This window comes from Rhinolophus sinicus, chromosome 8, assembly GCF_057876585.1.
Source record: "Rhinolophus sinicus isolate RSI-liver-muscle chromosome 8, RSI-T2T, whole genome shotgun sequence".
NCBI classification, from domain to species: domain Eukaryota; kingdom Metazoa; phylum Chordata; class Mammalia; order Chiroptera; family Rhinolophidae; genus Rhinolophus; species Rhinolophus sinicus.
Window position 1 is genome coordinate 8865973 of NC_142508.1, and position 559337 is coordinate 9425309.

General features: G+C 43.8%; 10 protein-coding genes, 5 long non-coding RNA genes, 1 other non-coding gene and 1 pseudogene across 44 annotated transcripts; 8 read left to right on the forward strand and 9 right to left on the reverse strand.

Moving 5' to 3' along the window:
* Positions 1-10225: 10225 nt before the first annotated feature.
* LOC141567573 (uncharacterized) lies at positions 10226-69848 on the reverse strand. Of its 3 annotated transcripts, none has more exons than XR_016021906.1 (6): positions 67284-69848; positions 53871-53929; positions 40990-41207; positions 23954-24029; positions 14679-14739; positions 10226-11709 (listed from the first exon to the last, which is right to left on the reverse strand). It is a non-coding gene; the product is annotated as an uncharacterized LOC141567573 (long non-coding RNA). The 3 variants fall into 3 exon arrangements; XR_016021907.1 differs by lacking the exon at positions 67284-69848 and adding an exon at positions 64963-65870; XR_016021908.1 differs by lacking the exons at positions 40990-41207; positions 53871-53929; positions 67284-69848 and adding an exon at positions 26554-26598.
* On the forward strand, positions 26675-34329 carry MRPS33 (mitochondrial ribosomal protein S33). Its single transcript, XM_019749871.3, has 3 exons — positions 26675-26811; positions 30821-31062; positions 33976-34329. The coding sequence occupies exons 2-3, from the start codon at positions 30848-30850 to the stop codon at positions 34079-34081; spliced, it is 321 nt and encodes a 106-aa protein (XP_019605430.1). The 5' UTR covers positions 26675-26811; positions 30821-30847; the 3' UTR covers positions 34082-34329.
* Positions 66128-187706, forward strand: BRAF (B-Raf proto-oncogene, serine/threonine kinase). Of its 6 annotated transcripts, XM_074315265.2 has the most exons (21): positions 66129-66472; positions 103896-103997; positions 112428-112691; positions 117430-117533; positions 118416-118518; positions 123672-123820; positions 124799-124915; positions 129577-129736; positions 135777-135812; positions 136140-136176; positions 137551-137670; positions 139818-139954; positions 141262-141379; positions 144165-144249; positions 145077-145253; positions 160334-160380; positions 161162-161280; positions 165044-165175; positions 171265-171399; positions 174812-174965; positions 180603-180853. In XM_074315265.2, exons 1-21 carry the CDS (start codon positions 66341-66343, stop codon positions 180623-180625), a joined length of 2451 nt encoding a protein of 816 aa, XP_074171366.2. In that variant the 5' UTR covers positions 66129-66340; the 3' UTR covers positions 180626-180853. The 6 variants fall into 6 exon arrangements, with proteins under 6 accessions (XP_074171368.2, XP_074171367.2, XP_074171366.2 ...); XM_074315267.2 differs by lacking the exon at positions 124799-124915 and having other exon boundaries at positions 66128-66472; XM_074315266.2 differs by lacking the exon at positions 103896-103997 and having other exon boundaries at positions 66128-66472.
* A 2684-nt stretch (positions 187707-190390) lies between these two features.
* NDUFB2 (NADH:ubiquinone oxidoreductase subunit B2) lies at positions 190391-195119 on the reverse strand. Its single transcript, XM_019749866.3, has 4 exons — positions 194961-195119; positions 192916-193060; positions 191195-191293; positions 190391-190470 (listed from the first exon to the last, which is right to left on the reverse strand). The coding sequence occupies exons 1-3, from the start codon at positions 195056-195058 to the stop codon at positions 191219-191221; spliced, it is 318 nt and encodes a 105-aa protein (XP_019605425.2). The 5' UTR covers positions 195059-195119; the 3' UTR covers positions 190391-190470; positions 191195-191218.
* A 20-nt stretch (positions 195120-195139) lies between these two features.
* On the forward strand, positions 195140-204998 carry LOC109457178 (uncharacterized). The gene is made up of 3 exons (XR_012490338.2): positions 195140-195262; positions 198322-198526; positions 201320-204998. It is a non-coding gene; the product is annotated as an uncharacterized LOC109457178 (long non-coding RNA).
* Positions 197188-197697, reverse strand: LOC148757368 (calmodulin-binding transcription activator 1 pseudogene; annotated as a pseudogene).
* Positions 199804-212600, reverse strand: ADCK2 (aarF domain containing kinase 2). Of its 4 annotated transcripts, none has more exons than XM_019749863.3 (8): positions 210587-212600; positions 209139-209285; positions 206364-206492; positions 205274-205369; positions 203928-204179; positions 202415-202543; positions 201556-201609; positions 199804-200212 (listed from the first exon to the last, which is right to left on the reverse strand). In XM_019749863.3, exons 1-8 carry the CDS (start codon positions 211517-211519, stop codon positions 200072-200074), a joined length of 1881 nt encoding a protein of 626 aa, XP_019605422.3. In that variant the 5' UTR covers positions 211520-212600; the 3' UTR covers positions 199804-200071. The 4 variants fall into 4 exon arrangements, with proteins under 4 accessions (XP_019605422.3, XP_088656005.1, XP_088656003.1 ...); XM_088799879.1 differs by having other exon boundaries at positions 212430-212556; XM_088799877.1 differs by having other exon boundaries at positions 211571-211707.
* A 7108-nt stretch (positions 212601-219708) lies between these two features.
* DENND2A (DENN domain containing 2A) lies at positions 219709-302314 on the forward strand. Of its 2 annotated transcripts, XM_074315269.2 has the most exons (20): positions 219709-219967; positions 245844-245945; positions 249072-250227; positions 259312-259439; positions 261046-261167; positions 266043-266243; positions 269883-269976; positions 270476-270526; positions 271734-271921; positions 275772-275881; positions 276868-276937; positions 278079-278156; positions 281231-281371; positions 282742-282890; positions 292282-292459; positions 293976-294017; positions 297319-297436; positions 297796-298041; positions 299622-299708; positions 300494-302314. In XM_074315269.2, exons 3-20 carry the CDS (start codon positions 249200-249202, stop codon positions 300523-300525), a joined length of 3063 nt encoding a protein of 1020 aa, XP_074171370.2. In that variant the 5' UTR covers positions 219709-219967; positions 245844-245945; positions 249072-249199; the 3' UTR covers positions 300526-302314. The 2 variants fall into 2 exon arrangements, with proteins under 2 accessions (XP_074171370.2, XP_074171371.2); XM_074315270.2 differs by lacking the exon at positions 245844-245945 and having other exon boundaries at positions 219778-219967.
* Positions 302315-313659: 11345 nt separating this feature from the next.
* Positions 313660-313801, forward strand: LOC148757369 (U4 spliceosomal RNA). The gene has a single exon (XR_016022297.1). It is a non-coding gene; the product is annotated as a U4 spliceosomal RNA (small nuclear RNA).
* Positions 313802-322880: 9079 nt separating this feature from the next.
* Positions 322881-341622, forward strand: MKRN1 (makorin ring finger protein 1). 2 transcript variants are annotated; one of them, XM_019749870.3, is made up of 8 exons: positions 322881-323225; positions 329941-330069; positions 334916-335145; positions 335564-335790; positions 337840-338054; positions 338795-338905; positions 339465-339603; positions 339951-341622. In XM_019749870.3, the coding sequence occupies exons 1-8, from the start codon at positions 323050-323052 to the stop codon at positions 340161-340163; spliced, it is 1440 nt and encodes a 479-aa protein (XP_019605429.3). In that variant the 5' UTR covers positions 322881-323049; the 3' UTR covers positions 340164-341622. The 2 variants fall into 2 exon arrangements, with proteins under 2 accessions (XP_019605429.3, XP_074171372.2); XM_074315271.2 differs by lacking the exon at positions 322881-323225 and adding an exon at positions 323291-323476.
* A 7776-nt stretch (positions 341623-349398) lies between these two features.
* RAB19 (RAB19, member RAS oncogene family) lies at positions 349399-355341 on the reverse strand. The gene is made up of 3 exons (XM_088799893.1): positions 355141-355341; positions 353172-353355; positions 349399-350850 (listed from the first exon to the last, which is right to left on the reverse strand). Exons 1-3 carry the CDS (start codon positions 355339-355341, stop codon positions 350582-350584), a joined length of 654 nt encoding a protein of 217 aa, XP_088656019.1. The 3' UTR covers positions 349399-350581.
* A 6005-nt stretch (positions 355342-361346) lies between these two features.
* SLC37A3 (solute carrier family 37 member 3) lies at positions 361347-455077 on the forward strand. 10 transcript variants are annotated; one of them, XM_088799880.1, is made up of 18 exons: positions 412142-413899; positions 413996-414086; positions 414459-414590; positions 415354-415503; positions 425142-425303; positions 426691-426796; positions 429754-429846; positions 433035-433118; positions 435256-435401; positions 439652-439748; positions 442015-442099; positions 443080-443258; positions 445505-445646; positions 446996-447097; positions 447680-447727; positions 448711-448862; positions 452376-452441; positions 453692-455077. In XM_088799880.1, exons 5-18 carry the CDS (start codon positions 425215-425217, stop codon positions 453782-453784), a joined length of 1482 nt encoding a protein of 493 aa, XP_088656006.1. In that variant the 5' UTR covers positions 412142-413899; positions 413996-414086; positions 414459-414590; positions 415354-415503; positions 425142-425214; the 3' UTR covers positions 453785-455077. The 10 variants fall into 10 exon arrangements, with proteins under 10 accessions (XP_088656013.1, XP_088656010.1, XP_088656012.1 ...); XM_088799882.1 differs by having other exon boundaries at positions 413864-413899; positions 413984-414086; XM_088799886.1 differs by lacking the exons at positions 412142-413899; positions 413996-414086; positions 414459-414590; positions 415354-415503 and adding exons at positions 384465-384609; positions 387414-387546; positions 424671-424864.
* LOC141567575 (ras-related protein Rab-19-like) lies at positions 368431-403488 on the reverse strand. 4 transcript variants are annotated; one of them, XM_088799892.1, is made up of 5 exons: positions 380141-380211; positions 379412-379472; positions 378185-378408; positions 376400-376583; positions 368431-369896 (listed from the first exon to the last, which is right to left on the reverse strand). In XM_088799892.1, exons 3-5 carry the CDS (start codon positions 378383-378385, stop codon positions 369628-369630), a joined length of 654 nt encoding a protein of 217 aa, XP_088656018.1. In that variant the 5' UTR covers positions 378386-378408; positions 379412-379472; positions 380141-380211; the 3' UTR covers positions 368431-369627. The 4 variants fall into 4 exon arrangements, with proteins under 4 accessions (XP_088656018.1, XP_074171389.2, XP_088656017.1 ...); XM_074315288.2 differs by lacking the exons at positions 379412-379472; positions 380141-380211 and adding an exon at positions 403377-403488; XM_088799891.1 differs by lacking the exon at positions 379412-379472 and having other exon boundaries at positions 380141-380263.
* LOC109439797 (ras-related protein Rab-19-like) lies at positions 391819-414013 on the reverse strand. 2 transcript variants are annotated; one of them, XM_088799888.1, is made up of 7 exons: positions 413873-414013; positions 411909-412132; positions 410089-410272; positions 404533-404760; positions 401416-401639; positions 399594-399777; positions 391819-393037 (listed from the first exon to the last, which is right to left on the reverse strand). In XM_088799888.1, exons 2-7 carry the CDS (start codon positions 412107-412109, stop codon positions 392769-392771), a joined length of 1290 nt encoding a protein of 429 aa, XP_088656014.1. In that variant the 5' UTR covers positions 412110-412132; positions 413873-414013; the 3' UTR covers positions 391819-392768. The 2 variants fall into 2 exon arrangements, with proteins under 2 accessions (XP_088656014.1, XP_088656015.1); XM_088799889.1 differs by lacking the exon at positions 413873-414013 and adding an exon at positions 413020-413097.
* A 10839-nt stretch (positions 455078-465916) lies between the features above and the next one.
* LOC141567579 (uncharacterized) lies at positions 465917-501924 on the forward strand. Of its 3 annotated transcripts, none has more exons than XR_016021910.1 (5): positions 465917-467284; positions 467376-467477; positions 485366-485483; positions 485949-486000; positions 498614-501924. It is a non-coding gene; the product is annotated as an uncharacterized LOC141567579 (long non-coding RNA). The 3 variants fall into 3 exon arrangements; XR_016021909.1 differs by having other exon boundaries at positions 465918-467284; positions 485949-486004; XR_016021911.1 differs by lacking the exon at positions 485949-486000 and having other exon boundaries at positions 465918-467284.
* An 18094-nt stretch (positions 501925-520018) lies between these two features.
* LOC141567580 (uncharacterized) lies at positions 520019-522249 on the reverse strand. 2 transcript variants are annotated; one of them, XR_012490347.2, is made up of 2 exons: positions 521461-522249; positions 520019-520862 (listed from the first exon to the last, which is right to left on the reverse strand). It is a non-coding gene; the product is annotated as an uncharacterized LOC141567580 (long non-coding RNA). The 2 variants fall into 2 exon arrangements; XR_012490346.2 differs by having other exon boundaries at positions 521369-522249.
* Positions 522250-547135: 24886 nt separating this feature from the next.
* On the reverse strand, positions 547136-554013 carry LOC141567581 (uncharacterized). The gene is made up of 3 exons (XR_012490348.2): positions 553837-554013; positions 552057-552227; positions 547136-551165 (listed from the first exon to the last, which is right to left on the reverse strand). It is a non-coding gene; the product is annotated as an uncharacterized LOC141567581 (long non-coding RNA).
* Positions 554014-559337: the final 5324 nt, after the last annotated feature.

Genomic DNA, 559337 nt, shown 5'->3' on the forward strand with positions numbered 1-559337 from the left:
CGATTGCACTCGGGGCTGAGCCAGTCCAGCCTCGTGCCAGCGCCAGACACCCACACACACACTCGCCCTCACCTCCCTCCTCAGCAGGAAAAGAAAAAAAAATCCTTTCAAGACAAGAGGAAGAAAATTTTAATGGGGGGGGGGCGTCGTCGGGGGCGGGGTGCTTAACAGATTTTGAAAACGCTGGGGGAGCTCAAGCTTTCAGGAGGGGCGGTGGGGTTCAATGAAACCCGGGATTTGTCCTTATCTGGTGGTGGCTGGATTTAAGCTCTGAGGGGGCTCTGGGAGGTAGTGCGGGACCTCAGACCTTGAGCGGGTGGGCTGCAGGCGAGCCGCTTCACCCCACCGCCCAGCTCACGTGAGACAGTGCCGCAAAGGCCAGGAGCTTCCCTCCCAGGTTAAAACCCCAGGTTTTTCACTCCAGTGCTCACCCCTCATTTTCACCCTCACTCCAAAGTCCAGGTCCCTCACTGCCGCGTAAAGCGCTGCCCCGGGGGGTAAAAAAAAAAAAAAAAAAAGACTGTCCCCCAACCTGCTTTACACAACGAGGCCTGCAGGCCAAAATGAGCGCACCTCCACCATATTCTTTTTGTCTTTTTTCTTCCTTCCTGCATTTTGAAAATCGCTTACGAGGCGTTTCAGTGCCATCTAGTGGGGGAGGGGCGTGCCTCGCTTTTCGTCTCTGGATGCTGCAATGGGATTTGCTGAAGGGACAACAGCGCGGGAGCAGACTGCTCTATTCTTTGATGCCCGGCTGGTCGAGGGGCTGGCTGGCATGTGCACTCTGCCAGATTCCCGTTCCCTAGGTTCTTTAAGATGATGAGGTGGATGGAGCCAAGAGACTTTGGCCCCAATGTCTTCTGACCCTTCTCTCTACCCTCCTCTTACCAGTTCTCCCTCCCCAAACCCTGAAAATATGCGAACAAGCACAAACACGTCCAACACATGCAAACAGTCTTAAATTTCTAGTGCTATTTTGTTCCGGACAGCCCAGAGCACTTTTACGCTCACAGGATGCCAGTATTGACAATACGGAGGAGGCAAAAGGGTGAAATGACATCTACAAGGTCACTCAGGAAATTCAGGCACAGCCAGCCTGAGAGCCTCAATCTCCTGATTCCCGACTCTCTTCTCCCCTGAGAACCAACTGAAGGAGGTGCTCCTGAGACCCCTGGAAGCAACTGCCCATTCACAATAAATGCACCTGTTCTCTTTGCCCTTACCTTTCCTCCTTCTTCCATTATTCCTCCCCTTTCTTTCTTCTCCTTGCTGTTAAAACTTGTTCTCTGGGCCTGTGCCTCAGGCCTGCTTCCAAGGATGCACCTTGCCCTGCTCCCATGGTCCCCTTCAGCAGTCCTGACAGCCCTGCCAGGGGAAGGACCCAATGGCACACTGGCCTCCTCTTTTCTGACCATCATTAAATTCTATTTTGAAATCTGTCCTTGATGACCTCCCAAAAAGCCTGTGAAAGACATTGATTCAAAGCCTACTTTGAAGTGCAATTTTCTTGGACAGCCCTACACCATTTGGGGATGATCCTGGTCTTTGGGACTAAAAAGATAATGGATTCTTCTTCTAGACTGCATGACTTCATGACTTTCTTTTCTTAATTGAGTGATCTATGTTTCCTCTCTCTGTCTTCTTCCAATTCCTTCCACCCATCATAGTTACCCAATCTCTGCATTTCCCACCTATTCCTTCCCATTCACACCTACATGATCCTAGAATCATAGAATCTCAAAACTCAGAAGGAACTTCAGAATCAATTATACAATAATGCATGGATCTCTCCTAAAACAGTCCCCAAAAAGTGACTGACCAGCTTCTGCTTGCATACTTGCAGGGATAGGGAAATCACTCTCTGGACAAGCACCCTGTTCCACTGTTGGATGGTGTCAGTGGTGAGACAGTTCTTCCTTAGATGAGTCTTATCCTCGGTCTCTGTAATCCTGTCATTAGAGAAGCCCAAGGATACCTGATTTCTCTTCCACACAATGGTCCTTTTCATACTTGACATCAGCCATCATGTTCCCCCTCAGCCTTCTCCCCTCCAGGCTAAGTATCCCTTGTTCACTTCCTCCTGGTGCTTGCTCCTCCTGGGTTTCTGACACCTCCAGTCTGTTAGTACTTCTTACATTCAACAGTGCTTGTTGGTCTAACAGTCATGTCAACTGATAAAGAAGAAAACGTAGTCAGTCGTGTTTTTATATGAGCCACGTAAAGTTCTAATGATCCTCACTTCCTCTTCTAGAAGTCTAGAAGTCATCCCTTTTGACACCCTAATTGGAAAGGAAGAAGCAAAACTCTCATTACTTGCAGATGACATCATATTATATGTATAAAATCCTAAAGACTCCACCAAAAAAATATATTAGTTTGACTTCAGTAAAGTTGCAGGACAATCAATATACAGAAATCTTTTGTGTTTCTATATACCAATAACAAATGATCAGAAGCAGAAATTAAGAAAACAATCCCATGTACAATTGCATCAAAAAGTATAAAATACCTAAGAATAAATTTAACCAAAGAGATGATAGACCTGTACTCTGAAAACTATAAGACACTGAAGAAAGAAACTGAACAAGATAAAAATAAATGGAAGGCTATACCTTGCTTATGGATTGGAAGGATTAATATTGTTAAAATGTCCTTACTACCTAAAATAATTGCAGATTCAATGCAATCCTTATTAAAATCCCAATGGCATTCTTCTCAGAATTAGAACAACTAATCCTAAAATTTATATGGAACCACAAGAGACCTCAAATCGCCAAAGAAATTTGAGAAAGAACAAAGTGGGAGGTATCATGATCCCTGATATCCAACTATACTACGAAGCTACAATAACCAAAACAGTATGGTACTGGCATAAAAACAGATATATAGATCAATGGAATAGAATAGCGAGCCCAGAAAAAAAAATCCTCACATATATTGTCAATTAAGCTACAACAAAGGAGTCAAGGATATACAGTGGGGTCAAGACAGTCTCTTCAATTAGTGGTGTTGGCAAAACTAGACAGATACATACCAAAAAAAATGAAATTAGACCACATTCTTACACCATACGCATATGCAAAACTACACTTAAAATTGATTCAAGACTTAAATGTTAGACCTAAAACTAATAGGCAGTAAACTCTGTGGCATCACTTTCAGCAATATCTTTTTGGATATAGATCCTCAAGGGAAATAAAAGAAAGAAAAATGGGACTACATCAAACTAAAAAGCTTTTACACAGTGAAGGAAACCATCAACAAAATGAAAAGATGACCTACTGAATGGGAGAAGGTATTCAAAATGATATATCCAATAAGGGATTAATACCCAACAACATATAAAGAACTCACACAACGCTTTGCAAAAACAAACCATCCAATTAAAACATTTCTCCCAAGAAGACATACAAATGGCCAACAGACATATAAAAAGATGCTCAACATCACTAATCATCAGGGAAAAGCAAATCAAAACCACAACGAGATAGCACCTCACACCTGTCAGAAGGGCTGTCATCAATAAATCAACAAATAACAAGTTTTGGCAACGATGAGGAAAAAGGGAACCCTCATAAATTAGTGGTGAGGTGGTAAATTAGTGCAGCCACTATGAATAACAGTATGAAGGTTCCTCAAAAAATTAAAAATAGAGCTGCCATATGATCTAGCAATTCCACTTTTGCATATTTATCCAAAGAAAACAAAAACACTAATTTGAAAAGACACCAGGTGTGATCACAAAATATAGTGAATGTTTATGTTAAAAAAAATTCATTACAGTAAAAGACACATTGCCATTAATCCCCTTTACAATACTCCCCCTCACTTCGAACACACTTATCCCATCATGCTAGCCACTTTCTGAAACAGTTCTGGAAGTCCTCTTTCATGAGTGCCTTTAGTTGCGCTGTCATGGCAACCTTGATGCCCTGAATAGTTTTGACTTTGGGAAAGAGTCAGAAATCGCAAGATGCCAGATCTGGTGAATAAGGTGGATGAGGACACACCATATTTTTATTTGACAGAAATTGCCATATACCAGAAGCTGTTTGTGACATGGAGTGTTGTCATGATGGAGGATGACTTACGGCACACTTTAAAACACACCTTCTCTCAACCGTAGCTCACTCCCAACTGACAGCACCAAACAAGTTGAAACTTGTCACACACTGTTACTAAGGTTCCACACGCCACTTCCCATATTGAAGATCCCTGCCTTTCTGCTGGATGGCACTCAGCAGCAGCATTCACAATAGTTTGTGATCACAATGGAAGGGTTGTGTCACACATCGCTTCTGGTATATGGCAATTTCTGTCAAATAAAAATATTACGGTGTGTCCTCATCCCACTTATGCACAAGACCTGGCATTATGCGACTTCTGGCTCTTGCCAAAATCAAAATGACCATGAAAGGAAAACATTTTGAATTAATTCATGCCATCAAGGCAGCCAGGACAGCGCAACTAAAGACACTCACGAAAAAGGACTTCCAGAACTGCTTCATAAAGTGGCAAGAATGATGGGACATGTGTGTTCGAAGCGAGGGGAAGTATCTTGAAGGGGATTAATGGCAATGTACCTTTTACTGTAATAACTTTTTAAAATTTAAACATTCACTGTATTTTCTGATCATACCTCATATAAACAATGGAATATTATGCAGCTATAAAAAATTAAATCTTGCCTTTTGCAATAACATGGATGGACCTAAAGGGAATTATGCCAAGTGAAATAAGTCAGAAAGAGAAAGACAAATCCCATATGATTTCATTCATATGTGGAGCTACAAAAACAAAATAAACAAATAAAACAAACTCATAGATACAGAGAACATCTGATGGTTGACAGATGGAAGGGGGGTTCGGGGTAAAAAGGGGAAGGGATTAAGGTGTACAAACTGCCAGTTATAAAAACAGTCAAGAGGATATAAAGTACAGCTTCAGGAATATAGTCAATAATATTGTAATAACTATATATGGTGTCACATGGGTATTACACTTATGAGGTGATCACTCATAAGTTATATCACTGTCTAATCACTGTACCATACATCTGAAACTAATATAATATTGTATGTCAACTGTAATTGAAATTTCTGTAATTATTAAAAATAAATAAAAATTAATAAAATAAAAAAATGATGAGTTGGAATGGAAAAACATTAAGTTTAGCAGGTTTCCTTCTTTTTCACATAGCATGGTCTAATCCTATCAATTGTCAGGATATTGGTATTTCTGATCAACAAGTCATCTGGGATATTTTTCTGGAAGACAAAAGGAACATCCAGAGTTATTCAGAATGTGAGTCCAAGATCTGTTTGTATATAGTATATACCACATTAAAAAAAAAATCGATCGATCAATATTCCAATGCTACAATAAAGAAAAACAAAAATTACACTGCATTGCTTAATTTGCTCAAATCTCTCTACAATCAAGACCATATATAGATCTATAATAAATGGAAAATAGTTACACAGACATTACTTTGGGATTATCTGTACATAAATCTTCTTTAAGAAAGTCATAAAACATTCACCTTTCCTTGTTCTAATTTCCTTATATTTTATTGGAATGTCACTTTTTGTTTCATATGAAGTTAATTTCTATTTAGAGAAACATTTTCTTTGAAATTTAAAAATATTTTTTATCCCTTTAAGTGAGAAAGTACCAAACTTAGATCTGCTTTTGTTTATATTATCAACGACAAGCAATGGTTTGTATCAAAAAATTGTACATACAAATCCAAAATTAATTTCATTTTCCACCAAAGACCACATTTTGCTCTGTCGTTAATGATCTTCTATTGTTTCATTTAGCTATTCTAGGGTATCCGACAACCTTTCTAAATTAAATTTAATGCTTTTAACAGCATTTAGTCCATCGTGTCTCTTAAGTGGCTAAAAGGTCAAATTTAAATGTATTTCATCTGCTAATAGATTCAAGACATGGCATAAATAATATTTTGCTTTCTCCAAAGTCATGACTCTTGGTTCAGCGGGGGCCACATGTCTAGCAACAAATCAATCCAGGTTCTATACATGTTATAAAGAATATTTCTGGATTTCAGTCCAGAATTCAGGTTAGGTCTAGAAATACACTTATAGTTCAAGGGCAATATGAATTGCAAGAGCATAACATTGCGAAACATTCCTCAGTTATAGGGTCAACTGTTCAATATGCCACCCTAAGTCATGTATAATTCCAGAACCATGAATTGGAACACAAAAGCGAGCAAGAAAATGGATGTTCATCGCCGATGGGAAATGGTACTTCCTTATTCAAAAATCTCGTGCGTGCAGGTTAACCGGGAGGACAGACTGGACAAGTTAATCAATTCATCATTTTATCAAAGAGCTTCCACCCTCAGATCCTCTCAGCCCTCCAAAGCAACATCCATCCCCAACACCAGCAGCAACGCGACCCACTTAACTTAAAGGCATTCACACGCAGTTGCCTTTTGTTTCGAGGACACAGGGCAAGAGGTGTAGAGAAGCTGTAGTGTGTTAACCAGAAGAGCAGCTGTGGAGGGTGACAAGCTCAGCTGTGCCAGTACTGAAGCAGGATGCCAAGACACAGAGGCAACTATGAGCTCTTCAATACGGCTTGCGTGCGCACGTGTGTGTGTGTGTGTGTGTGTGTGTGAGAGAGAGAGAGAGAGAGAGAGAGAGAGAGAGAGAGAGAGAGAGAGAGAGAGAGACCGACCCTCTAAAACATGGGGTCTAAGGCAGGGGCTCTCGCTGGGGACTGAGGAGAGCCAAGCTGGAGGAACGAAAAGAGGAATGGGTATTTCCTGAGCCTGGGGACCAGGTTCATCCAGCAGAAGCTGGAAGTGTGGAGACACCTGTCTGGCCAGAGCTGCAGCCACGAAATGCAAGTAGCTGCTGCTAGAATCACTGCCTGTGGCAGAAAACAGGAAAACGCCCTGGCTTCTCCCTTTCCTCCGCTCAGCAGTCTCATGGCAGGACCCTCCCTGGCTGATCCCAGATGGACATCTGCTGAGGTGGAAGCCCTGAGATATGCAGCCTGCAAACCCCCTGTGGCAGAGCAGAGCAAGGAAAATCAAGGAACAAATCTGAGAGCAAACAGGCCAGGATGGACTGACTGGCACACAGTGGAACTAGAGCTATTCCCATAAAATCAGATCAAGACAAATATGCTCTCTCTGCCATCGCTACTTAATATTTTGGGGGTCAAGAATAGAGCAGGCAACAAAAAGAGTTACAATAATCAGAAAGGAGAATGCAAAACTATTATTATATGTGAATATTATGATTTTGAAAACTCAAAAGAATAAACTAAAAACTACTAATATTAATAAGAGAGTTCAATAAGATGGCCTAATATTTAAAAAAAAAAACACCACAGGAATCAACACATTCCAATATAATAGTAATTGTTAGAAAATATACTAGAAAAGTATCTCATGTACAATAACACATAAAAAAAAACTATAATATACTAAGAATAACAGTTACAAAAAAAAGTGAAAGCTTTATATGAAGAAAAAGTACAAAATTTATCAAGAGACATAAATGACCAGAAATGGTACAAAAGCTTACCATGTTCCTGAATGGAACACCTCAATACTGTAAAAATGTCAATGGTTTACAAAATCATTTATAGATTTAACAGTTTCAATCAAAATCACAATAGGTTTCATTGGAACTTGGGAAATAATTCTAAAGCTCAACTGAAAAATTATCTATCAGTGAGAACAGCTAAAATAATTTTATGCAATCATTTCTCTCATAAGTATTAAAATATTTTTTAAAGTCACAATATTTTAAACAGTGTGATATCCACTTCTCAGACCCTGCACTTCCTCCTCAAAAGCCCCAGGATTTTTTTTTTATATAAATAAAAAGAATAAGGAACCTAATCTAATCATTCATCAAAAATCAAAGGAGCACACAATTTAATAAGAAATTAGACCTCCTGGGGACTACAGTTCCTCAAGGTCTGGAAACATAATGAGTGGACAGCATCTCCCCAGGCAGGCTTGGACAAATGAGGGTGCACGGTGAGGCCCCTTGGCCAATGTGATGCCTTCATGTTTGCTAGCATTGACCTCCTGGACTGAGGAGTCATGGTCTGGACAATGTCCTATTCCACTCCCTGACCCGACAGTCCCCGAATCTGGATCCTGTGAGTCCTTTGTTACTTGCTACGTCACCTGCTATGGACTGCAGTCTGTGTCCGCCCATAATGCATATGTTGAAGCCCTAACTCCGAATGTCATGATATTTGGAGATGGGGCTTTGGGGCGGTAATTAGGTTTAGATGAGGTCATAAGGAGAAGGTGCCCAGGATGCAATTAGACATCGGAGATCTCTCTCTCTCTCTCTCTCTCTCTCTCTCTCTCTCTCTCTCTCCCTCTCGCTCTCTCTCTCGCTCTCTCTCTGACACAGAGAGAAGGTAGCCATCTGTAAGCCAAGAAGCGAGTCCTCACCACAACCCAACCACGCTGGCTGCCACTCTGATTGTGGACTGTCAGCCTTCAGAATGATCACAAAATAAATGCCTGTTGTTGAACCAGCCAGTCTATGGTATTTTGCTGGCAGTCTGAGCAGACACAGTCCCCAGAGCAACTCAAAGGGACACCAGTTTGAACCATAATGTGAGTGTTTCCACCACATCACGTCTGATCAAGTGAAGTGATCCACACGCTGCTGGTCAAGGTATTAGCAGCGCTGGGAAAGGAGAGGCTCCAATTTCCTTTCTAGAATTCAGTATTTCCTGGGATTTTCGTGTATTACCAGCCTCTCAGTCTCTCTCTCTATTCTCTCTCTCTCTTTCTCTCTCTCACCTTGATAGTTGTGATTGCTGACCTTACTCTTTGGTTCTACAAGTGCTATGTGCAAGCCCTTTTCTAGGTTCTTGAAGAGACACCAGCGAAATACAAAGAAAGATCCCTGACCTCACGGAGCTTATTGTCTAGTAGTGGGAGACAAGGAATAACCAACTTAATAGGTAAGCAAATAATCTAGTATTTTAAAAGATGACAAATGCTGGGTGGAAGGTGTTATGAAAACTGAATGTTCGTTCCATTCAAAAATTCAGATGTTGAAGCCCTCACCCTCAATGGGACTGTATTTAGAGACAGGGTCTTTAGGAGGTAACTAAGTTTAAGTGAGGTCATAAGGATGGAGCCCTAATCCAATAGACCTGGTAGCCTTATAAGAACAGGAAGAGATCAAGGGCCGTCTATCATCTAGCTATCTCCTGTCCTCTTTCTCTCATCCCTCAAATGCAAAGGAAAGGTCATTTGAGGACATAAGGACGGACACCCACAAGCCAGAAAAAGTCTTCCTTGGGAAACCTAATTGACCAACATCTTGATCTGGGACTTTCAGACTCTGGAACTGTGAGGAAAGAAATTCCTGTTGTTTAAACCACCCAGTCTATGGGGGTTTAAACCACAGCTGCCTGAGCAGACTAACACAAAAAGGAATCACCACATAAAAGAGAAAAATCTGTATAATCCTTGGAGGGTACCAGAGAATTTCGGTGGCTGAAGACCATATTTACCTACCTCTCACACATACACACATTTGCACACCCCAAACACACCAACCACAGCGTGGCCAGAGCTTACACAGCCAGCCCGACTGCAGCTGGGCAACGGGGGCCAGTCTTGCCAAGGGGAACCTTGGGTGTGCGAATTTCCATCACCCCTCCACTTCCCACAGATGCTCGCCTTCCTAGCAAGCATCCCACTCAGGAAAAGGAATTACTTGCCAATAAAAGCCCGTGCATGCCTGGAAGGCACCGCCACGGGCTCTGCCTTTCAGGGGGCTCACACAACCACAGCCGGCAGTAGCTGAAACAGCACATAGAGCAACTCATGCCTACCAAGCGGCGAGCTGCTTTTGGCCGGGTTTACCAGTTCATGTGCGCCAAGCAGCTCAACTCACTGGAACAGACCTCTCCTAGAAGGTCATAAAAACTGTCCTGCCAGGGAGACACCTCCTCCCAAAGCATCTTTGGTTATTTGGCTCCACTGCAGCTGGCCCCAGGGGCGCACCATGGACAGCAGCCAGGGGACCTTGGAAAGGTAAAGTGCCAAAATGAATCTATTTGTAAGGACCCTGCTGGGTAAGGACTCAAAAAGGATGATTTGAATACTTACATTGAAGTATTATTTGTAATACGATTCACAAATGTGCAACAACAAGAGTTAGATAAATAAATCATAAGACAGTCATTCCATCCATGGGTGATCAGTTAAAAAACAATGTTTTGGAGGAGTATTTAAGAAGGTAGAAAAACACTCAAGAGACACTGGTAAATGTAATAAGTAAGACGTAAAACTGGGGATGAAATATGATCCAAATTTACAAAGAAAATAAATGACAAGGAGATACACCAAAATGTTAGGCTTATTTCTGGAATATTTTCTCTTCAAAGGTTTTTGTGTTTTCTAGATTTTATATAGTGAGCATGTATTACTTAATTGACTAAAAACAATAATCATATTAACATAATAAAGACACATTCAAACTGTTATACATCTAATCAACTCCCCATGTAGCCAGGCTTCCCTGGGTTCCAAATGAACAAATTCATCCAAATACACAAAATCTGTAAGAGTCCCTGACATTCAAAATTAAAAGTATTCTACTTGGAGATAATTCTGCTTCCAAGTGCTCCGGAATGTATATTTTTGCCTCACTCTTTTTTACCATGAAGATTCTTTTCAGGAGAAAAAAAATAAGCCATGGTTTCTCCAGGATTCTCTGCTCGTGGCTTACAAATTTCCATCCTTTTGTGACGTTTGTGAGACAAAATTCATCTCCTCTCTCAGTATGCTACATGACTGCAAGTGATTTTAAGGTTACAGGCTGGCGCTTGGGGGGTCTGGGGGGGCTGGCACAGGACCCTGCACAGGCGCGAGAGCCTGCCACCCAGAACCAGTCACCGGAACGGAATCCAGGAGCTTGGTAATGGGCCCCAAAACATCCAGATTCAGGGAGAGCGCAGAGCCAGAAAGGAAGCGAAAGCTGCGGACTGATCACAAGAGTCTGGACCAGCACAAGGACAGCCCTGAAAGGACAACCCGATGAACTCAGATAAGGGGAAGGGAAGGCAGGTCAGAAGAGCAGCTATGGACGCCCCGCCCCCATCTGCTGGGGGCCTACTTTGTGTCAGCATTGTGCAGACGACTTTTCATTTAATTGTCACAATTCTTTTTTCTTCGTAGAGGATTTTTATAAGAGTTTATTTGAGCCAAACTGGTTAGATGCCAGGAAGTAAAATTTCAAATGTTCCCAACTGTCACAATTCTACAAACCGGTATTATCCACATTTACCAGGTGAGGGGAGCCACTCGGTGACTTGCCCAAACTCATCCAGCTGGTAGCTAGTGGGGCAGGGGTTTAAATCTAGTCATAGCTGACGCCAAATGCCTCTCTCTGAACTGCAAATCTGTTACAGAGCATAAGACGAGGAGAGAGTAAAAGGGAGGTGGAGACACGTGGGAAGCGTGGCTACAATGGTCATCAATCTACCTCAAGAGGAAAAACCTGAGGTGACGTGCAGTGACTGTGTATAGAACATGACGACGACGAGGCTATCGGAAGCCAAGTCATCAATTGAGAACACAACTTGGAAAATACTCGTTCCAGACCAGACACGGAGCTGACAGTTCAAGGACAATGAAGCTGATTTAGGCCGCAACAAAACCATGTAGCGCTGTTTATAAATCTGAAAAAAAAACAAAAAACTAGGTTGATCGGAGTCAATTTTATGGACACCTATACGCTGACCCTTCAGCATGAAGTGTGTGTGTGTGTGATTGTGTGTGTTTGTGTGTGTAACTGACCTGTATGAATTCACTTGCTTACGCTGATGGTAAAGATCGATCTCAAAAGAGAAACGGCTCTCTCTCCATCGACGACAGCAATCATAGGGTTTTATCCAAAGTGAGACTATGAGGACGTGGGGACAGGACTCTGTGTTGCTCTGTCGTGTGTATTTTGTCTGCACACAGATGAGTCAACATGGAAATACCAAGCCAGGCCACCTGAACATTGCAAGGAAAGGCTCTTTCCAGTTTGCAATTCCATTCCCATCCACAAGGCACTAGAAGATTTGTTGCCTTATTCCCTTTAGCTGTGATGTTTTAACAAGTGTTTCTGTTAGTAGATCCTTGCCAAACCAATAAAAGTTTTTTGTGTTTTTTTTAAATCATGGTTAGTGCTTTTTTTCTAGAAAATTTTACAGAAAACTTAGAAAATTCAGAGAAGCAGTAAGGAGAAAATAAAACTTATCTGTCAGCATTTGCTGCACAGACTTTGTCAAGGGAGGAAAGAGAGGAAGGGAGGGAGAGAGAAAGGGGATAGATTTACAAAAACAGATACAACTAGATATACACAAAAATCATTCTCAACGTGCTGTTTTGTCAAATGCTTTCTCTGCATCTACTGATAAGATCATGTGATTTTTCTTCTTTAGCCTGTTACTGTGAAGGATTTCATTAATGGATTTTTAGAATATTGAACCAGTCATGCATACCTGGAATAAATCCCCTTTGATCATGGTGTTTAACGCATTTTACACATTGTCAGAATTCGATTTGTTAATATGTTGTTGAGGGTTTTTGCATCAACGTTCATGAGAAATACTGGCCTGTAGTTTTCCTTTCTTATTAAGTCTTTGGTCTCATTATTAGGGTGATCCTGGCCTTATAGAATGAGTTAGGAAGTGTTCCCTCTGCCTCTATCTTCTGAAAGAGGTTGTAGAGAATTGGTGCAATTTCTTCCTTAAATGTTTCATAGAATTCCCCACTGAACACATTTGGTGCTTTCTGTTTGGGCAGGTTATTAATTGTTGATTCAACTTTTTTAATAGATGTAAGCAAAATCAGATTCTCTCTCCTAGTGCGAGTTTTGGTAGATTGCATCTTTCAAGGAATTGGTCCATTGCATCTAGATTATCAAGTTTATGGACACACAAGTGTTCATGGTATTCCTTTATTCTCCTTTTAATTAGATATAGGATCAATAGTGATGGCCCCTCTTTATTTCTGTCTTCTCATTTCAAAGAACCATCTTTTGATTTTATTAATTTCCTGTTTTCAATTTCATCGATTTCTACTCTAATTTTTATTATTTGTTTTCTTCCGTTACTTTAGATTTAATTTGTTCTTTTTCATGTTCCCTAAAATGGAAGTTTGGATTATTGATTTTAGATTATTTTTATTTTATAATAAGTGCATTCAATGCTGTAAATATCCCTCTAAGCACTGCTTCCACTGCATACCACAAATTTTGAAAAGTTGTATTTTCAATTTTGTTTAGTTTATGTTTTAATGTAAGACTTCTTCTTTGACCGATGTGCTATTGAGAAGTGTGGTGTGTAATCTCTGAGCATTTCAGGATTTTTCCAGCTATCTCTCTGTTACTGATTTCTAGTTAACTCCACTGTGGACTGAGAGCAGACATTATATAATGTCTATTCTTTTAAACTTGTGTTTTGGGGCACAGAATGTGTTCTCTTAGTGAATGACCTGTGAGCTTGAGAAAAAGAAGTGTAATCTGCTATGGTTAAGTGAAGTATCCTGGAAATGTCAATGATACCCACTTTATTGATGGACCTGTTGAGAATCAGCTGATTTTCTGCCAATTACTAATAGAGAGGTGTCGAAGCCTCCAATGATAATAGTGGATTCATCTGTTTCTCTTTGCAACTCTATCGATTTTTGCCTCACATATTTTGATGCATACTCACTAAAAATTATGTCTTCTGAGAGAACTGACTCTTTTGTCAGTACGCAATGCCTCTCCTTATCCCTACTAACTTTCCTTGCTCTGAAGTCTGCCTTGTCTGAAATTAAGGTTACGATTCCAGCCTTCTTTTGACTGGTGTTAGTCTGATATACCTTTCTCCATCCCTCTGCTTTTCATCCGGCCACTTTATACTTAAAGTGGGTTTCTTGTGGACAACATGTAGTTGGGTCTTGTCTTTTTATATACAATCTGTTGTTAACTGGTGCAGTTAGACCACTGATGTTTACAGTGACTATTGAGATAATCAGATTAATATTTACCACATTTGTTACTGTTTTCTACTTATCGCCATTGTTTTATTTCCTTTTTTTGTCTTCCACTCTTTTTCTGCCTTTTGTGGTTTTAATTGAGCGTTTTATATGATCCTATTTTCTCCATCCTCTTAGTGTATCAATTTTTTAAACTTTTTCAGTGGTTACCCTTTTATAGACTTTTTTAGTGGTTACCCTACAGTTTACCGTACACATTTAAAACTAATCCAAGTTCACTTTCAAATGACACCATACCACTGCATGGGTAATGGAAGTACCTATTCCCAACCCCTCCCTCCCATTCCTTGCAATATTATGGTCATTCATTTCACTTATCCATGAACTATAATCACCAAATATATTGTTTGTATTATTATTTTAAGCAAACTATTATCTACTGGATAAAGAATAAGAAAAATAAAAGATTACCTTTACCTAATCTTCCTCCAGTGCTCTGCCTTTCTTGACGTAGAACTGAGTTTCTGATCCATACAACTTTCATTTTCTCCAGAGAACTTTTCTTGGAGGGTGGTTCTGAAGAACTTCTTTTAAGAAGGCGGGTCTACTGGCAACAAATTCCCAACTACCACTAACCAACCAACCAACCATCGACTGAGAAAATTATTTAACTTACCTCTTTCCTTCGCTTCTTCAAATGTGAAATTATCTTCAAGCAGTCTTCCTGCGCTGAAATTCTAAGGAAAATTTTACGTATTAGTCAAATAGCTTACTTGCTAGAGTGAATATTAATAGGAAACATAGAGGAAGCTTTGTTTAAAGTGAAAAAACGTTTTTAAATACAAATAATCACTCCCTCAAATAGTCATTCCTTAAATCTTGCTTCTCAAATACCAGAGTCTCTTAAAGTGAAACTCATTTAAATGTCGCTTCTTTTCCTATATCAGTAAGTACAGAAAATCTAAAATGTAAAGGTCAATAAACAGCGGACTTTAAGGGAAGATTAAATGTTTGCTTTAAAATAAACAAGGAGTTGAAACATTTCCAATATTCTCATCTTGTTTCAGAGACTACCAAATATATTTATTTGGACCCACAATTCACTCAGGAACACAGATACTAGATATGAAGGCTTTTGAAGGGAACATCTGACTTGATGAAATGGAAGGGAAAGGAAATAAATTGCAGCTGGACCAATTAACACAGTAAGGCAATGCAGTTAATCTCTGGCTTTGGGGATTTAGCATTCAAGGCTTCGTTTCCTCCTTAATAACCCTAAAGTACACATCATGTAGTCATAGATAATTTTGCTAAAACATTAATTTTCAGAATCCTAGGCCCCAAGCGGCTGGTGCATGATCCCAGCATCCAAATTCATGGCAACTTCTTCCGTCCTTGGCCGGTTGCTACAGACGTGTGCACTCTCGTTTACATACTAGGCTGCATTGCAGAACTGTATGCTACAATGGTAATTAGGAATTCGCGAAGCTCTCTAGAAGGTCTCAAACATCATAAAGGTTTACTATATTTATAACAATAAAAAAGGAAGTATTTTTTTAAAAGATAAATAAAATTTTAAAACCAGTGGCACAAGCTACCACGGATAACACAAAACTCCATAGTCTGTTAGAGGCAATGTCAGGTAAGACTCTTCCCAGGGCAAGTGACAGAAACTCAGCTCAAACTGGCATCAGGAAAGGGTTGTGGTGTGTTGTTGAAAAGTCTCAGGATGGTGTTCAGGTATGACTTGCTCCAGGAGCCCGAATGACGTCATCAGGATGCAGTTTCTTTCCTTCTCTCGGCTCTGCGTTGGCTTTGTTCTCATTCTCCATTCGACAGCTCTCTAGGCTTTCATCCTCCGGGCTGCATTCTGCAGAGGCGAGAGCACCTCTTCTAATACCTCCTGTATGAGTCCCTGGATGCAGGCAGTCGGTCTGGGTCACTGCCCTCTCCTGATGAGGCAGGCCTATATCACGTGGTCCCCCTCTGAAGAAAGAAAGGTGCCTACCCAAGCCGCAGTCCCAGTAGACTGAGTCCTGGAGAAACGGTTCACCAAAGGAAATCCAGGGTGCTCTGACCCCAAGGCAGAGCAAATGCATGATGGGTGGTCGACCAGAACAGTAAACGCTGCCCACGGACGTTTAAGATACAACTGAAGTAACCTGTGGCTGCCGTGTATGAGAGAGAGTTTCGATCCTCAACTGCAGTTTCAGTATCAAACTCTCCCTGTTTTGAAAGGGCTCCTAGGGCTCTGGCCAGGGTGAGTGTTCCAGGAACCGCGGCAAAGTGGGGCTGCTCCATGGTTTCCCCAAGAAAAACAAACTAACACTCCTTCAGGACCCGTTGCCACTCTCTGTTCAGACATTTCAACTATTAATGTAATTGTCAGCCCTGCATTCTGTGTCTGAATGAAGACCACGTTTCACTGAGCCAGCCCGTAGTACTTCCAAATCTGTTCATTAATGTGTTTATTTTTTTATGACCAGCAAGACCCAGGAGTGTCTACATGTATTACATGTTTATTACATGTTCTGAGCTTTCTAAACACATCTTAGAATAAACAGTCAGATAAATTTTAGGGGACAGAACTTATTTTATGTTATTTGATCTTTTGAACTAGCATTAGACTATGTAGCAGACCCGACACTATACGTGAAACCTTCCTGCCTCCCCCAGGAAACCTTAACCCGGGGCCGGGAATTTTTTCTGAGAGTCCACTTGTATCTCAAAGGGGTCAATGACTCAGTGTGAAGAACCACGGGCCCGAGCCCAGGACCCACAGAGCACCCAAGGGACCTGACAGTGACGTGCAAGGGCTATGGAGACAGACTTGGAGGTGAGCTGGCTCTATTCTGTGACCCTAGGCAAGTGACACGGTTTCTCTGGGCCTCATCTCTCTCCTCTGTGACATGGGATAAAATAGCTCCTACCTCAAAGGACTGTGGTACGAATTACACAAGATAATTCATGTCAAGTACTTAAATAAGTAACATGTTTATTAAGTGTTGGAAACTTATTAGAACTATATAACTTGGTTTTCCTGTTTGTCTTCCCTGAGTTTTCAAACTCTATTTGTTACAATATAACTAATCTACAATTCATCCAGCCTCAATATGTCAATCACCCACCCCATATATTTACATAAGGAGGATTTATGCACCTGGAATTTGAGATTAACAAAATATCTTTTATTTAATCACATGTATATAGCCCTACGTGTTGAAGTTGTTATTAAATACTTTGCTAATATCAATCCATTTCATCCTTATAGTAATTCTGAGATCGTCTCCATTATTATCCGAATTTTATTGATGAAGAAACTGAGGCACAGAGAAATTAAGTCACTTGGGTAAACATTAGATTTAGGATTTGAACCCTAAGAGTTTGATTCCAGAGTACGGGCCCTGAACCACTTTGCCATTTGCTTTTCACCTTTGCTGTTCCGTTGATAGAGAGGGACACACTGAAAGAGAGAAAAATAATTACCAACTTCTCACATTTATTAAGCGTGTACTGTGCTCAGACTTTCTCACCTACTTATTTTAATACTTTATTCACCAGCAGTCTTTTTTTTTTTTTTTTTTTTAAGGAGGGCACAGCTCACAGTGGCCCATGCAGGGACCCAACCAGTAACCGTGGTGTTATCACCACCATGCTCTAACCATCTGAGCTAACCGGCCACCCACCATTAGTACTTTTAACAACAATAATAAAGACTTTTATAGAGCACTTAAATACCATAAAAATTATTTTATTTAATCCACTGACAGCCCTGTAAAGTACAAATGAAGAAAGCAAAGCTTTCGGAGGTTAAGTAACTTGCCCAAAGTCACGTGGGTAGTAAGTTGTGAAGCTGGGCTTCAAACCCAGGCTGCCTGGCTCTATAAAACCTTGTGTTGAATGATGGTATTCTCCCATCTCCCTAATGCTGTGAGGTAGGTATTAGGATGCTATTATTATTAATAAATCCCATGAATATTTATTCAGAATCCATTCAGAGGCTACTGACCACCGACACTATTATCTACTACTTTGCAGATGGGAAAACAAAGCCACAGAGACTCAGCAGACACGAGGCTGCCCCAATGAAGCCTCTTTCCAGTCACTGGGAAAGCGAACTGCAGGCTGATTTGTGGAGCAAAGGAGTGTTTCCTTCGGAGTTTCCAAACTCTGTTTTCTCAGCTGATTCCCTCTGGTGCTATTAGAAAATAATATACTATCTCCAAATTATTATGGTTCAATTAAGAACTCAAAATGGGTTAGAGAGTATATGATGAAATATGAATGTGGAGTTCTGAGAATGCTAGCGCTGGCGGTAGACAGTTCAAAGGCAGCACATTTCAGTTAAATACGAATTTCTGACATTCTGAGCTATAGCCGAGGACAAAAGCTCCTGACACCCAGGGCAGCACAGTGATGAAACAGAGAGAACTTGCAGATTCAGAAATTAGGAAACGTGGAAAACATTTTAAGAGCAGACAACTCAAGGAGTCTGATCTAATCGTAATCAATGCCCAAACAGTTTAATTTCTAGAATTTCCATTGACCAAGTCCAGAGATTGTTAACATGCAGGTAACTCCTAGGCAGACAGGTTCAACCTAAAACTGAAAGGAATGGCTGATAGCAAATACCACGTCGTTCACATGGCATATTAATTCTCACAACTGCCTTGCTAAGTAGCCATTACCAGTCTGTTTTACCAATGAGGAGAGAGGCTAAAGGAGTATCTGAGTCTCTTCGGTAGGAGACAGAAATCATACCTAGTTATCTGTGATTCCAAATACCATTTTTTTAAACCACGCCGTACCCGTTGGGCAGAAAAAGAGCAGGCCTCTCCCAGAATCACAAAATGCACCCGAATTGTGGGATCCATAGGTGAAGGACCACATGCCAGAGGGAGAGAAGGATGCACACAGTCAGCGCACAGGACCCTGGCCAAGCTAACACAGGAGTGCGTGCCTGTAATTTATACAAGGCGCCATGCCCCTTACACAAGGGCCCTTCTAAATGGCCCGTTGGCTATGCCAGGCCGTGTTGATTTCTGGAGTACTGCCTCCTATCCAAGCGATCTAAGTGATAAAATTCCTGGACATGGATGGGAGCACGCTTTCCAATGACCTCTATGACACCCACATCTTTGGGTCTTTTTTCTCTGGTATGGATAGTGTGACATTTTGTTCTCTCGGAGCTGTAAGTTCCAAGATTTGCATGTGGGTCTGGGAGGAAGAAGATCACGTTGCCCATCTTTGGATTTTCATGGGTCCTCAGGCCACAGGCCCTCAGGCCAAAGCACCTCATTACAAGGCTCCACCAGGCTGCTTTTATTCTGAACTGACAAAAGAGTTGTAATCTTTTACACACGTATGCTGAAATAGTTGCAGATGAAATCATACGATGCCCACGATTTGCTTCAAAATAATACTGGAGGAGGGGAAGATGGGCCATGAGTTGATATTAGTTGGAACTGGGTGATGCGTTCTTGGGGTTCACTGTACCACTCTTTCTACTTGTGTGTAAGTTTGAAATTTCCTGTAATAAAAACATTTTAAATGCATTCTTGACACTTTGTTTTTCTTTATCATGTTCTGTCAGTCTGCTGTGCACTTCCTTTCCTCTTTCTAAAAACTCAACTCCCATTTTCTCTGATTTTTTCCTCTAACTACTCTAGCCTATAGGGTTCTCACCCTCTTCAAAAGTCGTCATTTCTTTAGCGCACATATTAGAAAAGAAGAAAGATTGAAATGAGTATGCTAAGCATCCACATTAATAAGTTAGAAATGAAATCCCAGCAAATTCAACCCACATAGAATAGAAAGATGATAATAAAGAGATGAAAACAATAAAGTAGAAAATAAACATACATTAGAGAAGATTATCTAAGTCAAAACTTGGTGCTTTGAATTGATAAACCATGGCCCTCTGTGACAATAACCATTAAAATTTAGGTTATATAGACGACGTTCTAGAAAATATACAACTTACCAAAATTGATACAAGAATAAAGAATGATCCACAGTCTTGTCTCATATGGGCAAGGGGGATGGAATTTCAAAAAATAATTTAAGATAATGATAATAAGAAAAAAATTATAATTTAAAACTTTTCCACAAAGTGAGCCCAAGGCCTAGATTACTTCACCAGCAAATTCTACCAAACATCTGTGGAAAAAAATAATGTCAACCTCAAAACTCTTCTAGGGCATAGAAAAAGAGGAAACATACCCTGCATTGTTTTATGAGCTAGCATAACATTGATACCAAAACCTGATAAACACATTAAGAAAGTAAAATTATAGACTAATCATATTCATCATATAAATGCAAAATTCCTAAACAAAATATTTGTAAACGGAATACAGAAATATATAAAAAGAACAGTAAATCACAACCAAGTTGGGTTTATTCCACAAAGGAAAAGTAAATCAATTACTGTAATTTACCACATAGACAGAAAAAAAGGATCGAAAAAAATAATATGGTCAATAGAAGAATAAAGTCATCTGCTAGATTTTAACACAGATTAAAGATTTTTTTTAACTCTGAACAAAGTAGAAATAAAAACCAAAAAAAATATTTAGTCTTATAAATGATGTCTATAGTAAACCTCAGCAAGCATTATACCTAATGTAAAAACAGAAACTTCCTTTTTGAGCTCAGGTACAAAACAGGATTCCCATTACTACCCCATGCATTCAACATTTTACTAGAGTTCTTAGTGAAGTAAGGCAAGAAAAAATAATAATAATCTAAGGATTTAAAAAAAGGAACTAAAGATATGTGAGTTCAAAATGATTTCTAAATATGTAATTACACATAAAAAAAATCCAAAAGAATCTATAAATCAATTATCAAAATTATTGAGTTTAGAAGGATTACTAGGAAAAGGTTCTATTGTCAAATTCAATTCTATACCAGCCTTCGAGATAGATGGTTCGGTGAAATAGAAGGGACAGGACAGGACATTCCAGGAAAGGGGAACAACAACAAACTGACAATAATAATCAGCATTTACTAAATGCTAATTCTGTGTTAGGCACTGTTCTAAGTGTTTCACATGTAATACTACATCTAATCTTCAGAACAAACCTATGAGACGGCTTCTAGCATCAGTCCCATTTGACAGATGAGGAAAAGAAGGCACAGAGAGGTTAAATAACTTTCCCAAGATTTAGGCACAGAGAGGTTAAGTAACTTGCCTAAGGTCACACAGCTAGTAAATGGCAGAGGCAAAATTTAAATCCAAGGAATCGAGCTTCAAAGTCTACGCTCTTGACTACTCTGCTATCCTACCTCACACCATGAGAAATACTGTAACATAAGAAAAGGTGCAAGCTCGGGAATGAGATTATTTGGGGACAGTAAAATAGGTCTGCTACAGCTAAGCTATGTGCCATCCGCCCTGTTACAGATGGGCAGTGAGTGGGATTGCAAAAATAGACTAAGGGTGATGATGACGACGACGACGAGGGGCTTCCTGAATTCCTGTGAGCAGACAGAAGACAGGATTCACTGTGCTCAGTGCGAAGCGCGGAGGTAATTACCTCATTAGTAAAGTTGTCAGAAAAAGACACAGGGGCTTGAAAAGTCCTGAGCAAGCAAATACCGGGCAGAAGCTATGACAGTGCTGATCACGTGGGGCTTGATTAAGAGAAACTGGCCACGGATCCAGAAACAAGAGCACTTGGCTTGATAAAATGGAACTAGCTAGAGAAGTACACCTTTTCAATCAGATTGGCTTCAAGAATACCTTCTTCATTGTTTCACGCATTCCTTCAATCAAGCTGTAAATTCTTACTGAATTTTACTATGGATCAGGCTCTATCCTAACCTCAAAGACACAATGACAAACAAGGCACTCGATCTCTACCCTACAGGAACTTAAGTGCAGAACACAAACAAGTAAACAAATAGCTGTAATAGGAAGAATGCTATTTCTTATACAGCTAGCTTTCATTGAGGGCTTGCTCTGTGAGAGGCACTATTCTAAGCATATTATGTATATTACTTATTCAATTCTCATGTGCTTTTTTTGTAAGGTGAGTACTATTCATACTGCCATTTTCCAGGTAATAAAACTGATATATATTCCGAGCACAGCCCATTACATTTTGCAGAACTTTTCTCCCACTTACGGCTTGCCTGTTCACTTTCTTAACAGTGTAGAAGTTTTTAAATTTTGATGAAGTAAAAGTTATCAACTTTTTCTTCTATGGTGTGTGTTTCTCGTGTTGTAGCCAATAAGATTTTTGTCTAAGCCAATGTCACAGTGATGTTCTTATATGCTTTCTTAAAGAAGTTATATAGTTTGGGCTCTTACATTGAGAGCTATGATACCTTTTGAGTTGGTTTTTGTATAAGGAAACACAGGGTCTCTGGATTAGAAAACAGACCTTTTGTTTCTCAGAGAGCATCTTGTTACCAGTGCTCACGCCCAGCTCCCCACAGGGCAACACAATGAGGGTCCGAGGCTGCCCTGCAGTTGCAACAGGGTTAAAACCACAGTGAGGACCCCCCAAATTGGGAGACTCAGAATTTATAAAGGGACTGAGGACAATCTGCCCATTCTCTTCTCCAGCGAATGAGAGAGGATTTTACTCTGCACTGTAAACAAATCATCTCTGGGGGAGAGGTGATGAGTTTCCTTTTGTTTTTCCTCTTTTCTTCCCACCTTCCACCCAGGGTGGCCCAAGTGAGGCACAGGCGGCAAAAAATTCCAAGAGAAACACTGTCAGGAAAAGGGGCATCTGAGATGCCCAGAAAGTGTGGGGGAAATCTTTTTTTCTTCCTGTTTTCTTTTCCAACCTTGTCCCAAGGTTAGCCGCAGTCATGGTGCTGCACCACAGTGGTGGTGATGGAACAGGCATCAGAAACCTCACAAGATAACCTATCATTCTAAACAGAGGAATTGGGGAAAGAGGTCTTGTCACCTATGGACTGCAGGGGAACCCCCTTCATTTTTTTCTCTCTCTTTTTCCTCATTGCTTGGTCCCATGGGTGGCCCCAGTCATGCAGAACTGTATGGCAGTACAAGTGGCTAAAATTCCCAGAGAAACCTGTCTTTAGAGCCAGAGGACCAGGAAAGGAGGCCTGGGGGTACCAGAGAGTGTGAGGGAAATCCTAGAGAGCAGAAAGACAGACAAAGGGATCCCTAATTGTCTGTATGAACTGACCCATTCCTGGGCTCACCCCCTGATCTGCACATGCTTGGAACTGCCCCAGTGCAGCATTGCCAAGGCTTTGCAAACTGAAGTGACGTAGCCGGCAACACAGAACTTGCAGTCTGAATATAGCCCAGTTGACTTCCCACTAAAAGAAACAACTAACAAAAATCAACATTCTCAGAGAACTTGAACAGGACTGAGAGACTCACAATATAATATGCAAAATGTCCAGGACACCAACCAACCTTATTTAACATAAAAAGAACCGGGAAACTGCGACCAATACTCAAGGGAAAAGAATATCAAGAGATGCCAAGCCCAAGATGACCTAGATGTTGGAAATACCAAAGACTTTAAAGTAGCCATTATACCCAAGTTTCATGAAGGTAAACAGCCGGGAAGTGAATAGAAATACGTAAGTTCTCACAAAATAATAGAAATCACGGCAAAGACTCAAATGGCAACTTTAAAACTGAAAAACATAATATCTGAAATTAAAAGGTCACTGGATGGCTTGATAGCAGAATGGAGCTGGTGGAATTGAAGATTAGATTGAAAATAGATTATAGAGGTTATCCAATCCAACCTTATGCATGGAAAGGGGGGAATGGGAAATACTTGGTGAGTTGTACCCGTGATTTTTCACAATGTGTTTTATCCTCTATTGAATAACACATACCAAATCTGAAATAAAAGTCTATATAAATTTTTTGTAGATTAGTGTAACGTGAAAAATATGACAGTCTCTTAAATAATTCATTTTACATTTAAAATAATCAGTGTCACTAACCTCTGCTGCTTCGGCTCTTCAAAGATGCTTTCTTTTCCAGATAACGATACATCTTATGGATAAGTATTGAGAATAGCTGAAAAAAAAAATGCTTATGTTTAAAAATGTGGGAAAAAATTAAGGGCTCAATATTTTCTTCAATGCTGGCTTTGCTTTGTTCACAGAGCATGAAAGGGACATGAGGATTAAAGGAAATCTACTATTACTCCCACATTCACACTCACACATCTGATTTCAAAAAAATCCCAGTATCCAATTACCATATGTCTTATAGTCATACGTCACCTTACCTGGAATATGTGTAAGAGGGGAAAAGACAGGAATCCTAAGAAGGGTTTATAGTGGATTGATTGGTCATTAAAGGAAGCTTCCCCAAAAATATGTTGAATTGCCCCTTTGTTTGTCATCCTAGAGAGTTTTATACCCTGGGTGAGGGATATACCTTTCTTTTGTAAAGTGAGAAAAGAACTACTGTAAATTCAGATGTACAGAAAACCTACATGATGCCAGGAAAAAGTATTTATTGGGGACCTATAAATTAATCTACTTAAAGGACTAAGTACCCACCTGCCCCTTGGACTATGCCACATAATAAGAACTTGAAGTTGATGTGAGCTTTAATTCCTGCTCTGTCTAATGGCAAGGAATATTTGCCATAGAGTATGATGAATAATGAAATTGCTCACTGCAGAGGCTTTCTCTTTTGCCACACCTAGAGTACGAAGTGTATTTTACATTACGATCCAATACACACATACTGTTTCATGAAACAGTAATTACCCTCACTACATGCGATGCATTCTGATACTCCCTATTCTAATGTCTTTCAATGCTGCTCTCAACCTACTAAATTGATTTCATGACTAACTAATGATTCATGGCCCATGATTTTAAAGCTCTGAGCTATAAAAAATAGAAATATGTAAGGCAATCTCTGACATAAAAAGTGTCCTTAAAGAAGCCTTGGCTTGGAGGTACAAACAGGTAAGCCGAGATCTACAAATCAATGTCCATAGGAGGTTAAACTTTATTCTGTTATGTTGGTTTGCCTACCCTAATATTCAAATATTTTCCCAAATATTCTATGGGCCAATATCATAGGCTTGCTGTTTCCAACACTTTGGCAGATTGAAAAATGTCCTCCAAAGATATCAAGTCCTAATCCCTGAAATTTGTAAGTGCTACTATATATAGAAATGGGCCTTTAAATATATGAATAAATTAAGGATCTTGAGATGGGAAGATTATCATGGATTACTATATCTATCTATCTATCTGTCTATCTGTCTCTGTAAGAGGGAGGCATTAGGAGATACGAGGAGAAGGTGATGTGAAGAGGAAGCAGAGAAATTGGAAAACACTAGCCTTGAAGATTGGAGTGATGTGGCCACAAGTCAATGAATGCTGGCAACAACCAGAAGCTGGAAGCGTCAAAGGACTGATTTTACCCTAGAGCCTCTGCAGGGAGCATGACCCTGTCAACACCTTCATTTTGGCCCAGTGATGCTGATTGTGGACTCCTGGCCTCCAGAACTGTGAGAGAATAAAGTTCTTATATTTGTAACCACCAAGTTTGTGGTATTTCTGTCACAGCAGGCTCAGGGAACTAATATAAACCCCATGAACTTGACTTACTGAGGTTCACAGTACAAACGGCCCAGAGTACGTAGCCACCTGTAATTCTTTATTCCTTGCTATGTTTCAAGAAAGAGTTATGGTAGTACAGAGAGTCACAAAACACACTGGTAACACAAATAATAACTAGGAGAAAAAGGAAAAACCAACAACAGATATACAAAATAGAGCCAACGTTTACGCAAATATACATGTAACAGTTCTAGCCATGAGTCCACTGCAAATTTGGCTCTAGACTTTCTAACAGCCAGCATGAAAAGGAAGCCTCCTGGTTTACATGATTCAGCGGCCATTACATAAAAACAAGCCAACACCCCTGAAACACAAAAAACAAGGTGCAATTTGTTTTTTGGACTGAGCTCTGCAAAAAAGGTGAGGGATACTCACTACGCCATGTGTAAATTTAAGTGTAGTGAACCTCTTACCCCAGCCCAAGTTTACATGGCTACTTACTATATAATAGATTGATAACATCAAAACTTAAGTTGATAAAAGCAAATTCTATAGCATAGATTGATCACGTATCAAAACATAATGAAATTCTGCAGGAGCAAAGAGGGTGTCAATAGAATACCTTCTGGGTATATGGTTCGGGCTGATTTGCTTATCTCTAGGGTGCATTTTAGATTATTTCATACAATGCCGATGGGATGTGGAGGTGATACTATCGGGGGATGAGTACAGACGCAGAAGGAAAGGAGTGTGGCACCCCAGGTGGGTCAGAAGCCTCTTCAGCCTCGACAGTCAAGCAAGTCCCTTGAACATGTCAAGGTCTAAGCTAGACGCAAAAACAACGAAAACTCCCAGAAAGTGTGAAGAGGAAAACGAAAAAAGAAAGTGCATTTCATCCTCCATCACGTGGCACACAATTGCCCGGGGCTTCAGAAACGTTTGGGGCAGCTGTGTAGCCATTTCTAACAAAATACAGTTAGCGAACCGCGCAGCACCCTCCAGGAAAGCCAGACCTTTCCGTCACCGGAACCACCAGCCCCTGAGTCCCTGGCACACACGGAGACGCTAGCCTTACTGCGCAGGCGCCAGCCTTACTGCGCCGGCGCCAGATCTGGCGCTAGTAGTTCCGGTCTTCCACTAGGGTTCCCCTCTAGCCGCCATGCTGTCGTTTCTCTACTGCTCTCCGCCGCAGTTACTGGCAAGACTTGGAGCCGGCGTGGGGGCGGGCCTTCCGGCCAAGAGGGCACGCGAGAGAGGAAGGTCACGACGAGGTAAGGATGCCCGTGACTTTTGGGGGGTCTGTAGCGAGATGTGGGCGATGGCTGTAGAGGTCCTGCGGAGGGCTGCAACCTTGCAGAGTCGCCAAGAACAGAACGAGTCCATGTAAATATTAACCCGCCAGCTCGGAGGTTTCGCAGGCATCATGCAAACCTCTCGGCCTCTTGCTGCGTAAATGGGGGGATGAAGCAAATGAAGGATTCTAGCGTAGTTTCCTCTCTTCCCGCTTAGCTAGATTTCAAGGCCCCGTTTCTCTGCTCGTCAGACGGCCTTCTGCAGCTTAGCTGCGTGTGGGCCATGCGGGTTAACGTTGTTACCAATGTCAGTGATATTTAAGAAAAATATTCGCGAAATACCCCGCCGATTCAAACGACTTGACACTAGTGCTTCATCACAGTCGGTTGGAAGGATGTGGGCATGTTCTTGTTGCACTGAATAAAGCTGATACATAGTCGGAGCCGTTCATGCCTCTACGAACCAGTAAAATAATCAGTGCCGGCCTTTAAACATAGTAAAGCCTGGTGTTTTTTTAAAGATCGTCTTTCTGTGAAACACGTGTGTGTAGTGTGTGAGTTCCTTGAGGCCTGGTTATTTAGGGCAGGCACTGTGCCTGGAGGTTTGCACGTCAGCCTCACAAGGCAGGAGGTATAACTGTCCTCATGTAGTAGATGACAAAATGGAGGCAAGAAATCCCTACAGCTACAAACACCTTGCAGCCGTTGAAGCGCAGAGGCAACATTCCAGCCGACTTTCTCTTCCAAAGCTGGCATTCTCCACTAACCAGTGGTTTTTGAGAAAATAGAGATCGCTCTCTCCCCGGCGGGATTTACACACACACACACACACACATTTCAGTATACACTTAAAAGTTCCATTGGATTCACCACAGTGACAGATATCCAGGCTAAGAACTCCTGCATGTCATCTGCACTTTTCAAAGAAAAAAGGCAAACCTAATCCAAAGCCAATCTTGAAATAAATCTGACCCCTTTAATGCATCAGACCTATTAGAAAATCAAAGAAACTTGCCCTTTGATGCCAAAGTAAAAGTATGGGAATTTTCTTATGCAGGCTTAACATGTTGTGTTTCAACACATTTGAGTAGTTTGTTTTTGCGTGGCATTTTCAACTCCTGTTACTTTTTCTTCATGATACAGTTTTCTTTAGTTCACATCTAAAGAAAAGTGATATAGTCATGGACGGTGTAGGTGGCTGAGCACTGCAGTATATACCTGAAGCTGAAGCTGAATAACAATGTCAACTATAATTTTATATATATAGTCACAGGACGTGGAGGACAGCATAAGGAATAGAGTCAGTGGAACTGTAACAGCCATATACGACTCAGAGCGATAGTAGATTGGGGGAGGGGGGGTTATCACTTTGTGAGGGATATAAATGTCTATTACATTGGTTTTTACACCTGAAACTAATAAAAAAGAAAAGTGATATAATTGTACCCCTTAGAATGGTTTCATGTGAATAAAAATCTAATTGACATGTAAATTATTTACCTTTGACTTGAGTGCCTTTAACAGGGTCCATATTTTTTTTTAAAGATAAAATTGAAAGAATCTGTAAAAAGGCATACCAGGGTCCTGAAAAGTCCTAAATAAATCTTTCGAATTTTTCAAAAATTTAAAGCTAGTAAAAACTGGCAATTTGCCAGTTGTAGGACCAATATTTATGGTCAGAACTTTTTAGCTGCATTAGCCTATGGTAAAAACAAAAAAAGAAAAGAAAAGTATACCAAGCTCCTATATCAATCTTTATTAGAACATATGTATATGTTGCTCTTTGGAAGGAGACTACAAAGCAGTAATTGGTAATTATAACCATTTTCAGTTTCCTTCTATTTAGCAAATGGTTCTTTGTTTCTAGTAAGGGATCCAGGTTTGAAGAGGCTTTTTCCCTTTCTCCAACATAAAATATAGGACTTGGATTTTGTGATATAACCAGTAGATTCTAATGAGACCTTATGATTTATGAGCTACATGTCCCAGTAACTTGGTACATTCCCAGGTGGGCATGGAGGTAACTTAGCATCCTGTGATGGCTTCAGTGACCACTGTCCCAATGAGGCACTTCTTCCTTGCTACCTGTCAATTACCAAGCTGCTGGTCCCCTCTGCTATTACAAACAGATTTAGGGTTTTGGGGTTTTTTTTAGGTGTCATTTACTGAGTGCCACTGTCTTACTTATTTCTCACAATAGTCCTGCAAGGTTGGTTTCCTAACAGGAAACTCAGATTTGGAGACAACAGGCCCAGAATAACCCAGATAATAGTTCCTAGGCCACCTTACAAATAACTGATTGTGAAAATACTATGCAATTTCAACAGAAATCTGTTCTGATGCCCTAATAGCAATTAAGCAAAACAAACTAAAGCTGATTAAGAAACAATTTTGTTGTTGTTGTTTTATCTGATGTTTGGAAAACATAACTTTAAAGGGAGGCAGAGAAAAGATAAAGCATGCAGAGAAACATTTTGTAGCTTCTGACATTTGCAAGGCCCTTAAAGCACTGATTTGTTACTATTTTCTATTATACATTAAACTGTGGTTGAGTTTTTTTCTCACTGATGCAAATATAACCCCAGCCCACCCCCATCCACATAATGGAGCAAGAATTCGGAGGGACGTGAATCTAGGAACTGAGCACCCTAAAAGGAAAAGGAAAAGAGCAAGGCTTGCACAGATCCCAGGTGGGGTGGGGAAAGGGGGGACCAAGAGACCTGGGATCTGACAGTTCTCCCATTGCTGGCCTTCAGGTGGCACTATTGGCCCAAGATTGCTTGGTTTCAGAATGGTAAATGGTTTGAAATTAGCCTCTGCTTTTCAATGGGTCTTGAAGTGGATGAGAAACATTCCTTAATTTAAACACTGGTTTGGTTTGGTTTTTTTTCTCTTGCAAGAACTATTTTGAAATTTACTCGGCACCACTGGTCTTTTGTATATTTCTTCCATTGTTTTGTAAAAATAGGTTTATACCTTTTTTCTGTTTGGAAATCAACTTTTCATCCCAGCTGAACTATCCCCCAGGATGGTCTTTTAGTCAGCAAAGATTATCATCTCACTACAAAAATTTCACATAAATGATCAGAGTCTGCCAACAGGTACCCCTACATCTGAACTGGAGTGGTATGAGGTAGTGTTATTCCACCAGCAACATTCTTGACTTTTATGTATCACCTATATAATTTTTGATATATATTAGCTGTAATTTTTGCATATTACAGATATCATTCTTATACCAATTTCAACATTCTATGCCTTTGAAGAAAAAAGTTACTGTTTTCAGCTCATAGGAACTTAACCAGTTTGCATTAAAGCACAACATATAACATGGAAGATAAGACAAGTAACATCACAATTGCTAAGTGCCTTCTATTCAGGAATCAAATTAATCTTTTGAGCTGTTGCGCTTATTTCTATACGACTACTATCTCTGTTTGTTTTTCCCAAATGGCTCTCAGTCTCTAGGCAGAATTTAATCCAGCAACCTAGAGGCTAAATGACCTCATAACTCATTAGTAGTTCTCAGCCATCTGGAGCCCTTGAGGAGAACAGTATTCAAAGAGCTGATAATAAAGACAACAGCAAAATTATTTCTCTGCCATGATTAAACCTTTAGATGGCAAGCAGTCAGCATGTTTATTCTGCAGGTTGCTTAGGTGGGTGTTTTCTGTTGGTGTAATAACAATGCAGTGGTAGGAAAACGTGTTTCTCGGTCCCCCTCTAGCCCACAAACAGGTAAGCTGACTATCAGTAAATAACCTAGTGAATCACAAAACAGTTCATTGTGAAAAGGGCAAGACAGCGAGGGGGTAATAGTCTGCAGAAGGAACTAGCCCCTTGGACTGTGGGTATTTCTCAGTTCCAAGGCATGTCCTGCCCACAACATGCGACAGGTGTGACAGGTGTTTCCATCTTCCAAAGTGTTCATTAGATAATCCAGGAATTTCTTACACTAATCTGTTGATTTTCTTCTCATTTTCTGTAGGGCCTCTTGCCCCTTGCTGCCGCAGAAATGTCCTCACTTTCAGAATATGCCTTGCGCATGACTCGTCTGAGTGCCCGGCTGTTTGGTGAGGTTGCCAGGCCTACTGATTCCAAATCCATGAAAGTGGTGAAACTGTTTAGTGAGCAGCCTTTGGCCAAGCGGAAGGAGACTTATGACTGGTATCCAAATCACAACACTTACTTTGCCCTCATGGGGACACTGCGTTTTCTTGGCCTCTACAGGTAATAACCAAAAAAAAAAAGTAACCTGTAAGAGATTTTTTTTTTTTCAGTTAGTAGATAAGAAAAGGAAAAAAATTAGCCTTTCTATCTTTATGGGTTTGTAGCTCTCATAATAGTGCCCAGCTAGTTCAAAAGGTACAATTTGGGGGGTGGAGAGGCAGGCTTTCAAAACATCCATAATGAGCTACCAAAAATAAAAGGAAACATGCATTTGTTGGAAGACAAAATTTAATTATGTCTGAATCGTGACTTAACACTGACTAGATACTAAGCTAGAGAGAGCTGCTTAAGTAGCCATTCATCTAAGAATTCTAAGGACGCAGAGGAAAACTGGTAGAAACCGGAGCAGGTTGGTGTTGGTCAGATAAGAGTCCTGCCCCAGGGCTGGTGTGGGGGAGCCTCCTTTCTTTTCTGGTGGCAGTTTTGTTGTAGTTCTTATTTCCTTCCACCCTCTCCTGGCATTTTTGATGCACTAATTTGGTCCAAATAGATACTAGTTCACGTTTAAGAGTAACATGTAAAGCGAACAGAATAAAATAATAACATGTCATAGTAAGAGTAGTGGGCTGTTTCCAGCGCGCATTTGTGTGTTTGTGTATGTATAGGAAGTGGAGCCTAGGGCTGTATACTGCTCTAGAAAGAAAATAAGTCAAGTACCTAAGTGATCATTTTCTTAAAAAAAAAAAAAAAAAAGACTTAATTACCAAATAATACATGCTCATTATAAAAGAATTCAAATGTAGTGCCTAATTGTATAAAGTTAAAATGTCTTTTTTTTAATTTAACATGTTTTAATTGGACTTGTCTTAGAGCATTAATACAAAAATTAATTTGGGACTGTTCACTCCAAAATAGTAAAATTAATACTTCTTTCCAGATAGCTAAAGATTGTACATTTATTTACACAACAGGTATTTTTTCAAGTACCTTCTGTGTGTCGGCACTTAAGATGGGCACAAGCAGGGAGTAGCAGTGAACAAAATAGATTTTCTTAGTATATTATTAGAGGTTATAATCCATGACACATTTTGAATTTCTGGAAATGCTTTTGGGGCAATTTCCCTTGCCACTAGTCCAGGCTAAGAAAATAAAAATTAATTTTTATTATGACACAAAATAAAATTCCACTGAGAGGCAGATCTCCTGAGTAGAAAATTATAACCCATAACAAAGTCACATTCAGCTATTTTAATGTACCTGTTTGCTGCCACTCTCCATTTGTTTGAAAAATAAAGCCTTGACTATCTTTGGAGACAGGAAAGAATACTTAGCATTTAGTTATCTGTGGAAAAACCCAGTTATTTTCATAGTAAATGGTGCCTCGAACGCAAGGCCTCCTGTGGGATCAGGCAGGATGAAACTAGACAATCTTTAATAAAGAAAACATTACTCAGAGACCTGCAAAGGCGGGGAAAGCACAAGTTCTCGTTCGGTCTAGCAGGTGCTTGGGCTGTTTCGCATCAGAGACAAAGACCCCAGCCTTTGGAGCTTTCCTTCTGGCTGGTGGACAGGAATGGAGGAGGGCGGGTAGAGGAGGGGGAAAAACATAGTCAACAGGTAAAGTATGTGGTATGTTACCAAGTTGAACGTGCTATGGGAAGAAAAATAGTAGAGCCGGCTGAGCAGGATCAAGGGATGCTGATGGCGCTCGGTGGGCGGGGAGAGGACAGGTCCCAGTATTAAACAGGACAATCAGGGTCAGCCTGATGGGGAAGATGAGGGTTAAACTGAGACTTAAAGGTGCTGAGTGAGCCCAGCAGAAGAGCTTTCAAGGCAGAGACAAGAGCAGAGCAAAGGCCCTGAGGCCAGCGAGCGCCTGGTGTGTTCAGGAGCTTCTGGGCCAAGGGCTGAGCTGTAGGAATGCAGGCAGCTCATGAAAGGCCCACGGGCTGTGGTAATGACTGGCTTTGCTCTGGGTGAAATGGGGAGCCATTCGCAGGGTCGTGAACAGAGGAGTAACAAGATGTGACTTATATTTTAGAAGAATTACTCTGGTTGCTCAGTTGAGAATAGATTATTTGGGGCGATCATAACTAATCCCAAACAGGTCTTTTGTATCCGTCCTGTTCATGGACTAAAGCAGCATACTCCATCAAACCAATCTATTTTAAAACAGCCAAGGGAGTTAAAAAAATTGGGCCCAGCAAACCCCTCTCTTACACTGAATTCATATACCATTGTTGTCCACACTTTACAGATGAGGAGACTAAGATGCAGAAAGGGAAGGTCACACAGCTACTAAACGGTGGAGCTGTGATTTGAACCCAGGTTCCGATGGGTTCCAGAGCTTACATGTGTAAACACCATACTGCTCTTTAGGTATCTCATCCTAGAATGCAGACATTTTTACATACTGTAGGCTGCCTGCACCTTGTAACCCATCCACACGTACGTATACTCCTGGCTGCCTTGACCCCTAGAGCGTCTGTCTGGATTTGGCTTCCATCTGCCTGAGCCATTCCCCTGCAGCCTTTTTGTGTCCATCCTCCACTGCCATTAAGGCAGCTTCCTCCACACCTCTCCCCCTTGTAGTAGGTGCTAGTTCTTGGGGCTTTTGGGGTCTCAGTGCAGCTATTGAAGCTTATACCCACATTCTGCTCCTCTCAGTGTTTTGTGTTATAGGGAAATTCGGGGTAATTATTAGTGTTGTATCATAGATAGGTTTACATGGCTGGCCTTGGAACCGCTATTGGTGACACTGTTTCTGTGAGGGGAAACTGTGACTTCAACGTGAACTTTTGGAACACGGCGCATCCGTCTGTTGGGGACTCCCTGTCCTTTCTGTTCACCAAGCCGGGCACGTGCCCTGTAGATGGCAAGGACTGATGAGCAGAGCCACCTGAGGGGACAGTGCCAGGTGGGCGTACCTTTCCAGGCTGGTAAAATACTGGCTGTCTTTCTCTCTCCATCCAGAGACGAGCATCAGGACTTCAAGGATGAGCAGATGCGTCTAAAGAAGCTTCGTGGGAAGGGCAAACCAAGGAAAGGAGAAGGGAAAAGAGCAACGAAAAAGAAGTAGTGTTGGCCATCGGGAGAGAAACCTTCCTCCTCAGCGACAGAGAGCAGAAGATGTATTTATGCCTTTTCTGTATGAGGGGCGGACGCTTCCTAAGCGGAAGAGTTTCTGCTGGAACACTCATCTCGGGGGTGAAGTCTGATCCAGTTTAGTTGTGACTGGTGTTTTAAACACATTCTAATTCTGCGCAATTGTTTTGGCCTTGGTTTACCTCATTCTCTAAAGAAATGAATACATAAATTATTGTTGAATGGCTTGTTTGGGGTGAGTGGGCTGTTGGGGAAGTGAAGGGGAAAACCCTGCAGCCCCCTCACTGCTCGCTCTTGCGTCCCCATGTAACCAGCCCTACGTCTTTCATCTCTCTGGCTGTTCAGCCGCCGTCTCCACCACCAGGCTCACAAACTTGATGTGCCTCTCCACTTGCTCCTCTGAGGACAGCCAGTAAGCTAGGTTTGTGGAATAAAAGGCTGTACCTGGTGAGAAAGTATTAAGACTCTGCTGCATAAAAGGTAGTGAGCCCTAGTGATACTGTGATGAGTAAGAGAAATAGTCTCTACCTGGTACAACTTTCAGTCCCGTGGGAGAGACTCATGTAATTACATAAATACAATTGTTTTAAATGCTACAGAGGAAAGAGCCAGACTTCTAGAGAGGTGCATGGATTGATGGATTGATCCAGAAAGGTAGCAAGAGTCTTAAACCTCAGTAGGGAGTTTAAAGAAGGCCTCCCTAGAGAGGTGATATGTAAGCTGGCTCTAAAGGATGAATAACACTGAGGCAGAACAAAATGATGGGGAAGGTGTTTGAGGCACAGAGAACACCTAAAGTAAGAGAAAGCTGTCCTGTTCAAGGAATTGAAAAAAGACCACTAACTAGTACTGGCTGGTCCCAAGGAAACAGGCCACACCATGAAGGGCTTTGGAAATTCTGTGAAAAACTTGGACTTAACCAACTGAACCAGAAATCACAGTGTGTAAAATGTTATTTCTATGAGAGAGGACTGTTAGATACATTTGAGTAGCTAGCTGCTCATTTTATTGTATTCTCTCAGTGAGCTTCCGGGAAAATGAGGGCTTGTCTAATTTTTTTTTTTTTTTTTTTTGCAAGAGTTGCTCTGACGATCTCTAACACTATCTAATAAAATTTTTAAGGACTTTTTATTGTGGTAAAAAACATAATTTATCATAATCATTTTTAAGGTGGCAAAGTCACTAGGCATGTGAAAATCACAAGCGGATATAACACGTTGGGGTTTAAGTAAAGGAAAAGAAAAGATTAACTCACACAAATTTGATTTATATACAATCTTTTAGAAATACATTTATTATGTAAAACTTGGGGTAACTCAATTCTCTTTTTTCTTTGGCCCTCTTCCCTTCCTTTAGTCTCCGTTAGCTCTTGGTGGGAGACCAGTGGGAGTAAAAACATGAATTTCTTTCCCAGTGGCACAAGACTTACACATGTCAACCAATGTGACTCCATTAGGGCTCTACCACTCGGACGAAGTGCTCAGCCCCCCACATCAGGCTGGGATGCGGCCCGGGCATCAGCATTTCCAACAAGCGCTCCCAGATGATTGATGGGCCCTCCTACGCAAGAGAGTCACTGTCTTAGGAATTCTCATGGAACCAAAATTGAAAGAGAGAAACCCTGGTTCCAAGATACTTAGCGAGCCACCAAATGCAAGCATCGAAACAACCTTGTGCCTGGGAATGTATCAAAGATGTTTTGAATCAATTGTAAATTGTGACGTCCTCATCACTAAGTTTCAGCTTCTGATTTTATAATCCTCGCCAATAAGCTCACACATCTCATTTTATTCTGAGTCTTTGGCGTTAATAATTGCTAGTACGACCTCATAAGATCTTGTCTCTGCAGTGGTCTCGGGGGGGGGATGTTCACAGAGGTGGTAAGGATACCCCATTCCCTGGGTGCTCAATTCCAGCCACGTGGTCTGCTCCAAACCATCTGTGCGGGTTGGTTTGAAGGCATCACAGAAACGAAGGCATGACTAGAATTATTAAGGTGAAAAATAATCACTTGATCTTTCCTCCTCCTTCATTAGTCTTATGAAGTCTCCCCACTGCATTTCACAACCAGCATTAATAGCAGGGAAGATGAAAGTGAAAACAAGCTCAGTGATCTCATTTAAAGACGGTATGTCTTTCGCACAACAGGTGGGTCCCTCCAGGATTCTTTTTGCCACATGGCCAAACCACTCACCAGTGCCAGCTCCCCAAAGAGGGCAGGGCAACTGGGTGATGTGTGGAAAATAGGAATAAAAATCAGTCTAGATCATCTACCCAACTATGACTGCCCAAAAACATGATTCCAATGTTCTGCAAGAACAACTTCTATGATAAAAAAGATTATTTTTTATCAAGAACATTGTCATGAATTCAAAACAGAGTATCTCAACTGATACAGCTATTTCTCACTAAAAATTAAACACCTGAGAAAGCATCAGAGTAACTCAAAATGGTAATTTGGGTTATGTTTTTCTAATTGTTATTATTCTGCAGGAAGCCCAATTTTAAATTTCTGCGAGTTCTGTGTTCCCTGCTTTCCTTTCTACCTCCCCTCACAGACCCTCAGACTAAGGAGCTCACTGCTGTCCTGCTGCCTTCATCCACCAGAACTGACCGGGCCTGCCTGAACCTTTTCCTTAATCTTTCCTGCTGTGCTAGCTCCCATGTCACCTGAACAGGTGACCTGGATGAGTCACCCCTGATCGAGGCTTGGTCAGATACAATGCAGAACCTTTCTGAAAGACAGTCTCCAAAGGAGAGGCTTGTAATACTTTTTATTAACTTGCTCCTGGCATAAGACAAATCTGTTCTCCATCTTGCTCCTAAGTTGCACCAACCAACCAGCCCAGCTTAAGTAGGCAATAATTTACAGTGTTAGAGCCTTTTACTCAAAGCATGGCGCATGGACCCCCCGGGAGCTTGTTAGAAATACAGAATTGCAGGACCACCCCAGATCTGCACGTTAACAAGATCCCCAGATGTTTTGTATGCACAGGAAAGAGGGGAAAGCAGGGGCTTAGATTTGTATTAACCTTCAGAGTCCTCACAGATCAGAGTTGTACCATGGACCCAAAGGCAGCCTTTCTGCCTTTACTCATGCAATCCACTATTCTATCTGGAAATGCCTTCCAAACTAGCTCATCAACTTGGCAAACTCCTATTCATCCTTCAATGCCCAGCCCAAAGATCACATCATTGAAAGCTTCCTGATGCCCTGAATCAAAACTAATCATTCCCTCCTCTGCGTTCTCTTGATACTTTACACCTAGATCCAGTATGTACCATTATTGGAGAGTCTTCATACCATGTTGTATGCTCATGGCTGTGTCCCCGACAAGAACGTGAATTATTGAAAGGCCCAGCCCAGGACTAAGAACAGGCTCAATAAATGTCACATGAAAACTACCTTTTGATCTTTCCTTCCATTGTTTCAGAGTCATGTAACATTATGCCACCTGAAAATTTTCACGTTGCACCCTTTAAACACTAGTAAACTAGTCTTAACATCTTTGATATGCTGATTTATAGTAATGATTCAAAAAACATTTCCGTTGGCCTGGAAAGCATCTCAGAGCCTACATTTCGTTGGGATAAGTATTTCTGACCCCTTTCCCTCACACATACCCCTCTCCCACATTGTAACATATCTATTGCTGGTGAAAAGCCAGCTTGTACAGCAGATACTTTTAGGGGAGGTAATAAGTAGTATAATAAAAGGAATTATTACATGTACTCATTTCTACTGAGCCTGTCTTGGTACCTCTGATATTTTCTTACACATAGATAACTGATACTGCTGAGTCAGTTGTGAGTAAAAGGCAAGAAAACAGTAAAGAAAGTAGAGCAGAAGGTAAGTAGTGATCCAAGAGTCACAATAATTAATAGCTGTATTCTTAAGACAAACAGCAGAAAACATGCAGGTAATTATGAGGCACTTAGAGAGTTGGCATAAATCCTCAGGTTAACAATGAACTCTTGAAAGACTGTATGTGGTCATGTACCAGCCTGCATGAGATAACACAGTCCGAGACTCACTGGCAGTGCACAGAGGCAGTTATCATTGCTCTGTGCTGGTCAGCGATGCACAGCTACAAGCAGCTCATGGTCCTTAGGACTCATCCAAATGGCCCACAGGCTGGTCTTAGCCATTGTTCACATTTATTGTGATCGGATGTTTCTGGCAGTGGTCATTGAAAGACACTATATGTAGGTGAACTTTTGCTTTCTAAAGTGGCCCTTGCAATATTTATCAAGAGGTTAAATATGAATATCCTTTGACTCAAGAATTCCATGTGTCTGCAGCATAGAAATACAGATACAAATGGACAAAAATGTTCATTGTTTTTACAATGGAAGAATGGAATATGTAGGAAGCAATCTACATATTCATCAATAGGAAAGTTATTAAATAAGTTGTACTACATTCATACCTTGAATATTATACAACTAGTTTTTAAAAAGAGCCATATACGTATAAGTACTGACATGGAAAGTTGTCAATGATATAGCATTAAGAAGATCAAGTAGCAGAAATTCTATTATAATATGAAACCCCTTAAAAATTATGTGTAGAATTATATATACAACCACATACATATACATATATTTGTATGTGCATAGCAAACGTTTGGAAGGCTACCCACCAAACTGTTGCTGTAATTATGCCTGAGGAGAGGATTGAAAGAAGAATAAGAAATCATTTTCTCTTTTACAGCATACACATTTTTGCATTGTTTGAAATTTTTAACCTAATTTTGACAAAATTTCATTCATTCACTCATTCATTCATATCCGTATGAACTCATGGATTCTGTACTATCATTATTTATTTTGATGCTCAAATTGTCCCATATTTGGCCAGTGGGAGCCCCTTTGAGCTGACACCTACATCCTTTTGACATGTCCCCTTTTTCTTTAGCTACAAGGATGACCACCACATGATTGTTTATAATAACAATAACTTCGAAGCTACCTAAATGTCTAAACAGGGGTAATGTATTAAATGAAATATAGTCATGTAACAGAATATACAGAGGTACTATAGTGGTTAAGAACAGATTCTAAATCCAAGCTGACTCAGTTTGAATTACAGCTCTTTGAATTACCAGTCATTACAGATGTGGCGCTGGGTAAGGGACTTGCCTTCTATGTAACGTGCACAGCAGCACCTTCCTCACTGGGCAGACATGAGGAATAAATGTAATACATGTGAAGCACTTGGAACAGTGCCTGACATATAATAAGCACAATATAAGCTTTAGCTGTTACTATTCATGGTATTAGCCCATCAAGAAAAATGATGTGGAAAAAAGTAAGATCTTGGTAATATGCCAAAATGCTAACAGTGTTTACACTAGGTGATGTGTGTGACTTCTTATAATTTTCTTGCCTCTTTCAGTTTTTTTAATTTTTCTACAATCAACATCCATGACATGCTTAATTTAAAATGTTTTAAAGAATAATAAATAAATGCTACTGGAGCAACTGAAGAAAAGTAGATTTTTCCTTCTCCAGGGCACAGACACAGAATAGTCAATGTTGTATGACTTTAGGCAATGTTGTATGACTTTAGATTATAATATATTTATCTATGTAGTGACTGCCTTATTAAATATAAGTTTCAGGGGCTTGTTTAAAACTGTAACAGTTGTCACTTTTTAGATTCAGAAAGCTAACTCTTTAGATACTTTTCCTGTAATTAGACAATGTGCCAACAGGTGGCGGTAGTGCCTCATTTTTGGCTGAGTCATTTGACCAGAAAGGATTTTGCTATACGAATGTGTTCTGTTATGTTGAGATATGTATGGTTTTATTCTTTGCAATGTTTTAGTTCTTTATTAAAATCTTTCGACTTAATTGAGTATGGTAGATATGACATGTACCAAGATTAATTTTTTAAAAAAGAAAACAGAAAAAATAAAGTTTTTCAAAAGAAACTCAGATAAGTCAGAGATAGCCGAGTCCATACTGCTTAGGCAATTTGTATTAGCTTGTCTTTCTAGTAATTCTAATCAGCCTGAAAGCTCCAGACTCCTTCCTGTGCCTCTCCTGAAATGCGTTTTTCATGTGGTAAAGAAGAAAAGCTGTCCTTGTTAGACTTCTCCTAATTGCAGGATTTTTAAAATATCCAAATTTTAGAGCTACAAGTAACCTGAGAGGTTTAGTCAAAGCCCTCATGTAACAGCTGAAGAAACTGACATGTCAAGAGCTAGGTGTTTCACAATGGGATTTATAGATGATGCAATACAGAATTGTACACCTGAAATCTATGTAATTTTACTAACAATTGTCACCCCAATAAATTTTAAAAATAAATTGAAAAAAAAAAAAAAAGAGCTAGGTGTTTTACCCAAGATTCCTTGGGGACAGAACTAGAGCCCAGGTTACATAGGGACTCTTTACAAACGTGCTCAAACAAGGCACAAATGTTGATTTGTGAAATTTACAGTCACTTTATAAGGCTGGATTTACAAAGCCAGTTCTTTACAAACCAAGTAATTCCTCTTAGTCATTATGCTTGCAGTTCTGACAGGTTAAAAAATAAACTCTAGGTAATAGCAGTTAGACCAGTCACTTGGGCTTTTCTCCAAGGGGGAATGATTATGAGGACATACATTATCATTTCAACTAAAAAATAAATGTGCTTGCTGAATTGCTAACCAATACAATATTTAAATAATCCTCAACGGTAAAATAAAAATAAGCAGGGCCGCGGTATAGATAAAACGTTATCAAGTGCAAACGTCAGCCTTCCTCACACTGTGTTTCAAGTAGTCCGAATGCTTAATCTAACTCTGATATTCCTCTTTTCATTTCAGAAGAGGAACTCCCACCTTCCTCTAAGTTAGACCTCACCCCCCCACCCCCACCCCCAGAGCTCACCTTCAGGGCCCGAGGTTGCGTTTCACACTGGCCTGCTTCTGTGTGCGACAGAGAGACATGGAGCGACTCCTGGGCACTCGCGCCAGCTTTCCTCCAGTTCTCTAACTCATGTGTTTCTCTCGGTTCCATTCTGCAACCCACAGCTGTCTACTGAACTTAGGGAAAGTCTTACGTCATCAACCCCTGAACCCACGATTGCTACAAACGTCTTCGAGAAACTCAGAAAAAGAAGAGAATGGAGAACATGAGCAGACCTCAAGATCAGTGTGAAAGTCCACCTTTCCGCTCAGGAGATGGACTGAGCGGAGGAGATGGACTTTCTAATACCTCCGCCTCGCCACCCCACCGTTCATGACGGGCCGGTCACAGGTGCTTCTTTCACATACTCTCATGGAAGTTCGCAATCCAACTGGTTCCTAATAAAAGCCAGCTGTGACTTCTTCGGAATATTAACTTTTGCATTCTCTGAGCTGATGGGTATATCCTCAGACTGTGGGAGGGGATGCATTTAGAATAATTTATGTATATTCAATAAAAGAAAAGAGGAGGGAAAAGATACTAAATTCTGGACTGGAAATAACTTCCTACATTAAAGAAAAAAATTAAAAGATGCAAGAGTTGAACTGTACCAAATATTTACCCTTGTATACATCAAAAAGATATATGTAGGTTTGAAATACAATCACATGAGGGAAATACTAAAACAAACATGGACTAAGGATTAAATGAGCTCATACAAATGAATTTTTAAAAAACCTGTAAAATAGACAATGGGTAATGAATAAATAATGCACATGCAATTGGATAATAAACATTTGGTAAAATGATCAACTTCCCTGAAATCAAATAATTGAGAAATAAAATGTCAAATATATGATATTTTGCCTTCTTACCAATTTAGCAAAGATATGTATTAAAATGTGAATGCCTCAAATTATGAAAGTGTGGTGAAATGGGTCCTTTAATATACTACTGGTGGTAGAAATAAAAATTAACACAACTTTTCTGAATAGCAGTTTTCACAATGTGCTTAAAGAGGCTTTCAAATGTTCTACTTTTTGACCCTGTTATTCCTCTTTTAGTTAACCTATACGAAAGTAGTAATCCAAAATACACATAAATAATGATATTACGATGATCAATGCAGCATTCTTTTATGCAAGTGAAAAACTGACATTGAGTTAACATATAATAAATAATAGAAGTCTGTTTAGGCAAATTCCATAAATAAAACACTAGGCAGCCATTTTAAATGGTGGTTATAAATAATTTTTTAAAATAAGAAAAATGCCTGTCCTGTAATATTAAGTATAAAAAGCAGGGGATAACTACTTTCTAACACATGAATAAAAAGACTGAAAGGGAGTATTTCTACAGGTTAATAGTCGTCGTAAGTAGGAGGTGGGATTTTAATTAATTTTATTTCTGCTTTTGTATACTTTTATGCATTTTACAAAGTTTCTACATTCAGTATGTAATTAGGAAAAAAGAAGTAAAAGGAGAAAAACCAAAGAACAAAACAAGAAATAAAATGACTGTGATTTTCCCACCCTCCCACAAAAACAAAAATATGTCTTGAGAAGACCCTACAAATCCACCCTCTAGGTCGTCTTCCTGGCCTAATGTTTACAGAGGGGAGTTGGTTTATTGCAATATTAGTGTGGTAAATTGAGAAATGCCCTAGTTCCTGCCACATGACTTTATAGGGTGCTGGGTTCTCTGCAATAACATGCATAATAATCTTTTTAACAATCCCTGCAATTAGGGGGTTGCCAAACTGGAATTGTTACTTCATTTGAGACAGGTACACGCACATATGCACGCACACACTAGAAATTCAGAACCAACTACCCCCTAGAAGAAAAACAGGGTAATTAGTTCTCCTTTAGATGGAAAGATATTCTTCAAAACCTAAATATCAACAGATTTTTGTATTTTTTTCCCTTCAGAAAGTACGGATCACTAATTGCCACCAGATAGTGGTTAGAAATCAGGTAGACGAGACCATCTCTCAGTGGCATCATAATGCTTTGGACCTTAGGGCAACGAACTAAATTGGTGGCTAATAGGATACAGAGACCCGCTCCGCTTTGGAGGTTGAATAAGCAATGAAGGAAGTTCTCAAGTTGCACTGTGAGAACCAATTTTCTCAAGCAGAACTTAATTACAACTGTACAATTATCAAAACATTTATGGAGAATGTTAACCTTACACCCACTGATGGGTTTCTGGTAAGCTGATATCCTTTAACTGAAATGTTCCCATTGTGTGTGTGTGTGTGTGTGTGTGTGTGTGTGTGTGTGTGAGAGAGAGAGAGAGAGAGAGAGAGAGAGAGAGAGAGAGAAGCGAATATTACTGTTTCTGCTCAATATCATCAATAATGTGTTACCCTTGTCTTATAAAGCCAAATATTTTCTCCTCTGGACAAGAATCCAAGTGGGACAGTATCTCAGAGAGCACCTAGTACTAGTCCAGCAATTGTTTTAAACACGAGAAAATCACTTTTCCAAGGTTAAACAACTCATTAGTGATACTGGTTTTACTGAAACCGGGTCTCTGAGCTTGGGTTCCACTGTTATTGTCCCATTGCCTGAGCAGTAGGTTATCCTTGGTTGCTTTTCCAAAAGAAAAAACTAAGATATGAATATCAAGATTGTGTCATTGAATTCAAAGAAAAAGAAAATTCAAGCAATTAACCAAATAATTCCATGGAGGGGGATGGGTGACACCATTAGTGAAGGAGTCTCTGTTCTGGGAAGACCTTTGGGGGCTGACTCAAGACATGGTCCCCACACCAAATACTGCTAGCCATGCAAATAAGGAGTGACACCCACGCAGGGGCAGGAGTGAGAAGGAGCCCTGGCCAGGTAGAGACAAACATCAAGGACGATCAAACGATCTGGGGGAGAAGGATGGGAGTGGCTGGCTGCAGGGCTAAGCGCAGGCAGATGCGAGCAGCTGCTTCAGCCCAACGCATTATTAGGAACCGGGTCGTGGGTCTTTGGAGGAATCCAGCGAGGGAAGTGAATGAGCAGTACTTGGCTTTTTCTACACACACACACTCACCAGACACACACTCACCATACACACCACACACACACACTCACCATACACACACTCACCATACACACACTCACCATACACGCACACCACACACACACATTCCATACCTGCACACCACACAAACACACATACACACCACACAAACCCACACCACACAAACCCACACCACACACACACACACCACACACCCCACACCACACACATACACCAGGGCACCTTGCAGACTGCCTTAGAGCAGTGCTGATACACAAACACACCCTTTGGCCTCTCCTTTCCAATGTGCAATTTCGCCTCCTTTACTGCTCTGACCTGACTAACTTTTATTTGTTTTTAAACAATTCAAGCAACCACTTCAAGATGCTTTCTTGAGCCCCTCCCACGTTCCCTCCACCCTCACCCAGACTAGGTTGCATACCCCTCCGCTGTGTTCCCACACAACTTAGCCATACTCTCCCCAGGTGCTTTTCCTGCTGCGTGGCAATTGTCAGTCTCCCCTAAAAGGACCATAAGCTGTTTGAGGGCAGGGACCTCATCTTTCCTCTTTGTATCCCAGTACTGAACACTAGGCCTATCACGTATTATTGAGCAAATGAATCTATTCATTGAATGGATGATTACGAACACCTACTTTCGCTAACACTGTGCTAGGTCCTGGAGACGTAGCAGGAGGCGAGATACACAGGATTCCTGCGCCTGTGAATCACGTATCCTATTAAGGGACCTTGTCAGTCTAAAGCTTCCTGAGGAAATGATATTCAACATGATGGATAAATGCCAGATCGATCTGATACAATGCAAATATTTTCCTGTTCTACAGTGTTGTTACTTCAATTTACAAGAGACTTCAAGGAGAAACGCTCACCAGGATTAGGGTTTTCTTAGATAAGCTAAATTTTATAAGGAATGCTACCAGAGAGACAACACAGATAAATAGACCTGAGGCTGGCTACTAATCTTCTGTAGCAATATGTAAAAAGACTGGCATTATATTATTATAGTAGAATGAAGCCAGGCATAGCCAAACCTATTTAACTGAATTCTGCTAATTTTGTGTCTGTGACTTACTTAGGAAACGTGACTGACCTGCACTTTGACATTGCACACAGAGAATTAGATTTCCAGAGAACATTAATAATATAATGCACCCTTAAATAGCTTCTTTGTCTTTCACATATAACATCTGAATTTATAATGAAGCTGTAGCTACTTCCAACTTTGGGATCTTTACCTGTGAGTTTTAGCCTTTCTCAGTAGGATGTGTTACAGAAAGTGAAGTTTGATGACTCACTGTCCTATCAGAAATGCAGGATTTGGCCATGATTCCGGAAAGAACACTCACCTGACTCACCAGGTACTGTCACACCTTTCAAAAGGATTCCACAGGCTCCAGTTTTAAATACTATGTGTTGTTTCTTTGTTATAATACAGACTCCTGCCTTTAAGAATCAGGCTGAGGAATCGTAATTCACCACTTCTTTTCCTTCACCATGTCCAGATCTTTAGGGGAGAAAAAAAATGCCCCTAGTATAAGAGTAGCAGAATGTCAAAATGGAATTTTCAGCTGAGACTGCAAGGCTATAGATACCTGATACCAAAGGGAGTTTTCAAATAGACCACCCTAGAGGAATTTTTCAGTTGATATCTGAAAACTGGTAGCATAAGCTTGGTCACGTGAAGCTGCAGGAAAAGAATGCCTCAGCCAGAGGGAACTGCATATGTAAAAGAATAGAGGGGACTGGAATCTAAGAACCTTTTACCCACATTGAGAGTATAAGGGAGCAAATTATTGAAACAAGGAGAACTTGCAGAAAACTGTGCTGTGATTCTCTCTCCCACCCCCTCAGGGGAGTTGTGGGGGTTCATCTCTCTTTATATGAAGTAAGGAAAGAAGACACACAGTGGACTAGTGTCTGAATCCCACATAGAAAAACCTAAAGTCACAGCAGGACTGGCATCAGATGCAGGAGCGAGACAGAGTGGCAGGGAAGAATGGCTGCTCCGGGTGGCCTGCCCTCCACAGCGTATCAGAGCAAAAGCTGCGTGAGCAGTTTTAAGACCACGGTGGCTGCTCCAAGAGCCAGCTTGGAACCATTTCAAGTCCTGCCCTGGAGGACCCCAGGAAGGAATGAAGGACAGCAGAAGACAAGAGCCTATGTGGAGCAAACATGAAAAACCAGAAAGAACTGGCCAACCTGTGGGAAACACTTGTCCCACATCACAGGGAATGCAGCCCCATGTTCCCAGGGGCTGCCTCCAAAGAACCCAAGAAGAGTCCCATTAAAAAAAAAAAAATTGTCAGCTTTAAACACCTGCCAGATCCCGAGTTGTAAAGCCATCTTCCAAGTAGACCAGTAAAATCAGCACGTCCCTGCAGTGCCGTGCCAAGCCATATGGGAGCCTGAGGCCACAGGAAAAATCTGTGCCCCTATGTGTACTTTTCAAAATATCCTCCCGCATGTTCGACCAACTGGAAAAGTTGATAAAGGCTCTGAAATCAAAACACATGATTACCTATGAAGTCCTGGGTTGGCCAATCTGTTCCCATACCATTATAAACCCTCATAAACACACGCATCGAGGGACATGACTTGGTGGGCTGATCAGAAACACTATTACTACCCATCAACAGACACCAAGCACAATAACTCACGGCCCTGAAACAAACACAAGATGGCAGCCTGTGTTTACTTACATTGTTGGTATGTTGTTCATCCAGGATTTTTTTGAACAATATCAGTCTTGAGCACATGGAGATCAATACCCTCCCCAAATATAGTACAAAGCATTCATGGTACACTTATAAAAATTGTACTAGATCACAGAGGAAGTCTAAACCAAAGGCTTGTAGACCACTCTATCTTCATAGAATGCAAATGAATTCAAAATTGGTCAAAAGGAGATCATTTTTAAAACCTCTGCTTTAAACACTTTGAACGGCTTTCCTAAACAACTCATGAGATAGAGAGGAAATTACAAGATAACTTTTAAAGTATTTAGAACTAAATGACATTGACCATACTATAGATCAAAACTTGTGGGATACAATTCAAGCAGTTAGAAAGACTTTTTTTTAAAGATAGAAAGAGAAAATATTGAAAATTTGCTCAGTGTTCAAGATCCTAATAAAAGAATAAAATAGTAAATCTAGAAAGAGAGGGAAGAAAATAGTAATGGTAAGTGCAGAAATTAATAAAGGGAAAAAAATAAACAAAACCAAACACTGGTTCTTTAAAAAAAAAAAAAAAAAAAAAAAACAGTTAAAGGGAAATAATTTCCAGATAAAAGTAGAAACCAAAATTTAAAAAATGGAAGACACAGACAATATTATGAGTGAGAAAGGAAATATAACTGTGTACATAGGACAAAAATCTCTTAATTGTAAGAGAATTCTATAACATATTTTTGCCAATATATGTGAAAATTTCTATTATAAATTTATTTTTGGAAAAAATATAAGGAAATTAACGCAAGATGCTTTAGGAAATTAATACCCATCAATAGACGCCAAGCACAGAAAGTTTTATAAGAGAATTTTACCTAACCATCAGAGAATCCCTTTCTTATATGAATTGTTTCAGAGAATTTTTTTTAAAAAATACAAGAACAAAAGGAAAGCCATACAATTAACTTTCTGGGGCTAATATGACCTTTATACCAAACCCAGCACAATAAAAGAAAAATACAGACTAATGCAACTTATGCACATACATATAAAAGTCCTCAATAAGATATTAGCAAATGAAATTCATTTGTTCATTTATAAAAATCACAACAAAATACTCTCTATCTAGGAATAAATAGGTTTAATTCTTGAAAATCTATTCACATTAATATAGTAATAGATTTTTTTAAAAAACTGAAGCTAGATGGGAATCTTTATTTTTGACAGATAATAGGAATCAGTCAAAAATCCATAGCAAACTTATTAATGTTGAATATTTAGAAGCATTCTCATTAAAGTCAGAAACAACAGAAAAAGGCCTGTTATCACCACTTCTCCTCAATATAGAATTGGAAGTCCTAGCCAATGCAATAGTGTAAGGAGAAGAAATGAAAGGTATGAGAATTGGAAAGAAATAATTCATTCATTGCAAACAAACAATTGGTTGCATAAAAATCTAAGAGAATCAACAAATTATTAGAAATAACAAGAGTTCAGCAAGGCTGCTAGTTATAAGATCAATGACGTAAATCAGTAGTATTCCTACCATCAATAGTAAGCAATTTTATTAAAAGGCATTAAAATGAATCTGAATAAGTGGAGATACATGTTCATGAATCTGAAGAGATGGATGAGAAGAATCAACATTACAAATATGTTAATTGCTCACAACCAATCTACAAATTTCAAAGTGATTCCAATCAAAATACCAAGAGGTTATTCCTTTATTTGTTTATTTAGATTAATGCGGAAGAGCTAAGGCGCAGGAATAACTAAGAAACTTGTGAAGAACACAACAGACATGACCCATTATTAGATATCACGACTTATTATTATAGTAATAATTAGGACGGTGTGAGAGATAGGGGCAGAGATGCACAAATGAACTAATAGACAGAATAGAACAGATCCAAACATGTACAAATATTTGACATATGACAGACATATGGGACATATGTAGGGAAAGCATAAACTACTTAATGATTACTGCTGTGATAACTGGTTAACCACATAGAGAAAAGTAAAATTAAATATGTTCCTTTTTTGCAAAAATACATTTCAGCTGGATTAAAGATCTAAATGTGAAAAACACAACTTGAAAACTTTTAGAATATAGACTATCTTTATGACCTTAAAATATAAAAGGGTTGCTAATATGAGATTTCAAGATGCATAAGTTATAATAGCAAACAATTTAAAATATTTCGACTATATTAAAATTGAAAGCGTCTCTATTTATTTTTTATCCCAGGTAGTCCCATCTAGTCTCATGCATTTAAGTCCTTTCTAAATGTGGATGCCACTTAATGTGATAGCTCCAATCTGAACCTTATTTTCAGATGACATTTCAATCTCCAATAGACATCGTACACTGCAGAGTAAGGAAAATAGGGGGTTCCAAGGATGGGAGTTGCTTTTATGTGAGATGGTTGGAAAAGCTACTCTGATAACGTGACAGGTAAACAGGGACCTGAAGGAAGCGGGAGTAGGAGCCATGTGGCGACCTGGGTGACACTGTCCAAGCAGTAGGAATAGCAGGTGTGTCCTGTTTTGTCTCCCTTTTCTTCCACTCCAGAGTGTTTATGGAAGAAAAAGGGAGACAAAAAAAGGATGGTACGGGGGCGGCTGGTTAGCTCAGTTGGTTAAAGTGCGGTGCTCTTAACAAGGTTGCCGGTTCGATCCCCACATGGGCCACTGAGCTGCACCCTCCACAACTAGATTGAAACAATTACTTGACTTTGGGCCATTGTAAAGACTTGGGCTTTCACTCTGAGTGTGCTGGGAAGCTGTAGGTCTTACCACTTGGAGCAAAGATCTCCAAAAGAGAAGCAAACTGAGACTCAGGCCAGCTGGAATGCAAGCAGAGAGGGAAGGGAATGGGGAAAACTGCAGGGCTAAGAGGAGCCTGCAGTCCTGGAATTGGGAGCCTTGTGAAACTAAAAAGTCAACTGCTTTGATACTTCACCCTGAGTTCCAAGCAAGTGCAGCTGTGAAGTGCCAGGTCTGGCAGGCCAGACTGGGAGTGCAGAACTTTATCTAATACATTTACTTCAAGAATTCTTGGCCTGACGAAGGAGGAATGCCAGAGGAAGAAGACAGGGATTAAGGGTGTTGCCTTCCTGCCTGTTTTTAAGAATTGCCTCAAGGTTGTGGCCATTCAATCTGGGAGTGGGGAAATGACAGAGCACTAAGCAGCCTAAGAGCCAAAAATTCGCAGGCTCACAGACTATCTAGAAAAAAAATCTTAGCTGTGGTTACTTCCACATAGGATTAATTGGAAATTGATAATCCGAAAAACTGCAAGGTTTAAGAGAGAACTGTTTTGATTAAAACACACACAAAAAAAACCAAAACAAACAGAAAGCAAAGTGTGGTAATAGCCTGTGGCTATGGAATCCTTAAGCAATCTCTGGGCCCCCAAATAGTGCCAGCAGGAAGAGAAGGGCATAATTTCCAGTGCGGGAAGGAGAACAGGCACAGGCTTATTCCAGGAAGAAAACTGGGGGGCAGCCAGACTGGCTCATCAAGGAACTTCTCGGTGAGGGCAGGGCATCCTCCCTATTCCGGTCCAGTGGGATGCAGTAATTGTCTGGCAGGGGATGGTAATTTCTAAAGATCAGTAACTGCTGTCATGTCCCATTCTCCCCTTTATCTGAGAGGGGCTTTTATTGCAGTGATGCTGGTCTTTCCATCACTGTATTAGGAGCGCTGGACACTAGCAATGTGTCTCTCAGCTTATGGGTTGTAGGACTATGAGAAGCCAAGTTCATACCTGGTGGAGAGGGTAGGACTCAGCTAGAGATCTGGATGTCAAGCTGGACACAGTCCATGGATGAGACCAATCTAGTTTTGATTGGTACCAACTTAATTTCAATAGCAGATGAGCTCCATGTAAAGGGAAGAGGTTGTGTACGGAAAGACGTGAGGCAGCAATGGGAGGTGGTCTGACCCAGTCTCAACCTCTAACCCCCTTATCTCTTGCCTGCTGTATACAGAGGCTGTAAAGCTCTTCCTGGTCTTCCTTGGCGCTACGGGAGGCCACTGCAGAGGAGGAAAAATAATTTTCCTCTACCCTTCTCGGTTCCTGGCTGAGGCACCCCCTATAACAAAAAAGACAGTTTAGCAGAAGAAAAACACATGTAATGATGTGCACATTTACAAAAGCCCCACAAAAATATAAGACTCAAAGGAGTGTCCAGACCAGGAAGCTTTTATACCTTCTAAAGAGAGAAATAATAAAATGTGAAGAATTGACAAGACAAAGGGGTTTGGGTTAGGGATACTAAAATGGTGAGGAAGTAACAAGGTTTGTTTATACTGCCTTCTTGGCCCTAAATTCCCTGTCTCTGGTGACAAGAATGCCTTCTACCCTCCTGGTACAGGTTCGGTACCTTTAACATGACAGATTTATCTCCTGTTTCAGGGACATAAAGGAGGGTCAGAGTGTCCTTCTCACATCACCTGTTTCTCATGTACCTTCAATTCAAGTTGATCAATATGCCAAAGTGCCATATTTTGGAGGGACACAATTCTGAACTCTTACACCATATAACTGAGATTTCACTCCAAGATATAAACCCTATATGCTTGCTATTTAATGTATGGTCTGTGGAATCCAGGAATCCCTTGCTCTTGTGCACGAGGAGACCTACACAAGCATATTTATTGCAGCATGGTTTATAATAGAAGGAAAAAGGGCAAGAGGAGACTTAAAGGGCTATTAACAAAAGTATAAATACATGTTAGTATATTCACAGGACAATTAAAATGGATGAACTAAAGCTGCACAAATAAAAATGTGTGCATCTCAAAAACAAGTTACAAAGTAATAAGTACAGTATGATTTTATGTAAATTTTTTAAAACTGCAAAATAATTCTCTATCTTGTTTACACACACACACACACACACACACACATGCATATATGGAATACAAGTGTAAAAATGCATGAGCATAATAAACACGAAATTCAGGGTAGTGGTTACCTCTGGAGAAAGAGGGAGGGTAACCGCCTACTGGGTTCAACCTGCTTTTTATTTTTATTTTTAAAATGTAAATTTAAGCAAAAAGGTAAAACAGTACTACTCGATAAAGCTTGGTCATGGGTGCCCTGGTAATTTATTATTTTCTCTATTTTTCTCTGTGTTGGCAGTATTTCACAATTTCAAAAGGAAAAGAAGAAATAAAGGAAAAGAAAGATATTCAAGGCAAATACTAGAACAAGAGATATTCACAAAGAAAAACAGACACAGAGAAGTTGTCAAATGGAGACAAACATACCGATTGCAAAGGGCAATCATAGGCTTTAAATGCTGAGTATGTGCTGCAAACCACTGTCTGACTTCCAGTTAATTAACCCAGACTCTTTTCTGTGATTTGCCTGATCAGAGAGAAGAAGAAAGGCCTTTTGATGCTAAAATTATTTGAGGCCCAAAATACTTGAGGCATGAATATCACCAAGGGAAGTTTTCAGAAGCAATTCTTTATTCAACAAACTTGATAATGACTAGCCTCTTAATTTATAGCAATCTAGTTTTGATTGGTACCAACTTAATTTCAATAGAAAATAAAACTTTGTTCCTATAAGCTCCATAGTCTCCCTGCGCCTTTGTACTGCTGTTGTATAATAAAAATATATATTTTATGTGCATCAACACAGATTTATAATTACTGCTTTATTCCCACCTTTTAAATCAGATAGGAGAAACAGAGTTACAAACAAAAAATACATTTACGTGGTTTTTATCTTTACATATATATTTTGGGTTGGGTATATAAATTCTTGGTTGACAGTATTTTTCTTTCCGCATTCTGAGAGTGCATTGACTCTACAGACGTAGTTGGAGGGAGAACTGATATCTTAACAACATTGAACTGGCCAACCCATGTGTTTGGGAAAAACCCAGGCCTCCTCTTGTGTGTTTCCTTGAGTCTCACACTACTACCACACTCAAAACACTTCTGACTTAAGATGTGTGGGGTTTTTTCCCCACACCAAGCAATTCTTTGTGATACCAGCTAGGTGTCCTACAATTTAACACAATTCTGCCACTATCTCCTTGCAAATAGCCTCAGATCCCACAGGCTAACGGTTCCGTCCCATACACTGCCCTCCACATTAGATACCAATTGCCGTATTTGTTCCCCAGGTTACCCACAACTTCTGTATGACTTGGCTACAATCAGAGGTAGATTTATTTGCTTAGAACAGCTCACAGAACTCAGAGAAACACACATTTATCTGTTTATTGTTTGATAAAGGATATGATAAAGGCCACAGATGAACAGTCTGATGAAGAGATATACAGGGCAAGGTCTGGGCAGGTCCTGAGCACAGGAGCTTGGGAGTTGGGGAACATCACCTTTTTGGTCCATGGATGTGTTCACCAACCTGGATGCTCTCTGAGCCCCATACTGTTGAGATTTTTATGGAGGCTGCATCACATGGGTATGATCAATCAGGAACTCTTTCCAGCCCCTCTCCCTGACCAAAGACTGGGAGCGGGGCTTAAAATTCCAAGCTTCTAATCATGGCCTGGTCTTCCTGGTGACCAGCCCCCATCCAGGAGCCATCCAGGAGCTCACGCAGAGTCACCTTCACCTCGTTAGAACAAAAGATACTCCTATCACCCAGGAAATTCCAAGGGATTTAGGAGCCTTGTGTGAAGAAACGGGGCCAAAGACCAAATACTAGAACAAAAATGCTCCTAGTGCTCTTAACACTTAGGAAATGACAAGAGTTTTAGGAGCTCTGCTGGAAACTGGGTTCAAAGACAAAATATTAGAACAAAGATTCTCCTAGCACCCCTATTTACAAGGCTTTCAGGGGCCCTATGTTAGGAATCCAGGGCAAAGACCAAGATAGATTATAGATATAGATATAGACATTTCTTACTATTTCACATTATGAATATGGTACATTTCTTCATTTATTTAGATCTTATTTAATTCCTCTCAGCAATGTTTATAATTTTCAGTGTAGAGGTTTTACACATCATTTGCTAAATTTATTTCTAAGTATTTTATGCTTTCTAAAATTATTATAAATGGAGTGTTTTTAAATTTTTCATTTTCCAATTATTTGCTACAGTATATAAGTATACAACTAATCTTTGTGTACGACTTTATATCCTGGGACTTTGCAAAATTCACTTACTTGTTTTAGTGGTTGCTTTCTGGAGTCCATAGGCTTTTCCTCATAGTCAATCATATTATCTGCAAATAGAGACACAGACTCAATGCTTTAAATCCCATCAATATTCCAATCTCTACTAAATGTATATGTCTAGCGTGACCTCTTTCCTGGGCTCCAGACTTGCATATGTAACACATTCTTGATATTTTCCCCAGGCATTTTTTATTTTTCAATGTTTTTAGATAAAATTTACATAACATTCACCACTTTAAAGTATACAGTTCAGTGACTTTTAGTACAGCCACGAAGTTCTGCAATTATCACCATTATCTAACTACAGAACACTTTCGTCACCCCCAAAAGATACTGCACATTAGCAGTCAGTCCCTCCTCCCTTCAACCCCTGGCAACCACTAATCTACTTTTTATCTATATGTATTTACCTATTCTGAACATTAAATATAAATGAAATCACTCAATACGTAGCTTTTTGTGTTGGATTTCTCTCACTGAGTATGTTTTCTGGGTCCATCCATGTTCTAGCATATATCAGTACTTCGTTCCTTTTAATGGCTGAATAATATTCCATTGTGGGGATACATAACATTTTGTTTATCCATTCATCAGTTGATAAACACATGAGTTGCTTTTTGGCTATTATAAATAATAGTACTACTATGAACTTTTGTGTATAAGTTTCATATAGACATATGTTTTCAGTTTTCTTGGGTATGTATATACCTAAGAGGGAAATCTATATTGAACTTTTTTAGGAAGGGCCAAATTGTTTGCCCAAGTGGCTACACTATTTTACATTCCCATCAGCAACGTATGAGAGCTCTGTTTTCTCCACATCCTTGCCAACCTTGTTATTTTCTTGTTTTTGTTTTGTTTTGTTTGTTGTTGTTGTTTGTTTTTTTAATGACAGCTATCCTGGTGAGTATGAGTTAGTATGTCATAGCTGTTTTAATTTGCATTTTCCTAATGGTTAATGATGTTGAGAATCTTTTCATATATTAATTGCTCATTTATCTTCTCTAAAGAAATATCTATTCAAATCCTTTGCTCATTTTTAAAATTGGGTTGTTTTGTTTTTATTGTTGAATTGTAAGACTTATTTATATATTCTGTATACTACACTCTTAACAGATGGATTTGCAAATATTTTCTCCCACTTAATGAGTTGTCTTTCACTTTCTTGGTAGCATCCTTTGACACATAAAAGTTTTTAATTTTGATGAAGTTCAATTATTTTTTCTTCTGTTTCTTTTGCTTTTGATGTCATATTTAAGAAACTGTTGTGGTATCCAAGGTCATAAAGATTTATTCTTATGTTTCTAACAGATTTATAGTTTTGGTTCTTACATTTAGGTCTCTGATACATTTTTGAGTTTTAATTTTCATATAGAGTGTGAGGTAGAGGTCCAAATTAATTATTTTGCATGTAAATATCCAGTTGTCTCATCACGATTTGTTGAAAATACTATTCTTTTCTATTGACTAGTCTTGACACCTTTGTCCAAAATCAATTGACCATAGATGTATGGGTTTTCCCTACGCTTTTAATAGGCCAGATATTCAAGCAGAACTCCTGTACAGGGATGATTCATTAACTGGTACACAAATCATAAAGCTAACACACATATTAGCACAAGCAAACAAGTGGGGGGAAAACTGAAGAAAATACAGAAAATAGAAAGTAGGATGGAAGATGAGAAGATTGGAGATGAAGGCAGGTCTGGTTCATATAGGGCCTTCTGGGCCAGGGTATGTAATTTGGCTTTTATACTAAATGCATTGGGACACCATTGGATAGTTCTGAGCAGGAAGATAAGATAAAATAATTTACATTTTTAAAAGATCATCTTGCTGCCAGGTGAACTCTGGAGCACATAGTGGAAAGAGTGGGAGCAGGGTGACCTTTAGAATGATATTAGTATCTAGGTAAGAGATGATGATCGTTTAGACAAGTGGGGTAGAAATGAAAAGGGGAGAAGTAACTTCAGGATGTGATTTGGGGGTAAAGGTTGAGAGGTAACGATAATGGTTCGGGTGCTGTAGAGAGAGAAGAGGAGTCAAGGACGCTTTCAAAGTTCATGGCTTGAAAACTGGGTAGATGATTGCCCAATTATATCTCTACATTTGCTGAGATGTGTAAAACCAGGAGAGGACAGGAACCAGTTTTGGGGGTTGGGTGAGCGTGCAGGGAATTCACGTACAGGACAGGCCAAGACCCTGGACTCCACAGGAGCAGTCATCATAGGTATAATTAAGTTGAATGTGCTTTGATGTGTCTTGCATGTTGATAAACAGATATGCAACTCTCACACTAAGAAAGTAAACAAAAGGTGACTTGAAGAATGAGAGAAAGGCTTCCAGGGTTGGGTGAAGAAGGAGGAGGTGGGAGGAAAGGGAGGGGCAGGAGCTGAGGGGCAAGGAGGATGTATCAAAGGTAGAGTAGGTGGTGTGGGTATGTGTATATATGTCGAAAATGTTATGTACTTTTCTCCATTCTGCATAAGGGATACTGGAAAAGCCCACTAGTGCATTGCATAATCAAGCTAGTTTTCAGGAACAAATGATTTTGAATGTGAATGGACACTGATTTTTTTCCACTAATCCACTGGAACCTGAGACTCATTATAGGTATTCTGACCAATGACATAAACAGATGTTGAGCAAGATACTTATAATACAAATTTACAGTGTTTTGGAGAAGATTAAAAAAGATTATCATTTATTTTACTGCTTGGTATATAGTAACCTGTTAGTAAGTTACAATAATTATTTTAAAATGTGAAAAATAAAAGATGAGAATTAGCAGAAGTTGATGATGGTGATAGATACGTTAATAGATACATTTAATTAATTTGAAGTTCTATTCTCTCTGTTGTTCCTTCTCTGTAAAATTTGTGCTTTCTACATAAAAAATATAATTTTGCTTTACTGTATGTGCATGTGATTTTTTTTCCTTGTGTTTTTACGTCTGTCACATAAGCTTGCAGCAATGAAGAATGCCAGATTCCTTACTGACTAGCAGTTTGTGCTGTTACTTTAACAAAACTGTAAATAGTTAAATTAAATGGAATTATTTTAATTAGTGATACTTTACATTTTAGTATTCTGGACATGATTATTTTATGAGCTGTCATGAAAAATACTTTTTAATACTCTTAATAAAGAGACTAAAAAAAAAAAAAAAATGAAGACACCAAACAACCATTTCCTCCATGTGAATAACTCCTGGTTTCCATTTCCTCCATATTCCTTCTCTTTTTTGGTCAAAAATGTTTTCAACCTTATTAGAAATTTTATAGATTTGTTACTTGGTTTAGAAGAAAGGTGTTAACAGATGCAATTTACTTATCTGCTAATGATAAGGATTTTAATTTTAAAAAATTCTTTGACAACAAAATCAGAATCATCATATGTGAAAACATGCTCCACTTCACTAGCTATAAGAGAAATCCAAATTAAAATCACAATGAGATACCACCTCAAACCTGTTAGAATGGCTATTACCAATAAGACAAGAAATAACAAGTGTTGGAGAGGATATGGAGGAAAGGGAACACTCATACATTTCAAGTGGAAATATAAATTGGTGCAGCCCCTATGGAAACCAGTGTGGAGGGAGGTCCTCAAAAATTACGAATAGAATTACCGTACGACCCAGCAATCCCTCTTCTGGATATCTGCTCCCAAAATTTGAAAACATTTATTCGTAAAGATATATGTACCCCTATATTCATTACAGCATTATTCACGGTGGCCAAGACATGGAAACAACCAAAGTGTCCTTCAATAGATGAATGGATAAAGAAGGGTGGTACATATACACAATACAATATTACTCAGCCACAAGAAAAGATAAAACACTGCCATTTGTGACAACATAGATGGATCTTGAGAGTATCATGCTAAGTGAAATAAGTCAGACAGAAAAGGACAAGAACGATATGATTTCATTCACATGTGGGATATAAAATAAAAAGCAAGAAATGAACAAACTCATAGACACAGGCAAACAGTATGGTGATTACCTGAGGGGACAAAGGTGGGGGAAGGATGAAGAGGGTGAAAGGGGTCAAATATATGGTGACAGAAGGAGACTAGACTTTGGGCAGTGAGCACACGATAGAATATACAGTATTTTTAAAGTTTTACTTGGAGTTCAAAAATGACAATGAAAATAATTGTATTTAACTCCATATTTATTTCTCACTTTTCTTCCCATTGGTTTCTGTCTGCCATATAATTGCCTGCTTTGCCTATTTTGTGTGTTGTTTTTTTTAAGTTTCTTTGATATTTCTCATGGGGAAATACACTGTCCCTCTTCATTACCAAAGACAATTGAGAGCCATTTGATGCTTTATAACTTCAATTATTCTCTTTTAATAACATAAAACATGTTCTTTGTAAAGACGACTAATATTAATACTTTATGAGTCTAATTAGGGAGAAATAAAGGGAATAAAAATATACAGGATTAGGAATGAGAAAGGAGACATACCAGAGATAGAGAGATTAAAAGAATTCTAATAGAATACCAGATACACCTTTATGTTAACAAATTCAAAAACTGGGCATAAACAGACGATTTCCTATATAAACAAAACTGACCCAAAACTGATGATAAACATGAATAGAACAATTATTGTAGATGGAATTGGAAAAGTGTTCAACTCTCACATTGTAAAATGCACCCGAGCCAGATGGATTCCTAGATGACTTTTATCTAGTCTTTAAAGAACTTAAAATTTCAATGTGATTTTGAGCTATTCCAGGCTATTAATAAAAAGATAGAAAGCCCACTAATTCATTTTATGAAGTCAGCCAACTTTAAATCTAAATTTAATAAACAAAATACAAAACACCAGGAAACTGTAGACCACTCTCATTCATGACTATAGACATACATTTCCAAGTTTATGAATAGAGAAGCATGATTCCAAACAATTACATTTAATCCAGCAGTATAATCAAGTAGGGGTTGTTGTTTTTTTTTTTGAGATCGTTCAATGATAGCAATTCTATCAATATAAACCATCATATCAACAACTATAAAGAGAAAAATTATATGATCATGTAGCCAGTCCTAACAAAAATGCTACATAAAATAAAAAGAAACTCTTAGTATAATAGACTATTAATCAAATCCAACAGGAAATATCTTAAATAGCAAGACACCAAAACCATATCATTTAAATCAATAACTTGTCAGGAATGCTGTGTCTGCATTATTATTTAACATTGTCTTGGACGGCTAGTTCATTCAGTAAGACAGGAAAAATATTATAAGCATTAGGAGAAAAGGAGATAAAACTCAAGAGATGATGGTAAAAAGAAAACTATTAGAATTAATGAGAATTTGGTAAGATGACTAAAGATAAATATATGAGTTAATGGTTTTTCTCTACTCTTTTAAAAAGCATTTAGAAAAGGAAATGAGGTGAAATACTCCATTCACAATAGAAGAAAAACAACTAAATTACTGAGAGATTAATTTGACAAGAAAAGCACAGAATTTAAATGAAGAAAATAATATCTTATTTCAGAACATAAAGCAAGCTCATTCCAGAATGATCTGCACTGTGATTCTCCCACTGGAGCCTGCTGTACATTCCTTATTGAATGGATTTACATTAAATGTGTCCTTTTTGCAGATTTACCTCAAAACTCATGTACGCGTGAGAGCTGAGGAAATGGAAAACAATCTAAATACTGGATACTATACTGTTATGAGAATCACTCTATTTAACACTGGTTTATGGTCCTTGACCCACCTACGAGGCACTCCAAGCCTTCAGGTAAATGGGCTGCTGGTGAGTACGTGCCACCAGTCCTCCAAATATATTTGAATCTGGAACCCTGCTTAGACTCCAGCTGGGCCCCTGTATAAGGGACCATAAAAATGCCTGACAAGAGTGTTATAAAACTAAGTAACCAGGATTTCCAGATGTCATCAGACCAAATAAATAAAATGAGGACATAGTAACTCAGAACTCAAAATCGCAGGGGCTTGAGTCTCCACCGGTTTGATAGTGGGGAGTCTGTGAAGCAGCCTGTAAGTATTTCTGGGAGTCTCCTAAAGGGTTGCTTCCCAGGACCAGGCAGCCAGGCCCAATTCCAGGGGGTGCAACTGACATTGTATTCTGGGTGAAATAATAAAGGGTGAGCAGCTGTTGAAGCAGAGAGCGGGGATTGCAGAGATCAGTTTGGGACTTGTGACATAGTCAGGTGCAGACATCTAGGAGGTAGTTGGAAACTGCAGGTTAAGGCCACATGGAGCTAGATGTGATACAAACGTATTAGTCATCGTTGTAAATAACACCAAAGGAACAGGTAAGAGAGTAGAAGTTCTGTAAGTAGAGAAATGGGCAAAGGTTGGACCCGGGGTTACATGGACAGTTAAACTGAAAATGGCGAAAGCTGACCCCAAAAAGGAAATCAAGAACAAACTGATCTTTTATAAGAAGAACCAGCAGTGTGGGGAGTCATGAAATCTAGGGTAACAGACTTTTGAGAAAAAGGAAACAGCCAACAGCATCAAATGAGGAGTGATGCTTCAGACTGTGAGGTAGGAAAGAATTAAGAAGGAACAGATAGGCTCACAAGTTTGTACTCGGGAGAGCTGGAAGCTAGAGAGTTCACATCTTTAAGCCTCTATTTTTCTCTGTGAAGTAGGAAGCCAGATCACATAGAGAGGTTTTCACACCTAAATCAAAGACAGAAGCAACACGCAGATTTGAAAATTGGCATTAGAGACATTAAAACAATAATAGAAGTTTTGATGTCTGTAAAAGTTGGGTATTATTAGAGATTTGCTCTTTAACAGTTTACTGTACACAAGGTTCTTCCAGAGCAATAATAAGTGTTAAAACGAATAAACAAAAAATCTAAGACTCTCATTATTGTTCAGATTACATAAAAGCCTAGCATAGTGTCTGGCACTCCGTGGGTATGCAATAAATATTTGTTGAATGAATGAAGAAATGAAGAAAAGAACAATGAGACACCATAAAAATATTTTAAGAACAAGAAGATACCAGGATAGGTTTTGCGGCAAATGATTGTAATAAAAAAAGTGTGTATTCCAAATACATATTTATAAGAATACCTATAATTTAAGATATGAGAAAATTCCTACTTGAAACATAAAGATACATTACAGGGTCTTATTAAAACCTGAGTGAGACACAGGAAAAATTTGTCTCTTATTATCTGTGCATCTATGAATCATGATTCAAAATGGTTTAATTCTAAGGTATCACGAAAAAAAGGGCATTACCGAATTAGATTTATCAGGAATAGATCCCAGGCAGATAATGTAAGAAGGTAAAAACTTAATGCAATATTAATAGTAATAGATGGCTAACAAGTTTTTAATTGCCTGTACAAAACATTACAGCCCATATTTAAAGTTCCCCAGTTGTCCCCAAACTGTCTCTAATAGCTTACTTTCTTATCCAGGATTCAGTTAAGTTTCGTGTATTGCATTTGGTTGTTAGAGCTCTTTAATCTCTTTTGATCTAGACTAGTCTCCTTGATTTTCTGCCCTTGACTTTTTGGTTTTCATGATATTGAATTTTTGAAGAGTTAGAGTCGGTTGTCTTATATAATGTCTCATATTCTGGATTTGATTGTGTTCTCATGGTTACATTCAGGTTAAACATTTTTTGGCTGAAATACTACATAGATAAGGACTGACATAATGTTGCTGAATTGACCCCTTATTGGCAATGCTAAGTGTAATAATAGTTTGGTTAATTTAGTGACTGCCACATCACTCCGTTGCAAATGTATACTTCTCACTTTATAATTAGTAAGAGGTCTGTGTGGTGGTGTTATAAAAGCACAAGACTGCCCTGTTCCCCAGCAGTCTTTTACTCACCAGTTTTAGCAACAATTAATGGTCCTGACGTGGAGTCATTATGACATTGGTGGTTGCAAAATGGTGATTTTCTAATTCTATCATGTCCTTGCTCTGGAGTACACCAAGGTGCATCCTGTACAAGCTCAATTTATACATTTCCTGCCCCAGATCTGGAATCAGCTATTTCTCAAAGGAGCCCTCGTTACTTGTAATGGAGAATGGCATTTCAAAATCAAGATCCAGGCATCAGGGGTTCTTATTACTATTCCTAGGCGTCTGTTTTGATGGGCAGAGCTAAGACTATATGAATGCATATCTATGCCTACATCTACATACATTATATATATATACTATATAGTATCTAAGTATATACACATATATTTGTATATAGGTACTTCATTTGGTTTATATAGTAATACCTATAAGTATATATACTTACATACTACACATATTTCTAATTCTATCATTCCTGCTCTATGTATTAACTACCATATATTCTTTTAAAAATTATACAATATGTCTATGTATGTGTGTGTATGTGTCCATATATTTTTCACCTCAGCCCTACATTAATACTGCTACTTCCAATTCAAATCCAACACCACAGGGTTCTTCAATTTCTGTGTTCCACACGTTTCTTACTTCTTCCACCTAAGAACTCTGACTCCCAAAATCAATATAGGTGCTCATTTGCTCTATCCGACACTGAAGCAACACAAATTGTTTCAGAATTGTAAGACCCATATTGCTACCAATAACGAGCCTTCTAAATAAAGTTACAGCTTTACTTGTAGTTCATTTTGTTTTTAGAATACATTCCGGTCAATACTTAATCAGAAACAAAAGCATTAGGAATGTAAATAAGGAATTATAGGGATTTGAGCTTATGCAACGTGGAGCTGGTTAAACAGTCTGTGTGAGGCCAGGTGTCTGTTGCTGGAACCTAAAGTCCTCAGGGCAGATAGTCAGGAAGGAAAAGGTGGACGTGACGTGGGAGAAGCAGGGATAAAGTGCAATCTGTGAGGCTGAGCAGGAACCCATGAGAAGGGAATACAGTCTAAGTCTGACTCTCACTGCCTCAGCCTCTCACCACAACTACAGCAAGGGGGTCCTGAAGGAGAAGCTGGCACCCTTCACCACAGAGTTAAATGTGTGTCCCATCAAAATGGTAGCAGTTATTATCATTTCCGGCTTACAAATGACAGCTGTTGCTCTAATGGTTACCCTTACAAACGCATGTCTTACCGCCATGGTGAAAAGTTTGCTCTGGACCCTCCGAGGGGATATGTTTAAGGAGTGGGTAAGCAGGTCTTACAAGATGGAAGAGGATTCTGGGAAACAGTTCTAGCTTAGCTAATTTGACACAGTGGAAATCAGAAAACTACAAATGAAAATTACTTGAGTTAATTATCTTCTGTGCAGTTATGCTATCAATTTCATATACAATTAGGTTCATTTAGTTAGATTTTACTTTTTCCATTTATTTACATGTCTCACCAACTAAAACTATATTAAAAGATATATGGAGAAAAGTCTCACTCCCACCCTGTCACCTCCCATCTCTTATCAGGTATGATTTTCATTATTTTATATGTAGAGATATAGTTTACCCTTATTTCTTGCCAAAAGGTAGCATACTGCATACATATATAGTGTAGTGCATCTTGGAATAAAAGCATACTTAAAAAAATTAAATCACAAATTACCAAATTCACAAAGAATAGTTCAAAGAATTCTGTATCTTATTAACACACCCCAGGGTAGTATAAGAAAAATGTTATAAATATGTCTTCGTGGTTTCTGTAAGGAAAGGGGGAGAATTTGAGTGTAGAATCCCCCTCTGGAGAAGGTAGCCATTTCTACAGAGCAGCCAGTTCATGATTCTAAACACAATCTGCATGCAAATTAAACATGTCTATAAATGCTTTGACACTTCTTCCATGGAAAGGTAGGATCTAAATCCCCTCTCCTTAAAGTTGGGTGGGACTTCGTGACTTCCCTGTATCCAATCAAATGCAGCAAAAGTGATGCTAAGTGACCGTGGAGGCTATAGGTCACACCATGCAATACAGCTTTCACCTTGCTTACAGAACACAAGCCTTTGCAGCCCTCAGCCACCTTGCAAGAAGTCTGACCACCCTGAGGCACCCATGCTATGAGGAAGCTCTACCACATGAAGAGAATAGGTTTAGGTATTCCTGCTGACTGCCCCTGCTCAGGTCCCAGACAGGTGCAGAAATACACCTCCCGGAGATTCCAATCCCAATCCACTGAGACACCCCCTGGCGCTGAGTCTTCCCAGATGAGGTCCTAGACCTCACGGAGCAGGGATAAGCCATCTCTTCTATGCCTTGTCTGAATTCTGACCGAGAGCATAACTGTATATTTTGTAAGGGGCAAAACTATAATGTTTGGTCCTCACAATGATACAACGAGGTAGGTTGACATTATTACCACCCTAGTTTTATAGCTTAAAACGACAACAACAAAACAGGGGTCTGAGCACCCCTGCTTGGAGATCATATAGGCAAGATGTGGCCCGCTGACTCGGACATCCTGATCTTTGGACTCCAGAGTTTCTGCTTTCTTTATCTTTCCCCATCTGGATACCGTGGGGCTTTAGAACGACCTAGGGAAATCAAGTAAGAGCTATCCAGAATTTGAAGACAAGGTCAGAAAACGTTGAATAAATGGAAGCTAACAAGAATCAATATTAAATGGGTGATATCAGCCCTCCTGTGAAGAAATAACCAGGTAAGATAGATGTAGATTGTTGCTGTGAAGGAAAGCCATCATTTAATATTCTTAGGACTCTTAACATGATGTGGCAGGGTTATAATGATGTAATATTATCACAGTCTGATGTAAAAAAAAAATGACATAGGACTGTCAGACAATTTAAAAACCTGCCAGTGGTGTTTGAAATCAAGGGGAAAAGGTGCCCTGAGCGGCTGATGGTATGTTAGCCTGTTTAGAAGTATGTCCTTATAGTAAAGGGAGGTACTTCAAATGACAGCTAGATGACATTTTCCCTTAGAATCGTCCTTATTTGTTCCACTTTTGCCAAGTCAGCTTTTGATTTAAGTTTAGATCCTCAAGGAGACTTTCCTACTTGGAAGAGAAAGTACAACGATACTAAAAAAGCATGTTTATTGGATCGGTTGTATTTTGTATCGTTCGATGTAGAGAGATACTAGCATTCTGAAGAACTAAGCAGCCTCAGACACAGCTACTTACCTTGGGAGCAAGGGTCAGCTCCGGGCTCATGGCGACTATAAATATGCAGACATCCTGCTACAGAGGTCAGTAGGACAGCTTTCTAGCTCTTGAATCATGGGGAACACAATAAGGAGGTCACTGGTGACTTTCCGCGTCATAGGAAGTACGAAAATGCAGAGTCCACTCAAAGCTTCTCATGAGTTGATATTTAGGTTCCTTTGGTGATTAATTTCCCACCCTCAGGAGTTCACAGAAACTTCCACTATGTTTCTCATTCCTATTTTGCCCTTCCTTAATTTTTTCCCCAGAATATTCCCCTTTCCTCTTAAATAAACATATTTTTAATAATGAAGTGGGTTTAATTCCATTCTGTAATTGGGTCTCTCCGAGGGAATTTATTGTTCTTCTCTTAATTGTGTTCATGCATATTTTGCACAGCGAATGCCTTGGAATATTCTGTTTGTGAAAGGCACAAAAGTATTTAAAATATTTTGAATGGTTTTCTTGGAAATAAGAATGATTTAAGTTTTGATGCTTCGGGTATCTAGAACGTTCTGTGCCTTCTGCAGGCCCCTGCACATGGAAAGCACTCCACCGACATTTGTCCAATGAATGAATCTGCAAAACGAAAAATACACTAAAAAGAAACATGTTATTCCTCCACGATGAAAAACAGCTTTTCGAGTTCCATTTAGATCCACTTTAACAGGCCAATTCCTTTAATGAAAAAGGATACAAACATGATTCTGGCCAATTGGCTGTTCCTAAATATATTTCCAGCAAATTCTACTTGGCTGTTTCCACCTTGGGGTTCCAAGTCTTATTTTTGCGAGAGACGTTCGTTGTCATGGAAATGACACTGCGATGGGCTTCCCCGTCCTCCTCCCTCTAGGATTTCAACTTCTCCTGAACACCAACCCCTGCTCTTGTAGTAAATCCTGCATTTGCAGACCAGGCTTCGGACCGACACGAGAAGCGAGGAGGAAATCGCAGCCATGGAAACGGCGGAGCGGAGGAAACCACCGAGCGCGAGGGTGGGCAGGCGGCGAAGGAACCCTCTCCAGACGGGGGCGCTCCTCGGGTGACGTCACGCACCCGGGTGACGTCACGACCGTGACACGCGGGTGACGCCGTTGCCGCGGCGACTGTTAGTGGTCTCCGCCCCCTGCCCCCGCCCCCAGCTCCGCGTCCTTCCCCCAATCCCCGCAGGCTCGGCTGCGCTGGGGGCCGCGGGCCGGTTCCTGAGGTGGCCCAGGCGCCCTGCCTCCGCCGGCGCCGCCGGGGCCGTCCCTCTCCGCCGCCCCCCGCCCTCCGCCTCCGCCTCCCCCCGCCCTCCGCCTCCCTTCCCCCTCCCCGCCCAGCAGCGGTCGCTCGGGCCCCGACTCTCGGTGATAAGATGGCGGCTCTGAGCGGCGGCGGCGGCGGCGGCGCGGAGCAGGGCCAGGCTCTGTTCAACGGGGACATGGAGCCCGAGGCCGGCGCCGGCGCCGCGGCCTCTTCGGCTGCGGACCCCGCCATCCCGGAGGAGGTGAGTGCCGGCGCCCCCTGCACCCCTGCGTGTCCGCGCTGGGCTGGCCGGTGTTTATTGGGGGAAGGCGGTGGCGCGGGGGGCTCTGGTGCCCTGGGCCACCTTCTCGTGCGGGCTCTGCGGATGGGAGCTGGGCATCCCCCGCTCGTCCCTGTCCGTCATGCGGCGCCGCGCGACGTAAACACACACAATGGCCCGGAGGGGGTTCCCTGGCCCGCGCCCCAGCTTGGGGGACTCGGGCGGCGCTGGGTGAGCAGGAGGCGATCGGTAGGGGGCGAGACTCAGGGTCGGTCCGGGAAGGTCACGGCTGGCTGCCGGGGGCCGGCCTCGCATCCCTGGGAGGCGGTCGCTCTTCCAGGCGGGGGGCGGCGGAAGGGGCTGCGGCGTCCCGGTGGGCGGCGTGGGCTCGCCGCCGGGGCCGGGCCGGCGAGGTGCGGGGCTGTGTGCCATCGGGACACGGTCCTGGGGGTGACGGGGCGCGCGGGTCCCTCTCCGCCCGCCCGGACTGCCTCCCTTCTCAGGCCGCTGCTGCCCTCCTTCCACTTTTCTACTTGTTTGGGGATCTCGCTTCACCTGTTTTACCCAGCAGTTGGTGTTGCTTTAGTCTTTACTTTTTCAGCCGTAAACCCCAGTTTTCCGCTCTCCCTTTCATCCCGGTCTCAGCCCCCCCCCCCCCCCCCGGTCCCCCGTTCCTAATATTGGTCAGTGCTCGGTCGCTGACTCGTAACTCCCCGCATCCCATTCTCATCTGCTGGCCAGTTGGCCTTCTGACCTCGGCTTCTCCTTAAGCCCGTTGTTGCACTTCTCTTACCCTCGTCCTCTTGAGGCCCTCGACTTCATTCCACTGCTCCCTGACATCCTTACCGATTATCTTCACCCATCCTTTCGGACGCTCTGGAGCTGCTGACTTTCTGAATCCTGAAGCTGTCAAGATGCCATCAGATTTCACTTGCACTACGGGCGCTTTTGGGGTAGTCTTCCATTGTGCATTTGCACCTCTTTTTATGTATTCCTACCCATTTTTTTTATATATAGGTTTAATTGCTTTCCTTCTCTTGTCCTCCTTTCTGTCCCAGTTTTTTTTTCTTTTCCTTTTTCCTTTTTAGTCCTTGCTTCTCTCAGCCTGTGTTTGCATTATTCAGCCTCCTATCACCGTGTCAGTTTCCTTCCTACTGCTTACATTTTGTTTCCCAATTCTTATAACGTCTCATTCTTTCTTCTGTCTGTGCAATTCTCTTTCCTGCTTCATCATCTTTACTTTGGAAATTCATGCTTGCTCTATTGAGTATCAGTCTGTTCACAATACGGGGGGAGGGTGGCAAAAAAAAAAAATGTGTACAAGTGGACACTTTGGTCAGTGTTGCTCAAGCAGTAGTTCGCCATAATCAGATGTCTCTGGATGCTGATGGGAACCACTTTGAGCACCTCTTGTAATTGCAGAAGTCAAACATGACTTGTATTCATCTTTTGTTATCGGCATATATTGAGTATTATAATTTTAATACAGTTTTTCTTTCTTAAAATGTGTACGTATTTGTTTTTCATCCTCTTATGCCACCTCCATCTATGCCCAAGATGTGTGCTGTACCATCATTTGATCTACTTCAAATTTCTCATTTTTTTCTTCTTTATTAACAAAATTATACCACTTTCCACTTAACAGTTTGCATTTCTGCTCAGACTGGTTTCCTCTAATATCTATTCATTTTCTCCAACTTCTTAGATTCTGACGATAGAGTTCTTCCTGTCTTCCATTTCCTAGTTTATTCCCTTTTCCTCGTTGCCAGTTGCCATTCATTCTGCCTTGTTTCCTGGCTTTGGGTACTTAACTTGCTAAAGCTTCCTCTTGTCTTCCCCACACCTCCACATTCCTTCTTATTTATAAACAGCTTTGTTCCGTTGACATGGAAATTTATTTTTAGGATACATTGTTTTTAATGGGTAAATACTAGGGGTCACATCTGCTGTCTAATTTCTCCATGAATCGGATATGCCTTTGTCTTACCAGGCACAGGTGCTTCTAGGCTTGTTTTACTCTGTAGCGATAGGGTAGTTTGGTTGACTTGTATCTAGAAGAATGGATACATTAACGGGTATTGGTTACAAAATTGTAATTCTCTGATTGTAACATTGTTTACCTTTTTGAGAACTTTGTTTCAGAGTTATTAGAGCAGTTTGCAATGATACAGAGAAGGTTTTTGTTAAGTACTGGACGTACAATCTCTGCTATCTTATTTAAAAGGGCCAGATTGTTTGAACTCTACTCTCTGAAGATTCTGATTCAGTAGGTGAGAGCTAGGACCATGAGTTTATGTATTTGGTACACTTCCAAATTCTCACGTATCAATGCGTGAGAACCTGTAGGCTAGATGAATTTTAGTTTAAATTGCCAATAATTAGAAAGCATATTGGTATCTCCTGAAACCATAAGGATACTTTTACTAATTTTAAAGAGTTAGAAGTGTTTCCCACTGCCTCCTACACCTAGGTTTTAATGTTTAGTGATGAGTAGTAGTTTTTCCTTTAAATTTTTTATAGGAGGTGATAATAAATGTATTGGGGAGTGATTAAAAATGGATCTCTTTTGAGTGTAGACATCACTGTTATGGATGGTGGAATAAATTCCTCCCAGAAACAATTTTAAATTTGTAGTTGGTATTAATTTAGAGGAAAATGAAATGTACTGCGATCTTTTAATTAAACTCTCTTTCTTATATGCACTTCAAGAGCTTATAATTGCCAAGTGCATGGAAAGAAATGAAAATTTTGCTTGTGTAACTGTAAAATGACCCATTTTATTCTAAAGATTTACCTTACCTGACAGTTAAATACAGGTTATTTTTGTTTTTTGTCTTAATTTTTCTCGGGGAAATTTCAGCTGCACTAAAAAAATAAAAATAAAAAAATTACAAAAGGAAAGCACACTCGTTATTGAAAAATTAGATATAAGTACAAAAAGTTAAAAAAAATCATCTATGATCTTGCCATTTAAGATATAATTACTTAAACATTTTGGTGTATGTATATCCATATACTCTTTGTTTATGCTTGTGTAATACAGTGTATGTGATTTTGTAACATTTTTTAACTTAACAATATAGCAAAAGATTTTACATATCATTCGATATACTGTGACTTTTAAACTAATATTTTTTGATATCAGGTTGTAATTTTTTTGCTCTGTTATCAAACATCTTGGACATTGAACATAGATTTTAGTTTTTAAAATTATGTTGGGAAGTGAACAAATTTCATGTGTTACATTTGTAAGTATTACTTTGTAGATGCTCAAAATAGAATATTCTGGTAAATGACAGAAGCATATTAAATATTTATCAAATGAATGTGCTTATTCTTTTGGCATTAAACATTTACTTCTGACCATCTATATTCCCTTGATTTTTTTTTCTTTTTATGACCATATGGTATCATATGGGATAATATGATTATACAGTATAATAAATACATTTATTGAAAAAATGTGTTGTAACAGGGTATGATATTTATTAACTATTCTTGTATCTGTAGAAGGGAGTGTCTTCAAATTGCATTACAATTAAAATTGTATTGTTTTTAAGAGATATTGCCAATCTTAGTTAAAAGAACGGTAATTATAATAATGCGTTGACTAGGCAGTATTCTGGAATACAATCTCCTTTATGATGAAGTCTACTGTATTAAAACATATCTTAATGAACCATGCCAGACCAACTTGGATTACATCATACCCATAATAAGTGGAAGTCCCACTAAGGTACGTGCTTCTGCAGCTCTGGCTATTGCTGTTAATACTTGCCTGGATATATTCGAAGGTGGACAAAATATGCCTCTTAGGCAAAACTATAAAATAGCTGTGTGTCTTTGGTTTTTCTAGTGTTCCCTTTCTGTACTCTTTCTCTCTCATTTAATGTACTCCTTCCTCTGGGCATCCATTAATCTCTTCTGATATCGGTCTCATATATATGCTGGTTATTAAAGGAATTGATTGTTAGTAAACAGATAAGAAAGGAACATTGGGGCTGGGTGGTTGACTCTCTGAATGTAGCAAACCAGGGAGCAAACTTGATTTAATTGTATTTGGATAATAGGCCAGAAAAATTATAATACGTTAGAATAACAGACTGGAGAAGCCTGACTGTTCTTGATTCCCTGTCCCCTGCTTTCCTGATTAGGATGAATTAGGATCCCATCATAACAACTGGAAACCTATGTTCCCTGAGTGGTAGGGAAGAGAGGGAAGGGAAGGAGCAGGTTGGGGTTTTTTGCTTTTTAATTTAATTTTATTAGTTTCAGGTGTACAAAACCATGTACTGATCAGACATTTACCCCTCTCACAAAGTGATCACCCCACCAACCCTACTACCCCTCTGACATTGTACACAGCTGTTACGGTACCATTGACTATATTCTCTGTGCTGTATGTACTACATTGGTTTTTTTTGTTTTAGCGTTTTCTAACACTTGATGCTTACCTTGGTCTTCCTTTTCCTCCCATCACAAAGCTTTCTCCGTTAGAATTGCAAAAGTGCATTTTGTTTCCTTTGACATCTTGATGTCAATTTAGCTGAGTACTTAGCAAACATTTTGTGTCATAATTCCCTTGTTTTATGAAATCCAGTGTGTTCCTTTGGTTCCTATATCCCTGCCTCAAATCATCATTAAAATAAACCTCTATTGTCAGTATCCCTTACTAGATTTTGTCTTCCTCAGAAGTTAAATTGTTTTAAGACCTTTGCTCATTTTCATTGTCTGTTTTACCTATGTTGGATATTCTGTAAAGTCAGGATTAGAAGTAGTTGTAGAACTTCTGAATTCAAAATAGATGAGCATGTTTAGGAATTTTTCTGTGGTTTTAGGTGAATTGCGGCTTTTGTAGTCATGTTACCGATAGCAATGCTATAAGAACCAAAAATATAGCCTCATTTGTTCCATTTCTTCCTTAAATATTTGGTTAAGGAATTAACATGTTCTGGGAGGTAATTTTTATTTTTCATTTTCTTTTGGCTAGCAGCCTAATTTACTGTCATACATAATTAGCATGGTAGTCAGAAGAAACGCTTAATATAACCTCCACCCTAACATTAAGCAATTATTTTTTTTCTCCCCTCTACCCTCTGAGATTATTTTGGTTTCCATGTTTTCTCTTGGGCTTAATAAAACTATTATTATTGTTCCTTCCCATATCCAGACTATGCATATAGAGAGGGAAATTGATGCCCTGTAAATTACATGCCTTTCTGCGTCCTGGGAACACCCTCAATACAGAATATAAAAATTGCTCTGAGCTCAGTTAACTTTATATCTTCTATAGAAGCTCTGGTCATGATTTTCACTGAAGGATTAAAAAACAAAACATCAGGAAATGTGTTTATAGAGCACTATCTACCAATACAAGGTCTGTAACAATTGCAAAGGTAGATACGGTAGTGTCCAGGTGTTTTTCTTCACCTTGTAAGGAGCGTTATTCCAACTGTGTTTGGCTACCCTACCTTTTGGATTTTGAAAATGCTCCAGGGAGAGAGAAACATAACATTTTGGCAGACCATTTTCTACTGTTGTTCCAAAATTAGCATTTTTTTGTGTTTTTTTTATGTATCTCCTTGTTGTAAAAGATGTTTTCATTGTGTTTAAATTGAGAAATACTCTACTCTTGTTTTATATATTCTATTGCACTAAATATAACTTTTAAATTAATAAACCTGAAAATTTTAACTTTCTATTTTTGGAACAGCATAAATTAAATAAAATTTTAGGATGCTTTGAATTAGTCACTTACCTTTGAGTATTTTGAAACAGTTTAAAATACAGCTAGGGGTTAGTCCTCCAATGACCTAGGATTTTTAAACTGTATTTTCTACATTACAGCATTTATTTTGCAAAGTAAATTTCTGTTTGGGCTTATAGATGTACTTTTAATTTAAAGGGGATTACTGGTTTCGGCAGTAACATTGTAAATTGTTATTAGAACCTTTATTTTTTATATTGTCAACTTGGGTCTAATCCCTTTTCCTCTTTTTATAAAGTTTATTATTTTCTACTTAGAAATCTCTGTAGCTTAGAGGAAACAAATAATTATTAATTTAAGAATCTTAAGTAGGTATGATTTTTACAGTTATTAACATAATTTCTGGCAATGTTGTATGAAGGTAATTTAATTCCCATTTATTATAAAGTGTCCTATCTTTTCTATGAATACCAAACAGTTAGTGCCTTTATATCTTTTGTACTATAAAAGGTAAAGTACCGTTGTTAACTATTACGAAGTAATTCAAAATTGCTTTTTTACACATTAGATTATTGTGTTTCCGTGGGAATGATGTCAGAGAACTTCAGATAGGGAAGAGATTATGATTCGGTATAGTCCTTACATTCCTGTTCTGCAACCACTAAAAATGGTCATTTCTTCTTAGTTTTTACATGTCTTGCTTCTAACATTTAAAATATCCCCCCCAGATATTCTTCCTGCATGTAGTCCGTATTGCTCATCTTAACAGCAAACTACTCCATCTCAGGTTAAGTTTTATTGTACATGAGGAATGCGTTCGCTGTAAGTTTTTGATACCTGTTGCAGATGATTTTCCTACGTCTGAGTTTGGCACTTAATTTAAGCTTCTCTGTGTACAGTGGTCCCCCCTTATCTACCGGGGATATAGTGCAAGACCCCCAGTGAAAGCCTGAAACCGCGGATAGTGCTGAACGTTACATGTAGTATTTTCTCCCTATGCATACATGTATTTTCACGTTACAGCTTCTCTTTGTATCTCCCAATTGCCAGCATCCCTACTTTTGCACTTGGGGCCCATTACTAAGTGTAAAGTAAGGGTTACTGAAAGAGAATCTCTGCTGTACCGCACCAGCCAACCTGATAACTAAGACAGGAGCAAGTGACTGAATGGCAGGGAGTGTGTCTGTCACGGACCTGCTGGACAAATGGGTGGTCCACATACCTCCCTGGAGGGAGTGGAATGATGTGAGATTTCGTCACACTACTCAGAAACGCACTCAATTTGAAACTTATGAATGGTTTATTTCTGGAACTTTCCATTTAGTATTTTCGGACTGCAGTTGACAGCGGGTAGCTGAGACTGGAAAGCAAAACCGTAGATAAGGGGGCGACTACTGTAGGTGTTGCCATCTTAACAGGTTAGAGAAGAAACAGATGATCTGCTGAATAGTTGTGAACAATACTTCATAAAATACAGCATTCATTCATCATAAAACCTGAAGCAAATCTAATGTGATAAACAGTATCTTTTTTTAATCAAATTTAATGTTGAAGTATTGAAAGTGTTCTTTCTGACATTGGGAGAGAGAAGGTTATCATCCATTGTAACTTCTTTTAGTCAAAGTTCTAGTAGATATCCTGACTTTCACTAAGTTAAGAGAAAAAAAATTTAAAAACGTAAGAATTGGAAAAGAGAGAAAACTATCATTCACAGACTACATGATTATGTATTTAGAAAATCTGAAAATATCTACAAATTATTAGAAACAATACGCTTCACACGATTGCTGATTAGGAAAATCAAAGATCACTTGTATTCTGGCAACAAATAGGAAACGAAAATCTAAAACAGTATAATTCCCAATAACATAAAAAATATGTACCCAGGAATAAGTCTAAAAACTTGCCTAAGACTTCTAGGAGCCTGATTAAAATGAATTCTATAAGACCTAATAATTGGGGCAAAATACCATGTACGTGGATTGATAGACTTGATGTTGTATAGATATTATTCTCTCTAAATGGATTTGTATGTTTAATATAATCCCAATCAAAACCTTAGTAAGGTTTTTTGGTTTTTTGGTTTTGTTGTTTTGGTGGAACTTAAAAAACTGATTCTAAAATTTTACGGAAAATCAATAAAGGGCTAAAGTAGCCAAGACACTCCCAAAGAAGACACTATACGAGGACAGGCTTTACCAGTTATTAAGACTCGTTACAAAGTATAGTAATTAAGATACTGTCACCAGTAGTCTAGTGATGGATGGGCCAGTGGAACAGAAGAAAACCTATACTTATAGGTGACTTGATATATGACAGATGCATGCTGGAAATTAGGGAGAAAAGAATGCCCTTTCAATAAATGGTGCTGGAAAAATTAATTTGGACTTTTACCTCACAGTATTCACAAGTTCTGGGTAGATTAAATGCCTGATTGTGAAATGAAAAAATATAAAGCTTTTAGAAGACAATATGAGAATGTGTTTTTATTTGGATAACTTTTAGAGCTCTTTTTTAATTTAAATTAGAATGCTAAAATTACCATTTTTCATTGAATTTAAGATATTATTGATTCTAAGATTCACCATTTTCTAAAATAAAGTATTGCCAGTTAACCACAATATGCTATTGATTATCAAATACATCCCAATTTTCACTTTTTAAAATACTTTAATATCTTATAAATGATAATATATAGAGTGTTTCCTGAATTCCCTTTCATCAAATGTGGATTTTAGATTTTAGATTTTATCAGTGAGCTGAATTCCCACAATTTAGAAGGACAGGGAAGCTTTGTTTTGCTGCTGTTTTGGCTGGTTCGCAAAGTTGTAAGAACTGCGTGAATAGAAGCAGTTGAGGTGTGTGGAGTGAGTATTCCAGGGTGTAATTCCGACTTCATGGATATACCGGAGGTGGCAAAAAAATGTATACACATGACTTGTATTCATATTTTGTCATCGGTATATATTATTATAATTTTAATATAGGTTTTTCCTTTTCTTAAAATGTGTGTACATGTTTTTGGCCCCCTCTGTATATAGTCAGAGGTCCTTTATTTCCCCAGTGCGGTGGCTACTCCTGATCCCAACCCTCGCACTTTTGATGGTAAGCATCTTAGTCCTTGTGGTAAATGCATTTCTGGTTTGAAATATCTAAAGTGATTTTTTTCTTTTCTGCACTGGCTCCTGAGTGATACATTTTGTCAGATGAGGGAATCATTTAATACTCAATTTTTTTGATTCTTAAAAATTGTAAAATATAAATAAGATAATGTTCATCGTCTTAACCATAAGTGTACAATTCAGTGGTATTGAATACATTCAAAGTGTTGTATGACCATCACCACTACTACACCCCAAATTTTTTATCGTCCCTAACAAAAACTCTACCCATTAAAAAATAATTCCTTCTTTCTCCCTTCCCAGCCCCTGGTAACCTCCATTCTACTTTTCTTTATGGATTTACTTCATGTAAGTGAAATCATACAATGTTTGTCATTCTGTGTGTGGCTTATCTCACTAAGCTTCAATGTTTTCAAGGTCCATCTGTGTTGTGAAATATATCAAAATAACCACCAAACTGTTTTCTCGCCAGCATTCCCTTTACATTTCCACCAGCAATGCTTGAGGATTCCAGTTTCTCCACATCCTCACCAGCACTTGTTTTTCTTTCTTCCTCCTCCTCCCCCTCCTCCTCCTCCTCCTCCTCCTTTTTGATCACAGCCATTTTATGGGCATGAATTGGTATCTCATTGTGAGTTTTGTGTTGGGTTATTTATTCTTAGTGGCAGTTCCTCAAAAATCTATATAGAATCTAAAATCTAAATAGAATTACCATACAGCCCAACAATTCCACTCCTAGAAATAGACAGGTTTTACTTTAGATAGATCTTTAAGATGTCAGTTGGATTACAGCCTTGTTAGAAAGGTAGGGAAGATCGCTGAGTGATGTCCAGAGCAGTTACTTGACCTTGGGGAGCGAGCGAGGCCAACTTTGAGGGTCCCACAGGCTTGGGTTTTGAGTCCCAGCCTGTGGGGTGTCTGAGAAGCCTATAAAAAGAAAAGGGAAGATGAAGACCAAATTGAGAGGTGATACTACACAGGTAGAGCTTGCTAATGAATTTTATGTGCTTATACAGGTTAGGTGGGTAAATACATGCTGTATAGCAAGATGGTTGGGAAACAGTACACTTGTTTGGAGCAATTGCTTACCATTTTAAAGAAATGAAGTTGGACCCTCACCTCTTATTGTGCATGAAAATCAATTCCTAGTAGATTGAAGATTAAGAAGAAAAGCTCAGAAAGTTTTTTTTTTTTTTTTTTAAGGGTGCATACTTTTATGAGCTCAAGGCTAGAAAGGAATTCTTAAGACTGAAAACACTAACCATAAAAATATCGATAAATTTGACTACATTAAAAACGTTAAATATTAGTAGAAACTTCTATTTATTAAGACACTCCCCCCACCCCCCCGTAAGAGGCTAAAAAGACAAAGCACAGAATAGGAGAGGATATTTGCAGTACACATGTATTAGTTACCTATTGCTGTGTAATAAGTTATCCCAAAACTTCGCAGCTAAAAGCAAGCATTGATCTCCGAGTTCCTGCGGGTCAGGAATCTGGAAACAGCTTAGCTGGATGGCCGTAGCTCAGGGTCTTGAATGAGGCTGCAGTCCAGGTGTGAGCCAGGCTTGCAGTTGTTTCAAGGCTGGACGGAGGGAAGATTTGCTGCTGTGCGCCCGTAAGTGGATCTGGCAGACGTCAGAAGGTCCACTTCCAAATTTACTCACAAGGGCCTCTTCACAGGGCCACCTTACAGCATGGCAGCTGGCCTTTTCCAGAGTGATAGATCCCTTTTATAACTTAATCTTAGAAGCGACAGCCATCATTTCTGCCATATTCTGTTCATAAGTCCAGCCCACAACTCAAGGGGAAAAGGTCGTACAAAGGCCTGGATACCAAGAGGTGAAACTCACTGAGGATCCTTTTAGAGGTGACCTACCACAACACAATGAATGGAAGCCTGGTATGAAAAACATACGTAAAGAACTGAATCACTAAGACAAAGACAGAACACCAAGTAGAAATAAAAAGCAAAACCCAGAGCAGGCATTTGTTTTTTTTAAAAAAAGAAATTGAAGTGACCAATAAATACATGAAAAGATTCATTAACAATTACGGGACTAGAAATTAAAACCTGGAGAGGCCACTTTACACAGGCTAAGCTGGCAGAAACGACACAGCTGATGGTATCAGGCATCGGTCGGAGCAGGGAGCAGTCGCAGCTCTTCCACTGCGGATGGGAGTGTGAATGGGAAGAACTGCTTTGGAAAATAATTGATGTTCTACAACCAGCAGTGCTACTGCTAAGTTACCCTAGACCAGTGGTTGTCAAAGTGTACGTCAGAATCACCTGGAAGTCTTGTTCAAAAAGACTAGGACCCACCCCTAGAGTTTCTGATTCAGAGTGTGCAGTGGGGTGGAGCTTGGTAGTTTGTATTTCTAACAAAAGCACCTTTCCAGCTGCTGTTGGCACTCCTGATCCTGGAATCAGACTTTGAGAACCAACCGTCATATAATAGTTTTGTACATAATTTAATTTATCGTTGAATTCAATTTGCTAATAACAGGTTTTTATTTAGGGTTTTTACATTTCTTTTCATAAATGCAATTAGTCTATAGGATTCTTGTGCTGTTCCACCCAGTTTTGGTATTAGCATTATTAGAAAGAGCTGATTAGTTTTCTAGATTTTTTTTTTTTTAATGATCTGGAACAGTTTTTATACCAGACCAGAGAAAATGTTTCTTGAAAGTTGGTTGAATGAGCTTTATTAGGCTTTCTTTATTCAAACTTTTTGAGCGAGTTTTCTTAAATACAACATTTGCTTGGGTTTGGTTTGAGCCCAGTGTTGTTTTGTTTGTTTGTTTTTTAATATCCCATTTCGATTTTATTTTGGTCCCTTTTAAGCTTTTAGATTTTCTTTTTTTTAAGATTTTTTTTTTATTGGGGAAGGGGAAGAGGACTTTATTGGGAAAGTGTGTACTTCCAGGCCTTTTTTTCCAAGTCAAGTTGTTGTCCTTTCAGTCTTAGTTGTGGAGGGTACAGCTCAGCTCCAGGTCCAGTTGCCGTTGCTAGTTGCATGGGGCGCAGCCCACCATCCCTTGCGGGAGTCAAACCGGCAACCTTGTGGTTGAGAGGACGCGCTCCAACCAACTGAGCCATCCGGGAGCTCAGCGGCAGCTCAGCTCAAGGTGCCGTGTTCAGTCTTAGTTGCAGGGGGCGGAGCCCACCATCCCTTGCGGGACTCGAGGAATTGAACCGGCAACCTTGTGGTTGAGAGCCCACTGGCCCATGTGGGAATCGAACTGGCAGCCTTCGGAGTTAGGAGCATGAAGCTCTAACTGCCTGAGCCACCGGGCCGGCCTATATTTTATTTTCAGTTGTCAATCTTAGAAAGGAACTGGTCTTACCATGGTGAATCCAAAAATTATCAGTTCTCCCCTTCAGCAAAGTAAGCGCTTTTATTTTATGTGATGTTTTGATCCCATGATATTTTGTTCCAAGGATGGGTGAGGGAAAGGATGAAGATGGGGAGGTCTATGCTCCAGGTTATTAATGAAATCAAATTTCTAAAGCAGGTTAGCACTCCGTAGCATGTCTTAGTCAGGGAGCCCTGTGGTCTTGCTCTTTCCTGCCTCTCCACCCATGTCCATCAGCAATCCTTGCCGCATACTCAATGCTGTAGCACACGCAGTATCGCACAAAGCATGTATTATGGGTTACTAACCACCCAAAGTGTTCTACGATAGGTAGGCTCCATATTGAACAATTTTGGGAAATTGTAAAAGTTCCCCACTGTCTAACCTGTTCAGTTTCTGAGTTCAGACATAATTAGGTCATATTGTGTTATCTGAATCTTAATTTGATTTCTGCATTTTGAATATCAAGGGATTCATCAACAAAGTATCTGAATCGATTTGGTGAGGAAGAGATACCCTGTACTACTATGCTCCCCTCTTGGGATTTCACAATTGGATATCAGCATATTAAAGATTGAAAAGAACTGTAATAAAGAAACTTGTTAAAATTGGAATATTTCTAAACTTCCTTGACTATGGAGTCTTGCTTATGTGTAGAATGCATTAATATACTGTGATACATTTAAGGAAATGCTGTTCTAATATCAAATTCTTGTGTTTCCCCAGAATGCATTCTGTTGTTTCTGGCTCTTTGCCTTAGAATCCACCCCCTTGCCCCACCTCACCCCCCACCCCATCTTTTTTTCAGTGATTTCAACTGAGGAGCCTGCCACACTAGGAGGCTTTTGGAAGTGTTTTGATTGTCACGATAACTGGGGGATGCTCTTTGGCATTTAATGCTCAGGCCAAAGAACACAATGTACCCGAAGTCCTGCACAACAAAGAATTGCCCCCCAAATACCACTTGTGTACCCCTTGGAGGGCACTGGACTCATCGACTAGTGCAAGTACCCCTTTAAAATTCAGTTCTGGTTGTCTTTCCAAGAAGCTTTCTCTAACTACTTCTCTCCTTTCGCCCTCTTCCCCACTTTGGTCATACCTAGTTGGTGCTCTTACGACATTTTATACACATCTTGATTATTTGCACTAACCACGTTATAGTATAGTTGTGATTGTGTGCCTCTACCTTACTGTGAGCTCAAATCTTTGAGGGCAGAGACATTTTGTATCTTTGGCGCATGGCATTTAATAAGTCTTTTTCAAATGTGTTGCGTGAACACATGAATGAATGAGTTGTACGTTTACTATAAATCAGAGGTGTGGTATGATTCTTCAAACCTACTGCTTTCTTAGACTGCATTAATGAGCTCGTGCGGTTGTGGGAAATAGTTATACCGCTTTGCTCTCATCACACAGAATTAAAATGTCCTTTTTGTCTGGGTGTGGGTGACAGATTGTAGAATAGTGTTTTGTTTTTATTTTGACCATGGCTACACATTGGAAACACCTGGGCAACTTAAAAATACAGATGCGGGAATCCTTTCCCCAGAAGTTCAGATTACTGAGCGTGAGGCTGGGCATCTGGATTTTTTTAAAGCTCCCCAGGTGACTTTTAATCTGCAGTCAACATTGAAAACTACCATTTAGTGAGACATTGATAAATAGCATTTTCCTCAAAATGTTATGTGCAGTAAACAGAGTGAGAAGTTACTAAATCATTGGAGAACAGTGAAAGGAGTGGAGATTTTTAGCTTCGGGAAAAAATCACAGCTAAGTATTATCTGTGCGTTCTGTTGAAGTCAAGGAACGTGTCAGTCGTTCCTCACTGTGTCCTCCACTCTCAGCTCAAGCCAGAGTGTGTAGGAGGGATTCGGTGACGTGGCTGAACAAAGCCTATCTAGCCTGTAAAAAACAGTCGTTTTAGAATATCTAGAGATCATGTGTTGATCCGCAAAAATGTCTTACCGATAATGTGCCACTCAAATTTATAATTAAAATAATGACCTGAGTGTTTTAGTTCATTTTTTTGAGTTTTTCAGTTTATTAATTATGTACTTTGTGCTGGGCACTGAGGATCCCATTTGATTCCCAGATCAACTCTATGAAGTTTGAATCATTCAAATAATAGGGATGTGTCAAGCTGGCTCTGTTTTACAGGTGAAGAAACTGACACTTGGGGGTCAAGTGCCTTGCCCAAGGTTACAGAGCTAATACGTGACACAGCTGGAATTCTGAGTTTAAAGCCTGTGCTCCTAACTACTGTGCTGTACCATAAATCTTTACAAGAGCCCTAAGCGTTACATGCTGTAATTCCCATTTTGTAGATGAAGAAGTAGGTTTAGAAAAGCTGTGCAGCTCGCACGCTGCTTAAACGGGCTATCTGGGTTTTGGAGCCAGACGGAGACTCGCGAGGCCGTGCTCTTGGCCACCGTGTTATCAGAGCCTTGTCCTGTCGTACGATGCACAGCTACAGCTTGTGTGCGGTTGTTCACCACCATTGCAGCCCATGTTGTTCTCACTGTACCTTTGTCACCTTCACTGCTTTTCATCCAGTGGGTTTCAGTCTGGGTTGTCTTAAACCCTGCGTTGTGCTTGTCCTAGAGAAGGAAACATTTCTTTACAAGGTTCTTTTCTTTTAGCTCGGATTATAAATCAGAATTGGAATGAACTCTTCTTATATCAATGTGCTGATACTCTGTTAGCTTTCGTTGTTTGACTCTGTAGTCTACAGACTTTTAAAATGTTATACTCTGTCAGTACTCTAAGAGTTCAAACTCATTATCCGCACTGCCTGTCGGTTTTATTTATAAGTTACTGTACAAAATGAAAAGCTGAAAATGAAACAAGAGTTGTGATGGCTTTGTCTTTGGCTAATGTCTTAGGCCACACCCTTAAGGCAACGTGCGTGCGTCAGGAACAATAGTGGCTACAAATCCGTATTTTGAGTACTCCGGACAGTTTTTTTCAGTTGTTTAAAATTTGTATCTGCTATATCAGGTCAGCATTTCTCACCCTGGGCACTGACATTTTGGCCTGGACAATCCTTGGTTCTGGCGGCGTCCTGTGCATTGCAGGACGTTTGGCTGCATCCCTGGTCTGTACGCACCAGGTGCCAGTAGTACCCTCCCCTCAGTTGTGACCATCGGAAATGTGTCCAGACGCTGCCAAATATCTCCTGAGGGCAAAATCACCTCTGGTTGAGAACCACTGTGTTAGACCATTGTTTAATCCTGTATTGTGGCTGACAAATAGCTTGTACTAGGAGTAGGCAGAATGTCGACTTTGACATTTTGTTTCTATCAGCAATACTGTTATCTTCAAGATGAGGTTTGAGATTTGTTTATAGGAATTCTTTGTAAGCCACTTGTCTATTTTGTAAGGTTTACTTTGGTTAAAACTAGATAATATAATCCATATATTTACTTAACTCAGTGTTTGTAAGCTGTAGTATGTCACAATAAGATGAACGTGCAAGAAGAGAGAGAACCCAGCAGCAGCTGCTCTGTACTGTGGAATGCCCAGGCCATATAGCCCTTGACCGGATGTGATGAACCTGTCTGATATGAACCCTAGGTGCCTCTATAAACACGAAATGTGAAAAATATGAATTTTTCTTAATATTCTAGACGAATACATTACTAAATAATGTAGTCTGCCTACAACCCCAATAAAGAGTCTCCTACGTGCCCTCATAGGTGTTTGGGGATCTATTTTGTAAACCACAGGTTTGGCCATTGCATTGTAATCTGCTGTTCACTTTTTATCATTGCAACCATGGTACTCAAAAGGGGGAAATAATTTAAGTTCTTTTACTGACTTCCGCTTAACCAACCCTTCAGGTTAACTAATATTGCCTATTTAAGAAATATTTGCTGTCAAATTAGGTGGGGATTATATTTAAAGGAAGACTCCTGGCTCTATATCAAAGGCTATAGAATGAATGTTCATTTTACAGTTTTAAGTTAAAATTAAATGTTTAAGGTTTTACTCTTCCTTATGATTCCCTGATATACTGACTTTTATTTAGCCAACCACCAGGCTTTATTACATTGAATAATGAGAATTCTTTTGCACCCACTTCAGTATTAAAATTGTGATGATTTACTTTGTGGAGTTGAGATTACAGTTTCTCTCAGCGTTTTTGGCATCTAAACTTATCGCTCAGTTATGACACAAAAAGTTTTCAAACTTCCTCTTTTAGAATGGCCATTTACTCTCTCAGAAACTAGCTTCCTCCTTCCCACCTTACAGGGTTATCGTGAGGGTATTAAATCTATCAACAGTAATTCAGACTCTCATTACTTCTTGTCTATAATTGTAGCATGCTTTCAATGGGATTCTCTGCCTCTAGTACCTCTCTCACTTGTTTGTTAACGTAAACATTGTTGCCAGAGTAAACATCCTAAAATATATGTCTAATCAGATCAAAAGCCATTTATAACAACAACTACAACTTTTTTAAAATTACTGTATGTGCTAGCTTAGATATGGTCTCTGCAATCAGGAGATGTCCATTAAACAAATTATCAAAAAATACATATATATACACCCATATGAGGTATGATAAAAAAATACAGTGAATGCGGCTGCCGAGTGCCATCCAATGGAAAGACAGGGACCTTCAATACGGAAAGCGGCACATCGAACCTTAGTAACAGTGTGTGACAAGTTTCAACTTGTTTGGTGCATTCGGGTGTGAACTACGGTTGAGAGAAGGTGTATTTTAAAGTGTGCCATAAATCACGAACAACGCATTGACATGAAATTTTGTTTCAGACTGCAAAAAAAGTGCTCAAGAAACACACAAAATGTTAAAATTAGTTTATGGTGATGCTGCAGTGACCATGAAGATGGTTTACAAGTAGTTTGAGTGATTTCGTAATGATTGTGAATCGATTGAAGACTAGGAGAGTCAGGACATCCTTTAACATCAAAAACCCAAGAGAATGTTGAAAGAGTAAGCAAAATAATTTGATCACACAGGTAACTGACTTAAGGAAATTTCTGTAGATCTGAACATCTCGTGGTTCTGTTCAAAGCATTTTAACAACAGATTTGAACATGAAACAAGTGAGTGTGAAATTTGTTCTACAAGTTTTGACTGTTGAACAAAAGCAGCAGCGTTTGTCAATTTTGTTGAAATTGTGTGATCGTGCTGCTTCAGATTTCAGCTTTTTAAGACATGTCATCGGGGAGATGAGACTTGGGTGTATGGTTATGATCCTGAGACCAAGTTTCAGAGTTCTCAATGGAAATCACCCAGTTCTCCTAGTGCGGAAAAAATCATCAGTCAAGATCTTCATAACATCAAGGTGATGTTAATTGTGTTCTTTTGACCTTCATGGAATTGTGTGAGCTGACTTTGTACCCAGGAACTCTACGGTGAACTCTGAATACTATAAGGGCTTATTAGAGCATTTAAGAAACGGTGTACATAGAAAACGGCCTGAGAAATGGGCAAACTGTTTCATCCATCGTGACAACACTCCACGTTACACATTGCTTCTGATATATGGCAATTTCTGTCAAATACGAACATTACGGTGTGTCCTCATCCACCTTTTTCACCAGATCCAGCACCCTGCAACTTCTGGCTCTTCTCCAAAGTCGAAATGACCATGAAAGTTAAACTTTTTGAATTGGTTCAAGACATCTAGGCAGCCACGACAGCACAACTAAAGACATTCATGAAAGAGGACTTCCAGAACTGCTTCAGAAAGTGGCAAGAATGATGGGATAAGTGTGTTTGAAGTGAGGAGGTATAAATGCGGGGTATTAATGGCAATGTCTTTTACTGTAATAAATTTTTTATTTAAACATCATCATATATTTTGATCACACCTCATACACAAATTCTGAATTGTGATTATGTGCCCAAAGAAAAAATATGGGGTGCACTTTAATGATTATCCAATATAGATTGGGAGAAGGGTGATCAGGGAGGCCTCTCTGAAGAAGTGAAATCTAAATATCTGAAAAAGCTGTCCTTGTTTGGAAAAGTTCTGGGCAAAGAATTTTCCAGGAAGAAGGATTAACGAGTAAAGGCTTTGCTGATGAAAGGCCATTGTGGTTGAATTTTTTGAGTAAGGGATGGAGAGAATAGTGCCTGATGAGGGATGAGGTAGGCAGAGGTAAAGTCATTTAGGAACTTGTATTCTATGCTAAGAAGTTTATGTTTTATTATGAGTCATTGGGGAGCCATAAAGGGTTTAAACAAGGAGAGATGTGATCAGATTTGCATTTTGGGGATTTTACTCTGTGGAGAATGGATGAGAGAGGAATGGGAGTAGGGTGAAAGAAGTGGGGAAACCAGTTAGGATGCCTTTGTAAGTAGTAGTTCAGGGAGAAGGGATAATAGTGTAGACTAGAGTAATGCCAGTAAACAAGGTAACATAAAATGATTGATTATCTCATTGCATATCAATAACCTAAATGTTAGCCTAATATGGTGGGGTTCTCACTCGTTATCTGTTACAGTAACCCTGTGAAGTATGAGCAGAATAAGACTTGCAATAAACTTACACAAGCCCATCCAGTAAATGGTGGTGTAAGGAATTGAAAGCATGGATTTTGAATTTGGCCCTTGTCTCTAAAAGCTAAACTGCACTGAAGATTTTTCAGCGTACCCGTATTACCTTTATCTCCTCGTAATCTCTCACTTACCGGTGCTGTAGCCAAACCAAACTATTACAGTAGTTATCGTAAACATACCTTCTACCCTGATGCCCCTGATGATTGTTTACTATGGCTGGAATGCTCTTACCCCCACATGCTTAACAAAATTGTCGCCATCCTTTAGGATCTTGGTCAAATACAAAGCCTTCCTATAAACACATGTTGTCCATTACCCTCTTTTAACCAGGACGGTTTCTTTGCATTACAGTACATGTTAGTTCAACAGACGTTAATGTGATGGCTGTGCTGGGTGCTCTACGCAGACATTGGGGACGTGTTCGTGTACAGAAATAGACACAGACACAGCCACAGCCACAGCCCCCGTGGAACCTGTAGTCTAGAGAGAACCGACCTGGAACAAAACCGGTGCACACAAATATAGCATTGTAAAGTTTGAAAAGTGACATGAAGGAGCAGTAAAGGGTGCCTGTGGGTTTCTGAGACCCCTTTAGAGGGTCCTTGAGGTCAAAACTATTTTCAGTACTGTCTGGACTATAGGGAAATCGCCATCCTGTCTGCACACGTATGACCGTGGTGGGATTGAGATACAGGTGCTGATAGGATTGACCATTTCTGCAGCCTTTCGGGGAATTATGTGTTAATGTTTATTAAAAATGTTCAGAGCTCTGTGTGTGCATTTGTGTGTCCTTTGATCCAGCAGTTGCCCTTGAGGGAATCTATCCTACAGAAATAAAAGTACCAGTAAATGTATAACTACAGCTGACCCTTGAGCCATGTGGGGCTTAGGGACGCCAACCCCCCACCCCCACCCCACCAACACACACACAGTTTAAATTCCACATAGAACTTTTGACCTTCCCAGACTTCACCTACTAGGAACCGTATCCAGTAAGTAAATTAACACATATTTTGTATGTGACAGTATGTATGCGTATTACGTATGTATTCTTACAATAAAGTTAGCTAGAGAAGAGTCATGAGGAAGAGAAAATGCATTTACAGCATATACTGACAAAAATCTGCGTGGAAGTGGACCCTGCAGTTCAAGCCCATGTTCAGGGGTCAGCTGTATTGTGGACGGCAGCATTGTTCAGCAAAATGTGCCCACAACCTAAATATGAATCTCTAATACCTGCTTAAGGAAACTTTGGAATGTTTATATTATGGATTATTAGGCATTTATTAAAAATGAGTATCTTGATCTGGGAGATTGACCACAAAGTTGCCAGAATGATGATAGTGGCCAAGTAATAATATACCAAGTAACATAATCCTGTTTTTGTTTTTAAAAAGAAGAGACAAGAGAGGCAGAGAGAAAAATATTGAAGAATATGACTCAAAGTGTTGACATTGATTACTTCAGGGCCACATGATTGGAGAAAGGTGGAAAAGTACTGATTTTTTATTATGTCCTTATTTGACTTTGGTGAAACGTGTGTGTGTGTGTGTGTGTGTGTGTGTGTGTGTGTGTGTGTGTTAAGTCTGAGGATAAAAGAGAGATAAATTGGTTTGGTATCTGTATTTTGCTTGCAAAATAAAAAGCTTTGAAGTTTAGAATGTTAGGTGTAGAATGTTGGGTGTATCTGTAGAAATGTCAAGATGCCATCGTTTCAAGCTGGGTTTTTTTGGGTGGGAGAGGCAGTATGTGAACCATAATTTGCTGGCTTATTTCTAAACTATGTGTAAAATCAAAATAGTCACAAGTTTATGTATATTAGTGTTGAAAATTCTGCTTGAATGTTAAAGTAGGATGATATAGATTGGGTTTACCACACGTAACCACAAAAGTTCCTTTCAGAATCAGGTTTATCTGATACGTGACTATTACTATAGAAAGCTTCCTTATAATCTCATTTAAATAAGTAAACTTCAATAAACATATTTTATCTTTAACATTATTTGAATTTAGCTTTAATCATATAAGCATAGCTTTAATTATATAAATTCTGTACCTGGTTAATACTCGGTCTTCAATGGGAAAAAAACTGTTAGAGTAGCTATACTAAACCATTATAGCTTTAACTTTATATACTATTTAAAATTTTTGTAACTAGTTTTTTATTGAAAATTGCCAAGAACTTTTAAAAATACAAAAGCATGGGGCCAGCCCGGTGGCTCAGGCGGTTAGAGTTCCATGCTCCTAAATACGAAGGCTGCCGGTTCGATTCCCACAAGGGCCAGTGGGCTCTCAACCACAAGGTTGCCAGTTCAATTCCTCGAGTCCCGCAAGAGATGGTGGGCAGCGCCCCCTGCAACTAAGATTGAACACGGCACCTTGAGCTGAGCTGCCTCCCGGATGGCTCAGTTTTTGGTTGGAGTGTGGGCTCTCAACCACAAGGTTGCCGGTTCGACTCCCGCAAGGGATGGTGGGCTGTGCCCCCTGCAACTAGCAACGGGCAACTGGACCTGGAGCTGAGCTGTGCCCTCCACAACTAAGACTGAAAGAACAACAACTTGAAGCTGAACAGAACCCTCCACAACTAAGATTGAAAGGACAGCAACTTGGAAAAAAAGTCCTGAAAGTGCACACTGTTCCCCAATAAAGTCCTGTTCCCCTTAATAAAAATTAAAAAAAAGCACAAAAGCGTATGCAGTCCATCCTGACAGAGCTGTAGTTTTATTTCCCACATGTAACCACTGTTAGTAGTTTCTGTGTAGGATTTCCGAATTTACCAGTACATATATAAGCCAACTAACTGTTCATGGACTTTGGCTGATGAAAGGCATTTTGAAGTGTGCGATAGTAGAGTTTAACTTCATTTGCTCATAGAACTGTCATTTTGATGACACTGTCTTCCATTTTATTTCTCTTCATCTATATTTAGTGGAGAGTTAGGGTGGGGAATAATCAAAGAAGTAGAAAAGTGAATCACCTATTTGAACTGTTTGGTTCTTTAGCTCTTAACTTTTTAAGTTGTATAAACTTTGGCTATATTGATTATATAAATTGTATCGGCTGTATTTTCTTTTGTATTGGAAAAAATAAAGAACCCTCAGTTAACGCCCAGAATATTTTTGATCTAGGGAAACTTTTTAAATTTAACTTTTAATACTGATGAGATAAATAGTAGAAAAAGCCAAATTTTTACCTTTACTTTTAATACTTAGAATTGTTAAGGAAATTGACACTTGTCCTCTTCTAGGAGGTATTAAGAGAAAATTATTGGACATTCTTCAGTCTGACAGAACTCTGAATGGTGTGCCAGCTCAATCTGTTCTTTCATCTATTGTGGTCCTGTTGTCTGTGTTACTGTATGGATGTGTGTATATGATAGGCATACCTAGTTTTATTGTGCTTCACTTTGTTGTGCTTCACAGATGTGGTTTTTTTTTACAATTGAAGGCAAGACCCTCCACCAGCAAAAAGATTACAACTTGCTTTACTGTGATACTTTACTGCAGTGGTCTGGAACTGAACCGCAATACCTCCGAGGTCTGCCTGTGTATGCATATAGATATTTTATTAACTCCCTTGGTCCAAAAGGGGGGATTTAAATCTCAGTTTGGGTGCAAAACTACCTGAGTGTATGTGCCAGTTGTTTACTAAAGTTACTAGGAACTCCAGTTACTTGGCACCTGCAGACTTTGGAGGAAGTTAAAATGGCACCTGTTACCCTCCGTCCCTCCAAGGAAAAGGATGTAAAAACCTTAGGCCCTAGTATTTCTTTTGGATAAACCTTTGACTACCTTTTGGTACCTTTACATGCTATGCTTGTTGTCCTAGTTAGGTTTTCCAACTTTTCTTATTTTGGCAACTTAGATTTTCATATGAACACTGTGTATTTATTTCAGCTAGATTTTCAATTTGTTACAGTTGTTTGTAATACTGTCTTCCATGTAATCTTTACCTGTATTTAGTTTACCTTTCTGATTCCTAATGTATTTTCTTTCCTGTTGAAACTTTCAGAGGATTGAGCAATGTTATTGCTTCAAAGAATCAATCCGTAGTTTAACTTAATTGCTTAATTTTTTGTTTGTTCCTTCATTAATTTCTGCTATTAAAATTTTTTTTTTTTTTTAGAGTTTGTGTTGTAGCTGTTGTTCTAGTTTGCAGCAAACAGTTTACTTTTAGACCTGTTTTTTTCCTAATAAGTGCACTTTGAGGCTGTTGATTTTTTTCTTTTAAACAATGGTTTGACTCCATCACATGTATTGATATGTAGTGTTTCATTATCAGTCATTTCTGAATACTGTATTTTCAATTGTGGGTTTTTCTTTAATTCAAGAGTTATTTGGAAGCTGAGTTTTTAAGAACGTACTTAGTGGCTAGATTCAGAGGTTTTTGGTTTGGGGTTTTCTTTTTTAACTTTTTAGCTATGACTTGTTCTTAATTTATAGTTTGACTATCTTATGGTTGGGGAAGGTGGGCTCTAAATGTCTGCATTTTGACATTTCTGCAATTTCCTGTTTGGCCTAATGCATAATCAGTTTTGTAAATGCTCAGCCTTAGCTTTCAACGCCCACCCCCATTTTAAGATTATTGACATAATTCACATCCTATAAAATTTTTCCTTCTAAAGTGTACAGATCAGTAGATACTAGAATATCCAAAAGGTTGTACAACTATCACCACTATCTAATTCTGGAACGTATTTATGACTCAAAAAAGAAACCTTGTTTTCATTTGCAGTCACTTCCCATTTCCTCCCCCAGCCCCTGGCCACCGCCGACCTTTATGTGTCTGCATATATTTGCCTATTCTGGACATGACATATACAAGGCATCATACAATATGTGACCTTTAATGTCTGTCTTTATTCACTGAACATAGTTTTTTCAAGGTTCATCCATGTTGTAATGTGTATTAGTCCTTCATTCCTTTTTTTTTTTTTTTGTAAATTGAGGTGAAATTCACATAACAGAAAAGCAGAAATTGTTAAAGTGAACATTTCACTGGCATTTAGTACATTCATAATGTTGTACAATCACCACTTCTGTCTAGTTCAAAATATATTCATCATTCTAACATAAAACCTGGTACCCGTTAAGCGATTTCTTTCCATTCTTCCTCTCCCAGGCCCTGACAACCCCCAATTTGCTTTCTGTTACCATGGATCTACATACCTATTATAAATATTTCATATAAATGGAATTATACAATATATGACCTTTTGTGTCTGGTTTCTTTCAATTAACATAATGTTTTCCAGGTTTATGAGTAAATAATATTCCATCATATGTATATACCACAATTTGTTTATCTGTTCATCCATTGATGGACATTTGGGTTATTTGTAACTTTTGGCTATTGTGAGTAATGCTGCTATAAATATTGGTGTACAAGTATTTAAGTACCTGTTTTTAATTCTTTTGGGTGTACACCCAGGAGTGGAATTGCGGGGTCATATGGTAACTCTATGATTTTTATTTTTTCTGTAGGTTGTCTTTTTACTTTCTTGGTAATGGTTTTCACACAGATGTGTTTAATGTTGATGAAATCCAATTTACTTTTTTCTTCTGTTGCTCTTGCTTTTGGTGTCATAACTAAGACTCCATTTCCAAATCTAAGATCATTGAGATTTAACCCTTTGTTTTCTTATAAGAGTTTTATAGTTTTAGCTATGACCTACATTTAGGTCATTTATCCATTTTTAGTTAATTTTTGTGTATGGTGTGAGGTAGGGGTTGATATTTACAGAATAGATTTCCTTCTGAGCACTGCTGTTGCTGTATTCCATAAGTTTGGGTATGTTGTGTTTTCAATTTCAATCTTCTGAAAGTATTTTCTAATTTTCCTTGTGATTATTTTTTCTTTGACTTTGCATCTGTATTCATGAATGATATTGGTGTGTAGTTTTTTGGGGGTTTTTGTTTGTTTTCTTTTGCATGGTTTCATGTTGGTATAGGGTAATATTGGCCTCATAAAGTGAGTTGGAAAGTATTCCCTCCTTTTTCTGTTTTTTTGGAAGACATTGTGTGAAATTGGGCTTATTTCTTCTTTAAACATTTTGTAGACTTTGCCACTGAAACCATTTGGATCTAGAGATTTCTTTTTAGAAAGATTTTAAAAATATGAGTTCTATTTCCCTAATGGTTGTAGGAACATTCAGGTTATCTCTTCTACCTTATGGGAAGATTTTTGTGTGTGCAATTTTTGAGGAATTGGTTCATTTCTTCTAAGTTTTTTAATTTACGTATGTTGAGTTTTTCATAGTATTCTCTTATTAGTAACTTCTTAATGTCTTTGGGGCTCTGTAGTTTATCCTTTTTTCATTACTAACATTGGTTATTTGTCTTACTAATGATTTATAAATGTTATTGATGTTTTCATAAAACTAGCTTGGGTTCATTAATTTTTTTCTTTTTCTTTTCCAGTTTTAATTTTATTGATTTTTACTCTTATCTGTCCACTTTCCTTGGGTGTACTTCGCTCTTTTTTTAGTTTCTTAAGGTGAATTTGAGACTATTTTTCTTTTCTAATACAATGGTGTAAATTTAATGGCATAAGTACACTCTAAGTACTACTCCAGCTGCATCCTACAGATTTAGTATGTTCGGATTTAGGTTTACCAGTTGAGCAATTTGTTTTCTGTTAGTTTCCTTTGTTTTCCATTACTCTGTCTCTCCTTTCCTGCTTTCTTTTGGATTATCTGTACATTTTTTAATATTCCATTTTAAATTTATGTAGTGTAGTGTTTTTCTGTAATCATGTCTCTTTATGCAGATTCTTTAGTGATTGCTCTGGAGATTACAGTTTACATACTAAAGTTTTCATTGTCTCTCGGAATAAATTCTTTACCCCCTTAAATGGATTATGGAAATGTTACTCCACTATATACAAGGTGTGATCAAACAATATGTTGAATGTTTAAATTTTAAAAAATTTATTGCAATAAAAGACACATTGTCATTAATCCCCCTCAAAATACTCTCCCTCACTTTGAACACACTTATCCCATCATTCTTGCCACTTCCTGAAGCAGTTCTGGAAGTCCTCTTTCGTGAGTGTCTTTAGTTGCGCTGTCGTGGCTGCCTCGATGTCCTGAATCGATTCAAAAAGTTTACCTTTCATGGTCATTTTGACTTTGGGGAAGAGCTAGAAGTTGCGTGGTGCCAAATCTGGTGAATAAGGTAGATGAGGACACATAGTAATGTTTTTATTTGAGAGAAATTGCCATGTACCAGAAACGATGTGTGACATGGAGCCTTTCTGTTGTGATTAAAAAAAACAACAAAAAAATAACAAAACAAAAAAAAACGGTGAATGCTACTGCCAAGTGCAATCCAACGGAAAGGCAGGGATCTTCAGTACGGGCAGCGGCACCTCAAACCTTAGGAACAGTGTTTGACAAGTTTCAACGTATTTCGGTGCAGTCAGTCGGATGTGAGCTACGGTTGAGAGAAGGTGTGGTTTAAAGTGTGCCGTAGATCATCCTCCATCATGACAATGCTCCATGTCACACATCACTTCTGGTACGGTAATTTCTGTCAAATAAAAACATTATGGCATATGCTCATCTACTTTATTCACTGGATCTGGCACCATGTGACTTTTCGCTCTTCCCCAAAGTGAAAATAACCATGGAAGGTAAACGTTTTGAATTGATTCAGGACATTGAGGCAGCCACGACAGTGCAATCAAAGACACTCACAAAAGAGGACTTCCGGAGCTGCTTCAGAAAGTGGCAAGAACAGTGGGATACAGTGTGTTCAAAGTGAGGGGGAGTATTTTGAGAGGGATTGATGGCAATGTGTCTTTTGCTGTAATCATTTTTCTTTTTAATTTAAACATTCACCATATTTCTTGATCAAACCCCATATATCTCTTTATCCTCCTCCTCTTTCTGTTATTGTTGTCTTGCACAGTACGTTTTCCTTCAATGAAAGCCCGTTAGGTAACATTGTAAATTTTCCTTTCAACTATTAACATACTTAAAGAATGTAAGAGGAGAAGAACAATGTATTATATTTACTTAGATATTTACCACTTCTGTTGCTTTCATTCCTGTGAAAAATTTCTTTTAGCAGTTCTTTTAGAGCAGGTCTGATGGTAGCAAATTCTCTTAGTTTTATTTTATCTTAACATATCTTTGTTTGACTTTGTTGCTGACAGATAGTTTCACTAGATATAGAATTTTAGGTTAACAGTTCTTTCAGCAGTTTAAAATGGGCTACTTTTTTTTGGTTTTCATGGTTTCTGATGAGAAATCTCTAGTCATCCCAAATGTTGTTCCTCTGTAGTTTGTGTCATTTTTCTCTGTCTGTTTTCAAGATAATTTCTTTGTCTTTCATTCTGAGCACTTAGTGGTGTGCATTCCTGTGTATTTATCTATGTGGGGATTAACTGATCTTTCCAAATCTGTAGTTCTGTGTTTTGTCAAATTTGGGGAGATTCCAACCATTATTTCTTCAAATATTGTATATTGCTTTCCTCTCTTTTGGAAGTTCGGTGACAGAAATGTTAGGCCTTACTATTGTTGAACCATAGAACCCCGAGGTTCTGTTTTTTTATTATAGTCCCTTTTCTTCCTGCTGTTAAGATTGGATAATTTCTATTGATCTGTCTTCATGTTCACTGATTCCTCTAACTTCATTTTGCTAGTGAGCCAATCCATTGAGTTTTTAAAATTCTATTGTAATATTTAGTTCTAAAATTCTTCCTTATTCTCCTGTCTTCTGTTGCTTTGCTAAGACCCTCTAGTTTTCCATTGGTTTCAAGCGTATTTTTGATTGCTTCTGGAAGCATTTTTATTATAGCTGCTCTAAAGTGTTTGTCAGATAACTTCAACAGCTGGGTCATCTTGGGGTTTGTATCTTTTGTCTTTTCCATGGAGGTTGGGCATTTTCCTGGTTCTTTGTATGCTGAGTAACTGAATTGTTTGCTGGATAGTTTCAATATTAAGAGAATTAATCTGACTAGGGAATAAAAGTCATATAGGTTTACAATGAGGCATAGAATTACTTTTTGTGGTTCTCTTTTCTCTTTTTTTGCTTTAGCTGTGTTCAGGAAAGCAAAAACTTAACAGCAGTCTAGTTGGAAGACAGACTCAGACTAAAGTCTTTTTCTCTAGTTACCTCAGTCAGAAGGATGATCTCACTAGGACTTGGAAGTACAGAGAGCTGCGTGTAATGACTTCTGATGCTAAGATGACCTGGAGCCTAGGAGCTGTGTATACTTTTCAGGTAGGGCCTTTTACTATTAGTTAAGAACTCTCATAAATAGACTAAACTAATATTAATGAGAAAGTAACAGAAGAGCATTTTTTTCAAGTTTTAGCATAATTTTAAAAGGTAGTTTTGAATGTTATATTTGAAATCGGTTAATTTAAAATTTTTTAAAGTTCATGTAAAATAAGCATGTACATCTTCAAATTGTAACTCATAGAAAAGGGTATATTTTTATTTAGCACAATGGATTCTTTAAGTATATAAAGGAAAGAATTATCAACTTCATTTTTTTTTTATTGAAGAAAGTCACCTTGAAAGTTTACTATAAACAGAATAAGACTTTCAACCGGTGTCAGAATAGTTTTAAATTCTCCATCATTATCATAACTTTGCTTTGTGGCAGGTGTGTAACTCCTGTTAGGGAATATTATCCAAATGCTCTGCTTCTGGTATCTTCTCCTGCACTCTCATGACTAGAAAAAGCCTTCGATTATCTGTCTTTTAATCTCTACTCAGATGTTCATCACTGCCCTTCCATGCTCAGATGTGGAGAATTACATACAATGATCGTTACTCTTCTGTTCTCTTTCCCTTCTCTCTCTCTCTTCTCTTTTGGTTAAATCTGTTACGTGAGATCTATTGACTAAATCAAGTTTCTGTGAAAGTTTCCTCCCTGTGTTAAAAGTTTTTACTCCCCTATTTTTTAATACTTGATAACTTGACTATGGATACTTGAATTATAAGGATGATTGCTGATCAGATTTTTAAGAATCATTTTTCTTAAATAGTACAGGTCATTTCTATTCATAACACATTGAACAGGACTAGTCACGTAGCCTTCTGCATGATCAGAGTAGGAAAATTGGATACGTCTAGCATACGGATATTTCTTTGATGTGTTTATTTTTCAGTGTTACTCAACTTGAGTCTTTTTATCTGGGCTTTCCAATTCACTCTGAAGCTTTGATTAGACAGGCATGTTTGTAGCCAGCTACCTTCCTAGTCTCCATGCTGTCTGCAAGGAACCTGTCCTTCTGGGGTTCTGTGCCATGGACACTGAAACCAAACTCTTCTTCTAGTGCTTAGTGTTTAAAACAACCACTCGGAGTCTGTGAGCAGGATCCTCTGGGCTGAGCTAACCGTGGCGAGGCGCTCTTAGGTTTCTGTGACAACTGCTGGTTCTAGGTAGGCTGGCCGGTCTAGCATGGCCGTGATGACACAGCTTGGTTCTCGCAGGCTAGCCCCAGCATGTTCTCATAACAAGGCCGAGGTGTAAGAGCGAGCAAGTTCAGTTGTGCAAGAGGGCAGGAAGAAGCACGCATTTGCATTGGAAGCCTCTGCCTGGCTCATGTTTGCTAATATTCTGTTGCCCAAAGCAGGTCACTTGGAGAAGCCCGAGGTTGGAGTGGAAAGGGACTACAAAGTTCTAAGGCAGAGGGAAGCCATTAATCAGGCCCATAAATACAGTCAGCCTGTCACACACACACCAGGTTTGCTCCTACTCAATGCCTTTGCTTGCGTCTCCTCTCTGGTGTCTTCTTTATATGCCTGCGTGGCAAGCTTGGTCCTGCACTCCCGCCGGTCTTGTTCATATACCGTCTATCAGTGAGACCTTCGCGTTCGACCACACTCCATACTTAATAGCCTCCTACCTCCTCCTGCTTCCCAGCTCTATTGCTCTTTACAACTTTCATCAGAGCTATGTGTTCTGAGATAGTGTGTATTCTGGTTTTTAAAGTGCGTGCCTTCCCTCAACTAGAATGTATGCTCCGTGAGGTCAGGGACTTCAGTTTAATTGCACAATCTTCATTGCCTAGAATCCTGGCACATAGTAGGCTCTCATTAAATATTTATTGAATAAAGGAATGAATATGCATTGATCCACTTTTACTTAAATTCTAATTACTGTCTCAAAGTTCTCACCTGCCTTCTGTCATGGAGCGTGTAAAGTGTCAGCTGTCTTGGTTAGAATGCCTGATGATGGAGTTTTTCTTCTACTTCTCATAGACACATAAACCATGCAGTATCTAAGAGTAGTTCTGCCACTTATTAGCTGTCTGACCTGGGCCAAGCTTTGTTTTGTTTTGTTTTGTTACCTCTCTCTTCCCTCATCTGTAATAATTTCAACCTCATTGTGAGTTGTTGGGAGAAGTTGAACAAGTTTAATATATACAAAGTGCGTAAACAGTGCCTGGTACAAAGTATGCAGTATATAAGATTGGTACAATAATTATAGCATGGTGTTCCTATCACCCATTTGTTATTAGAGTATGTGGCATAGGAAAAATGGAATCGGAATCTGGAGAGATCTTACATTGATGGAGAAATTGAAAGTCTTGAAAACTGACAGTATATTATTTTGGAAGAGGAAAAGCACATAAAGCCAATGAAATACCCAGGTGATATTTTTCCCAAGTGTCTATGGTAACATTGTATCCTTAGAACATTCACATACCATGAAATGTTCTTTACAAAATATTATTTGTTGTTTTAGGGTTTACTGAAAAACACCTAAAACTAGTGAACATACATTTTTACTGTCTGCCTTGAGAGCCTTACAAGTACCGGTGCCATTCTAGATAATACTGGAGAGAAGGTAATTCATTACTTACACTGGATGCCTTGGGCAATATAACTTAATTCTCTCGTGGAACTCCAGTTGAGAAAGAAAGAAAATATCTTGACTAAGGTGACTCGTAGTTCTCTGATCTTATCTGTACCCTGTTACTGCTCTGACCTCAGTTGAACTCTCTCGAATGTGATTTCATCAGTCTATTCTGAGCTTACCCAGAATATAGAGCTTTTAATATTTTCATGCTGCCAGCACCTATAAACTACCGGCTTCATGCTAGTGTCCCTCCCTACCTAGCTGCTAGGAATTAGAACATTTATCAAAGGGGTGTAGGTCTCAACTTAACTGAGTTTATAGTCCTAATAAGCCATTATGCCCCAGTTATTTCCTTATGACAGTGTTTTCTCACAAATCTTGGATTTTAGTGCTGTGGGATATGGTTCTGTGGAATGGTGCCCTAGACTTTTGGAGAACTGAGTGACTTGGGATAAGAGATTACAATGAAAGAAAATTAGGTCTGGAGGGGTTGTACCAACAGGCGGGAAACGTGATATATTGTTAAAATGTGTAAAAGGATTTGCCATTGAAAGTCCTAAATCTACAGGGCTTCCTGTTGTTTCCCATGATACGCATCGACATTTCCATTCAGTTTTGTGCCTGCTCCAAAGACAGCTCCATTCCATTATGTTACATGTATGTGACCAAAATGATCTATTTACTGAAGACCCATTTGAATAGCAGTGGTGAGTAGTTCTTGCATTTTTTAAAGTTAAGTAACTGTAGTGGATGATTTCATGGACAACTTAAAGTAGTTTACTTGTGGTGCTGTTTTGTTTTGGGGTTTTTTCTGAGAACCTCAGAAACTTTAGGGTTTACCCACTCTTAAATTAGCCAGAAAAAAATGTTTGATCCCTTAATCCATTTTAGGTTAACTTCTAAATTTAACTCGAACTCAGGCTATTTTCTGCTTATTGATTTCATGAATACCACTTCTCTATTTTTATTTTTCTCTCTACCTAGCCAAAGCGGCTGTGGAACTGGGATCAACAAACTCTTAAATCCTCAACCTCTTCCTAACCTTAAATTGGTTCCAGACACCTGTCTGTCCCTTGATTGTAGCACTTCCTCCTTTTCCAGTGAAACTATTTCTTCACAACCCACAGACTTCAGAACCAAGATGTTAGTGAGGAGTGACTAAGAATTACTAATAGCCTTGACTCTCCAGCTCCTCTGCCCCATGATTTTACGGGCCGGACAGAACGCTGACTACCCACCGCCTCTCTGTCTGCACGCAGGCGTTGAATGTACTGCTTTAAATGTACGTCGTAATCCGCAACAGGGCGGCGTCAGTGTCCGGCCATGCTGCTGCTGCTGCTTCACTTTCCCCACTAAGACTGCATTTCCTCTGGTGCAAACCTCTCAGCTCCCACTCTCATCTGTGGACCTCATCTCAAACTTTGTTGAGAAATGAGATGCAGCTCTCTTCTCACCGCCACATCTCCAAACCTATCTGCATTTGTCCTCATGTTCTCTGTCTTCCTTTCGCGTGTTATCAGAGACCTTCCCTGACCGTCTAATTCCTCCTCTTGGTACGCAGGCTCCATCTCCTCTTACAGTCTCTAGAGCGTCTTTCCTGCAGTTAGTGTCTCTCTCCACATCATCAGTTCTGCCTTTCTTGGACTTTCTCTTCAGCCTGCAAACATGCCCTGTTATCTCCAGCCCTGATACATCTGGAAACACATGGGACTAGGGTCGCCCAATATGTGCAGATACATAAATCTTGTCCTTTCTGGTGTCTTCTCTCCACTATTTCTTGTTCCTATTCTTATCCAGTAAGTTTTCTGCACTGAATAGTTTTTCTCCTACCTCAATGTCTGCTTCTCCTCAGCCATTTTTGTGGCCTCTTTTCCTTCCCAATCCTCCAAGTAGTGGTAGGCTCTAGGGTTGAGTCTTCCTTACCAAGCTCCCCTGGAGATCTGCTTATTGGTATGCTGCGACACCTAAATGTATCTCCTCCTGAGCTTTAAAATGCATAGCCAGCTGCCTCTTGGGTCATTTAATCACCTCTCCCATTGGTGAAATAATGCGTATATCCTTCCCTCATTCCCCTCTTCAGTAAATGACATCCCTGCCCGCCTTGTTGCTTACACCAAAATTTTGGAGTCAGCCTTGATTCTTATTTTTCTGTCACCCCGCCTCACGTCTAGTCCACCAGTGAGTCTTATGTTCTCTTCTTCTAACATGTTTCCCAGATTCACCAATATTTCTCTATTCACTGCATCCCCTTGGTCCAAGGAATCATCTTCTAGTTCTTTAATTCTCTCTTCAGCTCTCATCTGTTATTTCAACTGAGGTTTTATTTTAATGACTGTGTGATTCAAAATTCAGATATTTATAATTTCCTCATGCTTCTTTTTCATGTGTGTTGTCTTTAAGCTTGTAGATTGTCTAGAGTTATCGCAGTAGAAACTTCACCTTATATTTTGGTCTATAATTTATTAGCTTTGATTTCCCTGTCAAGGTGATTATATTTGTTTTCTGTTTTACAGGAATTATTCAGATTTTCCCCTGAATGACTGATGCTCTAGTCTTCTTCCTTTCAGTACAGGGATTCTTTTAAAAATCTTCTTTCAAATGTAAGACCATGTCTCTCTTTTTTATTATCGTCATTATCATCATTATTATTATTATTACTACCACCACCTTTGGTAATAATCATTTGTTTTCTGGCATCTATTAGATTAGTCCTGTAATTTCCTCCCTTGACCTATTAAGTATTATATATCTGGATTCCTAATGAATGACTATCCTTGCGTTAAAAAATATACAGGGTCCTAATTTATGTGTAAGAGTTTGTCTTTCCTTACAGATTGGATTATTTTATAGTTTCATTTTATCTTTTTTGGGGGGGGATTATCTTTGTCAAGTTTGGCGTCTGGATTTTGCTGGCTTCATAAAATGAATTTTGAAGATTTTTAATATGCAATCGTCTGTTACTAATTGACAATGTATTTTCTTTAAAGGTTTGATAGACACCAATCATCATAATCTGGAACCGATGCCTCTTTATTGGGAGGAAGGGGGCCAGTAGCTGTTGTTTTTTGTGCCGTTGTTGCTCTTCAGTCCCTTCCATAGTATGTCGGCATTTATATTTTAATATAGGTGTCTTCTGAGCTAGGCTTTAAAAAAAATTTTAACCTTTTTTTGGAGAAGGAATTTTGCCATTTGTAATGTGACTAGAAATGATCAATTGTTAATTGCCAGGTTGTAATTGCTGTGGTCTATTGAAGAAATCAAACCAGGGCATGAAATGTGGTTCCTTTCTTGATTTTTTTGTTTTTGTTTTTAATTCTTTCATTTCCCTTTCAGGATTGTTGTAACAGATTTTCTTGTTTTTCCAAGAAAGCATATTAAGGCCAAAACTATGTATCTATTGTTGGCTTTACAGTATCTTATTCTATTTTATAATATCTTTTATATCTCTCTTTTATAAGTGTTAATCAGAATTCTTTCTTTTACTCTTCTGGGGAAATCTGAAAGAATTTTCTCTCCCAGACTCATCTTCTCTAATTCCAACTAGGGCTCACAGTGATTTCTGTTTATTCTTTGGATATAAAATTACTTTTGTTTGGGGAGATAAGAAATCTGATTTCCAGACATTCATAGTCTGGCCCTGCCCTATTTAACCGTCATCGTTTTCTTCTCCCCAGCAAGCAAATTTCATTCTGATCAATTCCATCTCCACTTTTCCCCCCTACTCATTCCCCATCTCTAATCTTTTTTTCCCTTTTCTCCCCTTCCTCTCTCCCATCCCTTGGAGGAAAGGTTTTTCATCCTAACTGCATATGAGTTTTGTCTGTGGAGCTTTAGGAAAAAAAAGACTGGGTGATAGAGTCCTTAATTTACTGTATTGGAAAGAATCACTGAATAGGATTAATTTGTTTCTCTCTTATTCTAATCTGAAGACAGCTTAAATCTTAGCTCCAGCATTAACTGAATACTTGTTAGGATTAAGACACCAAGATAAGTGATGAGAGGACAAAAGATGAATAAAACATGTGTGTGGTCTCAAAGTAGCTAATAAACATGAAAACCATCAATTTTAGGATATCAAATTCTTACTACAAAGCAGTTCTGCCTGGGTAGTCATTATAGGGAGTTTGTTATTTTCTTAAATGAACACACTGTAGGAAAACAAGTATGGGGCAGGGCGGGGCGGGGGGGTGGGGTTCAGAAGTTAGTTTTTGTTAAGTTTCAGGTGCCTATTTTCTTAGTAGAAATATTCGGTAGGGCCAGCCCATTGACTCAGGTGGTTTGGAGCGCCGAGGTCGCCAGTTCGATTCCCACATGGGCGAGTAAGCTGCGCCCTCTATAACTGAGATTGTGAATAACTGCTCTCCCTGGAGCTGGGTTGCTGTGAGCTGCCGCAGGCTGCCCTGGGCTGCCGTGTGCTGCCATGAGCGGCCGGTGAGTGACCGACCAACAACTGGCGACCAACTGCATGGGAGGAGGGGGGTTTGGGGGGGGGGGCAGGCTCCTAATACCAGCATGGGCCAGGGAGCTGTCTCCTACACAACTAGACTGAGAAACAACAGCTTGAACCGGAGTGGGGGCAGTCAAGAAAAGGGGGAAAAAATAAAATGAAAAAAGAAATATTCAGAAGGCACTTGGACAAAAAGATTAAGAAGTTGAGAGGACAAAGCTGGACTTAATTCGGGCTTTCTCAGTCCATATTTGACATATAAAGCCACACGATTGGATAAGGTCACCTGGCGAGTAGGTATGCCTAGAGAAAAGAAGACGTCTGCTACTCTTGGGGGATATGAGAAGTTAGCCAAGGAGCCATAAAGGGAAATACTGCAATATCTGGCTGTCGCAAAAATTTGAAACTTATGTCATTTCTTCTCAAACTTTAATATGAATCGTTTAAAGTTCAGTGGGTCTGAGATAGGGCCTGTGATTCTAATACTCTGAAAAACTTCCAGAAGGTTATGCTGCTCATGGTCTATGGACCATACTTTGAGTAGCAAGACAAAGGACATAAAGTGACAAATATGACACTTTTATGTCTTTTATATGACAAAAGACATAAAGTGAAAAATAAGGAAAGACTGCAACATTTGTAGGAGAATAGGGATTAATACCCAGAATAAAGGGTATCTGCAAATCAACAAGGCAAAGAAAATAGAAGGGAGAAAGAATATGTATAGGGAATTTTCCAAAAAGAAATTTAAACGACCAGTAAGTATGAAAACTGCTCAACTTTCTGGGAAATACAAATTACAACAAGATCACCTTTTCCCTACAGATTGGCAAAAGTTTAGAAGTTTGTCAATACCCAGTCCTGGTGGGATTGTGGGGAACAGGGGGACTCACGCCCTGTGAATAGGAGTATAACTTGGAATTTTTTTCTTTTGGAAGGCCGTTGGGCGTATTTACGAGGTTTTTAAATGTGCATGTCCTTCAATCCAGGAATCCTTTGCTTTGATATTGAAAAGGAAAACTTGCACCTTTGCCCAGAAAGGCAGTTCAGAACTATTGATTGAAGCATTGCTTAGAGTCGAGAAAAATGGAATAATTTAAATATCCTCTAGGAAGGAAATTATTAAATAAACCAGGGACCCTAAACCCCTTGGCTTGCTTTTCCCTCTTGTACATGTTTAAATTTTCTCCCATTTTTCATTATAATTTTAAGTAGTTTAAAAGGTCATAGTTTCTAGTGTATATTATATTTATGTTAAATACATTTTTGGTCACACATTAAAACTGAAGGTTTAGATTTATAAGAGAGTAATCTACCACATAGTATAATTTGCAAACCACTCCGGTAAATTGGACTTATTTTTCATCAAGGAAAAAAATCTGACTTTTTATTTACCTTAAAATAAACATGTAATATGCACCTGTATTATACCCACCAAACTTACGAATTGTAGGCTGGTTGGCTGGATAAATGATAAGACTTGGAGCCTTGCCAAGATGTTGTTTCATTGATAAACTAAGGTCTTGCTCTTAATTTTCCCCCACTTTTCTCTCAAGGGATTTTCCTTTGTGTCTTGTTTGTTAGACACTTTGGAGTTTCCACATCAGAGAACAATACACCTTACTTACTAGCAGGATTTGAGATGGATAAGAACACTCTTTTATAAAGTAGACATTTACAAAGTAGCAATTTTAAAAGTAGAGGAAAAAAGGAGAACTAGTTTTTAAGCAGATTGATCGGGAAGAATACAAATAGATGTTAGGGATCCAGGAATTAATTCTCCTAAAATTATTTATGTCCACCTAACCTTAGGTTACCATTGAAGTTCGCACGTCATAGGAATAAACAGTGTCATAACATTATTATGAAATGACTGTATTTATACTTATTATAACCATTTAAAAGGATGCTCATGTAACTATTTAAAAGGAGCAAAATATATATGTATTGACATGGAAAAAGTTCTGAGGCATGTTGTTCAGTGAAAAAAAAACAAGTCTTAAAAAATATTTTTATATATTATATTCGATTATGTGTATTTTATATTCTATATATGTATTTATGGTTCTTACTTGAGTAGAAAGGGGATGTGGAAGGATGCATACCACACTATAAACTTGCCTTTTGGGCAGGGGCCCCAGGGATGTGGGCAAGGTGAAAAGAGATTTTCATCATTTATTCTGAATACTTGCGTCTTATTTGAATTTTTATAGAGAATATATTGTATTACTAGTGTAGAAAACAATTTTTTAATGTTTAATAAAAGGGAAAACCCACTATATTAAATGATCTCTAAGGTCTCCAAGCTCTAAATTTCAAGGAATGCTGGCAGTTACTGCAATATTTTAATAGAAATGTTAAAGTATTTCTAATTCCTATCCTAAGTGATTTTATTTAAATTGTTTTTAAATATTTTTTAGGTGTGGAATATCAAACAAATGATTAAGTTGACACAGGAACATATAGAGGCCCTATTGGACAAATTTGGTGGAGAGCATAATCCACCATCAATATATCTGGAGGTGAGTTTTTGGGTATCATATCTAGTAATTCTGAAAAGAAAAAAATGAACCTATAAAAAGCATTTGTACTGATAATGGTCATTTTAGGGGATAGGATTAGAAATAGATAACGGGAGGAGAGAATAATTAACATTGTCTTTATTATGCTTCATCTTGTTTCACTTGTTACAAATGTGTAGTATTTGTAATTTGGAGAATGTCAAGAAATGGAGAAGAAAAAATCATATCTAAACTTCAAAATATTACTCTGGTTAAAAAAAAATTATTAAAAAAGAAGAGAAAGCATTCTGCTGTGGAGGTCCGCAAACTAGTTACCATGTTAGAAAACGGGGAGAATTTTGTAAAATATATTTATTCTAGAACAGATCTCCCCCAAATTGGTTTTTGCTTCCTTACAGGTAAAATTTATAATATTCAAGTAGGTCAAAATTGCTTAGCGTTATGGTTTAATAGTGCTTTGAGGCTTTTGTATCAAGCCTGGAGCATCACTGTAAATTGATAGAGTTTGTCATTGCTCTTACTACTATGAGGTAGTAGTTACTGTTATAATCACAGATAGGCTTCCTTGGCATTAGTTTCCTTATGTAAATCACTCAGGTCCCACAGCGAGCACCTGGGTGGGACCCGGGCAGTGAGGCTCCACAGCCTACACTGCTTAGCTGCACTGTCCCTAGCAAAGCTGGTTCCAGCTGTAATCACTAGTCATGCAAGGATCTAACCCTAAATTACAAATGATCGCATTACCATTTGCCTTCAAATGCCAGAGACTTTCAGACATGGATTGCCAAACTCCTAAATTTCTAATTTAATAATCTAGTTACTTTTTTTTTCAATGTTGCCAACTTTATTTTGTGGATTTGTGTCAGAATGCTTAGTTTACAAGTGTGGAGGCTCTAACTATATCATTTGCTTTGAGACGTACATTTTAAATGATTTTTATTGTTTAAAGCTTCATTCAACATCAAAATTACCTTGGGTAACTTTTGATCACTTACATCTGTGGACTAAGCTAATAGTGGTTTTTCTTAAACAGCACCTTGCCTGAACATGACTTGAAAGAAGTTAATATATTGAAAAAATATACTTGAACCTTTATTCGATTACTTTAATTACACCATTGAACTATTTGACTTGAATTACTTGACTATTCCAGTTGGTGTACTTTCTGTTTTCTCATCGTGTCGGCCAATCTGCCTGTCAGTCCGCGTGTCTGGTTCACTGGTCTTTATAATTTCTGTGCAATAACTAATGGCGAGGACTAGACGCACGACTGTGTGGAAAGAGGTCACACACGACTCTGTCCTATCGCACTTCAATAGTGTGTAGTGTGTGGGGATTTGCAGGGCAGCTTGAGTTTCCTGGGTGGTCACTGGACCAGCCCTGTTTTGAGGATCCTAGCTAGTCAGTCAGTCCCATGAGGCAGGTGCTGTTACCCTCAGGCCACGTTTAAAAACCTGAGGGGGCAATCCTCCTGAACTGGCGCTCATACCTTTATTTCCTGGGAGCCCTGGGAGCTTGGGGCCCCCAGTCATTAAGCGCCAAAGCACTTCCCACTGCACTGGGCATCCTTGCCCTTCACGTGCTGCCCGGGACTCACTGAGAACTGACGCACGTGTCCCCTACGCACAGTAAGGGAGGCATCGTCCATCACCTAGACGCTGGCTTACGAAGCTTTGTGTACTTCTGTAGGTGCCTGTGTCGTGCACCGTGATGCACAGAATCTAACCTTCACAGCAGCGCTGTTTAAGCTGTTCACGCTCACTGGGGCACGTTCACTCTTAGCCCCACCCTTGAACGGTATCCAAATAAGCAGTTGGCCCTAAATGGTACTTGTTGTAAAAAGGTCGCGGCTACACCTGAGGTGCAGATAAGTTCATGCACCTCAAGACAGAAGTCAGTTCCTGTCAAGGACACCACGCCCTTAAACTAGCCAGGGCCAGGGCCCGTTTCTCGTCTGTCTCCAGAGGCTGTGCACGCCACCGTTAAGAGCTGCGTGTCGCACTGATCACGCCAAGAGGACCGCTGGGCCTTACAGGGCCTTACAGGGCAGGCACAGGAACGTGCGGGGCACTGAGGAGCAGAGCTTCCAGGATCCCCGACGTCTCCCTAGGGCACGTCGTCACAGAGCCCTGGGAACCTGCCCAGCAGCTCAGCGCTGCCTGTCGCTTACAGTTAGGCAGACAGCCCCACTCATGCACAGCCTGTGCTCTGGGCCACAGCCTGACCTGGGGCCACGCGCAAGCACCGGCAGGGACTCAAAGGCAGCGAGCTAATTACTTTCTAAAGGGCAAGTTAATCTGCAGTCTTTCAGGAGAAAGTAAATTTGCATTTCTAAAATAAACTCGGAAGTCTGGAAATAACCATTGTCTTCTTCATAGGGCTTGTCCCAGAACACACCACCCGTTAGAGCCAGTGCTAGGACTAGAATTCGTACCTCCGAGTACTGCTGAGTGTACGTTCTAATATCCCATGCTGTCTTTTACTTAACGTCTGTGGCGGACAAGCACAGGCAAATGGTCCTGGAAAAAATAGTAATTCTTTGTTAATCAGAATTAGACAACTTAACCAGCAGTTTCTCTGCCAGCCATTTCTCTGTGGGAGACTCCCCCCCACACACACACTCAGATGTAATCTATTTACATCTGTAACCATTTCTCACTATAGCAGGGATTCCCTGCCCCCTCCACAGTCATCAGGCTTTTTCGTTGTCAGATTACATCTAACTAGGACAGCATACAGCACATCGTACCTCATGGGTTATATCATTAGCATGTAGATTCTTATTCTTGGGACTCACAACACAAGTTCTCTGTAGAAGACAGTAAAATATGGTGGGTAAGATGAACCGTGATTCACACAGTCCTTATGTTTGAATCCTGGCTGTGCCTTCATCTGCAGATAGGGTGTCTAACCTCCCCATACCGCACGTCATTGGTGAAATAGGCATAACATCACACATGTGGTAATTGAAGATTATTTGAGTTGGTAATTATGAAATAGCATAATTCCTGATATATATTAAGAGCTCCATAAGTCTTTGATTCATTAATTCAACAGATATTTATCGAGTGACTGCTAACATATTTTTCTAGGCTCTAAAGATATAACAATTTTTTAAAAATCTCTACCTTCAAGCAGTTTATAATTTAATCCGGAGAGGGGGTTACAGACAATAAACATAGATGAGTTAAAACATTCACCTTACCATTGTTTGCTATATTATGAGGAGGAGCCTGGCTGGAGATGACAGTATTCTCCCTGGGAAACCTGACCAGGCCCAGGGAAAAGACCTGTGGGTATTGACATTTGAAGACCCTTCAGTGAAAAGCCAGGTCGGCTGATTACCCACTGAGACCCACCACTGTCCTTTCTGTCTCTGAATTTGACTACACTAGGAACCGCATATAAGTGGAATTATAAAATATTTGTTCTTTTGTGACTGGCTTATTTCACTTAGCATAATGTCTTCAAGGTTCATCCATGTAGAATGTGTCAGAATTTCCTTTCTACTTAACATTAAATAATATTCCATTGTGTGTGTGTGTGCGTGCGTGCATACACACGCCACATTTTGTTTATCCATTCATCTATTGATGGATAACGATCGTTGGTTGGTTGTTTCTACCTTTTGGTTATTGTGAATAATGCTGCTGTTTACGGATATTCAAATACTTGTTTGAGTCCCTGATTTTACTTCTTTGGGTACATATCTGAAAGTGGGATCAACTGAATCATGTGGTAATTCTATATTTAATGTTTTAATGAATTACCATGTTGTTTTCTACAGCAGCTGCATTTTACATTCCCACTAGCAATACACAAGAGTTCCAGTTACTCCACATATTTGCTAACACTTATTTTGTTTTGTTTTTTAATATGATATGGTTTTGGTTTGCACTTCCCTGATGACTAATGATGTTGAATATCTTTCCATGTGCTTATTATCCTTTTGTATTTCTTTTCTTTTTTCTAATTTTTCAATTACAGTTGACATTCAATATCATATTAGTTTCAGCTGTACAGCATAGTGGTTAGACATTTATATAACGTATGAAGTGGTCTGTCTCCCCTCCCCTCCGCCCGCCAATACGTTTGTTTTTCTTCTGTGGAGAAATATCTATTAAAGTCCTTTGCCCATTTTTTAATTGGGTTATTTGTTTTTATGTTATTGAGTTGTAGGAATTCTTTATATATTCCGAAAATACACCCTGAATATCAATCCTAATCAGATAGATAATTTGGGAATATTTTCTTCCATTCCGTGGGTTCCCGCTGCACTCTGTTGATGGTGTCCTTTGATATACAAAAGCTTTTTATTTTGATGAATCCAACTTACCTATTTTTCCTCTTGTTGCCTATGCCTTTGATGTCATATCCAGAAAATCATTGCCAGATTCAATGTCATGAAACTTTTCCCTATGTTTTTTCCTAAGTTTTATAGTTTTAGTTCTTATGTTTAGGTCTTTGATCCATTTTGTTAATTTTGTATGTGGTGTAAGGGGAGGGTCCAAATTTTGCATGTGTATATCCAGTTTTCCCAGTACCTTTTGTTGAAAAGTTTTTTCCTATGGAAATTTTGACAAATGCCCCTGTCAACCATTTGACTGTATACGTGAGAATTTAGTTCTGGGCTCTCTTGTTATGTGTGTCTATGGCAGTACCACACTAATTTGATTACTATAGCTTTTAGTAAGTTTTGAATCAGGAAGTGTGAGTTCTCCAACTTTGTTCTTTTTTGAAATTGTTTTGGCTATTTGGGAATCCTTTGAGAGTCCATATGAACTTTAGGATGGACTTTTCTATTTCTGTAAACACACTGGTGTTTTGATAGGGGTTGCATTGAATCTATACATTGCTTTAGGTAGTATTAACATCTTAAGAGTCCTTAACTCTTAAATATGAACAGACATCTAAGAATAACCAAATATTTTAAGAAAGCTTTTCACAGGAAAGATAACAGAAATGGTCAAAAGGAACTCAGAAGCAGTGTAGAGAGCAGAAGAACACTTGAAGATAACTATAATTAACATCACAGATAGGAGAAGGTACAGTAATCTGTTCTTATTGCAGGTGTTCTTGTTGTAATACAAAATCAGTTTGTCATAAATGTAAGGCCTTATTTCTGGACTCTCAGTTCTATTGTGTTGTTCTGTTAGGTTGGTGCACAAGTAATTGCGGTTTAAAAGGTTAAAAATAATTGCAAAAACCGCAATTACTTTTGCACCAACCTAATATATGTGTATTCATTTTCTAACACCACATGTCTTGATTACTGTAGCTTTATAGTAACTTTTCAAATCAGGAAATGTGAATCCTATAACTTTGTCCTTTTTCAGGATTGTTTTGGTTGGATTGTTTTGTGAAGGACTGAGTTTCGTGAATTGGTAATAAAACTAATTGACCTAGTTTTATTATTTTCTCCAGCAATATGTGGTTAAGTGCTGTACATGAGAAATAAACAAAGAACATTCTTGAAACAAGTATGAAGAAGAGAGAAAGAATGGAATAATTGAATGGTAGAATTTACCCAAGACTGGTATTTGACAATCAAGTTGGTGAAAAAGTAAGAATGAGCCGGAGAATCTCAGATGCCGCAGTGGCATTGTTGAGATAGTGAGCCACACAGCATGGCAAGTAAGACAACAAAGACCCAAACCTGAGAAACCTTAAGGCAACAATGTTGACCATGAGCAGATTAAGGTGGTAGTGAAGAGGAAACTTAAGACGATAGGACAGGGCCAGCCCGGTGGCTCAGGTGGTTGGAGCGCCATACTCCTAATGCTGAGGTCGCTGGTTCGATTCTCACATGGGCCAGTGAGCTGCGCCCTCTACAGCTAAGATTGTGAACAACGGCTCTCCCTGGAGCTGGGCTGCCATGAGCAGCCGGAGGCTGGCGTGAACTGCCATGGGCTGCTGCGGGCTGGCGACCGACTGTCTCAGCCCGGGGGAAGCACAAGAGCTGTGTCCTACACAACTAGACTGAGAAACAACAGCTGGAACCGGAGTCTGGGGGCAGGGCGGAGAGGGGAAGGCAGAAGAAGGGGAAACGAAGCTGGGATAAGTGTGGTGTGTACACAGGGATGTAGGAGGTTCCAAATTGAGATCTTGTCATCATTTGGAACTCTTGTAAAGAACCGTAGTATGTCACTGGATCTCGAAGGTGGAGTGGACATAAATGCCTTTAGTCCATATTGAACGCAGCAAGGATACTGGGGTGAAATGGGCCAAGCCAGGTACAACAAGGTAGGCAAGTGCCTTGGTAGATTGCAGCTGTGACAGTAGAGAGAGGTGAAAGGAGTAAATGTCTGGTACTTAAGAAAAGGAAGAGCTATGGATAAATGCAGTGGAGTAAAAGTTTTTAATCCACAATCGAGAGAACAGTGTATTTTCAAAATTAAGGCTAACATTTTGATAAAGAACATTAAGAAAATTTACTGTTTACATTTATTACTTTTCCTAAGGCTAACTTTGTATAATAAATGTGCTGCCCAGATGACAGTAAATAAGAATATTTGATGTGTGCAAGGAGGAACTTTTGTCTCCCAGACTGCGTGTGTGTAATCTTCAAAGGGTAGGAATTGCGTCGGTCTTTATTTTTATAGTCTGAGCCCCCAAAAGTGCCAGGTACATGTATGCTCAGTATATATTTGTTGAATGATTAGAGGTTCAATAAGTGGATCAGGGTCAAAGAGCTGCCTTTAAGTCATTAGCCCTTGGAACTAAACGTTAAATAGAAATGCAGCTCAGAAAATTTTGAATTGATTTGGTTATTATGTCCTAAAATGCAATGAAACATTTCAGGGTCGGGGAGGGCAACTAATAGGTTATAAAGGAGAGGGCATTTTGGTATAGTTTAGGCTCGTTACCTCAGTAGCTCATTTTAGTATTTCCTTTAGTATTTCTTCTCTTTTTCCCCCCCAAATTACATGCTAAGGTGTAGCATACCAGATGCAACGGCCTTTTTTGAAAATTTTTCTTCGTTTTCATTTACCTTTGATAATTTTTCCTTGCTTGTAGAATGAAGTTCAGGCTTCATAGCATGATACATACACTCTCTACAATCTGGTCGCTTACCCACTTTTCCAGTCTTATTGTTTCTCTTTGTTCCTATTCTTCATTTAAATCCCACAGATATATATTGATCCCACACTGTGTCCCAGGTATTGTACGACATTGAGCGACATAGTCTATGATTTTCCTATTTACAATGTTCTTCCTCCTTGCTTTGTTAACCAGTTTCTCCTGTACACAGTACTCTCTTCTCCCCCACTTAACTCCGTCTGTCTAAACCCTAACCTTCCTCATTCTTGTATCAAGAATGTTCTTTGTTTATTTCTCATGTACAGCACTTACACAAATAAAAATACATTCATCTGCTTTCCTGCAGCCCAATCATGAACTCCTTGAGTGATGGGAAATGCCATTTCTAAGTCTTTTATTCTCCCTTGTAGCCTTTCATAAATGTTTGTAGAACTGTATCTATTTGGGGTGTAGGGAGAAATGATGGACCGTGATGTGGGGGAGGGTGATTGCCACTGCCTTAAAGATCCACCGGCATGTATAGTGCAGTTCATTCCATCTCTTTACTTTCAATATCTTTGGATTTTCAAGATTCTTCTTTCTTTTAGAATATGATGTCTTATGTGGTCATTTGACTTTATAGCCTTAAGTCAAATGAAATTTCTAGAAAGATACCCTGATGGACAGTGGTCCCACAATTTCTTGACTGTAGGGTCTAAGCCACCTTTTCAAATAAAATTTTATTCTCTAAGCAATGTTTGGTAGGGGAGGAGGTCTTCAGAGATCCATAGTGACGAGCGTAAAGTATTTTAATTGATAGCTATTTCAGAAAGATGATACATCTTCTAAGCCCTATGGAGGAAATTATGATGATGACAGCGAGATCTGGCACTATTTACCTAAGTCTTGTTGTTTGAGAAATCTCTCTAATACCTCATCTCCTTTTCAACTTCTTTTTCTGTTCCGGGGGAGGAGGGGTATAGGACTTAATGTGCCTGTAACTTTTTGGGAAAAAATAGAATTTTAATGGAAAGGATACTTTTCCTTGATGTAGTGTAATATTTTATGTTAGAGATGTGGTTTGGAAGGTAACTTGGGATTTGACCAGAAATTTGGAAATACTATCTTTTTTCATTAATAGATATTCTAGACATCTCATATAAATTTATATATATGCATATATATAACATATATGTTTCTCAATGTAATGTCGTATCTTAGAACAAAAGATTTATCAATATAAAGGTGAAACTATTCATTTACAGTACTTCCAGCATTTATTTTGTAACTTATAACCTAAAACCCTGTTAGCGAGATAAAAATTATAAACAAGGACTTAAATTTTATATTTCCTTTTGCTATTGTCACAAAAAAAGCCCAGATTCAATGTAAGTCTACTTTATTTTATAGGCCTATGAAGAATACACCAGCAAGCTAGATGCCCTCCAACAAAGAGAACAGCAGTTATTGGAATCTCTGGGGAATGGAACTGATTTTTCTGTTTCTAGCTCTGCGTCAACGGACACCGTTACATCTTCTTCCTCTTCTAGCCTTTCAGTGCTACCTTCATCTCTTTCAGTTTTTCAAAATCCCACAGATGTGTCACGGAGCAACCCTAAGTCACCACAAAAACCTATTGTTAGAGTCTTCCTGCCCAACAAACAGCGGACAGTGGTGAGTCAACTTTTAATATTATCATTGCCTCGTCTTTGTAGTCTTCGAAGGATCTGTTGTTGAAAATGAAATATATTATCACTTCATACTCAGGGGTCATGCAAATTGAAGCATCCATTTCAAACAAGGATGTGAAAGACGTGATTATTTGGTGCCCAAGTCTATTTTCCTTAACTAACAAATAGTATTGCTTTCAGTGTCAGATTTGGCATTTAAACCTGTCTACCAAACTTGACTCACACACTCAAGTCTAAGTACTAGTTCAGAATTGATCGCAATTTCAAGACTTGCACTTATTTGTTGTCTAACATGTATCAGGTAAGAGTCATTCTTCACCCTTGAGAAATCCCCATTCGGATCTATTGTAAATGTTGGATTTGCAGTATGCTTGGTATTTTTCCTCCTGTTTACATAACTTTTAATTTTTGATCCTTAGGATCACCATTGGGACAGAGTACTCTGTACATAACATGTAAGCAGGGAAGGCTGCAGAATTATTATGGATGGTCTGTAATCCTCAGATGCAACAAGTACTGTCATTAGCTTAGTACATAATGTGCCTACATTCACCACTACTTTTTATAATGTATGTGGTTACTTTTGATATTAATAAAAAAAGCATTTCACTTCCAATACAGCTGAACTCAAAGTACTTTTCAGGTTTTTTTCCTCAGATAGCATCAGTGGTAATGTGGGTTCTTTGTGGAAAAAGTTTGCTCACCAGTGCTATAGTGACCTCCAGTGGGGTCAGTTTGTCACCCTGTGCAACAAAGGGGTGTGAAGGTCAAAGTGTGGGAACAGAGGAATAGGCCTTTGGCCAGTGTTTCAGAGGTAGTTGGAACTCAGATCTTTGAAGAGCTTTACAGAGCAGAAGGGTGAGCTAGAATAAAATGTGTTCCCCGGCACACATAAATAACAATGAAACTTGTCTGTCTTTGCCAGGGCTCCAGATAAATGTTAGATTCCCCTGTGAACTCTTAACTGTAGACCTGGTCTTATTTTGTAAAAAGTTAAACATGGAAGCATATGATCCAGGCTTTCTAGTTCTAGGTATTTACCCAAGAGAAAAGAAAACATATGCCCATACAAAGATTTGTACAAAACTGTTCTTAATTGCTTCATCTGTAATAGTCCCAAACTGGGCAGAACCCAAATGTCCCTGAACAAGTGAGTGGTTAAAGTTGTGGTGTTTCCATAGAAAAGCATGCACCACTGATGCACACAGCTATACTTGACTAGTCTGCCATAATGTACCAACAGGAGGCTTTCCGGGACCAGAGAGAAATTTACATTTGTAATTTTTATAGATGCTTTCACATTCTGCTTCAGAGGTCTTGCTTGATTTGCACTGCGACCAGCAATGTATGAGATGCCTGTTTACCGTAGCCTCATCAACAGAATATTTTGTCAGTCTTTTAGATTTTTGCCCATCTGATAAATGAAAACTATCTTGGCAGGTTTGAGTGAGGCTGAACACCTTTTCATATGTTCTTTTGTTGTTGTTGTTGTTTTATTTTATTGGGGAATTTTGGGGAGCAGTGTGTTTCTCCGGGGCCCGTCAGCTCTAAGTCGTTGTCCTTCAGTCTAGTTGTGGAGGGCGCAGCTCAGCTCCAAGTCCAGTTGCCGTTTTAAATCTTCAGTTGCAGAGGGCGCAGCCCACCATCCCATGTGGGAATTGAACTGGCAACCCTGTTGTTCAGAGCTCGCGCTCTAACCACCTGAGCCATCCGGCTGGCCTTCATATGTTTGAAGACCATTTATATTTCTTTCTCTGCGAGCTGTCTTTCATGTCCTTTGCCAGTTTTTTTACTTTTTATTGGGCCGTTGGTCTTGATCTTAATTTTTTAGGAGCTCTCCATATATCAGGAAGATTATATGCTTGTTATATGAGTTGCAAATATTATTTTCCCAGTTTGCATTTGTCTTTTGACTTTGCTTATAGATGTGTGTTGTTGCCATCTAAAAGGCTCTCAGTTTTATGTAGTTGAATTTAATATTTTTTTCTTCTATGGTTTCCAGATTTTGCATCGTAGTTATGAAGACCTTTTTCACTTGAGGTTATAAAGGAGTTTGCCTTGTTTTCTTCAGTTCTTTTATCGTTGGTCCCTTCCTTCTTTCAAAATTTAAATCTTGAATCCATTTGGAGTTTACCCTAGTGTACAGTACGGATGAACCTTTTTTTTTTTAGATTGGTTCCAGTTGTCCCATCATCAGTTATTAGAAAGTTCATTTTCACCTGTTTCAGATGCTGTCTTTATTGTATTCCAATTTCCTTTATGTGTTGGACTCTATTTTGAGCTTTCTTTTCTGCTCCACTGGTCTGTCAGTCTATTGAACAGGACTGTCATGAAGGAGCAAATAGTCCCAAAACTCAGCCTACAGAAGTGGAATGAAGAAAGACTGACTGGTGACCTCCCCTTGGTGGCAGAGAGAAAACCAAATTTTGGCCTACTGATGAACTATACATGCACCTTGGAATCAGCCTGTGCAGAGAAACATAAGGGAGCATAGCTGATATTTGAAGATGGCATTACAGGAGTGCATGAGGGAAATTACCAAAGGAACTAAGGGGCAAATAGCCCCTGTCCATTGATAGCCTTATATGCCATGTTGGAGAATTTGAATTGTGCCCTACATACATGGGAAAATTTTCAGCAGACTAATGAAATGTAAGAGTCTTTCGGAGGGTTCTAAATCAGTTCCCTGGGCTCATCAGCAGCCCATACACGGGCTTCAGGGTCCATGAACCCCTTGAAATTTTATGTCAGAGAATCTGAGGCTTCCATCAGATTCTCAGAAGTCTGACACAAAGATTAAAATACCTTCTTTAGACAGATATCCATGGTAATATGAGATAGGATAGATCAAATGGGGTTTAAAACTAAAGACAGGGTTTCCAGTCAAGAAGTTTTTGCATTAGAGTAGACAAACTATGAGTAGCAGAGGGAAAAAGTGAGCTTTCCCTTCAATTCATTGCTTCTGGAAGGTACAGGTAATTCTCAGTAGTTATTTATGTTCTATAAATTTGCTGCAAACACTGAATTAGTGAATACTGAACCATTGATCCTAGGGGAAATACAGGGGTACTGTTACATAAATGAGCCAAAGATGGGCTCTGTATATTGGCCCCTAGGTTGTTTATTTTTTCACAGCCGGCTGGGGCCCATTAGCTTAAAAGCCTGCTGGCATAGGGCACTTGTTTACAGTGTGAGAGCTAGAACAAGAGGGCCGAGTGTCACCTTGTTTAGCCTCAGCTGGGAAGGTGCGTGGTGGGTAGCTCAGATTTTTCCCTGCTCTGCACATGTCCACAAAAGCACTGCAAGTACTGATTTGGCGGTTACATACAAATTTTAGCGAGTAGATAAATTCACAAGTACAATGCTCTTTATATGTAAAGAGTATCAGCTGTACCAGTCCAGTCTGATCCTACCCCTTCATGACAAACTTGCTGGCTGGTTTTAATGGTTATATTGAGCTAAAATAGCATCCGGTTTTTTTCTAATCAAAGGTCCTAATTTAGCTTTCTAGATTATTCCCCCTTCAATATACTGTTTAAATTCAGCTGTCTTATATTCACCTTTACTCCATTTTTTCCCCCTCTAGCATAAAAATTCCCAATTTCTTTGCAAACTTTTGCAAAGTACTTCAGTGATTTAGAAGAATGGAACCTTTAATTTTATTGTTAACTAACACATCCCCTCTGTCTCCACTCCTTCTCCCCCTGAAAAATGGCCTAACCTGCCTCACTTCAGTCCACACTGTGTTTGGCAGTTCTCTTTCAGTTATAAACTATTCAAATTCACTGGGGGATCGAGGGGAGTCAGAAAAGGCCAGGATACAGATAACTTCAAATATACCCAAAGATTCTTTTTCTCTTTCCAGTACACCTTCCCTCCCCACTCCCAATGTTCTCTCTGCTTCTCCCTAGGTTACTTCATTCTGTGACCAGATTTTCTCAGTGCAGTGGGAGAGGTGGCCACTGGGGGCTCCAGATTTCTATCCTTTTGGCACACTGTAACTATAGCAGAAAGAAGAACCTCTCTCAACCAGTGTCCATCTCTCAGTGTAGGCAAGAACTCTGGTGTTTAGAGCATGTATCTAGTCCTGAATCAGTTGCTGTTGCCAGAGATACAGGAAACTGGTTAGCCAACTTATGCCATGTGTAGCCAGAAAAGTGGCGACCCTTGATTGATGGTCTCTGTAGTACCATGTGGATTTTTAGGGAACGGCCTGTTCCCCAAGGAAATAGGGGTGCTAGGCAACTAAACAACAAATATCAATTATACACCGTAAGACAAGTCTTTTCTTCCTCCTATGTTCAGGATCAGTAAGATGCCTCTTAAGGACCATCAGTGTAATTGAAGGATTATAGTTTTTAGCTCTGAACAAGGTTGGATTGATTTTGTTTTAAATGTTGACATCTATTATTCCTCAGTGGTGGGTACATAGGAATCTCTTATATTGTCTGTTCTCTTTTATATGTTTAAAATATTTCATAATTTTAGTACACAAACTAAAAATTCATTTTGCTTTACGTTGGTGAATAATAATAGATACTTGTCATAATTTCCCTTTAATTTTAAGTTAGCTGTAGAATTGATGTTGTATCTGACATAGGAATCCATATGACATTTTAAAGGTATTATATTATGAAGGTAAGTTACTGAGGTTTTTTAAATGATGTGAAAACATGTCATCTATTTCCTGTACCTTATATCATGTATTTATGATACCCTAGGTACCTGCAAGGTGTGGAGTTACAGTGCGAGACAGTCTAAAGAAAGCACTGATGATGAGAGGTCTGATCCCAGAGTGCTGTGCTGTGTACAGAATTCAGGATGGGTATGGTTTGTATGTGATGTGAAACTGTGTTTAAAGAAAAGAAAAAGAAAAAAGAAAACAAAAACTCAGACATTAAGCACTGGGGTTTCCTCTAGGATCTTTCTTTATCTAACCCTAGGGTAGGTAAAGATGAATTGAAAATCAACTATAGAAAAAAAATGTTAAATGAATACGGAGTTTAACCTAAAGAAATCTTATAGGTCCTTTGAGGAAGTAACATTAGGTAATTTTGTATGATAGTGTTTGTTTCTCTGATCGAATGATTTTATTTGGAATTTGAGATTCTTACAATTTTTGAACCATTTAGATAGAATGTGACTTATTTGAATACTGGATTCTTCCTACTCTTCCTATTTTTAATACAAACTCATAGTTTCACAAAAGACTTATCAAGATGAACATTTTTATATCAAACTGTTTCTTTCAGAAAGCATCTAAAATTGTGCCAAGACACCCCCACCCCACCCCCGCCTATTTTGAATCCCGTTTTAAAAAGTATCCTTTTGGGGGCATGTTGTCCCTTGAGTACTCTTTTTCTTTGGATAGGTAAATCCATACCTGTGATTTTTTTTTTTTTTTTTTTTTTTTTTTTGGATGCCAGGAACAATCCATTTTCTGCTGTTGTAGGTCTTTTCTGGAGCTGACTTGAAGAAAAGAGTACATCTCTTTACCCTGCTGTTTGTCCAAGAGTGATACATTTATTTGGGGTAAACTTAAAAATTAATTTATTGCCATTTAAATTTCTAACGATGGAAGACCAGGGAGCAAACTCTCCCTCACCATTACTAGCCCCTCAATAACCAATTTTCATATCTTCAGCATGAGGTATATGAAGATTTTTAGATATGATTACCAAGAAAAACTTACGTCTATGCTTTTCAGAGAGAAGAAGCCAATTGGCTGGGACACTGATATTTCCTGGCTTACCGGCGAGGAATTGCATGTAGAAGTGTTGGAGAATGTTCCACTGACAACACACAACTTTGTAGGTACCTTTGCATTTTTTTGCAATGTCAAAAATGTACAAATTCTTGTAAATGAAAATTTTATTTAGGAAATACAAAATATGGATGAGTAATTTGGGGATTGATATTTTACCTAAGTTAAAAATCAGTTCTGTTCTTTAAAAAAACGTGTGTTTAAAGTAGAGTTTTATTTTAATCATTATACTTTTTAATTTAAAAAAGCGACATGTGTCCATTATTAAAAGAAAATTTGGTGCAAAAAGTGAAAATACCCTACTAGAGGTAAACATTTGTTAATAGATTGTTGTGTAGTCTCCACATTCTTTCTGTGTATACAAACATGTGTGCTTATATCTGTGAGCCTGTTTTTCTCCTTTCCCTCCCTTCCCTTCATTATTTTCTGTTTCCTTTCCTTAAACTAAAACTGGAGTCTTATTCTTTGTGATATTCTTCATCGTAAAAAAAAAAAAAAAAATTCCACAGTATGTCATGGACAGCTTTTCATGTCAGTACACGTACCTTTATTTTTGTAATGATGGCATAATAGCCCATAAGGATCGTATAAATTCAGTATATTTAACCATCCCTCTATTGATAGAAATTTAGGTTTTTTTTAAAAAAAATCTATTATATACAGGGCTAAACAGAATCCTCCTGCACACATCTTGACCTATTTGTGTAAATATTTCTGACGGATGGGTCAGTGGTAGTGGAGCAGCTCTCCTTGAGGACTTCTCCCTTATTCTGGTTTTTGCATTTGCTAAAACCTAGCCTAGGCTAAGTGTCACCAGCCTGAGGCCTAAAAAGTGGGACCTCTCCACCTTAGAAATGAGGATACACTTCCCAGAGCTTGAGAACCTGTCCTCTAAAAGGGTAGGCAAAAGCCAGGATGTGAGTGATCTATAAGGCAGAAATGCAATTTCTTTTTCTTTTTCTTTTTCTTTTTTTTTAAAAGTTTATTGCGGTGACAATTGTTAGTACAGTTACATAAATTTCAGGTGTACAATTCTGTATTACATCATCTATAGATCACATTTTGTGTTCACCACCCAAAGTCAGTTCTCCTTCCATCACCATATATTTGATCCCCCTTACCCTCATCTACCACTCCCCTCTCCCCTTACCCTCTGGTAACCACTAAACTATTGTCTGTGTCTGAGTTTTTGCTTTTCATTTGTTTGTCTTGTTCTTCTGTTGTTTTTGGTTCATATACCACATATCAGTGAAATCATATGGTTCTCTGCTTTTTCTGTCTAACTTATTTCACTTAGCATTATAATCTCAAGATCCATCCATGTTGTCACAAATGGTGCTATTTCATCTTTTCTTACTGCCGAATAATATTGCATTGTGTATATATACCACAACTTCTTTATCCATTCATCTATCGAAGGACATTTTGGTTGTATCCATGTCTTGGCCACTGTAAATAAAGCTGCAATGAACATTGGAGCACACGTGTCTTTATGCATAAGTGTTTTCAGATGTTTTGGGTAGATACCCAGGAGAGGGATTGCTGGGTCATATAGTAATTCTATTCTCATTTTTTTGAGGAACCTCCACACTGCCTTCCATAGCAGCAATCTGAGGAATACAATTCTTAACTATACATACGGAATTTTAAACATTTTTTCCTCGATGGATAGTTATTGCTACCCTTTTGGTATCAAGTGTTTTTCCATGTGCCTTGGTGATTAACACAGCTGGGCTCTTACAACAGACAATTGATGGGTTGATACTCCTGAGGGGTTGTGCTTTCGGGGCTCTGTTAGTGGTGAATAATGAAATCAGGTGTCTCAATAATTAAGGCATCCTTTGGCTACATGGAAGATACACCTAATGTCAGTCAGATTTACTGTGTAGCAGGGAATTTTATAATGATGAATTAGGAAGTTCATTACTGTTGGTTTTTTTTTCACTTGCAGAATTTTGAGTGGGTAAATCTTAAGATTTTTAAGTTTCGAGGAATCTAAAAACAGTTGAGCTTAGATTTCATAGTGCTTGCTACTTTTTTTCTTATTCATTCGCCTTAGCTAGAAATCGGAGAGGTGAAAGAAGACCTAAGTTGCTAACCATAAAGTAGTCTTAAATAGTGCTTCAGGAAGGTCCTTGCCCTAAGAGGAGAAAAAGAAACTGCAAGTTAGTTCCAGAGTGCGGAAGTCCTCGCAACACAGTGGGAAACATGTCAGTAAATGTTTATGGAGAAACTTCCATTTACCAAAACTGTCTGATCTGGGGATATAACAATGAATAAGAAAACGATATCCCCTTAGAGCAGACAGACTGGCGATTTAATAAGAAGACTTTGTAAACACTTGTAATTACTGTGTATGTGTAAAGTGCTATTGATGCACAGAGTAGAGACTCCTGACCTGGCCTTTGAGGAGTCAGGAAGGGTTCCCAGAGGAAGAAATAGCTTAAGGTTTGATGGGTGAGGGAATAATAGCAGATGAAGAGTGAAGAGAAGAATAGTCAAGACAGGGTTAACAGCAAGAAAGCACGTTATGTTTTCAGTTTCAAAAAAAAAAGTTCAGAACGGGGTGATACAAAGTTGGGGGCCAGGGTGTTACAGTGTAGCAAGAGTTAAGGTGAAGTAAGCAGGGTCCAGCTCAGGAGAACCCTTGTAAGCCTGTTAAAGATTGAACTGTTCTGTAAAATAATTGGAAATGTAATGATTGTAAGCAAGGGGGAAGTGTGACTAGATCTGGGTTTTAGAACAGTTCCTCTGAGTGCCATACAGAGGCAAGAGTAAAAGCCTGTGTTCTGCTTAGAAAGGGAAAGAATTCTCTTTGCATCTCTCTGCTGAATTTTGCTGGCTGCTCAAGGAATGCCGCTGATGCCTTCTGGTTCTATTAAATCCTTGCAAAAGCAATTCCTTCAGTATTTGCCTACATCCCAGGAGTCCTTGGGAACTGGTGGGGTGGAGGGGGGCGGGCAGGGATGATAGGAAAACTAGATCTGAAACACATGCCATGTTGTCAGCCCTTCCCATTTTTTACAGGCACTCAGGTTAATGTCTTCCTTCAAACAGCCCCACCTTACGAATTAATGCATGCAAATTGCCTGGTCCGTGCCTCCCACTAGTTTACCATCCATGCCTTGATACGCTCAAATGGATGGTAAGCCTAAATTGGGACCCAAAAGGAAAGATATACCTTCCTGTGCTCTCCTTTATTGACAATGGGCTACTCACAGATACAAGTACGTGCCACTTGCAGTTTATACCCAAATGCATGCATGCCATGTTTTCATCTCCTCTCTGCTCCCCTCCCCACCCCACTTCCTTATGTCTCTTTTTTCCTCCTTTACATATACAACCAGTTACACATAGTTTTCAAGTGTAAGTCAGTGACAGGAAGAAAGTGCAATCGCATGAAGTTACGAGGGTTTCGTGGTGCTCAGCAGGTTCTCAGGCGAGTGGAGCTATGAGCGGCCGGCAGAGGATCTGATGAGTGCAAAGGGCTGATTGCTCTGCAGACATCGTGTGGTGTTCTGGGCTCTACTTCCTGAAAGCACGTCAGCAGTAGAAAAGATTCTTGGCTTTAGCAGATAGTGGTCACATAAATATTAAAGGTTTTCCCATTGCTTGTATATTCAGAGACAAAAGGAAAAGGAGTAGAGCTGAAAACAAGCAGTTGCCTTTTTACATCCCCTGGAAAGTGATGATAGAAAAAAAGGTGAAGAAAATAAGAGCCATTTTTAAAACGACCTAAATGTTCTCAGAAAGTCAGAATGGGTGGTGTGCCGAGATACCATTTTCTTGAGGAAACATTTTAAAATAACTTTTTATTCCATTAAATATGTTTATTGAGAAAAGTTTCGTAAACTGTGGGTGTTGAGATCAATTTAATGGATCACGAAAAGTATTTAAATGTAATAGAATAGGAGATTCTAATGCACGTTATATATAGTTAGGTTAAGTATTGGTATAGGAACAGGTATATCTTGGGTCATAATGTAAAATACAGTTTTTACTGTCATTCCTTTGTGATGGAAACTATCTGAAAAACAGATGAATTGAAAATACACAGCAAAGAACAAAGGACAAAATAGGTGTCACCCATCGCGCTCTCCTCACTCTGAAATAGCCATTGTTTCTTTATCCTTTTTATGTTTTCTGCTTATTATTTACACAAAACAAATACTTTTCAAACACTTTCTGGCTTCCCCAGTTAACAGGATAGAGCCTCCCTCACACAGTCCTGTTTGTGTGAACTATGCTGGAGCTCCTTTGCCTCTAATGTGAGGTTCATGTGTTCTTTCAAGTTTCACATGGAGGAATGTTCCCAAGTACATGTAGGTGTTCTAACCCTCTAATAAAATGAGAACTTGTTCAAAGTAGTTCTTACTGTCTTTTAGGTGATTTTCCTGTCCCTTATCCTCATTAGTAAGTTTAGATCAAGTTGTGATTTTCATACGATTACAAACTAGTTGTTCTCTTTTATAAATAATTATGTTGTATTTACATTCTAGTCAAATGTATATGATTTTAAAAATACTGCAGAGGCTTATAATGAAAAATAATCTATGGCTCCATCCCTTGCTAGCCTCTAATGCCACTCTCAAGAGGAAAGCACTCTTAATTTTTAATGGTTTCTATTTTAAGCTCTTTTTGTGATGATTTTCGTATTACTAAATAATAACTTTAAGCTTTATCAACTTTAGACATCATTTCCTGATTACTGATTCTATAGGGAATTAGCTCATTCATGGCATTACTGTAACCTTTTCTCCGCCAATGTGGTTTTGTTGGTTTTGGGGTTTTTGGGGTTTCTCTATTGGATACCTTTGTAACTTTATATAGTGTAAGTATCCCTTTGTTTCCTGGTCTGTTAACACCAGTAAGCATCTAACTCCTTTCTTGTACAATTATTAAATTGCACTCATCCTCTGACTTCTATTCCTCCTACTTATCATGTAGTCAAGCTTGAAATTAAAGTCTTTGATTCATTTCCCATCAAGACTTCTGAGTTTTTTAATTGGATATTAGGTGGGAGATCACACATATAGTGTATCTATTGTCTTGAACCCTCTGGTTTCATTTTAGTATCTTGGTGTGTAAAGCAGTTCTCATGATAGAAACATATGAAAAATTTATTTTAAATAAGAGAGTAAATTGATTTCTAAAGAGATTCTTGCAGGTTTTTGAAATCCTCTGTGTTTTATTTTGCAGGTACGGAAAACTTTTTTCACCTTAGCATTTTGTGACTTTTGTCGAAAGCTGCTTTTCCAGGGTTTCCGCTGTCAAACATGTGGTTATAAATTTCACCAGCGTTGTAGTACAGAAGTTCCACTGATGTGTGTTAATTATGACCAACTTGAGTAAGTAATCAAAAAAAATCTCTTTATCATTTTACATTTAACTTTTCTAAATGTGAAACTAGTATGTCTTAGAGTGTGTGGGAATTTTCTGTCCAGTAGAGTTGTTACAGGAAGTTTTTAACACATGTGGCTAGAGAGTAATATGTACTATAGCTGGTACTTTACTCCAAAATTGTACTCTGGTTCAGCTATGCCTTTCATTTATGTTTTACATTCTCTTTTATATAATAAAGATACTTTGCCCATAGAAATCACTTTTAGATAATTTTGGGGAGGAGAGCAGGTGTTGTTTCAATTAAGTTAACCATTATATTTTTGGACCATAGATCAGGGGATCTGATTCTGTCAGCTGTTTTGTAAATTATGTTTCTCTTCCTTTCTCTTTCTCTCTGTTTCTCTGTCTCTTTCTCCCCTTTGTCCCTCCCACCCCCAACCCCCAGGTTATTTAAAAGTAAGATATGAGATCTTTATACCCAGTATATCTCTTTCTAAAATTTCTATTTGCTTTTCATGCCAGAGTTTCTCTAATAGATTAGGCTGAGTCTATTTTAATCTTTGTGTGTGTGTTGCTGCTGCTTCTGCTGCTGCTGCTAACACGGTCTTTTTTCTTGATCACTTGAGCAAATAGAATTCAACTCTGTACTTTAAAATATATTTATTATAATGATGTAATCTAACTCTGCAATAGATATATTCTCTTCTAATTCCTTCATCATAAAGCACTATTTTCCCCCCTGATATGTAGAAATCTGCTGTATAGAACAACTAAGTTTTAGATTCTGAGCTTGCCTTTGAAAATGCAATATAATTTTTTAAAATAAGCCATTTAGACAAAAGGCTTATTTGAATTAAACAATCATTTCTGAAAGTGGAATTTGATCTCAGATATTTCTGTTTAACTCTATATTCTGGTATATGAAGCTTCTGGGTTTTGCACAAGTTAGGTTTGCTTTGTTTTGTTTTGTTTTTGCCTCACAGTTTGCTGTTTGTCTCCAAGTTCTTTGAACACCACCCAATACCACAGGAGGAGGCCTCCTTAGCAGAGACTGCCCTTACGTCTGGCTCGCCCCCTTCCGCGCCCCCCGATTCTATTGGGTATGGTTTGACTCCTGCTGGTAGTGACATGCTATCTGAGTGGTTTCTTTTGGATCTTTCGGTTTATTATAAACTTTTCCAATGTTGGCATTGTTAAAAAGGGACTCTTTCTCAAATAACTTGCTTTATTACACCAATCAGATGTTTAACATGGCACTTGGTACTGATACAGGGGATTGAAGCGGACATAGACTGTTTCAGGACCAGTCTTGAAAAAAATCACGCGACAGATAATTTAGAGTCCTGCCTCGTGCTCATTACTCTATTAGGTAATTCCGGATGTAGAGGTACACAACTTGCATTTAGAAAAGCAGCATTAACATGTGAGACAGTGGCACACAATTTTTAAATACATATAGTCTACAATTTATAACAGCATTTTAAACTGTGTGGTAAAGACTATTACCACATTTACAGGAGAGGGGAGAATAGTGAGAGAGGAGTTAAGGAAATTTAATGAAGAAAGTGAGATTTGAACTGGGCCTTAACGAATTCTAGAATCTGAATGAACCTAGGGAATAAAAGCATGGTGATTGGGGGAGCAAAGTGGAGAGAAACATCATAATTAAAGGCAGTGGCAGTGGTAGATTTGGGAGACAGTCAAGAGAGGCTAATCTAAATCAAGAAGAAGCATGTGTCAGACTAGATTGTGAAGAGTCTTGGAATTCAGGCTAAAATTTACACCTGACGTAAGAGGTGAAAAGGAATTAAAAGTTTTGGAGCAGAGGACTAGCCTGATGAAAATTTTAAAGAAAGAATGGCTTAGCAATGATATGCACATAGATCAATAGAGAAATGTCTGTGATACGGAAGGCCGACTCAGATGCTCTGGTAGTGAAGACAGTGCAAAGCCATGAAGACTTGAACTGGAGGGTAGCAGCCTGCAGAGGGGGGTAGATATTCATAAAGTGTAACAGAAAAAAATAATAGTATTGTTAATCAGTTGTGGAGGATAAAGAAAATAACTTTAAAGATGACACAGAGTCATCACATATTCAAGCTTTGTAGTAGTAAAAAAAAGAGAAAAATATACCAGGTTTAGTGGATATTAGTTTGCTTTGGACCATTGCTTACACAGGTCTGCTTACTCTTCCCCTGTTGGATCTGAGGTAGCGTATTGTACTGTATCTGGAAGTATATAGTTCTTTTAAAAAATCCCCACACAGCATTCTGTTCTAGACTATTCCAGAGATAATTAGTTAAGATCAGAAATATTTATTGTCACTCTTCACAATGTAATGTTATTTATTCTACCCACAGAGATGAAAAAATTAGTTGACACTCCCAGTAGACCTTTAATTTTTATGAAGCCAACCTTTCTGGAGGTTTCATAGGCTAGAATATTTAGCAAAAAACTTTCGTGTTAAGGAATGGATGTATTTACCTATTTTGGAACACTAGAAAATGCAACCACTGTGTTCTCTTGTCAGGTTGTGATAGTTATCCAGTCATTTTATTCCCGCTTTCTCTGTCATGTGTATGCAGCTGTATATTTCTTTTAAGATCAAATCAAAATGTTGTTTGTTTTGATTTGTAATTAATCGTTTGGCTATGACATTTATTCCTGTAAGATTCTATAGACCTCGATGCCTGTCTAATGGCAGGGCCCAGTTCTGCGAGCAGACTTACAGAACATCATAATGAAATCAGCTTGGCCAAAGGTTTATGATGGTAATGATTAGGACATTTGCCTTCTAGGGATGGAATGCTATGTTTAAATTAAGAAACCATTTGCCTATGCCTTGCGTACTTTATTCATAGCTATACTGAAGTAGATTCTGGTCTTGAGCAAATGATGAGAAAGGTGTTCAAACTTTTGTTTTCCTGATGCTTTTATGTCACAAGAGTGTATGTGTGCCTGTGAAAAGATAGAAGTCAATCCTGTTCTGCATCAAAATTCTTTTGCATTTTGTTAATAGTCCCAATAACAATTATAATAGTCATGAAACACATGGAACAATGGATGTAACCAAGATATATTGGAGAAGTGATACCTTGCCTAATTTGAATAAAAAGTTAGAGGTACCTACTTTTCTACGTTTTAAAAATGCTATGGAATGTGCACATTTATGATAAGTCAGCATTTAAAAATGTGCATATCACTGAACAGAAGTGGCTCCGAAACTTTTAATATTCTAGATTAAAAATGAGATCTAAACTAACTGGTAATTTGCTGAAAGGTGTTAGAGGTAAAAAGTATTTTTATTATTAATTTGATACTGCTTTAAGGATAGGCAAAAGTATTAGGAAAAAACCAGTTTACTAACTGCCAATATATTTCACAGGGTGTAAATTGCCTTGGTCTCAGTAAAGACTTCTCAGCATGAAAAATCAATTTTTATCAATTCCCAGAAATGATGAGAGTTAGGGGTATACTAGTTTACATTAACTAAAATCAGAAAAGACTAATTCACACTGCCAGGTAATTCATTTCAGTGAGAAATATACCTGTCGTATAGACCAAACTTCTTGTGTTGGATAGACCAACACTCACTCTGTTTTTGGAAGATATTTATGAAAACCAAATGATAGTGTAAACATTTTTTCTGTGAACAGTAGAATTAGGACATGGTTCAGATGTTTAATAACATCAGGATTGATAACTTGAAGTGTTGTCCAAAATTATAATGTACTTGCCCTCAAGGCTAGATAAATTGACTTTGTGGACCAATGCATACCTTTCCCTGGCTGGTATAAAACACCAAGTGCCAAATTACAGTCTTTTTGATTTTGTGTAATAGGCAGGTATCCTTTTTTTCTAATATATCCATTCTTTTCTTTAGCTATGATAATAAAATTTATCAGATCAAATTCAGGTTTTGGTTTTTCCTACTTCTGGACCAATGTCCTTTGTGTACATATTTCTGATTCTGTATGCACTACATACTTCTTTCTTAATTCAGTAACTTTAAAGAATGACTTGCTGTCACTTATGCCTTCACCAAATCAATTATATTAATTAGACTTCCTTATACAGTTATAGTTTTAAGTAAGGCATTTTCTACCCTCAAGTCCTACCTTAAAGTATTTTATTGCCTTGAGACTTCATATCAGCCAATAAATAGGTTTTTAAAAGTCTGCACTTTCTAGAACTTATTTTTAAAAGCTAATATTGTCATTTATACATTCTTTTACCTGCTCCCAAATCTTTTATCAAAAGGCATATATTTGGCTGCCTAAAGCAAAAATAAAGACAGCTCTGTCACAAACTAAAAATTTCTCAGCAATCATTAAAAGGACCAGTGGAGCATGCTAATTTTCCTAAAGGCCAATTCCATCCGTCCTACCTGCAGTTCTCATTGGGCCGCTGCCAGCTTTCTAAAGAACATAGTATTTTATTTATTTCAATTCTGTGTGGATTCATTTAGTTAATATGAACAGATAAAGTCAAAAATTTTTTCCCTACCATTAATAGCATACTTCAGGGAAGTAAAACTATAAACTGGTATGGTTCAGATTCTGTTAACATGCTTTATTCACAAGCTTTTTGTCACTGTTTGACTTTTTTGGCTCTTCAAACCTTTATTTCTTTTCTATATTTTCTTCCCATTCCTCTCTATACCCTCTCCCCTCACAAAATATCTTTTAATTCCCTCCACATTGTCTTTCTGGTTGTGTCTTAATAACCACTCTATGATATTGATTAATTACAGAGTTTGCATAAGGTGGGGTAGAGTGATAGCCAATCTCTGAAGAGAGGCTGTTAGCACCGAGTCGTTCATCGGTCCTGTTGGAGCGCACTGAAACAGCCATACCTCACCTTTCAACTGATACTCACTTTCCAGCTCTCTTGGTTATCTTTTATGAGCGGCATAGCTGTTTATAATCTGTTTTCAAAACTATAGTGTGCTCTGTGTTTTATTTTGGGGGCAGTGATAAGAGATTATATTATAGACTTGGTTGTTTATCTGCAGTACCAAAACATAGGTCACTCTGTAACCTATTTTGATGGTTTCATCAAAAAGCAATTTTTAAAAATACTTGCTTTAATGCTTAATATGTGATTCTTCTGTGTCTCTTGTGTCAGTTATTGGGCATAGTGTAAATTTCAAAATATGAGAGATTGACGCTGTAAGGATCACCTTTTGAATTTGGAAATGATCTTTTGCTGTCGTTCGGGATTTTAATCCAACTCTTGTGTAAAGCAACAGGTACATTTTTCAGGTCCTGAAATACACGTGTATTCTCAAAATATTTATAATTTCCTAATACTTATCCATAAAAATTTCATTTTAGTAACTTCAGCTATGAAGAAATGGCAAAGGTAGAAAAAAAATGGCAGATTTTGTTCACTCAGTCTCTAGAGCATGTTTGTATAACTTTAAAGGACAAGAGTGTGTCGTCAACTGATTAACCACAGGTAATATCTAGCCATTTGTAGATTTCCCTGGAGTTTTTTTAGGTAAGAATCAGTATTTTTATCATCAATAGTCCCTGGAGGGTCTGCTTGAGCAAAGCAGCTTTGTCAGTAATAATTGTAGGCAGATATTAGTTTTTTAAAATAGTACTTGTAAAACCCATTACTGCTGGGTTTTTAATACTTTATTTTAAAGATTTTATTTGAGAACATGAAAACAAGGAAATCTTTATATCCATTTTTTATATTATTATCTCTATAAAGTTGCTCTAAATCTTATCTTCCAATGACTTGATTTTTCCAGGCCCCAAATTCTCACCAGTCCGTCTCCTTCAAAATCCATTCCAATTCCACAGCCTTTCCGACCAGCAGATGACGATCACCGAAATCAGTTTGGACAACGAGACCGGTCCTCATCGGCTCCAAACGTGCATATAAACACAATAGAACCTGTCAATATTGATGTAAGTACCCAGCATTGTTAGAACTAAAAAAATTCAAGTGTATTTCTCTATTTTTCTGCTACAGTTAGAATATAGATCAGAAATAAGTGCCATGTAACAGTTCATGTAACACAGTTTCATGTAACACAGTTTTTTATAAGCGATAGACTTTTATGAATTACAGATCAGAAAATGGCATTAAATACTCAACTGTTGCCAAATTAGAGTTATTCTGATTTTTTTCCTTTATGATGCCATCTCTGTAAAAGTCTTATCTTCATTTATTTAACAGACAGTCCACTTGGCCATTTTATGGTAAAGAAAAAATAAGAATGCAACTGCAGATTTTCTATTTAGATCAATTTGAAATCTTCACCTAAATTTCTAAAAGTACAACTTTGAGTTAAATAACTCTTAAGAATTAATCATTACGTGTTTGACTTGTAAAACTACTTTTTATCTTCTTTACTTTCTTGAGTATACCATTGTATTCCATCTCTGTACACATCTTGAATTGTGGCATATTCTTTTTATGTAAAGTTTGTCATTAAGTTTTAATCATTTTTTAAAATGTACCTTCTCTGGTCTCAACCTATTATAATCTCACCTCTTCAATTATTTTAGCCACCTTCTGGCTGGTCACTCTTGACTTTTTACTTTTCCAGTTTATCCTCACACTATAAATTAATTAAGTACGTTAATGTCACTTTTCCAATCAGATCTTAACTTCTGGACAGCAGAAACAATTCCTAATATAGTTCCTTTGGCACCTGTCTTAGAACTAAACGGATAATAGATCATCAAAAAAACATTTGTTTCAGTAAAAAAGTTAAAAGATAAAGCAGAAGAAATTTCCCATAATATAGATCAGAGGTCAATAAACTTTTTCTTAAAGGGCCAGATAGTAAATATTTTATTTTGTGGGTCATATGATCTCTAGTGACAGCTATTGAATTCTGCCATTATAGTGTGAAAGCAGCCATAGGTAATACATTATAAATAAATGGATGTGGCTGTATTCCAGTAAAACTTTATTTACAAGAACAGGTGGCCAGCTCACTATATTTTGCCAGTTCCTGAAGTAGACAAAGAGGAGGAAGAGGTGAAAAAAAACATTAAGACACACAAGGTCAGTCCCAAAGGAATGGTCTCTAACTGAGTCATCCCAATAACTGAGCTGCAGAAGAGAAAATGCCCATGCCGCCTGAGCTGTGCTAGGCCGGGGTCCTTGGGATAATCTTCAAATTAGGTGTTATGTCTTCTAGAACTTGTGCTTTAGAATAAAGAGTGTAGGTTATCCTTAATCTCTGTCTGTAATGAGCAGCAAAACTGAGAAAATTCCCAATTTGTTTGCCTTGGAAAGTAATTATATTTAAAAAGGCAGTTGAAACTATTTCTCTGTGTAAGCAGGGTACTGGAGTTAGTGAGGTGGTTGTGTGTGTTGCAAGGCAGGGGTGGTTCTCATGATACAGGCCTTCCTTCTGTGAGTCCTTATAATTATAAGGTGAAGTAGAGAAGCAAAAATTGTCCTAACCAGAAAATATTCACTAATTAACTGACTACTTTAATATTAGTTCCCACTCAAACATCCCTCCCCATTTAATACCAACTTGCATTCCAGCCCCTTTACATCAAATCCAACATTTCAATGAAAACATAATGCAAACTGATTGCAAATCTGGCAAAAAAAAAAAAAAAAAAAAAAAAAGATTTTAAGTATTTTATGAAGATGGTGAAAAGTGACTTGGAGAACTACTCAAGTCATATAAAGCCAATGATACAGAGAAATAAATTAGTCCAGTTAACAATAGAAAAGAGAAAATCCATAAGGATGACAATATAAGCTCTCCAAATGAAAATAATTTAAATATCAAAGGATTGCTAGAAGCCCTTGAGGGGTGAAGTCCTCTAAAATTTTTATACAAATGATTACTACTGTGATGTAAAAGATGAATCTGAAATTAAGAACTTGAGTTTGTGCTATCATATGTTGGTATTATGATAAAAAATTTTGATTCTTTCTGTTTATTCTAAAAATCAGCATATTTTTGAAATTATAACTTAAATTTTGTTCAATGTAAAAGAAATAAACCTTATTATAAATTTTAATTTCATTTTTAAAGATAAATTCCCAAATCAGACTTTCTTCCCACTTTTTACTATGAAATTCTTTCTCTGTTTTTATTAGATTCGTTTGAAATGACCTTTTCCTAATACCAGTTTTCCTCAACTAACAAGGTCTTCCTCTACCTACATAAGACCTGAACACAAAGGAAGAAAGGTGTAGAAGAGGGGAATACAGGAATAAGGAGATACGTAGTAAAATAAGAAATCAAATCTTATTTCTAGGTTAGGTCTATTCTCAGTATGTTCAAAATTGTAACTCTCATCTTTGCTTTCAAAATGAACATCCTTTTAGACTATTTCCTTTTATCTCTCATTGTTACCACTGTTCTATTCTCTTCGGCTTGGACACGTGGAGTGTCATCTTTGCACCTTGCCTTTTCATCCTCCCCTATAACCAAATAGTCATAAGGCATCACCTTTTTATTTGATGTGCATCTGAGATTTGTTCTCGTTACTCCCATCAACTGGGCCCATATTTCTTCACTTGAACTACTTACTACATTAATCTCCTAAATGGATTTCCTGCCATTGATTTCTCTCTCTCCATTTCTATTCTTTATGCTACCACCAGAATAAATTTTGGACAACACTGCTATTATCATCTGTTCCAAAACTTTCATTTACCTCTCATTGATTATAAGATAAAATATAAACTCTTTTGCATTTTCATTCAGTTTCAATCATTTCATTCAATTTCAATCATTATTTATCATGTATTATTCCAGTAACCAAGATTTAATATTGACTCTGGGGTAGGCAATATATCAGAATTGGGAATTAAGGATGAATTAGCACAGTCTTTGCCCTCAGGGAGGTCACAGTCTAACAGATGAATCAGACATACATACATATATATATAAATGTACATCACAAAATACATCATAAATACATCACAAAAATATATAATGATAGTTTATCGAAAAGGGTAATAAACTACCTGGTTGGAACTAGGCATCTTTGGCAGAGGAGGCACAACCTTTAAGCCAGATTGTAGAGAGTGAGGAGGAGTTAATAGTAAGTACACTAGTTGGGGTTTTAGGAAGGAAGGGCATTTGTTAAGGAAACCGTATGTGCAGAAGTATGGAAATACCTTTAGATGGGTTGTAATTAATAGTTGATGTAGGAGTTTAGGGTTGAGGAGGAGGGTAGGGAATGGTAGGAGGCGAAACTAGGTCGGTTGAGTGCAACTGAAAAGCACTGTGAGGTCTAAGGCCTCTGGTGGCTGGCAGTAGGGAGTCTGGAAGACTTTGAGTGGGAAAGGAAGTGGTCATCACTATATTTTAGAACAATCTTTTGACTCACTGAGCGATTTGATAGACAAGATTGTTAAGAGTGATACTGAAAATAGGCTACTACTCGGGAATGCTTCCTGTGTGCCAAGTACCATGCTAAGAGTTTTACATACATTTTCTTATTCTGTCTTCATAAACACTCATGGGTTCAGTCCTATTATTATCCTTATGTTAGTGTTAGATTTAAAATTAGATTTAGAGAGGTGACAAAACTTACCCTAGATCACACAGCTACTTAATGATTGAAACGGAGTAAAGCTTGGCCTTTCTTATGCTTAACCACTGTTCTGTATAGTAGCACAGGAGAGAGATAAAAGGTGAGAGTAGAGGATCACGCCCAGATTTCTCTGCCTTGGGCAGATCAATAGTATTTATTCTATTCATTAAGATAAGATAGGAAATACCAAAGGAAGAAGAACGGGGTAAATGGTAACTTTGATTTTGGACTTACTGACTTTAAGATGATTGTGGGACTTAACTGGTTTAGACGTCCAGTAGTGGTTGAATAGAAGGCCCTCAAGTAGAGAGCAGATTTCTGAATAATTAGCCTGTTCATGTCAGTTCAAGTTATGGAGGGAATTGGTATTACTCACAGAGTACATGTAAGTCGAAATGAGGGTAGAAAATGCAAGCCCAGTTTGAGCTTTTGAGTCAGGCAGAGACTGTTTCTCTGTTCCCCTTATGGATGCCTCGTCCTTAAGTCTAGCTTCCTATAAGAGAAGGTTGTGTTCCAGAAGCCAAAGGGAGCAGGAGAGTTCAGGAATGCTGAAGTAGTCGCTGTCAGGTGCCACTGAGACTCAAATGAGATAAGGACTGAAAATGGCTGTTGAATCGGGCGATTAAAATGTCTTTTTTTACCTCATTGGCAGCTGGCTTAGAGGGCTAGTGGAAGAGAGCAAAACAGGTGAGGATGCGGGATTGCCCATTTTGAGAAGTTGGCTTTAAAAAAAAGTAATGAAAGGGCCTTAGATTGAATCAGGAGTCAGGGACAATTTTTATGTGAGAGCCTTCAGTGTGTTTGTAACTTGATGGTAAGAAGAAAGAAGCCAGTGAAGAGAGAGAGAGAGGTTGAAAATAACAAGAAAGGGAATAATTGATGTAGTGAAAGTTCCCTGAACTTGGAAACTGTTCCTCAGAGGCTGAGGAATTAAAGATAGACGTAGCTAGCTAGCTCTGCAGCTCTTCACAGGCGGGTGATCTTGGACAAATGACTTAACCTTGAGGCCAACACTATCTGCTTTTTATAGTGCTTTGAAAATGCTTATTAAGCCTAGCACATAATCAGAATTCAGAAAGTATGGCTAATATTACTGTGCAAATATTTGTAGATGTAGGGGCAAGACAGAACTTTCTTTGATAGCTTCTGTTTTCTCTCTCATGCTAAAGAGAAGAGATGTAAATAAGAAAGGAACTACGGGACACTGGAGGAAATTTTGAACTAGTCAATATTGGAATATTAGAAGATCCTATTTAACCTAGAAGTAGAAAAGATTGTCAAGGAGCTTTGAGAACATATTTGAATTTGAAAAATGAAAGTTGATGGTGGTACTAAGCTGTAGGTCGTAAGAGTGGAGAAAGCCACGTTTGGCTGGTCCATGGTTGTGGGGAGGTACAGAGCAGGCGCAGCGAGAAAGGAAGGCGTGTAGCATTTCTGCCTTTGTCTTCTGGTTCTTTCTGTCTAGAAGACCCTCTGCTTTTCTTTTCTACACTCTGTCCCTCAAGCCCCAACTCATAGCCCGTCTTTTCACATGCTTCACCATTGACCAAATTCCGTAGTTAGTGCTTTATCCTTTGCACTTGGGTAGCACTAAGAATCCTTTCACCTTTTATTTGGCAATTAACTAAGCAACTTTGGCCCCTCGTATTGTTTTCTTAAGCTATTATTCTTGTATCATTTAATTTTCATGTGTCTACATCTTACTCTCACTTAGATTATAAGCTCTGTAGAACTCAAAGTTAGAAAGACCGTCAGGATTTTAGTATATATTTATTTGTAGCCACACAACTCCTACACTTAACACCTTGTTTACAGGTATATGACCATTTGTTGATATTCTGTAGAAAATGTGGAAGGCTTTGTATAATACATTGAACATGATAGAAATACGTTTATAAAGAATTCACTTTTTGTTTTAGCCTGTAAACAAAAAGCTGCCTATTTGCAAAGAGACATTTGGGGCCATTCAATCCTTCACCTTAAGTTCCACTGGGTAAACAAACTAAGTTCTGCCTGTTAAGGTCCAAATTGCATTGCATTGCCAGTAGACTCTTCCCCCACCTCCAACATTGTTGTAAAAAAATATATTTTAATAATAAAGACAAATTTTAACAAAAGCCTTGTTTGAGTCATTTTGATTTTTCCCTTCCAGTGTTTCTTTACTCATCCATATTTTTATGATTGTAATCAGTGTACATTTAATTTTGTATTTTTTTAATTATGTTGTAAACATGTTTCATGATTCAGTCTTCGTAATTGTTTTAGTAGCTGCATAATACTCATTAAATTGATACACCTAATTTACTTAACCAATGTCAATATGCCTATAAGAGGAAATAATTATTTCTGATTTTTCAGTATGATGGAAAATGCTGCACTAAACATCTTTGTGCATATCATTTTTTCTTCTGAATTATTTCCTTAGGAAAAATTCCCAGAAGTGGAATTACAGGATCAAAGGGTATGAACATTTTATGGCTCTTAATATGTGCCAGTAGAATTTTTTTAAGAATTGATGCAGCCATTGGTTTTGAATGGCCTGAAATGGATTTCAACATTTGATCAGGACTAGTACTCCCTTCAGTGTAGGGTTAGGCTGGCAAGTGCTTCGAACTTTTGATTTTGTCATGTTCACTAGCTAATTCCTTATTTCTGTTTTGTGAAGTAATTATAAAACCGTTATTATTTTGAATTAACCTTTCTGTCAATGCTTAGTGGCACATTCACTGTTGTTACTACTTCCTTACCATATGCTTTGAATAAAATATACATTACTATTTATTTGTAGGACTTGATTAGAGACCAAGGGTTTCGTAGTGATGGAGGTAAGTGGTAATTTCAATTAAAAAAAAGAACAACTCAGGGAAAAATGCAACTGCTTTGCTGCTTGTCTCCTTTATATTTGCTTCTTTCATGAAACACAGACACAGAGAAAAATGTGTAGAGAAAACCCAAAATATTTTTGTCTTTCTTTAGTATTGATCATTTATGTCTAATAAAATTTTAACTAATTTATAACATGAGTAGAGAAAAAGAGAGGACGTAAAAAGGAGCCTTACATGTACTGTCTACAGTTGTAAGAGGTTGTCAAAGAGAGATTCTTAGTTATTTCACCCACTTATTTATCCCAAACCTGGAGATGCAAAATTTCCTTTGGGAACCTTCACTGATACTTAAAGATCGAGCTTAGAACCAGTTAAAACTTGACTTTCCTAAATCATTCTGGATTGCCTGTCACAACTTCGCAGTTTGTTCGAGTCAACCATTTCCCTTCAGCCTTCGATGCGGGTTTGAAATGTACATTTTATAGAATGGACCCCGAATAGAAAAGCCCAGTTGCTTTTTTTAGTCCATAGTAAATAAAATAAGCAAATGAGAAATTAAATTGAGATTTCTTAGAGAATTTTAATCTTATACTCTAGCACCCGGTGAAAATCGAGGGCATAAGAAAACATTGCTTCAGAAAATACTTTTTAAATAAGAAATATAATGTTTTCCAAGAGATGGTATTTGAAACTGTCTTAAAGTTTTCCTCGAAGTGGTTCTCCATGTTTACCTTTTTAGCTGTCTTCTATCTAATAAGGGAGACCTACACTACCTGCTCACCTTGTTTAGAGTTGGTCTCCTCACTGGGACCTGCTTTATCATCAACATGTCTGACCCCAGACTCAAACATCTTTTATATTGAATAAACATTGTACAAACTATCTTTTGTTATGTTTCTATGTACCTGCGAAGCTACCAAAATAATAGCCCTAAAAATTATGTACTTTGGACTTAGTATTTACTATAGCACATAGTTATGAAAGTTTTCTTTTCTGTTTGTTATTCCATGAACCCACCAATTAATGTTGCTGCCAGTTTGACTTTCGTATGTCTTAGTAGCTGTGGCTTTTGAAAATTTTGCCCAATACATCCAGCATTTAAATGTTGCCATCATTTTAGCATCACAAAGTTAACTTAGTCGTAAAAACTGCCTGCTTAGTACCTAAAATGAAGTGGCATTTCTTGTCCTTTATTTATGGGTCACTTTTTTAAAAAATCATTGGGATTTTATGAAAATAAGCAGTTTTTTAAACATCCAGAATTATTTTGTGAAGCAGGCTTCGACTCATCTATTTATTCCCCATGACTTCTTTCATTTCTTCTGTGTGTCTGTCTTCCTATGTTTGCCTGCCCCTCTCTTTCTCTTCTAACAGCCCCTTTGAACCAGCTGATGCGCTGTCTTCGGAAATACCAATCCCGGACTCCCAGTCCCCTCCTACATTCTGTCCCCAGTGAAATAGTGTTTGATTTTGAGCCTGGCCCAGTGTTCAGAGGTAGTTGGGCTCTTCTTTCTTGTTTTCACCCAAAGCAAACTAAATATAAACTACAGATACTGTTTGTGCCTCACCCTCACAGCGTGTGTTTGTAAGTGTGAGAGTTTTCGGTACTAATTTTCTGCTTGGCCTGGCTGGAATGCTCTGAATGTGCTTCTCACACATACTCACCACCACAAGCTTCTGTGTGCTGTCTGTCATAAATTTTAAAAGCAAGAAAAGTCTAAGATTTCCATCCTGTTTTTTGTTACGTTACTTGCTTTTTGGTCATGTAACTTCTTAAAAGTGGGTGGCAATAAATAATGAATGTGGGGGAGGGGGGAGTGTGTCCTTTGATTTGAATGCCTTTTATTATAATCCATTTAAGTGATAACCTTGATGAGTTAATATTTCTTATCAATTTTTTGGGTTTTTTTAAAAAAATGGAAATGGAAATCCCTATTATGAAATTTTACTAGACTTTTGGCTTTATTTTTCTGTAATATCAGCAGTGTACTTTTTAAAAAATGTAGGACATGTATATTTTATATTATATCAAACGTAGGGAGCTTTAAAAAAGATTTTTAATGTATTTGGGGTATTTTAGCATACTTCAGAAAATGTGAGGATTGATATTTTCAGTTATGCCCTAATATGAGGAGAAAGTTAGAAGCATAATTTCACTGGCCCATTTTATCTTACCATACTTTAAATAGTGGTTAAAATCCTTTTTTTTCTCTTTTTAATTTTAGTCAAAATTGAGAAAGGTGTCCTGCTATAAACATGTTTAAAGAATTATGTTTTCTGACTTTTGCTGGTTAGTGTCTGTTACTTATTCTGAATGTAGAGGTGGTGGTTCAGATTTTTTGCTCTCAGCCCACCTGTTTCTCAGAAAATCCATAAAATGAGGTGGAAGTCGTACGGTACTGAGTAGTATAAGTAAAATAAATAATACTATACAGTACTAAGATCAGAACTGCAAAGTTAAGGCTTTATGATGTGGAAAATTATCAGTGGAAGGCAGAAAATGGATTGTGCTCTATTTAATAAACATTCCAGATACCATTTTCTTGTAGAAAATTGCATGTGAGAACATGGAAATTCAACATGATAACATGTGATGTAGTAATGATAAAATTTCTACACAGATTTAACATTTAAATGTTGCCATTTGGTATCTTGTTCTGTGAAAGATAGTGACATCCCCCCAAGAATAGTCATTTTTTTTAAAAAACTCTTCTTGAAGTCTTTTTGTTCCATATATGCAAACGTTATGTGACAGCTCAGTCCTGCTTAACTCTGCTCAGGCCCCACGGGGCGGCATTGCCCTGAACCTCTCTGAACCAGGCCCTTAGAATTATTGCCACTGAGCCAGCATTTGGAAGAGTACCCGTCAGAAAGGTGTGCCCCGCTGTCAGCCCAATCTGCTTTCAAAGAACGCACCCCTGGGCTGATAGACTATTTCTGTTTGTAGTAACTTGGCTGAGAGGCCGTATCGCCTCCTTTGCTCTCACTTCCAAAGGCAGGGATTTCTCAAAGTCTGAGAAAGCTGCTCGCTTTGTTTACATAAGGTTGTTCTGCAGGCAGCAGATCATCTTTGTTTAGTAGAATAAGCCTCCAGGAACCAATGGAACTGACCAGTGTCTCTCACTCTTAAGTAGTGCAGTATGTGGTGGAGCCTTTTTTGTGTGTGAAAAAGGTAGATGTTTTCAACATTAAGACCATTTATTAGAATATGTTTCCATTTGAGGATTTCCATCTTTTTTATATTGATTGGCTGCTGACGTAACATAAAATAAAATTTTATCTTTCATATAGGCTTTTAAGTTAATTTTGCTTTTTGATTTTTTTTAGTCAAAGAAATAGAACCTTGGGAGTATTTTTTAGTATTTATCTCTTATTTTAGAGAGATTCTTTTTCTTAGACTATGCACCAATAAGCAAAATGTATTATCTGTAATCAGATGTTTTAAAGGTCATTAAATTGGCCAGAAAACAAAGAAAATACAGTACTAATCACCAAATGAGGCCCCTTTTTGGCCTATTCTTTCTAAAGTACTTGAACGTGCACTGCATTTTTTAAATAAGTCTAAATCTCCCCGCACCCCCCAGTAAATTAACATACTTGCTTTTCCTTTAATGGATACATTTTTCTTTTCACTAACTTAGGATCAACCACAGGTTTGTCTGCCACGCCCCCTGCGTCATTACCAGGCTCCCTCACTAACGTGAAAGCACTACAGAAATCGCCAGGTCCTCAGCGGGAGAGGAAGTCATCTTCGTCCTCAGAAGACAGGAATCGAATGGTGAGAGAATCTCATCTCTTCTTTCCTCTACGTTCTTTCTTTACAGAAGTCATAGCCACATGTAATGTCACCTTTTAGATATACTGATATGTTCATATGTGCCGTAGAATTCCCATAGTCAAATAAATTTAAGCTAATATATTTATGAAAAAAGCATATTTGCGCAACACAGATACTCGCTCTCAACTCTAACGTAATTGAGTAAAAGGCAGTTTGGGAAAAGTAAGAATACAGTTGAGCCTTGAATAAGATGGATTTGAACTACATGGATCTACTTACATGTGGATGGTTTTCAATAAATATGCAGTCGGCCCTTCATATCCCCAGGTTTCGTGTCCATGATTCAGCCAACCAAGGATCGAGAATAGTGTTGCTTGTGGAACCAATCCCCAAGGGATACCAAGGGACAATTGTAGTTAAGTTTTGGGAGAAATGAAAAGTTATACATGGATTTTCAACTGCACGGGGTGTCGGCACCCCTAAACCCCACATTATTCGTGGGTCAACTGTAGTGTTCTGTTTCTAAAATTAGGAAAACAATAAGCTAGTATTTCAGGAAGCATCATTAGGCATGTATGTTCTAAAGAGCTGGTCTGAAATTCAAAAATCTGCCAAATGACATTCTTCCCTATCTGAAAAAATAACTTTCTGCTACAAAATACATGTATATTAAAAACCAATAATTTCGTTTTAGCGATAGTACATTAACAGTGTATGTTGGATAGGTGGATTCTTTACCCTACCAACATAATTGTGTATGTTGATAAGTTTTTTGAGAGACTGGATCACATGAGGAAATTTAGCACTGACTGTGAGAGAATAAGTAGGTAAATTAGCAGTAACCATAGTGTGTTAACTTAAATTTTTGGCTTTTGGAGCCAAAACTAGTCACAAATGTATAGTACTTATCTTGCCCTTAGTAGTACTCCAAATAATAAAAGGTTGTTTTATTGATTTTAGTATTATATATATTTAATACCCAATAAATAGTCTCTAGATTTTAATAAATTTTTTTCATGCTAATACTGACTTAGGCCTTCACTTAAAGTTCTGTAGTGTAAGAATCATACAACTATTATTCCTCCAGAGTATTTGTTTTCTTTAAAAGATCTTATTTCTTCCTAACTTATGTCCTTTTCAGGCATAGAGGAATGTGTTAGGTTGGTGCAAAAGTAATTGTGGTTTTTGCAATTGTTTTTAACCTTTTAAACTGCAATTACTTTTGCACCAACCTAATACTTAGTGTGAAACATAAGGTTTTCCTTTTTTGTTTGCTTTGGCTTGACTTTTGCACTATTTTTATCAAGAAAACACTTGGTAGACGGGATTCAAGTGACGACTGGGAGATTCCTGATGGCCAGATCACAGTGGGACAAAGAATCGGATCTGGGTCATTTGGGACAGTCTACAAGGGAAAGTGGCATGGTATGTATGTAGCACGTGACGTTGTCACAAGTTCTAATAAGAGCATATGAGTAACAGCTCCTATGGAAAAGTATTGAAGGAAGTGTTCACTGTTTGCATCAGTAAGCTTTTTTGATCATTTTCAAGAGTCCTCCAAAGGTTTCTAACAAAAATTATGGGAAGGAAAAGCTGGATTCACATCAACCAGGTTTCCTGTCGTTATATTATTACAGTAATAATTTTTAAAGATGATGGTTCTCCAGGTGAACTAGTCCCCAAGATGTTTTTTTCTTTGATAATTTTTCTGCTGATTATTTTATTTCTATTGTAAGCCACAAGTAAACATGTTAAATTGTACTTATCAAAGGAAGAAATGGCAAGGAAACATAAAAAATGTTCAGCCTGACTAGTTATCAAAGCACTGCAGGTTCAAAAAATGGAAATCATTATTTGCCTCTCAAATGGACAAAGAATTTTTAAAATTGGTAATATTTAGAGTTGGGATTGCAATGGTGCTGGTCGGAAAATAAATTGCTACAAATTTTCTGGGGGGCAATTTGGCTATCTGTATATCGAGCCAACAATTCCTTTTGTAGAACTTTATAATGAGGAAGTAATTGGACAGGAACAAATAGATATGTGTACAAGCAGATTCAGTAGAGGTTTAGTATTAATGAAAAATGGAAATAACTGTAAATACCTATTAATAGAATATTGGATGAATTTATAACCTCCATGTATGATTATATAGAATTTAAAATAGTATGGTAGATTTACCATTTATTTGTATGGAAAAATATCTGTGGCATATTAAATTTTACAAAGCAACATGTATAATATCTCTATAAGGTCCTACATAAAAATACACATAACATAATTTGAAAATGACCATCACTATTTTAGTACCTATCTTTTTAGGTTATCTTTTCATATGTATTCATAAATAATTCACACTGATAGATATAAAAACCTACTAGGATATACATCAGTATATTAACAGTGGTCATTTCTGAGTGACACGATTATGGGAAATTTTTTCTTTATGCTTTCAAAATGTTTAATTTTTTTTTTTACTGTGAGCACTGTATTACTTTGATAGGAAAAGTTAGTTAATGATATTGAAGTATAATATACGTGCAAACAAAGTACATATGAGTGTACAAATAGCTGGACTCTCAGAAAGTAAATGCATCTGGAGTCAGTAAACAGAACCTGACCAGCACTGCAGAAGTCTTCTTCCTGTCCTCCTCCCCTAAGGGCAACCACTGTCCTGATGGTAACAGAAATCATACGGGATGGACCTTTGTGTGTGGCTCTTTCCACTCAGCGTCGTTTGTAAGATTCATCTATATCGCCGTGTGTAGTTAGTTGTAGGTCATTCGTGCTCTGTATAGTATTCCATCGTGTGACTATAAAATGATTCCTTTTTCTGTCTACTGAGTGATGAGCATTTTCATAGTGTCCAGTTTGGGGCTATTACAATGCTGCTATGAATATTCTTAGTGCATACATGTCATTTGATGAACATACGTGTCCATTTTTGCTGGGTATACACCTACCGTGTTTCCCTGAAAATAAGACCTAGCCGGACAATCAGCTCTCATGCGTCTTTTGGAGCAAAAATTAATATAAGACGAAGTCTTATATAATATAAGACCAGTGTAATATAATATAATAAAGTATAATACTGGGTCTTATATTAATTTTTGCTCCAAAAGATGCATTAGAGCTGATTGTCTGGCTAGGTCTTGTCTTCGGGGAAACAGGGTAGGAAAGAATTGTGGGGCCTCACTGGATATGCATATGTTTAGTTTTAGTAGTTACTGTCAACAGTGTGTCAGGTGATTGTACCAGTTTACACACCCACTGGCAGTGTGTATGAGTTCTACCTGTTTCATATAAAGTTGTTTTTTTATTATGATTACAATTTTAATAACTTTTCTAAGCAAAAGCAATAAATTATCTGTGGATTTGGAAAAAATGTTAACTACTCTGATAAAGAAGTTTTGTAAGTTGTCTATTTTAGTTAAGCTCCATTGGGCCTATCATCTGTAGTTTTAACATTCAGTTAGTAAATGCATCTAATTTAATATTGTTAAATAACCAGGAAAATACCATGGGTACTTAATTGGTAAAACTAAATTTCCAAGAGAAAAACAAGGTTGGGAGTTCTTTTCGAATTAGTATATTAAAATACTAGTATAAGAGTGTCATTGCCAGTTTGTTTAGTTTTTTATTTTTTTGTTTTTTTTTAAGATTTTATTGGGGAAGGGGAACAGGACTTTATTGGGGAACAGTGTGTACTTCCAGGACTTCTTTTTTTTTCCAAGTCAAGTTGTCCTTTCAATCTTAGTTGTGGAGGGTGCCGTTCAGCTTCAAGTTGTTGTCCTTTCAGTCTTAGTCCTTTCAGTCTTTGTTGTAGAGGGCGCAGCTCAGCTCCAGGTCCAGTTGCCGTTGCTAGTTGCAGGCGGCGGAGCCCACCATCCCTTGCGGGACTCGAGCAGTTGAACCAGCAACCTTGGGGTTGAGAGCCCACTGGCCCATGTGGGAATCGAACCGGCAGCCTTCGGAGTTAGGAGCATGGAGCTCCAACCACCTGAGCCACCGGGCCAGCCAGTTTGTTTAGTTTTTATCCTTAGAAAATGAATGTAGTTAAGGAAGTTATGGTCTCATTTATTGTGCCATAAAACAATTTAATAATGGTGTGGATTTAAGGCTATGGTTATTAGTGAAAATACCCAAGATTTTTTAATATTTTTAAATTTGAAAAATCAGAATGACGTTTGAAATGACAATTACCTTTTAGGTGATGTGGCAGTGAAGATGTTGAATGTGACAGCACCCACACCTCAGCAGTTACAGGCCTTCAAAAATGAAGTAGGAGTACTCAGGTGAGTTAGTGTGAATTATTGTTTGCCATAGAAGTTATCTCATCAATTCCTGTTTTCTAGTGGTGGCCAGTGTTAGCCGTACAGATTTACTCAAAATGGATAAGACAGAGTTTGAGTATATTTCGTCTTTCACCATATTCTTTTAAGTGGTATACAATACTATATTGTACAGCTGATAGAAGAACTAAGCCTAGAGTGAATTAATGGAAGCATAGTTTTTGATTATGAGAAATAGTACTTCCGCTTGTGGAAATAATACTCTCAAACTTCAAATCTTACCAGACGCAGTTAGAGATTATATCATGCCCTGGAACTTGAGGAACATTAACAGACTAACATACGTCCAGCCAAGGACAACTTAGATACGGAGGATTCTGTAGCTGTAACTTACGGGGGAAGCAGTTAACAGAAGAGGATACAGACTTACCCTCTTTTATTCCAGAGAGCAGAACAGGGAAGCCAGTGATGGAAGTTGTAGGCAAATGAGTTTTTCACAACCCCAAAAAGCTTTCTAATACTGGAACTACTTTTGAAAAACAGAATGGGGGAAATAGGCTTCGGTCTCAGTGATGAGCTTCCATAATTGAAGGTATTTAAGCAACCCCTCGTTGCCTGACAGGTATATTTAAAAAGCTATTTCTGTAAAGAGTAGAATGTTAGACTACACAATTACTAGCGCCTCTTCTAAATTTATCCTTCTGTTGCCTTTTTTAAAAATACCTTTTTCTGACAACATCTTACAGATAAGTAGACTGTTTCAGCCTCTTTTTTAATATTTGCTGAAGTTTATTGACATTTACTGCTTCCTATCACATTTCTCTTTACAGGAAAACTCGACATGTGAATATCCTACTCTTCATGGGCTATTCCACAAAGCCACAACTGGCTATTGTTACCCAGTGGTGTGAGGGCTCCAGCTTATATCACCATCTCCACATCATTGAGACCAAATTTGAGATGATCAAACTTATAGATATCGCACGGCAGACTGCACAGGGCATGGAGTAAGTTCCATTCTGTTAAATCTCGTTTAAATTACTTTTGAAGGCCATTGAGGGTGTTGTAAAGATTTTAGTCTTCTGGACTGCTTTTTAAGTTACTGTCCAGCAACATGTGGACACTTTTAACTAATGACTAGCAATATGTACTAAGAAATAAAATAGTCTCTCTCTGCGGACTACAAAACATATATAGTATTTGGTAATAAATATGTGACTACAGATTTGTTTTGCATGCAATGATTTAGCTAAGCAGTTAAGGTTCAAAAAACAAAAATAGGCAAGCAAAAACCATTAAAAAATCATTAGCAGTTATTGAAGTACATAAAATAATTGTTAGTTATCCATTCAAATTATTTTTTCCAAGTGCCCATATTTTCTATTGCAAAGTGGTCGTATGTATGAAATAAAGTAAAATGAAAGTCTGCATCCTGATCCTTTTTGAGGATTTCAATTTGAGTTGTTCATATCCGTTGAATTTTGCTATGTAATTTAAAAGATAAGAAATAACTTTATAAAATTTACCGTAGACCAAAATAGATAACAGACTTAGAAGAATAAATTTTGCATGCAATTCTTAAGGACAAATGAATAGGTAAATCAAAAAGTAAAATTAAATAAATTTTGAAAGCGCTTAGGTAAAAATTTTAAGTGACTAAAAATATGTTTGAAAGCTATAGTTTAAAAATGTGTGTGTATCTTGAATTAGCTTAACATTTTATAGTATACAAATGACCTTCACATGCGTAGGTCATTACGTCACTTAATCTTTATAATGTCATAAAAAAGTAGATATTTTTATTTTCTTTCTTACAGATAAGGAAACTGATGCTTTTAAATGACTTGTCTAAGACCACACATTTAATAAGAGGCAGCAAAGGTGTTTAACTCAGAAATTCTGATTCCCAAACCATTATTCTTTTCCCATAATCACTATGCTACTTTTACATCATAAAATTAGAATGAAAGGAGATATATATATATATCTCCTTTCATTCTAATTTTATGATATATATATATATCCTTTCATTCTAATTTTATGATATATATACACACACACACACACACACACACACACTAACACCTAGAACTTTGATGCAAGATCACTAGACTCAAAACCAGACCTGGCTCTAAAATCTTCTCACTCTCCTTCCCGCTCTGTCTCAAAATAGGCAATGTAGCTGTAATTTAGATTGCTTACAAGCCTATGGTGAGCCAAATGCTATCGCAGCACAGTATTACCTTAACAATAACATTTCCACTTATGCAGTAAATTTCAAACAATCTCAGCCTTTCATATAAGTTAGAATCAGAGTCTGTTCAAATCTGAAAGGTTATATTAAAATCTAGTCAAGAGTAAACCATGGCAAATACAGTAAACACTGAGAAAGAAACAAAGCTTATTCTGCTCCCCCCACAAAATGTGCTCCCCTCTCAGGGCCTTTTGTACTTGTTATTTTCTCTTTGGGGGATACTCATGCCATAAATATCCATAGCGCTTCTCCCTCTCTCTGTTCAAATGTCACCTTTCAAAAGAAGCCTTCTCTGATCACCTTATACACTACTAATGTCCTTACCTCACCGTCTCTCTCTTTACCCCATCCTTGTTTTTGTTTGTTTGTTTTAAACATCCAGCTCCATGACGTATTTTGTGTATTCTCTGTCACTCCCACTAGAATACAAGGTGCATGAGAGCAGGGGCTTTGTTTTGTCCATTGTTTTATCCCTAATGCCTAGAACAGGGCCTGGCCTATGGTAGGTACTCAATACATATCTGCGAAATGAAAGAAATGAAAGAAGGATTAAACACAACTGCACATTATTGATAAGTTTACCTTTCAGAAGAAAGAGAAGCCAAATCCTTCTCATACCATAACTGAAAAATGGCAAGAAAAGGAAAAATAGTCAACGAAGTAATGATAACAGAGGGGGAATGGCTTTTGCTATAAAGAGAGGCAGCAAAGAATACCTAGTAATAAAAATATTTTTAGAGACAGTGATGGGGCAGCGAAGTGCTAGTATTAAGACAGGAAATGACAGTAGAGAAGAACTCTATCCAATTGGAATAGCTCTGTGGTCTGGAGGATAGTCAGTGAAGAGGCACTATTATTCCGTTGCTTTACAGCTTGGGATCTATAAGTGTAAACCTCGATAGTCTATGTACTCTGAAATACTTTGCTTACATTTTTAAGTAACGCTCACTGTGTAATGAGTTCACCTGGCTATTAATGTAGATCATGGCTGTGTGTGGTGACTAGTAGAGGGGAGGGAAAGGAGATGGGGGGAAGACGAAGAGGGTAAAGGAGGTCAAATACAAAGTGATGGAAGGCGACCAGACTTCAGATGGTGAGCACACAGTATACAACAGAGTATAAAGTTGTACACCTGAAATTTATATAGGGTTACTAAGTAGTGTTACCTCAGTAAGTTTAACTTTTAATAAGTTAACTTAAAAAACAGAAAGAAAACAATTTCATTTCCATAGTAGCCAAAATAATGAAATACCTAGAAATAAGTTTAACCAAGGAGTTCAGATTGTACTCTGAAAAGTACAAAACATTGCTGAAAGAAATTACAGAAAAAAAACAAATGGGGTTTGGCATAATAAAAAATTTTATATACAAGTTGGGTGCACAATATTGTGAATGTACTTAATGTCACTGACTTGTACACTTAAAAATGGTTAAATGGCCATTTTATTTATATATTTTACCACAATAAAGTTAAAAACAAAATAAAGATAACACAAAATGGCTGTGTGAGTTGCAGATAAGGTGACACATTTTTTGCTGTCTTTTGAAACTCCACTGGAACTATAATGAAGGACTTTTTTTTTAGGCATGACATATAAGGATGGAGGTAACAGGAGGAAACAGTAGCAACAACATTTTAAAAGCTAGAAATCAGATGGAGAAGCGATCGTGGACTTGGTAGGCCCAGAAAGCTAATTCGTTAGTTGGCAATGGGGAAATGAAAACCAACCTGATTTATACCTAAGAATCTCAAAAGTCTCAGGCATTGGCAGTGCCAGGTATCTCCAGAGGAGGGACAGTACATGACAAGGCCTGAGCCACGGGAGGACTGCCCTGTCCCTACCCTGACAGCAGACTGGAAGTTTGTTCTCTGGAGAGAGGAAAACAAATATCAGTGGACTGGGGTCATGGGCATGGCTACTCTACCAGAAACAGGGGTATTGAATGACTGCTTACTGAGTGATGAATGGAGAATTTCCCCAGCATTGTTCTTGTCTGTGGGTTCCCAGAATGCTAGCAACCAAACCTTCCCCTTCACACAAGAGATTAGAATCTTCTCTGAAGAGTCTTACTGACAAGAGGAAAGACCCAAAAGTAGTGACATCAGAGATTCCACCTAGATCACTATACAGGAAAGTTCAAAAACAAGAAGCGTATCTGTACACCACCACTTAGACAGCTTTTTAGTCCCTCACTCAATCTGAGTAAGACAAATTATCTCTGGCTCGCCTGACATCAGAGGGAATGTCTCTGATGCCAATGAGAGACTAAAACAAATGGAGGGAAAGCAATTACTAGGAACAAACAAACAATGCAAGAGAGATAACCCCTCCCCAAAAAACCTATGTTTCCTCAGTGATAAAAGATGATTTTCTATCCATAAAACAAAACAGAGGCTTTAAAAGAGACTTCACAATAACAAAAGGATGTTAAAATGTTGATATTTACAGTATACTGGAAATGACATCTTTCACAATTATTCAAACATAATTATTAAATGTCTGGTTCCTCCTCCCCTGTCCTCCACCATCGTTTCACAAAGGACAGAACAAGCTAGAGATAGCTGACCAATAAGTCCGTAGACTATTTAAATAGCCATGAATAATACACGTTTGCAAAGCTCTCATTTCAAAATAACCTGCCCCCTGAATGTTTTCCAGATGCTGTTGAAGGTGATCTTTTCTGACTACTTTCCACAATTATCCTGTAGTCCCAGGGCATCAGCAGACTGAGAGCAAGCGTACTAACTCAGTGTAGTAAGTGCTGGGGTTGCAGTCACTCACAAGCTAAAGCCGTTAGTAACTTGGAAAGTTAAATCCTTAGGAGTTTCAAATATGTCACCTTTTATTGGATTACAGAATATAAGCAGACGTGGATGGGTGACCTTTTTCCTGTGGAGTTAGTTCTGTCTTTCCTCAGTGAAAGATCATTTCTGATTACTAGTTTTACCTGAAGAGAGCAGAGCCATTCTAATAGTAGGTAATTACAGACTGACTCTTAGGAATCAGGGTTTGTACAGTACGTTTATCATCTTCTCACCTGACAATCATTGATTGATTCAGCCTAAGGACCAAGGTATTTATTTCAAGAATATTGTTATTAAAGAAATTTCAGGGATGGTCAAATTCATTAGGCTATTTACTTATTTGCAGAATTTTTAATGTCTGTATAATACGGTATAATTTTTAATTTAGCTTCATTAGAAAATTTACTAAAAGTTCAGTCAAGGAGGCACATAGGGAAAGTTGTGGTCTGTCACCGAAGTGTTATAGTCTGACTATAAAATGATTAAAAATAATTTGGGGATAAATCCTCACAATTTACTTTTTTTTTTAAATAGTAATAAAGAACATGTCCCCTTTAGTCATAAGTAAACCTGTGTAATAGGATGAATTGAAGCTGATAAGATGGTGAACACATATGAATGATTGAAAATAATTCTAACCAAAAAATATTTATAGTAAATGTGATTTTCTGGTAGAGAAAAACAATAATAGAAAGGAAGATGCAGATAAACAGAAAAATGCAAACCAAAACAAAGAAGTACTATTTTTTACTCACTGGAATAGGCAAAATGCCTAAGTTCTGACAAGATCGCGTGTTGGAGGAGATGAGGACAGTTGTTTACTGGGATAGGCCCAGTGTCACTAACCACCCTGCAGTCATTTTGGAAGTATCTGTTAAAATGGAAAATGAGTGGTCTACTTCCAAGAAACACTAGCTTTTGTTCCGAAAGATGTGTATAGGGAAGATGTAATACCGGAAATCACAAAATAGTGAAGAATGGGAAACAAAAATGTCCATCAGTAGAGGGCTGGGTGAATGAAATATTGACACATACGAGTGCAAGGGAATAGTGTAGAGCAGAAATGAATCATATCTGTCAACATCAGATTCAAATACGTCAAGTGAGAAAAGCAAGCTGCAACATGAAACCACTTAAAATTTTATAAAGCAAACATTTTTTATATTTGGGTTTGATTTTGTTTTTGTCGTGTGTGTATATATTTGTGTGTACGTGAAAGTATTAAAATGAGGATTAGAAGGCACACCCCAAGCTCAGTGGTGGTTGTCCCCAGGAATGGCAGAAAGGGGTCGAATGGGGGCAGCTGTCAGGTGGAAGGGCTTTGGCTTTACCTGGAACCTTCTAACTGTTTGTGTCTTTTAATAAAAAAGATTCTACAGTTATGTTTTACTTTCATACCCTTTTTACAAGTATAAACTTTGACAAAAGACAAGGGGCAAATGTGTGAAAAGTTTAACAAGATGGAGGATGGTGAGCATATGAGTGAATTCTACATTATGCTTTGTTGCAGTTTTTCTTTATTTCAAAATAAAGGTTATAAAGAAATACATAATCAAAAAATGTAAACATAAATAACCACCAGTAATCTACTATCAAGAGAGGATTACCATTACTATTTTGATGTATGTTTTGTATCCTTTTAAAATGCATTACTTTGATATTATACACAATGGTTTATAATATCCTGGTTTTAAATATGGAATCCTACTGATTTTGCCCTTTTTTAGTCATGTTTTAAGCATCTTTATTTGTCAACAAATATTACATTCTGACCCCAGCTCTGGTACATACCAGTAACTCACTCTCACCCTCTTTTTTATACCAACTATATTCCGTGGTTTTTTAATATATAGTAATGTATTTGGCAATTACAGTACTTACTCTGTGCCAGACATTGTTCTGTGTACTTTATATATATGACCTCATTTAATCCTCAACAACCCTGTGAGAGGGATCCTATTATTATCCTCATTTTACTGATAAAGAAACTAGGGTATTCAAAGGTCAGGTAACTTGTCCCCAGGCACTTGGGCTCCAGCGTGCATTCCCTTAACCTTTACACCAGGCTACTTTTCCTACTTAGTCCTTTCAGCAACCTCTAGGGGGCCCTTAGTGTCACACAGTAGTCAGATTTTCAGTTCAGTAGTTCATTCGCTCTTCGCATCCTAGACCCGGCCCTACCTCTTCTGTCCTCAAACCTCCAACATCTCTATTCCAAGAACAGTCAGCTTGCCGTTTCACTAAGAAAACTAGAGACCCCCCCACCACATTTACCCGCCCACCTCCATTCCTGCCCAGTTTTCCTGCCTTATCACTAACAGTAAAAGCCAACCCTTCCAATTCTGTGCACTAGATCCCATCCTTTTCCCCTACTCACTGACACTGTTTAAGTAAATCTCCCTGCTTATCATCAGGTTTAACTGTTCCACTGGATTTTCTCCCATTTTAAAACAGTTTTCTTATAGTGCACGTTTGGTACAGTGTTGACAATTGTTGAATCTAGGTGGAAGGCATATTGGTATTTATTGTACTATTCTTTCAACTTTTCTCTGTGCTTAAGAAGTTTCATAATAAAAAAGTTGAGGCCCTCCCTTAATCCCACTTCCCTCTCTAGCTATCACCTCATTTCTCTTCTTTCCTTTACAGTAAAACTTTTCAAGCGTAGTTGGTACTCACTCTTGATTTCCCACCTCCCCTTTCATCTTGGACCCCACTCCAGTCAGTCTTGCCCCTGAAGCACTGAAATGTTTCTTAATAAGATAGTTACCATGTTACTACATCCATCGCTTCACTTCTCAGTCCTCAATCTGTTTGACCTATCAAAAACATGAATGAACTTGATCTTACCCTTCTTCATGAAACCCGTTCTTAATCCCTTGCTACTCAAAATGTGGTCTGATACCCTCTGTGTACCACCTGAGAGCCTTCTAGAAATGCTGAGTTTTAGGTACCACCCCAGATCTACTGAATTGGAGTCTACATTTTAACAAGTTCTCTAAATGGTTTCCATGCCTATTAAAATGTGAGAAATACCGCTTTAAAGCATATTCTCCTGATTTTCCTTCTTACTGTTTCTTATCAGCTAGTTCTTCCTCAACTCCTTAACTTCTCTAAATGTTGGACTACTCCAGGCATCTCCATTCCCATGGTTGATCTCATCCACCTTCATGGCTTGAAATACCATTTAATCACCATTTCTATGCCGGTCTCCAGCCCACTCATTTCCTCTGAACTCAGACTGTCACATCCAACTGTCTGCTCAGCGTGTCCCCTTGATTGTCTAATGGGCATCTCAAGGTTAATATGTCTGTAACTGAGGTCCTGCTCTCTTTCCTCAAGCCTATCTTCATTCTTTTCACCTCGGTAGCTGGCAGCTCTTTTCTTTCCGCTGCTTGGGTCTAATGTTTTGTAGTTATCGTTGACGCCTCTCATTCTCAGACCACACAACCAATCTTTTATCAGTTCCTGTTGGCTGTGTCCCTAAAGTCTGCTAGAGTCTTACAACTTCTCATCACCTATTTTGCTGTCACCCTGATTCAGACCACCATTATCTCTTGCCTGGAGGAGTGCTTGCTTCTGCCCTTACTCACCTTCGGTGTACTCTCAATACAGCAGCCAGAGTGGTGCTTTTAAGACGTAAATCAGATGATGTGGCTCCCCTGCTCCTGCAATATCAGCACACTTCACTCAGAAAGAAGACAGAAGTCCTTAACAGGCCGTCCTCGATGCGCCCCACAGCCCGCCCTCCCCCTCTGCCTTTCCTGGTACCTCTCTCTGCACATTTGCTGCTCTTCTCCCGCCTGCTCCCTCTCTTCCAAGCCCCCGTTTGCCTTCTTGCCCTCTTCGGACATGGTAAGCTCATGCCTGCCTGGGCTTCGCTCTGCTAGTCCCTCTGCCGGCTATGTTCTTATATCATCGCTGCGTGACTCTTCCCCTCCCCTCTGAGTCTTTACTCAAAATGTCCTTTGAAAAGAGGCTCTCCCTGGCCTAAAATTACAACCCCCTGCAGCTCAGCCTTTCCTGTCCCCCACCTGTGGAATAGAGTCTACTGATACCCCTGTATTTTCTGTCTGCTATAACTTCAAGACTTAGAACAGTTGTTGCTTAGCACATAGTGGACTTTCAGTAAGCGTGTTAAATAAATGAAAGGGAGAACCCATAAAGTTAAACGTTATTCTCTCCATTTTGCAGGTCAGGAATCCAAAGCGTAGGGAGATTATGTAATGTACCCAAGGCCCTATGGCTAAGTAAGTGCCATAGTTGGATTTCAAAGCCAAATGTGTGTGCTCCAAACTGATACGCTTTCCACTATGCCTCTCTGATCATATCCCGTAAGTCCCCGGGGCCCAGGTTTTCCCATCAGCATAAGTGGAATTACTGCCTTTTGCTTGCCTCACAAAGAAACGTGATGTTTAAGAAACCAAATGATGTAAAAATATCCTGAAAACTTTAAAATTATATACATGTACAAGATGGTGGTAGTAATTCTGTTTTCTTTTAGAAGTTTTATAGTGTTTGCTTTTCGTTTTAGGTCTCCAATCCACTTCAAATTGATTTTTGTGTCTGATCTGAGGTCATTAAGGGCTGAAGATTTTTTTTTCCCTATATGGAGATCTAGTTGTTCCAGCAATATTTGTTGAAATAACTTTCCCCCATTTAGTTACCTTGCTCTTATAAATAAATACCTTCTGATTGTACGTGTTTGGGCTTGTGAATGTTTGAAATGAGCTTTACAAGAGAATATCATGGGTTTGCTGTTCCATCAATACTATGGCATTCCATGTTTACAGTACATTCTTATTTATTCTTCTCAAGCCTGTGTTCTACTTAGAAGCTATGATGAGAGTATTTTCCAAAGGGGGGACTATACCTTCTCTAATGCAGGTCCCAGCTAGGAAACAAAGCACATAGAAATATATTCATGGACTAGAAGACTCAATATTGTTAAGATGTCAGTTCTTTCCAAATTGATCTACAGATTCTGTGCAATCCCAGTCAAAATCTCAGCGGGCTTTTTTGTAGAAATTGACAGGTTGACCCTAAATGTAGATGGACGTGCAATGACTAGAATTGTCCAGACAATTCTGAAAAAGAGCAAAGTTGGAGGACTTACAGTGTTAGCTTTCAAAAAATATGTCCACATGTCTATGGTCAGTTCTTTTGGGGGGTTGTTTGTTTGTTTATATGTTGTTTGTTCGTTTCGGCTAAGTTGCCAAGGCAATTCATGGATAAAGGATAGTCCTTCCAACAAGTGTTGCTGGAAAAACTGGATATACATGTAGGATAAATACATAAATAAACCATTAACCCTTACCTGATACAAGACATAAATTATATGTAACTCGAAATGGATCAATGACCTAAGACTATAAGCTGAAGAATCTAAAACTTCTAGAAGAAAAATAAGAGAAAAATCTTTGTAACCTAAAGATAGGTAAAGATTTCTTAGGATACAAAAAGTAAGGGTCCTAAAAGAAAGAAAATCATAAATTGAACTTCATCAAAATTCAAAACTTTTACTTTTAAAAAGACACTGTTAAGAAAATGAGAAAAGCCACAGACCTGAAGAAAATATTTGCAAGGTACATTTTCTGATAAAAGACTTGTATGTGAAGCATGTAAAGAACTCTTACAACTTACGTAGTAATAACACAAACTACCCAATGACAAAATGGGCAAGAGATGGGAGTACTTTTTTTGGAGAAGATAGAAGAATGGCAAATAAGCACGTGGAAAGATGTCCAACATCGTTAGAAGTTAGGGAAAGGCAAAACTACAAGACACAACTACACACTCAGTAGAATGCTCACCATCAAAACCAACAGTGCCACGTATTGGCGAGAATGCAGAGCAACCAGAACTCTTGCACATTGCGGGTAAAAGTCTTCAGTGGTACAAGCACTTTGGCCGTTTCTTTTACAGTTAAAATTACCATATGAACAATTATACTTCTACCTATTTACCCAAAAGAAGTGAAAACATAAGTCAACAACAAAGACACACGTGAGTGTTTATAGGATCTTATTCATAATTGCCAAAAACCAGAACAACCCAATGTCCAGCAGGTGGGTGGATGAGCTGTATCCATACACTAATAATACTGTGTACAACCCGTGTGTGACTCTCAGAATCATTATGCTCTCAAAACAAGCCATACGATTGTGTGTATAGGAAATGCTAGAAAAGGCAAAGCTAACCTTAAGTGACAGAAATCACTGTCAATGGTTGCGTGACACGGGGGCTGTTATTAATTGCAGGAACGTACAAAGAAACTGTTGGGGGTTATGGACATTCTTTATCTTGATTGTGGTGGTTTATTACACAAGTGTATATATTTAAGACTTGTTATACTACACATTAAAATTGGGTGCATATTGTGTTGTATACAAGTCATACCTCAATAAATTTGACTTTTTTAAAGCTAGAGAAACTGAAAAATCTGAGTAAAAATAGAATTTAGGCCACTATGGAACACAACTGGAAAATGTGTGAACTCCACTTATTAGGGATTGTAATTATTTTAAAGTGATAAATGATTACTGACTAAGCAGGGATAGCAGAATGTCATACCTTTCACGTTATGATTATGAGGGGAGTGGAGGGCATCAAAGTATAGAAGGGAAACTAATTTGAAACTGTTGGGATAAAATAACATCTTGTAACCACTGTCACGCATACCAATCTAATCAGCTACTAAATTCTCTCCAGGAGTCTGAGGGGAGATTAAGCTTGCTGCGTGAAGTCTGATGAGCTTTTTTGAAATTGTGTAGTGTTAGGTGAAAGAGGACTGAAATGCTAACGTCTACATAGGCCAGTTCTTTGGTTATAGAAATGGTTGAAAATATAAGGAAATAGCAAACTTGAGTGAAAGACACTTGGGATTTTATAGGCAAATGGTGTAGCTGTAGTATTTAAATTTCAGCAAGGCATTTGAATGATAGCTCATGATATTCTTGAGGACAAGATCAAGAGATATGACATGCATGGAAAATTTGACTAGGTTCATAACTGTATCATGATCATACGCAAAGCTATAAGCTGCAAGGAGATTTTTCTCATCCCTCTCGTGAATATGATTAGCAGCCTTACAAATAACTCAGATGACATCATTAGCATACTGATTTTTTAAAACTTATTTTCTTGTGAAAACTAAGTTTTAATAAGCTGAAATTATAGTCCATGTCTACAAAATATGCAATATTTGAGTCCAAAAAAGAGAAGTAAACAAATGTTGGATGGGGAAAATGTTTTGTAAGAGCAATGCAAAAACAGCAACTCTCTAGGATTGTAATTGAATATAATTTTAATAGAAGTCAGTAGAATGACTTTGGCTGCCATAATAACCACAATAATGGCTGATTTAATCTTTTTTTTTTTTTACCCACCTTAGGAAGATGAAGATAAGTTCGGTTTTTGTGTGTTTTTTGGTGGGAGGGTTGATTCCACATATAAGTGAGATCATACAATATCTTTCTCTGTCTAACTTCACTTAACAGAATGCTCTCAAGGACCATCTATATTGTCACAGATGTCAGGATTCCATTTTTTATGGCTGAATACTATTCGTGTGTGTGTGTGTGTGTGTGATTTTTTTTTTTTTTATCGTTCCATGAATACTTACGTTTCCATGTCTTGGCTGTTGTGAATAGTGCTGCAATGAACATGCTATCTCTTTGAGATCCTAATTTAAATTCTTTTGGATATATCCCAGAAGTGGAATTGCTGGATCATATGATAATTCTATTAATTTTTTGAGGTACCTCTCTACTGTTTTTCATAATGGCTGCACCTATTTATGTTCCTGTCAACAGTGCACAAAGGTTCCCTTTTCTCCACATCCTCACTAACCCTTATTATTTCTTGTCTGTTTGATACCAGCCTTTATAACAGGTGTGAGGTGGTATCTCATTGTGGTTTTGATTTGCATTTCCCTGATGATTAGTGATGATGAGCATCTTTTCATGTGCCTGTGGGCCATCTGTATGCCATCTTTGAGGGGAAAAAAATGTCTGTTTTTGTAATTGAATTGATTGGTTTTTTTGCTTTAAGTTATGTGAGTTCTTTATATTTTTTGGATATGCCCTTACCAGATACATGATTTGCAAGTATTTTCTCCCAGTTGGTAGGTTGCCTTTTCATTGCGGTGGTGGTTTCCTTTGCTCTGAAGAAGGTTTTTAGTTATAAGTAGTCCCACTTTTTTATTTTTGATTTTGGTGTCAAATCATCACCAAGACCACTGTCAAGGAGCTTACTGCCTATGTTTCCTTCTAGGAGTTTTATGGTTTCAGGTCTTACATTCAAGGGGAAGATGAAGATGAGAATCTCACTCTAATATGGGTTGATCAGGTCAAATCTAGAGTATTGTATTTACTTTAGGGGCATCAGATTATGCCCTAAGAAGAATGTTGAAAAGCTGAATCTTGGATAAGAGCTTGAAAGAAGTAGCGTAGAGAACAAATTTTACTAGATGATTTCCTAACTTTAAGACTAAATGATTCTTAAGTAGACAACTTTTTCTTCAAGGAAGGAGACTGCTAAGAGAAACCTATCAAGACGATAATATTCATTTAGTTTATAGTACGGTCTTTTTTCCTACTACTTTTGTGACTCTATTGTAAGGTTCTCATTAACATCTTAGAAAAGTAAGAAGGAGCAAAGTAGAGTCTATTTATTCTTGTTCCCTACCCTCAACCAGTTATGTGTTTTTTGGCATTTTCCATTATAAAACTGGTTGGTACTTAGGAAATTGTTTTAGTGTCTGTATAGAATTATTTAGGGTAGTAATTACTCTGGAACATTATATTATGTGGGGAATGAGATATGACAGTGATCTCATTTTTCCAGCTTGGTAATTTGAGGCCCTTTTATTTTCAACCTTCCATTATATAGACCTGGATTTCTGCTGTTTTACTGCTTTTGTAATAGAGATGTTACAGAAAGAGTATTATTAAATGAGATAAAAGTTAGGAAAGCCGTTTGTAATCAGTATGGGATTACACAAGGACAAGGTATTGTTATTTCAAGTTGCAGCTATATGTAACATTGGCCTTTCATAGATTTATGCTGAACAGCTCTACCAAGCTTATATCACTAGCTCAGCAATCATATTTATATCTTGTTGATTATCTAGTAAGTCCTTTCCTGGTCAGAAATTTTCTTTCCTCAACCCTTTAGTTATATTTCTATCTAACTTATTCTTGCTGTATTTCTAACTACCTTATTCTTACTATATTTCTTTGTATCAAATTTGTTGAAAAGATTGACACCATCCATCAAGAATACCTTTATCTTCCCTTCTTGTAACTTATCATGCCGCCACATTTTCACATGTACCACCCATTTATTGTTGTTTTTAATTTCACTGGAGACAGAACGTCTATTCAAAGATTCACACCTTTTCAGTGACCTAAGTCCCAGCTCTCTGAGCTCCACCACCATCATTTATCCCCCTTCTAATGGACACAAGGTTTCCCCAGCCCCAGAAGAGAAAGCTTTTGATCGAGACCCATTTTTCTCCTTCTGTTTCTACCTTCCTCTGTCGCTGCAGAACATTTGAAGCAATTAATGCTTATAACTGACATCACTGTTTTCTTTCAGTGGAAGAGGGACTGTGATGTCGTAAACCCAGGGCCTAAAGGTCATGACAGCAAGATAACTGTAGATTGTAGTCAATGCTAGGAAGGAAATAAACAGTGTGAAATTAGAGAGTAAGTAGAGGAAAAGACTATAAACAGTAATTCGAAATGAAAATTTTGTCTAAGAAAAATGTTTCAAAATCTTGGTCTCTGGGAGGGTATGGAAGTTTAAATGAAGATGTGAAAGCATAGATAACAAATTTAATTATTTGCAAACTCCATTTTTAACAGTGTTCATTATATAACTTTGATTTTATAGTCTCAGTATAAGGCAAAACATTACCTAATGTTTGGTCATTGTCAAATTTCAGGAGTTTCGTATACGTATCTGTCCTCTCCAGTGTTAAATGAAGAAAAAACCTTGACTAGGACATTATATGTATCTCATTGTAATTGATTCAACAGATGTGTATTGAATACTTACTGCACGCCAGGCATGGTACTGGGCACTGGGGATAAACAGAAATAAACTAGGCACAACCCTTTTCCCTCAACTCAACTAAAGCAGTTTTTAGGGAGAACATCAATGAAGTTATTGTTGACTTTAAAACAGATTCAGTGTGGCCATTATGGGGCAGTTTGCTACTCACTACCGTGTTTCCCCCAAAATAAGACCGGGTCTTATATTAATTTTTGCTCCAAAAGGTACTGTAGGGCTTATGTTCAGGGGATGTCATCCTGAAAAATCATGCTAGAGCTTATTGTCCGGTTAGCTCTTATTTTTCGGGGAAAGACGGTAGTTTTAAGAAGGTATTTTAAGAATATATTTATACTACCTTTAAGAATGGTATTAATTTATCAATCAAACTTTCATATTCTGGTAGTTTACCTCCTAAACAGAAAGTGAACATACATGGAAAAAAACACGTGAAGCAGCTGTTAGAATAATTTCTATATAAGTGAACAGGGGAAGATCACTTTCAGTTGAGTCAGTAATGGGAAAGCTTTACTCAGGCGTTAGAAGTATGTTCAATCTTAAAGGATAGGTATGAAGAGGTGAAGAACAGAATGAAAGCTGATTTGGGGGATGGGTGTAGGAGTGGACCACTGATCACAGATGGCATTAAATATCAAGGTGTATTTAAAGGACATGGGTAAATAGGCTTGCCTGATTGACATGAACGGTTTGTATTGGTAAATAGTACAAGATAAAGCAAAGTCTTTTAGTAGAAAACAAGATTTTGGCTGTACGATATTAGTCATGTGTTCCTCTAATCCGAAATTCATTTACAGTCTATTTTAATATTTCTTATGTAAAAGGGCTATCACATTGTACAGTTTGCAATTGTATCATGATTCTAAATAAGTCCTTACACCGCGAAATATGGTCTATAGATTGTGAGGCCAGAGTATTTAGCCCTCCTCAGGTTAAAATGATGTTTTGTTTTTCAGTTACTTACACGCCAAGTCAATCATCCACAGAGACCTCAAGAGTAATAGTATCCTTCCTGAAATTTGTCTGCGAGGTTTGAAAACATCCTGACTTTTCCTTCTGCACTTTGTCTTCACATTATGTAAAAACCGTTTCATGCTAAGTTAAATATACTGTAATGAGAATTAATAAATGGGTTTGCATGAAAACTATAGTAGAGTGAGGTACTGCAACCTGCTTTTGGTTTCTGAACGGTGGAGCATTACAAAAAACAAATCAAATCTTCCTGGTAGTAGGGCTGTTTTTGATTACTGCTACGTGCTGTCAACACTATAACAATGTCATACCTGTCTGCTAGTTGCTTTTGGCACGTTGACCTGACCCTGTTCAGCAGTTGAGTTGTAAATGAAGGCTCTAAGTTACGTAACAATGAGGTGAGAAAAAGGTAATTCTTCCTCCTCATCCGTAAACTCAGTTTCAGTTCCTGTCTGCCAACCACCTTCATTCCAGTGAAGAGCCTTTACCCCTTTCCTAGCAGTGCCAGAAAGGATATTCGAGCCTCCATTACTAAAATCTAACTGGAAAGTTTCAGAGTCTCCCAGACACCTAGCAAAACATCTCACCTCATCCTACCACATTTCCAGCCCCAAAACTTTAAAAGCAGGTCATACAGGCCAAATAGACATAATTATTTTTTAAAACATTAATTAAGGGGAAATAGAAGTATTATTTTAAAGAATATCATACTACAGAATTACAGAAATTAGATCTCTTACCTAAAATTTTCATAACGCTTGCCCTGATAGGAAAATGAGATCTATTGTTTTCCTTTACTTATTACACCACAGATATTTTTCTTCATGAAGACCTCACAGTAAAAATAGGTGATTTTGGTCTAGCTACAGTGAAATCTCGATGGAGTGGGTCCCATCAGTTTGAACAGTTGTCTGGATCCATTTTGTGGATGGTAAGAATTGAGGCTTTTTTTTTCATTAATTAAATTTTTGGACCCTGAGATGCTGCTAGAAAATCATTGAAGGTTTCAACTATAGTATTTTCATAGTTCCCAGTATTCACAAAAATCAATGTTGATCTTATTTTTTAATCTTTAAAAAGAATATTATGAAATCAGTTTCAGTATCTTTCAAACAGAAAATATGTATTTTGTAAACACTGTTTAAATTTTGTTTGGAATTGTCTCTTTAGAATATTTTGTGTTCAAAATGTTCGGTGCACCAAGTATGCAATTTAAGCAGGTGTGATCTGCAGGCATTATTAAGGTTTTGTGACGAGAACTCCTTTAAGACAGGCTGTTTTACCATTTTATTTAAATCTAAATTGGAAAGTTACTTCCTTTAGACTAGAAAGAACCGTATTAATTATGCGGCAGCTGGGAGAGGAAAGACAAAAAAGGAGAGGTAGATTTTTAACACTTGTCACCGTGTGTGCTGCCCTGCATAGCTCTTTCTTTCTCTGTATTCGTTCTTACTTCTGCTTTGTGGAAGAGAAGAGAAGATAGGAAAGAAGGGAACTAAAACTGTGCAAGCTATGAAAAGGGCAGTCTAGGAATCACCCTCTAAGTCAGTAGTTCTCAAACGAGTCCCTAGACCCACTTAGAAGTGCCCAAGGTCATCCTTGTGTGAGATCAGATTTTTCTCTTCTACCAGAACAACACAGCACAACAGATTGAATGCAGAAGCAAATATGGGACTCTAGCTGGATCCTATTAAATCCAGGTGGTCAAAAAGAATTCCAGAACTATTCTCACTAAACTTTTTCGGCTTTGAAAATATAGTTACTTTTCACTAAAAATATGGGATCTGTGTTAGCAGCTAATGGTTGTTTTATTTAAATGAATTAATTAATAAAAGTTTTAAGTTTCTCCGTTAAGTTTGAATGTGATAATTATCCACAGATATAATCCACATAAACAAAAGCTCCGTGGGGCTCCTCAATCATTTTAAGACTGAAAGAGTCCTGAGCCCAAAAAGTTTGAGAACTGCTGTAAGCTGAATACAGGGTGTCCCAAAACTACAAGCGCAATTTTAAACTTTGCATACTAAAATCTGTACTTCGGGACCCTCTGCTGGAAACAGAAAAGTTGTAAGGGTCTAATACCACATTTGCCTGAATTCTTTGAACTCTGTCATTTCCCAGGGAGGGAATTCCAAGGTAGGATTCTGAACCAGGTGAGATAAGCTCGGGTTAAATTCAGCTATGATTTCTTGTAATAATAACTGAAATTAGGGCAAGTGGCAAGGTGGGAAGGTGGATTGGACTTAAGAGTTAAGAGCTCTGTATGCTAACGCTCTGCATGACTCTACGTAACCTGCACGCGTCTTAACCTCCTCCAAGTCTCCGTCTCTACCATTGGGGTGCATTCCTAATGCCTTTTCCAGTTATAAGGTTCAGTCATTAGAGCTAGCTAAATTTTTTATTTAATATATAATTATAATTATTCAATAAATAATTATAAACAAGAGGCTAATCATTGTACTCCAGATCTCAGGCACCTTGGAGGCACACGCCTTGTAACAAAGATGGCTATGTATCAGAAGAAGAGGCAGGGAAAACAGATTTTAAGTACTGAAATTGCAAAACCTGTCATTATAAAGAAACAGCTGATACGTGTTTTAGAGTTGTGTTTATTTTAACAAGTGGGGGAGAGACGCTCAGTCAGGTCTTCAGCTTTGTCCTTTTCAAATACCTTAGTGGATTTTTATACATGAAGTTTTGCATTTTCTTCTAATTTCTTTTTTGTTAATACGTGGGTAGATGGGTTCAGCCTTTATTCCACCAAGCTGAGCTTTACGATAAGAGATTAGCCAGTAGTACACTCAGTTGTTGAATAAATCCTCTTCGGTAGATACTGCCTTCAGAAACAGCGTGGGACACCCATAGACTGGGAAAGAAGCGTTTGGTCAGGAGTAGGGTTATATCATTCTCTGAATTATTTACAATAGTCTTCGCAACCTTGCTTTATTTTTATCTTAGAGGAGAAAGAAATCTTTGTAAAAATTTTTACAAATTAATTGAGGATCAATCATGCATTTCTTGTAAATAGATGACATACAACTTTTTCTCAAGCTATCTCCCAACAACAGTGAGGTAAAACTGAGTTTTAAAGACAGTTTCTCAACTGATTTATTACTCTGTTCCTCACAAAAGTTGTGTACTGGCTTTGAAAATTATGTCTGTACCATAACCAGCCTCTCAGTATTCTGGCTTGTTCATTACATCACAGTTGTATGTGGTTTATTTTGTAGTGTATCACTAAAAGCAGTTATCAATAAAATATGACAAAAGCAAGTACAGTAATACCTCGGGTTTCGAACATCTCCGTTGACAAACATTCTGGTTTATGAGCACCATAAATTCGGAAGTCAATGCTTCGGTTTTCAAACATGCCTCAGAAGTCAAGCACATCTCACGGCTTCTGCTGAGTGCAAGATCCTGAGGCCTAGCTGTTGGCTGTTTTCGAGCATTTCAGAACTCGAACGGCCTTCCGGAACGGATTACATTCGAAACCCGAGGTACCACTGTAGCTACAACCTTCTTCTTCACCCCCATCGTTTCAATCACATCAGGATCTCCTATACATCTTCCATCAGTGGTTCTCAGCCTTGGTTGGACACTAAAATCACCTGGGGAACTTTAACAATTAACAATGCTTGGATTCCACCCCCAGATTGTGATGTGTTATTATTGAGCTGGGATGTGGTCTGGACGTTGAGAGGTTCACGGCTGCACAGGTGATTCTAATTTGCAGGTGAGGCTGAGTGCCATTTTGCCTGCCTTGTGAGACAGTCTCACCTGCCTTATCCTGACGAATAACCAGGAATCTTGTCCCAGGTATTTCAGTCATTTTTGCAATTCATTCTAGTTGTGGTATCAATTTAATGTTTTCACAGATTTTTTTATTAATACCCTGCAATTTATTTAATTCCTTCCAAATGAAACAATACAGAAGATTCCAGGTGAAGGAACTCTTTAAAGCTAATATTTAACCAAGCATTTATTGTATTTCATGTAAGTAGTTAATAAGAAATTTACTTATAGAACACAGTGTGCAAACATGTAACAAACATGATTTGGTCAGTATTTTTGTCCAAGAAGCAGCAGCCAAAAGAGTCTTTATTCCATCTTCTAAACCTACCTGCTATCTGTTGCTTTCATTAATAAAGCGTCCATGGCATGTTTATACCACTTTTGGAGGCAGGAAAGGGATTTGAGTTTATCGGTCTTGAAATTTTACCATTATCGTCCAAGGTGCCCTGACATAAGGAAAATCATTGGTACCAATGGGACACCTGAAATTCTAAGGCAGTTGTCGTAGAGGTTGTGCTACTGCCAACATCTTAGAATCACGGGTGTAGTGTTTCTTTGCTGAATCAGGAATGGGAAGTGGGAGCTGATTCTTGATGGGTAAGTCAAGGGAGGAATTCAAATGGCAATGACGATATTTTGTGTAGAAAGGGTAGCTGATAAAATTATAAAATCTTAGTAGTGCATATAAAATCGCAGCTAATACGGCCTCTTTCAGAGTTTACAGAGCATTTTTTTCCTGATCAGTTTTATTTTTGACCATTAATAAGAGAATTGATTACATATTAGATGGGTTATTGAATGATAAAAGCATTGTTCTGGGAATTATAATAGTTTGGTTTTCAGTCTTTATTCAGTTGAAGTAAAGAATAAATGAGAATATTTTTCTTTTTATGTTCTAACAGGCACCAGAAGTAATCAGAATGCAAGATAAAAACCCCTATAGCTTTCAGTCAGATGTGTATGCATTTGGGATTGTTCTGTATGAATTGATGACTGGACAGTTACCTTATTCAAACATCAACAACAGGGACCAGGTACATATTTACCATCTCTTGGGGTTTACTTACTATTTACGTAAAGGTTCCAATTCATTGTAGAAAAGAAGTGTTGAGTCCTGGGTAAGTATGAGGGATAGATCTCTTGATCTTTGCACCAGTAGTAGAAACCTATTGTATACTTTTGGTAGTAATAGCATGTGAGGCCTTGAAATACCATTCTTAAATATGTGTTGTAATGGAGTGAGATTCCTGCTCTTCTGACTGGAAACCAGAGATACAACAATGGACGTACCTCATGTTTCTTGACCATGGCAGGGTGAAAAGAATGATCTCTACACCTACAGCATCTGAGCTCTGTTACGTCTTTCGCTCTCTCACAGGTTGTGCTACCTAAGTAGGTACTCGGCCATGAACTTATTTGTATCAGATTCTGATAAAATTATTGTTTCCTCTTTTTCTAATTTTCAAAACTAGGTAAATGGAAGAACTGTGACATCATGCTTTCCTTTTTCCATAAGGGCGGGTCTAGTAGGAGGGAATTTTTTTACTTCTCTCTTCCTGAGTTCCTATTCTCTGTCCCTTACCTTCCAGAACGTACCAACGTAGCCACATGCAGCTTTTTTCCTTTTCTATCCCGGCCATATGAAATTCACTTAGGCCTTTAACACTGGCCATGAAAAATGAATTCTCTTTACTGAAAATACCTTGTATACGTCAGCATTTTAAAAGTGTCTGCCTGCGCGCGTGTGTGTCAGAGAGAGAGAGACAAAAGAGTTACAGCAGTTACACTGTTAATAGTGTAGAAAAAATAGTTGACTCTATAAACTGATTAATTAATACTATTTATACTTTATGCTGTGGTTTGTCTCAGAATCGCCTGGGTAGTTTTTTAAAAATGGAGATGCTGGAATAGATTCTGACTCAGTAGGTGGGGTCTAAGTACCTGCATTTTTAGTTAAGTTTCCCAGGTGGTTCTGATACACACCAAAGTCAAGAATCACCGATCTAAAAAGAGGAGCGCAAACATTTTTTGTGTTTCCTCATAACCTCCCAACCTAATGAAATGATAGTTTTTGTGTATAAATGTGTTACTTCTTTTAAGTAGTGGTTGTGTATTTTGGTCAACAGCTCCACTCTCGGTCTTTTGGATGACAGCTCTGAGTACTGTGTTTCCCCGAAAATAAGACCTAACCAGAAAATAAGCCCTAGCATGCATGATTTTTCAGCGTAACATCCCCTGAACATAAACCCTAATGCGTCTTTTGGAGCAAAAATTAATATAAGACCAGTCTTATTTTGGGGGAAACATGGTAGCTTTCTCACTAAGAACTTCACTATCATGTGATATCAGAGAAATAATCTAAGATATCATGTCCTTGGTATATGCTTATTGAATCACCGTGTAGCCTTTACACAACAGTGGTCTTAAATCTGTATTTTGAGAATTTTAAAAAATGGCTACATTTCTACTCAGGTCAACACAAAACTAATTTTTTAGTTGCTGTTTAGTCTTTCTAACTACTTTGTATCTTTAGACTGTTGAATCTTAGTTTTGCCTGTTAAAAAAAAAAAAAAAAAAAAAAATCTATGACCTGGCTTCTAATGAGCTGATGTTTTAAGCCTACGTGAAACTTAGATTCAGGATGGACCAAAATGCTCACTAAAAAGCACAATTGAAACATTGCACATATTGTTTTTGTGACAGATTCTACAGAGATGACTGATCTGATGATCGTGGTCTAAGCAGCAAGATGGTCTCTAATTTGCAAGCTTTGTGTGTTCTGCCTTTTACAGTCTTATTAACTCAACTGTACAGCGTAATACCCTGTACCATGTTTACTTTTCCTGTGCCTATTATTTTTCTAGAGGAATTACAAGGGAATTTTAATTTAGTTTTAGTTGGTTTTTCATAGAGACTACAAATAAAAATTTATGAACTTAGATGAAACCCATTTGTCAGTGAATATACTTATTTCAATAAAATAATAAAAGTGTATTATGGAAACAGTATTATTATCTCTAAAATATGACCCAAAGCATGCCAGAGTTCTGCACTCACCACTTCTTGGCGTTGTAGGTCCTGTGTCCTCCATGAGAGTATAATAAATGACGTGGCAAGGGCTTACTCTCCATGAGAGAGATAAGTGAGTGTCCCACAGAAGGGTGAGGCCTTTACTAGTTAATGCTTTCTGGTAATACAGTTAGAGCCTTCTGGAGTTTGCCAGTCCAAAACCAAGTTAAGTATTTGGTAAAGAAAATGGAGATAGACGAATGATATCCTCTTCGCATTACCAGTCTCCTTCGTTATCTTCTAGTCTGCTTCCTTCAAATGGCACATTCCATGAAACTCCCTTTTGAATCCATAGCTCTGGTCATCCTCAGTGAACTAACTGCAGGCATTGCTTCATCTGTCCCCTTGATTTGATTTTTCTTTGTCTTATATTTTGATCTCCGTGGCTCTCAGATTGGACTTTTGCTTGAAAATCTAGGAATATTGTTTTTCATGGGAGATGGGAAAGCTGCTTCCGTATTACATAATAGAAACCATTCCCCTACACTCTCATCCCCACAGTCTGAGGTGGGAGCCTTTGGCTGTCAATTCAGGGCAGGACTCTGGTGCAGCAGTGAGATGTCATGACAGACCCTGACTCAAGCTGCACAACCTGGGCACTTTACCTCTCTGGGTTTTTGTTTTTTTCCCAATTCTAAAAATGAGAAATTGGACTAAAGAGTTCCTTGCAGTTATAAAGATCAGATTCCTTCCTAAAACAGGTCTCTTAGCTCCTTGAAGAACGACCATGCCCATGTTACTTTGCAGAATAGCGTGCTGTCTACTTTTAGTTATGCAGAGGCTGAAAGTCGGAGCAATTGCTTTGTCATTTTTTTCCCTCTTTATTATTCCAGTTTGCTCTCTAATTCTTCTTCCCTCTTACAGTGGAGCTTTTCTACTAAATTAAGATTAATAATATCCTGATTTAAGCTAAGTATATTAACTGTGTACACTCATGGCTTTTCTTGGAGTAGAAGAGCTGTGTGGTCTTAGAAGAAAGTAACATAATGTTTATCTGTTACTTCAAGTGTATTCCAATTATTATTGCTGTATAACAAGCCACCCAAAACATAGTGGCTTAAGCAAATTCTGAATCGGCAATTGGAACTGCGCTCAGTTCAAACTGAGGAAGGTTTCTCTCTATCTCACATGGTATTGGCTGGTAGATTCCCTGGCTGTTAAAGGATCTACTTCCAAAATGGCTCATTCACAACCTGCCGTGTGGTGCTAGCTGTCAGGTGCAGGCTCAGTGGGGCCCGGGGCCAGGGCCCTCGCTTCTTCTCCACATGAGTCTTCCTGGGAGGACTTCTTCACAGGAAGCCTGGACGTTATCACAGTGTGGTGGCTGGGTTCGAAGCACAAGTTCTCAAGAGACAGGAAATGATACGTACCAGCGCTTTAGCAACATGCAAATTATTTTAATATAAAATTTTGATGCAAAGAGCTGTGGGTTATCCAGTAATACAGAGATGAATCTGAAACACAGGCTATGGTCTCAGTGGAGTGTACAGTTCTGAGGAGGCAGTGCAGGGGGAGAGGGTGAGCAGATGTGCTCCAGTGACACTGACGAGTGGATGAGGGGTGCAGGTGCCGCCGTGTCGAGTGTGGATGAAGCATGAAAATAACCAGCCCAGAATTTCAAACCAAGCCATTGAGTTTGTACTGTGTGTGCTACTTGAATCTTCTATCCGTGAATTATTTCCAAGAAAGACTTTCTCTTTAAATTTAAATAATTGCAAAGAACGTAATTTTCAGTGTATTAACATTTCAAAATAAAGCCGTTATATCCTTCTTTTAAATGTACCCAATAAAACCTACTGATTTGATTTCTACCGTCATAGTCATGTGCCATCTACCACCACTTGTTTTAAAAAATACAAAAGCTCTTCATTAATTTTTGGAAGTTTTACGTAGCCCTCTTATTCCTCTTTGAACTATTTATAGTCTACTTTCCCCACAGAATTTTTTCCTAAGGTAACATATTTTTATGCTTTAAAGTATTTATTGATCACTCAAGTTAATCTCTGCAACCAATATTAATGTACTTAAATTTAGAATTGAAAATTTTTTTCCATGCTTCAGAATTCTTCAATTTTGAATTTTGCTGTGATCAATAATTATTAATACATAACTAATGAAAATAACATACGTTTTGATACATAGAAACATCAAAGGTAAAATGTTGTTGGAAATGTATATCTTGAACAACGTGGGGCTTTTTAAAGAAGTACTGAGAAATATTGTTCAAATAAATAAGAAGATGAGAAAATCAGGAGTTTCGTTATAACCACATGCAGAGTTCAGTGATCCCCAAGGCCACCCTCAGGTTCAGTAATTTATTAACTCTCATAGAACTCACTGAAAGTTGTTCATACTCAGGTTTATTACAATAACAGGATACAAATTAAAATCAGCCAAGGGAACTGGCATATAGGGCAGCATCCAGCAGAGTTCCACAGGCGGGCGTCCCAGTTGTCCTCTCCCAGAGGAATTGTGGACGGCACTAAATTCTGACAGCGACGTGTGGCACTGCGCACAGTCCGGGAAACTCGCTGGAGCTTTGGCAATCAGAATAACTGGACGCAGGCACGGAGATGCGGTTGACCACCTCTGTGGCCAAGCTTACTTCTCAGCCCCTCCAGAGGTCAAGCTGGTACTACACGTCAAAGCCCTCTCTAAATCACATTGATAGCATAGATTATCTGGCCTCTGCCAAGTTCCCCCGCTAAACAAAGACACTCTTATCAGGCAAGACATTCCAAGAGTTTAGTGATTACCTCCCAGGAGCCCAAAGCAAATCCAGCCCTCTGTGTGAACAAGATTAATTCTTTACCATATACCATTACCTGTCAGTTATTTGAACTCATTTCTGCACGTACCACAAATTACATAGTAACTTGTCATTGAAAATTATTTTAATAATTAGCTGACAGTTCAATCAATTTTACTGAAAGCAAAGACTTGGAAGCCAACTGTCTTGCAAAGGGATTTGCTACCCATGCGTTAGAGCCCAGTTAGACACCAGTATTTGGAAGTGTCCTTTTGGTGTCCCAGGAATTTTACACCCTGGAGCATTGTGTACCACAGTGAAATTCCATGTTGGTAAAAGGTAACTTTTATAAAATGGGAGAAGGGCGGTTATGACAGGAGAGATGGGAAAGGAGCATAAGAGGGATACCTCCACTTCGGTGGGATTTGGGCAGATCCGCTTATAGTTAAACAAGGTTTATTATAGTACCAAACAGGAAATAGCATAAAGTAGGATATCAAACTGGGCTGTTCCTAAAATTCATCAGCTCTGCTCTATAACAAGGATCTCTTACTGGCTCTCTCCACCTTAGCTTCTGGTCTGTCCCTATGGGACCTGTTGCCTCTAAGATTAAAACCCCTCTCTCCTCCCCGAGCCCCAAGAATCCTAACATCTGTCTCTGCCCACTCTCAAAAGAGTCGAAAATTAGAAAATTAAGAAATTAGAAAAATTACCAATCTCTGCACCGAGGGAAGACAAGCCTTTGTACTTTATTAAACAGAAGATTTTAGTCCCCAGTGGTTTTGCCTTCTTCTTCCCTCTGGAGGAGACTCTGATTCTCAGATTTACATACATGCCCCATTAGCATTCACTCAACAAGAATGCAAAATGCAGACGCCAAAACAACTGCTAAAAAGATGAACTTTTTTGGTTCCTGCTGCAGATGTATAGAAGACTTAGCACGATGCCCAATAAATGACTTAAGTCGGAAAGAGGCATGATCCATCCCATCTGTGTTTAGAACATTACCCTGGGAAAATGGATTGGATGAGATGAGATTGGAGCTTCGGGAGCAATTAGGAGACTGTTACAATAGTCCAGGGGTCATGAGGATTTCAATTTGCAGCCCTTGAAGTATTGGTTCCCAGTGTAAGTGTAGGCATCAGAATGCTAGCACCTTGTTTTCAAACTTTTTATTGAGGTGCAATGTACATTTTTTTAAAAAGTACACATGTCATTAAGTGCACTGCTTGTTGAATTTTCAATGTTTATGTATTTTTCAGCTTATCTACAAGTTTTATGATTTGTCCTTTTGTTTCTTCCCAGATCATTTTTATGGTGGGACGAGGATATCTATCTCCAGATCTCAGTAAGGTACGAAGTAACTGTCCAAAAGCCATGAAGAGATTAATGGCGGAGTGCCTGAAAAAGAAAAGAGATGAGAGACCACTCTTTCCCCAAGTAAGAAACAGCTTTATGATGTCTCAAAGGGCAGACTCGTGTTCAGATGCAGATTGTTAAGCAGTTTTTAGCGCACGCAGCTTGTATGTCATGATTTGGATTCCATGTCATTATGTGCAGCCTCCAGATAAGTAAGCACAAAGGTGATTTTATAAAGGTTGAGCAGTGGTGCACACCTGGAAAGTTGGAACCTCAATGTAAAATATTCAGAAAGATGTTGCTGTGTCTAGCCGTTCTCAGACTTTTTGGTCTCAGAACCCTTTTACACACTTAAAAAGTATCGCGGACCCCCCCACCCCCAAAGAGTTTTTGTTTATATAAGTAATACTATTTTAGAAGTTAAAACGAAGTTTTAAAATACTTATTTATAAATGTATCTAAGCATAGTAAAACCATTACATATTAAGTAATACTATATGAAAAATAATTATATTTTCCCAAACAAAAAAATTAGTGAGAAGAGTAGCATTGTTTTACATTGTTTACAAATCTCTGCAAAAAAAAGAGAAAATAATAGACAACTGGATGCTCTGATTTGCATTCATTACGTTGCAATGTTTTATATCATGTAGCCTCTGAAAACTCCACTTAAAACGCTTGTAAAATAATGACAGTAAAAAGGGCAAATAATATCATAGTATTATAATGAAAATAGTTTTTCCACAGACCATATTTAGAGAATTACTGCTTTAATTCTTGTTGGCACAATAGACAGGTTCCAAGCTTCCCTTTAATACTTGGTGTTTTTGAGGTGTATTTCATCTGGGGCAGAAAAAAAGGCAACTGTCAGCCCTGTCTGCCCTTGCCTGATTTTTGGAAATTTTCCATTACTTTTTATCTGTTCACGTCATAAGGCTAAAGCCCTTAAATTAGTAATCTAAGTACCTTAACAAGCTTAGAAAGTTCACCTTCAGTAGATTTTGTGACATAAATTCAGTGTTTTATGATGCTTAAGAGGCTCCTGATAGCACATAATAAACGTGTCTCAGTAAGTCAATCAGGACAGTTCTCAAGTGGGAAGTGCTGCTCCTCGTTACTCAGCTACTAATTACTGAGTTAGTCCTCTGTGAACCGTGTGCCTTTGAATGAATACTCAGTCCTAGGTGGGTTCCTTAGACAGAAGCCACTGTCACGGGAATGAGCAAATCTTTTGTTCCCACCTAAAGAATTAAAGACACCAAGTCTTTCAGGGGCGGTGTCCAAGCAAGGACGGGAAGCACAATGGTTGCGCAGGTAGATACATGTTTTACAAATTGGAATTCTAAGTTATTCTTTTGAGGAAGAGTTGTTGTTGTTGTTTTTAACCCATAAAATCACTGGTTTAAGACGATCAAAGTAAAAGACCGTTATTGTTGTTGAACAATGTCAGCAGGACTGGCCCCAGTTCTTTCCACATCCCAGGTGCTAGGATTGCGCATTTAACACAATTGGTGCACATTAATAACGCAAATTAGCTCCTTAGGCCCACTTTTGAAATGGTATTCAATGGGACAGCTCATATTCCTCATGTAAATGCCATTTCATTCTTCTCATGGTATTAGAAAATGAAATGCATACGTGAATTTTCCAGATTATTGAAGGCTTATCCCTTTGAAGTATTACTTTTAAATTTTCATTACAGGATCTCTTTTCATGCTACACACAAATATAAATTTCACATGGCTAAAGACTTATATGTAAAAAACAAAACTATTAAAAATGAAATCATTTTTATAACCTTGAGGTAGGAAAGGCTTTCCTAAGCAAGAGACAAAATCCAGAAGTTACAAAGGAAAAGATTAGCAGGTATGACTACATTAAAGTCTTTAAACCTCTATATAATAAAACTAATATCGAAAGATAAACAGAAAAATAATTATAGCATGTATAACAAAGAGTAAATGTTTGTATTATGCAAAGGACTCCCTACAAATTCATCAGTAGAAGATAATAGGAAATGAGTAAAAGATATGAACTGGCAATTCACAAAAGAAATTCAAGTGATGAATGAACTTTAGACAAGATGTTAAGAGTTCAGTGACAATCAGTAAAATGCAAAGTCACAGTAGTGAACTACTTTTTCATTTTGCCTCTCAGATTGGCAGTAGGCAACATTGGAAACAATGTTGGGAAGTAAGGAAGAGCCTTTCTTTTAAATTATTTAAGTGTTGGTGGAATGTAAATTGGTTTGGCCTTTTGACAGGACTTGGTGCAATCCTTAAACTTAAAATGACAAGTACCCTTGGCTCTCCTAAAAATCTGTACTGCAGAGCCTGTCCCCACAAATACTCCGATATATACAGAATGTGTACTGCAATAGGACAAGTTAAAGACATGAAGATCAAGGTAGCTCTCTAGAGATGGCATGGATATCAGTAAGGAAAAACGTACGGCAGAAAAATATGTGTATGATACCACTTTAAATGGTGGCGAGCGTGAGGATGGGCTCTGTTTTCATATTTGCATGTTTGTGCATAGGAAAGGTCCAGAAGAAAGTGTAGACTCTTTAACAGTGGTTACCTCTGGAAGGTAGGACTTACACTTTTCTGTATTACATGAATTTTTATGTGTGTTACGCTTATAATTTTATTAAAAAGTTTTGTAACGTTGCTTACTTCTTTGCCTTCTTATATTAGTCATTATACAGATTGCAGTATAACTTTTGAAAGGTTGGGTAGCTTAGAAAAATAACCATGGTAGTAATAATGGCCGCTGACGTTTTCTTGAGTCCTTACTATGCGCAAGACCTTGAGCCACGCCCTCAATACATACGTCTCATGATCACGAATGTGCATTATCATACTGTTTGCCTTCAAGAGTCATAACCTGTTCCTTTGTACCTTAAAATGCACTGAATTTCTACATTTTGTTTATTGGTGTCTTTTTGTAGAGCTTTCTTGTCTTCTCCGTTCCTCTTGGGTTGTCACCTGTCACATGTCGCTCCTGTGCCACCAGCAGCCTGGGTCTTTGGGACCTGCTTTTAATGACGTGTGTGTAGAACATTTCCCCTTACTAAGTTGCTTTAAAGAATGAGTTGCCCTGATGGTTCCGTTTATGAAAGTCATATAGTGCTTTACTAATTCCGGCTCCCCTCGTCTTCCCAAAAGGGACTTGTGGTCTGTGAGACATAGGCAAGTCATTGGTTTTAAAAATTTTTATTTATTGTTCCAAGGCTGACAAATGATCTCAAGGGTAAATAAAAGCTAACCATGGGTTATTTTCCCCATTCAGTTTCCAGAGATTACAGCTGTAGGACTTGGGTAATTTTCGTTTTAAGGCAAAATATCAGTGTCTTAAGTATTTTTCTAGGCACTTAGGATAATACTGAAAACTGTGTAAGATTTCGGGTGCTTTCCTGTAAAGTACGATGGGGCTCTTAAAGATTACTACCACGTAGATTTTCATTCTTCTTTCTTTTTTTTGCCTTTTTCAGATTCTCGCCTCTATTGAGCTACTGGCCCGCTCATTGCCAAAAATTCACCGCAGTGCATCAGAACCCTCCTTGAACCGGGCTGGCTTCCAAACCGAGGACTTTAGTCTATATGCTTGTGCGTCTCCAAAAACGCCCATCCAGGCAGGGGGCTATGGTGCGTTTCCTGTCCACTGAAACAAGTTAAACGAGTGAGAGCGAGCGTAGGAGGGTAGGGACAAAGGAAAATGAGAATGTTTGCTTGGGTATTTGTTAAATTCAATGGGCTATTCTTTTTTTTTTTTTTTTTTTTTAAGGTGAACCAAAGAATACTTCGATTTCTAAAGACTGGATATAATTTTTAACCGAACTAAAACTCATACTTAGCATTGGATTTTTGACATCCAAGGGTTTTTGAAATGCACAGACATTGCTAAAAGTTTGCAGTGCCTCTTCCTGATGTTTTACTTCCTCTTCCAAGTTTGTTTTGTTTACTTGGTTACTCTAATTATTAAACTGCAATTAAGCTTTTCCCATGCACCTTTTGTCATTAGCTGTCACCCGTCCAGTAGGGTCTCCCGAGCATGCCAGCGCCCCTGCCCCTGTGTGGGCAGCTGGGAGGTTGACCGGAGGTTAGCCTGTGTCAGGTCAGGGAAGCCAAACGTCCCATTTAGGAAGTCACTAAAACAGAATAAGCTTATTTTTATCCTTAGTATTTTTTCTATAACAATTTCTTTTTATTACAGTTTGCAAAGTATGAATGTCCTTTATTCCCTTAAGGCAATACATTTCTTGTATAAATTGTGGGTGCAGGTAACCAAAGCGATTTCTGAGCACTGGCGTGTTTGACATGACTGACACCCTTTAACTTTGGATTGAAGTGGAAGAATGTTGTAGAATCCCTTTTAGATACTTCTTTATATATTAAGAATATCTTACACATACAGAAGCCGACTAGCCTTACAAATGCACTGCCTCCCCCCAAAAAAAGCTTCGCAGAATCCTGTGAGAGCTCTTAGGTTTGTTTGTTTTTCTTGTAGAGCTCTCTGGTTGCCAAACACCAGGTAATTAATGGATTTTTTAAAATTATTATTACTGTAGATACCAGTCCTGATGCCTGCTTTAGCAATGACCTTATCCATGTGTCTCATAAAATTTCTGTGCCCCTGATATTCTTTGCCCAGCAAGATTCTCCTTGTTATGAATGAATGCTCTTCTCTTTCTTGTGTCTCCCGGTCTGACGTACTTGTCAGCACTTTCTAATCCTTCTCCTTCCTTGTGTAGAAAGTCACTGTAATGTGGCGGCCAGTATACGCTTACTGTGAAGCATGATCTTCCTGGGAGTCAAAAGGGAAAGAAGCAGCACTGCTGTCACCTTATCAGAGCCTTGTCACCTCTGCTTCAGAGCCAGCTTAGGGACCAAAGCCAGCTTCTTACAAACAGCTCCATTTGTGCAGGTTGGGTTTGTGATGACTTGTACCTCGAGCTGACAGTTCAGGGTTATTCAGGCACCCAGACAGCGTCTGCATAAGTGCTGTCCTTCTTTGAAGCCCATAAAGAAGAAAATTGGGAAGACTTTACAGTCACGGTAACTTAATTTTTAAGTACCACAAATAAATTTTTGAAATGCTTCTTTTATTGGAATTGGTTAGATTTCATCCAGAGAACCCCCAGTGATAAGTGTGGCATACCTCTTGCCCTCTCATTGGGTAACTTAAGTAGCGCCATTCATGTTCTTAGAAATGAATTCATGAATTTCAATTCAGGCAAGAGTGGTGGAGAAAAAAATTTCTCGTATTTTTAAAAAATAAGAATAAGAAAGACATACAATAATGTAATATATTGGAAAACATCAATATGCATAATTTCTAAATCCTCCAGTGACACTAAAAATACAGTTATTAATAGTTCTTAGATGGGGTTTTATTTATTCACAAATTGAATAGCAAGCAGGTAGCTAACAAAGTTTTAACAAAATTGACTTGGTCTGTGGAATGCTCTAAGATTTGGGCATTTTGAGGCACAAGAGTGAAAGGCTCTTTTTATTGATAGTGCTCTTTCTGTAATTCCCCAGAATACTTGCTTTAATTTCATCTTCCTTTTCTTGCACACTTCTCTTTGTTCCCCCCAACACTAACCACTGCCCAGGACCCCACCATCTACATTTGAGTCCTTTCCTTTCTTTGCTTACCAGTTTCCTATGCCAGGGGACATTCATTGCTAAACTCTCACAACTGCCATCCCATAAACATTGGAACATGCCTCCAAAGGGTCCCATAGTAATTCTCTTCTTTCCATTGGAAATGTTAGTGGAAGAACATTACACATACAGCAGCTAAGATGTTTAGATTATATAGATCCAGAGAAGTCAGAAGCATTAAAATGATATACGGTAGTTTCCCTTTGTGGTGGTGTTTGTTTTATACTGAGTTTCAGATATATTCTCCAAATAAGGAAAAATATTATTTTTCTAACCAGAGGTAAACTTAATAACTGTAGGTAATTGAAACAAAAGGACATTCATTCTTTTGTGACTGCTTCTTTCCTTAATCCTGAACCCCTATAAATTTTCATTAGAGTTGATTTCCTTCTTCAGGAGGCAACCTTTTTATAAAATTTGTTTCACATTTTAAAAGTTTTACTAGCCAATGATGAGGAATGAGATTTGCCTTCTTAATTTTAAGTAGTTTAGGTATCACAGCATTTCATCAAATGTTGCAGGTTTGTTTATTTTCCGATATTACAATATTGTGCTAGCCATTTAAATACTGAGCCAGTAGTTAAAATCACCCTCTCTAAAACAGTAACTGTTTCACACACCAGCTTAAATGGCCTTTCTCTCAAGATGGTCACTCTCAATTTAAGGAAATGATCTACCTTTTTTTAATGCAGTATTATGAAATGAGGACTTCATAACTAAAACATTATGTCAGTAACAGTCATCTTATTTAATTGAGACTTACTGAGCATTTCTATAACACTTTTATTTTACTAAATATTTCATCTCTCGTGATCATTTCTCTAAAGCATTTAAGAAGGTGAGTGTGTCTATGCCAGAATGTTCCTCAGTCCTTTTGAAACTGCCTGAAAGATCACCACAAAGAAAGAATGGAACTTCCTCTAGTTTCAAATGACTGCCCCCCTACATGGAATGCAATGATTGATTTGTGTACAAAATAACATACAAGGTTTTCATAGCACTTTTTAAGGGGAATTTTTATCAAATTATATGTAGAGCAGCCACTGAAATATCCTGGAATAAAGAGTAATTATTTAGTAGTATCTTAAAACTAGTTATTAAAGCCTTTAGTTTTCAAATAAACAAGCCATGATATTGGAGGTATCTAAAATCATAGGGTCTTCCCAAATGTTTTCTGCCTTATTCCTAAATAAAGTCAAACGGAAAATCGTGCTTAGGTTCTTCTCAACCAGACAGGAAGTAAAACAGACAAAAAAGTTTCATTTTGGCCTCTGATTGATTTTTCAGTTAATAATTAAATTAATATTCTGAGATTTTTTCAAAAAAAAATCACAGAGTTTCTGGATATTTCACTCAAATAACTTCACACAAGTGGAGTTGACTCTTAACCTCAAATAAAATGGGGGTGGGAAGTGGGATAATAGAGACTTCCAGCTCTGCAAGAGGGAATAAACAAGAAAAGATTTTTCTCCCCAAAAGCAGATCCATCACCTGTTATCCCCATCTTTTCCTGAAGTTTCCCCATGATTTCAGGGACATATATAGAAAGAGTTTATTTTTTGATCCCTAAATTCTGAGTTCTTTTTGTCTTTGTTTTTTTCCTGGACCTGAAGTCTGATTATGAAAAGAATTGCATTCTATTAGAAGCGGTAGACTGGTAGGATGAGCTTTAGTGTTTGCTTTACTGGTGTTTCATTTGGACTTTGTTGGTAAGATTTTGTGCTTTGGGGGGTTGTTTTGGGTGTTCTTATTTTTAAGGCTAATATTCAAGTTTGTAGAGTAAAACACTGTTCTACAAAAATGAAGTGTAATAATGAATAAGACACACTGAAGATTTTCTAAAGTTATTTTTTAATGTGGTCTGTAAGTTTTAGCTTAGAGTTTATCGTTTTCTGATACTTTCTCACTTACTAGATGAATTCTAGCTATGTTTTATAAGGATTTCTCTCAGGTAAATCTTGTTTTCACATTGGCTTCCTTGTTTAATGAGATTTAGATTCTGCGAGATACAATGAGTACTTATCAGGATGTTGAAAATTGCTTTAAAGAAATGTATTAAAATACTAGAAAAAATAGCAACCTTAAAACCATAATGTACTCAAACCATAAGCAAAGGTAATGAGAATGTTTTTATATTTCTAGCCTCTGTTAATATAATACTCTCCAAGGTCTTGTCTTAGTAATTTTGTTTTTGTTTTGGTTTGGTTTGGTTTGGGGGTTTTTTTAGTGCCAAACGCCCTAGGCCTTTTAACTAAATAGGAGGTAATAATTCTTTTACCATTCCTTGACCTTTGACTCGATACCTTGGTTACTTGCTTGGTAAAAGGAATCTTTAAATGGAAAGAGATAGTACCACTAGCTGCAGCCCAATAAGTAGTTGTATTTGGAATGGGGAAACAAATCGTCAATTATTGAAGATTGTTTAGAGGCTTGTTACTTGTTAAGACCCTCAACTTTGGATTCCAGCTCTGCCATTTTCTAGCTGTGAGATCTTGAGCAGGTTACTTAACCATCTAAACCCCAGCTCGCTCCTTTTTAAAATAAAAGGAAGCAATAGCACCTGCCTCAGAGTTATGAGGCTCAGAGGTAAACGTGTATGATGTATTTTGGTGAGGCACCCAGTATATAAAAGGGTGTATGACATTCAAATAATGTCACTAATAATGTCAGCATACAATCTGAGGGGTCAGGTCAGCCAGTCATTAGCAATCCGTTGTTTGCTGGGACGTGCCACTTGTCTCTAGTAAACAGACTGTGGTAGCAATCACAAAATGAATAGGCTATTCCTAGATTAAATAGAGTCTTCATATAGAAGATTGCTTCGATCTTCATCAGAAGCTGCTGTTGCTGAAAAATGATGTTAAGGTTAAAAATTCTGAGAGTTGTCGGTTATTAACTAACGCCCAGAAATTGACTATAGTGTATACAATAAGAGGAACAGACCTCTAATTACAAGTAGAAGCTGTGGACAAAATGATAGGTGAAAGACAGTGGCATGAAGCCCCCAAATGCAGTAAGCTGAAGGAGTGTCGTACCTCTAACGGACTTTGTGGTTTAAAGAACTCCTCATGCTGAGAATAACCAGTGACATGTGCCTATGTGTAATTTTTTGGTAGTTTAAAAGGTGAAATGAACTAGAAAATGGAGGGTCTGGATATTCTTTCCTTCTGTCAAATATGTAATGTAGACAAATCATTTGACTTTTTAATTTTATCATTCCTCCTTCCTTTCTAATAGTAGCATTTTAATAATGAAAATGAGTTGTTATTTCAGGGGGAATGTATTCTACACATCAACCTTACTATTGTACAATCAGTTTCTGAGATATTTTGTTCATTGGAACTGTTTTTAGCTTGATTAGTACCTTAGCATGTAAAACCCAATTAGGAAATTCTCTGCAGACCTGACATTTAATTGGTGTAACTGAACCATAGTCTACACACTATATAAGTTGTCTTCTTTCATGAGTTTCAGCCATTTTTGCTTTTTAAATTAGTGATGATGTTGCTAGATTTGTGATATACAGTCACCTTTCAGTGAGGTTTCAATGAGCCTTTTCTGTGTCTCTAGGAGGTTTAACTTGTTTTAAAATTAGCTCTTGTCCTCCCTCTACAGGAGAATTTGCAGCCTTCAAGTAGCCACATCCTGGCAGCATCTACTCTTACTTCTTAAGTCTTGTGTTCGTACAATTTGTTAACATCAAAACACAGTTCTGTTCCTCAGATCTTTTTTTTAAAGATACAAAATTTTCAATGCATAAGCTGGTGTGGAACAGAATGGAATTTCCCATCCAAGAAAAGAGGGAAGAATGTTTTAGGAACCAGAATTCTCTGCTGCCAGTGTTTCTTCTTCAGCACAAACACCACAAGTCTGCCCACTCCCAGGAAGAAAGAGGCGAGACCCTGAATTCTGACCTTTTGATGGTCAGGCATGATGGAAAGAAACTGCTGCTACAGCTTGGGAGATTTGTTGTGGAAGGTCTGCCGGTCAACTTGGGCTTCTAACCACCAGACCAATATGTGGCTGATCATCTGAGGGGCAGTTGCAATCACCAAGCACCGTGCTCTTTCCTGTTCTGGGATTTCGTTGTGGAGCTCTTTCCCCTGGCCACCACCGGTGAATTTCCGAGGGATGGAAAAAAAATGCAGCATGCCCTGTCTGCGTGGTGCGTGCTCAGTCCTTGACCACTTTTTATCAGAATGAAGCTATTTGGTTTAAATGGATGGTGAGAGGGGTGGAGGAGCCCCGTTGGGTGCAGAGGAAAAGGGAATGCTGCATCTTTTTCCTGACCTCCTGGGTTTCTGGCCTTTTGTTTCCTTGCTCACTGAGGGTGTCTGCCTAACCAAGCAGGCGGGAACGTGCTGGCACACACGGTCTTCTTTTCTCATTGGGTCCAGCAATGGGGAGAAGTGTTGGGGGATTTTTTTTTTTTTTCCCTCCACAGTATAGCAGGTTCTCAGGAAAATCTTCCTCCTAAGCTCTTCCAGTCACCAAGTACTTATTGTGGCTACTTGTCCAGGGCACAAAAATGCCATGGCGATATCTAATTAAAAGCCTACAAAACTGCTTGATAACAGTTTTGAATGTGAGACATTTATGTAATTAAATGTAAGGTACAAGTTTTAATTTCTGAGTTTCTTCTCTTATATTTTTATTAAAAAGAAAGTAATTTTCAGATTTAAATGAATTGGAATAAAATAATACTTCCCACCAGAATTATATATCCTGGAAAATTGTATTTTTGTTATATAAACAGCTTTCAAAAAAAAATCATCTTTTTCTCTACCTAAATATGGGGAGCCTTAGCCTAATGACAAATATTTATAATTTTTAAATTAATGGTACTTGCTGGATCCACACTAACATCTTGGCTAATATTTCATTGTTTTTTCCAACTTACTCCTACACTACATCCTACGTCCTCTTTCTAGTCTCTTATCTAGAATATGCAACCTGAAATAAAAATGATGGTGTCTCCATTCATTTTCCTTCTTCCTTTTTTCCCAAGCCTGGTCTTCAAAAGGTTGAGTAATTTGGCAGCTGAGTTTCCCCAGGCAGAGAACAGAGCAATTCTAGGTGTATTCGGACCGAGGGAGTTTGTGTGAAGCCTAACATCGGTTGTTTTTATAGAAAGAGCTGCTGTGGTATTAAAAACCTCATTATTTATCTTTGTATAAGTGGAAACTGTCACCTAGTCATAGCTTCCTTTGGCCTTTACTGAAGGGTGGTAAAAGTCACAGGAGTGGCAAAGTGACTCTGGACACATGAATAGCAAATACCTCCCTGTCTCTTACTAGGATTTAGAAATGTAAATCAAGTCAAATGCACTCAGTAGCCGAGGATCTGAAAGAAATTAGACAGGACCTATGAAATATACCAGGGAATTAGAAAATGTCGTTTACAAATTTCAAACTAACTTACCCTGCTATCTTATCTTTTGGCCGACTAAAGCTCCCTACCATTAGATGATTTTTGCTAAAATACCTGTATTCAAAGGAAGGCCTACTAAAAATTCCACGGACTTGTAAAAGGTTGTCCCAGTAAAATGGAAAACACACCGAAGTTCTTAGTGAATTTGAAAAGCGGTGCGTTCTTACGTCTTAATGAGCAGAGCCGCATCTTACCAAATTGATAAATTGCAAAGGTGGAAAGTGTTCCAGCTGATTTGCAGAGAATCCTGGGTTCATAATGCTGCCTCGCTTGTAAGAGCATCGTTTCCTTTTCTTTTACTATGTGTCCCATAGATGCTTTTGAACGTGCTTGTGTCCCCTTCACCAAGGTTGCAGGTAGCCGGGCTGGACCAGTAGGCAGGTAGCGCGCGCTGGAGGCTCAGGTGCAGGTCCATGGGCGGCGTGAGCCCGCACAGGAGCTGGCTGTGGAGGAAGCTTAGGTTGGAGTTCTCAGAACAAAATGCAAGGTGATAGGCTTTTTCCTTCCCTTTCTTTTTCGAATAGGTTGCCATCTCATTTGAGAAGGGGGAACAGACTTGATCTCAGAGGAAGCTGTACCCAGAAGCCAGGCTCAAGGTACCCTTGAGAGATTTTTAAAGAGCCCTTAAAAAATAATCAAGATTTGAAATTTTTCCCTTTTCTTCCTTTTTCTATGAAACAGTTTTCTTCTCTAGTTTACAAGTGACATGGAAAGGGGGTTTCCTCTGAGTCTCACTTTATTTTTTGATGCTGAACTACAGATAAGACTTGTTGAGCTCCTAAGAAATACAAGGAAGGACTCCTTGTTTGTGCAAAGCACTTTATGAGTCTAGGTGGCTGCTTCACTGGTTATCTTGTAAGGCTGTAATTATCTGTCTTTTCCGTAAAGTGGCTGCAGTGCCTTCTGTAGTGTATTTTATTTTGGGTGAGGAGAGGTGACGCCTTCTGAAAATTTTGAGAGCAACCATTAAAGGTTGTTTTAAAAGATGTAGTATTTCTGATGGACTTTTCATCATTAAACTAGAGCCCAGGGTCTCTTCTTTTGCCACCGAAATAATATTGACCAAAAAGTAGTTTAGAAAAGGGATTTGTGAATAGAAAATCCAATGTGATTCTTTGCAATTATGTGCACCTTAGACGAAAATTCTGTCTAGCTGTCAAATTCTGGTTCCTGAACATCCAGCCCCTGAGTGTATGTGAGACCTGGGAGGACATCTGGGGCCTCCTAGAAGATAAAATCCCACAGAAAGTCTATGCGTGATAGTCATGTTGGTGTTGGAGAAGAAAGAGCATTATAGTTATAAAGAAATAATGCGAGACAACACTGTCCACCTGAAACTGAATATTCCCTAGATTCTCATTGGGTGCGGTCACAGCTCTCACAGGATGTTGCCTTTCACCAGGCACCAGAGGCACTGCTGCACGCCCCTCCCGCACACCCACCCTCCAGGCCTCCTGCAGACCTCATCCAGCTTTAGTTTGAAACATTGCAGAGGTCAGGTGACCTCTTTTAAAAACTACCTCCTCAGAATGAGGTAATGAATAGTTATTTATTTTAAAATATGAAAAGTCAGGAGAACTAGAACATGAAGATGATTTAGGATTTTAACTGTTATGTGTACTTGTATTTGAGCGCTCTCCTTTTGTCCTAAAGGGCGTTCGACATTTAAGCAGTAATACTGAAAAATGTAGCTCAGAGTTATCTGAATGTTGTTGCAAGTGGTGCCAGAATTTGTTTAGGGGTACACTTCAAAATCTCAACCTTAAGTCAGTTGCATGAAATTAAATAATGACGGTATCACTCCACTAACAATGATAAAATTTTAGTTTTAGTGGGCTTGGCAAGACAGTACATCTTCATAATGAGTTAGCCACAGTTTTGTCACATGCAGATATCCCTATAGAGAGACTGCCCAGCTAAGAGGGTAGAGAATGATTCCCCATTTTGCAAGATTCTCTTCTTTGTTCGAGTTGTCATTGTTAGTGTTAGAATAGCAGCACGTTGAGACTAGCAGATTCCAACCATTAGGGTATTAAAGACAAAAAAAACACATAGCCAGACATGGAAGGTTTACTGTGAGTATGAACAGGAAATAGCTTACAGATCATACATTGAAATGGTGTAGGTGAGGCTCTAGAAAAATACCTTGATAATTTGCCAAATGATCTTACTGTGCCTTCATGATGCAATAAAAAAGCTAAAATTTTAGCAGAAATCAGTGATTTGTGAAGAGAGCAGCCACTCTGGTCTGACTCAGCTGTGTTAATATTTTTTAGAGTGCAATTTAGACTGCAAAGATAAATGCACTAAAGAGTTTATAGCCAAAATCACATTTAAAAAAAAAAAAAAGAAAAAACAGGTGAATTTTCAGTGAACAAAATTATTTTTTTAAAGCACATAATCCCTAGTATAGTCAGATGTATTTATCACATAGAACAAATAGGTTGAAATTATAGTTCAGTGACATTTCTAGAGAAACTTTTTCTACTCCCATAGGTTCTTCAAAGCATGGAACTTTTATATAATAGAAATGTTTGACAGACATTTTAAGAAATTGCTGTAGTTTAGGGTTGAAGTACTGTATGCTGGGCAGCAATCGTGTGTATTAACTTAGGAAGGGGAAGGAAATTAAAATACAGGACAGAATTTGATTTTATCAGTTTCCAGAGTACGGCAGCCAACCTAGACACTGATTTTTCAGTTTGAAATGTAAACTTGCCTCCCAGGACTGGTTGGCAAATTCAGCGGAACTGCACTGCTAATGCTGTTTGGGGTGCTGCGGGGGACCATGGGGTCGGGGGTGGGGGCGCTCCTTTATGAGGAGGCATTATTGGACTAGTGAATGGCCTGGTCAGTGAGTGTGAACTGGACACACTCCCTGGTATGCTGCTTGTATCTTGTTTCATTCCTCAGCACCCGCAAGAGGCAGTGTAGTCTCTAGAGGTTTGCGAAGGCGTGTCACCAATGCCTGTGGGTCGTTGAGCACCCAGGAGTACAGTAGCATCTCTGCCTGGTTGGCACATACTGGCCAGCGGAGAACGCGGTGCCAGTGTATTCATGTTCCATGTTGCTAGCTCTGGTAACATGGAAAACACCAGTAAGATTTTTGTTGTATCAGTGCACTAAACAGGAAGCTTTGTTTTGTTCTTTTCAGGTATCTTATTTTTACTTCTGTTTGGGCAAAGATGTTTAAATTGAATTTCAGTCCTAAATTGTGTCATTGTAGAAAGGGTGATTAACGGTTTCTTTCGGGTATTTTTAAGGTAGAAGAGGACAGAAACTTAAGTCTTAAAATCTTAAGGTAACAGTGCTTTATTTAAAAATGCATAGGGACAGTTAGTCCCCACCTCAAAAAAAATGTTTAAGTAGATCTTTCATTTCAGCATCACAACTTCAACTGTTAATTCAGTTTTAATTACTACATCAGTTTCATTAAAATGTTTCATTTTATTTAGCTGTTTTGACTAATTACAGTGATTTAAGCAGTTGTGCATGAGGACACAGCCAATGTACCTATATTTTTTATGGTGCATTTTTTTAAAGAATTCTATCGAGTGACGCACTCTTTGAAAATAAAGAACTAAAATATGTTTATTCATATTAGCATCAAAAAAAAAAAGATTTGTGCAAACCGTCCGTGTGTCCTGGCAGGCCGAGTGTGTTGTCCGTCACCCGTGAGTGGCGGGTTCTCATCAGTGTCTCTGTGGGGAATCGGGCATGAGGCCGCGGAGGCCAGGAGGCCACGGACGGTTCCGTGTACAGGGGGAGAGACGGGGATTATGAGGAAGCTGCTTAGTGTCGGTTTTCTTTTGAAAGTTATTGTGTTGCATTTGTGTGTAAGCTTTTTTAACCCATGTGTGTGTTGGTGGAGTATGAGTTACATAGGAGGACACTTCAGACTAGTATAAGCTACAAAGCTCACAAACTAGGCACAAATATAGAGAAAATGGACCAAATAGGACGGGGGAGGGCGTGGGAGTAAGTCTGAGGGTGGGGAAAATGGACCTGCGGGTGGGAAATAAACCATGAATTATCTGAAATAAAATGTAAGCGTGCAATAAGTGTGCTTTTTATCCTAAGCTGTGAACGGTTTTTGGAAAAAAATCATTCCTTATACATTTGTATGTTCCGTAGCTGATTAAAACCAGCTATGCAAACATAATGCCTTCTATTCACGTTAATTCCCAGCAGAAGTGGCTAACCTTTGTCTTATTTATCTTCATGTTACATTAGTTTACATACAGGGCTGTGTGTGCTGTGTGTGCCCTTTTCCCTCCGTCATTTGGAAACGCATTCATCGGGTCCCGTTTCCCTTGGCCGTGCTACACGTTCTAGCCTCCGATGGGCCTTCACGTCACTTGATTTGAAGGACCATCACGGTGATCCGTTCCTGTGAGAACCTCATTTGTTGGCTGTACACTCTGACCCTTTCCTCACTCAGCGGCTGCTGCTGCTCCTGTAAGGAGTGTACAGCTGACCAGCGGGTTGCAGTTGGTAGTTCACTGGTAGGTTCCTTTGAATTGTAGCCAATAGTTGTGACTGCTCTTTGGTTTGGACCAAGAAAAAGGAAATCACCCCCCTTTCATTTACTTCTTGGTTTGAGGACAGTTCTTCTATAAGGGAGAGGAAGGGGAGAGCCGTCATGTTTTAACTGAGGTGAATTAATGGCTCCTGGTTCAGCACTCCAAACCTTCTGGCAATCCATACACATTCCTCTCCTCTCTTGCTGCCAAAGGCTCGGGTTTAATTCACTTCAGTTCCACTCAAGCATTGAAAAGGTTCTCATGGAGTCTGGGGTGTGCCCAGTGAAAAGATGGGGACTTTTTAATTGTCCACAGACCTCTCTATACCTGCTTTGCAAAAATTACTATGGAGTAACTATTTTTAAAGCTTATTTTTCAATTCATAAAAAAAGACATTTATTTTCAGTCAAATGGATAGTGTCTCCCCCTCTTGTCCCTTAATCCTCAGTGTTTGCTTGAATCTTTTTATTTTTTTTCCCCAATTCTTCCCCACACCTACTTCTTGATACTTTGGTTCTCTTTCCTGCTCAGGTCCCTTCATTTGTACTTTGGAATTTTTCTCATGTAAATTTGTACAATGGAAAATATTGTTCAGTTTGGATAGAAAGCATGAAGAATTAAAAAGATAGCTGAAATTCAGATTGAAGAAATGTATTTCTGTGTAAAGTTATTTAAAAACTCTGTATTATATAAAAGGCACAAAAGTTCTATGTACTTGATGTGAATATGCGAACACTGCTATAATAAAGATTGAATGCATGGAGAAGCCTTTATCCAGAGTATTTTTCTAGCACCACCACTGTGATGCATGTGGTCAGGGTTTTGACAGTCCTTCCAGGCAGTGGAGGGACTGAGAAATGTACGTTCATACGTAATGTCCATTATTGCTTAGTGGCTAGCAGCTACTCATAGAAGCACCTGTGAAGTCATTGTCAAGGTGAGTGCCTGCGGTATCGTCCTGGCTACACTGTGGTAGTGGTGACAGTCTTGTATCCGGTGTTGATGACCCTCAGGTATTTATGACATGGGGACCTGACTGCTCCCTTCTAGGGGCTCAGTTTCATGCTGTCCTTGAGTCATTTCAGGAGTCTGTCCAGAGAAGTTCCCCTCACAATTGTATCTTTCGAAGTTTTTTGACACAACTTGCAATAATACATTTTCTGTAGGAACACAGCATGTGTGCTAACATGTAGATTTGAAACTATGCACACTTGGTTTTTACTTCTTTTTTTTAAATGCTGGCTACCCCAAAGAGTTGATCTTGAGCATTTAATGTCAACACCTGAAGAGTGAAAGATCCCTAGAGTATCTTCAAACTATGTGTAATTACTGGGCAAAGTTTCCAGAAGAAAGGTAAACAATTTTAAAACTTCACCTGGAACCTATGTTTGAGAACACTATGAAGGAACAGAAGAGTCTTCCAGATGGAACGTATTTGAGGAATCTGGTTTCTGGCTCTCACGCCCTCCCAACGAACCATGAATTGCTGACCAGACACGTATTTTCTCTGAACTACAGTTTTCTCATCTGGAATAGAAATGTAATTCTATAATATAAACATTTTAGAAACTCATTTTCTAAATAACCTTCATACATGATTCCAATAGAGTGATTGTGGCCTTGTTTTTAAAGAGTGTGTTATTCTATAAGGTTTGTTTCCTTAAAATTTAGCCCAGAATTGTGAATGCTTTAATTATTCTGATAAAATTCTATTATAAAGAACCTTACCACACAAGGTTTTTCAAAATTTTATCAGAGGCTGTGATAATTGGACCTACTGTCTGGGTTACATAGTTCTCCTAGATACATAAAATGTTAGGGCAGAGAATTCTTAGAGAGTCTGGTCTAACTCCCCTAGCAGTTACTAAAAATGAAGCCCCCAAGATGCCTTGTTTAGGCTCATGTAGCCAGGACTCATAGGACTTTCGTTTCCGAGATCGACGTTGTATTTTATATAATTTTGTAGTGGTCAAGATGCCAACAGTAAAATTCGCATAGAAATGGGTTTTGAGTTTGTGACAGCCTGTAGCTAGATATGGATGCTGTACGAGGCCTCCTCCACGTGGCCCTGTCATCCCTGATCAGGCAAGCCACTGCTCATGGAGGTGCCAAAAGGCAAAGCTCCCGCTTCCTCCGCTGCAGTTATTCCGAGGACACTCCTTAGTCAGCCAGAGGATTCTCACTGCATTTAACAAAAATCTAAGCCTGCCACCATGACCTATTACCTCACCTGCTCCCAAACTCCTCACCTGCCAGAACCCCACTGGACTTTCAATTCTTAAACACGGAGACTTTGGTCCCACCCTAGACTTTGGTTCTTGCTGTCCCTTGTCCCTAGAGCCCTCTTTCCTCAGACACACACACAACTGGTTCTTCCTCCTTGTTCAGGTTTCCACTCAAATGCCTTCCCTGTCCACCCAAAACACCACCCACCTCTAGCACATCACCCAATGCTATTTCCTTCAGAGCACTTAAGTAAACCTTGCTTACTGTCTTCCCTGCCTAAAATCTAAGTTCTCTGTGAACAGAATCTTATGTCTTGTTTAGCATTATATTAATGCCTAGATGGCAAAAACCTGTATTACAAACGTGAATCGTTATGCTTCTAGGCAAGTCATTACGCACTCGCTACTGCAGATTTTATCTGTAGAGAGAGGACCATTCTGTCCTACCGACTCACAACCGGGATACTACAGACAGTTGGAAAGCACTTGGAAACAAATTTTAGAAAAAAGTAGAATATCCTACTTCACCCGTCTCCCATTCCTCCAGCCCTAAGAATTCCTAGTGACTAGTGTCTCCTGAGTTCCACAAATGGCCACTCAACACAGTGCCCAGCCCATAAGCTAGGTAAACACAACAAATGGACTGTCCTGAACTCTAACCTCTGTGTACTTGGGGCAAGAATACACCAGCAGTAGAGAAATGGCAAGTTTTCTCATTGTCAATACCGTGTTTCCCTGAAAATAAGACCTGGCCAGACAATCAGCTCTAATACGTCTTTTGGAGCAAAAATTAATATAAGACCCGGTCTTATTTTACTATAATGTAAGACTGGGTATAATATAATATAATAAATATAATAATACCGGTTCTTATATTAATTTTTGCTCCAAAAGACACATTAGAGCTGATTGTCCGGCTAGGTCTTATTTTCGTGGAAACGGTCTATGTATGACGTAGACGTTATCTAAGGAGACCGGCAGTATGACACTAGTTACGTGTGGGGCTGACCTAATGTCACCACTCAGTGTGACCCTAAGCAAGTTACTTCATCCCCTTGAGCTTCGATGTCCTCACCGATAAGTGGAGGTAACGGCTACCTGCACCACGGGATACCCAAGAGGATCCCCGGAAAGGGCCTGTACCAGGTAGCACAGCAGCTAGGAATGCAGGAAATAATCCAGAAGGGGTAGTTGTCATTAGCACAAACAGCCAAAACTCAGTTCCTCATTCTCAACCAAAACTTTAATTTACAACTTCAATATACAATACGAAGTCAGTACTTTCTCGACATTCTCACCTGGCTCCTGCAGGAAAACAAAAATGGAAAGTTTTAAGTACTCTTATATTCAATAATTCACAATTCTGTTCACTCAGTTCCTCAAGCATCACGGAGCACCAGTCAGGTGAGTACCCTTGTAGAAGAGGGAAGTGAAATCACCTTGCTCTCTCATAGGGTTGAGTCTAGTTATTAAAACAAGAGGATAACGATGGTGTGGGGGAATATTGGGAAATCTGTAAGACAGGAAGAGGTTAGTGCCAGCAGACATGTAAATGGGGGAGCATGAGGCCTGCTAAAGGCTGTCGATAACAAAGCCAGGGACACACAAGCTGTAATACAACTGCCTGCCTGCCCTTTGGTGACATTTTTTCCCATCCCTTTCCTCCCTACATACCCAAAACCTGGTGTAATTTCCATGTCAATAAGCTACTTCTAATTAAAATTACAAAGGCAATACTAAGAATATGACTTAATGGGGATATTCAACTATCACTTAATGCTTCCTATCTTTTAAAACAATTTCCAAGGCATTCTGAATGATGGCAATTATAACGGTGCAAAGTTTAATTTAAAAACATGTGAAATGAGAATGTCTTAACCCCTGAGGGGTTTGTAGGGAAAGCAACTCCTCCTAGTTCCTTCCTTTTGAAAAAAGAAAAACTGACTTCAAGATCTGAACCAAGTCAAAACAAGTTTACCGACAAAAAGTAAACATAACTTTAAAAAAATGGAATGTGGGGAATACTCACTTGAAAAGAGCTGCGTCTGCCCTTTCAGTCCTCGTCGTCAGGCAGGATACCTAATTCTTCATCCGTCCACTGGGAAGGATCTGGATATGGAAAGTGACCCTGGTGACATCACGAAAAAAAAAAAAAGTCATTCTATACTCCAATCAGTTAAAAAGAAATTTTGAACAGTAAAAAATGTCCCAACATACCACAGGAACAAATTCTACTTCAACTATTTGATGGTCCGACTGTTCTTCAGTCTGTTCAACGTAAGCTGTGGCCTGAACTGAAAAGCCTGCCAATTCTGAAGCCTCCAGCCTGAGCCAGGATTGGAGAATGTGTTTGCAATGGAGGATGGGGGGATGGAGGCAAGAGATTTCAAAGGTACCCCACATCTCAAGGGTGTCTTGAAGCCCTGACAAAACATGATGACTGTCTCAAACTGTCCTGTCATTCCTGCTGGGAGATCTAGGAGCCTCAGGTGGCCTCGTTCATCTTCGACCCTGACCTAGGACCACACCATCGTCTCAGCAGATAGGTGTCTCCGTGCTGCCGGCTCAGAGACACGAGGCAGCTCCTTACTGGGCAACAAGAGCACAGAGTTCTTAGAGAAACGGGGCATTAATCAACCTGATGCTTCTAAAGCTTGTACACTATTTAAAGTTAACATTTTTTTCCTACCTTAAAACAAAACCAAATTTACTAAAATTCAAAGTATTCTGCATCCACAGGCACAAATTTTAGTGGCTTAATGCCATCATCTCCTAGAGAACGGTCTGTGCAAATGCGATAAAAGCTCAGTTGAGGCTAATGACGTGTTATGAAGTCACCAGTAACTAACTTCCCTCCTCAAAACAAATTAGCTCACATCTATCTCACCTCAACCTGGCTGACTTGGGCCTCTGGACAGACCTGATGACATTCATCATTTAAAGGATTTACGTGTGAAACTTAACCCACCGATGTACACCTAGATAAGGTAAAAGATTTAGTTTCTAGTCTCCCTCCAAATACGGCAAACTAACAGGAACCGTAAGACATGGACCACCTCTGTGTGCATCCTTGAGTACAAAAGGTGAGACACAGTAAGTGTCCTTTAATAACAGGATGTCTGCATACACACTGGACATACAGTCATTCCCCCCTTTATCCATGGGAGATACGTGTCAAGACCCCCAGGGGATGGCTAAAACTATGGCTAGTACTGACTCCCACAAATACCGTTTCTTCCTATACATACATATCTTTTCACTGAAAGGAAGCCCTTTACAGCTTCTCTTTGGCAGATATGAATTGCCAGCATCACCACTCTTGCACTTTGGGGCCGTTATTAATAAGGGTGACATGAACACAAGCCCTGTGGCACCAGGACAGTTGATAACCAAGACGGCGACTAAGTGACTTAACAGGCAGGAAGCGTATTCAGTGTGGAGAGACGCTGGACAAAGGGATGGTTCACATCCCAGGTGAGATGGAGCGTGGCAATGCGAGGTTTCATCACACTACTCAAAATGGTGCACAATTTAAAACATGAACTATTTGTGGAATTTTCTATTTAATATTTTCGGACCAAGGTTGACCCAGATAACTGAAACCAAGGAAAGTAAAACCACGGATAAGGGAGGGGACCACTGTACCCAGATAGAAACACAGTCCACAAACAGACCAAAAAAACCAAGCGAGGCGATTACTACTTCTCCCCTCCCCCACCCGCAGAAAGGAGAGGAATGTTCTACACGCACCAGCACAGCATCGGAGTCGTGCCAGAAGCGCCAGAGGATCCAGAACCACATAGTTCCACTGAAGAACTCGGCCTGGATCACCTGGGACTTGGTGAGCTGGGGGAACTGTCGGTACCGGGGCTCGATGTGCACACCGCCACCAGCACTGTGGGACAAACGGAAAAGGTTAAGCACCTTGCTACATCTTCCAAGTATAAAGGCATCCAAAACTTTGACTTACATCCAGAAACCAAACATCTCTCCTCCATGAAATCCAGAATAAAAGCTCCACAACCCCTCAAAATACTCACTTTTCAAAAGCTTGCTTTAAACTGGTGTAGCAGCAAAAACTGACCTGGACTGACAAGAGGCTAATTGTGGTTTTCCTTTAGTGAATATTCACGCATCTTGCACCAGGAATATGAAATGTGTTGATAATGGGGTACCGGCCCCAAGAGTTTTGGTGGAGGGATGGTAAACCTGTAGTAGTAGGTTACTAGCTTATCAGAAAAACAAGTAAACAAATTAATTTTATTCTATCAGGCCATCTATTTCAAGGGCAAATTATGTCCTCTGCTCTATTACAATCTTCATTAAAAGACCACTATCTGGGAAAGAGGACTCATTCTTTTTAATAAGCTAATAGCTCTGAACAGAGCAAAGAGCCTTAAGGAGTAAGTTGGAATAAGTTTTTGATTTTTGTTTTTTCATTTGGATACTGTTGACAAGTTGTGGGATACAATCCATAAAGGCTATACGCATTCAGACGGATTATTATACGTTGAATCTAATTTCAATAATATAATTTGTACTTAATGGGGCCATTTTCAAGTCCTCTTCAGCAGCTGTACCTACGCTACGACACAGAAATGGATATAGAAACTTAAAGAGAATTACTACGTAAAATGTGTAAGAGTCAGCTTGTAAAACAATGTTCTCTTTTGTTAGCACAGAAATGAATACCTGTCCCAAAACTCGACTAAAATGTGGTGTAGATTTGTGGACTTCAATATTTTATGGTTCTTGACACATATTACTTAGTACCCTTTTTATTATCTTCTCCCACGGTAAAAGATTATTAACCGTTATGATTTACTCAGTGTCTATATATGCACCACGTGCTATGCATTTTATATGCCTTATTATTTAATTTTCATAACCATCTTGAGATAGATCCTATGGTTATTAATGTTTACAGATCTGGACACAGAAGTACTATTTGGTGGCAAAGCCCAAACTCCTAAATACACTGCCCATAGACAAACATTAATAATTTCCTCATTTTATGAATCAAAGACACAACTAATTAATTCCTATCAGAATGACGAGACCAATGTTACCACACTAAAGTGATAAAATTCCACTTTTATGTAAATATTTATGACACTTTTATTTGGAAGGCTCTACATAAAATATTAATACTCATTAGCTATGGGTGGTATAAGAGGTGGTTTTTATTCTTTTTGCATACGTGTATATATGCATTGATATGTTTGTTTTTACAGTGACATATTACTTTTAAAAGGCTCCATCAAGCATCACTGCTTTACAACCTCAACAGACTATCATAGTTTCTGTAATGCCATCATATGCCAATTCTATTTAACAGTATTTATTCAGGATCTATCTATGAAGATAGATGCTGCAATATAAAAACCATGGGGAGGCGCGTGAGTTTCCTAGGCCGAGACCGCCCTCGCCTCCCCAACTCCTCTCGCTTCCAGAAAAGCTCCAGCTTGTGTCCACATCCAACCGTTCATTTCCCGAGGGCAGCCTCCTGCTGGTGCAAGGATGGCCCGAAACAATGTTTAATACCTGCCTGGAGAACAGCCTCCTCCAGCCCCCACGGAAGCCCGCTTTCCCAGGCCCCCAGCGTCGCGGAGCGGGACGAAGTCACCGCCCCACGCGCGGTCGGACTACAAATCCCACCATGCCTCGGGGCGAAGGTCGCCGCAGGGACCCGGATCAGCGCCAGGCGACCGGCGTCAAGGTGAGGGCGTCCGGGAGAGGGACGCTTTCCGTTAGAAGCAGGCGAGGCCCCCACCGCCCCCCCAGCCGACACTCACTGACGGACTCCTCCGCCTCCAGCCTCGCGCGCGCGGAGGCCTCTGAAAAAGCGGCCTCCGCCGCGAACCAAAGGCGCCACCCGGGTCAGAGCCGACATGCCAGCCACGTCCGGACCGCGGCTCCCAGGCCCCACCGCCGCCGCACGTCACTTCCGCCCGGCGCCCCGCCCCGGACGTCACGGCGCCGCCCTGCTCCCAGAGGGAGGCGTCTGAGGGGGCGGGAAGCCGCGCTGCTCGTCTCAAATTAACAGCTCAGTGCCTGCCCCGCGCACCGAGGGAGCCGGCGTGTCGCGGCCGCGAGGGTGAGGAGGCGCCTTCCGACCTGCGAACGGTGTCGGCGGCCTGTGGGGTTGCTCGGTGACGGCCCTGACGGGCTCGGCGGGGCGGAGCCGCGCGCATCGCCCCGGGGAAGGGCGAGCCGGACCTCGGGGAGGGAGGTGGGGACGCCTTGGGGGCCCGGCCTCCGCGCCCCGCTTTAGGAGCGCCCTTTAGTAACGCGTGGGCCGGGAAACTCGGGCCCTGGAGTGTGAACTCGCCCCTCCCCACCTGCGCTGGCGCAGACGCTGTTTGCCCACCTGGGCCCGTCCCTCTGCCTGCTCCTAACCCTGTGTGACCTGTGTCCTTCCCGGTGCTGCTCCTCTGAGCTCTTCTCCTGCTGGAGGCTCACAGCGGTGTCTTTAGGTCTTCCTTGCTTTATTGTTGTTCTGCAAACGGACTTGACCGACTGCAGCCAGTGGTTCCCAATAGCAATACGTGGACGGGTGGGATCAGTCACTTGAGGAGTCTGACCCCAGATGTTCTGATGGAGTCCTGCATAAGGCCAGGGAAGCTGCATTTTAGCATCTCCTCCAGTTTAGGCAGTGCTCCTAATTCCCCTGATCCCGAGCCGGCCTGGATTCTTGGCTTTTGTCTCTTAATGTTGCCTTCTATTAGATCTTTTAGGACCTAATAGACTCCAAGCTTCTCTAAACGCCCCTCCCCAAATTCTTAGGGACTCCACCTATGGGCCGGAATTTTTCTAAGCACCTCTAGATTTGATTAAATTCGAAATTGAGCCTGCCAGCTTTACGCCTTGGCGATTTCCATTCGAAATGGTCACTTGCTAAGCACCGAAGATTTCACATTCAGTCACAAGCATTAACGTAGGGTATTTATGGAGAGAAATGTAGACCTGAATTTAGGGATTTGAGTACATTTGTATATCACTTCTGTGCCAAAATATGGACCTTTGTGTGCCCTGTAATGGGAAACCTCTCTCCCTGGACTTAGGCAGGTGTTAAGCTTCTGATTGCTGAGCTGCCCCACGCCCTTCTGAACAGCCTATTGTTTAATCCTCTGCCCTGTAGGACTCTCTCCCCTGTCCTCCCGCCCTCCTAACCTCTAAGTATATAAATTAGAGGAAAGAGCCCACTCTATTCTAGATGAAAGTTGACTTTCCCTTTCCCATTGATGCACAACAGTGTGGCGGTATCTGAGCTACCATTCACCACTTGCCCTTTGTGATGGGTACACACCACTAAGATAGGAAGTTCCTGGATCCGGAGGACAGGGCTTGCCATTCTTCCTAGGGAATTCGCTGCCCAAGCTACACAGCTGCCTTGCTCCCAGCAAGAAAAATGTATGATTCCAAAGCCACACAAAAAGCACAGCTTGAACAAAAAGGAGCTTTGAACTTGGAGTCTGAAGATCTAACGAGTTCAGACCTCCGCTCTGTCAGTTATCAGCTTTATGAATTTGAACAAGTCACTTTATTTCTCTGAACTTCAGTGGCCCACATCTGAATTTGAGTCATTTAAGATAGTACCTGGCCAGCTCCAAGTCCAGTTGCCGTTTTCAATCTTTAGTTGCAGGGGGCCCAGCCCACCATCCCACGCATGGATTGAACCAGCAACCTTACAACCTTGTTGAGAGCTCAAGCTCTAACCACCTGAGCCATCTGCCTGTCTACAAAAGAAAAAGTTTTAACTTCAATGCTTGCTTGTATTGAAAGTAATATTGATCTGTAGACCATTCGTGGGGTCCTTAGCTTCAATGTTTTGCATCACAAATTCTGATTTTTTCACTATAAAAAGTTTATGGTCCCAGTCAATAAACTTTTTTTTTAAGGATGGAAACACAGATTACACTTTATTTTAAAAACTGAAATGAATTTTAGTGCAGAAAATGAAGACTGTATTTTGCAAATTTATCACTCAAAGGGCTATCTCTATTTGTGGAAATCAGCGTGTTACACTTTGAGAGAAGAAATGTAACAGCTTGTACACCAAAATTAAAAAAATGAAATGGTTACCAAGGTAATGCAGGTCAGGGGATCAACGGTGAAGGGTCACACGTTATTAAAAAATCCAAAAGGAGGGCTGCATCATGATCTCTCATTAGTGTTCCAGCGGTCCCTTTGGGTAAACTTGAACATTTCGGCAGACATTCAAGCATCTTTTTCGGTAAAAAGATTTTTACATGACTGCTATTGCTGTTCCCATGATCATCTTCTAGAGGTGGCACGGTGTTGAGAACACAGTAGGTGCTAGTTAGGCAGGGTACACTTTGGGAAACGTTCTTCCGGCTTGTTTTCCGCAGCCTTTTCCCCTCCGCCGGCCACATCCTCCTCCTTCTCGCATCCGGGACCCGGAGCGCGCCCCTTGTACGACCGCCGCCAGCCCAGCCCTCAATAAATTATTTTGACTATGTAGCAGTGACACGTTTTGCTTTGCAGACATGCTCTAAGAACTCCAAGGGCAAAGATCCTTACTGCTTTTTGCAGGTTGCACGGTGGCCCTCTTTTTGGATCTCAGATGAGCACCTTCTTTGAATGGGTGCATTTTAGAAGGTGAGGGAGAGAATGCCAAACTCACACTGAGCTCGCAGCTTCTGAATGCAAACCAAATTACCAAATTTTGACAAATTGTGAGGACAAATTCTAAATGACCTAGCATAGAGCATCTAACCCCAAATCAAGAACCTATTTGATAGATACTTGGAAATGGAAAACAAAGCAAGGGGGTAAGGGAAAAAAATTGTTCACAAGATTTCATGTTTATTTAATTTCCTACTCTACAAGGCTTGCTTGATCTGGCTTTCCTTGTAAGTCTTGGAAAGAAGAAAGGAACTCATCCTTTCAGCGGTTTTAGTAACACAGAATTGAACCTATACTTTCTACTTTAGAGGGGATCGAGCTGTGATCTCTCTTCAGGGGAAAGACCATGTGGCCACTTTCTCCACTTTTACCCAAGAAAGTAGCCTTTTCTCCTTAAGATGACTTTATAAATCAAATGTAGCGTTTTTTTAGATACTTGTTTTAAAATTCAGCGAATCACCTATGTTAAAGCACATCTGTTAACCATTTCTCTCCTCGTCGATACAGCCTGTGTTCGTTTTCTGTTGCTGCTATAACTGCTCCTGAGGAGCTGAGGCTCTCGGTCCAACAGCCCACGAGGAACTGAACTGTGCCCACCGCCACACGAGTGAGCTTGGCATAGACCCACCCAGTGGGGCCTGCAGCCTGTGCGAGACCCCGAGCAGAGGAGCTGGCTGAGCTGTACCCAGATTTCTGACCTACAGACACTGAGGTAATAAATGTCATTCTAAGCCAGTACATTTCGGGGTGGTTTGTAGGCAGTGATAGGTAACACATACCACAGGTGACTTGATTAAATGCATTGGTGCTGACGGTGTAGGCTCAGGGATGCGCCTGCTCTGTTTGTGCCCCCTCGCTTGCCCCACAGTGTAAGTGGACATGCAGATGGCACTGGGGACCGTGTGTCTGGCTGGCGTGCTCATGAGGGGGGAGCTGAACGGTACCTCTGCCCCCCCCAACACACAAAGCTACCTGGAGCCACTGCCTGATTAGAATGCCCTCCTCTCAAGACATGGGAAGTATTATAAAAATAACATCTCCTCTCTGAAAAGAACTGCACCAAAGGTGCCTCTGTCCAATTAAACCTTATTTGTTCCCTAAAAGGAACTTTACCCTTGAGAAGGAAAGAGAGGAAGAATCTGATTCTGTGGCCAGAGCGGGGCTTTCAGAGAGCAGGAAGGCTTGATTTTGTCCTCACTATCTGAAGCAGTGGCCTCAAAAACAAGAACATCCACTGGGGTACAGGAGAAAATACTACTTTTATTTAGAAAAACGACATTAAGCTTTACTAATGTGCACTCTACAAGCTAACCCTGGGATCCTTAGTCCACGTGGGCCACCACATGTCAGGTCAGCCTTCAGAGAACAGTCCAGGACCCGCCGGAGCGGCAGGCAGTGGCCACCACCCCTTAATGCACTGCTGGAGCGTCACTGCCACTGCAGATGTCAAGCCCTGGTGAAGAGGCTGTACTGCTTCTATTTCTATATTAACATTAACCCAAATTAGCCCTGGACAAATGGACAAGGCCTGAACAGTGCTCAGAGAAGCCTCCGTCTGAACACTAACATGGAAGCACAGCGGAGCTTTGAGGAGAGAACAGAGTTGATTCTGCTCCTCTCCCTCGGTCAGCCACATTAATCGTTGCTTTTCTTTTTCACCTCGTAATAAAATTTCACAAGAAGTCAGCAAAAAAATTTTTTAAATTATAAAAAGATAATTTGAAGTATAGTGAAATTTGCCCTAAGTGTATATCGTGCCTCCAAGAGATTTGCTAGTGGTGGTATCACCTGCATAAAATTTATAAATAAATCACACATGTATGTGTTCATAAATATATTCAACTTCTTACCAGTAAGGGTGCATTAAAAAGAATTGGAAGCCATCGGACGACAGGATCTGTGACATTTTCTAACCTAATTATCAGAGTCTAGGAGGACCCACCTGATCAGGGAGAACAGAGGATTAAGAAAAGAAGAGAGAAAAACAAGAAAACAAAATAATTACGTTTATTCATCCTCCTCCACAGAACATTTTCCCTGAAATAGAATCTCCCACCAGCTTCTACAACTGAATGGATGGGACCCTTCCCTCCCTTGACTTCCCCGAATAACCCAAAGCTGTTAAAAAGACGCCTAAAATCAAATCAGAGTGAAAAGCGACGGTATGCCCTCCACGCGGCCCAGTTTGAAAATGTTCAGGCTGCCACAGGAGAGGCGTCAGGAGTGGCCTTCCATTCTGAACGAAGGCCCTGCACAGTCAGTGCGGGGACGCCAGTCCTTTCAGAAGGAAAGGCTTTGCTGCCTCCAGGATGTCCAGTTTGGGGTCCAGTGAGCGGCCAAGCCCCTCCAGCACCATGATGGCGAACACAATTGAGGCAAAGTTGCTTTCAAGCTTTACCTGAAACAGGAAAACAGGGTTCTTTCCAAAGCCCACTGATACAGAGAGGGGTCTAGATAACCCTGTCGCTGTCTGCTCGCGGCCTCTTGTACCTGCCCATGTGATTTTTACCATCCACCCCCCATCCTTTTCCCCACCCCATCATTTCCCCACCACCTCATCTACTGACCCAGCTTCCCATGTACTAGGGTCACTAAGGAAAAACCTGGGGGCTGCGGTATGTACTTCCTAGGAGTGTGTGTGTGTGTGTGTGTGCACATGTGTTCACATACAGCATAGAGGTATGTGTACATGTATATGAATGACTTAAAAATAATAAAATTAATATTCCACAGATATACCAGAAACTAGAAATCTAAATAAGGGTCATTCTTCAAAATGTGCAGTAGCCTTTCTCAGAGCCGATATACAAGCTCAGCTCCAACAGAGCAGAGCCTCTCCCCCTGTCGAGCCAGCTGAATAGTAATAGCACTTTACATCAATTAATGCTCAAAATTACTGTCATTATCCCCATTCTATAGATAAAGAAGCTACAGCTCAGGGTGACTAAGTGCCTTGCTCAAGACCCCTGGGTGAGGAAGAGTAGAGTCAGGATTGAAACCTAGAAGAACAAGAATCTGTTTTTCAAGTGGACATAAGATCAGGAAATGGAACGGTGACTCATGGGGAAATAATCTTCGGTAAAAGTAAAGGGCATCTGTCCCAGTTAAGGCCTGAGACGTTGCCCAGGGGGCCAGACGGGGCTCAGGAGGAGAAAGCACCATGCTCACGTTTTGGCTTGGGTACTTCCAGCCAGGACATTCGAGAGAAGGGGGACCCTGAGCCACGCAGGCACAGTTCAGGGCGGAGGCCCTGAGGCTTCCACACTTTTGAGAATGCTTTCTTTTTTTTGAGAATGCTTTCATTCTTACCTTGAGGTGTGTTGAATGCACCAGGACCAGAGGCCGCCCCCCCACTCTTGGCCACCCCTAACCCCAGGACTTTGCACCACACAGGAAAGAGCTGTGGAAGTATGACTTACGTTAATACCAAGTGTCCTTAATGTAAAGTGAGGAGGGAAAAGGCACGAAAGCCTGTTTTTACATTTGTAAATCTATTTTTCTACAGCTAAGTATCACAGGTACTTGGATGGCATAGACTGACAGATACACAGACTAAGTGTACCCAGGAGAGCCTGCTACACCGAGTCAGGGCACAGGAACAGCTCTCTTCATGCAAAGGCCTCCGCACGAAAGATGTTTTGAAAAACAAGCTCTCACGTAAGAGAGGTACCTCTCACCACCCTGTGGCCGCCGGCCAGCCTCCCCAGAGGCCTCCCCTCCAGCCTGACCAGAGGGCCTCACCTTGTGAGTCATCAGTAACTTAAAGACATTCGAGAGAAGGCTGGACACTTGAAGCTGGAAAAGAGAATAAAGCTGACTGCAGAGTACAGAGCCCCCAGGAGCGGCTTCTCTCCTTCCAGGCCCCTGACCACCCCACCGTCCCACCAAACACACACACACACACACACACACACACACACACACACACACACATACACGTGAGTGGAAAGGGACTGTCTGACAAACTCCAGAAGGACTGCACATGCACAGCCCAACTCCCATCTCAGATCAGCTCAGAGACCCCATCCAAGGGACAGGCCTGGAGGCCCAGCTACCCCTCTGTGTGTGTCTACCCCCAGCACATAAAAACCACATCTGAATAGAAAGATTGGCAGTGCCAGGGTGCCAGCTGCTCCTCACTGCTAATGGGTCACTCCTTGCTAGAGCAGACCATGAACTTGGGGAGAAAACAGCCAGGTTTGTTAGAACTGTCTGTAAGATACAAAGTGGGCTCTGGTTCAGCTCTAAAAGGATGTGAACATTGGTATGTCCTCTGGCTGCTCAGGGACCTTCGTCGGCCCTCCCTCCAGATACAGATGAAGCCACAGAGCAGCTACACCCCGGACAGGGAGGGGTGGGGCACTATAAAATGTCACTGTCCCAGCAGCCACCCCAGAACCACTCTTGAGAGCCAGGGATTTCAGAGGGCCTCCCTGTACCTGGAGGATGTGGGCAGAGGAAAGGTTTGTTCTTCATCTGCCTTAAAACTCACACCCCCTCGAGACGTCTCCCCATAAAGAGGTCTCCCTTCAACCTAGGATTTGCTTTGTCCAAGGGCAAGCAAAGTATACAGGCCCCGCCCCTTGAATGGCCTGCTCACCTTTTCCAGGGTGATTGTGTTCTTCCTGGCCTGGGTCACAAGTGTGGCCATCTCAGCCTTGAATCCCTCCACATCCCTGCACTCGCTGGCCCGAGCGTGATGCAGGATGAGCTCAGCCACTCTTTGGCCCTGGAAAATGCAAAAGACAAGACACTTGGTGGAGTCGGGAGGGCACAAAACTAGATGCTCTGCCCAAACTTCTTGTCCGACTTGCTTCCACCTAATCCTTCTACCACCCCGCCTTTGGCCCCCAATCCTGCCTGACTTTGCCCCTCCTGGAGACCTGGTAACCAACCAGTCTTTCGAAGTCTGTCTTGGTCAGTGGGCTCTTCCCTGTGCTTTGCGCAGTCAGGGCAAGGCGGTGTGCTGTCTCCTATACCCTCCAGGGCCACACGGCACCGCCCCAAAGCCAGTGTCCTGCTGCACATGCGCCCTGCGGCACTGCTGACCAACCAGCCTGGCCCCAAGCCACCAGGACCTGCCACCAGGTTGGACCAGCCACTGTCCTCGTGGGCTCTCTTCCTGCCCCAGCAGAATCCCCTCCTCACAGCTGACCCAGCCTCTGTGTTCCAGCCTTCGTGTTCCAGCCTTCTCTCCACCTCTGCCCAGGACACCATCTGACCAACCTCCACAGACCCCCTGAATACCTGCCTGCCCTGGCGGGCACTGCTAATGCATTTCCACGTCTGCAGCACTGCCCCGGGAGCCAAGCTCTCCCTCCTTGAGCTGTGAACCTTCCTCCTTCACCCAAACCTGTGCCCAGGAACGCCCCCCCCCACCCCCCTACCACTGCAGCCAGTGTTTAACCTGGGCCCAGGGGACACTTCTAAACTGGCTCAGGCTCAAGCCTTTGCCCCCTTGGAAACTGCTAAGCAGAGACTCCCTGAATTTTGCCCATCCTTGTTTTTAAGCAGCTCACTCTTACCCAGGGTCTTTCTTGCTGGAGAATTTTGTACCAGCCACCCAGAGAGTTTCTTCAGTGTCACTTTGATGTAGTACTACGTTAACTCTGTATAGGCTTTGCTGAACCCCTTTCTCTAAATAATAATTCTGGAGCCCCTCAGAACCACAGGGTGGGGGTTAGAGTCCACCCACGCTCCCCCACACCAGAGGTTCCAGCGTGTCTGCCCACACTTGGAGGGTAAGTTCTCTGTGCTGCCGCCTGGCACCGACGCCCCACATCACAGCAGACGGCACTGGCCGTCAGGAAGCTAGCCGTCCTACTGCCCCTGTGCGCTCGCTGAAGGAAGACAAACCACCACACAAACTACCAGCACCACCCGACGGCGTTTGGGAAGGAGGCATTTCTTCCCATCCCAAAGCATGAGCTGCTTGAAGCTGGCCTCAGCCGTGGGCACGAGCACGTCCTGACTGAAGACCCCTGACGTTCCATCAGGAGCGCCTCAGCAAACATAGTCACTTACCAGAATGACAAAGGCCAAGGAGCCCTGACGTTCCCAAGAGCCTAAAATAAAAGATTTGGCCCAACTCCTGAGGGCCCAGCAGGTCTCACCTGCCCCATCGCCACAGCTGTGAAGACTGCCCGGAAGTTTCTCAGGTCCGCAGCCTGCAGCTTGGCCACGATGCCAGCATCCAGGAGCACCAGGCACAGAGGGCACTGGGCAGGCGTCACGGCCACCACCAGCGTGTCACCAACGTCCACGTGCTGCAGCCGCGCCTCTGGGCTCACGGACAGCCCGTCCGCACCCTGGACGAGGATGTTCCCAGGGTGAAGGTCCGCATGGACGAAGTTGTCCACAAATATCTGGGAAGAGACCAGCGCTTTCGAGGCTGAGTCAGTGCTCACCATCCCCACCACCCGCCATATGCGCAAGATGCTGCCATGTGACAGCATGTTCCCAGTGATCAATTACAGAGGTGCAGTGGTAAGAGGTGCAGAGGTGCAGTGGTGAGAGATGCAGGGGTGAGAGGTGCAGAGATGCCGAGGTACAGGGGTGCAGTTGTGAGAGGTACAGGGGTGCAGTGGTGAGAGGTGCAGGGGTCAGAGGTGCAGAGGTGAGAGGTGCAGGGTGTAGTGGTGAGAGGTGCAGGGGTGCCGGGTGCAGTGGTGCTGTGGTGCAGAGCAGCTGCTTCTGGAGCAGCTCTCAGGGGACTCCTCTTGGATGCAGGCCACAGACCCAGGTCACCAGACCTCAGGCGACCTCAGCATCTCCTTTTTTGCTCTTGCATGTGAGCTGCTACCAAGGCTGGGTCACTACTGTCACGTCCAATGATGACAATAACTGACGTTGCTTAGGGCTCACTATGTGCTTTTACAAATGTCAACTCATTTAATCATTGTCAGGCCATCCTCTCATCGGTAACACTAGACTTCCTTCACATTCCAGCTGATGGAGCCACTTCCTGAATAAATCCCTGGGCTAGGACAGGCCTCTCGTAAATGACCCTTTGGGGCCTGTACTGACCCCATGTATCACTTTTTCAAGGACTGTGTTCCCACTAAACGGTAGTTCCATGAACAGTGTAATCATGGCTGTTTTGCTCACTACTCTAAATCCAGTGCTGCCTGGCACATAGCAAATGCTCAATAAACACCTGAATGAGTGAATGCAGTAGCATTTAACATACGATGTCTTCGGCTGTCTGTCCTAACTGTAGGCCACCTGGGCAGGGCCTGGGTCTTGCGCCCCACCCTCCCCACAGCACTTGCAGGGTTGCAGAGTGCAAGCCAGAGGAAGAGCTAACAGAAAGCTGTAGAATGAATGGGTATCTGAGTAGGCTCAGCTGTTTCTAGAGTGGACTCCGGCCTTGCCCACAGTAGCCAAGCAGTGGCCCCACCCTCTCCCACTGGCCTCGGCCACGGGCTGGGCCTGAGCACCCTCCCCGCCGCCCGCTCACCATCTTCAGGAGCATGTTGATCCCCAGGCGCGCAATCTTCCTCTTCAAGTCAGTGGGAATCCCTGCCTGCTGGTAACTGGACACAGGCACGCTCTCCTGTAGGGGAGATGAGGGAGGCAGAGCTTTACACCTGAAGCCCAGCTCCCCACCCCATAGGACACACCTGTGTTGCCTTCCCATCGATTGGGAAGTAACCCAGAGTTGTTCCTGCCTTAGAGCCCCTAAGAGCCTGTCACCCGCAAGTTGCTTTTAACCTATTTACATTTCCCTTCCGTAACACTTCTCAAAGGAAAACAAGTCCCATGGGTTTGTTAGAGAGGAAACCCGTTGGCTCTGCCACCCACAGGTAAGGATGTTGTTGTAATGTCGTGGGGAGAGGCAGGAGCAGACCCTGGAGAGCTAGTTTCTGGTCAAGAATCAGCCAGTAGGGACGAGTGAGCTCTGTGACCTTAAGCAGGAAACCGGAAAAAGAAAACAAAAGGAAGCGAGAAGAAAGGGGAGCTAGTGAATAAGCGTTTCATGTAGGTTAGTTGTTTGTCAGAGCGGCCCATTGTGATAGATCCTGTTATCGATCCCTAGTTAACAAATGAAAGAGCCAAAGCCCCGAGAGCTTAAGTAACTTGCGCAAGCTCACGCAGCTAGTAAATTTAGGACACGGTGTCACTCCCCTGGATCTCATTACCATGTTTGCGAAGGAGGCTGCGCCAGGAGACAGCACGGCCCATCACATGACACAAACACTTGTTGGGCACTTTCTCTGTGCAAACTCCTGCTGAGGGCACTTTGCATTCAATGAGTCACCGACTCCTGGGACAACCCTATGAGGCAGGAATGGTGGCCCCACTGTCATACATAAGGAAACTGAAGTCACCCAGCAAATAAAATGGCAGAGCAGATTCTCAAATCCAGAAAGTCTGAGGCCACAGCCCGGCTCACTGTGCTACTGCCCACCCTCATGTCAGATCCAAACTCCTCTCCCACGTAACCACGTGCTCTCTCGGCTTTTGTCGTTTCAGACTAAAGCCATCATGTGAAGCAGAGATGGCCCCGCTGTGAGCGAATGCACAGCCAGGTAAGTTCTGGCTCTTACTTCATATGTTTCCACCAAAACATCCCTGGTGACAAAGGGATGCAGAGGGGTGGGGAATTTGACAGAATTCACGTTCAGGAAGTTGCACTGGAAGTGTTCTAGATTCCGGGCTTCATAGCGCAGGTCGATCTACAGGGAAACGGAGGGAAAAGATGAGGGGGCAGTCCGGGCACAGGGATAGCAACACCTGAACTGCCAAAGAGCTAGCAAGTCACAGGGTCCCCTGCCTTCTCCTCCTGCTTCTCCCTGCAGCCCCCCAGGAGCTGCGGGAGGAGGCCTTCTGAGACCAGAGGGCCCCCACAAGTCCTGAGCCTCCTCGTGACACCTTAGCAGCATGGGGGCCTCGCCGCCTCCCACTCTTCCTTCCCTGCTCAGCCCGGTCACACCAGCCGAGGCCCCTTGCCCCATCGCCCAGGGGTTTAGCTACGGGGCCTCTCTGGGCCCACTGCCCTCACTGGCCTGCCCTCCAGCCCTTCCCTCCACTAAGGCCTGCTTCCATTGCAGGGCCGGCTCTCCCCTCCACCCCACTACACTGACACTGCTGTCCCCCAACTCACCAAGCCTCTCGCTTGCTAGACTCAAAGGCTCTGTCCCGTTGTTACCCCACTAACTCTCTGGGTCCCCGGTACTGGTGTCTTCCTGAACCCCCTTTCCCTTGGTACCTGCTCTTGACTCTCCTGGTTCTCGCCCAGCCTCTCAACTGCTTTGCCTGGGTCTGGTCTCCTGGCCATTTCTCCTGAGAGTACCCCACAAATGCTGGTGTCCTCCAGCTCCTGACCTTCCCCCGCGTTTGCTCTCCCTCTCCAGCCCTCCATGTCCTCAGCTAGCACCTCCCGATGACAGACCCCCTCTGCCAGTCCCCAGATTTATATTCCAGTACATCTGGATGTTGCCCTGAGGAAGCCCAGAGACCCTTGAACTTGATGTCTCAACAGCACTTTCACACATCCGCACACATCCCACGACCCCGTCACTTGGGAGTCTGCAGGTTACTCCTTCCCTCTTACCCTCCACAGCCATCCATGCTCAGTGCTATCCACTCTGCAGCCCTAACCACTCACATCTATTCCCCGTCTCCCCCTCACTGCTGCTCCCAAGGTGATTCGCAGCCAGTCACCTGAGCCCTAACAGAGGCGCCTGAGTTGGACTCCCTGACCCCTCATCGTCCCTCTTTCCAGTCCATCTGCTGCTGTCCCCTGCTACCTGCAGATGAAGTCTGAATTCTCTAGGATGACATCCAAGGTGGGCCATGGTTTGGCCCTCGCGTCTTTCTTCACGTCTACCTCTTGTGCCTCCCACTTCCTCTACCACCCCAAACGCTAGCTTCACTCAGTCTGAATGGTTCTGAACATCCCAGCCTGCTTGACCTACCCTTCCTTGGCCTGCCTTATTCCCTCTGGTTGGAATGTTCTTCCCCCATTTGATCCGACTGTAAACACCACTCAACTTTTAAGACCCAACTCAAGCCTAGGGAGCCTTGAGCCTCAGGATGGAATGACCACTTCCTCTCTTGAGCCCCAGCTGGACCTGTAGAGACTCCTCCTGTAACGCTGACCACACTCTACTGTAGTGTTTACAGGTCAGCATGCCCTGCCTACTGTCTGTTCCTCATGGACAGGAAAATCTCACTTGTTTGCTTAGTTCAGCTTCTAACAGACTCCCACACATACCTCCACACTCTGGGAATGAGACAGGAGTACTGCGAGATGCAGTTAGTAGGAAGAGCTGATTTTTGAGGCAAAATGCGGTGAGATATAGAGATTTGAGTTTAATGTGATGGGACCCCAAGATGTCTCTCAGACTTCTAAAGAGGGGACTGAAGCTCAGATGGGTGGCAGAACTAACTGAGAGTAATGAATACAGAGAGGGTTATTGGAATAGAAGCTATTTTCTCTGTTTCAATTTTCTTTTATCAAATCTACACTACATAGCACAAAGCAAAGCTTTCTAAACAGTAAACACATCGCTGGGACTTAAAACCTTATGTCCAAGGATGTGAGTGAAGGCTTGGCACACTGCTTCTGAAAGATTGCCAATTTCTTCAGTGGGGAGCCAGGATGGGTGCCTCCTTGGAGCCCTGACGGCCCCCTAAGTGTGTTCACCAAGTCTGGCTACTTAAACAATTGTCCCCAGGGTCCTGGACAGGGAGGAGGTCCTTGGGTACTTAAAAGCCCTGGAAACAAAGCAAAACAAAGGCACAGTGTGTGGCTTCGCTAATTATTCTTACCACCCTGGAGTTCAACCATTGATGGTTGACACATAACTGTATGTTCCGTCAGGATTCTTTCATTTGCCTCCAGACACTAAGGAAGACTTTATTTCCCAAGCACCGTTGCAGTTGCATTGGGCCCGTGTGATTAAGGCTGAGCTATGCAGACCAGGAAGAGGTGATGCTCGGCACCTCCAAGCCTGGCCGCAAATTCTCTTACGTAACCCTCCGTGGTCTCTCCCCATGCCACACTAACCTGAGATGACACACTGAAGATGGCAGTGCCAAACTGGGGAGGAAACTGGGTCCCTGAATAACTATGGAGTGGCGCTCCCTCTCGCGCTTTCAGTTCACCTGCTTGGAACTTTGATGTAACCAATAAGCTGTCCATTGAGCCCGAGATTGGGTCTCCTTGTTCTATCAGCCAGTGTTACTCATCGTGACTCACACACCGCACTACCCAGGACTGACTGGGAATTCACTCATTCGTTCCGCATTTACTAAACAGTTGCTAATGGCAAGAACTATATTAGATGTTCTTTACACCTGAGGGAAGGAGAATTCACCTGCTGGACCATGAGCTTCTCAAATTCCGCCACAATCTCGGGCAAGCTAAGCCACTTGATTCCCGGCAAAAACGCAAGGACTTGGCTGCCCGCCTTCATCAGCAGCAGGTCCATCCGCACCTGGGAGAGCAGGCCAGGGTGCAAAACCTGCCAAAAAGAGGGACAGTGAGACAAGGAGGGACCAGGAGGGCACAGTCACCCAGCCGGGCCTGGGTCCCACCAGGGAAGGAGAGCCAGGCCAGGCTGGCTTCTCAGCAGAGCGAAGGGGAAGTGGTCCCAACACCCGGGACGCTGCCGACTCCTTTTCTCCCGGCTTTTCTTCCCGAATACCAAAGAGTGTGTAAAAGTCACTGTGGGTGCTCGGTGACATGTGGGCTCCCAGGCTTCTCCGAGACCTCCTGAACCCCCTACTAAGGGAATGGAACTGGGAATGTGCATTGTCCTGAGCACACGGGGTCACTCCGCAGGAGACTGTCACAGCCTGGGAAGTAAGACCCCAGAGAACTGCAGCAGGGACGCCCTGTGGCGGGACCAGGGTGGGAAGAACTCTGGTTTCAACTCAGTCCTGCCACTCATTCCCAGTATGAAACTGGGCAAGCTGCTCAACCTCTCAGCCTCGTGTTCCGTCGTTTACAACATGGAGATGACAGCCCGTACCTCCACCCCATGTCCTTTTAGGAACAAAGTCGGCATAAGTAAATACATGTAAGTAAAACAAATGCCTACCCCAAAGGTGTCTAATAAAGATTCAGTAATGCATCAGACATGACTGGCACTTCCTGGTACACAGCTGGCATTCACTCCTTTTGTCCTCCACTGTGGGGGGCACTTTCAGGATATTTTGGTCTGGTGTTTCCCAAATGTGTCTGACTACGAGAACCACTTGCAGCATTTCTAACAGGCCAGGCCCCAGGCTCCTCCTTGGAAAGTGTGATTCAGTAGGTGTGAAGTGAGGCACCACTCACGGGGAGGAGGCAAAGAGAGCATCAGGGGTACCTGCTGTCTGTGTCTGCCAGTTTCCCTGGGTCATGCTGAATGGGGATGGAAAAGTGTAGAGATGAGAAATGGTGGAGCCCGGGCTGGGGCGACCGGAAATGAAGAAAGAAAAGGAACACTGCCACCCTGGGCTTGCCACAGCGTGTCTGACCTAGTCTGTTTCCTGACCCCAGAGGAGTAGGCCAGCTGGAGTGTGGCTCCTCCACCCGCAGCAGCAGCGAGCTCCAAACTCTCTTCATTTTCCTTTCTCAGATGGTTCACAGCACCACTCCCTCAAGCAAGAAATAAAACAGCTTGCATGTCACAGGCATTCGGATAGTGGTAAAGCGAATAGAAGCAATGGAAGGCAACGTGGGGTGATTTGCAAGGGGGTTTCCTGATCTGGGACAGCTCCATGGGTTTGGTGAGATTTTAGAGATAGGAAAGGCCGCTGAAGACATCAGAGCACTTACTTTCACTGCCACAGGGAGGAGGTGATCTGGTTCAGGTAGGTGGGCAGGTGCTGGAGCCGGAGACTCTGCTGCGCTAGAGCCAACCAGGTCAGCTGTGGGGAGGAGCAGCCTTTCCAGAAATGCCTGGTCAGCAAGGCTTCCTTGAGGCCTCCACCCCTTCTCCAGGTGTCCGGAGAGCTCTCTCAGCCCGCCAGCTGCCCCCGCTTCGGAAGAAGGCTGCAGACTGGAGGCCTTGGCAAGTCTCTGGGTGCTGACATTGTCCAGGAAGGCAGGATTGGCACGTGCTTTGTACACTTGGGCCACGCAGCCTGAACCCACAGGTTCCTGCTTCTCAAAGCAGAGCACTCTCCCCCAGTCCTCCCCAAATGCCTGCCGCAGGATGTGCTCAGTGTGAGTCCAAGGGTGCGGGGTCACCTGGACGTGCAACTTGGAGAACTGGGCACAGAAAGCCTCTGAGAAGAGATCTCGCCGGGTGCTGGCCCACTGGCCCAGTTTGATGTACGTTGGTCCTGAAGTCTCAGTGGCTTTCAGAAACAGGTGGAGCCAGAGGCTAGAGACACTGGGAGCCAGGTAGGTGAGGGGGTAGAGCAGAAGGAGGGGGAAGAATTTCACCAAGAGAGCCCCAGCCCGGAGCCAAATCCGGAGGTACAGGAGGAGACAGCCTAGCCGCCCCTCTTGGGAGACTATGTCCAGAGTCCCATTTTCATCCAGGTCACTCCAGCTGGCCCTTCGCAGACACAGGCTCTCAGGGGCCCCCTCACCAATGTCCCCATAGACAGAGATGAGTCTCGGCAAAGTGCCAAACAGAAGCCAACAGAGTCTGGTATTGTGAGGGCATCCAGAGGGTCTTAGAAGGCTGAGTTTCTTTCTGAGCTCAAAACCCCTGAGGTGCGACAAGCAGACCCTGACAGAAATGCGCCAGGGGGTCACCATCCTCTCCCGGAGGTCCACAGCCTAGGCCACCTGCCCTCAAAAGGCACCTACCTATGTTCACACTTCGGCAAGGCTGACATGAGTCCAAGACCACAGCTGAGTATTCTACTTAAAAGTGCGGCAGCCGCCGGTTCCCACGAAGCTCAAGTGTAGTCCAAGCCGGTGCTGCTCCTCGTCCCGCCCCTGCCGGGATGCACCCCCGCCCCCCCAGGCCACACAGCCCTACCCCGCCTTGGCCGCAGGAGGGGCCAGCCCATCCGTCCCTCCCAGCTCCGCGCCCCACTCGCTCTGGGTACCTGGCCTTGGCCTAAGGCCCGAGGCCCCCCAGGAGCCTACGCCCGGGGGCTTTCAGGACTGAACCCGCTGGGAGAACCGGAGGGACCAAGCCAGACGCGAAGTCAGGCCTAGGGCGGGCAGGCGACCTGCGCGAGGTGGCCGGGCGGGCGGAGACAGAGCCGGCGGCCGCAGGGGCACCGCGCGCACCAGGGCCGGCGCGGGATCGCGGTTGCGTTCCGGCACCCGCAGAGGGCGGGAGCGCCCAGGGGCCGAGGGGGTTGGGAGTAGCGTCCGGGAGGGGGTGTGGGTGCTGCCAAGGGCTGAGGCTCGGAGAGGCGCGGGGGGGCCGAGGCGCCAAGGGCAGAGGGCCGGGGAGAAAGGCGCCGAGGGCCGCGGGTCCGGGCGCCGAGAGCGGAGAGGTGGTGCGGCGGGCCTGGGCTCGGAGCACCGAGAGCGGGAGGAGGGGGGGCCTACGGAGGGCCGGGGATCGGGCGGCGGGAGCAAGGACGCGCGTGCGGAGGGCCGGGGATCGCGCGCAGAGGCCGCGCGGCCGGAGCCTCCGGGAGCGCCCCGCCCACCGGCTCGGAGACGGCCCCTTAAAGCGGACGCGGCGCCGGCACCCGCTGAGGCTCACCTGGCTGTTGGTCCTGGGTCCCGGATACAGATTTAACGCAAAACGCAAACGCGCCTTTCACCCTTCCCCACATGCGTGTCTCTCCGCTGACATCGTTGTAGCTTTCCTTGCAAAGAGTGTGGAAGCCTGGAAACGCTGAAATGCGCCGTGAATTGCAAGCCGGTTCTGAACACATCTGGTTTTAAGTTCCGTGGGATGGAGGGTTGAGGCGGGGGTTGAGGGAGAGCGGTTGTCCTTGGACGCCCGGTTCGGACCTTGGGGAGTGGCTCCTTAAAGGCCGTGTTCATTCACTGAGCTAATACTTACTGAGCCCCATAAGTATTTCTTAAGCTGAATCTAATATGCATAGAGGCTCAGGAATATGTATTGAGCTACTATCGTGCTGGGCGCTGGAAACTTGAAACACACCTGCCCTTACAGGCTGACCACTTACGAGGGAGACCATATAGGGAACACATGATGTGCAATTTCGACGTGTGGCGAGATGCGGCTACTTTGGAGAGAAAGGGAGGCATTGGGGGTGGGAGGGGGCTCAGACACAAAGAATAAAGCCCTGAATGGGAAACAGTTTGCTGTAAGGTGGTTTTTTTTGGGGGGAGGGGAGGTGGCTGTTTGTTTGTTTTAACCTTGAAGAACCAAAGGAAGGTCAGGTGGCTCTAGAGAGCAAGGCGGAGAGAAACGGAGCTTGGAAATAAGCCAACTCGTGCAGAGCAGGCCCAGTGGTCCTCGTCTCCTCCTGGGGGGTTTAGGAGGCTGCCCTCCCCGGATAGCACAGCCACCTCTCCACATACAACCCTTTATCTGCATGTGGGTGAGAGGCTTCATGGAAGCCTGCCCAGGGCTGGTCTGTGGGCCCTGCAAGTGGAAGAAGCCCTGGGGAGAGAATAACAGGGACACAGCCCAGGCCCACAGGTGGTTCCCGCTGCTGGAAGTGTAACTGCAACTCCGAAGCCCTAAGGAGGACCTGAAAATGTGGGGACCTGGGCTGCTGATACAGGCAGGAATGCTGAGTGACCTTTGGCTACTCCTGCGGTGTTAACCAATAACCCATTTCCCATTTCCACAAGATGCTGCAGACCCCTCTGCCATTCCCAAGACAGACGTCATCTCTACCACCACTGGTTTCAAATATGGCTAGCCATTAATTATCCCCTTCCCAACTTCTTCCTGATTTATTTACCCACCCCGTGCCAAAGGTGTGTGACATAATCTTGTATACCTCTGACTCACCAAAGAGCTTATTCAGGACTTAGTTTGAAACCAGAGGCCCTGGGCCTTAGCCCGCTAATTAGGAGGGAATAACGCAACTGAGTCAAGTCTCTCTGCGCCTCTGTTGCTCCGTAAGCTAATCGGGGAAGGGAGCCCGACTAAAGCTGTCTAAATTCTCTAGACTTACAGTTATGACTCTGGCAATTAATATCTTTAACAGTAATTAAGAGCAAAATTCTGCAGCTAAATAAGCCTGGCTTCTATTCCTGGCTCTGTTTAACCTGTGTAACCTTGGGGACAAGGCACCTCTCCTCTCAGAGCCTCCATTCCTGCCTCACTTGTCAAATGGAGGTAAGAATAGCACCTGCCTCTCGAAGCTGTTGAAAGCAGTAAATCAGAATCTGTGTCACATGCTGAGCCCCACGAGTCAATAAATGTTAGCAAGTACTGTTATGGATGGTATCTGGATAAATGCAAGTTGTTTCTCTTGCTACTTCATGTGACAGATACAGACAGCTTCACAAATTTGGAGGCCACATTATGGAAGTTCTGCCTTAAGCCTTCGTGGCACCGCCCTTGCTTAGAAAGCCCTGAAGAAATAGCCTCTGTTTGTTCTCATTTGGGTGATCTTTGCTTTTTTTCCCCTGTAGAATCTTCACAACAGAAGCCAGCTAATTACAGTTTCCCATTCTTGGAGCTGTTCTTGCTGGTGGTGTTAACTCGAGTAGCACTAGGTGGCACCATTTGCTTGTGACGTGTGACCAAAGCCTCCTCTGGGTTCCCAGACCCAGCTGAGAAGCAATGGGGCGTGGGGGTAGGGGGCTGCAAAGGCCCACCTGGCTGTGCTTATCTTTTCACGTGTCATTTTCACTCAAATGACAGTGAGTTTAGCATCTCTTATGTAACCTTGTTCCATGGCAGATGCCATGCAGGGCAAGTACTTGTTCAAGACCCTGGGGAAAAGGGTGGGTATATGGAACTGGCTGGCTCGGGGGCCCTCAACCTCTGCACACTTGATACTTAGGGCAGGATAATTCTTTGTTCTGGGGGCGAGGGGGATGTGATGGGGAGGGGAAGCTGTCCTGTGCACCGTCGAATGTTTAGCAGCATCTCTGGCCTCTACCCACAGGATGCCATAAACACCCCCTTTCCCAATCGTGACTTTAAAACATGTCTTCAAACATTGCCAAATGTCTCCTGGGGAGCAAAGTTATCCCTAGATGCAGCTCCTGTGGAGGGCAGTTCTCTGCTGAGATCCTTTCAGCACCCCCATCCTCCCACACTCACTTTCTTTGGAAACCCCTGCACACACCTGCTGCGGTCTCCCCCATTTTGTCCCCCCGTGAACAGGCTCTACACCAGTGTGTCACCAGTGGGGACTTGAGCCATCTCCATGAAAACACCTGGGGCACGTGTGAAACTGCAGACTCCTGGGCCCCATCCCAGCCCCCCTGCATTAGGGTCCCTATGGGGAAGATTAGATTCTGCTTTTTTCCTCCCAAGCAAGCTGTGGCCTCTGAGAGGCAGGGCAGGGATTTAAGGCCTTTGGAGGTCAAAGGCTGAGATGAGGGCCTGCATGGATGTCAGCAGGAGGATGAGCCAGCAGGCTTTAAGTCCACGGGTGCAGCGCCCAGCTCCTAAGTTTGTGTGATGAAAATGTTGAAGAGGGTTCTCGCCTCCCTGCTCGGGTCTGAGGAGATTGTCTAGTTGGCCAGGAGACAGGCAGGGAAGTCGCTAAGAAGCAAGGTGTGGGAGCCTCACGTCCTCAGCATGGTCCAGAGCCACCCGATTGTGTTCTTGAATCACGGTGAACAGGAAGAGCTAGAATCGCTTAGACATCAACATTTGTGCCTCAAAAAAAGAATTGACATCACCACAGTCTTGTTCCCTTCCTGAATGTTCAGCTGGGTCTCCCAAAAGGAACAGGAAGGAATGGAAGCATATAGAGAGGGGTATCTGGGATTGCAGGCCTCACACTTGAGACTTTGCCGAATGGTGAAGGCTGCAGAATGTCCATGACTCTGTCTCTGCTTTTGTCATCAACACCCCAATCCTTGTAAAATTATGAATGCTTTCATTCTTTGTGAAAAAAAAAAATGACCCTCCAAAGTAAGGTAGGGGCAAAGAAGTGAAACAGATGGTTCTTAGGCAAAAAATTATGTTACTGTGGTATTTGCCAATTTGGTGATCCTTTGAGATTCCCTGACAAATGTCAGAGGTCTGTGGTGATAAATGCCACTTCCTCCACAGCACCCCCTAGTGGGCCCCACAGCTGCCCGGTCCCAGCCCCAGCACCGGAGGTAGGAGGTGGGAGAACACCCCAAGAGGGGGAGTGGGGACAAAGTGATGGCAGGCAAAGACAGGCCCTCGAAAGCCCAGAGAGGACGAAGGAGCCCTGGAGCCCTCAGACTGGGCCCCGCTCCCCTTCCCTTGGGTGGCCTGTGCTGCCCCCTCCCTTCCCCTTCCATCCCACACCTCCTGGATGACTTTTGATTGGGACCAAGAACAAACCAAGGCTGGGTTTGAGGTTTGTGTGGGATGCTTGGCTTGGTTTCGTTTCCTCAGAGGGAGCCAGCAGAGGGTTGTAGTGGGAGGGGAAGGAACTCACATCCAGCCTTTTGAGGCAGGGAGATTGGGCCAAGGATGGGACTGGCAACGGAGTAAGAGTGGCAGGAGGACACCGGCCTCCCGAGGAGGGAAGAAGTAGGATGCCCATGAAGGACTGAAGGGGAGCCCTGCTGCTGGCCCCAGTGACTCAGCGAGCTCAGGTCCCCACTCAGGCCGGTCAGAAGGATGAGGAGGATCTTCTCCAAGGGCAAGTCAAGGTGACTTTTCCCTGCTGAAATAAGTTCCTGCCTTGCTCTACCTCATCCGAATATCATGGGCCTAAGCATAGATAAATGATTCCTCTCCCCATGTTAGCACTCTAGATAAAATAATAATAAGAAGAATAAGAATAATAACATAACCAAACCCCTCATCCATCATCTACTGTGTGCATGATCAGCTACTGTCAGCTACGCACTGGCAGGCAGGTGGCAATGAGAGTGGAGCGGGTTGCTGTTAAGCGGCTGAGAAGGAATGAATAAGTGAGGCAGACACGGCTGCCTGATCTCCAGGGAGTGGGGAGTCAGACATGTCACAGGGAACTGCACTGCCTGTGCCCTGCACAGTAGGGCATATAACCAGGACACAGACTGAATGCCGATCCAGAAATCCCTCGAGAGCCAGTGAGGGGTCCTGGGCACAGCCATTGCTCTCAGGAAACCTGGTGTAACAGAAAGAATGCGGCTGGAGCCAGACAGGCCTGGGCTTTTGTGACCTCAAATAAGGCACATAGCCTCCTGGAACTCGGTTTTCCCACCCATAAAATGGTAGGCGTAATGTTTAATTGCTCAGGCGCGTGGGGAGGATTACATGACGTGACATATGGAAAGTGCCTGGAACTGAAAAGATGCTCAGTAAATGTTTAGCATCCAAGAGGAATTTAAGTGGAAATTAAATAATTTTTGGAGAGATGTTCAAAGGTTCCTTCTCAGGCTCTCTCTTAACCAGGCCTGGCCTCTCCCAGCCCTTGTTCTGTTTCACTTGGCTAGTAGCTGAGATGAAGTGGGTTCTGTGCTGCTGGCCAGGCTCTGGCAGAGGCCCTGGACCTAAAAGGGGTAGGGGAGAGGGAAGCTCAGCTCCGATGGGCGAGCTGCTCCCCCCTCTTGAACCCTGAGCACATTTGTGCTCTGAGAGACTAGGAAATGAGTAACAAACAGACGCTAACCGAGAGCGCCCCCCACGGCCAGGCCCAGAACCACACCCTTTACTTGCTCTGCTTTAATCCCCACCGCGCGATGGTCAGGTGTATAACGGTTGCTGTTTCCACCTTACAGATGAAGACACTGAGGGTTAGAGGCGAAGCAACCTGCTGCAGAGCTGGATTCGGCCTTCCGAGCCCGAGCCCTTGCTCCTCAACAGGAAGCTGAAGGAAGAGGAGCGCGGGGGTGGGGTGTGTGTGTGTGTGGGGGGGGGGGGTAAGAGATGCTCTGCAGCGCTCCATAGCTGTGCCAGGTGGAAAAGGCAGGATTTAAAATCAGCAAAAATCAACTCTTTCCCCCTTCTCCCACCTGCACCTCTCCTGACTTGAGGCCAGGTGCTACCTCCTACCCTGGTTCTCACTTGCCACCGCGGAGAGAAACAGGACAGACAGGGAGGGCGGGGTGTCAGGAGCTGGGAGAAGAGAGGACCATTGAGAGGGTCTTCCGGGCCCCAGTGCAGAGTGCCCACCTTAGAGGTAGAAAACCAGGGCTTGGGAACAACCAGGGGTAGCGTCAGCAGGAGCAGGGCCACAGGGGAAAGGAGGGAAGGCAGCCATGTGTGGGCCCCCTGCCATGGCCACAGAGCCATTGGATGACCCAAGGAGGGAGCAGCCAGCCCTGAGGAGTGCTGGGCTGGGATAGGGGACAGGCAGGCAGGGATGGAAACTTGCATCCCACATCAGGCACCCACATAGCTCATCAGAGTCTGACCGGATGAACTGAGGCAGGAATATTTTTCTAAAACAAGCTAGTGTCCAGAACGCTCAGAGATGAAGGAACGGCAGCCTGCCACCTAGGAATTGTCACTAAGGGGCTCCCCAGCCTCCTCTGTGGCCTGCCTACCCGAGCTGTGACTAGCAATTTGGAAGACACAGCATCGCAGGCAACCGGCCTGTTCTGTGCATGGGTTGGGGGAGGCAGCCAGCTGGGCTCTCAGCTCAGTTGTTCTCCATCTGGCATTTTCTCCACTTTGTCAGTTTGCCTCCTGACACCCCAGGACCCTGGGAATAATTAACCCTCAAGAAGCCAAGTCTCTGGTCTTTTTGTAGAAAGTGAAATCGTATTGAATGCTGCATCAGCGAACGAGACAACAATTTAAACGCTTACACTTGAAAAGGAAATGCTTACCCCCTGCAGATTTGTATTCTAAAAGTTGACGGAGTTTAGTTGCGGTGGGAATGGGAATGAAGGAGTCTAAGGAGCTTTAACAAGTCCTCGCCGAGCTCCAGACATCTGACAGAAGGAGCAAAACCCTCTGCTGAGGAGACAGCTTTGTCCCTGTGACTTTGACATCTGAGTAAACCCGTCAGCGCTCAGGCCCCCGGTCGGTAGAGACGGCCTAGGCAGTACCTAATGTTCCTCACGTTCTGCAATACTTGATTTCTTTCTTCTCCCTCTGTCCTGCACACCCCTTTTGTGGATTCTAGGCTAAGCCTCCCTGTCCCTTTTTTCCCCTCCCTTACACTTCAGGCCCCTCCTTCTAGGGACCCCTGAGCTAAAGACAAGAAATGACTCCTCCTGGTGTGGAGATGGGCTTGGCGCCTTCCCTCCACACCCATAAATCATCACTGCCGGGTCCGTGTCCCTTTCACCAGGGAACTCTGCTCAGAAACCTTCCGTCCCCCCATTGTCCTCAGCATAAAACGCTCAGCGCATTTTCACGTATCCTTCTGTGGCAGTTCTGAAGCATGCGATCTGTGTCCCTTCGTCGTTTGTCCTAGTAAGTGGGGGTAGCGAGCGCGCTGTAGAGTCTCCTCCCGGAAGCTCTTCCTGCCCGCCCGCCGCCCCCCGCGCCGGGTGTGGGAGCCCTTGTGCTCCGCGCTTAGGGCCCCTGGGCTTTCCTTGTGTGTGTCCCGGTTGTCAGTGGCCGAGCCAGACTGCAAGCTGCAAGGGACAAAGTGCCGCCCAGCGTGTCCCAGCACTCACCAACGCGGTAAACGACCGAAGGGAACTGAAGGCAGGGAGTGTCGCCCCCACCTCCGGTCTCAGCCCGGGGCCGAGCGCATCGCGCGAATAAGTCCCGGGCCTGGTGGAGACGGAGAATGCCACGCGGTGGTCTCCAGCAAAGAAAGGGTTAAGCCACCCATTTCCCCACCCCCCAAAAGAAGGCGAGGGGAAGAGTCCGGCAGAAGGTCCTGTTTACTGGAGCTGCTCGAGTCCGCGCGGCCCTGGGAGAGGCGTTGCCGTGGCAACGGGCCGGGCGCCCGCCAGCTGCAGATGAGCTCACTGGAGCGGCGGGCGGGGAGCGGCGGGTGGGGGTCGGCGGGCGCGCGGCCGGCGCTGAGCCGCGGTGCCGCCGCGGGGAGGACCTGGCCCGCCCTGCACTCGCCCACAGCGCCAGCCGGGCGGCGGGGACGCGGGCGCAGCGCGCGCGGCTCGCCGGGCGCCGGGAGAGGCCCGGCAGACACCAGCACGGAGGGCTGCCGGCCATGGCGCCCGCGGCCCCCTCCGCTTGCAGCCCCCGCCCTCCCGGGCGCCCCCAAGCTGCGCCTTGGAGCCCGCGGAGCCGCTGCCCGCCTGGAGGTAAGGGCCGGGCTGGGGGACGGAGAAGGGGGTGCGTGGGGGAACCGTGGGAGGGACGCGCGGGGGGACCACGGACCGTGGAGGGGACGCGCTGGGCAACCGAGACCGTGGAGAGGACGCGCCGGGGGGGAAGGGAGGAGACAAGCCGGAGCTGGGAAGTGGCTCTTTGCAGACCGCAGACTGGGTTTCCCGTGTGCGGACGTGGGGACCGCGGCGCTTCAGCCCGACCTGCGGGACGTGAGCAAAGTCGTGCGCCGCGCTCGGTCCCAGGGGGCGTGAGTGTGTGTGCGCCTGACTGTGGTCAGAATTTGCAGTCTCGGGAAAGCTGGAAGGTAAAGACGATAGAGCGCACTTCTTTCTTCCCCCTTTCCCCTAAGAATGGAGTCTGGAGCCTAGGGGGAGTCTCCTAACACAGGATGTCATGATATTTAAGAGGGCCACGGAGAACTGGATTCAAACCCCCGAGGACAGCCACGACCTCTGAGGGGAATCCTGGCCTTGGGACTGTGGGGAAGTTGGACTGTCCCCCGCCCCAGGAGTACAGAGTGGGACAAGCCAAGTGCAGTGACTCCACTGTAACCAGCTGATAGTGGGGAGGGGAGCTGGTGGACTCTAGCTGGTGTTGAGATGTACCTAAGAGCTGTGACTTGGCTAATGGCCCAAATTACACGGGTAATAATGGTCCCGGGTGATGGGGTTATAATAGACATTCTACAGTAATTTTGTTACTAAACTCGTATGCCCTCCCTGGTTACTACATAAGAGGAAAGAACAAAATCCTTTCTGCTTGCATTATCGAATATTAAACACACCAGAGGAGTGGATTAGAAAATCTTTAGGGTGGCTGCCTAGGATGGAGCAGAATTCTTCCAGAAGTCAAGGGCAAACAGGGACTGTTTTGAGGAAGGGTAGTGGAGCAGCTGGCCTCCAGTTCTTTTGTTCCAGAAGATTTGAACTGTGTCTGTGTCATGTATTTATTGACTTACAGTTCCATGTGCTAGGCTTTAGGAACAGTGATGAATAAGATAGCACTCTTCCTTCCAGGAACTCACCATCCTAGTTAGTCAAACAAAACATTAAAACCAGTCCTGGTCTGGCCTGACCGTGAGTGCTGCACAGTAGGGGAACCCAGAGCAGGGCCAACCAGCTCCGGAGAGGCCCACAGAGTAGGTAACTGCTGGGGCCAAGCGCTGAAAACCTGGCCACAAAGAAAACAAAGTAGGGAAGGTTGTTTTAGGCTGAGGGAACAGCATGTGCAAAGTCACCCAGAGCGAGGGAGGGGGACGAGTAAGTGTAGGAGAATCCATGGTTGAACTGCACTCGGAGAGGCAAGGAGACTCTCACTGAAGCAGGAATAGAGGGATAGGATCCGCTTGGTGTCTTAGGAAGCTCTCGTCTGGAGCAGGAGAAGAGTGTGGCCTGGTAGTACCCAGGCTGGAATTACTGAGCACAGGATGACAGCAGTGATGAGGTGGGATGGGAAGATCCCAGAGATAAAGAGGTAGAACCTAGTGACAGGCTTGGGCACAGAGTGAGACAACTTAGGCTAAAACTAAGTGCGAAGAAACTCAGGAGAAAGCAAAGCAACAGGAGTGGAGATTTTGAATGGCCTGAATTTAGCAGATTACAACACTTGGACAGTGAATTTGGCTCTAAATTTTCTGGCAGCTTAGAGACAAACAAAACTACACTGGATTGCATAGTTTGGGATTTTGGACAACAGAAAGCATACAGATTCATCTTCGAAACAAAACTTTTCCTGGAATTGAACTCAACTGAGACTTTGTCATGTAGATCTTTGCGTAAAAACTGAAGAGTGACATAGAAAAAAAAATGCTCATTGTCTGCGTTACCAAAGATGGGGAGATAAAATTCCACATGGCTGTCTTCCTATACCGTCTTCCTGTTGTGACCTGGGAACATATTGCGTTTCTGAGAGGGACTGAATGTTAGCTCAGGCTTCTGAGCAGGCATGGCGCTGGGGGCCTGGGAATCCTATATGGAGGAGCCTCTCAAATGTAGAAAGAGGTGATTCCTCCTTTGAGGAATACAGAGAACAAAGCACCCAGGTTGCCCAACCCTGAAGGGTGAAGCAGGCACATGGTAGTGTGGCCCACAGGTTAGTGGGCTAAGACTCCGGTCTGGAGAAGGGGCCAGGTAGGGCAGAGCATGCTGGGAAAGAGGGCATCCGGAAACCCTGACTAAAGGGAAACAGAGAGAGTGGGAACAGCATTCGAGGATTCCGGTCCCACAGGCGAGTCCGCATCCCCAGTGGTCTAGGTCTCCCTGCCCTCAGACCTGACAGTAAGCCTGCTTCTAGCGGGTGGGGAAAGGGGGTGGGACTCAAAAACCCAGAGATGCACTCAGAGGCCAGGGAGGGTGGGAACCCTGTTTGCTGCAACACAAAGAATGTTGCAGACAAACAAGGAGAGCTGAGAGAGTCTGCAGACTCAGGCACAGTGTCCCAGCCAGGCCCTTCCCTTTGGGTTCTGCAGAAGGGACAGAACCTGCAGCATCTACATCAGTGCATTCCTAATGTGCCCTGAAAGTCTAAACCATTTCTTGCCAACTCTAGATGTCTTCAATTAACATTGAGTAGCTGGGAGATTCTACTGTCCCCCCATCACATTTCTTAACATGTTTAACTTGGGGTGCACATTAGAATGCACATGTAAGTGCCCAGAAACAACTGTTGCCAAGGCGCCACCCAGCCCAATGCAGTCGCCATCTCTGAGAATGAGACCTGCGCATCAGTATTTTTTAAAGGTCCCACGTGATTTTAAGGTATAGCCAAGGTTGAGAGCGACTGCTTTAACAATCACCAAGAGGACTCATTAGAGCAGGGGATAAAAACTTGAGGTTCCAAAAGCAAGGACCCCAAAGAATTTAAAATTAGACGCCTGTTACTCATAATGAAATCAACTGGCTAATCAGCCTTCAGTATCAAGATCTAAACCATCTTGAACAGGTAGAGGTGAGGAGGCTGGTAACAAACACATTTTATGTGAAGGGGTGTGTGTAGCATTTTTTGAACAGAAACTCTAAAAGCATAATTACAAGGCTTCTGCAGTTACATCTGTCTGGTCTAATACTACTGTGTTTCCCCAAAAATAAGACCTAGCCGGACAATCAGGTCTAATGCACTTTTTGGAGCAAAAATTAATATAAGACGAAGTCTTATATAATATAAGACCAGTGTAATATAATATAATAAAGTATAATACTGGGTCTTATATTAATTTTTGCTCCAAAAGGCGCATTAGACCTGATTGTCCAGCTAGGTCTTATTTTCAGGGAAACATGGTATTGTATGTAGTGCTGCACGTTAACCCAAACTGAAAAGTTTGCACCTTTTTCTTTTCACCTGAAACCTTTCTTGAGTGCTGAGCCTTGGACCCATGGGTTCTTTCTACTTCCCTTCTGATATTCAAGTGTATTTGTTCTCTGACCTATGCCTTCTAAGTTGGAAAGAAGCTAGGAGAATTTCTTTGCAATTTCACATGCATCAAGTCTCAAACGAAAGGAATGAATCTCTAAGGGTTGAATGTCAGCAACTCTGACAAAATAATAGGGAAGCTATGTTGAAGTTCAATGGCTTTCCCAACAACCCTCAAACACACCTTGCAGGCAGTCACTTCTTTTCTTATGGGCAAAGTTAACCCATCCTCCCCACCCCCACCCCCCATCTCTTGAACCCCAGCTCCTTTTTTTGCTTCCTGAAGGCCCATGGAATATCTCACAGGTCCTCACAAGTGACCACAGCTGATCCCTGCTTGTACCTTATGTCCCTCATAGTCTGCTGTGTCCAGGCATGGACCCTTCTTCCTTCACCAGAACCAGAAGGCCTCCAGAGGTACCCCAGGGCCCCTTTGAATCTCCCTCATGGCTACCTAACAGAGGGTTGATAGGAATATCCGCCCCTTTAATTACAGTGCCTGGAACTGAGGCAAGTGATTCACTCCGTTCTCTACACTTGATGTCCAAAAGAGCAATATGTCAGGAAGCCAAAGTCACACCATCTTTTTTACCCTTGTGTTAAAATCATTGTCTAATTTTGGGCGATAATTTGGCCCCACCATCAGTTTGCCTAGAAGTTAGGCCCTTTACCAGGGGGAGCCCAGAATTGCTTTGTCTTTGGCTTCCCGTTGACACTTTGTCCTGGGCCAGCAGTAGGCTGAAAGAGTGGTAAGCCCGAGACCCCCTTTTTTAACTGGCTGAACTACTGAAAACCGCGTTACCAGTCTTTCCCCGGGCCTCAGTGAAGGAAGGGGGTGTCACTCTCGCAGCAAGCTTCAGAAACAGGTTAGCTTCCCTCGGTGGTGGGGAACCCAGAGCTTCCATGCTCCCCTTCAGAAGGAAATGAGAGCAGATGGAGCCGGAGAGTGGGGTCAGGATGGGAAGCTGTGACCTTGCCCTTGGCGTCCTTCCTTTGTGCCCAGGTCTCTGTGGGCTTCGTGTCTTATCAGGAGGACTTGTCACTTCAAGCAGAATATCAAATGCATTTTGTTGTTTTATTTCCTTAAAAGGTACACTTAGGATTTTTACAATTACTTCTGTATACATACTTCTATATATACAAATATATTTATATGTAAACTATGAAAGTTATGTCTGTTGTATACATACAAAGAATAAAATGAGAGTTTGCCTCATACTTTCTCCCTTCTCAGAGGTAAATCCTCCTAGGCATCTTTTTTTCTTTGCATGTATTATATTGTGTTGCTTTATTTTTCACACAAATGGAAGCAATGCTATGATAATTGAACAGTATTTTGTGAGAGTAATTCCCTGCGGTGCCTACATAGTCCTCTCCTTAACAGCTGCCTAGTGTTCCTTTGTATCGATTGATTTCATTTGGTTAACAAATTATCTCCTCCTGAGCAATTGGTTGTTTCTTATTTTAGCCACCACAAATACTTACTGCACTCCTTCCGTTATTTCTGTAAGATAAATTCCTAGAAGTGGAATTGCTGGATTGACATAGATTTCAAAGCCGACCGCACCTTGTGGCCACCCTGGTGATGGGTGGGATTTGGGTAAGTCCATCCGTCCTCTCTGCTGGTTCAGGTGCTTTGACGTAGGCAGACGTGATTCGTTCCATCCCATTGCCTCCCCGCTCTCCGGCTTTCCTTAGTCCCTTGGAGGAGAACCTGAGCCCGAGGAAGGAAGCGGGGTCAGGTGGGTGCCCGGTACTGCGTGTGAACTTCTTGTTCCCACTACATGAGTCAGAGGAGATGGTGTGGGGGCGGAGCCCCAGAGAGTAGTTTCCAGGCTCTCGGCCTCACATAGACAGGTGCCTGGCTCAGGTAGTAAATGGCCAACTGTGATTGCATGGCCATCAGCTGTGGCTAGTTGGCCGTCAGCTGTAACCAGTGAGCCATTGGCCACTAATATAACTGCTGTGGCTACGCTAGGAGAGAAGAAGAGAAGAAGGATGGGGCTAGCAAGGAGATGGCGGCTGGGCTGGCAAGTGTGGATGGCGGTTTGCGGACAGTGTGTATCCAGCCTCCAGTGAGAGTATAGTGCCGCCAGAGAGAATAAAATGGTATGACTCCCCTACCTATGGCTCCGTGGGTGTTCCTTTTTGGCCTCACCATATCCTGCGTTCTTGTATGGGGAGCGGGAGCAGAGACCCCGCAGGCCGTCCCGCACGACAAATGGCGCAGCGAGCAGGGTCTCCCGCATGACACATGGCGTAGTCGGCAGGATATGGTGCCGGCCAAAGCTCTCCAAAGGATGGTGGAGCAGTTTGTGCGTATGAACACCCAGTCTGAGGAAGACCAGGAGGAGCAGCTGCCGGAGAGCTGGACCCCCGTGGAGGGGTGGGAGGACGTGGACGTTTCTCACACCAGCACAGGAAAAGCCATGCAGCTGCTGGAGAGATGGAGCCCCGTGGAGAGGTGGAAAGATGTGGACGGTTCCCCAACCAGCACAGGCCGGAGAAAGCGAAGGTCGTTGCAGCCCTGTGGGCCGGGGAAGTTCCTGCTCAGGCAGCCCGGATGCAGGACTTGTAGTCCCAGGAGGTAACGCTTGCTGAGTCCTCCATGGGAGATGAGGGTGAGGTCAAGGTCGTCCCTCACCCCCAGGACAGCCCTGGAGAATGACTGTGGACTATGGGGAATTGCCTTCCATCCCTAATTTAATGGACTGCTTGACTGTTTGGGAACTGTTGTTAGTGGAACTGGGGGATATTTGCTTTTGTCTCTTGACTGGCCGCCATTGAGAATATGTAAGCACCTTGATTGTGAGTCGCAGTTGTTCCAGCAGGGTACCCTGAGAGGCACAGAGAGAGTGGCAGTGCGCTGAGAGGTCTGGCTGAGCCCTGAAGATACCCTGGCTGTGCCCAGGAAGTCGGGCTGTTCCCAGAGAGAGTGGCAGTGCCCTGAGAGCCCTGGCTGTGTCCAGGAAGTTTGGCTGAGCCCTGAAGATACCCTGGCTGTGCCCAGGAAGTCGGGCTGTTCCCAGAGGGAGTAGTAGAGCCCTGAAGGTACCCTGGCTGTGCCCAGGAAGTCGGGCTGTTCCCAGAGAGAGTAGTAGAGCCCTGAAGGTACCCTGGCTGTGCCCAGGAAGTCGGGCTGTTCCCAGAGAGAGTGGCGGTGCCCTGAGAGCCCTGGCTGTGTCCAGGAAGTGTGGCTGTTCCCAGAGAAAGTGGCAGTGCCCTGAGAAATCCTAGCTGTGCCCGGGGAAACTAGTGGTACCCTAAGAAGTCCAGGAAGTCTGGCCGTGCCCAGAAGTACTGGTGGTGCCCTGAGAAACCCTGGCTGTGTCCGGGAAGACAGGTGGTACCCTAAGAAGTCCAGGAAGTCTGGCTGTGCCCAGGAGTACTGGTGGTGCCCTGAGAAACCCTGGCTGTGTCCGGGAAGACAGGTGGTACCCTAAGAAGTCCAGGAAGTCTGGCTGTGCCCAGGAGTACTGGTGGTGCCCTGAGAAACCCTGGCTGTGTCCGGGAAGACAGGTGGTACCCTAAGAAGTCCAGGAAGTCTGGCAGTGCCCAGGAGTACTGGTGGTGCCCTGAGAAACCCTGGCTGTGTCCGGGAAGACAGGTGGTACCCTAAGAAGTCCAGGAAGTCTGGCCGTGCCCAGAAGCACTGGTGGTGCCCTGAGAAACCCTGGCTGTGCCCAGAGAGCCTGGCTGTGTCCAGGATATTGCATTCACCCCCAGGCTCCTCGCACAGGTCCCCTCGCGGAAGACGCTTGTCGCGTAGATTGTGAGGCGAGAGCCTGTAGGGGTGGAGTGTGGGGGCGGAGCCCCAGAGAGTAGTTTCCAGGCTCTCGGCCTCACATAGACAGGTGCCTGGCTCAGGTAGTAAATGGCCAACTGTGATTGCATGGCCATCAGCTGTGGCTAGTTGGCCGTCAGCTGTAACCAGTGAGCCATTGGCCACTAATATAACTGCTGTGGCTACGCTAGGAGAGAAGAAGAGAAGAAGGATGGGGCTAGCAAGGAGATGGCGGCTGGGCTGGCAAGTGTGGATGGCGGTTTGCGGACAGTGTGTATCCAGCCTCCAGTGAGAGTATAGTGCCGCCAGAGAGAATAAAATGGTATGACTCCCCTACCTATGGCTCCGTGGGTGTTCCTTTTTGGCCTCACCATATCCTGCGTTCTTGTATGGGGAGCGGGAGCAGAGACCCCGCAGGCCGTCCCGCACGACAAATGGCGCAGCGAGCAGGGTCTCCCGCATGACAGATGGGTATTACTGTCCCTGCCACCACAGCTCACCATGGAAAAAATAATAACTGACTGCCTTTTCCTGGTAAATTGGAACCATTAAAACAGGATGCTTCTATAATTTTATCTGTGCTTCTCACGTCCCTGGGAAATACAGGCCCAACCTCCCCAGATGACCAGGCACAGCCATTTGTATGGGATCATGCAGCAAATCAGGATGAAAACTGACCTTCCATGGTCAGCCGAGAACTGAGGGGAGGAAACATAGAGCTCAGATCTGGTCACTGGACGGGAGTGACAGGCAGCCTGAGATGTAGAACTTGCATCCCCTGCAGCTGGAGGGGGACCAGCTCCTCAGCCACAGACCTGGTCAGGGTGGTGGCAGGAAAGGCCCAGGACCTTCCCACAGCAGCTGGCTGGTGCGCAGGCTTCTGCAGGCCGTGTCTCCAGCTCTCTGGGGCTGAGAGCGATTCTCTACTTCGAACGCTCAGCTGTTGGTAAGCTTGGTTCAGATTTGGAATGAAGTGTGTGGTCCTCCAACCCCAAGTATGACTCCCTGGCATCTTGTGGTGACTGACATCCTTTACATCTGGCCCGTGTCATCGTCTGTTTGTGACAGTCACCAGACATCCACAAGCTCCCAGGACATCAAAAAGGGGCCAGTGCCCTCTGTTTACCCTCCAGCTGCACTGATGCCTCTCACAGGGTGGGAAAATGTCAGGCTGCTTGGTCCTCCCAACACAACGGGGCTTGGTGAATATAGCACTGTGGGGACAGGCCCGAGAGAGCTCTTCTCCCAGGCTCTCCTCTCACCTGAACACAGGACAGCCACGCTCCCTGGCCTGGGACAGAGGAAGGAGATGGGGAAAGGGTCAGAGGGGCTGCTGCCAGGCACACACACAGCCCTGGGTCCAGGCTGCCAGTTCGCTGGAGGAAAACAGAAGAACAATGCTGCTTTCAGGAAGGGGAGACAGAGCAACTGGAAGAGCCCCTTGAGGAAGGTCAACAGGCTCTTCCCCCTGGTCCCTGAAATCTGGCTTCCATCCCTAACCTCCACCCTTAACCACCTGCCAGGTTACTAATGCTGCCTCCCCTGGCCAGTTGCCGTTCTCACCGTCCTCGAGCTCCCTAAGGCATGGGCATGCCTGACGCAGATCAAGGGGGATGTAGAACGGGCACTGACACATCTGTGCCACTCGTCAAAATGCTGAAATGCTTCTGTGCAGGTTGGTAAATAATCGCTGCCCTGAGCCCCAGAGTGGCCCACATTCCTGGGACAGCCCCCTCCCCAGACCTCCCAGCCAGATCCAGCCATGAAAGGATTAACAATAAGGCCATGCTGACTGGCGGGTGTCCCGAGCCCCACCTTTGTTAAGCATTTTGAATATTGCCTCCTCATCTAAGACACCATATTGTTTTGGTTGTCCTAATTGTCTTTGGGGGAAAAAAAGAGAGAGCTCTTCACTGCTTCCCTTTCTTCTTCTCATTCAACAAGTATTTATGCCACACCCATAGCAGACCGGGATCCGGGTTAGACACTAAAGAGAAGTACAAAGGAGCCCTATGCCTGTGTGCGGCCGTCAGACCTCACCGGCCAGTTGGAAGGTGCAGACAAAGAAACGTAAAGAGAAATGGAGGCAAGAGCTGAGTAACAAGGGCAATGTAAGAATAACCCCATGTCTCAGCTCTTGACTCTTCTTTTCTTCACCTTCTCTTTCAGAGAACTCATTCATGCGCTCAGATTCTCTGGCCCCCTCCCAAATTGACATTTCCCGGGGGGTTCTTTCACCAGACCCTGAGATCTTTACCTCTGGCTGCCCACTCTCCATGTCTCCTCTTTAACCTCACCGTGTCGGAAAGACCTAAGGTCTAAGCCTATCTTCATTATGTGTCCTCTTGATTTCCCAAGGGTAGCAAACCTTAGCTCCTTTCTTGCAGAACATCCGCAAGCCTAGTCCAACCCTTTCCATCTTCTCCTCATGGTTCCCCACCCGTCACATGTTTCAGCCCCCCAATCCCCCCAGTCAGTCTGTCCTGGGCAGGAACACCCCTCCTTTTCTTCATGCTCTTGCCTCTCCTTGCACGCTTTCTCCTTCCCAGGGTAGCTTTTAAGGGCAATCCTAACCCTAACCCTAACCCTACTTTGAAGCAGTCTACGACTTTCCTGGTCCACGAATTCCTCCAGTTTCCTTTGTTTCATAACATTTACCACTCCTGTGGTTCAGTTTAGTCCTGAAACCAATCTCACACGGTGACTTTTGTTAAACGTGTGTCAGTTTGTCTTGAGCATTTGCAATCTTTTATTGCCATTTGGTTGATTGGTATTTTGTCGATGTACGCAACACCCAAACCTGTAGCTAATTTTTGTAAGAGTTTATTTGAGGACAGCTGCTGGGAAGCAAGATCTCAAATGCTTCCGCAAAATGACGGTTTTGCAACTTTTATGCATTTGAAATTAAGGAGAGAGGTTGTAAGGAAGATTACATAAATGAAGGTGGGATAGTTAACGAGATTATGTGCTCCCTGGAGGGTGGTTATCTCAAAAGTGAATTAACTAGAAGCATGAAAACAATGGGCAGGGCTTGCCTAAGGCAAAGATAAACATTTTACTGAAGAAGTTACAGGCCTGGGGTGTGACTCCCCATCATGACCTGCCAGTTAGGGATTTATGATCAGATCACCCTGTGAGGTTAGTCTCCACAGAACCCCTATTTCATCCACAGTTTGTATCTTTTATCCTTAACTCTAGGGCAGGGACCCCATATTCGTGTATGACAACGGCACCTCGGCAGAGTGCTGCATTCAGCTCGTTGCTTATCTTATTAATTTCAAATCCATCTGTGGTGGCTTAGATTAGCTGACTCAAATCCTAAGGGAAAGACCATTTTTTGTATCTCCCAACCTAGCTAAGTTAAAAAACAAACATTTCCAGGCATCTCACAACTTCTGAGCACAGAATGCCAGGCCAGTATAGTAAACAAACAGAAACAGGGCCTCAGGCTGTTAGGAGCTAAAAACAGGAGGGAAGGGAAGTGAGGATGAGCATGCTGCTGGGGGGGGGGGGGGGCTCCTCACTGTCACATCTGCCCTCGTGCACCCCGGCTTCCAAGGAAAGGGAAGGGGGTCAGCTCTCCTCCCAATTTCAAAACCACCGTTTACAGATTACGTGGTAACAGCAATTAGGTGTTTGAGAGCGTTTTACAGCTTTAGCACACTGGCAAACCGTGCAGGCTGGGTAAGCAGCCTTGCAGATGAGGTGAGGAAGTGTTGGTGTTATTATTATTATCATAAGGTTCCGTATTATTACTCAACCTAGTATTGTTCAGCAGAGTTAAGTTCACTCGACGTGTGTTGAGTGCTTTTCATAGGACATGTGTGCAGTGCTGAGTGCTTTACTGGTGCAATCTCATTTAATCCCACCGCCCGCTTTCAAAGTAGGTGCTCCGACCGTCAGGAGAGAACTAAGGCTTAGAAAGTCACTTGCCCGAAGTCCGACAGCTCTCACATGGCAGAGCTGGAATTTGAACCTAGATCTGTCTGCTTCCAAAGCCTTTGCTTTTCACCCCCAGGACGTGCAATCTCTCAAGGCCCTTCCCAGAGCTGGGAGCAGGGCGGGAGCGGCCTCAACCCCTTTCTCTGTCTCTCTCTCAGGGAGCCATGGTGCCGGCCCCCGGGAAAGGGGATGGGAGATGACGTCTCTCTCTAAGATTGCTGCCTTTTGTCCAAATGTGCTGGCTGGGAGCCAGGCTGGAAACTCTCTGCTCATGGAAAGAAAGAGAACAGAAGCCAGCAAAAGAGGGTGGGAAAGGGTCTGAGGGGGAGCAAAGGAAGAGGAAAGCAGGAAGGAGAGAGGGAGAGAGGAGGTGGGAAAATGAGGAGCTTGGAGCAGCCCAGCTGGAGCCAGAGACGTCCTGCCAGGAAGCAAGCACCACACTGGGTCTTCCCTCAGGTGCTAGTCTGGGGTGCTCAGAGCATCCAGCCCTGGCAGCCATTGGCCCGGGGTGCCAGTGTTCAGAGGCCCTTCCTCCCCTGCTCCTCTCCTCGATATTACTGTTTCATGAGGTCAGGTTCAAATAAATGAACATCAGAAAAGCCTCCAGAGGGAAAAACAAGTTACAAAATGGCAGTCTCAGGGGCTGGCCCCGGAAGTGGAGGGGATGGCCAGGCAGGTGGTGCCTTTGGAGGTCTGGTACTGGACCTGGATTCATTCAGCATCTCTGGGGCCTTGGGAAAAGAAAAGTTCATCCCTCCAGGCCATGGCCTCTGCATCTATAAAAGGGGCAAAAGTAGGGCTGGTGTGAGGATTCAATGAAATAATCTGCATAGACTCTCGCCTAGAGAATAGTAAATGCTCAATAAATGTTAGTCACTCGTTCATTATTGCAGTTTAATTTGAGGTACCACACATAAATATGTGAAACCTTGAATAAAACATATATAAATAACCATTAAAGCTAACCGTAAAAGAGATAATACAAGGTTATTCACAGTTTGTTAAATAATCAAGTGTAGATAAATGAATAACTGCTATAGAAATTCAGAGGACGGGGGAGAACTTCAGTTTGGGGTGGTCAGGGTAAGTTTTATGGAAAAGTTGGGCGTTAAGCTAGATTCTGAGGTGGGAGCATAATAACAACAAAGGGTCAGGATGGCAACTGTGTAAAAGAGTACGAACTAAAGGGGGGGTGGGGGAGCCCTAATACCCTGAAGCCCAGGACTATTTGCCGATAGGACATTTGTGCTGTTCTCTCGCCCACGATATGCACTTGGACGCAGTATTTCATTTACTAAATCCACTCCAGCTGCAAAAATGTTGATCACCGGGCACCGCGTCATATGGAGAGGCATCCGGATGTGACCTGCCCCTGCTCAGTCTGTGTCCTGGTGGGGTGGTTGGGGGGTCTCACCTTCTTTGTGGCTCTGTTTGTATCATCTCTCCTTGTTTCATTAGTTTTCAGCCTCTGTTTTGGGTTGTTTTCTGGGGGGGGGGGTGTTTTCTGTCTTATCCTCAGTCTCGAGTTTATTTCCTTTAACCTGCTAAATCTCTTTTCCTCTCCAATACAGGGCAGAGAAGCTCTGAACACTATATTAGTTTTTTCTAAAAGATAAGAAAAAGCATTCAGTAGGAGCCAGTGGTTAATACTACCTGGCAGCTGTGAAGCAAATGTTTTTGTTTTTTGTTGTTTTTCAAAAATCTCTCAATAGCCTAATAACAAAGAGTATTTCTCTTTAAACAAACAAACAAAACAAAACACCCCAGAAATCTCTCTGGGTTTCTGAAGAGGTGGGTTTCTCAGCCAACCGAAAAAAAGGAACCACCTTTATCAAACATAATAACTAGTAGACCCAGGTTCTCCTGGGACAGCATCTCCATAGAAACCTGAGTTACCTGGGGAGGGGAAAGGAGTGTGGGGGGAGGTGAATGAGCTCTAGATGGGGCGACAGGAACCTTGGGTCCTGCTCCTGCCTCGGCCACCGTCCAGCCAAGTGACTGAGGCTAGGTCAGCCACAAATCTTCTGGGCCACACTGTTTCATTTCTAGCCCTGACTTCCTCCGGTCATTTTCCTCTGTTCATACTTTGGAGCTTCTCCATGCCGGGGGCCTTTCTAGCTTCATTACGTATCTTTTTTTCCCTCTTTGAATTTCCTCACTAGACTGGGGCCTCTAAGAAGAACTGTCACTTACAGGCTGGGTTCCCAGTGAACAGCTGGGTCACGAGGGGCGGGTTGCTGAGGCCAGGAAGACGTGGAAGGCAGGGTCAGCCAGTGCAGGCGTCATTCCCCACAGGGTCCTGGGAGAAGGGGCTCAGCATTTCCTGAAGGGAAATCACTCCCATAAATAGAGGGATGGGAAAAGGATTCGTCCGTCCATTCCCTCCTGTCAACTCAGCTCTTCCTCTGGTGTCCAGACTCTACAGCCTCTTGTAAATGTGTCAGTGTGTGTGTGAGATGTGATAGTAAGTGCTTTCTTGTCTATCATAGATTCAAAATAAGAACCAAAGAAGACGTCCATGCCTTTTCTTTCTTTATTTACCCACAGGAACCTCTCCTTGGTCCATTCCAATATAAAGCCAGAGCTTTTTCAGTGGGTTTTATTGGGAGGGAAGAAGAGCTACACCCTCTGATACCACATCCTATTTAACTTCATTCAAGAGTCCAGCAGAGCTTCTTGTAGTAATGCTTGTAATCTGCTCAGATCCTTGGAAACGTTAGGCCTCGTGACATTGGCCTTATTAAAACCTCAGCTGTTTCCCACAGCTCCAACGTCATGAAGATCCTCCTATGGGAGGAAAGGGGACTTCGTCGCTGCTCTTCTGACTCCCATAGTGTAACAGGAACGATCCCATCACACCGAGCCACCTGTGCCAAACCCAGTGGGGCTTCAGTTCCCTCAGTAGCTTGTTCAGCTTCAGCCATGTGGCTGCAGATTTAGGTTAAAACTCATACACAACACTTTCCTTTTTTGCATTGAGAAAGTTGTTTAACATAAATTGAATGTGACACTATGTGTTAGTGGGGATTCTCTTAGTTACTTAAGCAAACAAGGGTATGAAGACATCCTGTGGACCCGGTGGGCAGGAAGGCAGCCTGGCCTCAAGACTGAATTGGATCCAGGGAGTCCAGAGCCATCTTTCCACTGGTGTCACTCTTCTCCCCCACAGACGAGCTCTCTCTGCTTCCTAGTCCACGGGGTGGAACATGGCTGCCTCACACGGCCACGTTTCCGTGTTCCGGCCGCACAGAGTAATGCTACTCCCCGGGACGGAATCTGATTGGCCTGACTTGAGTCGGGCCTCCTCTAGAGCCAATCAGCGGTAGCTAGGGGTGGGATCATAGTTCAAACATGGCTGCCCGTGTTCCTGTGACTCCGTGGAGGAGGGAAGGGGCGGTTTGCAGAAAAAGGAGCCTCGTGGTGAGGTAGACAAGTGGGTACCTGCAGTATCTACTGCCTGTGTTATGTTTCTGTAACCATTTTGTGTTAATTTGTCCCAACCACTGTGTTTATAAGAATCTTGGTTCCTCACATGCACTTGCTAAATACTTTGACGAAGATATTGCTTGTCGTGGAGGTAACAGCATATTAGAACAAGGGCTTTGGGGCTAAATAACGTTTTTAAAATCTTGTTGATATTATTATCGGCTATATGCCTCAGTTTCCTCAACTGTAAAGTGAAATTGACTTCCTCTTTTGTACCCAATGCACAGTGCTAGGTGCTTTGATGGATCCTTGCTCACTGTCTCCTCTCCTCCCCTCCCTCCTTCCCGCCCTCTCCCTTCTTTCCTTTTTTCTCTTTCTTTTTTTGGTAACTTTATTGAGGTATAATTCGTATACCATAAAAATTCATCCATTTGAAGTGTACACGTTAATGGTTTTTAGTATATTCATAGAGTTGTGCAACCTTTACCACAGTGAATTCTAAAACATTTTCATCACACCAAAGAGGAAACCCATACCCCTTAGCCCGCACCCCCAACCTCTACCCCGTCCACTCCAATCCTAGCCAACCCCTAATCTACTGTTTGTCTCTATAGGGTTCCCTACTCTAGATATTTTGTATAAATGGACTCATACAATATGTAGACTTTTGTGACTGGCTTCTATTCACTTAGCATAGTGTTTTCCAGGTTCACCCATGTTGTAGCGTGTATCAGTACTTCATTCTTTTTATGGCTCAATGACATTTCATTGTATGGCTGTATCACATTTTGTTTATCTGGTCATCAGTTGATGGCATTCAGATTGCTTTTACTTAATGGCCATTACGAATAATACTGCTGTGCATGTTAGTGTAGAACATATGTGGACATATGTTTCATTTCTCTTGGGAGATGCATTATTTTATGATTATGTTTGTAAAGTGCTTAATGCAATGCCTGACAGATCATAGGACGTGACAGTGCTAATTTCTTTACACTGACCTTCCTGAAGGTTATGAATGAAAGCTATTTCCTGCTTGCTGCCCTTAGAAGAAAGTCAGGCTCCCCCAAAGAGCCTCATCCCTATGGGTCAGACTCTGAGGTTACTGCCCCTGGGGTCCTGGCAGATTCCTGCATCGGGCTTGTGAAGGGGTTGATCCAGGGTGGTTCCGGTTCAAAGTACTGAGAGAGCAGATAACAAGGTTTGAGAGTCAAAATATACATTTTGGAGTAAAAAGATAAGAATTGGATTCCCTGTTCTGCTACTTAAACACTGTGTTTCTGGGAAAGTCTCTGAACCTTGATCTTCTCACCTTCAAAAAGAGGATAACAATAATTACATATGGAAATTGGCGAGAGGGAGGGGGCTTATGTATGTGATAATGTGTGTTTAACATGGAAATCAGGTGCTGTGCAAGTATATTCTAAGCTTTAGGATTGCCACAGGAAAAGAATCAGACTGTGGAAACTTCATCAAGTCACAGCAGGCTCAGAGGGCAGTTGGAGCCTTTGGAGGCACTGGTCAGGTCCTTGGGTGGGGGGAGAGGGGTGCTGTCAAGCCCTTAGGGCTACAGCCCCTTTGTGAAACCAGTTCCTGCCTGCAGCTGGTTTTCTGCTCTGAGAAAGACCGGGGCCATTCTCACTCAGCAGGACTGCAGGCACAGCGGGTCTGCAGTGGGCCTTCCTTGACCACCTGTGGGCTATTCAGTTACCCCAGCGCCAGTTATTCAAAAGTCCATCTTTGCCCTAGTGATTTAAGATGTCGCCTTTACCATATGCAGATTCCTGTGTGTCCTTGGGTCTATGTCAAGTCTTTTCTGTTCCATGGTCTATTTATCTATTCTTGTGGCAGTACCACACTGTTTTAATTACAGAGGCTGGATAGTATGTTTTCATGTCTGGTAGGACCAGTTGCCCGCACACCCTTCTCCTCCCATTTTTTAATTTTTCAGTGTTTTTCTGGGTATTCTTACATGTTTGGTAATCTGGTTTTAAAGTATTCATTGTCCTCCTGGGAGGTCCTGGTGGTGGGTCGGGGATGGGATGGAGGCTGGGGTTGAGTTGTCTTTTGGACCTGGGTGTGCTTACTTATTTCAGTAAACTGGTTTTGTTAGATTCCGTTTTCTTTTGGATTCATGAGCACTGAAAGCTTCTAGTGGTTGGACAGCACTCATTTTCCCTGAATCTCCAAAGCACTTTTTAAAAACAGTCTTTAATTGAGGGAGAATGTTAAAACTTGGTAAATTTGGATAAAGGGTATATAAGAGTTTTCTGTACTATTCTTGCGATTGTTCTGCAAGCTTGTAATTATTTCAAAATAGAACATATTTAAGGTCTTTATGCTTCTGGACCTTTCAGAAAGTCTGCCCAAGTGGTGTCCACAGATTCTGCCTTGGTTCACATGCTGATCAACTGCTCCAACGAAATCCAGCAAATCAGTTAGATGTCATCTCCTTACAGAATCGGTGCTGTTGTTTGTTCAATGGTTTGTGCTTCATTGTCTCACGGTGGGGCAGAGGCGTAATGGCCACCAAAACGAGAAAGTATCTTCAGGCCGAAAAAATGATGCGGGGCAACTCCATAGAATATAACAGAATTTATTATAGCATAATTTCCTTACAGAGATGTAGGGTTGGAGCTGAGACGACCCAGCAATTCTGCAGATTATTTTCTGTTAACAGTACTGTTACTGTACTTTTCAAATACAGTATAACTCAGGTACTAATGATTGATAGGACAAAGGGACAGAGAATGCAGTAGCACCAGGGGCCAAACCTCTGGTGGTTTTGTGATGGATGGTTATTTATAATCAATACTATCACCAGTTTGATATTTATATTGGTTGTCATGCCCTTCCGGCCATTCCTAACAAAAATATTTATGGCTACATTTGTGGAACTCGGATAATCATCAACTAGAAGGCTCTGATATGTTTGCTAAGGACAGTGGCATTGGTCAAAGGTCGTAGCATGAAAGAAATCCGGGACACGGAAATGGGGTTAGTTTTGTTCACATCCACATGTATCCAGCTTCCTCACGCATGTAGTCATTTTGAGGTTATGCAAACATCGATGCCGTTTACCTATAAGCCCTAAAGGAAATTCCGCCCATCCTTCAGCCCAGATCTACAAAGGGATCGCGCCTTCACCTGTTCTACTTCTCATGCTGTGTTTTGTATTGGAGACGTTCATGCACATCTTTTTCCCCCAGCTTTATTGAGATAATTGATGTATGACGTTGTATAACTTTAAGGTGTGTAACATGATGATTTGATAGTCGTATATATTGCAAAATGATGGTCACAATAAGGCTAGTTAACACCTCCACCACCTCACACAGTTAATGTTTTTTGTTTATGTGATGAGAACATTTAACGTCTACTCTCTACACAACTTTCAAGTATATGATACAGTATTATTATATGCATGTTATTTCCTGTATGAGAATGCACACTCTTGGCGGGCAAATAAATCTATATATTTTACATTTCTGCCAGGCTTCACTCAATTCCCGGTGTGAAGCAGACACAACTATTATTGGAAGAACGAATGACATGACTGTTTCCCTGTTGGCCATAGGTCCCCATATAATCTCTCTTTGGACCATCGAAACATCTGTACTGTGAGGTGGTTACTACACACCAAGTCATGGTGGTCACTAAGGGAGGCAGTGAGAATAAAGGATCACGTGCCTAACTAACTCCCCTTCCTTTTCCTAACTGTGACAAAGCAAAACAAGTAGTGGAGTGACGGGCTCAGCTGAGCTCAGTGTCGTACAGCTGCCATTGTGACTAGAGGCAAACTTGGGGCCTGTTGGGGGCGCCACAAGGTAGCCCTAGACACCCACAGACAGCAGCAGGGTTTACAGCTGCCCTTGGTATTTGTAATAGTAATAATAATGCATGCTTATTATAGAACATTTGGAAAAAAGGTTTTTTTGTTGTTGAAAATATAGATAAGAGAACGGAGAAAAAAAAAATCATTCCAAGTTTCTTACCCAATAACAGCTACTGTTCCTTTGTTACATTTCCTTGCAGTCATTTTCTTATGTGTACAATTTTGAATAAGAATAGGTTCCCCCCCCTTTTAAAAAACATGTTTTGAACACAGCATTTTGGATCCTGTTTCTTTTGTCTAACATTATAACATGAGCATTTTTCATTTAATAATAGTCTTTTTTTTAGGTTGACTTTTTGATTTACATTTTTAAAATAATAGCTTTATTGAGATATAATTCACATACAGATATAATTCACATAATTCACAATTCACACACTTCAAGTGTATAGTTTAACGGTTGGTAGTATATTCACAGTGTGTAAACACAATCAATTGTATAACATTTGCATCACCCCAGAAAGAAACCCCACACATTAGCAGTCATTCCTCTTTCCTCCTGCCCACCCACTCCTGACCCAGGCAACCACTAATCTACTTTCTTTCTCTATAGAATTACAGTCTTCTTAAACATAATTTAATTTGTTGTGTAATACTCTATTGAGTAGCTAAAGCTATATTATAGTTTACGTTGCCATTATATTGCTTGACATTTTAGTCATTTTTACTTCAATATTGTAAATAATATAACTATAAACTTTTATGTATACATTTTCCCATATTTAGGATCATTTCTTAGTATAGAGTCCCAAACTATACAAATGTATTATATAGATATGAAAAAAATGTATTAATATAATCACAGAACCATAAAAAGAGAGACCCACAAAAACGTTCACTCTCCCTCCCAGCTCACTCAGTTAGCAAATGTTTATGAAATTCAGCATGGTATAAAAGAAGGATAAAACAGTTGCTCATCTTGAAGAGATGAACAAGACAGACACTCAAAATAATGAGCTGAAGTTTAGTTCTAGTCTAGATTAGATAATCCACTGTGAGGCCACAGTAATATATATGTATAGCTTAAAGAGGACCAGACTTGGGTTCAAAGTGTAGACTCATTCCTGGCCCTATCACTGATGAGTTGTACGAACTAAACTTCCCTGAGCCTCAATTTCCTCATCAGAAAAATGGCAGGAGCATTGCCATTGAGTTCTGTAGAGGTTAGAAAATAAGACGTGGTTTCCAGCCTCGCCAAGAACAGAGAGAAGGAAGAGCAAGTTTAAATATTTGGGAGTTGGAAGGAGTTAGAACTTGGCTTCCAACCGTTTGGTGACCTGTAGTATGCCACACAAACAAAAGGAAGTGTCCTTTTTTATTGAAAGAAAATCCATTTATCTGAATTCAGATTTTTAAACCACATTTTGGCATTATTAGCATATTTCATAACTTCCATAATTTCATGCTTTCGTGATTTATGATAAACTCACACTAACTTTTACCGCAGAGGTGACACCACTGAACCACGCTGTGGTTTAGAGTCCATGTGCAAGATGGCCACCCAATTGTACTTGCTCTCTTTTTACCCTCCACAAAACGGTGAACCCACAGGCGACACACGGAAGTATTTCCGCATTGCAAGTAAGTGAGGCAAAAAGCATGATTTTCAAATATTGTCAAGAGAGAAATGTATTTCCATCCTACTCAGGTGACCAAATACATCTCTGTGTGTAAGCATGTTCAGCAGATGTGAAAAAAATCCTGCCTGTGTTTGTAGAAGTGAGAACAGTAAAAAAACCTTTAGCTGCCTCTGGCCTCGGGGACATAATCCAGTCTGTAATCTCACGCTGCTCAGGGGCTTCATTTGTCAGACACACTGGCAGGTGTAGGTCAGGAAAATACTGATCAAGTTATTAAAAGCAACTATTGTCAGGAACTGGGTATTCATACTGACAGAAAGTGTGAAAACTGCTCAGGTGACACTCCTGCTCTAGACGTCTCCTTTAGTGTGGAAACAAGCCTTGATTTTGAAGCCCGGGTAGGAAAAGGTGTGTGAAGGAACATTTGGAGCATTTACACCTGGGCTCAAGGGGCAGGAGCAATTTAACTGTGTGCTGATACCTCGTCCACAAGATTTCAGGGTTGCTCTGAAGTACGAGCAAACAAATACACTGGAGTAACAGAGTAAAAGACGGCCTTACAAAGGAGAGTGTTTCTGGGGGCACCCCCATTTGGGACCCCCTCCCTCTCAGGAGCTCTCACCCTTTGCTTTCAATAAACTATCCTCTTTTTGAAAAAGAAAACAAAGGAGAGTATTTCTGTTGCCGACTCATGATGCAAGTGGCAGGGACGTAAACATGGTTCATGTCCATGCCAGTGGCTCTTAGGCATCAGCATGGCCGTGGAGTCCCTGGGGAACTGCTCTGGCAGTCTGATTCACACGGTCTGGGGCAGGGCCAGGACTCCTCACTTGTAGCAATTGTCCCTGCTTATTCTTTTTTTAATAACAGCTTTATTGAGATACAATTCACGTACCATAATAGTCACCCTTTGAAGTGTACAATTAAGTGTTTTTTTAGCATAAGTGTTTTTGTGCAACCATCACTACTACTGCGTTTCCCCAAAAATAAGATCTAGCCAGACAATCAGCTCTAATGCGTCTTTTGGAGCAAAGATTAATATAAGACCCGGTATTATATATTATATTAATTATACCCAGTCTTGTATTATAGTAAAATAAGACTGGGTCTTATATTAATTTTTGCTCCAAAAGACACATTAGAGCTGATTGTCCGGCTAGGTCTTATTGTCGGGGAAACGTGGTATCTAATTTGAAAAAATTTTCATCACTTCCGTCTCCCCACCAAAACCCATACCTGTTAGCAGTTTCTCCTCGCTCCCGCTCCTCCAACCCCTGGTAACCACTAATATACTCTCTGTCTCTGTGGATTTGCCTGTTCTGGACATTTCACATACATGGGATATAATGTCTGGTCTTTGTCACTGGTTTCTTTCACTTCACGTGATGTTTTCAAGGTTCACCCACGCTGTAGTAGCCACGAGTCCTCCATTTTTATGGCTGAATATACTCCATGGTGTGGCCAGACCAGTTTGTTTATGCAGTCACCTGTTGATGGACATTTAGGTAGAAGAAGGTGCTATGTGTTTGTTCATTCAACAGACACTTCTTGAGCACTGTTATTTCATGGGGAAATCTGGGCTCAAAAGCAGAACTAGAAATAGGAAGATTTTGGTGGTTAGCGGAAGTCGCTCCCTTGGCTCTGCCACTGTTTTTACCTGGTGTGGTGTCGGGTCATGGTGTGCAGTGTTTTGGTGCAGGCATGGTTTAAGCGTTTGGTCCGAGAGCGCAGGCAGTGGTTTTACCAACCGTGGTCCCCTGGTGGTGGTTCTGAGGCAGCATAGCCCGTGGCTTCTCTTGTTCCGTACCTGCTCGGAGTCCTCCATCCTCTTCCAAATGTGAAAAAGTTGATTTGGTTTTGAAAATGCTCCAAAATAAAAAAATATAAAGCTATTATGTAAAAAAAGAGACAGCAGTCCATTTCAATTTTTTAAAAAGCTTTCTGTGTTTGAAGATGGTAAAAATGAAGCATCAAAAGGAGTGAGCTTCACTGAACACTTAGACATAGCAAGAGCCACATTGTGTGATTGCATGTGTCCTTTGTCCTTCTCAGTATGTTTTCTGAAAACAAACACCTTCTGCACGTGCTTGCCAATAAGAATGCTCAGTTGAGAAAATAATTATTTCTGTTCTACTGCAATTGTTATGGTTTCTTTTCAATTTTATTTCCTGCTCTTTATCAGGTGATAAAACTAAGTTATTAGAATCGTTAAAGCTGAACAGCTTGTAGCTTTATTTGCAGCACAAATAAAAACCATTTAAAATTTAATTTTATTAGTATGTACGTAAGTAATTTATTATCTAAGTAGTATTTTTTCATTCAGTATATCAAGTATGACCATTTTATGAATCAAGTTATATATAACATATATTTACCTGTGTTTCAGAACTAATATACTAACCTTAGAGCAGTAAAGGGCACTGGAAAATTATAATTGTGTATGTTTTATTCTTCACACCACCTCCTCCCTAGCCCAAATTTCTTTTTTTTCAATTAAATATGCTTATGCATTTTTTTTTAATTGGGAAATATTGGGGAGCAATGTGTTTTTCCAGGGCCCATCAACTCCAAGTCAACTCATTGTTTTCAATCTAGTTGTGGAAGGCACAGCTCACTGGCCCATGTGGGAATCAAACTGGCGACCTTGGTGTTATGAGCACTACGCTCTAACCACTGAGCCAACCGGCTGCCCTTATAATGCATTTTTAATTGAGCTATAATTCACATAAAATTCACATTTACACATGTACAAGTTAGCGACTTGTAGTATATTCACTATGGTGTATGACTATCACCATTATCTAATTCCAGAACACCTCTGTCATCCCAGAAAGTAACCCTTACCTGTTAGCAATCAATCCCATTTCCTCCCTCCCCTTATGGGTTTGCCTGTTTTGGACATTTCGTATGTATGGAGTCACACAATCTGTGGCCTTTTGTGTCTGGGTTTTTCACTTAGTATATTTTCAAGGTCATCCTGGTTGTAGCATGTATCAGTACTTCATTCCTTTTCATGGCTGAATAATAGTCCATTGTATGGCTATACCACATTTGAAAAATCCACTTATCTGTTGACCCACTTAACATGTCCAGATTTTACTTTTTATTTAAATCACTGTTTTCATTTTAAGATTTGGGGAAAATAAGTCCCTTCCCCCATGGCTTCAACAACATGTCTAGATTGTTTTTCCAGCAGTCTCTAAAGTAGTAAGATCTGAAGTGCTTTTTGTCGGTGACTTTGATAGCAAAGTTTCTGTAGACCATGTATCACCTCTCCTTGTTGCCACCATAAAAACCCCACCAGCGTTAACAGGAAGAGGTTATTACTGTTGAGAAACAGCTCCATCCTGCAATCCCTGACCTATAAATTACCATTATTATGGTAATCTGAGTCACAGCGTACTCCCAATTAGCAAATTAGGCTAGGATTGTCACCTAATTAATGACTTTTAACATGAGAGACAAAAAGGAAAGGGTCCAAGTTTGGGGGGAGCAGCATTTTCCATTCCTCTGTGAGTTCAGCAATGCTGGTGGGCTGATTGCTGCGTGGATGGGCTTCTGTGCTCCCTCAGTTTCATCTCCTGAATCCCACTTGAACTTGCTTCTCAGAATACGGTATCAGCTGCTTTTCTAGAGACCGTGGTTTTGGTACTAGAAGTCACTATTGCCCGATGGGGAGAGAGTTCCTGTAATACCGTGTTGTGTAAGTGTTCCTTAGGATCTTGAACCACAAAGTGCATACATGATTCTCTGTGTGTTACTTTGTCCTTTTTGGAGAAGCTGTGTCTTCCTGGCAAGTAGAGGGAAACTGTTCCCTTGGGGAGAGAGCTGGATTACAGGACTAATCGTGACCAGGCCCAGCCCCAGACAGACACTATGTCTCACTGATCTTTGAATCCCCAGAGCGTCCGGCACAGGTCCTGGCACCCATCACAGTGGCTGTGAAAGAGAACGCCCGCTTTAAAGAAGAGCATGGGTGGAGAGCGTTGCTGCCTCACAGTGGGTCTGGTCTGGGTGGGGGCTCAGTGCAGGCCTGAGGCGGGCGCCCGTGGGGAGTGGCCGCTGTCCTTGCCCTCCGCCGGGTCCTCCGCAGGCAGGACAGAAGAGCAGTGTCTGTCGGCCCAGCCAATCGGAGAGGCTGCAGAAGCTTTGTGAAGCATAATGAGAGGGGCAGTGAGTTCCTTCCTGTCCCTGAACGGCCTTTCAGGGAAGGGAGAGCCCTGAGGCCTGGCTTCTTTAAAGAACTGGGCTTACGTTCAGCATTGATATGCCCCCAAATGTGGGGTGCTGGTCGCTGGGTAAGAGCACAGCTGAGCTCCATCCTCCTCCCAAACACACACTTTCGGGGACCTGTCTGTTCCTGTCCTTGATTTTTTTCAGCTCACCGCTCCCTAACTCCCACTTTTAATTTCTCCTTATTTTCTCTTTTCCCCTCTGACTTCCCTCTCCTTGTTCCCAAGAGTTAAAGCCCAGTCCTTTGATTTCTTGGAGGGAGGTAATGCCCAGGCCAGGACCTTGGACAACCACCCTGTCACCTGACAGGTAAACCATCCTGGGAGAGGGAGTAGGAATCTTGCCAACTAGAAGGAGTTGGGAGAGGAATTCCCTGGAAGTTCAGGTCAGTGGAAAAGAAACGTGAATCTGCACTCTCTCAATACTCCTTAAACTCCTAGCCAAGGAGTTACCTGCTCTCCATCAGGAGCGACCAGTCGTGCGGTGTTCATGCTTTACAGACTTGCATGGCCCGTCCTGTAAGCATTTTCTTTTCTTTTCTTTTCTTTTTTCTGTTTTGTTTTGTTTTCTGTTGGCATTTTCCTATGGGTCTCATCTTCCTAGCCACATCCACCTGTGCAGTGTTCGTTTGTCCTCACATTGAAAGACACAGATGACTGTAGGGACTTGGTATTGAAATAACATCTTAATCAGCCACTTCCGTTCTTTCCCATGTCAGACAGCGGAGTATTTATAGCACTGTTTCTGTACTGAGGCTGCTGCTTTAGTAGCCACATGGTCCTTGTCATGTTTCAGGTTTGAGATGCTCGGTGGGATTCCTGGCTTTGCTGGGACCATCTCCTACTTTCCCTTAGACCTGACAGAGGACCTACTGGGTAGGCACTTCCTCCTCTTGGGTTTGGAGCCGCCTGGAGGGGCTCCCCGTGCCCAACTCTGAGCCAACGACAGTGGGTGTATGTCCGCCATTGGGGCCAGCAGAAGAGGAGAGTACCTCTGTGTGGATATTAACACTTTGGTGGGTGGTTTGTTTCTTGTTTCAAATAAAATAACAGCTCTTCTCTTCTTTGATGGCTGTTAACTCATCATAGGTTCTCAGAGAGTCTGAAAAATGATCGGGTTACACTGGTATTTGCGTTTTTCTTTTCTTTTTCTTTTTTCTATAGAAGCCAAATACATTTATTAAACCTACTTTCAGCCAGGCAATTAGAGATAAAGACATCTATAACTACAGAGGGTTCACAGCCTGCAGAACCACTTAGCCAGGCAACGCTAGGTAAAAGTGACTTTCGTTTGTTTTAAGTGAGTGAGGCCTTCATTTTGAGCTAGTTATGTCTTGCTTTCTAAGGTTAGGTATTTTCTGGAAATGTTTGTGACTTTAATACACACATACGCACGCGAGAAGAGGTTTGTCCTGGGGTCTGAGTCTGGATGGACCTCAGGATTCTGTGCCCTTGCGCCCCTCCTGCGTCAGGGTTTCTGAGGTGCCGCCCTGTTCCCCGCCACTCCAGGGTAAACAGCGTGGGGTGTGGGCCCCCGATTGGCGGTCGTGGCTCACTGAATGTGCGTCCTTGTCCCCCCAGACAACTTGGAGCTCCTCTCCGTGCTGACATGATGACAGTCTGCAGACTGGCCAACAGCAGACACAGCCAGACTGAAAACCCGAGCTACAAATTGGCTGACAAGTAAGAACTCTTCTCCCCTGAGAGTGAAGCAGTTGGCGCAGACCCTCAGCCTCCTTCTGTTGCCTCCTCACTAACCACACTGCCTTGATCTCAGGAGGCATTTCTTTTCTGGGTCACTGTGGTGCCCCTCCTGTATCATCTCCATGTGCTGCGCTCGTTAAGAACCTGACACCCAAGTGGTCAATGGAAGGTGTGCCCAGTGCCCGGTGCTGAGACCCTGCACGGCCGCTGCAGGCAGTATCCCCATCTGTGCGTCCCAGTCCTGGGTTTGTTTTCCGAACGACCAGGTGCGCAGGTCTGTTAATTATCAGTGAGCCCTGAATCTTTGCACTGCATCTGTCCACATCCCCAGCTTTACCCATCTCAGAGGGGCAGGGTTGTTTTCTCCTCAGATGGTTTCCTCTGATGCACTCCCTCACATTCTGGGGGAGTTGGCGATCACCCAGCTGTTTATAGCTGTGGGCCTCAGTCCAGAGCCCCTTCTGGGGGCCATAGAATCCCAGAAACAGGAACTCGAGAAATTTCGGATGCCGCACTAGGATTAGGTCAACTGCCCCTGGTGTCATTATCCTTGCTGCTCTTGCTTGAGCTTTACCAGTGCAGCGTGGTCTTCCAGCAAGCCACCCTTTTTCCTCTTGGGTTTTTATTATTTTATTTTATTGAGGATCAGTGTGTTTCTCCAGGGCCCATCAGCGCCAAGTCAAGTCGTTGTCCTTCAGTCTAGTTGTGGAGGGACAAGTCCAGGTGCCATTTTCAATCTTACTTGCAGGGGGCACAGCCCACCATCCCATGCGGGAATTGAACCGGCAACCTTGTTGTTAAGGAGCTCTTAACCAACTGAGCACTCTACCCAACTGAGCCATCCGGCCGCCCCTCCGGCAGCTCAGCGGCAGTTCGTTGTCTTCAGTCTAGTTGTGGAGGGCGCAGCTCACTGGCCCATGTGGGAATCGAACTGGCGACCCTGTTAAAAGTCCGCACTCTAACCAGCTGAGCCATCCGGCTGCCGTCCTCTTGGGTTTTTAGATAGGACCTTGTGATGGTGAAGTCATGCTTTGGACTCTTATTAGACAACAGCGATAATCGTTACAGTAACACCAGTTACCCTCACCAATAGCAAGACTTATAATGTGTGCTGTACTCTGGGTACAGCGCACACATTGACTCATCCATTCACTCATTTAATAAATAGTTAATGACTACCTACGAAGTACTGGGCACAGCTAGCAAGATAAATCAGGCCTCTGCGCTCCGACGGTTCCAATCTAGAGAAAGGAGACAGGGATCTTATTTTAAGATGAAAACAAAAGAAGCCAAGATTCAAACCCAGGTCCCCCTGACTCTAAATCCGCGTATTTACCTACTATCACGTGTTTAACAGTACATATGATATTAATGGTTATATATTATATCATTTGTCACTAAACTAAACCTGAACAGTGTTTTTATGTATCTGTCCTCTCCTCATCTTGCGACTACTAGTACCGTCAAAGCAAGGACTTTAACTTCTGCCTTCTGAACTCTCAGTAAACGATCAACAAACTGATTCTGATTCTGACTAAAACCTGAATTCACGCTAGTGTCCTCAGTGGTGACAGGACGATTAAAAAATGTGTTCTTTTTCTGTAAACGCTCTGTTATGAATGCTAATTGTTTATTCAAACAAGGAATTCTGCTTTGGTAGCCATATTTAACATATAAAAATGTGTTTGCAATTTCACAAGTTTCTAATTTATGCCGAGCAACCAACAGCAGCAAAACAATGTACGATTGGAATAGAAAGCTGAATAGTAACAGGATGCATGAATTGTGTGAACCTTAACTGCAGTTTCAGAATTCCTCTGTTGTCAGATCTATATATTCAGCAAATGTGCACCATGAACTTGGTCCATGCCTGTTTGCTCATCTTGGCACATCTAAGGTCACTTGTGTTCAGTCATGACCGGTGCTGGTGGAAGAAAAGTGTTACATTTCAAAACACAGATACTCTCATTCTCTTCAGACTGGCTTACAAATGTTTTTCTTTCAAAATAATTGTTAGCATCATCATGGTGGAAATTCATCTCCTGGAATCACACTTGGAGGCATATATCCCTTCCCGTACCTTCTAGGCCAGCTCTTCCTGCAACGGTGGGAAGGTTCTGCTCCACCAACAGTAACCGTTGGCCATGCGGGGCTACTGCCGCTGAGATGTGGCTTGACACGTGGCTGTTGCAACTGAGGAACTGAAGCCTGAATTTGATTTGATTTCAGTTTAAGTAGCCACATATGGCTGGTGGCCACGTATTTGACCGTACAGGCCACACATAAAGTCTGCATCTCCTTGTTGACTCACTCATTCGTTCATGCAACAGAGATTTACTCTGCCAGGTATGGTTCCACGTGCTAGGGATGCAGCAGTAGCCAAACAGGCCAAATCTAAAACAAAACAAAACAATCCCTGTCCTCAGAGAGAGACCAGTCTAGTGGGCTCACATTCCAGAGGAAGTTCAATTCACATCCAACCAATCACTGTGTCGTTACCCATTCAAATCAGGACAATTTATCAAGCCCAGAATTAGCAAACACTTCATAACTTATGGCACTGATTTAATTTTTAAATAGTCATTACAAAGGCCCATCCATTGATTACAGAAGCAGAGGAAACTTCAACTATGTAATCTTTTCTCTCATGACAGTTCTCCTATTTTCATCAGGGAAAAAGCTGACAGTAATGCTAACCGCCACTTCTTGGACACTCAGGACATGCAGGATGCTTTATGTGGGCTGGCTCACTCAATGTGTACAGTCACCCTGTCAGATACGTATTAGTAGTAGTAGTCCCATTTCACAGATGAGAAAGTTGACATTTCGAGTAGTTAAGCAACTGGCCCAAGGTCCCAAAGCTGGTCAGTGGTTGAATTAGGATTTAAACCCAAGTCTACTGGACGCCAAAATCCAATCGCTCCTTTCATTCCACCATGCTGTCTTCCCAAGAAAAACATTAAGTGATTTTTTTTCACGGTGGTTTCAGTGTTTGTGATTTGCAATTAGCATATGACATTTATATCTAAGTTCTAGCAAATCTCTATGACCAGCCAAGAGCAGTAACCAAAAATCCCTCACCCAGTGTTTGTCTTTCTTTTTTAGGGTCAAGGCGGAAGGTCCAAAGGCTGGGGAAGACCCTCGAAGGCAGCCATTGAGGCCTTCCTTTCCTTTCCTAGACTACTCAGGACTCACCCCTCCGCAGGAGCCCGCAGGGAAGCCTCCGTAACCTGATGCTTGAGTCAAGAGGAGACTGTTTTCACCAGAACATGTTGAGTTCTAATATGATCATCAGCGACCCCGCTTCAGAGCTCAGTGCCAAAGAAGCCAGCAGGACGGGCAGGAGGCTGCTCGGCGGCATTCCCAACTCCTGCCCTCCTGCCCGCGGTGGGGCCCGGCACGTGTCGCTCAGCATAAAGGACAAGATATCAGAATGGGAGGGGAAGAAGGAGTCACCCACTCCGGCACCTGCACCTGGCAGGAAAGCAGACGAGCAAGAGGATTACCTGCCGCCCTGTGTGATGAAGAGAGGTAGTGACGGTGTGAGGACTCGGGTCACGGAGGCTCAGAATGGGACGAGGCCGGACGCAGAGAGCAAAGAGAACGAGTGGAATAAAGGGGCAGTGGACGTCGGGGGACAGGATGCAGGGCGGAGGCTCGACGGCAGCCAGCCAGCCAGGGAGCTGGCTCCCAGCTCGGGCAGAGGCCGGGAGCCGAGGCCTGGCAAGCAGCACTTTCAGAATGACAACCTGTCTGTGCTGAAGCAGGTCAAGAAACTTGAGCAGGCTCTGAAGGATGGGTCGGCAGGGCTGGATCCCCAGTTACCCGGGACGTGTTATTCCCTGCACTGCCTGCCAGACAAGGCCGAGGACGGGCCCACCCTAACTGAGAACCGTGGGGGCGCGAGTGGCTCAGAACTCAGGTCCCACCACTTGGATCTGGAAGCCGGGGAGCCCGCCCTTGGGCCTTCGGAGGGGAGGAGAGGCTCGTGCAGAAGGCCCTGGGACCAGAGCCTGGAGAGTGTATACAGGGCCTTCCCCTCAAAACCCTTCATCAACCCCCTGCCCAAACCGCGGAGGACGTTCAAACACGATGGAGAAGGGGACAAGGATGGGAAACCAGGCATCGGCTTCAGGAAAGACAGAAGGAACCTGCCTCCTCTGCCCTCTCTACCTCCCCCGCCCCTGCCCTCCTCTCCCCCGCCTGCCTCTGTGAACAGAAGACTGTGGAACGGGAGACCGAAACCCAGTGCGGACCACAGGTAGGTGACGGCCGCTGCTTGAGTGGTTTATGCCGCATCACAGCTGTCTGTTCTCAGCCTAATTATTCGTTTTCAGAAATTGACAAATCTCGTAGCTAGTCAAGACTCCATGTCTTAAGATGGTTTATGGATAAAACCTGGGAACCGATGCTTGAGGTTTGCATAGTCATCTCCTGCTTGGGTCTCCTGCCTGGTTATCTAATAGTTTGCATGTAATGTGTCCAAACCTAAATTCTCAATCCAGGCCATCCCTAAGCATCTCCTCTCAGAATAATTGCCATCTTGTTAAATGACATCAGCCTTCATTTTGCTTGGGCCACAAACCTCAGGCCCATCTCTGATTCCTGTCTTTTGCACGCACTCCTATCTAATTCCTCAGCAGGTCCTTCGGTTCTAGTTTTAAATGTCTTGAATGTGATTACATCTCATCCGCTGCTCCCACCTTAGTCTTCTTGGATCCACCCAGTGTATTTCTCCCTCAGTGGGCCGGGGAATCTTTTAGAAATATAAATTAGGCCATGTCACTCCCCCACTCACCATAGTCTGTCATGTAGGATTCTTTTGGCTGCAAAGAATATAATTTCTGATTTTCTCTTCCAGGGGAAGAAGATTTATATATTCTAAAATTTTATATATGTATATTTATAGTATATAAAAATTATATGCTTTTAAAAATTAAATCGTGATAGTCTTTTTTTTACTTGGGATATCATTAAAATGTTTCAATGTTACTAGCTTCCTTTTTTCTTCCCCACCTTTTTTTTTTTTTTTAACATTCCTTATATCATGTGGCTAAACCATATTTTATTTAGCTAGTCCCCTACTGATGGACACTTAGGTTGTTTCCAGTTTACAAATAATGCTGTGATGAGCAGTATGTAGCATTAAAGAACGCTCCAGAGCCAGAGTAGTTACTAAATCTGCTACTTATTAGCTGTGTGACATTGGACAAGCAACTAAATTTGGCCTCATTTTACTTATCTGTAAAACAGTGATAATCATAGTAACCACTTTATAGGTTTGTTGTGAAGATTATTTGAATAAATATGTATAAACCATAAGTTAAAACAGAGCCTGGGATATAGTAAATGCTCAATAAATGTTAACTGGGTTTGGTTTTGTTTTTCGGGCTCTCTTTAGTTTAATTAATTAGGGTGTGTATTTCTTTTCCAGTACCAAGTTGTTTTCATTATTTTAACTTCAAAATGTGTTTTAATATCTAGTTGTCCTTGCGAAAATTTCTTATTGTTGCTAATAGTTGGTCCTCTTGGACATCCTGCATATACTATCATGTCATATGACAATGACCATTTGGTCTCCTATTTAACAATTATAAACCTCTTATTTCCTTATTCTCCTTTTTCAAAAATGTCTTGACCGTTCTTGCATGTAGTTTTCTAAATGTTTTGTATATCACTAGCAAATTTCACACACACAGAATATATGTTAGTTTTTTAATTGGATTTCTATGCATTTGCTAAGTTTATCCCTAAGTATTTTATATTTTGTTGCCATTGTTAATGTCTTCTCTTTTCTCATTACTTGGTCTTTGTATTTAAGAAAGCTATTTTTTTTTCTATTATTCTTTTAAAAGACACCTTAGAGAAATTTCTTATTGTTTCTAATATTAGTCAGTTGATTCTCTTGGACTTTTCTAAGTATATAATCATGTTGTCTGCAAAGAATTCTTGTTTTACCTTTTTCTTTTTAATGTATACCTTCTAATTCTTTCTCTGGCTGAATTGCACTGGATAATACTTTCAGAACAGTGTTAAATAATAGGGCAGAGAGCGGTGGGCAGCCTTATCTCTCCCCTAACTTTAATGGTAATGTTTCTGTGTCTCACTCTTTAAGCACCCTTGTCTGAGATATATTTTAATGTTATCAAGGTAGTGTTCATTTATATTTATTTCTTATTTTACTAAGAGTTTTAAAAATTAGGATTGGATATGAGATTTTGTCAAATTACTTTTTGGCAACTTGGTGCAATCTTGTGGTTCTCCTTTGACCTATTAATAGTGAATTTCTACCCTAATATTAATCCATCCTTACATTTTTGGGGTGAACTCCCATTCGGTCCTGTTTTATTATTCTTTTAATGTCCTACTAAATTCTGTTTGCTGATCTTTTAAGATTTTTGTCTCAGTATTCCATAAATGGGACTGATCTAGACGTGGCATTTATTGTACTATCTTTATCAGGCTTTGGTATCAACGAGATCTACAGAAGAATTTCGAGAATTCCTTCCTCACGTTCTGAGAAAGTTGGAATCCATCTCCAGTCCTGCATCCTTTCCCAAACAAGTGCCAAGCCCAGGGCCCCACATACTCTGGTGGCTTTTTGCTCCTGTCCCCCGTGCTTCCTAACTGTAGCTCTTCCATGCCCTTTCTGGGCTGATCCTCCAAAGAAGCCCACCCTCCCAAGGGCAGGTGGATTCTGGGAACTTGGAGTCTTTCATCTGTGTCATCACTGGGCAGACAGATCAACCTGGTGAATAGTTATTCCCATTATCTTTTCTCCCTTAGCTACCATCTGCTTTTTTCAGTCTTCCAGCATTTTCTTTAAAACCAGCTAAAGTTACTTAGTTTCAGTCCAAAGATCAAATTTTTCTTGGCCAGTTTGAATATGGTTGCATCAGCTGTGTTTTAAGAATTTGGGCTTTGGATTTTTTGTTTTGTTTAAAATAGTACAATGTGGGTAATTAGGGCAAGATGTTCACTTTCTGCTTTTAAAAAATAAAGTGAGCTCTTTCTAGTGGTCCTATCTCTTAAAAAAAAAAAAAAAAGGAATAAAAAAAAAAAAAGAAAAAGCTCAGTTCTGAATTTGGCACACTTACCGCCCTCTCTGAGGCAGGAAAGCCAAGCCAAGATTGAAGAAAGAAATGATTAAGGATTTTGAGGTTATGAAGGTTTAGAATTACACAGCCAGGCTGTGTGCATTAGAGAATGTATTCAGCTTATTTTCATAGGCCGATTAGTCCACCTCGGCAACAGCCAAACCAGTGAATTCAGATACTCATTTTGAAAAAATGTAGTTTTCTTTCTCTCTTCTTATTTTTGCCTTCCCTTTTCTTTCCCCTTCCTCCTTTTCTCCTTCCCTTCTTTCTTCCCTTTCTTCTCTCTTCTTTCTTCATTTCTCTAAAGCCCCAGGAAATTAAATGCAAGGACTTAGGCCTTCAATCCTAAAATGGAAAATGAGAGACCCTCAAATGTCAGGAAATTCCAAAGATAAGGTTCCTACAGCAGCATTAACTTGGTTATGTATGTTTTATGGCCTGCATTTAATAACTTTGGCAGGAATGCCTGAAGGCCGACATTTAACAAGGAAAGTTGCTATTTTTTTAAGTATAAGCAGCATCCTGAATCACATGTACCCATCCACCCAAAAGGATTTAACTTGAATACAGGTTTTTTATTTTAGTTTAATTTGCTCATATGACAGAGTGTTTAGATCTTTATGAACTCAAATAACTACATTGACCAAAGTTTGTTCAACTGATGGTTTTGGCATTATGTAGATTGAGCCTTTCCTTGGGGCTTTAGCATAAGACTTTGAGAACTTCCTGAGGACGTGAAGCCTCGGTCATTATATGGCTGTGAAATCAGACTGCGCTGTTAGTGACTGCGTACTTTCCATCTTCTGTGGAACTAATAGGGATCCCCATGGCTCTCTGGCTGGGCAGCAGCCCTCAGCTCTCATTAGTTTAATGGCTAAAGTTCACTTCCCAGCCATGCTGGGGTCTGTCCCGGTAGTTATGAATCTATCTTAGTTAACATGACATCCATGAGGTAACTCAAACTACTGTGTCTAAAAACTGAATGTTTAAAATCACAACTAGTTATGTCACCTCGGTGCTATGGAAATGTTCAGCAGGGGTAGTTGTTAGCCTGTCATGGAACCAGGGACAGCCTGGAGGGGAAGTTGGACTGAGACCTGGGGTTCCCAAGGGCGAGTCCGGGAGCTGGGGGCTCAGTCTGAGTGAAAAGCAGGTGAAGGCTCTGGAGCAGGGAGGGCAGCAGCAGACGTCGGCCGGCCGGCTCAAGAAGGCCGTGAGCCTACACGTCTTCGGGAGCCAAGCTCTGCGCGAGCCCTGGGGACCAGGCACGGAGTTGGGCCTGTTACCTAAGAGGAATCGGAAGCGTGTGAAAAGCTTTAAGGACAGAGACATGACCTGCTCTGCAGCATGGAAACGGAAACGGGTACCAGCAGCAGCATGGGTAGTTGAGAGGGTGAGAGGGCGAGCGAGGAGGTATTGGGGTTCCCTGGTGGTGTGACTGCGGTGGGGATGGAGAGAAGTGGGTGGATTCCAGGAGTCCTTTGCAGGTAGCACTCTTGTTGATTGGTTAGAAGTGGGCATTAGGAGAGACGGAGATTTGGACAGGATGTAAGTCATAAATAAATATTCGGATGGATAGTAATGGCCTTTGCTGAGATGGCAGCTCTGGAAGAAGCGCTGGTCCTCATTGGGGAGGGGGTGTGAGACTATGAATTCAATCTTGGATTTGTAATTTTGAGATTCCTATGCGTCATCCAAATGGAGATGCAGGACGACCTCTTAAGTTAGTATTTCACTCACAAAAATATGGAAAAGTCACAAATAACATTCAAAATACTACTTGAAGTCACAGTGTTTGACATTAGTTTTTGAAATTTGGATATTACATAAATTGTAACCCACCTCAGAAAACTCCAGTGGACCCGTGGGATCATTCCAGGATTTCTAAAACAGAAGTACCCAAATTACATGATAACTTGAGCGCTCAGGAAGCAAACTTGGCCTGAGAGGAGGTTGCATCCCTTTACCAGGCTGTGGGCTCCCCGAAGGCGGAAATTTCCTGCCTTTGCATCACCAGCTGTGAGCTCATTGGGACCTTGGAAGGCGCTTATTAAACAGGTGGGCCGGATGTGGAACGAATGTGGGAATGTTTAAATGAGAGAGAAGCCAATTGAGATGTGGTTATTATTAGCCTCTTGAAATTTCCTTTCTCTCGTTCATACGTCAAGTTTTTAAACCTTTTTTTTCCCAAGTTAAATCTTTGTATAGAAAAGACTTCTCTAAGTAATTGGATGATTTGTTTTGTGATATTTTTCCTCTTTGGGGAGCCAAAGCACCTACCTGAGCCCCAGAACCAGAGGATTCACAGTCCTTGGAGGTATTTATGCAGATTAGAAATAGTGCCTGGGACGAACTGTGTAAAGCCATTGCTTGCAAGGATGTTACCAACAGATAATGATGACAAATCAAACTTTATATTTGGAACTCTTTCCTACTGGTCTAGAAACAGAGTCTGTAAAGATTTCTGATTTCGCCTTGATTTTGTATGGACCGTGGCTTCATGTTAATTTAAGAGTTTCTTGGTCTTTCAGGCTTCCTACATAGGAATTAGTTACCTGAAAACCAACATTTTCATACAGAAATGAAGCTGCTATTTAAGAAACCTTACGATGAATTCTTTTGCAAATTAAAGAAGAGTTTTGCAATGTGAATAACCAACTTCTAATCAGGTGATTTTTAGGAAGTTTGTCATTTTAAAAAATTGCACTCTTCTAATGCTGTTTAGACTGGTGGTACCTTTTATGTGTTGGGAATTAAAGGCAACTATGGCTGAACTCTTGTTGTAGCCTCTCGTCCTTGGAAATACGGAGGGATCATAAAAAAAAACTTTCAAACTATGGCTTGAAATCCTAGGGTGTGTGATAGCAGCTATTTGGATACAGGCCAATCCCATCCCAACAAACCCCAGCAGATAACCCGGATTGTGTTACATACGCTCTACGTAAGTGAGCCATCCGCTGGGACTCAGAGATCGTATCGCATGCAAACATCTGTATTGTTAGGGCGTTCATTAAAACATTTGAACTATTCAGATATTATTTCATAAGTACTTTATAATGAATTTTCATTTTAAAATTTGGCCTATGCAGATACTGCTTCATAGTCACCTCAAGTGAGATTTTTAAAAAATAAAAACAGTTACAGAACTCTGTCCGTGGCAAAGCAAGGCATAGCTGCAGCCCCTTTCTGAAATCAAAGAAAAGGCCAAGCTTAGCCAGGGCCATGCTCGAATTCCAGACAGTCAAGGCTTTCCCTGTAAGCAGTGGCCACCTCTCTCTGTCCCTCTGCTGCCAGGAGTGGGGCTTCCTGGCAGAAACTGCCCAGCTCCCAGGGACGCAACCCCCGCCTGTCCCCTCTTTTTTCTGTGAGGGTTTGTAGCTTCTCTTAATAGCATAGTTTACTTACATTATGAGGGAAATAGACGGCTTGCTGGGTAATTTGCAGTAACGTGTAACACGGTTTTGTGTGTTGAGTTAGTTCAAGTCCCTAACAGCAAACTCTGGAAACTCGTCCTGTTTTAATTTGCGGGCTGTGACTGCAGCTTTTCCCCTGCGTTGCCTCATTTACGCACACTGCCCAATGCCTGTGTTGTTCAGAGCACCAGTCTCCAACCGCACTCCCTGGTCCAGCACTTTCTCCCAGTGTGACCTGGAGCAATTTATCTGCCCTCACTATGCCTCTGTTTTCTCATCTCTAAAATGTGTACAATAGTAATAATTCTTCACCAGGTTGTTGTGAAGTCTGAATGGGCTGATCCAAGTAAAGTCTTTAGTTGGTACCCAATCAGTGTTGTTGAATGAATGAGTCTGTGGTCTCATTGAAGAGTTTGCATCTTCCCTACCACATCTAAGAAGCATGGCTGCTGAAGACTCTAGTAACATAATCTCATGAGCTCACCGGGGGAACCCCAGGAGCTGGGCCCACTCCAGGCCAGTTACTTAACTCTGCTCTGGCCACAGACCACCACCCCTCTGGCTCTGATCAGATGCCTGGTTCCTGCCAGCCTGGGCTAATGGCAACCTGGACTAGGAATTGTTCAAGGTGGGTTCACAGAACCTCCCATTCCCATCCTAGAAAAACAGCCTAGACCTGCTTCCCGCCCCGTGACCCCATCTACTAGAACTCTGAAGCTAGATCCGTCCTCTCCTGGCTGGACACCTCAAGGGGAGGGCGAAGGGCCTCGCGGATTGGTAGCCTCTCATTTTGGGCTTGAGCTTCTGTTGTTAAGTCAGAACCATGGTGCATAGATGACAGTTTCAGCCTCGACGCCTGAGTCAAGACCATAGACAAACCATAGACACCTAGCCTGGAAGCTTCCAGCTTGGCCCTTCTTGGTGCTCCTGCCCTAAGTTCAAGTACATAAAGGAGAGAGGGCGGGGTGCAGGTAAGGGGTGATGAATTCAGATGTGGAGATATTAACCTGTAAAGCCTGAAGAGGAAAAGCCTTCGGAAACTCCCCTAGCCCAGAAAGAGGAAGAAGCAGCGGCTGCCACTGATGCCACAGGAAGTGGTGTCTGAGAGCGGGAGTGGAGTTGGGGCAGCCTTGTACCAGCTTGTTCTGTCTGTGTTGGGGCTGGCTGTGTCTGTCTGACTGCCTCCCTAGAATGTAAGCTCTTCGAGGCAGGAATCCTATTTTAGTCACTCTCTATTTATGGAACCCTAAGCACAGTGCTTCCCACATAGCAAGTGCTCGGTGGAAAACCTTTGCTGCACAAGTGTAATAATTAAAGTGCCACGGCAGTCATAGTAATAGCTAACATTTGTTGAGTGAGGGTCAGGTGCTAAGGACTTTATACGTATTCTCTTTTCTGCTCTTTGGACAATCCTATGAGATAATTACCATTTTACAAATCCGGACACTGAGTTTCAGCCCAGTGCAGTGGTCCCTCCAAGGTGAAAAGGCTTGTGAATGAAGGATCCTGGATGTGTATCCAGCTGCGTTTAAATCCTGGAGCCATCAGTGGGGCACTTTCCCCAGAGGCCAGAGAGAGATTGGAGGTGTGGGTGAAGGAGCAGAGGCACTAGACCCTTCTACGGACTCAGCTGCAGTTTACTGTCTCGCATGTCGGGAACGCTGTGCTAGACACGTGTGAACAAACCATGAAGGAAGTGCCATGACTCCTGAGCCATGAAGAGCTGTGCCCCCACGCAAGGAGGAGGGAAGGGCCAGGACTAAGTCAAGGCCAGATGGGGGGGTGCCCTAGTCAGTACGGGGGTCCTGCGTGTTCATGTAATTCCATTCAAGGGGGGACCAAGTGTGTCGAGCAGAAATTCCTGACACATCTGCTGGGAAGTAGAAGGTGAGCCTCCAGTGCCTGAGTGGGCCGGGCTGTTCTGCTCCAGCTGGGGATGGGAAATTCTGGTCACTGTGGGGAAGGATAAGGAGAGAGAGAGGGAAACGGGGCAGGTGGAGTGAACCTGAGCGGTGGCTGATGTTTCCTGTGTTTCACAGATGACCCATCTCAGGGCCTCCAAATGCTCAGTAAAGTCACACACATCATAGAAACCCAAGGCTGTGTGTGTGTGTGGATGTGTGTGACAGAGAGGTGGAGCTGGGCTGGATTTCACATGATGATCAACAGCATCAGAACAGGGACCACGCGTGTGGTGTAGGGTGGAGTGGGGGTGGGGAAAGCCATAAATGAGCCAGGCCACAGACAGACCCGGCCACGTTTGCACAGATCTGTGAGGCGCGAGGTGGGGTGTCTCATGGCCTCTGGGTTTCATTCTGCGGATAACTTGGATGAGAGAAAGGAGGAGGTATCCAGGCCTCTCGTCTGCTCTGAACTGGCCCCGCTTCTCCTTTCTGATTATTAGCGTGTGCTCTGCAAACCCTGTAGGACAGCTGGAAGTCCAGAAGGGTACAAGTGAAGAAAGCCATGAGCCACCCCTCAGTCCTGAGATCGCAGCTGTATATTTCACTTCTTGCCCTTTTTTTATTTCCATGCGTATGTTTGCTTGAAAAACAAAAGTATATATGTGTGTATATATATATATATATATATATATATATATATGCACACTTTGCTAGCTTTACTTGGCATAATAACGTTAACATTCTTTCAAGTAAAAGCAACAGCTCATATCTGAGGATTTTGACACCGTCTTACAAAAACCAGAGTTGATTTCAGTAATAGAAATTTTTGCAGGAAAGAAAAAAACATTTTTGGTGTATGTTCTCTGAACCAGCCTAATTTGATTGAAGTTCTTGCTTTTTTTTTTTTTTCCTCCCACCTGGTGCAACCCAGAAAGTCCTATGAGTTTGAAGACTTGCTGCAGTCTTCCTGTGAGAACAGCAGGGTGGACTGGTACGCGCAGACGAAGCTGGGGCTGGCACGGACTCTATCGGAGGAGAACGTCTATGAAGACATCCTAGGTAAGAGGCCCGCGTGTCTGTGCGGACGTGAGTCTGCCTGTGAGAAGGCGGGGAGGGGGCATGGGGCTGGCTGCTTGTGCTCCCCCCACCCCCCTACACACACACACAAACACTCGGAGACATATGTACTCACCTCAGTGAGAAGAGCGACCCATGGCGGAAATGTGAGAAAAAGTGGGGCTGCAGGGGAGAGAAAGGGCTGGTGATAAACAGCCAAGGAGATAGTGAGGTGCTGCGGGAAGCACTTGAGACCCAGTGTCCGTGATTGAGTCTTGGCTCTGCTGCTTATTAGCTGTATGACATTAAGCTGGTGGCATAACATCTCTGAACCCCTCAGTTCTCTCGTCTGTGTGCTAAGGATGATGGTCTCTGCCCCACCGGACAGGGCTGTTTGAGGACTAGAGGAGATGGGATGTAAAGTACCTGGCTTATAACCGATGCTCAGTAAACTGTAGCGATTATGGAATGAAGGAAAACTAAAGACTGCCTTACCCCTGAAGCTGCAGGAGGGTGGCAGTTCACAGGGCACCCACATTCAGACTAAAGTGAATGTCTCCAACTGAAAAAGTAACTTTAGCCTAGCTCTGAAGGGTTCTCTCAGATTCGAAAGTGGAGCTCAGATTCAGTTTGTTGGCCTTTAAATTCTGTGAGTTACATAGTGTTCAGGGAGGATCACAGCTTCAGTGAGGTGTGAGCTCAGCCCAGCATTTGATGGTGGGGGTGGGGCTGGGGGTGGGTGGAGAAACGAGCTGCTAAGGGGGAGAAACCCGTATGTGTCCCCATGCCAGGGGCGGGTAGAGCAGGTGCACACATACATACGTACATTGTATTCGTCACTTCTAGAAGAAACTCCGTGGTCGGTGGAAGCACGAGCATGGAGGGAGGGCATGTACTTAGCTGAGCTATTGGAACTGCACCATAAACTATTGGAATTTCTGTGTCCACGCTGCTGGAGATGGGTTCCTGCCAAATCGGTAGGCTTCCCAGATCCGAAGCGGGGATGCGATCTGGACTTCTCTTAGCAGTGCGTCCCTGGCAGGGAAGCTGTCAGTTACGGGGAACAGAAAACCCAGCTGAAACAACAAAGGGAGTTTTTTGGCTCATGTGACCAGACCTGGCTTTGTCTTCCTGTTCCTCATATCTCAGCTTAGCTCCATGCTCAGCGGGTCGTCCATGATCCCCAGGATGGCTGCCCTCAGCGCCCTGGAGGGAGAGTCTATGACTCGCAAGTCCCAGCAAAGTTCCCGAGGTTCCCTCTGACTAGACCAGGTTAGGCCCCTCGCTCACTTTCAGAGCCCATGCATGCCGTGCGTGATTGGCTTAGACGCCAGATCATGAGCCCTTCCTGGAACTGGTCACTGAGGCAGTGACCGGGAAACTCCGATTGCCTAAAACCCTGAAGCCAGAGTGGAGTTAATCTCTTCCGTCTAAGAACGGGATAGGTGGGGAGTCACCCCAGTGAAAGTCAGGGTGTATTACAAAGAGTGAGGGTGACTGGATAACAATGCATCAGATATCCCCACTGGAGAGGCCAGGATGTTACGTTGATCCAATGAGAAAAACTTCTCAACATTCCCAGTTCCTGACCCATTACTTTTGACCACAGACCCGCCAATGAAGGAAAACCCTTATGAGGACGTTGAATTACATGGTCGCTGCCTGGGGAAGAAGTGCGTCTTGAACTTTCCTGGTTCTCCCACCTCTTCTATCCCTGACACGCCCACCAAGGTATGAGCCCCCAAAGGAGGGTTGGGGGGTGAGGGCTCCCCAACACTGTGACCTTGAGCAGCCTGGAGCTCTGGGTTATGCTGGAACACCAGGCCACCTGCACCCCAGGCTGCCACAGTTGTTCATTAGCTGCCTGCCTACCCTTCCTGCCTCTAGTTCTGGAACCCTCTGTTCAACAAAGCTTCCTAAAGTATCACTTTAGCTTCTGGGTCAGAAACCTGCCCACTGAATAAATAAGATAGTGTGTAGCCGTACTACACGGCCATGAAGAAGAATGTCCTGCCACAAAACAAACTGAAACAGAACTGAAAGGCGTGGTGCAGAAACAGTGTTTCTAGAGCGTGCCACCATGTGTGGGGGGTTTTAATGAGAGCATATACCTATGTGTAAGCTCATATATGTCTGTGCTTTAAGGATACCTAAGAATGAGTAAGTGAATACCTCTGTGCCATCGTCTCAGTGCCTGGAGGTCAGGATAGAAGACTGGCTTTTTTTTACGGAATATCCTTTTGAACCTTTCGGAATTATGTACACATAGGTGATATAACTATATTCACGTGCATGATAATTTCAGCCTATTGTGTATGGGACCGAATTCATATCCCTTAGCAGAGCATTACATTTCCTTCATAGTGGGTCCCTGGGCACCCAGTACTGCCTAATTTCCCACAGACCCTACATACCAAAAGCTCCCCTCCAGCGAGAGCCTGCTGACTGCCCCTCTGATGTTATAGACCCAGGCTCGGCAAATGTTTTCTCTAAAGAGCCAGAGAGTAAGTATACCATCTCCATTGTAACTGCTCAGCGCTGCCATAGACAACATGCAAACAAATGAGTGTAGCTGTGTTTCAATGAAACTGTATTTTAAATTTTATATAATTTTTACCTGTCATAAAATATACTATTTTTTTAGCCATTTAAAAATGAAGCTATTGTTGGGGTGGCCAGTTAGCTCAGTTGGTTAGAGCGTGGTGCTAATAACACCAAGGTTGCCAGTTCGATCCCCACATGGGCCACTGTGAGCTGCGTCCTCCTTAGAAAAACAAAAATGAAGCTATTCTTAGCTCATGGCCTGTACAGAAATAGGTGGTGGGCCAGATGTAGCCCAGAGGCCGTAATCTGCCCACCCGTGTGGGTACATTTCTACCTCTGCCCTTGGCTCTTTCCTGGACCTCTCTCCCCATCCTTTAGGCTCTCTGCAATCATGCTTCCCTCTGGAAGCTTCCAGGCCGTCCCAGGCCCTGGGGACTTCTCTGCTTGCCTGTAACACTCAGTGGGCTAAAGCATTCGTTTCACACCACATTGTATATACTGCCTTGTGACATCGCTTACTTTGATGATTTGAATTCTTATTTAAGTCATATAATAGATCTTAAAAACATCTCCCCAGCCAGATTGCAATTCCTCAAGGTCAGAAAATATATATATTCTGTTTCTTTGTGTCTGCCATAAATAGTTGTTATACAGTGTTCAGGTGTTGAAGGCATTCAGTTAAGGAAGACCAAAACCAGCTGCAAGTGTCAGTTTAAAGCTCATTCAAAGGAACCTAAGAAGCCATCGTCCTCTCTGGGCTCCGCTGGAGGTCAGCATGGCTGGCAGGCGGGCGGGTGGGGTCTGCACGTGAGGCCTTGGGGCATCGTGGTCACTAGTCTTCCTGGAGAAAGCTGAGGGAGAACCTGCCATGAAGGGGGATCTCACAGACCCAAAGCAATTGCTCCAAAATGCGCCCAAACCAATTAGCTGTTCTTTCCTACCCCTGTGGACAGGAGTGTCATCGTGACTAATCCATGACAGCTGAACATTAACAGTTTCTACTTGCCTTTGAAATGGGTTGTTTGTGTTTGCGTTGCAATATGGATGTCTTCAACATGTAGGAAGTCTTCATTCCCCACAGTGGGTAAGGCTGGCTTAGAGGAAGGAAAGGCTGTCACCCCCAGTCTGTCCCCTTGGCGTCCTACCCAGCTCTACCCCGTTCTCCACTTCGTGTGGGGAGTGAACTACATCGCCTCTTAGGAACCATGAAAAACGTCCCTCCCAGAGCAGCTGCCTCCCTAACACCAGGGCACAAAGGCTTAGTTAACCCTTTCTTCCCCTTCCTGCTGGGCTAGAAGAAACCTAGGTCCTCTGTCCCCAAACTAGTTAAACAAGAGAACCCGGAGTCCAGAGGTGGCTGTCCCACAGAAAGATAACCCTGTTGTCCAGGCACGTGACTCAGCCATGATGCCGCAGGCTGTGTGGGGGCTCATTCCTCTGCTCTCCCTTGTCTGCTGTCTGCTTTGTGCCCCCATTCTGGGGGGCAGTTGCAGACTTCCCCACTTCCTCCATGTAGCTCCTCAAATACTCACAGAGCATCTGCCACATCTGGGCTACATCTGGGACCTTCGAACTTGCAGAAGCAATCCCTCTGTAGTGACCTCCTGTACCAGCCATAGAGAGGCCGTAAGACTCCTTTGGGGATTTTCACTTAATTAGATTGTGCCTAGTCCCAGTAGAGAGGGGAGGGTCAGGGGGACAGACCTGCCTCAGAAAGGAGCAGAGGTGCAGCTGGGGGCAGACACTAACACTTGCAAACACACAGTGCAAGGTCCTGCTCGCCTGTATTTTCTTTTTTCCTATAATAGAGTGTGTGTGTGTGTGTGTGTGTGTGTGTGTGTGTGTCTTGTGTTTGTTGGGTGTGTGTGTGTAACAGGTCTTCTAAAAAATTACATGTAATCCCAACACCCAGAGATAACCACTGTTAACACTTTTATTTCCTTCCAGGCTGTCTTGCACTCTGTGTGTGCATGTGAGTGTGTGTGTGTGTGTTCGCTCATTAAAAAATATTTGGGATTATATGGATTATATTGTATAAACAGCTTTGCTGCTCTTTTATACATATTTATCTTAGTATTTCCCATGTTATTAATTTCTTTTTAAAAACAATTTTTATTGCCTGAATAGTATTCCATCATTTTAATGTAATGTTATTACATTCCATTAGTGTAAAGTCCCAATTGTTGTCATGTGCATGTATGTCTTCCTGTGTTTCTGTGTATGTATACTTAAGGGAGTGTCTGTGCATGCATGTAAATACGTGTACCTGTGGGCCTCTATGAACAAATGTGTTTATTTGTGTGAAAGGCATCTGAGTACTTCTGGGGGTGGCCTCTGTAAAAGAGAATCAGAATGAGGTCGCAATAGCGGTAAGGAGGAGATGGGATATTTTATATCAAGGACCTGCTATTGGTGTCTCCTGAGGCACTAAGACAGGGACAGTAGAGAACAGGAAGGAGTTAAACCATTAGGCACGTTCACAGACAAGCAGGGTGACTGAACCCGGGCTTGAGTCCAGGTCAACTCCCCTGTGGAGGCACACAGCTTCCCTGCAGCCCCCTCCTCTCCACCAAGATGCCCCCTGGCCAGAGACCATGACACTTGGTCTCTTGAAATAACTCAAGAGGTTTCAAAAGAGGGTCCCTGTCTGCTATTCCCTTTTGGACTCTGCAGATCTTCTGTTGAGTCCGTTGTGAATCCAAAGCCTGTGGGATTAGGGAGAACTTTGTGCCTCTGTGATGGAGCGAGGGCCTCTGTGAGGCCGCTCCATAGAGACACAGGGATTGGGCGTGTCATCATTAGGACATTTGGTGGGAGGCCCTCCGATCAGATCAAAAGCTGGAATCTTCTCTGGACCACCTCTGACACAATCGTCCTTAGGGACCTCTAGTGAATGACCTTTTATACTGTAGTTCAAGTTTGGCAAACTACTGCTGGTCGTCTGGTTTTGTAAATAAAGTTTTATTGGAACACAGCCATGCTGACTCATTTACATATTGTCTGTGGCTGCAGAGTTGAGTGGTTGTGATGAGACAGTATGGCCCACATAGCCTAAAATGGTTACTGTCTCGCCTTTAAGGAAAAGCTTGCTGGCCCGACTAAGTCCAAAATGTACGCCTGTCTTCCAAAGGCCTTCCCAGGCAGCTTGATGTCTTCACTGGTGCCTCGTCTCTTCCACGGAGAAGTCAATGTCTTCACTGTTGTCAATGTCTTCACTGTTGTATCAGCTCTTCCGTCACTTTAAGCCATGGACACGCTCTTCAGCCTGATTTGCTGCTTCTCGCCTCTGTGCCTCTTCCCAGGTGGTGCTATGTACTTGCTACTGCTCTCTTCACAGCCCACTAAGCCCTCTTTTTACCAGTTAAGTTGCTACGGACATTCCACCCCCTCATGAACTCTCCCTGGACATTTGGTGGCTTATGTTGGGTGCTCAGGGACACACCGGGACCCCTTTCTCCAGGAGTGTGACCACTGGGTAACGCAGCCCACACGCAACCTCCACCGGCTCCCTCAACACCCTTTAGAAAGTTGTGTTTTGATTCCTTTCTGTCTCCTTTCCTCTTAGATCTTTTCATAAGTCAGATCTTTGAGCAAACGCTATCACCATCTAAACCGCTAAGGAAAATAGATACGTGCTTTTTTTGCCAACAATTTGATAAGTGATTCCAGGGCAGTGAAAGAATTGGGGCCATTTCCTTGGATTTCACTGCAGATTGAATTTGGTCTTTAAGAAGGCAGGGTCAAAGTTAGGCTTAGGTCTTATAATTCCCAGTACATTGTGTCTTGGATTGTCAGAAGGCCTCACCTGTAAAGGTAAGGGATTGAGCCAGGTGAGTTCCCACTTGTCTAAAAGGAGAGACTGAGTTAAGTCTGCATCCTTTACCTGCTAATTTTCTACCATTGGATGACAAGTGTTTATTGATCGCTTGTTAGCATAGACAAATTCAGTGTTCCCTGGTACCCAGCTTCCTTCCTCTATCTCAAGAGTTCTCCATCACCACTTATCTCCCAGTGTGTCCCTTCTGTATTTATTTATCCTACTTTTCTGCTTTCCCCTCACAGCCATCCTTATCCAAACCTGCTTTTTTCCGGCAAAATTCAGAGAGGAGGAACTTCAAACTGCTGGACACTAGGAAGCTGAGTCGTGATGGAGCTGGGTCCCCTTCCAAACTCAGCCCCCCCTCCACCCCCAGCAGCCCTGACGACACTTTCTTTAACATTGGAGAGCTGCAGAATGGCCGGAAGAAGAGAAAGATACCCAAGGTAAGGCTCGCAATAAGCTTCATGTGCAGGTATGCAGCCTGCCCCGCTTTCCTGCCAAGGAAGGCTGCAGACCAACCTGGGCAGGGGGCAGTCCCTGGGACCTCTTCTCCCTGCTCCATCACAGGCCAGGTGGACACGGTGAAGCCAGCAGGCTCCGATGTCTGGGCCTTCGCCGTAATGATTCTTGTGGTCCTGTAGCCTTCCTCTGAACCAGCCTGCTCCCAGCCCTGGCTCCTCTTCTGGCCTGAGGCAGCGTTCCCAAGGCCCAGCCTCAAAAGCCGCCTCCTGCTCCTTCGTGGCCCGAGAAAGCAGAGCTCCCTCCGCCAGGCTCTGAGGCAGCACTTGTCAGAACTACTTCTTTGCTGGCTCTTTTCAGTCCAAAGGGTACAACACACCCAATGCTGTGGATTTACACCCTAATGCTTCTGCTGTTGATTCAGTTTCCTTTGGTTCAGTGCTGTTCACTCTTCATTGGCCATTTTGGTCCCAACTTTCCACAGGAACTTTCAGAACAGGGATTCTTAATTTTTGAGTCTGTGGATGGGCCTGCGGGGGGTCACAGAACCCATACAATTGTGTAAAACTGTGTGTGGGTGAGTTTTGAGGGATGGGGGACGGGACTGGGGACTGTCGATGGGTTTCGTCAGCTTTCTCAAAGTGAGCCAGTGACCTGAAAGGAAGTCAAGGGCCATCTTCCCAAGCTGGCCCCTGCTGGCACAGTTTGGTTAACTACTGTTTTGAACCATAATTTCACCCCTACAACCTCTGCCCCCAAACGTTCTTATTCTAAGGACGTTCGGTCACCGTGCATTCTGAAGGGTAAGGGTGCTTAGGATCAGGTGGTGGAGGGAGCATCTAAATGCAGCCTGGTGGTAGGGGTTTCAGTGCAACAGGGGGACACATCTTGCTTTGCTTTGTCGATGGACGGCAGAGAGAGGGCCGGGGCAGAAGCCATGCCTCGCCTCCCTTCATGCTCTCCGGGTTCTGCCTTATGCGGCCCAGGGCGCAGCGTGGATTGCGTATTGACCGTGTGAGGTTTGCTGAATGACCTCGCCCTGACACATGGAACCCACTCTCTGTCAGCAGCGAAAGAGTCGCTCCCATGTCTCCCTGGGTTAAAGTACAAGTATGTGAACACATGGTTAGTAGTTTTTCTCTCTGGGGAAATTATTTTTAAATGAAAAGGAACAAAGATTTATTGACTGAAGAATTTGTGCCTTCCACTTATTCCATAACGTGATTTAAAGTGAGATAAACCTTCTCTGTCCCATGATTTATACCACTCACGTAGCGCTCACGAATTGTCTTACATGGTAGTAATGCCTCTTGGCCCCAGTTAGCTTGTAAACTCCGACAGCAGTTGCTCGTCCCATATATCTTTTTCTCCCTCACAGCTCCTGGCAAAATCCCTTGTACGTTGTAGATGCTTTGTATTCAGTCAACAAATTCACAATCCACAAGTGTTTATTGAGTGCCCACTGTGTGCCAGGCACTGTTCCATCTCATAAAAGTACCATTACAGCATAAACCAAATGACAGAGATCGCTGCCCGCCTGCCTGGAGCTTGCATTCTTGTGTCCGTTGTATTCTGAGTCGATGAAATGATGTTAACTACATCATAACGCTCTTCTTTCTAGTTATTTTTGGATGTTTTGGGGGAGATTTTGAGTGGGTTTAAAATTTTTCTTCTCTCCAAAAAAAAAAACACAATTTGACCTAGCAACTCATTTGTTTATTTGTATTTTTAAGATTGTGGTAAAATACACATATTATAAAACTTACCATTTTAACCAGTTTTAAGTGTATAGTTCAGTGGCATTAAGTACATTCACAGTTGCACCATCCATCTGCAGAACGTCTCATCTGCCCAAACTGAAACTCTGACCCGTTAAACCCTAACTCCCCACGCCCCCCTCCACACAGCTCTGGCAACCACCTTCTACTTTCTGTCGAATTTGCCCACTCCGGGTACCGCACATAAGTACAACCATATAATATCTGTCCTTCGTGACTGTCTTATCTCACTTAGCACAATGTCCTCAAGAGTCACTAATGGAGAGTGTGTCAGAATTCCCTTCCTTTTTTAAGGCTGAATAATATTCCATTGTATGTACGCGTATGTACCACGTTTTGTGTATCCCGTCTTCCATCGACAGGTCTTGTGAATAATACTAGCAACTCATTTAATGGTGTCTTCGTTGTGGGAAATGGGTTAGTGTTAGTATTCCGATGGTTAGAGCATGCACGCGAAGAAGAGAAGGCCAGTTCAGGGGGGTGAGCTCTCCAGGAGGTGGCTGGTTCATAAGAGCAAACATGAGGAACTGCTGCAGAGTAGGCATTTGTGGTGAAGGCAGAGACGTCATTCTGTCAGATTCGTGATTCGGGACAAAGAGCGAGGGCAGGGCGGGGCCTGGACCTCCCCTCAGGAGCTGAGGGTATGACAGGGCAGTGTCAGTAGCACTCTGCAGAACTAGAGGGGTGGAGCCTGGGCCTGCCCCAAGGTGACCTTGAGAGTAAGCCACCCTGCTCCGGGGACAGGCCAGTGCTCTGACTGGTGGAAAGAGCTGGGGAGCTGTTTCAGGGAGTGGAGGGCAGAGATGGGGACTGGCCTCAGCTGGCCCACTGCACCTACCTGGCCGCCCACCCTCTCCTGTTCTTCATGCATAAAAGAATGTAAAACTTTCAAGTCAGCTTACAAACAGCCCCTTGAAAACCACTGGGGGGCATGCTTCCACTCTGCGTGGGTAGACTTCCCCTTCTCCCGACCTGGAAGAACCCAGAAGCCTTCCACTCCCGAAAGTCACCGGTGATGCTATACAGCCTGGTGGGAAGTGACCCAGGGTTTCGATCATGAGAAGCTTCTGCAAATCAGCCTGGCAAGCGTGCTGCCAAGTAGTGATGCTACTTGAGCGCTCGGCTTCTGAGCAGGAGGAGAGGGCATGAAAGGCCCAGCAAGTCAGGAGGGAGAGGTCCTCTGCAGGAAGGGAAGCGTGCTGGGCACATGGCACTCGCTACTCTGCACAAGTGAGGACTGAAGGTCCGCTGTAGCCCCTGCTCCCTCCCCACTCGGGCTGCTCAGACGTGCTCTGGAATGGAGCCCACGGAAGGCGCCCGGCCTGGGAGCTTTTTTATTGCTGTCTCTTCCTTTTCTTGTTTCGTTTTGGGGGCAAAATGCTTTTCCCCCAAACCACAGTGACACTGCAGTATTGGAAGGGGAGCAGCCCTAACGCCATTAGCCAATGAATGGTCTCGCTCTGTCTCAGCCGGTGGGTTAGCATATTGAGACAACACTGCTCACGCATCAGTGAGGCTGGCAGCTTCCTTTAGTGTTCTTCACAGCCGTGTTCCTGCCTGGCAGAAAAGAATGATTGAAAGACGCCCGTGTGGGCAGCTGGTTAGCTCAGTGGGTTAGAGAGTGGTGCTGATAACCTCCAGGTTACCGGTTCGATCCCCGCATGGGCCACTGTGAGCGGCGCCCTCCTTAAAAAAAAGACGCCAGTGGGCCAGTGGGAGATGTTTCCTTCCTTCCCCTTCCCCTGGCCCTCCAGCCCCCTGGAACAGAATGAGCAGTAAAGGAATCCCAGCTGTACGTGGGGAGGAGGCTGCTAACACTGGCATTTCTTCCCTGGTGTCTGGCAGCTGGTGTTGCGAATCAATGCCATTTATGAGGCCCGGAGAGGAAAGAAACGGGTGAAGAGACTGTCCCAGTCAACGGAGAGCAACTCAGGAAAAGGTAGGACCCTGCCCCCATCCCCTGACCCGAGCATCTAAACACACATTCTGCTTAGAAGGGGCTTCCTGTTGGGGTTGGCTCACCAAGCAGAAGTTGGTGCCTGGTAAATGTCTCCCACTGTTCCCGGGACAGTCAGAGAGCCAGGAGCTCAGCCTGGTGGCCTGTCCTCTGGTCCTCTCTCCCTGGGCCTGCATCCAGTGAGGCGGGGCATCATGCTCTGACCTCACCCTGGGAGCGATCTCCTTTGCTCAGCGTGTGTAAAAGGCACCCGTGTCTTCTGCTGTATGATCTGGTACACACACCACCTGCGCGAAAGCCAGATAAGTTTGGAAATACATTTCATTGGACAAAGACATAGTTCATCCATCACATGTAAACAGACAAAAAGAAAAGCACCCATCTGAACTGGAAACCTTGGATTTGTGCGGCCCCATATGAAGTTTCCCGCATCAGGAAAGCTCACATTTACAACTTTCTTTCTTCGTTTTTTTTGGTCTAGTAACGGATGAAAACAGTGAGTCTGACAGTGACACCGAGGAGAAGCTGAAAGGTGAGCAGCTCAGTGGCTGGGCAGGGTGCATGCGGGCGACGGGCGGCCGCAGGGATGGCCCTCACTGCTTAGTGCGAGGGAAGGAACAGGGCGCCTGCGTGCTGGTCGGCAGGTCATGACTGAGGGGACGGTCATGCTCAGGGGTAGGTCAGCCCCGAGCACGGTCAGCACGGGCTGTTCCACTCCAGAGCCTCAGGTGGCTACAGCTGCGTGACCCCTGCTCCCAGGCCTTCCGTTGTGTCACAGGTGTTTCGCACACCTGTGTAAGGGTCAGCACTGCTGGCCTGGGACTCCAGACACGGTGGGCTCTTGTCATGTGAAGTCTTTGAAATAATTGTTCCCTGTGGATCTAAATTCGGAGATCTAGGTCAGGCATCCATGAGTTTTCCCTGCTCAGCCCCCAGGGGGAAACCAAAGAAAGCTGTAGTCAGGGCTGCTGGGTGAGACGACAGACCTGTCCGCGCAGTGGCCCTGCCCCTAACACGCAGCTGCCCCCGGGCCCAGCTCTGGAAGAAGGCAGGTCCGTTTCCATAGCACAGAACCGTGGCAGGAGAGAAGGTGGATGGGAGCGCTTGAGTCCGATCGGTCTGCACCAGCTGGGTGGCGTGGATGTTTACAAAGCTCCCAGCTCCAGAAGCTCTATGGTTGGAGTTCTGGCACGTCCCACAAACTGAAAGATGAAGGAAATGAGTGAGGGGAGAACCCAGTGTCCCCACCCCATCTGACAGAGGAACCCGAGGATTACTCGCGGCGCTGCCCCAAGTCCTGACAGCAAATCCACGCGCGGCAGAAGCCACACATCCCAGGGCCCGGCACCCTGGTTAGCCTGGCAGCCATTGAATGCTGCTCCTCCCAGAATTTTGGCAAGGACCTCACATAAAGAGTTTGTACTAATTTGTTAAATGTGGGAACACTTTTTTTAGGATTAGAAAAAGGACTTTGAGCTGGGAGTTACATAACCTGTCACAGCTCTGTGTAATTCCACATTGGAAAATGAGTCATTTTCAGGCTTCCTCTCTCCTTCCCTCCCTCTCTCCCTTCCTCACTCCCCCCTCCTTCCCTACCTCCCTCCCCCCTCCTTCCCTCCCTCTCTCTCTTCCTCCTTCCCTCCCTCCCTCCTGCCCTCCCTCCTCCTCTTCCTCCTTCCCTTCCTCCCTCCCTCCCTCTCTTCCTCCCTTCCTTCTTTCCTCCTTCCTTCCCTCTCCAGCTCACAGCCAGCGCCTGGTCAGTGTGAAGTCGCGCCTGAAGCAGGCCCCAAGATACCCTTCGCTGGCCCGGGAGCTCATCGAGTTCCAGGAGAGGCAGCTCTTCGAGTACTTTGTGGTGGTGTCATTGCACAGGAAGCAGGCCGGGGCCCCCTATGTGCCAGAGCTCACCCAGCAGTTCCCTCTGAAGGTACGGGGTGGACACAGCCTCGGTGGCCTGCCAGGGGACGGCAGCATGCTTGCCAACACCTTGTTGGGACTCGTGGGTTCAGGGATGTGTGGGAGTCTGAGGAACACTTAGTGTCTAGAATCTCAAAATTGGGTCCTAATTAGGGTATATCAAATGAAGAAACTGCTGTCGGAGAATTTGGAAGGTCCCAGGAGGCGGTGAGAGTCAAGGACTCAGTATGGACAAAAATACTTGGTCACTTCTTATGGTTGCTATGCCGGCCATACCATCCTCTTCGTCTTCCCTGTCTTATCCGGCCACCTCTCTTCCCAACCTATCCTGGAAGCCTGTTTCCCATCCAGCCACACAACTGTCCCAGCGAGTGTCATGTTTGTGTCCGTGCTCAGCCTCTGCATGTGCGCTGTGCAATTCTGTATGTGCGTCCGCACACGGTCCTGTTCTCTTCTTTTTTTCTTTTTTTTAATTAAATTTATTGGGGTGACAATTGTTAGTAAAATTACATAGATTTCAGGTGTACAATTCTGTATTACATCATCTATAAATCCCATTGTGTGTTCATCACCCAGAGTCAGTTCTCCTTCCATCACCATATATTCGATCCCCTTTACCCTCATCTCCCACCCCCCACCCCCCACCCCACTTACCCTCTGGCAACCACCAAACCATTGTCTGTGTCTATGAGTTCTCTTCTAACTGGTTCGCGGCTCTGTGCGTTTACCGTGTGTGAAGGGCTTTACCGTGTGTGAAGTCACGGCGCCCACAATGCAGTGGCACTGAATGAAGCCCGACATGGCCTGGCCAATAATGTATACAGGATCCTTAGGCTTTGGCAGCAGTAGTAAAGAGTTTCCTCCACATTCTCACTCAATTCAACCAGAATTGACGGAGACCCTTACAATTCGAGCTGTTTTCCGATTGGCCCCAGGAGTTGCAGAGATGAGCAAAGTGCATCTCCTGTGCTCAGGAGTTTGCACTCTGACAGGAAGGCACAAGGGGAGCGTTCGGAGACTCCCGAGGGAGCCTGGGACACTCAAACCCAAGCTGAGCGTGTTCAGAGAGAGAGGAGAGGGCGGGAGCGCCTGTCCTGGGCCCCTCGGGGCCTCCCTTTGCCGTCACCACCCAAGCAGAATCCTAGCAGGCCACGGCCAGGTCCCAGCTGTCCCTCCCCTCCTCTCCTGGGCCATCGCCCTTCGGTCCTACCCCCGTGTCAGCACAGCAGTCAGCCCTGTCTTTGGACTCTGCACAACTGAAGTAAACCAGAGGCGCCAGCCCTCCAAACCGGCACGTCGCCACCTTTGTCTAGCTGACCTCTAGGGGTGATCCCCTGAAAACCCCAGATTTGGGGGGCTGCCCCCTGGATAGGAGGCTGCTGGCTATGCTACACTGAGTCAAAATGTCGTTTTTAACATTACATAATGCCCATCTTTAGGGTACAGCCCCTAAGCTGGTTACCCACCTTCCTCCTGCTGGAAATGTACCTTGCTGCCAGTGTTTGTGTAGATATGTTTTTAATGTTACGGTGATCGTTCCATACATACATTTTGCCTGCCACGCTAATTTATACCTCCTGCCTTCACACGTGCCCTCTGTCAGAAGGACCTGTTCCACCATCTTTCTCCTTCTCTTTCCTCTTTTTCCATGAGTTTTATGGCCCACGCCTATAGCCGCCTTCACCGAGGTTTGCGCTCGTGTTGGCATTAGAGAGCATGCCTGTTGTGTTGCCTACAACGTGGTTATCTCCAGGGCAGGCCATGGAGGCTGGGATGGCTTCCCGCCGCCTGTGATACTGCTTGTATTTGTGAGAGAGAAATACAGCTGTGTGCCGCTCCCTGTCATGGGCCTGTGTGACGTGTAATTCACATGTTGACGACAGACTGCACACACATACTTGCTCTCTGGGGGTGGCTACATCCAAATGGTGACGGGGCCGTGTTGAAAACTCCTAGGACTCGTTTCCCCACGGGCCTGCTCTTCCGTTCTCTAATGCTGTTTCCACCATGGGGAAATGTCATGGCGCCTCCCTTTTGTAGTCTTTATAGTTTTGGGGTCCTTCACTCTGTGGCGATTCATGACCCCCACCAACAAATGCCTGCTGGCATTTGCTTATCTACAAGATTATCCAAGAGTACTCAGAAATTATTGCTTTGGCAGCAGTCTGACCTAGTGAATTATTAACTCAAAGACTGTTCCAGGACCAGTTGGGCTCTTCCGGGTCATGGATGGAAGAGAGACCCATTCTGTAGAAAAGAAATAGTGATTGTTTATTCCGAAAATGGAAAACTAAAGGACAATTCATGACTGGCTTTAAGTCTATAAATTGGAGACTGTCTCATTCATTGGTAGTTGTTTCCACTGTTAATATTTGCGGCAGCTTTAATTAAATTCCATCTAGCCTAAGGCGAATCATGCTAGAGGTGGGTTTTAAAGTTGAAAACCATCAGCCCTATACGCTGTTCCTTTGACTGCTCTCCTCAGAGACCTCCTCTCTGACATTTGGTAGCCTTGGGAAGGCTCGCGGGTCCCCTGTGAAGCCGTCCACAGTTCTGCTGGCCTGCAGACTTCAGAAACTGTCTGCAAGGCTGGTTTAAAGTGGAAGTTGGTGGCATGCTCTGAGAAACCGAATAAGCAACTGATGGGAATATTACAGAAAGAACTCAAGTTATACATAATAATTTCCTAACTTCTGAAATTCAGATTCCACTCACATAAAATAGCAGATATGTCAACTCACTAAAGGTAACTCGAGCATAGTTTATTTTTTAACTGCTTATAAAGGAAATGTAACAAGTATAAACTTACCAACAACAGCAAAAACACAAAGTGTCAACGATCCTTCCCAACAGTTTAAAAGTACCAATTGATAAGCAAACTCTGCTAATTATAAATCATTCTTTTTTGTTTCCCAAATTTATACCCAGAGTGCCTTTTATAAATTGTGGCAATAAAATAGGTAACATAAAACCCACCCTCCCAGCATCTCTACGTGAACATACAGCGCAATATTGTCGACACATGCCCGCTGCTGTGCAACAGGCCCCCAGAGTGGGGCGCTCTTTAAAAGCACAGCTTGCTGCTCATGCACAAAATTAGCCAACTCACGACTGTAAATATAATCCCTAAGCCAGACCTTATTCATTCATTCTGTTTTCAAATAAGAAGATGTTTACCCAGTCTGTGATGTGTCAGGTAAATCAAAGAGAGGGAGAAAGACGGACAGACTAGAGATTAAGATCATTTTTATTCCCAGCTAGGTTCCATACTCGTGTGTGATCGTGAATAAGTAACACATCAGGGCTTTTTCCTTATCTCTAAAATAAGAATGTCAGGCTGGGGGATGTCTAGTTTCCTTCTAGTTCTGACATTCAAGGACTCTCTGAAATGAGTTGAATGTCACGGTCTTATACAACATAACTGGATGCATTCACGAAGAAATGTTGTACAACATCTTAGCCTGGATGGGGAGGGGTGGCTTTGCTTGGGCCCAGAAGTTGGAAGACTCAATTTGAGGCTCGGCCTTACACAGTCATGAGTCTCCTAGTTAGAAGGGATTGCTATGACTGGTTTTTTCTTATGGATTAAAATAGTTATGTTCCAGAATGTTAGGCATTGGGAACATTCCTCTAAAGCACACTGTTCTTTTTGTCTGACTTCCCCATAAGACCTTAGTTGGAACTGCCCTGGGGAAAACGGGCCACAGCAGGCTGAGCTCCAAACCCTTCCCAAGAGAGGAGGTTAAGTTGGCGGTCGTGACTGTGGGCAGGTGGGACAGGTGGTGCTCCCCGCAATCTGCCTCCCTCTCCTATGCTGACAACCTTTGTTCTCCCACCTTCTCTCGCCCTGCTCCCTGCAGTTGGAAAGGTCTTTCAAGTTCATGAGAGAGGCTGAGGACCAGCTGAAGGCTATCCCCCAATTCTGTTTCCCTGATGCCAAGGACTGGACCCCCGTCCAGCAGTTTACCAGGTATGTGCTGGCATCTGCCCACACCCCCTGCAAAGACTAGGGCGAGACCTAGAGATGGGCTCAAAGATGGCACACCCCTAAGTCAGCCCTCTGAAATGGTCATCATGGGCTTGGGCCTGGAGATGGCCCCCACCAATGTTTTCAAAAGGTCCCCGAAGATAAGAATCACCCCACTAAGAATGCAGATTTCCAGGCCTCCCGCTCAGTCTGGGGAGATGTTTGTCTCATACGCCTCCGTGAAGGGCGGTAAGGTCATTCTTAGTCTAGGAAAAGTTAGGGAAACATTGCCCATCACCCGTCCTTGTCCAGAGCTCCTGAAGTATTTCTTTAGTAGCCCGTCCAGCTGTGACTCGCCTGGATACGTTTACATTTCTGCTTTAGCCCATGTGGTTAGATACCAGTATTTTTATTATCAGATCATTCCGCAGTTGACCAAACTCAGTAGGCTGTGTATCCTAAGTGTTTGAGGGATGCTTGTGTCCTTGAAGTTGGCCCAGCAGTCTCTAGGGACAGTCCAGGCCTCAGGTAGCTCTCAACAGATAGTGTCCTGGGAAAGCCACACCTGGCCTCAGTTCCGAGAAGGGCACAGAACTGCCCCCCTCGTCAACTGTTCCCTCTCTGAGTCGCATCCCTAGATCAGCAGATGCCACCTCACCCTCAAACTCATTGAAGGCAGTCTCCAATAGATGCCCAATAAATGACTGCTGTGCTTTGTGCAACGGGATGGGCTCAGGTGATAGAATTCTGTGAGAGCTCAGGGTGAAACAGAAATGCTTCGTTTCCTCTCAGGACGCAGTGATACTTGAGATGTCCCTGTCCCTGACTCACTCTGAACCTCCAGGTGACCAGAGTCCCAGCACAGAGATGAACAAGCAGGACAGGGCACAACCCTTTGCGACAGCCTCCTTCAGAAGGTCCTGGTCACTCAACATGATATGTCCTTGTTGTGTCTTGCTTTGTAACGCACTTTTGTTTCCCCCACATAGTGAGACGTTCTCATTTGTCTTAACTGGAGAAGATGGGAGCAGAAGGTTCGGTTATTGCCGAAGACTGCTGGTTAGTACACTTGCTTCTCAGTCATCAAAAGCTCTGCGCAGAGCCAGCGCTGGCTTCCTGTGGTTCCCCGTACACCATGAGAGAAGGGACAGGAAGTGTGGCGGGTTAACTGGGTCGCTAAAAACATGGAGGAAGGTCTGGGTCTCCCGTGCATCGAGGGGAACAGTGCCTCCACATCCTTTGGAAAGAAAATACTTTCTCCAGTGTCTTCCCCACCAACTAAAAGGCCTATCTCTTCTTAAACCAAATGTTATTTCTAATAAAACATGCCAAACAGACCTTGATAGCTTAGCGAGAACATTCATAATGGTTGCTAAGGGCAGGAGAAGGATGGATTTATTATTGTTCTTGGCGCAAATAATTCAAGAGTGTCTCCTTCCGAACAATCCCCTTTAAAAGTCAGAAACTTATTCCAGTGAAATAACCATGCTAAAACATTGTAAAACTTATCTTTTGAAGACCGTTCTTTTGAAAATCTTCAATAGTGAAGCATCATTTTCCACTGAGAATGGTTTTAGTCTTAGACATAGGCTAATACAATTTAGAATCAAGAGTAAGGTATGGCACATAGTAGATGTTCAATAAATATTTGTTGAATTAGTGAACAAAAAGTATGAATAATAATTGAAAAAATTTAAGTGGGATCATACCTGTTATTGATAAAATTAATGTAAAGTATTGAGATTGATTTTCTTTTTGGTTTGAAAATTAGCCTAAAAGTCAGTTTCCAAAAAGGATTTTCAGAAATGATCTCTCCTTTGGAATTATCATTATAATAAACATATAGTCCCAAAGTAGCTCCTTAAAAGGAAGTAGAGTGATTTGGGTAAACATGTTAAGCCTCCTTACTTGATGGTTCCATAGGCCATATTGAGCACCTACTGTGTGCACAACACCGTTAATTGGTTCTTTCAAGGGGATAAAAAAATATATACTACATGATCACAGGTGATTCCCACCTATAAAACAGGGTATTGATAACTATATATCTCATTGAGCTGTCCAAAGGTATGGCTCGTGGAAACATCTGGCACACAGTAGGGACTCAAAAACATTTGTGTGGGGGGGTGGGGAACGTTTGTGTCCTTTCCTTCCCTGAGGTTGGTACACTTATGGTTTCCTTGTGTTTCACTCCAAAAAGCCTGGTGGCAAAGGGAAGCGTCTCCCTGAAGTTTACTGTATCGTGAGCCGCCTGGGATGCTTCAGCCTCTTTTCAAAGGTGAGGACTTGGGCCTCAGAGAAAGGAGGAAGGGAAGGCAAGGCAGGACACCGGAAACACCCAACTTCCGGTACTTTTATAATCTTATTCTCCACTATTTTCCTTCCCACTCCCTCTTCCTCCCCTCAGGGCCTCCACTATTCTCTTACTATTGGGTTAGGAAATAACAGTTGATGGGAAGGGACGGGCTCAGAAACTGGGGAAGGGGAGAGTCAAAGTGCGCATAGTTGAGGATGGGGGGCAGAGGATCTTCCCAGAATGTTCCGTGTGTTTTACTTCCCTTCTTCTAAGCATTGTCTTTTGTCATATTAGCTTTCACTGGACAAAAAAGCCACTACGATGGATGGATGCATATGTATCTGTGTATATATGTGTTGTGTGTATATGTGTGTTGTGTGTGTGAGAGAGATTTATTATTGTAATAGTGCTCTAAGTCGATCAAAATCGTAATATAATTTGGTCCTCTTTTGGGAAAACAAGCCAATATAGCAAAATGTAGAAATTGCTGTCCACCCCTGTGTTTCAGTATTTTGGATTGGTGTATAATGTCCTGTGTGATGCTGCTCTCGAAAATTACATATACTCCAACATTTGTTTCCTGCATTAACTGGACTTGAGTATCTAATCCATAAATTTATTTTAAATCTTTCTTGAGCATCTAATTCCGTCTGAGCTTTCTTTTGGGGAATTGAGGTCCTACACCTCCTGTCCATGGGTGTAAAGCAGCAATTCCTAACAGCATTCTGAAACAGAAGTCCACCTCCTGCCCACCCTCCACCTGAACTCAGAGGAAGCCTGAATCACACTGATACAGTATGACCTCTTGCCACGATAGAACTTGTACCTCTATACGAGTCTGTTTGAAACAACTCAAAGTATCAATGTAAGCTGAGATGTGGTCTTGCCTCCACTCTACCTGGTGGCAAGCATTCTCCATTAAAGATGGTCGTGTACAAGCTTCAACACAGGTGTGCACCACTGTTCATGCCAGTCTTTCTCGTGGGCTTGTTTAAAGGTGAAGGTAAGACCTTCACAAGGGAGCTCCAGCCCTTGTGAGAATGCTCATGAAAGCTGGACATAAAATAGCTCACGTGAACTAGCCCAGCTCCAAGGGCGCCTTCGGAGCTCCCATAAGGCTCATTGCTATGTCATGGGCAGGGGACACAGAGCAAGCAAGTACACGTGCCACCACATTTATGTGACGCACCGTCCTGAGATTTCACGTCAGTTTTATGGAATTTTAGGAATGTAGAGTGATGACTTGCCAAAGACCACGCAGAAATACTCAGGGTAGAATCAGAAACGGAGCTTTGGCTAACCAGTCCGTGCACCTCGAGCTATTTCCAGCTGAGGGGCAAGGATGACTAAAATGGCAAATTGTTGTTTAGTATGGAAAGGAATCATGGATGAGAAGAAAGAAGAGCTCTCAGAATCCCTGAAGAGAGCTATGTTATTAAATATGGCTGCAATAATGCTGCGTCACAAAGCACAGTGGCAGAAGGCAGCCATCCTTTCTTCTCCCAGACGTGCAGGTCAGCTGGGAGTCATCTCTGCTCATCTCCACTGGGCTCACGCATGTGCTGTGAGTGGGCTGAGGGCTGGCTGACCTCTACTCTAGGCCACAGGTCTGGGTCTGGTCGGCCATCCTCCTGAGACAGTGAGCTGGCCCGTGCACGCTCTTCTGTGGCGATGGCAGAGGCACAAGCGAGCAAGCAGAAACACACAAGACAGCCTTCTGAGGGCCTGGGCTCGGGCCTGGGACATGGCACACTCGTGATTAGCCCAGTGTTCCTCAGCCCATTTTTCATTCTTGTTCCCCTAAGCAGCCTTTTTAGGTGTTGTTCCCCTTAATTTCCTCCCCTCCCGTTAAATCCTTTTCCATTTTTGTCATATTATTTTCTTTTGATTGTGCTAAAATGTACATAACTTAAAATTTACCATTGTAGCTATTATTCTTAAGTACATTCACATTGTTGTGCAACCATCACCCCCATCCATCTCCAGAACGTTCTCCATCTTCCCCAACTGAGACTCTGCACCCATTAAACGACTCCTATTCCCCCCTCCCGTAGTGGCTGGTAAGCACTGTTCTGCTTTCTGTCCCTGAGTTTGACAACTTTAGAATCTGATGTAAAGGGAATCACGCAGCATTTGTCTTTTTGTGACGCTGGCTTATGTCACTTAGCGTAATGTCCTCAAGGTTCATCCATGTGTTAGAGCACGTGTCAGAATTTCTTTCCTTTTTAAGGCTGAATAATATTCCGTGGTATGTCTGTACCACATGTTGTTTATCCATTTATCCGTCGATGGACATTTGGGTTGTTTCCGCCTTTTAGCTATTGTGAATTATGCTGCTGTGAACATGGGTGTGCAGATAGATATCTGTTTGGAGTTCCTGTTTTCCATACTTTGGGGTTGATACCCAGAAGTGGAATTGCTGGATCATATGGTAATTCTATGCTCAATTTTCAAAGAGCTGCCAGACTGTTTTTCAAAAGGACTCCACTGTTGTACGTTCCCACCAGTAGTGTATGAGGGTCCTAATTGCTCCACTTCCTGGTCAACACGTGTTGTCAGTGGCCTTTTTATGGTAGCCGTCCGACTGCGTATGAAGTGGTATCTCATCATGGTTTTGGTTTGCATTTCCCTGATGGCATTTCCCCAGAGCAATTTCAATTCCACAGATACACCTTATGTCTGTTCATATAACCCCTCATGTAAACCATTATAATAGCTGAGTTTTTCACCACCACCCCCAAGAACCTTTTTTATCCCCTTGGGGGCTCTATTGCTCCCACTGAGGATGCATGTGTTATGAGTCCAGTAAGGCACGTGGCCAAACCGAAAGGGGGGGCAAGGACGTCCGCTGGAGTGCAAAGTCACATGGCACAGGAGGGGAAAAGAAGTGGGAGTGATACCACACAGGGTGAAGGAGACTGTAAGCGTGGCCTGATGAGGACAGCAGGGGCCTCCCGTAACCCTCAGTCTCCATGGCAGGCCCCTTCCTCTGGAACACAGCTCCCCCTTGGGGTCCTGACCTGGGGATGGCTGAGCTGCTTTTCTGACCCTTGCAGATCTTAGATGAGGTGGAGAAACGACGAGGCATCTCTCCTGCCCTGGTCCAGCCTCTCATGAGAAGTGTCATGGAAGCCCCTTTCCCAGCCCTGGGCAAAACCATCGTGGTCAAGAACTTCTTGCCAGGATCGGGAACTGAGGTAACTGGTCAGATTCCTTTCCTCTCTTAGGGAAAAGAGTGGCCAGGCAGCCAAGTCCCAGTAGCCGGAGGGGTTGGCTTTCCGTGAGCTGTCACCTTCAGTGATGTCCTCTCCTCCCTGGGTGTCATAAAATCCACCCTAAGTCTCGTGCATCCAGCCCAGGAGTCTGGCCCAGAGAGCAACCCCAGAACTATGTCATGGCAGCTGTGGTGTTTCTTTGCATGGTGTTGGCCCCACAAGTTCGGGACCTACACTGGACATCCTTGGCTCCCCTTAGTAGCCCATTACATTCATAAATTGTACATGAACCTGGTTACATTTTTGGTCTGCATCACGTCTCTAACCATCATGTAAGACAGATTCTTTTCAGGGAAGACAAGCTCAGGTACTACTTTTTATTCACTCCAGCCTTTGAAGCGTGTCCCCGTCCTTGGCTGGACTGGATTTGATGCCGGAGCTTGTTCGCATTCTTCTCATTCCCCGTATGTGGCTCTGTGGACCTCAGCAGGCAGAGCCCACCCAGTCTTGAGTTTCCAGTTCCAAAGGCGCTCAGAAAAGCAGGTCACCGGGAGAGATGGGGAGGGAGGAGGATACTCTGGGATATTCTGGAACATCCCAATTTCCCAGCACGGAGAGGAGCACTGTCCGTGAGGCTGGAGAATCATCCCATACCCGATGCAGTGGCTCGACTGTGGGGCCGTTAGCTCTGGTGAGCCCACTGTGCGTAGCACTGTGCAGGTGCGGGCTGATAGTAAACACCAGTGTCCAGTCACCGTAAGGAGGCAGCTGCTTAATGAGGAAAAACACGCACGTGAGTGGCGATAGGTGAATTCAGGAACATTTCAGCAAGTCTGGAATGAGAAGATACACACACTCAGCAGACAAGCTAGAAGACACCGCAGCAGGAAAGGCTTGGGGTGGGGCTGGGTTCCTGAAGAAACGTGTTTCTGAGCAAGTGTCTGCTGGTCCCTCTGCGTAAGCCCGTGGTCCATTCCAGCAGATGAAATTCCCTTGTGAGACAGAGAGACCTGCCTGTGGGGCTCTCAGGGCCAGCATGTTCTCAACAGTCACAGATCTTCCCTGGGGAGTCAGGACATGTCATTGCCAGGGAGAGCCTGTGACCCTTTTGGGCCAAAGGCCTTCTGCCATCCCCTCTCCCCACCTCCGTCTAAACTGTCCTCAGTCATGTAGTCGAGTGTGAGGCACGAGCTTCCCTACAGTTGTACCTCCTCCCCAGCCTCCTGGGTTCTTTCCTTTTTTCCCCATTTTCCGTTTTTCCCTCGCCCTTTGCCCCCGCCACTGGGCCACCCCACTGGGGATGATGTGATCCGTGCGAGGCCCCCCTCATAGCCGCTCCTGCTCCCCGGCAGGTGATCGAGCTGTGCCGCCCGCTGGACTCCCGGCTTGAACACGTGGACTTTGAGTCTCTCTTCTCTTCTCTCAGCGTCCGTCACCTGCTCTGTGTTTTTGCCTCCCTGCTTCTGGAAAGGAGGGTCATCTTCATCGCAGACAAGCTCAGGTACAAAGCTTGGTTACTTCTGCTAAAGTGTTTGAATGGCAGGCAGCCCTGGACTGTTCCGAGTCCAGAGGACAGGTGGTTGCTCAGGCAGCTCTGACAGTGCGAGTCAGTGGGTGCCTGAGATTGCAGGTTTCTGAGCACAGCCGTGGCGCACAGCCAGCAGGGCTCCTGCAGCGCTTGGCTGGCATCTTTTCACTCTTTCTGCTCAGTGCTGGGCACTGTACCACGTGCTGGCGGCGAGGAAAGACACAGAGCTGTCCTCAAGGAGCTGTCAGCCCAGCAGGGGGACAGAGAAGGGGACAGACCCCTGTACCATGTTGTGAGGGCTGGCCAGAGGCAATGCACCCTGTGGGCTGCGCAGGCGAGCCCCCCGAGTCTGACACAAAAGGAGCTGTCTGTGCAAGGGCAGGAGAGAAGGCCGAGCAGCTCCCTGCAGCTGAGCAGGGAGAGGAAAGCGGGGTGGGAAGTGAGCCGGCAGAGACAGGCAGGGGCCGGTTCATGGACAGGGAGAGCCGCCAACCCTTTTGGGCCAAGGGCCACTGCTCCTGGGAGCAGCAGGGCCCGGTTCATGCTGAAGAGCACATGCCTTTCCTTCTGTATTAAAATCAGCCGCACAGAATCTCTCTCACACACACACACACACACACACACACACACACACACCCGTAGGATGCCCCCCACCCCCTTCTGCTCACATTCAGTGATTTCCAAGAGTCATGTCACAAATCAAAGAAGGTCTGCATGGAGACGCAGTTAGGGATTTGGGGTAATTCTGAACTTCTGAAAAGAATTCCTGGCATTTCCATCATTACAACACACTGAAGCAGAGCCTCCTTCGCTTTGGAACTGAGGGCAGAGGCACAAGTGGCAGCTGCAGCTCCAGGAAGAGCCGAGATGTGGCGCCCGGCCCGAGCAGGGCCAGCCATCCCGGAGAAGCGCCTGAGGCCAGCTGAGAAGTGCATCTGGAAAGAAGAAGTGCCAAAAACACAAAACTTGGAGAACTGTGGCTTAGAGAGGAAATACGCCTCTCAAGTCTGGAAAACAAAAGGGAGGAAGGAGAAAAGGGAAAGAGGAAGGGAGAGGACGCGCTGCCTGAATGTGGCGCCCCTCAGCAGGTGTGGTACAGGACGGCATCCAGCCCGCTCCCCGCAGAGCCTGTCGGGTCACCCTGATGGTGCTCCCCTTTGGGCAGCAGCCACTGCTACTCCCTGTCCACCCCCACCCTGTGTTTCAGTTCACTCTTCACTTTTAGTGTCAGTGTTGTGCTCCCTGGGCGCTTTTGTCTGCTCAGGAAGCGAGCCCTGTCTCTGAGCCTGCCGCCGGTGCTGGGCCCTGGGGAGCTCAGACCAGGGAGTTCTCAAGCTTGGGGCCCTGGAAGCAAAGGATGAGTAACAACGCTGCAGTGACCAGGATCGGATTTCATCAGCGCGCTGGGCACTCACTGCCTGTGTTCTCTGCAGCCCCTCTCCATGCCCCACTGTCTTCTGTCTACTGTGGATTCTCAGGCCTGACTATGGGAAAGGCAAAGGACGATGTCCGAAAGGCCTAAGCAAGAAGCGAAGGCTGGGGAGTAAACCTAGTGCCCACCAGGGGCCGTGATGGGGACAAACAGGCAGACAGTCCCCTGCTGTTGGGTTAAAGATGTTAGGCTCTGGGAGGGTCCCGCCTGAAGAGATGTCTGAGGAGATGGGCATGGCTGGAGAGAAGCCAGCCAATCAGGGACCCACCTTCCACCCCACCAAGTTTCCAGGGAGAAGGAGAACAGAAAATATCACCTATTCACCTCATCAAAGTACAATGAAAGAGAAGGTGGGAACAGAAATGGAGGGAGGCTCCTCAAAGACAAATGCATCCCTGAGGTGCAGCAGAGGCAGGTGTCAGAGGCTAGGGGCACGGAGACACTGGACGTGCTTAGGACAACGATGTCTGGGAGGGGACTTGGCCACCTCTGCCTTGTCCCTGGACAGATTTCTGGGTTGACAGGCAGGACGCCAGGGCAGCCCCTCTCACAGGGCTGCTGTAATCAGAGACGACGGAAACCTAAGGCACCCATCCCTGCGAGTGGACCCTGCCCCAACCCCAACCCCCTGCTGGGGCAGCTTTGTAGAGGAGAGAGTCACGCTGTGGTCTGATTGGAGGGACTTCGGGGTTTCTCTGCTCACCCCACCTTCTGTGGTGCCTGGCACTCTTCCTTAGCACTTTCGTCTTTTCAACAGCAAACACCCATCAGAGGGGTAAAATGCCAGCTGCCGCTGCTGGAAGCGGGTCTCACCATAGGGCGCTTATTGCCCACAGGGCGTTTCTTTTGCAGCGGCTGCCAGATGTGGGGCACTGAGGAGGTGGGATTTTTGTAGGGGAGGAGGAGAGGTGGGAATGTGGATAATTGGGGTGTCCTCCTTGGGTCCAGAGCTAGGCCACGGCGCAGTACCGAATGCATACGTGCACGCGTGGTGTGTGGGTAAAATACCTTCATTACCTTTTAGGCCCTTTACAACTTTTAGACTTGTGTGTTTATCTCATCACACCTTCCTGGAGTAGGGAGGGACCCCAAACATCCTCAGCGATTGGCCCTAGGTCTCCTAATTTATGAAACAAGGGCTTGTCTGCACCCAGGCCCCTCGGAACTGACTTGCTGGAGCTCTGGAGTCTCGTCCCCAGAGGCAGCCCATGCTTTTCCTGTTACAAATAGCTCAGAGTGTTCTCTCTCTTGCTCAATAAATTATCTTTCCATCCAACACTAGTTTCAAGCAGACCTGAAGAGGTGGAAAAATAAACAAATAAAGGCCCACAGAGCTCTGAGGCCAGAAGAGAAGAAAACACATAGCGTGAGGTAACCTGCTGGGAATAACAATAGCACAGCTGAAATGCTGCCTCCAGCCTAGGCTCTTGCAACTCGGTCAGATAGGTTCTATTATCAGGAACCCATGTCCTAGCTCTGTCGCATTTCTGGGAAAATCGCTATAGAGACTTGAAGGTTCTTTGGCCAGGCCGTGGCACACAGGGCTTGGAAGGCCGTGGCTGGCTGCCAGTTATCTGACGCGGAAAAGCCTCTGAAGAAAGCCTTCAGCCGTAGCTCCAGCTGGCGCATTCATCCTCATCACCCGGGCACAATTCTCTCCCCACTGCACTAGCACCATTTTCTAGCCCTGTCCAGCTAGAAGTGGAAGCAAGCCTCCTCATTCTTCTGATTTCCGTCTGTAGCCCTGATGTTTTCAATGCCACAGAGCAGCACACGAGAACAGGGCATGCCACACACTCAGAGCGGCCCTGTGACATCCCAGGGTGGACGTTAGCCTGCGTTAGCACCCCTCCCCCCACCACACAATTTAGTTACTCATCATCGCTAGTGAGTCTGCCCACTGCAAGAGGAAATAGCAGGGAGTTGTGGCAAATATTGTAGGAGTTATAAAAGGGTTTTAAGTTGAGCCAAAAATCTATCCAATGTAGAATAACATTTTTGATCTTTAGGGTGGACATTGAGTGTTTCTTAAGGCTCTGTCAAGCCAAAGTCTGACAGATGGAAAAGAAAGAATGTTGTTGTGATGGCTTGTTCTGTTGTCATAACAACCTAAGTAAATATTTCCCTATACCACTTTCTTCATGTCCCTGATGATAAACATTTTTGTTTTTTAGTTTATTCATTTCAGTTCCCATCGTTTTGCCTAAATCTCTAGACCAGGTTCAATGATAAACTCAGAGCTGCACGTCAACAAATTTGTGCAAAAGTTTTAGATGGGACAGAGTTTGAACATTCAAGAAATTTACTTTTTATTTTTTTACAGTGCAATGAGATCAGGCGCTGAATGACAGACCGTTCGCTAATGATAAGTAGAATTAGGTGGACAAATCTTTGAACCTTGGCTTTGACCTATGGGTAACTACACAGATAAGTTCTAAGTAGCTGTGTACCTTCATTCTTTTGTGGGCTCCTTTTGGTTCGTTTTTCATCAGTTTCCATAAGCTCAAACGGGGGTCCCATATCCTGTCTCAGATCAGTTACACTCATCAATGTTGACTCTCTGAGAAAAAGGTTGGATTTGTAAGTGTGCCCCTCTCTAGGCAGATGAGTTTGCCCAAGCCTACCTGACAGTGTGAGTAGCTGCCATCTGGGTGGTCTGGCATCCAAAAGACTAGTTCAGAGGCCCTCAGAGTGGGTGACAGAGTCTTAGAGATACATACATTTAACTCAGCCAAGTCCTATGAAAAGTGCAGTTTTAGTAACACAGTGGCATCAGTCGGATTAGATATTAATTATTAACTACCTATTTTTGCATATGAACACCAAGAAGATAACATTTGGAGCAAGATTTAGAGACTAGCATTAACCACGACTTGTCTTCTACTCTTAACCCATCACAACAGAATCTTGGGCTGGAAACATTCCAGCTCTTCTCCCTGGCTTTGTGTTACAGTCTTTTGGGGGCTTGCTACTGCAGCCCAAGACCACTCCCACTTTTATCTATTAGTTTCTCAGCATGAGATGTCACCATTGCTCTTCTGTCCTGTCTCTGCTAATGAGCCCTGGAATTACCTTCCAGGACCAGCACTGGTTCTTTTCAGTGTCGGCTATTTCCAGCTCCTGGCTTTCTCTCTCTTACAGATTCGTAGTTTGTAGACGTTAAAGCCGGAAGGACATTAGAAATTACCTAGTCCACGTTCCTTACTTTGCAGAAGGGGAATCTGAGGCCCGGAGAAGTTAAGGGCTTTACCTGAGATCACACAGTTTTCTTGAGGCCCAGCCTGGGTGCTTTTGAAACTCGTTGACACATTACTTCAGGGTTTAAAAGTGCAGTAATGGAAATATGGCAGCCACTGCATGGTGACACCCACCTCCCACTACGTCTCACCAGGCACCAGACCAGAGTGCACCTTTTGCTCCTATTCCTGGGAACGATGCTGGTAGGAGACGCACTTTGCTTGGGATACTAAAGGATACTGACAGGCTCCACCTTCCAGTTCCTGGGGTGTCCGTCTAACTCAGGAAACTCATCGTTTACTTTCCTGGTGGCATCTTAGAGGAAGCTCTGTGCTGCACTCTTACTGATTTCTGGGTGAGTTGGAAGGCTGCTGAGCATAGTAACCCCATGGATGGCACAGCGGCTGGGTCGCGCCAGAACCAAAGCGTCTTCTCCACTTACTAGTGCTTCCTGATGTGCCACCAAAGAGCAAAGCATTCTGGGACCCAGCCCTTCTCACTGTGCCCAGCTTTTAACCCTTTGTCCCAGCCAAACTCCCCCTGGGGCATTTCCTCCCTCCCCTGCTTTTGTACAAATTGATCACAGCCTTGTCCCTGGTGTTCCTTTCCCCCACCCCCACTGCAATGCAAGCCAGCTGCTCCCGCTGTCTTCCTGCGACCTCCCTCCCCAACACTGCCTCCCCTCCAACCAGCAGGTGTCGGGAAGGCAGTGCTTGCGGAGCCCTGCCAAGCATCCCCAGAGCCAGACTCCTCTGCACATCCCTGAGACCACCGACCCTAACAGCCCCCAGCGCCCACCCCCCTGGGTGACTCCTCTAGCCTCACAAGTCAGGGGATAGAATTTCATTCACACCTGCCGCAGAGATTGAGAAAAACACCTCAGCTACACTCGCAATAATCCCTCTTCTCTACTATTTATGTTTGGAGAAGAGCTGCCACTAACGGATTATTTGCAGAATTTGACCTTGCCTCCTAGTGTTTCAAGAGGCTTTTTTTTTTTGTTAAGAATGTTGATGAGGGCTAGAGGGCAAGACGAATGAGCCCCCCTCATCACGGCCGGCCTGTCACGTGCTTCCTGAGCGCCCGCCCGTGAGGTGCCCGTGAAAAACAGGTGTGGAAACACTTGGATCCAGCTGCAACAGAGAGTCGGACTATTTAAAAAACAAATAAACAAGCAAAAACCACTTGTTAGGAACAATAGTCAAAAGCGGCAGCACCTACCTGCATGGCCAGCAGGTTACCCACTGAGTTGTCATCATTTGCCCCCATCACAGCTGAATGTGGTTGTCCTTTAGCTCACTGCACTCCAGTGACCTGGATGCATTTTATCTTTCTTTCTGTAGCACGTATGCACCCGCCCTATCTCACTGGCATTACTTATCATTTTTTAAAACACGTGTTTCTCATCCAGTTGGTTCAGTCACTGCAGCTGAACGGGGGCCTCCCTGGCCTCTGGGGGCCCCCCTCCATACTGCAGGGCAGCATAGGGTGTCAACTAGGAGACACAACGTGCCGTAACAGCAGAGAGAAGAAGAAATGTGCTATAAAAAGAGATGGGTTTCATACAAAAGGCTTCATTCCAAGTGATTAGAGGGAGTCTCTTGTAAGGGATTCTCTCTAGTCACTTGGAAATGAAAGCCATCACTCTCTACCTGCTTCCCCACCCCCACCCCAATGGTCCAAATCATTGGTTTCAAGCCCTTTTTACTGCAGTCCACACTGAGAAATAGTCAATCCATACACCACACACACAGATATAGATAGGTGGCTATTTACAACTGAAAAAAATGCAGAAAACTCTTATTTTCTATTCTTTTGCTGTTGTTTTTAATGCTAATTACAACCCAATAAAATTATTTCAAGACTCTATAAAATGAGTTGCAAACTATAGTCTGAAAAAGGCTGCTCTAGACACAATTATCCTTGTTGATATTTTAACCTTCTTCTAGTTTTCTAAGTCATGACCTCACAACCAGGATACGTGAGCAGATCAACTTGGAGCACAGGCCACAGTGAATACAGATCAGTCCTAAAGTCAAAAACCGTTAGAACAAAGTAAATGCTATACATTCAGTGATATATAGATTAAGGAAATTAAAGCACAAATGTTAAGCAATTCATTGAAAGTATTAACATTCTTGAATAACTGGGAGAAAGTGATGCTTTGGGGAAAGAGTTTCTTTGCTTCGAGAGAAGACCCTTTGAAAGACAGAAATGATTTCGCCCAAGCTGGGGGCTGAATTAATGATATTGCTCTCCTCGGTAGACGTAAGTCCTAACTAACTTTTCTGTCTCACTCTCACTCGGCTAATAAAGAAGGTATTATAGTGATAAGAACAAAATGTTGGGGTAGCATCATTCTCATTTTGGAGTGAGCATTCAAAAGAAAAGGACTAAAATACCAGTGAAATCTATGGACGCTGTGCTACTAAGCAGGACTTCCTGGCGCCAGTGAATATTAGGAGAATGATTATTTGCGAAGATAGGGGGTAGGGAGGTGAGGAGATTCATGCTGACAAATGAATAAGATTCAACATTACCCTTATTAGGTTCCGGGAGTCCCCCATGCAGGTGGGATGCAAAAGAGGACTCATGTATATTTTAAGGCTGTCTAAGGGAGGTGCTAGATACAGAGGAACTCGCTTGGAACCTACGTGAATATACAGAGGGTGCCAAAAAAATGTATACACATTTTAAGAAAGGAAAACTGTATTAAAATTGTAATATTCAATATATACCGATAGCAAAAGATGAATACAAGTCACATTTGACGAGAGATGCTCAAAGCGGTTACCATCAGTGTCCAGACACTTCTGATGATGGTGAACTACTGCTTGAGCAACATTGACCAAAGTGTCCACTTGTATACATTTTTTTGGCACGCTGGTATTTTTTTAATTGTAAAACATAACAGAAGTCACCATTTAATCATTTTTAAACGTACAAGTCAGTGGCATTAAGTAAAGTCACAGTGTTTGCAACCATTACTGCTACCCATTACTAGGGCCTTTTCATCATCTCAAACTGAAACTCGGTGCCCATGAAGCCACAACCCCCCATTGTCCCTTCCCCCAGCCCCTGGTAGCTTCTCTTCGACTCCCTGGTTCTGAATTTTTCTGTCCTAAGTCTCTCGTTTTAAGTGGAATCGTAGTGATGTTTGTCTTTTTCTGTCTGGCTTATTTCACTTGCTAGCCAATATCTTTTAATCCACCATTTCTCTCCTCAAGTAAGCCAGCATTAAGTGATTTTTAAAAACTGGTCTCAGGAACATTTGTGACAACTTTTGTAGGTGCCTGACATCATGGGGACCCAGTAAAGGAGCATTGATCTGTGCAGAACTCAGCTTCCTTGCAACGGTACCTAAGCAGAGCGCAGCTGAGGACCAGGGCAATACTCAAAAGGTGTCCTCGCAGATGAAATGCTGTTTACGGGGCCTGTGCCCGGAAGAGGATGCAGTACAGTCACAGGAGAGCCCACGGACCCTCACCAGACCCTACTTTATTCTTATGTTACAAACAATGTAACAATTGTAACACAATGTAATACAATCTAACAAGCTCCCAAAGTTTCCAATCCGCTAGCATTTTAGAGACAGTATATTAGAATAAGAGAAGGGAGCTGCTTTAAGCAAGCAGGCTCACTTACCATGTTTCCTAGAAAATAAGACCTAGCCGGACCATCAGCTCTAATGTGTCTTTTGGAGCAAACATTAATATAAGACCCGGTCTTATTTTACTATAAGACCGGGTCTTATATCATATAATTAATATAATATAACACCGGGTCTTACATTAATTTTTGCTCCAAAAGACGCATTAGAGCTGATTGTCCGGCTAGGTCTTATTTTCAGGGAAACACGGTAGCAATAAGGAAAGCTTGTGAGGAAGAAGAGAAGTCAGCTGTCACCGCCTCGGAAGGCCCCAGTCATCACTGTGTTGCCACACAGTAGAACTGAACCTCCAAACGATTATCCCAAATCCCCCCATTCACTCGATAAACTGAATGCGAGTGCAGGCAGCCGCGGAGAGTGAGGCTCAGTGCTTGGCAGCAAAAGGCTACATTATGATCTTTATTCTTGAAGAGACACTCATATTTCTGCAATGTTGGCATTTCAGTTTTGAATTCTGGGCAAGGGGTAACTACATGAGTGTCGCTTTTGCAAAACGGAGCCTTTTAGAGCTGACAGCCACTATGTGAAGACCAAGAGAGTTGTCCTGTTTTCTCCGATGGCAGCTCGGCTCTCACGCTTGGCTGAGAGAGTGGGGAAGAGAACAAAGAAAAAGCTGGTGGGAGAATATAAAGCATCTTCAGTAACACAATGCTTGTCCGGGAGGAAAGAGACTTTGGTTGTTTTGCGGTTTGGTTTTGAAGGCTGATGTGGGGAAGCGGGGAGGAAGTGAATGATTCCGTCCAAATCTTGCAAGAATGCAGCTCACGCGGGAAGGCACTCTTGTCAAACTTAGCTGGGGCGTTCAATTCGTCCCTCTAGCCGTGTCTGAAAACCTCCCAGGGGCTGCGTGTGCCCGGTGTAACCTGTGTCAGGACTGGGTTACGTGACACATCTGGTGTGAGTGTGACACCTTTTCTGACCAATACGCCTTTGGGATAGAGCGCAGACAATTCTCTCCTCCGCCTCCATGGAGGCTGCCCACCTCCCTCCCTGAGTCGGCCCTTTCTGTCCTGTCTCGGCTGCAGCACGCTGTCCAAGTGCTGCCACGCGATGGTGGCAGCCATCTACCCCTTCACCTGGCAGCACACCTACATCCCCGTCCTGCCACCGGCCATGATTGACATCGTGTGCTCGCCCACCCCCTTCCTCATCGGGCTGCTCACCAGTTCACTGCCGCTGCTCAGGGAGCTGCCACTGGAAGAGGTGAGCTCCTGGGATGTCCCTGTTCCCATTCCGTGGGGGACAGAGAGCAGAGGGGAACTGCTGGCTGAGGCTGTGTGACCAGCGATGTTGGGGGAGCGGGGGACCCCACGGTTTTGTCTACGCGAGAGCCCCCCACCCCCCAGTCTCCATGCCTGCAAATTCAGTTTTCCCTCTGAATGAACCCACTGGCATGAACACCCATTGAGAAGGGCAGCAAACAGCAACGTACCTGGATGTGAAAAACACTTAATCCGTGAATAGCCATCCAGCCTGTCCTTCTTTCCTTCCCACCCCCAATACAGGGCAGAAAGCGCGTTAAAGCTCATGAGAATTGGAAGTCTCGTTTGGACTGATAAAGTTGACAAAGACCGTGCTCCTACATATAGGTCCTTTCTCTTATCAGTTAAAAAGGCAACAACCGAAATGGTTTTAATGGTCAAGTGCTGAGTTTTCAGGTTGACACCCAAGTGGGAAAGTCCTCCTTGGCATTTCTGGGGTTATTTAGCCATAGCCCCTTCCTCTAACTAGTCTCTGTGCGCAGGCACTGAGGCCTTGCAGCCGTCAGAGAGGGAACCGTAGGGGACTAGATGGTGCCACTCACTCCTGAACCCCTGGGGGCACACCTGGCCCTGCAACTCAGCCTGGGTGCCCCACGTGGGTCCTCTAACTGCCCAGGTAGTCCTAAGGCCCCATTAAATGCCAACCAGCAGACTCAGGTCTCCAGGGGTGGGTTTGTGAGCTGCCAGGAGCTCGTCTGGTTACCCGGGGGTCCCTAAAATGGCTCAGTTCAGTCTCGGGGTGTTTGAGAAGGAAGGAGCCAGTGCCCTCTTGGGCCGCTGCTCTTCCTCCCTACGACGCGTGCTGAGTGAGGGTCTCACCCTCGGGGTCCTGCCAGCAAAAGCCGGGCACGGCATCGCCCTGCGAGCGAGTGCCTCCTGAAGTTTTGTGCCCTAGGCACTCACGTGCCTCACCCTGGTCTCGGCCCCCTCCTCTGAGGAGGGAGAGTTCCGATGTTTTATCCCAAAAGTCTTGACTAATGGAAGCGTAGCACCTGCACTGTGATTTATTCCCCAGTTGGATCCACTCCTCTGGGTTTCTCCCTTCCTGTGCCATGAAGAGAAATGACAAGGCCCAGTGGGGATCTGGGAGGCAGGAGGGAGGACCCCTGGGTGGGGAGTGGCAGAGTCAAGTGTGATAGGAACAAGGACGCCTCGCCCCTCTTTCACGCACCTCAGTAACCACACACTGCAAACCATCAGAGAGGCTCTGCCGCAGCCAGCTTATGCTCCAGCCTGCGGTGTTGGCGTTGAAAGCGTGCATTCAGGAAAGCCCTTGCCCCCCACCTCCCCTCTTCATCATTTGTGGCTGCAGTGCCAACGTCAGGAAACCACAAATGGCCCATTCCACCCCCACCCCAGCTGCCTCTCTGGGTGCCAAGAAAGAAGAAGGCTAAGACCCTGTCCTTATGTCCCGGAAACCCTGGTGACAGTAACAGTCCGTTTTCCTCATCTTACAGGTCCTTGTGGTCGACCTTGTCAACAGTCGGTTCCTCAGGCAGGTGAGTGAGAAGGCGGCCTCCCCCCCCCTCTGCTCTCTCTGCTTTTCCCTCTGGGCTTTGGGGCTCAGCTTTCCAGCTCAGGGAAGGCGCCTGGGTGGGGCTGGGATTGGACGATCCCCGGCCTGAGCTGGTCGAAGGATAAGACAGAAGGCTGAGGCCAAAGAGGACGAGTTTGGCAAAGGATCAGTCCCCACATGTTCTGTCACAAAATGGTTTTCTAACGATGAGAATCTTTGTATAAGTTATAACTGTAGACGCTTGTCTTTTTCAACATGCTTTTAAAGACTGTTTGATAACAAAGTTTATGATATAATATTAAGTGGAAAAATCAGGGTGCAAAATTATATGCATTATTTTGCTGATCTTATTTTTTTAAAAAGGAGAGAAAAAGAGAAAAAATATAGATGTAGATATAGATACAAATATCTGCCTCAAAAAAAAGATGGAAAGGAAAACTACTAAAACATTAATGCTGGTATCTTGGGGTAGGAGACTCAAAGGGAGACAGATTATGGGTGATTTTAAATTGTTTTCGTATGGCCATGTATTTTCTATAATGTCCATGAACTGCTTTCATTATTTGGAAAAGTAATACACATTATTTTCTTCCTGTCATTTGCCAGGGAGGTCTAACTGCTATCAGATCTTGTAGAGAAGCATTGCAGAAAGGTTTTCTGGGCATTCTGTTGGATTGCTTTTAAACTTGGAGTTGCCACACTGCTGAGAAGTTCTGTCGCAGTAATGCCTTTTTCTCATTAGTTCTGTCCACCATCACTTCCCAGAGGCCCTCAGGTGAGGCCCTTCCCCAAGGCTCCCCTGCTCTGGGATCATGAAGCCAGCTTTGGGTCACACTGGTCATCTTCCCCAGCCAGTCCCCTGATCAGCACGAGCCGTCCTGTAGGGTAGGAGCAGCGTGAGACATTGCTTGAGTGCCCACTAAGTGCCAGGCTCTTTCACAAGCTCACTGTATTGCATTTAACACTTTCCCCAGCTTTTTCGAGGTATTATTGACATATAAGATACGTCAGCCTAAGGTGTGCACCATGATGGTTTGCTACACATATGTATTGTGCCGTCATTAGCACCACAAGGTTAGGGAACAGTGCCCTCACCTCACATAACTACCTTGCGTGTGTATGCGGTGATGACATTTAAGATCTACTCTCTTAGTAACTTTCAAGTATGTCGTACAGTATTGTATTCACTTTAGTCACCATGATGTCCATCAGATCCCCAGAACTTACCCGTCTTATAGCTGGAAGTTTGTACCCTTTGCCCAACATTTCCCCATTTCCCCCAACCCCAACCCCTAGCAACCACCATTCTAATCTCTGTTTCTAATGAGTTTGGCTTTTTTTAGATTCCAAATGTAAGGGAGACATGCAATACTTGTCTTTCTCTGATTTATTTCTCTTAGCATAATGCCCTCCAGGTTCATCCATGTTGTCACAAAAGACAGAATTTCCTTCTTTTTACGGCTAAGTAGTAGTCCAGTGTGTGTATGTGTACGTGTGCCACATTTTCGTTATCCATTCATCCACTGATGGACACGTAGGTTGTTTCCATGTCTTGGCTATTATAAATAATGCTATAATGAACACTGGGGTGCAGATGTCTCTTCAGAATAGTGATATTATTTCCTTTGGATATACTCAGAAGCGGAATTGCTGGATCATGTGGAGATCAATTTTTAATTTTTAAAATTTTTTTTAATTTTTATTTTTATTTTTTTTCAATTTTTAATTTTTTGAGGAAGCTCCATACTGTTTTCTTGGCTGCACCACTTCACAATCCCGCCAACAGTGCACCTCACTGATACTTGTTATCTCATGTCTTTTTGATAACAGCCACTTTAACAGGTGTGAAGTGATATGTTGTTGAGATTTTGATTTGCATTTTCCTGATAATTAGTGATGTTGAGCATCTTTTCATGTACTTGTTGGCCACTTGGATGTCTTTGGGAAAATGTCTGTTCAGATCCTTTGCCCAGTTTTTAATCAGATTGGGGTTTTTGTTTTTTGCTAGCCATTGAACTTTATGAGCTCCCTATATAATATGGCTATTAACCCCTTATCGTATAGATGGTTTGCAAATATTTTCTCCCATTCTGCAGATTGCCTTTTCCTTCTGCTGATTGTACAGAGCTTTTCAGTTTGATGTAATCCCCCTTGTTTGTTTTTGCTTCTGATGCTTGACCTTTTGACTTCATATCCAAAAAACCATTGCCAAGGCCAATGTCAAGGAGCTTCTTCCCTATGCTTTTGTCAAGCAGTTTTACAGCTTCTGGCCTTATATTTAAGTCTTCATCCCTTTTGAGTTAATCTTTGTGAGTAGTGTAAGATAGGGGTGGGTCCAGTTTCACTCCCTTACATGTAAATACCTAGTTTTCCCAACACCATTTATTAAAGAGACTATGCTTTCCCCATTGAATATTCTTGGCTCCCTTATGAACTATTAGTTGACCATATATGTATGGATTTATTTCTGGGCTATTGCTTTATATGTCTGTTTTTCTGCCAGTAGCATCCTGTTTTGACTACTGTAGTTTTGTAATTAAGTTCCAAATCAGGAATCATGATGCCTCCAATTCTGTTCTTCTTTCTCAGGATTGCTTTGGCTATTCAGGGTCTTTTGTAGTTCCATATGAATTTTCGGATTGTTTTTTTTTTTTCCTAGTTCTGTGAAAAATGCCAATGCCATTGGAATATTTTATTTTTGTTTTTGGGGGTTTTTTTAAATTTTTTTTATTGGGGAACAGTGTGTTTTTCCAGAACCCATCAGCTCCAAGTCAAGTCTTCATTTTCAATGTAGTTGTGGAGGGCACAGCTCACTGGCCCATGTGGGAATCGAACAGGCGACCTTGGTATTACGAGCACTGTGCTCTAACCAACAGCACCAACCAGCCGCCCTACCATTGGAATTTTGATAGGGATTGTGTTGACGCTGTAGCTCACTCTGGGTGATATGGACATTTTAACAATATTAATTCTTCCAATCCGTGAACACAGGACGTCTTTTAATTTATTTGTGTCTTCCGTTTCTTTCATCAATGTCTTGTGTAATGCATTTAATCTTCATAATGAGATAGATACTGATTAGAAGCCCACTTTACAAAAGGGGAAACTGAGGCTCACCGCTCATAAAAAGTGGACTAAAGATTCAAACCTCAGACCTCTGACTCTCAAGTCGTGTTTGTTCCACTAACCTGAAATCGGGCCAGGCCTGCCCTGCAGTGAGCCCAGTGCGTCCCCCTGGCCAAAAGCCCCAGCACACCGGGCCGCCTGTTTGTTCTGCTTTCCAGATGGACGACGAGGATTCCATTCTGCCCCGGAAGCTTCAGGTAGCCCTGGAACACATCCTGGAACAGAGGAATGACCTGGCTTTGGACCAGGAGGACGGGCCCCCAGACTGCAAGCACGGTAAATGCTCAGCCACCTCCCAGACTGCGTCTCCCTCTTCAGTGGTTAGTCAGGGAACCAGGGGACAATGCCGTCCATTCCACTTGACATTGGGTTAGGTAGGAAGGCGGACAAGGAAAGCCCGTTTATCTAGATCTCATTTTAACAGTGAACTGTGGGGAAAAGCTTTCCCTCCTCCCCCATTTTGGCCCTAAAATATCTGTTTAAAGGGGCGGGGGTAGAAATGATTGACTAACTTTGGGCCGCCTTTCTATGGAGCATTGCAACTTGCCATTGAGAGAGCTAGCAGTTACTTGTCTTACCAATCGGCTTGTCTCAGAGGCTCTGCCCTCACCCGTCCCCCCTTCCCCTTCGCTCAGGCCCCGAGTCCAGCCCCTTGAACGAGGTGGTGTCTGAAGCCTTTGTCCGCTTCTTCGTGGAGATCGTGGGCCACTACTCCCTGTTCCTGACGGCGGGCGAGCGCGAGGAGAGGACCCTGCAACGAGAGGCCTTTCGCAAAGCCGTCTCCTCCAAGAGCCTTCGCCGCTTCCTGGAGGTTTTCATGGAGACCCAGATGTTCCGGGGCTTCATCCAGGAGCGGGAGCTGCGCCGGCAGGATGCCAAAGGTTAGGGGGTGTCCTCCATGTGGGGCTGAGACAGCTGGGGATGGCCAGACCCCAGTGGCTGAGGAGCAGGGCAGAGGTCACGGACCCGGCACACGCAGGAGCAGCCGGGCGTCCACGTCTGGAAAACGTTCGTTCTTGTCCCTCTGAGCTGCTGAAAACCGCCCCTGCCATCTGTCTCCTCAGCCATCTCTTTCCCCTCTGCCAGCCTCTCCAAGAACGACGTTCCAGGTTCCAGTGGCAAGTTCTCTGTTTGTGCCATTGTCTCCAGCTTGATGAGACTCTAATGACACCCTCCCTCTGTGGCCCCTCATCTGTTTCTCAAGCTTGCTCTCATGCCTTCTGTACTCCCTCCCTGCTGCTTTCCACCGTGGTGAGCTAGCAGGCAGGAGCAGGCTGGGATGAGACAGAGGAAGAGAGAATGGCCCCGTGCCCTCTGCGTTGCATGAGTGCCCGCTGATGCCCAGGGGGCTGGCACAGAGGAGATAGGACAGTGAAGGCTGCCCTCCACCGGGGAGCTTGCGGGTCGTCCGTTCCCCTCCCTCCCTCCTCTCCGTGGACTGCTTTTCTCTCCTGCCTTCTCCCTGGCCCTGTCGGCTGGGTTCCATCACACGTCCTGGGATGGAGCTGGAGGAAGAGGTGTGAGGAAAGAGGATGAAGTCATCCTGTCGCTTTCTTACATCATCTTCAGCCCTTTTGGGAATCTGAAAACTAGTCATGTTGATAAAGGCTGTCACAGACGGGAGTTAGAGCTGAGTACGGAGAGACACTCACCACCGCGGAGCAGCCACACAGCGACCAGGGAGGACCCTCCTGCTGCTGGCGTCACAGAGACTCAGTTCAGGAACCAAACCATTCCCAGGGCTCTTTGCAAAGTAAAGGCAGAGGCTGGCCACACTTGAGGCGGTTCTGGGGAGGGGTATCTGAAGAGACAAAAGCAAACTGATCAGAGAGTATGAGTCACACAGCACCTGATGGAAGGATCCTCTTAAATAGAAGACCTGCTGGGTCCACATAAATATCTGTTTACAAACTATTTGATAGAGAGGTCAAGACGTAAAATCTTCAAAGTAGCGTGGAGGGAGCTGTCGGTGGAAGAGCAGTGAGAACAGAAGACAGAGTGCCTGAGGCTCAGCCCTCGGGGGGGACAGCTGAAGGCCCCTAAAGGTGGCTGCCCAGCCTCCCTGGGTTCACAGATGGCCAGCAGGTTCCCAGGAAGCTCCACCATGTGACCGGGGTCCCTCTTACGGGCGAGTCCAGGAACTCCTGAGAGCTAGGACCGTCTGGTTCATCTTTGAAGCCACGTAGCTGGCACAGTGTAGGCACTTGGAAGGTGTTTGTTAAATAAAAATAGGATTTCCTGTAGGAGCTGGCTTTACAGCTTTCTAAAGACAGTTATTGTACAAGGTTGGGCAATTATAAGGGTAATAAAAACTCTTATAAACCTTATGATTCAGAGCATATTTATAGGAGCAGCTGGTCTCAGAAGCACGATTTCTCTTTTCTGTGGCAGTAAGGACATGGGTATGTTTAGAAGTGCAAAGGGAAGGAACTGAAGTGGCCGGGATTTCTCTCGTCCACAGGTCTGTTTGAGGTGCGAGCCCAGGAGTATCTGGAAACACTCCCCAGTGGAGAACACAGCGGTGTCAACAAGTTCCTGAAGGGACTGGGTAAGGCCCAGGCGTCTGGTCTGTGGGGTCTCGGCCAGTTCCCGCCACCGGAGCCGGGTCCTAAATAATGCAGAGCTCTCTGGGCAGGCTAAATCGGCATTTTAATCTTCTGTTCTAATCTGACCCCAAAGTATAAAGAAAGGACACAAATGTCCCCTTCCAGCTTTCCTGGGCCCCTGGGCTGTCCCGCTGCACTGTTATCCCCCACCCTCCTAAAGCTTCTGCGGAATGGAGCTTAGGAAGAGTGATGAATGGACCCAGAGAAGGGTTTCTGGCAGTAAAGACCTGGGCCAGCCTCCAAATGCTCCCTGGAAAGTGGAAATGTCAAATTCTGAGGACTGCGGTTTCATCAGTAAAAGCCCCTTTACCAGAAAAGGGAGGCTGGAGGAGAAATCGAAAACGGGGAAGGAGGGAGGAGGAGCCGTGGCCGGGAGGACCTCACAAGGACCAGCGGATGGGCTCGCTTGTCCCCCAGGCAGGACGGACAGATGGCCACGCGGGGTGGCGTGCCCCTGGGAGTTTCCTCCTCGCTTCACTCCTCAGGGACACGTTACATGTGCTGTGTACCGGCCCTGATCCCCACGTCTGAGGAAGATCCATTTTTTTATTGGGGACGACCTGAGGCGTGGGGCGGGGGAGGGGGGGAACAACACCCAGAAGGGCACAGGGGTGAGGCCCTGGGTGGCCTGGGAGGTCACAGCTGTCCACTCTGCAACTGGGGTCAAAAGGGCAGGACTTCACCCCTTGTCTGCCTGCTGAAACGTTCTTGTTTTTCTCTTTTTTAGGCAACAAAATGAAGTTTCTCCACAAGAAATAGCCCTCAGCCCAGCCTCAAAGGAAAACTTTCTCCTGGAGCAAGCAGAGCAACCACCACGTTTTAAAAACAGTCCTGGGGGCCTTTCTGGCCCGTTGAGTCCTCAGTTGTCACAGGTGCTAGGAAAAGGCCAGGATAGGCCTCAGGCCCCAGGGCCCCGGAGCTGCCACATAAGTGCCTCGTCTTCAGGACAGCACCCGAAGGGGACCTGAGACCAGGCATGTCACCGACGCTCAGATGGATTGTTTGGGTTGTTGATTTGGCGATTTTTGATTTTTTAAAGTTTAGATATTAAACAAAGGAAAAGTGTTTGGGTTTTCTTATTATTATGCCAGGGCTGAGAAAACTCGACCCTGCCCTGTGTCCTCTTTCCCGGGCTTATCCTGCCTGGCAGCCGAGAGGGGAGGAGGAGGTGGGAAGGGGCAGCGACCAGGGACTTAGCACCAGCGCTGTCCTCTGGGCGCAGCTGGGGACAAATGTGAGTGTCAGAGAGGAGGGCTGTGGTGTCGCCTCAGACACTCTTGCCCGCAGGTTTCAAGGCCCAAGTCCCCTGGGGAAAGGACTGGCCTTTCTGTGGACGCGTGAGAGCTGGGCTCCAAGGATTTGGCTCCCTGGGAAGAGCTGCGCTTCCAGAGCGGCCAGTGATGCCACCTGGTGGCCGAGGCCGTTCTTGTCGCACCACCGACTGCTCTCCTCCCAATGGACCTGACTTCTTTTCTCTCAGATGCCACAGAAACGTCCACTGCCTGAGCCGTCCATGACTTTCGAGGTGCACACAAAAAGAGGAAATCGCCAGATCTGTTGATAAATGTTCTTAGGGTCCCAAAGTTAATGAGCATGGAGTATCACAGAGCTCATCGTAAAACACATAAGCCACGGCTTTGACCCTACTCCCATTTATCCTCATGACATATGTCCATCTCGCTGCAGGGGCCCAGATCAGCATAACCAAATCAGGACATGGATAAATGGAGGGGCTGCCGTTACTGGTCTTCACAAGAGGGGGGCGCTTCATTAGACTTGCACAGCCGTCAAGGCGATTGCCTCCTGGGGACCGTGGACGAGGCAGGGAGGTGCAGGAGATGGCCACATTCCGAGTGCGCTCCTGCAAGGGCCCCAGCGGGAGGCAGGGGGAGAATGTCGGGCGGCGGCACAGGCAAGTTCTCCGCAGACTCCGGGGCCCCCACCAAGGCCCACCTTCCACTGCCTACCCACTAGCGCATGCCCTCTGATGGCACCAGCCAGCCCCGGAGAAAATGCACAAAAGCTGTGTGCTGTGATCGTGGCAGGGGCCCAGGGGCCTGTGCCGCCTGGTGGAGGTTCTTAACCTTTAGGGAATTGGGAGAAAGGCGTCTTCTGGGGAAAAGCTGAGGAGGTTGACCTGTCGTCGCACATTAGGGGTCCTTCCCTGGAGTCATGGACCATCTCTCCCCAAACATATCCAAGATTTGGTGTTTCCATCCGTTTCTCAGGGGAGAGGATGCATAGTTTATATCAGATTCTCAGAGACACCCAGGGACCCCCAAATGGTAGGAACCAGGCTACGCGTAACAGTTAACCTGGGTAGGTGTGTGGTTGGGGGTTGGGGGAAGACTAAACGGGAATCTCAGTGTGGGGGCTCAGGGATTTGTACCTAACAAGCTCCTCAGATTAGTTAATTTTATTAATGCCAGTATTCTGCCCAGAGGTGGTCACTTTTAATATTTTGGAATATACTTTCTTTGCTAACTTATTTCCTATTATATTGTTTACTTAACACCTCCCAGTGAATAAATATACGTCTTTATCAATATGTCTAGTGATTGTATAATATTCTATTTTATAGATGTACTAAAAGTTATGTTACCAAGCCTTGAGACTGATGCGTGCAGGATATTTCATTTTTAATGCCATAAAGAGCATTGAGAAAAACCTCTTTGTACAAGTATCTTAGCACATTTGACCTATTTTCATTTTAAATTTTTGCTGGCTGTAAAGTATACATGCAGCAAAGTGCTCAGATCTTTGAGAATACAGGCTGACAAACCTTCAAAATGACCACGGCCGTGTAACCAGCACCCATGTCAAGAAGCAGTGCATCATGGGACCCTGGCAGCCCCTCTTCCCACCTTCCCAACGTCCCACCCATCCCGGTGGATGTTCAAACTAAATCAACGAACAAACTGTCTACAACTTGCAAAGCAGTAAAGTGGGCTGGGGCCGGTCAGAGGCAAGAGAGAAAAGTAGAGGTGCGATCCCTGCTTGCAGTCTAGGCAGATTCTGGGTGGGGAATGCCATCTGGGTTGAGAAACAGAGCATGGCGACGAGGCCTGAGTGTGCCAGCCCAGGTCACCACCCCTCAGCCTTTGCGTGACCTCACAGCCACCATCCAACCAGGAACCAAGTCCTCTCATGCCAATCAAAGCGTACTTTCTCCCTGTAGGATGTGTATGTGTTTCAAAGCATTCATTCTTGTGTGTCAATTCACAGTGAAGCATGTGGTCACGAAAAATAGTTGGAACAGGAACGTCGAGTGGATTTTACTGCTACAGATGATTGGAGACACTGGTGGGCAAGGGAAGGGGTGAATGGGAGCAGGTGCGGCTGGCATATCTTGGCAAGAGGCCGCAGAAAGCAAATCTGAGGGAGGAAGCAGCCTTCACCACTGCTGGGAAGAGGAAGAATGAATTGCAAAAACCTCCTACCGCTCAGGCTAAGAATAACGGGATCAGCTCTGGTTTATTGAGCATTTCCTTTTGCCCATCACCTTGTTGAGTTTATCACGTGTGTGATCTGGTTACTAGGAGGTATGTCCATCATGTTCACTACTGAATTCCCTGAGCCTAAAACCAGTGCCTGGCACAGCGTAGGCTCTTACTAAGTGTTTGCCACCCAAAGACCCAATTCCCACAACAGGGCTAAGAATGGCTATCTCTGTCGCAGGCAGCAGGCTCATGAGAGACAGAGGCAGACCCCACAGAGCCAAGGAATACTTGATCAAGGGGAGTCGACCTGTCTACTGACTGACAGCGCTTCCCAGCATGTCAGATACTTTGTTTCAGCACCAAGCACCTACCTAGGAGGCCGCATTAATAAGCAGAAGGTTGCTTGGTGAGTATGAAGTCAGAGCAAAGGGCAGTGGAGAGTCTGGAGGGACAGCTCCCCGGGGGGAGGGGAGGGCTTGGGGGGTTAGCTGGACAGACCTCCCTGTCCCCCAGAGGGTCTGTTTCCCGGGTCGTGCTGGGTGACCCTGCTGGCTTCTTGATCCTTGGCACCTCCACTGCCCCATTTCTTTTACCGGGGTGAAAGTCACATAACATAAAAGTACATTTGAAAGTGAACAATTCAGTGGCATTGAGTACACTCGCAATGGTGTGCAAACACTACAAACATTTTCATCGCCCCAAAGGAAACCCTTACCCATCGCGAAGTTATTCCCAGTCCCTCCTCCCCAACCAGCCCCGGACAACCACCAATCTGCTATCTCTCAGGGTTTACCTTGTGCAGATATTTCATATAAATGGAATCACAGTATGTTTTGTGCCCGGTTTCTTTCACTCAGCATAGTGTTTTCAAGGTTCGTGCACATTGTAGCGTGTATCAATACTTTGTTCCCTTTTGTGGATATGCCATCATATGGCAGTATCATATTTTGTTATCCATTCGGCCACTCAGGTTATTTCCACCTTAAGGCTGTGAGGATTAGTGCTCCTACAAACATGCGTATTTGAATACCTGTTGGCAATGTCTGAGTAGATGCATGCCTAGGAGAGGAATTGCTGGGTCGTATGGTAATTTCTACATTTGAAATTCTGAGGGACCATCAAACTTTTCCACAGTGGCTGTGCCATTTTACATTCCCACCCACAGGTACGAGGGGCACCACCCTTTCTTTCAGCTATATCATCACCTCCCGGCGACACCTCTCAGAGAGGGCCCCGTGTTTCTCGGGGCTCATTGGTGCCACCTACATCAGCTTCACCTGGAATACTAGTTTGAAAGCAGATTCTTGGGGTCCACCTGGACCTATCTGGGGCTAAGGCCCTAGAACCCTTCATTGGCTGGAAGTTCCCCAGATGTCTCCAAACACTTACAGGACTCTGCCTTAAGTGACTCACTTCTTCAGGTGACTGATCTCCTTCCTTCCTTAGGTGCAAATTCCCCCTTCAGGTTCATTGACAGAGAGTAATGTTAGGGCCAAGTTTTGTAAATAAGACTACTGCACGTATGTTCTGAGTTCAGTATTACCCTGGAGCTTCTAAAATGCTCTGAAGACTAAAAGCATCAATGAATCAATGAAATGGGTATAAGCTTGCCAGGGGCCACAGAGAGGACACACTCATTTGAGCAGATCAAACCTGGTGAATTCAGTTTTGTTTTGGTTTTTTAAACAATGGTCCCATTATTCCAGGTACCTTGCACTGGCTTGAAAGTAAACCCAAAGCGGTACGGGTTAGGCCCCAAAAAACCCAGAGAAGGGATTGCTGTGGGGGTGAACTCAGAGGAGGGCGAGGCTGGCAGGCTCAGCTCAGACATCCTGGGGCATTGATGTGGGATAAGAAGGGCTGACATAGGCAGAGGAAGATGGAGAGATTCTGGCCTGAGCAAAGGTTAGCAAGAAAAGAAAAGGCAGGTGAGCAAAGGTTAGCAAGAAAAGGCAGGTGAGGTGGCACCTGTCAAGGCCAATTAACTTCACTCCCAGGCTTGTCCAGTGACCACACCTTGCCCTCACCCACTCTTGGGTGGGGTTCAGCTGCCAACCTCTAACTTCTTTTTGGCCCCAATCACAGAAGCTTGGTGCCAGCTTTCCCTGCACTAGGCCAGGGAACAGACAGACTCACTTTTGAGGAGCCCTGGGCTCCTTACCTGCCCCTTACTTTCCTCTACCGAGAGGAGAGTAACCCCAGCGATGCTCCTGAGAGGGCACAGCTTACATCCTGCAACCAAACCTCACACCAGGCTGTCCTGCCTACAATAGCATTAATTGCCTTACCCGCTTGGGTGGAATGTGGACTGAGTTGTTTTTCTGGCAGAGAACTCCAGATTCATGAGGTTCCACCCTTTACTCTCTCACCAGGTCCCTGGACAGGTGTGAAATGGCTTGTCCAGTGGGGCTCTGGGTAGCAGCAGGACCTGACAAGCCTGCAAGCAGGAGACCAGCTGACAGGGCCTGGCCGGCAGACAACTCCCCACGCAGCAGACCAAGTCCTGAGCCCCGGTACCTGAGGTTTAGCTCAGTTCTCTGGCAGAAGATGCTATTCTCCACTCCCTGCCTTGGTTGATCTGGCCTGGGAGAACTGAGCAGGAACTGGGGTGACACGGCAGCCCTGTACCCAAGCCAGGGCCAGCCACCAGGGTGACTCACAGAGTGAGGGGGTCGGTGTCCTGACCAGCAGCGTGGGGTCCATCAGCCCCATATCCTTGGTTCGGGCGGGCCAGGTGACCCCTTGAGGCTAGTCGAGACCCTGCTACGAGGAGATGGGGCTGTGGAAGCAGAGTAAAGCCGGAAGCTGCCCCATATCCCGAGATGGGGTCCTTTACCATCAGGGGGAGCCAGTGGGGGTAAGGGCCCGAGCTACACCAAGCTGTACCATCACCATCCTGCACTTTGTAGCCATGTCAAAATACTGCTCTTTAAAAACAAAAAACAGTGATGGTTGCACAACAGTGGGAATGTACATTAGTTTAAAGAATACATTCCGTTACGTACCTGTTACCTCCCCTCCCAAACACTCACACCCCACAGCAATAACGTCATAATGCGTTTATATTCCATTGCAATTATTTTAACCTTGGGCACCTATCACCCACACACGTATTTCTATAAGATAAATGCAAACTTCTTCCTCTATGCAATTGTTTCCTTCCACTCCCTCCACAGGTATGAATCCCAAAAGTAACTCCTGCTGGGTCTACATGCTCAAGTTACATCTATTCCTCTGAAACTTTGTTTTCTTACTGCTCCAGGACTGGGCCAGAAAATTGTGAAGGAATTCTTCAGTGCCCTTCCTGCAAGCTCTAGGAATGACAGATGGAGACTTAGGACAACGCAATGGGCTAAAACCTGGTCTTCCTCTCTGCTGGCCTTTCTCTAACCAGCTCTGGACAGGCCAGCCTCCGCCTCGTCCCCTTTCCCCCAGAACTCGGTCTTCCCTTTCCCCAGAGCTTCTGAGATAAGCTACCTGTGGTGCTACCAGTTTGCATGACCCCCTACAAGGCATTTCTGTTTCAACTGCTGGCTCTGGACCTGTAAAACCCCAAGAGTGTGGCTTTGCCAATGGAAGAAATGCCCAAACCTGTAGATAATGTTTATAAGGGCTTATTTGAGCCAAATTGACGACGTATGCAAGGAAGCAAAATCTCAAACGCTCTGGAGAATGACAGTTTTGCAGGTTCTTTTATGCATTTGAAATGAAGGAGGGACTGTAAGGAAGATGACACGGAGGTGGGAGAAGGCAGGGCGGGGCTTAGATGACAGGATACTTACTATCATGTGCTCTCTTGAGGGTGGTTAGGCCTTCCCGGGTCTGACTTCTGGCACCTCAAAGGTGTATTAACCTAGATGCCCAAGAACAATGGATAGGGCTGGCTTCAAACCTCTCACTAAAGAGGTGATAGGTGTGAGGGATATAAATGATAAATGTCTAAGTTTTGCTTTGTCTTGTACACCTGAAACTAATTTAAAAAAAAAGAAAAAAAAGAAAAACCTAAAAAAAGAAAAAAGAAAGAAAAAAAAAAAAAGAGATGATAGGCCTGGGGCCTGACTCCCCACCGGACCCGCTCAGTTGGGAATTTGTGATTTGTTACAGCACCCATTTTTTCATCTGTAGCTTTCAAAGTTGAGACTGGTGGTTAGGGGGAGATACCTGTGGAGTGCAGCCCGTCCTGAATGTTACCCCTTGACTTGCCAGCCCCCTCCCTGACCGTAGCTGCCGACCCCAGCAGGTCCCCTAACACCCAGACCCTCTATGGTCTGAGGCAACACAACTTGCCTTGGGCCGCCCCCCCCCCCCCCAGACACACATACTGATGACCTTCACCTTCAGGGAAACACTGAAGCCTCTTCACGCGAAACTGTGTGTGGAACAGGAAAGGAACATCCCGAAGCCCTGCTCCTCCACCCCCGGCATCGGCCATCCTGCCACCCACAGCAGCAGAAAGGTGAGATCTTTTTGAAGTGATGACAATGTGCTGGAATGACAGTGGTGATGGTGGCACCACTTGGTGACCTCACTGAAAAACGAACTGTACACTTTAAGAGGGTAAACTCGGTGGTACATGAATTCCATTTCAATTAAACATGAAAGATGAAACTAGCCATTGGGGGACAAGGGGAAGTAAAGCTACGTGCATGGAATGAACTGAGCCTGTAGCTGCCCAAGGTTACAGAACCAAACGAGCTGCCGCGGGTAAAAGCAGCAGCACCCATGCCCCAACATCAGGGGGGAGACAGCCCCCTTCTTGGTGTCTGGCTCTGAGGCCGGGGCCTTTGAGGCTACTGTCGCAGCCGCCCCTGTGACTGATAACCTAACTACCACAGACGGACACTGACAATCCCTCATAGCTGTTAAAGACTCTGCTTCTTAGAGAAGCTTCTTTCCACTGCACGAGCTGATAGCATCATCCCCAGCGACTCTTCACTCACCACCCGTGCGATCACCGGGATTCCGTACACACAACTCCCCACGGCATCTCCCCGATGAATCCCCTTCCCACAGACACACCCACACTTCAGACATGTTGCTGCATCTTGGCTTTGCTTCCAGTCCCTGAAACCTGAAACAGCTCAAACATGCTGTCGGGGACTCCACCCTCCGTTCCTTCCCAGGCCCCCACCCCACTCACTTCCTCAGGCTCAGGGACACCATCCCCACCCTGGGGGGGGGGGGGGTCGTGCTAGTCTCACGACAAAGGACACCAGGATGACAGTGCTTCATCATACTGTTTCCCGGTTCAAACCTATGCTGACCCCCATATGGCTGGGAAAGGGTTTTGGGGTGCTTTTGCACTGTATTAGAAAGGAAAGGCCAGGGCCCCAGATGGAAGAGAGAGCCTCCCTACCACCCTTCAAGACCTGCAGGGCCGGGGGTGGGGGGATACTGGGTGCTGAAGGAGAGAGCATGTACTTGGTCTTTTTTATTCTTATTCTTATTATTTTAGTGCTGAAAGACCAGTGATTTGTTCTGAAGGGGCTTCATTCTGAATCACACTGCCATCTGGTACAGGGGGAAGTGGTTCTCCATATGGAAAAATAAGAAAATGGGTCCCTCATCTCAGACCATGCATACAAATAAATGCCAGGTATCCAACGAAATACTGTCAGCTCTTCGAGCTGGAGACTGCATGGGTTTGAACCCTGGCTCCATGCTCACTGGTTGTGGGACTCTGAGCAAGGTACTAAACGTCTCTGCTATAAAACTGAAATAAGACATAGAGCTTTTATGAGGTTTAAACTCGTTAATATTTTTAAGGGGTTAGAACTTGGTAAGCACTATTTAAGTGCTTGTTGAAACAAATCAGAATCTAAAAAGCTAATTTTAGAAGGCAATATGAGAGAATATCCTTCTGACCTCAAGGTGGAGATGGAGTTCTTTGACAAGACATAAAAAGGGCAAACTATAAAGCAAAAGACTGATAAATGTGTGTATAGTAAAAATAAGAACTTTGTACGGTGCAAAGAATGGATAAACACGTCATGGTACAGTCATAGAATGGAATTCTACCTACCAAGACGGAGGAGAGAACTATTGCCACGGGCAATGATTTAAAAGAAACACTAACAGCATGTTGAGGGAAAGAAGCCAGACACAAAACAATACACACGGCACTGTTCCTTTGATCTAAAAATCCAAAAAAGGACAAAACTAATCCGTGGTAATAGGATTCATAGAGTGAGTATAGTGTTGAAATGAGAGAATTGACTAGAAGGGAGCAGGAAGGGACATTTTGGGGTGATGGGGTTTTCTCTTGGTTTGGGTGGCCATCGCATGGGCGTCCTCAGCTGTCAAAATTCATTGAACAACACTTAAGATACGTATATGTTATTGTATGTAAATAATATCTCAATGTTGAAAATGTGATTTAAAAAAAAAGAAATACAGGGGCTCATATACAGTTTTGAAAAAGAAAAGGGGGTTTGAGCATCAAGGAACGATAAAGTTGTGGGGAAGTGACTAGGAAATATACAAGGGAGACTCATGAAAGATGGGGTTATGTGAGTAAGATTTGGTTCTGCAGACTCATCTTCAGGCGGATGCCTCAGCTCCAGTGACAGTCGCTTCCTCTTTCTGACACGGGAGAAGGGGACGCTTTCACGGGGAAATCTGTGCTTCTAGGAGGATAAGGGGAGGGGAGGCAGAGAACACTTCCTGCGTCTGCTAATTCTCAATTGCCTGCAGTTCAAAATAACTTTTCTGCCCAAGTGGCATATTTTGGGGGTGGTGTATCCTGATCCCCTTCAGTTTAGACTGTGCACATTGATTTCACACACTCTTCTCTTCCTATACACACACACACACACACACACACACACACATACACACACACACTCAAAGAAAAGAAAAGAAAAGAAAAAATTATTCCCCCTGTGTGTTAAGTGCCAAGCCCAGCAGATTGGCGTCTCACTGGCAAGCTGATAACGTCTCAACCTCACGTAGGGGAAGAGATTTATTTCAGCCACCACTCCAGATTCTTACCTGTCCCTCACGGACGCTCTGGCACCAACGGGACAGTGAGATGTGGCAGAGTAGGGCTCACAGCATCCTCTCCCAGCTCTGCCTCCAGGTTACTGTGGAACTTGGGACACCTCTCGTCACCTCCCGCCCTTCCATCACCCTGTCTGTAATATAGGAAGGGAGGTCCCTCCTGACCCCTGGCTAGACCGACTGCAGGGGCACCTGGGACCACACCCAGGGGCACCTGTGGCCACAGTCAGGCCTAAAAGCCTGGTTAGGGCCATCTCCCAAGGCCTTTGGCTGATGGTGCCAGTAGGCAGATGTGAGAGGGAGGGCGGAGCTGGAAGCCTGGCAGGACAGGTGGTCCTGAGGACGACGGAGACAAACAGTGAGCCAGTGCCTGTGCTCCAGCAGCGAACAGCTGAGCTGATCTTAAAGTCAGGGCATGCCTCAGCGAGTCTTCACAGCTATTTATAGCTCAGACACCTCCTTATTTGGTAGCCGACTGAGCTGCCTGGTGACGGGTCTTCTCTCCCAGCGACATCTGCCTTGCTGACGGGCTCGCCAGGCTCCCCGGGCCACTGTGGCTCGGCGAGGCTTCCCACAGAGTAGACACTCCACCGTGTGTGCCTTATCAATTCCAAATGCTCCCAAATCCACATGTTTTAAATGTTTAATTGTGATAAAATACACATAACATAAAATTTACAATCTTAACCATTTCTAAATGTACAGTTACTGGTGTCAAGTCCATTCCCAACCTCCATTCTACTTTCTGTTCCTGTGAATTTGCTCGAGGTGCCTCATGTACATGGCATCAGGCAGTATGTGTCCTTGTGTGACTGGCTTATGTCACTTAACACAATGCCCTCAAGGTTCATCCATGTCAGGGCATGTGTCAGAATGTCATTTCGTTTTAAGGTGGAATTATATGCATTCCATTGTATGTATACACTGCATTTTATTTATCCATTCATCTGCCATTGGACATTTGGGCCACACAGTTTTACAATTTCAAATGCAGTGTTGGGACCAGAACCCCCACTGCTGGATTAGAATCAGTTGGAACCTACCAGCTTTCTGTTAAAGCTGCCGCCTGTCATTGATTTAGGGAAGGATCTGGTGACCAAGAAAGATTTTTTTGACAAATGGCATTTGCTTGGGGAGTCCTGGGTTCTCAAGATGATTGTCCCTGAAGCCCCTATTAGATGGAGAGTTCCAAAGAAGAGATGTGGGCTGTGGTCAGAGCATGGGCTCCGAGAGCAGTGCGTGGAGGTGGAGGGTTATGGGGGCTGAAAAGGCGTGGGTGTAAACAGTAGAAAAGGTATCTGGGGTAACAACAACAACAACAACAACAAAACAAATAGAACGCTGGAGGTCAGGGTGGTCCCGTGGATTTCAGCGACACCGGGCATCATAGTCTGGCTTGGGGTAGAAGGACTTCAGGGAAGACGCCAAAGTCCCTGGGAAGGGTCAGGACCTGTTTACTTGGCTCAGTTAACAGGGCTGATTTGTTTTGCAGACTGGCTTCGGTGCAGAAACCTTGCCTGGGACCTGGAAACAGCCCAGTTCGAAAGGTAGGTAACAATGGCAGCGCTGGCCGCTTCAGGACTCAGAGGACTTTCTTCCACTGCTAGCCTGTGATCCGCCCCAGTGCTGGTCCCCTGCCCACACCCTCCAGGGGCTCCCCACGACCTGCAGCCCCAAGTCCCACCCCGTCCTGTGCTGACCCTCCTCCCACTCCCTGTACCCGGCGCTTCCTGCCCAGGACCTTATGCTCCAAAGGTGAGTAAGAACCTGCGGCCAGCTTCCCGCCTTCCCACCCTGGCTCCTGGGCCTCCGCATGGCACCTGTGCTGCTGTGATCTCCCGCAAGGGTACAGCCACTAGCTCAGCTCACTCCTGTTGGCACCTCCTCTGCTACCCTGGCTCCCAACCAGGCCGGCTTACAGGATGCTTCTCAGGGTTCCCATGGCAACCTGCACACGCCTCCACCACGGCACATTCCCCTGTTAAATGCTCAGCTTTGGGGTCTCTTCCCCACTTAGGCTCTAAGCTCCTTGGGCACAGATCCTATCTCTTTTCATCTGTGTCTCCCATCCATTCATCCATTAGACAGATGTTTATTGAACTCCAATGATGTGCCAGATGCTGTTCTAGTCTGAATGAATGTATGCCATGGGGTTGGGCCTTCGTGACATCCATCCATCTATTCATTCATTCATTCATTCATTCATTCATTCATTCATTCATTCTACACATACTGAGTGTGATAGATACTGGAGGTACAATAGTGAACAAATATATAGTCCCTGTTCTCAAGAGCTTATGGGGGGAAGAAAGACATTCAAATAATCGCACATGAAGAAATGTAATGTTACCATCATGACAGGTGCTCTGAAGGATGGGGAATTGGAGTGTGAGAGTAGATCAGAGGGGGTTGGACTTGGTCAGGAGCCTAGAGAATGTTTCCCTGAGAAAGAGGCATTGAACTGAGATCTGAAGGTTGGGAAGAGGAGGGATAGAATCCCAGAAAGAGGGAAGAGCATGTGCAAAGCCTTGAGTCAGATACTGCTTAGAAATGCTTTTGGCTCCAAGACACAGAAAATCTGACTGCTGGTGGCTTAAACCAATTGGGTTTATTTTTTTTCACACAACAAGTACAGAGGTGGTGGCTGCTAGCGTTGGTCCAGCTGCTTCAGACTGTCATTGAACCAGGCTAAAAAATAATTTAATTTAAAAAAAGAGAAAAGAAACAGAAACAAAGAAAAAGAAAAACAAAACAAAACAGAAGGCGGGCTCTTTCTGCTCTCTGCACTTCCATCTTTTGTGCATTACTTCTTGTTCTCTGGCTTGTCCTCTTATCAGCTCCATTCCAGACATCAGGATGGTTTTCAAAGGCAGGAGGCAGGAAGGACTAAGCAGGAGTCTGTCTCTTATCCAAGAAGTCCAGCTTATTTTTCCCAGAATCCTCCCTGCAGCCTTCCCCTCACAGCTCATTGGCCAGAGCTGATGATTCGACCAGCTTTTGCTGCAAGGGATGCCAAGAAAGCCTGCATGGAATGGGCAAGGGAGAGCAGGTTGGGAATGGCTTGGGATGGCCACATGATGGGAGGAAGCAAGGCAAGTTCTAGAAACTGAGAAAGGGGAGTTTTGTAAAGACCTGGAGCCAGAGGGATAAGTAGGGGCCTACGATAGTTTGCTAGGGCTGCCATAACAAAGTACCACAGACGAGGTGGCTTAAATAACAGAAACTGATTGTCTCACAGTTCTAAGGCTGGAAGTCCAAAGGTTGGTTTCTTCTGAAGCCTCTCTCCTTGGCTTGCAGTTGGCTGTCTTCTCCTTGTGTTTTTGCATCATCTTTCCTCTGGGCATGTCCAAGTCCTGATCGCCTCTTCTTATAAGGACACGGGTCATATTGGATGAGGGGCCACCTCCAGTGATCTCATTTGACCTTACTGGTCTCTTTAAAGGCTCTATTTCCAAGCTTTGCGCAGTGGCCGTATCGTAGCCAATGAGGTTTATCCAAGGCGCGATTATTGCTAATTAAAGGCTCTATTTCCAAATACAGTCACATTCTGAAGTCCTGGGCTCCAACATGTGAACTTGAGGGGGACACAATTTAGTTCATCACAGGGCTAAACTTCGTAAGACTCTGTAGATCCTGTTAAGAACTTACAATTGTAAGCACAAAGGTGAAGCAAAGTCCCTGAAAGGATCCCTCTCACAGACTCTCCTTGCTTTAGGGGCAGGTAAGAGGAGACAGACAGTAGGCTGCTGCCTGGCAACAAGAGGCAAGGGGGGTGGGGGCTGAGGTGGGGTGGTGGAGGGAGGGCTCCCCTGCAGGCTGAGGGGCAGGTGGTCTAGTACTGCTCTCCCGGGATGAGTTCTGGGAGCTCAGATCACAGCCCTTTTGGACAAATAAATGCGGGTATTATCCGCCCAGCTCTCTGATCCAAGGGCATTGATTTCTTCAATTCCATTTGCATTTTTATTTTTTAGACAGTAAGCACAAGATGCTGGGAGATACATGTTAGATAATGTGGGGACCCACTCAGAACCTCAGAGTTGACAAAAAAAGATTATTGTAAGCTGAAAGAAAACATTTGGGATTCAATAGATGTATACAGCAGTCTTTTCAGAGTTTCCCTTATGCGATTAAAAGCAACAACTTCTGAAAAATGAGGCTGAATCCCCTTTCTGGCCCTTAAGAAAGACCCCTCATACCTATGTAGACAAACATTATCACAAACTTTCTTATCTGTCATGTGTTCTCCTAAAAACCCGTTTGTCTTCCCTAAAGAAACCTGTTTGTTTTTCCCATAGAAGCCATTTCTCTCCCATCCCTTTTCCATACTAAGATAGGTATATAAAACTTTAACCATTTAAGGGCCAGCTACTTCTTTTGTTGACTTATATATATGAAGTACACCTTTTTCTCCTGTTAATCTGTCTTTTGCCAATTTAATTTGCAGGCCTCAGTTACTCAACCTAAGAGACTAGAAGAAAGCGGTTTTTTTTTTTTTTCTCCCCTCTAATAACTACCAAATTCACAATACACTGTTGTCATCCTTTAGGTAAAAGCTCGCTAACTAGTGTGAAGCCAGGAGCAGAAGCAGCCAGGAAGCTCAATAGACACTTTGTACTTGTAATTATCCAAGAGTGAAAAAGACGTCTGTGTTGCCCCTATCCCCACTCACAGCACCCTTGCCTCCTCCCTCCCCGTAGCCATCCCAGATGCCCACTGCATTCACATAGTCTCACAGAGTTTGATAACTCCTGCCTGGCTGATAGAGTCAGACCCAAATGGTCCCCAAAGCATGCTATGAACTGAGGTTGGGAGGCATCTGTCAGTAGGGACACTGTCTCTCTTTCTTCCCCCTGCCCTCTAGCCAGCCTGCGCTGTCTCCGACCACCCTCAGCCTGCCTTGCTGGACTCGTCACACTGGCATCAGCAGCTCCTGGATCGCCCCAAGCACAACCCCATCTTAAGGCTTCTAAACTTAGTGTTGCCTCCATTCTGTACACTATCCCCTTAGGTTTTCCTGTGGCTTACTCTTTCAAATCCTTTAGATCTCTGTTCAAATATCATCTTAGGAAGGCCTTCCCCAATGACCCTATCTAAATGAATGAATCAATGAATGCATTCACTGCTACCATCATCCCCTAGACTGTGGCCCACTTAGACTGTACCTGGAGAGACTTTTTCTTAAAAAGACAAACAACAACAAAAACTGCATTTGAACGAAATAAGGCAGGGGAATTCTTAATCTGTACTCAGCATCTGCTTCCTAGTGGGATCTCAAGAACTCTCTTGAAATGGGTAATTGTGGCTGAGATTAGGCAGCCCTCTCCAGCCTCCCTTTCCTGGAAAGCATGGTTTCACTATGACAGAAGCGAGTTAGGATAGCATCTGTTTCAATGGCTCACACGCACGAACGTGCACACACACACATGCACCCACATTTCTGCCCAAGTGCACGTGCATAAACACGCATAGTTTCATTTGCAACTTCTAAGCCCTGCACCAAAAAATCGAGAAAGTAAAGGTTAAAGCAGATAAGACTTTTTTTTTCTAACTGATTTCTTGGCATTTCAAGTGGTTACTATCAGCCTTTTTCTAAAATCTAGTTTTATCTTTTTTCCTACGCACAGGTGGTGGCCCCAGGCCCTCTCTGTACTTTTGGAGATTATCAGTTGCTTTCAGCTCACACCTTGCAGGGTCCAGAGTAGCTGGAAAAGTCATTAGCATTTTTGCCCCTCCCTAAGAGAGGCCCTCAAGGCAGCAAATGCTCTTTGGTCAACACAAAGGTTTTTTGGGAGTGGAAAGGCCGAGTGATCCCGCCATTTAAGTGGGAGGTGCTGAGTTTCTCCGAGTTTTCCTGAAACCTTAGTTCCTATCCTTTTGAGGGGGAGAGGGTGGTTGGGAGCTAGGGTAAGTCCCCGTTGGTTTATCTATTCATTTGTTTACTGGACAAATGACAAATATTTTAATCCTCTACTCTCAGTGAGGCAGAGCTAAATGCTGAGAAGGAACTCCAAGCATTGTGTGTAGACTGGGGCGGGGTGGAGGGTGGGGTTCCTTCGAATGTTTCATGTTAAAAATAAAAATAACCGGATTTTTTAAATGAGACACTCAGATTCTAAAGTTAATATATGAAAGTAATCGAGAACATTTCTGAAAAAGAAAGTATTATAGCCCTCCCTGGTTCTATATCCCTTTGATAATAGTGTAGCACTAGGATTTAAATAAAGAGAACAAAACAGAACGTTAGCAAACCGACTTGACTCTGAGAATTGAATATGCCATAAAGATGATATGGGGGTTCAGAACTAACCACCCCAAGATGTGCCTCAGTGGGATGCAAATTACTTTGAGCTAAAGGCAACTGTAGCTTCAAGCTCAAGAAAAACTTCCGCAGCCCCTCCCTTTACCTACTGTCTATAGAGCGGGGCAAAACTTCTGCTTTTCTTTTCATCCTGCTTTGACCCTTTGAAGTTCCCTGGCAGCTTACTCATCCGTGACTCAGAATGTCTTACATACCTCAAACTCCCCTTCTGTCTCTGAACCTCTGTGCATGTGAGGTCTCTGACTCGTTCCTCATGTATGTGAGGTTCTTATGCATATGGATGTATTAAGTTTGGTTATTTCCCCTTGCTAATCTGTCTCATATCTATTTAGTTATTAGACCAGCCAAAAGAACATGGAGGGTAGAGAAAAGTTTGTTTCTCCCCAACAAGGGCATCTCAAGTCAGTGGAGAAAAGACGAACTACTCAAAAAATGGTGCTGGGACAACTGGGTTACCATCTGGGAAATCAAGGTTGTCACCCCTGTTAAAAATCTTCGGCTGGCCTGGTGGTTCAGGCGGTTAGAGCTCCATGCTCCTAACTCCGAAGGCTGCCGGTTCGATTCCCACATGGGCCAGTGGGCTCTCAACCACAAGGTTGCCAGTTTGATTTCTCGAGTCCCGCAAGGGATGGTGGGCAGCACCCCCTGCAACTAAGATTGAACACGGCCCCTTGAGCTGAGCTGCCGCTGAGCTCCCGGATGGCTCAGTTGGTTGGAGCGTGTCCTCTCAACCACAAGGTTGCCAGTTCAATTCCTTGACTCCCGCAAGGGATGGTGGGCAGTGCCCCCTGCAACTAAGATTGAACATAGCACCTTGTGCCGCTGAGCTCCCGGAGGGCTCAATTGGTTGGAGCGCGTCCTCTCAACCACAAGGTTGTCGGTTCGACTCCCGCAAGGGATGGTGGGCTGTGCCCCCCTGCAACTAGAAACGGCAACTGGACCTGGAGCTGAGCTGCACCCTCCACAACTAAGACTGAAAGGACAGCAACTTGAAGCTGAACGGCACCCTCCACAACTAAGATTGAAAGGACAACTTGACTTGGAAAAAAGGCCTGGAAGTACACACTGTTCCCCAATAAAGTCCTGTTCCCCTTCCCCAATAAAATCTTTAAAAAACAAAAAACTTCAACCAAGTGCATTTGAAGATCTAATTGGCTTGGATTAAGCAATTCATGAATCAGGCAGCAGTCCATCTAGCAACTAGGACACCCCAATGACTAGTCCAAAATGGAAGGTTTTCATAGGCAGGAAGAGGGTGGGAGGAAGAGCAGATTATTTTAGGCCAGGACATCTTCCCTTTGAGGAATGCAGAGGGTCCTCTCAGGCAGATGACCTCACTAGTCTGCATCAGGAAATTCCACACTGATTGATGATTCTCTTTCTCGGAGAGGCTGCAACTGCCATTAGGTCAGGTGTTAAATCTACGTTTGGTATCCTGGCCATTCAACATAAGTGATGCCATTTGGGCCTGTGGTTTTCTGTTTAACACACCGAACACCCACACAAATTACAAAAGGACCACGAATTTTAATGTAATAAATCAAACCATAAAATCAGTAGGGAAAAACCACAGATGAAACTTTAATAACTCAGAGTGGGAAAGACATTTATAACTGTGGTACAAAATCCAGAAACCAGAATTAGACTGCCTTTTAAAAAAAAGGAAAGAAAAACAACAACAACAAAGTTTCCACATGGCAAAAATCACAAGGAGAATCCAACAAAACACCAACCACATGCTGAGAAACATTTACAGTTCATGAGGAGCAAAATAGTAATTTCCCTAATGCCACTTACAAAGTGCTCCTACCAACTGATGAGAAAAAGTTTGTGTATCTGTTTGTACATACACAAAATAGTTCTAGATGCCAGACCTCTTTACTTTCTTGAATTTTGTAGCCCTGAGCCCAATAGACTGGTGATTGCTTCCTGTCTATATGTTCCCTTTTAAATTAAAAGCTCCCTGAGGGCAGGGCCTGACTTCCAGTACCAGCAGGGGAAGGAGAAGTAGACCAGAGGCTAAAATTCCTCAAGCTCCAAGCTCTGCCTTGTAATTCCAGGGCCGTGTGATAATACCACACGACATCACTGCCTGTCTCTCCAACCTGACCTTCTCAGACTTAAAGGAGCTAAAGAATTTGTGCTTGTCCCACTTCAAAACCTGTTATGAGACTTGAGCAAGATAATGGTGGTGAAAGGCCTTTGAAAACTGTCGAGTATGGTTCTAATGGAGGGTTGTCAGATAAAATATTGGCTATCTAATTATATCTGAAGTTCAGACACACACTGAATAATTTTAAGTATAAGTATATTCCATGAAACATTTGGGATATGCTTATGCTAAAACACAATTTATTTGTCTGAAGTTGAAATTTAACTGGTCATCGTGTATTTTTTATTTGCTAAATCTGGCAACCCTATTTTAATATTTTATAACGACATCAATGGAAACCATCGCCAATACTTATCTAGCAGTTACTAAGTGCAGCAATGATCTTTGAGCATGACATATATTAACTCATTTAATACTTACAAAGAAGGTGTACTGTTAGCCTTATTTTACCGATAGTTTTGCAGTTTCTTTCATGCATTTGAAATTAAGGTGGGAACGTAAGGAAGATGACGTGGAGGTGGGAGAAGGCAAGGCGGGGATTAGATTATAGAATAATTAACAAGATTATGTGCTCTCTTGAGAGTGGCCATCAGGGCTATTACTTCTGGCATTTCAAAGGTGGGTTTAAGGTAGATGCATAAGAACAATAGACAGGGCTGGCTTCAAAACCCTTCACTAAAGAAGTTATAGGCTTGGGGCCTGTCTCCCCACCATGACCTGTCCAGTGAGGAATTTATGATCAGATCACCCTGTGAGGTCACTGCCCTTTTAAAAATATTATTAGTTTCAGGTGTACAAAACAACATAATGATTAGACATTTACACACCTCAAAAAGTGATAACCCCAAGTCTACTACCCATGTGACACCGTACCTAGCTATTACAATACCATTGACTACGTATATTCCCTATGCTGTGCTTTACATCCCATGACTATATATCCATTTTAATTATAGTTGCTATTCAGTATTATTTTATATTAGTTTCAGCATACAGCGCAGTAGTTAGGCATTTATATAATCTATGAAGTGATCTGCCCAATAAATCTGATACCCTACATAGTTTTTACATTATTGACTATATTCCCCATACTGTATTTCACATCCCCGTGACAATTTTGTGACTACCAATTTGTACTTCCTAATCCTTTCACCTTTCTCACTCATGTCCCCAACTCCCTTCCCATCTAGCAACCATCAGTTTGTTCTCTGTATCTATGAGTCTATTTCTGTTTTGTTTGTTCATTTATTCTGTTTAGATTACACTTATAAGTGGGATCATATGGTATTTGTCTTTCTCAGTCTGACATTTCACTTAGCATAATATCCTCTAGGTCCATCCATGTTCTTGCAAATGGTAAGATTTCATTCTTTTTTACGGCAGAGTAATACTCCATTGTATAAATATACCACAATTTATTTATCCAATCGTCTATTGATGGGCATTCTGGTTGTTTCCATATCTTGGCTATTGTGAATAGCACTGCAGTAAACATAGGGGTGCATATATCTTTTCGAGTTAGTGTTTTGGATTTCTTTGAATAAATACCTAGGAGTGGAATTGATGGTTCATACAGCCTGTGAAGTTACTTTCCATAGAACCCTTTTTTTGTCCATAATCTGAACACAGCAGACAAAGATCCCTGCCCTCAGAGAGCTTCTATTCTAGCTAGGAGAGCCAGACAATCAATAAACATAATAAACAAGCAAAGTCTATAGTGAATTAGAAGGCAAATACTATGGAATAAAAGAGAAGTAAAAGCAGACGTAGGAGCTTGGGAGTGCGGGAGGGAGAGGGGTGAGGAAACAGGTTGCAATATTTTGAAAGATTTGAGAATTTCTTGTTGAGACTTGGCAGAAGCTTGGAGGAGCTAGCAAAGGAAATGCCGGGGTGATGAGCTTCCCAGCAGAAAGGACAGCTAATATAAAGACCCTGGGAGTGTGTGACTACTGTGTCTGGGTCAGCATGAGGCCGGAGTTCGTGGAGAGAAGCCAGAACGGGGCAGAATAGAGATGGGGTCTGAGAAGGGGAGAGGCCTCACACCAGGCCAGTGAGGACGAACCCTGATTGAAACCCTCCATGCAGGACTTTGAGCAGAGAGACATGGCTGCAGAGTTGAGTGGGAAGATCTAAAATTCAGAACTCAGGCTTGGTTGGGCACGTGTGGGCTTGTGTGGAGGACAGACTATTCGGTGACGTGACTGCTGCTGGACCCTCAAGCTAGATCCAGGTAGATTGAGGCCAGAACAGATTACTTCCCCAGATCCCCTCACTGACTGCCTTCCCCACCCTCATGCCCCAGGCATGCTGGTTCCTGGAACAGGCTATTGCCCTGCCCCGGGCAAGCATGTAAGCATTTTTCCCGTATCTGGGGTGGGTCATGCCCCAGTACCCCCATCCATCCTGCCCGGTCCTATATAACCCTTCAGCACCTTCCACGTGGCACGGAGGAGATCCATGTCGTCTGTCCTCCATCCAAGACAAGTCTTGCAGGTAAGTTTCCTTAACAAACTCTGATAATGATGGGACTTGACTTGTCAAGCTTTTTGGTCTCTTGGTTCAGAATTTACATAACAGCTTGGGGACAGCCTTGGGTCCCATCCTTCCTCCATTTTAGGACTAGGTCTGGATTATTTCCTAAATTCAGGCCCAGGGTCTTGTATCAAGTATGTATCACTGAGACTCAGGTCTTTTATGATCTTAGATGATCACACTGAGGGTTCTGAGCTGGGCACCACTTCCAGCTTGAGGACACCAGTAAAGAGACAGAAACAATTCATAATTTACAGGAGGATTTTCCTAAAACAGAATTGTTTTAAGTGACCTTTTTTCTTAACATAAAAAAACCACAAACAAACAAAAAACAAAACCCCACACAATTTACTACTTGGCTGATGATACTTAATAAAGACTACCAGGAATACACCGGTGGTCCAACAAACTTAAATTTATTAACTTGCCGCAGCAGTGGGGACTGTGAAGCAGAGAAAGGGGAGTGTGGGGGGGGGGACTTCTAGCAGCATTGAAGCTCATGCTGGGTGATTCTGGGGGAGGAGACCAGCTCTGGGTTGCATGCTGTCATGCGGTGGGGCAGTCAACAGCAATCTGTGGGAGGTAGGAGGGAGTGATGAAGGGGGTCTGGGGGAGTCATTAGTGAAAAAGCTGTCATTACTCAAAAGAAGGGGATTGTTAGTCTTTTCCGCCATGGTGTGGCCTCGGGAGAAACAGTGTTTTCTGCTGGCTTTTCCACTGTCCTTGTTTGTGTCTATTAGGTACATCGCGGTCTGATTATCAGTAGGGTGGATTTTCACTTTCTCAAGGGAGGCTATAGAAAAGCAAATCTAAGGGCTTATTAAAACTGCCTGTGGAAGCTCAGGATTTAATATGCAGCATCTGAGTGGACAGTGGGCATTAATGGGCAAGTAGGATTGAAAACTCTTGAATTTTCATAGTTTTTAAAATCACTCTTAGAAGCTGGGATATTTCAGACACCTTTAGTCATTCGTTATCAAGTATTAACTGCCAAATGAAACGCAATGCTAAGGGTTTTACATGGACTCATTTAATTATCTCAACCACCCCTGGGGTAGGTGTTGTTATTATTTTTAAATTTTTTACTTTCTAAACTTAGAGTTGAAGAAAGCAGGAGCACTCAGTGGTAAGTTAACTTGCGCAAAGACAAGTATTATCGCTAGGAGTGGGAATAGCGACTGGAGCCTTTGCTAAGCCACCATGCTAGTCTCGGGCTTGGCTATCACAGCTCTGCCTGGAGGAGTCAGGGAGAACATTAATTAAGTGTTCACTGTGCTCCAGGCACTAAGCTCAGTGATTGCCACGCTTATCATATAATCCTCACAGCAACCTTGTAAGGTAGAGCCTGCTGTCGTTCCCCTTTGAGAAACGGGGAAACTGAGGCTCAGAAAATGAATATCTAGCCCGAGTTCACATACATCACAATCGATAGAGCCAGTAAGTGGGAAAGCTGGAATTCAAAGCCAGACCCCAAATTCCCGCCTCCCAGCCCCGCCACTCTCGTGCCCCAGCCTCTGCTAGGAAGTACTCGTCTGGGTACTCTGGCATTTGGACTTTGGTTCCCTGGATGTGGAGCCTCGGGGCAGCAGTGGGTGGGACCCACCTGCCGGAGCCCGCCCCAGCCCCGCCCCTCTCAGGCGGAGCGGTCTCGTCCACCAATCAGAGGGCGCTAGGGGCGGGCCGCGGGCTCTCCGGCTCAGGCCAGTAGCTCGAGCCGCTAGAGCGCTCGGAGACTCGACGTGGGGCCGAGGGGAGCAAGCGGGCGCTGCGGTCTCCTTCCTCTCCCCTCCCCTCGCCTCGCCGCCTTCTCCTCCCCGCAGCCGGACCGGAACTATGTGATCCGGAAGTTCCGGTGCCATTGCTGTGTGGGATAAACAGTAATGGCGGAGGCTGCAGCTCCCGGAACAACAGCCACACCATCAGGAGCAGGAGCGGCAGCGGCGGCGGTGGCAGCGGCCTCCCCCACCCCTATCCCCACAGTCACCTCCCCGTCCCCGGGGGCGGGGGGAGGGGGAGGCGGCAGCTGCGGCGGCTGGACTAAGCAGGTCACCTGCAGGTGAGACGTTGCGCGGCCCGGCGCCGGCGCGGGGAGGGGGGCCGCGGCTGCGGAGGAAGGGGCGGGCGGGCGGAGGAGGGAGAGCAGCCGGCGTTTCGCCGCTGTCGCCGTCCCCACGGCCGCCCCGCCCGCGCTGCGTCAACCCCCGCCGGCCGCCGAGGCCCGGGCGCGCGAGCCCTCGCTGCGGAACCGCCGCGCCGCCCGCCGCCCTCCCCGCACCCGGCCGTGCGGCGCGGCGCGCAGAGGGAGAGGTAGGGTGACTCCTCCCTCCTTTTATTGTCGCCGATCCCCCCCCCCCACCCTTTGCCTCCGCTCCGCAGGTTCGGGAAGGGGTGGCTGGTGTCGCTTGGAGCCGGCTTCCCCGCGACCCTGCTGGGCCCGGGGACGCCGGCGCGAGTCCCGGCGCGGTGGCCTGGCTGCCGGGTCCCGCTCCGTGTCATCCGTTTGTAACGTCTGCTCGCGTCTCCCCGCCCCCCGCCCCAGCCGGACAAGTAGCTTTTGTTATTTCTTTGTATGTTTATCGAGGTTGGCGGTTCTGAGCTTTGTCTCCGAACCCAGTGCCGGGCCGGGGTCCCATCCTCCGCCTTAGGTTTTCCGAGCTGCGTTCCCCTCCCCCGGCGAACAGTTTCTCTTTTGAAATCCACGTATCTCCTGCAGGGAGTCAAAAACCTCGCTCCCGGAGGGGAGACGTTTAGTTTTGGTTTGGTGTGTCGGGGATGAAAACGGATTTTTAAAAATAAGGGATTTGTGGATGGCGGTGACACGAACGTGTATACGCATGTAGAAAATTATCGAGCAGCACATAGAAGGTTAGGGCCTTTAATTGGATGTCATATTTGGATTTTAAAAAAGGGATCAGTAGGACTGGAAGCTTGACTCATTTCGGTTGCAACCGAAATGCCAGTTTTCACCTGGGTGGGGTAATTTATGTGGAGCTACATAAACTATTCCTAATACACAGAACTCGCTGTTCTAGTATTAATAGCGAGATTGAAACGTTCCCGGTCTTTAATTGATGCATTCAAGGCATGAATGATAAGCTTAATTATGTTTATTTTCAGTAGCGGGATGGAGAAAACATAAAAGCTATTTTAGGGAGCGTCTCTTACCGGTCATCTGTAGATCCCAAGAATTGAATCAAATGCGGTATCCCTAAAATGAGAATTTTAAAATTCTTATTCCTGGAGCCAATTATTTGAGTCAGTTTCTCTTTTTCGCTACAGTGCTTTTTCCAGGATTTATGTGTGCTGGTTGAATCCTAAAAGAACTGTTGTAACCTTTATATTCCTGAACTTTCCACCCTGCAGTCCCAGGCTACCTTCATACACTGACAATAATCTTCCTTGAATATGAGTTCTTTAAGGACTCCATGCAGTGCCTACATTTGTCCCACCATCTCTAATCTAAATATAGTCTAGCCTTGAAAACCCATCACCAACCTGATCGACTTATCTCATTATTAACCTGTTGTGTTTGAAACTTGAGCCCAGCTTTACATCTCTTCACAGTAATTCTTTGTCACTTCCCACACTTTACTTTCCCTTCTGTTAGTTACTTTTCCCTGTTTTGTTTCCCCTTTTCAAGTTCCTCACCGGTATCATCAGAATTCAAAACAGCTTAACTTACCATGCTAATCATTCCTCTTTGCCTGTATTTAGATCTTTAATTAATGTCCTAATGAAATAGCCTAGATGTGTCCTGTACCAGTGGGAATTCTTTGCCCACGAACCGATAGATCTGTGTATTTAAGAAATTTACATAGCTCAGTAATCTAATATTTTGAAAAAAAGCACTATGTAAAGGACACAGGTGTAAGTGTAATTGCTTAGATTTTTTTAAATACAAGCCTGTCTGTAGCTTTTGCTTTAGGGCTGTAGGGTTTTATTCAGGAGCTAGTAAACTCAGTAAGTGCTTGAATTGATGTCGACAAATCCACACCTAAAATTATCCACTGTAGTATGTACTAGTAAGATTCCTCTGCTGTTCTTTTTTTAAAAACCACTCGTAAATTAGCAAAGACAAAAGACTTAATGGACCATGTATATCTTTCCAGGACCACGTCATTCAGTTATTCAGTAATTAAGCGTTCATGCCTACAGTGAAAGATAGGGCTAGCTGTCAAAGGGAATGCAGAAATGCGTTGTATTATAAATATTTTCAGTGTGTTTGATAGCTAAAGCCCCTTTGAAGAGAATTCAAAATAGTGATGTGTTCCAGTGTTTGTGCCTGGTTCCCCTCAGGTCTAGGAATTGGACTGAGGCTGGTTTCTTTACACAGGGTATAATCCTCTTAGAAGTTAGAGTTGTTTGGATGATGGATATTTGTGTTGTTTTTTGTTGTTGTTGTTGTTTGATATTTGTTTTTACTTGCTTAGGGTCATCTGTATTTTCTTGTTAGTTACTATTATTTCTTTTGAAGTTCTCTCGTATTTTATTTCTGCTTCAGAAAAACCTATTCATACCTATCCGAAGGAACTGTGTTATGCTGCCCCCACCAGGCCATTTGGAGGAATATTATGAAATAGAAATGCTATTGCTTCTAGCTTCCTTGAGCGTGTGGGGTTCAAACAATTAATACTTAAAGAGAAGTTATACTTGCAAATTGTAATTTTTACTTACCACTTACTTAGACACTGCTTTACCACAGTGCTTCTACAGTGGTAGATGAGTGTTCTTTAAGTGTAGTTAATATAGCTTAAAAATGACAGAAATTCTTATAGAAAGTCTTTGTCCAAGTGCTGTGATAGCTATCGTGAAATTCATTACTGGGCAACTATTATGGGGTTTTTTTGAAGGGATGGCATTACAGAATATTTTTTCTTCTCCTGGGCTGGAAACTTACTTGCTACTGGGACTGATTCATCTTGACACCTTAGCTGTCTTCTACAGTTAAACAAGTATGTAAGTATTATCTGTATAGGTACTGTAGGAGAGAAAAGGCAGAATAAACCGTGATCCTTAACCAACAGGAATTATTTACAAACTAGTTTGCGAAATGGGACATGCCCTCATCAGAAATTAAATATCAAAGTAAGAAATGTAACCAGATTATGTGACTACATGCCACATGAATCTGTACTTTCTGTAAATCCCCAGAGAGGTTGTTATGCTGTCTGGAGGTACTGTGGGGGTGTTGTTTGGTTCTCTTGTACCTTCACAAGCTGCTGTTGGTGTTTCTTGTAATGTATCTCGGTGACCATGCTTAGGTTTCCAAGAGGTACAACAGTAAGGGTTTTCTCGTCACTTGTATTTGTCTTTATTACTGGACAGTGTCTGCTTGGAGCCATTGCATCTTCAAGGTGGAAGGAAATGGCCCAGCTTGTCACTGAAGACAAGCTCAGCATGGGCAGTGGCATCAGGTGACTTTGAATGGTGGCTTTTTGGTGGTGGCATTTAAAAACAAAAAAAGTTATTTTGATTGGTTTGGTTTTGGGGAGAAATTCTCGGGAGTGGGCTGCCTTTTTCCTTTTCCTGTTACCTGCCACTATCATGTCAGGAATCTCTCAGACTTCCACAGAGATGGGTTGGCGAGAAGGAATTTCATGGTGAGGACTGTCTGTAATTCTGGGTATCCCAACAGTGTGAGTATCACTGAGAGACAAGTGAAACAAACCAAAAAACCCAGACCAGACACATGCAGCAGCAACATGTGAAATAATACTTATTATGTGGCAGTAGCTAATCAGGGCTTGTATTGTAGTGTTTGCCGCTTATGCAGCACCCGGAGGTTTTGTGTCTACTTGAGTTCCTCCAGTGATGCTCATTCTGGGCCTCAGGAACTTCTTTCATTGCTGAATAGCTTTTTTTCTCAGTCCTGATGTTGAGCCACATCTATGATGGAGCTTCCCGCATACAGTATTCACTGGCAGGAATGGGCTGGAAAAGCTTATTCCTTTGTCTTCTGGCTAAGCTACTCCAGTTACTTAAAATTTTCTTGTGGCAAGATAAGATACCTAGGTGTCTTAAATATTTTTGGGGGGGTGAACAGGACTTTATTGGGGAACAGTGTGTACTTCCAGGATTTTTTCCAAGTCAATTTGTTGTCCTTTCGGTCTTAGTTGTGGAGGGCACAGCTCAGCTCCAGGTCCAGTTGCCGTTGTTAGTTGCAGGGGGTGCAGCCCACCATCCCTTCCAGGAGTCGAACCGGCAACCTTGTGGTTGAGAGCCCGCTCTCCAACCAACTGAGCCATCTGGCACTGTCCCATGTGGGAATCGAACCGGCAGCCTTCGGCATTAGGAGCACGGAGCTCTAACCGCATGAGCCACCGGGCCGGCCCCACCTAGGTGTCTTTAATGTAGTGTTTTAAAAGTTGAGTCTGATTCTGACACTTCCTTGTTTCGAGTCCTTCAATGGTTTTCTTACTGCTCTAAGATAGCTCACGAGGCTCTGCAGAGTCTTCCCGAGCTATCCAGCCCCATCTCCCCCAAGTTTGCCCTTGTTCTCTTCACTCTTGGTCATCTGCTATATTATGTGTGCTTGTGGCCAAAAAGTGCTAATAGACCACTGTTCACTGTCTTAGGCCAGCCAATCTATCTGCTGACTTTAATTTTCACTGTCATTTTGGATTCTAGAGAACAGTTTTCAGTCATCATGGATGTCAAAAAGTAATAGTGGTGTGTGTGTGTTTGCAGTTCCAAGGATGCGTGTTGTGTTGAACTATAAAGTGCCAGGATCAAGGAGTTGAATTCCTTTTTTTTTTCAGATTTATTATTATTATTATTATTATTATTATTATTGGGGAAGGGGAACAGGACTTTATTGGGAAACAGTGTGTACTTCCAGGACTTTTTCCAAGTCAAGTTGTTGTCCTTTCAATCTTAGTTGTAGAGGGTGTAGCTCAGCTCCAGTTGCATTGTTAGTTGCAGGGGGCGCTTCCCACCATCCCTTGCGGGAGTCGAATCAAACTGGCAACCTTGTGGTTGAGAGCCCACTGGCCCATGTGGGAATCAAACTGGCAGCCTTCAGCATTAGGAACATGGAGCTCTAACCGCCTGAGCCACCGGGCCGTCCGGGGAGTTGAATTTCTTGAAGCAACTGATTTAAAAAAAAAAAAGGTTAAGGTCAGCAGCTGTCAGGTAGTGATTCGTAGAAGACGTAATTTGACATAAAACCTAAGTGCAACAATTGAATGAATGGAAACATGGCAGAATAGGATTTAAGAACAAACGTAATTCCAAGTATTGTGCCTGAGATTTAGGAGCTATCTGCCCGGCTTGCAATCTCTAGGCGGATATTTTATCAAACCTTAAAATAGACATTTCTGACTTGCAACTGACCCAAGGAAATACGGAAAGTATGGATACCTTTGTCTTGTGTTTAGAACGTGAGAGTGGACATGTTCCCACTGGGGATCAGACAGAAAGCAACTATTCAAACAGTGAGACTGTTTTAAATGAATAACCTATTTCAACTGTAGATACTTCTTTAGCATGATTACACCAACAGTGGTGATTACAATGTAATTATTATTGACTTGTTTATTTTGTTTTAAGTGTTAATTTCTTCGTTATCTATTGATACTAGTGGTTTAGCTCAAATTTGGGTTATGTGACACTCAAACAGCTTCAAAGCTTGCAGAAAGTCATCCTGTTGCAAAAGCTTAAACCCATGTTAGATTAAGTTAAACCTAGTAACAGTTGAAATTAGGTTAATTATAGTTATAATTTGACTTCTTACCATGTTCTTTCACATTTCAATGTGGGGCAGCCTTCGTCAAGGCTCCTTAGGTAAATAGGACTCCTTTCTGTGTATCATTCAAATCAGTGGGCAGGTAAAATGTATTTATTGCTATCCTGCCCATCCCCAGGTGCATGTTTGGGGCGGTATAGCCTGCCAACGATAAATCTTCCTAACCTTCCTCAAGAGAAGACCCTGTCAAGGACCAAAGAATAAAAACACCCACAGAAGCCAGTGCTGGGCTGGTGGGGGTGTGTGTGGTAGTTCTCACTTTCCACAATTAGACCCTTTTCACGTCCCTGATTCAGAGTGACTTAGAGAAATGCAGACTGCTGCGCGCCTTAACTGCCCTCCCACCTTCCAGTTACAGATTAGTTGGTCTCAGGTAAGGCCTCAAAATTTGCCGTTCTAGAAAATCCCCAGGTGATGCTGACACTGCTGGCCCAGGTCTATTTGGGAGCTATTTACTGAGTCCCACACTCTGATACTTGCTGTTTGGAAACTGCTAGTTAGGTACACACGTAAGCGTTTCAGGCAGAAGGACAGCTGCCTGCGAAACGAAGGGCTAAAGTGATTTCCCTTTGCCTTTCCTTTTGAAGCAAATTTTGCTTGTAGATTTTCATTTGGCTTTTAAAGAATTAAAGTGGTTTCTTGAAGAAGTGAAACACTTTAGAGTAGTTGACTCATTCCAGTCTCCGTTGCTTCTTTCTCTTTGATTTTTTTTTTTTTTTTACAGAAAGAGCTGCCATTATGGCTAAAGTTAGTGGAAAACTAGAAGCAACCCCGCTCCCCCAGGGCTGTAAAATGAGAACAGTGGTCAGACTTAACCTGCAGAGGCAAAGTGAATGACGACTGAAAGTTTAAATCCAACTCGGGGCTTGTGTCCGTAGGCAGCCTGGTGGCACCGTGAGGGTGGCACCGTGAGGGTGGCACCGTGAGGGTGGCACCGTGAGGGATAACTTAATGGGCATCCCGTCATTCTGCTTTGTGTGTGGGCTTTCATCTTTTTTAATCCAACTTGTGGTTCTTTGTCTCACAGGTATTTCATGCATGGGGTTTGTAAGGAAGGAGATAACTGCCGCTACTCGCATGACCTCTCTGACAGTCCGTACGGCGTAGTGTGCAAGTACTTCCAGCGAGGCTACTGCATTTACGGAGACCGCTGCAGGTAAGAATTTGTTTACAAATTTGGTTCAGGGGCAGATTGGAGGCTGGGGAAAAATGAGTAAAATAGATAATCCCAATCGCTTTATAAGTAACAGATTGAAAATAATGCTTTGAGAAGGACTCCTTAGGAATGGTAGTACACTGACAGAAAGAAATCTCTGACTTGGAGGAAATGTATTACTACACTTTAAAAAAATGCGTTTGTGATACAGTCTTTAGTTAATGCCTGAGGAGCAGGTTCTGCAGAGAGAGTGGTGAAGGTGTGTTTGTATCTGGCATTTCCTTTCCAAGACCAAGGATGAGATGCATACTTGACCCATCAGGACTGGTTTCAGTTGTTCTTAGTGTGAATTAGGGATCGTAGGCATTTGGAACAGTGTATTTAGGTTACTAGTTAAGATTTGTCATTCAACTAAATTTTCCTGAAGCCTTTGAGTTCCCAAAACCACTTAAGCTAAAATTTAGGGGAAAAGCTTCAAGAATGTCTCTCGAGGTTCAGAATGTTAGAGAACCAAAAGGGATTTGTTATTAAGTAATCGCTATCATTCATTGAATTGGTGCCATAATCCTGTTAAATTGCAATTCAGCAGTAGTGGGTTCAGAAAATATATAGGTGTCTTACTTATCTATTGATGTTACACAAATTATCCCAAAATTTCACAGCTTGAAAACCATAAAACATTTATCATCTCATAGTTTCTGAGGGTGTGGAATCTGGTAGTGGCTTCACTGGGAGGTCCTAGCTCAGACTCCCAGGACGTAGCAGTCAGGATTTTGGCCAGGGCTGCCATCGTCTGAAGTCTTGGTGTGGGCGGGAGGGCCACTTTTAAGATGGCTCCCTCCAGTCGGCTGGTGGAGACTTCAGTTCCTCACCATGTGGACTCTTCCATAGGGGACTTGAGTGCCCACACCTGGCAGCCAGCTTTCCCCAGAGCAGGTGACTCAAGAGCGACAGCAAGGGTGAAGCCACAGTGCCTTTTATGACCTAGTCTCAGAAGTCACACCGGTCACTTCCACTATGTTCTGTTTATTACAAGCAAGTCACTAAATCCAGTCCACCTTCGAGACGAGAGAGATTGGGCTTCACCTTTTGAAGGGAGGAGTATCAAAGTATGAATTTGGGACATACTCTAAACCGTCACACAAGGTGAGACATTTTGGCAATGTCATAGCCAGTTTCAGTGTCCTGTTAATCAGAAAAGAATTGTGTCAGCTATCGGGTTCAAATGCTTAGAGTGCAAAAGACTAAGAAATTATTAATGGGTGGGATATTAATGTTAGGTCAGCCCACACCTGTTCTAGGAAATCTGGTAAGGGTAGAGAAGAAGATCTTTTTCATGTGACTGGGAGCTCAGAAGTGGAACCTCTGACATCGGAGTTTAGGAGTCGTTTATTTTGCTCGCTGCTAATTTCTTCATTGCAATATTGCTGGAAAGGGGAAAAAAGGACACAGTGCTACTTCTCAAAAACAAAACCCCCAGCTATGTCTTTGCAGTCACGGTATTAATGGGGTGGGGAAAGTTATTGATGAGCAATTCTTTGTAGTCGGATGGTCTTCGTAGGTTTTCCAGAGCAGCTTAATTGTAGGGCAACTGGATTCCCCGACTAGTTGGTCAGTTGAGAATCCTTGTAAACCATGTCTGGGGAGAGCGGAATTGAATGTTGGGAAGAATGGGGACAAGACTAACATGCCCAGAACACCCTGGAGAATAGGCTGTGCGACAGAAGAGGAAACGTATGGCTGCGTAGTGACAGAGTGAGTGTCCTATTTCAGAAGTGGAACTCATCTGATTAGCCCGTGTAGGCGGAATGGGAACTAAGGTTAAATTGAAGACATTTGAGCCCAGGCCTAGACTGTGTGTGTCAGTCAGCTTATTTTTCAGATGGCTTTGCCAGCCCCTCCCGGCATGCCTTGGGGGAGAGGATACAAGGCCCCCCGCAGCCTAGGACAGGGATACAAGGAGTGGGCTTCTTGTGACAGACAATGGGGGAGGCCTTGGCCCTTAGACACAGGAATCACCTAGGGAACTGCGTTTCTTCTCGGTTTTCTTTATACACCTGCCTCTTCGGGGAATGATCCGGATTGAGCTGGGTTTAGAGCCCTTAGGATAAAATGAAAGGACTTAGGGAAACCTATGTACTACTAATAGTCTGCCGGAAAGGGACGTGAGGTGGAAATTGTTTAGGACAGGCTGAGAGGTGACTACCACGAACGTGGTTACCACTAGTTAAGGAAGGAATCTTACGGAAGGGCTGGTTCCATGACTGCTTGTTTTCTTGTTCAGCTTATACCTGCGGACTGAAACCTACTCTTCTTTTTTTTTCTATTATAGCTTTATATAAAATATATATATTATCAGTCATACATATTTTTTATTTTATTAGAAAAGTACAAAGCAACATAATAGTTAGACATTTACACCCCTCACAAAGTGATAACCTCCCTCCCCAAGAAATCTACGTTTCACTCTTACTATGTAAGGATCTTTTTATACAACGTGGCAATGCTGGGATTTCAAATAATGTAACTCCTCATGGAGGGAATCATTTATAGCGGATACGGCCAGTGGCCGCCATACTGGACAGAGCAGCTTTAGAGTCACCATAGACCTGGGACACCACTTATTTGACAGTTACGTCGTTTGCGTCACCTAAAATAATGACAGTGATTCCTTCACAGTTTTTTGATGATGGAGTGAGATGATTAAAAACGAAAGCATATTCATGATAGTTCCTTCTCATTCCTTAGCTTGCATTGATTCCAGTCTGGATTAAAATGCATTGGGTTTTTGTAGCTGATAACAGGATACTCCAAGTCCTTGCACTGAAAAGCAAAGTAGTTTACTGAATGCTTACCAGGAGGCATATAAAGGTTTGGATAATATAATATAAAGATAAACCCGCTCAACAATTGTTCCATAAGGTAAATGACAGTCTTTAGTTAGGTTTCACTTCTTTTTTAGATGTAGACACCTATAAAACAGATAGTTAGTATTGCCCAATTAATTACAAGAACTGCTAGAAACACTATAAGTTATGACACAGTTTAGATTTACTATGTACATTGTTAATTTATGGTGTCTGAATGGCTAACAGAAAATGCTCAAAGAATTGTGAGGATTTTCTCAGGCAGAAAGTTGCTTTTTGAAGGAAATAGTTTTTCTATATACTTGGAGATGTGGTTTAATGATAAATTTTACAGATGAAAAGGAATGAGAAGAGAAAATGGGTAGGGTAAGAATTTGGGAAAGAGCCGTGCGGCCTGGAGGGCTTGGCCTGAGGAGGAAGGGTGAGGAGATTGAGAAAAGACGCAGAGACAGGAAAGCTGGGACCGGGAGGTCCACCGTCCACAGATGGCAGAGCAGTGGCACAGTCTTTACTTCACACACACAGTTTTTATACAGTCTTAGAGTAGTTATCTAAACAAACAAGTATTAGCAGAACAAGCAGGTATTATTAGGATATTTTGTTTTGTGTATTGGCCAGTTTGTATGTCTGTGGCTGCATTAGTGTTATCTTGTACTTTCTGGGAAGATTGCTGAGGCGATGCTTCCCATGGAAATGACCTTGCAGCTGCAAGGCCCTTGTCAGCTCACAGCCCGCTTCCCACAGGAAAGGAAATAACTAGGTGAATGAATGGATGTAGGAAAAGCAAACATGCCTTGTCTATGTAGTCAGTACTGTGTCTCCCTTTTAATAACGGGAGCACTTTAATTTCTGTGTCGGTAGAATGTTCCACATTTCCACTTGTCAAATTTGAGTGTCAGCCTTGCTTTGATTTATCAGTTTTCACCGCACAGTCTCTTTAGCCGAGTTTCCATGGGAACTGTAGATTGTTAACTATCTGAAACTCTTGACTAGAGTGGAATTTGAAGGGAAATACAGTAGTACCTCAGTTTTCGAACGTCTCTGATGAACATTTTGGTTTATGAATGCCATAAACCGGAAGTAAATGCTTCGGTTTTCAAACACGACTCAGAAGTCGAATATGTCACACAGCTTCCCCTGAAGGCAAGATCCTGAGGCCTAGCTGTCGGCTGTTTTCGAATGTTTCAGAGCTCATGGATTACGTTTGAAAACTGCTGAGGTACCACTGATGGTCTACGTCAGGGGTGGGCAAACGGGCCTGTAGGCCAAACCTGGCCAAAGGCTCTTTTTGTAAGTAAAGTTATATTGGAACACAGCCACACATATCATTTAAATAATACCTATGGCTGCTTTTGAACTGCAGTTGCAGAGTTGAATACTTGTGACCATTGACCAGTATAACCAGCAAAGCCTGAAATACTTATTACGTATTTGACCTTTTAATGTTTTCTGCTGCCCCCCCCCACCCCGTTCTATGGCCTTGCTGCTCAGAATGTGGCCCCTGGACCAGAAGTAGTATGAGCCTCATGTTGGGGGGGGGGGCTTGTTGGACATGCAGAATCGGGGGCTCCACTCCAGAATTAAAAATTATTTATCTGCCTTTAACAATTTCCCAGGTGCTTCATGTGCACAGTAGTTTGACAAGAACCCAAGAACAGGATCAGGGCATATACAGAGGGTGCCACAAAGAAATGCAGACACATTGTAAGAAAGGAAAACTATTAAAATTGTAATACTCAATATATGCTGATAACAAAAGATGAATACAAGTCACGTTTGACTTCTGCAATGACAAGAGGTGCTCAAAGTCGTTCCCATCAGCGTCCAGACACTTCTGATGACGGCGAACTACTGCTTGAGCAACGTTGACCAAAGTGTCTACTTGTACACACTTTGCCCCCCCCCCCCCCCCCGTATCCCATCTAGAGGGTTCAGGTTAGACAGTGACTGCTGAAGCTGACTTCTGGATTTTTCTTTAGGTATGAGCACAGCAAGCCATTGAAACAGGAAGAAACGACTAGTACAGATCTAACTGCAAAGGTGTCCCTTGCTGCTTCCTCAAGTCTCCCTTCAGCAGTTGGACCGATTGTGGAAATGAATACGGGCGAGGCCGAGTCAAGAAATTCAAACTTTGCAACTGTAGGAGCAGGTTCAGAAGACTGGGTGAATGCCATTGAGTTTGTTCCTGGCCAGCCCTACTGTGGCCGGAGTGAGTATTTTGAAGAATAAAAACAAGTTAGAGGGCTAGACAGTAGGTCGTCAATTAGCTGAGTTTTCACCACCTTCCTGCTTCCAATCTTCAGTTAGCCTAATCTTAATTGGATTACCTGAGACTTACAGGTGGAGTGAAAAACTTTCTGAATCCCAATAGTCATGAATTTAGAGTGTTTTGAAAACCTGAAGCCAGTTTCACAAGGAATACATAAAACATTGTTTTTCCTTTTTACAAGCCAAATCTTGGAAATACCAGCATTAAGAAAAGCTCATGTTTTTCAAGAGCAAGGAAATTAGTTCAATAGACTGTTTTGGAGTGTAATTGAAGTTCTTTTCAGTTAGCGTCTCAGTTACCTTAGAGTTTGTCTGCCATATCCGTGTTGGACCTTTACCACCCTCTTGAACATTTTCAGCTGCCCCTTCCTGCACTGACGCTCCCCTGCAGGGCTCAGTGACCAAGGAAGACTCCGAGAAGGAGCAAAGCACAGTGGAAACGAAGCAGCAGCTTTGCCCGTACGCCGCCGTGGGAGAGTGCCGATACGGGGAGAACTGTGTGTATCTCCACGGAGACTCCTGTGACATGTGTGGGCTGCAAGTCCTCCACCCAGTGGACGCGGCCCAGAGATCACAGCACATAAAAGTAAGTCTTTAGCGGACTCCACGTTCAGTGGTGTGAGGACTAGATTTGCCCTTTCGCAGCAGGGCCAGTTCATTGCAGAGAAACCTTTGGTGAACCAAATGGTTATCAGTAAGTAGGGATATTCTCTTTCCTGGGCTTCTCAAGAAATCATACGTTCAGAATCTCAGACTTCTTATATTTTTTCTTTTTGTTTTTAATTAACAGCTTTTCTAAGATGCACATTTCATTGGTTTTTAACATATTTACAGGGTTGTGCAACCATTACCACTGTTCTGTCTAATTTTAGGACATTTTCATCATCCTGGAAAGAAACCTCATCAATTTCCTCCATCACTCTCCCTTCAGCCCCTGGCAAAAACTAACCTGCTTTCTATCTCCATGATTTGCCAATTCTGGACTTTTCATATGAGTAGAATCATAGAAGTGGCCCTTTGACTGGCTAAAACATTAGCATAATGTTTTCAAGATTCATTCATGTTGTAGTGTGTATCAGTCCTTTGTTCTTTTTATGGCTGAGTAATCCACTGTATGACTAGACCACAGTTTGTTTTTCTATTTGTTAGTCGGACGTGTGGGTTGTTTTACTTTTTGACTCTGAATAATGCCAAACATTCATGTGTAAATTTTTGTGGACATGTGTTTTACTTTGTCTTGGAGTAGAGTTGCTGGGTCATATGGTAACTGGCAGTTGCTCTTCCAGTGTTGCTGCACCATTTTAAATTCCCAACAGCAGTGGGTGACGGTTCCTGGTTATGGCTTTAATAAGCCCATTTGCAGCATAAATTTTTTTGTTGTGAAGGCATTATATTAACCTTTTACTTATTGGAGCCAATTTTGATACTAATTATCTCTAATAAAAATTAATTGGGTTGTTGAGGGGTGGTGCATGGTGTGAGATAGACATAATTTGAATCCTATCTTCATAGCGTATTGGAATAGTGCTTACCTCTGAAGATTGTTTAAAAAAAGGTTTAGGAAAAAGATAAAATATACTAAAATGTGGTTATGTGGGATTATGAGTAACTTTTTCTATTGCTTTTTTGCATTTCCTATAATTAGCATGTTTCTTACAGATTATAAAATGTGTAATATGCTATGTCAATTACACCTCAATTAAAATAAAAAGTATGTGATGTCCACAAAAGTTTGTATATGAACGTTCATAGCAGCATTATTTGTAACAGCCCCAAAGTGGAAACAGCCGAAATGCCCGTCACCTGATGATGAATGGATAACTACATGTGGTCTATCCATGCAACGGAATATTACTCAGCAATAGAAAGAAGTGAAATACCCATATATTCTACTACATAGATGACCTTGAAAATGTGCTAAGTGAACAAAGCCAGTCACAAAAGGTTACATATTTATATGCCGTGTCCTGAATAAGCAAATCTACAGGTTAGTTGCCCAGGACTGAGTGGGGAGTGTGTTCAGGGGGAGATAAGTGACTCCTATGGGGATGGGGTTTCTCGTTGGGGTGACGAAAATGTTCCAGTATTGACTGTGGTGATGGTTGCACAATTCTGCGCACACCAAAAACCATTTAATGGTACACTTTGAATGAGTTCTATGGTACGTGATTTATCTCTCAATAAAGCTGGTTTTTCTAATGTGAACATTATGTATCTGACACATTAATTGTGTCAGCTAATAAATGTTGGTGTCCTTCACGCTTATTTTCTGACAGGTTGTAAATTAGGGGCTTACTCCTGATCGCATTTTCCACCTAAAAACCAGAAAATCAACAAAGTTAGTATGAAACATTGTGCTCAATGAGGATAACAGCAGGGGGTGAGCTGCGCCCCTCGGTAGAGAAGATTGGGTATTTTTCAGTTCCCGAAGTTGAGTCCTCACAGTGTGACTTTCTGCGAAGTCCCAAAATGTCAGCACACCTGTAGTCACTTGGGAACAAAGCTGCTCTTACTGTCCGGCTGCGAGTCTTACCTTTTCAGCCGCCTGTTTGGGTCTCTGAACGTGAGCTGTTAACTGGCAAGGGGACGTGGTGTTGTCCGGTGACTTGATTGCCCTTCTCTCCGCCTTTCCCAGTCTTGCATTGAGGCCCATGAGAAGGACATGGAGCTGTCGTTTGCCGTCCAGCGCAGCCAGGACATGGTGTGTGGCATCTGCATGGAGGTCGTCTACGAGAAGGCCAACCCCAGCGAGCGCCGCTTCGGCGTCCTGTCCAACTGCAGCCACACCTACTGTCTCAAGTGTATCCGCAAGTGGAGGAGCGCTAAGCAATTTGAGAGCAAGATCATAAAGTGAGGCTCCTCCCCAACCTTCGTTTGTGCTTTCTATTTCGGGGAAGAATTTAGTATCTTGTGCCAACTTTCAACCAGACGGACCGCATTTAAATGCATGCATTTTATCTTGAAACGGGGGTATTCTTCTAATTGGGATTTCTTTGTATTTCAGCTAGCTTCTAGGTTAGTTGGTATATCTACTTTTATTTGAACGAGGAAACCCTATGTATCAGTTTAGTAGAATCTTCGTGCTTTTTCTGAGGAGATTGTGTTTAATGGATTAGCCAGTTTAGGCTCAGTGAACAAACTTATCTAGCTCTGAATGTATGTTTCCTGAAGTTTTACATTTTCCACTTTCCTACTCCATTCATTAAGCTAGCCAATAATCCACCATCCTTGTTCTCATAACTGAACAAAAACGGCATAACCTAAACAGAGCAAAGTTACAAGAAATAAATTTATTTCAACGAAAGAAAAAGGAGTCTGTGTGAAATGTCTTCTTTTGTTTTGTTTTTGGTTTTGTTTTTTTACCTAAGTTATTTTTTTTAATGAACTGGCTAGCCATTGAGTTGAATTTGTAAAGGAGCTTGTCTTGCCTTCCGAGAAACGGTCAGTTGTGTGAGAGTGTGGAGCCCTTTCAGGAGCTGCCCCCTTGCCTTTCCCTTAAGTCTGAACCTGGAGCTGACACACCAGGGTGTGTCGTTGAGGCGGGGCCGCTAAAGGGGAATTTGCATTGCAGCCTGTTCATTGTTTCCCAGGTCCTGCCCTGAATGCCGGATCACATCTAACTTTGTCATTCCAAGTGAGTACTGGGTGGAAGAGAAAGAAGAGAAGCAGAAACTCATTCAGAAATACAAGGAGGCCATGAGGTATGAGCGCTGCAGCCTTTCCTCGCTGAGGCCCCAGCGCAGCGTGAGTGGCTTCACGCTGCCAGGGACAGTGCTGCACTGTGTACTCACTCCTACCTCCTTCCTGCCCTTTCTTAACTTCCCAGTACAGTGTATTTTGTCACCCCGGTAATACGTGCCCGTTGTGTGTCCTGCTGTGTAACACCGTCCTGGGGCTGCGAGCCGGGGACTGTGTTACCAGGAAGCCTGTACTGCTGAGAGCTGACGCCCGTGCCTGGGGCGCTACCTGACTCTGAGTCCGTGTTCTAGTTGTCCTGTGCTCCTGTGTGTGGGCTTCTAGAAGGTCTGCTCTGCTGGATCTGCGGTACTCGAGCTGCTAAACAGTGTAGACTCGAACCGAATGTCTGTTTCTCGTTAGTGTTTCATGCGTTAGCACACACATGTTTAAGAACACACCTCGGGGAGGGCTGTAAACTGACACAATGGTTCTCTCCCTACCTGTTTAAAGAAACCCCGGATGATAGTCGAGTACAGACCTGAAATCCACTGTGAATAAGGGCTGCGATATTTTCCTTTCCAGCAACAAGGCGTGCAGGTATTTTGATGAAGGACGTGGGAGCTGCCCATTTGGAGGGAACTGTTTTTACAAGCATGCCTACCCCGATGGCCGTAGAGAGGAGCCACAGAGACAGAAAGTGGGAACATCAAGCAGATACCGGGTAACTCTCACTTTTTTTAAAGGGGGAAATGACACGCTCTCAGTGGAGCCCTGCACACCTTGGGGTAGGGGAAGGAGATTATGGGAGCGAGACTAGTGTTAAAGGAGGAAAGCAACCTCAGAAAACTGGGAGGGATATGAAAGGAAAAAATAGGATGCTTAAATCTCTAGGCTAAACTGTTTGCATCAAGTAACCAGAGGGGAGGAATTGATTGGTAAAGTGGAAACCCTAAATGAGAAGTCTGGTTCGTCATGCCCTCTGGTGTGCTGGACGTTTTGCCTTAGAAACAAGAGACTAGAAGATGCTGCTCGGCAGTGCCACCCCTATCATGGCCTTGTTTTTTACAGGCCCAACGAAGGAACCACTTCTGGGAGCTCATTGAGGAAAGAGAGAACAGCAACCCCTTTGACCACGACGAAGAAGAGGTGGTCACCTTTGAGCTGGGCGAGATGTTGCTTATGCTTTTGGCTGCAGGTGGGGACGACGAGCTGACAGACTCTGAAGACGAGTGGGACTTGTTTCATGATGAGCTGGAAGATTTTTATGACTTGGATCTATAGCGATGCGTGGCGTGGGAACTGGTCGGCTGAGCCTCAGACAGGAGCTGTGCCCTGTGGTGGGGTGGCAGTGTCCGTGTTTCCTAGGCAGGCCTGTCAACTCCAGGTGCTGTCGGAATAACTTTTACCCAGGGCCTGTCTTCTCAATAATCCCTCACCTTTCCCCACAGAGTGAGTTGTTTTCTGTTTAAAAAAGTTACAAAAATAAATCTTAAAGTTAGTTTTTTTTGTAACATGAACTTAACTGTCAGACAGACAGTTAGTGTAGGTTTGTTGCGTCATCTGTTCTCAACCAAGTTCACACAGTTCTAGGATAGTGTTTATGGACTTTTCACACTCATTTTGAGGACCTCAGACTCACAAGTAACAGCACTGGCCCTGCTTTGAGGTCCAAGGAGAGGTGTGATGGATGAAGGATCTAAACTGTGGCAAGTAGCCTCTGCTACAGAAACTTGGGGTTTCTGGTGAAATCTGCACATCTGTGTTTTTATCTCTGTTCCCTACCCCGTATCCCCCACTCCGTGCTCTTGTTCTGTGGTTTTGGTCTCTTGTTTAATTGCACACTAGTAATACTACGGGGTAACCAGATGCGAATGTGCTGAGATTTTTACTGTGTTTAGTGTGATAGGAATATTGTGAAAGAACACACATAAAAGATAGAGTGGCATAAAAGAAATGCCGAGTTGGAAGTTGACATACGGCTGATCGATGTGGCTTGTGTGAGTGTGAGTGTGTGATAAGCTCATTTCTGCATCGATGCGGCGTTCTTAGCCTTAGTGGAAAAGCTTGGTTTAGTCGTTTCCGCCTAGTGTGGCAAATAGATCATACAGGACAAAGCAGTGTGTCCGTAGCTGTTATTAGAGCAGTGCTAGCGCTGTCTGTCTGTATAAATAGAGAAATGGGCTTAGCCATAGAGGTTAAAACTCTCTGGTTTTCCCATCTATTAACACAAACTGGGTCTTGGACACACAGTTGTATTTAATGTTTAATGATCTAGCCTTCCCAGTCCAGGCACTTTCTGATAAACCTTCATCCTTTGGGGGGTTTTATTGTTGGGTTTTTGTGTTTGTTTTTGTGGGTGTTTGCATCATTCCATCCCTGAGCTTTGCAGGTAGACAGATGTGATTCAAAACTATGTTCTAAGGTGTTTCTTGTAGTGGGGTCTTTGGTTTGCAGTAATAAGTCACACTTTCCCACTGAAGTGCGGGAGGAGTGAAAATCCACGAGACAAGTTGTTAGAAGGATTCCTTGATGGGAAATTGTTAGCTCTGCGTTTTGTTGCTCTGTTTCCTGAAAATAACTTGGAGATGCTCCTGAGTGTCCATCTACTGCTTTGATTCCTTGGATCCCACCCAGTCTTTCACTTTAAGAGAAAACAGTTGTTACAGAGGTCTCTGTATTTTGCAGCTGCCCTTTTGTAAGAAGCACTTTTCCCAAATAAAACAATTTAAAAAACCCATAAGTTGTCTTTCTGTTTTGTGTAATGTGTTGTTTGAAATATGCATAACATTTCTTTCATTGACTCATTGATCAGTTCAAGTAGTCAAATTTCTGTGGAGATAGTTTCATTGAGAAAAGTGACACCTTGCCTAAGACGTCTAGCCTGCTGAGAAATATTTGAGACATAAAGAGGGAAACCTTACCAGCTGGGATCATCAAAACCGTCTGCGTTAGACTTGGCGGGAGTGACTCTTAGGCCGTCCTTGCCAGTCAGAGGCACTGCCAGTGGCCGCTGCCGTACACTTGACTTGGGCCCCCTTCATACCCGCCAGCAGCAGGTAGGCTACAGCCGACTGCAGTTTGAAAAGCTGGTTTTTTTCCTAATTAGTCTGAATTTTATTAATAAACCATTTTGCTACGCCTACGGGAGAACTTCAGTGACCTTTTGCGGTGCTTATTGCATCTTAGTTTTAATATTTATGAATTTGTACTGTTGAAGATGTTTCCACATCTAGGAACTGCGTGTTGTGACTTACTGTAGTCATGGTAACAGCGGTCAATGCACTGAGCAGTCATCCTGTCAGCTCATGTACCAGCTGCTCCCGTCCAGAAACTTCAGCTGCTCCCATCCAGAAACTTCAGCTGCTATGATGAGGCCGTGCTGGGGATCTGAATTCGGGAGAGACTTAGAAGCCGCCCCCACTCCTTGGTGTCTGGAAAACAGGAAGCGGCTCATCAGTAGCTGCCCTGTTGGCATATCTGAGTCACCGGTGGGAGAATATAACGGTCTAGGCATGACTGGGGGCGCTAAGAGCTTCTGGGGTTGAGGTAGGTTTGTGTTTGGAGCAGCTCCCCTTGCATCTTGGGAAAGGCAGTGGAAGTCCACGCTAGCCAATCCGGAACGTGTGTTGCTACCTTGTCAACTGTCTGCGTTGAGTGGGCCCTTGGTGTGGCTGCCAGTTGCAAAAAGGGTCGGCACCAGCGCTGACAGGTAGAGTCGCCCTTTCTCGCACAAAGCTACAGTCGCAGCCTCTTTCCTGCCACCACACGTAAGTGTTTACATCTGTGACTGACTCCTGCGGACACTCACTGCATCGTTTACAAAAATGGGGGAAATGGTGAAGCAAATATTGCCCAAGATTTGGGGAAGGGAGGAGGTACGATGTTGATAGAAGGTGTTTGTCGTCATCACGGTTGCTCCTCCCCAGATTTCCAGGTCTCTGCTTTCTGGGTGCACAGGAGAGCTGCAAAGCCCATCGAACTTTCTTAGGCTGATGAGAGTGAGCAGAAGTGACATATTGCCAGATGACAGTCTCAGGAAGCTGTCCGGGACTTAACCTCATTCTCCCCTTTTCCATGGCAACTGATGTCTGAGAAGGTGGCTGTTCCACCAGCCTGGGGGCAGAGGGTGAGAACGGGGAGCAGGGCACCCCACTGACTTGAGAGACATAAACTATAAACCTGTGGGTGCAAAGCCATGGAGATTGTGGATTTTTGTTGTCATAGCATAACAGCCTACCCTGTATTGAAATCATCTGTTGAGCTCATAAGGAAAATTAAATAAATATGTATCTGAAATAGTGAATTTATAATGTTCAGGCTCTATTCAAGGTAATGAAGTACATTGGATTGAACGGATTTTATGGTTTAAAATCACTGCATGGTATACAGACGTTAGTAGGAAAAACATTACAAACTACTTTCTTTTTTGCCTACCCTTTGATAATATTACTAAGGGAAATACATATTTTTTATAAGAATGAGATTTTGTGCTATGGTTTTAAAATACGTGAGCAATTATTTAAAGAGTTGTAAATAGGGAAGCTAGAAGATAAGTTTCTAAACAGCCCTCAAACACTAGAAGCAGTTTCTGAGGGTTTTTTTTTTTTTTTTTAACCTGGGTTTCATAGGCTTGAGCAGCAAAGGGATTTATCCCTTAAGTGGGAAAAGAACTTTAAAAGACAGTAAATCCTTTGTAAGTTATATCTGAAGTGATTAACAGTATCACTGTCGCCCACAATGGTTACGTTTTATGACTTTCCACAGCGTCTAGGACTTCACAAACATTGAAACAGGCTTACATTTTAGATAAAAGAAGTGCTGTGTAGCAAATCATTTTAACAAAGCGCTTATTTCTTTGTATTCAATGACAGGAAGAGATCCTTTGCTGACCATAGAAAATACCCAAGATCTTACTTCAGCAGAACTCACCAGGTCTTTATTGCAGCTCCCTCATCAGTGCATAGAAGAGACACACCATGTGGTCCCTGAACAAATAAAAAAGTACTTTCAGGTTCTAGTGAAGCGGTTAGTTTCCTTGTAATCAAGCTTGTTCCCCTCCGTAAACACTTAGATGTTGGCTCCCAGATGGCTCTACGGACTCCTGTCTTTGTCAGTAGTGAACATAATCTAAAATGTGCAACTGGATTTCTAAGAAGATTTGTTTCAAGGAAGACTGCTTTTTGGTGATGAGTTTGCCATCTTAACCAGGGCTTGTTTTTACTGATGTAGACAGGTGCCTTCACTGACGTTCTTCCCCTGCCTTTGCCGTCCGTTGAAACTGTTGATGGACAGCGTTTTTCATAAGATGAAGGCAACCATTTCTTCTACAGATATTTGAGTCTCTGCCAGGCATTGTGCCAGCACTGGTTGCTGGGAGCACGGATGCGGTAGAAACTGTTCATCTAAACCGTCCCTGCGATCCCCTCCGTTTCCCAGACTTCTTTGCACATGAATTGATGTCATGTGACCCACTCAGACCTCCTGCTGCCTTGGAGATGTTGGAGCCCACACACTGAATCTGCAGTTACAAGATGGAGGGATCACTACCATGACTTAAAAAGAACTACCATTTATGGGGTGCATACGATGTACCAGGCCCTGCACTCACCGGTTTTTAGTTCTCACTGTATCTTTACAGCAATCTGAGGTAAGTGGTATCTGGTTTACAAGGGAAGCGCCTGAAGCGTAGCTGAAGTCCTTTGCCTGGAGTTTTCACAGCTGATAAGCTGTGGAGCTGACTTCAAATGTACGTCCTTCTGATTAGAGGCCAGACGTGAGACGACTGTGCCAGGTGCAGTGGGCTTCATTCATCGTCCTCATTCCACCAAAAGTACGTTGTCGTCGGTCCCAGTGTCGTGCCTGCTAAAATCCGGTATTGCAGGCAACTTTTCTTCATTTCCTTAGCTTCTTATAGTTGGCACAATTGCTCTGTTTTCCCCAATCTTGAATGTTACCTTACACCAAAGTTACTCCAGTTGTTCATGGTCAAGGACCAGTTGTCTTTTATTTTTTATTTCCAACCCATCACGGGCCAGTACTCTCGAGAAAGACTAGAACGACGACGTGAAGAACATCCTCCTCAGTACAATCCCGAAGTTGTGATTGGATTTGACAGACATAAAGTTGCGTGTTGCGGCAATGCCAGATCCATAGGGAAGTTTCTAAACGCTCTCAGTTTCTGCGCTGCCTTGGCCACAGACCGGAAGAGTGTGCAGACCGTTCCTGGAGCAGCGTTGGTTGTCACCACCTTTCTGGTTCCTTCTGAAGTGCTGGCTCCTCCTGGTCCCCCTAACTATGGGCATTCCTTAAGGTCCCAGCCGGGCTCTTCTCTGCTCTCATTCACCCTTGCTAAACATTCATCCTACCAGCAAACTTGAAGGAGTTTCCATACGTAACTAAGCTAATTACGCCATAGCACCTGCCGTAAAGGAGGTTACAGTCTAGTGGAGGAGCTCAAGGGACATACACATTGTGGGGTGTGATAGTTTGTTACCAAAACAATGACAGTCTTAGGGTGTCACCTTTTCCCCTCAGGCCTGGCCTTTTATCAGGTACTCGTCTCAGTTCTAGATATCTCGGATACCCCAACTCCCCCTTCACCCTCAGTTTCCTAAAACTGAAAACCATGCTTTCCTCAGATTTGATCCAACCCCTTGGCTTCATGCATTTCTATCAACAGCATCATATAATTCCCTTTCTCAAGATCCTCAGGGACATTTTGCTGTCTATAGGAGCAGGATCAAATCCACCAGCCTCTCTCTCTCCTGGGTTCTTCAGAGTGACCCACGTGCCCCCCTGACATTCTAGCACACACCTCTTCCTCACCCCTAAGCACTGGGCTTCGTCCTGCCTCCTGTGCTTTCTATTCACACACAACCTCTTTTTCACGCTGCCCAATCCTTTGTCGCAGGGCCGGCGGAGGTCCTGAATCCTCCAAGACGTTTTCCCAGATCACTTCAGCCAGCCCTGGTGCTTTTCTCCCTGTCCTGATACTGTTCCTCTGACAGTTATTCTGGCCACTAACCTGCAATATTATTTCACTTTAAATGTGTAAACTTTGTTCCTGCTAAATATTGAATTCTTTTAGGTCAGGAAACTTTCTGATACTTCTTTTTTTAACCCTCCACCCTTAGGACAAATACAGGGATGCTGAAGCTGAGCGAGGGAAACAGCCTGCGTTTGATTAGCAGAAACTTGCCGAAAGCAGTGGGGCTTCTTTGGCTTTTCCACGTCTGCTTTAAATCTCTGTGGTCAGTGGCCCCTAAAGTTTTAGGTGCTGAGCATGGAGAGCTGGTGGGAATCACAGATCAGTTCTGTCTGTGATGCCCCAGTGTCAGGCTGTGAATTGGCTGGTGAGAATTGCTTTGTGCTCTGAAGTGATTGCAAAAAGTACTGGATCCCAGTCCAGACCTGCTGAAGCACAGCTCCGGGGCTGGGGCCTGGGAATTGCATGTTTGGGAAGCGCTGTGGCCCATCCTAAGTGCAGCCAGGATGCAGACGTGTCCTCTTTTTTCAGTGGAGAATATTAAAGCCCCCCAAAGAGGAAATGACTTGCCAGGTTCATATTGTAAAGGCCAGGGCAGGGCAGGACTTAAACATCCTGTGCATGTTATTTTCATTTATTTTTATTTATGTTAGGACATTGCTGAATGTTAAAATTACCTGTATTTGGGTTTGGAAATAAATAGACACTAAAATTTAGAGAATCATATGCAACCCAAACACGTGATCTGATAGGGCGAACGCCTGTATTCTGTGCTTAAGTCACTGGTTTGGTGTGTGTTTTTTTAACTTATAAATTTTACTTTATTTATTGATAGGTTGATTTTTAAACTGTTATTTACTTTATGTGTGTTTCTCCAGGACCCATCAGCTCCAAGTCAAGTAGTTGTTTTAATCTAGTTGTGGAGGGCGCAGCTCACAGGGTCCATGTGGGGATTGAACCGGCAACCTTGACCCCATAAATTTTATTTTTGCATTTGGAACTTTGTTTCTAAAGTAGATGAGAAGGTTTCAGGCTGCTATTTGCAAGGAACTTTTTAAAATGTTAACACATTTTGCGTGGCTAATTTATATTCGCAGTAAGTGAAAAACTAATTGGATCTAATCATCACTCAGTGGTCTCTTTTAAATGGTGGTCTTTCAGCTTCTAGAGACATCCTGACGCACTATAAGAACAAGTAAATGCAAGTAGTAATGGGAAGTAAAATGATCATCAGTAAATGGAATTTTTGTGTCACGCAAAGAGCGATCTCCGGATGATTCTGTAGAATTATCACCTATTCTGTGCTCTGGACTTTCACTTCAGCTTCCAGTGTTTAGCAATTATTTGGGGGTATAAAACAATGTATGGCCAAGAATAAAACAAAAGAAACTCTGATGTCTAAACCACCTTAGCAGCGAGCTGTCCGCTGAATGGTAGACCAGCTACGTGAATCTCGTGAGCATGTGTACTTGTTCAGGCAATACGTGATCACAGGCTCTTGAACAGCTTGATATTTCTGAAAATGAAGAATGGAAGCAGGCGCTATTAGTGCCTTTCATGACACGAACCCCAGAACCTCTCCTCTGTCACCCGGAGGTTTGCAAACCACCCTCAGGGCACATGATGAGCTGCTTTGCAGAGCTCTTCCCCGTCCTCTCCATCTAACTCACCCCGGTGCTGGAATGGCTCTGCTCCTGGCTCACAGAACAGCCTGGTTTGCCTTGGGTCACCATACAACCTTGACGAGAGTGAACCCAAGTTTCCACGTCATCCCTGATCAGAAGGACGTGGACTCAGGCTGGGCCTGGCGTGGTTCAGGCACCGCTCCCAGATAATCCCCTGCAGTCAGGTAGCACTGGCCTCGTGCACCCACCAGCTACCCTGTCTCTATCCCTCCCCTCCCCACTCGTCCTCTCCCCTTGGGCTTCTTTTATGATGTTGACATGTACGTATGAGAGTAGGCCTTGGAATGAGTCTCTTTCTCTGTGTGTGTGTGGAGGATGAGGAGAGGTTCCTGTGGTGGAGCCCAGATCTGATGCTGGTGATTATCTGAGAGGGACCGTAGCGTAACTGCTAAGAGGGCTTTGGACCCGGATGTTTGGGTCTGCGTCCTGACTCGGCCACGCACTGGCTGTGTGGCCTGACTCTCTGGGGGTGGCATTTCCTTACTTTAGAAACAGGAATCGTAAATAGAACCTACTGTAAAGATGGCTGCCCGGACGCATTGAGTTCGTATATATAGTGTGTGGTCCAGTGCTGGGCATACAGTAATTGCTGTATGTGTTTGCTGTTATTAATACTATGATACTAATAGTCCTATTATTATTGATAGATCTTTCCAGAAATAGAGTGGGGAAGAGGTCAGGAATAATCTATGAACAATGAAATACTAACTGAAAGATTTCCTCACACATGGAAACGTACTTGACACTAGCAGACATTTGAAACCTTTTTATTCTTCCAAAGTGTCCATTTTGGAGCTTAATTTCACATAAGCCACTTATTACCAACCATACCACTTGTGGGATGAAAGGAAAATGCCAGAATTCAGTTAATACGCAGTTAATACGAGAGCTGTAAAGGCACCTGCCTGTCACACTTCACAGCGCCCGGGACCATGGTGCACAGCCTCAGAGACTCCTGTGCCTCTTTCTCATGCCGACCTTTGGGGGCGCTGGTCCACAGAAGCCGCTGCACTGGGAGGCCCTTAGCATCTCTTTCAAGTGTACTTGAGGGTTTCTGTCTTGGCCCTATAATCCCACCAGAAGCCCAGGCTGGCCAATCATGGCTTACTGGTTTTCAGGTGACCTTGTTCTCACATGTGTGACCTGTTGGTAGGAATGTTTAATTCCAGATAATCCCCAGAGGGCATAATCCTAGAGGGTGATGAGGTTTGCAGAGTATTGGTTGTGCAGAGAAATGATGGACAACTGGTGTGAGCCATGAATCTCACCTGTCTTCTCTGCTCACTCTCTCCCCTGATTTACTCCATGTTTCTTTCCCTACGTAGCAACTCTCTCCCTGTTACCTCCCATGAAAATACGCTGGTACCGACTTCCTGACCAGACTTGTGAGTTCCTGCTCCCTGTCACCCTTTAGAACAATAACATTCTTGTGAAAAAGGCTCATCTGCTTTAATGCATTTCTTCTCTCTGGTATATAACTCGATTTCCCTCATATTTTCTAAATGGTCGCTTGTTCATTTTAACACTGAATGCATATTGAAATGAATTAACATGTCCTTAATTCTCTGTGATCTCGCGCTGGTCCTCACCTAACCTTTGTGTCATCATGGTTCTTAAGTTTCAATGTGGGGAAGAATCACCTGGCAAGTGTGGATTTGGGAAAAGATTCTGATTCAGTCAGTCAGTGTTGGGTCTCAAGAATCTGTAACAAGCATCCCCTGGCCCCTTGCAAATGTCTGGCTGGTGAACGACACTGTGAGAACCATCAATCTGTTGTATTATCCAATAAGTGGTATGTGACATCCGTCATTTCAGAAATTATTTACAAAGTAAAAACAAAAACAGGTGAAATGTTAACGTATTTTATTTAACCTAGGATATGTAAAATAACATTTCAACATACAGTCAATATAAAAATTATCAGGGAGATACTTTTTTTGGTACTAAGCATTTAGCATGTGGTGTGTATTTCACACTTAGAGCTCATCTCAAATTCGAATTAGCCGCATTTCAAGTGCTCAACAGCCACACTCCGCCTGTGAGTCTCAGAGGCCTGTGCATGGTGATGCTAAAGGCTAGAAATACCTGGGGACAATCACATGGGCTGAGGAAAGGCCCCCACAGACATTTCCCTGTTTGGAGCCAGTGTTGTGACTAGACCAGCCCTTGTGGTTCTTATTATGACTGCAAGACACACCTCAGCAACAACCATCCGGGAACTTTGAAGAAAACACGGTGTGTTACCCACATGTTCTGGAGGGTCAGTGGCAAGTTCAGGGCCACACAGCAGTGTTACTGTTGGTTTGCTGGTCATCTATAAGCCAATTTAATTTCAATTCAGAAATGACATCTGATCTACCTCCTAATTTGGTGTTTTAGGAAGAAATTGTAGACACCTCCCACATCCTAGGAGGGTGGTCAATTGACCCACGTAGGATAAAGTGAAGTCCAATGCTCTCTCCATCACATGGCTCCTGACCCTTTGGCAAGATGGTGTTAATGGTCTTTATGTCCAATGGCTTTGCTCCCCAAACTAAAACCCTGAGGTGTGAATGTCAGGAGCCACATGTCAACAGCATTCTGGTTTAGCTCTGCAGGCTTTCCCCCTTCCTCCCAGGCCCGCGCCATTTAAAAATGTTCCCGAATGTTCCAAACATCCTCTCCCCTCTCTTGATACTCCTTTTTGTTTCTCACTACCCTCTTCAAGCGAGAAACAAAATTCAGTAGAAACAGTTGAAGGGTTGGGGAGCCAGAAAAGTTTGAAAAGATGACAAAGAGCAAACCTTCTCTTCCTACCTACGTGCCTTAAGTCCAGGGCAAAATCAAGAAAGATCGTGGCGTCCCCTGTCCTCAGTTACGGCCTCTGGAGTGAATGGAGGCAGATGTGCTGCCCATCCAGGCGAGAAGGATGGAAGACTAGCGGCCAGTCGACGCCTGGGTCTGAAATGCTACCCAGCGGACACTAGGTATCCGGCTACCGTTGGTTTCTGAGGTGGCCTGTGGTGGGTGCAACTGCTTCGTGCTCATATTCAGCAAGTGCAGCGGGTCTTTTCACTCGGCCTCTGGGCCATAAGAACTGGACTGGAGTCCAGCAAGATGTTGTTCTGGGCGCTCTCTCCATACAGGTGGAGGCTGTTGCGGGCGATCAGCTCCCTTGCCATGAGCACGAAGACTTCATCGATGTTCTTAGACTCTTTGGCAGATGTCTCCAAAACCGCAAGGAGGCCATACTTCTCGGCCAGTGTGCAGGCATCCTCAAACAGAACACGCCGTTTTTCCGACAGGTCACATTTGTTCCCTGCAAGCGAGAGGTAACGAAATATTCCATTGAGTAATTCATCCCGGTTTTTAAAAAATGTACTTTTAGGGGCTGGGCCGGTGGCTTAGGTGGTTGGAGTCTGTGCTCGTAATGCTGAAGGCTGCCGGTTTGATTCCCACATGGGCCAGTGGGCTCTCAACCACAAGGTTGCTGGTTCGACCCAAGGGATGGTGGGCTGTGTCCCCTGAAACTAACAATGGCAAATGGACCTGGAGCTGAACTGCGCCCTCTACAACTAAGCCTAAAAGGACAACAACTTGACTTGGAAAAAATCCTGGAAATACACACATCACCAAAGTTTCTGGTCCCAGAGGGACCTTTGGGTAAGAAGTGAAACGAGAGAGGAGGCATCTCTTCCTCCCCCGAGAAGGTAAATTTCTCTCCATGTGGGAAACTGCCTCTTGGCTTCACTAATCTCTCTTTTCTGGTCCTGCCAGGTGGGGCAAGACACAGCCCCTCTGAAAAAATGAGGTGATTACATTGGAGGTGCATGTGCTTTGGCAGTGGACTGTGGAATCTGGGCTTTTGATCTGATGCAGCAGGAAGGGGGAGCCCAGTCTAGGCTCTGGAATGACTTGGCTTTTTAACTTAGGAGAAACAGAGTGAGTCCCAAACAGCACGTGTTCAAGTCTGTGTGTAAGATGGGGGCTCGACTACCAATCAAAACAGCAACGACTTAGGGGAAAGAAAATGGTTCTGAAATAACAAGTCCTTTCTGGAGCCCTGATAGTAACGGGAAGTGGGGTAGGTGTGCAGTGACTGCCACAGCCCATCCTGGCCAGGCTTTGCATCCTGTGCCTGCCTCCTCCATCGGGCTCTGCTGCTTGGTCCAGTCCAGAGTGGGCACCTTACCCCAGGCCTGCTGTCCTCAGGTCGGCTTTGTCATGGAGAGAAGGAGCAGGGAATGGGATTTGCCTTCTGAGAAATGTGAGCTAGTGGATACTGAGAGAATGGGGGTGTTGTGGAAGGGCAGGCAGTGGGGTGATGCTTTGAGAGATACAGGGGTGAGAGAGTGCGGCAGGCCCACATTATCCTGCATGTGAGAATCATTCTGAGACAGAGGAAATAGATGCACAACAGAGGACAAGGGGGCTGGGTCACAGAGCCCAACCCTGAGAGGGGGATCCCCAATTCCTGCTCGTCGGTGGGTGGCCAGGCTGCACTGTGTTTTCTGCTCTGGCTGGTGCTTGATTGCTGGCTTTTCCTAGGTCCCAGGGTCGCGCTCCCTTACCATGACCCCCCATTATTTGAGAAACATAAATGAGTTAGTTCCTTGAAAATAACAAACCTTCTAGAAAAGAAATCGTATGCCTTATTAAGCACTTACAATGTGTCGGGCACTGCTAAGCAATTAGTATCCATCATCTCATTAAATTCTTACATTCAGCCCAGTATTAATCCCATCTTATAGGTGAGGAAATTAAGGCTCAGAGCTTAACCGGACACAGAGCTAGAAGGTGCTTCTCAATGGATAAATAATCCATTAGACACGGTATGTTTAGCTCATTCTCGGCCTGCATATTTGCGTATGATTCTCTCTAGGATCCTGTTAAAATGAAGACTGATTGGGTATTTCCAGGATGGGCCTGAGATCACGCACGTTTAACAAACTCAGAAACGGTGCTGATGCTGCCCGTCCTCAGACCGCACTTTGAGTAGCAAGGGCCTAAGCCAGCTGCCGAAATGAAGTGGCCACTTGGTAAGCAGTGGGTACTCACAGGGAGGAAAAGGCCGCCCTGCTCACAAAACTAACTCTACGGAGAAGTGACAGAAACGTTAACGCTTTTCTGGACGTATAATAGGACCTCTCACATCTCAAGCTGTGAGTGCACGTTGTGTACTTACAGTTGCTGTTAGTTTTGGTGTTGGTCCTTAAGATTCACTTAGGATGTTAACAGGTGTAAGACGTCATTCAAGGGTGTTGTCAGTCACAGTTACCTAAGGGGTTCCCTTGGGGACTTGGAGCCATTTGACTGTGAACTTCAACCTACACAGTACTTCCTGTGTGGTCTACACAGAGTGTGCAGTGAATCAGCTGCAGTGTCCCACGCATAGAGGTCTGGGACCCATCTCAGGTCCCCAGAATGAGAAACTCTAGGGAGGGGCCTTGGAGTCCGTGTTCTTCAGTTCACACCCACACCCACAATTGTCAAGTGAACCTGATGGGAATTTCTGGCCAGATGCTTACTGAGGTCCTGTCCCCCACTTGTACTTTTTATTGTTTCAGAAACATATGAAAAGCTCACCATCAGCAGAGGCGGCCAGAAATGCAGACTTTAAACCCTTTGAAAACGACATACCGATCAGCATAATGACCAAGTTCGCTGCTCCGTATTTTTCTATCTCATGAATCCAGTGAGGAACGGACTCGAAGGTGGACTTTCGGGTGAGGTCGTAAGCGATGATGGCCGCGTGGGCACTGCGGTAATAGCTTTGGGTGATGGTCCGGAAGCGCTCCTGGCCGGCCGTGTCCCATACCTGCATCTGGAGAAGGGTAGAAAAGGGTGTGGCCTCAGGAGTTCCCATGTCTGATGGGAACTTGCTCACTTACGTTGTCTGAAAAATACAGCTGCCTGTGTCTCCCTCACTTCTAGATATCCAGATTCCGTAGGTCTGGGCTTGGCCCGCAATCTGATTTTCCAGTTTCTGCCTAGGGCGAATCTGACGGGCATTCCGGTCTGGGGACCACCAAGGTCCACCAAGGGACACTTGAGAGAGGGGAATCCACTGTCCTGGGGTCTGGTGTGGTTTTGCCTTCTCACCTTAGTCATCCCTTCGTCCAGATTTTGGGGTTTAATCTTTTGAGCCTGCCCACTGATAGTAACACTGGCAAAGGTGATGGCATTGGCGGAACTGTTTTGGTTTCAAAGGACTACTCAGCTGTTCATGTTTAGGAGTGTCCTCGTAGTAATACCTTCCAAATTACCATTCCAAGCAATGGCGCTGCTGTGTACACCCTGCAAAAGTGTCTCAGGGTATTTGTTCCTTCATACCCTCACATTATTTCCAAAATTTATTTTTTAAAGTTTGCAAACAGGCACAAAACTAGAGAGACTGGAACAGTGAACACTCATGTACCCATCTTCCAGATTTAATAATTATCAAGAATTTGCCGCTCTTGCTTCATCTAGTCCCTTTTGTTGATCTATTTGAGGTATTATTTAAAGCGAATCCCAGACCTCATGTTACTTCCTCCCGACTTACATTAATACACATCCCTATAAAAATTGACATTTTCTTTCATAACCACAATGCCGTTATCACTGCTAATAAACTTTTCAAAAATCCTTTAATATCATTTAATACCCAGCCTATATCAAAAGTTTCCTAATTGCCTTCAAAAGGTCTTTTTACTTTTGTTTTTATTTACTCAGGATCCCAAACTAGATCCATTTATTACATATTCAGCACCACTTTTGATCTTTTCTAATCAAATGGGTAACAGATAGTATCTCACTTTTTTATTTCTTTAATTATGAGTGAGGATGAGCACCTTTACATCACTCCATAAATTTATGAGCTGGTTCTTATAAAATTTGTGAAATAGTAGTTCTGTTCACTCTGTGAATCACCTACTTTTAGTATTGGTTGTTGATCTTTTTCTTAGATATTTATCAGGGCGTTTTTCACATTAAAGAAATTAGCCCTTTTTTAAGTCCCATATTTGCAAATCTTTCTATCCAATTTGTCATTCATCTTTTGACTTTGCATACGGTATTTTTCATTTTTTATTTTTAAGGAGGGTGCAGCTCCCAGAGGCCCATGCAGGGATCGAACTGGCTACCTTGGTGTTATTAATACCACACTCTGACCAACTGAGCAAACTGGGCACCCCTGATATTTTCGACTATGTAGAAATTTGACCTTTATATATAATTATCTATCTGAGATAGTTAGATTGAGCAATTCTTTTCTTTATGGCTTCTGGGTTCCTGACTTACTTGAAAGCTCAATTTCCTCATTCCACAATGATAAAAATAAATACACCTACGTTTTTTTCCTGGTACATTTACGACTTCATGTTTTATTTTTATTTTTTTCTTTAATTTAAAAAAAAAATTTTTTTTAAATTTATTGGGGTGACAATTGTTTGTAAAATTACATAGATTTCAGGTGTACAATTCTGTATAACATCATCTATAAATCCCATTGTGTGTTCACCACCCAGAGTCAGTCATGTTTTATATATAAACCTTTTATTCCTCAGGTATGTATTTCAGTGTTAGGAACCCTGGCTAAAAGAGGGGCCCGACCCTGTGTCCCTCTGACCTTCACTTTCTTGCCGTCGATCTCGAGGGAGCGTACGGTGAAGTCCACCCCAATTGTGTTCTGCTGTGTCTCTGTGTAGACCCCGGATTTGAAATGCTGCACCACACATGTCTTCCCCACGTTGGAGTCCCCGATGAGGATAATCTTGAACAAATAGTCAAAGTTCTCATCTGCTGCCCTGGCTGAGTTGGAGAATTGCATGGTTCTTGCCACCTCGAATGGAGCTAAGAAAGAAAGAAAGAAGTCAGCGTCTCTACAAGGTGCCGGCACTGTACTGGGCTCTTGGGGTCCTGGACAGGACAAGACAGAGGGGGATCAGTGCTTTTGTAGAACTAACATCCTTGTAGGAAAAGGACACTAATTACTGGTCAGGTACAAGGAGCTTCCCCCACAAGCCACACCTGCCTTAGGGGGTTGACACTGTACGGTGTCCTCAGAAGGAAGCGGTTCTACCTCCATTCTCTGCTGGGCCCAGTACACAGTCTACACTGTCAGATGACAGCATTGATGGAGACCCTTGTCATAGAGACCAGGTGCTCCATCGAGTGTCCAGACAGCAGGAAGATGGCAGAAGAGATGCCCACAGGAGTGTTTTAACTGGCATTCATCAGTTGGAGGACATGCCGTGCTGTCATCCTGTCTCCATTTCACATGGGAGCAGAGCTCTCAACTACTGAAGACTGAATGGTCAGGCAGCCGGCAACAGGGACAGACAAGATTGGACTGACAAGAAGTCAGTTTGAAAAGAGTGACGTGGCCTTTTTTTCTGGTTGGCACCTCATTTTGCTTGACCAGGAAATTCAGATTTTGAGAACCTTCAAAATAAAAACTGGCTAGAATATTTATGGCATTATTTTAACATAGTTTGGAAAATAAAGTTTCTAATGACAGTGCTTCCCAAACTAACAAATTATATCAGAATCATTTGGGGAGATAATTAAAAATACATATAATCCTGAAGCCCATCTCAGATCTGCTAACTATATTTTAAAACATGAGCGAACGTACGCGCGCGCACGCACGCGCACACACACACACACACACACAGTCTCCAGGTTATTCTAATGACAAGGTTTGGGGAACACTGACCAACACAATCACTCACCTGAAACTTTATTCCCACCTCATCATCTATGCTGAGCTGTCCACCGTACTTCAATGTCTTTGGTCAGGAGCAACTCACTACGTCCAACAAAATTCATTGTGCATGCTCAGCTCTAACTTACATGGCTTTCAAATCTATCTCTCCGGGGTTCCTCATGCTAAATGCCAGGTGCCAGCAGATTCCTATTCCACAGGACAGGCCATCAGATATTTGGAGCAACAAGCATATCCCCTCCAGGTAAATATCCCCAGGTCCTTCAACTGTTCTTTCCCGGGATATTGGTTGGGTCTCTTCACCAAGGGTCTCATAAAAACACATGAGACCTAATCCCATTTGATGATGAAATGGGACGTGAGGCAGATTGCTCTTGCCATGAGACACCCATCTTCACTTCCCCCAGGTTTATTCTTTGGTTTTCTCTAAAGCCTCAGAGCAGGACAAGTCTATCTCGTCATGCAAAAAGTGAAATGGACACTGATATCCAATCTGTATGTAAAAACCCTGAGGTTTAGGTGGAGGAAGAAGGATTCTGTACCTTTCTTGGACACCTCTGAAATCACCCATGGTTAAAGGACCCAGCACACAGAGACATAATCTAACCACTTTGTTTTCTCCCTCTGACTTTTCAAATACAGAAAGCCATTCCACTTCCGGTGTCTTATCACTATGACTTGAGCTGAAATCTTCCTTCCATGTTTCCTCCCCCACCACGGAAGACCTCAGGGTTTCCACACAAGTTCTCTTGAACTGAGCCTACCTGCCCTGCAAGGAGAAAGCTCGGTGTACACCCGCAGAGGCCCTCCATCCTCCATCCTGCATCCTGCAGCCCTCGCCTTCCAGCTTCACCTGTCACTTACCTCTGGCTCTCTCGCCTCTGCAAGCAGGTAAGGTTTTCTTTCTCCTTGTTTTCCTTTTCAGCCCTCAGTGCCCCTTCTTCCTGCTGCCTCACTGCGTGGTGGGAACTGTAGTTCTGTCCCCAGGTGTCAGGTTTGGCGGCCTGAGAAAGTGAAAGGAAAGCCAAGCCCTCCCACTGCCCTGGAGCCCAGAGCTACCTTCGAGTACAAAGCACAGGTGAAGTGCTAGCCTGCACTCCTGCGCACTCAGCTCTCCCTCCGAACATTCGTCACTTTGCAAAGCCAAAGGAAAAGGACTAGCCAGTTAACTGCCAATACCTAGTAAGACACCCCCACCCCACCCCGTTCCTGCTTCCTACTCACTTTCTTTTATGCAGCCCTCGGCCCCGATTTTTTCTGGTGTTCCTTGTTTGGCTTGAGGTGGGGGCGTGGGGGCTAGTTGAGAGGACACCATTTAACAGATACAGATCTGGGTCTCGAGTAATTTAATTGTTTTTGGACTTGAATAACTCTTTTTGATGAGCCACTGAGAGAAGGGAGGGGATCCAAAGAGGCGATTAAGAAACCAAAAGAGCTTTGAATTTGTACAGGAATAAAGAGATGGAAAAAAAGTTTGTTTCTCTCCTTCAAACAATCTACCACAGAACGAAGGTTAATTTCTTGGTCAGAGAAAATAAAGAATTTATTAATCCCTATGCTGGCAGTAGAAGCAGAAAGCTGAGGTGAATTTTCCTTACCTGTTTTTCCCCCTCAGAGTCTGGAAGAGTCACTGCTTCTCATAGCATAGGGACTAGATTTTCTCCACTATATATTATAGAATGTGCCATGCAGGCAGTTAAGCTATAAGCACAATATGCAAATAAGAAACATCCAGATTGATAAAATATTTACACTGGTATCGTGTTTTCAGACCATGGGCTATTTCAGACCTATTAATGAGTCATGAAATCAATTTTTGTGGGTTGCAACCTGCATTTTTACAGGAGAGGTTAGGAAAAATTTAGAATGTATCCCATGTTGTAAGGTCAGTATTGTTTTGTGAAATGTTGGGTGAGTTGTACAAATGCATGTGTATATACTGGGGGTGATGTAAACTGTATTTCTGATTTCTGGGGGTTGAGGTCTAAAAAGATTGAGAAGCACTGAGAAAGAGTACAATGTGTTCACTATCCAGGAACACTTCTTTCTATGATCCCTTCAGATAACCTTTCAAATATAATTGATCTCAGTCCAAATTCCATTCACAGATCAATTTTCAGGAACCTGTCTTTTGGGTAAGACAAAGCTGAGTCTGGCAGGTAGACCAAGAAAGCAAAAGACAGTGCCACATGCCGCTGCTGCAGACTTCTGTTTTGAGAGCCACAGTCATAGGTCTGCGTCTTGGAAATGAAATGTAGGTTAGGACCCCCCACAGATGTACGGGCGAGGGCAGGAAATGAAGCCCGTTAGATGTCAATGTCAATGAGCTAGACATCGAATGTTTTCATTTTTTGGTACTAGTTACTGTTAAGAAAAAAGTCAGCTCTTCTGACCCAGCACTTGGAGAACGTCTAGAAGTAGGAATCCAACGGTAAAATGTCTTGATGGTAATGGAAGCCAAGGAGAGATTCCGCCTTGAGGTTCAGATGAAGTTAGGATGAACTACGTGTGACAAATGCCCTGTCAATATCCTGAGTCCTGGGGCCTGGTGAATATCCTGAGAACATGCTAGTAATTGGTTTCATGGGCTTGGTTGGCTCTGTACAGGGGAGATTCCTTTCTGTCTTTGCAGCAATCTTTTACCTGATTTAAAGCTTTGTCAATAATAAAACTGTTTCTGAGATCCCTTTGGAATTCCTTTCAACTGAACATTACATCCCTCTTTGAGTATCTAAAGGACTCTGTCTGAACATCTCTCAAGACACAAATTCTATTCTGCATACATTATCGTCCCTTTTCTATCTCACCCCTTCTTTCAGATCTTAAACTTCGTTAGGGCAGGAATTGTTTTATCATCTCTATTTCCTGAAGCACCACAGGGAAAGAGGGAAAAAGTGCTGCGAAAAATGAGGCTCAAACTGCAATCTGCCCTGGGTCACAGCTAGTGATTGAAAGAGTCAAATTTGAATGCCAGACCCCCTGACTCAAAGCCCATGTTCCTTCCATCAGACTATTCCATGCTCCTTACCTGTTGTCACAGAACAGCCTAGCGATTGCCCCCCGCCCCCGTCTTTTCTTGAGGAGAGAAAAGTCATTGAGACTGTGTCTATTTCGGACTTTGTTTATCTCAATGTTTTATCTCACGTCTCTTTGGTCTTCAAAAGATGGTTTGCAGCCAAAGACGAGTAAGATTTCCATGTGGCAAACAACTCAAGACAGGTGGTACCCAGCGGGGACCCCCAAAAAGAGCTGTCTTAGAAAAATCTGGGAAGGGGCCTTGCCCCCCCCCCCCCATCCACCTGCTTGGGAAAAGCCGCTGTTGGTTCTGGCTTTCCTCTCTCACTTAATTGTGAGAAGAGTCTTTAGAGTGATAAGATGAAGCTCTCTCTGTTCAGCTCTGTAAAACAATTTTGACATGTAATAATTGTCCCTCAAGAGAGTCAAATACCTCTCCTTAAGCACTTTCTGCTTCGGCTCTTTAAAGATCAACATAATTTGTTTCGGTTATTTCTAAAACGTGATAAATGAGTCTCACAGACCATGTCAAAAACAATAACATTCCCTTGTGTAATTACCAATAAAAACCACCAGTAGGCTCAAATCTGGGCTCCAGTCTTTCATGACTGTGAGTCCCCTGGCCTTCTGAGATTTAAACTACATTAAGTCTGTTTCTTTCTTAAACACTTAACCCAAAGCCGCCCCTTCTGGCACCCTCACCACCAGTGTTGTGCTGGACGCGACACTTACCTTACGTTCTTTATGATAATACGTTTTCAGGAAATCTGAAAAACGGAAAAAAACACACACCGGTTTTCTAATGTACTACCTTTGTGGAGAGGTTTTCTGGGTTGGGAGAGTTTCTATTTTTAAAATTTTATTTCCTCCACAGTTGAAAGCAAGCCCATAAGGGTAAAGGACCTTCGTTGAGTTGTGTGCTCTAAGGTCTTTAATTTTTGCTTGAGACTGCCAGGATCTTAACCGTCATTTCTGGGTGGGTGAAATGGGATGTAGAACAGTGAATGACACTGGCAGACTAATAGCCCTGTGATATGGGCAACTGTAGTTAATTAAACGACAACCAAAGCTTATACTCTCATGTTAGATCAGTAGCAGCACATTACTTTCTGTAAAATCAAAGAGCAGAAAAAAGCTATTTTGAGTAACAAATGTTGGAGAGGCTGTGGAGAAAAAGGAACCCTCATACACTGTTGGTGGGAATGCAGACTGGTGCAGCCGTTATGGAAGGCGGTGTGGAGGTTCCTCAAAAAATTACGAATAGAATTGCCATATGACCCAGCAATCCCTCTCCTGGGTATCTACCTAAAAAATCTGAAAACATTTAGAGATAAAGACACGTGTGCTCCAATGTTCATTGCAGCTTTGTTTACGGTGGCCAAGACATGGAAACAACCAAAATGTCCTTCGATAGATGAATGGATGAAGAAGTTGTGGTATATATACACAATGGAATACTGTTCGGCGGTAAGAAAAGATGATATAGGAACATTTGTGACAACATGGATGGATCTTGAGAGTGTAGTGCTGAGCGAAATAAGTAAGACAGAAAAAGCAGAGAACCATGTGATTTCACTGATATGTGGTATATAAACCAAAAGCAACAAAAGAACAAGACAAACAAATGAGAAACAAAACTCATAGACACAGACAATAGTTTAGTGGTTACCAGAGAGTAAGGGGGGTGGGGGGTGGGAGATGAGGGTAAGGGGGATCGAATATGTGGTGATGGAAGGAGAACTGACTCTGGGTGATGAACGCACAATGGGATTTATAGATGATGTAATACAGAATTGTACACCTGAAATCTATGTAATTTTACTAACAATTGTCACCTCAATAAATTTAATAAAAAAAAAAAAGCTATTTAGTAAAATGGTGACCTGTACATAATTTCTCCTCCTATTATATCTTATCTCTCCGTCACTGCCTTTTTCCTAGCAATCCTGGCCAATATCCGTCCCCGCCGCCCAGCAGCGGGGGCCACAGAGGCCTCCCCCACCTCTGGAAGCAGCCCGGGTCCATCTCGCCCGCCTGCCCTCGCGGTAGGACTACAACTCCCAGCATGCTGCGGGGACAGGCGCGGGTCACGTGGGCGCCCGGAAACCCTGGGCGCGGCGTCGGGGTTGAGGTGGCGGTGGAGGCTTCCAGCAGGCGACGGAGGCGGCCGGCGGGCGAGGGTGCCCAGCGGAGTGACCGGAACGGGCAGAGAGAGCGCGGCGATTATTGCGGGTCTTGGGTGTGCAAACCGCGGCCGTGGGGTCCGAGCCGAGAAGGGGCAGAACCCCGCGTGGGGCGGGAATGGGGGCGCCGCGCGGGAGACCCGGTCCTCGGGGCCCCGGGAGACCGGAGGGCGAGGCGGAGATGGCGGTGGGCGGGGGCGACGGGCAGGGCCGGCGGGTCTCAGGCTCCTTCCACCCCGGGTCGGGCCCGTGGGCCCCCGGGTGCTGCGGGGCCTCTGGGGGGCGGCGAGGACCGAGCGGGAGGGGGGCGGGGGCGGGGGGCCCAGAGGCGAGTGGGCGGGGGCGGGGGGGTCCAGAGGCGAGTGGGCGGGGTGCGGGGGCGGGGGGGTCCAGAGGCGAGTGGGCGGGGGCGGGGGGCCCAGAGGCGAGTGGGCGGGGGCGGGGCTCGTGCGGGTTCGCAGTTAGACCCGGTGAGGGGCTGCTGGACCTAAAGGAGAGGGTGTGGGGGGGTAACGGGCTTGGGTTTCGGTGAGTCCCGCGGCCTCAGGCAAGGAGTGCGGTCAGTTACTTCCCTCGTTCCCGCAGTGTTTGCAGAATGAGGGCTGGTTATTCTCGTTGTTGACAGAGGGTAATGGGAATGTGTCCCGGGGGCTTTTGGCGGTTCCCGAAATGTAAGATTGTAGGTGATGTCACGCTAACTTTTACTGAAACCTTAATACGGAGAAGCATATGTTCCCGGGCTGAATAAATGTCGTTCTTAATTGCCGTCTTGTTTCTTCATTGTCTTGGTGCTTGAATGGTTTCTTTCCCGTTTGTTGGACGTTTACTGTGTGCCGTGCTCTGTACTAAGACTCTGTATGTGTAGTTATCTTATTCGGTCTTTACATGAGGAGATTGAGGTTAAAAGGAGTTAAGTGGAAGGTCTTGGATCCCAGCTTGAATTTTCAGCGCCTTTATGTGGGCCACGTGTGGCTTTAGATCACATCATTCTCCTATGTGTCTTTGATTTCCTTCAGAAAATGGCCCAGAAACAGTACTTTTATAAAATTAAAGTCAGTGCAAAGTCTTGTTGCTTTCCAGGTGTCAGGAGCAACTGTATTATTGAACGTTCTGCTTTGTCCCTGTTTGCCAGGGATAAGGGAACGTCACAGCAATGACTGTTTACTGGAGTTTAAGTCCTTTTCAAGGAGAGGGACAGATTTTATCTTGAAAACTAGTTGTCTTTGTAATATGTTCAAAATACATAGGAAGAGTGTGGTTTTGAGAACCCTGGAATAAGGTGAGAGTATTTTACAGGTAAGTGCTGGGGATTTTGCATCTGTGGTAATCAAACAATTTCAGACAAGAGAAAAATTACAGAAAGACAGGAGTTTCAAATAAAAGGATTTACGTGGTACAGGTGAACGGCTTCAAATGAGAATGTGGGATAAAAAAGACACGTGTATAAGTGCCGAGAGCATTGGGATGCTAAATTATAATAATAGGTGAACTCAGCTGTCCATTTAATACTTTTTCACCTACCTCTCTGTACACTGAGGACACATAATCTTCATACTTTGCAAACATAAACAGGTCTGGAGAGTGAAGTAATTGCCCATTTAATGCCTTCTCATTTGGGTGTAGTGTGTAAGAGAACCACTATTGCTAACAAAGTGCGTTGTTTTTCCATCCTGGATTTATAAGTGTATCTCTAAGTTTAAGGTGAGATATTTCTAATTACTGTGTTTTACCCAACTTGGGAGATTTTGTATTTTAATCTTTTCCTCTTCTGCAGTGTAACCTAGGGGCTAGGGTCAGGTCTGGGTATGAGTGTTCACTTCGTCTCTTAAGAGAAAGATATTCCTTTCTAAAATCTGTTTTCTCGTTTGTAAGACGTGAGAACTAAATGCAGTCATACCTGGCAGACGCCTGGCACAGTGCTTGGCCCTTTGCAGGCATCCGGTGTTGACCGTCGGTCAGAGAATTCATCATTCCAAACATCTTGATTGATCATTCTCAATGCTCTGGTAGGTGCTCGGGGTACACCGTGTTCCCCGAAAATCAGACCGGGTCTTGTATTAATTTTTGCTCCAAAAGACGCAGTAGGACTTATGTTTAGGGAATGTCATCCTGAAAAATCAGCGAGGGCTTATTTTCCAGTTAGGTCGTATTTTCGGAGAAACACGGTAGCTGCGGACTTAACACAGGTAAAGCCACAGCTTTTATAGAGTTTACAGACGAATGATAAACTTGTAAGCACTTAAACCAGCTTGGGAGAAATGCTGTGAAGGGAGGAAACAGAGAGAAATGAGAGGGGTCGTAAGTGAGGGAGACCATTTCAAATAGGGTGATCCAGGCAGGTCCCCCTAGAAGATGACATTAGAGGACCAGCCAAGAAAAACAAAGAGCAAACCATTTGCAAAGAACCAGGAGAAGCATTTCAGGCAGCGGAATGGCAAACGCAAAGGGCTCTGTGGGTCCGGGAAGGGTTAGGAGTGGGGTGATTGTGGTGAGTGAGGGCGCGGGGCAGGTGAGGGTGAGGCAGGGTGCCAGGAGTAGGAAGGAAACGTCCCACCTCCTCACCCGATCTACTGGCACAGGAAGGGGAACCACCAGATGTGCAGTGGGAAGGAGACTGCAGTGTGGCAGCTGTAGGTGAAGATGTGGACGGTCCCCCAACCTCTGATCAGTGCAGGGAAAAATGGTGCAGAACAGTGTGTGTCATATGCTCATCTGTGCACGTGTGAGTGTGACGGGGCTGCTCCTGGAACGTGTGCAGCCTGGGATGTCCTGTTGGGAACCTGGAGTGTGTGAGTTAAGGTGGAGATCGGGGAGTCCTAGCGGAAAGCTGGGGTCCTACATGAAGGAGGGAGGAGAGCGAGGTGGGAAGTTTAAAGAGAGACGTGTGAAATCGCTGTCTTGTCTCAGGGGTTGAGCGAGCAGAATGATGAGGGAAGTGCAGGCTTGCCGGACAGCGTTGCGTGACCTTTGTGGTTTGCGGTTTTGAATCTAAAAAGTGAGAGCGGCCTGTGTGTGATTTTTCTCTCTGGCAAAAATCAGCTGCTTGGGCGCAGGGAAGGAGGACAGAGGCACGAAGAAGAAAAGTCCCATAAAGGAGATAGTTTAGACTCTAAGTTGGTGCAGAAGGAAATGAGGACGAGAGGAGGATAATGGGTAACGGAAAAAAGGGTGATGTGACCGAATGGAGAGCCTCGCTGAGGCAAACATGACTGTTGGAGTGGGGAGTGTGGAAGGCAGCAGTTTTCTGGAAGGAAGGGATGTTTGAATTCATTTTGGGGAGGTGATTCAGTTACTGGTCATAACAGGGAGCGGGTGTGGAGCATGGAGTGGGTTTCTGTTGTGAGGTGGAGGGAGAGCCTGGTGGTGGAGAGGACAGGGAAGTGGTAGAGGACCTGCGTGGATGTTGAGGTGACAGGCAGTGGTGGGGGGAAGGTGGGGCCGGAGCTGTCTGCATGAGGGGCGAGGGCCGAGGTCAGTAGGTGACAACCGGCAGTGAGTTTCAAAGAAGCTGGGGCTTTGTAAGGAGGAAAAGTGGACGTGAGACAAGAGATTGCGTCTCCTTGAGAGACCCCCTGAGGAAGCGGGCTTATCTGGGGGGCAAGCAGGAGTCCGCTGTGATACAGCAAAGTTTATTAACTGCATGTCTAGATTTCCAGGGAGCGTGGTAAGAAGGGTGGGGCTGGTGAAGACTGGGCCAGGTGAGGTAAACAGCAAGGTAAACAGCCTGCGTTTGATCAGCAGAAACTTGCCGAAAGCAGTGGGGCTTCTTTGGCTTTTCCACGTCTGTTTTAAATCTCTGTGGTCAGTGGCCCCTATGGTGTTAGGTGCTGAGCATGGAGAGCTGGTAGGAATAACAGATCAGTTCTGTCTGTGATGCCCAGGTGTCAGGCTGTGAATTGGCTGGTGAGAATCACTCTGTGCTCTGAAGTGATTGCACAAAATACTGGATCCTAGTGCAGACCTGCTGAAGCACAGCTCCGGGGCTGGGGCCTGGGAATTGCATGTTTGGGAAGCGCTGTGGCCCATCCTAAGTGCAGCCAGGATGCAGACGCGTCCTCTTTTTTCAGTGGAGAAGACTAAAGCCCCCCAATGGGGGAAGGACTTGCCAGGTTCATATTGTAAAGGCCAGGGCAGGGCAGGACTTAAACATCCTGTGCATGTTGTTTTCATTTATGTTGGGACATTGCTGAATGTTAAAATAACCCATGTTTCAGTTGGAAATAAATAGACACTAAAATGTAGAGAGTCATGTGCAACCCAAACACGTGGTCTGATAGGGCGAACGCCTGTATTCTGTGCTTAAGTAACTGGTTTGTTGTTTTTAAACTGTTATAAATTTTACTTCATTTATTGATTGGTTGATTTTTAAACTGTTATTTAAGTGTGTTTCTCCAGGACCCATCAGCTCCAAGTCAAGTAGTTGTTTCAATCTAGTTGTGCAGGGCGCAGCTCACAAGGCCCATGTGGGGATCGAACCGGCAACCTTGTTGTGAAGAGCACCAAGCTCTAACCAACTGAGCTACCGCGCCGCCGCCCCCCATAAATTTTATTTTTGCAATTGGAACTTTGTTTCTAAATTAGATGAGAAAGTTTCAGACTGCTATTTGCAAACAACTTTTAAAAATGTTAACACATTTTGTTTGGATAATTTATATTCCAGTAAATAGAATTTATGTTTCAGGCGAAGAGCGATCTCTGGATGATTCTGTGGAATTATCCCCTATTCTGTGCTCTGGACTTTCACTTCAGCATTCCAGGTGTTTCCAGTGTTTAGGAGTTATTTGGGGGAATAAATTAAACAATGTATGGCCAAGAATAAAACAAAATATCTATGATGTCTAAACCACCTTAGCAGGGAGCCATCTTCTGCTGAATGGTAGACCAGCCACGTGAATCTCGTGAGCATGTGTGCTTGTTCACGCAATAAGTGATCAAAGGCTCTTGAACAGCTTGATATTTCTGAAAATGAAGAATGGAAGCAAGTGCTATTAGTGCCTTTCTTGATACGAACCCCCAGAACCTCTCGTCTGTCACCCGGAGGTTTGCAAACCACCCGCGGGGCACACGATGAGCTGCTTTGCAGAGCTCTTCCCCGTCCTCTCCATCTAACTCTCCCCGGTGCTAGAATGGCTCAGCTCCTGGCTGACAGAACAGCCTGGTTTGCCTTGGGTGAGTGAACCCTAGTTTCCACGTCATCCCTGATCAGAAGGACGTGGACTCAGGCTGGGCCTGGCGTGTTTCAGGCACAGCTCCCCCATATTCCCCTGCAGTCAGGTAGCACTGGCCTCGTGCACCCCACCAGCTATCCTGTCTCTACCCCTCCCCTCCCCACTCGTCCTCTCCCCTTGGGCTTTTTATGATGTTGACATGTACGTATGCGAGTAGGCCTTGGAATGAGTCTCTGTGTGTGTGTGTGTGTGTGTGTGTGTGTGTGTATGTGTGTGTGTGTGTGATGAGGAGAGGTTACTGTGGTGGAGCCAGATCTGATGCTGGTGATTATCTGAGAGGGACCGTAGCGTAACTGCTAAGAGGGCTCTGGGACCAGGACGTTTGGGTCTGCGTCCTGACTCGGCCACGCACTGGCTGTGTGGCCTGACTCTCTGGGGGTGGCATTTCCTTACTTTAGAAACAGGAATCGTAAATAGAACCTACTGTAAAGATGGCTGCCAGGACGCATTGAGTTCGTATAAAGAGTGTGTGGTCCCGTGCTGGGCATACAGTAATTGCTGTTTGTGTTTGCTGTTATTAATACTATGGTACTAGTAGTCCTATTACTACAGATGGATCTTTCCAGAAATAGAGTGGGGAAGAGGTCAGGAATAATCTATGAACAAAGAATTACTAACTGAAAGGTTTTCTCACACATGGAAACGTACTTGACAGTAGCAGACATTTAAAACCTTTTTATTCTTCCAAAGTGTCCATTTTGGAACTTAATTTCACATAAGCCATTTAATACCAACCATATCATTTGGGGGCTGAAAGGAAAATGCCAGAATTCAGTTAATATGCAGTTTATACGAGAGCTGTAAAGGCGCCTGCCTGTCACACTTCACAGCGCCCGGGACCATGGTGCACAGCCTCAGAGACTCCTGTGCCTCTTTCTCATGCCGACCTTTGGGGGCGCTAGTCCACTGAGGCCGCTGCACTGGGAGGCCCTTCGCATCTCTTTCCAGTGTTCTTGAGGGTTTCTGCTTTGGCCCTGTAATCCCACCAGAAGCCCAGGCTGGCCAATCACGGCTTACTGGTGTTCAGGTGACCTTGTTCTCACATGTCTAACCTGTTGGTAGGAATGTTTAATTCCAGATAATCCCCAGAGGCCTAATCCTAGAGGCTGATGAGGTTTGCAGAGTATTGGTTGTGCAGAGAAATGATGGACAAGTGGTGTGAGGCATGAATCTCACCTGTCTTCTCTGCTCACTCTCTCCCCTGATTTACTCCATTTTCCTTTCCCTGTGTAACAACTGTCTGCTTGTTGCCTCCCATGAAAACCACGCTGGATACAGACTTCCTGACCAGGCTTGTGAGTTCCTGCTCCCCGTAACCTTTTCGAACAATAAAATGCTTGTGAAAAAGGCTCATCTACTTAAATGCATTTCTTTTCTCACTCATATAACTCAATTTCTCTCATTTTCTGAATGGTCGCTTGTTCATTTTAACAATGAATGCATGTTGAAATGAATTAACGTGTCCTTAATTCTCTGTGATCCCGCTCTGGTCCTCACCTAACCTTTGTGTCATCATGGTTCTTAAGTTTCAATGTGGGGAAGAATCACCTGGCAAGTGTGGATAAGGGAAAAGATTCTGATTCAGTCAGTCAGTGTTGGGTCTCAAGAATCTGTAACAAGCATCCCCTCGACCCTTGCAAATGTATGGTTGGTGAACGACACTGTGAGAACCATCAATCTGTTGTATTGTCCAATAAGTGGTGTCTGACATCAGTCATTTCAAATTTTAGAGTAGGCACATTTACAAAGTAAAAGCAAGAACCAGGTGAAATGTGAATATATTTTATTTAGCCTAGGATATCTAAAATAGCATTTCAACATACAGTCAATATAAAAATTATCAGGGAGATACTTTTTTTGGTACTAAGCATTTAGCATCTGGTGTGTATTTCACACTTAGAGCTCATCTCAAATTCGAATTAGCCACATTTCAAGTGCTCAACAGCCACACTCCGCCTGTGAGTCTCAGAGGCCTGTGCATGGTGATGCTAAAGGCTAGAAATACCTGGGGACACTCATCTGGGCTGAGGAAATGCCCCCACAGACATTTCCCTGTTTGGAGCCAGTGTTGTGACCAGACCAGCCCTTGTGGTTCTTATTATGCCAGCAAGACACACCTCAGTAACAACCATCCGGGAACTTTGAAGAAAACACGGTGTTACCCACAGGTTCTGGAGGGTCAGTGGCACGTTCAGGGCCACACAACAGTGTTACTGTTGGTTTGCTGGTCATCTATAAGCCAATTTAATTTCAATTCAGAAATGACTTCTGATCCACCGCCTAATTTGGTGTTTTAGGAAGAAATTGTAGACACCTCCCACATCCTAGGAGGGTGGTCAATTGACCCACGTAGGATAAAGTGAAGTCCAATGCTCTCTCCATCACATGGCTCCTGACCCTTTGGCAAGATGGTGTTAATGGTCTTTATGTCCAATGGCTTTGCTCCCTGAACTAAAACCCTGAGGTGTGAATGTCAGGAGCCACATGTCAACAGCATTCTGGTTTAGCTCTGCAGGCTTTCCCCCTTCCTCCCAGGCCCGCGCCATTTTAAAATGTTCCCAAATGTTCCAAACATCCTCTCCCCTCTCTTGATACTCCGTTTTCTTTTTACTTTCACTACCCTCTTCTTCAAGTGAGAAACAAAATTCAGTAGAAACAGTTGAAGGGTTGGGGAGCCAGAAAAGTTTGAAAAGATGATAAAGAGCAAACCTCCTATTCGTACCTACGTGCCTTAAGTCCAGGGCAAAATCAAGACGCATTCACTCCAGAGGCCACAACCTGTCCTGGGTCACGGTCTCTGGAGTGAATGGAGGCAGACGTGCTGCCCATCCAGGCGGGAGGGATGGAAGACTAGCGGCCAGTCGACGCCTGGGTCTGAAATGCTACCCAGCGGACACTAGGTATCCGGCTACCGTTGGTTTCAGAGGTGGCCTGTGATGGGTGCAACTGCTTCGTGCTCATATTCAGCAAGTGCAGCGGGTCTTTTCTCTCGGACCCTGGTCCTTAAGTTCTGGACTGAAGTCCAGCGAGAGGTTGTTCTGGGCGCTCTCTTCGGACAGGGGAAGACTTTTCCGGGCGATCAGCTCCTTCGCCATGAGCATGAAGACATCAGCGATGTTCCTAGACTCTTTGGCAGATGTCTCCAAAACCCTATGGATGTCGTACTTCTCGGCCAGCGTGCAGGCTTCCTCAAACAGAACATCCCGTTTTTCCGACAGGTCAGATTTGTTCCCTGCGAGCAAGAGGTAACCAAATATTTCACTGAGTAACTTACCCTGGTTTTTAAAAGATGAACTTTAAAAAGAACATGTTAGTTCAGCAACATGCAAATATGCATTGATTCGCATATAGTATTTGAGAGCAAACATCCTGAAAATGAAAGCACAGATGAATGGAAACAGAACCACTCTCTTAATTCCGTCTTCGGTAAGATCTTTAAAAGCTGCAAGTAATGGGCCGGAGGTGTGCATTTTATTATTGGCTGGGCAGGTAGAGCCTCTATTCTTGGGAGGGACCGTCATTCTAAGTCTGACAGGCTAAAGACTGTGCCAGACGGACTCTCAGTCTTCTCTCTTTCCTTCAGACCTTGTTCCTCTTTTATCTCTTTCCCGCAATTACAAAGTGTTGGGCACTGAGATGGGGCCGGGTGTAACTGAGGCGACTGTGATCTGCATTCCTGGGTTGGGGCTGTGGAATGAATAATGAAGGATTTTTTTTTTGTGTTTTTTTTTAAGCTTCAATTTACAGATAATTAAATGCAGACTTCGTTCAAGGAGTTTGGACAAATGTATATGCAAGTGGTTCGAGATTATCTACTAGAGTAAGACCATTATGAGACTATGCACTTTTGCTCCAACGTATGTACCCAACAGAAATACGTGCCCACGTGCATCAGCAAACATCCCAGCATGTTCAGAGCAGTAATTTTCCTAATTGCTCAAAAAACTCAAATGTCCATCTGTTGAGAATGGATATTTGTTGAGAAGTGTATTCTTACAAAGGAATATTATACAAATTATAAAAAAGATGGATTACAGCTGCATGCAACAACGTGGATGCAACTCATAAAGGTAATGTTGAGGGAAAGAAGCTTAGACAAAAAGACATTTGTATGATTCCATCGATATAAAGTTCAGAAACAACAGCGTAACAGAAGTGCAGCATTTGGGGTGTGGGGTTAGGTGGTAAAATGATAGAGAAAATGGAGTATTTACCATAAGGTCATAATGTGTTTACCTTTGGGGGAGAGGAGAGGATAATTGAGAGAGACAGGAAGGGGGCTTGCTGGGAAGGTGCTGGAATATCCTTTCCTGACCCAGGTGGTGTTTACACAACCATTCCCTTTGTGATTAATCAGTGTTTGTGTACTTTTCTTGCACATGTTAATATATCCCAATAAAAAAAATTGACAAAATACTTTCTCAGTATCAGAGTCACCAACCAGCTCATGACAAAACTGGATTTAGATAATAATTCTCCCCAAATAAGTGAAATCCAAGAAACGTTTCAGGGGACATTACCCCGGCTGGTACTGTGATGGGCTGAAAAATGGCCCCAAAGACACCAGGTTGTAATCCCTGAAAACTGTCAATTTTACCTTGTTTGGAGAAAGCTTTGCAGATGTGATGAAGTTAAGGATCTTGGGTTGGAGATAATTTGGGATTAGCTGGGTGGCCCCTAAATGTGACCACGTGCAGCTGTATAAGAGGGAGACCTGACTGCCACACAGAGGAAGTGACATAAAGCACATGCTGACAGTCAGTCACCTAAGAGCTGGAGGAGGCAAGGAGCAGATGTCCCCCCTGGAGCCTCTAGAGTCTGGCCCTGCTGACACCTTGATTCAACCCAGTGATACCGATTGCAGGTTTCTGGCCTCCAGAACTGAGAAGAAATTTCTGTCTAAAGCATTCAGTTTATGGAAAATTGTTACAGCCGCCACAGGACCTAATTCAGGATTGTACGTTCAACAAACTATGTGCATTTTTATAGCTTGTGAGGTCTAAGCCTGGGCATAGTTCTGCTTCTAGAAGAAAGGTGTGAGAGCCCCTTAGTGGGGGCAGGGATGTTCCCGCTGAGCCAGGAGTCTGGACCCCCTTCTGCCTCCCTCACTCTGATCAGAGGCTTCTGGGCTGGGTCACATTGACTGACCTTTCTGACCTATTGTCCCCTCCTGCCCTGACGCCACACCAGCATTGACTGTCCACTGTCCTGCCTCTCGGCGGCCGGTGACTGCACCCCTCAGGATGAGCCTGGCCACCTGGTGGAGGGAAGGAAACCACGTGCGTGCTCCTGCAGTGTGAGCCCTTCTTTGCTAAGTGTTCTGTGTGGGCACCCAGAGGTGACGTCCTGCCCCAAAGGAAGGGGGTTCTTCATCTTGTAGGGAGGCGAGAGAGACGCACAGACACGGAAAGAGCTGCACAAGAATTGACCGATCCCACACAGGCCACGAAATAACATCTTAAGGGTCAGGTGAGTGGTCCGGTTGGTAGAGGCACAGGGGAGCCATGCCTTACCCACATCCCCGATCCCAAAACCTCTGGAACCCCTGCGTTGTTTTGGTAATTCATCTGATGGTAAATTCTGCCCTAACTGACCATTAGGAGTTTTTACTCAACCTGCTTTGTGTGACTTCATACATTTCAGTGCATAAACGATCATACGCTTGACCATGGGGTGTTGGCCCAGACCATGGCGAGGGGTTTGTGTAACCCCGAATGTACCCTCTAAGATCCGAGGAATTCTGAACTCTGAAATCTTGGGCCTTAAGGGTTTTTTTCACCAAGAGATCGTGGACCTGTAAAAATCACAAGAGTTCAGTGAAAGGTTTGCCTGAGATCCTGAGGGGCAAAGACCAGATGCTGAAGCGAGTTATGAGAAGACTTCCAGTGTAACCTACAGAAGGAAGCTGCCTCCTAAACCCTTACTCTGACGGAGCGGATGTAAGAAGTTAGGGACGAAGCAGAGGGGATGAGGAGATGAGACAACCTCCTCCAGGGGGAGAGCAGGCAGCTGCTAACCTTGTTCAGGAATTTGTGAATTATCTTGAGGGCATCGGGGACCAAAGAGGATTTTAAACAGGGACTTCCTGCCAGTGGCCAGGGAAGGAGGAACACTACAGGTCAATGCGGTCCTGTCTGACATCTGTGTGATGGTGACGTGGTGGCCATCAGGGGCTGAAGGAATCATGGAGAGAGAGAGACACTGTGTGAAGGAATGAGGGCTGAATGGAAAATGCAGTGAGGGGCGAGGACACTGTCCTGAGGGAACAACACATTTGACTTTTCAAGATTAAGGCCAGGAGGCCAGTGACAGAAAACAGGAAGCCCCATGTGTCAGCCCTTGGGATTAGACGCGTCATAAATGGGGATACTGGGGACACAGGCAGATCACCTGTGGGAGCATTTTTAGAGCAAATGAAGAAGTGGGGCAGAGATGGTCATAACAAAAGACAGACTAGGGTGTAAATATCAAGAGAGCTGTGAGATTCCTGGAAATCCTGCAGTCTCATTTATTACCCTCTCTGCCCCATCTGTTTCTGCAGCAGAGTAATTAATAGTCAAGGATGGTGCTGGCTGGGGGAGAGCCAGCGAGGGAGGCTGTGAGTGAGAGAAACGCCTTGGCTTCCAAAGACACGTCCAAGAGGAGGGGACCCTGGAGGCAGGACTGCTTTGCAGGCAGGCTCCAGGCCCTGAGGAAGAACTGCTGCAGTTTTTTTTGGGAGTCTCGGGAATTTACAGGAAAGGAGATCCAGCCCACGTTCCTGGGAATATCGCAAGTGTGATCAGATCTGCTTCATTCCCTCAGTGAGGTGATGCATGTTATTTACACCTTCTCTTCCCATCTATGGGAGCCACCTTTAGTGGGGTTTCCTTCCTCCCCGGGGGTCCCGGATGTCCCTCCCTGTCGGCTCAGCTCCTCACCCAGTGGGCCTCGGAGCCCTGGGCAGAGCACAGCAGTCTCTCATATTTGCTCTGCAGGAAATGGCAGCTTCCCTTCATGGAGTACTTAGTACTGTGCTAAGTGCTTTCTATGTGACCTTACTTAATCTTTCAAGTCAACAATCACTTTGAAGTCCGTACCAGTTTTATAGACAAGGATGTAGAAATGTAAGAGAGTCAGTTACAACCCCAAGTTCAGACAGAGAGAGATTTGAACCCTAATATGTCTGACCCTGAAGTCCAGGCACTAGAGTAGACGCAGACATTGCCTAAATTAGAGCATCAGGGACCCTGAGTGACAATCCGGCTTAACCAGCTATTGGAAATAGTTGGAAGGGAACTGAACCCATCGGGACTCTGGGCACCCGACGGCCTGGTTCCAATCCTGCCTCACCTGTCATCGGGTCATGAGGCCAAGTTACTTGACACTTAACCTCCAGATGCCTTGGTTTCCTCATCTGGGGAGTGAGGATATTCAGCTCTGCTTCTTAGGATTGTTGAGAGGATTAAAAGACGTGGCCCAGGAGAGCACTCAGAACAGTGCCTGGATCCTCCTGAGTATTTAGTAAATGTCACCTGTCACCAGCCTCTTCCTCGCACCTGGCGGGCGGGGCCCTGCTAGGCAGAAGCAGCTGTTATGAAGGGTGTTGGGAATCTCAGCCACTTCCTCCTCGGTGCTTCATAGAAGTGGTTGCTGGGGAAGAAATACGGCTCTTTGGGGTCAGTGTTTATTATTATAACTCTGAACTCTGCAGTTAGAAGTGTCCTTTATATCAGAAGTCACATCAACAAAGTTTCTGGTCCCAGAGGGGACCTTTGGGTAAGAAGTGAAAGGAGAGAGGAGGAATCTCTTCCTCCCCCAAGAAGAGAAGTTTCTCTCCACATGGGAAGCTGCCTCTTGGCTTCACTAATCTCTCTTTTCTGGTCCTGCCAGGTGGGCAAGACACAGCCCCTCTGAGAAAATGAGGTGATTAAATTGGAGGGGCATCTGCTTTGGCAGTGGGCTGTGGAATCTGGGCTTTTGATCTGATGCAGCAAAAGGGGGAGCCCAGTCTCGGCTCTGGAATGACTTGGCTTTTTAACTTAGGAGAAACACAGTGAGTCCCAAACAGCACGTCTTCAAGTCTGTGTATAACATGGGGGCTCGACTACCAATCAAAACAGCAACGACTTAGGGGAAAGAAAATGGTTCTCAAATAACAAGTCCTTTCTGGAGCCCTGATAGTAACGGGAAGTGGGCTAGGTGTGCAGTGACTGCCACAGCCCATCCTGGCCAGGCTTTGCATCCTGTGCCTGCCTCCTCCATCGGGCTCTGCTGCTTAGTCCAGTCCAGGGTGGGCACCTTACCCCAGGCCTGCTGTCCTCAGGTCGGCTTTGTCATGGAGAGAAGGAGCGGGGAATGGGATTTGCGTTCTGAGAAATGTGAGCTAGTGGATACTGAGAGAATGGGGCGTTGTGGAAGGGCAGGCAGTGGGGTGATGCTTTGAGAGATGCAGTGAGGGGGGTACAGGGGTGAGAGAGTGCGGCAGGCCCACATTATCCTGCATGTGAGAATCATTCTGAGACAGAGGAAATAGATGCACAACAGAGGACAAGGGGGCTGGGTCACAGAGTCCAACCCTGAGAGGGGGATCCCCAATTCCTGCTCATCGGTGGGTGGCCAGGCTGCACTGTGTTTTCTGCTCTGGCTAGGGCTCGACTGCGGGCTTTTCCCAGGTCCCAGGGACACACTCCCTTACCATGACCCCCCATTATTTGAGAAACATGAATGAGTAAGTTCCTTGAAAATAACAAACCTTCTAGAAAAGAAATCTTATGCCTTATTAAGCACTTGCAATGTGTCGGGCACTGCTAAGCAATTTGTATACATTATCTCATTAAATTTTTACATCCTGCCCAGTAAGTATAGGTGAGAAAATTAAGGCTCAGAGGGTAACTGGACACAGAGCTAGAATGTGCTTCTCAATGGATAAATAATCCATTAGACACGGTATGTTTAGCTCTTTCTCGGTCTGCATATTTGCGTAGGATTCTCTCTAGGATCCTGTTAAAATGAAGACTGATTGGGTATTTCCAGGATGGGCCTGAGATCATGCACGTTTAACAAACTCAAAAGCGGTGCTGATGCCGCCGGTCCTCAGACCACACTTTGAGTAGCAAGGGCCTAAGCCAGCTGCCAAAATGAAGTGGCCACTTGCTAAGCAGTGGTGTACTCAGAGGGAGGAAAAGGCCGCCCTGCTCACAAAACTAACACTATGGAGAAGTGACAGAAACGTTAACACTTTTCTGAATGTACCACAGGACCTCTTACATCTCAAGCTGTGAGCGCACGTTGTGTACTCGCAGTTGCTGTTAGTTTTGGTGTTGGTCTTAAGATTCACTTAGGATGTTAACAGGTGTAAGACGTCATTCAAGGGTGTTGTCAGTCACAGTTACCTAAGGGGTTCCCTTGGGGACGTGGAGCCATTTGACTGTGAACTTCAACCTACACAGTACTTCCTGTGTGGTCTACACAGAGTGTGCAGTGAATTAGCTGCGTGTCCCACGCATAGAGGCCTGGGACCCATCTCAGGTCCCCAGAGTGAGAAACTCTACGGTGGGGCCTTGGAGTCTGTGTTCTTCAGTTCACACCCACACCCCCCAATTGTGAAGTGAACCTGATGGGAATTTCTGGCCAGATGCTTACTGAGGTCCTGTCCACCACGTGTACTTTTTATCGTTCCAGAAACACATGAAAAGCTCACCATCAGCAGAGGTGGCCAGAAATGCAGGTTTAAACCCTTTGCAAACGACATACCGATCAGCATGATGACCAAGTTCTCCGCTCCGTGTTTTTTAATCTCATCAATCCAGGAAGGAACGGACTTGAATGTGGACTTTTGGGTGATGTCGTAAGCGATGATGGCCCCGTCGACTTTGCGGTAGCAGATTTGGGTGATGCTCCGAAAGCGCTCCAGGCCGGCCGTGTCCCATACCTGCATCTGGAGAAGGGGGGGACAGGGGATGGCCTCAGGAGTTCCCATGTCTGATGGGAACTTGCTCACTTACGTTGTCTGAAAAATACAGCTGCCTGGGTGTCACTCACTTCTAGATATCCAGATTCCATAGGTCTGGGCTGGGCCCGCAAATCTTATTTTCCAGTTTCTCCCTAGGGCGAATTTGATGGGCATTTGGTTTGGGGACCAGCACGTCAGGGACACGAGAGAGGGGGAATCCACTGTCCTGGGGTCTGGTGTGGTTTTACCTTCTCACTTCAGTCATCCCTTCGTCCAGATTTTGGGGTTTAATCTTTTGAGCCTGCCCCCTGATAGTAACACTGGCATAGGTGATGGCATTGGCGGAACTGTTTTGGTTTCAACGGACGACTCAGCTGTTCATGTTTAGGTGTGTCCTCATAGTAACACCTTCCAAATTACCATTCCAAGCAATGGCGCTGATGTATACACCCTCCAAAAGTGTCTCAGGGTGTCTGTTTCTTCAGACTCTGACATTATTTCCACCATTTATTTTTTAAAGTTTGCAAAAATGCACAAAACTAGAGAGACCAGAACAATGAACACTCATATACCCATCTTCCAGATTTAATAATTATCAAGATTTTGCTGCTCTTGTTTCATCTAGTCCTTTCTGTTGATCTCTTTGAGGTATCCTAGACGTCATGTTATTTCTTCCCAACTTATATTAATATATGTCCCTATTAAAATGGAGTTTTTCTTTCATAACCACAATGCCATTATCACTCTTAATAAACTTTTTAGTAATCCTTTTGTGTCATTTAATACCCAGTCTATATAAAAATGTTCCTGATTTCCTCCAAAATGTCTTTTTACTTTGTTTCTACTTAATCAGGATCCCAAACAAGATCCATTTATTACACATATTCAGCATCACTTTTTGATCTTTTCTAATCAAATGGGTAACAGATAGTATCTCACTTTTCTATTTCTTTAATTATGAGCGAGGATAAGCACCTTTACATCACTCCATAAATTTATGAGCTGGTTCTTATAAAATTTGTGAAATAGCAGTTTTGTTCACTCTGTGAATCACCTACTTTTTGTATTGGTTGTTGATCTTTTCCTTAGATATTTATCAGGGCGCTTTTCACATTAAAGAAATTAGCCCTTTTTTAAGTCCCATATTTACAAATCTTCCCTTCCAATTTATCATTCATCTTTTGACTTGGCACATATATATATTTTGTTTTAGAGGGTTCAGCTCCCAGAGGCCCATGCAGGGATCGAACTGGCTACCTTGGTGTTATTAATACCACACTCTGACCAACTGAGCTAACTGGGCACCCCTGATATTTTCGACTATGTAGAAATTTGACCTTTATATATAGTTATCTATCTGAGATAGTTAGATTGAGCAATTCTTTTCTTTATGGCTTCTGGGTTCCTGACTTACTTAAAAGGTCAATTTCCTCATTCCACAATGATAAAAATAAATACTCCTTCGTTTTTTTCCTGGTACTTTTATGATTTCGTGTTTTATATTTAAACCTGTTATTCCTCAGGTATGGATTTCATGTTAGGAACCCTGGCTACAAGATGGAGAACCGATCCCGTGCCCCTCTGACCTTCACTTTCTTGCCGTCGAACTCAAGGGAGCGTACGGTGAAGTCCACCCCAATTGTGCTCCGCTGTGTCTCTGTGTAGACCCCGGATATGAAATGCTGCGCCACACATGTCTTCCCCACGTTGGAGTCCCCGATGAGGATGATATTGAACGAATAGTCAAAGTTCTCATGTGCTGCCCTGGCTGAGTTGGAGAATTGCATGGTTCTTGCCACCTCGAATGGAGCTAAGAAAGAAAGAAGAAATTCAGCATCTCTACAAGGCTCCGGCACTGTACTGGGCTCTTGGGGTCCTGGACAGGACAAGGCAGAGGGGGTCAGTGCTTTTGTAGAACTAACGTCCTTGTAGGAAAAGGACACTAATTACTGGTCTGGTATAAGGAGCTTCCCCCACAAGCCCACACCTGCCTTAGGGGGTTGACACTTTACGGTGTCCTCAGAAGGAAGAGGTTCTACCGCCATTCTCTGCTGGGCCCAGTACACAGTCTACACTGTCAATTGACAGCATTGATGGAGACCCTTGTCATAGAGACCAGGTGCTCCATCGAGTGTCCAGACAGCAGGAAGATGGCAGAAGAGGTGCCCACAGGAGTGTTTTAACTGGCATTCATCAGTTGGAGGACATGCCGTGCTGTCATCCTGTCTCCATTTCACATGGGAGCAGAGCTCTCAACTACTGAAGACTGAACAGTCAGGCAGCCGGCAACAGGGACAGACAAGATGTGACTGACAAGAAGTCAGTTTGGAAAGAGTGACGTGGCCTTTTTTTCTGGTTGGCACCTCATTTTGCTTGACCAGGAAATTCAGATTTTGAGAACCTTCAAAATAAAAACTGGCTGGAATATTTATGGCATATTTTAACATAGGTTGGAAAATAACGTTTCTTATGACAGTGTTTCTCAAATTAACCAATTATATCAGAATCCTTTGGGGAGATTAAAAAATATATATATATTCCTGAAGCCCATCTCAGATCTGCTAAATATATTTTAAAACATGTGCGCGTGTGCACACACACACACACACACACACACACACACACACACACAGAGTCTCCAGGTTATTCTGATGACCAGGTTTGGGGAACACTGACCAACACAATCACTCACCCGAAACTTTATTCCCACCTCAGCATCTATGCTGAGCTGTCCACCGTACTTCAATGTCTTTGGTCAGGAGGAACTCACTACGTCCTACAAAATTCATTGTGCACGCTCAGCTCTAACTTACCTGGCTTTGAAATCTATCTCTTTGGGGTTCCTCATGCTAAATGCCAGGTGCCAGCAGATTCCTATTCCATAGGACAGGCCATCAGATATTTGGAGCAGCAAGCATATCCCCTCCGGGTAAATGTCCCCAGGTCTTTCAAGTGTTATTCAGGGGATATTGGTTGGGTCTCTTCACCAAGGGTCTCATAAAAACACATGAAACCTAATCCCATTTGATGATGAAATGGGATGTGAGGCAGATTGCTCTTGCCGTGTGACACCCGTCTTCACTTCCCCCAAGTTTATTCTTTGGTTTTCTCTAAAGCCATGGAGCAGGACAAGTCTATCTCGTCATGCAAATTAAAATGCACACTAATATCCAATCTGTATGTAAAAGCCCTGAGGTTTAGGTGGGGGAAGAAGGATTCTGTACCTTTCTTGGACACCTCTGAAATCACCCATGGCTATAGGACCCAGCAGATGAGAGACACAATCTAACCACTTTGCTTTCTCTGACTTTTCAAATGCAGGAAGGCATTAGACTTCCGGTGTCTCATCTCTATAACTTGAGCTGAAATCTTCCTTCCATGTTTCCTCCCCCATCACGGAAGTCCTCAGGTTTCCACAGAAGCCCTCTTGAACTGAGCCTACCTGCCCTGCAAGGAGAAAGCTCGGTGTACACCCGCAGAGGCCCTCCATCCTCCATCCTGCATCCTGCAGCCCTCGCCTTCCAGCTTCACCTGTCGCTTACCTCTGGCTCTCTCGCCTCTGCAAGCAATAAGGTTTGCTTTCTCCTTGTTTTCCTTTTCAGTCCTCAGTGCCCCTTCTTCCTGCTGCCTCACTGCATGGTGGGAACTGTAGTTCTGTCCCCAAGTGTCAGGTTTGGCGGCCTGAGAAAGTGAAAGGAAAGCCAAGCCCTCCCACTGCCCTGGAGCCCGGAGCTACCTTTGAGTACAAAGTACAGGTGAGGCGTTGGCCAGCACTCCTGCGCACTCAGGTCTATCTCCAAACATTCGTCACTTTGCAAAGCCAAAGGAAAAGGACTAGCCAGTTAACTCTGCCAATACCTAGTAAGACACCCCCACCCCACCCCGTTCCTGCTTCCTACTCACTTTCTCTTATTCAGCCCTGGGCCTAGATTTTTTCTGGTGTTCCTTGTTTGGCTTGAGGTGGGGGTGTGGGGATAGTGCAGAGGACACAATGTAAGGCTACAGATGTGGGTCTTGAGTAATTTAATTGTTTTGTGGACTTGAATAACTCTTTTTGAAGAGCCAGCGAGAGAAAGGAGGACATCCAAAGAGGCGATTAAAAAACCAAAAGACTCGCCGGGCCGGTGGCTCAGGCGGTTAGAGCTCCATGCTCCTAACTGTGAAGTCTGCCGGTTCGATTCCCCCATGGGCCAGTGGGCTCTCAAACACAATGTTGCCAGTTCAACTCCTCCAGTCCCACAAGGGATGGTGGTCAGCGCCCCCTTCAACTAAGATTGAACACGGCACCTTGAGCTGAGCTGACACTGATCTCCCAGATGGCTGAGTTGTTTGGAGAACATCCTCTCAACCACAAGGTTGTCTATTCAACTCCCACAAGGGATGGTGGGCTGCTCCCCCTGTAACTAATAATGGCAACTAGTAATGGCAACTAGTAACGGCAACTGGACCTGGAGCTGAGCTGCACCCTCCACAACTAAGACTGGAAGGACAACAACTTGAAGCTGAACTAAGATTGAAAGGACAACAACTTGACTTGGGAAAAAGTCCTGGAAGTACACACTGTTTCCCAATAAAGTCCGGTTAAAAAAAAACCAAAACAATAAAAAAACCAAAATATCTTTGAATTTGTACAGGAAGAAAGCGCTGGAAAAGAAAATTTGTTTCTCTCCTTCAAAAAATCTGCCACAGAATGAAAGTTAATTTCTTGGACAGAGAAAACAAAAAAATTATTAATCTCTCTGCTGGCATTATAAGCACAAAGCTGAGGTGAATTTTCCTACCTTCTTTTCCCCCTCAGAGTCTGGAAGAGTCACTGCTTCTCATAGCACAGGGACTAGATTTTCTCCACTATATATTATAGAATGTACCATGCAGGCAGTTAAGGTATAGGCGGAATATGCAAATAAGAAACATCCAGATTGATAAAATATTTACATTGGTATCGTGATTTCAGACCATGGGCTGTTACAGACCTATTAATGTGTCATGAAATCAATTTTAGTGGGTTGCAACCTGCATTTTTACAGAAGAGGTTAGGAAAAAAATTCGGAATGTATCCCATGTAGTAAGGTCAGTATTGTTCTGTGAAATGTTGGGTGAGTTGTACACGTGCGTGTGTATATGGGGCTGATGTAAACTGCATTTCTTACTGGGGGTTGAGGTCTAAAAAGATTGAGAAGCACTGAAAAAGAGTACAATGTGTTCACTATCCAGGAACACTTCTTTCTATGATCCCTTCAGATAACCTTTCAAATATAATTGATCTCAGTCCAAATTCCATTCACAGATCAATTTTCAGGAACCTGTCTTTTGGGTAAGACGAAGCCGAGTCTGGCAGGTAGAGCAAGAAAACAAAAGACACTGCCAAATGCCGCTGCTGTAGACTTCTGTTTTCAGAGCCACAGTCATAGGTCTGCATCTTGGAAATGGAATGTAGGTTAGGACCCCCCACAGATGTACGGGAGAGGGCAGGAAATGAAGCCCGTTAGATGTCAATGTCAATGAGCTAGACGTCAAATGTTTTCTTTTTTTTGGTAATAGTTACTGTTAAAGAAAAAAGTCAGCTGCCTCCGACCCAGCACTTGGAAAAAGTCTAGAAGTAGGAATCCAACGGTAAAATGTCTCGATGGTAATGGAAGCCAAGGAGAGATTCCGCCTCCCCCTACTCCCACCCTCTCCATCAACGTGACTATAAGTGCAAAGAGCACAGCTTGGGCTTTGGGGAAGAAGTCGTTCTGGGTGGTGGTGACCAGGTTATACACTTATTGTATGTACATGCATATACATACATGTACACATACACATATATGTCACTATATATAGTTTGCCATTTTAACCATTTTAAGTGTACAGTTCAGTGGTAGTTAATACATTCCCAGTGTCGTGCAACCCGCACCACCATCCATCTCCAGAATGTTTTCATTATCCCCAACTGAAAATCTATATCCATTAAACCGTAACTCCCACTTTCCCTTCCGACCAGCCTGGAAACCACTGTTCTACTTTCTGTTGCTATTAATTTGATTACTCTGGGTACCTCATATAAATGGAATATATATATATATATATATATATATATATATATATATACATACAGATGTATATATATATATACATCTATATATATATCTGTGTGTATATATATATGTATATATATATATAGTGTGTGTGTGTGTGTGTCTGGCTTATTTCATTTAGGATAATGTTTTCAAGGTTCGTCTATGGTGTAGCATGTATCAAAATTGTCTTCCTTTTTAAGGCTGAATAATATTCCACTATGTATTTTTTAAAACAAAGTGAAACCTTTGTTGCTCACCCTGATATCATATTTTCCCAGCTACATACACCCTTAGATGACTGGAAACAAAACTATTTCTGCAGTGTGTAAATTCCCGTCCCTCCCTTTTCTTTCAAAATTTCTTTCTGTGTCCTTTTCAAATACGCATATATCATTATAATGCCTAAATAGGCTTTGACCAGCCTCACAGATGGACAGGGCCTGGCAGCCATCACTGCAATGCAAACATGCAGGTGGATAGTATCCCTAACTCCCAGTTCCTGTGGAGGGCAGGAGCCTAACGTCCCAGGGTGCCTCGCTCCATCTGCAACAATATCTCCTGTCCTAAAGATATGAGAAGTTTGTTTGTCCTCTGGACAAGCTAGCACAGGTCGTCTCCCCAATCACTGTGATGAAGTTCGGAGGAACTGTGTGTGACAAATGCCCTGTCAAGCGATTTGAGGCCTGGTGAATATCCTGAGAACATGCCAGGAATTGGTTGCATGGGCTTGGTTGGCTCTGTACAGGGGAGATTCCTCTCTGTCTTTGCAGCAATCTTTTACCTGATTTAAAGCTTTGTCAATAATAAAACTGTTTCTGAGATCCCTTTGGAATTCTTTTCAACTGAACATTACATCCCTCTTTGAGTATCTAAAGGACTCTGTCTGAACATCTCTCAAGACACAAATTCTATTCTGTATACATTATCGTCCCTTTTCTATCTCACCCCTTCTTTCAGATCTTAAACTTCGTTAGGGCAGGAATTGTTTTATCCATCTCTATTTCCTGAAGCACCACAGGAAAAGAGGGAAAAAGTGCTGAGGAAAATGAGGCTCAAACTGCAATCTGCCCTGGGTCACAGCTAGTGATTGAAAGAGTCAAATTTGAATGCCAGACCCCCTGACTCAAAGCCCATGTTCTTTCCACGAGACTATTCCATGCTCCTTACCTTACATTCTTTATGATAATACGGATTCAGGAAATCTGTAAGACTGAAAAAAAAAAAACCCACTGGTTTTCTAATGTACTACCTTTGTGGAGAGGTTTTCTGGGTTGGGAGAGTTTCTAGTTTTAAAATTATATTTCCTCCACAGTTGAAAGCAAGCCCAGAAGGGTAGAGGACCTTCGTTGAGTTGTGTGCTCTAAGGCCTTTAATTTTTGCTTGAGGCTGCCAGGACCTTAACCATCATTTCTGGGTGGGTGAAATGGGATGTAGAACAGTGAATGACACCGGGAGACTAACAGCCCTGTGAAATGGGCAACTGTAGCTAATTAAACGACAACCAAAGCTTATACTCTCATGGTAGATCAGTAGCAGCACATTACTTTCTGTAAAAACAAAGAGCAGAAAAAAGCTATTTGTAAAATGACGACCTGTACATCATTTCTCCTGATATTGTATCTTATCTCTCCGTCACTGCTTTTTTCCTAACAATCCTGGCCAATATCCGCCCCCGCCGCCCAGCAGCGGGGGCCACAGAGGCCTCCCCCACCCCTGGAAGCAGCCCGGGTCCACCTCGCCCGCCTGCCCTCGCGGTAGGACTACAACTCCCAGCATGCTGCGGGGGCAGGCGCGGGTCACGTGGGCGCCCGGAAACCCTGGGCGCGGCGTCGGGGTTGAGGTGGCGGTGGAGGCGTCCAGCAGGCGACGGAGGCGGCCGGCGGGCGGGCGAGGGTGCCCAGCGGAGTGACCGGAACGGGCAGAGAGAGCGCGGCGATTATTGCGGGTCTCGGGTGTGCAAACCGCGGCCGTGGGGTCCGAGCCGAGAAGGGGCAGAATCCCGCGTGGGGCGGGAATGGGGGCGCCGCGCGGGAGACCCGGTCCTCGGGGCCCCAGGAGACCGGAGGGCGAGGCGGAGATGGCGGTGGGCGGGGGCGACGGGCAGGGCCGGCGGGTCTCAGGCTCCTTCCACCCCGGGTCGGGCCCGTGGGCCCCCGGGTGCTGCGGGGCCTGTGGGGGGCGGCGAGGACCGCGCGGGAGGAGGGCGGGGGCGGGGCGTCCAGAGGCGAGTGGGCGGGGGCGGGGGCGGGGGCGGGGCGTCCAGAGGCGAGGGGGCGGGGGCGGGGGCGGGGGGTCCAGAGGCGAGGGGGCGGGGGGCGGGGGCGGGGGGTCCAGAGGCGAGGGGGCGGGGGGCGGGGGCGGGGGGTCCAGAGGCGAGTGGGCGGGAGGCGGGGGCGGGGGGTCCAGAGGCGAGTGGGCGGGAGGCGGGGGCGGGGGGTCCAGAGGCGAGTGGGCGGGGGCGGGGCTCGTGCGGGTTCGCAGTTAGACCCGGTGAGGGGCTGCTGTCAGGTGGCGGGGGGGCTTCTGGACCTAAAGGAGAGGGTGTGGGGGGGACAACGGGCTTGGGTTTCGGTGAGTCCCGCGGTCTCAGGCCAGGAGTGCGGTCAGTTACTTCCCTCGTTCCCGCAGTGTTTGCAGAATGAGGGCTGGTTATTCTTGTTGTTGACAGAGGGTAATGGGAATGTGTCCCGGGGGCTTTTGGCGGTTCCCGAAATGTAAGATTGGAGATGATGTCACGCTAACTTTTACTGAAGCCTTAATACGGAGAAGCGTATGTTCCCGGGCTGAATAAATGTCGTTCTTAGTTGCCGTCTTATTTCTTCATCGTCTTAGTGCTTGAATGATTTCTTTCCCATTTGTTGGACGTTTACTGTGTGCCGTGCTCTGTACTAAGACTCTGTATGTGTAGTTATCTTATTCGGTCTTTACATGAGGAGATTGAGGTTAAAAGGAGTTAAATGGAAGGTCTTGGATCCCAGCTTGAACTTTCAGCGCCTTTATGTGGGCCCCGTGTGGCTTTAGATCACATCATTCTCCTATCTGTATTTGATTTCCTTCAGAAAATGGCCCAGAAACAGTACTTTTATAAAATTAAAGTCAGTGCAAAGTCTTGTTGCTTTCCAGCTGTCAGGGTCAACTGTATTATTGAACGTTGTGTTTTGTCCCTGTTTGCCAGGGATAAGGGGATGTCACAGCAATGACTGTTTACTGGAGTATAAGTCTTTTGTCTGCGAGCGGGAAAGATTTTATCTTGAAAAGGAGTTGTCTTTGGAATATGTTCAAAATACGTAGGAAGAGTGTGGTTTTGAGAACCCTGGAATAAGATAAGAGTATTTTACAGATAAGTTCTGGGGATTTTGCATCTGTGGTAATGAAACCATTTAAGAAAAGAAAAATTACAGAAAGATACGAGTTTCAAATAAAAGGATTTACGTGGTACAGGTGAACAGCCTCAAATGAGAATGTGGGATAAAAAAGACACGTGTATAAGTGTCGAGAGCATTGGGATGCTAAATTATACTAATAGGTGAACTCAGCTGTCCATTTAATACTTTTTCACTTGCCTCTCTATACACTGAGGACACATAATCTTCATACTTTGCAAATATAAACACTGAGGTCTGGGGAGTGAAGTAATTGCCCATTTAATGCCTTCCCATTTGGGTATAGTGTGTAAGAAAACCACTATTGCTAACAAAGTGTGTTGTTTTTCCATCCTGGATTTACAAGTATGTCGTGTGGGAGACCCTGCTCGCTGTGCCATTTGTCGTGCAGGATCGCTGCATCATTTGTCTGAGTGGGTGGAGGCCTCGGTGTAAGATGTCCACAACTCTCGGAGCTTAAGGCCGCAGCAGATCACCAAAAGGAAGGCAACGCCGTCTATGGCCAAGAGGGTGATGTGACAGCTGGAGGCTTGAGTCTCCCGGGCAGACCGTGCCTCCTGTTCCCGGTGTCGCTCCTCATGTGCGTTCCGAAGCTGGGCTCTCACAGGCACAAACCGCTCCACCATGCTTTGGTAGGTTTTGGCCGGCACCATACTCCGCTTACGAAGCCGAGCTTGTATTCGTGTAAACTGCTCCAGTATATTCCGGAGAGTTTCAGCCGACACCGTACACTGCTCGCTGCGCCATTTGTTGTGCGGGGGACCCTGCTCGCTGCGCCATTTTTCAGGTTGGGCGGCCTGCGGGGTCTCTGCTCCCGCTCCCACACAAGAACACAGGATGTGGCCAGGCCAAAAAGGAACACCCCCGGAGCCATAGGTAGGGGAGTCATACTACTATGGTCTCACTGGAGGCTGGGCCCACCGGATGCGCGACCTGCCGTCCGCCTTTCTGCCAACCGACCGACGACTCTCCTCCACTCTCCTCGACTCTGTTCCTCTACTCTCTTCCGCTCTCCTCGGCTCTCCTCCGTAGCTGCAGCAGTATAACTAGCGGCCAATCGGCTAACCGGCCACAGCCGGCGGCCAATCAGCCACAGCTGACGGCCATCCACTACCCGAGCCAGCACCTTTCCACGTGAGGCCGAGAGCCTGTAAATTACTTTCTGGGGCCCTGTCCCCACAAAGTATATCTCTAAGTTTAAGGTGAGATATTTCTGATTACTATGTTTTACCCAACTTGGGAGATTTTGTATTTTAATCTTTTCCTCTTCTACAATGTAACCTAGGGACTAGGGGCAGGTCTGGGTATGAGTGTTCGCTTCATCTGTTAAGAGAAAGATACTCCTTTCTAAAATCTGTTTTCTCGTTTGTAAGACATGAGAACTAAATGCAGTCATACCTGGCAGACGCCTGGCACAGTGCTTGGCCCTTTGCAAGCATCCGGTGTTGACCGTCGGTCAGAGAATTCATCATCCAAACATCTTGATTGATCATTCTCAATGCTCTGGTAGGTGCTCGGGGTACACCGTGTTCCCCGAAAATCAGACCGGGTCTTGTATTAATTTTTGCTCCAAAAAACGCAGTAGGGCTTATGTTCAGGGGATGTCATCCTGAAAAATCAGCGAGGGCTTATTTTTCGGTTAGGTCTTGTTTTCGGGCAAACACGGTAGCTGCGGACTTAACCCAGGTAAAGCCACAGCTTTTACAGAGTTTACAGACGAACGATAAACTTGTAAGCACTTAAACCAGCTTGGGAGAAATGCTGTGAAGGGAGGAAACAGAGAGAGAAATGAGAGGGGTCGTAACTGAGGGAGACCATTTCAAATAGGGTGATCCAGGCAGGTCCCCCTAGAAGATGACATTTGAGGACCAGCCAAGAAAAACAAAGAGCAAACCATTTGCAAAGAACCAGGAGAAGCATTTCAGGCAGCGGAATGGCAAACGCAAAGGGCTCTGTGGGTCCGGCACAAAAAGCATTAGGAGTGGGGTGATTGTGGTGAGTGAGGGCGCGGGGCAGGTGAGGGTGAGGCAGGGTGCCAGGAGTGGGAAGGAACCGTCTCAGCTCCTCAGCCGATACTGGCACAGGAAGGGGAACCACCAGATGTGCAGTAGGAAGGAGACTGCAGTGTGGCAGCTGTAGGTGAAGATGTGGACGGTCCCCCAACCTCTGATCAGTGCAGGGAAAAATGGTGCAGAACAGTGTGTGTCATATGCTCATCTGTGCATGTGGGAGTGTGATGGGGCTGCTCCTGGAACGTGTGCAGCCTGGGATGTCCTGTTGGGAACCTGGAGTGTGTGAGTTAAGGTGGAGATCGGGGAGTCCTAGCGGAAAGCTGGGGTCCTACATGAAGGAGGGAGGAGAGCGAGGTTGGAAGTTTAAAGAGAGACGTGTGAAATCGCTGTCTTGTCTCAGGGGTTGAGCAAGCAGAGTGATGAGGGAAGTGCAGGCTTGCCGGACAGCGTTGCGTGACCTTTGTGGTTTGTGGTTTTGAATCTAAAGAGTGAGAGCGGCCTGTGTGTGATTCTTTTCTCTGGCAAAAATCAGCTGCTTGGGCGCAGGGAAGGAGGACAGAGGCACGAAGAAAAAAAGTCCCATAAAGGAGACAGTTTAGACTCTAAGTTGGTGCAGAAGGAAATGAGGACGAGAGGAGGATAATGGGTAACGGAAAAAAGGGTGATGTGACCGAATTGGGAGCCTCGCTGAGGCACAAATGACTGTTGGACTGTGGAGTGTGGAAGGCAGCAGTTTTCTGGAAGGAAAGGATGTTTGAATTCATTTTGGGGAGGTGATTCAGTTACTGGTCATAACAGGGGTGGGTGTGGACATGGAGTGGGTTTCTGTTGTGAGGTGGAGGGAGAGCCTGGTGGTGGAGAGGACAGGGAAGCGGTAGAGGACCTGCGTGGATGTTGAGGGGAGACAGGCAGTGGTGGGGGGAAAGGTGGGGCCGGAGCTGTCTGCATGAGGGGCGAGGGCTGAGGTCAGCAGGTGACAACCGGGAGTGAGTTTCAAAGAAGCTGGGATTTGCAAGGAGGAAAATGGACGTGAGACGAGCCATTGCGTCTCCTTGACAGACCCCAGAGGAAGCGGGCTTATGTGGGGGGCACGCAGGGGTCCGCTATGATACAGCGCAGTTTATTAACTGCGTGTGTAGATTTCCAGGGAGCGTGGTAAGAAGGTTGGGGTGGCGTGAAGACCAGATGAGGAAACAGCAAGGTGAACAGCCTGTGTTTGATCAGCAGAAACTTGCCGAAAGCAGTGGGGCTTCTTTGTCATTTCCACGTCTGCTTTAAATCTCTGTGGTCAGTGGCCCCTAAGGTTTTAGGTGCTGAGCGTGGAGAGCTGGTGGGAATAACAGATCAGTTCTGTCTGTGATGCCCCAGTGTCAGCCTGTGAATTGGCTGGTGAAAATCACTCTGTGCTCTGAAGTGATTGCAAAAACTACTGGATCCTCGTGCAGACCTGCTGAAGCACAGCTCCGGGGCTGGGGCCTGGGAATTGCATGGTGGAAGCGCTGTGGCCCATCCTAAGGGCAGCCAGGATGCAGACGCGTCCTCTGGTCCAGCCGCCTCTTTTTTCAGTGGAGAATACTAAAGCCCCCCAACGTGGGAAGGACTTGCCAGGTTCATATTGTAAAGGGCCAGGGCAGGGCAGGACTTAAACATCCTGTGCAGGTTATTTTCATTTATTTTTATTCATGTTAGGACTTTGCTGAATGTTAAAATAACCCGTGTTTGGGTTTGTAAATAAATAGACCCTAAAATGTAGAGAGTCATGTGCAACCCAAACACGTGATCTGATAGGGCGAACGCCTGTATTCTGTGCTTAAGTCACTGATTTGGTGTTTACAAAAGTGTCATAAATTTTATTTATTGATTGATTTATTTTCAAACTTTTATTTATTATAAGTGTGTTTTTCCAGGACCCATCACCTCCAAGTCAAGTAGTTGTTTCAATCTAGTTGTGGAGGGCGCAGCTCACAGGGTCCATGTGGGTATTGAACCGGCGACCTTGGTGTTATGAGCACCAAGCTCTAACCAACTGAGATACCTGGCCGCCCTCCATAAATTTTATTTTTGCAATTGGAACTTTGTTTCTAAATTAGATGAGAAGGGTTCAGGCTACTATTTGCAAGGAACTTTTATTTATTTATTTTTTTTTATTATTTTTTTTTTAAATTAAATTTATTGGGGTGACAATTGTTAGTAAAATTACATAGATTTCAGGTGTACAATTCTGTATTACATCATCTATAAATCCCATTGTATGTTCATCACCCAGAGTCAGTTCTTCCATCACCATATATTCGATCCCCCTTACCCTCACCTCCCCCCCCACCCCCCTTACCCTCTGGCAACCACTAAACTATTGCAAGGAACTTTTAAACATGTTAACACATTTTGTGTGGATAATTTCTGTTCCCAGTAAGTGAAAAAACTAATTGGATCTAATCATCACTCAGTGGTCTCTTTTAAATGGTGGTCTTTCAGCTTCTAGAGACATCCTGACGCACTATAAGAACAAGTACATGCAAGTAGTAATGGGAAGTAAAATGATCATCAGTAAATGGAATTTTTGTGTCACGCAATGAGTGATCTCCGGATGATTCTGTAGAATTATCACCTATTCTGTGCTCTGGACTTTCACTTCAGCTTCCAGTGTTTAGCAGTTATTTGGGGGTATAAATTAACAATGTATGGGTGAGAATAAAACGAGAAACTCTGACGTCTAAACCACCTTAGGAGCGAGCCATCTGCTGAATGGTAGACCAGCTACGTGAATCTCGTGAGCGTGTGTGCTTGTTCACGCAATAAGTGATCACAGGCTCTTGAACAGCTTGATATTTCTGAAAATGAAGAATGGAAGCAGGTGCTATTAGTGCCTTTCATGATATGAACCACAGAACCTCTCCTCCGTCACCCGGAGGTTTGCAAACCACCCGCAGGGCACACGATGAGCTGCTTTGCGGAGCTCTTCCCCGTCCTCTCCATCTAACTCACCCCGGTGCTGGAATGGCTCAGCTCCTGGCTGACAGAACAGCCTGGTTTGCCTTGGGTCACCATACAACCTTGACAAGAGTGAACCCAAGTTTCCACATTATCCCTGATCAGAAGGAAGTGGACTCAGGCTGGGCCTGGCGTGTTTCAGGCACAGCTCCCCATATTCCCCTGCAGTCAAGTAGCACTGGCCTTGTTCACCCCACCAGCTACCCTGTCTCTATCCCTCCCCTCCCCACTCGTCCTCTCCCCTTGGGCTTTTTATGGTGTTGACATGTACGTATGCGAGTAGGCCTTGGAATGAGTGTGTGTGTGTGTGTGTGTGTGTGTGTGTGTGTGTGTGTGTGAGATGAGGAGAGGTTACTGTGGTGGAGCCCAGATCTGATGCTGGTGATTATCTGAGAGGGACCGTAGCGTAACTGCTAAGTGGGCTCTGGACCAGGACGTTTGGGTCTGCGTCCTGACTCGGCCACGCACTGGCTGTGTGGCCTGACTCTCTGGGGGTGGCATTTCCTTACTTTAGAAACTGGAATCGTAAATAGAACCTACTGTAAAGATGGCTGCCCGGATGCATTGAGTTCGTATAAATAGTGTGTGGTCCCGTGCTGGGCATACAGTAATTGCTGTATGTGTTTGCTGTTATTAATACTATGGTACTAATAGTCCTATTACTACAGATAGATCTTTCCAGAAATAGAGTGGGGAAGAGGTCAGGAATAATCTATGAACAATGAAATACTAACTGAAAGGTTTTCTCACACATGGAAACGTACTGAAAGTAGCAGACATTTAAAATCTTTTTATTCTTCGAAGTGTCCCTTTTGGAGCTTAATTTCTCATAAGCCACTTATTACCAACCATACCATTTGGGGGATGAAAGGAAAATGCCAGAATTCAGTTAATACGCAGTTAATACGAGAGCTGTAAAGGCGCCTGCCTGTCACACTTCACAGCGCCCGGGGACCATAGTGCACAGCCGGAGAGACTCCTGTGCCTCTTTCTCATGCCGACCTTTGGGGGCGCTGGTCCACTGAGGCCGCTGCACTGGGAGGCCCTTCGCATCTCTTTCGAGTGTACTTGAGGGTTTCTGTGTTGGCCCTGTAATCCCACCAGAAGCCAAGGCTGGTCAATCACGGCTTACTGGTGTTCAGGTGACCTTGTTCTCACATGTCTAACCTGTTGGTAGGAATGTTTAATTCCAGATAATCCCAGAGGGCCTAATCCTAGAGGCTGATGAGGTTTGCAGAGTATTGGTTGTGCAGAGAAATGAGGGAAAACTGGTGTGAGCCATGAATCTCACCTGTCTTCTCTGCTCACTCTCTCCTCTGATTTAATTCTGTTTTCCATTCCCTGGTAACAACTTTCTGCTTGTTGCCACGCGGGGTCCTGACCAGACTTGTGAATTCCTGCTCCCTGTAACCCTTTCTTTTTTTCCCCCGTAACTCTTTCGAACAATAAAAATGCTTGTGAAAAGGCTCATCTGCTTTAATGCATTTCTTCTCTGGCATATAACTCGATTTCAAGGTGCATTCACTCCAGAGGCCATAACCTGTCCTAGGTCACGCCCTCTGGAGTGAATGGAGGCAGATGTGCTGCCCATCCAGGCGAGAAGGATGGAACACTAACGGCCAGTCGACGCCTGGGTCTGAAATGCTACTCAGCGGACACTAGGTATCCGGCTACCGTTGGTTTCAGAGGTGGCCTGTGGTGGGTGCAACTGCTTCGTGCTCATATTCAGCAAGTGCAGCCGGTGTTTTCACTCGGACCCTGGTCCTTAAGTTCTGGACTGAAGTCCAGCGAGAGGTTGTTCTGGGCGCTCTCTTCGGATGGGGGGAGGCTTTTCCGGGCGATCAGCTCCCTCGCCATGAGCATGAAGACATCAGCGATGTTCCTAGACTCTTTGGCAGATGTCTCCAAAACCGCAAGGAGGCCGTGCTTCTCGGCCAGCGTGCAGGCTTCCTCAAACAGAACGTCCCGTTTTTCCGACAGGTCAGATTTGTTCCCTGCGAGCAAGAGGTAACGAAATATTCCATTGAGTAACTCACCCTGGTTTTTTAAAAATGAACTTTTAAAATGAACATGTTAGTTCAGCAACATGCTAACATGCATTGATTCGTATATAGTACTTGAGGGCAAAGACACTGAAAATGAAAGCACGGATGAATGGAAACAGAACCACTCTCTTAAGTCCCTCTTCGGTAAGACCTTTAAGAGCTGCAAGGAATGGGCCATAGGTGTGCATTTTATTATTGGCTGGGGCAGGTAGAGCCTCTGTATTCTTGGGAGGGACCGTCATTCTAAGTCTGACAAGGTAAAGACTGTGCTAGACGGACTCTCAGTCTTTTCTCTTTTTCCTTCAGGCCTTGTTCCTCTTTTCGCTCTTTTTCCTGCAACTACAAAGTGTTGGACACTGAGATGGGGCCGGGTGTAACTGAGGAGACTGTGATCTGGATTCCTGGGTTGGGGCTCTGGAATGCATAATGAAGGATTTGTGTGTTGTTGTTTTTTAGCTATATTTTACAGATAATTAAATGCACAGACTTTCCGTTCAAAGAGTTTCGACAAATGTGTATGCAAGTGGTTCGAGATTATCTACTAGAGTAAGACCATTATGAGACTATGTAGTTTTGCTCCCAGGTATGTACCCAACAGAAACATGTGCCCACGTGCATCAGCAAACATCCCAGCATGTTCAGAGCAGTGATTTTCCCAATTGCTGAAACAACTCAAATGTCCATCCATTGAGAAAGGAAACGTATGATACAGTGTATTCTCACAAAGGAATATTATACAAATTATGCAAAAGGATGGATTACAGCTGCATGCAACAACGTGCCTGCAACTCATAAATGTAATGTTGAGGGAAAGAAGCTTAGACAAAAAAGACATTTGTGTGATTCCATCGATATAAAGTTCAGAAACAATAGCGTAACAGAAGTGCAGCATTTGGGGTGTGGGGTTAGGTGGTAAAATGATAGAGAAAATGGAGTATTTACCATAAGGTCATAATGTGTTTACCTTTGGGGGAGAGGAGAGGATAATTGAGAGGGACAGGAAGGGGGCTTGCTGGGAAGGTTCTGGAATATCCTTTGCTGACCCAGGTGGTGTTTACACAAGCGTTCCCTTTGTGATGAATCAGTGTTTGTTTTCTTTTCTTTGCACATGTTAATATATCCCAATAAAAAAATTGAAAAAATACTTTCTCAGCATCAGAGTCACCAACCAGCTCATGACAACGCTAGATTTAGATCATAATTCTCCCCAAATAAGTGAAATCCAAGAATCTTTTCAGGGGACATTACCCCGGCTGGTACTGTGATGGGTGAAAAATGGCCCCAAAGACACCAGGTTGTAATCCCTGAAAACTGTCAATGGTTCCTTATTTGAAAAAAGGTCTTTGCAGATGTGATGAAGTTAAGGATCTTGGGATGGGAGGTAATTCGAGATTAGCTGGGTGGCCCCTAAATGTGACCACGTGCAGCCGTATAAGAGGGACACCTGACTGCCACACAGAGGAAGTGACAAAGACAAAAGCTGACAGTCAGTCACCTAAGAGCTGGAGGAGGCAAGGAGCCGATTGTCCCCCCTGGAGCCTCTAGAGAGAGTCTGGCCCTGCTGACACCTTGATTTCAACCCAGTGATACCCATTGCAGATTCCTGGCCTCCAGAACTGAGAAGAAACTTCTGTCTAAAGCACTTAGTTTATGGTAATTTGTTACAGCCGCCACAGGACCTAATTCAGGTTTGTACCTTCAAGAAAACTATGTGCATTTATATAGTTTGTGAGGTTTAAGCCTGGGCATAGTTCTGCTTCCAGAAGAAAGGTGGGAGAGCCCCTTGGTAGGGGCAGGGATGTTCCCGCTGAGCCAGGAGTCTGGACCCCCTTCTGCCTCCCTCACTCTGATCTGAGGCTTCTGGGCTGGGTCACACTGACTGACCTTTCTGACCTGTTGTCCCCTCCTGCCCTGACGCCACACCAGCATTGACTGTCCACTGTCCTGCCTCTCAGCGGCCGGTGACTGCACCCCTCAGGATGAGCCTGGCCACCTGGTGGAGGGAAGGAAACCACGTGCGTGCTCCTGCAGTGTGAGCCCTTCTTTGCTAAGTGTTCTGTTTGGGCACCCAGACATGACTTCCTGCCCCAAAGGAAGGGGGTTCTTCATGTTTTAGGGAGGCGAGAGAGACGCACAGACAGAAAGAGCTGCACAAGAATTGACCGATCCCACACAGGCCACGAAATAACATCCTAAGGGTCAGGTGAGTGGTCCAGTTGGTAGAGGCACAGGTGAGCCATCTCTTACTCATATTTCGCTGACCCCAAAACCTCTGGAACCCCTGCGTTGTTTTGGTAATTCACCTGATAGTAAAATCTGCCCTAACTGACCATTAGGAGTTTTTACTCAACCTGCTTTGTGTGACTGTTCATACATTTCAGTGCATAAACGATCATACGTTTGACCCTGGGGTGTTGGCCCAGACCCTGGCGAGGGGGCTATATAACCCAGATTGTACCCTCTAAGATCTGATGAATTCTGAACTGTGATCTCTTTGGCCTTAAGGGTTTTTTTCACTGAGAGATCGTGGACCTGTAAAAATCACAAGAGTTCAAATGAAAGGTTTGTCTGAGATCCTGAGGGCAAAGACCAGATGCTGAAGCGAGTTATGAGAAGACTTCCAGTGTAACCTACAGAAGGAAGCTGCCTCCTAAACCCTTACTCTGATGGAGCGTATGTAAGAGTTAAGAAGTCAGGGACAAAGCAGAGGACATGTGAAGAAGATAAGACAACCTCCTCCAGGAGGAGAGCAGGCACCTGCTAATCTTGTTGAGGAATTTGTGCATTGCCTTGAGCGCAATGGGCGACCAAACAGGATTTTAAAGAGGGACTTCCTGCCAGTGGCCGGGGAAGGAGGAACAGTACAGGTCAATGCAGTGGTCTCTGACATTTGTGTGATGGTGACGTGGCGGTGGTGAGTGGCTTAGGGAAACTTGGAGAGAGAGACACTGTGAAGAAATGTGGCGGCAGAATGGAAAATACAGTGAGGGGTGGGGACACTTCCCTGAGGGAACAACAGATTTGACTTTTCAAGATTAAGGCGAGGAGGCCAGTGACAAAACAGGAAGCCCCATGTGTCAGCCCTTGGGATTAGACGCGTCATAAATGGGGATACTGGGGACACGTGTCAATCACCTGTGGGGACGTTTCTAGAACGAATGAAGAAATGGGGGCAGAGATGCTGTTTACGAAAGAAAGACTAGGGTGTGAATACCAAGGAAGCTGTGAGATTCCCGGAAATCCTGCAGTCTGGCATTTATTACCCTCGCTGCCCCATCTGTTTCTGCAGCAGAGTAATTAATAGTTAAGGATGGTGCTGGCTGGGGGAGAGCCAGCAAGGGAGGCTGTGAGTGAGAGAAATGGCTTGGCTTCTAAAGACAGGTCCAAGGGGAGGGGACCCTAGAGGCAGGACTGCTTTGCAGGCAGGCTCCAGGCCCTGAGGAAGAACTGCTGCAGTGTTTCCTGGGAATCTCGGGAATTTACTGGAAAAGAGATCCAGCCCATGTTCCTGGGAATATCGCAAGTGTGATAAGATCTGCTTCATTCCCTCAGTGAGGTGATGCATGTTATTTACACCTTCTCTTCCCGTCTATGGGAGCTACCTTTAGTGGGGTTTCCTTCCTCCCCGGGGGTCCCAGATGTCCCTCCCTGTCGGCTCAGCTCCTCACCCAGTGGGCCTCGGAGCCCTGGGCAGAGCACAGCAGTCTCTCATATTTGCTCTGCAGGAAATGGCGGCTTCCCTTCATGGAGTACTTAGTACTGTGCTAAGTGCTTTATATGTCACCTTACTTAATCTTTCAAGTCAACAGTCACTTTGAAGTCCGTACCAGTTTTATAGACAAGGAGGTAGAAATGTAAGAGAGTCAGTTACAACCCCAAGTTCAGACAGAGAAAGAGATTTGAACCCTAATCTGTCCAACCCTGAAGTCCAGGCACTAGAGTAGATGCAGACATTGCCTAAATTAGAGCTTCAGGGGACCCTGAGTGACAATCCAGCCTAAGCAGCTATTGGAAACAGTTGGAAGGGAACTGAACCCACCGGGACTCTGGACACCAGATGGCCTGGTTCAAATGCTGCCTCACTTGTCATCAGGTCATGAGGCCGAGTTACTTGACTCTTAACCTCCAGATGCCTCGGTTTCCTAATCTGGGGAGTGAGGATATTCAGCTCTGCTTCTTAGGATTGTTTAGAGGATTAAATGACGTGGTCTGGAGAGCACTCAGAACAGTGCCTGGATCCTCCTGAGTATTTAGTAAATGTCACCTGTCACCAGCCTCTTCCTCGCACCTGGCGGGCGGGGCCCTGCTTGTCAGGAGCAGCTGTTATGAAGGGTGTTGGGAATCTCAGCCAGCTTCCTCCTCAGTGCTTTGCAGAAGTGGTTGCTGGGGAAGAAATACGGCTCTTTGGGGTCAGTGTTTATTATTATAACTCTGAACTCTGCTGTTAGAAGAAGTGTCCTTTATATCAGAAGTCACGTCACCAAAGATTCTGGTCCCTGAGGGGATCTTTGAGTAGGAAGTGAAAGGAGAGAGGAGGCATCACATTCTTCCCCCAAGAAGGTAAGTTTCTGTCCACGTGGGAAGGTGACTCTTGGCTTCACTAATCTCTCTTTTCTGGTCCTGCCAGGGGGGGGCAAGACACAGCCCCTCTGAGAAAATGAGGTGATTACATTGGAGAGGTATGTGCTTTGGCAGTGGGCTGTGGAATCTGTGCTTTTGATGTGATGCAGCAGGAAGGGGGAGCCCAGTCTCGGCTCTGGAATGACTTGGCTTTTTAACTTAGGAGAAACAGAGTGAGTCCCAAACAGCACGTCTTCAAGTCTGTGTGTAACATGGGGGCTCGACTACCAATCAAAACAGCAACGACTTAGGGGAAAGAAAATGGTTCTGAAATAACAAGTCCTTTCTGGAGCCCTGATAGTAACGGGAAGTGGGCTAGGTGTGCAGTGACTGCCACAGCCCATCCTGGCCAGGCTTTGCATCCTGTGCCTGCCTCCTCCATCGGGCTCTGCTGCTTGGTCCAGTCCAGGGTGGGCACCTTACCCCAGACCTGCTGTCCTCAGGTCGGCTTTGTCATGGAGAGAAGGAGCGGGGAATGGGATTTGCCTTCTGAGAAATGTGAGCTAGTGGATACTGAGAGAATGTGGGCGTTGTGGAAGGGCAGGCAGTGGGGTGATGCTTTGAGAGATGCAGTGAGGGGGGTACAGGGGTGAGAGAGTGCGGCAAGCCCACATTATCCTGCATGTGAGAATCATTCTGAGACAGAGGAAATAGATACACAACAGAGGACAAGGGGGCTGGGTCACAGAGTCCAACCCAGAGAGGGGGATCCCCAATTCCTGCTCGTCGGTGGGTGGCCAGGCTGCACTGTGGTTTCTGCTCTGGCTGGGGCTCGACTGCTGGCTTTTCCTAGGTCCCAGGGACGCGCTCCCTTACCATGACCCCCCATTATTTGAGAAACATAAATGAGTTAGTTCCTTTAAAACAAACCTTCTAGAAAAAATATCCTATGCCTTTTTAAGCACTTACAATGTGTCAGGCACTGCTAAGCAATTAGTATACATTATCTCATTAAATTCTTACAAGCAGCCCAGTAAGTATTAGTCCCATGTTATAGGTGAGGAAATTAAGGCTCAGAGGGTAACTGGCCACAGAGCTAGAAGGTGCTTCTCAATGGATAAATAATCCATTAGACACGGTATGTTTAGCTCATTCTCGGTCTGCATATTTGCGTAGGATTCTCTCTAGGATCCTGTTAAAATGAAGACTGATTGGGTATTTCCAGGATGGGCCTGAGATCATGCACGTTTAACAAACTCAAAAGCGGTGCTGATGTCGCCGGTCCTCAGACCACACTTTGAGTAGCAAGGGCCTAAGCCAGCTGCCGAAATGAAGTGGCCACTTGGTAAGCAGTGGGTACTCAGAGGGAAGAAAAGGCAGCCCTGCTCACAAAACTAACACTATGGAGAAGTGACAGAAACGTTAACGCTTTTCTGAATGTACAACAGGACATCTCACATCTCAAACTGTGAGCGCACGTTGTGTACTTGCAGTTGCTGTTAGTTTTGCTGTTGGTCCTTAGGAGTCACTTAGGATGTTAACAGGTGTAAGACGTCATTCAAGGGTGTCGTCAGTCACAGTTATCTAAGGGGTTCCCTTGGGGACTTGGAGCCATTTGACTGTGAACTTCAACCTACACAGTACGTCCTGTGTGGTCTACACAGAGTGTGCAGTGAATCAGCTGCGTGTCCCACGCATAGAGGTCTGGGACCCATCTCAGGTCCCCAGAATGAGAAACTCTAGGGAGGGGCCTTGGAGTCTGTGTTCTTCAGTTCACACCCACACCCCCCAATTGTCAAGCGAACCTGATGGGAATTTCTGGCCAGATGCTTACTGAGGTCCTGTCCCCCACTTGTACTTTTCATCGTTTCAGAAACACATGAGAAGCTCACCATCAGCAGAGGCGGCCAGAAATGCAGGTTTAAACCCTTTGCAAACGACATACCGATCAGCATAATGACCAAGTTCTCCGCTCCGTGTTTTTCCATCTCATGAATCCAGTGAGGAACGGAGTCGAAGGTGGACTTTCGGGTGAGGTCGTAAGCGATGATGGCCCCGTCGGCACTGCGGTAGTAGCTTTGGGTGATGCTCCGGAAGCGCTCCTGGCCGGCCGTGTCCCATACCTGCATCTGGAGAAGGGTAGAAAAGGGTGTGGCCTCAGGAGTTCCCATGTCTGATGGGAACTTGCTCAGTTACGTTATCTGTCTGAAAAATACAGCTGCCTGGGTCTCCCTCACTCACTTCTAGACATGCAGATTCCGTAGGTCTGGGCTGGCCCACAAATCTGATTTTCCAGTTTCTTCCCAGGGCGAATTGGTTGGGCATTCAGGTTTGGGGACCAGCACCTCTGGGACACTTGAGAGAGGGGGAATCCACTGTCCTGGGGTCTGGTGTGGTTTTGCCTTTTCACCTCAGTCATCCCTTCGTCCTGATTTTGGGGTTTAATATTTTGAGCCTCCCCCCGATAGTAACACTGGCAAAGACGATGGCATTGGCGGAACTGTTTTGGTTTCAAAGGACGACTCAGCTGTTCATGTTTAGGAGTGTCCTCATAGTAACACCTTCCAAATTACCATTCCAAGCAATGGCGCTGATGTACACATCCTCCAAAAGTGTCTCAGGGTATTTGTTCCTTCATACCCTCACTTTATTTCCAAAATTTATTTTTTAAAGTTTGCAAACAGGCACAAAGCTAGAGAGACCAGAACAGTGAACACTCATGTCCCCATCTTCCAGGTTTAATAATCATCAAGATTTTGCTGCTCTTGCTTCATCTAGTCCTTTCTGTTGATCTATGTGAGGTATTATTTACAGCGAATCCCAGACGTCCTGTCACTTCCTCCCGACTTCCGTACATATCCATGTAAAAATGGACATTTTCTTTCTTAACCATAATGCCGTTACCACTGCTAATACGCTTTTCAAAAATCCTTTAGTATCATTTAATACCCAGCCTAAAAAAAAATACCTGTTTTATATCAAAATTTTCCTGATTGCCACCAAAATGTCTTTTTCCTTCTGTTTTTATTTAATCAGGATCCCAAACAAGATCCATTTATTACATATTCAGCATCACTTTTTGATCTTTTCTAATCAAATGGGTAACAGATAGTATCTTACTTCTTTATTTTTAAATTATGAGCGAGGATGAGCACCTTTACATCACTCCATAAATTTATGAGCTGGTTCTTATAAAATTTGTGAAATATCAGTTTTGTTCACTCTGTGAATCACCTACTTTTTGTATTGGTTGAACTTTCTCTTAGATATTTATCAGGGCTCTTTCACATTAAAGAAATTAGCCCTTTTTTAAGTCCCATATTTGCAAATCTTTCTTTCCAATTTGTCATTCATCTTTTGACTTGGCATACGGTATTTTTTTTTTTTTTTTTTTTTTGGAGGGCGCAGTGGCCCATGCAGGGATCGAACCAGCGACCTTGGTGTTATTAACACCACACTGACCAACTGAGCTAACTGGGCACCCCTAATATTTTCGGCTATGTAGACATTTGACCTTTATATATAGTTATCTATATGAGACAGTTAGGTTGAGCAACACTTTATGGCTTCTGGGTTCATGAGTTACTTAAAAGCTCTATTTCCTCTTTCTACAATGATAAAAATAAATACACCCATGTTTTAAAAATAAATACACCTGGTACTTTTACGATTTCATGTTTATATTTAAACCTGTTATTCCTCAGGTATGGATTTCATGTTAGGAACCCTGGCTAAAAGAGAGAGAAACGATCCCGTGCCCCTCTGACCTTCACTTTCTTGCCATCGATCTCGAGGGTGCGTACGATACGCCCCACCCAAGTTGTGGTCTTCTGTGTCTCTCTGTAGGACCCGGATATGAAATGCTGCACCACACATGTCTTCCCCACGTTGGAGTCCCCGATGAGGATAATATTGAACGAATAGTCAAAGTTCTCATCTTCTGCTCTGGCTGAGTTGGACAATTGTATGGGTCTAGCCACCTCGAATAAAGCTAAGAAAGAAAGAAGGAAGTCAGCGTCTCTTTGGTGAGCACCTACCAGGCGCCGGCACTGTACTGGGCTCTTGGGGTCCAGGGCAGGACAAGGCAGAGGGGGATCAGTGCTTTCATTGCACTAACATCCTCGTAGGAAAAGGACACTAATTACTGGTCAGGTACAAAGAGCTTCTCCCACAAGCCCACACCTGCCTTAGGGGGGTTGACCTTTACGGGGTCCTCAGAAGGAAGAGGTTCTACCGCCATTCTCTGCTGGGCCCAGTACACAGTGTACACTGTCAGATGATAGCATTGATGGAGACCCTTGTCATAGAGACCAGGTGCTCCCTCGAGTGTCCAGACAGCAGGAAGATGGCAGAAGAGATGCCCACAGGAGTGTCTTAACTGGCATTCATCAGTTGGAGGACATGCCGTGCTGTCATCCTGTCTCCATGTCACATGGGAGCAGAGCTCTCAACTACTGAAGGCTGAACAGTCAGGCAGCCGGCAACAGGGACAGACAAGATGTGACTGACAAGAAGTCAGTTTAGAGAAGAGTGACGTGGCCTTTTTTTCTGGTTTGCACCTCATTTTGCTTGACCAGGAAATTCAGATTTGGGGAATCTTCAAAATAAAAACTGGCTAGAATATGGCATATTTTAACATAGGTTGGAAAATAATGTTTCCAATGACAGTGTTTCTCAAACGAACCAATTATATCAGAATCATTTGGGGAGATAAAAAAATACATATATATTCCTGAAGCCCATCTCAGATCTGCTAAATATATTTTGAAACATGTGCGCGCGCGCGCACACACACACACACACACACACACACAGTCTCCAGGTTATTCTGATGACCAGGGTGGGAACATTGGCCAACAGATCACTCACCCGAAACTTTATTCCCAGCTCAGCATCTATACTTAGCTATCCATCGTACTTCAATGTCTTTGCTCAGGAGGAACTCACTACGTCCAACAAAATTCATTGTGCATGCTCAGCTCTAACTTACATGGCTTTGAAATCTATCTCTCCGGGGTTCCTCATGCTAAATGCCAGGTGCCAGCAGATTCCTATTCCACATGACAGGCCATCAGATATTTGGAGCAGCAAGCATATCCCTCCAGGTAAATATCCACAGGTCTTTCCACTGTTCTTCCCGGGATATCGGTTGGGTCTCTTCACCAAGGGTCTCATAAAAACACATGAGATCTAATCCCATTTGATGATGAAATGGGATGTGAGGCAGATTGCTCTTGCCATGTGACACCCGCCTTCACTTCCCCCTGGTTTATTCTTTGGTTTTCTCTAAAGCCATAGAGCAGGACAAGTCTATCTCGCCATGCAAAGTGAAATGCACACTAATATCCAATCTGTATGTAAAAACCCTGAGGTTTAAGTGGAGGAAGAAGGATTCTGTACCTTTCTTGGACACCTCTGAAATCACCCATGGCTAAAGGACCCAGCAGACAGAGACATAATCTAACCACTTTGCTTTCTCCCTCTGACTTTTCAAACACAGACAGCCATTCCACTTCCGGTGTCTTATCCCTATAACTTGAGCTGAAATCTTCCTTCCATGTTTCCTCCCCCATCACGGAAGTCCTCAGGTTTCCACAGAAGCCCTCTTGAACTGAGCCTACCTGCCCTGCAAGGAGAAAGCTCGGTGTACACCCGCAGAGGCCCTCCATCCTCCATCCTCCATCCTGCATCCTGCAGCCCTCGCCTTCCAGCTTCACCTGTCGCTTACCTCTGGCTCTCTCGCCTCTGCAAGCAGGTAAGGTTTTCTTTCTCCTTGTTTTCCTTTTCAGCCCTCAGTGCCCCTTCTTCCTGCTGCCTCACTGCGGGGTGGGAACTGTAGTTCTGTTCCCAGGTGTCAATGTTTGGCAGCCTGAGAAAGTGGAAGGAGAGCCCTCCTACTGCCCTTGAGACCGGAGCTACCTTTGAGTACAAAGTACAGGTGAGGCGTTGGCCAGCACTCCTGCGCACTCAGCTCTATCTCCAAACGTTCGTCACTTTACAAAGCCAAACGAACACCCACTCCCCACTTTTCCTGCTTCCCCCTCACTTTCTCTTATTCAGCCCTGGGCCCAGATTTTTTCTGGTGTTCCTTGTTTGGCTTGAGGTGGGGCGTGGGGATAGTGGAGAGGACACAACGTAAGGATACAGGTGTGGGTCTTAAGTAATGTAATTGTTTTGTGGACTTGAATAACTCTCTTTGATGAGCCACTGAGAGAAAGGAGGAGATCCAAAGAGGAGATTAAAAACCCAAAAGATCTTTGAATTTGTACGGGAAGAAAGAGCTGGAAAAAAAAATTTGTTTCTCTCCTTCAAACAATCTACCACAGAACGAAGGTTAATTTCTTGGTCAGAGAAAACAAAGAATTTATTAATCCTTATGCTGGCGGTGGAAGCACAAAACTGAGGTGAATTTTCCTTCCCTTTTTTTCCACCTCAGAGTCTGGAAGAGTCACTGCTTCTCATAGCACAGGGACTAGATTTTCTCCACTATATATTATGGAATGTACCATGCAGGCAGTTAAGCTATAGGCGGAATATGCGAATAAGAAACATCCAGATTGATAAAATATTTACACTGGTATCGTGTTTTCAGACCATGGGCTATTACAGACCTATTAATGTGTCATGAAATCAATTTTCGTGGGTTGCAACCTGCATTTTTACAGAAGAGGTTAGGAAAGAAATTCAGAATGTATCCCATGTAGTAAGGTCAGTATTGTTTTGTGAAATGTTGGGTGAGTTGTACACGTGCGTGTGTATATGGGGCTGATGTAAACTGCATTTCTGATTTCTGGCGGTTGAGGTCAAAAGAGTGAGAAGCACTGAAAAAGAGTACAATGTATTCACTATCCAGGATCACTTCTTTCTATGATTCTTTCAGATACCTTTCAAACATAATTGATCCTGCCAGAGGTTGTTCTGGGCGCTCTCTTCGGACAGGGGGAGGCTGTTGCGGGCGATCAGCTCCCTCGCCATGCTCTCGAAGACTTCATCGATGTTCTTAGACTCTTTGGCAGATGTCTCCAAAACCGCAAGGAGGCCGTGCTTCTCGGCCAGCGTGCAGGCATCTTCAAACGGAACACGCCGTTTTTCCGACAGGTCACATTTGTTCCCTGCGAGCAAGAGGTAACTAAATATTCCATTGAGTAACTCACCCTGGTTTTTAAAAATGAACTTTTAAAAAGAACATGTTAGTTCAGCAACATGCTAACATGCATTGATTCGTATATAGTACTTGAGGGCAAAGACACTGAAAATGAAAGCACGGATGAATGGAAACAGAACCACTCTCTTAAGTCCCTCTTCGGTAAGACCTTTAAGAGCTGCAAGGAATGGGTTGGAGGTGTGCATTTTACTATTGGCGGAGGCAGATAGAGCCTCTATATTCTTAGGAGGGACCGTCATTCTAAGTCTGACAAGGTAAAGACTGTGCTAGACGGACTCTCAGTCTTTTCTGTTTTTCCTTCAGGCCTTGTTCCTCTTTTCGCTCTTTTTCCTGCAACTACAAACTGTTGGACACTGAGATGGGGCTGGGTGTAGCTGAGGAGACTGTGATCTGGATTCCTGGGTTGGGGCTGTGGTATGAATAAAAGGATTTTTTTTTTAAACTATAATTTACAGATAAATAAATGCACAGTATTTCCGTTCAAGGAGTTTGGACAAATGTATATGCAAGTGGTTCGTGATTATCTAATAGTAAGACCATTATGAGACTATGTAGTTTTGCTCCCAGGTATGTACCCAACAGAAATATGTGCCCACGTGCATCAGCAAACATACAAGAATGTTCAGAGCAGTGATTTTCCCAATTGCTGAAACAACTCAAATGTCCATCTATTGCGAAAGGAGAAGTACTATGTAGTGTATTCTTACAAAGGAATGTTATACAAATTATGCAAAAGGATGCATTATAGCTGCTTGCAACAACGTGGATACAAGTCATAAACGTAATGTTGAGGGAAAGAAGCTTAGACAAAAAAGTCATTTGTATGATTCCATCGAAATAAAGTTCAGAAACAATAACGTAACAGAAGTGCAGCATTTGGGGTGTGGGGTTAGGTGGTAAAATGATAGAGAAAATGGAGTATTTAACATAAAGTCATAACGTGTTTACCTTTGGGGGAGAGGAGAGGAGATAATTGAGAGGGACAGGAAGGGGGCTTGCTGGGAAGGTTCTGGAATATCCTTTGCTGACCCAGGTGGTGTTTACACAAGCGTTCCCTTTGTGATGAATCAGTGTTTGTGTCCTTTTCTTTCCTCATGTTAATATATCCCAGTAAAAAAATGAAAAAAGACTTTCTCAGCATCAGTCACCAACCAGCTCATGACAAAGCTAGATTCAGATCATAATTCTCCCCAAACAAGTGAAACCCACGATCTTTTCAGGGGACATACCCCGGCTGGTACTGTGATGGGTGACAAATGGCCCCAAAGACACCAGGTTTTAATCCCTGAAAACTGTCAATGGAACCTTATTTCGAAAAAGGTCTTTGCAGATGTGATGAAGTTAAGGATCTTGGGCTGGGAGATAATTCGGGATTAGCTGGGTGGCCCCTAAATGTGACCACGTGCACCTGCATAAGAGGGACACCTGACTGCCACACAGAGGAAGTGACATAAAGACAAATGCTGACAGTCACCTAAGAGCTGGAGGAGGCAAGGAGCCGATTGTCCCCCCTGGAGCCTCTAGAGAGAGTCTGGCCCTGCTGACACCTTGATTTCAACCCAGTGATACCAATTGCAGATTCCTGGCCTCCAGAACTGAGAAGAAATTTCTGTCTAGAGCACTCAGTTTACGGTAATTTGTTACAGCCAGCACAGGAAGCTAATTCAGGATTGTACGTTCAAGAAAACTATGTGCATTTTTATAGCTTGTGAAGTTTAAGCCTGGGCATAGTTCTGCTTCCAGAATAAAGGTGTGAGAGCCCCTTGGTGGGGGCAGGATTGTTCCCGCTGAGCCAGGAGTCTGGACCCCCTTCTGCCTCCCTCACTCTGATCTGTGGCTTCAGGGCTGGGTCACACTGACTGTGACCTTTCTGACCTTTTGTCTCCTCCTGCCCTGACGCCACACCAGCATTGACTGAGGACTGTCCTGCCTCTCAGCGGCCAGTGATGGCACCCCTCAGGATGAGCCTGGCCACCTGGTGGAGGGAAGGAAACCACGTGCGTGCTCCTGCAGTGTGAGCCCTTCTTTGCTAAGTGTTCTGTGAGGGCACCCAGAGATGCGTCCTGCCCCAAAGGAAGGGGGTTCTTCATCTTGTAGGGAGGCGAGAAAGACGCACAGACACGGAAAGAGCTGCACAAGAATTGACCGATCCCACACAGGCCACAAAATAACATCCTAAGGGTCAGGTGAGTGGTCCAGTGGTAGAGGCACAGGGGAGCCATGCCTTACCCACATCCCCGATCCCAAAACCTCTGGAACCCCTGCGTTTTGTTGGTAATTCATCTGATAGTAAAATCTGCCCTAACTGACCATTAGTAGTTTTTACTCAACCTGCTTTGTGTGACCGTTCATACATTTCAGTGCATAAATGATCATACATTTGACCCTGGGGTGTTGGCCCAGACCCTGGCGAGGGGTTGATGTAACCCAGAATGTACCCTCTAAGATCCGACGAATTCTGAACTCTGAAATCTTTGACCTTAATGGTTTTTTTCACTGAGAGATTGTGGATCTGTGAAAATTACAAGAATTTAAGTGAAAGGTTTGCCTGAGATCCTGAGGGCAAAGACCAGAAGCTGAAGCGAGTTATGAGAAGACTTCCAGTGTAACCTACAGAAGGAAGCTGCATCCTAAACCCTCACTCCGACAGAGCGGATGTAAGAAGTTAGGGACGAAGCAGAGGGGATGAGAAGGAGATGAGACAACCTCCTCCAGGAGGAGAGCAGGCACCTGCTAATCTTGTTCTGGAATTTGTGAATTATCTTGAGGGCATCGGGGACCAAAGAGGATTTTAAACAGGGCCTTCCTGCCAGGCCAGGGAAGGAGGAACAGTACAGGTCAATGCAGTCGTGTCTGACATTTGTGTGATGGTGAAGTGGCGGCCGTGAGGGGGTGAGAGACTTGGAGAGAGAGACACTGTGAAGAAATGTGGGGGCAGAATGGAAAATACAGTGAGGGGATTGTTGAGAGGATTACATGACGTGGCCCAGGAGAGCACTCAGAACAGTGCCTGGATCCTCCTGGGTGGTTAGTAAATGTCACCTGTCACCAGCCTCTTCCTCGCACCTTGCAGGCGGGGCCCTGCTAGGCAGAAGCAGCTGTTATGAAGGGTGTTGGGAATCTCAGCCACTTCCTCCTTGGTGCTTCGCAGAAGTGGTTGCTGGGGAAGAAATACGGCTCTTTGGGGTCAGTGTTTATTATTATAACTCTGAACTCTGCTGTTAGAAGAAGTGTCCTTTATATCAGAAGTCACATCAACAAAGTTTCTGGTCCCTGAGGGGATCTTTGAGTAGGAAGTGAAAGGAGAGAGGAGGCATCTCATTCTTCCCCCAAGAAGGTAAGTTTCTGTCCACGTGGGAAGGTGACTCTTGGCTTCATTAATCGCTCTTTTCTGGTCCTGCCAGGGGGGGCAAGACACAGCCCCTCTGAGAAAATGAGGTGATTAAATTGGAGGGGCATGTGCTTTGGCAGTGGGCTGTGGGATCTGGGCTTTTGATCTGATGCAGCAGGAAGGGGGAGCCCAGTCCAGGCTCTGGAATGACTTGGCTTTTTAACTTAGGAGAAACAGAGTGAGTCCCAAACAGCACGTCTTCAAGTCTGTGTGTAACATGGGGGCTCAACTACCAATCAAAACAGCAACGACTTAGGGGAAAGAAAATGGTTCTCAAATACCAAGTCCTTTCTGGAGCCCTGATAGTAACGGGAAGTGGGCTAGGAAGTGGGCTACAGCCCATCCTGGCCAGGCTTTGCATCCTGTGCCTGCCTCCTCCATCGGGCTCTGCTGCTTGGTCCAGTCCAGGGTGGGCACCTTACCCCAGGCCTGCTGTCCTCAGGTCGGCTTTGTCATGGAGAGAAGGAGCGGGGAATGGGATTTGCCTTCTGAGAAATGTGAGCTAGTGGATACTGAGAGAATGTGGGCGTTGTGGAAGGGCAGGCAGTGGGGTGAAGCTTTGAGAAATGCAGTGAGGGGGGTACAGCGGTGAGAGAGTGCGGCAGGTCCACATTATCCTGCATGTGAGAATCATTCTGAGACAGAGGAAATAGATGCACAACAGAGGACAAGGGGGCTGGGTCACAGAGTCCAACCCAGAGAGGGGGATCCCCAATTCCTGCTCGTCGGTGGGTGGCCAGGCTGCACCGTGTTTTCTGCTCTGGCTAGGGCTCGACTGCGGGTTTTTCCCAGGTCCCAGGGACACACTCCCTTACCATGACCCCCCATTATTTGAGAAACATGAATGAGTAAGTTCCTTGAAAATAACAAACCTTGTAGAAAAGAAATCTTATGCCTTATTAAGCACTTGCAATGTGTCTGGCACTGCTAGGCAATTTGTATACATTATCTGATTAAATTCTTACATCCCTCCCAGTATTAATCCCATCTTATAGGTGAGGAAATTAAGGCTCAGAGGGTAACTGGCCACAGAGCTAGAAGGTGCTTCTCAATGGATTAATAATCCATTAGACACGGTATGTTTAGCTCATTCTCAGTCTGCATATTTGCGTAGGATTCTCTCTAGGATCCTGTTAAAATGAAGACTGATTGGGTATTTCCAGGATGGGCCTGAGATCACGCACGTTTAACAAACTCTAAAGCGGTGCCGATGCCGCCGGTCCTCAGACCGCACTTTGAGTAGCAAGGTCCTAAGCCAGCTGCTGAAATGAAGTGGCCACTTGGTAAGCAGTGGGTACTCAGAGGGGAGGAAAAGACCGCCCTGCTCACAAAACTAACACTATGGAGAAGTGACAGAAACGTTAACGCTTTTCTGAATGTACAACAGGACATCTCACATCTCAAGCTGTGAGCGCACGTTGTGTACTTGCAGTTGCTGTTAGTTTTGCTGTTGGTCCTTAGGAGTCACTTAGGATGTTAACAGGTGTAAGATGTCATTCAAGGGTGTTGTCAGTCACAGTTATCTAAGGGGCTCCCTTGGGGACTTGGAGCCATTTGACTGTGAACTTCAACCTACATAGTACGTCCTGTGTGGTCTACACAGAATGTGCAGTGAATCAGCTGCGTGTCCCACGCATAGAGGCCTGGGACCCATCTCAGGTCCCCAGAATGAGAAAGTGTAGGGCGGGGCCTTGGAATCTGTGTTCTTCAGTTCACACCCACACCCCCAATTGTCAGGTGAACCTGATGGGAATTTCTGGCCAGATCCTTACTGAGGTCCTGTCCCCCACTTGTACTTTTTATCGTTTCAGAAACACATGAAAAGCTGGGTATCAGCAGAGGTGGCAAGAAATGCAGACTTTAAACCCTTTGAAAACGACATACCGATCAGCATAATGTCCAAGTTCTCTGTTCTGTGTTGTTTAATGTGATCAATCCAGTGAGGAACGGACTTGAAGGTGGACTTTTGGGTGATGTCGTAAGCGATGATGGCCCCGTCGACTTTGCGGTAGCAGATTTGGGTGATGCTCCGGAAGCGCTTCAGGCCGGCCGTGTCCCATACCTGCATCTGGAGAAGGGTAGAAAAGGGTGTGGCCTCAGGAGTTCCCATGTCTGATGGGAACTTGCTCACTTAAGTTGTCTGAAAAATACAGCTGCCTGGGTCTCCCTCACTCACTTCTAGATATGCAGATTCCGTAAGTCTGGGTTGGGCCCGCAAATCTGATTTTCCAGTTTCTCCCCAGGGCGAATTGGTTGGGCATTCGGGTTTGGGGACCACAACCTCAGGGACGCTTGTGAGAGGGGAATCCACTGTCCTGGGGTCTGGTGTGGTTTTGCCTTCTCACCTCAGTCATCCCTTTGTCCAGATTTTGGGGTTTAATCTTTAGAGCCTGCCCCCCGATAGTAACACTGGCAAAGGTGATGGCATTGGCGGAACTGTTTTGGTTTGAAAGGACGACTCGGTCAGCTGTTCATGTTTAGGAGTGTCCTCGTAGTAACAGCTTCCAAATTACCATTCCAAGCAATGGCGCTGATGTACACACCCTCCAAAAGTGTCTCAGGGTATTTGTTCCTTCATACCCTCACTTTATTTCCAAAATTTATTTTTTAAAGTTTGCAAACAGGCACAAAGCTAGAGAGACTGGAACAGTGAACACTCATGTACCCATCATCCAGATTTAATAATCATCAAGAATTTGCCGCTCTTGCTTCATCTAGTCCTTTCTGTTGATCTATCTGAGGTATTATTTAAAGCGAATCCCAGACGTCCTGTCACTTCCTCCCGACTTCCGTACATATCCATGTAAAAATGGACATTTTCTTTCTTAACCACAATGCCGTTACCACTGCTAATACGCTTTTCAAAAATTCTTTAGTATCATTTAATACCCAGCCTAAAAAAAAAAATAACCAGCCTATATCAAAATTTTCCTGATTGCCACCAAAATGTCTTTTTCCTTCTGTTTTTATTTAATCAGGATCCCAAACAAGATCCATTTATTACATATTCAGCATCACTTTTTGACCTTTTCTAATCAAATGGGTAACAGATAGTATCTCACTTTTTTATTTTTTAATTATGAGCGAGGATGAGCACCTTTACATCACTCCATAAATTTATGAGCTGGTTGTTATAAAATTTGTGAAATATCAGTTTTGTTCACTCTGTGAATCACCTACTTTTTGTATTGGTTGAACTTTCTCTTAGATATTTATCAGGGCTCTTTCACATTAAAGAAATTAGCCCTTTTTTAAGTCCCATATTTGCAAATCTTTCTTTCCAATTTGTCATTCATCTTTTGACTTGGCATATGGTATTTTTTTTTTTTTTTTGGAGGGCGCAGTGGCCCATGCAGGGATCGAACCAGCGACCTTGGTGTTATTAACACCACACTGACCAACTCAGCTAACTGGGCACCCCTGACATTTTCGACTATGTAGACATTTGACCTTTATGTATAGTTATCTATATGAGATAGTTAAATTGAGCAATACTTTATGGCTTCTGGGTTCATGAGTTACTTAAAAGCTCAATTTCCTCATTCCACAATGATAAAAATAAATACACCTATGTTTTAAAAATAAATACACCTGGTACTTTTACGATTTCATGTTTTATATTTAAACCTGTTATTCCTCAGGTATGGATTTCATGTTAGGAACCCTGGCTAAAAGCGGGAGAACCGATCCCGTGCCCCTCTGACCTTCACTTTCTTGCCGTCGACCTCGAGGGAGCGTACGGTGAAGTCCACCCCAATTGTGTTCTGCTGTGTCTCTGTGTAGGATCCGGATATGAAATGCTGCACCACACATGTCTTCCCCACGTTGGAGTCCCCGATTAGGATAATATTGAACGAATAGTCAAAGTTCTCATCTGCTGCCCTGGCTGAGTTGGAAAATTGCATGGTTCTTTCCACCTCGAATGGAGCTAAGAAAGAAAGAAGGAAGTCAGCGTCTCTTTAGTGAGCACCTACCAGGCACCGGCACTGTACTGGGCTCTTGGGGTCCAGGGCAGGACAAGGCAGAGGGGGATCATTGCTTTCAAAGCACTAACATCCTTGTAGGAAAAGAACACTAATTACTGGTCAGGTACAAAGAGCTTCTCCCACAAGCCCACACCTGCCTTAGGGGGGTTGACACTTTACGGTGTCCTCAGAAGGAAGAGGTTCTACCGCCATTCTCTGCTGGGCCCAGTACACAGTGTACACTGTCAGATGATAGCATTGATGGAGACCCTTGTCATAGAGACCAGGTGCTCCATGCTCCATCAAGTGTCCAGACAGCAGCAAGATGGCAGAAGAGATGCCCACAGGAGTGTCTTAACTGGCATTCATCAGTTGGAGGACATGCCGTGCTGTCATCCTGTCTCCATTCCACATGGGAGCAGAGCTCTCAACTACTGAAGACTGAACGGTCAGGCAGCCGGCAACAGGGACAGACAAGATTGGACTGACAAGAAGTCAGTTTGGAAAGAGTGACGTGGCCTTTTTTTCTGGTTTGCACCTCATTTTGCTTGACCAGGAAATTCAGATTTTGAGAACCTTCAAAATAAAAACTGGCTAGAATATGGCATATTTTAACATAGGTTGGAAAATAATGTTTCTTATGACAGTGTTTCTGAAACTAACCAATTATATCAGAATCATTTGGGGAGATAAAAATATATCTATATATATATTCCAGAAGCCCTTCTCAGATCTGCTAAACATATCTTGAAACATGCGCGCGTACACACACACACACACACACACACACACAGTCTCCAGGTTATTCTGATGACCAGGTTTGGGGAACATTGGCCAACAGATCACTCACCTGAAACTTCATTCCCAGCTCAGCATCTATGCTTAGCTATCCATCGTACTTCAATGTCTTTGGTCAGGAGGAACTCACTACGTCCTACAAAATTCATTGTGCACGCTCAGCTCTAACTTACATGGCTTTGAAATCTATCTCTCCGGGTTTCCTCATGCTAAATGCCAGGTGCCAGCAGATTCCTATTCCACAGGACAGGCCATCAGATATTTGGAGCAGCAAGCATATCCCTTCCAGGTTAATATCCCTAGGTCCTTTAACTGTTCTTCCCGGGATATTGGTTGGGTCTCTTCACCAAGGGTCTCATAGAAACACATGAGACCTAATCCCATTTGATGATGAAATGGGACGTGCGGCAGATTGCTCTTGCCGTGTGACACCCGTCTTCACTTCCCCCAGGTTTATTCTTTGGTTTTCTCTAAAGCCATAGAGCAGGACAAGTCTATCTCGCCATGCAAAGTGAAATGCACACTAATATCCAATCTGTATGTAAAAACCCTGAGGTTTAAGTGGAGGAAGAAGGATTCTGTACCTTTCTTGGACACCTCTGAAATCACCCATGGCTAAAAGATCCAGCAGATGAAAGACACAATCTAACCACTTTGCTTTCTCCCTCTGACTTTTCAAATACAGAAAGCCATTCCACTTCCGGTGTCTCATCTCTATAACTTGAGCTGAAATCTTCCTTCCATGTTCCTCCCCCACCACGGAAGTCCTCAGGTTTCCACACAAGCCCTCCTGAACTGAGCCTACCCGCCCTGCAAGGAGAAAGCTCGGTGTACACCCGCAGAGGCCCTCCGTCCTCCATCCTGCATCCTGCAGCCCTCGCCTTCCAGCTTCACCTGTCACTTACCTCTGGCTCTCTCGCCTCTGCAAGCAGGTAAGGTTTTCTTTCTCCTTGTTTTCCTTTTCAGTCCTCAGTGCCCCTTCTTCCAGCTGCCTCACTGTGTGGCGGGAACTGTAGTTCTGTCCCCAGGTGTCAGGTTTGGAGGCCTGAGAAAATGAAAGGAAAGCCAAGCCCTCCCACTGCCCTTGAACCTGGAGCCACGTTTGAGTACAAAGTACAGGTGAGGCGTTGGCCAGCACTCCTGCGCACTCAGCTCTATCTCAAAATGTTCGTCACTTTGCAAAGCCAAAGGAAAAGGACTAGCCAGTTAACTCTGCCAATACCTAGTAAGACAGCCCCACCCCACCCCGTTCCTGCTTCCTACTCACTTTCTCTTATTCAGTCCTCGGCCAGATTTTTTCTGGTGTTCCTTGTTTGGCTTGAGGTGGGGCGTGGGGATAGTGGAGAGGACACAACGTAAGGATACAGGTGTGGGTCTTAAGTAATGTAATTGTTTTGTGGACTTGAATAACTCTCTTTGATGAGCCACTGAGAGAAAGGAGGAGATCCAAAGAGGCGATTAAAAACCCAAAAGATCTTTTAATTTCTACAGGAAGAAAGAGCTGGAAAAAAAATTTGTTTCTCTCCTTCAAACAATGTGCCACGGAACGAAAGTTAATTTCTTGGTCAGAGAAAACAAAGAATTTATTAATCCTTATGCTGGCAGTGGAAGCACAAAGCTGAGGTGAATTTTCCTTCCCTTTTCTTCCCCTCAGAGTCTGGAAGAGTCACTGCTTCTCATAGCACAGGGACTAGATTTTCTCCACTATATATTATAGAATGTGCCATTAAGCTATAGGAATATGTGAATAAGAGACATCGGGATTCATAAAATATTTACATTGGTATCGTGTTTTCAGACCATGGGCTATTTCAGACCTATTAATGTGTCATGAAATCAATTTTAGTGGGTTGCAACCTGCATTTATACAGAAGAGGTTAGGAAAAAAATTCGGAATGTATCCCATGTAGTAAGGTCAGTATTGTTTTGTGAAATGTTTGGGTGAGTTGTACACGTGCGTGTGTATATGGGGCTGATGTAAACTGCATTTCTTACTGTGGGTTGAGGTCTAAAAAGATTGAGAAGCACTGAAAAAGAGTACAGTGTGTTCACTATCCAGGAACACTTCTTTCTATGATTCCTTCAGATAATAACCTTTCAAATATAATTTATCTCAGTCCAAATTCCATTCACAGATCAAATTTCAGGAACCTCTCTTTTGGGTAAGACAAAGCCTAGGGTAGCAGGTCGAGCAAGAAAACGAAAGACAGTGCCACATGCCGCTGCTGCAGACTTCTGTTTTGAGAGCCAGTCATAGGTCTGCGTCTTAGAAATGGAATGTAGGTTAGGACCCCCCACAGATGTACGGGCGGGGGCAGGAAATGAAGCCCTTTAGATGTCAATGTCAATGAGCTAGACGTCAAATGTTTTCTATTTTTGGTAATAGTTACTGTTAAAGAAAAAAGTCAGCTGCCTCCGACCCAGCACTTGGAGAACGTCTAGAAGTAGGATTCCAACGGTAAAATGTCTCGATGGTAATGGAAGCCAAGGAGAGATTCCGCCTCCCCCTACTCCCACCCTCTCCACCAACCTGACTGTAAGTGCAAAGAGCACAGCTTGGGCTTTGGGGAAGAATTCGCTCTGCGTGGTGGTGACCAGGTTATACACTTATTTTATATACATGCATATACATACATGTACACATACACATATATGTCACTATATAAATAGTTGCCATTTTAACCATTTTAAGTGTACAGTTCAGTGGTAGTTAATACATTCCCAGTGTCGTGCAACCCGCACCACCATCCATCTCCAGAACTTTTTCATTATCCCCAACTGAAAATCTATATCCATTAAACCGTAACTCCCACTTTCCCTTCCCTCCAGCCCCTGGAAACCACTATTCTAGTTTCTGCTGCTATGAATTTGATTACACTGGGTACCTCATATAAATGGATTATATAGTGTGTGTGTGTGTGTGTGTGTGTGTGTGTGTGTGTCTGGCTTATTTCATTGAGGATAATGTTTTCAAGGTTCATCTATGTTGTGGCATGTATCAGAATTTTCTTCCTTTAAGGCCGAATAATATTCCACAATGTATTTTTTAAAACAAAGTGAAACCTTTGTTGCTCACCCTGATATCATATTTTCCCAGCTCCATACACCCTTAGATGACTGGAAACAAAACTGCTTCTGCAGTGTGTAAATTCCCGTCCCTCCCTTTTCTTTCAAAATTTCTTTCTGTGTCCTTTTCAAATACGCATATATCATTATAATGCCTAAATAGGCTGTGACCAGCCTCACAGATGGGCCAGGACTGGCAGCCATCACTGCAATGCAAACATGCAGGTAGACAGCATCCCTAACTCCCAGTTCCTGTGGAGGGCAGGAGCCTAACATCCCAGGGTGCCTCGCTCCGTCTGCAACAATAGCTCCTGTCCTAAAGATATGAGAAGTTTGTTTGTCCTGTGGACAAGCTAGCACAGGTCGTCTCCCCAATTACTGTGATGAAGTTCGGAGGAACTGTGTGTGACAAATGCCCTGTCAAGCGATTTGAGGCCTGGTGAATATCCTGAGAACATGCCAGGAATTGGTTGCATGGGCTTGGTTGGCTCTGTACAGGGGAGATTACTTTCTGTCTTTGCAGCAATCTTTTACCTGATTTAAAGCTTTATCAATAATAACACTGTTTCTGAGATCCCTTTGGAATTCCTTTCAACTGAACATTACATCCCTCTTTGAGTATCTAAAGGACTCTGTCTGAACATCTCTCAAGACACAAATTCTGTTCTGCATACATTATCTTTCCTTTTCTATCTCACGCGTCCTTTCAGATCTTAAACGTTAGGGCAGGAATTGTTTTATCATCTCTATTTCCTGAAGCACCACAGGGAAAGAGGGAAAACGTGCTGAGGAAAATGAGGCTCAAACCGCAATCTGCCCTGGGTCACAGCTAGTGATTGAAAGAGTCGAATTTGAATGCCAGACCCCCTGACTCAAAGCCCATGTTCCTTCCACCAGACTATTCCATGCTCCTTACCTGTTGTCACAGAACAGCCTAGCCGATTGCCCCCCCCCCCCCCCCCCGTGTCTTTTGTTGAGGAGAGAAAAGTCTGTGACACTGTGTCTATTTGGGACTTTGTTTATCTCAATGTTTTATCTCATGTCTCTTTGGTCTTCAAAAGATGGTTTGCAGCCAAAGACGAGTAAGATTTCCACGTGGCAAACAACTCAAGCCAGGCGGAACCCAGCGGGGACCCCCAAAAAGAGCTGTCTTAGAAAGATCTGGGAAGGGGCCTTGCCCCCCCATCCACCTGCTTGGGAAAAGCCGCTGTTGGTTCTGGCTTTCCTCAATTGTGAGAAGAGTCTTTAGAGTGATAAGATTAAGCTCTCTGTTCAGCTCTGTAAAACAATTTTGACATGTAATAATTATCCCTCAAGAGAGTCAAATACCTCTCCTTAAGGACTTTCTGCTTCGGCTCTTTAAAGATCAACATAATTTGTTTCGGTTTTTTCTAAAATGTGATAAATGAGTCTCACAGACCATGTCAAAAACAATAACATTCCGTTGTGTACTTACCAATAAAAACCACCAGTAGGCTCAAATCTGGGCTCCAGTCTTTCATGACTGTGAGTCCCCTGGCCTTCTGAGATTTAAACTAAATTAAGTCTCTGTTTGTTTCTTTCTTAAACACTTAACCCAAAGCCGCCCCTTCTGGCACCCTCACCACCAGTGTTGTGCTGGATGCGACACCTTACATTCTTTATGATAATACGTATTCAGGAAATCTGTAAGACTGAAAAAAAAACCACTGGTTTTCTAATGTACTAACTTTGTGGAAAGGTTTTCTGGGTTGGGAGAGTTTCTAGTTTTAAAATTTTATTTCCTCCACAGTTGAAAGCAAGCCCAGAAGGGTAGAGGACCTCTGATGAGTTGTGTGCTCTAAGGACTTTAATTTTTGCTTGAGGCTGCCAGGACCTTAACCCTCATTTCTGGGTGGGTGAAATGGGATGTAGAACAGTGAATGACACCGGCAGACTAACAGCCCTGTGATACGGGCAACTGTAGCTAATTAAACGACAACCAAAGCTTATACTCTCATGGTAGATCAGTAGCAGCACATTACTTTCTGTAAAAACAAAGAACAGAAAAAAGCTATTTTGTAAAATGACGACCTGTACATCATTTCTCCTGATATTATATCTTATCTCTCCGTCACTGCTTTTTTCCTAACAATCCTGGCCAATATCCGCCCCCGCCGCCCAGCAGCGGGGGCCACAGAGGCCTCCCCCACCCCTGGAAGCAGCCCGGGTCCACCTCGCCCGCCTGCCCTCGCGGTAGGACTACAACTCCCAGCATGCTGCGGGGGCAGGCGCGGGTCACGTGGGCGCCCGGAAACCCTGGGCGCGGCGTCGGGGTTGAGGTGGCGGTGGAGGCGTCCAGCAGGCGACGGAGGCGGCCGGCGGGCGGGCGAGGGTGCCCAGCGGAGTGACCGGAACGGGCAGAGAGAGCGCAGCGATTACTGCGGTGTCGGGTGTGCAAACCGCGGCCGTGGGGTCCGAGCCGAGACGGGGCAGAACCCCGCGTGGGGCGGGAATGGGGGCGCCGCGCGGGAGACCCGGTCCTCGGGGCCCCAGGAGACCGGAGGGCGAGGCGGAGATGGCGGTGGGCGGGGGCGACGGGCAGGGCCGGCGGGTCTCAGGCTCCTTCCACCCCGGGTCGGGCCCGTGGGCCCCCGGGTGCTGCGGGGCCTGTGGGGGGCGGCGAGGACCGCGCGGGAGGAGGGCGGGGGCGGGGGGCCCAGAGGCGAGTGGGCGGGGGGCGGGGGCGGGGCGCCCAGAGGCGAGTGGGCGGGGGCGGGGCTCGTGCGGGTTCGCAGTTAGACCCGGTGAGCGGCTGCTGTCAGGTGGCGGGGGGGCTTCTGGACCTAAAGGAGAGGGTGTGGGGGGGTAACGGGCTTGGGTTTCGGTGAGTCCCGCGGCCTCAGGCAAGGAGTGCGGTCAGTTACTTCCCTCGTTCCCGCAGAGTTTGCAGAACGAGGTCTGGTTATTCCCGCTGTTGACAGAGGATAATGGGAATGTGTCCCGGGGGCTTTTGGCGGTTCCCGAAATGTAAGATCGTAGGTGATGTCACGCTAACTTTTACTGAAACCTTAATACGGAGAAGCATATGTTCCCGGGCTGAATAAATGTCGTTCTTAATTGCCGTCTTGTTTCTTCATTGTCTTGGTGCTTGAATGATTTCTTTCCCGTTTGTTGGACGTTTACTGTGTGCCGTGCTCTGTACTAAGACTCTGTATGTGTAGTTATCTTATTCGGTCTTTACATGAGGAGATTGAGGTTAAAAGGAGTTAAGTGGAAGGTCTTGGATCCCAGCTTGAATTTTCAGCGCCTTTATGTGGGCCCCGTGTGGCTTTAGGTCACATCATTCTCCTATGTGTCTTTGATTTCCTTCAGAAAATGGCCCAGAAACAGTACTTTTATAAAATTAAAGTCTGTGCAAAGTCTTGTTGCTTTCCAGCTGTCAGGGTCAACTGTGTTATTGAACGTTCTGCTTTGTCCCTGTTTGCCAGGGATAAGGGAACGTCACAGCAATGACTGTTTACTGGAGTATAAGTCCTTTTCAAGGAGAGGGAAAGATTTTATCTTGAAAACTAGTTGTCTTTGGAATGTGTTCGGAATACGTAGGAAGAGTGTGGTTTTGAGAACCCTGGAATAAGGTGAGAGTATTTTACAGATAAGTGCTGGGGATTTTGCATCTGTGGTAATGAAACAATGTAAGACAAGAGAAAAATTACAGAAAGATACGAGTTACAAATAAAAGGATTTATGTGGTCCAGGTAAACGGCTTCAAATGAGAATGTGGGATAAAAAACACACGTGTTCAAGTGTCGAGAGCATTGGGATGCTAAATTATACTAATAGGTGAACTCAGCTGTCCATTTAATACTTTTCACCTTCCTCTCTATACACTGAGGACACATAATCTTCATACTTTGCAAACATAAACACTGAGGTCTGGGGAGTGAAGTAATTGCCCATTTAATGCCTTCACCTTTGGGTGTAGTGTGTAAGAGAACCACTATTGCTAACAAAGTGCGTTGTTTTTCCATCCTGGATTTACAGGTATTTCTCTAAGGTGAGATATTTCTAATTACTGTGTTTTACCCAACTTGGGAGATTTTGTATTTTAATCTTTTCCTCTTCTGCAGTGTAACCTAGGGGCGAGGGTCAGGCCTGGGTATGAGTGTTCGCTTCGTCTCTTAAGAGAAAGCTATTCCTTTGTAAAATCTGTTTTCTCGTTTGTAAGACGTGAAAACTAAATGCAGTCATACCTGGCAGACGCCTGGCACAGTGCTTGGCCCTTTGCAAGCAGCTGGTGTTGACCGTCGGTCAGAGAATTCATCATTCCAAACATCTTGATTGATCGTTCTCAATGCTCTGGTAGGTGCTAGGGGTACACCGTGTTCCCCGAAAAACAGACCGGGTCTTGTATTAAGTTTTGCTCCAAAAGACGCAGTAGGACTTATGTTTAGGGGATGTCATGCTGAAAAATCAGCGAGGGGTTATTTTCCGGTTAGGTCTTATTTTCGTGGAAAGACGGTGGCTGCGGACTTAACACAGGTAAAGCCACAGCTTTTATGGAGTTTACAGACGAACGATAAACTTGTAAGCACTTAAATCAGATTGGGAGAAATGCTATGAAGGGAGGAAAGAGAGAGAGAAATGAGAGGGGTCGTAACTGAGGGAGACCATTTCAAACAGGGTGATCCAGGCAGGTCCCCCTAGAAGATGACATTAGAGGACCAGCCGAGAAAAAGAAAGAGCAAGCCATTTGCAAAGAACCAGGAGAAGCATTTCAGGCAGTGGAATGGCAAACGCAAAGGGCTCTGTGGGTCCGGGAAGGATTAGGAGTGGGGTGATTGTGGTGAGTGAGGGCGCGGGGCAGGTGAGGGTGAGGCAGGGTGCCAGGAGTAGGAAGGAAACGTCCCACCTCCTCACCCGATCTACTGGCACAGGAAGGGGAACCACCAGATGTGCAGTGGGAAGGAGACTGCAGTGTGGCAGCTGTAGGTGAAGATGTGGACGGTCCCCCAACCTCTGATCAGTGCAGGGAAATATGGTGCAGAACAGTGTGTGTCATGTGCTCATTTGTGCACGTGTGAGTGTGACGGGCTCCTCCTGGAACGTGTGCAGCCTGGGATGTACTGTTGGGAACCTGGGGTATGTGAGTTAAGGTGGAGATCGGGGAGTCCTAGTGGAAAGCTGGGGTTCTACATGAAGGAGGGGAGAGCGAGGTGGGAAGTTTAAAGAGAGACGTGTGAAATCGCTGTCTTGTCTCAGGGGTTGAGCAAGCAGAATGATGAGGGAAGTGCAGGCTTGCCGGACAGCGTTGCGTGACCTTTGTGGTTTGTGGTTTTGAATCTAAAAAGTGAGAGCGGCCTGTGTGTGATTCTTTTCTCTGGCAAAAATCAGCTGCTTGGGCGCAGGGAAGGAGGACAGAGGCTCGAAGAAAAAAAGTCCCATAAAGGAGACAGTTTAGACTCTAAGTTGGTGCAGAAGGAAATGAGGACGAGAGGAGGATAATGGGTAACGGAAAAAAGGGTGATGTGACCGAATTGGGAGCCTCGCTGAGGCACAAATGACTGTTGGACTGTGGAGTGTGGAAGGCAGCAGTTTTCTGGAAGGAAGGGATGTTTGAATTCATTTTGGGAGGTGATTCAGTTACTGGTCATAACAGGGAGCGGGTGTGGAGCATGGAGTGGGTTTCTGTTGTGAGGTGGAGGGAGAGCCTGGTGGTGGAGAGGACAGGGAAGTGGTAGAGGACCTGCGTGGATGTTGAGGTGACAGGCAGTGGTGGGGGGAAGGTGGGGCCGGAGCTGTCTGCATGAGGGGCGAGGGCCGGGGTCAGTAGGTGACAACCGGGAGTGAATTTCAAAGAAGCTGGGGCTCTGCAAGGAGAAGTGGATGTGAGACGAGCGATTGCGTCTCCTTGAGAGACCCCAAAGGAAGCGGGCTTATGTGGGGGGCAGGCAGGGGTCCGCTGTGATACAGCAAAGTTTATTAACTGCATGTCTAGGTTTCCAGGGAGCGTGGTAAGAAGGTTGGGGTGGGGTGAAGACTGGGCCAGGTGAGAGGTGCGCTGGATACCTCACGTGTGCTGTCTCCTGTCCTACCAGTGTTTCCTTCCCACTGCACGGTGTGTCTCCCCCGTAGTCTTCCTAATTCAAGACAGCTTTAGATCTTGGTGTATTTGAGTTGGAATGGACTTTAAACATGAATAGTAAGTGAAAATTTTGGACTTTTTTATATTCCAAGGCAGTGTTTATCAGAGGAAAACTGAACATGTTACATGTGAAACCATCTTTTTTTTTTTTTTTTTTTTTTAAGATTTTATTGGGGAAGGGTAACAGGACTTTATTGGGGAACAGTGTGTACTTCCAGGCCTTTTTTCCAAGTCAAGTTGTTCCTTCAGTCTTAGTTGTGGAGGGCGCAGTTCAGCTCCAGGTCCAGTTGCCATTTCTAGTTGCAGGGGCGCAGCCCACCATCCGTTGCGGGGGTGGAACCTACAACCTTGTGGTTGAGAGGACGCGCTCCAACCAACTGAGCCATCTGGAAGCTCAGCGGCAGCTCAGCTCAAGGTGCCGTGTTCAATTTTAGTTGCAGGGGGCGCTGCCCACCATCCCTTGCGGGACTCGAGGAATTGAACCAACAACCTTGTGGTTGAGAGCCCCTGGCCCATGTGGGAATCGAACCGGCAGCCTTCGGAGTTAGGAGCATGGAGCTCTAACCGCCTGAGCCACCCTCCAGCCTCTGAAACCATCTTTTATTCAGCATTGATAGTACAATTTGAAGTGTTCCGTTCTGGAAAATACCTTATGTGGATGACCTTCTAAGATCCAGAACAAACTGCATTACAGATCAGATAAGTTAGCGGTTATGAACTTGCTTTGAAAAGTACAATCTGTTTCAACAGTTCTGGATCCTTTTGATGGGAAGGATCTTATTTTTAGTAAATTTTTATTTTTTAAAAGATCATTCTTGTTTCCACATGATAGTTGTATTTTTCAGTCACTGATTGAGAAAATAGTAAATGACAAGCTACTGTGAATTCAGAAACATGTAAATGAATTTTGGTTTTATCAATTACAGTGGCATTTACACGCACTTGAAACATTGAGACATTTGTTCCGTCTCTATTTAGAGCAATAAAGAAAATAGTCTTCAGAAAGTTGGACGTGCTTGACGGGTTCAGACTTGGCAAAAACCCTGTGTGCTTCCCTGGGCCCCAGAGCTCACTGATGATTAGAAATCACATCTGTGATGTAGGGGATAGAAATGCAAGGTATTATTATTATTAATTGTTATAATTACGTAGGATCAGATGTTACGTCAGGGTTCATTTTAAATGCCATTCTGCCAGTAGCAGGTAAATGTTTAAAACTATTTTCCTGGTGTACTTATTAAGCCTTTTCTCCTGTCACTGTAGCTAAGGCAAAGTGGTTTGTTTAGAAACTAAATGCAGATGGTCTCAAACAGCTTGTTAGTCATTTAAAGCTATTCATGTAATTGTAAAGCCCTGAAATACACAGCCATTATTGCCGAAGCAATGTAATCCCAATCTGTGGGAGCGTAACTTTTAGGAATTATTCTTTTACCTGATAAATTACTGAATTTCATACCCCAAACCTTTCCTGAAGTACTCAGTACAGTGTTTTGAGGTGTGATGTGTTCAATTCAAAGAGCTATGCTTTATGAAGAATGAATAAAGCTTGCAGTTTTTCCACTTTCATTTCATGTTTAATTTTGGGGATGGGGATAAATTTAGCAGCAACACGAATAGCTCTCGGTTTTGTGACTTCCTGGAATTGCAGACAGAAAGTTTATTTATTACATTTTGTGAATGGAATTTTATAGTCTTACTCGGCTCATAATTCTGTTAACATTTTCAGGGAGGGTGATTGAATGAAATTAGGTACATTCTGCTGATGTGGGATTAATCTGGGGCAGATCAGTGCCTAATTATTTTAGTCCCTCACGTACATTGTTTATTTTCGTCTCAGAACTGTCAGAGGAGCGAGGCCACTTTACAGGTGACCATCTGTGATTCTAGAGACTGACTTGTCCAAGGGCTCACAGCCAGTGAGTGAAACAGCTGCAATGTTGATTAAGAATGGCCTTTTGGCTGGGTCTCTCTGCATTTAGGATTTGGGTAAATCTAACCAAGCTGTGGCTGGTGACAATACTAGGTATGTGATAGCAGTTATGGGAACACAGCCTGTGAAGCAGAGCCCAGTGATTCGCTGATTTTGGTAGGGGAGTTCTTGAGTGTGTCTCCTACCGTGACTATTATAGTGTATTTTCATACAAGTCATTTTGGTGTATTTTGTTAGTTTAGTTTTATTTTCTAATGTACAGATAAATTACAGGATTTTTCCTGTGCTGTGGATATTTTCCCTCTTGATTACAACAGTGATATACATGTTCACTGTAGAAGTTTAAGGAAAGTGTATAGAAAATGAAAATTACCCGTAATCCCACTTCCCAGGGAGAGCGAGTATATTTTCTATTTATTTGTAAATGTTATGTAATCAGAGAGTTGAATTGATCATATTTGAAGTCATATCCTACTTTTTTCACTTGATTTTTTTTCATGGTATTAAAAAGTCTTGAATTCACTATGTCAAGTGATTATAAAATATTTGGCCATATGTGTACACCGTAATTTATTTAATTATTGCCCTCTTACTGCATATTTAGGTTGTTTCTGCAGACTCATAACTACAGACGTGAATTTTAGATGCTTACTTTATGCTTAATTCTTGGCTATGACAGCGTGGATACAGTTTTCAAAAGAGGACCAAGGAAAGGCGAGAGGACGTAGTGAAGAGAGATGGCCTAGGACTGGCCCTGCCTCTTTTCTTCTGTTCCCTTATGACCGACACAAAGTTCAGGTCTTTAAAATAAAAAAAGCTCCTTTGACACTTTGTAAAAACTACCTTTGTTCATTAGACCTGAATGCATCTTGTATTTCTTTAGGAATAGATCTCTGGAAATTGAATTTTTGGGTCAGAGGCTCTTGAATCTTAAACATGGCCAGATTGTCTTCCTGTATACTGTACTAATTTTCATGGCCTGAGTATATGCTGACTGGTTATAAGTCCAGATAATTCAGTTTTTATGTAACCTGCTTCTTTCGAGAATGTTAATAAATATGTTGTGTCTTTCCAGAGAGAAGAAATGATGTAAATCGTTCACTGCCCAAACTTTAAGGCCAGAGGCAAGAGGGAAGGTCAAGAAGAACATGGCCTGGCCAAATGTTTTTCAGAGAGGACCTCTTCTCTCCCAGTTCAGCCATCATCACGTGGTCGTGTTCTTGCTCACCTTCTTCAGGTAAGTGGGTGGCTGCAGCTGTTCCCTCGTTGTCTTTTCCCTCTTGAGGGAGACACTTACTGCAGGGCAGGTGCTTATGCAGTGATTGGCATAGGCTTATGAAGGAGTCTAGTTATTCCTCTGCTGTACATTTTGATAGCGCGGAGATGGGCGTTCTTGGGGGCTATTTTGCACACATTTGGCAACGTCTGGAGTCATTTTTGGTTGTCATGGTAGAGCAAGGAGAGCTGCTGGCATCCAGTGGGATGCTGCCCAACCTCCCTGCAGTGCACTAGACAACCCCCCACAATAGAGAATTTGGAGGCCCGAAATATCAGTAGTGCCATGGTTGAAAAACTCTGATATAATATAAAGTCTTTTATTTGTTAAAACCAGAAGCATGAAAACAGAGGCTGTGAATATTCAGGGTATGCCCTGTGCCTCCTTGAGCCGTAAAAATGGTGTGAGACAATTGTGAGAAACTCTGGTAATTCATGTGAGATCCCGACCAGTCAGCATGACTGAAGAATCGTCCATGTCTGTGATTCTGTGGCCCTCGGTGGCCACTTTATGGTCTATAGATGACATAAATCAGGCCTTTTGGTGTTAGGGGCCTGTCATTCATAACCCTGTGCCTCAATTCTTTTGATTATTTCTTCTGAATAGACTTCGTTTATTAATCTTTATTGAAGGCGTCACAAATGATGTTTTTGTTTTGTTTTGTTTTTTTGGCAGAAACTAGGAAGATGGTTCTCTAGTTCCTAAGAGTTGATATAGGTAGTTTTGGATGCTTGGTTTGGGGGATATGCATTTGTGGTGGGAGGCATCAACACAAGGCAAAAATAGGATGCAAGGAAAAAGCTACTGAATGGCTAGCGCAGTGAGTAGCCAATGGCTGCTAAAGACTTAACATGCTTTGCGTGAAGTGGGATGGGATCTGTGGCATCTCCATCTCCTAAGCCCAGGGGTAAGTTGTGAGTGAACATGGGTGCTCATACCATGTTTCCCCAAAAGTAAGACCTAGCCGGACAATCAGCTCTAATGTGTCTTTTGGAGCAAAAATTAATATAAGACCTGGTAGTATATTATATTATATTATATCATATCATACCCAGTCTTATAGTAAATTAAGACCAGAGACCGGGCCTTATATTAATTTTTGCTGCAAAAGACGCATTAGAGTGATTGTCCGGCTAGGTCTTATTTTTGGGGAAACACGGTATTAAAGAAGACTAGTTGTTTTTTCTTTTGCTTAGCAGAGACTGATTCAATTAATAGTCCTTATAAAGCAGTACTTTTTTTTAAAAAGAGAATTCTAAAATTGAAGAAAACAAATGAGAACGTAACTGGTTTTACTGAATGCCGTTTTCTTTGCTCTTCATTCAGCTGCATTTCTTTTCTTTTGCAGTTATTCGTTGCTCCATGCATCAAGAAAAACATTTAGCAACGTCAAAGTCAGTATCTCTAAGCAGTGGACCCCAAGTGCTTTTAACAAAACACTTGAACCTGTAGAGGTAAGCAGAACAAAGTGCTGGGGTAGATTTAAGAAGGGAACCGTGTCCGCCCCTAAGTTCTTAAGTTCTTCTGTTTTATTTCATTCATCTGCTTAGGGCTCCGAAATGGCTTACTGTTTCCTAGTGCCGTTCCAGTCAGCTAATTTCTCACTGTTTTGAAATCACACAATTCTGGCCAGGCTACTTTTTCATTGAGTTTTGTTAAGTACACTGTTCACTCCTGCCTTGAGGTTTCGCTCATATTCTTTCGTATGGCCTTTCACCATTTTTCCCCTCTGTCTACGTTGTGCTTTTCCCTTTGGTGCAAGATAAAATGCCACTTTTTCTACTGAGTTTTTTCTCAAATTCTGCTGGTTTTTTTCTTTCTGAACTGTGCACACTGTGTATTATATAGTTTATATCTCAGTATTTACATACTTTCTAATTGTTTCACTTGTGTCTTGCTTAAGTGACTTGAAACCAGAGAATGTGTATCCAGTTCTGAGTGTAGTCGCCTTGATCTGAGCTGTGTTATTAACGTAAACTTTCTTCACTGGGCTTATTTCTGGTAACCTATTTTCTGAATCTTTTTGTTAGTCCTACTTTGTTGTTTTAGTTTTGTTCGTTTATACATGTTAAATACGTGTTAAATACGCAATCAGAAGTGTATTTCCATTGAATTCTGTCAGTGAAGCAGAACAAAGCTGTTGACAGTCGGTCAGTTTGTGGGAAAGCCACGTGTGCAGGGAGTTTTGGTGACTTCTCACAAGACTAAGAAAACCCTGAAACTTGCATCAGCTGCTTGAGGCCCTGTTTTTAGGTCCCATTGGTGTGTGCCCAGCAGGGCTCAGTCCTGGGTCCTTCTGAGCCTGGCGGGCATCAAGGATCAAATATTGTGGTTCGAGGGAAAATGTGGCAAAACAGCTCACTGGAGCTCTGTAGGGCCCCAGTTGGCACGCTGAAATATTGGCCGATCTTAGTTGTTTGAGCTGCTTTCTTACTGATTATGAAAGCAGTGTGTGAGGTGTTGGTGAAGTAAAAGGCTGATGCCAAAAGCCACACATAAGTGAGTCCCAATAGTCATACTTTATATATTGTAATTTGGGAACTTTACTTTTGTTAAAGATACACGTTTTTTTTTAACTGCTGGTTGTGATTTTTCTCTTTAATATGCTAACTTCAAAATTTTTTTCTGTAACAGCCATCTCAAAAATCATTCAGTCCAGCAGTTCTCTAACTTTTTGGTCTGGGGACCTCAAAGAGCTTTTGGTTTTGTGGGTTTATATTTGTAAATACTGACTGTTTTAGGAAAAAAAACCCTGAGAAATTGAAAAAATACATTGGTTTTAAAGTTAGTTTTGGATGAATTTAGTAAACCCACAACATGTTAACATGAATAACATTTTATGAAAAATGACTTTTTCAAACCAAAAAAAATACCAAATGAGGAGAATGGCATTGATTGACATATTTAAAAAAAATTTTTTTTATTGGGGAATATTGAGGAACAGTGTGTTTCTCCAGGGCCCATCAGCTCCAAGTCGTTGTCCTTCAATCTAGTTGTGGAGGACGCAGCTCACTGGCCCATGTAGGAATCGAACCGGCAACCCTGTTGTTCAGAGCTTGTGCTCAAACCACCTGAGCCATCCGGCCGGCCCTTGATTGACATTCTTACAGATCTCTTCATGTCTGGCTTAATAGAAGACAGTGGATTTTCATGTCTGCTTCTTAATTCAGTCTCTTGCAACATGATCCTTTCAAATCTATGAGGAAAGTTTGACTTTCACAGATACACAGTAGAAAAGGGAGAAGTATTTTAATAGCCTTTTCAGTTAATTGTGGGTATTTGTCTTTGATACTACACCAGAATTTGACAAGTGGCAATTCCTTAAAGGGTAGTTGTAAATGTGGAATCTGAAACTGTATTAATTAATTTTTATACCCTTACATTAGGATCCATTTTTCTATCTCGTACTTTGAATGAATCTTGAAGTGACAGGCTCATTTCACTCTTTTTGGAGGAAATATCTGCTACATACCCAAATTTGAATAACTGTTGTTTGTCAGTCACTTTTTCAAGTAAAAATGACGTTCCAGCTTGCAACTCACACAAGTACACAAGTGCTTTTCCTCAGGACAACCATCTTACTTTGGTATGCAGGGTGCTGTATGCATATTTTCCACTTCATCACACTGAACATTAAAAATAAGGATACTCAGGGGCCAGATTTAATACAATTAATAATTTTTACTGCTTCATCAAGGATATTCTTAAGTGAATTGCCCCCCCCTTTTTGTACTGTGAGTGTGGCAGTAGTGAATACAGTGCTTAATAGTAAGTTTGGTGTGAGTATAGTACAGTACAGCTTTTGTACCATCAATGGAAAAGTTAAAGGGAAAAAGCAAATAACAGTTTAGTACAGCAGCCTCCCCGTATCTGCAGGGAGTACGTGCTAAGACCCCCAGTGGATGCTTGAAACCTCGGATAGTGCCAAACCCTATATCTATACTGTGTTTTTCCTATACATCCTTACCTATGTAAGGTTTAGTGTGTAAATTAAGTACAGTAACAGATTAACAATAATAACTAATTATAAAATAGAACAATTATAACAATATCCTGTGATAAAAGTTATGTGAATGTGGTCTCTCTCTGTCCTCTCACTCTCCGTCTCTTTCTCTGTTTTTCTTAAAAATTACTGTAATATTTTGGACCTCGGTTGACCACAGGTAACTGAACCCATGGAAGGCAAAACCTGAGATAAGCGGGGACTACTGCATCATGCAGACAATTTTGACTGTGTGTGTGTGTGTGTGTGTGTGTGTGTGTATGTGTTTCCTGTGTACGAAGTACCGATGGACTCTTCACCACCACTGGTTTCTGTGAGAGTGGGTGGAGGTTGTACGTGAAAGTGCTCTGAGAAATACAGGACTCCTTCAGGTGGTTCGGGGACTGACGTGCTGTTGCATTACTGCAGGTCTGGAGCAGCAACCATCTGTTTCCCAGTGCGGAGGAAGCCACGCTTTTCCTCGGGACGCTGGATACTATTTTCCTCTTCTCCTATGCCGTGGTGAGTTTTAGAGTTCCCAGGGTTCGAGTTGAGGAAAGCTGTAAAAGGAAATGGCTCCAAACTTGATGACGTTTGTCAGAGATTTTGCATTTGCTGCCTAAGGAGAGTTGAGTATTCTGAAGTTCACGTTTTGTGTCCTCGTTCATCCATGCAAATGACAAATATTCACTGAGCACCTAGCACGTGCCAGGTACTTTTGCAGTCAGTGGGAATTCATCACAGGAAAAATCCCTACCTTTATAAAGCTTCTATTCTTGGAGTGGGAGCTAAGAGAGACAAACAGAAACAAAATGCTATAAATAAGCAAATTATAGAGTATGTTTAAAGGTGGTAAGTGCTGTGGAGAAAAAATCAAGCAGGAAAGGGGTATAGGCAGCTCTGGGTGGGGGGTGTCATTTAGGATGGCTGGGGGAGACTTTACACAGAAGGGGATGTGTGAACAAAGACCTGAAGTGGGTAAGTGAGGTCAGTGTGTAGAGGCTCAGGCTGGAGGTACAAATTTCAGAGTCCTTCACATGTAGATTTGTTAAATTATGAGACTGGATGAAATCATTAAGAGAGTTGGGAGGATAGGGAAGAGGTGTGAAGACTGAGCCACGGGGCTTCTGGTGTTTAGAGGAAGGGAAGATGAATGGGCAAGGGACGGGGCAGTGGGGCGCAGGAGAAGCAGGGAGTGGTGCCCTGGGAACCCTACCGGGACGGCAGGGGCCGACGCTGTTTGAGGTGGTCTTCTCGGATTGGGCAGCCAGAGTCTCTGGCTGTAGGGAACGTCTGTGGTGGTGGCTGAGTTAGAGCTGTGGGGCCAGTGGTGTTGCTCCCCAGCATCTTATTTCCTGTCTTGAAAATGTGTCTAGTTATTCAAAAGCCTTTTCATTTTGAATGTCCAGGTGATGTGAAATCCTGGACGAAAGTCCAAAAGTACTCTCTAAATTAGTTTATTTGGGTAGTTATTGGAATATCTTTTCTTCGAAGAGGACGTTTATGGACACAGGTGTGCAGCAGGTCTTACATCTTGTAGCCTTTTTATTGGGGAAGGGGAACAGGACTTTATTGGGGAACAATGTGTGCTTCCAGGACTTCTTTTTTTCCCAAGTCAAGTTGTTGTCCTTTCAATCTTAGTTGTGGAGGGTGCCGTTCAGCTTCAGGTTGTTGTCCTTTCAGTCTTAGTTGTGGAGGGTGCAGCTCAGCTCCAGGTCCAGTTGCCGTTGCTAGTTGCAGGGGGCACAGCCCACCATCCCTTGCGGGAGTCGAACCGGAAACCTTGTGGTTGAGAGGACGTGCTCCAACCATCTGAGCCATCCGGGAGCTCAGCGGCAGCTCAGCTCAAGGTGCCATGTTCAATCTTAGTTGCAGGGGGCGCTGCCCACCATCCCTTGCTGGAGTCGAGGAATTGAACTGGCAACCTTGTGGTTGAGAGAATGCGCTCCAACCAACAGCCATTGGGGAGGCAGCTCAGCTCAAGGTGCCGTGTTCAATCTTAGATGCAGGGGCACCTTGTGGTTGAGAGCCCACTGGCCCATGTGGGAATTGAACCAGCAGCCTTCGGAGTTAGGAACATGGAGCTCTAACCGCCTGAGCCACCGGGACAGCCCCCAACGAGACTTCTTTTTGAGCCTTTTATGAAGTATTTTCAGAAGCAGTGTAGTCTGGTGGAAAAACCAATTCTACCACCATCAACTAGCTGTGTCAAACCTGGTTTCTCAATGGCATTTAACCTTTTTATGATATTTAGTTTCCTTATCTGTATGATAATACCTGTCTACAGGGTTCATAGGTTTAGGGGGTAAAAGATAAGTGCCATGAAAAGTCAGTGATCCTAGTTCTTAGTATTGAGCTGCATTTCCTTCTTTTACTTCCGGGTATTGTGCAGGCATTTGGAGCAACACAGAATAAATTGATTCCCTAAAGTGAAACATAACTGAGAGATTTTCTTCACCCCCTTTATTGTATGTAGCGTAGGACCACGTGAGTGGCAGCTGTAGCACACAGAATCTTCTCTAATGTTTACAGGTGCCTCTTTTGAGGTCATGAAAACTTGTCGATGAGGGAGAAACATTTGTTGTGACATTTACCATCTAAATTTTCTCCAATATAGACAGTCAATTTATTAGAAATACTTGTATCTGAATTGAGGTTTTTTTCAGTCAAGACATTTACTCATTTTACATATTTATGGAAGAAACCTAAAGTGTGTTGCCTTAGCTCTTTAGTCGCCTTGCTGTCGTGATCCTGCCACTGAGTGGGAGGAGAGCAGAGGGCAGATGTTTGGACCTCGGTTTAACTCATTACTGTCTCTGCCTCCCTACTCTCCTTGCTTGTGATGTCATGACACGCAAGGGTCCAGGTCAGCAGGCGGCAGCTGTGCTGCAGAGCTGTGTCGTGATGACCTGCTGTGACACATCTTATCAGAAGGCAAATGGCAAGAGGACTCCCTTTGGGAAAGCAAATAAGCGATGTTTAGGAGTTCGAACGTCTGTTCTAAAAAGTGAAATGTGTTTGTGTACTTGCTTTATTTATTTATTTTTATTTATGTATTTATTTTTTATTGGGGAAGGGGAGCAGGACTTTTTTTTATTGGGGAACAGTGTGTACTTCCAGACCTTTTTTCCAAGTCAAGTTGTCCTTTCAGTCTTAGTTGTGGAGGGTGCCGTTCAGCTTCAAGTTGCTGTCCTTTCAGTCTTAGTTGTGGAGGGCGCAGCTCAGCTCCAGGTCCAGTTGCCGTTTCTAGTTGCAGGGGGCACAGCCCACCATCCCTTGCGGGAGTCGAACCTGCAATCTTGTGGTTGAGAGCCCACTGACCCATGTGGGACTCCAACCGGCAGCCTTCGGAGTTAGGAGCATGGAGTTCTAACCACCTGAGCCACCGGGCTGACCCTGTACTTGCTTTATGGAAATGATTCGTGCTTTTTTTTTTCCCCCTCCTTTTTTTCAGTCTCCCTTTTGGCAGTTAGGGGATCAAGTAGGACATAAGATGCACTGAACCACAAGGTGTTCACAGTGTGGTGTGCAGAAGCCCATGTCATTTCATGAAACGTTGGTGAAACTGACATAGACAGCTAGCCGAGTCATGAGGATGAGATTTAATTTTAAATAACTGCAGTGTATTGTTTGCCTGACGGGCTTTGTAGTGGTATTCAGAGCTAGAAAATTAAAATAAAATAAAATAAAATAAAATGTTTTGGTTTTAGGGCCTTTTCATCAGCGGAATTGTTGGGGATCGGCTTAATTTACGATGGGTTCTGTCTTTTGGCATGTGCTCTTCTGCATTAGTGGTAAGTTTGAAAGTTTTAAAAAAATTATTATTATTGTAATTGTTGTTGTCAGGTATTTTAGAATCCAAGGAATCCCCCTACTTCTGTATGTAGAAGAGAATAGTAAAAGTAATCTTCAGTGTTTGAGTCCCTTGTCTGTCTCTTCCACTGGGGGAGTCTTTTTAAAGCACAGTTTGGATCACACCTTCCTTGATTCTCAGTCACCAACAAAGTCAAAGCATCAGTAGCATGGCATTTAGTGCTCTCTAGAACCCGGGCCCTGCCACCTTTACAGTCACATGTGCCACTGTGCTTCACCGCTCTGCTTGGCCAAACGAAACTACTTTCCGTGGGTGTAACACACCCGGTTCCTTTCTACCTCACCACTGTTCCTGCTGTTCTGCCTGCCTCGGATGTCCCCTTTTGTCAGCTCTCCATAGTCTCACTCAATGTCTCCTTCAGGTCCCTGGCTGATGACACTTCCTTCTTAATGCCTTTCTTTACTGACCCCCACCTGGAAGTCCTCATTCCCTCTTCTGAGCTCCATGCCTGCATTTCCTTGAGGACACGTATGTTGCCTGCCGCTTGCCTCTTTATGTCTGTGCCAGTGTGGCTTCCCTAGCAGGCGGGAAGCACAGGGGTGAGGATCACAGACATCCCGAGCCTGCGCTGCCTGGGTGTCAGTCCCTGCGCTGCAAGTTCCTAACTGTGATTTCTCTGTGCGTCAGCTTAATCCTTTGAATCCCTCCTCCTGGGCTGTGTGTGGTGAGGCTGAGTGAGCTGCTGTGTGGCAGGCGTTAGGGACAGAGCCGAGGCACCGTGAGTGCTAGACAGGGCGAGAGCCATAGCTGAGTCTTTATTCACTGACGTGGGTCTAGCGAGGAATGTTTGTTGATTGAACGCAAGCGTGGAGTTTAGGCTCTGTTTTATTACTTTTTTTCAATGTTTGCCATTTGTGTACAGGGAAAAGTGTTTCTTTTCATTGAAATTTTAGAGACTGAAGCACTTCATTTATTCACAAGCTGCCCACCCACCCCTGTATACATACTATTTTTAAACCTGTTTTAAAATATATTTTTAAAAAATATTTTTGGGAAAATTTGAGTATATACATAAACTCACCTGTTTTAGCATATAGTTCTGAATTTTGACAAATGCGTGCAGTTGTATATAACGAACACCTGTCTTCCCCCAGCCTCTGGCAACCACTGACCGTTTTTCTGTCCTTACAGCTTTGCTTATTCCAGAATGTCACGTAACTGGAATCATACAGTATTACACAAACCCATGCCAGATATCCCCAAAAGAGACTTCAACTACAAATAAAATGTCCACTCCGGCAACAGTCCCAGAAAAAAGCCGTCACATGAATGCTACTAAGTTACTGAGCCGACCCCCAATTGCTCTGATTCACTTGGTAGCTGCAGTGACAGTGATGGCTGGCGCTTCCCGTCCCCACCACGTGCCGGGCACTGTTCCAACTGAAATTACCCACATGAACTCAGTGCCCACACCGTGCTGCACACACGTAGGCCCGAGGAAGAGGAAATGGAAGTAAATACAGGTGGCCCTTGAACAACACGGGATGGGTGTGCGCAGATCCACTTACACACGGAGTGTTTTCAGTAAATTCTGTAAATATATTTTCTCTTCCTTATGACTTTCTTAATAAGGTTTTCTTTTCTCTAACTTCGTTGTAAGAATACAGTATATAATACATATAACATGCAAAATATGTGTTAATCGACTTTATGGTATTGGTAAGAGTTCCGGTCAGCAGCCGGCTATGAGTAGTTAAGTTTTGGGGGAGTCAGAAGTTACACGTGGATTTTTTACTGTGTGGGGGTCAGCACCCTTAGTCCCCGGTGTCGTTCATGGGTCAGCTGTAGCTAAGAAATGAAATCGGTGATCATGAATGAGTTTTATGCAGTTTGATGTCTTTGCCTCTTTGGCTGGGGGGATTGAGTGGGGCCTCAGTCACTCAGGGCTGCTCTGAGTAGAGGCATCTGAAGAGTCAGCCACACGTGTCTCAGGCCTAGACATTGCACGTCCCCTTCCTGTCACCTCTTCACGCAGAAGCAGAAGTGTGCGTGGCGGTCGGTTGCGTGTACTGTGTCCATGTGGATGTCACATGTCCCCTTTTCTTTCCTTCTCTAAGGTGTTTGTCTTTGGCACGGTCACAGAATGGCTGCATTTCTACAACAAGTGGCTGTACTGCTGCCTGTGGATAGTGAACGGCCTGCTGCAGTCCACGGGTTGGCCCTGTGTGGTCGCTGTCATGGGCAACTGGTTTGGGAAAGCCGGGTATGCTGCTTCCTTCCTCTAACTTCTCTTTTTAAGTAGGTTTAACAGGTGACTTGTCAGCTAACTTGATCCCTTCAACAGTACCCACACCCTCCCTCTATTTTAGAAAGTGAGACTGGTTCAGGGAGAGGTTTCGTGTTCAAGTCCATTGGCCATGGTGTGGACCGTGGTGATGATCTAGCCCAATGCAGCACGTTCGTAACACTCTCCTGACCATGGTCAGGGTTGAGTGTGGGGAAGGCAGCGCGTCTCAGTTTTCTCTTTGCTCTTCTCCTTAGAGAACGTAAATACCTCACGTTCCATCCCATCGTGCATCTTCCTGTGTGGGTTTTGTCTCCCTTCCCCTTTTTTGAGACTCAAAGATGTGTTTAACATTCTTACAGTAAAGATACGGAAACTGAGACCACAAGGGGTCCATGGGACTTGCCGAAGGTCGCATAACAAAGGCTCTAATGAGCTGCAGGTGAAGAATGCCACGCTTGGGGCCTTAGTTAAATTGGACATTGTCTCCCCCAAACCTTTCAGTCATCATTAGGTTGCATTTCAGTTTGTGTGTGTGGTGAGGCCAAGGTGGAGGATAGGCACGTGCTAAAGTATCTTTTCGGCCACCAGGAAGAAGCGCCATGTTTAATTTGCAGGATGGAAAGAACTGGGCTTTGTTGTTTATCATTGTGATACTCCCATTTGAGGAATAGTGTTAATTTGGATTTCTATTCTTTTTCGTAAATATTTATGTGTTGTGAGATACACATACATTTCATCGACAGCTCATTTTTATTGTGGCCAGTGTGTTGCCCACCAGACGTTGTCTACCCAGCACGGTGATCATTGCATGCTCTGACTCCTCTGGGTTTTCCAGCTTCCCCAGTTTCACAATGGGGAGTAATGACACTTGCTGGCTAATGGTCGGTAATGTTGTGAAAGTTCACCTATAAAACGTCTTGCGGTTATAATAAGCACCACTTAATGAGAGTGCTCTGATTATATTTCAGTGTGCTAGTGACTTCTATTTCATTCTAACTCTAGCATCACTGGTTTAACAGAATTGATTTTAAGAGCCGTCAGTTCTCCTATGATACTTTTCGGGGTTTTTTTGTTGTCGTTGTATTTTTTTTTGGTGTAGGTGATGCCATCTCTCGTGTGCTGTTTATTTTTACTAAGATTTTTTTTTAAGGTAATTTTTTTCCATTCATGATTTTTGAAAATTATACAAAGGCTACTTGTTTACTGTATACAAACCTGGTGATATAAATGAGCAAAGAAAAATAAAGGCAAAACCACCTGAAATCCTAGCACTTAAAGATAATTACTTTGACATGTATCGTTTTGAGATAATTCTTATCTGAGCTTTTATAAATTGAATGACCTTGGGTATTTGATAACAGTGACTGGGCAGGCTGACCACTTTGTTATTTCTGTGGATCAGTTACAAAGAAAAAAAATTCCAGAAAGCCATTATGGATTCCTTCTGAAAGTAAGGCAGTTTGTTTTTAATCATATAACATTAATAAGTAAAATTAATCATGTACTGCTTGAGACACAGTTACTTTTCTTCTGAAACATAACAATAAACTACAAAGTACCGATGAAACTATGACAATTGAAAATCACAGTTATTTTCAGCCAGTTTATTCTAAAAGCCCGTCTTTGGCCAGCAAGTGATTTTCAGAGCCTGGCCTTCTGACCTTTTCCTCCAGGACTCTCTAGGTAGATTTTGTGTATTTTAGAGGATTGGGGCATTTTAGCCCTGGGGAGGGACATTGAGATTACTTCGTTTAAATCATTTGTTCACCAGGTGAAAAAAGTTGGGGCCCAGGGGAATTAAATGATCTACTGAGGATCGTGGTCCCAAAAAGCTGTTACCTTGGATGAGTGATGCCCCTTCTCCTGGTTGTCAGGGTCAGAGTGTGTTGAAACAAATTGAGGCTAGGTAGCACCAAACACTTGTGTAGCACCAAGCGTTTTCATGTATGTCACTGCACTCAAACCTCCAAGGAGCATAGCTTTTCCCAGTGGAGAACACTGAGCCTTTCTTAGCTGTGACTTGCGTGAGATCACACAGCTGGAAGTAGCAGCCCTCTGTCTTGAGGAGGTTATAAAAATGTTTCAAGAGCTAGAAAACCTAGATCTAACACTGTGTTATTAGTATGTATCAAATAGATAAAATACAAGTTTGAACTTAAAAACAATTATCCCCCTTTTTTTTTTTATTGGGGAAGGGAACAGGACTTTATTGGGGAACAGTGTGTATTTCCAGGCCTTTTTTCCAAGTCAAGTTGTTGTCCTTTCAATCTTAGTTGTGGAGGGTGCCATTCAGCTTCAAGTTGTCCTTTCAGTCTTAGTTGTGGAGGGCGCAGCTCAGCTCCAGGTCCAGTTGTCGTTACTAGTTGCAGGGGGCACAGCCCACCATCCCTTGCGGGACTCGAGGAGTTGAACTGGCAACCCTTGTGGGAATCGGACCAGCAGCCTTCAGAGTTAGGATCATGGAGCTCCAACCGCCTGCGCCACCGGGCCGGCCCAATTATCTTTTTTTAACCCATTTTTCTTCCACCAGCCCTACGGCCATTGCCTGTGTTCAGGACTAATCATTTTCTCTAGGACTGTTGTAAATGCTAGTATCCCTTCCATCAGACTTGTCTATCCATCCATTTTTTTCCCTCCCTTCTTCCGCCTCCCACCGCCACTCCCCACTCCGGTTCAAGCCGTTGTTTCTCAGTCTAGTTGTGTGGAACACAGCTCCCTGGCCCACGCTGGTATTAGGAGCCTTGCGCTACCCCTCTGCTGAGGCAGTTGGTCGTCGCTTGGCTGCTCACGTGGGCTGCCGGCCGCTCCTAACAGCACGCGGTAGCCCACAGCAGTACTCAGCAGCCTGCAGCAGCTCACGCCTATATCCAGCTACTCACAGCAGCCCAGCTCTAGGGAGAGCCGTTATTCACAATCTTAGCTTTAGAGGGCGCAGCTCACTGGCCCATGTGGGAATCGAACCAGCAACCTAGGTGCTAGGAGCACAGCACTCCAACCACCTGAGCCACCAGGCTGGCCCCTCTACCCGTCCATTTTTTTTTTTTTTAGTGGCTTTATTGAGATACACAATAAGCTGCACATGTTTACAATGTACCGTTTGATAGGTTTGGGCATGCATCCACCCATAAAACCATCACCACAGTTAAGATAATGGATATATCCATCACCCCCAAAAGTTTCCTGTGCCACTTGGTAATTCCTATCCCCACCCCTCCCAACACCACCCCCCTCCCTCCCATTGCCATCTCCAGGCAACTACTGATCTGCTTTCTGTCACTGTAGATTAATGAGAATTTCCTAAAATTTGACATAAATGGAATCATACAGTATGTACTCTTTCTTGTTTGTCTTCTTTCACTCAGCATAATTAATTTCAGATTCATGTTATGTATCGATAGTTCATTCCTTTTTATAGCTGACTACTAATCCATTGTACCACAGTTTATTGATCTGTTCACCTGTTGACGAACATTTGGGTTTCCAATGTGGGGGCTATTACAGGTAAAGCTACTGTGAACATTTGTGTACAAATCCTTGTATGGACATGTGCTTTCATTTATTTCCCTTGGACAAATACCTTGGAGTAGAATGGCTGGGTCATGTGGTAGGTGTGTGTTTATCTTTTTAAGAAACTGGCCATCTCTTCCAAGTGGTGGTGCCATTTTCCATTCCCACCAGCACAGTGTAAGGTGCTAGCTGCTGTATGTCTTTGCCAACACTTGGTATGCCCTCGTCCTTTCTGATTTTATCTATTCTAGTAGCTGTGTCGGGATCCTCGTTGTGGTTTTAATTGCATTTCCCTAATGTCTGATGAAGTTGAGCCTCTTTTCTTGATGTTAAGCCTCGTTTTATTTTGAGATGATTGTAGAATCACACTTTTTAACATTTAATTGCATTGTCTGTATTCATATTACTAAGTTTTGAGAGTCTCTGTATTCCAGATACAAGTCTTTTTATCAGATAAGTGATATGCAGATGTTTTCTCCCAATCTGTGGCTTGTCCTTTTACATTCTCTTAATAGTGTCTTTTGATGAGCCCCAAATGAAACTTTAGTAGAATAAAATCTTAGAAAAGAGCTGATGTAATGCCAGTTTGGGTGTACTTAAAGAATCTTAAAATGGAATGTTGCTTCTTTGTAATGTGATCCTTCATTGTTTTGGCCATTTTGTATTGAACTGCAAATGGAACCTTTTCTGATTCGATTGTCTTTTGTTCTCCACCTTAGACGAGGAGTTGTTTTTGGTCTCTGGAGTGCCTGCGCTTCCGTGGGCAATATTTTGGGAGCATGCCTAGCTTCTTCTGTCCTGCAGTATGGTTATGAGGTAGGTATTTCTTTCTAGCTTTATCTCAAGTATGTGAATGAATGTGAATGAATGAATGAATGAATGAATGAATGGATCTCAAGTATATAAATGAATGAATGAATAAATAAATTTATATATTTATATTTAGGAAATAATATATTTAGGAAATAATACTGTGGCCATTTAAAACCAACTTGAGCTGTGTCTGGGTAGGGCAAAGCTTGTGTTAAAAGTAAGCAAACTTTTGATAAATTCAAACACATAGAAACATTATTCCTGGAAAAACACCCAAGTCGAAAGATAAATCATCAACTGGGAAAAAATGTTTGCAACTTGTGTTACAGATAAAGAGCTGATCTTCCTAATATATAAAGAGTGCCCACAAATTGATAAGAAAAAGACCAAAAACACAGAAGAAGATAAAGGATTTGAACGGGTAGCTGATGAAAAGAAAATAGAAATGGCTTGTAAACGTGAAAAGAAATTCCACTTCACTCTTTTTGTTTCTTTTTTTTTTTTAACCTGTGTTCTTTTATTTAATTTATTGGGGTGACAATTGTTAGTAAAATTACATAGATTTCAGGTGTGTACTTCACTCTTAACTTCATTCATTCCATTTATATTTACTAAGCTTTTCTATGTACCCCTAGGCGTAGAGAATAGACACTGGTCCAAAGGGACAAAAATCGCTGCCCTTGTGGAGCTTAGGTGTTAGTCAGAGAAGAAATGCAAATTAAAACTACACTGCAAAAAAGAAGCTACACTGCATATTCATTAGATGCGTAAAAATCCAGAAGTTTGATAACGTGTTTATGAAGCAATAGGCATCTGCAGTTGGGAAAGTAAATGGCCCTCTTGGCGTCAGTATGAGACCGCCTGTCAAAATCATGACGGCTCAGCCAGGGCAGTTCCGCCTCCAGGGATTAATCCTACAGGTGAACATACTTCAACCCGCACAGAGTGATGTGTCTGCGAGGTTATTTCAGCATTGTTTGTCACAGCAAAACGTCGACAAATGTCAACCCAAAGGGACGTAGTTAAGCTATGACACACCTGCTTATTCAGTGGTATGTGTGCAGCTGTGGAGTAGAATTGGGCAGCTCTCTCTGTCCTGACAGGGAAAGAGCTCAGTGGTATAAAGTGAAGAAAGAAGGATGTACAGTGGTGTGTGTTGACTGCTGCCATTCGTGTACAGTGGAGAAGGAAAGAGTATATATTTGTATTGGCCTGTATGTTTCCAGAGCAATCTCTGGAAAGTAAAGATGAAATAACAATGGCTTCACGTCGGGAAAATGAGGGTTGACTGGACAGGAGAAGGGGTGGGAGGGAGAATTTTTACTCTACCTCTACTTTGTGTTGCTTGAGTTATGTGAATGTGTTGCCTCTTCAGAAACCTAAATAATTAAAAGTAGGTCAGTTTAAAAAAGTAGATGAAGTTTTAAACAGCTCTCTGAGGAGTTTTAGTCGAGTTAGGGTCGATGAGAAGTCCTTCCTTTGTCACAGTCACCTTCGTTGTAGGCGTCTTAGCTTCATATCTGGGTTGTGCTGATTGGTTCAGATGGGAATTTCGGTTCACCCGATGTGATGCTCTCAGGTTTGTTTTCAGAAAACACTGATTTTGTCACTGACTTGTTTAAAAATTTAGATGATCCACATCAGGCCCCATAGTCTGTTACATAAAACTCAGCTCTGCAGCCTGGCGTTTCAGCCTTTCATCTTGGTATCACCTGTCCAAGTGTTACATTCCCTGCTGCCTCATTCCCACCTGTGCCTTTGCTGGAAAGATGGTCAGTACTTTGATGGTCAGCTCTTCCTTGAAGCTGCTTTCAGCTTTGAAGTGTAGCTACTTCAGCTTCTTTAGCTGTTTCCTTCTTCTGAATTCCTATACGCGGCTCTTACTAAGACTGGGCCTTCTCATTCATTCAGCTACATGCTGCCTGTTATTGTTTTGTTCATTGTTTGATCCCCTCAACTGGGTAGGATCTCTTCGAGGGGCAGATACTGTGTCTTATGGGAGGCTGTGGGTGTAAAGAAAGATTTTGGAGCTAGTCCTGATTTCACAATCATTATAGTACCACTCAGTGTGCAGGGGACCTTTATTACCCTCTCAGCCTCATGGAAAAGTTCATGAGGAAACCCAGCTCAGTCCTGGCAGAGACTAAGCACTCGGCTCTCATTCTCTTCCTGGTCTCCCAGTCCTCCCGCCCCTTCCCTCACCCAACCCCACATGTGCCTCTCACGAACATCCCAGATGTGTAAGAAGCACCTTCCGTCTCTCCTCCAGTATGCCTTTCTGGTGACGGCGGCTGTGCAGTTTGCTGGTGGCGTCGTCATCTTCTTTGGACTCCTGGTGTCACCAGAGGAAATTGGTGAGGACAACCTGTTGCTTCTGTTCAGAACGTCTTACTATTAATGGGCGAAGAGAAATCTGAGGCCAGGATTGTCAGTGTCTTTTTTCCTGGGAGAACTAGGAGTTCTTTTCAGTGAATTAAGGAGCAGGATTGCTGTTTATGTTCCGTGTCCGGCTAAGCCTGACACAGCTACACTTGTTTGAGGGAGTGAGGCTCACCTTTTATAGATTCAGGGAAAACTTAACATTTGCACATGAGTTTTATAATAGAGACACTGGTTAAAAATTAGCATGGATGTGTTTCTTTCGTGTGTTTTTTTTTAAGTTTTTTATTGGGGCATATTAGGGAACGGTATATTTCTCCAGGGCCCATCAGCTCCAAGTTGCTGTCCTTCAATCTAGCTGTGGAGGGCGCAGCTCAGCTCCAAGTCCAATCGCTTTTTTCAATCTTTAGTTGCAGGGGGCACAGCCCACCTTTCCATGTGGGAATTGAACCAGCAACCTTGTTGTTGAAAGCTCTGCTCTAACCAACTGAGCCATCCGGCCGCCCCTAGCATGGATGTGTTTCTAATTTCACTTCTTAAGACTGATTTCCTTTTTCATAAAAGTAATTTAGTGTGATACTTATCTGTGGTTACATGTAGAATATGTACCAGCGAAACCACAGAAACAAATAGATGTACAATTCTGGCTTTTGAGTATTAAAGAGACATGCCCATTTAATAGTATGTAATTATTATTATTATTTGTATATAGGAGAGATAGTGTGATTTAGTTGAAAAAGTATTGATTTGAAGCCAGATAAAGTAGAATTAGAGTCCTGGGTTTGTTATATGACCTTAATAGACCTTAGTTGACCTTGGCCTCTGAACCTTGTTGCTTCTTCTATAAAATGGAAATAAAAATAATACCGACCCTGTAAGTACTGGCACATGGCAAAGCACAGTGTCAAGCACCGAGAAGGCGCTTTATAAATGGTGGCTTTTATTATCGTTTTAGGTCTCCCAGGTATTGAGGCGGAAGAAAATTTTGAAGAAGACTCGCATAGGCCGTTAATTAATGGTGCTGAAAATGAAGATGAATATGAGCCTAATTATTCAGTCCAAGAAGGCGGTGCTGTCACCCAAGTCAAGGCAATAAGCTTTCACCAGGCTTGTTGCCTTCCTGGAGTTATACCGGTAAGGAGCTTTCAACTCTTACCATAGCCAGTGAGATACTGTAGCCCGGAGCTGAACTCTGGGACTCATTTTAAGCACTTAGCTTCTCTTTGGTATTTTATTTTAGAAATATATGTTCAGAGGAATATTGGATAGTGCCCCTCAGCTTATTTTTAGAGTGGCATCACTTGAAATTTTATCTGATATCTAACACAGGGGCCAGCAGACCTTGTCTGTGAAGAGCCAGATAGTAAATATTTTCAGCTTTGGCAAGGCCGTACAGTCTGCCACTTAACTCTAGAGCAAAAGAAACTAGACAACATGGAATGAATGGGCATGGCCAGATTTGGCCTTGAGCCCCAGTTTGCTGACCCTGTGATAGTATTCCAGTAAGAAGGCAAAGTTGGTATTTTTAAATATATACTTTTTGGCCTGTTGCAGTATTACAGAGTTATAACTAAGAGGGGTTTTGAATGGGCCATTAAGTCTGCCTTATTTGCTGATATTTTAGGAAGAAACCATGTTTGCCCTTTTATTAAAAGATCCAGAGCAGAATACTCCACAGTATTTCTTGGTAATGCATTCCAGTGTTTCCACAACCTTTACAGTCAGGAGAACTTTCTAACGTCTAAACTAAATCCCTTCTGCTGCAGTTTTTCTGTCTTGGTGTTTCGGGCGCTGTAGCGCGGGAGTGGAAGTTAAGAGGCCTAGGTTATGTTTCCAGCTTACCCACTAACTCTCTGTGAGGCCTGGGGTAAGTCACTCAGCCCGTCCTGTGTCTCAGCTCCCCTTCCCATGAATAGAAAGTATACCATCTTCCCTGGGGTCCGGGTCATTGGGTTATTGTATCATGAACATGTACTTGTCTTTGTTTCTTGTTCAATGGTGGTGCTTTCTGAATGTAACCCCTGAGCTAGATTCAGAGTCTGCAGATTGTCATATCTGGTACTTTTCAGTTCCTTCTGCCTATGCTCCCAAGCCAACTAAGAGAGCTGCCATTTGCAAACAGATAGTTAAGTAGGAGTTAAAAATGTAAGTTCCCATGACTCTTCAACCAAAAGATGATGTATAGTGCAAGCGAAATGCAAGTTCCTTTCGGCCTCTTCTTATGCTAATGATTAGTTTTGTTTTGTTTTTAAACTAGTTATTAAAATATTCTGCTGGTAACAGTTTAATGTCTGAGACAGAACTTAAATTTGTTGTGACTGAATCTGGAATCTGTTGCTCTTCCTTGGTATTTCGCAAGCTATTGTTCACTGACATAGGCAGGGACGTAATGGAAACCTAGTTAATTTAATTCCTTTGTCTTTGTAACAGGCTGTCTGGACAAAATGCACTCATGATTGGGACTTGGCTCTCTGGGGGGTGGATATTGCCCGGCCAGCGAAGCTGTTTTAAAGCAAGTGATACCTAGGGAATAACAGCAGCTCCAGGGAAAAGAACATACTAGCCAGACCCCCTTTGAAGTCAGTCTCTCTGTTCCTCCCCCTTTTTCCTTTGATGCCAAATGTCAGGATGTCCTGGTAATAATGTGTTGAATACAGGAGACTTAGCGCCAGTGCTGTCTTAAGGCAGCTGCAACTTTTATTCCTCAAAGCAGAACCACAAGGCCCAGGACATTCACCTTCTTTCATTTCTGAATCACCAAAGATACTCTTTGCTTTTCCACTGGGTGTGGGAATGTGAAGCTTGAAGGAACTATAACGTAAACGTAGTTTTAATGTTGATGCTTTTCTTAGATCTTGAAACTATAGTTGATTCGTGTTGTTCTCCATCATTCATAAGATTAACTTTGCAGGCAATAGAAGAACCAAAATAGTTTGGCTGCTTACAATAAAAGCTGTGATGTTTACTGGATTTATTTGCTTATGGTTAATGCTAGCTAGTGGCATGAACATCTTTCGTCTCTGTCTAAATAAAGAAATAGGAGTATGTGCCCTGCCTTATAGGTTCAAAACACTGGTTTGCTTCTACCAGAGAACTGAAAGGAGAAGAAACTGGAGGCAATTAGGAAATGGTCAAGTGTGTTTTCTATTCCAAAGGCCTGCTGTACATGCCTTTCTGTAAGCTAATGCGGATAAAGAGAAGAGGGAGACTAGGTAAAGTGTGGCAAATGGGAATTTGTAGAAATGTTTAATTTTATAATCAGGTACTACGTACTGTTCGTCCCAAACGCCTCTATTTTGTTTTGCTGTTTAATTACCTTAAAAGCTGGGGTCACGCTCTGCTGTTCGTTCCTTATTAATAGTTGAATGTTTTCCTTGCAGTACTCACTGGCCTATGCCTGCTTGAAGTTAGTCAATTACTCCTTCTTCTTCTGGTTGCCTTTTTATCTGAGTAACAACTTTGGATGGAAGGAGGCTGAAGCTGACAAGCTGTCTATTTGGTACGATGTTGGAGGAATTATAGGTAATGCCCGTGATGCATCTTTTTCTATAATAGTTAGTCACTGGTAATGTTTTACTAGGTTATGAAATCTGGTATTATTTAAAGTTTCATTACTTATGCCACAGCCATTTTTCCTAAACTGTCCTGCCAGTAAATAGCCAGACTCTTTGGGGGGGAAAAGAAAGTTCCATAGAAAAGACAGCCTACGGCAGCCCTGTGACTTATAGGGTTCTTATTTCTCAGTTCTTTGTTGATGTATCAGTTCTGTGTGTTGTACTGTTTCCCTCTGTGATCTCTTTTAATGTAACCCTTTTGTACTTTTTCAGTAGTATCTTAGCTCTAAAGCCAACTGTTTGTCAGAGATTGTGAATGTGTTCGTTTTATCTACCTCTCACCTTTCTCATCACCTGCCAAAGAAGAGAAAATATTAGCTTACTGTATAGATTGTCAGGTCATAAGAGGCAGGAATAATAACAGGGATTAATTTTTGTGAGTATGTTGCAATTGCTTCATACGCAGCCGATTTTAATAGCAACTTTTTGTTATAGCTAGAAGTAGAAACAGGGAAGTAAGAAACTTTTAAAGAAGACAGCATACAGAACGCACTTTAGTGGGTGTGACTTATCTGGCTATGGCAAAACCTTAATATCCTTTCTGTATTGTTTACATTTAGAATTGTGGTAAGACTAAACTGCCCCAAGCCCATGAAAGCACCCAGCGTATCCTTAAGTAATGGACTATTATTGTATTTGAACTTGTCTGCCCTTGTGCTTAGCTCCAGAGCCATGGATGAGGTTGCCGGCTTTAGACCTGACCATACTGCTGTGTATTGCTAGCTGATGAGGATGTAGCCGATACATCCCATAGCCACTTAGAACTCACAATGGAACTGTGTTGCCTGCAGGATTCTTATCACTTCTTTTTAAATATCCTGACCTCTAAGTTCCCAAACCGTAATTGCTGCATTTAATTTTAGTGATTTATTTATTGGTCACTACTTATAGCCTGTAAACCATATCCTTAATCATATTTTTATATAAAAAGCAGAAAAATTAGGAAAAGCCATTAGAGCTGGTTTGAGAAGGGAAAAATAGCAAGGGACAGTGGGTGGTTTTAATGATTTTCCCTTTTCCCTGTTTTGGCGTCTGATTTGTGGTGTCCTGTTCAATCAGCCATCATAATGATTAACAGTCAGGTAATGTTAAAAGGAAATGACGGAGGAAACTTTGTAGGAGAGTCAGCCATTGTTTTGGATAGGTCAGTGTTAGGATCCTGATAGCAGGTGGGGGTACATGATGAGTAAATTTCAGGTAACCGAGCTGAATTATAAATGATTTGGACTGTGATGCACGTGCCCTTTGTGCTTAAAGGTGGAACTTTGCAAGGCTTCATCTCTGATGTATTACAGAAGAGAGCACCGGTGTTAGCTCTAAGTCTGCTTCTGGCAGTCGCGTCCCTCGTTGGATACAGTCGTGAGTATTCCCTTGCAATTACATTGTTTTCATGGTATTTCAGGCCTTTTCCCTTGAGTGAGTGATCAACCCTGGGGAGATCCTTGAGGCCAGCTAAAAGGCATGATATGGGATATTTGTACTGTCCTGGAGATGCCTGGTAAAAGTATCATCACATAGTTTTATTTGTGTTGGGAAGGAAACTGGCATCTCTTTGGCTTTGTTGGTTTGTTTAAAAGCTTGCTTGGGAGTGTATATGCTTTGTTTGAAGGTAGGCTCCAGAGGGACAGCATTAGAGCCAATAAAACAATAAAAGGGAAAAGGTTTCAAAAGAGGAAAGATGGTAATTAGTAGGTTTGGTGTATGTCCCTTAAGATGCTGCTGAGATGGGAGTAGAGTTTTTCTGAAACTCTTAGAAGTCTCATTAGCTTGAGCACCAGCAAGAGGCAGACATTACAAATAAAAGTTTGGTGGTGCATCCCTCTGTTGTCTCAGGGCGTAATCAGTGAGGTCACAGAGACCCAGATCTTTGTGTACTGTTCAGTGGAGGCACATGTAATGTCCTTTAAAGTCAGCATGCTGTTTCTGTGTCTTTCCTCACAGGCTCTCCAAACGATAAGTCCATTAATGCACTTCTGATGGCTGTCACAGGTACGGCATCGGGCTCTGTTTCACTGTACTCTTTCCTCTACACGTGAAAAGGGAGAAAGGAAACTGCTTTCTCCCCCAGTGTGAGTTATACTAAAACCTTAATTACGGAGAACTCACGTGGTCAAAGGAAAGACGCCTCCTCCAGATTCCATTTCTCTGCCATTATGTGACCAGGATCAGTCCCTTTTGATAGATACTTCCTAACATTTTCAATTGCTGCCCCAACTTCTCGTATCACTTCTGGAAGTGGCTTAGGAAGATGCCACATTGGAAACCAGTTCAAAAAGTCCGATATAGCTAGTTCTTTCTCCGGTGTTGGAATTGGTCAGTGCTTCTTCACTTCAGCCCCAGGGGAAGCAATGAGTGAAGTTAGAAAAATTCCTTATTTTTAAACTTTAGATCCTACTCAGCATAGTGAGAGCTGCTCATGCTCCATGAGGCTCACGGAACTGATTCCCACCAACTCCTGTGAACAGATTCACACGGGCCAACTCCTGCCTGATCCTTGGATAGCGTCCTAAGAGCAGGGGCAGATAGAGCCACCTGCACCGTGTAAATAGCTTTTTCTCTCCTCTCTCCTTTTTCCAATATGTTTTGTTGAATGTGGTGGTTAAATGCTCCGTGATGCACCTCTGCTGTAATGGAATCTGACAAGCTAGTACAATTAGTTATTGATCAATGAGTGAGTGCACACGTCACGGATCAGAAGGCTGTGTGTTCACTACGTTTTCTATATCCTTGGTTTCTATAAAATATACTGGAGTATCACGTCATTCAAGAAGGGATTTCAAAGTGAATTGTAACTAGTTGAGACATGATAATATCTGGGAGAGTTTTCATTTTTACTGGTTATTTTTACCCTTTTTCCATTTCTCTCCGACATCCTGATGAAAATCATGGAAGAAGAGTTTGCTTTCTTTTATAATTTGTAGTGGTGTTATGAATAGTGTTTTAACAAGGACCTGTTTTGTTTATGGCTTCAGGATTTTTTATTGGTGGACCTTCTAATATGATTAGCTCTGCTATTTCTGCGGACCTGGGTCGCCAAGAGCTGATCCAAGGGAGCAGTGAGGCTTTGGCGACCGTCACCGGAATTGTTGATGGAACTGGGAGCATTGGAGCTGCGGTGGGCCAGGTGAGAGAGCGGGAGAGGGGTTGAAATTGAGTATTAAGTAGTCACTGATGGAAGGATGTACATCTGCCCCGGGCCACAGTAGGTGGCGCTCTTGGGCTGTAGTACATACAGTACTGAAAGCCTGGGGTTTTGAGTCTTCTCCTGTCCAACTGATGTGACCTCATATGGAAGGTCTCTCTATATTTTTATTCCTCCTTTCCACTTTCACTTCCAGATTCTTCCTGTCTGGAAATAAGCTAACACCTCATCAGAGCTCCTTCAGCCCCAGCCCTGGCGCTCTGTGAGGCCGAGACACACGCTTCTCATTATCCCCCACCTGACGTGCACACAATACCAGACACACGTACACACACTTGTCACATGGCTCCCCACCAGGAGCTGCCATGGACTCTGCAGCTGCTCTGAGGCGCTTTCTCGGCTCCCTACAAGTGTGTCTCAAAGGGCAGTTCATAAATGTCTGATATCGGAATCACCTGGGCTGTTCATTAAACTCCAGAACATTAAGCTTACTGCAGACTTGGCGAGGTACAGCCCGGGGGTCTGCATTTCAACAAGCCTTCCTGGTGACTCTTGGCACTCCACAGTTGAGATCTCAGCTACGGTTGGCCTACTGTAGGTAGTTAGAGCTGTTCAGATCAATCTCTTGTGCTTCAGTTCAGCCTTATCCCAGAAAGGCAGCTCTCGTCTGGGACGGTCATGAGTCGTGCGTCTCCTAGGTCAGTGAGTGCTAATTTTGCAAAAATCAGGAGTTGAGAGAGTCATCCGCATGGATAAAATGGTTGAAACTAGGGCAGCGATGAGATGTTTAATGGGGAAAGAGAATATAGGCAAAACCCCAGGGGCTGCCCAGTGGTCAGAGAAACAGGAAGCCAGGATTTGAGGTGTTAGTAAGATCATAGATGTAGGGAGTTCAGGAGAAAGAGCATGGAAGGCAGAAGGCTTGTAGTTTTGACAGTGAGGTCATTGATGGCCTTGAAGGTTGCTGTTTGCTTGCTTAGCGGGGGTGGAGAATTACTAGCGGTTAATGAGAGAGCAAGCACTGAGGAAAAGGTCCCATCTTAATACTCATCGCTGCCATGTGTTATGTATTTGTGTGTTAACGGCTGTCCCCCCCACTACAGTGTAAGCTTCCTGAGGGCAGCATTTTGTTTGTTTCTGCCACTGCTTTCGCCCCAGTACCAAGAATGGCGCCTGGCACACAGTTGGCTTCCAGATACTTGCTGAGTGGTTGTAGAACGCATGGTTGATAGGATTGACGTGCTTAGCATGTTTGATTATGAGACGAAAGGGGAAAAGAAAAACTTAGCGAAGGTAGGAGAAGTTGCTTACTTGATCATGCTCTGGAGTAGGAACCAAAAATGCTGTTGGCCACCCGTTCAGATGTCTTCAAATGAGCGTGGTAGGGAGTGACCATCAGGCATCCTTTTCTGAACTTACTGTAGTTTAAGTTATTCTTCCTCACTGATGTTTTCTGCATTAATCAAATGGGTGGGTTATAATGAACATTTCAAGGAGTTTACCTTTATTTAGAATGTCTCACCTACCAGTGTTCAGATCCCTAACCATGAACTTGGGTGAGGATTCGACTGACGTGTGGTTTGGGACGCAGGATCAGGAATCAATCATTGTAAACTTTACTCATTCCCCTTCCGTGTTGATCTTTGAGTGATTTCCCATTGCCTCAGGTCTGAAAGTTTAAACTCTATGACTTAATATTAAAAACTCTTATCAGCCTTGTCCCCAGCCACTCCCCCAACTCACCCTGAATAACTTTGTTCCTCCCACCTTTCTTTGACTTCCCAAGAAAAAAAATTGTTCCTGCTGGTTTCCATAGCAAGTTGGTGCATGCCTCTAATAGAAAGAACACTTGTCGCAGGGTCTCACATTTACTGGTTTATTTGTCCACTGCACCAGACTCAGCATTCCTCTTCACCTTCTTGTTCTCAGTGCTTAGTATGTTTTTGACAAATAGCAGTGGCTCAGTAAGATTCAATTGCAGTATCTACCTAAGAAAAATGAGATTAAATGTCCACATACACACTTGTACACAAATGTTTATAACTGGATTATTCATAACAGCTATGAAGTAGAAACAGTCCAAATGTCCATCAACTGATGAATGGATAAATAAAATGGATATTCACATAACAGTATTACTTGGAAGTTAAAGAGGAATGAAGGATTGACACACACTATAACCTGGATGAACCTCAAAAATTTTACGCTAAGTGAAAGAAGCCAGTCACAAAAGACCACATATTGTATGTGATTTCATTCATATGAGAGATCCAGAATAGGGAAATTTATAGCGAAAGAAATTAGATTAGTGGTTACCTAGGGTTGCATGGGTCTGGGGAGTGACAACTAATGGGTACAACATTTCTTTGGTGGTTTAAAATTAGAAGATGGTCTAAAATTAGATTATGATAGTTGCATAACTGTAAGTATACTAAAAACCATTGAGTTGTACACTTCAAGTGGGTGAACTTTATGTTATGTAAATTATAAATACATCAATGAAGCTGTTAAAAAGAAAGAAAAATATTATCCAGCGTTCACTGCGTTATTCATAATAGCCAAAAGGTGGAAACAACTCAAGTGTCCATCAGTAGATGAATGGGTCAACAACATGTATATGTGTACAATGGCATAATTCTTAGCCATGACAAGGAGTGAAGTTCTGGTACGTGCTACAACGTGGTTGAAGTGTAGAAACATTATGCTGAATGAAGTAAGCCAGACACAAAAGGACAAATACGTGTGATTCCACTTAACATGAAATATCCAGAACAGACAAATTCAGAAACAGAAAGCAGATTAGAGGTTACCAGAGACTGGGGAGAGGGGGTGAAGGGGAGTGACTGCTTCACAGGTGCAGAGGTTCTGTTTGGGGTGATGCAAAATTTTGGAAATAGATGGTGGTGATGCTTGTGTAACATTAGGAATGTAGTTGGTGCTGTTGAGTTGTACACCGAAAAGTGGCAAATTTTATGTTATGTATTTTACCATAATAAAAAATAAAATGGGTTAAATGCTGTTGGATCCTTTTCAGTATTGAAAGTAAAAGAATATGCTGTAGAATGTTAAAGTCATACATAACCCTGTGAGCAAACAGCATAATTAAAAAATGAGTGGTATACTTAAACTATTTTCGAAAGCATCAATTATAGTACTTTTCATTGGAAAAAAGAAGGGTTAAATGGAAGTGACTTGAGTATGTTCATCTTCCTCTCTTAATAACAAAGTAAATAGATGTAAATAAACCTTCTGAACTCATATCTTCTGTTACGCAGTTTTTGTACTTGGACTCTGCCTGCTTACAAAATGGAGGCCATTAGTAATAAAGCTTAAATAGGAACGGGCATGTGAAAGACCTTTGTAAACTGCAAAATGTTATACAAATCCTAACTCCCTTCTTATTTTCTAGAAGAGCCACATTTAATCTACTTGTTAGCTACTTCATTTTATTAATTTGTAAAGGATTATATTGTAATGGCTTTTTCTCCTTTTTAGTATTTAGTGTCTTTGATCCAGGACAACCTAGGATGGATGTGGGTTTTCTACTTTTTCATTCTCATGGTAAGTGTGTGCTCCCCCGCCCCCCACTTTTTAACTAGTAGGTTTTCTTATTAATTTAGTTCAAAGCATTGACTTAAATCACTTCTTAAACCAGCAAAATTGCTGATTGCTTTTAAAGACCCTTTTGTGAAAAGTAAAATTTTATTAGTCTAAGACACATTGCTTTTCAAGGAGAGAAAGGGCCCTTAGTTTGCCCTTGACCTGAGTCTAATGAGTATTGTCATTTATAATTCCAGAAAAAATGACACGAGACTTATTTAAAGTATCACCAGCCATTAATCAGGGTCCTCTTCCAGGGCAGTCTCTGTCTGTTAAATACAATTTGGGATTTCTGAAGGAAGGTACAGTGTGTGTCAAGCCCCGTAGGGTTAAACCAGAAGCACCGCTGTAATTGACAGTGTGGTGTGCCCGTTCCAAACAGAACCTTGAGTCTCTTGAGAAAATAACTGTTGTGCCTTAGGTGTCCTTGGCTGGAATTTTTGTACTTTCCGGGAAATAGCCAGCATAGAATAAGGCCTTGTGCTTTAAAACGTTGCTCTGTTGATTAAGCCTCTGACATACTCTGTCACGTGATCCGTGAGATGGCGTGCAAGACTCTCTACTGGAGAGAGTCCAGGGACAGCTTCACCCACCTGGGGGTGCGTCCAGTATCCTGTCCCTAAACCGAGGGCACCCTAATTGGAGGCAGCCTCAGTCGTCCCAAGTCCAGACATGACAGTCTTGTCCAAGGACTCATGACGCTAGTTGGGCACCTGCAGTTCCCCGGTGCTGCCCGAGGCTTCCGTACTCCGCTGCACAAAGGCTGCGTTCTTCTGCCCGACTGCCTTCTAGCTTCTAAGGACGTTCCCTCCTGGGTCATGTAACTCTGTTCCACTTCTGCCATCCATGCTAAGTAGAGGGAAATTGCTCCTGATGAACCTGCTGTTATGATCATACTAGAAATTGTAGTAGAAAGAAACTGGATCTGTCATAAGAAACTGTTTAGTCTGAGCACCAGATCAATTTTCTGTTCCACCTCTAGCGAATTATTTAATTTGTGTTCTTTTTTTTTGTTTTTTGAGACTGTAATATAACATTAAGTATTTTGTAATATTAACTGTAATTTTCAAAACGTCTTCTAATTCATTGAAGATTAAGCTTTGTACAAAGTTAAAATGAATATAATTTTCAAATTCATTAAATTATAAACAGTGCTCCAACAGAATTAACAAAATTGTTACTGCACATTTAATGCTTTTTTCTCTTCACAGACAAGTTGTACAATTCTATTTATTTCACCATTAATAGTGAGGGAAATATGCTCTCTTATACAAAGACGACAAGCTCACATATTGAGTGAGTGACTGGTGCCCACAAAAGAACAAGAATGTTAGGAGACACATCAGGACTATTACTGCTTTTAATTCATCCTATTTTGGGGTTGTCTTAAGAACTCCAACATAACCTCAGATTGCCGAGCCTCTTTCAACAGTCTCGGCCACCTGAGATGCCGACCGGAGTGGAGGCTGGGCTGATTTGCTACACTACAGGAATTATCGCCGAAGATTTTTGTTGTTGTTTCATGAATGTACAAATGGCCTATGAATCTGCCATTGTTTTTGTTTGTCCCTTTCACCTTAAATGCTATATTGTATATTGGACTTGGACCCTTGTTCTCCAGCCTGGAAAGCTGAGTGACCATGAGGCAGCCAAGCATGTTTATATCAAGGATGGGCTCCACGAATAGAAAGGCCTGTTGCATTTTGCTTTGATAATGAGTTTGCAGAGAGTGGCTCCTCTTTGAAACGTCAAATCCTGATAAAGTGCCCAAGCTGAACCCAGCATAAGCCAGCCTTGGACCAAGAACGCCTTTGTAACCAACGGTGGGAAAAATTCCACAGCGTGTTGATTGGCTGTTGCTCTGCATCTGATCTAAAGTGGTTCAGGTCCAGAAGCAGAAATATCTTCCAAGTATTGTCAACGTGTTCTCTTCCATCTTCGTTCTAAATTGATTCTGACTCCTGGAAGTATTTAGTCATCCTTTCAAGGACCATAAGGTTTATCAGTTGTCGTGAACATTCCACCGTGTAACCCACAGCTGAAGTACCCAACCCCAGATGTGCTGTCTGGGACCTTTAGGATCCACGAGGAAGCTAAGCTGCGGCAGCCCTGTTCTCAGAGGCTCTTTCTGTGTCACAGCCGGATTCCTGGAGTTGCCTCAGCAGAAGACAAGAATTAGAGAAAAAGGAAAGACCTTTTGTCCTAGTAAGCGTTAGGTGTGTGCTAGTACTGAATCCCGTTAATGGGTTACTAGGGCCGGAGGGCTGTCTAGGAATCGATTCTTTAGAAGTTTGTAGATTACACATCTTCGTGGCTATGAATTCTATACCAGTTGTCAATATGTTAAGGTCATTTTGTACATGTACTTTAAATTATGTAAGCAAACTAGGGGGGACGTGCAATTTTGAGGGCTGCCTAATTTGCATTGGGTTAGGGAATATTTTTCAAGCTTCTGCTTTTTACTCTGAAATGTACGTTTGTGAATTGTTGATGTTATTTAATCAAGCAGATTTCCAATCAGTTAATTAATTGCTCATGACTGACAGAAAGGGAAACTGAAACGCAGGAAGGGTAAATAAACTGACTTTTATAATAAAGATCTGTCCATCTGGTTATTGAAATACATATGCTGAGCTCCGCGTTTTTGAATGTGATTCACGCCATATGCTTTCCTGCTATTGAGTGTTCCCTAGTGACCACTCATTGACCACAGCGTTGCCAGACTGTACAGCTCCCCTTCTGGGTGCTGGGATGGCCCCATTTCTGTTACGTTCTGGAAAGCCTTCCCTTCTCCTTGTGTACGATTCTGCCAAGTTTTGATGAGTTGCCTGGTTGTAGTTTAAGAATCGTCTGTAGATGAACCCCATTTTGGTTATTTAACCTCTTTCTGACCTTTGGCGGAGTCTCCTCTCCCCCAACATGGTTGGCAGGGTCACTTCTTTCCAACACTGATCATTGATTTCTTACCGAGATCAACCTGAGCTCTCTGTAAGCCCCCAAACTGTACTTGAAATGAAATTAATAAATAAGATAATTGCTCAGCACTGAAGGAAATTTTATGTTGCACGATGGCTATATTTCTTTATTGCTCTAGTTCTAACAATCTGCCTAAGAATTAGCTTTAAAGAACTCCTAAGAGTTAACTTCACTTTCTTTACTGATTTTCTTCCCCTTTGATGAGAAGGCAGTAGTGAGGCGCCTTTGGAAATGGAAATGCATTCTTCTCTGACAGCTTGATCTCTGATGCTGCCTCGGTTGAAATAAAACGCTCTGGCCGGCCCTTTCTTGTCCTACATTTTATCTTCTCCTTCCGTAGAGTTTCAAAGGAAGAAAGGCCTCTCCCCCTTCCCGCGCGTTCTGACCCTTCCTGCTTCCTGGAGGATGGGAGTCCCACTGTCAGCATTCATGCAGGAAATGTCTGAGGGCCCTCTGCGTGCGGTGTGGTGTTCAGGGGGATGGAGGATGCAGGATGCTCTCATGCACTTTCCCTTCTCCTTTAAAACCCCCAGAAGTCCTCGCTGCCTCCCATACAAGTGACTGATAAATGAAGCCTTTTCTTATCTGTACTACCGTGTTTCCCCGAAAATAAGACCTAGCCAACATTCAGCTCTAATGCATCTTTTGGAGCAAAAATTAATATAAGACCCAGCGTTTAATATATATTATATTTATACCTGGTCTTATATAAGACCCAGTCTTATAGTAAAGTAAGACCAGGTCTTATGTTAATTTTTGCTCCAAAAGACGCATTAGAGCTGATTGGCTAGGTCTTATTTTCAGGGAAACACAGTAGTTCTTCTGACTCAACGTTTATCTTTTCATGACCAAATCCTCTGCGTTGGTATCTGCTGCCTTCCTGGCTGCACCGCGAACTTCCTCCCCCACTAGCTAAGTAACTGTAGGCCTGTGTGCCCAGGGCAGTCCTGCTGTATGCCTGATGATCTGACATAGTTATCAGCACGGCCCTTTGCTCGAGTGTCCCAGTTGGGACACCTTATCCTTAATCTCTGACCTCTTATTTCATCCCCCAACAGAAGGTCATAGAATTGGGAGATCTTTTTTTGACATTTTTTCATCTTTCTTAATCCTTCTCTTGCACTTGACACTGGCAACCACTTCCTCTTTCCCAAGAGTTTCTTCCTTCTCAGTTTCTATGGCATTTTAACTTTTGAATCTCTTTACCTCCTATCCCTTTCACTGGGTTCTCTGCTCACCCTTTCCTAGTTTTATTTCTACAATAGGTGTCACCTTCTTTCCCGGTCGAGCTGCTCTTATAATCTACCAATAGCGCTGTTAAATACTTAGTGAATAAAGAAACCATAAAGAGGTATGGTATCCGTTTGCTAAATACTGTCTCGTGAATCTCAAGGGAAATGGACTCAGCTTTTGTAACCAAAACCCCCATCTCGTCTCCACACAGACCATTCTGCCAATTGCCTACATGAATGGTTTTCAAGTTTTCTAAGTCATAAACCCTTTTGAGAATCTGAAGAAAGGCATTTACTCACTCCCTAGATCAAAATACACATATGAACAAACATTTGAAATTTATTACAGGGTATTCATGGGCCCAAACTTGAAGCCCATCCTTGGACCAGAAAATTAGAACCTTGGTGAGAGAATCAAGTGCTACCTGGTGTGAGGTTTTCCCCAGGCCAGTGTACATCTACTTTACTGAATCTCGGCATAAACCTTCTGCAGTCAGACTGGTCAGCTTACTGTTGCTACAAACAGCAGTGTGTATACATATCTTCTTAAAAATAGAAAATTAAAATTTTTTTCAGGAAGCACCTGTTTATTGTATTAAATTTAAAAAAATATGTAATTGTGATAAAATACACATAACATAAAATTTACCATCTTCACCATTTTAAATGTACAGTTGAGTAATGTTAAGTATATTCACATTGTGGTGCATACCTTGTCGATTCACACTTCTCATCTGTAATACCCCCCCTTTTTTTTTAAATTGAGGAATATTGGGGAACTAACTGTATGTTTCTCCAGGACCCATCAGCTCCAAGTTGTTGTTCTCCAATCTAGCTGTGGAGGGCGCAGCTCGGCGCCAAGTCCAGTCGCCATTTTCAGTTTTCAATCTTAGTTGCAGGGGGCACAGCCCACCATCCCACGTGGGAATTGAACTGGCAACCTTGTTGAGAGCGCGCACTCTAACCAACTGAGCCATCCAGCCGCCCCTGTAATACCTCTTTTTAACTCTCACCTTCCTGAATCTTAATTTTCCTTCAAGCCTTCCTCACAGCATTACTTATTTGGTGCTTTGCTGTTCCTGTCTTACCTATTTTTATGTTTAACTCCCCAGGAGGAGTGTTGCTCTTTTTCTCCAGTGCCTAGTTCCTTGCATGGTTGGTGCTAAGTAAATGTTGATTGTGTTAGAAGGAAAATAAGAGTAGAAAGTGGGCAATGCAGGCTGAGGCTCCCTGAACCTGTAAATGACCCTTCACCTTGCATAACATACACACTGCTTCCTGCAGTAAAAGGCCAGGTTATCTGGCTGTCTGGCTGGACTGCATTATCTTCTCAGCTCTCCCAAAATGCTAAGCAACAGTGAAAGGTGAGCTTTTTGCTCCATTACAAATCCACTGTTGTTCAAGCTGCTGTCTCTTTTTTAAAAATTTATTTTTCAATTACAGTTGACATTCAATATTATATTAGTTTCAGGTGTACAGCATAGTGGTTAGACTTTTATATAACTTATGAAGTGATCCCCCCCCCCGCCTGACACCATACATAGTTATTACAATATTATTGACGATGTTCCCTATGCTGTACTTTACATTCCCACGACTATTTTGTAACTCTGCTTCTTAATCCCTTCACCTTTTTCACCCAGCCCCTGAACCCCCCAACCCCAATCTGGCAACCATCAGTTTTTTTCTCTATAAGTTTGTTTCTGTTTTGTTTGTTTTTTAGATTTCACGTATAAATGAAATCACATGGTATTTGTCTTTCTCTTTTTGACTTACTTCACTTAGCATAATACCCTCTAGGTCCATCCATGTTGTTGCAGATGGTAAGATTTCGTTCTTTTTTTATAGCCAAGTAATATTCCATTGTATAAATGTACCACCTCTTCTTCATCCAATTGTCTATTAACAGGCACTTAGGTTGCTTCCATAGCTTGGCTACTGTATATGAAATGTCCTTTTTTATCTCTTGTTATAGCCTTTGTTTTAAAGTCTATTTTGCCTGGTATAAGTATTGCTACCCCAAATTGTTGTGTTTTTTTTTTTTTGGGAGGGCGCAGCTCACAGTGGCCCATGCAGGGATTGAACTGGCAACCTCAATGCTACCAGCACCACGCTGTAACCAACTGAGCTAACCGGCCACCGCCCACCACTCCAGCTTTTTTTTTCATTTCCATTTTCATGAAATATCTTTTTCCATCCCTTTACTTTCAGTCTGTGTGTGTTTTTCAATCTCAAGTGGGTCTCTTGTAGGCAGCATATGCAAGGGTCTTGTTTTCTTCTCCATTCAGCCACCCTTTGCCTTTTGATTGGAGCGTTTAATCCGTTTACATTGAAAGTAATTATTGATAGGCTTGTAGTTATTGACATTATATTATTCATATTTTGATTTTTTTTCCTTCTTCTTCTTAAAGAAGCCCTTCTAAGCCTGTCTGGGAAGCTCTTTATCTGTCCTTTGATTCTAAATGATAGCTTTGCTGGGTAGACTAATCTTGGTTGAGTTCGTTGCTTTTCGTCACTTGGAATATTTCGTGCCAGTGCCTCTGGTCTGCAAAGTTTCTGTTGAGAAATCAGCTGAGAAATGAGCTCTGTTATGGGATCTCCCTTGCAAGTAACTAACTGCTTTTTTTTCTTGCTACTTTTTTTTTTTTTCTTTCCCCAGAAATTTACTGGGGAACAGTATGTACTTCCAGGACTTTTTTCCAAGTCAAGTTGTTATCCTTTCAATCTTAGTTGTGGAGGATGCCCGTTCAGCTTCAAGTTGTCCTTTCAGTCGTAGTTGTGGAGGGTGCAGCTCAGCTCCAGGTCCAGTTGCCGTTGCTAGTAGTAGGGGGTGCAGCCCACCATCCCTTGCAGGAGTGGAACCCGGAGGACGCGCTCTAACCAACTGAGCCATCCGGGAGCTCAGTGGCTGCTCAGCTCAAGGTGCTGTGTTCAATCTTAGTTGCAGGGGGCGCTGCCCACCATCCCTTGCGGGACTTGAAGAGTTGAACCAGCAACCTTGTGGTTGAGAGCCCACTGGCCCATGTGGGACTCGAACCGGCAGCCTTCGGAGTTAGGAGCATGGAGCTCCCACCGCCTGATCCACCGGGCCGGCCCCCTTTTCTTGCTACTTTTAAGATCCTCTTTGTCTTTAACCTCTGGCATTTTAATTATGATGTGTTTCAGGGAGGGCCTCTTTTCAGGACTCTGCGTCAAGCTGCTGTCTTTATTCCCATTGCATGTTTTTTCCTGGACCATCCCTCTTCCTTCTGCTGTCATTCCAATTCTATTCATCCCTCTCACCCCCTGATGTCCCACCTCCATGGAGCTTTTCCTGATTACCCTGCTCCAAATGTTCTTTCCTTCCCCAGGCTGATTGATTTTACTGCCTTATTTTGCTCTCTGGTTGTTTCTGGATACACTGCCATTTCCTCAGTTAAATTGTGAGCATCAAAGAGTCAGCTCCATGTCCAAGGACGCAGCAGTCATTTAATCAAGACAGCAGATTTACCTTCCCATGTGGCCTCTTGTATTTTTAGATTCAGGTTCATCGTCCTTTTGCTTTTCCTTAAATGCCCTGATCATTTCTGGTGACTAAATTTATTTCAGCATATATCCAGAATAAATTAGATTAAATATGAAATACCGATGTTGACATATGTGAACATAGATGATATCAGTCACTTAAATGGTCATCTATGTGTAAGCATGTTTTTTGTAACTTTCATATGTGACTGTTATACATAACTAGATGTTATATGTAACTATGTCACGTAAGTATCACACGCACATACATGTATACATACATCTCAAGTCTAATACTTGGAAAGGAATTTTGTACCCAGTGGTGTGGCCTTGCCATCATCACTAATATAATACTTCATATGTGCACGCCTCTTTAACAAGTGCCATCCTATTTGCTACTCTCTCTGTCCCGTAGATGTGAGAACAGGCTCAGAGGTTAAGTGGTCTGTCCAGGGCCACACCATCTAGTAAGTGACAGAACCAGGACTAAGCTACGACCCAGGCCTTTTGACTTCACGGTTTTCCCCACTAGGCCCTGTGGCCTCTTCTCATTTCACTTAATCTTACCCTAGGCTGCTCTCCTCTTTCCGGGGGCCAGAGTCTGGGAGGGTGAACAGGCCTGTCAGACGCCCCGAGGCTTTGTGTGAAAACGGCCTCCAGCTCTCACCTGCTGGTTGAGTGAGGCCCCAGAGCCCCTCAGAGCTGCCCTTGCACCCACACCTGAGTCTGTCACTGCAGTGCCTTCTGCTCCGGGTTTTCCCTTCTAAAAAACACCTCTTCCCTCTTTCCTGGTCCTGGCTGAGGCTCAGGAGGATTCTGCCCCCTAAGAAACTTACATTGTCTTCCCTCCCCTCCTTCCGGGCACCTGGCTAGTGGAGGTGGGATTATTTCACGCGCCCACCTTAGCCTGGTCTGTCTCTTTCCTCTTTACCAATGTCCCTGCCTCTTCTTTCCCTTTTCCCCTTTTAGTTTCTTTTTAACAATTTTCTTGTTTATTTTTTCCTTGCCTTCCCCTCCCCGCCCCCACGCTTCTGTCTAGTGACTGTTGAATTCACTTCGAAATGAGGGTCTTGCTTCTAAAATGTCGTTAGTCAGCTTTTTACTGCCCTTTGATTAAAGAAATAATTTGTTTTGCCCTTGTAGAAATTATGTAAAAAGTAGCAAAATCCCTTGAAACTATTTTAAATTTCCTTTATCATAAAAAAGTTGTCATCCCATAACTTCATCGAAGCTAATAAAAGGGCCACCCTGTTCGGTGGGAATGTTGTGGATTTTAATGGGATAAGTGTATTGAGGTAAAACCTTACATTTGAGAACTTCAAAGGCCTTCACCTTGTTTAATGGTTATTATTATGCCCTAAAGAGTGACATCAGGATACCAGAGTCCTAGATTTTGTGTGGGTGTGTGCATTTGCTTCTTTATTTAGCGTTTTGTTTGTTTTCCTAGCCTCACCATAGAAACTTACAGGAACGTAACAGTTTTGCAGTTGATTCCCATTAAAAACGGTGCCTAAGGAATAGCACACACACAGCTTGCCTTTGTTTCATGGTATGAAGATGTTAATGGGCTCATAAAGGAAAGAACCACCACTCTGGAGCCAGGAGGGTAGGGCTGGGAGGGGGAAGCAGCAGAGAGATCCTTCCCCAAATGCTCCATAGCCATGAAATAGGTTTTATCATTGTTTGCACAACTAGCTGGATTCACATAGAACATGATTCAGTGAACAAGCTTTTGGAGGAATGCAAGTGCTGCGTACCGTGTTTCCCCGAAAATAAGACCTAACCGGAAAATAAGCCCTAGCATGATTCTTCAGGATGACATCTCCTGAACAGAAGTCCTAATGCGTCCTTTTGGAGCACAACTTAAGACCCGGTCTTATTTTCGGGGAAACCGGGTAGTCACCCAGTCATTGAACAGAACTTTTGAGAAACAAGCCTGTGTCATGACTGACGGAAAGGTCCCTCATTAAGTTAAAACAAGAGCAAAGCCCCCCAAATACACCCCCACCCCTGTTCTCTGCCATGACTTATTTACTGGCTGATGAAACAGCCTCTGGATCAAGGGATGGGTTGGTTTAGAGTAGAACCTTTTGGAGAAAAGACGAGCGAGAGTGGTCCATAGGAATGACACATCGCTGCCCACATCCGTCTACTCTTTGGCTCAGCCTGTGTAACTTCTTACCAGCTCATTTAATGCTGCAGGATTGTGGTGGTTCTAATAGAGAAGAGATTTTTTCACATTTGTGTTTGCCTCCTACTCCTTCCTGCCTCCCAAAGAAACAGCTCCCAAGTAACCCCTTTTCCGTATCTCTGGCCGCATGTCCCTCCTGATCAGCAGGGGGAGACAAAGTTCCAAAGACTTCGCCTGCTGTACTTTTCAGCACCAGAAGTGCCTCATGTTCTTTATTTCATTATTACTTTATATCTATTTAAAAACCCTCCTGGCTAGTTATTCTCTCTCATATTCTCAGTTCCCTCTGCCCCCTGGCTCCTCTCACCACTGATGACTGATGACAACCTGTTTTAACAAAACAGATCTAGATTGTCTGGAGTTTCTCTACTTGGACAGTTCTCTGTCTTTCAGAGGAATAAACGTCACTCTAAATCCCACTCCCTTTGATTAGTTTCTCTCCATCTTTTTTTTCCTTCAGTTCTTAAACTGTACAGACCTCTCAATTGAGATCTTCAACTATCCCCTCTACGCCTTACTACTGCCGTCCCTTCTACGATGAAAAGTGAACAAGTTCTCCAAATGGATGGCCTACCTAGCAAACCTGGATGGTCTACCCAGCAAACCTGGATGGTCTACCCCGCAAACCCGGATGGTCTACCAGCAAACCCGGATGGTCTACCCAGCAAACCCGGATGGTCTACCCAGCAAACCCGGATGGTCTACCCAGCAAACCCGAATGGTCTACCCAGCAAACCCGGATGGTCTACCCAGCAAACCCAGATGGTCTACCTAGCAAACCCGAATGGTCTGCCCAGCAAACCCGAATGGTCTGCCCAGCAAACCCGAATGGTCTGCCCAGCAAACCCAGATGGCCTACCTATGCAAACCCGGATGGTCTACCCAGCAAACCCAGATGGTCTACCCAGCAAACCCAGGTGGTCTGCCCAGCAAACCCAGGTAGTCTGCCCAGCAAACCCAGATGGTCTGCCCAGCAAACCCGAATGGTCTACCCAGCAAACCCAGATGGTCTACCCAGCAAACCCGAATGGTCTACCCAGCAAACCCAGAGGTCTACCCAGCAAACCCAGATGGTCTACCCAGCAAACCTACCCAGCAAACCCGGATGGTCTACCCAGCAAACCTGGATGGTCTACCCAGCAAACCCAGAGGTCTACCCAGCAAACCCAGATGGTCTACCCAGCAAACCTACCCAGCAAACCCGGATGGTCTACCCAGCAAACCTGGATGGTCTACCCAGCAAACCCAGAGGTCTACCCAGCAAACCCAGATGGTCTACCCAGCAAACCCAGAGGTCTACCCAGCAAACCCAGATGGTCTACCCAGCAAACCTACCCAGCAAACCCGGATGGTCTACCCAGCAAACCTGGATGGTCTACCCAGCAAACCCAGAGGTCTACCCAGCAAACCCAGAGGTCTACCCAGCAAACCCGGATGGTCTACCCAGCAAACCTGGATGGTCTACCCAGCAAACCCAGAGGTCTACCCAGCAAACCCAGATGGTCTACCCAGCAAACCTATCCAGCAAACCTGGATGGTCTACCCAGCAAACCTGGATGGTCTACCCAGCAAACCCAGAGGTCTACCCAGCAAACCCAGAGGTCTACCCAGCAAACCTACCCAGCAAACCCGGATGGTCTACCCAGCAAACCTGGATGGTCTGCCCAGAAACCCAGAGGTCTACCCAGCAAACCCAGAGGTCTACCAGCAAACCCGGATGGCCTACCTACACAAACCTGGATGGTCTACCCAGCAAACCTGGATGGTCTGCCCAGCAAACCCAGAGGTCTACCCAGCAAACCCAGAGGTCTACCCAGCAAACCCGGATGGTCTACCCAGCAAACCTGGATGGTCTACCCAGCAAACCCAGAGGTCTACCCAGCAAACCCAGAGGTCTACCAGCAAACCCGGATGGCCTACCTACACAAACCTGGATGGTCTACCCAGCAAACCTGGATGGTCTGCCCAGCAAACCCAGAGGTCTACCCAGCAAACCCAGAGGTCTACCCAGCAAACCCGGATGGTCTACCCAGCAAACCCAGAGGTCTACCCAGCAAACCCGGGTGGTGTACCCAGCAAACCTGGGTGGTCTACCCAGCAAACCCGAATGGTCTACCCAGCAAACCCAGAGGTCTACCCAGCAAACCCGGGTGGTGTACCCAGCAAACCCGGATGGTCTACCCAGCAAACCCGGATGGTCTACCCAGCAAACCCAGATGGTCTACCCAGCAAACCCAGATGGTCTACCCAGCAAACCTACCCAGCAAACCCGGATGGTCTACCCAGCAAACCCAGATGGTCTACCCAGCAAACCCGGATGGTCTGCCCAGCAAACCCGGGTGATCTACCCGTGAAAACTTCTTTTTTCTTGTTCACCAACCATTCCTTCCTTAATCTGGACTCCAGCTTTGAATTATGGAGGTCAGAGTCTAACAGAGCTCGTTCTTCCTCCTCCCTGGTGTATGAATTCCTGTGTGTCATCCTAACAGCTAGTCACAACGTGGATCTGTACTTGGAAATGAACTCTTTCAGAGACAGAGCACACTCTCCCTTGTGAGGCCATGCCGTTGTGGAAAAAGTTCTGATTGTTAGAAAATTTGTGCACATACCGAGTGGAAATCTCCTTATAATTACTTCCATTGGTCCTAATTCTTCCTTCCAAAGGAATGATGTGTATTTTCTCTTGGTATATTTGAAGACCATGTCCGTCTCTCCCTTTCAGCTTTTTAGGCTTCTGATCTTAAATTTTTATTGAAACTCTTCCCCCAGCTATTGATTTCTGATCAAATCTGGGAGTCCAGTTCTTTACTGATGAAGTTGTTGCCTACCTTGTCATCGTTTGACCTTGATTTCCCCTTTCCCTTCTAATCCTCAATCCCAAGAAAACTCTCTGGACAAAATTGTTTCATCGTCTGTATTCCTGAGACTGTTGTTCTTACTCTATTTTCAGACTTGTCTTCATCCTGTCTACAAAACTCTAGATAAAGTCAGGATTACCTTCTAATCATTTTGAGAAATCCCCTCCTGGGGTGCCTGGTAAGTGGAAGGTAGAACTTAGGTAATGCTTAGTTTTCTCTATTCCAGTTCCAGTGCTTCCTTTAGAAAGTTCACTTTTCATATTTACCCCAAACCTACAGACGACTGCCAAATATTTATCTCTAGTCTCAATTTGTTAGTCATTTTCTAATCTTAAATTGCCTGGAGATCCCTAGGATGTCCTGCCTGCAACACAATTTAATATACCTCATTCTGAGAAACAGAAACTCATAGACACAGACAATAGTTTAGTGGTTGCCAGAGGGTAAGGGGGGCGGGGGGTGGGGGGTGGGAGACGAGGGTAAGGGGGATCGAATATGTGGTGATGGAAGGAGAACTGACTCTGGGTGGTGAACACACAATGGGATTTATAGATGATGTAATACAGAATTGTACACCTGAAATCTATGTAATTTTACTAACAATTGTCACCCCAATAAATTTAATAAAAAAATATATATATATACCTCATTCTCTCACCCAGTCCCTGCAAACCCACTACCCAAGCTGCTTGAAATGTCTTCGAGTGACCTTTGGCATCTAGGCATATTTGGATGTTGTTTTTGTTTGTTGGTTGGTTGGTTTGTTTTAAGGAGGGCACAGCTCACAGTGGCCCATGCGGGGTTCGAACTGGCAAACTAGGTGCTACCAGCACCACGCTCTAACCCACTGAGCTAACCAGCCACCCCCATATTTAGCTTCTTATTGGTTAAGTAGCTCTCTCTCATTACTGGACCATGAGTCCTGGACTTCGGCATAATTCTCACATTTTCTGGGTTCTCTTTAACTGTCAGTGGCAACACCATCTGTTCCCCCACGCTCACAGCCTTCAGGGTCACTTTTGACACATCTTTTCCCTTTTTGTCGTCAGCCTCCAGTTGTTGCTGATTCGTTCTTTCTTGCTTTCCCCATTCATCTCTCATTTTGATTTCTAAGCCACTTCCTCTTCGCAGCCTTATTTTTGGTGTTTCTCCTTCCAGTCTTGCCCTGCTCCTGTCTACCCCATGCTCCACTCTTAGAATAATCTTGTTAAACAGTATTTTTATGGTGTTCTTCTCCTGGTGAGATATTACGGCTGACTCTTGTTTACTGAGTTAATTTTGAGATCTTGCATCATGAACCCTTATCTCTAGCTATAAAATCTGGGAGACCAGAGATCTCATTGTAAACAGTGGCGACACGTCTCTTCCACTGATGTCTTGTTTGTGATGGTATTAAACACCCTCTTCCCTTGTCTCTTTTTTAAAAAAATAATAACTTTATTGAGCTATCACTTACACATACCATGCAAGTCACCCAATTAAAGTGTGTAGTGGTTTTGGGGATATTCACAGAGTGGTGCATCTATCACTACTATCTAATTTTAGAACATTGTCATCACCCCCCCAAAAGAAAACCCATACCCATCAGCAGTCACTCTATTCTCCTCTCAACCCAGCTCCTGGTTACTACTGATTTATATCTTGTAACTGTGGATTTGCCTATTCTGGACTTTCATATAAATGGAATCGTATAATATGTGGTCTTTTGTGATTGGCTTCTTTCACTGTAGCATAATGTTTTCAAGGCTGTTCTAACTGGGTTTTCTTAGATTCTGCATTTGTTTATTTGGCATCCATTCATCAGAGGGTCAACTGTATTAACTACATGTTTTTATTTTCTCATTTAGACGCTCCGGCATTTGTGACCTCGCTGACCAGGGCAGAGACTGCCCCACCCAGGGCTATCCAATTATTAGAGCTAGACAGGGACTTACCCTGGAGCACACTTTTCCTGTGCAATGACCCCCACCCCAACCAAACTTCTTTATCAAACTCTCACACACCAGCCAATATTCGCCGTGGCCTAAATCAACCCAGAAACAGGTACCAGACAACTCGGACTAGCCCCTTCCCAGAGCCCACCAGTTACTCAGACCAGCCGTCCTGACCCTGTCCTGCCTTGCCTTTCCTGCAGAAAACACAATACAGGCTCTGGCTTGCTGCTTCCGCCTCCGGACTCCAACTGGAGCTTCCCTGTGGTCCTGTGTGGCAGTGCTGTGCCCTCCTCTCAGGAACTGTAAGTAACGAAAGTCTGCTTTCAGTGGCATTGACCTGTCCGGGTCATCACCCAGTCACCTCCATAAATTAAAATCCTGCAAGCACAATACAGAAAAAAAGGCTCATTTGTGTTGTAGTATATATCAGTCCTTCCTTCCTTATTATGACTGAATTGTATGTGTAGACCACATCTTGTTTATTCGCTTATTAGTTGATGGACATTTGGGTTATTCCCACTTTTCGGCTGTTATGAATCATGCTGCTATGAACATTTGTGTACAGGTTTTTGTGTGGCTATATGTTTTCAGGTCTCTTGGGTATACAGGTATCCCCCACTTTCCAGAAGTTTGCGTTAGGCTACTTTGCTTTTACCAAAGACAATATGGTAACAGCTTTTTTTGTAAAAGCGAAAATTCTGTTCGGATTTCTTTTGGTTACCAGAAACAGGTATTAATGTAGGTCTTTCATAAAAGCAAAGTGGTGTAACACGAACTTTATAAGATATCTTTGCCAAATCCAAGGTCATGAAGATTGACTCCTAAGTTTTCTTCTAAGACTTTTATTGTTTTAGCTCTTACCTTTAGGTGTATGATTTCTTTTGAGTTAACTTTGTATATCGTATTAGGTAGGAGTGCAAGTTCATTGTTTTGCATGTGGATATCCAGTTGTCCCAGCATCATTTGTTGAAAAGACAGTGAGTTCCCCATTGAATTGTCTTGGCACCCTTGTCAAAGATCAAGGTCACATAAATGTAAGGGTTTATTTCTGAACTTTTAATTCTATTTCATTGATCTATATGTCTATATGGATCTATATGTCTATCCTTATGCCACTACCATAGAGTTTTGATTATCCTATGTCTGTAGTAAGTTTTGAAATCAGGAAGTATGAGTCCTCCAACTTTGTTTTTTCTTTTTTCAATTTTGATTTGGTGATTCTGGGCCCCTTGCATTTCCACATGAATTTTAGACTCAATTTATTAATTTCTGCAAAAAAAATAAAAAAGGCAGCTGGAATTTTGAAAGGGATCATGTTGACTCTGCAGATCAATTTGGGGAGTAATGTCATCTTAACAATATTAGACCTTCCAGTCCATAAATATGGAAGGTCTTTCCATTTATCGAGATCTTTACTTTCTTTCAATGATGTTTCATAGTTTTCAGTATACAAGTCCTGTACTTCTTTTGTTATATTTATTCCTAAGTATTTTTTTTAACTTTTTGCTACTATTGTAAATGGAATTGTTTGTTTCATTTCATATTGTTCATTGCTAGTATATAGAGATACAATTGATTTTTGTATATTGACCTTATTTCCTTGCAACCCAGCTGAACTTGTTTATTGTTCTAATAATTCCTTTGTGGATTCCTTAGGGTTTTTTATATGTGTGATCACCTCATCTGGAACTAGAGATAGTTTACGTCTTCCTTTCCTGTCTAGATGCCTTTATTTCTTGCCTAATTTCCCTAGTTAGAACCTCCAGTACAATGTTGAATAGAAGTGATGAGAGTGGCCATTTTTGTTTTGCTCCTGAACTAAGGAAGAAAGCGTCTAGTCTTTCACCGTTAAGTATGATGTTAACTGTGGGTTTTTCATAGACGGCCTTTTGCTTTTTTGTCATCCTACACTATCTTGTTTCTTTGTCTACCCTCTGACTTTATAGTATAGTGGAAGGAATGTGAACCTCAAAATTAGACTTGCGTTTGAATTGATTGTTTTATTAATTCTACCAGGAAATGTTGAGTATCAGACACCAGTATATAAAAGAAAACCCCGGCCCCCAAACTACTGCTAATTCAGTGAGACCGTCATATGGATTAAATATTGTAGTGTGAGGGGGGTATGGCCAGGGTAATTGAGTACAGAAAATGGGCCCCTGGGAAGATTAGTACAACTTGAAGCTATGATCCCTGATTTGCTCTTGAAAAACTGCAGGAGATAGTCTTGAAAGAGAGGAAACCTGCAGACATGGGAAGGTGCTGGATTCTGTGAACCACAGGTAAGCGTGTGAGGCTGGAGCGTGTAGTGCTTACAACTGAGGGGCCAACATCCTACAGAGTCAGTGGAACATCTTATCAAGGGCCTTGCAAGCTTCTGAAGCCTTTGTGAGAACCAGATTTGTGTTAGAACACTTGGGTGGTAGGGAAGGATGGGTGAGACCATGAATGTGGAGCCCTGGAGATAGGAGGTTATTGCCTAAGCAGGGAAGAATTGAAGACCTAAAGTAAGGTTGGAAGAAGAGAATAGAGTCAAAGAAGATTTGAAGGTAGAATTAACAAGTCATGTTGCAATAGACTGTGAGAAGTGAAGGAGATGGGCTTGGAGAGAATGACTCTTGGGTTTCAGATGTGGGCATCTGGGTTGTTTGGTGGACTAACAGATTCAGTTTTCTCATCCGTAAAGTGGAAGAAATACTTCACAGATAACAATATATGCAAATCTCGGAGCACAAGAATATGGTTGGGACTTGATAAAAACTCATTCTTTTTGCTTTCCCCCATTTTGTTTCTGTTTCTTCCGTTCTTTAAATGTAGGTCTTCATTTTGTTAGTTCCACCTTCAGAATGCTTTTCTTTGCTGTGTTCCACTGTCCCCCATGTGGCTAACTCCCAGCTCTCCCTCCACCCTGATCTCTCCCGTAAGTATTTTCGTCTGTGTTCTGGGCATTTACAGGGCCTCTCAGCACTCACAAGGGAGAACCACCCACCAAATCTCTTCCTCCTCCTCATAAGCCTGTTAATGGCACTGTCATTTTCTCAGTCTTGCTGGCTTAAAAATCACTTTTTCTAGTTGAAAAAAAACCCCCATGTATATCTCTGGTGGTTTCTAGTTGTCCAGAGTTGTTTTGATGTCTTCCTCTCCCTCTCTCATTTCCTCACAGCCAGTGAAAATTCAGTCTGTTTCATCACGTCCATAATATTGTCCACACCTTTTCTATCTCCATTGTTACCGCCTGGTTCAGACCTTTGTTACTCCCACCTGACATAAAACCCTAGTTCTCCACCTCTGATTTCTTTCCCTTTTGCTCCATCCTGCAGGCCATTGCCAGACTGGGCTTGTGGAGACTCTGATGTGATCATGAGTCTCACCCAGTCGAGGGGCTTCAGTGAGTCTCCACACGCACTGGGTCAAGCCCAGGCTTGTAAGTTTGTCATTTACAGGACGGCCTGTCCAAACCCAAGGTGCCTCTCCAGTTTTCCCTCCCCACATTCTTGTAGAAAAATGAGACAGTTTCCTGTACCTTTGTATCACCTCTGTCTCCCCTGTGGGAACCGTACTTGTTCTCCAAGGCTCAGTTCATGAATCCTGCCTGACTTTCATCAAACCAGGTAAATCTCCTTCCTCGTATCCTGTAGGACTCTGTGCTTACTTAAACTGATTTGTGTACATATCTTATCTCTTCTGCTAGATTTCATCTCCTGAAGGTGCTTCCGTCATCACTGTAGCCCCCCAGATGCCTTCCTCATATTCAGTAAATATTTGTTAATGGAATGTCCTCCACTTCTCATCTTCCTGAAGCATGACCTTTGCTTTTCCAATTACCCGTCCTCAAGGATCTGTGACACCGACAGTGAGAGGATGAGGAATGGCTGAGTTTCCCCCGTGGATCCTCTTGCAGTTTAATACAGAGTAGTAAGAAGATATTACAAAGGCACATTCTTATTTAAATTCCTGGTATCTGAGTCCAACAGCATTTGGTGGGCTCGACATAGTCTATACAGCACTTAACTCTTTACATGGCCTGCATGGGTGCAGGTCATCACGGACTATATGGGAGCTGGATAGACTGAGAAATTAACTATACACTTAGGCAGAGCTGTGGGTCCCAGTGCTTTTCCTTGTAGAATCTAAAACTTAAACTTACGTGCTTCTTGGGTGTTTCCAGTCCAAATAAATAGCCAGGTGATTCATTTGGGTAATTCCACAAGGTATGCCCTGCCCTCCCCTGGAATGGCTTCTTAGCAACACCACCTCCACTGGGCTTGGAAGGAGGTAACTCTCAGTTTCAGGTTCCTATCAATGACTTCCAGGAACTGAGAAGGGAAGCAGGAAGAATAGAAAGAGCTACATAGTTTCTGTCCTGGGCTAGAACAGCTCAAATTTTCCATTCCTACAGCACTTGTCTCCTGACGGGCAGCTGAGGAAGGAGAGAAACTGTGAAGGGTGCCAGGGTGCCAACAGGAGCATCCGTGTCCTTGGCAGAGCTCAGAATAGTATTCACAGCTCTCGGTGACTCATTGTGCGCAGGCCTGCCCACCCAGGATCCGAGTGGCTGGGGACAGAGTGAGTGAGTCAGACCTCCTTCAGCTTCCTCCCCAGACTGACAGGCTAGGCCTTTTCTGGGGAGGCCCGTGGTGCGGGAGGCAGAGCCAGTGAGGGGAGGCTGCCTGCTCTGGTCCCCTCCTTCTGGAAGGGCTTCCTGCTCCCTTGGGCACTAAGCCCTGGGGAAGCTTGGAGAATAAGGGGACCCTGATCATTGGAAGAGAGTGGTAGTTTTAGGGACCAATCTAAATTTGAGGCCTTTCACCCCCTTGAACTGACCCAGTGCTCCTACCCACGTCGATCTTTACAATATCCCTCATTGTTGGATTCTGCCCCTCTTAAATCTGACCGGCATTCTGTTCTCTTCCTTTGTTCCATGATTTTATTCTTTTCTCTCTTCCCTTGCTCAGCCAGAATTACCGCGTTTCCCCGAAAATAAGACCTAGCCAGACAATCAGCTCTAATGTGTTTTTGGAGCAAAAATTAATATAAGATCCAGCCTTATTTTACTATAATATAAGACTCGGTCTAATATAATGTAACATAAAATAAAATATAATATAAAATGTAATATAAGACCGGGTCTTATCTTAATTTTCGCTCCAAAAAATGCAATTGGCCTGATTGTCCGACTAGGTCTTATTTTCAGGGAAACAGGGTATGTTTATTTATCAAATCACAGCTGTTGGGTTTTTCCTTCTTAGGATAGTTTTTAACCAGGTGCAGCCACATCTCTTAGTTGGTCTATGCTGACAAAATCTGTGCCTTTTGGAATAAATGCTGAATGATTTTACTCATTCATTCATTCATGCATTCATTCATTCACTGTGCCTCAGTGCCCTGACTTTATGATGGACCTAAAACACTTTCTTACCCGTTTCATGGGATTGCTGTGATGATAAAAACGAAAGCTCCTTCGAAACATTACACATTTAAGTACCCCAGGTTATTGGTTGGCCCTCGCCTGTTGCTAGCCCAGGAGAGGACGTCCTATTGTTCTCAACACCAGCTCCCCCTAGTGTGGATCCAGGCCCAGCACTCAGCACATTTGCCCCCTTTGACCTGCTGCAGAATCACCAGTTTGTAGATGATCCTAATGCCATATTATGCTTAGAAACGGGTCGTTCTTCATCTCGTCAACCTAAGGCGAGGTCTCATGGTCTCCTTTAGCTCAGCTTCTTATTCCCTTACCAATGCACATTCTTGCTGTGTGGCCCACCTTGCTTTTGTAGCAAGTCATTTTTCCTCTTTCGCCACTTTCCCAATACTGATTTGCTTGGATCCACTCAAGTGAAAAGTGACATGAACCTGTCCCTTTCTCACAGTGGGAGTGCCTGGCTTTCCAGCTCTGCACGTGTCTGTCACCGAGTCATTCCAGGTTACTTTACAGAAATTCAGGCACAGTTACGTTCAGTTACTCATCTGGAGTGACATAGCACGGTCTGGGTGAGAGCGATAAGTCACTGCCTTAGAGGTTTCCAACGTTCCCTTCCTCGTGGCTGCCCAGCACACATGCTCTGAGGAGACTGCAGCTTCACCAACAAAACATCCAGCGCATTTATGTCCAAAAGGAGCCAGACAAGATAAAGCCCTGGGGCTGTGTAAGGTATGTCCCAAGTGAGGAGAGAAAAGGGGAGGAGGTTCGCTGTGAAGGACACTTGGCTTTTGCATGGGGGTGGTCAACATTTGTAACAAATACGACCCTGTCTCTGGATCACAGCTGATTCTAAGCCCCAGCAGATGACCTTCTTATTGCAAACATGTTACACAACATGTTAAAGCACAAGAGATAGTTATCTAAAATTCATTTCAGTGGGATAGCCTGGGGTGCTTGAATGTGAAATGTTTTGAAGGAGCTTTCATGTTTATCATCAGAGCCATCCCATGAAATGGGTAAGAAAGAGCTTCAGGCCTACTGTAAAGTAAGGGCACTGAGGCACTGTGAATGAATGAGTGAATGAATGAATGAAGTCATTCAGCATTTATTTCAAAGGACACAGGCGTGGTTAGCTTAGTAGGGATTAGACACCTGACCTGTGTTTGATTTCTCTCACTCTGCTCTTTTCAGGAAACCTCTTTCACATAGAGATGAGACCAATCCACCCCGGAAAGATCTGTGCTCTGAGTTGTTTTCTAAACGCAGGAATGGGTTTCCCTGAGTTACCCACACGCTCTGACATAGAGCGGTATATATATCATCTAATTTATCCTAAGTCCTAGGAGCAGGCTCCCTCTGCAGTCCCTCGGGACTCAGCTCCTCTAGCTCTGGCCACACCCACTTCTGCTCGCATCTGCCTCACTTTCTCCTGCCTGTGCCACTTCCTGTCGCACGGGCTCCTTTGCTTGTCAGCTCCCTGACTTACGGGGCAGGAGAAGGGGATGGAGTACTCCTTGCTCCCTAGAGATGCCTACCTTCATTCCACAGCTCCTTACTGAGCACCTGCTATGTGTCGGGTTCTCTGCTAGGTCTGTAGATGCAAAGAGAAGGCAGAGGTCCTGCCTGTGAGGACCTAGGCTTTAGTCTCGGAAACACGTCGGTCCTGCATCACCACTGTGTCACAGCCTCTTCTCTTGTAGGTCCCGGATTCTGAGGGGGCCACCAGATCGTAACCTCAACCATCTGCTGACTTTGAGGAAGTGCTCCCTCTTTCCGTGGTGAGTTTAGGGCTGGACTGAGGTGTCCCACCCTCTTTACTGCTGTCACTGCCAAAGAATTGAGCTTCCATGTCACTGGCCACCTAAACATCCCACCCGTCTAGACATCCTTAACTGTGGTACCTCCATTCGTCTTCAGTCACCGACGAGGGCAGTGAGGCTTATTGGACTTCACAATCATGTGGGACTGATCACGGCTTTCCCTCCTCTCCTTGGCCAGTGACCGACATCACCAGGGCACTTAGTCCAACTGAGCCTGGACACAGGCTTGAAAGTCCTTAATATGAACATTGGTGCCATATTATCGTATGTGGCCTACGGGGTTACAACTATTTTGACAACATTTTGTGACCACAACTTCTGTCTGTCTCTCGTTCTCCCCGTCCCTCCAAGGCTGCCTTCTCTTGTTTCTTTGCAAAGCTCAGCAAACTCCATGGACGACCATTTCAAAAATGTGCCTTCTGTTGCTCAAGAATGCCCACTCCTTGGATTGCTGTTACACTCATCCTAAGCATACTGAGAAGGCACCCCCAGGCCATCAGCTTGTCCACTGTCCCCCCGTGCAGTGCCAGGCATTGACAGCTGGGTCACTGGGTGGGTTTGCTATGCGTGTGTGCTCTGCAGCCTCATCTGGGCTCCAGTGACACTCAGTAATCATTCAGTCCTTCCTTTGTTGGCTCCCTATGTCACTTCTGCAATAGACATGTCATTGTTGAGCCATCAGAGTCACTCCTGGCCCCCTCTCTCGAAGCAGATGGCTTCAATGCTTATTAAGTGTGAAGCCATCTCCCTTCCTCTCCACTAGAAAATTGTCTCTTTCTCTCACTCTTCTTTCCTTCGCTTCTGTCTGCATTACCCGACCCCTTTGCCGGGTCTCTCCGCTCGGCTCCCTCTTGTATCTTCTGTCCCATCAGTTCACTCTTCTTTCTCTCTCCAATCTCCAGTCTCCCCCACGCCATTGATTCTTTCTAGTCCTTCAGGCTTCTCTAACGTAAAAAACAGACAAAAACCACACATGAAAATGACAGCCAAAAAAAACCTTTCCCTTCAACATACGACACCTTCTCCATCTTCATTGCTAAATGAATCGAAAATAATCTACACCCTACAAAATGTAGCCACCACCCTCTGCCCCATTCTGACACTCCCTCTCCCCTTTGTAGCCATCAGCATCTGTCTATTACTCCTCAAAGAGCCCCCCTTCTTCCATCATTCCCATCCCATGGCCACTGTTCAGCTCCAGACCTGCCTTACCTCTCACCCACATGCAGGAACCTCTGTCTCCTCTTTTCAGTCATTTTTACACACTGACGCATAGCTCATCAGTGTCAGAGGCAGCTTTGAGAACTTCATGCTTCTGCTCAAAGTTAAGTGGAAAACCCCTGATTCGGCAACATGGCACCTGGTCCCGGTCCCCCCACCTTTCCAGCTACCTCCCTACTTGAATTCTTCTCTAGCCAAACCGGACTCCATTTCTTTGCTCATGCTGTTTCTTCTCCTGGAGCAGCTTTCTGCCTGTGCTTCAATGGCAGCTCAAGTTCCGTCACCATCAGCAATGCTTGCGTGAGCCCCCCCACCAGGTATGAGCTCCCCCCTGAATCTCTCAAAGCACATTTTGGAAACTCCTGAAATTACTGCTGTCGAATTACTGCTGTCAGGTCTATTTCTAGCCTTTAATCTTGAGGCTAAGGACTATATATTTTCAGTTTCATCTCCCCCCTCAGGCCCCACTCTAGTGTCTAGTACAGAGTTTTGCATTATTGCCGAGGCCTTGCTCAGTGTGCGTAGATGTCCAGTGTTAACACCTCGGAGCCCAAGGTCCCAAACTGGTGGCCCACAGCGCACATAGTAACCCTGACATGTTTTGTTTAGCCGCTCTAGAGTTTTTTTGTTGGTAAAATATAAAATCTGTTGTTGTAGCCATTTTTAAGTATGCAATTTCTGTGGCATTAAGTACATTCACGATGTTGTGCAACCATTACCACTATCTATTTCTAAAGTGTTTTCATCATCCTAAACAGAAACTCTGTACCCATGAAGCAATAACTCCTCAACCTCTGGTAATCTCTTATCTATTTTCTGTATATGAATTTGCCTCTTTTATACATTTCATGTAAGTGGAATCATAAAACATTTGTGCTGTTGTGTCTGGTTTGTTTCACGTAGCATAATGTTTTCAAGGTTCATCCGGGCTATAACATGGATCAATACTTCATTCCTTTCTATAGCTGAATAATAGTCCAGTGTATGTATGTATTGCATTCTATGTATCCATTTATCTGTTGATGGACATTTGGGTTGTTCCCAAATTGTGAATAATGGCTTTTGGCTATTGTGAGTAATGCTGCTATGACTGTTGGCGTACAAATAACCTGTTTAAGTCCCTGTTTTCAATTCTTTGGGGTCTATACCTAGGCGTGGAACTGCAGAGTCATTTGGTAACTCTGGGTTTAGCTTTTTGAGGAACCCACTGTAGAGTTTTTAAAACTCCAATTACTTAACTTTATAAAATGAGGGATTACATATACAAATTAGTTTTTTTTCAACTTCTCTTGAAAAAAAGGTAGAAGTCTGGCACTCCAGGGTCCACCCCCGACCTCTCAGTCGGGGGGGGGATCTGCTGGGGCTGAATGGGGAGCTCTCCCAGGAGTGGGCATCCTTGCCTGGCCAGCGTCAGGCGCTGGCATGCCCTGCCGGGGCCCCGTGCTCAGCCTTGGCCCCCATCTCCTCCCGTCCTTAGATATGTTTGCTCTCACCCCGGGCTATGATTTGTGTAATGGTCTGGGGGCAGCATGCCTGTCTTTCTCTCTCTCTCTTTTTTTGTTTTTTTTTGTTTTGTATACACTTAGTTTTATTCTAACAGAGCAGCTTGTACACTTTTAACGTGTAAAACTGAGCATCCTCTTGCCTTTCCGGTGAGACAAAAAGGAAATTTAAAACTAAAGAGGAACAAAATTACGATAGAGGATGTCAATTCTGAACAAGATCCTCCAGCCGCTGCTGCTTCTCCCCTTGAGTGGCAGGGCTCGAGTCATCGTTAGGAGAGGATTTCATTTTGAAGTTTCATCTTAAACTGCAAGGATGTCTGTGAAACATCACAGTGAAACGTGCCAAAGAAGCCATGTTGTCAAAATGCCCACTTACCCCACCCAAACATCCCAAACCCACACTTTGCTGACCTTCTGTAACCCCATGTTTTTTTCTTTTTTTAAACAAGAGAAAGTAGACAGATACGTGTCGGTAAATGCTAACTGTCCACATCACATAGAGACACAGTGTAATCCCTGAGCCCAATATACAGAGAAAGGAGGAAAAAAGCTAGAATTCTATGAGCGTGCCTGTGTTTTTATCTCTGATTTACCAGGATCGATTGGCACATTGTTGATACCCAAAGTCTTAGTTTTGCTGAATTTTTGAAGTGAATACCTGCGGTTTAGAGCAGAACTAATTCGTATAGTTATGACTGACTGGGTCAGCCAAGTGCTAGATTGCATTGTGGAATGTTATAAGAAAAGGGGAAAAAGTCTAAAATTGGGGAAATGAATGACAGATTACAGGCAACGAGGGAAGGGCTAACCACTTCCTCATTTAAAATACCGGGGGTGCCAGGGCAGCTGGTTAGCTTAGGGTGGCCGGATGGCTCAGCTGGTTAGAGCACGATGCTTGTAACACCAGGGTTGCTGGTTCGATCCCTGCATGGGCCAGTGTGAGCTGCGCCCTCCACAACTAGGTTGAAACAACTACTTGACTTGGAGCTGATGGGTCCTGGAAAAACACACTTAAAATAAATAAAAGTTTAAAAAAATGTATGCACATGACTTGTATTCATCTTTTGTTGTCGGTATTATATTGAGTATTACAATTTTAATACAGTTTTTCCTTTCTTAAAATGTGTATGTTTTTTGGCACCTTCTGTATTTCTTCATTAGGATTTTCTTTCTTTCTTTTTTTTTTTTATCACTGTAGGCTATATAGTCTCATAAAAGTCATCTAAAAGGTCATCTATGGAAAACTGAGGTACAACATTATAGTACAAGTTAATAAGAAATAGAATTAAAATGTACTGTGTATCCACATAAAGAATAAATTTGGACCCCTTTTTCACACCATATCCATAAAATAACTCAAAGTGGATCATCACTTAAGAGCTAAAACCATAAAACTCTTAGAAGAAAACATAGGAGTAAATCTTTGTATTGATGAGTCAAGCAGTGGTTGTTTTTAGATACACACTAAAAGCACAGGCAACAAAAGAAAAAATAAATAAATTGGACTTCATTAAATTGAAAATGTTTGGGTTACAAAGGACACTGTCAAAAAACTGAAAGAGCTCACAGAAGGGGAAAAATTACTTGCAAATCATATATCTGATAAGGAACTTATATTTAAAATATATAATTAGCTCTTATAACTCAACAATAAAGACCAATACCCCAATTAACAAGTAGGCAAAAGATCTGAAGAGATATTTCTCCAAAGAAGTTATATCAATGGCCAATAAGCATATGAAAAAGTTCAACATCATTAGTTATTAGGAAAATGCAATTCAAAACCACAATGAGATACCACTTCATACCCACTAAGATGCCTATAAAATTTAAAAAATGGCAATAACAAGTGTTGGGGAGAACTTAGGGAGAAATTGGAATCCTCATGCATTGCTGGTGGGATTGTACTTGGTGTAGCCACTTTGGAAAATAGTTTTATGGTTCCTCAGACTGTTAACATAGAGTTACCCAGCAATTCCACTCTTAGGCGTGTGTGTGTGTGTGTGTGTGTGTGTGTGTGTGTGTATACATGTATATATATAATACATCATATATATATGTATATATACACACACACATATATATATGAGAAATGAAAACATACACAAGCATTCATTAGAGAAATATCATAATAGCCCTAAATTGGAAGCAACCCAGATTTCCATCAACTAGTGAATGGATAAACAAAGTGTAGTCTCTCCATGCAGTGGAATATTCTTCAGCCATAAAAACGAACGACATATTGATACGTGCTATAACATAGATGCATCTTGTAAACATTATGCCAAGTGAAAGAATTCAGACACAAGACTACTGATTGTGTGATTCCATTGATAGGAAATGTTTATAATAGGCAAATCTGTGGAGATAGAAAGTAGATTAGTGGTTGTCTGGGCTTGAGGAAGGAGGGAATGGGCAGTGCCTGCTGAGGGGTACAGGGTTTCTTTGTGGGGGGATGAAAATGCTCTAAACTTAGATTGACTGATAGTTGCACGACTCTGAATATATGAAAAACCACTGAACTGTAAAAAGAAAAGAAAAGAAACAGAGGACTCAGACGTAAAATGCTATTCATTCCTTTTACATAACTAATAAAACACACAATCCTCAAAGACAAAAAAAATGTGTCTGATGTAGTTTAGACTAAAGCATTTACAGATGACCTGGAATGATGTGTTGAGTTTGCTTTAAAACGCTCCAGGCACCCCTCCATGCAAAATAAACTTGGCTAGGGGACGGAGGAAATAAAATGGGCAAAATGTTGATAATTGTTGGACCTGGGGGGTGGGCACATAGGAGTTCATTATACTGCTCTATTTTTGTGAATATTAAAAAAATTTGTCCAAAATAAAAGTTACAGAAAAAAGACAGCTAAAGCATGTACTGTTCGATAGATAACACACAAATGTGTCTGTGGTTTTTGGGGAGCTCTGCGTGGAGGTCGGTGACTGTGGACCCCCTGTGGCCATCCCTAGGCACCTGTACCTGTGTGGACAAGGAGAAGTGAGGTTTTACCTGAGGGGGGCCAAGCACTTTGAGGGGAGTATTCATTTTCTGGGGGCTGCTGTTCAAAACACCACAAACTGGGGAGCTTAACACAACAGAGAGTTATTCTCGCACAGTCCTGGAGGCCGGAAGTCCCAAATCCAGGTGTCGGCAGGACTGGGCTCTCTCTGAGGCTCTACAAGAGGCTCCTTTCTTGCCTCTTCCAGCTTTTGATGCTGCCTGCAGTGCTTGGTGTTCCTAGCTTGCAGACAGTCTCTGTCTGTGTTGACGTATGGGGTTCTCCCTGTCTCTCTCCACATCGTCTTCCTTCTGTGTGTGTCTGTCTCCAACTCTGTTTTCTCTACTTATAGGGACACCACTCACATCGTATTAGGGCCCACCCTAATCTAGTGTGACCCCATCTTAACCTGATGACACTTGCAAAGACCCGATTTCCAAATCAGGCCACATTCTCAGGGAACAGGAGTTAGGATGTACACATATCTTTGTGGGGTGGGGGTGGGGGACACAATTCTACGCACAAAAGGGCACAGGCAGAATAAGCAGAAAAATGCAGGTTCTTAGCTGTACACATCTCTACTGCTGCATCTTCAGCTGTCCATAGGTGGGCGACGGGGGATGCAATGTTGGCTCGATTTAACCGAAATGTGTCACTCTCCAGTCAACTTCGTCTTGTCCAAACTGAGACAAGCCTTTTCTGGAACCCGTTTCCACTCGGCAGCCTTGACTGATGAGGGACACACCTAGACTCTTGCAGTCTATCAACCCTTTCACCAGAAAGTTCTTGGGGATATTTCTAACCAGTACTCACTGGTTTCAGGCAAGGTCAGTTTCTTCCTCTTTCACTCAGATACGCACATGGCTTTTAGTGGTTATCTTTTGAGCTGGCTGCTGAAGTTATTTTAGACGCTACAGTTAAGTTGACCCAGAAATCACTCCTCCTTGGAAACTACCTCTGAAGTGTTCTTCCCTCTGACTCTGTAACTCAGGATTACATAGTGCTCTTTCTCGTTCTGTAATCTTCCTCTGGCCTTTGACCAAAAGCAATCGGACTTCTCCGTTAAATGGCACTTAAAATATATATGATTTCATTCCAGATATCGGATAATTGCCGTGTACTTTCAGATAGTCACTTGAAGAGTCGCATGGAGGAAGTGCGTACTTCATGAACTGTGTGGGCTGCCAGCTGTCGGTTACCTTTCTAAGGACCTTGAACGGGGTAGAGGTTGGAGGGGCAGGGGCTGGACGTGGGGCTCATTCACTTCCTCCACGGCTCTCTTTCTCCTCCATCTCAGCTCGAGCCGGCCGTTTTCATCTCACTGCTCTCAGGAGAGTGGGAAAGGATGAGCAGGAAAGAGCTGATGGTTTGTAGAGGGCAAGGGGGAGGCTGGCCTGACCCAAATGTGGCACCCAAATGAACCTGAGTGCTGGTCTGGGGAGCTTGGCTTTGAACCACTGTGGGTTCCTGGACAGAGATTCAGGAGACTGGGGTGTACTGGATGAAATATTGACCCTTGGTCCCTCCTGGCCCCTGTGAACAGTGGAGGTTAAGCAGTATCCAAACAAGGCTGACGGTGATGTTTTCAGAGCACCCCATGTCTTGCCTGCGACCTGAGGGCTAGACACCGTGCTCACAGCTCTGCGTGCATTGGGTACCTGCCAGCTGCCCTGAATTTCTGTCCTGTGTATAAGAACAATTCATTCTTTTACCTTGGGTGGGCTCTTCCATCTTGCTTTTCAAAATCCGGATTCACAAAAGAGTCTTAGTTTTACAGTAGAGCTCATTTCTGCCCCCTCCTATAGTACAATTAATATATTGTATACAATTTGTAGAAAGTCTGTTTACAAAGGGCTCTGTAAGAAGATCCTTTTTCTTGAAAGCACAGAAACATGAATAACGGAAAGGCTCCGAGTCCATTGATGGTTCACTTATCACAAGCAATATTTAATGCAATAGAATGAATTGCCCCTCGAGAAAGGACTGGGTCTGAGGTCCTAGGAGCTTTTTATAACAGCATTAAAAGGAACCATGCAGTTGCCCCTGACATTCAGTCAGAACTGCACCTAAACCACAATAGAGCTGGGCCGATTCTTTTTTTTTTTTAAGCTCTCCATTAAAAAAGATCTTTGAGGCAAGCCCATTATTTCCTTTGTTAGTTTGGATCAGAGTCTAATAGCCCTAACAAGTCAAAGTTCTTTTGCTTTCTTGCTGTGATTGGAGTCTATTCCTTTTATGTCATGTTCTCTGGAGAGATGGGTAAAAACACTGTCACCTTCCAACATCTGTAGACCTGTTACATTCCTGAGAACTGCTGCTCACTGGCACATTTATTATTTTCATTTTTATTATCTTTTAGAATTCTTAAACATGGATTTTAATATACTTCGATGAAAAAAATGAGCACTGTTGGAAAGGAGAAACCATGGGTGTTTAAAATAACAAAAGGGCTAGCAATCACTGTTTTAGGTTATACCTTACTATCATTTGCTACCGTCTTATCTAGGCTGTGTTTCTGACGTCTCGGTTATTTTCTGTTTTCTATCGGAATTTTTGGTTTCGCCATGTTTCTTTTTAAAAAGTAGCACGTCCGTGTGTTCACATTCGAATCTCTTTGGCTTGTTCTGCATCTCCCTTTCCCCAAAAGACATAGGGAAGAGTAAGTTCTATACGTTGAGTACTCAGTGAAGGCAGAGTGAAAGAAAGTTGTGCCCATAACTTGTAGGACGTCAGAAACCCCAGCCTCCTTTAGGCCGAGCCGCATCCCGATGAGGGCTTCTTGCTGATGTCACATCTGTGCGGGTGTCGTAAACCAAAGGGACCTTCAGTTGCTTGTTATTCTATGGTCTTTGTCCCACGTTCTTGCCAGTACCTGTAACAATGCAGCCGGTTCTGGACGATGTGCTGTCGCCTGCTGCCTTCGCCTGAATGACAGGGATTATATCACACCCTCGGGTCCCACACTGCAGTTTAAGGCCATGAAAACATAGAACCACGCTTGTACGCTGGGTGCCAGCTCTAAGGACCTCCTGCGTACTTGGACGACCCTTCCTCTGTGTCCCAAGGTGGCCCCAGGGATCATGCGGAGGGCTTGCCAACAACTTTTAACAAAATGTTAACAGCCATGAGTCTATACTTGTATGTAGAATCTAAAACCACAGAACAAATGAACAAACAAAACAAAACAAAAACAGACTCATAGAAACAGAGGCCAAAGGGATGGTTGCCAGAGGGAAGGGGATGAGGGGAACGGGTGAAAAGAGGGCAGGGAAATATAGCCAATAATATTGTGATAAGTTTCATGGTGACAGATGATCCCTAGAATTAGTGGGGTGATCACATTGTAAGGTATGAAAATGTCAAATCAGTATCTTGCACACCCGAAACTAATGTAACCAATATAATATTGTATATCAATACTTACATGAAAAAATAAAAATACATTTTAAAAATAAAAGCATAGAAAACATGTAATAAACACATAAAACCCAAGATATAAACTTTATTTTCAAAAGTCATCGGAGTTTAAAAGTGAGTCAATTTTTGAAACGATTAAATGTGCGCATGTAGGAGGCAGGATGTGACCGGAGGAGTGTGAAGGTCCATTCACATAGCTGAGGTTTGGGGCCCCCCTGGAGAGAGTACAGCACCCCAGGGCCTTCACCCTGCAAGCCGTGTCCCACCAGGCCCCTTCTCTCTGTGCTGTTCCTCTTTTGCCTTCCTTATTACTCTCCTCTTCCAGGCTCGTTCCTCCTCCCCTCCCTTCCTCAAAGCGTCTCTGGTGATCCTCTGGGTCTTAGGAGGGAGAAGGAAGGAAGCTTACATGCACTGATCATTAATTACGTGCTGGCGGGTCATAGACATAACACACATGAGGTTCCGGCTGCTAGTGAGGTTTTGGGTCACTTCCTTTTGGGTGCAACTCACATTTTAATGTGCTTATATATTAGGAATCACCTGGAGATCTGGTTAAAATGCGCATTCTGGTCTAGTAGGGCTGGGGTGAGGCCGAGATGTTCACGTTTCTAACACGCTCCCAGGTGATGCTGAATCTCCCGGTCTGTGGCCCACACTTGGAGCAGAAGGGTTGAAGGTGTGGCTTTGCTTCTTTAGATAAGGACAGAAAAGGGTATTTGTAGGAAGAGGAGGGGTTCTGAACCACTTCTTTCATCCGCTGTGAAACCCGTCTAACTATTATGAACACTGTTTACCAGTCCTGCAGTCTTGTTCCCCGTAAGGAGTACAAGGTGTTCCTTTACTGACCGAGGTGGTTTGTAATGAAAACTTTTGGCTCCAATTGTTGCTAGGATGCTACCAGGGGAACCAGCCACACAGCGGGAGTGTGTAACCCAATATTATTGTGTGTGAAATAACGAGCTCTGACCTTAGAGAGGTAGGAAGGGTTCAGTTTCCCTCTTCTGCTCAGGTGACGGGCTGGCACCCTGTCAGGTGACAGGCTGGCTCTGGTGACGGGCTGGTTAGGCAAACCTGGGTGTGTTTCTCCATGTGGGGCTGCTGCAGACCCCTTTCTCTGGGAGAGAAAATCAGACTGTTGAACTGTCCAGACTATATTGGTATGTTTACATCTATTTGGTTATGAGCACCAGACCTGCCCGCGAGTTCTGAGGGTTACGATAGATACAGCATTTTAAAAACAAGCCAGGTAAATACAACGTGACCCAGATTGAGGTCACATTAAAACGAAGGGACTCAGTTCAGGGCCATGCTATTTTAAATGAAATGACCAACCCTTGATGTTATCTCACCTGTAGAGATCAGAGAGCGACGCTATTGTGAGGCACTGCAATTTTCACAGTCCTTTCTGTTAGGGCAGAAAAATCTACAGAAGGAAAAAGGCAAGGCCAACTTTTCTTTTTAGATTCAGCTGGAGCCAGACACTGAGAAAAACCAAGACCTCCTGTTGTTACAAGGCGCTACATGATTGCAGAATCGGAAGTGCGGAAAAAAAAAAGTGTTTTTGGGGGTTAGCTTACACAAATGTGTTTAAGTTTTGTGTGTGTGTGTGGGGGTCATTGTATTCTGGACTCCCTTTCCCTCCAGAAAACACACACACACACACACACACACACACACACACACACACTCACACTCACTTACAATGTTCCATGTAATTTCCAGGGATTAATGGATGGTCTCGTGAATCCAGGGATTCCAGGTTAAAAACTTCTGATGAAAATACTCTCCCTTGTTTTGGCAGATGAGAAAATTGAGGCCCAGAAAGGAGGTGCCCGAACACTGGTCTCGTAGCAATGCTTACAGTGAACTAATTCGACAGGAGGATTTAAGGACCACAAATGTCCACGGGGACACCCGTGGTGAGTATCTGCACGTCATTTATTCCTGAAGGCTCTGAGAAGCATAAGCGGCAAGAGTGTTTTGAGTTACTGACAACTAGTAGCTGGGAGAATCCCAATATTTAACGCACTGACATTTTGAAGAAAAGTGGAAATAGTTGAACCAGACACTCACTGGACCTGGATTTTATGATGTGTTCAAAAGACATAAGTGAGAAGCCTGCAGCTACTTGGTGGCTGTGTGCTAAGCTGCAGTTTGGGGTGTTTTTTAAGGCAGGTAATAAATTCCTTTCAAAGTCTGAATTCACATACCCCTGTGAATCTCCCACAGACTCCCATACTGAGGCAGGATGAGGGCTCATGGGAGCTGAGGTCTCAATTTGGCAACATATTTTGGGGCTAGGCCCCTAACACAATGCCTGGCACAGTCTAGATGCTCAGTCATTACTCATTTGACTAAATGGGCTTTATTTAACATTAGTACAGTTTTCTGGAGCTGGGAGATGCAGGAAGCTGGGGAGAGACCAGTACACAACGTGTAAGTAAGTACACAGTGGAAAGCTGGGGTTTCCAGTGAGGGATTTAGATGCTTGCAAACATAATGTTGAGCAGAAGAGGTCAGACACAGAAGAAAACGTACAGTGTGATTCCACTTATATGAAGAACAAATATGGACCGAACTAACCTATGTTATTAGAAGCTGGAGTTTCGGTTCCCTCTGGTGAGATGGAGGGTGTGTGGGAAAAGGGGCTTCTAGGGTGCCGCCAATGTTTTCTTTCTGCACCTGGCTGCTGGGTAAACCTGTGCATAAGGATGCAGCAAATGATACCTTTAGGACTGAGCACTTTTCTGTGTGTGTGTTATATTTAAACAAAAACATTTATTTGAACAACACACACACAGAATGAAGGGTCTAGACCAGAGCAGTCTCAAACTTGAATGTGCGTACAAGTCCCCTGGGCATCTCATTAAAATGCAAAGTTCTGAGTCATTTGGTCTTGGGTGTGGCCTGCAGTTCTGCATTTCTAGAGAGACCTAGAGATGGGTATCTACAGGATATCTTATTAGAGAGGTCCCAGGAGTCTGAGGAAAGTGTCCTGGGCCTATCCTTACGTGTGGGAAGGACTCCGTGTCCAGGAATTTTCACCTGGTAGGTTATCAACCCACAGAGCAGGGGTTTTCAAGACCAGCCCATACCGCCATGTAGGTTTGTGGCATTCACCCGCTCACAGCACTTTCCACAGGTGATTTTTTGACTCCTGGGTGGTGATCAGGGCCTAGAGCTCTGCCACTGCAGTGAGGTGACCAGCCAATGACCAGAAAAAAAAACTAGTAAATGCCTTGTTCAGGGAGAGAGACTTAGGTAGTAAAATAGAACGAAAAGACAGGAAATGACAGGAAATACATACTATAGGAGGTGGTGTTTTCCCGGGACCAGGAGAGCACCAGGGGCCTTCCAAGGTACCTGGAATAATCTGTGTTTTATGCTAGGTGATGGGTACACAGCTGTGCTTTTATTATTACTCTTTATACTGTATATGTACACATTATGTGTACTCGCTTGCTTGTATGCGATGTGCACAGTCTGAAAATGCAAATGCAATGTAGTATCTTAAGATACATTTTACGATGGGCTTTCTCTGTGCTTGACTTTTATTTTTATTTTTTAAGAACATTCTGTTCTTTAAAAAATGTTTTGGACATATCAGAGTAGATTGGCCATTATGACTTTGGGAAGGACACTTTATTTTGAGATTCTGCCCCCTCTTATGTTTTCAGTGTAAAAACGCCCTTTCCTTTGATGGCATTTTGATGAAATCTTGATGATAGTAACTGTATATCTGGGATTTAAAAACAAAGCCTCCCTTGCAGGTTAAATAACGAATCGACAACTGTAAATTTCCCCACTGCTTCCTCTTTTAAAAAGTTAACTGGTCTGTGGCGTGCAAAAGACTGGGACCACAGGTGTAGACAACAGTTTGGAGGGAAAGGAAGACGTTGGTATCCAGCTCAAGGAGTTTGGGGGAAAAAAAAGAAAGGAAAAAAAAAGGAGAAGAAATCAAAGGAAAGGGGGCCATGGAGGAGGAATAATTCCTGGAGAAGATGAAAAGGATGGGTAGTATCTTCTGAAGTTTTTTCAAAGCGTTTTCAGATACACTGTGTGAGAGTTTGGTAAGCTTCCTTGTGGTCCAGAAAGAAGGCAATGACGTAAAGGGAAACAGAAGCGCTCTCTGTCATATTCCACACTAGCAAGTGGAACCTCATTGCAGCTTTGTTTTCCCAAAAACTGAACTTGTAAGTACTCTGCCACCAAGGAACAGTGCTCACAGAATCTCAGAGGTGGAAAAGAAATTAGAGGTGATGTCACAACTATTATACTAACCTGTATCTAGTAACCTTTTAACTCTGTGCCCTGGGTGAATGCTTTACAGACCCCAGCTCATTTAATCTCCTCTCATCAACCATAAGGGTAGGTGTTTATCCTCTTTTATTTTATTTTAGATTATGACTTATTATATACATATATTCTGGAGGGGGATAATTTTAAATTCACAGAAAAACTTGCAAAGGTAATACAGAAAGGTGCCATGTAGCCCTCACCCAGCTTCCCCTAACATTAGCGTCTTACATAACCAGGGTACATTTGTCAGAACTAAGAAACTAACACTGAGAGACTACTATGAACTCAACTACAGGTTTTACTGATTTCACAAAGTTTTCCACGAATGTCCTTTTCCTGGTCTAAGACCCAATTAGGACAGCACATTGTATTTAGTTGTGTGTCTTCTTCGTCTCATTTGGTCTGTGCCAGTTTGTTTGTCTTCCCTTAAGATGATATATTTAATTATAAAAACTTCAAGCCCAAAGGAAACAATCAACAGGATGAAAAGGCAACCTGCAGAATGGGAGAAAATATTTGTAAACCATGTATCTGATAAGGGGTTAATATCCAGAATCTGTAAGGAAGTCACCATAAAAACCCCAAGTAACCTGATTAACAAATAGACAAAGGACTTGAATAGACATTTCTCCAAAGAAGGTATACAAATGGCCCATAAGCACATGAAAAGATGCTCAACATTGTAATCAGCAAGGAAATGCAAATCAAAACCATAATGAGGTATCACCTTGCACCCACTAGAATAGCGACTATCAACAAAACAAAACAAAGCAAAACAAAACAAGCCTTGACAAGGATGTGGAGAAATTGGAAGCCTGATGCACTGTGAGTGGGAATGTAAAATGCTGCAGCTGCTGTGGAAAACAGCATAGAGGTTCCTCAAAAAATCAGGAATAGAGCTACCATAGGATCTGGAAATCCCACTTTTGCATATCTATCCAAAAGAGCCGAAAATAGGTTTAGTACCGTGTTTACTGCAGCATTATTTATAATAGCCAAGAGTGGAAGCAACCTAAATGTCCATTGACAGATGAATAGATAAAGAAAATGTGATCTATGTCCCGTGTTTCCCCGAAAATAAGACCTAGCTGGACAATCAGCTCTAATGCGTCTTTTGGAGCAAAAATTAATATAAGACCCGGTATTGTATTGTATTATATTATATTATACCAGGTCTTATAGTAAAATAAGACCTGGTCTTACATTAATTTTTGCTCCAAAAGACGCATTAGAGCTGATTGTCCGGCTAGGTCTTATTTTCAGGGAAACACGGTATATAATGGAATATTATACAACCTTAAAAAGGAAGGAAATCTGTCATATTGTCATATGCTACAATATGGACAAAACGTGGGGACATTATGATAAATGAAATAGCCAGTCACAAAACGACAAGTACTGTATGATTCCACTTACACGAGATAACTAAAACAGCCAAACTCTTTGAAAGTAGAACAATGGTTGCCAGGGGAGAGGGAAAAGGGAATCGTTGTTCAGTGGTAGAAAGCTTCTGTTTTGCAAGATGAGAAAGTTCTAGAGCTCTGTTACACAACAATGGGCATATAGTGAGCACTAGTGAACTGGACACGTAGACATGGTTAAGGTGGTAAATTTAAGTTCTGTGTTTTTTACACAATAAAACAACAAAAACTTCCAGCTTTATAGACAAGTGCCAAGGAAAAACCAACTGACCAGCCAGGAAGAGCAGGAGCTAATATTTGCTGAGCTCGTCTTCAGAGCAGCCCCGCTCAGGGTTCCTTTGCACCCACTGCTCTCCTATCTTGTTTCTTGCAGAGAGACCTGGTTTGGTTTGCAATTTTCTCTCCAAGTGGTATGTGCTCAGGGAAGGGCTTCGGCTTTGGCAAAGGTGTTACTCTAAATAGGTTTACAAACAGTGCGTTTTCTGCCTCTGGATGTTGTTCTCAGAGAGTGCCGTTTATTGTAGAAGCCTCTTTTGCCTTGCATATGTTGTATATGCAGGCAACTTATAACACTCCCCTAACTTATAACACTCCCCACCTCCAGTGGGCAGCTGTAACATTAGAACCCCGCCATGGGGAGAACATGAAGGACAGTGATGGAGGACAGTGCCCTCCGTGGGCAGAACTTTAGCCGTTCACCTGGTGGTTCATGGGCTCTGACTAATGGTTTGGCTGCCTGGTCAGGGACTTGGAAGGACCAAGACTGGAAATTTGATGATAAGGAAGTCTGGGGAGCAGGTACATGGATAGATTTCTCCGAGCAGGAAGGAAAGCGTGATCTCAGCAGAAGAGGATTTTACTGATCCGGTGGTTAGAATGATCCATTCTGTGCATGTCAGTCAGCCTCGTTCCCCAACCACTCGAGCCATTGCCCCACGTCCGGGATAAAGCTCATGTGTGGGCCCAGCAACATGGACTTGCTCTGTGTCCGAAGGCAGGGCAAAGGGGTAATGGCCACTGTAACAAGAAGGTGTCTTCAGACTGAAAGGTGATGCAGGCAACTCCGTAGAATATAATATAATTTATTATAGGGTAATTTACTTATAGGGGTGTAGGCTCAGAACAGACGGATGACCTAGCAGTTCTACGCAAATGATTCTCCCCTATCGACGCCTGTTACTGTACTTTTGTAATAGTATAACTCAGGTACTAATGATTGACAAGAGAAAGGGACAAAGAATGCAGTAACAGCTGGGGCCATACCTCCTAGTGGTCTGTGACAGATGATTGTGTATAATCAATACTATCACCAGTTTGATATTCCTCTCTGTTGTCGTGCCGTTCCGGCCTCACAAAAATATTTATGGCTACATTTATGGAACTCGGATAATCATCAACTAGAAGGCTTTGATATGCTTGCTAAGGACAGTGGCTTTGGTCAAAGGTCGTAGCATGAAAGAAATCCAGGACACGGAAATGGAGTTAGTTTTGCTCACATCCACATGTATACAGCTCACCAAGGCCCATCTGGCTATAGCCACTGCTGAGCCCAGTCTGCCAGCAGCGGAGACCAACAACAATATGGCACCATTCCCCAGAGCGATCAGCCAGCTAACGGGTGACAGGGTGGTCACAGTGGGCCACTTCCACCAGGGCAGGAGCAGCGTGTGGTTCTGATCAGAACAGATACTCTGGTGATTGATTTGCCTTTCCTGCCCACAGTACTTTGCCACAGCTCCTGTCTGTGGAGTGGCTTACCCACCATCAGGGCACCCACACAGCATCACTTCTGACCAGGACTCATCTCACTGCAGATGAAGTGAGACGATGGGCCCATGCTCACGGAATTCATTGCTCTTAGCACGTGCCCCATTATCCAGAAGGAGCTGGGTTGATAGAATTGTGGAAAGGCCTTGCCAATACTTGGTTGTGGTGCCAGCTAGGTGGCAGTGTCTTTGGGTTGGGGGCAGTGTTCTCCAGGACGCTCTGAGCCAGCCTCTAACACGTGGTGCTGTTTTCTCCAGCCAGGATTCACCAGTCCAGGCAGGAAGGGTGGGTAAGGAGCTGCTCAGAGGAGCTTTGCTTTCTGTCCCTGCAACTGTAGGCTCTCCTGGGTTAGAGGTCTTAGTTCCCAGGGAAGGACTGTTTCTACCAGGGACACAACAGTGATTCCGTTGAACTGAAAATCGATACAATCACCTGGCCACTTTGGGCTCCTCAGGCCAAGGAATCAACAGGCAAAGAAGGGAGTTACTGTACTGCCTGGGGTGATGGATCCTGGCTGTCAAGGGAAACGGGGTTGCAACCACACCATGTGGGTAAGAAGGATATGCCTGGAACACAGGCAGTCCCCTGTGGGATGTCTTAGTATTCCCAGGTCCTTGATTAAAGTGGTGGAAAACTACAGCAACCCAGTTCAGGCAAGACTGCTAATGGCCCAGACCTTTTCAAGAATGAAGGTTGGGTCACCCCGGCAGGCAAGGAACCACCACCTGCTGAGGTGCTTGCTGAGGGCACAGGGCATATGGAATGCGTAGTGGAAAGTAATTAAAAAGATCCGCTATGCCCACATGACCAATTGCAGGAAAGAGGATTGCAACGGTTATGGTTTTGGTATGAATATGTTTATGTCTCTCTATCTCTATATCCATATCCATATCAAATATTTGTGTTTTCTTTCCTTCTCCTTTCCCTTCAACATCTAACTTAAGACATGTTGATTGTAATTAATGCTGTACCTCAGTATTTTAGTTACAGGATCACAGAGGGAGAATGAATCAGCTAGAAAAAGAAACATCACCCACAGACAAAAAGGGGGCTTGTATCTCTTCTGGGGGAAGGGTTAGTGTGTTTTTGGTGGTATGTGGGACAGTTGTATCATGTTAGGTAGAAGCATTGCTTTGTTATTGTCTTTATCTGGAAGTTAAGCGTGGCTCAAAGAGGTGCCAACTTGGGGTGCGGGGATGGGACTGTGGTGACTTTATGTGTCAACTTCGCTAGGCTGAACTACATTTCCCAGAATCCCTCCCCTGTGTGTTACCAGTTAGGGTGGGCCCCAAGAGAGTACTGGAAGGTAGAAGTGAAGCAGTAGCTGTTTCATACCTTACCTGGTGTCACTTTGGGCTCACGTCAGCACTGGGCAGCAGCTGGGCCTGCAACTCTCCCACCTTCCCCTGATCCGCCAGTTCCTGGGCCAGAGTGCAGCTAGCCCCATGGCACAGGGCAATGGCTGCCTCTGCAAAACAGACCCTCAAGGTCAGGGGCAGTGAAAACTGACACAGGTTTCCATTCATTCCAGTTGGTTCCAGCTTGTGCTTGTGGGTTACAGCCTCTCCTTGTTCTCTGTTACATCTATTTCCCACCTCACTGCCTGTGAACTTCAAGCTCCAACATTGGACTTCATCATGTGAAGACAATGTACACACATAGTTTCTTAACCAGCTCCCATGATTGCTAAGCTCAAATGTCTGCAAAAAAAATCTATTGTCTGTCTATCTATCTATCTATCTATCTATCTATCTATCTATCTATCTATCTATCTATCATCTATGTATCTATCTATCTATCATCTATCTATTGACTTACAGAGCAGACTTACAGACATACAAGGGGAGTCTGAGACCAGCTTAATTTTTTCCCCTCCTTTAAAAGTGATTTTTTATTTTTACCGTCTACCATTGTGTCTGAATAATTCTATTTTCGCCCCTTAAAATCTTTGAAGCTCAGAATCTTGATCAGGATGTGTCAATGTTGGTTATGCTAAAACAACTTTTCCTGGTATATGCCCTATCTTTTCAACCTTCAGATTGAGTTTTGCATTCAAGCCAGAGGAGTCTTTTTATATTATATCTCTGAATAATTTTAAGTTCCTTTTGTTGAGATCTGTGTACCAGGGACATCAATTATCCTTAATTCGTAGAACATCTTTGACTATCCCCTTCTTTCTAGATGCTTCCATCACTTTGTCGTTTTCCTCTACTGCCACTATTGTCTTAAGTCTCTCCTCTTTGATGTGAATCATGGTTATTTTATTAGTTTCTTTCCTAATCTATTTATTAGGGCTGATATCATAGTATTTTGGTTTTCAATTTATTTCCTTAGCTCTGCAACCTCCCATTTCATCTCATTCTGTTACTTTATCTCATTTTGTGTTTTTATTTTGTTAAATTAAATCCATATTACATTTTCTAAAATGCAAAATACTTGCAGAGAATCTCTCTTACGTGGGTTCTAGCCTCCAGAACTCTGAGATGGTACATTTCTGTTGTCGAAGCTGCTCCATTGGTGGGACTTTCTTATGGCAGCCCAAGCAACCTGGTACCCCTGGCCACCTTGTGTGACATGTCAACCAGCCCCCTTACTCTCTCCCTCTTCTTTATTGTTCTTTTGGGCAACTTATCCTCTTCTAATATACACATCACGTAATTTCCCTATTTATTTTCTTTATTACCCATCTCCCCCCACTAGAATGAAGGCAGGGATTTTAGCTTTTGTTCACTGATTTGTCTGTAGTTCCTAGCACATGATAGGAGTTCAACAGATAATTGTTGACTGAACAGATAACAACCAAATCTGACACCTAGCCTATGCTTAGAAATGACTCAGTGTTAGGCCTATGGAGAAATAATGAAATCAGCTTGACTTTGCCTTTATGATTTTTTGGGAAAATGTCTTTGGATTCATTCATTCATTCATTCATTCATTCAGAGAATATTAACTGAGAGCCTACTACATGCCGGATACTGCTCTCAGTGGTCAGAGTACAGCAGTAAACAAAACCAAGACAGAAAAAGAGACAGTGAACAGAGAGCTTATGATAGATATAATGCCAGGTGGTGAGAGGGACAGTGAAAATTAATTACGTGGGGTAATGTTGCAGGTAACTATTGCTGTGAAGCAAACCACCAGAGACTTAGTGGCCTGAAATAACAGTTCCATATTGTCTCCCTTAGTTCTTTGGTGGACTGGGCTCGTCAAGGTGTTTCTTGCTATGGGTCTCACATGTGGTACAATCAGGTGTTGGCCGGGCCTCGTGTCACCTGAAGGATAGGCTGGGTGGGACATTTGGGGTGGCTCACTCACTTGGCTGCCGTTGATGTTGGCTGCCAGCTGGGAGCTCAGGTGGGCTGTCATCTCACCCACTTGTGGCCTCTTTCCATGGCCTGGGCTTCTCAGCGTGGAAGGAGCTCTCCAAGAGCAAGTGTCCCAAGGAGCAGGAAGCAGAGGCTACCAGGGCAGTTAACGGCTGTGCCTGGGGCTGGAGCAGCGTCACTGCTACCACATCCTGTTGGGTAAAGTCATCCCAGGGCCTCCCAGAGTCTAGGGGCTGCAGAAGGAGCACGTGGGATGGGAGAATTGCTACAGCACCTTTGGAAACACACAGTCCACACTGTATGGGGATATTGGGTGGTGGGCAAGCAGGAGAGAAAGTGCTCTTTGTAGGGAAGGTCTTTCTGATAACGTGACCTTAGAGCACAGGCCTGCGGGGAGTGAGGAAATGACCATGGGGATATGTGGGGAAGAGTGTTCTAGGCCAAGGGTGGCAAGTCCAAAGGCCTTGAGGCAGGAGCACTGCGGATGGTGCGGAGCAGAGGAGGTGAGCTGGGAGGGACCAGCCCTTACACGACTCAAGCAGTGTCTCACCCTGAGGACCGAATGGTTCACCAATGCACAAAAGCTTTGTAATGGGCTGGGGGCCTTTGCAGCAGCCCTTGTTGGCGGCTGCCCACGCTTGCCCCGTGGTACTTGACTTTCCTTCCCCATCCTGAGGTGCTGTCATCTGCAGGTTTCCCATTGCTCCTTGATCGCCACCAACCCATGAGACCCACTTGTTATTAAGTCACCCTCCTCAATCCAGAAGCCTGGTGCTAAGCACCTCACTCATGTTGCTGTGTTTGCTGCCACAGGACTCTGCATCCTGTGCCCCAGAGCAGACCCTGGGTACCGTGTCATAGCCTTCCTATTTTCCCACCCTTTGTTAGCCCTAGGTGCCCGTGTCACAGCAGTGCTACTTCTCAGATCAGCCCACCTCAGAAGTAGGGCCCAGGGGCTCCGTGCTGGCACTGCAGCCTGTCTTGTCCCCTGCCCAGCTCCAGCTAGGCCCCTTCTATGGGTCTGGATTCTCAGTCCATGACCCATCTCACTGGCCAGCTGAGGCCTATTTCATGCCTTCGGATTATCTGAAACCATGACCGACCTCAGCCAGGCTCTGGACTTCTGGTTTCCTCTCCTGATATTTCAGGCAGGCGTATCTGTCTGATATGTCTCCTGAAGACCGAGAGCTGGGAGAGTGGATACTTGGTGGGGAAAGGTGCCAATTTGGGAGCCCATTCGTGTGGCTTTAGATCTGGCTGTGCCACACACTCATGATGTGCCCTTGGACAAGTAATTTAACCTCCTGTGCTTGTTTTTTCTTCAATGAGAACTTTTATTGCATCCTTGAAATATTACAAGTAGGTCCTAAGAATGATCCATCATCTTCTTATTTCCGTAGCTGGATAACTCTTAGGTCTTCATCAGCCTGCTGACCTGTTCCTTTTTCAGAGGCTTAGATCCCATCCCAAAATGTTCTGGTATCTTCATTTTTAACTGTGGTCGCTTGTGGGATCAAAGTAGCCACCTGAATTTGATACAAGTTCAATGCCTTTTCTTGTAAGAATTAACACATTTTTCTGGTCTTGAAATATGGAACAAGCAATGGCTGGCCTCATTCAAACACTAATGATGTATTTCTTGCCCAAGAAATTTCAAGAGGCCCATCTTCCTGAACGACAACTGTGATGGGGAAGTGAGCACACAGACCTCGTCTTTTAATGGAAGCGAGGGTGGCGCCCTCGATCGTGTTAAACATAGCAACAGATAGTGCAAACCGTAGCCCGTTCCTTCCTATTTCCACGCCATTTGTCAGCCTGCGGCCTCTTTAAGGAGACTGAGTTTTGCATGGATGTGATTGAAGTCCCTCCACGGGGTGCCTCTGGGCCCCCCCACAACACCTGCACATCTCTTCGGAGCGATGTCTGCATTTTCTGGAATGTCAGCAGCCTGGTTGCTGAGATGGGCTTCATTCTCCCAGTAGAGGAGGCCAGGAGACACTGACCTCACAGGTGCCCTGTGAGGCCACCGAGTTGGTGCATACAAAGGGCTTAGAAGGGAGCCTGACACACGGAAGGAGTCAAGTGTTGGCTCTAATTATTTTACTGTATGAGAGTCTGTGACTCCTTGGACCAAGCTCTAGGCCTTTTTGTGTGGCTCCCCAGAAACAAGCCAGGCAGCTGGACCCCACCTTGAGGCCCCACATTCACTGGACTTCTCAGGTTAGTTTCCCTTCCCGGTTGGCCCCACGATCCTGATAACCCATCATGCCCCTGACCTGGGCCTACTCAGAGAGCCCATGTGTAAAGTCCACATGGTGATAAAATGTAGCAAGAGTCCATTTGAACTTCCAGGGGCTGGACCACTAGGCCCAAAATGAGCATCACTACCTTTGGAGACAAAGTCTTAGCAATTGGCGAGCTTCCGAGTGTGCACACAATAGGAGCTTTGGTTCATTAGCTAGAGAGCGGCAGAATTTCTTTATAATAGGCACTGGGTGGGAAGGGGACAGTGTGGTTGGAGGAGGCTAAGAGGCCTGGCTTGAGATTTTCTTGCGGTGCTGCCTGCCAGCATGCCGTAATTAGGGGTGCTTCTGGATCAGTGGAGGGAGGCAAAGTCTCGGGTGCTTTAGTGCTGATGAGTAGACATTGTAGCTCTCTCCCCTTTTGGGGAGCGCTGGTCTAGTGAGTCAACCTGAGCACAAGACGGTAAAGAATCAGGAACATTTGAAGGTTGGAAACAGTCTCTGGTTTCCGTGTTACTTTTTAAAAATTAATTTTTACTGTGTTAAAAAAGAAAAAAAAATCATCACAAAGTTTGCCATCTTAACCATTTCTAAGTGTTCCATAGTGTTAGGTACATTCACATTGTTGCCCAGCCAAACTCTAGAACTTTTGCATCTCGCAAAACTGAAACTCTCTAGCTGTGAAAGAACTGCTTTTCCCTTCCCCCCAGCCTCTGGCAACCATCGTTCTAGTTTCTGTTTCTGTGAATTTGACGATCCTAGATACCTCATGGAAGTAGAATTATACAGGATTGGTTTCTGCGTTACTTTTGAAAGCCTGGAGTTTTGGAAACCTTTATGATAGCCGCCAATGCATAGGCCGTCCTCCTCCTGCTCCTGGGGCTGGGTCACCTGTCACCTCCTTGGGGTCTCCTACCTGTGCTCAGCACACAGGTGCTGCCATCTTCCCTCTCAGTCCTTAGCCAGTGAATCCCTGCTTACACTGTTCCTGGCGGGCTCCCCCAGCCATGAGTCCTACCTCCCCTTAAGACTTTATCCTCGCTGCGACTCTCCCCCAAAGCCCCTGCCCCATTGACCCCTTCCCCTGGCTTACTCCTACTCAACCTTTAAGGATCAGCATTTTGGACAAACATCAGGGAGATTCTTGCACAGGTGGTCTGGGAACCAGCTTTTTAAGCAACACTGCTGCATTGTAATGGCCTGTTTCCTTGTGGGTCTCCTCCACTATGGTCAGCTCTGTAAAGGCTGTTTGGCTCGTTCCTCCTAACAGCTCCATCTTGCAGACTTCGGGAGATCTGGGAATATTTGGTGAGTGAGTGAATAAAGGAATCCGAAAACAGCTCGGTAGAAAAGTAAGACAGAGAAAAGGTTCCTGGTGAAGATGGTGGATTAAATGCATGCATCTTTTCCCTAAGGAAACCCTACTAAGACGACAAGAAAGGGATTTCAAAGATAATGTATAAACCCGCGAGGAGGGTGACGCGGCAGACCTGAGAGGCGGAGTCACAAGTGGCCAGTGGGAAAAGCCAAGAACCGTGGAATCCTCAGGCAGCACGAGGGACTTCTGGAAGTGGGGTGAAGACAAGGGAGAGATCGTAGGGGCCATCTTAGAGGCTCCCTGTCATATTGTGTGAGCTCACAAGCACGAAATGTAGCCCTGAGCCAACCAGCTTCCTGCTGGCTGCCTAGTGTCTTGTCCACACAGCTGCCCGAATCCTGGTGAGCCCTGGGTTTTCCAAGATGCACCCACCATTCCTCAGAGGGGATCTGAACACTATCCGACCCAGACCCTATTTTGGAATAGCTCATCCTGAGAGCCTTCACTTCGAAGTGACAATACTGTCCTTCCCTTATTCAGCTAGGTGTGTGCTTACTACCCAGCTTTTCAAAACTCAACAAAATTTGGTTAGGTATATATGTTTAGGTGGTAAAACTATTTTAACAGTAAGAATATAATTAATGCAAAAATCGTCCAACTTGTTGCTTCTTTCAGGAGGAGAGGAGGATGTGATGGAGAAGGGACACACATTGGGCTCTACAGTGCATTGAATTGTGTTCCCCCCCCCAAAAAAAGGTATGTTCAAGTCCTAACCTGCAGTACCTATGAATGTGACTTTACTTGGAAATGGGGGTCTTTGCAGATGTAATCAAGTTAAGATGGGTCATACCAACTGGATTAAGATGGTCCCTAAATCCAATGATTGGTGTCCTTCTGAGAGAAAGAAGAAGGAGATTTGAATACAGACACAGAGGGAGAACACCATGGGACAATAGAGGCAAAGACTGGAATGATACAGCTGCCAGCCAGGAACACCAAGGATACTCCAGAGGCTAAGAAGAGGCAGACTTTCCTCAAGAGCCTACACAAACCTTCTAGCCCCAGAATTGAGAGAATTCCTGTTGTTTTAAGCCACCCAGTTTGTGATCATTTGTTACAGCGGTCACGGGAAACTAATACAAGCCCCAAAGTTTTACTAACGTTACATTTCTTAGCCTGGGTTCTGAGTACACTGGCTTTAGCTTCATTATTGTTTTTAAACCATACTCATATTGGCCAAAAAGGAACATCTAGCGAGTGTCTGGGCTTTGAACATGCATTTGGGTGGGGCACATGGGCTGTGGGTTTCCTACGAGTGTCAAGATTGCAGCAGGTCTCGGGGGTATTTGCAAGAGGGGACGCTCTGGAGTTGAGCTTGAACATCCTAGATACTGGGCTACAGCTCATATCAGAGGGACTGTGGAAGCTTCCTGTGCTACTATACAAGCAAGCGTTTCAGGTGGACCAGACACCATCCCAGCAGGTGCAATGTCAACAAGAAGATGAGAGGCCCTCTTTCCTGGGTGCAGCCGGCGCTGCCTCCTCACGGAAGGTCCTGCACTGGGAAGCTTCAGTGGAGAGGCTGTCTGTGGGGGCAGGGCGTGCAGGTGTCCCTCAGAAAGCTCTGGGGTGGAGGGTGGCTAACCAGCAGCATCTGTGCGCAAGACAGCCAGGGGGCTTCTTTCTATCTGATGGGGGATGTATTGGAAAGAGCTAAGCAAGAGCCCTGCTGCCTCAAACGGACACGGTCTGAGCAGCTCCACCATCTCCAAGATGCTTATTCCTACCCTGGGCCACACCTGGCTCTCTGTTGATGACCCTGTGGAGCTCCCAGGAACAAGGCCTCACCAAGGGCCCCCAAGGAGCTCCCTCGAGAAACTGACGTGGACAGAGCAGCCAGCGGTGGGACGGAAGAGCCCCCACCCACCCCTCGTGTCATGGGACTTCCTCTCGACAGGCCTCCTTCAAAACCCTGCTGGCTTCATAAAAACCCATGTGCAGAGCAACTTCCCTCTTCCCTTTTCTCAGCCAGAGGGATCAGGACCTTGTGATTTCTCAGTGATTTTTTTGTTTCTCTTTGGTTCCCTGCCTCTCAGTTAGAGGAAATAACAACCATCCCAGGAATTCTCGATAAATGTATATTATTTTAGCTGAAAAAAATTTTTTTAAAGGATGGGACAGTGAATATTATACAATAGAACTATCCTAAACAACTAGACACTGGTGTTGAATGTAGAATAAAAGTACACTCTGAAAAGTAAGATGGGAGAAAATCACTTTATGCCTCTCTTAAAATTGTTACGTTCTGTTTAACAGATATTCTGGGGAAAGGATATAATTCCCTTAAAAGTTGGGCTGCCTTGCAGCTGAAGCCAAGTTGTAAAGCTGTTTGGGATGTAGAAAGGTCAGTAAAGAGACCAATCATACGGTCATTTCTAACGATCTAATGGGAGGGGTATTTGGAATGGTTGACATGCTGGCTGCCGAGGAAACCAATGATGGGAAAAATAACATCACGGGGCTTTTTATATGGCCCACTGGTATCATGATGCAATGTGATTATTTTTCTGGCTTTCCATTTCTGCCACAGGAAAAGGAAGAAGTGAGGGAATCAGAGGAGTACTCAGATGCCTAATTACCAGTGCTGCTCTCAGATAAATTATGAGTGGGCAGTTAAAGAATTCTCTTGCTACAGCAAAGAAACAAAGCAGCCTTTAAACACTTTGGATGTCAACATGCCCTAATTTCAAAACCACTAGAGCTATATATAACCCCAAAGATAATCTTTTTCTCCAAGGAATGATTAAACAGAGTAAAAAAAAAGAAAAAAGAAAAAAAAAGTCACCCCATTCCCCATTTCTGAACCTGTGGCAGACATCATTAATCAATCAAGGCAGATTTTTTTCCCCATGGAACCTAGGTTCCGTGGAACCTAAATGCTGCCCCAGAATTCTTCTCAATATTACATGCCTGACAGCTACTAGAAATAGATCCGAATTGGTATGTGAACTGAGCCAACTGAAAAGGCACCTAGTCTGGCAGTTAAAAGTGTAGTCTTTGGAGCTAAATCTCAGCTCAGCCACTTAAGCTTTCAGATAAGTTTCTGTACCTTCAAAATGCAGATAATAATAGTACCTATCTCACTGGATTTTTGTAAGGATTAAATTAATTACCACACCTAAAGAGCTTTGAACAGGACAAATAGTAAATACTCAATAAATATTTTTTATTTTTCCAGAATAAAGAGTTAAAGAGGATCATTTACTATTTAACCCTGGAGGAAGAACTAGATTAAGATTTCTTAGTAATCTATAAATTGAAGATTTATTCAACAAAGATATATTTGGCAACTAGAGGTGCCAGACTATGTATAAAATGTCAGGAAGTAGGGGGCTAGTAAAACAAGGCACCAGTTTTATCTAGGTGATGTATATATATAAATCTTGTTTAAAGTTGGAATCCTTTGAAATGAAACAATATGCTAACAAATTATTGTTTTATATTCAGTTGTTTTACATCAAAATTCTATTTAGTAAACTAATAATAATTGAGAAGATAAATGGTCAATTAAATATGGAAAACTCCTCAACAGGGAAACAAATTAATACAGTGATAAGAATGGGGGTGGGTCAAAAGAAATAAAAAGAAGATCAATCTAGGCAGTTCATATCCAAATATAAAAATTCCAGGAAGAAAGAAGAGGCAAGTAAGAGGAGAAAATCACCAAAGAAATAATATAAAAATATTTCAAAACCTGAAGGGTAGATGTCTCTAGATGTGAAAGTCCACTGAAGTGCATGACAGATGAATGCAAAAGACACTTATCAAGACATATTATCATGACATTTCTGAATCCCATGGATAAAAACAAACAAACAAACAAACTAAAAAACCCAAAGAACAAAAAAAACCAGAAAGGGTAGGGGAGTGTTGGAAACTAGTCATATGTAAAGAAACAAGAGTCAAAATGGCATTGGATTTTTTTTTTAAAGATTTTTTTTTTTATTGGGGAAGGGGAACAGGACTTTATTGGGGAACAGTGTGTACTTCCAGGACTTTTTTTTCCAAGTCAAGTTGTCCTTTCAATCATAGTTGTAGGGGGTGCCGTTCAGCTTCAAGTTGTTGTCCTTTCAATCTTAGTTGTGGAGGGCACAGTTCAGCTCCAGGTCCAGTTGCCATTGCTAGTTGCAGGGGGCACAGCCCACCATCCCTTACAGGAGTCGAACCTGCAACCTTGTGGTTGAGAGGACGCGCTCCAACCAACTGAGCCATCCGGGAGCTCAGCGGCAGCTCAGCTCAAGGTGCCATGTTCAATCTTAGTTGTACGGGGCGCTGCCCACCATCCCTTGCGGGACTCGAGGAATCAAACTGGCAACCTTGTGGTTGAGAGCCCACTGGCCCATGTGGCAATCGAACCAGCAGCCTTTGGAGTTAGGAGCATGGAGCTCTAACCGCCTGAGCCACCGGGCCAGACCAGCATTGGATTTTTAACCTATAATTTTATACCCAGCCAGTCTATCTATCAAGTGTGACGGTAGAACAAAGGTGTTTTCAGACTTTGTGATTTGAAAAATATACTTCTTTTAACAGAATTATGCTTTAAGGCATAATTTTTTTAAAGGTAAAATCATGACTCAAACAGATGTAAAATGAACATGTATTAAATATCTTTCTTAACTCGTGAATGAGGGAACCAGTAAAATATTACAAAAGAAGTCAAAGAAGCACACATTTTTATGGAATAAAGGAATTTTGAAATGAATTTATAGACATGAAACTATCTTTTTGTATGGGGTGGGGAGAGGAACATGGATTATTATTTGCATATCAATAGATAATTATTTTGCATTGCAAAATTATCTACAATTTACAGAGTTGTAAAATATAATAGCTGAAAGGCAATGAAAACCACAGAGCCCCCATAGAATCAAAATCAGATAACTGGAAAGAATGTGCTCTAAACATTGCATAGTTTTTCACCAAAGCACACATTTTCCAAGTACACTACCCAGTGACTTTTATTGGGACACTGTTAGAGAATATGCTTCATGAAAAGGAGGGAGTAAAGTTTTTGTAAAAAGAGAGAGAAACATGGGATATCCCAAACATGGAATAGTTTATCAACCCTGGAGGCTATGAAGAGAAGTCACAGGACTACATCAGAGCATAGGGGAGAGCCCAGCCAGCTCACAGTGCAGGAGGAAGGGGGACTCCTGAAAGGCTCTGGGAAGAAAACATGGAACCGATGAGCTTGAGCATATGGAAAATATCACGGAAAGGCCTTTGGCAGAGATGTTAAGGCTTTTAGACACTAACGGTGAGTAATAGAAATAAAGTGAATAAAAAAAAAATGAGGCCATCATTAACTTTAGGAACACTAGAGGGCTGCACAAGAATAAAGCTAAGTAATGCTTACTTGGCTCAACAGTGAATCCTTGCATGGTCATTACAATGTAAAGACTGATTATTTGTTTATCCAAAAAGTGTAATAAAACTATGTTGGGATGATGGGTGTACATGTGGAAGAGTTATACTCACCCACTGAAGTCAGTGAATAATGTCTAAAAATAGTAAGGTAAGAAATAGCACTAGAAGCAGAGTATACATACATATGGAGATAAATACCAGAGAAAATAGCTCAAAGAGTTGCCAGTGGCTGCCTAGGAGAAGTAGATCTTGTTGGCGAGAAAGCTTAGGGCAGGCAACTGCTGTTTTTCATTAAAAACTTATGTACATAAATACACATATATGTGTAAGTATACCTGTATGTACTTAAAATAAATTGGAAAAATGATTATACCTAAGAAAATATATATATTATTAAGTGCTGGTAAGGGGTAGGTAATCTAAAGCACTGCTAGTGAAGTATAAATTGGCACAGTCTTTTTGGAAAGGCCACTTGGCAGAATCGAATGAAATTTTACGTGTACACACCCTGCAACCCAGCAGTAAAACGTCTTCGTCTTTATCCTCAGAGAAACACTTGCATGTGTGCTCAGGGAAGCAGGCGTAAAGATGTTCCTGGAACATTATTTATAAGGTGAAAAAAAAATGATAATGCTGTAAATGTCCAATAAAAGGAGAATGGGAGTACAGCAATGAAACCGAAATGTCTGGTTTTTATACTGTGTGGCTGACACATGCTCCATGTCCTATGTACTGACTAGGTAATACCTCCTTGATAGACTGTTCAGTGAAAAACACAGGTTCCAGGACAACAATATTAAGGTTAAAATCACAATCACACCCACACAAAATAAAACAATGTATTTTTTATATGTTCACATAAGTCTGTCCACACATAGAACATGTTCTGGAAGCATACATACATAGCCAACTGATGACAATAACCAAGTAAGGAACTTTACTATATCTGTACTCTTTTTGGGGAACGAGGGGAAATGCAAATCTATTGCTTAAAAAGATTTTTTTGAATTGTAAAATACACACAACATAAATTTATTACCGTAACCATTTTTAAGTGTAAAGTACAGTAGTGGTAAGTACATTCACACTGTTGTACAACCAATCTCCAGAACCCTGTTCATCTTGTAGATCTGAAACTCTAATACCCATTAAACAACTCCCCATTTCTTCCTCCCTTAGCCCCTGGCAACCACCATTCTACTTTCTGTCTCTATGACTTGACCACTTTAGGAACCTCCTGTCAGTGGAATTGTATAGTATCTGTCTTTCCGTGATTGGCTTATTTCATTTAGCATGATATCCTCAAGGTTCATCCATGTTGTGGCATGTGTCAAAATTTCCTTCCTTTTTAAAGCAGAATTGTCCTCTTTTTTATGAAAATGTATACCTGTATTCTCAGTGAAATTAAAAATAAATACCATTTTCAAAAGAAAAAGCAAAGAATGCTTAGAAATATCGACTGGTAGAAAATACACAAAAATGTTATTTATTTCTGGGTCAGGCAACTATGGTCACTTAAATTTTCTTTCATATATTCTTTTTTGTTTGGGCCATGTGTTATTTTAACACTAGAAAAAATATTAAAACTAGAAAGCAAGAAAATATGCTATTCTGGTTTTGACACATCACCACGGGAAAACTGCCATTTGGGAAGAAGCACCGTATCTTGACACCTTGGGATGAGGCTCAGTGGACTCTGGAGAAGGTAAGGGCCCCTGTGCCCAAGGCTTGGCCCCTAAACTTAGGGTCATAGCCCTAAAAAAGCATGTAAAATGATGCTCAATGTAACTCAATATACAGATGACAATTTAAAGTACAACGAAGTTTTTTTTTTTTGCCTATCAGTTAGGCAAAGTTTGATAACACTTTGTTGGTGTGTTGGTGAAGCTATAGCAAAACAGATTATCTCAGATATTGTCGGGAGGGCAAAGTGGTTCAATCTCTACGGAAAGCAAAATCCATCAAAATTACAAGTGCACATGCCCATTGACTCAGAAATCCCATTTTTATAACAGTAATTTATCCAACAGGTAAATGCATGGACAAAATCATATATATATATATATATGATTTTGTATATATATACACACACACACACAAACATATTTGTTGCAGCATTATTTATAATAGCAAAAGTTTGGAAACAACCAATAGGGGACTGGTTAAAGAAATTTCTGTTGTTTAAGGGACCCAGTCTTAAGATGAAATAAGACGAAAATGAGTATTGGGGGAGGCAACCAGCAGGCTCACCATACCTGCTTTTTAATTACAGGAGGCCTTTCGGTGGCATGGCACAGGGGCAGCGTTAGGAGGCACCAGGATTGGATAGCCTGCGTCCCGTGCACAGCCTGCGCTTGGGGCAAGGTCTGTGACCAGGAGAAGCTGGGGTGGGGGTAGGACGGTTGCTGGGTGTACCATCAACAGTCGTCCTGACGTTTATTATTAGGATTTAGCTACAAAGCTCCCTTGAAGTGAGGCGTACCTGTGTTGGCAACCAGAGGGGCATGGGATTACTACCTATCACCTGAAGCAGCCTGGTCACAAGTGGGCTTTGGGACCAATAAGTGCCCTTAGGAGGTCAGGATACAATCCTGACTCAGTGCAGAAGGAAACAAACTTCCTGACCAACTTTCTAGGGGCGGCATAGAAAGCGCTCCGTTATTCACCCTCCCTGTGTTGTGACCATTTTTCTCATTGTTGTCCTGAACCGTCCAGGCCCGGCCAGGTTGCTTTTGAACTTGATCTGTTTGCGCTTTGTAAGCCATACCCCTCACTGAGGATTGCCCTGCCTCTGAGAATATCAGGGTAAGTTTTATCCAGATGGGTCTGCATTTTCTCTGCACTCCAAAAATGAAGGGGGTGGTTTCCCAACTTTCATGACATGGTATCTAGGAAAGAAATGGGTAAGAATAATTCAGAGGCCAAAATGGGGGTGTAGAAAGTTGCTTCACCACATCTGCCTTGCGGGTCCCGAGGCCTGAGTCCTGCTCAAGTGCCTGACGCTCAGCCGGCACCGAGCAAGATAAGAGAGGAGGGGAAAGAGAGGGTTAAGACTGTTCCGGTCTTTTAATGTGATGAAACCAGGGTGGACCGTCTGCCAAGAGCAGGTCAGGTTCAAAACAGGAAACCCCAGGGTAGTGATAAATGCACACTTCTCTATAGATTTTACATGGATCTCTAGGGAAAGTGCTGGAACTGATCTCATTCAACATTTTTTTTACAAATCACGTTGAAGAGGAGTACACAATGAGCTCTCCAGCTTTGCCAACCACGCTAATCTCTTCCAGGTGCTGAAACACTAAGGTAATAGGGAATCACTGCAGGAAGCTCCTGCAGCTCTTACTGGGAGAGGCAGGAAAACGGCCCAACCAAGGGGCAGGAGCAAAGTGGAGTGGAGAACAGAGTCAGACTCTGCAGCCTGGCTTCTCACCAATGCCTTTCCCAGGGATCCTGCAGCTCCATGTGTCGGTGTGGGCAGTGGGGAACAGGTGGCTCAGGAGTTCTGGGGTCCCTGCCCTGCCTGGGAGCCCCTTTAACAGCCCACACCTCCCTGGCCTGCACGTAGAAGCTGCAGCTTCCGGGTACCCCACCCATACAGAATTCCTTCAAGGAAGGCCGTATGTTATCCTTACGTTATCCTTAAGCTCTGTGGTCATCTCCATGGGTTCTCTCCTACCTGGTCAGGAATTGCTGACCTTCCATGGCTTCTGACCTTAAGCCTCCTTTCTGCTTGGGTGGACGGGGGTGTGAGCTCAACCTATTCCACACCTGGATACTGCACCCCCTGCATCATGGGGTCTCCCCCCCTTTCAGTGGACCTGGCCCACAGTACGTCTCCCCCTCCACCCCTTTCCCCTCCAACAAGCATGTGCTAGGAGAACAGAGAAGCCCCACCTCAAACAGTTTTTCTCTAGAATGAAGGCAGGTGCTCACCATTCTGCTAGTTGTTTGGTGGGACTTTTCCATCTCCCCTCCCCTGAGTCCCTCATCTCTGCTGGGAGCTTTACCTCAGCGTCAGGTACTTTCTTAATTTCAGATGCACGTAGTTTGCTTGATTTCACCTTGGTATCTCCCGTTCCTTCCACCTGTCCCCACCAATGGTTCTGAATCCTGTTTTTAGGCACCACAACTAATATTCTCTAGTATTTAATTTCCGGTCACCTCACCGGAAACCAACCAGCCAGGCCCAATCTGCAATGACTGAGAAGTTAGAGGATTCCCAGGAAAGAGAAAGCCTTCTAAGAGTAAGAGATTTAACTTTGTCCTGCTGTATATATTCATTACTGTGCATTAAGCTATTTATGTGCTGTCGCCTTTTGAGGGGTAAACTTTCTTAAATTTAAGTTGTTGGGAGGGCAACTAATGAAATAATTGATTCAGGCAAGGGTTGTCAATGAGCACCGAAATCATTAGGTGAAGACTAAGTGAGAGACAGGACATTTGCACGGTGCCAACATGTCACCCCAGAGTTCCTCGCTAATCACAAGGGAAAAAAACAACTTTATACGATAAAAATCTGTGATCAAGTGACCAAATTTAGCATTATTCATAGAGGGACTACAACACATTACAAGGTTCCTGATGTCACATGGTGTGAAATGTTCTTGCCCATATGGTTAACCATAATCTAATCACCTTAATTGCTCAACTAGGGTTCCGGGAAATAGCCCCAATGACCTAAGGCGTGTGTATTTGAGTTCTCCAGAGAAACAGAACCAATAGGGAATACCTACACACACACACACACACACACACACACACACTCTCACACACATACACACACACACACACACACACACACACACACACACACACACACACAGAAAGATACATGTTAAAGAACTGGCTCCTGTGATTATGGAGGCTGAGAAGTCCCAACATCTGCAGTTGGCAAACTGAACACCCAGGAGAACCAATGGTGGAAGTTCCAGTCTGAAAGCTGGTCGGCTCGAGACCCAGAAAGAGCCGATGTCTCATGTCAAGTCTGAAGGCAAGGGAAAATAGGAAAAACAAAAATAAAATCGACATTCCAGCTCCAAGGCAGTCAGGCAGGAGTTCCCTCTTACTTGCTGGGGGGTCAGGCTGTTTGTTCTATTCAGGCTTTGCATTGATTGGATGAGCACCTCCCCCCCCCCTCATATTATGGGGACAGTCTGCTTTACTCAGTCTACCCATTCAAATGTAAATCTCATCCAGGGACACTCTCACAGACAAACCTGGAATAACGTTGGATGGAACGTCTGAGCACCCTGTGGCCCAGTCAAGTTGATAGACAAAATTAACCATTGCAGCACCCTTTGTATGTAATGAATTAACTTCTTCTCTATGATTCTAAAATGGTTAATATGAATAGTTATTTAATATTTCCATGTTCTATGGTTCAGATGAGGGACCCCAGTTGAAAAAGCCTAGTTCAGAAGAAATAAAGGGACAAGGGAAGTTAAATGGCACTACAAAGAAACAATCAGAAAAATCCAGAATGGGGGTTATTCTACAAAACAACTAACCTGGTTTCCTTAAGTAGTCAATGTCAAAAAAAATAAATGGCAGGGGAAACTATTCTGCAATAAAAGACACAACCAAATATAAGTTGTGAAACTTATTTGGATTTTGGTTCTGTAAAAAAGAGCCATAAAATTGATTTTGGGGACCACTGGGGAAATCTAAATATGGACTGTATACTGGATGAGATTAAGAAATCACTGTAAATTCTCTTAGGCATAATAATGGCCTCATGGTTATTTTTAGGAGGTGCATATTGAAGTATTTAGGGGTGAAATATGATTTCTAAAATGTATTTTCAAACTAATTTTAGCAAAAAAATACACATATGGATAAAGCAAATGACAAAATGTCAACAATTATTAAATCTAGATGGTGGGCATATGGGTGGTTATTGTGCTATTCTTTAAACTTTTCTATATGTTTAAACATTTTTGTAATAACAAGTTGCCAGGAGTGAGGAGATACTTGGAGAATCTGAGAATCCTTGACTATATCTCAGGCATGGGAAGGATCTCTAATGCTAGACTTAGAAAAATCTCTACATTCTATGAGGCTCAAAAAGTAGTGTTTTGGGCTAAATTGTGCCCACTACCCCAATTATTATGTTGAAATCCCAACTCCCAGTACCTTAGAATATGACTGTCTTTGGAGAGAGGTGATTACAAGGGTAATTAAGGTTAAATGAGGGCGTTAGGGTAGTGTGTCCTTAAAAGAAGAGGACATTTGGACACAGATTGGTAGAGAAAAAAGATGTGCGATGGACTAAATGCTTGTGTCCTACCAAGGTTTGGAGGTTGCAGCTCTCATGTCCCCTTGTGATGGTATTTGGAGGTGGAGGCTCTGGGAGATAAGTAGGTTTAAATGAGGTTACGAGCGTCCCTCATGTTGAAACTACATATCTCTCTATGTGATAGTATGAGGAGGTGGGGCTTTTGTGAGGAAATTAGCATGAGATGAAATCATAAGGGTGGAGCCCTCACGCATGGGATTAGTGCCCTTATAAGATGAGAAAGAGACACCAGCACTCTCTCTGCCACATGAGGAGACAATGAAGGCAGCTACTTCTGAGCCAGAAGAAAGCACTCACCAGAAACTGACCAGGCTGGCACCCTGATCCTGGACTTCCAGCCTTCAGAGCTGTGAGAAAACAAATTCCTGTTGTTTAAGCCACCCAGTTTCTGGTATTTTGTTACGCAGCGCAAGCAGACTAATACACTACATGAAGACCCAAGGAGAAGACAGCTATTGCAACCCCATCTAACTAGCTTAAACAAATAAAAATAAGTATTGAGACAATTAACAGGAAAGTCTGGGACTATATGGAACATGAAGAATGGCTTGGCCAAGGAGTTCAGTTTCTCTTTCATTCAGATCTGTCTTTTGCTGCGTTGGCCTCATTCTTAGGCTCCATCTTGTGGCTTCTGGCAACTCTGTGCTCATATCATACTTACCTGTAGCAACCTTCACAAAAAGTATCTAGTACCTCTCCCTGACCTGTATCAGCAAACATCTCATGCATCTTATCGGTTAGGTTTTGATTAGGTTTCATGCCCATCTAAACCAGTCATTAAATCTCTGCAGGCCTGAGTCTATACCTTAGCTTTAGAGCCAGAGGTAGATTCAGTTCCATTGAAAGCACAGAGACTGAGGATGGAGGAGAGGTTCTCCCCAGAGTGAACTTGGGGTACTATTACCAGGAGAAGTATGAATGGGTGCTAGGTAGTAAACAATGTAGCCATCCTGTAGAATGTTGGTCTTCCTTAGTCACAGGGCTCCTGGAAGGCGGTAACCCAGGTTTTCATGTCTGTATTTGGGAGCCCTGGATAGCAGTAGGCCCTCAAATGAATATTTGCTGAGTTGTTATGAATTTTTAATACCATGTAGTCTGTGAGGGCTTTCTCCAGTATAAATCTGAGACCTAGTTCCTGAACCAGGGTGATGCCACCCTACCAAGATGCTGCCCTTTGTGAAGTCTTATGTAGGTAGACCAGTTGGCCATCTGTTGTGAAACCATTTTTGAAAACATCCATGAGAGGGGACTGAGAAAAAAAGCTCATGTTTGGGTCAACATGGCAGGAAAGAAACACAAGTGGTAGGTGCAACTGAGGAACAAAGAACTACATCCCCATCTCCCAGCTTTGTCTCAATACACACATGAATCTCAGCATCTGCAGGGGTGTACTGTTGTCTGCTACTGTCACATACCCTGGAGCCCTGGTGGAGATGGGATTCTGAGTTTCAGCACATGTCATCCAGTGATTTAGGCCTGAGGTGTGGTACCTTCAACACTTGCAGAGTGGCCTTGTGTCCCGAGCACCAGATGAGCCCATGCCCAGAAGGTGAAATCAGACAGCCCTGCAGCTAGATGAAGCTGGACTCAGTAACCACACTGTAGAGTTTGATTTGCTGACCTAGATGTAGTTTTCAGCCCACAAAACCTCATACCACAGCAAAGCCTTTCTTGTGCTGAGACAGCTGGCTGAGTGTGATATTGCAGTGACTCAGTTCTTAGTAAAAGGTCTGAAGAAATTAGGGCCATGGCGATAGTCCTAAGACCGCAGTCCCAAGAGACTTCCTGTTTATTCCAGGGTGAGAAAAGGGGAACCTTCTGTTTGTGGGCACTGGTGTTTCATCAGAAGGAACAAGGCTGGCGCTTTGGGTTTGAGCCGTGTATACACAGTCTGCCCGTGACGGTCAGACAATTATACTCAGACCTGATCCTTCAGATTTACCACCCGGGCCACAAGCATTTCTGGAAAGAGGTCTGCAAACTGTGTGACTCAAGTTGTACATGTATTTCTCCTGGATTTCCATTTTGGAATTGGGACTAGGTTTACATGAAGAAGCCTGCTTCACTAAAACGGGGGTTGAAAATGATGGGTTCTGAGGACTTACCACTAAACACTACAGATTGAACACGTGTATAAGGATTGGCCCCCGCCCAAAACCCCACTAAAATGGGAGTAAAGAGACTTAAAAAAAAAAAAAAAAAAAGCATATATCCATAAGTGAGATAAGAGTGGCAGAGAGAGGGATCAAAAAATCCTATTGATATGCAGTAGAAATAAATTGACTTTGGATATGCGCTTATTTCCCTATTGTGAAATGTGTATCTAATAATAAATTGTTATTGTTAGATTCCACAGTTACGAACATTTCACTACATTTGTTTTTCCTCTCTCTAGCTATAAATTTTTTCGCAGAGACATTGGAAAGTAAATTTCAGACATCCTGACATTTCACCCTTGTGGGTTGAATTATGTTTCCCCAAAAGATAGGTTGAAGTCCTAACCTCTGGTACCAGTGAATGTGACCTGATTTATAAATAGGGATTTTGCAAATGTAATCGAGTTAAGATGAGAGCATCCTGGATTATGGTAGGTGCTACATCCGATAACCGGTGTCCTTATAAGGAGAGAAAGATTTGAAGTCATGGAGAGACACATAGGGAAGAACCTGTGACTGTGGAGGCAGAGACTCGAGTTAATACTGTAGATTGCCAGAAGCTAGGAAGAAGCAAGGCAGGACCTTCCTCTAGAGCCTTCAGACATAGTGTGGCCCTGCTAATACCTTGATTTCAGATTTCTAGCCTCCTGAGCTGAGAGAAGATGCATTTCTTGTAAACTACCCAGTTTGTGGTAATTTATTATGGCAGTTCTAGAAAATGAATACAACTTCTAAATACAGGTATTACCAAAACGTAGGTATTTCATAGGCGTGAGGACATTTTTCTCACAACCAACACCATTATCACAACTAAGAAAATTAATAATAATTATATAATAGCCAATCCATAATTAAAAGAATCCAGTTGTTCTCCAAATATCATTTGTAGATTTCTTTTTCTTTTTTGGTTAGGATCCAGTCAAGGTCATCTTATATTCCTTTGATAGTTATGTTTCTCTAATTTCTTTTATTCTAAGGTAATCCACCTTTTTATGACGTTGACTTTTTGAAGTGTTGAGGTGTTAAAGAAAAAATTAGTTTCAAACAATAAGAAAGACTTTATTCAAGATTATTATAGCTGGGAAGAGAGATTGGGCTCAACTCCAAATACAGGACAATTGGGGATTTATAGCCAAAGAACAGGATGAGGGGGTCACTAGATGGAAAAGTACTAAGAGGAGACATCAGTGGAGGGGGATTTTTGCTAAAGATAGGTCAAGGGCTTAGACATCAAGGATAAGAGATGAGGAACTTGATCAAATATCAAGGGTAATCAGATATTAAGGGTGGAGGGCTAATTTGGCAGGATTCTTTGCTAAGCCTGGGCTGGGCAGGCCCAAGATAGGGTAGGGACCAAGGTCAAGGCCTAGTCCAAAAAGGGTTCAAGGAGACTAAGGTCTGGTCAAAGAAAGAAACTTTGCCACAGGTCCGTTGTCTTATAGTATGTTCCATGTTGTGAATTTGTCGTTTTGATTCCTCTTGGTATAATTTAATTTGTTCCTCTATCCCCATAGTTCCTGTAAACTAGAATGTAAGTGATGAGGCTTAATTAGATTCATGTTAATCATTTTGGGCACGAATAATTCATAGGTGGTATTGTGTATTTCAGATTATATCACATCAGAAGGAGCATAACTGTTCAGTTTGATAGCTTGGTTTAGATGATGACCACCAGATCTCTCCATGGTAAGGGAAACTTTCCCTTTGGTAATTTGTAGGTCAGCTACCAGTGATACTTTAACCCAATATGAATATCTTACTCTCTAGCAACCTTTCATCAATGGTTCCATAAAATCACTTATTTTATTGGGGGCTGTAAAATAGTGATTTCCAATTCTATCATTCCTTCCTTTTTATTAGCTGGTATTTCCCTTCCTTTCCCTCTTGTTTTAAACATCATTGTGGACATGGAGATTTTGGGGTTTTTTTTTTCGTGGTGTTACCAGTGATAGCCATTATTCATTTTGATGCTCAAATTGTCCCAAATTTGGCCAGTGAGGATCCCTTCCAGCTAGCTCCTATGTCTTTGAATCCTTCTTTGTCTTCTGGTACAATTTGATGCTTCAGGCTCACTTTCTCTGCCCCAGACGTCCTTCTCAGTTCCCCGTAAGTAAGGTGTCACTTTCCTTACACATTTAAAACAAGCTTCACAGTAGCTAATGTTACTTAGGTACTATGTGCCAGGTACTGTGTAAGTGTGGCCCACACATCACCTCATGAATTCACTTAATTCTTTATGGTAAACGCTCTTACTTGTCCCCATTTTACGGATAAGGATATTGGGGTGTGGAGAAGTTAAGTGAACTGCACAGGGCCACTCAGCTAGCAAGTGGAGGAGGTGAAACTGGAACTCAAATTTTCTGACTCCAAAATCAAGCGTGGAACCACCATGCTATCTTGCCAGTTATGCTAGAAAAAAGAAAACTACATAAAGAGAACTGAACCTCATCATATCTACAATTTAGAACAAACAAACAAACAAACGAAAACAGCAACCATGCCTTACGATGACACACATTAAGCAATATTTAAAGAAAGAAATCCTTGAGAAATCTGGTACCTTTCTCCTGAATTCTAAATTGCCAATAATTACAGGTTAGGACAACCTGGGCCAGGCTTAGAATGTGATTAGAAAACTTCCTTAAAACTCAACCAGAAGCATTACCACGGGATAAATTGGAGCAGGGACTTTGGACCAAGTTGGTGCTAAAAGCCTTTCAAGCTTCTCACAACTACAAGCATTTTTCTCTGCTTCTGGGGTGGTCTATTCAGAGTTTAAGCTATCCAGGTTAATGAAAGGGATAGCCAGGAGAGGGAGGGACAACGGCTGTGATTATATAACTGTGTCCCGGCTGTCATCGTCCTAGGGTGCTGAGGAAGCGAGGGGGTGGGGTGGACACTTGCCAAGTCAAAGGCTGTGACTGCCTGGGGGACGGGGAGCCCCCTTTTCTAATCTGCACAAAAGCGCCATATGGACTAGCAGAGGCCCAGTCTGAGTAGTTCTTCCAGTACAAAACTGACTGTTTGAGGTTCAAGGGTGAGTGACTTTCTATTATCTCTTAATGAGAGAAAACTTCCTCCTCCCACCAGGAATTTCCAGTTGTCCTTCTTAGCCTAGGTGTCACCTGACATTGAAATGGAATTGCATTTCTTTTCTTGCTAAGGTCGCCTGAGCAACCTGCCAGTTTCCTGCTTTCCTTCTCAGGAGCAGAGTGTTTTGCTTTTTCCTCTTTTTCTCTTTTCCACTTTGACTTCAGCGTCCAGTTACACCTGGGGCCACGTTTAGTCAAGACACTTGACCTAGGACACTAAGTCTCCAGCCTGTCGTCTCCCCACCTCCGCCCTTCCTGGGTCTTTGCCGAGGCTGGAAGGATACCTGAGTACCCTGAGTGGTGATGAGGGGTGTTCCAGACAGCGATAGGTGGGGGGCCCATTAAGATAAGGAGGAAGAATAAACAGAAGCAGATGTCCCTTCAGCCCAGGTCGCCAGCCCACTGAAAAACAGGAAACTGGGATGGCAGCTGATAAGAGCCTGTCTCAGGGCTGGGCTGGCCTCCTTGGAGCCAGGGGCAGGTTGGGCTCCTCGGTCCTCTCTGCCACTGGGTCACGTTTCCCTTCCCTGGGGACAGGCCACGGGAGCTTTCTGTCCATGGGAACACAAATCAAATATATTCACTTTCGATTATCAATGCCAATGAGTCCTCTTAATTTTAAAAGATATGTGAGGACAACCATTCTCATGTGAACCACAAAAGTGGAGACTACAACACACGCACACACACACGCACGCACACACGCGCATGTACACACACATACACGCACACGCGCGCACACACACCACACATGCACACACACGCACACACACACGAACACACACACCACACGCACGCGCACACACACACACATGCATGCACACACACGCACCCATCTAGGCGGAGATTACAAAGCCCCAAGGTGACGCTAATCCCCAGGAGTGATTGTCCCCCAAAGCCCCACAGTTATGGGGCCCCTCCAAAGGATGGATTGCCCAAGCTTTGCTAAAGGCCTCTCAGAGCTCTTTTAGGCAACCCACCCCCAATCCGAAGAGATCAAAGCAACAGAAACGCTGAACCTTAGGGGAGTAGAGGGCTCGGGCTAGGACTCCTGATGCCCTGGGGAGCCCCCAGCCTGTCATTTAACAGCAGTGTTTCCCTTTTAAAAGAACAAGTTATCATGGGCCCTGAACTGACTTAACATTTAAAAAATGTTAATATCACCTAAATATGTGGAAATGTAAAGCTACTAGGTATGAACTCTGTGTGTTTATAATGTAGTCTGTGATCCTCAGATTCAAGCAGGAAGGAAGGGAGAAGCCAGGGTTTTACCCACCCACTCCCAACTTCCCAGGGGTCTCTAGTAGGGGTTTCCATTTCTCCCAGACAGACCTGTTGTGAACCCCAACATGGTGGTTCCAGCTTCCACTGGGTGGTCCCCGGGCACAGGTAACCCTGCCCTGCCTCAGTCCCTCCAGCCTACGGGTGGTGCCAGCTTCCTGCTGTTCCATCTCTGGGTCGCCTCACTCTCCCCTATTTGGGTTCTTGGTTTTTCTATCCTGGAAAGCTGACGTGGGCAGAGAGCCTTTCACAGAGGTGCAGAGTGCAGGTGTCTTAAGTGAGATTCCCTAAAAGCCAACTCTAAGAGGGAGATTTGGGGAGTGTGAAGGAAGCAGGACTGGCAGAGGGGGATGTTGAAATGCATCAAAAGCTCCCGCCCTCGATCCCATGAGGAGCTCTGAAGCAAGATGGCCCATCAGGGTCATCCCAAGTTGAGGCTAGGGGCTGGGTTTTTGTACACAGTCGAGTTGGGTTGGGGCTACCCCCAGGAAGGGGCCGGTGTTGAATGAGGCAGCTCCCTTCAGGCAGGGCCATTCCTAGGGAGGGGGGAGTCTGGGCAGAGGCCACAGCATGCATTTCAGGTTCAAAGCCCAGCTCTGCAGTTTCCTAGTTATAGGACCTGGACCAAATTCCTTATCCTTGTTTAGCATGTTTCAGTTTTCTCATCTGTGAAAAGGACAATTGTGAGGATTAAGTGAGACTAGTTCCCTCTGCCGGCTTGCCTCCAGGGAGCTGCTGTAATCTGCCTCGTCAGGATCCAGGACCTGGGTCAGCCACATTTATGAGGGGGCGGGGCTCCTGTGCGATAAATGGTCCTGTGCCCAGATGTGGCCTTCCCTCCCACTTCCTGCTCCCCGGGCTGGGTGGACCTTGCTCTCTCACTGGGTTCTCCAGCTCAAGGACAGAACGAGGAAGCCTAGTCCCCTTGCCCTCCCAAGTCTTCCTTCCAGGAACACTGGCTGGTTGGGGCTTGAGTCGGGGTGAGGGGAGGCAGGGGGGTGAGAGCTCTGGATCCTGGACCCTGTCGTCCTGAGCCTTTAGTCCTGCCATCGAGCCTGGAACCCTGCCCTGAAGCGACATGCCAGCCTCTGTGCTATATGCCTTTATCCTCTGTGCATGCCGTTCCCCGGGAGACCCACAGGAAGGGTACTCTTGGGTCCCCTCAAATTCAGGCATTCTTGGGTCCCCCAAATCCTGTCTGCACTCTCAACAGTAGAAAAGACAGAAAGAAAGAAATAGGATGGACACAGCCCCCCGAGTGTGCAGTTTAGCAAACAGATGGTGCCTCTGTGCAAACTAGAAACAGGCCACGGGTCCTCCCTGGGCACTGGGCAGGTTGCACGACCTGCCCAACCTACAGGGTGACCCTGAGTGAAGACTCCACCTGATGCCGCGGGCTCCTTGCCCTGCCCTGGCCCTGCTAGTTTCCAAATCTAAGGTGTAGCCTTGGGTTCGGCACATTTTGTGTGGTTCATTAATGACAGTCTGGTTATATGCCACAGAGCCTAGCTTCCCACACATCAAACATCTCTCTCTGCCTTAGAGCCGTAGGTGTTGTTTTCTGTGAAGATATTCATAGATTCATTGAGTCCCGGAGCTGCAAGGGACCTGGAGACAGTCACTACTCACTGCTGATTGGCAGAGGGACCCAGAGGCCTGCCAGCTTGGGGGCCTTTGCCCATGAGGTTCTTCCATCAGTATATCGCACCAGCGTCCCCTGCTCTGCTCAGGGCTCATTGCAGTAACTTGTGTCATCCGTGAACATGGGCATCCTGTCCCTAAGATGTGTCTCTGGAGAGGTGGTGGTATGGGTAGATCAGAAGTCAGGAGCCACATGACTTCCAGTTGGGTTTAGCTGGATTTGTTCAATGCACCCAGTGTTGACCTTCCAGACTTTTCTTGAAAAAATGGATACAGCCACAGTGGGCCTGGATTCCCTCACGGCAACCCCCGGCTAGAGCTGAGCGGTGTCGCCCCCAGCGGCACTGCAGGAGTGGCCTTAGCCCCCCTTTAATGGGGAAGAAGTAATCACGTACTCCAGAGTCACTCAATCTGAGTTTGAATCCCAGACCACTTGTTAGCTGGCTTTGAAAGTTATTGCCCCGTGCCTTAGTTTCTCCATCTGTCAATAGGATGATGAAATTATAGTCCCCGTCTTACAGGGTTGTTATGCGGATTAAATGAGTAAGTGGTTATCACAGCCCATAGTACATAATACATGTTCGCTATCATAATGATAAGTTCCCATTGAGTAGACATCTATGCAGTTTCCACAAACATCGTTTTATTGCCTCAGTGACCCACGGATTCCCAGAAACAGATTGTAGTTGGCCTGAGGAAACCCAAGTTGGGACAGTCACGCTTTCGTCTCTGAGGCCCCTCCCCTGAGCTAGGCAATCATCCGGGCTGCCTATGGCTGTAGGGGCAGCCTCGGCTCCTGGTCTTTCTCGGTCTCCACCAGGGGACACGAAGGGAAGTGCCGTGAACAACCGGTTCTGCTCCCTGTCAGCGGCCTTCAGGAGCACATCGTGACATCCCAAGCAGCCTCATTCCCCTTCATAAGTCATTACGGTCTGTCAACAGCAAGTCTCCCATAGCATTGCTGGGCATTTTTATTTCCAACCCGACTCCTGCTCCGGGTAATGACTTCCATGAGCTTACCACCCACTGAGGGAAGTGGGATTTTCTTCGATTATTCCTAAACATCATTCTCTCAAGCTTTAAGCAGAACCCCTGGTTCTAGTTCAGGATTTGATGAATGAGTTCATGACCACGCTAACCATAACATTCCTGATCAAACAGATTTGTCCCTTCTTAGCCTTTCTCTTTCCCCACGGGAGAATCCTCGACATACTACTCTGGGTTTTTACAGCAGCTTCCCTGTTCCTTGACAACTCGGGCTGGCCTTTCTTCTCGGATCCCACTGTCTTTCTTGAGGTGTAATAAGCACACAAGACAGTAGTCCCTCCCCAACCACAGACTCTCCTTATGCCACATTCTATTACAAGGGCCACATGAGAGTTGCAATGTAATACATGTAAATTGCAGTCATTTTGTTGAAAATAACTGGAAAAAGAGGGGATTGGGAGTTGGTGAAAGAGAAGAGAGGTAAGCAGTAGGCAGAGCCAAGCAGAGGGTTTTGCATCGAGGTTGTGGGAATAATACACATGTATCTCCATCACCCAGAACAAGAATGTTTTCAGCCCCTACAAGCCACAGATTTAATTTTAAAATTTCTAATAGCCACATTAAAACAAGTAAAAACAAACAGGTGAAATGAATGCTAATAATAATGTATTTGATTTAACTCAACAGATCCAAAATAGTTTTACCATGTAACCAATGTGGAAGGTGCTAACGTGCTATTATTACGTTTTTTTCCTCACTTAGACTCTGAAGTCCAGTGTGGAGGTTACGCGGACAGCACCTCTCAATTTCGACCGGCCACATTTCAAGTGCTCAATGCCACATTTCCCATATGGTCTGTACAGGTCTAGAGAGGAAGGCGTGACAAATGGAAATGAAGCAAATGGTGTCTGCTAATCAGAACAGAAATCAGGTAAGATGTGAGCCACTGATCTTGTCTCTACTTAGAGTACCAGCTGTACAATTTTATTTTAGTGAAAATAAGTTCCCCCAAGTCTCGGTTCCCTAGCTCTACATCCTCTATGGTCTTAGGTTACTCAATACGAAATTTTCCTACCACAAGAGGCTGCGTTCCCTTTTGGGCTCTTTTATGAATGGAGTTGTCATGCTTCTGTCACATTCCGAAGCAGCTTGACCTTCTGAATGACGGTGTCATCATTTGACCAATGCAGACAAGACCTCGTTGTATTACACTTCTCTTTATTGAGCTTTACAGATGTTGCATTTTTTACAAAGGAAGGCAAGACCTCCAGCAGCAAAAAAGATTACAACTCCCTTTATTACCACACTCACTTTATGCCGGTGGCCTGGAACCCACACCGCAGATTCTCCGGAGTGTATCTATCATCTGCCAGTTCCACCCTTGAGTTATCTCAGACTTTTCAGATGGAAGTCATGCTACATCTGGGGGTTCCCAGCCTGGCTGGTCATCTGAATCCCTTCAGAGTGTTTCAAACAAAACAAATGACACACACCCAGGAACTTCTGGATCCTAGTCCAGAGACGTGTTCAGTGATGAGCATTTTTATAAAGCTTGACAGATGCCTGGGTGGGTACTTGGCTCTGGGGGCCAATGAGGATTCTCTGCTCGGCCAAGACTTCAGGTGGCACCGTGGCGGAGACACAGCGAGTCCTAGAATGAAAAATCCTCTAGGGGCAAAACTCCTTGTCACAAAGTCACTGTGGCCATGGAGCGGTGGGATGTCTTTGTTTCCTCAGGGCCAGGGTGATGGCAGTGGCTGAAGCAGGAGCTTCAGAGGTCCCTTTGGGTGTCGCCTATTTTAAACAGGCCGCGCCTAGTCCATGGGACAGGAAGTGGCATCTCCCTCCAGTTGGGGACTAAGATGAGAAGACAGAGAAGGCCTCGAGTCTCGACTTGGCCTGCGGGGTGTGGGTAAGAAGGAAATGCACAGCTGGTAACTCATCCCCATTCCTCTTCTTCGGTTTTTACCTCTGGTACTGGCTTTCCTGGCAGTGAGTCAATACAGTCTCTTCTTCGTGCATAGGTGTGTAACAGCAGAGCTAAACTGTGTTTCAGGGGGACAATTTGAAAGAGCAATGACTAAGACCAAAAAAAAAAAAAAAAAAAAAATTAACCCAGCCCTTCTGGATTTCATTTTAATTGTTGGGTGTGCCCTGGGCACCGGGATCATAAAACAGGCCTCGTTTCCTTCCTTTGATGTGTTGAAAGAGCCCTGCCGTCCGGGCACCTGAGTTCTAGTCCCAAAGCTATCACTACCAGCCGTGTACTGTGGGTATGAGATTTCACTTATCTGAGTCTCACTTCTCCCGTACCAGTAATCATACCTGTCTTGTAGGTTATAGTGATTACCAGATAAAATCATGCATGTGAAAGCAATTTGGAAACTGGAAAGCACAACATAAATGCAAGATGTTAAAGTTTATAGTAGGGAAAAATGACGCAGGACATGGAACAGAGGGAGGAACCCTTCCCTGGGCTTCTAAAATGCTCAGGTCAGGAAGCACGTTTCCTCCCCTCTGCCTTCCTCCCTTTCTTCCCTTGCCCCCTTACCAGCCGGGGTGTGTGCCCTGCAGCAGCAGGAGCTCGAATCCAAATCAATGGATACAGAACCCGCTCCTGGCGTTTTGGTCCTCGATCCATACCTGTCCTGGGCTTCTCGGAAGGCGGCCCCGCTAGAGACGGCTCTTGGCTCGGTCTCCATGTTTTTAGTGGCAATTCCTCTGCAGCCCGGCCGGTTTCCCTCGGTGCAGGACCCGTGCGTCTATCTGTCATTGGCTGACTGCTGCTGGGATCCGGAGAGAGCCCCTCTGCGGTTCACAGCCGAGAATCACTTAGGGCTGCTTTCGCCTTTGCTGTCCCCTGTCCCCGTGCAGCCGGTGGCAGCGCCCTCCTCCACCACCACGCGCTGCGGCCGTCAGTGCCCGGCTCTTCTAGTCCTGCCCAGTCTTAGGCCGGCACCTACGACCTCCGCTCACATCTCCTCCTGTGGGAAACCTTCCACGGCCAAGCCCAGCCGTCACCAGTACCTTAATGGACACCTTTCTGATCCCCTTGGTCCCCTGTCAGAGACGGATCACTTCCTGGCCACACGCGCGAGCTATGCCTTTGTCACTTTCCCAGGCTGCGCCCCAGCTGCGTTAAAACGCTCAGGCTCCTGTGAGACTTCCCCCGCCCCTGTCCGCGCCACGCGGGTCCAAGGATGCAGCGGCTTTCCCGTCCCGTCCGGGAGAGCGCTGCGGGTTAAAGGCACTGGGCCCCCGTCCACCGAATAGTGGACATTTTTTCATCACTTACAAAAAGTATTTTCACTTCGCAGGAACAGCACCTACCGCTCCTCTGAGCAAGCTTATTTTAGCACCACCCAGCCAGCGAACGCCGGTGCACTTAGGGGGGCTTTCAGCAGCTGCTCCACCCCCCCCTCACCCCCCACCCCCCATCCCCCACCCGCTTCCCATCAGGTTGTCATTGTTCCCAGGATGCTCCGGGAGGCGAACCCCTGGCCCGGCCTGCACCTCACAGTCCCCACCCCCTGGACCAGCCGCAGCCCCAGCGGCTAGCGACACCCGTTCCGCCAGCCTGGCCTGGGAGCTGGGTGGGGGTGGGGGTGGGGGTGGGGGTGGGGGTGGGGGTGGGGTGGGGGGCGTAGGCCGGTGGGCGCTGCCAATCACTGCGCAGCTCACGTGCCGCACGTTCCGCATTCAGCCCTCACCGGGTGTCGGCTCCGCACCGGTGCGAGGGTGAAGCCGGACCCGGGAGAAATGGGGGTGTGCCAGCGAGGGGTGCGCAGGGGGTAGGAGGTGTGACCGCGCGTGGGGGTTAGGGGTGTGCGCGAGGGAGTGGGGTCTGGGGTGCCAGCATGTGGGAGCGGGGTAAGTCCACGGGGGGGGGGGCGGGGAGGTGTGAAAGCGTGGGAGGTGGCGTCAGAGCGGGTGCGCGGGGATGTGAGCATGGGGGGGGCGGGAGGTTGCTCAGGGGTCTAAGTGCGAGCGGGCTGCGTGGTGAGCAGAGTGTGGAGAGGGTGTGAATGGGCGGGGGGTCAAAGGGCATGCTTACGGATCCTGGGGCGCGCGGGCTCCAGAGGGGCAGGGGAGCACAGACGCACCGAGAGAGTCGGCCAGGGGTACGCAGGGCCCACTGGAGGGTCTGCCCCGCTTGGCTGTCTCCCCAGCCAATTAGGGGAGCACCCGGAAACTCCCCAATGCGTCTCAGCCTGTTCCGCTCTCTCACTAACAACTGGGCCACAGACGGGTGGGGACCCACCTGTTATCCTGCCTGTCTGCTGCCAGCTTAGCCAAAGGCCCACGGCTGCAGGGCAGGGAGAGGGGACTTCAAATGCTGGGCCCAGATCCCCCGGATCAAGAGAACGCAGATCGTTTTAGGCACTTTCTTCACCACCACTCCCTTCACTCTCCGTCGCACCGCCCCCCCCCGCCCCCCCAAAAAAAAAGTGGTGTTTTATTTCTGGTTGTAATTTTCAGACACAGAACCATCAAAGTGTAAGCCAAAGGGTGGAAGCCCAGGAATCAGAGCTGTCCGAGTGGACTTGTAGTGGGCAGAAGAGTAGCCTGCAGGGGACCAGTGTTGACGTCCAGGCTGGATAGGGCTTCCTGGCTGCTTGTTGGTTAATGTGGGGGGCGGGAGGGAGGGTGGGGGGAGGGGGGTAGTCAGGAAGGCACCCGGGCCAACAGTCTTTATACAGAAGGACATCTTCATACGCGGGAGGACTGTTTGGGCCCCAGACCGCCTGGAAGCCAGTTGGAGGTAGCTCTACCCCTCTGTGAGTCCCCTGAGCTGGGCTGCTGTTTATCCCCCTTGAAAGGCTGTAACAACTTCCGGAAGAGGTACTTCCTTTGAAGTGAGGGCAGCGTTTGGGTTGTTCTGACTTCACATTGTCTCCTTTGATGTGGGGTGACGCCAAGCTTCACAGAGACGGGCTATCTGGATCAAGAGAGCAAACACCACCCCAAGTTCATCTCCACCAGGACTCAACTAGTGAAGGGCAGATTGAAATACTGTAGAAAGAATCTCAAATTTTTCCATTTCCTGCTTTTTTTTTTTTTTTTAGTGGATACAGTACATATTTTTCAAATGTATCATTCACTTCCCTTTGCCTGTGAAATGACAATGGAAAACCTTGGGCTGGAGTGCTCTAGAGCATTGAATCCTCACAGTAACTCCATTAGGTGGGTTTGATTCCCACTTTATAGTGAGAAATTGAAGGCGTCTGTGACCCTCGTCACACAGCTCCCCGACTGAAAGCCTTCCTTCTTGGGCACGTCCTGCACTAAGAGGTAATTGAGTGAATCAAACCATGTAGTGAAAGGTTAGCTCTTCTTCTAATCACCGTCCTTATTACACAAAGGAAATGTAGACGTTCTCTTTATAGCAGCTGCAACTTCTACAGTAACCGTGGGCAGCAGACCTTGGTGAATTCTTTTAGACATATTGAGGGATCTGCTTTCCTCTGGTGAGAGCCGTCTCCAAACAGCGTTGGTAGTTGGGTTCCTGAACACGCTGCTCCAAGACAAACTATACACCACGTCATGCCCTGGAGATGTGCTCCCGCACTCGGTCTGCTCTCCTTCCCAACAGGAGACCGTTATCCAAACATGCTGTGCAGACCTCAGCTGGGTGCTTAGATGCCTATGAGGTTAGAAGGGAATGGAATGTGTGTGTGTGTGTTTAATGACATAATGTAACTTGACTTTGTCTTAAAATTTCATAAAGCAAATCAACATTATTTGCTAAATCATTTACTTAAAAAAAAAGTTTTAGGAAGTACTACTTTTGGGGTGGGGAGTGTCCTCCTGAACCCCCCACTAAGTGAAGAGAGCCACTAGGAACCAGTGTGAGTTAGTTTGATGGGGACCGTCCTAGAGACAGATGTGCCCTGGGGGACCCGGCGGGCAGCACTTAGGCTAAGCTGCCTGGGTAGCTGTTAGCAGGACCAGGTGGGGGAGGGGCAGCAGCAGCAGAAGCACAGAAACTGAGGTGCACACAGCAAAGCCCCAGTGAGGGCCTCTGTCTCTCATCAAAGGCTGCTGGGACATCAAGCACAGCCAGGCTTTGCCCTTAACGTGAAAAGATAGCAGAAAGTATACAGGAGTAATGCATGGTGATAATAAACCTAATAACAAATGGTATTTATTGAATACCTGCTGTGCTCTGGGCTCTGTACAAGAAGCTTCGTGTCCTTTGTATCACTTAACCCAAAGGAGGAGGTTCCTGTTATTACTCCCGCTTTACTTGTAGGTGGGGCAGCAGCCACAGGGGGGTTAGGTCGCCCAACCTTACCCCACAAGTGGGTGGTCCACTCAGGACTCCCGCTGATGGGGTGCAGCTTGGCCCTGCAGCAAAGGGAGTGTTTTGCTTTTTTGCGCTGAGATCCAGTTCACAAGTTCTTGTCTTGGCGGAAGTTAGGGACTTCCTGGTCTGAGTCCATTGAGGAGAAGAAACTTTTGAAAAGCTGTAACAGATAAGAATCAGGTGGCAGAGCAGGGATCTGTGAGAGGCATTGGGACAAATGACACATTGGGACAATGTGGTGATTGGTATCGTTGTTGGAGGGGGAGCCAGAGAACCATTGAATGGGGTGTGTTCAGGGAGAAATGAAGAGAGGGACCTTTGCTGAGGTGAGTTGGGAACAGAAGGGGACGTGCATGCGAGTCGAGGTGGCATAGGAAGGCGTCTACACTAAGACTTAGACCCGTAGGGCGGCCGGTTTGTTCCAAAGTGGGACAATAAGACCCCACAGTGTTGACACAGTGTTACGGCTTGAATCGTGTCCCCCTCATCATTCATATATTGAGGCCCTAACTCCCAGTACCTCAGAATGTAACCTGATTTGGAAATCGGGTCATTTCAGGGTAATGAGCTCAGAACGAGCTTGCACGGGAATAGGGGGATTCTAATCCAGTATGAGTGGGGTCCTGAAAAGGAGAAATTTGGACACAGACACACACCCAGGGAAACGCGATGTGAAGATGAAGGCAGAGATTGGGGTGATGTGTCTGCAAGCCAAGGAACACCAAAGATGGCCAGTAAACTGCCAGAAGCTCGGGGAGAGGCCTGGGGTAGGTTCTCCCCAAAGCCCTCAGATGGAACCAACTTGCCAACACCTTGCTCCTCAGATTGGCCTTCAGAACTGGGAGATGATAAATGTCTGTTGGTGAAGCCACTCCGTTTGTAGTACTTTGTTGTGACAGTTCGAACAAGCTAATACACATGGCTGCATATCTGATGGCTCTCTGGCTGTGACAGAGGCCGAAGATTTTTGAAACCTTGCTTCGTAGAAGCTGAGAGGACCTGTCTTCTATAAAAGGATCTCCTTTATCTCTTTCTCACGGAATGATACGTGTACATAGTTTAAAAAGTGAAATGAAATAAATATATAAAAATTGTAATAAAAAGTAACAACCACCCTCATCCTTGAACTCCAAGGCGCTCTCCCTAGAGGAAACTGCTTTCAACTCCGTAACATGTTTCCTGGTTATTAACCTCCATTTTTCTACATAATATGCTTATATGACTATTTCTTTTTTTAAGTTTGAATTACATTTCTTGGGGTAACATTGGTTAAGAGCATTATATACGTTTCAGGTGTACAACTTTATTATAATACAGCACCTGTGTACTCCATTGTAGTCTCACCACACACAGCCTATTCTCCTTCCGTTCCATCTCTGTGGTCACACAGCAGCCTAGCCGTCGGTCCCCCCCAACCTTTCCCTAAGGAAAGAAGAATCTGTGGGACTGTGCCTCTCTGGGATTGAGTTTATAATATCCTGAGTCTCTCCATCTGGTCTTCAAGAGAAGGGTCTGCGGTCAATGACAAGTAAGATTCCTCGCGGGAGGGACAACTCAAGCCAGATAGGACCCATTGAGACCCCAATGAGCTGCTATAAGAAATAACAGGAGGGAGTCTTGCCCCTCCTTCCTCCTGTTGTGGGAAGCTGCTGCTGGCCCCTGCCACTCCCTCTCACCTTATTGTGAGAGAGGCCCATTAGAGGACAAGATCTAGCTTTTTCTGCTCAGCTCCTGGGACACTTTCACCGTGAGAGACTCTCTCCCCCAGGGTGGTGCATACCGCACCTTAGTCACCTTGGGACGCTATGCTTTGGGTGCTTTGGGACACATCACCACATATTTGACCCCTTTTACCCTCTTTGTCCCCCCCAACCCCCCTTCCCTCTGGTAACCACCATTCTGTTGTCTGTATCTATAAATTTGTTTTTGTTTGTTTGTTGTTTTCTGTTTTACATCCTACATAAAAGTGAAATCGTATAGTTCTTGTCTTTTTCCATATACGACTATTTCTTGGTTTTTCAGTTTTGGACGGTACCTGTTGACTTCCAAACATGCCAGCTGAGGAGTCCCTGTCCAACCCCCATGTCCCTCTATCATAGCATTTGATGAAATGATTAGCGGTCCGATATTAGCACTAGACAAATGCTCTAGGACCACCCCATTCTCTCACAACCCTTTGCTCCCTCCACAGTCACTAGTAACAGCTTTGCTTTTCCCTTTGCCCGATTTCCCCTGAACCTGTATGTTCCCTAGATGCTCCGCCACCTCTGCTACACCACTGTCAATGCTGTTCCAGGCCCTGTCCTTCGTTTTCCCCTGCGTGGTGCCCTCGGACGTCCTGCTGCAGTGTGAACAGGTGACCTAGACCGCAGGGCAGCCCAGGTCCTGGGAGGGAGGAGACGTTGTCTTTTAAAATCGACTAGTTTTCTGGTTTTTACCTTTGGGGCAAAGTCTCTTTTTGTTTCACGAAGGCCACCAGGATAGGCAGCTGCACTGTCATTGTCGCAGAGGAAGCTGGCACACCACCCGTCCATCTCTCTGAGTGCAGAGGGGGACAGCTGTGGTTTGAGCATGTCCATCGTCCGTCATGCTGAGTCTGAATATAGGGAGGGTGTTGTCTGGGGGTGCGAACCCCCAGTGATTCCTGAGTTCCCCGCTGTGGAAATCGGTGTTTTTGTTGGTTGAAGGTTTTGGGGGGTGAAGGGGTGAAGATTTGCTGGTCCCTGGCTTCGGGCTGTAGGACACATTCCCAGTTACTAGTTTCCCCTTCCCCTTTCTTACGTACAATAGCTACTCCATTGTTGACTCCACAGGGCAGATCTTTTCCAGAGGTGGTGCACGTGTGCTGTCTCACGTTATCCGGCCTCGTTTCCCCTGAAAGCAGAGCCTGAGAAGAGGACCACAGGACTTCCATGCAGGTAATTTATTTTGGAAAGCGATCCCAAGGAAGAGGAGTGAGGATGGGGCAAGTGAAACAGGGAAGGGAAAGTCAGTCTAATTGGCTTTGGGTAACAGGGGCTCAATCCTGCTGGGGACCTTCTGAGGAGCCACGTGGACACTGCCTAAGAGTTGTTCGCCCAAGCAAAGGAAGGTGAGAATATCCACTCGTATTTTCCTGATAGTTAGAAGTTGTTGCACATGACTGGGTTCCCGCATGCTACCAATTCCACACCTGACAGCAGAGTGAACCGGGGGCAGAAAGCAAGAGCTACAGTGCACAGCTGAGGCAAGACGTCGTAGAGGACACCCCCATGCAGCTCGTTGCCACAGCAACAGCTGGAGCAGACAGGACATGAGGCATGATGCCCCACACCATATCCACCATCACCACTGGGCACCCCTGCCCTGTCAGCGCTCACAGTGCTGCCAGGTAGCACAGTGCTCTCTAGCTCGTCCACGAGGGTCCCCAGGAGGGTCCCCACGAGGGTCCCCAGGATTGCCTCTGTGCCCTGCAGGATGCTCTGTCCTGCGTGAGGGTGCCCCTCCCCTGCCTGCAGACCACCTCCAACATGGCTAATCTCCACAGGCACATACCCTCTGTGGCAGCCTTTGTCACTCATGTCATTGAGATGGTTGCACGTGTCATGATGAGTTCACCCTTGGCAGGGTGTCAACTTCTTCTTGCCTCAGTTTCATAAACGTGGGGACCAGGGCAGTCCTCGCCCCCCCCCACCCCTCCCCCCCACCCCGCAGCTTCCCTGAGAGCTGGGAGAGAGGCTGAGAAGCTGCTGTGTGTCTTCTTGCTGACGGGTGCAATCCCCTGTGCCCTCTCTACTCCCAGCACTGGGGCTGGAGCGTGAATGACGGCAGCGCTTGCGACACCGAGGGACTGCTTATCGCAGGCTGGCTGCGCTTCCGAAGATGCTTCTCCTCCCTGGGAAGTGCATGGAAATTTCCTGTGTTCTCGTCTCTTTAAGCAACACTGAACTTGTTGCTTTCATGGGACGCTCTTATGGAAGTCTCCAGAATCCCATTCTAGCTATTTCTACTCACTGTTGGAGTCTAATCTCTTCATGTTTACAGATTTGCTTTGCCTCGCTCAGGCTACTAAGTGTGTCTTAACTGAGTTCCCTTGGACGAGGGTAAGTAGTCTCTTTTCCTGACTTCTTGTGGTTTTCAATGACTCTTATTTGGAGTTCATAATCACACAACCTCAGGGGTTTTCTGAGGTTAAGGGGAAAACAGCAGCTTGGAGGCTCAGGAAGTGGTCGGGCTCTGGGAGTTCTGGAATCAGAGCCCAGAACGGAGACTTACACAACTTTGATGAGCCTGTATTGGTGGCTCGGAGGTTCTGGTCCTCTAAGGACTGAGTTAGTAGTGTTCCCAGGCTCCAGATATTCACTCCAGTTGGGAATTGTCCTTTGGGTTAGAGAAAACAATTGAAACGGTCCCTGATTTGCATCAATTAGTTTAGATTCAGCTGCAAAAACAGCAGCTTACGTAAGATATATTCAATTGCTTCTCATGTACACAGTCCAGTTCTATTATGTCAGCTTCCCCATCACCAGGGACCCAGGCTTTTCCAGCAATCTGTCTTCTCTGTCTAGACTGTGTGCCTCTTCCTCATGGTCCAAATTGACTGCTGGAGCTCCTGCCATCACATCTGGCTTCCAAGCAGCAGGACAAAGGAAAGGGAGAAGGGTTTATACCTCCTTTTAAAGAGGCTTCTTGGAAGAACCATACTATAGTTTTGCTTACAACTCATTGACTAGAACTTAATGGCCAGACCAAGTCAGCGGAAGCTGGGAAAATTAGACCTTCAGCAGGGTACAGTGTTCCCCTGAATAGTTTGGGGGTCTGTCACTGAGAGGGAAAAGCAGCATTGCTGTCGGTCTGGGTAGGTAGGTAGCCTTCTCTATCAGAGGAAGCTGCATTCAGTTGCTGTGTAATAAACTGGTTTTGGGGTTTGTCATGTACTTAACTCTCTGCGTGACCCTAGGCAAGTCACTTCTTTGAGCTTCAGTACCTTCATTAAAAAAAAAGAGAGAAAGGAAAAGTTGGACTGCACGGCCTATAGCTGTGGCTGTTCAACTGTGTTCCATGATGTCCTGGGGTTCTCTTAAGGCACCTCAGAAATCACTGGAAGCCACTAGAGCTGAGACAGGAGGGGACCTGAGCCAACTTCTCTTGTATCTGTTTTGTTGTATAACTTGATTCCCAGCAGCTCTCTCTCATGCTCTGTGGCCAGAGCAGAAACTTCAGGAGCTGTGGTGGAAAGTTTCTGGGTTTCGAGAGAAGCAAATGGACAGGTTCTGTAGGCTCAGGTTTCTGTCATTCAGGAGATAGAGGGACACATTTGTATAATTCTGGAAATTCAGGGAGGTGTCAGAAAAAAAGCTTGGTCAGACTTTTATGATTCCGCAGAGTCAGACATAATTTTCTTGACTCAGGAACACTAGAATACATTTCCTGAGGGCTGGAGTGAAGAGAAAATGAACTTCAGGATAAGATCCAGGCTCGTTTCCTTGCTCTGCCATTTGCTGCTTGTTACTCAATCTCTCTCAGCCTCAGTTTGCTTATCTATACAATGGGGATAAGGCCTACTCTGAGGGCTGCTGTGAGAATTAAATGTAATCAAGTACGTAAAGCTTAGTAAGCTACCAGGACACGTTAGTCTACTTCAATGCCATCTGCTCCTCAGAGGGTCCCACACCAACCAGGGGGTTAGTTTCCCGAGGCTCAAGGTTAAAATGATGACACTGGGACCCTGGAGCATTTCGCTGAGTGGTGTCTGGGCCGAGCCTGTATCCCATGGGGGTTTGGTGTTCTTTACTGTGTGGGAGGCTCTAGCACCAACCAAATCCCACTGCTGTGGTTTCCTTTCTCCCCTAAATCTTGCATGTTTTTCCTCTTTCCTGGTTCTTCCCTCTCACCATCAATTAAATATTCTGAAGCCTTTCCCATCCTAAAACAGAACAAAGAAAATCCTCTCTAGGCAGAAAGGATTAACATTTTGTCATATTTGCTTTATCAATATCTATCTGTCTGCCTTCCTTCCCGAGCCATAAAGAGTACATTGTGGACAGAATTCTCTTTTACTCCCAAATACTCTCACCACCTATGTCTTTCTTCCTTTCCCAGCCAAGAACCTTGATCTAGTTGTCTATATGGGCCGTCTCTCCTTTCTCCCCGTCGGTGCTCTCCCGGCTCACTGTGAGTGGGTTTATGCCAAATCTCTCCACTGAATCCGCTCTTGATTCAGTGTCACAAACTTGAATTCAGTGTTGTGATTCAAGGTCGCGAACAACCCCGAGAACCACTTTCAGTTGTTCTGTGGCCTGAACCTCCCTCGTTCCTTTGGTTTCCTGAGGTCACCCTTTACTTTGACCAAGGAAAGTGCAGCGTGTAGGTATAAGTATTGTGTGTACATGTAGTGTGAGCCCCAATATTTCTGGGGCTCGCCCCCACCTCAGAGGGGATATGGGTATGTGCATGTCTTTAAACTCTGGTAATGTTTTCTCTCCAAACTGCTCCCGTTGTCAATCCTGCGTCTGTCTCAGCCCCACTCCCAGGGGCTGCCTGAGCGCTCTCTGATTTGCATTATCCCCAGATATGAACACCCCCCCTTGTCTTCACACCTGAGCACACCACTCACCCAGTGGCACTGGGTGACAGAGACTAATTATTATTAAAGGCTCTAGGTGCTTCCGGAGAATCACAGCATGGAAGAGGAAGGGAAGAGCACAGAGCAGCGTCCTCCACGGTCCTGAGGCCCCGAGGCCAGTGGCCCCATGGAATCTCTTCCCAGCAGCCTCTCTTCTTGGCCACCGTCTCCTGCTTTGTTCCTGGAGTCTCCTAGATCCCTACCTGGAATTTGCTCCCATATTTTAACTTCTTTTAGTCCCAAGACCCATCCCAAAGTCCTGTCCCTGAGGTTAGCAGGGGCCTATGAAAATAACTCTCTACTCCGGGCAATTTCAGTTCCCTTTTGACTCAACTTCCCCTTTTAGGCTAGGATGAGTATGGGTTCTGGGGAGTGAGCCGCCCCTGGACGGACGCAGCAGGCCCACAAGATACCTTCCAAACCCCATCGCAGCCCCTGGATCTCTTCAGCCATGCAAAGCGCTGGTAGAAATTCTGAAGCCAATCTTTCTTTCATGGAATCTGTGATTTCAAAGAGTAGGTGGCTTCCCTACCGACCAGTAGTACCTATGGACGGAGAGTGGAGGTCTCTTCTAGAGCAGACTCTCCGGTTGTGCTCGCGCTGTCTTGTGTCCCCTTCCATTTCTGTGACCGTCCTGTTGACTCCTCAGACCACAGACTCCTACTTGACGCTCTTCCTGGGCTGTCATCACATCACAGTCTCCTGATTTTCCTCCTACCGCCGTGCCTTTTCTTTCCGTCTCCACCTAAGGGTCCTCTTCTGCCTCTTTCTTTTTTTAAAAAAAACCTTTTATTTTGAAATAATTTGCAGAGATTTGTTGTACAACAATGTACATATACTTAACTACTGACCTTAAAATCATCTATCTATCTATCTATCTATCTATCTATCTATCTATCTATCTATCTATCTGTCTATCTATCTTACTTTTCCCCTGAACCATAAAGAGTAAATTGTAGACATAATTCTCCTTTACTCCTAAATACTTCCTAAATTAGGATTTCCTAATAAGGGCATTTTTTTCTCACACAGTACAATGATCAAAATTAGAAAACACGATGCAGTTCAGGCATTCTTCATTTCATTGCACGTCACTTCATTGTACTTCACAGGTGTTGTGTTTTTGACAAATTGAAGACAAGCCTCTCCACCAGCAAAAGGATCACAATTCACTTTATTGCAGTACGTGCTTTGTTACAATGGTCTGGAAGTGAACCCACAGTATTTCAAAGGTATGCCCTCTACTATTGTCTAATTTATAAACTTTATTTCAAATTTTGCTAATTGTCACAAAGTAATTGTAGCAAAAGAAACCCCCGCCCCCCCCATTTTTTTCCTGGTCCAAGATCTAATCTGGGATAATAAAATGAATTCTTCAGTTGTTTTGTTTGTTCCTAGTATCCTTTAATTCAGAATAGTTTCGTAGCCTTCCTTTGTCTTTCATGACCTTGACATTTTTGAAGCGCACAGGCCCATTGTATTGTAGAACGTCCTACAATGTGGTTTGTCTAATATTCCTTATGATTGGATTCAGATTGTGCCTTTTTGGCAGGCAGATTACAGAAGTGGTGCTGTGTCCTTCTCAGTGTACCCTCAGGAGGTACATGATGTCTGTTGTCCCATTACTGGCAATGTGAATTTGGATCATTTGGTTAAGGTGGTGACGGCCAGGTTTCTCCATTGTAAACTTACTTGTTGTCATAATTAGTAAGTGTCAGGTATGGGAGGAGAGACTTTAGACTATGTAAGCTCCTGTGTGTCTCTAGATGCTGATGTTCTCTCAGGCTCCATGGTCAGCCTTCTGGCCTTCTTCAGCAGCGTTCAGGGCTTCAGTTTCTCTGCGTATGTTTGTACCTCTGAGCCCCGTGACTCCGGGAGACCCAGCCCCCTCACGGGATGTCCCATAGCCACCTTTAACTCAGCACTTCCTGCCCAGGACCTTGTCTCTGGTTCCCCCACCCGCACAAGCCGGCCCTTCTGCCTCTATCCCGTGATGACGGTTCATGGCGCCTCCACACTGCCGGCCTTCATCATCCTGGACTTCAGGCATCATTCTGGGCTCCCCCCTCCCCTCACACGGCGTGTACCCTCACCCACTAAGCCCCATCCAACTTACGTTCCCTTGGTGCTGGCCATTATCACTGCAGGCTCGGAATCCTGCCACAGCCACCTCTTCCTGCCCAGGACTTTCCTTCCCTCTAGTTCTTTCTCCATCATGATGGCAGCGTGAGATTTCCAAAGTGTAGATCTGATAGTGAAGCGTGGAGCAGGTAGGGTGGGCTTACTTAGAATCCCTCAGTGCTGTCCTGCTGCCCTCAGGATACACAACTCCGGCTTTGTGGTCAGGCCCTGCCCACCTTGCTGGCTGCTCTTCTTAGTTCCCAATTTTGAGTTGCTCTCTCTTTGGATTTTCACACATGAGATCTGGAGTGCCATCCTCTGCTTAGACCGATTCACCAGCTCTTGCTGCCACTCAGAATTCAGCTTAGGCTCCATGGCACGTGCTGCGGAAAACATTCTCGCACCCCTGGGCATGAGTTATGCCCTTCCCAGGTGCTCCCTGGTACCTTGGAGTGGCCTCAACCCTACTATGACATAGTTCACACTGTGGAAATAGATTAGATCTACTTGGACACCGTCTGCTGGGCTGTGAGCTCCTATAATCCGGGAAACATGTCTTTCCCATCCATCCAGGCTGGGAAACCTGAACTAACGCACTATCTGGCTGTAAAACACATGCTCTATAAATATTTGTGAATGGGTCAGTGGGTGAGTGGAGGCAGGATGCTGACGTAGCTGCAGGGTTTTGCTGATCTGGGAAAAATAACCAAGACTCTGGCGACTCAGAGACTTGGGCTCGAGGGGCAGAGTGGCCAGTTCTCAGAGGCCAAGGCTACCCAGGAGGAACAGGAAATATTTAATGGAGGCAGGGCACTCGTCAGATATCTAAGGTGCCGGTGACCTGGAAGAACTGGGTTTCCAAGTTGCAAATGACTACAGAGGAACAGGTTTCCCAGGCCCAGGTGACTCAGGTAGGGTTGGGCTGCAGCACTCAGAAAGGGAAAGTGCCAGGTAAGAAAACAATGAGCAAGGCTTCTGCCCAGGTGCCCAAACCCTTCCTTGACTTGGCAGCCAGTTCAGCCTCCAGTTTCCTGGGGAACCAATGGCCAATGTGTAGTGCAGCTCAGAATGGAGCTGGGGACAGTGTATGAGGGCCAGAGGGACGCGGGCCTTGTCAGTGTTGGGGGTGGGCGGCTGAGGGTCTTGGGGGTAGGACTCTGCACGGGGGTGGCAGGGTCTGAGGAAGGCTAGACACTCACATCTGCCAAGTAGGTGAGGGGCACGGGAACAGATGAGACCGGAAATGCACATCAGGTGAACAGTTAGGAGACACAGGACCGGAGCCTGGCGATCACCCCGGAGCCAGGGGCCATTGGTTCTAAAAGTCAAGATAGGAGAGTGAGTTAAATAGAGACTGGGAGTGACCACGTGATTGGAATCTGGGTCAAAAATATTATTCGCCCCACGAGAGCAGGAATCTTGTCTCTTTTTCTCTGCTGTATCTGTACTGCTTAAACCATGACTAGGAACAAAAGAGTCACACAGATCAGACTGAGAGCCAGAGCCAGGAGGGCAACTTGGAGGACAGGGTGCTCGTGGCTCTTTCAGCCCCGGGAGGAGGGAGTTCTAAGGACAGAACTGGCCATACATTTAGTTCCTTTACTAGGGTTAATACCTACGTGAAGTGTGGATAGGAACAAATCGTAACGAATAAATACGGAAACAGTCATGGTACTAGGCAGAGGGACTCTTTGCTGAGGGCTGGGTCCCCAGCACCTCGGACACCTAACCCAGGGGGAGCAGGTGAGGCAGCTGGTTGCGATGCCCAGTTGGTAAGCAGACCTGGGAGGTGCCTTCAGAGGGGAGCTGGGGGCCAGGAACAACCTATAGACCCAACTTGTCCTGAGAAGGCAGGAAATGACTAAAACTGAACCTAATCACCAGTCATTTTCTGTCTTGATCTTACTCAGTAGATACGTAGATAAAGGGCTTCAGAGCATGCGTGCTGGCAGTCTGAATTAGGCTGAATTATATAACAGGGAAGGAAACCGATTGTCATATGTGGTTGGAGATGGGCGTGAAATGCTCCTTTTGTTGGATTTTGTGCCCAATGGCAGCAAGAACTGGGATGGAGGCACATCTGGGCAGTGATTTGAGGGGCTGACAGACAAGGGGAAAGGCCTGGCCTTCTTATACTCAAGAATGTGAGCTAGAAGTACAAGCAGTGAATGTCCGCCACCAGCAACAAGGGACTCTGAGGCTCCTGGGAGCTCTGGGAAGGAAGCCTCTGACATAGGACAGATGGTGCAGCTCGGTGCCTACAGGTGGGGACCAGGGAGACAAGTCAGAGAACTGGGCAGACTGAGTATAGGTAGGTAGGAAGCACGCATGAAAAGGCAGAAGAAACGGCAGGTTCCACTACCACCCCTGAGCCTGCCCCTGGTTTCTCATTTTCTGTCGTATAATGATTCCTCTTTATGGGTCTCAAGGCTCCCCATCACCACCATCACCACCACCACCATCATCATCAAAGGACCATTTATTAATCACTTCCCATTTGTTCAATTTCCTTACTTAATTCTCGTAAAACACTGTAAGGCTGGAACTGTTATGAGGAAACTGAGGTTCAAAGAAGTTAAATGACTCACCAAAGGTTGTAGTGACTAGGTCTTTACCTAGTAAGTGGCAGAGTCAGACTTCAAATCAAGGTCCAATGGATTCCAAACTCCATCAGGTAGCCTAGAGGTTAGGAACATGGGCTGTGGAAACAGACTCTCTAGTTGTGTGGCCATGGACAACCCCGTGACTCAGTTTTCTCATCTGTCAAATGGGGATGATGGCAACGATAGAAGTACCTCAGAAAATACTACTGACACGCAAGTGAGGAACTGTGAAAGAGAACCACCATAACTTGAGGAATAAGATTGCCTGATTTAGCAAATAAAAATACAAGCTGCTCAGTTCAATTTGAATTTCAGATAAGCAAAGGACAATATTTTAGAACAAAAAATCTTGCAGTATGTCGGCCATATTTATATTAAAAATTACTTTGTTTATCTGAATGCAGATTGAGCAGAGCACCCTGTGTATCTGGCAGCCCTCCTAAAGAGGCTCCCAGGCCTGCTTGGCTTGGTTTGCGGGCCTCACTTCTCGGGTAGGGCTTGTTTCCTCCCTGGCCTGTCCTTCCTTCATGCCTCTTCCTGGGGGGTGGCGGGCGGGGGGCTTCTGCAGCCTTCGCTGTGTGTTCCTCTGCAACAGACTGCACTCAAGAGACCCTGTCACATAGCTTAGCCCCACATTATACAGGCCAGGTTCATGTGCTGTCCTGTCAGGTGAGTGAATCTCTCTAACGGGGCTCCCTGCACCTAGCAGACAGGGCTCTGTCTTCCACATGTGGAGTACGTACAGGTTACAGTAAAAACTCATTGCGTGAGCAGTTGCAGAAATGGAACCAGCTTTCGGAGGAAGCACTTCTGTTTTCATCGCAAGGCTGGGTTGTGCTTACTGTCAGAATAAACCAGAAAGCCTCCGAGTCTCCAGAGTAGCCCAGTCAGCCCTCCTTCCTCTGCAGCCCACAGCCCCATTTCACTTCTCCTTCCCACAGAGGGGAGTGGCTCCGGCAGAAGTTTGCTTTTTCTCAGCCAAGGAAGTAGCACCCTGTGCCCCTCCCTTCAACTGCAATGAGGAAACGACAACCTGCAGGGGGGACCCTTAGAATAGAACCAGAGGCCTGACACTGACAAAGAGCTCTTCCGCCTTTGTCACACCTCCCCTCAGGTGGCATCAGGTCTGTGCTGAGCCTCAGGGCCTGCCTGGCTTCTTCCTCTGTCCGCTGGGCCAACGTGGACTCCCTTTGTCCTTGGATGGACACACTGACCCTTGACACTTTGTCCTTCCTGCTCATATCCTTTTCTTCTTCCCTGGCCAGGTGTGGGCGCCTGCAGAGGCACGAGTCACAGCTGTCCCCCTTGCCCCTCATTTCTGAAACTAGTGAGCCTCGTGAGTCACGGGGAGGGCTTGTCAGAACACACATCGCAGGGCCCCACCCCTGGAGTTTCCATCCAGAAGTTCTGGGCTGGGGCCTGCGATATGCGTTTCTACAGGACACAGTCTGAGACCCTCTGTACTCACGTTTCTGCGTCACTAGGAGTTGAGGTTCTGAGAGGCACTGCTGAGACTCAGCTCCTAGGTGTCAGCGCCCCGGGAAGACCAGGGCTCCCAGGCCAGGACCACAGTCCTCGGCGTGCCCGTTTGTAGTGGCTGGCATCCCTGCAGCAGCAAGGACTGTAGGTATGGCCATTGCAGGCCCAGGTGGTAACCCTTCAAGAAGCGAGGCATTGTGGGGGACACTGAGGGACAAGTCTGTCTCACACGTGTTTGTCATCCAGTGTAGAAACGAAATGAGAAGGACCGGTCACTGATGTAATTACACTCCTCAGTCGTGGGTTCCATGGGTGCTGCTGGGAGTAGGTGGCTGATGGCTCTAAGTTGAGTCCCTTTCCAGGAAGTTGCCCTCCTTGCTCAAGGTTACCTCCTTCCCCACCCCCCTGGGCAACCCACATCCAGTGACTGGTCAGGGCTGAGTTATGAGCCCCTTGGCCCAATTCTGAAGGGCAGTGCCAGCTGCAGAGCTCCCCATGGGCTTGCTGAGGCCTTGCTGTGACCATGTCACACACAGCTCTGCCTGAACCTGCCTCCGTCACTTGCCATCAGCAACTGAACCCGGGCATACCCAGTTAATTTCCTGTGTGCCAGTGTCTGTCTCAGTCTGTTTGCCTGGGAACCTAAGACATCTATTCAAATTTGGGGAAGCTGGTGCAGATGATAAAGGCTTCTAGAAGTCAGAGGAAGGCACTAGCTATCCTCAGGGCCTGGTATTCCCATGGAGCAGGAAGCAGAAGGTCAGGGAGGGGTCTGACTGCCTCTTCCCTCCCTCTGAGCACTGGCTCATTGCTCCTGTACCCCTGGCCACCAGCTCTGAGGTTTTATAGCTTGCTTTCTCCTTTGACTTTGACCCAGCCTGTCTGCTCACCCCTCCTTCCACCTGGACTCCTGCTCCCCTCACAGCTTTCTTTATACTGACTCATCTCTCAGCTGTGACCTTTTGTCATCATAAAAGCCACTCAAGTCGGTGCCATCTTCAAGAAGAGATACAAAGAGAAGAATGCCTGAAAGAAAAATGACAGAGATTCTGTGGTGAACTTGGTGGGGATCCCCTGATAAGGTGCTCTGAGAGTTTATAAAAAGCAAAGCAGCTCTTTAAAGTTAAACAGGAGGTGCCCCAAGGACTTCTGCATGTCAGGGTCATTGTCCTTGATAAACATGACTTCTAGGTTCAACTTGAGGGACTCCCTGAAGGAAATAAGGGTAACTAACTGCCCAGGCACCCAGTAGGCACTCAGCAACCACTGTGTGAGTGAGGAAATAGAGGGGCTAAGTGGAGCATCTCTGCTACTTGCTTCTAAATGAATACGCTGCTGATATCAGCTGATTTGGGGACTGTGAAAATATTCCCACCATGTTTCCACGAGGCCCTTGCAAGTCATGGACCCTGGCGGACATCACAGGCCCCCAAGCCCTATGAAATATGAAAGAAAGACGTCTATTTGGAAAGTGTATCTGGAAACAAGTGGTCAGATGCATCCCCGGAAAGCTTCCTAAGTCTGTCACTAGTGGGCAGACTGACGGTAGTTAGCCTCTGCTCCCTTTGGATGGGCACTGTCCCCAAGTGTCCCCCTCTCTAAATGTCAGGCGCAGCTCCTGTAACTTATCAGGAAGAAGTAACTCTTCCTTCTTTACCAGTCTCTCTCCCATCCAGCCTGAGAGTTCTCGGGGGCCATGAGGATCTGTACCCCCCGAGCACAGTGTCTGGCACACTGAAAGGACTTAATGTTTATTGAGTGAACAAACAAATTACATATATTTGTGCCAGAAAGAATCTAGCATGGGGAAAGATAGGGCACTTAATTTTAGCTTGGACAAAACTTCATTCTTCCAAAATCTTTGAAGGTGACAAAAAGGAAACAAAAAAGCAGAAATTGTTGCTGGTAGCAGCACACAAAACAAGGCTGATTAGATAGAGCACTGGAAAAAAAGATGTTCTCTGTGAATCCGGGTTTGTTTTATTCTCTGCTTCTTTTCTGGAAACCAGGCCTTTCTGTATCTTTTTGACACAGTGGAGTTCACTGAGTACAGAGAACATAATGACTTCCTTTGTTTCACCAAAAGGCTGACTCTCTCCCCCAGTTCTTAGATTTTGTCTGATTCTCATAAATAGGCACAAACTGACAGCTTAGATTCCTTCAACATCTTGTAACTCCATTAACAGCAGGAATTCAAAACATACAACAATAAAGTCAACTTTGATAGACTTAGAGTTACTGCTCAGGTAAGTTACGTTCTTATAGTTATTACATAACTGTGAGAACTACAAGAAAGCTATACCTAGTACATTTTAATGTCCCCAAACACCAAAATGATTTCAGTTTTTCAAAGGGCGTTTATGTATCTTTCCCGTTTAATTTATTTCTCTTTCCCCCGATTTTCCCCGTTCTTTTTTTTTCTAGATAAGTTTGCATCATCCTGTCTTCAACTTTTCGTAACAATCTATAACTCTACCCTCATAACTTGTTTAAAATTAAACCAAATAATTAAAGGAGCATGCAAGGAGAAAGTTCTGCAAAATGAAATAATGATAGCTCAGATTTTGTGAGATTTACTAAGTACCAAGGACATTCTACACACTTTACTCCTCACCTCGTTGAATCTTCACGACCACCTCATGAGACAGGTGCTTTAAACTCAGCCCCACTTTGGCTGCGAGGGTCCTGTCCATTAGGTGATGGGGCCAGGATGCAAATTCTGGTGTGTAATTCTTTGAACCGGTGCTCTCAGCTGCCATAACATCCTGCCTGCCCTCTATGACTGAGATGAAAAACAAGAAAATGAGGGCACTTGCTTAGCCCTGTCAATGAGAACTGATGAGATATTCTCCTGTGTTTGGCTTCATGGACACTGGTGTTGAGCATAGAAAAAAAGGATCTGGTTCTCTTTCTCTCCCCTCCCCCCGCCCCACCCCATATTCTGTTGCTATGTATTTTAAGGCTTTCATTAGATTCTCATTAAAAGAGAATTTCTTGTACTTCTGCTTGGTAGACACTTGAACTTCCACCCCCCCAACCCCCACACCCCCACTACTCCCTGAGAGCCACCAAAAGCAATCAACAGGTCAGAGGTCAATGACAGGAGTCAAAGGACACCAGCCTGGTTCCCTGAACAATGGTTGAGGGTCAGACAATTGAAAACTGAAAGGGTAATAAAAACTTCTGTGCCTGTGAACCAATGAACTGGACTCCTCTCCCTGTAAAATGAGTACAAGCCACCTCAGATCCGGTGTGGGCAGAGCCGATGAAACACTTTGCTAAGGTAAAACCATCACAGAGAGACAAAGCTTTCCAGAAGGAGATTTGGCTTTTCGGAGACCTTCTATGACCTTATTCATACTTCCATTCACCATTGCAAGCAATGCTCATGGTCTGCCGTCTGTGAGCAGGGCGCAAGGAGAGGAAGGAAGGACATTTTATCCCTGAAGTCAGGAAACTGTGGTTGTCCCTTTCTCCACCTCGCCTCAGCAGGGCTGAGTACCTGTGACCTCCCAGGTCTGTTCTCCCATTGGCAGAGGCCCACCAGCCAGTTCGGACTAAACTCACTTAGCGTCCAACCAGACACCCTCTGTACCTTCCTTTCCTGGATAGGGAGTAAGTTCTGTTCTGGAAAGAGAGGCTTTGGGGCCTGCCAACTTAGGGCAACTCACACCTCAAAAGCTGATCAGGTTTGGGCTTTATAGTCAGACTCTGGTTGCTCAAACTTTGTAGGACCTCCAGAAAAAGGGCCGCCCTTGTCAAGCCCCTGCCTCTACCCACTCAGCGGCCATTTGCTTCCCACGGAGGAGTGAAAGGGGTTCTCTGAGAATCTATGTGGGTGTCCCTGACTTGAGCACCGATTCACCGGTCTTCATGCAAAAGTGTTTACCAAGTTAATAACAGTACTACTACTAATAAATATTCATCAAGAGAAGAACATACATATGCATAAAGAGGGGAAGACTCTACAACCGAAGGTAGGAGGTTATGCGTGAACTGGTTTTTTCCCCAAAGGTAAAACATTTTTTGTGATAAACTGATTAATTTTAAAACCAGAAAATACAAATGCTATTTTATAATATTATCGATCACTTGGATGGCCAAAGCAGTCTTCATGGCATGATGTGGAGACACACTTCTGCTTCTGGCCATAATAGAACCACAGGAACCATGATTACCTTCCCAAGTAAAACAATTGAAAAAACCAGCAAAATATAGGAAAGTAGAGTCTTCAGACATTGGACAGCAGGCAATGCAAGACAGTGGTACGTGAAACACTAGAAACAAATGAGGGGCACCGTGAGATTCCCCCAGATGACTACCTGGAGAGAGTTTTGAGCTGCGGTGCAGGGAGGAGGAACTGAGATGGAGCCAGTTGCTGTCTGAGTTGAGGCAGCTGACGTCAGAGTTTGGAGAGGCTATGATGGTTAATCTCGTGTGTCAACTTGGCCAGGCCACAATGCCCAAATATTTTAGAGGTTTCTGTGAAGGTATTTGCTATGGAGTGAGTGTTTGTGTCCCCCCACATTCATATGTTGAAGCCCTAATCCCCAGTGTGGTAGTGTTTGGAGGTGGGCCTCTGAGAGGTCATTAGGTCAGGAGGGTGGAGCCCTCATGATGGAATTACTGCCTTATAAGAAGAGACATGAGAGAGATGATTTCTGTCTCTCTGGCTTGTGAGGATACAGCAAGAAGGCATCTATCTGCCAGCCAGAAAGTGGGCCCTCACCAGGAACTAGCCTGGCCAGCACCTTGATCTTGGACTTCCCAGCCTCCAGAACTGTGAGAAGTAAATGTCTGTTGTGTAAGACACCCAGCCTGTGGTATTTGATATAGTAGCATAAGCCAACTAAGGCAGTACTTTTTAGATGGGATTGACACTGAAATGGGTGGACTTTGAGAAAGCAGATTGTCCTCCATTCTGTGGGGGAGCCTGACGCAATCAGTTGAAGGCCTCAGGACAGAGACGGACCTCTCTGCAGGAAGAGGGACTGGGCCAGCAGGCTGTCTTTGGGCTCACGCTGCAGCAGCAAAGACAGCCTGCCGGTTGACCCTGCAGATTTTTGGATTTGTCAACAAAACAAAACATTGTTTTATTCAGGGGAGGATGAGGACCCACTGAAGTGTCATGAGCAGGGCGATAGGATCAGTGAGGAGCTACGGGAAGGTGCCTCAAGCAGAATTGGAGGTGTGAGAGGCTGAAACTTGGGAGACAGTTCCGGGGGTGGGACTGCAAGACTCCAGGTGTGTGGTAGGAAGGAGGAGGGGATGGGAGGGATGGGGTCTATGAGAAAAAATAATCTTAAACACAGAATTCCCAGGGCCTGGTAGAGACTGTTTCCTATTCATCGGACTGAGGATGAGGGTGTCGAAGGTGGGGTGGCAAGGCCTAAATAAAAATCACAGAAGACAGAGGGCTGATGATTGCAATAGGAATAAGGAAGCGAAGTGGCCAAGGTTGGGAGCAAAGAGGAACACCTGAGGTTGGCAGGAGGCGCTGGAGGCTGGAGGCAGCGGAGATGGAGCTGGGAGCTGGGGGTTGGGGCATTCGCTGTACCAGGTGTGGGGCTTGAAGGCTCCAAAGGGGGCTCTTGCGGGGGCGGTCTGCAGTATTTCGAGGGTGGAAAGAAAGAGGAGTCAGCAAAGAAGAGCAGACCAAGGAGAAGGCAATGCAGGGAAAGAGCTGTGCAGACATTCTATGGTATAATGGCTGCGGAAACCAGGGTCGCCACAGCAGGTGAAGAAGAGTCATTAGACAGAGGGTCACCATCGCTGTCCCGTGCTGCAGAGATTGTGCAGAACGAAGATGGGAAAGGACCCCTCACTGGGCATCAAGAGGCCATTGGTGCCATTCCGGGAGCCATTTCAGTAATGTCCTTGTGGTACAGACCAGAATATGAGGGATGGAGAGTGATGGATAATGAGGAAATGGAGGCACTAGAGTTCCTCGTGGAAGAAGGGGACAGCTAAGTTGGTTCCTTTAGGAGTGACAAGCTCAGGAGCCGCTTGTTTAGAATTGCTTGTGGTTCCGTTGTCATTTACTCTGGATCAGACATTTCTTGAACGCAGTTATTGCCATCAGACACTCTGCTTGGCCGCGCACAGGGAAAACTGGGCTTGTAGAAAGAGAGAGAAAGGGGTAAATGGGGAGCAGGAGAGAAGGATGCACAAGCCAGGAAGAGGGATAGGGCATAGACGGGGCTGGCAAGATGGGGGTGGGGGTGTGGGCTGGAGGGGTGGGGGGGTAGGGGGTGGGGGGTGGGGGTAGGGGGGCAGGGGTTATATAATCACGGGGGTGGGGAGGGCTAGGCTGCTGCTTCTGAGTCTAGAAAGACAGAGAAGGTCTGGGAGATGAAGGGAACTCAGAGGGCGGATGAGGTGTGGCCTCCTTCTGCCCTGTGGGGCGTGAGGGTCCCTAGGAAGCCTTTCTCGCCCTTGGTCCCAGGCTGTTTTTCCTCACCTGGGGACTGTTTATTGGGTCCTAATCACTGATCCCTGACCTTGTGGCTGTGCCCTGCCAATTTGTTCAAATGGGAAGAGGGCAATTTCTTGCCCTAGGTATTCCAGGGTGTGAAGAAATGTATGTTTGGGGCTGTAAAGAACTCGTTGCAAAACTTCCCTTAGGACGTGGAATTTAAACTTTTGTCACTGATGGGACTTTGCTCCTCATTTTCCTGAATGACTCAAATGTTTGCTTCAGACAATGGCAGAGTGTAGCTTGCTTGAATCATTGGATTTCTGTTATTTTTGTAAGCTGTGGGTGGGCAGTATGACTCAGTATTATTCCAAAAGATGTGAAAATTATATTGCCTATTTTGGATCATTTCATGCTGAGATCTGGAACATTTTTTCTTGAATTTCAAATCTTGGAACTTTGGGAATTTTTTTTTTTAATTTTTTTTGCCTTTCAGTCATTTCAGATCTTTTCCAGATACAATTTTAAAAGGAAAATTACGTAGCAATAGCTCCAAGTTATAAAGTATATTTTGAATTATAACTTGCTCTACGTTTTTACAGTAAAAGACTTGTTAAATCTAGCGGTGTGTTTGCCATCGTGATTGTGAGAAAATTGGAGACTGTGGGGTTAGCGGAGTCTTGAAAATCATTTAATTCAAAACCTTATCTGGTTTTCCAGATTCTCTGACAACTGAGTTCTGTTTGAATGTCATCAGGTGATGGAGACTCTTTGGGTACCAGGCAGTACCGCTTCTACACAGCACTTTCACACGAAACTAAAACCTGCTTCCCTGTAGCTCTCCTTTGGCTCCCTAGTCTCTATGAATCTCTATTGAATAATTACGTAACAGAATGGCAGTTTTTAAAAAATACTTAACGCTCTACTTTCCATTTTGATAAATCAGTCCTTTTCTAGTAGTCTTCTTACTGTTGATGTTAGGAGAAGAGGCTGAGGCTTAGTTTCTCTAGAAAGGATATTCTCATATATTGACGTCCTAACCACCAGTCCCTCAGAATGTGACTGTATTTGGAGATGAGGTCTTTAAAGAGATGATTATGTTAAAACGAGTAAAAACGAGGTCTTTGGGGGTGGGCCCTAATCCAAACTGTCCTGATAAGAAGAGGAAATTTGAACATGCAGGTTGACACCAGGGGGCGTGTGTACACAGAGGGACAGGAAGAGGGAGCAAGAGGGCAGCCATCTTAAGCCAGGAAAAGAGGCCTCAGGAGAAACCAAACGTGCCAACATCTTGATCTTGGACTTCTAGCCTTCAGGAGTGTAAGTAAATGTCTGTTGTTTAAGACTCCCAGTCACAGTATTTTGTTGTGGCAGCTCTAGCAAACGAATACAGATTTGGCAGCTAAGAATAAGAAAGCTTTGGGACAAGGCAGTTGCTTTTAGCTCGGAGGATTGGAGAGGAAAGCGCTGTGTTTCAGAAGCCAGAGTAGCACCGGAGCAGAGCATTGGAGAAACATGTCAGACACAAGTGCTCTTACTGTCCCCCAGCCCCGTCTCCCTCAGTCGTGGTGTCAACTGGAGCCATTGACGGGCAATAGGAATACACAGAAAGTTCTGGAGCAAAGGTGGATTTACCACAAAGCTCGCGAAGCTTAAGTTTCAGGGCCCCTAACTTGCTGGAGCTTCTTCCAATGTGAAGAGGTGCCCTAGCACGTTGTTCATGTAATATTGCTTTAAAAAATAATTGCAAAGGATATTTGAACTCTACTTAGTTAAAACTGCTGTCTCTTTTTGCTGTGACTTCCTCTCCATCAGACTTACCCTCCTGTTGAGTGATGTAGGAGTGGCCACAGGCACTTTTGGCATCCAGCTAAAGGAAATTTAAGTTGAGGTTTCATTTTGTTTGGAGTTTGTGGCACCTATTTAAGTAGCTTGTCTTCAGATCTGTGTATATTTATGCTGTGGCTCGCTGTCCTGGCTACCAGGACTGGCTACCAGGCAGTGGTGCACCGTAAATGTTTAACAACTAGATCAGTAGCGAGTGCTGATTCCTATGGTGTAAATATTCCCACCATGGCCTATTTCAAGCTGTCAGTGTGACATCACTGCATGCAGAGTTGGGAACAGTATATACCATTGTATAGTATTTGCATCCTATAAATACAACAGACGTAAATAACGTTAAGCACATAGTAATAGTAAAATGTGGTGGAAATAATTGGGAAATGATGAGTTTTGAGTATTTATTATCTTTGCTTTTAGTATTATTTCTTTGTAAGTTTATATGATTTAATCTTTCATAGTGTCCATGTTTAACAACTGCATCTTGTGAGCCGGAATGAGCCAGCTGCATCACACCGCTGTGGCCCAGGCACACTCAAGCTGCCCACTTTGCTGATTCACCCTGTTTTGTTATGTGAAGGTGCCGGGCTCAAGTTAGGGACTTTATATGAAATATGTGAATGCAGCAGTAGGAACTAGGTTTTTAAATGTATGGAGCCAGAAGCTAGTCCATGGAAAATTCTTACAATCATCAGGTATGTAAATTTGTACAGGGACGATTTGGTTGTCATCAGCGCTTAGTTAAAGCAGAAGTTCTTGCCTGTCAAGAATATGCTTGATAATGTAATATATAGAATTTATAAGTGCCCTGTGTATTAATAATGAAATTTGCATGGTGTATTAATTTTCTATTGCTGTGTAACAAATTAGTCCAACATTTAGCGGTTCAAAACACAAACATTTATTGTTTCAAAATGTCACAGAACCTCACTGTGGCTCAGCTGGGTTTTCTGGCTCAGGGTCTCTCACAGGCTGCAATTAAGGTGTCTGATAGGGCTGTAATTGGCTTGATAAGGGGCTTGATTCTTTCCCAAGCTCACTCAAGTGGTTGTTCGCAGGATACAGTTCCTCATAGGTTGTTGGCCTGAGGGACTCAGCTCTTCACTGGCTGTTGACTGGAGGTCTCGAAATGAGCAACCCCCCTCATTCTTTAGGCATTTTATGCCCAGACCAAATAGGTCAAGTCTCTAGTGCTTGGTTTTAAAAGCTTGTCCCCCTCTATCAAAAGCTGTCCATGACGCTTATTTCTGCTGGGGTGAGCGACCCTTGCTACTCCCAGTGTGGTCCTCAGACGAGCAGCATTATATCATCAGGGAGCCTGTAAAAGCTAGAGAATCTCAGTGGCCACCTCAGGTCCACTGAATCAGCATCTGCAGCCTCACGTGATCCCAGGTCATGCAAGTGCATGTCAATTTCAGGAGCGCGGTGCTCTATCTACTGTATCTCAGGGCTTTCTCTGGCCATCATGTTCAGAATAAAAACCGAAGTCCTTCAAAGAGCCAATAGGACCTGTGTGGTCTGCCCCGAACCCCTTACCTCTCTCATATCATCCCCTACAACACTCCCTTTTGCTTTCTCCATTCTAGCCAGTTTGGCCTCCTTGCTGTTCTTGTACTTACTGGGTACACTTCTGCCCCAGGGCCTTTGCACTGGCTGTTCTGTCTGGCATACTTTCCCTCAGGTATCCAAATGACTGCTGCCTCATCACTTTCATGTCTTTTTGTCATTTAATTAGTTTCTCAATGAGGCCATCCCTGGCCACCCAATCTAAAACTGCCACACATAAGCCCCCACACCCAGGCATCCCTTGACCTTTCCCTAATTGAGGTTTCTCTAGAACTTATCCCCTGGGATGTTAGCTTCCTACACTAGGATGCAAGTTCCATGAGGACAGTTTTTTGTTTCATTTTACTTTTTAAAGTTCATTGCCGTACCCCCAACTCATAGAAGAGGGTCTGAGACATGGTAGTAATTAGTTAGTTCTCTTGATCTACCAGTCCAGCCACCAGGAAATCAGGAAAAAAAGTCAAGTTCTTTGAGCTCTATTTGTTCCTACTGATTAATGCCTCCCTCTCTCTCTCATTTCCTTTCTTGCTCAACTCATTCTTAATTATAGAAATAACAAATGCAAGTAGCAAAATTAGAACAATACAGAAAGGTATAAAATAAAGAAATAACCATCACACTCCCCTCCTCAAACTGCTCCCTCGATCCCACTTCCCAGAAGTCTCCATTGTCAAGATTTCCTGTTTAGAATTTTTATGGTGGTTTTCACAACCCCAAACAAGTTGCTTATACCTTTGTTTGTTGATTTATCAATGTAGAAAGTGTCTATTAATTCCCTGCTAGGAAAGTAAAGGGTTTAGTTCATCTGTAATGCCTCCTATATTTCCTAGCCAGTTTTTATTAGATATATTATTTCAGTTCCCTTATGTTATAAGTTTATAACTTCAAGTAAAACAGTAAAACTTTCATTTCTGGATTTATCAAATTCAGGCAGATCCTGTTGACTCTCTGCTATGATAGATAAGAAAATTGGCATACTCTCGTTTTCTTTATTCATCTGCCTCTCATTTCTTTATTAGACTTTTTTTTACATTAGCAAAGGTGATGATATTTACATTCTGTTCTGTCACACAATTATCGTTTTCTGTTTCAACTATAGATTGATTCTAAGAATAAAAATCATTTCAAAATCCATTACAATATTATAATTATTTAAATATTATTCACCATTTAACTGACAGTGATTCGCTCTATAGGGAAGGAATGTAATCCAACGTCACTAAATCTTTGAAGGTTAAAGAAAAATCACTTATGCATCAATATCTAATATATCCCCTAAATTCTTTTTATCTTCCTTTACTTCTAGGTCATTCTCAGCTAACACTGTTTCTGGTATTTCAAGCCACTTTATTTCTTGGAGTCCTGGTTCCTTTTTCTGGAAGCTCTGCTTTTTTAAAAAAAAAAAGCTACTTAAATACTTTTTTTCACGTAGGGTAGGTGTCAAGTGCATTTTCTAAATTCTTATAAGTCTAAAAACATCTCTATTTGCCCATCTACTTAATTGCCAGATTGGCTAAGTATAGAATTTTAGGTTCAAAGTGTTTTGCTTTTCAGAATTTGGAAGCAAGGCTGCCTTCATTGCCATGAGGCCTGTGCACTCCAAGAAAGAAAGTGGCATGAAATACTACACACATTGGTAGCTGGAATGACCTGGAAGTAAAGAAAGTACGAAGGAAATAAAAGGCCCTATGCTTAGAAGGGCCCTGTTTGGCTTACGGTTCTGCTGTTGCCATCTTGAAAGTCTTAATAATTTTTGATCATGAAGTCCCACATTTTCATTTCTACTAAGCCCTGCAAATTATGAAGCTGGCGCTGCTTAGAAGACAGTCACACATCTAGCAATGTTGATACGTCTGAAGTCAGACTGATTTTTATTCCTTGGTAGGTAACATGCTTTGTCATTCTGGAAACTTTTAACACACATACACGTTTTTATTTGAACTTTATTCCAGATTTCCATCAGGATGCACATTGCTATGGGTCTTGTTACACTGTTCTGGTTTGGCATTCAGTGGGTCCTTTCACTCTGAAATCATTCATTTCATTCTTAAGCGTAGGTGATTTTCCTTTATTGTTTCTCTGATTTTTTCCCCCTTGTCTATTTTCTTTCCTTGTAGAACTTCAGTTTGATGGACATTGGACTTCCTTCATCCTCTATGTCTCAATTTTCCTTACCTCTCTTCAGTTTCCTTGTCTTTTTGCATAATGTTCTGGAAAATGTCCTTAGGTTTCTATTCCAGATCACCAATTTGGCCTTTACCTTTGTTCATTATTCCACTCATTCACTTTTTTTTTTTTTTTTTTTTAACTCTGCAGTCATGGTTTTCAGGTCCCTCAAATTCTGTGAGGAGCTATAAAGGAGCTATGAAGCGTTCTTTTTCCTAGCAGCTTGCTCTTGTTGCTTGAAATTTTCTCTCAAGTTTCTCTGAGATTACTCATTAGAATTAAGAAAAAGGCGTACTTCTCTTACGTTCCTGAGTTATGCTTCCTGTGGTATTAGTTGTCTGACGAAATAACTAAAGACAACTCACTAGTTGTTTCTTTTTCATTTTTGTCCTTTTCTTTTATTCTGTTGACTTTCCTCCCATTCCTCTTTGTCGCTTCACATGTATAACCATACATTCTGTTTATTAGTTATCAGCTGGTTTGGGCCTTTGCTGCTGTTTAGCGACATGGTTCTTCCCCGAATGGGAGGCCTGACTGTGGTTTTAGATAAGTGGGTGAGGAGTGTGTGCTGGCATTCTCAGGGGCAGCTATGTGGGTAGCAGGCCAGCAGGTTGCGGACCCCTCAGTTATCAAAGTAAGAAGGCTTTATCCTGGGAGAACAGCACCTTGGTGTATTTCTGTCCTTGTCTTTTACTCCTCCTTCTGATCTTCCTTCTTTTTCCTGGCATCTGTGGTGGAGGCCTGAGTTACCTCAAGCTCTGCTGTGTTTCTCTCCCAGCCCTCAGCACCCTCATTAGAAGCCCCCCTTAGGCATGTTGCCCATTTTCTTTAAAGAGCAGTTCTCGTGTCAGCTTAGATCCGTGGCTCTCACTGCGGTCCCACACCAGCTACAGCAGCCTCACCTGGAAACTTGATAGAAATTCAGATTCTCTGCCCCACCCCAGACCCAGTGAAGCTCAGGGGGTGGGGCTCAGCAATGTGGTTTTAACAAGCCCCCAAACAGGCCCAGTAGCTGGACAACTATTGGCCTAGGGAAAAGCCACTGCTGCCAGCAGCTCTGTTTCTAAGGAGGAGAAGGGAGGGTTATACCTGTTCCACGTGGTTCCAAAGTTCTTTCATGAGTTATCCTGGTAATTGTCCCATGGGTCACTCCTTTTCTTTAAATGTCTTTTCCGGAGCTTGAAGCTCCTCTGAATTACTTTTGATGTGGTTTCCCGTTCTCTTTTTCAATCCATCAGACCCCATCTGCTTTGAAAAACCATAGCGATTTTGTCATAATAATACAAGGATATAAGTAATAAATCAAATAGTACGAAGTGACTTGCAATGAAAAAAGTAGTTCTCTGCTGACATCATTATATCTTTCCTACCCACTACTCCCCTCCCAGCCACCGGGAGCCATTCTCTGCTGGAACTATTAATACTTTGAACTCTTTTTGCCACTTTTCCGTCATTTAACTTGTATTTCTAAATACAATGCTTATCTGGCAATTTCTCAATTTCTCAATTTTCGACACCACCTATCGACGACCTGTTAATGCCATGGAGAATTTAACTCTTTCACTCCATCCACCCCCTCTTCTCCTCTTTGCAGCATTTAAGAGAATCAATAGCCAGAGTTTAAACAGGATTCCCTACACGTCTCCATCATATGCTGATGGGTCCCTGTCTCTTACAATTTCAGTTCGTGCTAAAGTTGAAGTCAACTATTTTTTTATTTACTTATTTTTCTAAGTGCTTTTTAAATTAACTCTTCCCCAAGTGCTCCAACGTATCTGTCTGTCACGCTCTCATCATTTCCGCCCCCATCCCACCCCCAAGGTTAAAAAGACCATTTCAAGCAATCTATCAGTTTCATTCTTTTTTTTTTAATCCCTGGAGGCCTTTCTCTTGTCCTCCTGTCTTTCTGTCCCCCTCTGCCATCTGACAGGGTGTTCTCCAGACCTCTGCTCAGCTGTAATCCTGAGAATTCCCTTTCCCATTCTCCCGTGTTGCACGAATCTTGGCAGGAAGCACTTAAGCAGCTCGACAGCAAGCCATCCTTCCTTGAATTGTGTTTCAAATTCCTGGCCTCTGTCCTAGTCTCTCTGATTAGGTCATTCTTTGGATATTTCCAAGAGAACTTAGGCCAAGTACCTGACTTCGTTCTCGCCAGTTGTTGCCCAGGGAAAGTCACCCTACCCCTAAGCTCCAGTCCCATGACTGGGCCCTCCTCGCTGCTCACAGAATTCTTTGATGCCGAGGGGCGCTTCGTACTCTGGAGTTCATTACCCCCTGAATTCCACATGATTTTGCTGTCATCAGTACCTGGAGGAAAGACATGGATTGAAGTCAGACAGAACTGGGGTCAAATCTCACCCGTTCCTCTTGCTAGCGGCGTAACCTCAGGCCTGTCTTATTTTCCACATTAGAAAAGTCCCAGGAGCGTAATACGGCTCTTATTAAGGTTATTGAGGGGATTAGATGAGGGACGTGTACTAAGCATCTAGGATAGTTCCTGCACGTAAATACTAGCTCTACGAGTGGTTCCCATTCTCTGCCACCTTGTCTCTGGTCCCAATGCCAACAGCTTTCTTGGCACCGTCATCTGGTTTTACTGTTTCCTTTGGGCCAACTGACCGACCCTTCATGCGTCTTCGCCTGGGTCTGTCTCTCTAGCACCAGCTGCCCTCCCCTCTCCTATACTTTGATACTAAGCTTTACAAGAAGCATAAATTATATAAATGTCTAACCACTAGGCTGTACACCTGAAACTAATATAATATTGAATGTCAACGGTAACTGAAAAAAATAATTAAAAAAATAAAATGAAAAGAAGCTAAGTCTAGTTTCAAACAGAGAACCTTTCTTGGCTTCCCCGTCCTGCTACAGATAAGTGGGTCAAATCAATACTGAGTCCCACGTGTCGTCTTTTTTAGCAGAGTATTTGCTACCTCAAAGACATCTTGTAACAGAAAAACGAAATAGATGTTGAACAATTTTGCTCTATCATCTGTCAATATTACACCATCTGCCCCAAGCTTCATGCCGATACCTTCCTTGTTCTTTTTCTGACTCTAAATATAGATGAAAGAGTCCGTTCGGTTGTCCTTAACTTATTTTGGCAAGACCCAGCTCATCCTACGCTTTAATCTTCCTTGCACCTTTTATGTAAGTCTGTGCTGCAGTTCTGTATTTGTTCTGGATTGAATGTCCTTTTCTCCAAGTTTTCTGAAAATCTTGGCTTTCCAGGCTTCCCTGTGTACCTCATGCTTAACCCTTTGCTCGCTGTTTCTGCTCTTATAAATGATAAGTTTCTTAAAAGCAGGAACCATTTGTACATTTCTTTCTTTTTTCTCCATGGCACCCAACACAGTGCTTTACGTGAAACAGACCTCAGTAAAAAATTATTAACCCACCTTATTTTTGTTACTACGTGCGAAGGTAATTTTTTTAAAGTATGTTTGTTAAAAGCATCTTTAAAGCTATTCTTTCTCAAACGTATGGGAATACAAACTTCTTTCCCATACCTGGCCCTGAATAGTAAGGCTAACTTGACGTTATTTCCTATTTTTAAGTACTTAAGCAAAAGATAGCTGGGAATTTGGAACTCTGTCTCCTATACTATGCAGAAAGATATTCAATGGTATTTTACAGCATTTTTTTGCAAGTAGAAAGCAAAATAAAAACTTCAAACCCCTCTGGTCTTAATGCTCACTTCTTAATTAAGACCTATAAAGGAACAAATCTGTGAGGCAATAAAATTACGAGGCAGGACTCACAATTTAATTAAATCTACAGACTCAATAGGTTGTAAGTTATCTACAGGCAAAAAAAGTTTATAAGTTATATATCAGGAATGTAAAGACGATGAACAATATTTGAACTTATTACAGATATATTTAATGCTGCAATTTTCAGGTCACACAAAAATTACCTGTCATTTGGGTTCAATTTGAAAGAGATTCTTTGTGTTTTACAAACATTTGTTTACTGATCATTAGGAGTGACTGCTGATTGCTCTTAACCAGAAAGGAGGATGAATCACCCCTGAAATAAGAATGGAAACAAAAATTCATCAAGAACTTGTCGGTAATTTTCTATCACAGGATTTATCAGTTTTTTCTTTATACCTGCAATATTGTTAACACACCGTCTGGAGTGCTTAATCAATGTTTGTGATTGTGGGTAACACTAGAGATTTTGCCACTGTCTCATTCGATCCCCTTTAAAGATACGCACCCCCGCCTCATTCACTAGTAAGTGCTACCTTGATTATTTGGCTTGTTTCTTATAACCTGAGAAACCAAAACCCTAATATCTATTATCTATGTCTACATAGTATGTTTACACCTGTGCCTGTCTCTCTTTCTCTCTCTGTCTGTATCTATTATCTATTCCGCCTCTCCTGGAGGCGGGAGTAAAAGTTCCTTATACTGCTTGCAAAGTAAAAGTTGTAGCATTTCATAAATGGGGACAGTGAAGGACATAGAATTTCTTTCAACGTTTGTCTGTCCTTGAGTAGTGAACATTTCCTGATCACCCCCAGCCTGGATTAGATGTCCCTGCCACAGGCTGCCACATCTCTTTGTGTTTTCCCCCCACGGCACACTTAGCGTATTGTGTTACAATTTCATATTTACTTGTTTATCTGTTTTATAGTGAGAGCCCACTGAGGACAGGGAATGTCTCTTTTATCTCTGAGGTCTTAGCAACTACCGGATGTGTATAGTAGACACTCAACAATGATGAATGGATGGATGGATGGATAAATAAGTTACTTTACTTTTAAATGTAGCCAACCCCTCAGGTTTATCCCAGGTACACAGACACACGGACCCAGACACGCATCCTTTTCCAGACTTAATCATTAATCATCTGCTGCTCACTCCACCAGGAATACTTTCCCAAACTGCATGGAACTACCACAGAACTCAGAATGGGAAACCATGATCTACTGCCCCGCGTAACTGTTTTTCAGTGACTGGGTTTGTGTTTGAAACCTGGGGGTTTTGTAGGTCATGCACACAACAGCATTTTGATAGACCAAAGTGATACACAAATTTAAAACATCTGTGATTATGCCGTAGCTCTAAGCTGTAGGCCCCTGAAAGAGAAAACTTTTTTGTTGTAATTTTAAATAGATTTTATTTTTTAGAACAGATTTAAATGTACAGAACAGTGGAGAAGACAGTACAGAGTTCCCGTAGGCATACGCCAAAGTCCCCTATTATTAACATCCTCTATTTGTCTGAACATTTATTACAATTAATGCAGCGATATTGGTACCTTACGATTAACGAAAGCCCATGGCTTATTCAGATTTCCTTAGTTTTAACCTAATGTCCTTTTTCTGTTTCAGGATCTCATCTAGGGTACCACATTACACTGAATTGTCATGTCTCCTTAGGATCCTCCTGGCTGTGACAATTTCTCAGGCTTTCCTTGGTTGCCGTGATCTTCAGGTACTTCGGGGAATGCCCCTCTATTGGAATGTGTCTGATGGTTTTCTCATGGTTACACTAGGCACAGGTGAAGCCTTTTATAAGGAGACACAGTCTAGCACGGTAGTTACGACTTTTTTCTCCTCCCATATTGCCCACACACACCTAGGAGCAAAATCTCCCATTAGACAAGGGATGGAGGGGTGCGGGCACAGCGCCAGGAACATTTAGGAGACTCTCTGGAGATATATACAGAGCGTGCCAGGAAAATGTATACACATTTTAAGAAAGGAAAAAACTGTATCAAAGTTGTAATACTCAATATATACGGATAATAAAAGATGACGACAAGTCACGTTTGACTTCTGCAATGACAAGAGGTGCTCAGAGTGGTTACCATCAGCGTCCAGACACTCCCGACTACGGCGAACTACTGCTTGAGCAATGCTGACCGAAGTGTCCACTTGTATACATGTTTTTGGCACCCCCAGTATTTCCTAAAATAGTACCCCTCCCTATTCCTGTTTAGAAGGACTAACTTTTACTTCCCTATGTCACAACTCATTTGGGTTGTAAAACTTAACAAAATAATATTCCCATAGCACTTTGATTTCTGGAAGACAGGTGTAACTCTAGAAGATATTATAACAAAATAAAAATAAATTGTAGAGATATTCAGAATAGGAAATCATCAACTACTTCTGAACAGACTCAAGAAAAGGCTATATTTTTAAACTTATAAAAAGTTTGCAAAATACAGAAAAATTGAGACTAGTACAATGAACGCTCATAGACATATCATTAGCTGGATTTAACCATTGTTAGTATTACTGTATTTACTTCATTCATCTCCATCTGTCTTCTTCTTTTTCTTTTTTTGCTGAATCTTTCAAAGCAAGTGCTGACATCATAATGCTTCATCTTTAAAACCTCAGCATGTATCTTATAAAAGTGACATTCTTCTACAAAGCCTCAATAATGTATCCCACCAAAGAAAATTAATGTTTCCTTAATATCATCTAATACCCAGATTATATTAAAACGTTCCCAATTATCCCCTAAGTTTCGTAGCTGATGTTTGTGGACTCAGGATCAAGGTTCATGAATAGTATTTGGTCATTTTCTTAAGACTTTTTATCTAGAACATTGCTCCTCCCCTCTCCTTACAAAAAACGTTTTTTATAAAATGACAACTGTTTACAAGAAGCTAAACCAGTCGTCTTGTGGAGTGTTTTACATTTGCCTAGATCTTAATTCCCTGTGGTATCATACAACGTCTTGCTTTATCTCCTGAACTCCCTGTAAACTGGAAGTTAAGTCTGAAGGCTTAATTACATTTAGATTAAACATTTTTAGCGAGAATACCTCGTACGTGATGCTGTGTAATGTCTCTCTCAAGGACGTGTGTCATGTCGGGCTGTGTTTTGGATTCACTTTCTTGACCAGTGTCACTCATCAGCTGTGCCTCCATTTATACTGCTTTCTCATCACTGTTACATGCTTAGGTTTGCACTTTGAATACGTTCAATAGGCTAGCAGTCCTCCTTTAATAACATCTTCACCTTGGGCTGTCAGTTCAGAATTTTCCCCAGCTCCTGGTGCATAAAAAATCAGGCTGACTATTGGCAAAGCTGCTGACTTCTGCGTGTTGGGGTCCTGCCTTCTTTCGGGGACTCTGCTGTCCTTCTCCCAGAACCAACGATACATCCCTCTTTCAGATCTATTCTCCCGGGGCGATGTTTCCCATCCAGACATGTCCTCTCCCCTTCAGTGCTGCAAAATGAAAAGTTCTGTCTTCTCCCTGTAACTTCAGGCAGACTGTTCCTTGCTTACTGTGAATCTGATGAACAGGCTGTCATGAGGATCAAGTAGGTAAAGTGCTATCCAAGAGCAAATCACTGTCATTTAATGCACGTCAGTGGTTCAATGTAGCATTCCCAAACGACTGTTGTTTCCCTGAAAATAAGACCCAGCCGGACAATCAGCCGCAATGCATCTTTTGGAGCAAAAATTAATATAAGACCGGGTATTATGATATGATATGATATGATATGATATGATATGATATGATATGATATTATAGACCCGGTCTTATATTATAGTAAAATAAGACCGGGTCTTACATTAATTTTTGCTCCAAAAGATGCATTAGAGCTGATGGTCCGGCTAGGTCTTATTTTCGGGGAAACACAGTATGTTTGTTCCATGGGGCATTAATGGCTATTAGGAAAAAAGAAATACCCACAACTTAAGAGGTCAAACGACTTTGGGTGATGCTGAGTCAAAATTACACAGGTTCCAGGGTTGGTTTACTTGTTTTTACCTGTAGAAGACACATGATGTAGCCTGATCCGAAGGTACGTGGCTGTGGAAACCCCTCAGTCCCCAGAATATTTCATCGGGTTGGTGTTCCACAGAAACCACAATCAGTGGGAGACCCCCCCGCCCCCACAACTGGCATACCTGTACTTGTTCAGAAGCCTTCTGAGCATAGAGGACCCTACCTACCTCTGTCTTTGAGGGATGACTCAATAAGTAGGAATTTTATACACCCTGGCAGGCGGACGAGGAAAACCACTGAGGTGACTAACTTCTTTCAGGATCCCCAAATTGCATTGCATAGGACAAACAGTCTATAACCTTCATCACCAAAGAAGTATCCAGACTACTGCTCAATATTTTACCATTTTCCTGTCTTTTATTAAAATGTATTCTAATTATTCATGTTTTTCATGCAAGTATGTATAGCCTTTTGGAAACAGGCTCCTTTGGTTTCTGACTTTGTAAGAAGGAAAGTAACATCCCTTAGGGGGAAAATGTTACAGGCATTGATGGAAAACCTGAGTAATACACAGGTAATATGCAAATTAAATTTTATGTATGTAAAGAAACGTGGATGGTCTGAGGACTGGGAAGGTGGGGTTTGAACAGAGTTTTGAAGAAAAAGGAAGGAATACTAAGAAGAGACTAGCAGACGTGGTCATGGAGACAAAGAAGTGTTGGTAGTCGTAGGAAGCAGAGTTTTTAGGTTGGAGGAAACATTCCTTTTCAGAGAAATGGGGTTTATGGACAAGAGGAGTGTTAGAAACAGACAACAGAGTAGCTTAGATTTGATACGAAAATGAGGAAAGGTCTACTGCAGGTACTGGATTATCTGCAAAGAGTGTCTTCCAGAAATTTTCTTTCTGAAATTCTCTCCCTTCCTTGTGTTGGGGATAATACGCTTTCAGTCTTCTCTCCTAACTCTCTAGGTGCTCTTCAGGCTTCTGTGTTATTATTCATAATAAACAGATAATTATAATTATAGCTAACATCTTTATGGGTTATCAAGAATTGTGGCCAGCATTTTGTTATCTCATTTAATGCATTCGACCCTGTGAGGTAGATGTTCTTAATCAACCCCCATTAAAATAAGAAAACTGAAACTCAACAGTTAGTAAGTTGTCACAGAGATTGATTATGGAATCCAAGCATATGCTCTTAAGTACTATTCGTGGAGCTTGTCACTGAAATTATGGCTTTATTCAGAGTTCTAGCTTTCATCCTTTTCCTCTCAAATCTTTATTTCTTTAAACTTCCCTTACAGATTTGTGTGACGTATAGTGTGTCTATTCATGCTGATTTCTTGACATACCTTTAAAACTAGCTGCATTTCCAAAATGGAGACTCAACTCCATAGACCAGGCAGAAATACCCAGAAATGGTGCTAGTATTCTTCTCATTGGAGCCTATCAGGGGGTGTATGATTTCGATTTGTTCCTTTACTGATGGCACTTGACCACTTAAGATGGTGTCTGCTGGCTTTCTCCACTGTAAAACCATTCTAATTCCCTTTGTAAGTAATAAGAATTCGTGGGGGCGATTCTTTGAAACTATGTAAATAGTCCAATCCTTTTCAAACTTTCAATTTGTTTATTTACATATGTATGATTTCCTATGCTATTTAATGGGTTATATTATTGTCGTTTTTTATTTTGAAGCTCAGTTTGTCCCA

Bases quoted from the DNA above. Each gene is read 5' to 3' on its own strand.
- MRPS33 (XM_019749871.3), top strand. From the start codon at position 30,848: ATGTCCTCACTTTCAGAATATGCCTTGCGCATGACTCGTCTGAGTGCC. The intron at 31,063-33,975 runs GTAATAACCAAA...CTCTCCATCCAG, and splicing joins CGTTTTCTTGGCCTCTACAG to AGACGAGCATCAGGACTTCA.
- BRAF (XM_074315265.2), top strand. From the start codon at position 66,341: ATGGCGGCTCTGAGCGGCGGCGGCGGCGGCGGCGCGGAGCAGGGCCAG. The intron at 66,473-103,895 runs GTGAGTGCCGGC...AATATTTTTTAG, and splicing joins ACCCCGCCATCCCGGAGGAG to GTGTGGAATATCAAACAAAT. The intron at 165,176-171,264 runs GTACATATTTAC...GTTTCTTCCCAG, and splicing joins ACATCAACAACAGGGACCAG to ATCATTTTTATGGTGGGACG.
- NDUFB2 (XM_019749866.3), bottom strand. From the start codon at position 195,058: ATGTCGGCTCTGACCCGGGTGGCGCCTTTGGTTCGCGGCGGAGGCCGC. The intron at 193,061-194,960 runs GTGAGTGTCGGC...TTTGTCCCACAG, and splicing joins GGAGGCGGAGGAGTCCGTCA to TGCTGGTGGCGGTGTGCACA. The intron at 191,294-192,915 runs GTGCGTGTAGAA...TGATGTCACCAG, and splicing joins ACGACTCCGATGCTGTGCTG to GGTCACTTTCCATATCCAGA.
- ADCK2 (XM_019749863.3), bottom strand. From the start codon at position 211,519: ATGGTGACCCCCTGGCGCATTTCTGTCAGGGTCTGCTTGTCGCACCTC. The intron at 209,286-210,586 runs GTAAGTGCTCTG...TCTTTTTGGCAG, and splicing joins TCCTCCCTGTGGCAGTGAAA to GTTTTGCACCCTGGCCTGCT. The intron at 202,544-203,927 runs GTGAGACCTGCT...TGCATTTTCCAG, and splicing joins CAGCTGTGGCGATGGGGCAG to GGCCAAAGAGTGGCTGAGCT.
- DENND2A (XM_074315269.2), top strand. From the start codon at position 249,200: ATGCTTGAGTCAAGAGGAGACTGTTTTCACCAGAACATGTTGAGTTCT. The intron at 261,168-266,042 runs GTATGAGCCCCC...TTCCCCTCACAG, and splicing joins TCCCTGACACGCCCACCAAG to CCATCCTTATCCAAACCTGC. The intron at 294,018-297,318 runs GTGAGTGAGAAG...TCTGCTTTCCAG, and splicing joins ACAGTCGGTTCCTCAGGCAG to ATGGACGACGAGGATTCCAT.
- MKRN1 (XM_019749870.3), top strand. From the start codon at position 323,050: ATGGCGGAGGCTGCAGCTCCCGGAACAACAGCCACACCATCAGGAGCA. The intron at 330,070-334,915 runs GTAAGAATTTGT...ATTTTTCTTTAG, and splicing joins ATTTACGGAGACCGCTGCAG to GTATGAGCACAGCAAGCCAT. The intron at 339,604-339,950 runs GTAACTCTCACT...TGTTTTTTACAG, and splicing joins GAACATCAAGCAGATACCGG to GCCCAACGAAGGAACCACTT.
- RAB19 (XM_088799893.1), bottom strand. From the start codon at position 355,341: ATGCAATTCTCCAACTCAGCCAGGGCAGCAGATGAGAACTTTGACTAT. The intron at 353,356-355,140 runs GTCAGAGGGACA...ACCCTTCTCCAG, and splicing joins TCGACGGCAAGAAAGTGAAG to ATGCAGGTATGGGACACGGC. The intron at 350,851-353,171 runs GTATGTCGTTTT...TCTCGCTTGCAG, and splicing joins CTTGGTCATTATGCTGATCG to GGAACAAATGTGACCTGTCG.
- LOC141567575 (XM_088799890.1), bottom strand. From the start codon at position 380,095: ATGGAGGATGGAGGGCCTCTGCGGGTGTACACCGAGCTTTCTCCTTGC. The intron at 378,409-380,040 runs GTAGGCTCAGTT...TTTCTTTCTTAG, and splicing joins GCTTTCTCCTTGCAGGGCAG to CTCCATTCGAGGTGGCAAGA. The intron at 376,584-378,184 runs GTCAGAGGGGCA...CCCCTTCTCCAG, and splicing joins TCGACGGCAAGAAAGTGAAG to ATGCAGGTATGGGACACGGC.
- LOC109439797 (XM_088799888.1), bottom strand. From the start codon at position 412,109: ATGCAATTTTCCAACTCAGCCAGGGCAGCAGATGAGAACTTTGACTAT. The intron at 399,778-401,415 runs GTCAGAGGGGCA...ACCCTTCTCCAG, and splicing joins TCGATGGCAAGAAAGTGAAG to ATGCAGGTATGGGACACGGC. The intron at 393,038-399,593 runs GTATGTCGTTTG...TCTTGCTCGCAG, and splicing joins CTTGGTCATTATGCTGATCG to GGAACAAATCTGACCTGTCG.
- SLC37A3 (XM_088799887.1), top strand. From the start codon at position 425,215: ATGGCCTGGCCAAATGTTTTTCAGAGAGGACCTCTTCTCTCCCAGTTC. The intron at 429,847-433,034 runs GTGAGTTTTAGA...TTTTGGTTTTAG, and splicing joins TCCTCTTCTCCTATGCCGTG to GGCCTTTTCATCAGCGGAAT. The intron at 443,259-445,504 runs GTAAGGAGCTTT...TTTTCCTTGCAG, and splicing joins GCCTTCCTGGAGTTATACCG to TACTCACTGGCCTATGCCTG.